Here is a 476,930-nt window from a genome sequence, read left to right on the forward strand (position 1 = left end):
AGGTTCTGGTAGACGAAAAAATGGGCATGAGCTAACAGTGTGAGCTTGTTAGCCCAGGAAGTAAGCTGCATCCTGGGCTGCATCGGAAGAGGAGCCACCAGCAGACTGAGGAAGGTGATTTTGCCCCTTTATTCTTCCCTGGTGAGACCTCACCTGGAATCCTGTGTCCAGGCCTCAAATCCTCAGAAGAAAGATGTGGACCTTTTAGAACAGTTCCATACCTTGGCCACAAGGATGATCAAAGGGCTTGAGCAATTCTCTTATGAAGAGAGGCTCAGAGAATTGGGATTGTCCAGTCTGGAGAAGAGAGTCCAGGGACACCTCAGTGTGGCCTTCCAGTAGCTAAAGGGTGTTTATTAAAATAAGGACGGCAACATTTTATAAGAGCATGTAATGATAGGGTAATGGGAAAGGGTTTTAAACTAAAAGAGGATAAATTTAGATTCTATGCTAGGAAGAAATTTTTCACTGCGAGAGTGGTGAGGCACAGGAACAGGTTGCCTGAAGAAGTTTTAGATGCCCTATCCCTGGCAATGCTCAAGGCAAGGTTGCATGGGCCTTAGGGCAACCTAATCCAGTAGGTGTTGGGGGGGATTGGAAGGAGATGGTTTTTAAGGACCCTTCCAATCTGAGCCGATCCATGGTTGGCTTGTAAAGAAATGTTTTAAACCATCAAGATATTTGTCTTGAAAGCAGCTTTTGGAGGAACTTACTAATGCCATCCTGAAGAGTTGAACAAGGGTTTTTCTTTCTTTGCTTTCTTTTCTTTAGTTTGGTTTGGTCTGGCTTTTTAAATTAAATTAGCCATTTAGTGCCAGTTGGTCCTGCTTGTATTTTCTCCATACTGTATCGTGTGTATTAAATAACCATTGAGTTACTGATTACAATCAGTGATTGTCTTTTAAGTCTGCCACAAAACCTATGGCAGAACTTCAGACACGGCAGAGGTTAAGTGTGTCTGTTCATATTATAATTTAATCACGGACCACTGGCTTTGTAGACATTCAGGGTTTGGTTTGGTGAGCAGGTTCAGTAGTTGCCAGTGCTGTGAAGGTTGAGTTACGCTGAAAACATCCTTCTGGCTATCACACATGAGTAGGTCAGAGGTCTTGTTACCAGGATGGGTAGGGTTCAACGCCCTGATCTCTCTTGAATCAGTTTCAAGGGCAGACCTTTATTTTGCCATAAAATGTGATTCCTACCACACAGGAATAAAAGATATTTCATCAGGTTTTTCAGTAACAATCAATTTCTTTATATAGTGAGGTCAGCTTCTTGTGAATGTATGGTTGCTGCAAGCCTGGTATTGTAATCTCAGTAGCTGCAGAATAGATTTTCCTTCTTTCCACCTACTTCCTGACAAAGAATTACCAAAGAAATATCCCACCATGTCTTCTGTTTAAAATTCATTGCCAAGACCAGGTACTCCAAAAAGAGGAAACCAGTGGAGTTATCTTAATTTGTCCTCCTACATAAATAGACAGTACTTTCATAAACAGGAAGAACTAAGCGTCATTAGGAAGCACATTTGGCCTAAGTGCATTTTCTGGAAATATTTATGCTCTGCACCTTGTTTTTGATATTCAGCCTACATAGTTGGGAGGAAAGTGGTCCTGGGTCCTTTGCTTCATTACAGGCTGCAGGCTGATCTGTTACAATCCCAGATTTGTTCCTTGGAATTATTTTAAAATTTCTATGAGAGAAGTAATCTCCAGTTGTATGATGGTTGATTCTCTTACTTCATATATACCTCTAAGACATCCATTCAGTTTCAGAAGGATTCTACACTATGCAACAATTTATGACTTTTATGGATTACTTGTTGTATTTAGCATTGTATGTATGGGAAGCCTGTCACAGATCTGCCAGAAAGGGGATGTTAATGGGGCTAATTGCTTTGATGTAACTGTATTACATATTTGCTATAATTGAGCTAATAAAATTATCCTTTTATAACAATTAGACACCTCAAACCTAATTTGCTACTTTTAGAGTAATATCCTTTGATTTAGTAATGTGCTGGGAAGGGCTGGGAGGGTAGTCATTGTAGATCTATGAAAAGATTTATCTAGTGGTGTCACTACGACTAAACTTCTAAAATATATGTTTAATTTGATATTGAAGACATTTATATCCAAAAGCAGTTTTACTAAAAAACTGAACTATATTCGGGCAGAAAAGGCATCCAGTTATATTTTAAATTTCTTTCAATGCAATGTCCTCAAAAGCATCTGCCAGTTATGATGGACTGCTCTAATGTTTGCGAGTTTCAATGTCTGCTAGTCTCCTTATTTTTCCCATATAATGCTGGAACCAAGCTCATTTCTGCTTGAGACTCAAAGCTGTATCCATCATAGCAGTACAACCGCTTCAAATATTGCATGTGAGGCAGTGACTTTGGTCCTTGTAATCTTTTTATGTGGTTCTTAAGTGGTGAAGAGTACTTACTGGTTTATTCTGAGTTTTATTTTTCCTTTTCTATCCTATACTCTGCCTTCTTTGCCACACTTTCTAAATGTTTTCTTACATCTCTCCTGGTTTAGTCTGTGGGTTAGCATCATGAAGGCTTTTGTGCATGATAAAGATGCATTCATAAACTAAAACCTAATGAGACCTTGAACAAAATGTCAGGGTCTTGCAAAATACCTTCCCTGGCCATCAAGGCAAACATGCTTTTGACTGCAATGTCTAAACCTCAGAAATTACTTTTTCCCTCCTCTTTTCCCTCCTTTGCCATATTTCCTCTTCACTTCTTAGTACCTTTTATTAGGGAAACAGCCTTTCTTTTTCTAAAAAACCTGAAGACTACAGACCAGCTCTCCTTAGCCATGTTGCTGTCCATTACTCTGAAACATGCTGACCGAGAGAGCATCCATCTCCCAGGATCAGGAGGCAGGACAGGAAGGAGACCAAAAATCAGTTGTGAAGTTTGCTTGCTCCTCACAACAATGCCTGGATCAGGAAGTGTCCACTCAAAGGAAAGAAGTAAATAACAGCAAACATGGTGCTCTGGCAGCAGTTATTTAGGATATGTTACTATGGAGCATTTGCAGCTACTAACTGGTCTTGGCCTTGGTCTGTCAGTATATAAAACTGTCATTATTTGCATTCACAGGAGCTTAAACATCTCCAAACAAAATGAGTTAAATAACATCTCATGACTTTTTAATGGGTTTACAGTTTTAATTTTAAGAGGGCAATAGTTACTGCATGTTTGTTGGAGTCTGCTGGTCATGGTGATACTGGTCTCGGAGCAAAGTTTTCTTGGACTAGTAGAGGGGCTTTTGGAAATCTTTTTTCTTTTGGCAAGTCCCTGCCTTTTGAGTTGTTTAATGGAGATGAACACACAGGCAGGAGGTATTAGTTAAACCTTTGTCAGCTCTTTCAGTTCCCAGCTAATTTAGATTCTGAATGCTAGCCCAAACTCCATTAACACTGAAATCATCATGGGTGTTATTTTGGACCAACTTAATTTACATTAGTTCTGTTATCTAGTCTCTTTGAAGCAATGGCCATTAAACTCAGCCATATAAAGGATAATGTAATAATGTTTGCACAGTTTATGTCTTATTGAAATTGATTATATATTTGGACAATCAGTACTGTATGACCAGTCCCAAGAGAGGACTAGAATTCAGCAGTTCTTCTGAAAGCTCTGTGAACAAAAACAGGCCCACATGCCTTCTCCATCTTTACCCTGTGAACATGCCAGTGCTGAAGGAATCAAAATCTGCTACAGCTTCACAGCATTTTTGTGCTTTTTTTTGGACTCTGAGATGAGCAGCCTGAAAAGTGGGTATTTTTGTAATTTTCTGAGTTTTCTCAGGATATAATTTGGATCAATAACTTCTTTGTATTTTCAATGTAATTTGATTTCAAACCCCTATTTTTCTATTATATTGCTGAGCTATCTTTTTGCTTTCACTAAGAATGATTGGAAAAACCTCATATTGTGTCTCTGAACGTGACAGTTGACATTCTGAAATTATATATTTATAGATGTTAAACCACAATTAAAACACACTATGTTGCACTTTAAAAGCTGATCTCACCATCTTCAGTTTAGCTCATTTTTCTCTTCCTTCACCCATGCCCCCATTCCAGTGGTGGATTGAAACCAGGCCTTCTGGCTGTAGCCTTTGAAATCTGAATTTCATCAGTGATAGAGCGCTGGAATGTCTGATTTGAAGCAGAAAAGATTTATTGCAATCAATGTTAGTGTGCACAAAGTCACGCCATCCTGTCTTGAAAGATACCTACTGCCTCTCTCTTCTCTCCAACCACTCCACCTGACTTACACCTTACTGTAGAGCAGTGTACTTGCAATCCCATCTCAGACAAGGGTGGGGTTTTCTAATGACTCATTCAAATATGTAATAATTATGATCAAAGCATACTTCACAAATTGAAATTAATCACATTTTTAGTGTTGGCCCATGAACAATAAACAATTTCTTGTAGGGGGCTCTATTAGAGATCAGTGAAAGTTCAGAACTTAATTTGTCTTTAGTACATTTTTGGGGGGTAGTAAATGATTTCATACAGACTTTCTGGCTCTATGTGAGCTTTCCTTTTGGCACAAGTTTACTTAAAAAAAAAAAAAGTAGAACAGACAGTAGCTGCATTTCATAAACCATTCTATTATTTCCAGTTGATTTTTAATACTATATCTAAATCGACAGAAAGAAAAAGCTTGGCAAGTGTGTTAGATCAATAATCTGTGATGCTTTTGATTTATAAGGAAGATTGTGATTTTCTACTAAGCCTGAAATCATATTAGCAATTGGCAACTAAAACCCACCTTTTCTTATAAACTCTACATGGAGTAAGTAAAAAGTGTACAATCAGGAAGAAAGCTTGTGGGAGTTTTTGTTTCTGTAACATTATATAAGTATAGGTAAAATTTAGACAACTGGGAGCAGTTTGTTCAGGCAGATATCTGTTCAAAGGGCTTTTAAACATAGGGTTTATCGCACATACCGTGAGTTTATCTGGTTTGCTGTCACAGGGATTCTTATGACAGTCTCATGTTGTAGAGACGGAATTAGGTTCCTTTCCTGAAATATGGGAAAAATTCCACAAAATGTCTGTAGTTCACAATCGATACAGGAAGTAAATCAATTTACTGAGTAATAGATCTCTTTGGAAAGTGCCAAAAAAGCTATGAATTATTTGAGGGATATGACCTTGCTGTCCTCTTGTTGTCTCAGAGGATGACGAAAGGAAAGAGAGTTAATTTCATGTATGTCCCTCATGTAGATATTTATCATCAGCACTGTTACAGTCTTAAATTTTCTTTAAACACCTCCAGGATGAGTTTATAATTCTGGCCAAACATTCCAGATTGGTTCCAACAAAAGGGAAAACTTTTAAAAGTTTGAGAAAAAATATGCATGGCAGCTGTGAAGTACCTAACATGTTCCCACATGTTAGGTACTTCACAGGGTAAGGACATAACAGGACAGAGAAAAAGATAGGGCACACTGAAGCACAAAGTAGAACAAATATTTTTTTTAAAAAAGTCTATTTTGATGTCTCTTCAGAAATGTTTTTGGGTAGGAAAATCAATAAGATGGGTCCAGCACAGCTCTGTGTGGCTGGATTTACTGTTTAGTGAGACTGTAGAGTGAAGACCCGGAAATTCCAGATGTTTTCAGGATATACTCACAAACCAAACAGAAATGTGGTTATAGGCCACTTGGGTAGCCCAAGATCATAAAGTTATTATAATCAGGCTTTGCCAAGATTTTTCACAAAATATCCTGAAAGCTAGATTAAAGACAGGAATATGAATGATGGCTTCTACCAGCAGTGTGGGTCCACATTTACAAGAACTTCTGCTGTGAACAGGTCTTCGCCAGTGAATTCTTATGCCTGTTTATCTTAGTAGAAGCGCTGTTTTTTGGAGGAGTCCTGAGAATCTCTTCCCTTGTGCAAAGTGGCAGTCCTGCCACTTTGTGTCCCAGAAACCCTGTAAAATGAAAGGGTAAATATTTGTAGTGGTCAAGTTTGGAACTAGAGGAGTACATAGACTTAGCATTTCTCTCCACCACATTCAGCCATGAAGGTTAGGAGCAGAGTCTTTACTTGACTATTTGGTACTTTCAGTACATGCAGAACTGAAACCAAGCTAAGCTTGAGAGCTAGGAGCCCAATCAGCTCCTAACAGTTTGCAAATTTTCTGTTTAATTTACATGTAATACGGTTTTCCCACTGCTGAAACTGGAGGAAGTTTGCATATACTGACACACTTATTGATATTGTATTTGACTCTAGGATTTATGAGTGAATTTTTAGACTCTTTTCTGAATGTTTTACACAAGTGTATTTGCAATCTGCCATGGTAAGATCCACAGAATTAAAGGGTAGAACACTTTTGAGAAGATTTTAAATTGTATTCAGGAATCCAGTTAAGAGATCATTAGATGACTGCTCTTGTGGAATAAAATTGTGTCCCTTTTGTGAAGACACTACTGTAATTGTGTTGTTAGTTTTGACTTAATGATTGTAGTGAAATACTCAAGACTGGACTACTGGTTACCAAGCTTTACTTATTTTATCTCAATGTTAGCTGCGTTTTTACAGAATGGGGGTGCACTTACTGTAAGAGCTAATGCCACTGCTAGTTCACAACATGAAATTATCTGTTTATTTTGCTTTTAATTGATTTGAATGATGTAATCTGTATTATTGCATTTTGGTCTGTGTTTACTAACCTCAGTAACCAGCAGTGCCTTCTGCTGCTTTAAATCACAGTGGCTTTGAAAGTACATGCAGTTCAAAACCATATTTGAATGTATCTTAGTTTTTTTACCTGTTGCAGCTGTAAATTACACCTGCTTAGGTCAGAGAAGAAAGTTTGTTTCATCTGTTTCAGATGGTTAATCTCAAAACACCATCTCTGGGATCCTCTTTTTAGTTTTTCAATCTCCTCTCCTTCCACTTTTTGTTGATAATGTCTGTTGATTCCCATGATGGACGAAACTTCCTTCCTGCACCATTTATCCTCTGCTGGGTTGTCCTGAGTCTGGCCTTTGTCTTGGCTAAGTCAGCCTGGCTGCCAACCTCAGTGGCCATCATCTGTTGTCTTTTACATGATTTTATGCATTCATGGTAAAACTCCTGCCAGGCTTCCATCTATTCTCTCTAAATCCCTGCTACTCTGCTGCAGAACGCTTTAGTAAGCAAGACATCAGTCAAAAATTGACTGTTCATCTAAACTCACCAGCTAAACAAGCTTCCAATTCATATTTATGGTCCATCTCAGTTTATTCTGGCTAAGGAGCTACCTTACTTTATTGCACTAACTGAAGTAGCCCATTGTACCCCTTAATTCTTGATATTTGTTTGGGCAGCAGAAGGGAAGCTGACTGGGTGGTGATTGCATAGCCTGACCCACTGGAAGGTACTAGTGAGGCTGAGACACAAGGATGGCCTACAGGTCTCTCCAGGGAAAAAGTCTGGGAATATGTGCAGAGCTTGCTACAATGAGGAGCCTTAGTCTTGTTTGAAAGACTTACATGCTTCTCTAATAGAGAAAAAGTAGAAATAACACCACCTTCAACTTAGCTCTCATACTCCTCCGAGCTTTGTGTTTGTAATATATTAACACAAGGAGGCATTGATGAATACTTTTTTCTACTTTTGCTGTGAAAATTAGTCTGCAAAGGTTAATAAATTGCTGTTATGTATTTCTGAAGTACTATCTAGTCAAGTAACAGAAATTCATAACTATTAACTATTTATGCAACAAGCTGACTGGCAAAATGAAGGGCAAAGACTGTGACTGAGGTAGGTTGTGCAAGTAAGGTACAAAACTGTTTGGATCATTCCACAAAGACAAAGACATGCACAGCTCAGCTCACTTACCTCTGACACACAAGCCCAGATGGACTTGTTCTCCCAGTACGTATGCCTCTTATTAATGCTATTAAAAATTATTGCTCCAAACAAGATGAAAATACGCCCTTAAGCTAACAGTTTAACATTTATTTCCAATCCTATATTTGTTTTCTTGGAGACATAGAAGAGAAATATCCCTCATTTCCCAGGTGGAGTAAAGGGGAACAATATAAACTTTGTATTTTAGTGTGAAAAATGTAAACACAGATGAAATGTACTTCAGAACTCATTTTGCCAAAGCTTTTCTTGGATGATTTCCACCAACATGGTTATTGTAATTATTTTCCAAATGTCACCCATGTGATTCTCATTTGCTGCATGTTTAATTCCCTACCTTAAATGAGGGCACTCAGGTATGACTAAAGATGGCAGACATCTAAAGATTTGTAGGTTCAACCTACATAATGGCCCCGCAGTGGTCACATAGTGCTCATGTGCTCTTATATGAAATACAACATAAACTGTTTGAAATTCTATGTGTGGATTCAGTCTTGTGCCTTTTGAAGCTAAAAAGCAGATGTTCTCCATGGCATGATACTTCATGTATAAAATTAATATTTAAAATTAATTCCTTTTAATTTATTTCTGCTATTTGGCATGTAAAAGCCTAAGGTTTCCCATCAAAAGTAGCTAAACTACATAATTAAAAGTCAAAGCAGTTGCAGTAAAATGAGGGCTACTATTGAATTATGTTATTCTCTTAATTTACTTCTCCTATTCCTTCTCCTCTAGACACCAGCCACAGAAAAGCATTGTGTCTCAAATGCAGGTTAAGAGTCAAAACTTGTCAGCTTAGACACTAGTTAATCAGCCAATAATAAAAATTTTGGAGTTAAGGCTCCTTTTACTGATGTTTGTCCTATGGCTAAGTCACTTCAATGGATTTAATATTCCCAGCAGTAAAATGCAGACTCTTTCCTTTAAAATTTTTCATCCTGCATGAATGTGACCTTTCTCCTCCTCTTTCACCTCTCTTAATTTAGAAATGTCTGGTTGGATCACAGTGGTGTTGCCAGATTATCTGGGAGTTGGGGAAGCTGCAATTCTAACACCAAGGTAACTTCCTTGCAATCCTGAAAGAACATTAAAGAACCCTAGAAGAAGTCCAAGCCCAGGAAAAATTTCAAATGCAAATCAACTCTGTCAGTTCTAGGCTAAGTATCAAGATAGAGGACTATTTCCTCCTGCAATATTTGAACATTCTGGCATACTGGTGGAGGTCATGTAATATCCTAAAAAATGTTCTGCACAGCACTTTTTTGTTTAATGAACCTTGAATTGGTGTCAGAATATCTTTTTAGTTTTATGTAATTCAGCAAAATGATCCATTTACTGAAGCAGAGGGTAGAAAACAGAAAAGCCAATGGATCACAACAGTCAGAAAGCAACTGCTTCCATAACTATCCCTACATCCCTTCCAGTGCAAGAGACAGAGGGCAGCCTTGCATTTCTTTTTTTTTTTTTTCTATCTTCCTTGGCTTTACTTTGTGTTTTGATTCCAAATGTTATGAGACACAAGGCAAGTTATTCAAAACTATTTATTAGCTTGTTAAACTGAAATGCCTTTGCTCCTTGGCCAGGTTTTATAGGAACCCACAAAACATTGAAGTACCTCACAGGCATTGCCCCACCTTTGCAGATGACATCAGTGCAACAGGACTGGATTTTTCAATATATCTTAAAAAATATATTTCTAACAAGTACACATTCTTACATGTATTTTCTTTCACTTGAATCAGCCAACTTATATGAAGTCATGATTTATGTCTCCCAAAGGATCTTAAGAATTTAGAATCTATAAGCCTGATCCTAATGTCTTTACTCAGGCAAAATGCCTGGAATAAACCAGAGGATATATAAGGCTTCATATAGCATTTGGCCATGAATTAAAAAACACCATTAAGAAAAGCATTTGCAGGTATCAAAGGTGAACTTTGCCTCATATCTGAAAGTGAAGGAGTTAAGATACACCACAGTTTATTCCACACATACAACCTTCAGCAGTTTGCTTGATGGGATCTATCATATTCTTGGCAATGTCCATCTAGTCCATCCTGGCAGGCACTGGTGCACATACATGGGCGTATCTTTATGATCCTTTCAGCTTGGACCAGGTGAGTGAGCATTCCTGAGGAGACTCATCCTGTTCTCTATCAGTCCATGTTTGCAGAGATTTCTCCTCGTACACAGGCTGCTTTTTGAGCTAGGCCATAGCAGAAAATGTGCTTCAGGAGCTGAACTAATGCAGTGCCACAGCTCATGGGCATTTGTTCTGCATGGGCAGGCTAGAGCTTGTCTGAACCAACACCCTGTCCTCCCAAATGCAGAGTGTGGAAGGCAGGCTCTTGGCTCCAGCTGTTTCACTTTCCAGATCCGCTCATGTTGGGGTGCACAACTTGTTGGGGTAGACACAGTCACAGTCACATATCACGTTCCTCATGATCCCGGTACAAAGCAGACTGTAACTGCTCAGCAACTAACCCACATGTCTGCTGCACATCTGCATAGCAAACAAGTCTGTGATAGGGTTTTTGGGGTGGGGGTTGGGGTTTTTTTCTCGTTTTTTTTTTTTATATTTTTTTTAACTTCTATCAGGGAGTCTTAAATCTGGAGTTGTGGTTATTGAATGTAATTTCAATTAAGAGATCTGCTGCATCTGTCTGCCCTGCTCAGTTAGTGTCACAAGCTACCACAATCTCAGTCTTTTATAGATGAACCATATGTTATTTAAAAATCTCTTACCTGGAAAACTCTTTCTTTCTTACTGTGGCAAGATTTATTTCACTAAAACCAAAACAATTTAGCCTTGTCAGGCAGTAAGTTTCAGTGACATGTGTCAATGATCTAAGAGTGAAGTGAGCTGATTGAAATCCAGGCTGCCCTGCTAAACTGGTATTCCCTCTACCTTAGGCCACACTGAGTTGCCCAAATGCTTGAACAAGAATCATTCAGGAAGCTCTCCCATCAAAGGTTTGTTTTCAGCCAGTCAGCCTCGGGTGCATCGCTCTGGCACTTCTCAGGCACACAACTATGGCAAGGATGACCAGGACAGGGGCAGAAGTGGGGTTGAGGCCTGGACTATGATAATTCAGACCTAAATAGTTTTATACTGCAGTGGATTTTTAGGCTTATACAAATGGAATTACACTGACTTGTAGCTATTGAACATGGCTTGTGAAATTTAAGTTTAAAAAAAACATACCTGGTAACTGTTTCCGAAGGCATTCATTTCATATTCAATGTGAACCATTACAGAATTGGGATTGTCCAAATAAACGTAATGAATTGTGATACAGATCCTAAAATCCACCATCTTTTTAATGCAATCTGTTCCCTAATTCATCTCTGTGTTGTCCCTTTTTCCTCTGAGTGGAAAGTTCACATGACACCATTAGAAGCGAGCGCTTCAAAAGGCAGAGAGAGGCCATTTCATGTTTTGGAAGTTCCCTAAAGTGAAAAATTATATTCTCTAGGATGAAGATTCCACAATGCCTTAAGGTACAGTACATTCCCTAAAAATGATACCGAAGCACATTTTTTTTACTATCTGTAATACTTCCAGCATAGTAAGATTACAGACATGCTCGTAAAGAATCGCTGAGAGCTATAACAGTCAAATCTTTCCATAAATTATCAGCACAAGAAAGCAGTCTTTTACTAGAAATTGATTTAACACTAACAAAATTGTCCTTATCTTAATGAGTTAATTTGGTGTTCTAGTGCATATCATATACACTTCCTTGGGGCTTTAAATAGAATCTAAAAATACATGTAATGGATATTTAAAGTGAATTGTCTCTCTCATGTATGGAAATATTAATTCTATGTCTGAATCAATGCAATAGATATATAAATAGGTGAAATGGAAATTTCAATGGAAATTCAAAATGGACTTTTCAATATAGAAGTATTGATTGATGGCTTCATTCATTAATGTATTTCAAATAAAAAGCTATAAAATTAGAAGGTCATGAAGAAATGCTGACATCACTTATGATTATTTGCTGTCCTGGACACTTTTATATCTTAATGCTCAGTAGCTTTAAGCAACCTATCATTTTGCAAAATAAAAGACAATTGATCCAGTTATTTTTAATGGCTGCATATCCCTTAGCATCAATCCTTAATTGAATACTTAATAATTAATCTTAAATTCTTAAGAAGAATTAAAAGTTCAGCCTGGGGAAGGTGAAACAGGCCTGTTATGTTTTTGTAATTGGGAATGACTTCTGAGTGTGAAGTTTGCTCAGGTGATGCTAGCAATACCTGAATTATCAAAGTCAGCAGTAACCCTTCATGGAGAAGGAAGAGTTCCATCTCTTGAAGATGTAGAATTCAGGTGAATAGTCAAATCCTCATGTAAATGTGGGACACATTTAATAATAATATACCCCAGATAATTCAAAAAGAGTTTGTTTACAGATTACATTTACAATCTGATATACATTTACAGTCTAGTGACAGATTACATTTAATTCTTATTCTCATCACAACTCTCCCCAGGTCTACTAAAAAGGTCAACTTTACTGTAACTGCATCTGTCAAACAGAGACAGTCCTGTTGTGAGCATATGCACACTGGTGACAATAAAATCTCAATATTGCAGAGAATTCACAAAAAAATTATATAAGTTCAGAGGAGCTTTTTCCTCCTAAAAAGTAGAGATGCTCTGCTACTGAATACCAGCATCATACACAGGGAATGCAAAGGATAGCCTCTGCTGAAGGACAATGCTGGTGCTGTTTTAATCCACTGTTCTGTAGAAAAAGTAAAATCATCTGAATTCTTAACATGATAATTTGTTATTAGCCAAATGTTTTAGTAGGCACATCCAAATCTTGTTAATCCATGCTACCTATATTTCTAGGGACACACAAGGTATCTTATACTTTGTGCTGCTGTTTTATTCTGTAATATTTTATATCATGAATATGAAACTATAAAGCAAATTAAACAGAATCCTGCTCAAAGCAAAATATAGCTAAACCCAAAATAAAACTTCCAATAAATTGAAACATGCGGGAATATATACAAAAAATTTCGCCCTATGCTGTCAAAATAAAAATGGAGTAGAGTTCCCCCATATATAACACCTTACCACATATTTCTGTTCCTCCTCCTACTCACTTGAACACTCTGTTTTAGTATATTGAAATACTGGTTAGGTGTTTATTTTAAAAATTAAGAAATGTTTAGGAAATGACACAGTTTAGCCAGTGGCAAATAAGTGAAATTAAAAGTTGGCCTTCTGCCACTGAAAACAGAGACATGCTCCTAATGTGTTGACTCAAAGCTCATAACATTTCTGGCAAATGAAGCATGAAGCATATTGTCAGATAAGTAAAGACTGTTACATCCAGAAAACTACTCTACATGAATGCTAAGATTCCAAGTCAAGCACTGAGAAGTTAATAATTGCTGGGGTTAAACTGCCTAAGTAATATTAATTCAACCTACTTGTACATATTATGATGTTCTTTAATTACATGATAATTGCAATACCTATTAAGTGCACAGAACATACTGAGGGCAAGATCCAACTGCCAGTCCAGCTCTGTCTGGAATCTTTCCATCCAGTCATTTGCTGTTCTTCCATTTGGCCAGATGCTGGGACCTTGCGGGGTTGCCTTGATGACATTCTTTGTAAGAGGAGGTGGTGGGAGGCACACGTCTCTCCTTGCAGCCAGGCTCAGGGCCAGAAGTCATGGTGCCAACATAACCTGCAAAAAGAAATCCCAAGGGCAGGAGCTAGTCCTACATCCACGGAGCTTTGCTCACCTGATTTATTGCATGAGTCTGCTTGTGGGAACACTTGATATGTTTTTACAGAAGCTGAAAGGTGTCAGTGAATAAAACAGAGGCTTTCAAGAAGAGAAAAGACAATATTAGTCCTACAAGAAACTGAAAAACACACCAACATTGAATTGGCCATTATCTCTGTTTCTATCACAGAATTCTTCATGCAAAGATGATCAAATACTTTTATTTAGCTTTCTCACAGCTAGCTACTGCCAATCCCAGCACTAGCTGTAAGAAATGGAAAGATAACTTTAGGAAAATCATCCTTATTTGTTAAGCGTTGTGATAGTACTAACAGCAGGACTGAATTCAAAGATGGAGAATAAATACTTGTATTGTATTTAATACATTAGCCTGAGAAAGAGTATAGAACTGAGAGCCATGTAGTAGCTGCTGTTTGATAATCCTATGAAGGAGGCTGTGCAAGAAATGGGCAAGAGTGTCATTAGAGACTTCCATAATGATCATGTCTAAAGAGTTTATTTGTAACAAGCTTAATTCTGACTATTTTCACTTTTGTGAGGGATTCTTTGTTTTAATGTGTACCATTATGCGTGGTTGTCTTTAACATGGGAAGCTAAGAGAAGGAGCAGGGGAAGGAACGCCTCTCCACCACTGCAGGGCCAGCAAGACTGGGAACTTCAGAACTCAGCTAAGACCGCAGTCATCCAGGTTGTCCATGCTTGCAGTGGTTGGATATTACCTGGATATTACCAGATATTACCTAGCATTAAGCCACACATTTTAGCAGTGGTTTTCACAGCAATGTTTCCTTGCACTACGGAGGGACCCAGGACTGCTGCTTTTCTTCACAGATTTCTAAAGGGAGCAATTTCACCACTTGTCTATAGACATGCTTATTTCTACTTCTCGACCCTCTCCTGCTCCCTTTCCGCTTTCGTCCAGACCCCAGCTTCTGACCTCTCTCAACACATGGCTTTTGTTTCTTTCTGTCTCTTTCCCCTTGGATCAGATTCTTTCCTTTACTGCCAGGACACCAATGTGAATGGCATGCCTGATGGATAGAAACTGGTTTTCTGTCTTAGTTCTGGATTAATGGCATGACAAAACTGCTCCATCCCTTGCAGCATTTCTCCCAGGGAAACATATGCATATTTCCAGTATTCTCAGCCACAAGCATTTAAAATATCAGGACATAGACCACGACAGATCATGAAACTCCCTTCACAGTCACAGGACTGTGTTAAAAAAACCCAGATCCCAAACTTCTGTTGTCCTTTTTATTAGACTTCTTGGCTTTTATTTATTCTCAATTTTTTAAAGATTTCATTTTGTAATTATACTGTGTTTTCAGGTTTTTCATTATAAGGGTGAGTTCTGGAAAACTGCTCTTAAAAATATTGACAATTGAAATTTTATTAAGTTCAGCATGTCTTCAGAAGTTGTAATTTTAAGAATGTGAAGTGGTGCAGGAGGTGGGCTAGAACCAGGAGCATTGTTAGTTCTGCCCCTTGTCCATGTATTGGGACAAGGCATGCTCAAGGCCCAGGGGATCTTTGGAAAATTTAGCTGCCAGGCTTCAGCTGGAACAGGTAGCAATGTGCTTTCCAGAACTGTCTCCATCAACATTTTAATTGACATCGATTTTTGTAGCAAGAAACTTCCTGAGCAGATTTGTGCCTCTGCTCCAAGCAGCAAGGATAACAGACTTCTTTCATGAGGCAGCTGGAAGGATTTTTACATGGACAACACAATTTTAACGTTAATAATATTCCTGGAAATGAGTAAAGATGACACTCTCTAGAAGAACTCAGTCTGAAGTGAGAAAACAGCTTTACATACTTCAGGGAGAACAATTGAAATATGGCAAACTTCTGAGCAACTCAAAATAAGGAAAAAAATAATGCAATAAGGCATTGTTACCCTTCATGTTTAACATGAGGTAAACTTGGGGATTCTAGTTAATTTATCTCATATTCACTTTAAAGTTTGTTTCAACACTTAGCTGTGTATTGATACTATGAGACCATGTTTATAGACTACATTTATGTTACCAGATTTAAATACCTAATTTTAATTATGTATCTAAAAGGATCTGTTCTTTCATATAAATGGATGTTAATTTTATTTTAAACCCCATCTTTAAACATAATTTCAGGACATTATCTTACTCTAAAATTCTGGATTATACAAAGATACCCTTCTGATTAACAGTATTCTGTTAATCTCATTTTAATATATAATAATCTCATTTTAATATATAATAATTGGAAATAAAGTTACGTGGTATTAAGAATAGCAATTATTTTTTCTTTTTGACAAATTATGCCCTGTCACTTCAGAAAATCTCCTTTACTTAGTGGGAGTTGACAGCTTCAAGAATGGAGAAAAAGGAGCAAGATATATTGATAAGCTTCAAGTTTACAGTTCTTTACTGTTTTCTACTTATTTGTATACAGATCTGAAGTCAGTTGGTAATTAAATTTCTTCATACATTGTGGGTATCACAGGGTCATTTACAGTCCAGTGGTTGAAAATTCTGGAGTCTTTGAAATGATGATGAGCCAAACCCTACTCTATCCCACTGGACTAAGTCCAAAATAATTCTGTGAAGAAAATCAACATTTGAAGAAAAAGACCTGGAATTCAGTCTTACCCCAGTGAACTCACTTCCAGATTCACGTTAAGGAAAGGCTGACAGCTCGGTAAAGTATCTAGCTGTGAATGCAATTTATTGAATAAAATCATGGTTCAAATTAGGCAGTAGGAGGACTTAACAGATGACTGTTGTGGTACTTGTGTCACACTTATATTATATTCCAAACATGACTTTCTTTTTCTGCTTCACCTCTGAAACTATCCCAGATATAGAATACTTAAACCTTTGTATGCTCTAAACCTACAGTAGAACTCTCATAAGCGGTGAAGAATTACATCAGTCTTCTACACACAACTCTTAAAGCTATTGAATGCCTACAGTATGCTGCACACAAGTGATAAAAGTGTGTATGTGTGACACCATGTCTGCTTGGTAGCGGAAAAGGAGAGAGGGATGCTGAAATACCCAATTCTACTATTAAATAATGACTTGCTTATGAGACTCACTGACCTATTAAATGCAAACATCTGGTCTAGGTGTTCAGGATCCAAATGAATTACCCACCAAAGACTAACCAGGCGTATCAGACCTCAGCTCACTCCCAACAACCAAATCACCCAATATTTCACTTGTGGAAAAAGTAAGTGTTTTGTTAAAGTGGGGCTAGTCAAATAAAAGTTTTTTCCAGTACTGACAATAAGGCTTTATGATTTGTGTTACTGTACTCGTCAGCTGTGTTTGTCGCTATTCTGCTAAACTTACCAAAAGCTGCAGATTTCTCATGACTTCCCTCAATCACACAGTGATCTCATTCTGTCTGACAATTTATGGACAGGTCTTGTTGAAACTGGTAAAGAACAAAACTCAGAACTAAGGATATGGGTTTGTTTATCACTTGAATTTAAGATACACTTTTCTGTGAGTCAGTATTAAACAGGAACTTGTGCATAGTGTTGAAGCAGCTGTCATAAATGATAGTGCCAAAGACTTTACTGACACTAATCTGAGACCTGATTACTTGTAATTGTTCCATTTTTATTACTCTAATGGGTATGTGCCAGACTTTGGCACATACATGGCTTGTTGTGGCCATGCCACAGAAGCTTCCATGTTTCTTTATGATACAACAGCTCAAATATCTGTGCCTGCTGATGGCTGAAGAGGAAGAATGATCAGTATGCCTCTCTTTGCTCTTACCTTGCCTGATATCTATTCTCAACACATTGTTCTGTTGCTGCTGTATGGATCACTGAGAGACAATTAGCCTTGCCTTTGGAATGGCAGAAATCAGACCACTGGCTCTGTGTTGCAGAGAACAAAGAAGAAAGTGTGTGCCACGGCTGAGTGTTTGGCATTTGATGAAATGATATTTTCTCAGAAGCCTGCATTGAGCTTCCCTCCCTGGCAGGGCAAAAGCTGTGCCTGTGTGAAAACCAGGTGGCTGCAATTCCTGTTTAGCCATGCTTAGGTCTCAATTATCCAGTAAGACATCTCTGTCTCCTGTGGTCCTGGGTCCTGTAACCCAAGGGAGAGACTGGATTGTTCGAGAACATGAACTGGCTGCAGTAGTCATAGCAAAAGTCCTGCCTCCAGCAGCTGAGCTGAATGGCTTTTTCTAAGAGGAGCAGCAGTTGGCTCCTGGCACTACCTGCAGAATAACATCTGCTACGAGCCTGGCAGAGAGCAGTGGGAAGAGCTGGCTCTGTGGATTATAAACCTTGGATGCCTTCTTACCCAAATTTTGTCACTTTCTCCTGCTAGTGAGCCAAGTGTTGCTTAAAAAGAAGGGAGTATGTTCTCTCACAGAAAAAATATCACTGGAAGGAAACCCTTAACCCTAATGTTAACACAGTTAAGCTTTCCTTTGTCCTGGTGAAGGAATGCAGAACTATGTGTGAGGATGGGGAATAGAGAACAGGTGGAAATAAACTTTAGTAAATGCATGACATCTGCCTTCTTACATAATGTCTAAGTGAGAGGTGCTTTACTAATGACTATACATAATTTTCTTTCCATGTCCACCCCCACCCATCTTCCTCCTGACCTCCATAGCTTATTCTACTCCTTAATTTTCATCTTCTGGCAATGCTTTGTAAAGATGGTCTACATGCTCACTAGTCTGTAGGGGAGAAACTTGCAGAAAAGTGGATGCAAAAGAACAATGTTAGGGAAAAAAAGTCATTGATTGTTAGTACTGCCATACTAACTAGTTCCATCTTCTCTTTATATGTTTTATTCACTATATTTTATCCACTTATTTTAGATTGTTGGCATGCTGGAACAGGAACTGCATTTTATTATGGCTTTTTAAAACCACACTGAAATTGCAAAGAAAAGAGTTTACATCAATCAGGGGACATGAAAACTGTATCACAAAGAGGGATGTCACTGTACTTTTTTTGGCACCTCAAGTAAATTTTATGTTACTAAACCAGTCAAATCTAGGCTGTAATGCAAAATTAGCAATTCATTATGTACTTTTCAAGAAAAGTTATGCATGAAGGTGGAGCCATAGTTATGAAAGCTTTAAACTCCTCACAGTGAATTGTCACCAACGGCAGTGCAAACATGACTGTATTTACAGACAGGAAATCTTCTCAGATAAACACATTGATAGCTGTTTAACATTTCCTGTTGATGCTGTTCCTGTTTTCCAGTTACTCTTCAAACAAGTTAATTTGAAAATGCTAATAAGTGGATTAACATTGTGCCACAAAATGCTATACAAGGTCCCCAAACATAAATATATAAGGCTCAGCTAGTTTAGTAACCTAATTTAATAAGTGATATTTAAATATACGTATGGACAATGCAATAAATCTAAACAATTCACATACTAGAGCTGTTTATCCTCCATGGATCTGTTTTCAATAGCTGACTTGCTTAACCAACATAAACAAGTCCCTTATTAAGTCGTGTATAATTTTGGAACTTGGGTTAAAACATTCCCACAATATTTGGTGCAGATGTTAGAAAGTTGTAAAAATCTGCAGAATACCCAGTTTTAAAGCTGGTTATTTTAGGATTAGGCACAAGATGAGTAAACTGAATGAATGTCAAACACACTATAAATTATGAAAACATTAAGCAACTGCTTTTTACCTTATTTGCCTTTGTGGTGAGGTTAACAAGTACTGGGACAACTGGGAATCTGCTTGATCACACATCACCTGACAGAGAATTTGGAAATATTATGGATTAAGGTCCAATACCGATGCATACGAAGTCATTCGACAAAATTGTTGTCCCATAGATACCACCATTTGTTGGGCATCATCACTGTTTCTTGTGACTGAGTTTTTTCAGTGTTTACGTGCCCAGGGATACCTCCAGTCCCTCCATCTCCTTCTCTTTGTTGAGTGGAATTCAGGACCCAGAAGGACTAGACGCTTCTTCAACTGATTTTTCTCACCCTGCACTACCCTCCCAGCTCCCTTTCCTTCTCATAGTTTTGCTGTGTGGCAAAGGGAAAATTTTTCATTATTTCCCCAAAATATTCAGAAAGAATTTACTATTCCCCTCACATATGGTCAACCAGCCCAACAGCTGTGAGAGCAGAAGCCACTCTTTCTTAATTTCAACCTGATTCTTGCTTACCTGAGATCCCAGGTCTAACACATTGGGCCACATTCACACTCTGAGCAAACCTGAATAAGACAGATGAAGGGCCATGCTCTTAGTGCCACCAAGTGAGGTTTGAGGATTGTGATGTGATAATAAATTGAATTGAGCAGCCTCACATTTTGTATTGTGTTCCTGTAGCTGGGCACAGTGGAGGAGTTATGCAATTCGTCACTGGTGCTGGGACACATTCTTGAACCATAATGTAGTTTCAATTCTGTTTGGAATGTGATCATTTCTAAACTCCCTCTGAAAATACTGACTGAATGAACAATGAAAAATTGCTTATGAACTGTGCAAGTCAAGGAGCACAGGTTCAGGGACTGCCTGAAAGATGCTATTTTGGGCATATCTGTGCCCAATGCAAAATTTCTTTACAAGCTTCCAATGGGAAATACAGTGCCATAGACTATGAACCAAGGGAGAAACTTAGGGAGCTTCAGTCAAAGTGGTAGCCTGGTCAGGGTCCTTTGGTGAACGAAAAAGATGCAAGGTGCTGCAATAACATCTCAAAATAAATAATGATTTTGATTTTCAGTTTAAACACTTCAGTATTTTGATAAATCACTAAGAAAACACAAAACCTAAATCAGAATATGTCCTTTTCCCCCTCTGACCAGGAATGGGTGTATCACATGTGGATTAAGTAAAAAGACATAACCTCATGAGCTGTGTGAGCGATTCACTTTACAAACTCTAAGTTAGACTAAATTTGAACATCCATTTCCCTGTAATTTTGTCCCACACATGCCATACAGTAACAGATGAATTATGATTCAGAAAATCCAGTGTCTGTGGGACAGCCTGTCAGTCTGTGTGAACTGGTGGTAAGGGCACAAATGTAAAAGGGTGCTGCCTCTGAGTTTGAAAGCTGGAGCACTCGTGCTACATGACCAATGTTGGATGTCTCTTCGATGACTGAAATAGCTGAAGGTTCCAGAATGTTTCAAAGACAAATCTTGGTAATTCTTACCTTTGGCAGCCACTGGTTCTGTCTATATGTTACACTAGTATCTTCAAAGATCCCCCAGATAAATGAGTGAGAATGGCTAAGCAACATCTATACTTTCTCTTCTCCCAGCCTTTTCCCAGTCTCTCCTAAATCCCCATCCCCTAGAATACGTCCCTAAATTCTCCCTTCTGTCTGTCAGGCACTTAAAACAAGTTTCTTCCTCTTTCCTGCCTACGCTATCAAGTGGATCTAGTGTGCGTGAGGACTCCTGGGAAGTATTTAACAGATGTGGTCATATCTATTCCTGCCAGCTGTACTGAAACTTATGAAATACCACCACCACCACCACTGTTCCCTCAATTCTTTTGCTTCAGAGAAACTTGCTGACAATTGCTTGAAGGGTGGCTATTTCCCATTGTGCTCCATGACAGTAAAGCCAAATGCCCCCAGGGAGAAGGACGACCTCGTAACTGGTGAGGAGATGGAGACAAGAGAATCCCATTGAGAACAAAGAAAACAGAAATGCCACTTGCAAAATCACAGCCTGCTGAGGTCAGCTGGGAAAGAATAAGGGGAGATGGCAGCCATGTTGAAAGGCGTCTTCAACAAGGCTTTGTTGAACTTTTCCACTGATCAGCTTTGTCATGGAGCTTGTTTGTTGATGAAAATTAACACAAAAAATTTTAAATCGCTGAATTTTATAGTTTTTTTTTTTTTTTTTTTTCAAAAACTAGCAACTCTATAGGGGGATCAACCCCCTTTTTTTTAACAAAAGTTGGAACCCTGATAAGTCCGTGTCTGTAAGTGAAATTACACAGGGGTCTCCAAATTACTTTAAAAGTGTTTCTTGCAATTAGAATGCACTGTACATCAAAATACAAAAAGTGTGCTTTATTCCAAGTAGTGCATCTATCTCAAATAGAACAAAAAAAACCAAAAAACAAACCAAACCAAAACAAAAGTCTTCATCCTGAGACACTGAGAGAGAGCGAATAAATTAATTTGTGGGAGTCAAAAAAAAGAAAGAAAAATATGCAAAGACATGGACATATTGTTTATGTTACAATTTTAAAGAACTGATCAGAAAATAAAAAGCAACAATTTTATTTGTTGAAGGGTTTTTTTGCTTTTATAGTTGAAATGATGCTCTATTTATAGGCCTGCCACTAACTGCTGCTAGAACCTAATGTTCCTTCTCAAAATTAATACCTATAAATAACTGACATTGGGGAGAATAAAATCCAGGGTCCTGTATACATTGTATTGTATATCTTCTTTACCTATTTCCTTTGTGTTTTGACGTATGTAATTTTCCTCTAGATGGCTAGACAAATTTAACTTTAGCAAATTAAAACTTGAGATGACATTTATTTCTCTTAAACAAATATGTATCTTTGAGAACATAACTGAATATGTTATGAATTATAACTGCAGTGCACTGAGTCACATACTTGCTTGACAGAAATAAATGTTGGCTAGAATCAAATTGTAGAACTCAAAGTGTAGTGTCTTAAAAATAACTAATTAAAAGCCTAGGTAATTTCTTTGAGATGTATTGAACTAGGATAGAAGGAAGTGCATATTTCATGTAATTGTATTAGTTTTCACACGCTCGTGATTTTCACAAAGGAAAAAAAAATCAGAAATACTGTTAAAAGCATCTGCTAAGCAGATATTTGTAAAAGATTATGAATCATTCTTGTGTACAGTACACAGCTTTAAAAGAAGATTTTTGATGCATTAAAAGTTGATCCTTGTAATCCTAGTTATCCTTCCTTGTCTCAGCTGTTTATTTCTAGTTACAAGGTCATTCAGCTCTTTCTGTGTCTCATGTTGAATTTTACATTAGAATCATGAAACATTCATTTTCCTTTCTTTTAGCTGCACAATGAATTTTAAAAAAATCCCTAAAACATATAGATATAAATTATTTTAAGCTTTAAGAAAATTCTTAGTGATTTCGCAAAAAAAAACTTTATAATTTTTCTGCCTGAAGTCTTGCTTCCTGTGATATGGATTATGACTTGGCTTTCAGGTCCATCCTTACTTAATCACGTTGTTTTAAGTCCAATATTGAGATAAATTTGGAGCTTTTCCCAATTATTTTGCTGAGACATAATCTGTTCCTTGTTGCAATAATTTATTTTTGCCCTGAAAATATAACTTTCTTCTGTGATAATTTCAAAATAAATTTTTAATATTAAGTTAGATGATCAAACTGATAACAAATCTGTGGTCTTACCCAGAAAATGAGCAAATACAGCAGTAACATTTTTTGTTTATTCCTGAAAAAAAAATGTTTTGCCAATATTGCAGGAGATACAGGTTTTTTCCTATTATTTTTAGCTCCAGAAATTTAAACTGCAGTCCTGAAAGCTGCATGTGCTCTGCATCTGCATGATGCAATTACCTTAACTGGGACCACTCGCTTCTTTATCTAAACAGCTCCCTAAGTGTGTTTGCAAGATTGGAGTCTTAGAATATTTTGATTTTAAACAATATGATAACATCAATCTGTAATGGTGACTTGGTGCTGTCATTCATTTAGAGAAATGGAATCTAAATTGTTTCAGCCAGGACTAATCTTTCTCTTGAATGAAAACAATGGGTTTGGCTTTTTGTTGTTCACAGTGTTGTTTTAGAAGAGCGCTTGGTCACTTTTTGAGAGGGATTATATGTCATATTGCCTATAATAGCAGTCGACACAGTTTCATGACTTTGAAGACCCCCCCTCAATCTTGTGCTTGTATATGAACCTGGTCAGTATTATTGTTGCTGTTTTGATGGGTATTTTTTTGTTATGTCCAAAACTTTAGTTGCTGTATTGCTCTGCACTGCAGCATGTGTGTAAAATGTAAAGTGTAGGCTGACGAGAATTCTACAAAAGTAACCTGCTAGAACAGACATTCTGTGATTAACAAATTTACTGGTATATTCTTGCAATGACAAATAGAGAACACAACTGTATCCACTGCTTTTCTCTCTTTTTTTCCTAGGTTATCCTCTCTAAAAAGTGTACCCCGTAGGTGTTCCTGTTAGCTGGTATTTCCTTTCAGTGTCTCCAGTAAGTTATCCTTTCATTGTGGGTAAGTAAGAGTTTGCAAAACTTTGCACCCTTATTCTTAAATTAAATACTGACAAGGAATGGAAGTGTAAAGCATGCTAATAAGCAAGACCTCCCTGTGGGAACCTGTGATAGAAGACTGTTTCACATTGAGAGGCAGACAGCGCTGTTGACACAGGCTGTCAAAAAGGCTTCATGTCTTTGAAAGAAAATCTTAATCTTCTTTATTCATGTGTGAACAGGTCCAGGCCTTCATCCCGTAGCTCATATGCATTGACTGTTTAAACTGTGGGTTGCTAGGCTTTGGGTAGGGTTTGTTTGCTTGTGTCTACATTGTACGAATGGATGAGGACTGAAAATTAAAATCTGTCTGACACAGAGCACTGCTTTTCTGTCTCTGTTTGAAGAGACATGGCAACCCAGGGTGAAATGAAAAGGAATTTTATTGAGCGCAAAAACCGCTCAGTGTTTAAATGTTGGACGCAGGAACTGAATGGTCAATTTGGGAGGCTTGTAGGTTGTTTATAGACATTGGGATGGCTGTCAATCACAGTACAATGGTGAAATTTGTGTTGGAAAAAAAGTGCTTTTTAGTGGCTGAACTCCTGTTTCCTGTTAAAATGCTCACATCAACAAACAAAAAGAGGTTTTGTCTGAAGTTTACAAGCAAGAAAATTTCAGAATAACAGAGATGCTGCTACTGTTGTGGCATCTTTTGATCATTGCGGCACTGACTATTTAACATTTAAAACCAAATTTTACCGAGAAAGATCCTATTGCTCTGTGGATCAGATTCTGATCTACTTCTGTGGCTTATAAACCAGGAATAAAATTCAGGAATACATCAATTAACTTAATGGTATTATGATACTGAAAAGCAGTATGACAGTGGATTCTGAGACTTCTTGTATGTCTGTGCTGTTAAAACTTTACTTAGATATGTTTTACATGTTCTTTATACGTTTATAAATCAATAATAAGGAGAAGAAGAAGATAAATAGCACCTATAAAAAAGTAATCTCTTCCAGCACTTGTTAGTAACAAGTAGAGGAAAAAGGCATTTTTTCAGTAACAACTTTCTCCTTTCCATTTATTGTTAAAGCTAACTGGAAGCATTTCATTTTACAGAAGCTTGTATTATCTCAGCTATAAAATTTCATGCTGAAACTTGGCCAAATATCAGACTTGCCACTATAGGCTTTGGAATAATTAAAGGAAAAAAAAAAAAGGAAAAAAAAAAAAAAAGAGGGAACTGAAGGAAATAAAATTAAGTCTGTTTTAGCAGAATCAAATTTAAAATTTTAATGCTGTTGGCTTTTTTCTGGTTTTATAGCATGAAAAAGCATGTTTTACAGAACATGGCTGAGCTCTCAGCCCTCAAAATCTGATATAAAATGTGGTTTCTGGGCCCCTGTGGGATTCATAGGAGGAGAGCAAAAGAAGACCATTTCTCCCACTGTAATTCTTTCACCTCTGAGCATTTCAGCCCCCAGCCCTAGATCTTTTTGCCTCAGTGTTAGGGGAAACAAGGAGGGTCAAAAGGGTTGAGGCATGGCAGAGATCATCCAAGTGATAGCTCATATTAAATTCTTCCTCACCTTATGTGCATTCAGCCTTTATATTTTCCATAATCACTGGGAGCTCATAGAGCACGGTAATGTTATGCAGTTTTCTGGTTCTGAACAACAGGGCTCTTGCTTTTTGTTCACCTTCATATTTTCACTAACCTCCTTAATGTACATATATGTGTTTACAGTACTTTTCATGTCTTTCCAAGTAGGTTTTTCGTCAGCGTATGCAGTAATAAGCTACTTGTCATTTTGTAGATGTGTGTATAGTTAATCCTGAAATAGCTACCACCTTCAAATGTCTTGATTACTTATTTCATCCTTCTCCTTAAATATATAGCCTTAAAGTCTATGATATAGATAGTGACTGAAATACTCATCACAAGGAGCTCTCCCCTGTAATTTTTAAATGAGAGAGTACATCTGAGGACAGTCTTAAAAGTAAATTTCCTATAATTTTGCAGATTTCTGGAATTTGTTGTCTCTTTACCTTTTTAAATCTTTGCCTAATTCCTTCAGTTGCTTAATTTACAGAGCTCATTCAAAACACCAAAAATTGATAATATCACTGCTTTCCAAACTGGAATTTCTGTTTTTCGAGATCTATCATTCTTTCAATTTAAATTCATCATAGGAAACCATGTTCAGCCCGAATTCATTGTTTAATAATTGGTTATTCACTGCAACTCTCTCTCTCTTTTCAGGTTTTGTTGTTTTGACAGCAAGACCTAAGATAAACCAATGTGGGGAACTGAACAGAGAAACAAAACTTGAGCTTACATTTGGAGGAGAGTGAATTTCTTTAGTCCCTGTGTTATTGAGGCACTCAGCCTGCTCAATGGAAAGAGGTGAGGTCTTTCATAGAAGGATGTCTCACCTGGAAGTTAATTTTCACTTCTCGGGTATCCCACATTACTTGTTGCAAAAGAGCTTTCCCCCTGCATTCCCTTCAGCTGCAGCTGCATTTGGCTTCAGCAGGAATGCAGCTGCATGAGCAAAATGCTGTGGGGTTTTCCAAGCACTGTCCTTGGCTGTACTGCTGCACTCAGCAGCCTGGGGTGATTTGTATCACTATGTCATTTTTCCCTTCTTCTGTAAAATGGGATTAGTGATAAGGGTTCTGCATAAAAGCAATGATGAAAACTGATTTTATGAAAAGCAGAGTTACTGTTGTTTATTACTACTCATAAGTCTCAGCTGAGTAAAGCCTTTCAATTTCTTTATAGTCTCCTTCTCCAATACATCAACACAGCTTGTGCTGCTTCCTCTGTGCATGACTAAGAGGTAAATATGTCTTTTCTTGCAGAAAAGTAGAACACTTATATTTTTGCTTTCACCCATCATCTTCCATGTTAACTCTTGTAAGGTCCTACTACTTATTATTCTCCTTGTTTTAGTCTCTTACAAGCATATGTCAGTATTTGCTGTCCTTGCATGATCAATACATTATTCTTGTTTATTACCGATCTGCCTCCCCTTAGCATGCTCGATAGATACAGCTGCCCCTGGAGACAGCCTCTCCCAGGTTTATCTCCTTCTGTCCAAGGTCTGCTCTCTTTGCCATCAGGATGTCAAATACAGAGCTTTCTTAATATGCTAACCCTATTCCCATCCTATTGATTTTTTCCTCTCTGCTATGACCTGCTTTTGAAGTCTTGATTTGCCAAGGTCTTGCCATCTTAAAATGTCTCCTAAAGACTGACCTCTTCTATGAGTATTGTAACAGGAAACCATTCTTCTTGCTCTTCTTTCCAGGTGTGCTTTAGTCTTTCCTCTGCAATGTAGGGTCCTTGGGGGCAGGGACTGGGTCAGATTCTTGGGATATGGACAAGAGCTTTTAAGCTTTTTTTTTAAGCTTTTTTAAGGAATTTTATCTGGTATAGAGGAGCTGCTGCAAACTGCGTAGATAGCTAGGAGCTGTGTGCTGCATACAGTGGTCAAACAACAAACTACATCTTTCAGGCAGCAACTATTCCTCTCCCTCCCCCCTTCCTCCAGGCTTTATTCTGGAGGTCTAAGTTTATAACAAAAGAAACAAAAAGGTTTTTATATAAATGGAAAAGCAAATGGAGCCCAGCTCATGTTACAACTCAGCCTTCTGACAGCCCGGAATGGAGATCTGCCCTACTTAGAGGCCTCTCTTTGCTCTGAACTGCAAGGGAGCTTTTAATATTCCCTCACTCGCTCTGAGTGCTCTCTGATTAGACCTTCACCTCCAGCTCGGTCTTAACCCAAACTGTACATTTGGCAAAGGTTGCTGCAACAGTTTTGTCTGTACAGTAACTGCAACAGTGGAGCCATTATCCACTGCCTCAGAGCCATTGGGGTATAAATAAGAAGCAGGGTGTGTGTGCGCAGTGTTGTGATTGCTCAGAAAACTCCACTGTGTTGCAAATCCTTTAAAATAATACAGTAAGAAAGTTTTTCAACTTTCCATTAGTCATAAAAGCCAACATTTTTAATATGCATGATTAAATTTAGTCAGGGAGATAAATGTGTGTTGTTTTTTCTTTCCTTTTTTTTTTCTGAAAGAGATTAATGGAAACTGCCCAACACTTTTGGTGTTGGTGCTAAAATATGTTTAAATTTAAGAGGGTGCTTTAAATTAACGAAGCAGGTGCCAGAATGCCTAAATTCAACCTTCTTACTCAGGTGCCCAATTTTAGGCAAGGCAGTATTTGTAGGATTAAATATCTTTTATTGGACTATTTAGAAAAAACCTCAGACTTGGGAACACAAATCATTCTCTTGTTAGGCGCTTAAAACTTTAGAGAAATCATTCACACTGTAATAGATGGTCTATGCTGAAAATAAACCACATATGATACTTTATTTCTTATAAGCTTTCTGCAAGCCATGTAAAAAAGGTCGAACACAATTTTAAAAGCAAATTCCTGGATAAGCTGCAAGATGTAGTAATGCCTGAATTGAGAGCCACAGATTACTACCAGACTTTGAGATTGAATGTCATTTTATGTTAAGCTGACTTGTAGGTGACAATATTTTTGTCTATTTTTGCCTATTTTTAAAATAATTTCTTCCTTTAAAGTGAGATCTTCCAAAACTGTACGGTTGTAAAATGATAAAGATTTTGGAGGGTGTGGGAAAAGAACTAGATTACACCATGGCCCCAAAACAAAATGGAAAGTGTGGTCACTGGCAAGAACAATTTGAATCTGGTACATTTTATGGAATAAATCACTATCTGGCTTCTTGTACGGTTATCTCAGCACAGAAAAATTACTAAAGAGTAGGAGAAGCTTGGGCTGGTCTATTCAGAGCAATAACATGGCATACAGAGCATCACACAATCCTTCCATGCAAGGTTCATCCAATATCATCATATCTTTTCTTAACTCTCTTTGCCCTTTGTTGTGCTTTCTGCCTTTGCGGGAGAGAGAAGGATGAGGAGATTTCAGGGATATTATTTTCTCTGGTTTTATAAAGGCCCAGATAAAACAAAACCCATATGACCCTTTGGGCTGTGGGTGACCCTATTTGATGAATGCTGGGCACATCACAGTATTGTGATGTGTCCTTTCTACTTAGAGCTCATAAATTCCAAGTTCCCAAAATGCGTAGCTGCAATCTTAGTGAAAAAACAGATGGATGTGTCACTGATATTTGGAGCCAACCATTTTCAAGATGCCAACTTCCATGCATTGTAAAAATGGCTAATTACTCTGCTTTCCTAACTGCCTTTAGCTTGGTGGGATGCCATTGGCCTTTATCTCTCTGCTTTTATTTACCCTGCTATTTTGTTAGTGCTCTGCACTCTGCACCCCTACTTCTGTTTCTCAGGAGGTTAGACAGTGAGTTATATATCCACTTGAGAGACAACCCTCCCAATTGTGAGAATGAATGCAAAAGAGAAGTTGGATAAGCACTTTATTTCTCTTTAAATTTGAAATCTACAAAAAACTAGGTGTGGGTTGTTGTGTGTGTAGAAGAACCTTCAGTTTCTACTAATAGTACAAAGATTTATGAGGGGAAATGCTTCTTAAGATGACTCTTGCTGTATCATGAGAAATGCTATATGTGGATTTACAGATCTATCTAATTTTTATGCCTGTACACTCCTCCTTAAAAGGATTTCCAGCTTTGTCAAACAGTGAGGTTTGGGTACAGTTAGCTTTTTCCTTCTCCTGGGAAGAATACATTGACTTTGACTGGTTAGCCCTTTGTGAGCCTGGTCTTTAGGACTCTGAATCTCATCCTAAAACACACTCTAGAGATAAAAGTAGAAAATGCATGTTCATTGCCTGAGCACTGCACTGCTTTAGCTAAAACTAAGACTTCATTCTATATTGTAATAGGTCTGGCAAAAGGAAGCCAAGAGCATCACAGGGGGCCAGCAGGTTTTTGGATCTCAGTCTGAGTTTGCTTCTGAGCTTTTTCTTAATATCACAATGGGCTCTTGCTGTGTGCTTCTAATGCCTCAGCAATGAAGTCAGGGTATATTATGCCATCTGTCCAGGAGTCAACACTACAGGTCAAGCTAATTTAAACTGGCACTTTTCATCTCCCTATGCTTGTATGCATTACATTTAATAGTTTAAGTGAGTGATTGTATCTCCTGACCCTGCAACAAAGACAAAGCACATGTTTGTATTTTTTCATTATCTCTAGTTGTCAGGAATAAGGACATTTGATCCTTTAATGAAAAATATGGTTTTATCAGGGGCTGATACTCAACTTTGTTTTAGGAGTGGTTTTGTTCCTTTAAATTATTTTTCAAGCCCATTTCTATCTTTTTTTCTTTGAAAGGTAAATTAGAAGAAAAATTTATATATGGTGGAACTTTGTGAATTTAATCCTGGATTGAAGAGTTTAAATGTAAAAATCATTCTTCTTCACATTTAGAGTTAAAAAACTTATCAGGGGAACTGTTTGCCCTGTGGCAAACAGAAGAGTTAAGTGATGATCCTGGAGCAAAATTACTCCCATAAATACTTTGAATGCTGTGAAAAGAACAACCTCTACATCAATATTTCTCAACGCAGCTCTGCAATGAACTTAGAGAAGCTAAATGTATAGAGATGATGGGTGAATTTTAGAATAGAAGTTTGATAAATGAAAAATGTGCACAACAGAATAATAATATGTGTTGTAAAATACAGGGAAACCTTTCTCAAGATTAGTACTCAGTTTGCTTCATCTGTCGTATTTTTCCTCCTTTCTGCTATTTCTCTGGCTTGCTGTTTCTCCTCACCAACATGTTTCCAGCTTTTTCCTTTTTCTGATCCTGGAGAAATAGAATCATTGCTGAGGAGTGAAAGGGAATAAAGACCACACACAAGTATTTATTTCTTAAATACATCTGAATTTTGGAACAGGGATACTGCTCATATGATTAGATTGTCAATACGCTATTTTTCCTCATTTCCAAAAGTGTTTTACAATTATGGTAACATAAATCTTATCTCCTGCAGCCATATTAGCCCAGGGCACCAAAGTTATTACTGCCAAACTCTTGCTAATTTCAGAACCAGTTGACATGTATCCATGTAAATTAACTGTGTAGACAGATATATGGGTTTGTTTTTGTTACAATAAAGATCTTCTTAGTGTAAACCTGTATATGATAGCTGTGGCCAGCCATCGGTCTAATTTTTTTTTCTGATGTTTACCTTTTGTCAATAATCAAAGATGTAGCACCATTCAGTACACACACACTAACACATGAACTCTAAATATTAGGAAATGAGAATAAATACTCAGAGCTTCAAACACCACACTGGGGCAGAAGGAAGAGGCACACATCCCTCCTTGTCATCCAAGGGACCCCAGAACTAAGAGAAACCAAAGGAGAAAATGTGACTGAGCCAATAGCCAGTGTGCAGATGTGAAGGTACAGCCTGCCCAAGGTACAGCTAATAGCTGAAAGTGTTTGAACTGCCAAAATTAATGTTTTTACAGAAAAGTATTAATTTCACACCTACTTTCTATACTAGTGATGTTAAACTTGGGACAAGGAGCACAAACATACTAAATCACTCATTAACAAGGGTAAGAGGAAAAGAAAACACAATATGCAATAGGTATTTTTCATATAATCCTGAGTGTGATTTCATATTCATGTCCTCATACAAGGAAATCTCTGTATTATAAGTAGGTACAAACAGAACAAATAAGATTTTAAACTAGGATTTAAAAGCTGGAAAGAAATATGGTTCTTTCAGAAACATGTATAACATCTTCAGTATTAACCCTTACATTTTACACTGTTTCACATCTCTATTGCATCTAAAATATACTGAAATTTGCTAATAATGATATATGGTTTATTAATCAAAGTGAAACTGTAAAGTATTTCTTACCATTATTGTGAGTTAAATATTGCATTGTAGGTAAAGGTTACCTGTCCAGAAGCTAGATTCATAATTGAGAAATAGGAATAATGGCATATTAGACCACTGTTGAAAGAAGAAAATTATGAGAAGCTATACTGGTGACTTTATTGGCTGTTATAAATCTGGCAGGAGAATGATGTCACATAGAGCTGTATCTTCAAAAAGACATTAAATTAATCCAGTAAGGCAGGAGGAAAGTGGCTTGGAATTACACATTAATATTAATCCAGAGCAAAATGTATTATAAATTCAAAATCAATTCCTAAAGAAAGGGCTTGACAAATTTAATAAGTACAGAAACTCCTGTTATCAGTAATAAAACTATTTTAAAAATTGAAGAATGAACATTTATTAGGTTGAATGTGTTGTACTTACATGGCATGATAAAAAAGTGAGGTACTTCTTATTCATGCTTGCAATTCTAACGTATATAAATCACAGGAAGGACCATCACAAAGGAGCATTTAGAGAAGAGGGAAGGGACAGATAGTCATTAGCAGCAAAATAAGTGAGAAGTTTTTGCGGGAAAGGGAGTGCTGGAGGGTGATTTAGCCTCCTTTGCTTCCAGCAGACTAAATGATGTTATTCTACATTATAAAAACAGACTTAACAAACCAAGCATTTCCCTTTAATTCAGGTTAATTCCTGCCTGTTGTTGTGTTCAGCCTGTGCTGCCATGGCAGCACATTTCAACCCATGAAGCACCAGATCACTGATCACAAACACTGCCGATGGTGCAAATTGCAACGCCCCCAGTGCTTCCCAGAGAGCAGGTCCCCACAGGAGAAGGCATTCATGGATTTTGGCCTCAGCTGGCATAATGGCTCCTGCACAGGAACTGACAGCATCCTACATAACTTTCTGAGATCCATTCTAGCTTTATTTTCATAAGAGAGCCTTTCTGCTTTGTAGTCTGAACTTAGGTATGAGCTTGTTATTTTCCAGTTTCTAACTGAGAAAGTCTGTTACGGGAGTTGCTCTCCAGGACCCCAAGGTTCACAGAGCTTGAGTTCCAGAAGACCTTTTTAGATCACAAGAACAGGAGCCAAGCCCATGGCTCTTGCTCTGCCTGTGGTAGTTCACCTGCCTGGCTTGTCTGAGACAGTCTAGGATTGATGAAGTTTTATACTGTGTGTACACATCAGCCATTGATTTTTGAGTGGGTGAAGGCAAACTTGTTTATCTGTCATTTATACTATTTGCTTTCTGCCCTGAAATGCTGATTTTTGACAGGGCAAACATCAGAATGGTACCTTACTTCTGTGAACTACTGGTTAGTAATACAGTACTATGTTCAGTTTTTGCAGCAGATAAAAATGCAGATCAAAAATTCGTGTGTTGTGGAGACCGAAAATTCTTTTTGTTTGCACAAGCTTTTGGGAAGAGAAGATTTTTTTTCTTCCTGCATATCTGACTTTACATGAATTTTGCTTTTCAGGAAGGAAGGACATACTGTGGTTTCATTTGCAGATGGCTAGAAGAATAATTGTCCCTACAGGCTTTATAAACCAGGCTTTTGGCTTGTATGGGAATACTTTCTTAGGAGATTGATGCCAGTTTTCCCTGGTTTATGTTTTTCTTTTTCACTATACTGTGCTTGGTGTTCTGCTGATCTATCTTTGGAACAAGTCACGTGCCAGATACTTGAGGAAGGAGATCTGTTGGTAACTGACATTACAAAGAGTCCCTGGAAGATTAAAAGAATATTGTTCTTTCTTCTGTTCTTCTTTTATCTTACTCTCTTCTTTCTGAACTCTTGTAAGCTTGTTTAGTAGGCTGAGATATGCTGTGTATATTATATAAGGATATTATATAAGAAGCTTCTGACAAAAAATATAGTGCACTTACTGAGATAATGAAATATTAAAGAAATAAAGTTATGAATGTACAGTAATATTTGGCTAAGTATGAACATTAACAGACATTATTTGTTGAAATTCCTTCTCAAAATCAGGAAATTATTGTAAATGAGTGGAAAACATTAGGACTGATGCTGCTGCAATATTAATATATTTCCTCTCTGTTAAAATTTTATTAACATTTTCTATCTATTATGTAGAAACTGCAGAATTGTAAGTCTTACTGTACATGATCAATAAACAAATTAGCCAAAGGTAACTTTCACTCTTATCCTTTTTCTCTGAATAAATTGAGGAATTTAACTTACTTTCAATATGATATTAAAGGGAAGCAAGAAAAGTGAAAAAACAGACAAAAGGTATTATATAACTTTGGGGCAGAATAGATTGAGCATTTTTTTCCTGTAGTGACATACTGCCATGTAGTGGCACCTTACTTCAATATTTACTTCTGTTATGAATAAGAAATGTGTAGGGGTTTTTTCCCTCAGTCAATCATGCCTGGTAAGCAGATGTTGGTTTAAGCAGTATAACCAAAAATTAATTGGGTGCTAGAGGCCCAGAAGTCTGTTCTACTTTCAGAAACTGGAAAGCCCCTTTCTGATTTGAGGGCTTGTATAGTCAATCCAAGTTCAGAGCTGGAGACAAGTTGTGTCCTGCTGTATTATTCTCTTCCTGACATACTCTGCTTCGTGCTGGTGTTGTAGGGCTTGTTCTGCACATCCCACTTCTGTCTATGCCGTACAAGTGCTCAGGATGATGAGCTGAAGCTGTGGTTTACTGTGGCTTAGACGGGCAGCAAAGCCCACTGCTGTCTTTGAGAGATTTGTAAAAAGCAAGTTGCTGCTGCAGTGCATGAACACACAGCCATTTTACACAGGAACACCTTTTGAGAGGTTCTGAAGCTTTCTTTCAAAAAACAACTGCCTGCTCAGCCGGAAGTTATCTTTGCATGCTCAGTCTATTTTGAATTTTTGTCCTTTGTTTACTTTCTAACAAAGGCACAGCTGACCTCACATGTTTACAAGCAATAGATAAAAATACTTGCATAATAATTAAGGACATTGTTTCTGTTCTATAAACTAATTTAGTTTAATTTTAATAAGAGCTGAACTCAATCCATCTGCAAGTGAGGGCTTAGTTCCTTCAAACAGATAAAAACACTACAGACTTTGTACAGCTAAGATGTGTGCAATATTTTATAAGCTAGCAGAGAGGCTGTTTTATTTAACATAGTTCACACTGAAAATATTATTTGAGTCTAAGTTTAAAGGAGAAGTGCAAATTCTAAACCACAGGCTTTGTTAAAGCTTTCTAATTCCATTCCAAGTATTATGGAAGTCTGATGTTTGAATAAGGCCAAATCATCTTTTAATTCCTAAACTGGCTCCCATAAAAGGCTGGAAAGTCTTTGATCTGTGTAAAAGAGAAGATCACCAGGGAGAAGTCTTTGCTTCTGTTTGTCCAAATGTTGCAAGCAGAGTCTCTAGGCTATAGCTAACAACTCAAATTATATTTGTTTGTGTCTTAGACAGAGTTTTTGATTTGCATATAAAAGGGATTTCAATGGCGATATCAGCTCTTTCATGGGATTTGCAAAGGAGGAAAAAGGGTAATCAAAGTTTGATCTAATAGACTGGCCTGCAATGATGTCATGTAATTAGTGTGTGGTAGTATAAATATTGCCTGACATCATACTTATATTTCTAAAATTATCTGATATGCCAAATCTGAGAAATTCTATGCAAAACTGGGCGAAAGAAACTTTTTCAATATTGAAAATAAAATACAACCTGTGGAATAGAATTAAATAGAATAGACTAGGATGGCATAGGACAGAATATAAGTTTTCCTGAAAGAAATAAACTATCTGGAAGGATTATTCTAGGAGGAATAAGGGAAATTCACCATCAATATATGTATAAAGTTTATAGAATGCAGTTTCTAACAAGGCTTCCTGAAATTTTTCACTGGTCATTTTAGAGGAAAATAGAAAGTACAGAAATAGACTGAAGAGCTGTTCTGACTATTTAATAGGGAAAAATATGGAGGAAGCACGGGAATTGTAAAAAAGACTCCGTGCTGCAGCTCATGTTGATGGCATCAGTTTTATTTTGAGAGAAGTGGGAGGAATGGTACCATGCAATAACACTGTCATCTGTCTTATGACTGAAGTTATACTTCTCATAAGCAGAAAAGTTATTTATAATCACCTGTGAAAATTGCCTACCAGTAATTTTTCTACAAAGCACACTCCTGTAATGACCTTTCATTTTTCCAGAGAAAGTCAAAGAAGGTTTAATGAGCAAACCTCTCCAGTCTTGACAGTCTTAAGTGAAGGCTTAGACAGGAAGGAAGAACTGTTGTTGCAAGCCAGACTTTACTGTTCCCGAGCATTTATCACAACCAAATGCAGATATGAGAGGTTGTCCTGCAGAAGGACCACGCTAGATTAGGTTGGTGCTTATCTCTTCATGTCACTGGAGCCCTTGACCACATGCTAGTGATAATATTTGCTTTTTTCATTATCCCCATTTAGCCATCATTTTAATTCCCTTTTAATGTTACAGGAAAAATATTTAATTTTTAAAATTACATGAGCTAAGTTTACATGAGCTACCTTCATCCCTTAAACCCTTACATCTTCCCTCTCAGTATGAAATATGGAAATTCTAGAGGTAAATGTACATTTTTGAGAAATAGTAAAAATGTTACCTAGATTAGAATTTGTTTCTTGTATTAGATATTGTGCTTCAGCATATTAGGTTTTATTGTTTTTCATGAGAATGATGTCATATCATGCATGACCTCATATTAAGAGCTAATGTAAAGTACAGCTGCTCTTCTCCAACAGTTTTTTTAAACAATGCAAATGTGCTGCTTTCCTGTCTGCTCTTCTCAGAAAGGCACGTGCTCCAAAAAATATCTTTTTAGCCTGATGTAGTTGGAAAAATAAAATATGTCATCTCTTCCTGTAAATTTTGCCTTTGTTATCTACATAGTGAGTAATTGCTAGAATAAAGGGTCTGGACAATCTTAATGACATCCAAAGAGTTCAAAGGAGTCTGTAGAGTTTGTCATCACTGCTTAAGTTGTCAAATCATAGAAAATAGTCCTGGAAAAGACCTCAAGAGGTCATAAAGTCTCTAAACTAAGATCAGCTATACCTATCTTTTTTTTTCCTGAAAGATGTTTGTCTAACCTTTTTCAGTGATGGAAATTCCATGACCTTCCCAGAAAAATCTATTGCAAAGCTCTTTCTTAATGTTTAACCTTTGATGCTGTCACTTCTTGTTCTTTCTACCATGAGCAAGTAGAACAGATGATTTTCTTCTTCTTGACAAGAGCTTTTCAAGTAATTGAAGGATGCTATGATCTTTCCCCTCTTTCCCAGCAAACTATTTTTCTGTCTTTGTGTTTTCTAATCTTTAAACATTTTCTTTGCTCTTTTCTGGAGAGGTGATGAAGCAAGAAGATTTGATATCCTCCTTCTAACCCTGTTACCTTCTTTTCAATCTTCCTGCTAGTTTAGCAAGGAGAATAGAGATAAGACTCTTTAGATCATCATATTCTCTCCCAGGCTACCTGAAGAATTTTCTCTGGTATTGTTAGCTATTTTTTGCTTCTGTTTAGTGAGCTCTTTGCTTTTGTCACTGTTTTTTGGTTGTTGTTTTTTTTTTTTTTTTTTGTTTGGTTGTTTTTGTTTATTTTGGAGGGATTTTTTTTGTTATTTTAAATGTAAATATATTTATTTGAATATAAACAAATGTAATCTGTGTTGAACATAAAGTCACTGATGTGTCTCCAAAAAAATTATTTTTCAGAGGAGTTTTGTCACTTCTTGTATTGCTGAACATATTTCCATCTGCCTGAGCAGGAAAGGCTAGACATGCTTGTTTGCCTTGAAAACTTTGATTACCTTGTTTTCCATATGATCTGCGTCTGTAGTTAGCTGTATTAGTTAACTTTGGTTAAAATATCATCACCAAGGATCTGATTTAAACCATTGCCATAAACAAACACTTTATTTTCAAGGGACATCATTAGGGACATCATATCCCTTTGGCTCCTGCAGACAGTTTTTTTCTAAGACATTTTGCCTTCTTTAGAGCTTCAGAATCACTTTTGCATCAAAACTTTATGTTACTTAGCAGCAGGGTTTTCAGTTCATTTTGTGTCTGTACTTTGTCTATTGACTGAGCTCCACCCATTTCCACTATGAAGTGTAGGTCACTGCTCTTTTCTTTTTCCCTATGCAGCTGTCCTTCTGGCAGTCCTTGAAGGGAACTTCTTCCAGCTTCATTTCAGTCCCTGAAATCCACAGGACTGAGCCAAAAACTCTGTCATGTAAGTACCTGTTACCGCTGAAGATGAATAGATCACACGGACACAGGTCGAGGTGTGGTGAAGAGAAGAGAGAAGTTTATTTTTCCCTCCAGGATTTATAGGTTTCTGACCACGGCCAGAGATTGGATGGTCAGGATAACACTTTCTCACAGCACTGGCCATGAGAGATGTCCATCACAAGACGTGTAACAGAAAGAATGTACACATATCTATGTTTACAGTTACTGTCCTGGGAAAGTCTTTAGAAAACTATGTTAGCAAGCTCAGAAGCTGAGTTTTCAGGGCGACAAGTACCATCAACAAATATCCATCACTTAAGCTCATGGGATCAGTCCCTTTTTTTTGTGCTCTGTCTGGAAATTCCAAAGTTACTCCTGATGGGAGATCCCCTCGTAACATCTGTTCTGGGACCGCATCTTTAAGTCATTATCAATGGATGTGGCATAGCCTTGCTAATGCAACCTGTGGACAAGAGAAAATGGATGTTGAAATTAGACATTGAATTAAATTCTCCACTGCCACCACTCCAATAAAATTATGTAACACTTAATACTTGCTTGACCTTGGGAGCGTTTTGTTGCTCTGAATTGTGAACAACACAATTTGTGGCACCTATTTGAACACATTAGTCCTGGGCAGGGGTGTTGGACTTCCATATAGAAATGTAGCTATGTGACTTAAAATAGTTTTGTGCATAAAAGAACATAAAATTAATATTTTAAAAGACTTCAGACAGATAGCAGTTCAGGATTTCATATTGCTTTAGCCTTGAAACAACACTTAATGTGGCTGTCAAAATTAGCTCTCTGTCTTTATGGACATTCATTTGACCTCTGTGAGGGACCCTTTCTGATTTTCCATGAACCTTGTCTGGAAGTAAAGGGAATAAGTATTTTTCCTCCCTTTTTCCAAAGCTTTTTGAGATACAAATATTCATGCATGGGTCACAACAGTTCTGAAGTCCAAGAAAGCAAAACCATCTGATCAGGGACTTTGAGATTTGTCAGTAAAGCCATATATATGTCTTGCTTTTATATATGGAAAAAAAATAACGGTTTCCTCTAATATTTGAATTTGAGGGGAAAATTTTCAAAGGCATGAAAGAGTTCAGTCTTCTGAGCATGAATATCTAAGCAAGATGTGATCCTAAAAATGACAAGGAGTCAACATCTGGGTATGTTTTCCCACATTAGCAACTGCTGTCCTAAACTGCTGTTGTATGTGATGTTAAACAGCTGCTCTGTTTCACTCCAGAGGTAAGAATATTCTGTATCTGACTTAAATATAAGTCTCTCAGAACTTTTGAGAAAAAAAGGTCTTAGACAATGTGTGGAGACACTGAATCTTCACTGTAATTTGTACCTAGAAACTCGTGTTTTAATTCAATAAAAAGGTGTTGACATGTTTTAATACTTACTCTTGGCATTACCGTATTCCACTATCCAACCACCATTTCTCATTATCTATATACTAAGTTGTTCAAGCCCATAATGTCAGTCTACCCCCACCATGTACTACTGAAATACCATACAAATAGCTTCTACAAATATTGACAGCTGGTCCATTTCAAGGTACTGTACCTTGGTCTAGAATTTGCAGTAAGAATGATTTCTATCCTCCCAAAAACATCAACCCATCCTGCAGGCTGAACAGCCTGGTGGCTTTTGAAGCTGAGTGTTTGAGTAGAGTTTCTTACCATACTGCTTCTTTTGGAAAAGAAAAAAGGTCATGTAGGATCAGGGAAATAATTGTTTGAGATTTGTTCATATTTAATAAAATTATGATCAGGAAATTTATAATGGGTAAAAGACTGAATGTTTTGTAAATGACACAGGCATTCTTCCTGTAGTGATTATAGACAGGACACTGAAATGTAGCACACCAATGCCTGTAGATTTTGTCTGCATTTCTGTATCTTAAATAAGATGAACCATGCTACTAGAAAGAAAAGGCATGACTATAACACACCTGCACTGGATGGGACTGCAATTCCCCAAAACCTCCACGACTTTGTGTAAATGTGCTCACAACAAAGCAGTAATATGAGTATGCACTTGCACAGAGAAATAAGACAAAATTGTGATTTCTTACAAAAGAATTGCTGACATGAGAATTATGGATGTCACTTCTTCCAAGTTTCATTGTAAAAGGTTCTTTTGAAAGTAGCCTTGTTTTCTAAGTCCAGATGGAAGCAGTTAACTGTTCGCCTGATTTCTAAGACCAAACTGAGCTCCAAGTGCACTTGCAAAATCAGTGGCTCTGGAGTTAACTTTCTGTTTACTGATGTAGTTCAAACATTTGCTCAATTATATAATTTTCTTCCTTCAAAATGAGTTTATAACTTTTTTCCATCAGATAATATGGTGAGATGTTGCTTTTCAGTTTTTCTGAATTACGGCAGAAGATCTGACTTGCAGTGTAAGAACTGCAAAAATATCCTAAAAATGTTTTCAAGTAGATATCTCTGGGTATCTCTCTCCTAAAGTCTATTGAAGAATATATCTGAAAATGGTATGGAGACATTTATGCTTCATATTAACTATATTGTGTCTGAATCATTGCCATGTAAGAAAAATCAGAGGCTGGATTCAAAATAAGATTATTGTGGTCACTGGAACTCTATTTTGAACTGGTAGAACCTTCTGAGTATACTAAGACTTTTTCAGTCTTGTCCAGCCACTATTCCCTCTTTTGCCCTAGCCTTGTTAAACAAAAACATGTGAGTGCCTTCACAGAGAATCAGACAGGGAAAATGTTCACTTATTTACTACTTTAAAATTATCTGCAAACAACCATTATTTACTTGATATGCATGTTAGTGAATTGAGCTCTACTGGGCTGTTTACCTTCACTCATTGTAGGTATTTTTGCACTTGCAATTCGGTGCTGTAAGCCTTACTCCACAGTAAGTGTTAGTTTTAGAATCACAAGAAAGTCTTATAAAGTGTTCTCTTCCCCTTGAGGAATATTACTCTGTATTCACCTCACATAACACAGACTCTTTACAGATTACGAACGTCATTCAAGTCAAGCCAGTCTGGTAGTGAGTCTCCTCTAAATAAACTTTCTTTTATTTCCCTGGCCTTAAAGTCTGTTCCCTGTCTCTTTACTTTCTTTGCTCTTTTGTGTGGGGTTGAAATTTATAAGGACTGCTGTTGCAAGCTATACATTTTCTTACATCAGTCCTTTTGCTCTCAAGACCTTGGAACAGCAAATTTACAGCGGCCATAAAAAGGACCCCCCAAAAATACGATTCACCTTTGCAAATGTTCTGAATTTGATGTAGAAAACTAGTGAGATGAAAGTTTGTTCCTATTATTCTCCATGAAGAAAACCAGCTCCTGGCTACCATTAAAATTAGTGAGGAGCTTACACCAGCTCTCTTTTTTAGAAGCTAGAGGAAATTCTTACCATTTTCAGAGTCTTCATCTGTACCTTTGCAGAGAGCCAAGCTGGCTTGAGATCTGAGAAACTTTCATCTTCAGGAAAATTCAAGCACAGCTCCCAGACTTTTTCTTAGGTCTGTGTCTAAGGGAACTGTATTTCTTCATGGAACATAGTGGAATATTCTAAACAAAATATGAAAACCTGTTATAAATAAACCTAATTAAGCATTTTCAGATGAACAAACAGTAGTTTCATAACCCTTGCTATGAAATATCATAATCTTATAATTAAGTCCATGTTTAATATCAAAATGACACTTCAGTGGAGCTGCTTTGAGGATTAAATAGGGCAATGTACCACATGCAGTTTTCTTGCTCAGATTTTACTTGGGGATGACACCGCACTAAGTAAAAAGACAGGTGATCTATTACCTGGATAATGTGTGCTAAATATTGTCAAACTTGGTACCTTGCACATGAGTTCCCTTTTTGGAATTGAGCTCCCTAAGGTTCTCTTTGTTCACATTCCCCCAGATTGATCAACTCACTCCAAAGCAGCATCTGTATAGTCTATGAAAAGTAAGAAAGTGAAAATCAGACTTCAGTTTTCTTAGGAAGTATTCCAAGATTCTATGACTTGTGTGAGGTATGTTTCCCACTGTTACTAGCACGCTGGACGAGATCTTAATTGATCTCTTGTTCTTTATTTTCTGGGCAGAATGGAGTCTTTGAAGATGAATACTGGCTCATAAACTAAATGCTTTCAGCTGTTGCTGCTGAACATAACAATTCCTAAGAAGATTTTTGTCAGTTGCTAAGATATTTCCTTGTTTTTATGGAGAAGAAAAGGTTGTAGTTTAACCCTTAAACAAGTTCTGGATAACATTATAAGTCACACTAAATGTGTACAGTAGAAATTAAACAGCTGCAGAAGGAAAGCATTCTTTAGTAAGGCAAAGCATTTAGAAATGTGAGCACTCTATCCTGATCAGATGCAGGATTAATATGACCTGTTATTCTGGAGGTCATATTCATTAAGTTGATCTACTCTAAACTTAAAAAACATGAATGGGTAAGCTTAAATCAACTTAAATATTACTACTGTGTGTATATGTAGTAGCTAGGTGAGAAAAGGTTGCAGGACAAGACCAACACGCTTCATGCTGGCACAACACAAGGTAGTATCAATCTCTCACAGAAAGCCATTCCAAGCCTTTTTATTCCTATATTCCAGAAAGGAGTGACATGTTACATGGTGCAGCTGGCAGCTTGTCTTGGCCTGATAATGCATGATCAGAGCCTCATGAAACAGTTTAATTGGAACACACTCCCAGTACATAAAATATTCTAAATGAAAAGCAGAAACACAGTGGGATGAGAGGAGTGTGTTTGGGAGGCAGGCGTGTCTGAGTCCAAATTCTTCCATAGCAGAACTTACCCTCTCTGCCTTTCTCTCTCGCCAGCTGAGCAGGTCAGAATATTCTGTCTTGTTGGAGTAAATGTTGGCAGTCTTTTGAACCTCTCCAGCAAGACAGAAGATTGCTTCAGGAGCTTTCAGTTCTACAAGCATCATGTTAACCTTGCTGCCAGACAGCAAGAGGCTGGGGGACAACTGATGGGAATAACTAGTATGGTAGCCTTGAGACTGCTGCCTGGAATTATTGCAGGGTCCACAACCAAGGGGAAGGGAAAAGAGAAACTAGGATCTCCATTATAGCTAGGGTTGGACCCAAAATTCATATTATTATATAAACTATGGATGCAGTAGTAAGATCTGGAGCTTCCATTTTATTGTGTGTTTGTATGTTCTCTGTTGGGAAACCATTTGAGCTGCCACTGTAAGTCTTCGGTGAGATGAGAGAATGAATATCTGGTAGGAAGAAAATATAAATCTATACTCCATATGGAGGAAAAACATCTTGTTTCCTCTGGGGAACTTGTTGAGGTGCTGGAAAGTACCTCACTCTCCCTGTTTCTCTGCTGAAAGCAAGACACTTCAGCTGTTTCCCAACCAGACATCAGGTTTTGCCCCCTTCTTCTGGTATATATTTCTGCAGCTCAGACAGTTCATGCTGTTGGCTGAGGATTTCGTACCTTGATAACACACTATGTAAGAATTCACAGGGAAGTTGGTTTTGGTTTTTTTTTGGCAGATTTAACATCCCCTATCCCACCAAAAAAAGTAAATTGCATACATTAAACTGCCTTTGGGTCCAAACTCTTGCAGTCGGCAGCTAGAAAATACCAGAATGGAGGGTGTTGCTTGTTTACTTTCTAAAATTAATTTAATTTTCCAGTTCAAGTAGCTTTTAGATTATCTGTAACTTCTGTGATCATGTGCTTCTTTCCTGCAAGATCACTGTCTCATTCCGTGCAGGGTTATTTACTCAATAAGCAACTGCTTAATCTTTACTTCCTTTTGTGTTCCTCATAGCATTGCTATCTACTACCTTGATATAAAACCCACACTACTCATGGAGTTTTCTGTAAGAGTCATCACTTTGGGTTTTCTTTATAAAGCACTTAATTTTTTATTTTTTTTTTTCATTTCTGTGGGATAAAGAACTCATTTTGTCAAGGTTTTCTAGAAAATATGAATCCAAACTTTAAAATACTAAAGTGTGGTTTTGTTTATTTTTTTAAGTAACCCATTCATTTTGGGTTCCCAGTTGCAGACTTGAACACAAAGTGATAAGCAGCTTTCACCATATGAACAGTCAAAATAAATGTAACACATCTTGTTGAACAATAGCTAGGGTCTTTGTGACTGGTTGAATACAATTGTCCAAAGGAACATAGTTCCTTGAGTTTCTTTCAACTTCTGCAGCAAACAGAGATCTTGCAATCAATAGGTACCTATTTTCAAATCTGATTTGAAAATCAGTCCCTGGCAATGGTCTACTCTGCTCAGTCAATTGGACAATTTAACTGAAAATAGTGTGTTTACAGTCTTAATGTCACAGTTTCTTGAATGTACTTGCAGAAGGATACTAGCTTATGGCTATGTGGACAGTCTCATCATTGACTTCTCTTAATTATTTCAATCTTAAATTCTTTTGTATTCTATTATCTTTTATGAGTTCCTCTTATTTTTCAACAGGTTTGCTAAATTATGTTTGAATGTGAAAATCAAAAGAAATGTTCTAATTTCTGTATTTTTTTTACAAATTTGTAAATACTTTCTTCTATAACAATATGGAACAAGCTCTTGGAACTGGGAACATCTCCACTAACTCTTGGTTATATTTAATGCTTCAGTTCTCCTGCATAATGCTTTCATGGGAGTTGAGGTAGAAGGAGGAATGGACCACTGTTTAGTAACTATAACTTGTATAAAGCAAGATCTTAGTGTGCTTTTTTTGTCAATATTCTTGCTATGATTAACTTTAACACAAGATATCACAATAACTTTGTGGATTGACTGCCAGCATGTGCTGTTCACATATTGAAGAATACACTGAAGATGTCAATTCTGTGCTTACTTGTGGAACTTCCAGCAGTTCATAACTAGTGCTTTGCCTTAGACGTCACAAAATCAAATCCTTATTATATCCCATAAGTTCCATATTAGGCTGGAATTCCAATGGAAATTCATGAGGGACTTTCTGTCTGCAGGGCTTTGTAATGTGGCTATGAATACCACTAAAAATGTTTTTCTTAAAAGCTGGATATCCACACATGCCCTATTGGTAAACCACTGGGTTGCTGAATTAAGGTTTTATTTACCACTGAAATAAATATACTACCCAGTATACACATAGTCAGGAACCACATATGGGAACCATTCCTGGCCTGTATCAACATCAGCTAAGTTGTTTGCTGTATTTAATGCTGTGTGTTAGCATTGGGAAGTATGATTTAAAATCATTAGCTTTGCTAGTTAATCTCTTCATCTCTTCCAGAGATCTGGAATCTGTGAGAATCTTGGTCTTTCCAAATTTGAAAGTGTTTTACATGCTTTGAATCCAGTTTCAGAGAAAATTCTACCATCTTTCTTGGATGTCTTTTGTGTGATATTTGCTTCAACCTTCATGCTGTCAGAAGGGATTTTGCAAATTTAAGGTTTTCATAAAAGAAAGACATAAGACATAGGTGTGTTGTTTTTTACTGAACTTTCTTATTTGACAAAAAGTAAAAGTGTTTTTTTTTTGGTTCTACAAAATTCTATTACTATGCACTATGTACTAATTCTGGAAAAAAAGGATTAATATTTATTGGCCTGACTTAGTGTTTTACTTCTAATTTGTTACCTGATGAGTAATGAGAAATGACTGTCTGAATAAAAAAAAAAAATCCTGAATATTTTAATAAACCATATACAGTTTTTCCAGCTTATTTATGGCTCTAGCCATTTGATACTATATATTTTTTAAAAGTTGATTGTTGGCACTAGCTGATACACCTGTCATAGTATCTATTTACAGTATATACATCCTCTCTGCCAAGTTAGGTCATAGTTTGCAATGTGGTTAGCACTGAATTCACAACATGGCATGATTCTGTATAACAATCTGAACTTGTGAAACCAACTAAATGGTGGTAATCTTATGGGGAGTTTTATTGAGCTGCAGCTACACATGGGTACATAGGAAATATGTTGCTGAAAGTAAAATTTATATTATTAATCATTTTAAAATGAATTTTCTTCTCTGTGTATTTTTGTTCAGGATAATTAGCTAACCACAGTTTGTTTATACAAGGTGTGTGTAATCTGTTTATAGAGCATGGCAGCTGACATAATGTAGCTCTTGGAGAGCTGTGACATTCCCTTCCCACAAGTAACATTTGAATTGATAAAACAACATTCAGATGAATAACTCCCCACCAGGTAAAAATCATTAAAGCCCACATTCTCCAATAATATTTTCAATCCACCTTGTTAAAGCTTTCCACAGAAGCAACCCCACTTGCTGTAACTGTAGAGCTATTATTTGGCCAGTTTGGGGCCCTGAAAATATGTCTGAAGTAAATTTACTGTTACTGAGAAGAGTGTTTTTTGTAGACCAAAATGTTATGATATGGCTCAGACAAAAATAATTAGATTTGATTAGGGGATTAGAAACATGAACACACAGGTCCCCTGTTATCTGGATGGAAATATGGCATAATAGACGTGAGGAATTTCAGCCCAAGTTTTTGCCATCTTTGAGACTTACATTGTGCCTGGGTTCTGAAAAAGTTTTTTCCAGGATCACTGCATGCTACTCAGAGGAGAGCTTTCAGAAATGGCAGGATATCAAACTTCTTTATTTGATACCCTCCCAAGTATGCATCATTTTTGCACCAGAGTCCATGTGAATGTTTTTTTTTCATGGAAGTGTTGTGCAAAGATGGACCATATACTTACTGCCAGCATCCTCTGGGAGGGACACTGTGCCAACAGGATTTAGAGCTGATGCGAATGGCTCTGGCTTTGATTTGCAGTAGAAATAGGGATCCCTTTTGTATGGGTAGAGAGCACCTCAGCAGCCCTGTATTTTGTGGATTCAAACCCTGGGGGGAAAGGTAACCTGGCAGAAGTGATGTCTGCTGGGGATCAAATTTGTTTGCCTTCAAACAGTTTCAATACATGTAGTGAGTGGGTCCAAACTAGAATAAATTATCCAGGGAAACAGTCTGGCAAGGGTCTGAGTGTTGGGCTGTGCACTCCTCCTTCCTTAGTCTGCACTGGTAAAGCAAAAGATGAAGAGGGAAGAGCAGTTAAAACAAGCAACTGTGTTAACAAAAGACAGCGGAGACACTGTCTCTTCTTGTGCAGCCTTTTCCCCCTAGATATAGCAGCTTTCAGTTCTTCATGCTTACAGCCTGGCTCCCAGGACACAACAGCAAAGAAAGGAGACAAAGAGATGTGTCTGGCTTTGGTTACAGATTTCTGTCACTGAGGTCCTCCTCCCACACTGAAGGAAATTTGTTGCCATATAGTATGTCCCAGTGCTGAAGCAGTGCCTGTGTACATATGCAGGTGAAGATGTTTGCTCTGGAATCTCCGAGCTCTCCAGCCTGTGGAGCCTCTCATAGTCACTCCAATGTGCAGCCTGGAGAGTTCTGACTTGGAAATTCAACTTGCAATGTACACTAGTGGTGCTCCTACCCAGCAGTGGATTTATTTACATGATGGTTTCTTTTAGCTGCTATTTGCTGGTAATAACACCTCTTACATCTTACTTTGACAGCACATGAAATAGGTGCAAATCAGCTGGGTATTTACTCCTTTGCTAGCTCTGAGCTGCAAACTCCATCAGCATGTGCAAACTATCCATTTCTGCAGAGCTGTGACCCAAGCTGAAAAGTTAAAAGAGAGTGGACAGGACCGTGTTCTGCAAATGAGTGAACGTAGTGCTGAATTCTATAAAGACAGTGAAAGTGAGTGGGTGATTGCAGTCAGCCTTTCCATGGCCACACTTCTGCAATTCAAGACCCAGCAGGCACAGGTGAAATGGGATGGTGACAGTTTTTCTCTGCTGGAAAGACATGCCAGGAAAGATCCCTGGCTGCTAGAGTGGTTACCTGGAAGTGAATAGAGACTTATATTCAATTGAGCATGTAGTCCAAGGATAAAACTTCCAGTTTTATTCAAATAATAGGATATCTTGTCATTTAATTCAGTGAGACAGACTGTCAGTCCCAAATCCTTGGGACAGAAGAAGACTGCAACATGACAGTGGAAGAAGAGTTATTTTCTTACTGCATGTAGGGCTAGGATGGATGTCAGAATCAGGTAGGAGGTAAGGTGGAAGGAGCAGAGGTCATTTTTCCAATAGTTTGGACTGTGAGATATGCCCTGTACCAAGCACCAGCCATACTGAATGGTGTATATATATAAGACCAAATGTTCTTTCTGCTGTAACTAAGCTGCTGAGGCAATGATACAGTATGTAATGTGTGCTGGTTTCTCTGTGTAGGGTGTTCTCATGTGGCTCTTTAGTATCAACCTGTGTCTATTTGGTCCTCTTAATTAGTGGGTGGGTGCTGAGGTCTTCCTCATGGGGTATCTCATGCAAAAGCTGCAGGTTTTTTCCTTCCTAATACTTTTGTTTTGCAGGTATGATGTGTAACTGAAATATTTGTCCTGGGTTTTTGTAGCTTTTTTTTGTGATGTATTTGTTGTGTCTTCCAGAAATGTCCAGTATTTTACCAGAATATTGAGAGAGGGAATAAGACATGACCTACTGTGTGCTATTTCTGGGAACATTCCTACATGATAGTTGTGTTTACACTGACTGTATCCTCAAGCCCACACTTAAAATGTAGATCAAACAGTATTGCCAACATGTATTTTTCCTTGAGAGTTTTTTCCAAATATGGAGTCATATTTGCTGCTCTGCCAGTATTCTTGCAGCTAGTGTCTGTTTTATATTTCTGTGCAATTCCTCTTGTTAAAGAAAGAAAGAAAAGCATAATGGGGAATGTCTGGCTAAAATGTGCAATTGGGAGTATTGACTCTATTGTGATTTCAGATGGGTAAATGATAAATAAATATGCAAGGAGCATGCAGCAACGAACTCTTGGGTATAGTGTTGCTATTCCACCATTTCTGTTATGTCCAGATGACACTAAGATGTGATGGCAGCGAATAGAAATTGGGTGGTTAAGAAGTCTGTTCTCAAGCTATTTAATATGCAACGTACTGCTCAGAATCCTGCTACAGTGGGGATCCAGATATATAGTTAGGCCTTGCACATTTGATTTGTTTGTTAATAATATGTGGTCAGTTAAACAGTGCAGATGAATATATAAAATTATTTAATAATTTAGAAATCACAAAATTGGCTAAATAATAGGGTAAGGAAAATTGAATTTATGCAGCTTTTTGTCATTGCAGAACAGTCCAAGCTAGCCTTTAATTTTCATTACTGGGTCGAGTTACAGTGTCATGGCTAATTCATGGGCATTTATAAAAGGCACATTTAAACAATCTTCATTAGGAAAAATGCTGTAATTTTTCCTGAAGGATTATGAGCTATTGCACAAAAAAATGAAACAATCTTAGGCCACTGATCTGAAAAATGCTTTCTCTTTCAGCATTCTTTACACCATAAGAGGGCAAAAGTACAGTATCTGTGATGTTACTCAGTTTGGTATATTTCATCCTCTTCAAAAGGCTTCATCTCTCTGGACAACCCAAACCATTAATCTAGGGAAAAAGAGTCAACACTTAATAACAGAATGTTACTTTATTGAGCACTTAAACTGTGGCCAGGAAAAGCAAATACACTCTGAATAAACCCAGTGCAGTGGAGTGGAATATAAATGTTGCAGAGCTTATCTATGGAAGCATGTTGTCATTTCTCTGAGGTTTCTATCAAACTTTTAATCAAAACCATAGCTGAAATTGGCCCATATTACTGTGATCATTTTTGAATGTTCTGTGCTGTTAAGTCTAGCACACAGATTTATAATGTTTGAACACTAGCACTTGTGCCAAAAGTCTCAAGAAAGTTGCAGGCTTCAGACACACATCATCAGTACGTGTAATATATCTACTTCAGAAGCAAAGAGAAGTCCACCGGAGATGGCCACAAATGCACTCCAGTGGCAAGAACCAATGATTCGACAAAGTTGCGAAATGATCTGGGAAATGTATTACTTTAATGAGTAAGGAGGAATGTATTCACAAGGACTAGCTGCAGATCAGGTAGGCTAAAGGCCTGTATTAGCTCCTGTAAAAGCCAATTTGGAATACCTAGAGTTCAACACTAAACTGGCCTACAAAATGCCAGCACTGATTTAATGCATTGCTTAGTGACATGTCTTTTTTTTATTAATTAATTCATTCATTCATTCATTCACTTTCCTTAGCACAGCTGGTCATTATGGCTCTTACCTTTCTTACATACAGAATGTTGTGAGAGTCATACCAAAATATATGAAGATAATCTCCATATATAGTCCATAATGCCTACTATGCAGACCTGAAGTTCATTGTTTCAAACTTCAGGATGATGGATCCTGGCACTGCCATAAGCTGCATTTTAGGTTTAACTTCCTGTTTTGTAGCCTACAGTGCACAAAAGCAAGCACTTGCTCGTGTGTCTGATAGCCCATGGAAACAGACGTCTGTAGGATATTTTGGGGGTTTTTGTCTGATAATGCATCTACTAGAATAGCTGTTAATCTAGTAATTTCATATAGCACTAGATTTTATATACAGACATCAAGAAACCACACATATCCCATATTCCAGCTATCTTCGGTTTATATTAGAAACACAGAAAATAATACAACAGGCAAAATGAACACCAGGAGTGGTTCAGCTAGTATCACAGCTCATACTCTTCTAAAATGGTAATGCCATAAAAATGCTGTAAGAAGTATCAAAAGAAAAAATACCTGTGTGCACATAATATGTAATGTTAGTGAAGTATTATTTAGTAAACTCTACTAGTTAATCATGCCCTCATGAAAAATTTTTGAGAAATACGGGTTGATCAGAAACATATAAAACATTATAGAGTAAGGAAAGGATATACTAACATTGTCATATTTGTTATTTTTCCCAAGGGGAACAATGTATAGTGGGGTTTTTTTGCTAATGGAGTAGGTGTGAAGAATTAACTTCATGTAACGAGTAGCAGGCAGTGTAAACTGTGTATTTTACTTTGTGGTTGACAATTTAGTTGCTTATTTCTAATGTTTAAAAGTTAGCAAATAAAAAGAATATATATATGGTGATGAGATGAAATACTGAATTTATTTTATGGGGCATGCTAAATTAGGAAAAATGTAATTCATTTGGTTCTCCTTTTCCTAAACTTTATCTCATTGGGCACTGGTCTTAGAATAACTCCATTCTGTACTCAATTTTCAGTGTTTCCATTTGGTTTCATGACATTTGCCCAGTGTTTTAAAGGTAAATAGGCATTCAAGCACTCCAGATACTTTGCAGAGCTGAGTGACCATGATCAGGGCTTTCTGAGGCAATCACATAGTCAGTTTGGGGAAAAAATGACTCATTTTTATGAAGTATCCAAATCCATTATCCTTTATGTAGCCAAGACCCCAAATTACCCTGATGTACTTGGCTGAGTACGTGATGAATGGGTTGGCTGGAGGAAGGAACTGGTAGCATTTGTAATTTCCATGTATCTCTGGGAGGTCCCTTTGAGGAAGTCTCAAGCAATAATTTGAAGACTCTTCACACAAAATAGTTCAGGATTATTATTTTTCTATCTTTTGAAATAAATTGCATAAGGTTATTTAAACAGTAGAAATAGTAAATGAAAAAAAGAATCATTCTAAATGGAACTTTGTTTCCTGCTTAACGCGTACTTCTTCCCTTTTGATTCTTACCTGTTTCCTGTCACCCTAGCACCCAAACAACTTAATATTTCATGCCTCTGTTTAACATTTGCCCTGTAAATTAACAGAATAGTAGTGTCTACATCTAAATAACTGGATGGGGGGGCCTTCCAGGTTTCTGACTAATTGGTGAGACCCTGCCATGCACCAGCACACTCCAGAGTTTCTGGAGAAATAAATCCCAGGAATTCTGGCTAGAAGTACTTTCCAGTGCCCTCCACCTTTGTCCCAGCCAAGCCATGCCATAATCCACTCTGTCTAGGTGCTGCCATAATTGCCAACAATGCTTTCTCCATACAAAACTGCCTGGAGGGAGACACTTAGAAAGTTATCTAATCTTTAGTAGATCTGTTAGCAGAAATACTATTTACATATTCAAAACAGAAAAGGCCATGCAGCTAACAAATATGTTTTGTGTTTATGTCACCCATTGAAAATCATTAGGTAGCAAGGATCACAGAATTACTTTCAGCTAAGCCAGAAATACAAGAGTCAGATGTTACAAATAAACTCCAATTTCAATTGATTGAATAATTATTTTATTCAGCCAGTTTTCTTTGGAAAATGGTTACATCAAATGGTTTGAAAATTGTTCCAGATGTCCGTTGTTGTTTTTCACTGGGAAAGCATGAGCAAATGGAAGGTCATTTGATTAATGCCAGCATCATAAGTAAACAGGACGCCGTATTCTATCTTAATATATGTGACAAGCAATTTCACTCCTAGCAAAATTAAAGCTGAGCATCCTTTTTCCTAATTTAAACAAATATTCAGTTTTAATCTTCTTTGTCATCGCAGAATACACTCCTGTGTCACTTCCAGCAAAAAGTACCTCTGTACGTTTGAAGATGAAATCTTTAATCTGATTCAAGTTCATCCTTCCTGGTATCATTTATCTTAATGTCAGGGTTTACTGAAAGTCTTCAGTCAAAACTATTAAGAACCTACTGTTTTTTTGTGATGGAATAACTCTTCTGTGAACCACACTGCTTCCTATAGAAAATGTTGAATCTTGGTTGAAATTGCCGGAAAACCAAAAGTGCTACGTTAGATTTACTTTCTCCATTCTTCCCATTCCCACTTGCTCCTATGTCCAGCATCCTCAGACAGATTACACTGCCTGTAAAGCATTTAAATGCCACTAAGAGCAGTGAGATTCAGTGGACTGTGAAGGCAGACAGGAAAAAATGTCAGAGCAAAACATTTGCAAACAATTGTTTTTCTTCCTTCTTCTGGCTTTGAGATCTGTTACTCTGAAGTAGTGATTTACAACAAGATCATGTTACTTCTTAACATATTCATCATACTTTTGACAGCTTAATAGGTTTCAATAGCACATTTTAAAAAGCTGAAAAACATTTCAAAATATGATTCCTGATATGTCATTAAAAATAATGCTATTCTAAGATACAGCACTTCCTTTAAAAACAAAATAAAACAACACAAAACTTCAAACAACAATTCACCATGCTTTTAAAGGCTTAAAACAACGATTTTTTTTTTCATTGAGGTTTCACAAGTTCTGGGACAGTAAATAAAGCATGATTCCTAATGTCTTTCTTGGGCCTGTAAGAAAGTAGATGCAATGAAACTGTAGTTTACACAGAGCAGCAGAAGAGTGTTAATTTATGAAGACCTGGGAGCTCTATTGTCTAGATTTGCTCCTTAACAACAAAAAAAATCTGGGTAAATCCTGACTACCTTGAATTTAGTGGGAATTTAATCACTGACTTCAACAGCTTGGACTGTACTAGTAAATAAAAAGTGCTCAGGGCTGTGCTCTGCACCACGGTGTTGTAGGTGGGACCATCTCCTCGCCCCTTCCTGAGCCCTGCGCAGGAGTGCTGGGGTAGAGGAGTAACTGGCCCAGGACAAGGTCACAGCAAGGACTCTTCTGCAAACCAGCAGCACAAAGTAGCACAGCCACAAGCATTGAGGCTAGAAATTCATCTTCTCCTTCCAGTCTCTTTTAACTAATGTATACTTGTCTCTTGTTTCTCTGTTCCTCCCATAATTTCAGTATCTGAAAGATTAGATCATAAATATAGGCATCTCCTGATTTTTTTGCCACTGCAGTTCAAAGATCAAGAACCTTTCCTGTGAAGTCAATGGTTAGCTGAAAGCTGGATTTGACTGAATTCTCCCCCCTTAAGGTAAAAAAATAATCTGTAGAGTAATAAATTTTTAAGTGTCCTTAAACCTGTAAATGTTAAGTAACTATTTTATTTAATTACGTACCATATGCCACATTTGGCACACATTAAAATCTGTTGGGTTTTTATGTGTTTCTTACTGCTCAGTAACTAGTACTTAGTTAAATATTTAATCTAAAACTCCTTAAATACAGAAGTGCCCTGCATGAATTTATGGTCTCCTGTCATGCAAGAAAGGAAGAGGTAAAATCTGCTACTCCATAAAGCTTTAGAGGGTAAAAACCCATATATATAATAAATAGGAATCACCTTCCCTTTGGATCACTGGAACTTAGGTCATATGCTCCATCCAATTAGACAAAATTTTTACAAATTAAATTATCCTGTAGTGCAAACTGTGCAAACTTATTGCACCTTCCTATCTTTAGTTCAATTTTCATGTACAAATGTGTGCTCTTTCAGGCTGGGAAGTCTAAAAATGTTTCATTTGAATATGCAATTAAACATTTAAATGAAATTTGTGTTTTTCCTGTTGATCATCTGTTGTGTATCTTCTTCCCTCAATTATGATTCCAAAGAGCTGAAAATAAGGCTTTGTCCTGTATTGTAATTAAGTTTTTTCACAGTACAAAAGTGTATAAGATTTTGAAGGTAGAAACAGCTGCCTGGCATGGTAAATCAAATAAAAAGTTATTAAAATTAATTTTTCTAGCCTTATTTAAAAATAAAATTGTTGCCAGAAGGAAGAATTTTAAACCACATAGAGAAAGAATTTCTGCCATTTGATTCCCTTTTTTAGGTTGCAATGCCATAAAAAATCTGTGGAGGAAGAATGAGACCAGAAGAATTCACTTAATGAAAATAATAAGAAAGTGAAATAAAATACAAGCAAAGCCACAGTTTTCCTGAGTGTAAAGGACTTGAACTTAGAGCGTCCTTTACTCTATCTTTCCTTAATAGTGACAGATTTTCATAGGTGAGATGGAGAACAGTGGGAAATGTTTCACTTTATTTTGCCTCAACAACCTGCTTTTTTTTTTCTTGAAAGCGATTGCATTGGAAATAGGGAAGCACATGGAAATAAAAGTGAGAGTTTTTTTCTGAAAAAGTAATAATCCAAAAGAATATGTTAGTACTTGTGTGCCCTCCAAAGGTACAATGGAAAAGATGTCTCTCTCCTGAATTTATTTTTGTTATTGTTATTTTTTAGGATGGATGAAAATTACAAAGCTTTAATTTGTCAACAAAAGCTCTAAAGTCTTCCTCAATGCTGGTAACATATGGCATTCTTTAATTTTTAGTCTCTCTGATCATCAGGAGCATTAAATCAAGCCATGATCTAGAGTCATCAAAGGGATAATGTACCATGAAAAGATGAAGTTAATTCAATTGCAATAACTTTATTAGCACTACAGGGTACCCAGGTACAGTAGAAGTTAATGAAGGCAATGAATAGTTGACATCTGTTCACTGAAAATAATTTAGCCCTAATTTAGTGTAGAGAGATAACTTCTACGCTGAAACATCAGTTGTGTTTATTGCTGACTAGTATACAAAATCAGCATATTATCTTGGCACAATTTCTAATGGAACAGTCCTGACCTTGTATCAGAAATGAGAACGGTGATTATGCAGAGTAAATTGTTGTTGTCCTAAAGTTTTTCATTCTTTGATCATAACTTTTAAAATTGTGTAAGGTGGCTTAGGAGGACATTCATCAATGATCAGCTGCAGTGCATAGAACAGTGTGTTCATCACAGGGAAGAAGGTCACTTGAAACTCAAAATTTGTTCCCATCCTGTTCATATTTTATTTTTAATAGCTCTTCATTTTTCATTTGTAGCTCCAGATTGCAAATAGATACTCATCTGCTGGGTAGCCTACTTAACCAGAAACTGTTGAAAGCTGAGGATTCAAAGTGTATTGACATTGTGGCATAGAATATTTCTTTCTCATCTAAAAAAGTAAATACTTAGTGCTTTTACTTGAGACTGTAATGAAACAGATAGTGTTTCCTGTTGCAACTGGTTTCCTGTATAATTTTTTTAACTTTCTTGGAAGCTGTCTTAATGAAGCATTCCTCACAGTAAACTGGTTTGTTAAAATATTTGTGCAAACCAAACATCTGAACAAATGTGTTGCGAACATGAATCAAGTGGAAACTGAGGGCTTAAGGCATTTTTGAAAAAAAGTATTATTTGCAAGTTATCTTCATGTTTTTGCTTAGAATGTTCCACTAACATCATAATTCTGGAAGGATAATTTCCATGAAGAATTCAAAGCTAGTTGTTTAATGTAAACTATCTTCTGATAGCTAATAGTGGACTGTCCACTAGAATTAATGTTTAGGAAACAGAGTGAAAGAATTCAGCTACTAATGTAAAGTCCTCTAAGTCAAATGCATACTGGAGTTTAGGCATAATAAAGCATTTGCTGAAAGGTAGGAATGAGAGGGAATCTGAAGGTATGTCTAAGATTGCTTCTATAAGGCTCTGAGAAAATTTTTGTTAGGAAGTCCTTTTACTTCTATAATAGCAAATGCATGAAAGACAGTGCATCAATATTTTGTCAATGGCAGATGAAATTCTTTATTAGCAAGTAACTGTTAGAGCTGCAGTTATTTACATTTAATGGTATCCTTAGGAAAGACACTGTTTACGTTTTTTCTTTGAGCTTTATTGCAATCACTTTCTTACCCATTAATTCCTGAAGAGACATGAGCACTGCAGCTCTTACAAGTGACTGATGTAACAGGCTCAAGAGCCAGACAGACATAAATCCCTTTTCTTAGGTATCTTCTACGTGCTGACAAACCTGCAGTCAGGAACATGACAATACTGTTATGTTTAAAGCTATGGACAAGCGTCAGCCTTTCTATTTAATGACACATTTCTTGTAAGCAAATATTCAATGGAAATTGAGCTCTGTGTATGATTTTGTGTGTTTTAGTATTTAATACAACTGTTAAGTACCAGAATAATGTCTCTGTACAAACCTACTCAGTTAGCCAGGTCTGAGTAAATAATATAATAAATCTTATTCTGAGTCTCCTAATGAAGCACATTGAAATATTACTTTTAATATTGCTGTTGTGACCTAATATAAGAAACCAGTATTACTTTCTTCACAATAGGGAAGTCAAAGATTGAGTCTTGAGTGGAATCTTTGTGATAAGAACCAGGAACAGTAGTTTGAAGAGTTACCTTAAATTACCCCAGCAGCAATTAACTTCCAGAAGTTCAGATTCACCAGTCCACTCTCAAAAGACTAAATTTACTCAAATAATGGGTAATTTCACATCTGTAAATAGCATACAATGCAATGGATTGGGCAGTTAGAAAGAAACTGCTGGTTTACTTACAGAGTTAATTAATTTCCTTTGAAAAAAAAAAAATTAAAAATATAGTGCTTTGCTTAAAGATTTGGATTTAAACTTGGGGTCAGAAAAAGGAAATCAGACTCTTTTAATTCCTGACACATGATTCTTCCAGTCTGTTTTCAGAAGCTTTTTGCAGCCCAGAGTGATAGACAGCAGAGAAATGATTTTCTAATTTTTATTTGTTTTAGCTGATCTATAAACTTTGACCTAAAGATTGAGATTCCAGAGACTTATTCTCCTTGGAACTGGGAAGCCAAAGAAACCCAGACAAAGTCACGAACAGGGGCAACTTTTTTTTACTTGTCATGAGGAGAATAAAGCTTTTATCATCTCTAATAAAAAATGACTGCAACACTTATTGCTTTCAGTGTAAGAAGCTGCAAGATCAAGGTAATAGGGCATTCTCCAAAGGATACAATGGGAAGTAAAAGCACTATTCTAGTATAGTGAAATAGAAATTCTTACAAAAATGTGCTCATCCATTTTAAGCTGAATGATACTCAAGAAAAGAAAAAGGCCATAGATGGGCTTTTTTTGGTGCATTATAATCACAGTCAGCCAAAAACTCTGAGTAACGAAGCAGATGATAATACGTGAGGTTGTCCATCTAAGCTCCCAGCAGTCAGGAATTTACTATAGCAATTTATGGACTTTGGTTCCCATGGAAGGAAATATGTGTATGCCTATCCTGATGTAACTGAAAGTAAAAGCTGAAAAATAAAGTAACTGTTCCCAGGGCTTTTCACGTTCGACTTGATTTCTGCATTAATCATCTCTATCACAAACAGTCCTTGGCTGTAGTCCATGAAGACAAAGGAATGATTTCACAAAGCAAAGGAAGACATTTTTCATTTACTCATGGACATCCTTGGCCTGAAAGGTAATCTTTCAATAACAGAGAAATTTAATGTGGAAGCAGTGGTATTGACAAGTAAGGTTAAACAGACCGAAGCAATGTTGAGTTTCACTTCAGATCCCTGGTAAGGACACTTCTCTTAGGGCCCAACATGTTTGAATCTTTGAATCCTGGAAAAGTTAGGGCTAATCTCAACTTTTTTTTCTTTCTCTTGCCTTTCTGTGAAATGCCAATTAGAGAACCAATCATGATGCTTCTCATGCTATTTAAGAGGTTTCCCACAAAATTTAAAAGATTTTTCACAAAGAAAGGAGAAAATTTCACAAGTAAGGAGTCCAAGAGATAATAATCTGTATTAATGTGCAGTGTAATTCACAACCCTCTCCCCCCAGTTGGGTGTCAAGATGCTCAAAGCCTGGAAGCACAGAGAGACAGCTAATTCATGTAAACTCATTTCTGAAGTAAAAGACAGCTGATACAAAGTTGAAATTTCTTTCAATGAAGAGAAATCTGTAGGAATGACTATTTAGGCAGAATGCATAGGGAAGTTTTTCCTGCGTCCAGTGGGAACATTTTGCTCTGTGATGTTGAAGCCCCTGTGTCTAGCCTGCTGGCTTAGCTGTGTTTCCCACAGCACTCTTGGATGCAAGGTGGCCTAGAAGGACATTGATCAGCTGCAGGGCTTGGAGCAGGGTTCCCAGATCTGCCCACCCACTGGGACACCTGTGGCATAAGGAGTGCTCCTGTTACAGACTGAGAGCACAGGAGATGAGCTGACAAGATTTTAGACAAAGTTTGTTAAAGAACTCATTTTTCATGCAAAGTTTGCCTGACCAGCCTAATATCACACGGTGTTTTGATTACCATATTTTTCAGAATAAGACCCTTTCATTGAATGTTTTCAATTACTTCAGAGAGTGGCAGTATCACCATGACACCGAGCTTCTGTCTCATCTTTTTTGCAATGGAAACATCAGCTTGTCTGTAATTAATGAAAGGGTTGTGATCAAGAATGTTTTTCATGTGCCTGAATTGATGTATTGTCCTCTGCAAGATGAGGGTATAGAGCTGATGAATGAAAGATGCTGGTTGTTTTGTTGTTTCTTTGGGATTTTTTTGGTTTCTTCGGGGTGTTTTTTTTAGGGAGAAGAGTGTGAGAAGAGGGATAAAAGCAGAATAATTTTGGGACCTAAGGAGGTCATGGGTTCACAGTCAGACAAGGTTGCTCAGGGCTTATTAAGAAAAGTTTTGAAAATCTCCAAGAATGCATATTCAATGGCCTTTCTTAAACAACCTGCTGTTTTTCCCTTGCTGCAGTTGGTATTTGTTTCCTTTTGCAACAGGACTGCGTGTCTCCAGCACTATTTTCTCTGTAACCACTTGGCAGGTAGTTGAAGGCAACAACAATTCTCCTACCTCTAACCTTTTCCTCTTTGGATTGACCAAAACCCATTTTGTCAGTTGCTTTTCACACACCTGGTGCTCCAGCCTTCTCATCATCTTGGCTGCCCTCCACTGGCCTTGCTCCAGTTCCTCAGTGCCTTTTTGTCCTTCTCATACCACAGGGCCTAAAGCTGGAGGCGTAATTCCAAATGTGGTCTAACAACTGCTAAATATAGGAAAACAAATGCTCCCCTAGGTCTGCTGGCAAGAGTATACCCCTGCTAATGCAGCCAAGTAAGCAACTGTTCTTCCTTGCTGCAGAGGTAAACTGCTGGATTTGGTTCATCAACACCCCTAGTTCCTTGTCTTCTTTCTCTCCCACCAGAGCCAAGCCTTTACTGTTACATGCTCCTTTTTCATCCCAGATGCAGGATTTTGTTTGTGTCGTTGACTTGGGAAATGGTGCCTGCAGAAGAGTATTCTTCCTGATGCTTTAAACCCTGGGTTGTAGTCACGGACATGTTACTTGAGTAATACAATCCAAGTACTACTTGAGTACTTATAGCTGTGTCTTTTTTCAGCCACAAAATATGGCAGGGAAAAACAACAAAAAAATAATTTAGCTTTCTGGAGTGAATGTTGTCCCTGTAAGAACTAAACTGTATCCCTTTGGATAATATTTTTTTAGTGAGGTTTTCATTTTAGCACCCAAAAGCTATAAATATTAAATGCACATCCACATTTATTGCAAATGTTACTGTGCATGTATTTGGACAGCTATTTATTTATCTATGCTTGAATGAGATATAAATTACCTTATTTGCCTAAGTAAGCACCACTAAAATTCCTGCCACTCGTTCAGGCACTGAATCCTAGTGAAGGCTTCCAAGACGTGGTCAGCAGCTTCTGGGCTTAGTTCCCTCTGCGGACTCAGCATTCAAAGAAACAGGATGAAGACTCTTTGCCAGATAAGGGAAGGAAAAGCATTTTGTTATTAGTATGCAGAGATGAGGAATTGTGTGACTCAGTTTGTATAAAAACACAGTCTGAATAGGCCTGGGTGAGACTTGGCAGGTGAATCCACCAAACCAGCCTTTGAGAATGTCCCTATAAACCTGATTGGTGGCACAGCCAGATGAAGGAAAAATAAAATGGCTGTGGTGATTTTCCTTTCCACCTTTCCTGGACACCTTTCCAGCACCCTATAAAGGACCAAAAGGCTGCAGCGCATAAGTCCTTTTACAAATAATTTTCTTTTATTATTCTTGGTTAATGCCAACCTTATCTTGCTTTTAAGACAGTAGGTGTGATGAAGTCTCAGCAGGACTGAGATCAGTAGGCATTTTCACTATGCATTTTCACTCCAAGGATGGAATTAACGCTTTGACACAAGCAGTCTAAGACTGACTTGTTTTTCAAGATAGCCATCTGGTCTCTTTTATGCTACTGTTGAGGACACAGGTACCTAATGTTGAGGGAATTCCAGCAGGCTCAGTCTCTGTCTTGGAGACCTACTCTGCTTGTTTCAGTTTTCCACTCTGGAGACAAATTCTACAACTACATATAGACCTATAAAAGCTCCTGAATTAACAAAATTTTGTGCACTTTTATATTAAAATATATATTCACAAGTAAGATGCTACTTTTTTTAATAGACTGAGTTTTTAAACAGCTACAAAATGTGATTTTTTAAATCACAATGAGAACACAGTTGTTCAATAGGGAGGCAACTTAAGATCTATATCTGTTTTACTGCTTCATCCCATTCCTCAATTTCAGTCTTCCACAAAGATCAGAAAAAGAGCTGTTAAGATAGGATGGGATGGGAGTTTGTGTATTGGAATTTCCCTGGACCTGAACTTGTTCTGAATCTCATGAGATCATTTTACTGCCTACTGGAAAGGATTAATACTGGGTACACAAAATTGTTTACAATGGCAAAAAGTTTTTCTGTAGAGTTGAAATATCAGTTTGGGATGCACAAATGGAACTGATAAAAAGCCTAATATCTTTTGACCTCCTTCTCTATTTGTCATTCACCCAGTTGTTTTATTATACAAATGCTTTGCTATGGAGTTGGAAAGCCCTTGTTTGATTCTTTTTCTTGTGTAAGTTCATAGTAAATCCTTTGATAGTGCAGATCTAAGGCAAGTACAACAGGAACCAGTCCAGATCTTTCTCCCGAGAGTTGACAGAACTTTTAGAACTTAATTCTGTAAGGACTTCTCAAAAAAAAAAAAAAAAAAGAAAATTTGTAGTGTGATCTCAGAAATGTAGACTGCGAGACTTCCATGCTAGACCTATCTCTTGGTCATCACTGATATTTTATAGAGAAACAAAAACCTAAAAGCCCTGGGAACACAACAGGTTTGTACTTTTTCTCAGGGACTATTTTCTGTTCTTTTGATGCAACTGTGGTAAGTGTTAGTGGATCAGAAAAAGAGGAGTCAAAAATTATAAGTATGGGATGTGATTCTCTATCTCAAGCAATAAATACAAACTTCTTTAGGCACTGGAGAACTCCAGTGACTTACTGTATCTGGAAGGCTCTGATAAGCTTTAAAGTAGTTATACAACAGCCATAGTGATCTGTGTAGTGCAGAGCAAAATATGTAGCCATTTACCACAGACATGTACTGCTAGAATCATGAAACTTTTGAAGTACTGAATGTTTGAAACAACTAGTGAGCAAAGCAGTATTTGGTCTGGGCATAGCAGACAGTGATTTGAAATAATTGCCTTATGTATTTTATGTTTCTGGGACCGAAAATCTCATGAGATAACAGAACTGTGGGAAATCAAAAGCAGAAAATGTTTGCATATTTCAAACACCTTCCCCCCATCCTTCCCCTTGACTGAGTTGACTTGCCCAGCTCTGAGCCATCACACTGCTGTTCAAAGTGCTTTGGACCTGGCCAGGCTGTCAGGGTGTGATGCTGGTGGATAACAGTGCAAAGTGCCTGCTTGATTAGGGGCTGGCCCAGTGCTGTGGCAGGTCCATGATGTATGCACCGATTCAGGGCACAGGATTCCCAGATGGGAGCGCAGCAGTGAAGCGCTGCTCCAAGGATGGGATAAGTGCTCTCATTATTCACACTCTGGACAGAATAAGTGCCTCCATTACTCACATGTGGGTCCGCTGTATATTGAGTAAAATATGTATCTTTATTGTTTACTCAGTCACAGTGCAGCATTTTATCAAGTTCACTGTTAGTGAATTAAATATGGGAGCATGCAGCCTTTTTAACCTTTTTTAATTTGCTCCTACCATGCTCGTAGGTGATCTCAGGACTAAAATCAGAGTGACCCATTATGTCACCAAAGAAAATGCTGTGCCAGTAGAGAATTTATGTCCTTCAGTGGGAATTGTGTTCAGATATCAGATGGAACTGCTGTTGATCAAGATCAACAAAATTAAAATGTTAATTAGACAGACATTGTTTGAATTTAAAATAGGGTACAAAAACAAGATAAAAATATTTTGAAATATTGTGATAGATAAAGGATATTTATTTTCCTAAATAATATTACCTCATAGATGGTATAAAGCCATCTATTTGACTGTTATAGAGTACTAATGAAAGTTTTTCCTGTAGCCTATCTATATCACTTTTATTTTGATATATTTTGAAAGACAGTAATCTGTATTTCAACTTTGAAATACATATGTAACTCAAACTTTGAGAGCTCTCGGGAAGAAGGAGAGAGTAAGGGAGAAGTCTCTTTGTGCCTGTTTACATCAGGTTTAATCCCAGAGAAGACACCAAGGACTGACACTCACAAGCATTGCTTGCTTAGACATGGCCCTCAAAAAATTGCAAATTAACACTCACAAAACCAGAAGGAATGAAAATTAAGAAGACCAGGAGATCAGTAAAGCGATCAAAGGCTTGATCTTCTGCAGAATAGTACCACAAATCAAAGTGCTGTTCACAGACATCTTACCCAACAGACAATGAGATGTTAACTCAACTGCAAGAGCTGGCACATATAAAAAGTACTATCAAATTGTTGGTGACATGGATATATGTCTTCCTTTCCTTAAATTTAACCCAATGTTTCTAGGAGCCCTTTTTGACAGCATTTCAAAATTAACTCAAGCTAAAACACCCCTTGAAGAATTACTCCATGATATAACTCTATCCATTTTGGCACAGCCAAATCCTGCTCATCACTGTTCCCAGATCACAGGCAAAAATGGGACAGACTGGCCTTTTTTTTTTTTTTCTCTGCTTTTAATTGAAAATAGAACAGGAAATGACTGATATATCTGCTAGAATGATGGAGTGGCAGCAGCTTAAACAGCTTCTCTTCTGCTATAAACGTCTTAATTCTGACTGGTCATGTGAAGAGATATATGTAGGTTTTTTTCTATTCTAGTTTCAGTCAGTGGAAGAATTTGTAGCTGGGTGTGGTGTGAAACACCTTCAAATTTAGTGCAGTCATTCACCCAGACTGAATATGCAGACTGTCGAAAGGGAAATGAGGATGCTTAAAGTTCAGAGGATTTATTTTGCAGCTAACACCAGCTATTTAGACCAGTGCACTTAAGAGAAAAAGCAGAAAAGTTGAGATCTCAGCCTCTGGTGGTCTGTGCAGCCTGAGTCCCAATCTTGCTGTGTGGCCTGTCTTCAGCTGTTTAGACAGACCCTGCCTGTACTCATTATCTTTCTCTGCAGTCCTGTAAAACACTCTGATACCTTTATATTGGAAAGAGGCTGTGTGAGAGTGCTTTCTTATTATATGAATCCAAATTTGTTACTAATGTAGTATTTGTTTCATATGGCCCTGGATTTTTAAATTTTTAAGTCCCCTAGACCAGGCCCAGATTTATTGGAAAGTCTAACAGACCATGTAAGAATGTTCCCATTCACTGCATTTCTATTTAATAAGTCAACTTCATTGCTTTTCTTGTTATTTATGCACAGTATCAGGCACAAATGCGCAAATCACTGTAGATTAGATGCAATACTTAATAGAGAAGCAGAGAAATTGCCAACAGATCTAAAAAATAACCTTTTCTGCCTTCCCTTCTGCAAGCTGTGTCAGGGTTACACCTGGTGCCATTCCTGCCAGCTAACAAGCCTGGGTAATCTTGCTGCTGGTCCTTCTGCTGATTAGTATTGATTATTCTTCTCTTCTGAAAATGAAGAGAAGTCTGCATTTCTTTATTGAACTCACAAGACCAGATGCTGAGAATGCAAACATCTTCTGCTAGCCCTGCAGTAATAATAAACATTCAACAGACCTGTTTCAACCCATTTAAAAAGAGGACCAGGTAACTGCCCATGGCCTATTTAAAGCAGTGCTTGAACTGGGGACAAATTGGGAATTGCTGTCTGTGGAGTGTAGGCAGAACTGGTGCTCATCTGGGGAAGTGCTGCAGCTCTACTCAGGAATAGAAAGCTGACACTCAAAGGCAGCTTGAGTGTGTCCAGCAATCTGTCATGCAGTTTGTCCTAACAACTTACGTAAATTAGCAACTGACCTGACCAAAATATCTCCTTCGGTGATATTTTGGGTTGCTGTGAGTTTACAGGATGAATTTTGCTTTCCACCTGTTCTTAACTGTGTCCTGTAGAGACAGATACAAAATGGAGAATCCCATCTCCCATATAAAACAAAGCATATATTTTCCAATGTTTTGTTTCCTTTCCAAGGAAAGGAAAGGAAACTAAGAATTACTGATGAGCAAAGTGTTGGTTAACTGAAAATGCTGGTTATATTTCAACAATAAAACAATTATACCAAAAGCTATCAAATTTAGGTATTGAATTCACCCTCTTTTACGGCTGGAGGCTTATAAATTTCTTCTACTGGGAAACATTAATCATGGCTGATGTTTCTCAGCAACATTGAGACAGGGCAATAAATGCTAGGGAAAAGAAACATGAAGCCTTAAACTTGAGCTGGCTCAAGTCACGTGTTTTGTATTGGTTTTTAAAGAGTCAGGTTACCTTAATTTACAAACTTGTACCTTGCATCTTAATTTCACCTTAGAAACAGCAGAGATGGATGTCTCTGTTTATGCTGTAGGTATTGACAAATTTCTTACCCTCCTTTGTCATTTCAGCATTTAATTGGAGCCATGTCTTCTTCATGCCTTTTTCTAAGCATGTGCTCAAAAGTTGGCCCTCCTTGTGTTGTCTTTATTGTTAACTGTATTGGCAGGGACCTCACTGTTTCTTTTTGCAGATTATCAATAAAGATATTCAACAGTGCCATGGTCTAGTTGACAAGCTGGTGTTCGGTCACGGGTTGGGCTTGATGATCTCAAAGGTCTTTTCCAACCTTGTTGATTCTGTGACTGTAATAATAATGGCAAGCACTTAAAATCCTCTGGTTGTGAATCAAGTAAGGATTTCAAAGAATGACACATTCCATTTTGTTTGCCTGTTTATTGCATTAACCCCTGAGGCTGCAGTTACCAGATATTACTGATGCCTGAGGTACTGGGACACTAACAGATAGATGTAAAAATGTCAGTGTTTCTGGCTTTCACTTGTGAACTTTCAATTCGGGATTTATTGCTGTATTAAAAATGTATGTGTTTATGATGACCATTAAAAGTAAGTAAAAAATAACTATCCCTAAATTTTGTTAAGTTTCACATAGCCCAAATGGACACTTTGAGTAAAATACTGAAAAAAAGTCTCTGGTTAAAGCCATACTTTTTTGTTTTAGTAAAGAAGTAATGAATTCAGAAAGTTACTGCAAACTTCAGTAATTTTTGGGGAGGGGAGAAGTAATTTATTTTTTTTAACACAGTAATTCCTTAAACCTCCTTCTAACAGCCCTACTCTTTGTGCTAAGGCATGCTTTGTGAAATGGTCTGGGTTGTGGCACTAAACTTTCCATGTGACTTTTTATAACTAGTTCCTCAAGCCTTCCCTCTTCATCTGCTTCCTACAAACCAAAAAGGTTTAATTCTTCTCAGCTGCCATTTCATTCTTCATTTTTCAAACATGCAAAGCTCCCCATCAGAGTATTGTCTAACTGACAATTCCTCCTAGTGCATATCCGCTTGAAGAGGGAGAGGGGTTAAGCATCAAGTTAATGTGATGACATACAAGCAAAAAATAACTGGTGTAAGTGTGGGTTATTAAAAATCTGTTGACCTGCAAGGTGTTTCCAGAGTTGCAGTTCATCTTGATGACAGGTAGTAATGGTTCTAGCGACCTGGAGACTGGCATGTTGTTAAATTAATAGCCCACACCCATTAGATTTTTCCTTTAGACCATGTGGGTGATAAGAGATTATTAAAAATAAGTGTGGCTGACAAACAAATCTGCACCAAAAACTATTTACGTGAGGGGACAGGTCATTTTGTCAGATGTGCTCACCAGCCCATTTCTTCTGTCAACAGCTTTATGAATGCTGTGACTTTGGTTCTCTCTTTTATTCTGCCTGAGTCCCTGCTCAGAGACTATAATTCTGTTGTTATGCCCATCTGAGAATTATTTTAAATTAAATGGATCTAAACACTCAGGGCATTCAGTTTGGTATTTTCCATAGGTTCTACATGACCTCAGTGAAACTTTGAGGGATGAATAACATGACTTCAGACACCTGAATGAAGTGCTTTAGTGCCGGTTCATTTACCAGGGCTTGTCCAACAGTCAAATGTCTTGCCCTAGCATTAATTTAGAAAGTATTTAATGAGGAGGTCTAAATGGAAGGTAAATTGGTGCACTAAGTTTTCTCACTTTATGTTGTAATATCCAACTAAAAATGTAGTTAGAGTACAGTGTGCGTCTCTCCTTCAGACAAGGCTCAGTAGAAATTGAATATTGTGGAGGTGCTGTTAGATGTTATTCCATGTACCCATGTACTCCTCCACAGCTCTGCAGTCCCTTATCATGTTACAGTTTATTGCATCTTGCTTTTGTTTTATCTCGGCTACATAAATCCCACTTTTTGAATTCCAAGACAAACCTTTTATTTGCAGTTTATCCTTTAAGTACATAAGAATGGTTGCATAAAAATGTGAAAGCAATACAGTCCCTAACATTTTAGTCTCTTTAGGGTCAACTGATATGATTTACTGCTTTTACTAGGGAAAGACCTCATTTTTTCTCACTTTCTAGGATTTGTTTGGGATGGATTTTCATGTGTTGCTTATTCACAAAAAAGCAAATGACTGTGCCATATCTTTTTGATAGTCCTGAGTAATCAAAAGATTACACAGCTAAATAATAGCACTTCATCAAGTCATAGTGAAAAATTTGGGTAGCCAGCTATCCCTCTTCAATTCTTGTCTTCTCCTTTCACCCCAGTTCCTTCAAGCTGCCTCTGCTGCCATCTCCTGCTCAGAACATGACCAGGAACAAGCATCTTGGCAGGTTGCAACAGGATCAGCCTCCATCCATCTGAAAACCTGGAGGTACTGCATGTTTAGCACTTAATTGTGTCAGGACCCTCCTCAAGATTGCACCTGCCTCCAACCTTGAACTGACAGAAGTTGCCTAATTACATCATCATCTTAGAAAGGCCACTCAAATGTAAAAGCTATGGAGAAAGTGGAGAGATGGGAAGACAAAACTTTTTGGTATAACCATTCCCCTGTCTTTTCAAATTATTCTTCGACTTTCATGAGCCAGAAAACCATCATGTTTGGCAAAAAAACTCGGATTCAAAGGTCAAGCAATAAAGATACATTCTCTATTATTCTAAAAAACCATAAATTATTTAAGCTGGGGATCCTTCTGCACTACTTAGGTTTTGTCTGCTGGAAAAACCATCTTTCTGTATCTTTTGCTATGAAACTGGATTCTTAATATTTGTATTTAGAAGAGATGTTGAGCTGAAAGGAATTATATCAAAATTAGGTTTATATAGTTAGAATAAGATAAAGCTTCAAGTTGTCTTTTTAAGGTATGCAACTTGTATTATGTGAAAATAAAACACAGTGCAGTTCAAAGACAAACTGCTGTACTCATGAAAAAAAAAGAAGCATGTTCAAAAGATTCTTTTCTTGGGGACCCAGCAGGCTAATTCCACCTTCCTTCCTTTGTCTCTTCCCCTCTCTCTCTTCCACTTTCTTTTTCTCTTTCTTGCTTTTTCTTCTCTCTTTGCTCTTTTGTCTTTCTTTTGAAAAAGACCTCTTCAGACTGAAAAATTCCTAGCTTGAAAAATGCTCATGAAAATTGACCAATTATCAAAACGGATAAATTTTGCTTTTGTAAATTATATTTTCAAAATTAAATTTGAATTTTTCTGGCAGTTGACTTTTAAAATGAGATATTTATTCTATAATTGTGCAGCAGGCAGTTTATTGCAGTTTATATGGTTATATCAAAATTACATGAACTGGGACACCTGAGGGAATGTTTATATTTCAGAAAAAATATGGGCTGGATTGAAATTCAGCATGAATCATAAGAGAAGTTTAGAAGCACAAGAAGATGAATGTGTCCCTAGTGATTCAACAGAGAACATCTGGTAGGTGAGATGCCTTATAAATAAATACCTGAAAGGACCTTGGTCTTAAAAAATATCAGTAAAACACAAAAATGTACTCTAAAATCCTGAGAAATGTACATTATTAGTTTCATTTAGGAAGGATAGAATATACTGTGTATTTGTCTGATCACGCTGGGAGATTCATGGAATGGCTACAACAGCTAACTGGGATGAAGTCGGTTCAGAAACTCCAGGTCAGCCCTGTGGAGGGATACTGGTGCAAAGCAGTTTATGGCACTCATCGAAACATTAGGCACATGGCAGCCACACTGATAACTGGATCCCTCTCTGGGAGTCTTCTCTCAGGTGATAGTTTTAGGATGGGCATGCAAGGAGTAGAAGGCAAAGATCTGTCACAAAAGTATGGTGGAGATCTTTCTGAAAGTGGGGTAGACACCTTCCGTTCTCACCTGGCTCCACCTGCTTTCTGGCCTCAATTCTTTGGTTCTGCCACCTGTAGTTTCCAGATGGCATGTGGAAGCACATGCTGAAGGAGGGCACTCACCCAGCTCCCAAGATCCTTTTCAAGACTGCCTATTTGAAGAAATATCAACTACTGAGCTACCAGATTTTGACCAAATTACAGTATGCAAGACTGGAAACCAGTTACAAACAGATGACTCAAAAACAAACACAGACTTTGCTATAAAACATCTTATTTACTTAGTTGGGTGTTATTTTCTATATCTGTCACTGTATAGAAAGAAAGATTCACAAGGTCTGGAAAGAAATTAGTTTGGCACTTGACTGATGGAAAAAGACTTGAGTTCTGATACCGTCTTCAGGGATTTATTAATGTTTATTTTGCGATAAACAACTGTTGAATAAAATGCACAAACATTTTATAGAACAGAAATAAAATCCACAGTCGGTGTATATTCGAGGAAGATGTGCCTGGAACTGCTTTCTGGCACAAAGGCCAAATGGCACAAAAATTACCAATATTTTGTCTACTAAACATTTTTATCCTCTAAGACTGTCTTGTGGGGTTTGCTCCGGGCATGCATTAATTCCCAGACAATGTCCAGGATCTGTTTGGAGGAGGGTAAATTGTCCAGTGCCAAAAACAGCCCAGAGTGTTCTCTGACAGTTCAACAGTGTGGATACTCCAGATCTGGTGCCCAGGAACAGGTTCTGTCTGTGGTACAAGTTAGTTTACTGGCACAGGCAGAAGCAAACCCTTCACCCTTCCAGGTGGTTTTCAATGAGACAAAAATGCTATAATCTGGATTTTTTCCCTTATTTTCATCATACAAAGAGAAAATTCCCCTTCACACACCCACCATGGCAGTATCCAGCCAAGTGTACTGTCTTGAATGAGCCTTGGGGATTTGAAACCTGTTGAGGTGAGGAAGCTGCTCTTCTGCTAGAGCCACCATCTCCTCTTCTGGCTGGTTTTAGTTTTGCATCTTTTTTTTATACAGATCAATCTTGTCTTGATAATGATACAGTGAAAACCCATCTCTCTATTCTTATCTGAACTTCCTCAGCCCAATCTGTTTTTTATTGGGGATGCTGTGGCCCCACCTTCCTCTGCATCTCACTCTGAGTCCCACTGGGAGATGCATGCTGTCTTTCGATGCTTTACTTCGTGCCTGATCTGGTCCTCATGTGAGTGGCTATGTGAGTTCATGCTGGGAATTGATTCAGACAAAACTTAAAGTTTTGGTTTAAGATTTAGGTTTTCAGTCGGTTAATTTCCAAGAACTGGCTTGCTGCTAGTATTCATGTGATCTGAAGAAGTAGGAATAAATGCTTGCAGGTAGCTCTTAATTATAGAGACATAAGCTCAAGTGAAACTTTTGCAGAAGGTAGGCAGGAAGAGCAACACCAAAGCAGGACTCCATGGGAGAAAGGAACTCAGGGTCTCTGTCCTCCAGGGCTAAGATTGCTGGGGCAAACACTGAAGCAAAAACTGGAGCACTTCAGGATTTTATATCAAAACCTCTCCTGTCTGCAGGCTTTAAACACACTGGAGGTTATTAATGGTTTTCAGTATGATACTTCAGGAAACAGGCATACAGCTGTTGCCTACCACCAACTTCAGGTGTCAGTCTTTTCTGAATTTGGGCCTAAATTCATAAGAAAGCCCAGTTCCCAAAATTCCAAATCCCTGAATTTTTCTGGAGCTCTCTTCAAGAAGCAACACCTTCCCAGACAAGCTGTTTCAAAATGTGTAGGATATTTTATAGTAATTTATTTAAGAATTACTTTTCAGTATAAATAAAACACTCAATATTTTAGTTAACATGAGGTCTCAATTATATATATATATATATTTTTTTTTTTTTTATTTTTTTTTGTCCCAGAAGTACCTTATATTGTGCAGTTGGATAAAAGCTCTGTGTTCAGTCATTAGGCAAAAAAGATGGTCTTTTTTGTGATTTACTTGTCTGATTATGTAAGCAGCGTTTTTTTCAATGTGAGAAGCTACAAGAGAAATGAAGCATATAATATTTTTAAATTTAAGACGTTGTAGCTTATATTTGGGGTTCTATATTCTTAGTCTTACTAGGCCCCTTGTTTATCTCTGTAGCATGTTCAGGTCTAGTAATCTGAAGTAATGTACTAAATCTTTTTGCCTACAGAGTCTGAAAGACTTATGTTTATTTACCAAAATGGAATGAAAAATACCCCATTTGTTTTGATCCTTATCAAAATAAGCTGTATCCACGTTAATTCACAATGTTATTCCATAAACATTTTTTTAAAGCAGTAAGGAAGGGAACACACACACACACAAGTATTCAGCACAAAAATACTGTGGGTACACTTTTCTGTAAACATTAATCCCCTAATCATGAAATTCTCCTTCATGTGAATCCAAAAGAACTATGTCTGGGCAGATACTACCATTTTCTTTTCCATGAATAGTTGACTTTTTTCAACAAATTCATTCTGGCTGTATTAATGGCTTCTCTGTATTTTCTTTGTGTCAAAATTCAGACAAATACTCTTATTGTCCAGAAAGTTGGCAGAAACACTGAATATTGGAGAAAAAATTTCATGTGACCTATAATTCCAATCAAAATGAGTACTGCCACTCAACAGGGCCAATCCAAAGCCTATTTTAAGTCAGTGGGAGATTTTCCATCAACTTCAATAGGATTTGGATGAAGTCCATGCTGTATACTGGCAACAAACAGCTCATTCACAAACTACAGACCACTTCTTGTTTGCTGAAATTTTGGAACGAATATTTTTGAATAATGAAGAAAAAGTCCACAAAATTGTAAGCAGCTCACGGGCAATTTGTACACTCTGAAAACAGTTGCTGTGCATTAGTAAGCTTACTTTGACACAACAAAACTACAGCAGCGAACTGCCTGGTGGTTGATGTCTAAATTCTGTAAGCATCTGTCAGGTATGTCAGATAGGAAACAGAGTTTTAAGTTTGGGTTTACCTATTATTCAGCACTACCTTACATATATTTGTATATATTTTTCAAATAAAGCTTCAGAATAAGCTTGAGAAATAATTGGTGTCTCCTGCAACTGGCAGCTGTCTAGCATTAGTCTTTCCTAGCACCAGCAGCACAAGCACAGCTCACTGAAATATTTCTGGTCTTCTGCATCCTTGTTCTGCTTCTGTTCAGTTAAACTACTCCCACTCTTCTCAGTCTTGTAAGCAAGTAGTTTAGTCATTATGAAATTCCTGCAGGCAGGCTGAAGCTAGTTGAGTGTCAGAGAATCCTAGCAGGACTGGCTGGAAGAAACCTCTTTGGTCTTCTGACCGAACTGTCTGCTCAAAACAGGGCCAGCTTATTCCAGTTTGTTGAGAGTATTGTCCAGTTTAGTCCTGAATATCTCTAAAGCTGGAGAGTTCACAACCTCCCCTGGCTTGTTGGGAACTCTGTTTTCACCATGGTGTTTAAATTTTCTTTCTTCGATACTGAATCACAATTTTCATTGCTGCATCTTCCACCAGAGGCTTTTTGTCCTACCATGGTGTATGTAGGAGAGTCTGGCTGTATTTTTTTTCTACTGCCACTGAAGAGCTGCAAGACCTTAGATTTCTCTCTTTAAGACTGTCCCTATATGTTGTACTCTGCAGGTGCTTAACTATCTGATGGCCTTCCACTATATCAGGAGTTTGTAACTGGATGCCACATTCCAAAAGCAGTCTCTCAAGTGCTGAACTGAGAAAAATAATCTGTTGGCAGTGCTTACGCTGTTCTTGAAACTCATGAGGTTCCTGTCAGGCTGTCAAGATCCCTCATATCTCTCCACCTAAAATAAGGCATCAAAATGCAGCCAAGTAAAGCAAATGGTATATTTTCTGCTGATGAAGACCATATGGGATCCATTTATTGCTGGTTACATGGATAGACTCTGCCAGAAAATGATACCTGCTTTCTGTCTCGCTTTTTGTTGTTGATTGCCAGGTCACCAGGTCTTTACCAGTAAAAATTAGGCAATAATATGGCAATGAAGTTCTCTAATGTCTAAAGCAGCTTAGCAGATCCTGATGTGTCTACTGATACAATGTGCCAAGAGTAATTATATCTCCAAATAACTTGTTACCTTGAAGAGCAGCTCAGATGTCTTTGACTGAGTCTGGCCTCTTAGGTATTTTTTGTGCATTTCCCATTTAAAGATCATCTAGCTTGGTTTGCCAGGCCCCAGTCATTACAGCAAGTAGAACTTATCAACTTTGTTCATATATGTGGGCAAGAAATACTGCAGTTTCAGCTTTCCTAACTGTAATAACACTGAGAAGATTTAGAGCCCTGCCCTGCCTTGCCTCCTTAATATTCTTTCCTGGGCTGATCTCTTTTTGGGCCAGAGAGGAATGTATATATTGAGTAAAACAATAAATTCAAAAGGTTCCCTTAAACAAGGAGGTGGATGGAGGAAGGGAGATCCATTAAGGATTTTGCAAATCATCAGATTTGCAGATGTGATGGCCATACCTTTATTTCAGGTTAATTTTGGGAGCTGAATGAATTTTATGGGATTAGTTTTGATGTCATTAATTCATGAAATTATTTAAATAGCCTAGACATTCCATGAGCTGCTTACAACACAAAGCTTTGTCTGTCAAAGCCAAAAGTAAAATATCTTGAAAACAAAACCAAAAGGTAATATTTTCTTCTGAGATGAATATTGTTCTCCACAATATCCAAAGTGCTGTGCTTTGAAAGGTTTCAGCCTCCTCTAAAACTCAACTTTTGCCTACTGCCTGTATTATGCAGAAAATAAGATGGTGGAGGTTCTCTTGTGTAGGAAAGTGTAATTTGAGGTACTCTTGAGGTGAAAAATCTGGGTTCACACTCATTTCTTTATTGTTTACGTCAGAACTATTTAAAATGAATGAGATTTGCTTGCTTAAGGTAGACATAACTGTTACCTAGGGATGACTGCTGTTTATTTTGCTCACACTCATGAAAACGGAAAAAAACTGGGGGCTATGATTCGCAGAGAATGGCACTTTGTATATTTCTAGCTACTGTCTCAACCTTCTTGCTTTCTACTTATTTTTTTGACTACTGGTTTTCTTAAAAATCTAGTTCCTCTTTGTTCAAAACCAGTGAATATTAGACAATGCAATTTTGGGAGGTAGATTTCTTTTTTGTTTCCTTTGAATGTAAAAGTATTTTGTTTTTAAAGTCATGTGCTGGATGCTAATTTCATATTCTTTTCTATGGAATGTCACTGTCACAGTTTATGAGGTTTCTGCTGTATTTGAGTATTGCCTCACTGTCCAGACTATTAAGTCCCATTTGTCTTGTACTGATGTTCTTAAAAGCTTTTCACTTCTGTTAACCAGGCTTTAAAGACACTTTTGTGTATAAATATCATCATTGCTATTTTCAGCAGGATCTAGGTTATGAATTTTGATGAGATGTCCATATATCTATATTGGTTAATTCCATGCATCTGATTTGAAATGTCTATGGTTTGTTTTAAAGAGAAATTTTGTTCTCTCTTTAGGCATGTGCATACTATATTTATCATTTCTCTCTACACAAAAATATTTGTCCAAAACCTGGTTATTTAACACATAATTCTACTGAATTTAACTAATTCATACTTCCCATGATCTCCTCCATACCGCAGCCAACAAAATAGTGCACAAGAATTTTTGTTGTGGACAGGTTTATTTTCTGATTTCCTAATAGACCTCAAACCTATGTTTCACACTTTCTTTGGGGTTGGCCTAGGGAATCATGACTAAACAGACATGAGCACACTTAGGATGATCAGTGACAGATGTCTCACTTGCTGGTTCATCTGTGCACAATTCGTTGTCCTCTGTTGGATGTGGCTTGGCATTTTCTACGGCAAATTCTGAACAACTTGTGCTGATGTCTCAAACACATGAATAGCAACCCCAAGTGAAGAGCAACAGGTCCCAGTGAGGTGGTTTGAAGAACTTAAGTGCCTAGGCAGTACCCTTTCAAGGTGAAATTAATTACCTTCAAAAACAACTCACAGTACTGAAAAGGATTTCATTCTTCATGGTGATGCTATATAGAACTGGGTTGCATGACTCCCTTCTGGGAAAGAGGCATGGTCTTGTTCAAGATGGGAAAAAACCCCACCAGTGTTTCCCCATGTTACTTTTTTAGGAGCCTACATTCAAAGAGTTTAAGCACCAGAGCTTTGGGGACAAAAGCATTGTGTTTGCTGACTTTTTTTCTTACTTGGGTTATTTTTTCCACATTAATTTTGTAAAAGTCAGGCCTACATCCTACCTAAATGACCACCCGTTCTGAGGCTAGTACTTTGCCTTCGTGTCCATCTAAAACGTATGACTTATATAATGGAAAGATTACTGATTTTCTTCACTGTTTTGTATATTTTTTTATATCTTCAAGTGTTAAGAATATGAGTCTAACTTCTCCACTGTATGGTGCTTATGGTTTAGCTCTCCAGCTTGGTGTCTGTCATCATATAATTGGGGATTATCAGGCCATAAAATGGCATTTGATCCTAGATCATCAAAATAGAAGGCCTTCATGCCAAATCTCTTCTCAGTCCTTGCTCCATCATTCAGAGAGCTTTCCTGCGCCATTGCCAACTTGTCTTTTAACATAATGAGATGTGATTGAAGAGAATTATTATTCCCTTCCTCTTCTTTTCTGCCACACTGTCAAGTACTACCAATGAAGGAGTGAATGTCATGAGATGCTAACTACCTAAGTTAAATTGAGGCCTTTAAACAATAATAAGTCTATTACATGCAATATTAGATCACTTCCTGTTACTCTAGGCAACAGCCTTTCCAGAAAAAAACCCAAAACATTTACATTTCCAGCATTAAGAATTCCTCACAACATTTTCATTTAGTCTCATGGTATTACAAATACAGCACTAGACTGACAGATGATCCTATGAAATAGCAACCGGCCACCTACCTTAACTCATAAAATTCAAACTATGAGCATTAAAAATGCCATCACCTTGCTCTCCTGGCTTGAGCTGTGAAAATTGTAATTCTGTGGAAGCCAGAACAGTCATGTTGCATGATGTCATTTTGTAGCAGAGGAGACTGTAGCAAGATAGTTCTGCCATTCTAGCGCAGAATTTGTGTGTTAAATTAATGCTCCATAATTAATAGAGTAGTATAGTCTGGATAACTGGGACCATAAGGGAATGTGGTAGATTAGGAATGTAGACATGCCATAGCTGTATTTCAGTCTGCTTAAAGAAGAAACAACAAAAATCTTAGGACATGGGAGGCCAGCTGAATAAGGGATTGAAGTAATTTGTTTACATTATAGTTATGTCTCTTCTAGAATAAAGGTCTGCTTTTACTGAGGCACAGGATTTGCTTCAGTAAAAACAGCAGGAACAAATGCACTTTGTTCAGAGTAGTTGTGGTACTGTTTTATCTCCTTTGCACTTCTCCATATTGTGACATCTGCCTTTTAGATATCTCTCCACAGCACATACTTCAGCCTCCTACTGCAGTGACTATGAGAGATCTTGTCTGAGGTAATTTAGGTATTTTTTGGAGATTATGGGAAATTATGGGAAATATTAGTATCCATATATTTTGTTTTAAGTCATCAAGAACTTGTAAAATTTTCCTTCCTGGAAGAAATTCATATTCTTTTTGTCCAAAGTGCTACTATTACTTCTTCCATTTATACATAATCTTTGCTGGAACTGCTGAAAAACACTGCTGAATATTTGGGAAGGTAGAGTGAGAAAAATCACTGGCAAAATTAATCATCCCAAATTGTCACTAGTGTAGACAAAATCTGACCAAACATAGTGTTAACTCAAAGAATATTTACTTTGTTGTACTGCTGTCATTTGTTTTGCCTGAGACTAGAGAACTATAGAGAAATAAGAATTCAGATATATTTTTCTTTTTTAATTATGCATACATGCAGAGCCCTGGTAGATTGCATCATTCTCTTATTCTTTTTCTCAGATATGTAAATAATATAAAAGAACTTCTTATCTTATGTTAGCTAAGAATAGTTTTTTAACTCAGAGCTCATGGCAGTCCATGAAATGAGTAAGATCTGTCCATGGTCCTCACATGATGCTGTAAAACAACCAACTTGCTCTTGCAAAGAAGTCCCTGATTTTAAAGTTGATGAGCCTCTGTCCTCACCATAGGTCTGTGGTTGACCAAGAACTGTTACTGAGGGAAAGAAAAGAATTCTTATTTTTGGGACAGATGTCAGAATATAAGACATAAATATATAAAACCTAGGAGAATAAGCAGAGAAGACAACATTAGTTTCACTGACAATCAAAAACAAAGAAAGACTTGTAGAAAAAGAGAGTATTTTATATACAAAACACTAAATATGTAGAATATATGTATTTTACGCAGTACTAAATTATGTATCCCTAAAAACTCAAGTAATTCTACATTCCTTTCTAGAAGACATGAACAGCACAACAATTAGGTGATGAGTAGATTTGAACATGATAATGATATCCCAATCTCCAGATTTTTGGTTTACTCTTAAATAAAAACATCCAATATTTTTCAATTCTGTTTTGTATTTCAGATATATGAAGAATAGACAGGAAATATAAGTAGTATATATAGGACATACAAGCATGTATATTGTAGAATAATCAGGAGCTGCCATATATCTTTCCCCTACCTACTCCCTTGTTGTTTTCTGATGTTTTTTTGAAAAACATTTCTAAAGTTGAAGTGAATTTCATATGTTCAACTGACAATAATTTGAAATTGTTCTGTTCCTTGGACCCCTGTCTGTGCTTATCCACAGTCATGATTTGTCACTATTTTTCAATTAACAGTGCCCTGGAAAATTTACTTATGCAAATACCACTTTGAGCTACCTTATCTTCTGGCTGGGCATGCTTGGATGATGACCACCTTAACCAAAAGTAATCCCTGTAAACTGGACATTTTTTTCAGACTCCGAAAGAAACAGGTATGAAAATACTCAGAACCTATGAGGAAAGGAAAACAGAAGTTCTACTTACAAGCATTATTCTTTTAGTTTTTGGTATCACTCCGCCCAAGCTACCAGTTCCAGAGATGGAAATCCATCTTGTGACTGTTTACACTGTTTTGAAGTGTTTTTCAAAGCTGTCTCTGAAGTCTGTCATTTACTAACTCCACCAATTTGCCTTTAATGGTACAGCTGCTTGCTGAGTTCAGTCCTGCACCAATAAGGGAGAACAAAGCTACAGTTTGAGTCAGTCTATGCAAGGAGGAAGAAATAATATTGAGAATCTTATTGAATTGGATTTGAACAAAAAACTATTTATTGGCATTCCTAAGCAATCTGAAGGATTAATTAGTGAGAAAATGGTGCATAGAAATGATAAATGAGAGAAAGGCTTCATTTCAGCTTATAGGCAATAATACTTTTATTTCCACTTCTGAAAGACGCTTCTGTAAGGAATTAACCTTTGTATTGACATTTTCAATCCACAAATAGGTTTTAGGTTACACTTAAATGAGGCTTCCATTGCTGACTCTGGAATTTAACTAGTGAATGAGCAATTCAGCAGAAATTCGTAAATACGAATGTTACAAGTTCCTGGTATCATATTCTTGTTAGAAAAACCTCAGTATTTACAATTTCTCCAGAACATTTTTTCCATAATTGACCTTTAAAATCATGACAGGGGAACAAAGGATTGGCTGACATTTAAGGTGGAATAGGAGGATTTCCTCATATTTTATTACTAAGTTTGTTTTTCTTTTATTGCAGACTATGGGAGGAATAATTTGTGTCTGTTTTTAATCAGCTGGTATCGATGTGGAAAATTACTAAAGGTGCCACTTGACTGGAAGTGGAAACTTCCTTTTGAAAAAGAACCATAATAATTTATCATTTTAAGACAAGCATTCAGAAAACGATATCATAGCAGTTATCTACTCTTTTTTTCATAGCTTCAGAATTTCTCCATGTTTGTGTGTGCCTATAGAAGATGAAAGGAGAATTTGTGGCTCACTTTTGTGCCTTCCAGTTGTATTTGCTCATTTTCTTTTGGGAAATGATCAGTTCTAGAGGATGCCTGAATCTGGCGCATTTGTTCAAAGACAATGCAATAAAAAATATAAGCAAAAACCGCTGTGACAATTTTGGCAGCAAGTAGAAGCAATTAGTACTGGGTCTCATATCACAGGTAAAATGACTACTTTGTGTAACAGCATTAATTATATTTACTATCAAAATCTCACATATAGGACTCTCAGTCATAAAACCAACTCACAAGTTATTTCCTTTTAATCCAGTTCTCAGTGTCTGGGCTGTCAGTGTACATAAGCAGGAAACAAATCACCTAAACAGTCTGCGTGGAATGAATTGAAGAATAAAAGCATGTAACAATAAAAACGGTAGTCTAAACATCTCAGCAAAAGAGCAAGATTTAAGAGTACAGTTAGTAGATGGTTGCTTAGACAAAAAGCAGTAAATTAGAGACTATAAATCACAGAACAGTTACAGGCTTTATAATAATGTCCTGTAACATAATTTGAGAGGCAATGGTTTACTATTATTACCTCTAATGACCAGACTCTGTATAAAGAAAAAATCTGTAAAGCACACTATACCTATAAATTTAACGAAGCACATTTAGTCTACAAAAACACACCACAAATGTAAATGGCCATTTCATGTACAGTAAAAAGAGAAAAACAGAGAAGACATGAGACAGAAGAATGAATCTGAAACTGAAGTCTGGGAGAGTTTATTTCGGCTCTTTGTGCCTGTCTCACAGATAACACACACTGCCACCTGGGCTTGGAGCTAACAGTAATTAGCACTCAGGAGCTCATTTATCCCTAGAGGTCTTTTTCAGCCAAAATGATTCTATGATTCCTTCTTTCTGGAGCTTACCAGTTAGTTACCAGCTTTCATTCCTGAAGGTGTACGTGTGTATGGTAAGGTTTAATTGTTTTTTGGCCATTGGAGGATTTTAGGTATTGCAGATCCTAGTTGCAGATTCCTCACCCTTTACCTCAACCTGTGCCAGCTAATATTCTTTTTCTCTAGAAATTTCTGTTTTGTGGTGCCCAGAAATGGCTACAACTTTGACAGCAGGTTTGACACCACTTCCAAAAGTCAAGATTTTCTCTTCCCAAAGAATTTAATGTCTCCCTGGATCTGTGGCCAGGAAAAAGGGTCATACTACACCTTCCACTTGGGTTCAGTTCAGAGGCTATATAGCATATAAAGTATCTCAATGGGGGTTTTTTTGGGGTTTTTTTACTGAATACATGAAGCTCCCTGTATTGTTTTATGTGCTAAAGGTGGCACTGTTTACTGATGACTGAAATTCTCCTGTGTGTCAGCTGAGGTGGCTGAAAGGATGGAGCCACATGCTGAGGAGCAGGTAGGAAACCCTCTGTGCTTTGTGGATGCTGAGCAGTGCTGTACTCCCAGTTCTGCTCTGGGACCTGACCATGTTGGCTGTGTAGACTCAATGGGTCTGTGCCTGGGAGATGAAAAGAGGCTGAAACCTAACCCAGGAAACAAGTGGGTGTTGTTCACAGCTGAGAAAGCGGACTGGAAGTACTGTGTAAAAAGATGGGGAGGAAAATATCTGCTTCCCTGGAGAAAAGCTTGCCCTCCAAGAAAAGCTTACAGGAAGTTACAATTCAGCAAACATGGGCAAACAGTTTCCTCAGTGAAGCCACTGACCCAGCAGCACCTTGCAAGGTCTTACCTGACACACTGATGCACTTACCAGCAATAATTTTCTGAGCAATGCTTCTTAGTATGTTTCAGTCAGTGTTTCAAGACATGGCTAGGAATATTCAGTCATGGTGATCTCTTACTGAGACAGGCTGGTGATCTCACTTGGTGACCACAGCTCATATAGCAGGACAGCTGCCCAAGCTAGGCTGCCTTAGCTTTAAATGGAATCATATGATATAAGGGAATAGTTGATGTAACATACAGCTATGTGCCTTGTACTCTGCACTTAAGGCATTAGATAAACAGATGGTTTAAATACAGATGATGTGGTAATTCTGGATATATTTACCAGTGTGCTTTATTAAGAGAGAACCCATGTTTATACTCTGTGCATGTGATCCCCAGAATGCAAAAGTTGTAACCTCTTTATAAAAATCATGGGATCTCAGAAAAATTATCAGAGACACCCTCCTGTCTAAAACCTCTTCCTCCTTTGTGCACACATCTTTCAAGATGCCAGTGCTGTTCAATGACATAAACACTTCTCTTTGTTCTAGAGCCTGTGACAGCACAAGATCTAATATTTTTTTTACTTATCCCAGCTTTCTTTCAGCTCTTTATGGTAAATTGTTCCCTAGGTGCCAAGTAGTTCATGATACATGACTGAATGTTTATTAGAAAATGGTGCATTATAAACATGTGCACTTCAGAGTGAGAGCAAACTAACATAAACACCAGCATCTTATCACATTATTATTGTAATGTATAAGAGATCTTTTTTCTATTTTCTTTTATTTTATTTTACTGACAGATAATACAGGCAGAATGAAAGACAGATGGCAACATTTCAATTTAGTCAAGAGAAGGTTTCCATAACCATTTATTGAAATATTTCATTTGATGCAAGGAAATTATTAATTGTTCTTTAAGTAATGAGCTTTGACATTAATAGCTCCTTAAAATCTGTCCTTGATTTTCAAAGAAACTATGTTCATGCTTTGGATTAACATATAACAATAAAATAATTATGTGGAATCATGATTCAAACATTTCTGATCTTTTTATTTTTAACCTGATTTTAAAAGTTTTCAAACTATATGACTTGTGCAAAAGAGATAGCCAGATTTACAGAACTTTACACCAGGCTGACACAGTTGGTTACCATTTAATCCTTTCAATAAGACATTTGTTCTGCTGACTTTGAAGGCAGCTTGTAATGGTGCCTGCATAGTACCTGCCCCTGAAGTTGGTTTTGAATGACAGTAACTCAGTAGTTGTTTCTTTACCAGGATGAAGGTGGTTTTTCTGCTTCCCTGCCTTCAGCAGCCTTCACTGTTCTCTGTAAAGAGGCTGTGTAAAGTGGGAATTGTGAGGAAAGAGGGAGGCAGTCCTGCTTTCACACACTCCCTTCTGCCCTGACTGTGCCATACCTTGGCACATACAGCAGCCCTTTCTCAGAGTATGACTCAACTGTATTTTTATTTTAAAATGCAGATGGGAAATTGCCTCATCAAACCCAGGGGACAACGTCAGGCGTTGTCAGCAGCAAGAAGTTATATCTTGGAGCAAGATTAGCTAGTTTTCTATGTGAGTTTTGGCTTTCCTGGCCCAGGTCTTGACAAGAATAAACCTACAAACTTTTTAAACAACAGAGAGAAATCTGTAGATTTAAATGTAAATGTAACTTCATTCCAATTTGTCATCAGTATTTAAGGGAATGGGGAGCTCCAAGAGGTCAGTTTGCAGAAAGACCGTGAGAAGAAAATGGGCAACCTTGCTGGCCTAATCCCCTCCCCCTCACAAGGGAGTTCTTACAGACTGTGACATCATGACTATATATACTAAACCCTGCTGGAGAGCATGTTGAGAGGACTTATTACTAGTTATTTGGTTTAGAAATATTTGCATTACACAGAAAAAACCACATCCACTGTTTGTTTTTTTCCTTTTTTTGTTGTTATTGGGGTATGTGTCTGTGTGTGAAGTTTCTCAAGTGCATTTTCATTTAAGCACAGTGCTTCAAGAGCATTCTCCATCTTAAAATTCATCCTGATGTTTGTGGTTTTTTTTAAAAAGGAAACGACTCTGTGACAATGTGGGTGGCTGGGTATGTCATAATCCTGTCATGCACTTGGGTGCTCAGGCTGCAAAGAATCTCTTCATTTTCAAGTAGGCAGGAGAATTTCTTTACCTCTGTGAAAAGAAGGCTGCCTCCTTGGTGGAAGATGCCACCCAAGTAGGCTGTGAGGAAAAGGCCAGTAAGCCTCTCCTCTTAACTCAAACTTGCCTCTTGACGAACCATTTGATTTTGAGTTGTATCTTATTGTTGTTGTATTTCTGTCCCAGAGCATGGGATATTGTGCTGTTACTAAAAACACGTTAGCAGAACCCAGCATCTGATGGTACAGAGAAAACAGTAAGCAGAGCAGGCTATGGAAGTGCACTTTGAAAGTCAAAATATGCTGTGGAAAGTAGGCATATTTGAACATGCCATCCTAAGGAGTCTGCTCAGCTTCTAGACAGTTTGGGAAGAGAGAAATTCTGGGTAAGTTGATGGGAGACAGGCTTTGGCTGCTACTGAGTGAGTTGATCCAAATGAGTGAATATATTTTGCTGATAGGATTTAGCATGTGTGACAATAGTTTGGAAAAGTCTCTGGAAAAAAAAAAAAACACCACCAAAAATAAAAGCACCTGAAAGGATTGCTTATGGTATCATCCTACAAACTCTATTGTTCAAAGCGAAGGAAAAATGTTGCCTCTGTATTCCAACAGGATTGAATCTTTTCTGGGGCTTGACTGTGATCTAAGCTAATGATGTTGAAAAAGTATCTTTTAGTATCTTCTTCAATAGTAAAGGAAGGCTGAAATCTGTTTGAAGGCTGTTTAGGTGGATACTTCTCTGCCAGGTGAATGGGGAGGTGGTTTTGAAGGAAGCTTTGCTAAGTGTCAATTTTAAATTAGGTACTCCTTTTTCTACCCCATTACTTCTGAGAAGCAGGAGTAGCTCTCAAAAGCTACAGGCCAGGTATTTTTTTATTAAATTATGGTCCGTTTTGTTCAGTTTTTCTCTAGCTCAGATCAAGGGATTGGTTTTCTTAGTCCTCTAGCTGATAAGCTTCTCAAAGATTTACTGTTTGTGTTTATTTTACAAAGAAGTGAGCTGTTTACTCTGACTGGTACTTCAGTGAGAAATAGAATCAATGAATTAACTGACATGGTTATGAAGATTTATCCAAATTGAAGGAATTTTAACAATATACTTGAATTCTGTAGCGTGACAATGAGTTATGCACTCATTGTGAATTTTCTTGTAGCTTCAGCACTGTGGTTCCTTGAGTCTGTTTTGCACTGCTATTTTTCTTGACTGAAGACAGGAAGACCCTGCAATAAAATATCTGTCACAGCTGATTGCTTTATATATTTTGACTTATTATGCCCCCAAAATACTTTTATAAAGACTGGTGCTGATTTCACAGAGCTGGGGAGTTACTGGACACCTATGGTTTGTGCATCTCTACAAATATGATCTTGTTGCTTAAGATAAACTAGCTCTGTGACTGATATTCCCCATTAACAAGCTATTATTCTAAACAGATAATCTCTCTTGTACTTGCTGTTTGTTTGCAGCTTAAGTGATATCCCATGTGCCATTTTAACATGCATCTGTAAGTCTCAAATATTCTCAAACAAAGCCATGATGGAGCATGATGGAATGTCATTAAAAAGTGAGTTTCCCTTTCCCTGCTGTGGCAGACCTATTCACTTCAGAATATTCCTCATGGACATGAAGCAGCATGGAATGTGACAGGCAAACCTGAAGCAACAGAAAAGCACAACTTCCACAATAAATGTAGAACTGCAAACCATGGGAATATAGTGCCGAATTGTGGTTTATGTTACATTCTGACAGGACCCTGTGAGGCAGGATAATATTTCCAAGCATTAGCAACAGTCAATTCCTGTGTGAGGAATTAAAAGTTATGTTGAGAGATTGTTTTCATCTGCACAATATTCTCTATATTAATATGGCATTTTGTCCTTTAAATATAATACACCAGAATTTTCACTTAAAAGTTTCACTAATTTTTCAAGATATGAACTGTGTGTTTCAACATGAGCTGTGTTGTCATCTGTGTTGTTAAACATAAACAATTAAAACCAAATTTAAAAACTGTAATTCACTTCAAACAATCTTACAAGCATTTTGTTTTTTAACTGCTAATTTAATGGCCAAAGAATTATCAGATATTACATATTGTTTTAAACAGTGGGCACCGGTTTTGGAACTGCAGATAATCCTTCACTTACACGTCCACGAAAGGCAGAAGAAATAGCCTTACAATTTTACAGTTGATTCTTGTCCATTCAGTTTGAAGGTATGTCTAGTCAGTTCAAAGAATAATCTTTACCAATGACATAGACAAAGGGATTGAGTGGACCCTTAGCAAATTTACAGACAATGACACCAAGCTGAGTGGCGCAGTTGATGCCTGAAAGACAAGATGACATTTGGAGGGACCTGGACAAGCTTGAGAAATGGGCCCTTGATGTTTAACAGGACCAGGTGCAAGGCTGGGGAAACACTTTGTGTCAGCACAGGCTGGGTGATGAACAGAGTGAGAGCAGTCCTTCTGAGAGGGGCTAGGAGTGCTGGGGGGTGAGAGACGGGACATGAGCCGGCAGTGTGCACTTGCAGCTCAGAAAGCAAACGAGATCCTGGCATACATCAAACGCAGTGTGGCCAGCAGGTCAGGGCAGAGGATTCTGTCCCTCTGCTCTGCCCTCATGAGCCCCACCTGGGGTGCTGTGTCCAGCTCTGGGGTCCCCAGCACAGGAAGGGCATGGACCAGGTGTAGCAACTCCACAGGAGGGACACCAATGTGCTGAGAGGGGTGAAGCACCTCTCACAAGAGCTGAGGGAATTTGGTTTGTTTAGCCTGGAGAAGTCTCCTAATTGCCACCTTTCAGTACCTGAAGGGACCTACAAGTGGAGAGAGACTTTTTACAAGATAGTGTAGTAACAGGAGGGGGCACAGGTTGAAACTAAAAGAGAACAGGTTTCAATTACATAGTTCTTCGCTGTGGGGATGGTGAGGCACTGGAATAAGTTGCTCAGAGAAGTTTTGAATGCTCCATCCCTGGAAGTGTTCAAGGCCAGGCTGGATGGAGCTCTGAGAAACCTGGTCTAGTGGAAGGTGTCCCTCTCCATGGCAGGGGAGCTGGAACTAGGTGATCTTTATGGTCCCTTCCAACAAAACCATTCTATGATTCTATGAACAAAGTATTAAAATATACTAACTGAATAACTGAAATAGACAGTGCTAAAGTAATTGTAAGAGAGGAAGAAAAATTCCTGAGAAACTAAGTTTGGAGAAGATTAGGTACTACTGTGGGAGCAGTGGGTTAAATGGCTCAGTAGTAAAGGAAGGGTGGATTCTGAAAGATAAAATTTGTAAAGATCCCTTTCCATTTAAGAATGCCTAATGAGGAAGGAGGAAGAGGAAGAAGACAGACCAAGAGACATTTCTCAGAAGCTACAAAGACCAAGGGAGATAGATGAGAAGAAGAAGGAAAGCAGATAAATAAGGTTCGACAGCCATTTAAAAGAAAAAAAAAAGCATTAGGGAACAGATAAGTGCATTTGGAACAGGAAGACCTGCAAAGTTTTGAAAGCATGAGGGAGAAAAGTGAGAAAGTGTTAAACTGATAATGAGGGAATGAGTTTTGAAAACAAGATGGATAACAACTTTGGAATTTGGTACAGAAATGGGAAGCAGTAGACAGAAAACAGGAGCAAACCAAGCAACTTTCTGAGGTGACAGTGGCAGACTTGCTAAACAAGTGAAAACATGGATTAAACATAGTGCAGAAAGCGACTTGTAAAGTGCAAATGTGGCAGCTGAAACTCTGATAAAGTAAAAAAGTGGTTTTGATGAGGACATAACAAGAGAAGAAGGGATAATCCTTCTCATCTTGAAGGATTCTATTGCAGTAGAGAAAATAAAGTCATGACATGAAATAGGCTAAAAATCAGCACCCACAGAGAGTAGGAGATAAAACCATGAAGATTTTAGAAGACTGTTTGTGTTTTTTACTTGCAAAAAATGTTTTTTTAATGCAGTGAATGTGTTGCCTACACTAAGCATAATACCATTCTCCTGTGTCTTGTGGCTTTTGACAAATTTGAAAGTTTGTTTTAAAATTACTACGTTATACTTTAAATAATGGTGTATTCTGGCTTTGTCTTTAGGTGACTTGAACTCTCTCAGACTGAGGTAAGTCCAACCTATATCATAAAATTCATTTTCTTACTGATTTTGTGTATGAATGCTTTATGAGTTGTTTCATGACTCCCTAAAGCAGTAATTGCAATGAAAACCATATCTACAGTATAATTACCTTACTGCAGAAAAAAAAGAGGGTTAAAATTTTAAATTCTCCATTCCAAGAAATATTACATGCTGGGATGTATTTCTAAGTATTGAGATGCTATTTGCAGTTGTAGATTATATATTCCAAATTACATTAGCATAATTTTAATTCCTGAAATTGATGCTGTTAAAGAGGTTTAAAAGGCAAAGGTTGTGGTGTTCCTAGCTAGTATAACATTGCTTTCCCTGTAAAATAAATATTTTAGAAAATATTTAGCCTTGGTGCAGACAAGTCCTAATCAACTGTCTTCTTGATCCTAAAATGAGGTTAGATTTGCTTAGACCAGATCTTATTTTGGTCTATTGATATAAATGTTTTTATGAAGTGAAATGCACAAGAACCAGAAATACTAAGCAAGTATGCCAGAAGTACAGCAACCTTCACTGGGTTCAGTGGTATCCAGAATGATAACATGGCAGTGAGTATATCATAAGCACCTAGTTAGCTCATCTAAACTGACACTGCAAGAGACCAGTGTGTTATATAGCATGAAGCCAATGGAAAGATGTATTAAAGGATCAAGTTTAGATAAAAATACTGACTTTACTAAAGAGATATTTGCAACACTGCCAAACTCAAGTACTCAGAATGACTGTGTTGAGTTTGACTTAAAATGCACACTGTATCTCTGAGTATGGTTCTACTTTTATGAGTCAGTGGTTTGGGTTCTTTTTAGATTTTTAGATTAATAAAAACAGGACATTAATTTTTTTCTGCACAACCATTACTCCCTTAAAACTTCATTAAAAAGACAAGATTCTTCTGGAACCTTAAGAATCTCAGAGCAAGGGCTTCAGGTACGTAGCGAAATGATGAAACTTTCCATAAAAATCCAAATAAATTATAAAATAAAATATTAAACAAAAATAGAATAGAATAATAAAATAAAATAAAATATTAAATAAAAATAAAATATAATAGGAAAAATAAAATAAAATAAAATAATAAAATAAAATAAAATAAAATAAAAAAAAAATAAAATAAAATAAAATAAAATAAAATAAAATAAAATAAAATAAAATAAAATAAAATAAAATAAAATAAAATAAAATAAAATAAAATAAAATAAAATAAAATAAAAAAATAAAATAAAATAAAATAAAATAAAATAAAATAAAATAAAATAAAATAAAATAAAATAAAATAAAATAAAATAAAATAAAATAAAATAAAATAAAATAAAATAAAATAAAATAAAATAAAATACTGCAGTATCATTTGTGAAAGACATTGTTTCCCACATATTCCACTTTTTAAAGTATGATAATACCAACTTCAAGGCTGGTAGTAAAAGCCCTGCAAGCAGGGACATGCCGTATCAAAAAAATCAAATATCCTCTGAACACAGCTGAGGATAAAATTAGCCTGGGCAATGGAAGTCAGAGGAATCTTATTCATGCTTGATGTCTTGACTGGACAGTCAAGGCAACATGCAATATGATACATTGTTATGCCTGGGATTAGCTCTATTTTCCTTTTATTTTACTGTCTCTTCAAATTAAACCTCTGCAACTTCACTTTTTCATGTCACTAATCAAGCCCAAACAGAAGAGACTTAATCTAATTGACTCATATGCTAAGAGCACACAGTGAAAAAAAACCCTAGATGGTCAGTATTGATACTACTGCTTTACAAACTCTTCCTCTCTGAGCTTTACTAGATCTCATAGAAATCTCTGTAAATTATTCTGGTTTATGAAATATTTAGAAATCACACAACAGAAATTGCCAAGAGGGTTAAACATTTAGTTGTCATTTTCAGTAAATTTCCATTTTATCATAGTTCTTACAATTCTACTAGGGTGTAATGTAACCACAAGGAAATCCACAGAGGCATGGAATGAGCTTTTGATGGTGATTTTTTTTGTATTGAGCTTTTTTGTCATGTGAATATTTGAAAAACACATTGAGTTCATTATAAGCTTTGTTAAACATGTTTTAGTGCAAGCAGAAAATCTGAGGATACCTGATGGTGTAATTGTTAAATAATGTAACCGGAGTGTGGAGGGGGGATGGTGCAGAGTGGGCGAGAGCTTATGGCAATGGAGCAGAACAAAGAAAGCCCAAGAGTACTGCATGTTTTTACCACCAGATATAATACCCAGCACCACCAGCCACACAAACCTAAAGGACCAGAGAATGCACATTTCATCACTTCCCCCTCGGTAGGGAGTCACTGCCAGGAAGAATCTATCTCACCCACTAAAAGCCAGAGGCATGTAAAGATGCACAGTTTCTCCAGGATCCCTTCAGTGTAAGATCATGCAAGCAGAGCTTGAGATTGTTGGTACCTTCAATCATGGTTTCTTGTTCAATCATGGGTTGTTGTTACTGTGAGGAAGAAGACAATTTAATTTGCATTACAATTGTAAGTACTTCTGTGAGTTGGCTTCTAGAGAGATGAAGGACAAAGGGATAACATCTCTATTACATTTATATTATTTAAAAGTAAATAAGGGCAAAAATACAGTTTATTCAGAGATCCTTTTTTTCAGGGGGAACACAAGAAAACCCTGACTCTTCCTTTCTCTCTCTGAGGATAAGTACTACTAGGGAAGGATCCTGAAGAAACACCTCTGGAGAGTATGTGTCTTTAACTCGTGACAAAAAACCACTGAAGTTCTGATCATCAGAAAGAACTCTAAGGTAGCAGCACTTTAATATTATGTCAGTTATTTTAACCAAAGAAATCCTTAGTGCAGGCCATTCATTTTGAATGGGTCTGAAAGATCAGTCCTGTAACAACTTAATAGTCAGGTAAGAGCTTCAGAAAGCACCTTTTAATTCTTTCCTGTTCCTGGTGGTCATGAGGGTAGAAGCACACTGACTGCAGGTGTGTCCAACACTGTTGTAACTGCTTAATGGAGAAATAAAACACTTTAATTTCCAGGAAAGCCAGTATATCTCACAAGACTATATCTATATTTCAAAGTCCTTGCCAGACAGGCACATTTGTATGAATGATGATAGTCAAAGTGAAAAACAGAATGCAACCTGGATTTGGATTTTTAATGTATTTTTCTTTAATGAAAAGAAAGATTTTTTTTCTACTTCATCATCTGCATAGTCAGAATCTGGAATTTATTAAGGCATAAAATATGAACTGGGGCATTTTGTTCAGCATTTTTTCTACCATTTCCATTACTCTTCAGAATAAAAGGCATCCTAAGATTGTACAACATTGAAATTTATATATTAAAAACTGGCTTTCCTGTATGGAATAAGGAGATTAATATTTAGCATGGGAGGGAAAAAATAAAGCAACTAATACAGATCTTCTTAATCTCATGTATATTTATAAAACCCAGTAAAAGTACTCTAAATTAACTACAAAAAAATTGGCCTGCTTATTGAAGATAAGGTCCTACTTTTAAGAACCACACATCAAGAGGCAGATATTCAGTTTTATTTCTGCAAGAGCTGGTCCAGTTATTTCTGATTAGTTGCTGAGACATTTTAGAAACTATCAGAGATATTTATCCACATTCGCTTGGCTGACTTTCAAGGAGAGGATCAAGAAAGGAAACAGAGAACACCAGTAATAAATATTCCCAGGAATATTCTGAAGCTGGCAAACTCTCAAAATCGTGTTTCACTGAGGTTCAGATGAACTGCATATTATGTACAGTCTTTGGAAAATGAACTAAATGAATGCATTCTGTGCTGTGGTTCCTGAGTTCAAGATGAAATGTGTACTGAATCTGATGTGCTTTCTGTAGCTATTTGCTGGTAAGAAGTCACAGCATAAGATGATTCCAAAAAAATTTGTGGAACTAAAAGCCATACTGCTGGAAGTATGAAGAGCACAATGTATCACCTGAGCATACCGAGCTTGTTGAAAAAGGCTGGCTCAGTGATGTCTACTTGCAAAATTCTAGTTTTTCTTAGCTTGTAGCTAAGTATTTCAGAAGTTTGTTTTTCTCCATAGACCCAAATGCTGCTCCCTTATTTCAGAGAAATTACCTCTTCACCTAACCTCTATAGAAATGTTCTTATGGCATAAGTAATTAATATTTTGTCACTATATGCCCACTTATAAGTGAGCAGAAAAATGATACTAAGGAGCAATTCCTGTTGCACTTATTGCATGGCAGATAAATTGTTTTCAACCGGAATGATATTGGTGACAACAGAACTTCATCTACAGAAAAATATTAGGAGAAACTGATATTAAGTAGAAAGATATCTGTTTTATCTACATTGGAGCAGCATAATTTTAATCCAAATAATATCTATTACATATCTATATTTATCTACATCTATAATTATCTCTCTGTAGCATAATCTCTAACACAGTCAAAGTGATATGGGATACAGAGCTATGTTGTGGGAACTATGGACACTCACACATTCTGTTGTTGAACTAACCAAGACTTTCTGGTCAAGACTTTCTTCTGGTATGGTTCCCCCACTTTCAAAATCTGAAGGAAACGGAAGGATAATACAGTTTTAAACTTGCTTCATCCATATTTTATGTGTCATTTATAACACCAGATCCACTTAAAGGAGTTGTTATGTTAGATGATTCGTCGCACTTAATTTTTAATTTGCAATAGTCCATATAGAAATTATCTTCTTTGCTGCTACAGCAAGTTATTTGTCCAAGCTAAAATTATAAAACTTAAAATTCAGGAATTACATGAACTAGTAAGTCACACTTTCTATGTTGCAATTCAGCAAAAACAAGGCTTAAAAACGCTTTATTAAGACAGGCATATTTCGTTACAGTGCTGTTAGTATTGGACTGATTGTGCTTGAAAACATAGTCACCCCCATTGGTTTTACTTTTCTGCAAATTTACAGTGCTCTTGAGAAGTACCCAGAAGCTAAAGCAGTGGCATGTCAGGGGGTCACTACTGTATTGCTGCATTGTTTAAGACATTGCAGGTAGGCAGGTGTGAGAACAGCTGCAGAATGGATGAGTATGGCATAAACAGAGAGAGAGAAAGAAGACATGTCATTGGCAAAAATGCAGCTTACAACTTAAGGAAAGACCAGAAGACTGGTCACTCATGAGGGAGATAAAGCGCATTCATTATTATGAGATTTGACTGTTGACTTTTCTTTGTGTAAAAAAAAACCCAAAAGCAATACTGCAAATATTATCTATGGAGGCTGCTGAATTGTGGAGTGGATTAGAATCACAAAAAACACTACAAAATCCTTTTTTTGATGTGTGGAAATCAACTTTCTCTGTTTTTTTTCCTGTGGGAAAGAATGAAAATGAAGAATAAAAAAATCTATGCATATCTGGCATGCACAAAATCTGTGCACGTTTTGCTAGCATGTACTGTGTCTTCAGCCCCCTCTTAAATCCATCAGGAGCTTGAATGCATATCTTGGTCTGGGCCCTCTGAAGTCAAATTACGCCTCTGTTTCCATCTGGGATTTTACCAGGAAGTGTTTCAAGTACCAAGCTGTAGGCTGATACCATGAGATTTGCAGACCTGAGAAATTCAGATAAGCCCATACAAACTTTGAACCTCCAAACCTTCTGAAGATTGCCTGTCATGAAGTGTAACTCTACTACTGTCTGCAGACAACACTGAAGCATAAATGGAAACACATCTCAGTTTCAAAAAGCTCCTGTGGGTGGCTTTAGGACAAAAGGATAAATAAAATTGTATCTGGAAATCTAATGCCTTTCAGAGCAAAACTCTCTCTTTGCGTACTTGAATATTTCTCTGCAACCATGATGTTAAAATAAAAGCCCATAAAAATCAGTTTATTTCCTGCTTGCTCCTGCATTTTCACTGTGGTTGATCCGATGCAGTGATGCATTCTTTAAACATTCATTTCTCTATTTACATAGTCAAGCTGTTGTTGTTTACCATATTCCCATTAAGCTGGTCAAGGGTGTATATTTGCGAGAAAATCCAGCAGTAGCCAGAAGCTGTTGCAGTAGAAAGAAGACTAAACAACCAACAGGCATTGACAGGAATGCAGTGTGGAGCAGAGCCTGGCCCATGAGCCCATGCCAATATTTCTGTGTCTGTGACTGAAGTCACAGAATATCATGAGCCCTGCGTCAAGCATTAGATCACCACCCTGTTTCTAACAACAACAAATGACAGATAATACAGAAAAGTACACAAGGATTGGGAAAGTTTAGGGTGGTGCTTCTTCTTGCAAACATTCCCAGATTCTAATAGTCTTTGAACAAGGAGTTTCCCAAACTAAATGTGACATGGACATTACATAGACATGTTTAAACTTCCTGTAGACTTTCTTCACAAATTTTGGGTTCAGAAGCCTATTTCTAGGAGACAAAATCACATGGCAATTGGTTCTGCAGTCTCAAATTACCCACACTTATACATCATCTACAGCTACATATTTTTCAGCGGGAAAGAGTGATTATATTTTTTTAAATAAACTTCTTGTTAAAAATTTTGTTTGCTGCCTTTCATGTTATGAATAAAGGAGTGATCATTATCTGTGTTTCCCATAAATGTCACAATTATACTGACCCAAGATGGAAGAGAAGATTTCATGTAGACCTAAACAACCTTCCAATACCTAAGCTGAGGTCATTGAGATAACTCTCAGGCTCTTCACTATGTGAGGGCAAGAAGACAATGGACATACGTTGAAACAAGAAATTGTTAGATGAAAAGCTTTTACACCATGAGGACAGTTCAGCAATGTAAGAGGTTGCCCAGAGAGGGGCAGTTAACATCTTTGGAAGTTTTTCAGATCCAATTGGATAAACCCCAGAGGTCACTCTATTAAAAAATAGGTGGTTGGACTAAAGTTCTCCTGAGATCTTTTCCAAACTGAGTTTTCTTATGATCTTATGTTGTATCCCCTGCTAGATTTCTCTTTTCTGAAGAGAAAATTTCTCCCTCATACAGAAACCATTTACTAGCATTGAACATTTTGTTGCACTCCTACCTTTTATTGTGTCCTTTTTTGATAAAGGGCAACCAGAACTGCACATGCTTTTCGGAAGAGTCTGCACTGAAAGTGTTCAGTGCTTTGTTCCTTAATCCCTCTGTAATATCTTTGTCCTGGTTTGTTTGCCTTTTTGACTGAACCTACTATGCAGTATATATTTATTATACAATAATCCAACAGCTGTGGGTAGATGAATACCTGTCAAATGGTCACAGCAAATTAACAACCCATCATTTTGTATATACAATTAAGTCTGGTTCTACTCATTAACCCAGATTTTCACCTGTTGTTTAATGTCTAAATTTGTTAACTCCTCTTGCAGTACTTTCAGTCAGGATAGATTTGAGCTAGTCTGACTTTTTTTTCATCATATGAAAGCTTAATTTCAGAATAAACAGTAGTACAAATTATATATTTCTTTCTTATTATGTTTTTTGCCTATTTTCAAGGCACCCTAAAATCTGTTAGAAAACGAAACTCACTGGCATAAGACAGTGAAGACGTAAAGCTCTGTTACTATTGTCCATGCTTTTCTTCTTTTATTATTTTTTCCTTTGGTATTGTTTTAGACCTAATTTTCCTGTTCTTCTAGATGGACATGTCTTCCATTTCTAAATTATTGGCGTATTAGCCTTCTTTACTCTGATGTTAATAATTATGTTTTAGACCAATTCACACATGTCTCAGAAGGAACTCAGGAACTGCTTCTCCTTTTGAATATTCCCTAATTTGCCGTTCATAGAATAAATCAATTATGGCATGGAAAACCACAGCCTTTGTGTGTGGTTTTCATGACATCTACTTAACCCACCCAGCAGACTGAATCCCCCCTTCAGCTTTCACAGCCTCTCCACTTCTGTGGCTGTGTGGCAAGTTGTACATACTTACTATGGGACCTCTGATGGGTTGTGAAGGGAAGGGTTGCAAGATTTAAGCTACCGGGGAAAACTGTCTGCTTTTCTAAAGGAAGGATTTACCATGTCATCATTTTTATCCTTCAGTGGTTCCTGGTGCCCTACTAATGTGGCATTCCTTCATTAAAGGCTTATGTTTAAGGCCGGTAATGTAATATGGCAAGCAATCTGTAAACACTTTATTTCTGAATTATCATTGCTTTTATTGTTGCAATAAGTGTAAGGCTGACATTTGGATTTGTTTTTCCTGACTGAAGCTCTGAAACCATTCAGCTCTTTCAGAGGCCAAAATGCTGACACCAAAATGGAAGTCACAAAGCTAGAAGGCCTCAAGAGAAAAACGCTAATCAGTAGGGAAAGGGAAAAACACTTCTTAAGTTTAATTTACATAAATTACATTTTTGCCCAGAAAACTTTTTCCAGTGTTTTCAGTTTTGTGTTTGTAATGTCTTTGTATTCTGGCTATGGAAAAACAGAGTCATTACTGGATATGCAGGTACAAATGATGTTCATGGAATGGGGAAAAGAAATGTAGAAGAGAGATTCTTAGGCACTTGTGTATTCACAGTACAGAAATGTAGAATATTAACTATCACTTTGTCCTGAACTGTAAAAACTATCCAGATGAGAAGATGAAAAGAATGACCAGAGCCGGATGTCTTTGATTCCAAACCACAAGTAAAGAAGTATCCACCTACCAAGGAAAGTTTGAGGCCATGAGAAAATCTTGCAAATTATGTGAATTTTGTTAGATCAGAGCCTGCTGAGCATTGCAGTGCTGCAGTACTTGCACCTATGGACTAGGTATTATATATCAGATAGATTTTATGAATAGTCTTTTCAGCCCCCTTTATGGAGACTTTACTGAAAATGTGTAACCCAATAAGAGACCTGTGAAAAGGGAAGGTCATCTGGTTCCTACGAGGGACTGAGGCCACCTCTGTGTTGAAGTCCAAAGGCGTTAAGGCAAGAAAAGAACCCCAAGATTTTTAGATTTTGGTACAGTGTTACCAAAGGAGAGAAGTTACTGAAACATCCCCTGAGATTCAGGCCTGTCCAACCGTTGGCTTCACTGTATGCTAAGGCAGTACATGTGAGCCATTTATATACTGATTGGAAAGAGAGTTAAGGGACATTTGTCCCTCCATTAAAAGAGAGCCTTCACCCAATAATTATTTTTGCTCCATCCCCAGTCTGCAATGGAAGTGGTTTAGGGTGCTGACTGGAAGGGTTAGAGAGGGATAAATACCTTTGTAGATGGCAGTGTGGGAAAAACGTGAAGATTCCTATGCTAGGAATAAGATATCACTTTTATGAAAGGGATAAGGCACTTGGCAGACACATCTGCATGTGGTTAGCTGATCCTGAAAGAGAAACCTGTTTCCTATACTGTCAGCTACCTCTTCAAAATAAACTTATCCTTTAGAGTTTGAAAAGCAGAGATAGAAGGTTATCATGAGACAACTGTTACACATCTGGTAACCACAGGTCATGAGGGAACACTGGCTGTTGTAATGCAGTTAGGAAAAATGGTATGACCCAAAGAATGTACCCCTGAAAATGTAGACTTGTAAGTTCTTTCCCTTATCTTGTTCTCCCCAGGTTCCCTTATTGGTTGTGTAAATCTCCCACACCCCCTTCCCCTGTCCTGAAAAAGGGGGTGCCTCTCATACCTCTTCCTCTTTCCCTCCTGCCATCTTACCCTGAAAGATCCCAAGGAAAAAAACTGCAACTGCCATCTCAGCAAAGGGAAAGAGCCTCGTTTTTAGGGCCTCGTCTGGCAAGCTCAAACTACCTCCCCAGCCTCCCTGCCTGCTGCAGGGTGGACAGTGGTAACAGAGAGGTTGGGGACTCAGTTATATAGCAACTGGCCAGCCAAGTGTGCTGGCACTTGTGCTGCAAAGACTTGTCAGCAGCACTCTATCCATTCACATCCATTGCACTTGTGCTAGGGTCAATCTCCAGAACACACTCTTCTGAACTATTCACTTACTGCCCATGTTGTGTCATTTTAAATAGGTTTAGCTTTTTTTCTAGTAATTGAAAACCATCCTGGAAGTTTGCTGTTGATCTCATTTGGTTATTCTGTGCAACTAAACTGTTAGTTCAGGGTTCCTAGTTTTGTTTTTTTTTTGGTTTGTTTTTTAGTTTTAATTTTTTGTTTTATCAAGAGAGGTAATTTAAAGCAGGATAGCTTTTATTCCTGTTTACGTTTCCGTATCTTTTCCATCTCCAAATTTAGTGAGGTTGCACAGGTGATCCAGTGGGCCTGTCAATGAGCTTGTCAATGTAAATATTTTGATTAAATCCAGTCTGTTTTAGCCAAGTCTGTCTATCAGACACTTCTGTCTTCCATGGTCTGTTGGGAAGTAAAACCAGTTCCTACTAAATATCTAAGCCCAGATCACACTTTGAAGTGAATGGCATGACATCCATTGTTTGGTGGAAGCAGACTCAAGCAAAATTATTTTTTACAGAAGAACACAGACAATTTTATATTTTTAGTTTTGCAGTAGCAGATGTCTTGATTGCTAGCATTCCCAGATTCTTCAGAAAATCCTCCAATTACAGGACAGCTAAAAAGTGCCTGGGTGAATTTCAGTAATGGTGCAATATGGAGGACAGTGAGACAGCTAATTTGCCAGACATTAATCTGTTCAGCAGTTTATAACAGGTCTGCTTATGGACACCTGACCTCATGTTCACAGTAAATATTGGGCTATGTTTAATGTAGGAGGTAGGTCCGGCAAAAAGATGAGGGATCCAGTGAGCCAGAAGTATATAACAGCCATCTGAGGCTAGCTATATTTGTCTGGGACCTTGTCCCTTTGTGTGCCTCCAGGATGTAAAGAAGTACTTACAGGCACTTGATATCTGATGGACACATATCTAGAGGATCCTTATGCAAAGTGTGAGCATTAATAACTGCTTTATAAAAGGATCAAACTCTGCTGAAAGATGTCTGGAATTTCTTTCTCTTGTTTATAATGTGAAACTCTAACCTGGTATACACAGATTTCTCTCAAAGTGTGGGACCCTGCCACGCTCTCTCTCATGGCAGGCACCAGGTCTGCTCAGTGTCAGCCTCTCTCTCTCTAGAGTGATGAATGCAGAACTGATGCCTTCACAATGACTTATCTTCAAAGTGGGAACTTCTCCCCTCCCACCCCACCCTGGTGCATTGTTTATAGCCTGATGTTTATAGTCTTGTGGTTAAAGAGCTTCCTGGGAAATAGGGGTTTGCCTGCCTGCATGACAGGAGGATATTACACTTCAGTTTCCTAATTACCACTCTTCTACTGTGTGAAAAAGGGAGGGGGAGAATAAATCTCCGTGGTCTCTTTTAGAAAGGCATAAAAAAATGGAGAGATCTTGAGAGCACTGCCTGAGCAGCTTTCAGGTGACTGTGGCAGAGGCACTGGGGAGAACACACACCAGCCACTGAGTACTTTTAGGATGCCAGAGTTGTGTCTGTCACTCTGAGCTTTACTTCAAGATCACAATGTGGTGCTCATGAAGTTAAGGTAGACGGTGTATCAACTTGATTAGATAGGTTCAAGATGAAGCTTTGACTCTTCGTGGTCTATTTCTGGTATTTCAGATGCTTTTTTTTTTCCTAGCTCCTAGTACTAACATACATCTGAAGATGAAGGGAGTGGCTGAGAGATAAATAGATGTATTTTGATAAATGGAGGCAAGTGGATCAGCCTTGTGCAGAAACAAGTTCTCTTTTGGATGTCTTCTTTGGGTTTGAGTTGTTTACTCTTGAGTTTCTCATAACACGAGTCTTCCCAAGATATTTAGCAGAGATAAGAGAGAAAGGTTTTGGGCCTCTTACTGATATGATGTTGAAATAATTTTCTTTCCTCCTGTAAACCAATATGCATTTGCAGGTTGAGAAGACTGGTGGGACTGAAGAGCTTTACATTCCACCCACTTTTGCTGAGGCTGGGAACAGCTGGCTCAAGAGCTTTGTTCATCATCTAATTTGGGGCACTACAAAAAGGAAAACTTCACACAGACACAAGCTTTCCAGACCTCCCTCATAACATGGAATTTTCTCTGTTGTTCCTTCAAACCCTATGTCCTGTATAAAGAGCACACAGGAGATAATTTTTTCCATATTTTCCATGTTTGTCTCCTATCTATTCTTTCCCAGGCTGCAGCTCTGAGAACATAAGCATTCACAGTGACAGAGAGAAGGAAAAAGGGTTTCAGCATTCCCATTTTAATACTTAAGATGTAGCATCTTTATGCGTCTATTTTAAATGTCTCATCCTATCTGCACATTACAGTTCAAATGTGCAAGGAGATATTAAATATATATATATATATATATATATATATAAAAGAAAGAGGACTTGGTTTATAATCAAAATTTTCCATCAGCCTCTCAGGCCTTGTCTAACTTCAGTGAAGACTTTACTAGTGATTCACTAGTAAAGTTGTTTTGGTTTTTTTTAAACTCTGCTCTGATGTAAAGAGTTATCTGAGGGACAGAAAGTCCCAGGTGTATTCTTTCTTTGAGATGTTGCATTGAAGTAAGACCTCAGCTGTTTTGCTCTTATGGTATCGAGATTTTTGGTCTAAGGGAGAAGTACTTGTCATGAACTAGTGGTCCACAGCATTTTAATGCTTATTGTTTCTTGCTTCCTTAAGAAGCTAAGATAGTTCACTGTGTTAAATAAGCTGGGACTGGGTGGAGTAAGTAAGAACATCTGCATGTCTTATGTTATGACTCCCCTAGCAGTCATCTGCAGTGCTGTATGGTTCCAGAAAGTCTCTCAAGCTTATAGATGGTGGCATTCCAACAAGCTGGAACCGCTGGCTGCAGCTGATGTTTCTGCAAGTTACTTTATCTGCAGCTGTCTTCATCTGTTGCTAGACTGAGGGAAGAATATCCTTAGATTTTGCACACTGAAGGAGGAGCAGAATTCCAAATGATTAAAAAAGAAAAAAAGAAAAAGAAAAGTAAAAATACAGAAATCAAAATAGAAAAGAAGAATACCAAGGGAAGTCTAAGACAGTGAAGATGCAAGGAAATTTTAGAAGAGGTTATGTCAGTGGTTCCTTTTAAGTACACGGTAAGATTACATTAGCTGGATGAGATCCTCCAGTTCAGTCCCTATGACAAAATCCACTACTCTTGAGAATGGATTTAAATGATCATGCAATCCCAGTAATTATCCCTAATTCTTACTGATAAATCCATAGTGATATTATTGATGAACAAAATACAAATAGTGTTTAAAGCAAAATCATGCTATCACCTTTTCTCAGAATTATGAACTTCTATTATAAAAGTTAACTTCAACTCGGTTTCCTTTTTGTGTGTGTAATTTTAGTTTATATGCCATGAAAATACATTGCCTCACAAGAGGAAATAGCTCACAAGTTTCAGCAACCACAATAGCAGCTGTCAATTCGCTCAGTTTATGGTTACTCTGTCAGTAGATTTATCTGATCAGATAAGATGTTTCTAGCTGCACAATCCTATTTTATCTGGGAAACAGAACACAATAATAAAAAGGTGTTTGAGAGAGGGTTTGCAAGTTAAATTGCACATCTCAGCATCATTTTGCCTCCATTTCCCCTACTGCAGTTCTCACTCTACTCTCTTTTCCACCCTGGCTGAGCCCAGTGTATGGTATTTCCCTCTTCCTGTTGTCCCTCTGCTTCTTCATTCTCTCAGATCTACCATAACTGAATAATATTTCATTCTGAACCGAGCTTTCAAGAACACTATTGCTAGTTCATAAATGAAAACTGAATTAGTTGGATTTAAATTAAAATCCTTGGGGTTTTATATGCTTTAATTTATTTGTGGGACAAGGTGATTTGCATGTTCAATTGCATCTTTACTGGTAATGAGCTCTCTTCCACCTTTCATCATTTAATGCATAATGGAGAGAAAAGAAAGAACATTCTGGATTTTTACTTGTCAGGTTGCAAACAGCTGTGAATGTTCATGGGCCATTCAAGAAAAATGCCTTTTACTCAGAAATGTTGAATGCTGATAAAGATCAGAAATTCTGCAAAGAAAAAAGAATCCCTAAAGCCAGAATTTATATTTACAAAGAGATTTAAATTTAGAAACTTTTTTGTCTGTCTTGAGGATGGGGATAGTCATGAGGTAAATTTTTCTGGGTTTTCCGTTCCCATATTGAGTCCAGGCAACTGAAATTTCTCCTCTCTGTTAAGAGAACCATCACAATTAGAAATCATGCTGTTAGCAAAAGTCACTACAACTGTGAATATCTGAGAAATAAGCCTGCTTGGTCCACATTTCTATTTGTGAAGCAAACTTTCCTGAGAAGTAATATTGCATGTTGAACTAGCTGAAATTATTAAAAAAAAATAAAAAAATAAAAAAAATAGGAGATGTATTCTCATGGTACATAAATTTTTCTTTATAATTAAGCACATTTTCTGCAAGTGGATTTTCCTTGCCAGAGAGAGTGAGAGCTGATAACTTACTAGAGAAAGAATAATTCATAATGGCCAAGATTCACTCAAGATGTTGCTGTTATTACTTATGGTGTTGATGTTTTTATAATAAATATACTTGCATTCAGAACATGAGTTTGTAGTCCATACTTCATAAGAGAAAGCCTCTAACTTAAGCACAGCGCAGGGATTCTCTCCTAGTCTGTCCCTGATGTACTGGGGTTTGGAACCCATGTTTCTTTGTGTTTTAGCTATATTACAGTATACAGTAATAATCTGGGCATTAGCCCCAGAAGCTGTTTCTCACTTTCAGCAAAACTGATGTGGGAATTAGAAGCCTGAACTATTCTAAAGGTACGAACCCAAGCCGAATGCAATAGCTGCAGTTTTCCTGCTAAACTCAGATGATCACTTTGTCTCAAAGGGTGACAGCTGTATCCATTAACCTTATGAAAGGTTTCCTAGAGACAGCATGAAGTTACAACGTAAGTCATGCATTTACTCTGTAATGCTCTGGTTCAAAGTGCAAGCAAATAGTTTGGGGTGTGGTATTCTTACTGTTCACAGCAACCATTTCAATCACTGCTTCTTGTTTTGAACTAGACAAACTGCCAGAAAAGGTTCAGTTATAGGTCTTTTTCATTTCACAGTTAATTTCACACTGATATTCCCCAATAGCCACAAAGACCTATTCTGACAGCTGGATATAGCTGGAGTATGGTGGTAGTCCAGCCAGACTTCAGAAAGGGGGAATTCCCAGCAAGTCAGTTATGCTAAGTCTGCCCCATGAACTTGCTTACAAAACTTCCAAAACTTTTCAGCTCCAGAAGAGCACACAATCAGGTATTTCATTCCTAGTGGTAATTGAAAAAACCCTGCACCATGACTTTTAAATCAGATTATTTTGTTCTCAGCTAAACCAACTCTAGTCCTTAAGTTCATGACCAAGTCCTCCTCTAAGGCATGAGTCCTGTCTGACAATTGTGAGGAAAATTCAGAGAAACTACTACATTAACTACTATTTTAAGCATGTAATATTAGATCAGGGAGAGCATGGAATAATGTTATCCTTTTCCTGATTCTATCAATAGACAAAGACTGCAACAGTGGCTTCAAATTTGTAGCACATGATGCTTCAGCCTGCAAAACCCATAGATTTTGAACAGTAGTTGGGATGAAGGCATCTTTAATGACTACTACAGCAGCTGCTGTGCTGTTTCCTCAAACTTCTTGTGTTATGAAAATAGATGAGGAGTGCTCTTCATGTTTATATAATTATAATGGAATTATATTAGTAGATATGTGTACACTGGGCCCATATTGAATACAGGAGTCCCTTAAGAAGCTAATTTTTCTGTAGTTTGTCTCCAGAGGGGTAGTTTTGTCCCAATTACATTTTTCTCAGTGGGAAAGTAAAGCACTTTAAAAACATATTGACCAAGTTAGTCACACATAAAAGGACTGTGGAGTCAGAAAGAAGAAGAAAAGCACTTCTAATTATAAATCAAAGGGACTCCACCAACTTCAGAGAAGTTGTAGAGAAAGCCAAGATGAGAGAAGCTCCATGTTGTGGAGAAATTGAGCCCAGCAAAAGGACGCTGAGAGGATTTAATCCCATCTATTGCTCAAAAGTGGTCAGGAGAGGATGATGAGATAATGATACAAGTGTTTCTTGTTTTGTCCATGCCTATGAGCATCTTATTCTGCTTCAAGACTATTCTATTGGCCTGAATGGAATTTTGCCGCTTTATGGTTTTTGAAAGTGTACAAAATCTCTGTCTGTAGGCCTTGACTAAATGCCCCTTGAAAAGTTAATTTTAAATAAATGCCAACAAGATAGGAACTATTAAAAAGATAAGCTTAAACTGGTTGGAAGTTACAACAGAGAATTCTAGTGTGAAATTCTTTCTCATGAAAATACTTAATGTCTGAAGCAGTATCAAGATTATCAGAAAAAATGTGCTATAATCCAGTTTCTGGTAATTGAATGACTAACCAAAGAATCTTAAATAATCTGTGCTACACAGGAATCACAGTGATTGTATAATTTTATTGTTTAATTGTGTGCATGGTGTCTGATTTTCACTTTCATTAAATGTTCTTAAATGCAGAGAGGTGGACTTCCAGAAAGGTGTACATGGAATAACAACAAATTTGAAGTGTCTTAGGACAAATGGAATTGTTTTACTATTCTTTATTTTACTATTTTATATTACTATTCACTATTTATTTTGATGTCTATTACCTTCCTTTTGCCTTCCTCTTTCATAAATAAGTTCTTAATCAGTGATTTACTCTTCCTTAGCTATTTGCCTGAGAAAATTTCCAATAGATGACATATTTTAAGATTTGGAGAAAACTCTGAAAGTCCTTGAAATAGTTTTAGTTTTGTTCTCGTTATTTTTACACATATGCATCTTTCTTTACGTGGCTCTCACTTAGCAGCATAATTGTTCCAAACCAGTTTAACAAAGCAAAGCTCCTTTTAGAACATACATGATAAAGACTCATTTGTATCCTTTCCATTTTCTCCAGAAAGTCGATGCCACTTGATGGTGGTTGAATATAATAATATCTGTCTCTGGGTAGATTTAACATCAAAATAAAGTAAAGTAGTGTGAACATCTGATTAACATATGGAAAGATTTTTTTAAATAAGGCTTTCTTTTCAAGTGTTGAAAGTTTGACAGTCTTTTATATTGTTTTATGATGCTGTGGTAGCAATTCCATGGTTATAATCTGCTTCCAGACTCGATTTTGAAAGTCCAAAGCCTTTTGTATATCAGTTTTGAGAAACAAAAGTATTGAATATGACATCTTTCACGCGTGGTCTTCAACAAGGGACAGAATATATTTCCCTCTATGGGAAATAATCAGATGAGATACAGAGAAATGAGAAAGTTTGAATAACCAACAATTTCTTCTTACAAAAAAATTCCAAACCTATCAAGAGCACAGGCTACTTTACATGCATGTATAGCTGCCTCATATAACAAGGTAGTATGGCACTACTAAAATGAATATGGGAAAGTGCCAAGTGCCATACTCCAGTGAAGTGTTACAGTTATATTTAGAAAAAAATTTACAAAGAATGTACAGAAGATCAAACTTCAGGTTTTAGAATTGAAGTTCCAAGTTTTAAATATAAATGCTCTTGCTTTCAGTCATGCATTGTTGGTTCAAGTGAGCAAAATTATTTATAAAGCTTTGTTTTCTTGAGATGCTCAATTTAATCTGAACTTGGATGGCTCTGAAATATTTTCAGAAGGTTACTTACTGAATAGTAATGTCCAGTTGCCAAAATAATGGGGAAAAAATGCATTAAAGATATTACAGAAAAAAAGTGTGAAAAGAAATGAAGAAAGAAAAATTGTCATACAATAAAATACTCTATAGGAAGGATTTGAAATATGTCTCTAATAAGTCCTCTTTTGTGACAGCTAGATAATCTGTTTCTTATAAGGCTGTTCAGTAACCCTTCAGTTTTCCTGACTTCCCTTTCCACAGCAAAATTTCTGGAACCAGAATTCCACTGCTAATTAAATAGAATAATAACAATATTTCTTTTATCAACTGCCTAGATGGTGGAATTGAGAAAGTCATGTGTATTCACAAATTATACATATTGTTTACTGTCTGAAACATGTCTGGCACTGGGCCCACAGCAATCTTGTCTGTGGAGGAGGAGCTCCAGTTTCTCCCGGTGGTGCCTCACTCTGCTCTGTGACAAACCCTGTGCCTGGTGTCCTCCCTGGAATCTGCAGCACCAGTGTCCTTGAGAACACATTTGCCCAGAGGTCAGTGTTGGTGTCATCCCCCACTAGGACACTGGGAAATGTGAGTTTGTGGAACTGGGCCTTGCACACATGAAAATCTTCCTCAATCCACTCCTCCACTGAACAAAACATCAGATAAAAATAAGTAGATATGTTTCAGTTCATGCTCTTGTTAAGAGGAATGTTAAGAATATGCTTCCTTCTTTCAAGTACCCTACAAATAATTTTTTTTCCCAGTGACAGGTATAATCTTAGGAAACTTTTGGGTAAATTTTATATAAAATTAAATATATATATATATATATATATATATTTGTGGTTAAAAATAGTTGAGGACAAATGGTATTAAGGATTGTGCTTTTAATTTTTTGGAGGTTACTTGAAAAGGAAGTCCTTTCAGATGACTTGAAAATATTTTTTCATAGTATTCCTTGTGAAATACTTAAGATGTGCTCCAAGTGGATACATTCAATTGTAATTTGCAAAATGAAAGAGCACGTGAGGCAGTCCCACAGCCCATGAGGATATCTTCCTCATTCCAGACAGGGAGCACATAGGATACACAAGTTTACACAAGACTGTGGTATGTGCTCCTTAAACTTAATACAGCTTCTGGTGGGGCTTGAAACTTCCAGAGAGAAAATGCATAGATATAATAACATCTATTACTGTATGTAACTCCTGCCTTCAGCACAAAGAAGGCTCAGAGTTGATTGATTAGATCTCTCACACATGAGCCCAGTTTTGGTTAGGAAGGTACAACAGGTTTAAGATAGGAGCGTAGGGAAAGGAAAGGTAAGAAAGATAGCCAGGATAAAGGGAAATGTGTGTGTGTTAGACAGAGAAGAAAGAGAAGCCAATCCATCTGAAGCACACCCCAAAAGGAGCGCCCAAATTTTCAATTTGTGTGTCCTGCATTTGGGTGGGTTGTGACAAGTTTGCTCTTTCTATGAGAGAATTTCCTTTTACTTGTAAGAGTGAATGAAAACAAGTATTTGAGATAACTCCACCTTGAGATTTATTTTTTATCTGAAGACTGAGTTCAGAGCTGTGAGTGCATGTCATCTAGGAGTGTTACAGGGTAGAAATACTTTCAGTGATTTCTGAATCAAGACCACAGGGACTCACACAACAATGTGAATGTTTTGAAGAAGCATTTTGGGTTACCTACCACACCACCAAATCTTTCCATTTGAGACAATATAAAAACCAGAAGAAAAAGCGACAAGGAAAGCATGTTAATGGAGACTCTGGCAAAGAGAGATGTTTTTGTTATTACATGACTGGAGGAAGAGTTGGATAAGAGCTTCCTGTCTGGCTTGCTACCTAATTATTAGAGCAGAATAGGGGAGCAGGTATACTGGGTTGACCTTCACAGCAAAATACGTGGAAGGACATGGGGTCTGGTTGTTAATTGGGAGGGAGCATGATTTACCAAGATTAAAAACATCATAGTAGTAAATTAAATATCCGGATAAAAACAGCCATTCTATTATTCAAATATCTATTTCAAATAAAGTGAAATGTACATCATAGAACAAAACATTAAATTGTGGCTTATCCACAGTTAGTCTAGCACCAAATCCATAAACATTTAATAAAAACTCTACAGGTATTTGTCCTATTGCTTATTTTCTTAATTGTATTTTCTTTTTTTTTTCTTCTATTTTTGCAAAAAAAAAAAAAAAGAAAAGAAAAAGAAAAGGATTAAACTGTTAAATATCAGGGATGGTTCTGCAAGATTTTTTACACTTTAAGTGGTATTTAGCATTTAGACTCCCTCTGTACAGAAGAATATCTTTCTTATCTTAGAGCTTTTAGGACAAAATGAATTGCCCTCTAGAATTACCTACATCACTTCAGAACAATGGAGAGGCCCAGATTACTTTTTAGAATAAATTGGAGAGAGCTAAAATGCAATTCATCCTGGATAAATCAATACTTGTTCTGTTCCAAGACAACAAATGTAATCTCCAATTCTGTAATAAACTCCACACAGGTGAAACACATGGCAGACTACATCCCCTCTGGATATTGTTGTGAGTCTCAAGATACATTGAGGGTTTGTTTTTTTTTTGGTTAAGCTTCAAGGTACCTGTTGTAACTTTTCTACTCTTCTCTATATTGCCTCTTACTGAACTGTTATAGCAAGAAGTAGGATTTTCCAGTGTGCAATTTATAGCCCAGCAAGGAGAAGGAGGGGAGTTCAGTCAGAAGAGGGATAGGACCAGAACCTTTGCTCATGACTGACAAAATAAATTAAGTGCTCTTTCAGATAGTATATGAAAGGATAAAAAATGGAATTATGTTCTTTTGCCTGTCAGCAAACAGCCAAAGTATTAGAAGTGATAAGAGCTCGTTTATATTATAATAGAGAGTTAATGAGCTGTGTCCGTACATTAAATGGAGTAATCACTACAAGAGCAGTTCTTCCTAGTTGTGTAATAATTTCAGGATGGTTGGTTTAAGATTCATGCGGCACAAAAACTAACAATGGGCCTCAATTCTGCTTCAGAAACAAAAGAAGACTTAACTTTGTGCTGTTTGAAAGTTGCTAGGAAAACAGCATTCTTATAGATGGATTTGGAAGGACTTATTCCTATGTTTGTTTACCATGGAAACTATTAACCTGACATGTCCTATGGCAATCCTCCTTTAACCATGATATAAACCTCAGTTTTTCAAAGAGATAAAAAAGCTCTTTCCTGGAAAACATATCCCATCGTTCTTATTGTTTCTTCTGCTTCGTCTTCTTCTGGAATGGTCAATTGCAGCTGGTAGCACTATGTTGGTTAGCCAGCTTTCTTCCTTGATTTTCCTGCCATCTTACTTCCTGCCTCATTATAAAATGATCAAAATATCCCTGAATTATTTTCCCTAGCAGGTGGGTTTCAGGACTTGTCAAATTTGGCACACAGCTTAATGTTCTAGTTGTAATCCAGACCAGGAGGGATCAGTATCAAACCTCATTCTTTGTCATCATTCTCCATATGCCTTTGCTCTAGCCCAGAATCACTGCATCACCTCTTCTCCTACCTCATCTACCCCTCTTACCTCCTAAGATTAGAATGGCCCCTCTTTTTTGGATGTACAGCCACTTGTTCGAAGAATGCCAGGCATTGTGTAGCAAAACCTCAAATGTTCCCTAATTTCTGTGTTTCATTAATGGGTTAAATATCAAAAAGAGCCTGGTAGGGTTTCACACAGCCCATGGCTAAATGATAAGAGAGGCATGTTGTGGCTACACAGAGCCATAAATACTCTGGGGTGTGAGGCAAAATGCTGGAAACCTCTCTTCCATTTGGCAAGAACAACCTGCATTCAGTTGTGTTCATACACTAAACACTGAGAAAAAGGTAAAATAAAGAATGTTTTCAGCAGGGATTGTAACTAAGCTCATTCATATTTAAACTGTCACGTAAGAATTGCACGTATATTAATGGCCATAGTTCATTCATTGGCTCATGTATTCAAAATTCTACAAGGAATGTCTCAAATCCACATGAAGTCTGCATATGTGCTATATTTTCATTTAGGTGAAAACTATATAACATCACATGTTGCCAGACAACTTCCTGCTAACTAATGAAGAGTCTTATTTGGTCAGTCCTCTATGTAGATTAGCATAGGGTTGGTGAATTATCTTCTGATGCTCACATTTGGGAGAGTAGGATGGGGAAAGCTGCAAAGCAGCAGGAGAGCATCAAACTTGTGGTTGAATGAGATCTGAGTGTTCTTTCAGCAGCACCTAAATCTACTGTAAAAATTAAAAAAAAAAAGCAAAAAACAAATCTAACCAGGAAACAGAAATCATTTCAGAAGTGTGTATGTATATGTAATTATGTGTGAACATGCATATGCATATGCACATCCACATATATGGTTCTATATCCAGTTTATTAATATGGAAGTTGAATAAGTAGTAGTTAACATAGAGTGTAATTCACAGTTATTTTGTTCTATTTGGATCTTATTCATTAGTTGGCAATCAGGTTTTGAAGAATACATCTAAGAAATATGCATATAAGTCTCTGTGAACGCTATAGATAACACTATTATGGCAACTATAAAAATTATCTAATTTGATTTTCAAGCTTAGGTGCAGATCTTGTAAGGTTAAAATCAAATTACAAAGTAAAAATTCTGACATTTATTCATTAATTTGATTTTTTAAAAGCTACTATATTGCCTACCTAATTTTTCTTTTCATGTCATCTTGCTTCCTGCCTCATTGCCTCTTATAAAATGACCAAAATATCCCTAAATTAAGATTTGTGGAAGAAAACAATGTCATGTTCTTTATAAAATGAATGGGTTTTTTTAAAAAAAATATATTTTTAAAGTTTTGTAATGTTCTCAAAGAAATTAACTTAATAAATTGTATTTAATCAGTTCAAGGATTCTAGAATCATTTGAATTATCATTGGAATACCAATTGCATTATTTACCTGCATTTTGCTATAAAACTGCATGGGAATTTTTAAAGTGAAAACTTCAATAAATGAAAACTTTTTATATAGTGAAAACTATATAAAAATATTAAAAAAAGTATATATAAAAAGTATATATAAAAAAGGTATATATCTTTTTTATATAGATATATACCAATATATCAATACCATATTGATATGGATCAACGAACTGAAATTTATTTACCATCATAGAAAATTAGAATCTTTTTAAATTTTCAGATGAAATTTGTTAGTGTTGCAAAATTGCTGCACTGTGAAAACAACTGTATATCAAATAGTCTGTGCCTTTGGAGCAAGCAAAAACTAAGTACTCAATTTAAACTTATCAGGTAATTTCTAGAAGGCTTTTATGACTAATAGAACAATCATCAATCATCCAGAACTCCAGCCATTCCACTTACTGGAGCTGAAAGAAACCATTAACATGGACATTTGTTTTTTTTCATGCAGGACCCCTGTGCTGAACATAACTTCCACAGCTTTGCAGGCGGCTTCTGGACAGTCTCATTTGTTATGGAGTTGTCTGCTGCATAGTTAAAAGGTGCCTGTTTATTTTGGCACTGCAATTGGTAACTGATTTGAAGGATTTTTAAAATTATTTCAGGATTGTTTTGCTCAGTTCTGTAGTCCTGAGTGAAATAAAGGATTTATATTTCGGGCAAAAAAAAATGCACTAGCTTGGGCATTGGGGAACTTAGGTCATGCTGCAACCTCAGGCTCTTGTAGACATCGTTTCCTTCATCATTATTGTTCCAGGTATAGTATAGCACTGCTTATACTTGAAAATGAAAGTTAGTTTTCTTCCCCCAGAAATAATTTTCTTCTAATAACATATGCAAATCTTCTGTCTTCAGGAATGAGTAATAATATTGGAATAACCACGTAGAAAAGTTTCAGGTTGAGGTAGAATATGCTAACACACTTAAAGCCAGCAATTTGTGACCTTGCATTTGAAGCCTGTTGAGAGCACCCCAGTAACCACAGTGTGTCATCTCCAGATCCTCCAACGATGCTGCATCCTGATTAAAACTTTAGCATTCAACACTCACTGACAAGTCTGTAAGTGTCAGGAATGCAAAGGAGTTTCCCCCAAATATCTGAAGAACCACTATTGTGAAACTGAATTGGAGATAAGTGGAGTACACTAGCTGTGTTCAACAAACAGCTTTGGTTTTTTAGAGTGATTTTCTAGGGCTGTGAATACTAGAATAGCTGGTGCCCAAGACTATACCCCGACATTTTGGCACAGTAGCATCTCATCTAGATCTAACTCTATTGCCACAGGAACTGGGAGTTGTGATGCAGGGACATTTAAATTGCTGTTTAGAAGGCAAGTTTACAGAGAGAGAAGCTAAACTAAGTGAAGTTTATCTGACTAAGATGTGATGCTGATCAGTGGCTTACACAAAAGTTTACTAAACTCTTATCTGCTCTCAGTTTGTTACACTTTCTCTTGCCTCAAACATGACTGGCAATCAGAAAGATAACAGAAAATAAAGACTCAGAAATGCCTTTTGACCTTGACAGGCAGATTGGAAGGGAAAAGATGATCATAGCTTGAAAGACTATCCATTGAAGGATCTGTGGCACTTCTATACTTGACCACTAAAAATCACTATAATTCCAAAATAATTTTCCTCAAAACTTCTAAAAATTCATATCAAAATTGTACAATATGAAGCATATCTCACGGCCTTAAGGGTCTAGACAGGAATTCAGGTTCTTCCTAGAGATAAAATTCTGGCCTCATAGGAAACAAAAGGACATCCAGTCAAGAAAGATAGTTTCAGGAGTCGAGACAAGTTAAATACAGAGTCTGAAAGACTAAGACAAGGGACCAGAAACAATCTGTTTGAAGTCCATAGCCTGAAACAGATTGGACACTTTCCAGACCTTACTGTCATGGAGGCATGAAGCATTTATTCAGTATTAATTCAAGTGCAGGAAACTAAGGAGACTGTCAAATCTGTAAGATTTCTCATGGTCATACTAATATTCCCAGTGCTAGACTTACGTGACTTGTATCATATAAGCTTTTCAGCCTTCAGTCAGACAGTCTGTGAGTGGATGGGGAAGATTAGCACACTCACAAGACATGGTCTTGGGCATTCAGATCAAACAGAACTCAGTTTCACAGAATTCTATTTATATCTTCAAAGATTGATCAGCCAAATAATCACCTTTTCTTCTTTGTTCAACATTTATTTGAAATTATATTTGTAGAACTTATAATTATAGAAAAATAATTTTGGAATAAAACATCAACGATATCCAAAATTATTTGCCTGTTTGGCACATACAGGTTCAGTGTAAATGGAGCAGACTCCCAGATGTTCTAATGCTTGATTGGGATCAACACTTGCATAAAGAACATATGGGTGAGGATTACTTTGGGATGATTTAGGCGATGTTGATAGAAAGAATGAAATGATTACAAAGTTGTTCCCTGCAGAATCCTCTCTGTAAGAGCACATCCGCCTTGGGAAGATTCATTTGCATACACTTCTGCTGCTTTGAATCACCAAAAATGCTGCTTTCCACACATTGTGTGTATGAATCCCTTTGCTCAGCCTTAGATTTGCTGACTAACCATCATCCCAGGATGAAATCATAGCAATTATCTTTTATTAGATATGCGATCTCTAAAAATACCTTAACCAAACATTCCTTTACAGACTCCATGGTTGGTGAAAAGCACAACAGCCAAGTTTTTATCTAATTTTATACATTTTATAAAAAGTGGCTGAAGTCCCTCTTTGTGGGTGAAACAATCACTCACAAATGGCTGAATGCATGCATTTTCTAAGAAGGAATACTGCATGTTAAACCAGCTGAAATTCTTAAAAAAAAAAAGTATTGTCACTCTGCTTCTCTACATAAATTTTGCTTTATAATTAAATGATTGAGGTAATCAATGCCACTCTTCTAAAATTCCATTTAACACAAAAGCTTTAAGGATGCTGAAGCACTCCTGATATATTGCTGATATATTGCTGTCAGGAAGGTTGTCTTAGTGGACCAAGTAGCTGAGACCCTAATGTCATTCAATACAATCTCACATCATTACCAGGGGGCAGGGGAAAGGGACTCTCTCTCACTTCCCAGAAGAAGGGTTGCCATCCCTTTTCCAGTTGGGAAAATATGTCTGCAGTCCAGTTGGGTTGGGCTCTGCAGTAAGAATTTTTCAATGTGAATCATTGTCTCTGTATACTTTTGTTGCTAATCTTGTTTCTGTTACTGCTAATTTTCTTGTTTCGTTGCTGTTTCCAGTAAATTGTTTCTCATCTCAACCCACGATTTTCACCTTTTCGTGCCTCCAATTCTCAACTCCATCCCCAGAGTGGGAATGGAAGGTTGGAAGGTGTGGGGCAGGAGCAAGCAAGCCATGTCTTGGCACTAAACTGGGGAGTACCATTCCTAAACCATGACTAATGCTTGCACTAGTGTCCTTACTGGCCTGTCAGAGAACAAAATATCATCTGTTCTTCAGTCCAGCATTTTCACAAAACATGTTGAACCCCTAATAAAATTGATATCCATAACAAAAATGTAAAGTTTGATCTTTAAGGATTATAAGGAAGAAGGAAGAAATATGTATTGTGTTACCTTGTATCATTCAGAGATACATACAATAATTATCATATAAAAAACTGGAATAGGTTGAAGAATTAAATTATAATTAATTGGTTGAAGAATCAGTCTAATTCTTGGGTAAAGGAAAAGAACATTTTATAGGCAAGTACTTGAAGGTGCATTTCAAACCACTATTATAAAATTTCCTGTACATAGGAGCAGAAATGAACCCCTGGCATCAATAATAATCTTTTAATGTGTTTGTGTTTAAATGATAATTTTGATTGTATGTTTTTCAAAGCAAGGAAAAAATATAATATCCAAAGTTACTACAACTGTAATTTTCAATATTTCAATTTTCACATTTGAACAGATCACTTCTACCAGACTTATTTAAGACATATAACACAAAGATAGATACTTTCAGTTCTGCACTGGCAAGGCATCTGATCATAGCCAATTTGCAGCAGTGAAAAGGAGAGCTGAAATTCCAAATTGCTTCAAAATCTACATTTTTCTCCCTCTAATTTATTAAATGTTAATAATATAATTTTTTTAGAGATTTTTTTTAATTAATTGTGCATGAAAAAAAACAGTTGTTTGGTTTTAATGTTTTTCTTCCATGCATTCTGAAATGCCTAAATCATGTTTTTGAAATCATAATCCCTATCTGTTGATTAGGAATGATTTAGCACCATAATGAAATAGTTAGAAAGGGCTCCATAAGGACCACATATGGGAATTTACATCAAAAGGAAAAATATGGAATTCATAATGTATATAAAAATACATGTATTAGATCAAATAGACTCTTTTCCATGAAGCTTTTACTTTACCACTTACAGTGAATAGATAATATTGAAAGACTCATTAAGTGTTTGATCCTTGAGCATCAGAAAGAATATTCTAAGCAGAAGATAAAGGCATTAGACATTCCTACAACACAGCAGTATGAAATTATTCCTCATAAAAAATGTGTAGTGGTCATCAAATTTAGGAATACACTTGAATAAGGTTCTATTTGTACTATTTTCAGTTGTGGGTTTTTAACACAATTGGTACTGCTTCAATTTCAGCAAAGATTACATGTAGTGTTATCTTGTTGCATTCAGTCCACCAGTGATGCACTCTACGTATCTCATTGGCCTCTACTTCTAATGGCTTAAATCCAGCATAACTCTGTTGCTTCTTGTGATCAGAGTAGATATACCCAACACCTCAGAAAAAGGTGGCAGAGCCTTGTTAGCCAGCCTCAGAGACTACTGGAGAAATTATACCTGCTACTGAGGATCCTTACTGTTAAGCATAACCCTGAGAATCTGTTTTCCTTTTATGAAGCTGTTCTAACACACATCAACAGTTTCAATAAATATATCCTTTTACCTTAAAATCTTTACAGAATTTATGGATCTGATGTACTAGGCATCCACTAGGGTCTGGAGAATCCATGATTCCAAGAAGGACAAGTCAAACTACACTCCAGCACTGAGCTGAGTCTCTGAGAGTTCCTTGTTCAACTCATTGCTGAACACTGAAGGACGCTCAGCAGACTGTGAACAGATGATTCTTTCAGCATTAACCTGAGTCCTTTTTTTGTTTCCAAGAAGTAAAGTAAGATGAGATAACCCAAGACTTTGGGGTCTCCATGAACTCCCTTCTGACATTCTTGTATGCATGGTCCTGTTTCTTTGCACTACTCTCTTATGTCTTCAATAATATTTAATGATTCTCTATGACCTCCAGAGCTTTTTAGCTCCAGTCTCTTCGGTAAGATTCACATTTTCTGTTAGACTTGCTTCCCTCTGTCATTAGCATATTATATACCTCTTTTTTTTTTTGTCTTGTTTGTTTGCTTAGTCCAGTCTCAACTGAACAATAAAGTTTTTGGACCAGGAACTTATCTGTCAGTGTATCATTTTTATGTATCTGCAAATCTTTTGGATTTTTTTCACTGCAACAGGTTTGTGGGTATATGCATTTTCTAAACTGCCTGCATTCTTCAAGGTAGTGTTTAATTTTGAATTAAAATTTTAAAGGAATGGAGTTTGCGCCATGGCAGTCCAGACACTTTATTATAATAGTTATCTGCTCATTCATGTGGATATGTTGGTAAGAATGTGTTTTGGGTTTGTTTTTTTTATCTTTGCTATTTTATGAGCATTAATAACTCACAACTCTTGATAAATATCAAATTATTTTCTTTTATATCATTTATCACTACGAGTCTGAAAACACAATATCCTAGATGATAAAAGATAGAAGAATACTTACAGAGAAGTAGCATTCACCATACTTCTGATTATAAATATAATCAAAGTCCTTTCAAATATTGAAACATTTTTGAGTGAGTCAAAATTGAGCCAAACTTTTCCACTGTGAGTGGATCATTGTTCTTGTTGTGTATTTTAAGTTCATTATCCTGGTAACAAATAGCATTATTCTGAATAAAACTGCTGTCTTGGCTTTTAAAGCCTCAAAACATAGGAATTTCTTTCTAGAAAAAAATGCTTAGCATTTGTATAAACTGTCAATCAAATCATGTCCAGCTTTTAGTTACACTAGAATGTATTCACCAAGGTTTTCTCTTTATTACCAATTTGTTCTCCCAATTGAAATGGTAGTACCTAAAGATTGGAAGGGTTAATTCCTATGCCCTATCCCTCTGGGGACACTCCATTAGACTGAGCCAGAAAAAGGATAAAGCTCATTCTTCAATTCAGCAGCTAATCTATATTAGGAAATTAAATGCTTGCAGGATCTCTTTTCCCAGCCTGTGTCATTGGCATATTCTGGTCGTGATCATGCTGTGTAATGCCACTCTGGTAAGGAGTGGACCATTGCCAGCTGACAATCCCTCTAGGACTGTGCATATTCCCAAACTCTATTTGGGAAATATTTTGCTCAGTAAAAGATGATGCAGGTAAAAAGATTAGCAGTGACTACTCTAGAAATATAATAATTTAGCCTATCAGAACCCTAAGAGTGTTTAATTTTATTATTTAGATACAGCAATCATGGCTGAAGTTTATGGGGACATTGGAACCAACTGCATAAACTCAAGGGAATTTTGCAGGGCTGGGATCACAACTCCTAACTGTGATTAAATCTTTACCACAAATTATGAGTGAGTCCTTTACATGATAGAATGAAAAACAGTGTTTAATTCAAGCCTAATTAATTAGCAGACAACTTTTCTAATGACTTTATCTGTATCTGAAGAAAGCAAACCATCAGAATTTAAGTACATGACTGTTCTTCTGTGTACTGTCCAACCTCTGTTGTCTTCAAAGGCATCCTAGGCCATATTTGGGATAGTCTGTTCATTCAGTAGGAATTTCTTTCTTCCTTTCATTCTTCCTGTGGAACTATATGTGTTCCTTGGAGTCTCTCTTTGCATCTCTCATTCATTTGTCTTTCTGTATCTCCATGCCTCATCAGATAGTTTTCAAAATCCCAACTGTGGTTTTATCTCTTTACTGCATTTTTTAAATGGTTCATCTGCAGCCATTTCAGAGTTTTGCTATAATGTCATTCAAGGAACAGCACCTTCTTTATATGACTTTTACCATGAATGTTTATTCAAAACCAGAAAGTGGTACTAGAATGAAAGACAACTCCATCCACAGCCAAAACATATCATTTGTTCAGTGACATAGTTCAGCTTTCAGGCTTCAGGCAGGGAGGCCCAGAAGAATGGGTTAACACAGTGCAGAGAGGCTGAGGAGCTAAAGGTACCACTATATAAGATTTGGGTATTCATATTTGCTAGTATTAGTCTGGTCATTTGTGGTTAGAATAAATTACTCCTGGTCTTCCAGCTGAATTTTATGCAAAAGTATCCAAAATGCACACTGTAAGGTGACTCAGTGATGACATATGGGGACAACTGGGACATCAGTTTCAAAGTACACCCTGGTTCAAACTGAAATGCGCCCTTAACTTTATTATTTCGGTTAGGAAGACATCTGAGGTTATCAGAAGAAATTTTATATGAAGGTTTAGCAAACATTGTCAAAAACTGAATGCAGACAATACTAAAACCAAACAAAAGGCTGTAATATTTACCTGAATGGCCCAAGTAATAATTGATGTCATATTGAAACACTTTGACATAAGAGCAGGTAGGATACTGGAATCAAAAGAATGAGAAAGAAAGAGTCTAAAAAAAAACCTCCCAAAACATTAGACATTAATTAGTAAAAATGCAAAACAGTAGAGAAGGAACATGCAGGTGAACCTCAGGAGCTGATACTTAAAGGCACACATCTTGTCTATGCTAAATCACAGATCTGAAACAATAAGATTTCAAGTAATTTTTAGTAAACTCTTTCTTAAGGTAATTGAATTTAGATTCATACTAAGACTTTACTGTCTATATATAGCACAGTGGACTATAGATAGCACACACATAAAACAAAAATAAAGTCATCAGCAGCTGTGTCTCCCTGGATCCACTTAATTAGGAAACATCTGTGGTGTAGTCAGTGTTCTTTTCCACAATTGCTTAATGTGGGACAGGATGATATGAAAGCAAAATATGTATTTGGGAGATTGTAGCTCGCCAATTTATCATGCATATGTTTTAAATGTTTTTAAAAGGTGCATTTTCATCATAGAAAGAAATCATACATCATAGAAGCCACTAAGTTATAAGATGTCAGCTGCTACCAGCTTCAAAAGCCAGACTCTTTTCTTGATCAGTGGGTGGTGGAAGTTAATATTTTTTAAGTGAAAGTAAAGTTAAGGGATGGGGTACATAGACAAAATTTGGAATTTATTAAAATAAAATTAGAGTTTCAATTTCTTTCTTAGGAATATTTTGCACTTAGGTCTTGGAACAAAGATCTCCTAAATGGGCAAAGGTTTCTGAGATAGTTACAAGTCTGTAGATTAAGAACGCTCAAAATTAAATCTGAATTCCTTTTTTTTTATTTCATGGTGAAACATGAACAGTATTCATTTCTAAATGCACTTTTCTACAATGCATTTGTTAAACCTAGTAAAATAAAACAAAATTTATGTACTGCTAGTTAATAATATTGAGTGTCAGAAAAAAATTAAAATTTAGTACATTTTTTTCTGACTTATGAAAAAGCAAAAGAGATAGAAGAAATGGAAGGAAAAGCTTGTTTATGAAGAAAAAAATGTAGGGAATGAATTCACCTGTGGGTGTCTGGACTTGATAGAAAAATATCACGTCAGAAACAAGTCTTTAAAAGACTGATTTTGTTTCTCCCATAACAACAATTTTGCCACCCTTAACAAAAGATGCTGTTTCATTTACACTTCTATGTTCCTTAATAATCTTTACAGAAATTAACTAGGCACCTTTTTGCTAAGATAACTGTAAAGCATGGTATGTCAACTTTGACTTAGCAATCTTTTAGTATTTCAATTCTTCTTACAATTTCTTTGGTTTTGTGTTTTTTTTTCAGTAAACAAAATATGTGGGTTAAGCAGAGTGGTAACCTTTTAGAAGGGAGGGACTGTGAGAACGAGCTTTTATTGCTCTTATCTTCTGCTTGTTTTCTTATGGGCTAGTCTCAAATATTACTTCCCATCAGTTTTTGATCTGTGGACAAAATAATCTTGATTAAAAAAAAGAAAAAGAGTGTTGTTTGATCTCTCATTTATTTGTATTCACATGATTCTGTCACTGAACTGTTGAAAAGGCCCTAGAAAAAATGCAGGATTGTGGCGAGGGGAGGCACTGGGAAGACTGGAGTCAGGGAAGAGGTAAGGAGTCAGTCAACAGAGCCTGTAAATTTTGAGATAGCTGCCTGACTGGTTTTGTTTTGGGAGTATAGACTTTCTCACTCTTAAGTGACCAAATTATTTTTCTTTTTGTCCTCACTGGACTGTGGAATGATGAGGGCCCCTAGAAGAATAAATTGGAATTTGATGGCTGTGGTAACAGAGGGGCTGAAAAGTCAATGTGGTTGTTAAAACAAGCCTTTGCTCCCATGTGCTGCCATACATGCCAACATCAAGAGTTCCTGACAGGAGTGAGAAAATAAGTGAGATAAAATCCCAATTGGATCAGCTTAATACAGTGATGAAGGTGATGTTGTAAACACCAAGAGAAAGGAGTGAGACCAAATACCAAAGGCGCTGTAAGACAAACTCCAAGTATAATACACGGATAACAACATTAAAAAATCTTGTGGTTTTTTACTTTCCTCTTTGTTCACAAGGAGTTGTTTTTTTCTGACATGTTTTCCATTCACAGTCCCCTCAGACTTTAACAATGTATTCAGCTGGTGTCAGAATTTAATCTTAGAGAGTGACAGCTTCTTGTAAATACAATTAAAAGTCACTACAGGACGAGTAAAGTATTGTGAAGTTAGCTAATACAGAGTCAGAGGAATTTGGAAGAATGATACGGGAAAATAACAAAAAATAATTATTGTTGGAGATTTAAATTCATATTGTCTTAAATAATCCCTCAATTAAGAATTGTGACAGCCTGAAAAGATAGAGGGTGGCAAAAATTAAAAATATTATTGGACAGATCTTTCAGCAGTATCTTAGGGCTAGTTCCTTCCTCTGTCTAAATCCAGTTTTCATTGTTAATAATAACATTTCCTTATTATATAATTATTCTCTCTAAACGAGACAAGAAGAGTTATCTAATGCAGGTTTTATTCTGTCTCTAAGGAAGATAATACCTCTCCCTTAGTCAAGGTCCTAAAATTTTTCAGAGGCCAAGGGCTTATCTGAGGCAAATCTGGACAGTGGAAATATTTTATTTAAGTATTCTGTTGATAGAAAGGCATATTAGTGTGTAATAAGGACAGTTTTCAGACTTCCTGTAATAGGTGTAAGTCTTCAGAACATACATGCATAAAAAAAGCAGAAGACCTTGTGGGCTTTGTTTTACCTTGTGCCTAGGACAGAGATTTGAAAAAGTCTTCTAAAAAAGTATAATAAAATATTTCTCTCTATTGAATATGTTTATTGTCTATTGTTTATATTTTTATTAATCCAAGACTTCAAAGTTTTCTTTTGCAGCAGGAATCAAGATATTATTCTCTTGCTTCATGAGGGAGAGAGAACAAATGGAAGAAGCAGCATCTAATGACCTGCTTTTACAGGTTCAGAAACTCGCCATACTTTGAGCATGTTGCATGGGGCAAGGTCATTCCTTAAAAATATTAAAAATCTCATGGAGCCCAGCAACACTCTGGAAAACCGCATTCTTTCCCATTGCAGAGGCTTTTGGGGTTGTTAGTGGTTTTGTTTTCTCCTGCTGTTTCCCTGTGGCATAAAAGAGCTTTGTATTTTGTTATTTATTTTTTTTTCTAGATTGCTAGTCTTCAGGTATCAGACACTAGGAAACAGTACTTGTCACAGAAATCCTTTAAACATTTTTTTTATTAGGATTTTCCCTTGTGGTTATAAAATGCTGAACTTTTTGATTCCAGTGGGCCAAGTGTGGGTCACTAGCTATGTTTCTAAGAGCTTTTGGTCAATTTCCAGTACGAATAGTGATGCTGAATGTGGAACAGAAGCATGATACCAGTGGGAATATGGAAAAGGAAATGACAACAACTGAAGTGGAAACCAAAAGTCAAGAACCTAATATACTCATGTTGGGGGAACTTGATAATCTCCCTGCAGTACTGCAAGAACTCACACATGAAGTTGCAGATCCAGCAGCAGAGCTTTCAAATAAATCTCTTAAATCGGGAAAGGTATAACTGGAAAACAGTCAGCATAGGATATGCATTTACAAAATAGAAAATAAATAATGGCATGCATAACTATATAATATGTTAGCTATGTCCAAGACTTTAGAACACTCTAAAAATGTAGAGGTAAATGAAAATGAAACACAGCATAGATTTACCCAACTTGCATTTTACCAAAGCAATACGTCTTTTTTTAGATGACTGGTTTTCAAAGACATGGAGATAAAAATCAGTCTCACGTCTTATAAATCCAGTAAATAATTTTGTGTGCCTTCATGTAAGGACTGTATTTAGTTACAATAGAGAAAATTAAATTAATTTAAGAATTGCCAGACTTTTCTGAATCAAAATATCTTTATCCAAAAATAGAGTGGTTCCATTAGTGACCTTGACACAAAAAAAAGTAGGAATATGCAATTATTTTTATTAACAAAGTTAGGAAGTGTTGTTAATAAAGAGATGAGCAGGAATATTTTATGAAGGTCTGAATAATTCTGAGTACACAAAAACTCCACACATATAGAACATGTAATAGTACAATAGTGAAAAACTGAGTATTCTTGAATTAAATGGAATTTCTGCAGTAAGATTAAATGACTGAAACAAATAAGAAGCTAATTAATCTTGTAGAACTAATTGATCATAAGATGAAAATGTGTCTGTTTCATGAAGTATTCTGAAGCAAGAAAAATTCATAAAATAGCTGTAATCTTATGTGGAAGCTTGTGAAATATTTCTAGGAGGTTTGTCATAGTTATGCCGTTATCAGAAGCTTTTTTAAATAAGGGGAATTTCAGAAGAGCTTCCAGGTCTGACATATCTGTGCACTATTCTGCTTTTCTTTCTGTAGATTAATTCAAGCTGGAATGGAAGCAGCAGAAAACTATTAGCAGAGCAAAATATTGAAGAGTCAAGCAAAAAAGCTGACTTGTTTTTCGTGCAGGGAAATGACTGATGAGAAAGCATATTTTTCTCTATCAGTAAAGAGGGAAAACTAAGTGAACTGAAAAATGCAGCTGGTATTAAGTTGAGGGGAAAGTAAAATGGCTGATAATTTATGTAGGATGGAAAGCTCTTAATCATCAGAAGATTTTTAGCTCAATCGTCTTATATTATCAATGGGTGTTAAAAGCACCCCTGTGGTTTCAAAATAGAACCTGGTAAATGTATTAAAGAAAATAATATATTATTATGTATGTATTATGACTTATGTACTGCCTGGAAAATGGAATCCACTATTCACCCATCAGTCCTATATTTATTCAAAAACTGGCTAAATCATAAGCTCTTTTACTTAACAAAAAAATGTAATAACTTTTCTTTTTGCCCTCCAGATCTATTTTGTTTTCAGCCAAGCCTTCCAAAGGTTGAGGGCTTCAATCCCACTTATTTTCTGATAAAATTCTCATTTCTGAAATCATAACAGTACTCCAGGGTCTAAGAATTAGAATTCTGGCTTATAATAACACCCTAAAACCCAACCAATTCTATATGGTCAGAAGTGCCAAGTGGCTTCAGTGAGGGTGACACCTTATGATGACAAGGAGAGTTAGAGATTTTTTTTATACCCCTCCACAAATATCTGATCTGCACACATTTTGGACACTGGTGTGCCATCCTGTTTCCCCTTCCCCATGTCAAGAAGGATAATGTAGCAACAAGTAAATATTTGGGGAAGGATGCCCAGGGATTTAAAAAGGCATCCATCCATGCAAGACACAATAAATTAGAATAGGACCCTTCAGCCTGGCAAGAGATTAATAAGGAAGAATATCACAGATGTGTGAAATATAAGGAAAGTTGGTATGTATGAATTGCCTCCTGCTTCTACCAGTTTAAAAAAAAAATAAAAAGAAAAGGATATTAGATGAAGCTAGAACGGGACAGATTCTACACAGAAATGAGGGAGGCTTGTTTGCCAGTAGCTTGCAATCAAGATGTGTTACTCCTTCCCTCAGGATGCTGCCAGACTTGGTTCAGAAAATCTCTGAGCTGTCTGCTGCTGGAGGTAAGCCAGTATCCTGGAGAAGCATTGTTAAAGCTTGACCTGATCTTACACTTTTCCAGCTTTTGCTACTGCCAGCATCAGCTGTGCAGGGTGGAGTTTTGTTTTGACCCGACACAGTCTCTCTTCAAAATAATTTTGATAAACTCATGAATTGGTCAAGAGAATTTCAACACGGCATTTCAACAGGGTCTGGAGCAATGACCAACTAAGAATTCATTCTCTCTCCAATATGCTATAACTTTTTTAAAAATCCTTTACAAGCATGGTCACTGGTCTCAGCTGCTTCCTCCCCCACCAGAAACAGTTCTAACTCTTGCTTTTCCTATCTCTCAAGTCCCACAAAACCAAGTTAGGAGGGAGCTGCACTGCAGCTAATTGGAAGGAAATGAAGGAGATTCGATTTGTCCTCCTATTTCATTGCAAATAGAATTGTTCCAGTCAGCATCTCCCATGCAATGCTGGTGAATACGTGTGACAGAGCAGGCTGAGCCTTTAACTGGTGATTATTCACCAGAGACAGCAGACTTGGCTTGCATTTCAGAGGGCAGGCTGTGCTTCAAGTGCTTTGTAGGAAGAGAAAAAAATGAGCTGCTTACTTGCAAGCCGAATATACTTTATGTGGAAATTGTGGGGAGATAATCAGTGTGAAATCCCATGCTATGGTTTTCAGAATAAAGCCACAAAATAAATTAGCAATGAGAAAGTTGGCTGTACCTTTGACTTGCACTCTTTAATGGCAATACTTTAACTGTTTTCTCTGTATTTTCAAGCTGTAGGATTCATGATGCACTCAGGATTGGTTTGGTTTTTTGTCATTACATAAGCAGGAAGAGTTTTGATCTTCGCTATCTCTTTTTTCTTTTCATCAGTTTTCTTATATCAAGCAATATAAAATTGTGACTTAGTGTATTTATTTATGACATGTCACCCAATAGGTCCGATAAAAGTATCAGTGTTATTTGACAGTTTTAACTTTGAACATGGCCATTATCTCCAATAAGTGGAATTTTTAAGTCCTTTTGAGAAATTTCAGAGGAAGATGAAAGCTTTACTTATATTTGAGTCTAAATACCAGGCGCAAATTGCTACCCATTGACTTAAAGCCATAGCTTGTAATTAATGCAGAAAGGTTCCCTTTTTTAGTTGTAGCATTTGTAGGTGCCAAGATGTACACCTGTTGGTTTGCTTGATCCTCGGAGCATAGTACTTGATTTCTCAAGCATGTTTAAAAAATTATCAACTTGAAGACCAAAACTAATCAGGCAACTCCTTTGGTTCCAGGGTAACAATCTTTCATGGCTATCTGTTATACAACTGGCTTTAACCAGGACATTTATCCAGCATGGAAATTGGGAGCTACTGTAAAACTCTTCTATCAGTAGCAATGTTTGAAATATGTGACTTGGTCCCCTGCCGTTAAAGCATTGCAAATTGTCAAATTATATGTGACAGACTGATTGTGATTTGTCTTTTTCATGACAGGAGAACGTGTTTTCCTAATCCTGGGGGGGAAAAAAAACCCAAAACATTCAGCTACACTGAGAGATGGTTCTGATGCCATTTAGCTGTTATTTTGCAAAAGGTTAGGTTTGTTTGTTTTTAACAGGCAAATATAAATTTCTCCCAATACAGTATTTTATAATTCATGTTTGTTTTTCCCATATTAATAGTGCTGTATAAATTTCATAAAAATTCTCTGATTGCAGAGCCTGACAGATGACTTGTACTAATGAATGTATTTGTCTATTAAGCTACAAGAAAATGAAAATATTTTATGTTTATTGCCTCTACTGGTGTTCTACAAAGAGAAAGTCATTCACTGAGACCTACAATATACCTCACTTCATCTACAAGGGAACATCTGTAGTTGTCCTTGGTGGAAAATACTTGTGGTGTGAGCAGTAGGTGAAGTAAGGCAGCATATTCCAGTGTGAATATACTGAACACCAGGGATGACTGCACTGGAGTCATATTTGGGTGCTGCAGTTGCACATATTCCCCAGAGGGTTTACTTCTTAGGCAAGATTATCCTTCACTTAATGAATGTGTTATAGCTGTCAGAAAATATTCTCTTTTCATCACAGCGTAGGATAGACAATGTAGATAACATCTGTTAAAAAGACCCTAAAATAGAGCTGGTGTGAGATATAAAGACCTTCTAGAAAATAAAACAGAAAGAAAGAAGCTACCATTTTTCAGACAAATACAAATATCATATTTTTTCTTTATTGGTTAGTTAATTGAACCGTTATATAGTGGTACAATTAAAAAAATCAAATCTTCATTACCCACTGCTGCCTGCATGTAGCACAAAAAATAGCAAGTAAGCTGATACAATATTAAAAATACGTTCCTCAATTTTTTGTTAAAACAATCCTGTTGAGGATCACATTTTTAAATAAATAATTGAATTAGTTAAGCCTAGTATTTACTGACATCTTAATTAGGTAATTACATGTTAAATATTCATTGCCTATAATCTACAAGTATCTGTAACTGAAATTCAGCAATTGTGACTAATTGAGTATTCTGTAATGAATCTGGAGTCCAAACTGACTCAAGTGTCATTTGCAACATGACTTGTACCTAATATTTCTGATTCTAAAATTTCTTCAACATGCTTGCAATTTTTGAGAACACTGGGATGGACTTCTTTGGTCTGCTTTACTGATGGCCCTTCATATAAATTAATCTATATTCTTTTTCTATTTCTATACAAATGGTTGTACTGATGCATGAGAAATAGTGCAAAAAGGAAAAGGCAAATACAGGAATTAAAATCTTGTGGAAATTTGAGAACAGCATTAGTAACACTGAAAATATGACTTTTAGCATGAAACTGACAGAGTTTAGACTTGTGCTTATCAATAATATCAGTATTTTTATACCCCTTTATGAGTGTGCATAATCATAAAATTATAGACTGGTTGTAAGAGACATTAAAGGTCATCTAGTTCCAACACACTTGCCATAGGCAGGGACACCTTCCACTACACCAGGTTACTCCAATCCCTATCTTACCTGGTTTTGAACATTTCCAGGGATGGGGCATTCACACCTTTTCTAGGCAAGATGTCCAAATATCTCATCACCCTCACAGTAAATATTTTTCTCCCTAATATTTAACCTAAACCTACTTTTGGTTTAAAAGTTGCCCTTTGTCCTGTCGAACTATAAATATAGTACAGTATGGTAATTATATATAACATTTTGAGAACTCAAATCTAGTGTTGGCTCTGCTTACACTGTTCTAGACACAGCTGTTTATGTTCATTCCCCAATAATTTGTAAACTACTCTCCTCAGGTTTCCACTGTGGCTTTTTATTTTTTTAAATCTCATTCTGCCAACAATCTTCCTTTTACAATTTTGGAAGTCTAAAATGTGACATTTGACCTATCTCCTCATGTCAACATTCTTGATGTGCTCATTAGAGCACTGTAGCATGCAGCCAACTGAGCCCCACTTCACTAGAGTCGAACATGCCATCACATCTCTCTCTGTGACTGAGAGGAACCCCCCTCAAGCGAGCCACAAGCTGCCAGCCAGCAGTACACCCACACAGCAGAGAGAAGCTTAGAAAACTGGCTGTCATCTTCTCCTGATATTTGGTCTATCCCTTGGAAAGGGGATTTGACGAGGCAATGTGGAGACAGTTGTGTGGAACCAAACCAGCCCACCGGGGAAGCGCTCTGAGATGCTGATGCATTTCTGACACCTGCATCCACTGGCCATCCACACAGGAACGCTCCACTTGGCTGGGCTCAGCCCCACCACACATAACCAGAGCTGCTTTCAGCTTTCAGCTGCTGTCATTTGAACCTCTGCTTGTTAAGTTCCTATCAAGGGGCAGTGCTGAAAAATAATAGAACTGTTGCTAGAGACATAGCGTGTTTTACACAGAAAATTCATTTGACCAAGTTTGAAGTGAAAGCACTTTGAAATTTAAATGTGTATGACCTTTTAACAGTTTCTGTACAACAGCATTTACAACTGACCTATTATATAAAAAGTAACTAACTGCACTTAATTCATATCCTCTTACCAGTGCTTGCCCTTTTTGTCAGGAGTGCAGAATGCATCTCTAATCAGATGGTTCAAATCCTCACCTGCTGTGAAAGACTTGTCAAGTAGAGACTGAGTTTTACATTACCCAGATTGTGCTCTTTTGGAAAAATACCCCTGCTACCTGTTTGGGATAATTTTAAGTGTCCTTCAGGTCTACAGGTTACACCCATTATGGCTCAAAGCACAGTTTGATTTAGAGAAAGAGTAACACCAAAAAGCGTATAAATTTAAAAATATACTTCATGTAAACTCAGGTGAGAGAAGTTCTCAGGTGATAGGGGTAAAACTCCTCTTCAAATGGAAAATGTTGTTTGTTCTTTTTTCAGGGCAGGTGGTAGGCAATGCTCTTGAGGAGATAAAAATGACTTTTATTTCCTTTCCCCATGCAGAAGATCAAAAGAAAAGTAGGCAACTGCCAGATTTAATGAGCCATGCTGAAGGGCTACATCCTGACAGAATTAATGCATCATTTATAAAGTACTTCATAGGAAAATGATTTAGCGAATCACATATGACTTTGATGTCTTGTAACACTACTGCGTTTTAATATTTATGCAAAGAATTTAGCAGCTACAAATGACAAAACCATGCATGCCAATAGCTGGAAAAACACATTGTGGGATCATTGGTGTGGAATGGTTACAATTAGGAGAGGTGGGATGAGTCAGTGCACACTGTAAGTTTTGGGATCTGCATATGAGCCCTTGACTTGGACCCAAATAAGTGTCGCTCAGTGTGGTGAAAGATAAAAATGGTCCCTGGCAGGCTGTACTTTGAATGGTACTGCTCTGCAGAGAGCTGGAAATCCTGCTCTTGCCCGAAGCACAGGGCCCTGTGATGCAGATCTGCTGTAGAAGGAAATGAAGAACTAAATGATGTTTGTGCAATAGACCTCTGTGAAGGAGACTGAATACTCCCAAATCACCGCTGCCTGCAGCTGCACATGTCCTGTTTCCAAACACAATGTTTTCTTCAGCTGATCAGAGGAGTAGAGCACCTCTCCTGTGAGGAAAGGCAGAGAGAATTGGGATTTTTCAGCCTGCAAAATAGAAGGCTTCAGGGTGACCTAACTGGCCTTCCAGCACTTGAAGTGACCTACAAGAAAAATGGAGAGAGAATATTTACAAGAGCATGTAGTGCCAGGACAAGGGGGATTGGATTCAAACTTTAGGTTTGATATTAGGAAATAAAATTCTTTACTGTCAGGGTGGTGAGGTACTGGAATAGATTGTCCAGGGAAGTTGTGGATGTGATTTTCTCCAAGTGTTAATGGCCAGGGCTTTGAGCCATCTACTCTAGTGGAAAGTGCCCCTGTCCATGGCAGGGGGATTGGAACTAGATGATCTTTAAGGTCTCTTCCAACCCAGGCCATTCTATGATTCTGTGGCAGCCTACTAATTATTTCTTTCTTTTTAGTAAGGATTCTGCCACCTTTTTTCAGTAATGAGGTCTGTAAGGTGCTAAACAGAGCAGTACTTTTCAAATTTTTTCTTGAGACACAGGACTCCAGAATGCCCAGACCTATGCCTCAGGTTTCTCAGACCTTGCAGTGGCTCAGACATTTTCCATCCCACTCTAGGAACTCTAGCCTCTGGCTTAAACATTTTCAAACATAATTTGGCAAGCAAGCAATGCATATAGCCTTATACAAATTCTTAACCCTGGTCACTGTGCTCTTATAAAGGCACAGATGAGTCAGAGTGCTGTGGAAGAACATGCAAGTCCTAAGGTAGAGCTTTGCTTAACCTATTCTTCATCTCTTTATCTCTGCAGTGAACACCTCAGGCTAGGTGAAGTTCCTGTTCCCTTGTCTGCCCTGGAAAATTCTTATTAAGCAACAACACACCTAAAGTAATATCTTCTAATGTGGTGTCACTCCTGTGTCTCCTTTTTCCATATATCCAGACTCAGGACATGTAGTTATAACATGCAAGTTATTTTGTTTGATTCAGCAATTGAATACAAGTCCCCAGTGCCTCCGTATGGTTTTGCCATTCACTTTAAATCATTAATTCTGGCCAAAACAACTGTCTGAAGTACTTCATAGCACGTTGCTTTGTCTTCAAATGGACAGCATCCCAGCATATTGCAGAAAGAAGTGGAATTCCTACTTGGAGCCAGAAATACCCTAGCTTATCAGAGAGGAAATTGGGCACTGGGTTGTGTCTGGATTCATGGTGCATCCCTGACATCTGCTCCTGAACCTGTGACTCTTTGCCAATATATTCAGTTTTGTGTAAAATTTAGCTAGAACTAAATGTACTGGCAATCCTGGTGTGAGAAGTTCCAAAACTCAGTTTTGGGATCACTGCATGATTTCACTGCATCAAAAAAAGCTTAAGAGGGACTCTTCTCTCATTGTTTTTGTACTTTGCCCTGGGGATAAAAAAGCATTACCTTTCTCCTCCTCCCTCAGTGAATATGGGGATTTATATCTTCCTTGGAAAGATCCAGTTGATGTTGGAGACGGCTTAATGAATATTTTTTCATTTCCTGTGGTCTGCACTACATTCTCTAGGAAAAGAGGGAAAGAAATCTCTTGAACAAAAACTATAGGTTGTTCGGTACAAAACCACAGCAAAATGATTCTTTTGACCCCCCTCTGGCAGCCTGCTTTTTACTGATTCTGCCATTTTTTATGCCTCTGAAAAAATTGTTCTTTCAACAAGTTAAAAGCTCACTTGGTTTGCCTGCACACTCTAGTGGAAAGATAAATATGTCTTCTCTTTTTCCTTAGTATGTAGCATGAAAATAGACAAGATCATTGGGATTTATGAGGAAAAGTGTGGCTGGCTTCTGGTATTGGATTATGAAGTGCAACTTGGGATCACTAAGAACAAACATATATTTTGAAAACCTGATTAAGTACTTATTTTGGAAGGTCAAATATGACAAGTAATTTTTAAAACTATTTTTAATGGTTATTTTTAAGTTAAAACTTTTGCCATTTCAGAGGAAATCACATTCAACTCTATTTTGGCAGATAGCAGCGCAAGGAAAGTATTTTTAATGTCCATAATTGATTGAAGAATATCATTATTCAATGGGTTTTAGAGAAAAATAATTGTATTTAGGTGAGAGCTTTTCTTAAAACTGCATTTCAGCAAAATCAGAATGAACACAGTTCATTCAGAATATCTTCATCATGCAATATGTTCTAGAAGACTGAATAAAGAAATAAAAGTGTCTTACTATGTAATACAGAAGTTTAACCTTTTATGACATGACTAAATGGAGAAGGATTTTGAGGATCTAATTTCAAGTATTGTCTGTTTAACAATTTATTAAAACCTCTTCACACTTCAGTAAACTTTACACATTGTGGCTTTCATTCATTTCCTCCTTGACAGGTTGAATGAAAATATACAATACAGCTCTTAGATATTCATCTTTACCCTTTATGGTTATTTTCCTTTAAACAAACAAGTATTATTGGCTTTTGTTAATACTTATATATGAAAAAAACCCCTGATAGTACAATTCAGGCAACACAGGAGTATGACACATATCTCTGAATACATTTGGAGATAAAGCACTTAAAATTGAGGAGTATTTTAGAATCTGCTTATGTTGACAATTATATTTCCAGACCACATTCATTCATATAATACACCCAATGTGTTACCTCTGAGTAGTAAAATTGTTCTTCATTCACAGAAATGCATCATTGTATGGCATTTCTCAAACCTAAATTGTTTTATTGCTTAAATTGTTCTGGCTTTAAAAAAAAGCTCCATCAAAACATCTTTAAATAGTACATAAGTTTACACTGGTAGAAGTGGATAAGTAAAAATACACATAGCTGGGAAGCACTTTTACATTCTGTGTGAAACTAAGCTGTGTTTATCCATTTCCCTAAAATAGTGTATTATTTTTTTTCTGAGCTGTCTGAGCAGACTGGTATTTTTCAAACAAAAATTTTACTGATCATTTTTATTGAGCTTGTTTCATTTTATTGAATAATGGTAGCATTTACAAATCTACTCAGTAAATAATGCATGTAATTGCAGTTTGTGCTGAGGTATTAAGAGCTCATGATGATAAAAAGTATTTCTGTGGTAGCAGTGAATGTGAAATCTAGTTAGTTTGGGTTTCACCTAACAAAAAGTGGGATACATCTATTTCTTTGTTACCTTTGCTGATATGTAAGCAGAATGGACACAATAAAATAGAGGTGTGCCTGCTCATTCATGAGAAATAAGAAGCTGAATTTTACTCACACCTTTCTCCATCTCCTGTTTATCACATACTCTCCTGTACTGGTCAGCAGCAACAAGAAGCTGTTGTTTTGTAAGAAGTCAGTGGAAGACATCCAAAGTGAGAATCCTTGAAGATTATCTATCTTCACAAGTTTATTCAGGATTTTGACATTACTTTTATAAGGGCAAAATGGAATTTTTCCAATACCTATTTAGGGTTTTTGCTTAATTAACCAAGCATGTTATCTTATTACCTGACACCAAGAAATGGAACTGTACATGTGGTAAACTAGTTTTCAGAATGAAGTAAATAGTGGGGAGATTAAGTGTAAAACAGGTGTCATATCTTGGGCCAAATCCAGAGACAGTGTCAGCTGGTGAAAATCCACACTTTGTTAAATGCACATGCAATGTCTTATACTGATGAAACCTTAACCCCAAAAACGAGGATTAAGAACATACGAAGCTGCATAAATTAAAGTGTGTAGTTTTTTCCCTCATTTACTCTTAAATCTTCTAAAATCTCTCTGGCAAGTAAATGAAGTGTGAAGGCAAACTGAAGTATACGCCTACAATTTTTCTCTATGACTTTCTCACCCAGGGCAAGAGGCTGCAGCAGACTGGCCCTGACCTGTGCCACAGCCACATGGGTGTGTGACCGGACTAGCCTTTGCTTGTCCCCATGAAGAACAGAGTATGAAGCCAAGAAACTCTGAGGATATCACTGCTTTACAAGAGACAGTAGCCCCACAAGGCAGCTCAAACTGAGGCCATTCTTTACTTCTCTGACATCCTCTTTATCTAGTCGTACATGCATAATTTTAACTTTCCATCTCACAGGCTGGTTTATGGTCTTCTGGGATTTCTTTCTCTTCATAAGGAGGAGCTTCAGTGTACAATCTTATCCTTCCTCATGACCAGGCCCTAATTCTACAGCAGGTCTAGGCCATGTTCTAATCTCACAAAAGAGCTTCATTGAGGAAATTACTAAACTTCAAGAACTTTATAGCTCCTGTGGATTTTTCTGACCACTTAGAGACATGAAAATATCTGAGCTTAGAACCTTTCCTTTGTAGCCGGAAGATAGGGAAGCAGATAAGGTGGGAATGATACAACTTTTTCTATTCAGCTACCTTGTTTGCATTTAGGACAAGACCTTCAATCTCACTGCAGTGCAGAGAACTGTTATTCCAACACATTTTGCTGTAAACATAGAGGGACTTCACTTTTAGTTCCATCCCAAAGTCATCCTCAAGTAAATTGTCAAAAATTTTGTCTTTCAGTCACCAACTAAGTCTGAGAGAATTTCAGCATCTTGGTGTCAGAGTGGGATAAAGTCTGTGTCTCTGACTTTGATGTGTGGTTCTCATGAAGTCTTCTGCCACGTGAGTCTATATTCTTTTGAGGTTACTTTCAGGGAAACTTGAAGGTCAATAGTTGTTCACAATCACAGAGAGCTGCCTTTTCAAGACAGCACTTGATTTTAAACTAGAAGGCTTTGTATTTCTTCCTCAAAGCAGAGTAAACAGCAAATCAAATTTGCATATTTGTCACCTGACACTGTCTTCTGCTTTCTCACAAGGCAGTCATCTCACAGTTTCCTTTTGGGAGGCTGGCTTAGTGCTTGCCTCAAAAATCTCCTAGCTTCACTGTTTCCTCAGTTCCACCTACTGCTGCATTGAAAACTTTGTTCCTTGTTTTCACTTGTAGTCACATTAAATTAACATGAGCTGTGCCTTCTGGTGTAGAGAGAAAAACGGTGCTGGTCCATCAGCTCTCAAGCTGTGAGCTTCAGCTGGTGGCTGCCTAGTCCCAGGGACAGCCATGAGAGTGACCTACCTGTGTGATTACTGCTTTCTGTTTCCATTGCTTTCTTCTTTTATTATCAATATAAAAAAAAAAAATAGTCTCTTTAATTCAGTTAGATTATCATGTAGAAGTGCATGGGGGAAAGCAGAGTATATATATATGTATATGTATGTGTGTGTGTATATATATATGTGCATTATATAATATATATTTATAGCTATATATATTTGTCTTATATAATGCAAATAGTTATATTCTTCATGGGCCTGTTTCTGTCACACAAACTGCATCCTTCCCGTAGCATGTTCCCTGAATAATCTTCTTGTTCTCCAGTTGAGGTTAGAATTAATTAGCCTTTGATGTCTCCTCTGTCACTTCTTGTGACAATCCTCTTGGGTTATTCTTTAGTATGGATCTATCTAGTGCTGATTCTAGCTATCTCAGAGCTAAGCAGATGTCATTTTTTGCTTTGTAACAAGACCCCAGCTCTCTCACACAAAGTGACAGCATTTCCAATGGACTTACCATTCTAATCAGAAGTTCAGAGATACAGCATTTCTACTGGTATATTACAAAAGAGACCCCTAAGGATCTTTTTTTCTCACTAGGTCTCCAAACCAACAGATTATTTGAAAATAAATGAAAGAGCAGATGAAAAATGCAGAAAAATGCATTTTTTTCTGGATTGAATTTTCCTCAGGGTATTCTTCATAATTTTGGAGCTGATGCTATTTTAAACTTCTTTATTCTTTTAAACACAAGTGGTTGTGGACGTACATTGCATTCTGTCATTCTAAATATCAACCTATTTATAATTAAGGTACAACAAGTATCATGGGCAAACACAACAAAAGCAAATTATTTATCCTAGAGATTAAAAATATCAAATAAAGATTCCCTTTTAAAGGTGGCATACAATTCCATTCATGTGTAAGAATAAATGTGATTATGATATAAATAATCTTAGAAAAGCAATATATGTAAATTCTTACAACAGACATTTTTTCAGTGGCCATATTTTATTTCAAGTAGACAAAATAATTTATTCATTTGAGCCTGCAGTGCAAAAATAACTGAAGATCTAAGAAGCATGAACATAGGCACAATAAGGACAGTCCTAATAGACATATGGTGCAGTCCTGAGGTAATGGTGTCTTCTATCCTTCTCAGCAGTTCCACTTCTATTTACTCTCAGATTGTATGTTGACATTTCCTCCACGGGATGGTGAGGTAAACATACATTGTTTATGTTAGGTAAATGGCCATGCAGATTACTGACCAATGCTGGTGTAAAAGGCATTTGCTAGACTATGGTGCTGAGGAGTCTTTTAGAATTGCAGTAATACTAACTGAGGTTGTTGTGTCCCTTCTCCCTCTGGGCAGCTGTGCACACATCTGTACTCCAATCAGATGAAAGTTATTGTCCAAGTATTATCCAATAAGAAGGAATTTACTAACTTTATCTCATCAAGTACTACAGAACCCAATTTAGAGTGTAATTTTTCTTGGAAGGCTTGTTTTATAATAAACTTTGGGATCATTAGAGTAATAGAATCATAGAATATCCTGAGTAGGAAGGGACTGACAAGGACCACCGAGTCCAACTGTCAGCTAATTTTACCAAGCTTTAACTCTTACATTTTCTCTCACTAGGCAAAAAACATAAATTTACACAGCATCAATTGGATACACTAACTCAAATAAATCCAAAATACTACAATATTTTACTTATACAGAAATCCAAAACCATTTTGGAAAGCAAAAATAAGGAATTGTATGTTTCAGTTCCTAGAAATGAACCATTAATGGTTAGACATACTAAAACTAAATAATGTGTATATCATAGTATAACAATAATTATATTCCTAACTAGCCAATGAAGCAATTTCCCTTCAAAGGGAAAATGGGTAACTCAGATTAGTTGATGCTCTGCAGCCAGAGGGAGCATCAGTGTTGATGGTTTTTGTTCTATACTGTAACCTAGTACCACCTCTAAATCAAAATTCATCTTTTTCAAATAGAAGAGTTTTATTTCATTTGTTTAGATGAAGCTAGTAATTTTCCTTCCTGACTTTCATTGGCAATCTGTCTATCCTTATGGAACACAAGGCAGCTATATTCTCTTTTTCCTAACACAGGAAGCTTTCTAGATAGCAATTCTGTCCATCGTCATGACAAAATATCTAAACAGAGACACTCACATGGATTTTATTTTAATCTTGCCTACATTAGAATGAATTCTAAGACTTGGGATTCTATAATGCTACCAGATAGAACCTCCAAAGAGAACACCTTGTTTTTCCAGGGCCATCTTTCTTGATGTGTTACAACTCCCAATGATATGAAAAGTACCCTCCCATTCCTATGGAGAACACATTCTCAAAACAATGTGAACTCATTCAACAAAAGATAATTAAGAAAAGCAAACACTTACTTTTAAAATACTTGCCTTTTATAACTACATCAAAAGCTGAAAGACATCTAAAGACTGAAGAAAAAGGAAAAAAGATTGTTTTCTTAAAGCTGAAGTATTACTAATTCTTCTCAGTAACTCAGAAAAATAAGTTCAGAGAACTCTAGCACTAAAGTACCAACTTTCTGAAACTTCAGCAAGTTATTTTAAACAGGTCTCTTATTTTCCTCCACTTTGCTGAGTATTGGGATATTTGAATCATTTAACTTCTTTAACTGAATTATTTTGTGCACCACAAGCCAGATTTTGCAATATCAACAGCTCATCATGAAACAGAGCCAATGCAGCACCAGGAAATAGCTAAAGCAAGAGAAGAAACAGATTTGTTTAATTTTGCACACATATTCCTTAGAAATCAGTGATGAGGGTAAAGAAAATCCAGAACATGTATAAAGTTTTCCTAAAAAATGTTTGGATAAAATTAATTTCATATTTGTGAAGTTTTCCACAGACTACTGAAGGCTTAGTAGCAACGATTGCCAAAACTTTAATTTCAGTCAGTTTTATGGTCCTTGCCTTATTCCTAAAAGTATTTTTTTTAAAGAAGAGATTTAGAAGACAGTCAACAGTCAGGTTTTTAAAGTAACAGGAACCTTTAAGAAAGAATTTTTTAGTGCTGAGATTATTTTTTTCTGTCTTTGGAAATACAATTAACATCTGTGCTTAAATTTATTAATGATAAGTACTGAGTATATGTGTATTTGTTGTCTACCTGTGTATCTAACTCTATGAGAGCAAATAGTTTTGCCTGAAAAATGCATGAGTTACAGGAAAAAAGTAAAATCCAGACAGCTTTCACGTGGCAAGGTTTCACACAATATCATAATTCTATATAGTCATATTTGTAAGGGTGTATGGGTAAGAGACGATTTTTCCATTTGACAGTTTCCAACTATATAAAAAAACTCTACAAGAGACATGAAAAAGATAACTTCTATGTGAGGTCATTTTTGCCCTTTTTATCTGTTAGTGCCAGGGATTGCCGCAATTTGAATATCTAATTGTTTAATCTGGAAAAGAAAAGTGATTTTTCAAAGATTTGCAAAGATTTTGCATCATATGACTCTTATTTTTCAATTTTGAAAATTCTAAATGCACAACTTTCTCACAATGAGGGGGCCATTCTCACAGTTATGGAAATATCATCTTTGCAACTTTTCTCTTGCCTTCTGGAGCCTGTTTATTTTATGTATGTATATGCAGTACATGTCTCCTGGAGTACCCCATGGCTAGCACTACATTAAAAGAAGCTTTCTTTAGTTTAAAGTGAAGCAAAGCCAGAGAGAGATGTGCTCTGGAGTAATAAGGAAAACATGGAGATTGAAAAGTACTTAACATTACTTACTGCCGTGTTTGCAAATGTCAACGACCATTCAGAGATGGAGGGGTTTTTCCATGTTTAAAGACTTTATTGTCCATGAGAAAGACAAGAAATATTTCCATGAAGATGTCAAGGGATAACAGGATGGTCATTAATACTGGTGTACTGAATGGGAAGAAAAAAAGGCAGAGTCAGGAATGCTTGTAATGCTGCAATGCAAACATGACCTGGAGCACAGAGTCCAGCAGCAGCAGCAGGGAATACTGCAGAAACTCGGCCCTCTTTTTGTGTCACCTTGGTCTGGTGTGGCCTTTTAGCACTGTCCAGCTGGGAGAAACCAGAATTTCAACAGTAAACACACAATCTCAGATATCACAGTTGTAGAAAGAGAAAGAAAGGCTAAATGTCCGGTTTGCTAGCCGGCAGAGTGAGGGTACACCTGCTCCCACCTCTTTTATAGAACTCTGCTAAGCACCAGAGATTTTAAAGGAGCAGTGAGATTAACGAACAGTTTTTTACACAGTGCTGTATCATTAAAGGCAGGTGCAGTCAGGTACAGTTTAGTTCTTACTGCTAAACATAGGGAATGTTTCAGAAACACAACCTCCAGGGAAGTTGAACAGCCCAAGACTCAACTCCAAAACATCTTCAAGGTCGCCTGCTTCTGCATGGGAAACAGAAGGTCACAAAATCAAGTCTTTAGACTAAATAAAAGCAGCTATGTCATCCAAGAGATCTGTTTGATAGATACACTAAAATACAAAACAGCATTATCCAAAGAGTAACAATGTTCTATCAAAAAGGACAAAAAGGGAGGGGCAGGGGAGCAGATATTAGAATCATAGGATCATTTAGATTGTAAAAGACCTTTAAGATCATCAAGTATAACAGTTGCTGTAGTGCTGACAAGTCCACCACTAAACCATACCCCTAAGTTCCACGTCTAATCTCCTCCAGGAACGGTGATGACTCATCCACTTCCCTGGGCAGCCTATTCCAATGCTTGAAAACCATTCCTGTGAAGAAATTTTTTCCTAATATCCAATCTAAACTTCATCTGGTATAATTTGAGGCCCTTTCCTCTTGTCCTACTGCTTGTTACCTTGGGGAGAGGAGACAAACCCCCACCTTTCTACAGCCTGCTCTCCGGATGCTGTAGAGAGTGATAAGGTCTCTCCTGAGTCCTTTTCTCCAGGCTGAACAACTCCAGCTCCCTCAGATGTCCTCATGAGGCTTGTGCTCCAGACCCCTCCCCAGCTCTACTACATTTCTCTGGACATGCTCCAGCAGCTTGATGTACTTCCAGTGAGGGCCCAGAACTGAACACAGCACTTGAGGTGCAGCCTCACCAGTGCCGAGTACAGAGGGACAATCCCTGCCCTGCTCCTGCTGGCCACACCATTGTTGATACAGGCCAGGATGCCATTGGCCCTCTTGGCCACCTGGACACACACTGGCTCATGTTCAACTGCTGTCAACCAGCACCCCAGGTCTTTTTCCAATGGGCAACCACTTTCCAGCCACTCTTCCCCAAATCTGTAGCAGGGCATGTCATGATTGTGACCCAAGTCCAGGATTCAGCACTTCATTAATGAACCCCATAAAACTGGCCTTGGCCCATCAATACAGTGTGTCCTGATTCATCTGCAGAGCCTTCCTGCCCTTCAGCAGACCAACACTCCCATATATATGCATGTCATGACACTCAATATAATTTGTTCCACATTGTGTTGGTTTTCACCTTCTCTTAAAGACCATAAAACATCAAGGCTTAATTATTTCAAGTTCTAATACTAGAACTCCATTTTGAAGGGATGGTTTATCAGTTGCTTGGATGTGTACTGCCTTTTATTATCAGAGAAGTATTTCTTGCTGAGACCTTTATGTGGGTTACAATTTCCCTTTCATTAACTAGTTTCTCAAGTGCCTGCAGTAATACTCTGGGAGATATGAGTGGCACTTGCTACATGAGGTTTTTATCTTCTTCTCCTCTCCCCAAAGCAGGAATTGCTCATGAAGTAAAATATTTTTCTCTGCTAGGTTTTACTTTGCCATATATACATGCAGCAAAGGGCTAAATAGAGTTAGGTCAAAGAAATTATGTCTTCTAGCTCCTGCTGGAGTTCATTTCACTGTCTTGCACTCTTGTCTGGTTGAAACTCTTATCCTTGGGGAAAATAGTTCTATTGCCACTGAGGATCAACAACTTGAATGGGAATATACCTATTTCATAATACCTAGCAGCTTTTAATTTAATGACTTAATTCTTTCTTGTTCATCAATTAAACATGAACCATTTCTTTCCTTTTTTTCCTTTATTTTTTTAAAAGAAAAAATATTCCATGAAGCTTTTCTCCTTTTGATCAGAGCATCTGAACAACTGGATATGATGTGATGAAATTTTACAACTCTTCAGTGCTGTTCTGCAGAGCTTTTGGTCTGCCAGTACACAGTACTTTTTGTTGCTTTAAAACTTGTAATTTTATTTTGGTTTCCTCACTACTCTTTTACAGGAGAAAAATGTATCTCCTAAATTAAAAAGGCTGAAAGGATTAGGAAAGGAAAAAGTTTCAATGTTCTGAAAAGATGCAGCTGATTACAAGATGAAAAAGATAACTGAGTAAATATTTATACTTTTAGTACATATTTGTCATGCCCTTTGCACTGTTTTTTATCCTGAGCATTGTCTTTTTCCTACCGGTGTGCTTATGGTTCCTCTTGAATAAAGTAGATTCACTTTCAGCATGATTTATTGCAATCAGTAGAGATTGATATCATATGCTATTAAGTCACTTGTATAGTTATGTCGAATAATTAACGAATCAAATCACCCAAATCCCAAGTGCAATAACAGAGCAAATATTTTTATTTAAGCCAAAGTACTGCAACTGTGAAGAAATATTGGGACAGAAGGACACTAGAGTTACCTTTCAGCTAATGAAATGTGAGCAAATCCCTAGCAAAACAAAAAAGGAAGGAGTGTGACTGAAAAAATATAAAATAATCTAAAGGATTTTGAATTCACAGCAAAGTAGAAAAATGTAAGTAGAATGTACACAGCTAATTTTCTCCTCAAAGTTCTAAGTTTACCAAAAGTGAAATTCCAGCCCCCTGAATGTAGGCAGTACACTGGGTTAGGGAACATTTATCTCAATGAAGCCATGCTCCTGTATCAACTCTGCTCCCTTACAACCTCAGGTTGGCTAAGAAGACTGCTGTCTTCAGTGTGAGCCCTGGTTAGGAAGAACTTCCACAGTCAAAACACGTGTGGATCAGGTCTAAATATATTATACACAAACCCTTCGCTCTATACATGAAAAATAAGACAGAAAAATCAGATTTACCTAGCATAGGCAGACAACAGGGCGATGCTGTGTGATATACCTTAAAATGTACTTTGTACAATACCAAGAGCGGCAGGTCAAAAGAGATGATCCTCCCTGTCTTCTACTCCACTGTTTTGCTATCCCACCTGGAGTATATCCAAACCCAGGGTCCTCAGCACAGGACAACATGGACCTGTTGGAATGAGTCCAAAGAAGGGCCATGAAGATGCTCAGAGGGCTGGAGTACCTCTCCAATGAGGCAGGCTGAGGGAGCTGAGGTTGTTCAGCCTGGAAAAGAGAAGGGTCTAAGAAGACTTTATAGCACCTTCCAGTAGCTAAAGGGGCTACAATAGAGCTGGAGAGGGACTTTCTACAGGGGCATGTAACTGATAGGACAAGAGTTGATGGCTTTAAACTGAATAAGGGTAGGTTTAGGTTCAGTATTGGGAAGAAATTTTTCTATGTGAGGGTGCTGAGGCACAGGAACAGGTTGCTCAGAGAAGCTGTGGATGCTCCATCCTTGGAAATGTTCAAGGCCAGATTGAGTGGAGCTCTAAGCAACCTGCTTTAGTGGAAGGTGACCATGACTAGGGCAGGGATATCGGAAATAAATGATCTTTAAGGTCCCCTCTGATCCAAACCATTCTATGATTCTGTGAATCACTCCAGCACATTTCTAATTAACAGATCAGCAGTGAATCTCGTAGATGGACTCTAGCCTTACTTGGACAAGAGGTTCTTGCATCTATTCTAGGGAAAAGAATTATGCATTTCCTTTTCTGTATCTCTGAAAACATAACTTTGAACAGTGAAACAGAAATATATCAAAGCCACATATAAAATTGTTTTAAAAGTCTGCTTTTCTGCCAAATATTTCAGTGATTTATGGATGTATACTTATCACACCCCTTTAAACTTTGTGATATGTAGTTTTGGGTAAATAACACATCCCACCGTTTATTAACAGTTTTGATACTGATTATTTTAATGTAAGACCTAGGGAAAATGAAGTAACAAAAACTTCATTTTTTCTAGGACTTTAGACTGTATATATATAAATTTATATTTATATGTATATGTGTAAATATACATATATGTATATGTATATGTATATGTATAAAATGGTAGCTGTAGTATTGCTATGGTTGAAATCAGACCAAGAAGAGGCACCTACCCCCCTTTCAGTTATATGTAAGTGATAGTCCTGTCAAGATCTCAAGTCATACAGTCAGTGTGCTCAGGAGAGAAAAGTAATTGGGCAGAGACCTTTTCTGGCTGATATTCTAGATATGTAAGAGAGTGAGAAAATGAGAATAAGAGAGATGAGAGAAAAAAGACAGAAAAAAGTCTTCTGGCCACAATAGATATCTTTGTGTTGTGTTTTGAGAGATGTCCAGAGTGAGCATGGAAACATGGCTCTGGGAATTGCTTCCCTGACAAGATGAGACACCAGCTCTCCGGCACATTTAGAGGTTCAAGTACTGCTGACATGCTGTTAGCTCAGTGTCAGGCACTTTGGATGCTCTCAGGCACACCTCCATTCTGTATCTGCAGGTTGCCTGCAAGCATTTCTGCAATCACTGGAAGTGCTGCCTGGGACTTGGCTGCATATACTGGAGGCAAGCAGAGTTGGGAATACACCATGTTTCTGGCTTCTTCAAGGCTCCACTTTAAGACTGATATTCACAAAGCCAAAGACTGGTAACATGATCCTGAAAAAAAACCTTCAAACTCCCTAGTGAAAGTATTTGTGTCAGATGTTGATCGCCAGAGATTTGGTTTAAAGTATGAGGGATTTTTAAAAGTGAAAATATATGGAAAGAATAACTTGAAATGAAAGAAATCTTCCTTCAAGACAAATTGATCTGAGAACAGGAGAAAGAAAAGGTGTGTAAATACCAGTAAGAGTGGCAGATGTTTTGAGAACGCTTCTTAATGCCATCTCTCAAAAGCAATAAGCAGTAATAATGTTTAACTGACATAAAAAAATGCTGTACCTATCTTATAATATTCATATATTGCAAATCTGTCTACAACTCTGTGAATAGAGCTGCATCCTCAGCAGAGCTGTGCACCTTCAGAGACATGCAAGGCCCACAACCAGGCAGGCAAGACATGTCTTTCTCCAGCTGTGCTCCTGCTTGTGGGCTTTAGCAGAAGACAAAGGGGTAGCATTTTCTGCCCTGTGATTTTAAGGCATGTAATTAACCTGCTTCTATTTACTGGATACACAAATGCTCCTGGGAGAGTGAACTGCTCTTCTTCGAGGAGTGTAACAAATAAACAAAATGGACTGACTGTTTAATCAAGTAATTGCCCTAACGATGCCCTTCTAGGCACAAACACTGGTGGGTTTGGGAGAGAGCTTGAGTGTTGTTGACTTTTGGTCATGTTTCAAAGGCCATTTATTTACTCAGATTTCTTCTCAGAGAAGAGCTAAGTGCACAGAGTTATTTCCTTTAATCATAGAGTAGAGTTTTGGACATTCTGGACAATTTGGTTATATTTTACCACTCTGTAGTCTTTCTTTTCTTAGCTTATTTAAAAAATAATAATTTTGGCGATGTATTCCAGCTTGCTAACCGAATAAGCCAATTTTAAGATAAGCATACATATTTTTTGTGTTTAAGAATTAAGTCTATAAATGAAATTAAAAAGAAAAATTAAACATTAATTAAATTTCAGATCACTATGGAGGTCCATATTTATAGGGAATTCACAGAGCCAACATAAATCCATGGCCAGCTGTATTCAAAGGGAGAAGTGAAATACTTTCAAGAAAAAAAAAAATTCTGTTTAATTATTAAACTCTTTTCATACTGTCTTTTTATACTCTTTGTTTCCAAACTTGAAAATTTTTTAAACAGCTATAATCATGAAGTAACAGTCCTCAGCAAATACCCATCAATAGTATTGCCCCAGGAGTATAGTAAATCCAGAGAAATTCTTTACATAGCAGAATAAACAACATTCTCCTATATGTCCTTCAAATCTGAAGTCTGAACCTGTTTTTTTATGGAATAGAACTAAAAACTGATGGAAAGGTTGAGAAAGGACAAGCTGATATGGCTAACGGGGGAAGGAGCAGCTTAACAAGGGCCCCCAGACTGTGCCCCCACAGAAGCTGTAACAGGCTGCTGATTTGTTGTCTACATCTGGAAGAAAGGAGATCCAACATCTCATCGTGCAAAGCTCATTAACCCTCTCACACTGATGTCTTCCTTGTACACCTTTGGCTGTGTTCACTTTCTGTAATTACAATAAATGGCTCCTAATGAACAGGTAAGTCATGATCATACACACTGATCCTTCCCCAACTCACCAAAGAAACTGTTACTTGACTTTAGATAAGAACAATGAGATGAACAATGAGCTTATCCCCAAAGCTGCTTCTCCTCAGAGAGTTGACATTTTTCTCTTATTTGGCTGGAGTATGTCATGCCTTCTCTTCCTCCATCAGAATTTAGAGTAGTTGATCTTAGAGGAACTCTTTTCATGCTCAAAGTGGGCAGCTGGCGACTCTCTGGGGGATGTGGGCTCTCTGTCAACAAGACCAGAACCTACAACACTACCAGTTTCTTGCCAATTTTAATAATTTAATTTTTAAGTCCTGGAATGCGGTACCAATGTGTTACCCTGTCATCATTTTTAATCCCATTGTGCCTGGTCTCTGTTCACTTCTAAATTTCACAGTAGTGCTTTCCAAATTGTAGCTGATTGTCTCTCATCTGACAAAGTAATGTCTGTAATTTAGGGCTGCGTGACGAATCTGCCTCCCTGGTAAGTGGCTCAGCTCGTGGTTCACCCAACCAGCCGGACACAGATGCAGCTAGCAGGGCAGAGACAGGGAAATGTGTGGGAGTTTTTTATTAATAATGTGGTAATTTATTAATGACACTGCTTGCATTTGGGACTTTTGTAACTCATCATGGAATCCTATTATTCACGAGTACATAAAAGGGGGATATAAATATATATTTTTATATATTTATTTAGCCCTTAAATCCAGACTAAGAATAACTCACAGTAGACTGCCCCAAAACTTGATCTCATCAACATTTTTTTCAGATAATGTGATACAATTAAAAAAAAAAAATGAAACCATCTGCTTGCCATTGTTTGCAGACAGTTTAAAACAAATTTTAAAAAACTACATAAAAACTTCCTGCATCTTTTTTTAAGTGAAGATTTTTCCTGTGCATACTCACACGGAGTAGTGGTCTATATTGAGAGAATGGTAATTGACAAAGATTGAAGTTATAATCCCTTATGCTTATTCTTGCTGGCTGTCCAGCAAGAAATAAACTGGGAATTTTTACTGTGCATTTGCTAAAAGTTTATGGACAAAGTCCAGCAGCTCTGCTGACATTCCCTCTCTTACTGAAGCATGTTGTAATGGCTTAGGTTGTGCATAACCTCCTAATGAGGTCATATAACAGTTGCTCTGTTACTCTCAGTTGTTACAGGAACCACAGTTCATTCTTTCTGGCCTTTTTGTAAAGCATTTTGTGATAGTTTATCAGAGAGGGAACTGTGTCTGACCAAATTTCATGCAGGCATGGGAGAATTGTAAAGAATACACACTCCATGCGTAGCAGAAAAACACAATACAGTATCTTTTGGGCATAGTACCTATTCCTTCAAGGAGACCTCATGTCTAACTGGTAGATATCTCATCATCCCTGCTTTTCTTAATTTGTTTATATTTATCTTTATGTTAGTATGCGTTGACTGTTCTACTCCAGCAGGAACTCTTAAATGAAAATATTGAATTCAAATATCATATGAATGTATTCACATGAGATTATATCTTTGTTGGTATTACTCATGCAGGTGCTAAAGAAATGTGTGATTTTTAATGCTTATAATGGGCACCAGTCTAGAGGATCAGAGGATGTAAAAGGTTTTAGTTTCTTTTATTTCACAATTTATTTTTTTTCCATAGAGGAGCTTGCTAACTAATTTTAACAAACCTACTGCCTCGTTCAACAACTTGGCACAAACTTCAAGGGACTTTTCCAGCTGCATCTGATCGATCCTTGCCACAATGAATAGAGGCTAAACAGACCTTCTGGTATTATGGGTGTCTGTCTTCTTACTGGAAGACCTCCTACTGGACTACACAAACTGCCCTTCACACTGGCCAGTTTTCAAACATGAGAATACAACATGGAGATTAATCCATGGATGAAGTGCTTTTTATTGGATCTAAATGTTTTTGCTACACAAGCAGAACACAAAGATCTAGCAAGAAAAATAAACACACATTTTCTTAATTTATCTTGACATGAGAATTCAGTGTATCCAAGAGAAACTTTGTTTACTTCCTTTTCCAAATAAATTCCTTTGAAGTCAGAAAAACTAAAGGTATTTGGTTTTTGTCCAGTATTCTCAAGATCATATGCCCAGTTGCAGTAATCTTCTTTTACATATTTTCTTTTAAGATGAGCTAATGAGTCACATTCACTGCACTCATTTATGTTTTATGATGGCATTTCAGAAGTCATGTTGTACAGAGTTACATACTCAGGCTCACATCGATGCAGGGGCAGTGCAAACTGGCACCACAATTATGTTTGCCAGGAAAAGGCACATTTGCAGAGCATACATAAATTTATCTATAGTCAACAAAGTAATACAGTGAGAGGTATCCATCCAGTTGAATAAGGCACTTGAAAAATATTTTTACATAATGAAAGGAAAATTCTGGAGGATAGAAGTTCATTTGCACAGGATATAAGGTGAAAAATTGTGCTGCTGTCTTAATTAAATCCATTTTCAGGACTGGAGGTTCAGAATATCCTGAAGGGAAATTCAGAAATTTGGCTTAATTCTGACCGCCCCCAGTGGCAGCTCTGAGACCCAGATAACAGAGAAGGGGGCTGAGGGTATGAGGATATTTCAGACACAAGTCTTCTCCACTGTTTTTACTCCAATAATTGTTCAGCTGCCTATGCCTCCCACATCACCACCCTCTTCTCACAACAGCACAGGCTTTCCCGTATTGGCCCATGTGTACTTCCTTCAAGGTACTCATGTCTTCCCAGTGGCAGGTCCCCACTGAGCCTACCATGATCTAGTAAACCCATATTTTTGTATCTCCTAAGACTAGCTTAATTGTGTTGGCAGCATTAGAAATTGTACACTGTCAAAATGCCCTTTTTTTCACTTGAATTTCAGCTACCTCTACTCATAGAATAAAGGGAGTGAGAAGAGATACAGGGATTTAATTTATCATAAGGAGCATTGAGAAAAGAAGGCAGCAAGCACTAGACAAGTTGAAGATTTTGTTAGTATTGTTTATACTAAATTTGAGCATCCAACCCGAACCTAGCTTAAACAAAAGGGAGTTCATTCATTAAATTCACTGGCATAGGATCTGACTCTAAAACATCATCTTAGTTTGCAGTCTACTAACCTATTGAACTGAGACAGTGCAAAAATCAAATCAGCATGAGGCATTTGTTCAGAGACACATGAATCTCAGATTTAAGAAATCTAAAAAAAGTCTAAATGTCTTGTGCTAGCAATAGTTTCATGTTTACAATTACAGCATGGTCAACATTCTTAAAAGTTTGATTTATTATATGACAAAGTGTTATGCAGGTCCAATAACTTTTGAGGTGCCACAGATACCAGTAAAACATCTAATGTGCTCTTTTTGGGAGCTTATTGCTCCTTAAAATCACTGTAGACCACTAACCACAAAATCTGGAAGTAGGTGCTGTACTATTTACTTTAGAAGGGAAGATAATTGATTAATTGACTACCTCTCAGATTACTTCATGACATCAAAATCCTGCTACAAAAGATAACACTAAAAATTTCCTTTTCATCAAGTTACCAAATATGATTTATCCAATGGGATTGTTCCTGATGCACTAATCTTTCTCAGATGTTTTCTTTGACTCTGGGGTAAGAACCAATTTCTGGAGGGTGTTCTGCCTTTTTCAAGGAAACAGCCTGGGCAATCCAGTTGAGTCTTAAGAGCTTCAAGACTGGTTTTGATACGCAGCCACTGTGAGGAAATCCCAGTGTACACAGTCCAATACTGAGAATGAAAAGTTTCTTAATCACTGATTTATGACTGCTTGCACCAGAGTCACTGACAGTTAAAGGAAATAATTACATCTAGCTTAACTGGAAAAGATGATTATTCTTGTTTTGATATTACTACTGTTGGTTGTTGTTGTCTAGCTGCTATTTATAACATGTAATTTTTGTGTTTCTGTTCCAGTTAAGTGTACCTTCTTCCTGACAAAACCAGAACGTTTTATTTCTGAGTCAAGTATTGAGATTAAAAATTGAAACTGAAGGAAATTCTAAAAGAAAGTTAATTAATTCTTAAACAACTGAAAAAAAGAAGACACTACAACAGAAACCAGTGAGATTGGATTCAATCAATTGGAATCAACTGATATTCCTTCACTGCAGAAATATACTGGGACAAAACATTTCAGTTTGAGCTATTATTTTATTTCTTGAAAATAATACAATAAAAAAATTATTTTGGCAAATATTTTGGCCCAGTTCTGCCAGGAATCCTTTCTGAATCAGCACAAAATTAAGTCATTGAGACCAGAAATTCATTATCCCAAATGATCACAATTTGAAGGAAAAAGTTAATCTTTACAGGTGGGTTGTAGATAAGTTATGCTTATAAAAAGATGCTCTAGTTGTGCCTATTCATAATTGGAAAGATAATATCAGATTATGTGAGATTTTAAGAATAGAAAATAGGCAGATGTCAGAAAGGAACATCACAGTTTGGTGTGAGACACTAGACTGCAATTTGTGACAATAAGAAACATAAATCAAGGGGAACTGAATCCCAGAAGACATTGACATTGTGATGCTTCATCACTGCAAATAAATATCTTTACAAAAGGTCCTTTGCCAAACTCCTAAAATGTCTGGGGTTTAGTGCAAAATTGCTTCAGACAGAGATGTTCCCTTCTAAAAGCACACAGAGGCAGTCTGCATTACAGCCTTTGGGTCAGCTTTAAGACACTTGCATGAAACTACATATGAAGTCTTGTACTGTACTGTCCCTATTGCTTGGATAATGAAAAAATTCAGTCCACAAGCCTCTTAAGTTTGCACATTTCATGAGTTTTATATTGAATTTAAGAAGAGAAAAGTATGAGGAATAGAACTTTTAGGCAATAAAAGCCTAAGATTCAGTTATTTCTTGAAAAACATGTCTCTGATAATTTAATTTTTTACTTTAAACAGTGTAAGTACTTTGCAAATTAATATTTTTTATGCACTGGGGCAATTTCAAATGAACTTATTTCCTCTATTAAATCTAAAGAAAAGAAAACACTTTGGCACAAAAATAAAAGTGACTGACACTTACAGAAAAAAAATGTGAGTAGTTATTTGAAGCAATAATCAAGTTAACATATGTAAAAGGGTTATGCTGTCATTGCAGTAATTTTCCATGTTTTACTCTCCAATAGAGCCATTTATGATGTTTCAGACATTTAGATTTTATTACTGTGTTCACCAGTCACCCTGGAAAAGTGAGCTCTTTGCCTCTTCTCCAAAGTCATCCATCACTAACCTTAAACACTTAAACATTTTGGAGGGAGATTAGAACTGTATGAGTCCTAAAGCCCCACTTAAAAAGATGGGAACATTTAAGGTGTGACAGGGAAAATACATGAAGCATGAGTGATCTGAGATTTCCAGATGCTATTAGATTACAAATGACAAAAAGTAGAATTTGTAGAAAAACAGGTAGATTGTCCTTAACTTTGCCCCTTCTTTGTTAAAATCCAAGATTTTCCTACCTCATAGTACTTCAAGTAATGTGCTTGACATGTATCATGTAAAATAAGTTCCTTGAGAACTTGCATTTTTCTATGCATTTACAAAGCAGCTGTTAAAAATTATTTCAATTCCTTGTATTACTTTCACAGTCCAACTTCACTAAGACTGATACTACAGCAGCACAACTAACCAAGTTCTCATTTTTATCATTTGAAGTTATGTAATGATACATGTTAAAAGCCCCACAAAATTAATTTCTACTTGCATTCCTGTGATGTCAAATTCTAACACTTATCCATCTGCCACAGAAGCATTCATCTGCAGCTTAAAACAGAGTCTGTTCCAGTCCTCTCTTTGGCGTTTTGGTTTGGCATTCTTTTGTTGTTTTATTTTACTTTTTTTATTTCAATTTATTTTACTGCATTTTAGTTAGCAAACAATATCTGGTTCTTCTTCAGCCTTCACCTCTTCCAGAAAACTTGAGAATAAAAACTGCAATTCCTAAAGCAATAAACAAGTCCTAGCAGTCTTTTTGTATCTCAAAGATGAGAAAAGTGGATCTGTTACAACACTGCAGAATTCCACCATGATGTGTTAGGTACCCAAATCCAATAAAATATATAGTTGTCTTGCTAATGAGATTTTTCTTTTAATTCTCCAAGTCTTCTCCAAAGCATACAGTGTATACTACCCAAATTAACCCTTGGATGTTGGTCCTTTAACTTCCAAGAATCCTGTCTTGGACATTTTCACATTTTTCAGTACAGATAAAAAGATATTTGAGAACACTGTCCTGCTAGATGACAGTGACTTTCATGAACATAAAAGTGGTATTTGAAAAGGCTGGGTGATTTATTGGATGCATTTTAGAGGAGAGATGGATCTTGATAAATGTCACTTCTTTTTCTTGTGTGCTTTTCTTTGTGGGTGGGTTTTTGGGGTATTAGGGGCGGGGGGAGGGTTGCTTTATAAGACCTAACAACATTTATTTCCATTCATAACTGATAGTTGAAGCCAGGGGAAAAAAATAGAAAAGACATGGCAATTCATTTCTATCTGAACAGTAGATATATTAATTAACACTTCCCCCTGAGGGGAAGGTGTGTTTTCACAACCATCACACACATCATCCTGTGGCCAGCTCACAGTTCCAGAGTTCAATAGATCCAAATTTCATGGGATAATGCAGAAGGTATTTCAGAAAAGCTTAAACAGTGTTTTTATAAATCCTTTACTCTTTTATATTTTGCTGATTATGTGTGTTTGCTAGCACAGAGAAAGCAAACTGAAAAAGAAATAAATTCCATGAGAATAGCTTATTGTCTGAACGGTAAATTGTTGAGCTTTCTGTACTTTTTATAAGTCAATCAAAAAGGTTTTCTCTTGCAGAGAATGTATTGCTCATACTCCTTCACTGCTGTCTCACTGATATCAAGCAGAATGAAATTATACAAAGTCATACAATGTGTTGTTATGCAGTGAGAGACAAGGATTTATTAGGTAACTATGCAGGAGAAACAGGAAATGATGTGTCTTCATAAATAGCTGAGATTTTGTTCCCTGACTGGAACACTTTCTGAACTTCACTTTCTTGGTTCTTATTCATTCTCACACCTAGTGATCAGCTGAAATGAACCCTGAACAATGTTACTGCAAAACACTATTATCTCATGTTTTCCATTCTGTTTGAATTTTTTTTCTCTCATGCTCTAACTTTACCAAAAAATTTCTGACACTGATTTTCAGATGAAAAACATAAATCTTAGTATTCATTAAGCTAAACAGAGGTCCTTATTATTGTGCAATCAGTCACAGAGCTCAAATAATAAAGAGTGATTCACAGTCCTCATTTCATTTGAAGTTGTGAGCAGCTTCCTATGGGTAATTTTTGGGAGGAATGTTATTTATTTGTAATCAGCTTGTGCTTCTTTGGCTCTGTGCAGCTCATAGAGTTGCAGACACACACAAAACTCCCTATACACAGTAGGGGAGCAGCTCTCCCTTTTGTTTTATTTCATTCCATCTGTTATTTCTTACCTGAACAAGAAGGGATAGGAGTAATACTTTCTTTTCTTCCTGGTGGTTTATGGATATCCAATACAATTCTAGTGTCTTCTCTGGACTTTAGCGAAAAACAATACCTAAAACCATTCCAGCCCCCCACTCATTAGTGAGAAATTTAATTTATTTTATTTGGCAAGCTGTTGACATTCTGATCTTGTACAAAAAGCTTCCCACTGCTGCTGATTTGGGTGAGCAAGAAAAAGAGAAAAAGAGTTACTGTTTTTAAAATAATGCCTGAATTACAGGTCAAGCGATGTTTAGTACAATATTAATCCTTTGGACTGAGGCATGGCAGAAATGGTAGTTTCAAGCTGTAATTAGGAAGGAGGAGGAATAGAGAAGGAGACAGGTAGGAGCAAAGAAGTTGCCTGTGAGCAATAGAGAGACTGTAAAGAAGACAGGCACATTTAAAAGATAGGAGACTCATTGAGATGAAATAACAGCTGGCCAAAACAGCCATCAAAAAACCCAGTTGCCACATCACATAACTGTCCATCCCTTTCCCAACACAAAGGAAAGATGTGCTGAGTAATTTCCAGGGGAAAAAAAATTAAAGAAAATTTAATTTACATTTAATTTAAAGAAAATTTTAATGTTAATTAATATATCTTACTTCTTTTAAAAAAATAAGAATTTTCTGAATTATAAAATCTGATTCATCTTCCTATGATGTGCAACACAAACAGGGTTATGCAGCAGTCCACTGAGCAACACTTGTTTCTAACTATAGCTAATGTCAAATGCTATCTGAAGCAGAGGACCTTGTGGTAGACAGACAGTACCAAAACCCATCATTTTAGGAATTTTTTTTTCCTATTGACATTAGGTTTAAATCTAGTGTCTGTTTCTAAGCAGAAGTTGTTTTTTTCCTAATGGTTAGGCTTATTTTCTCCCCATTCTTCTACATTTTAGTCAGAAAGTTTTTCATCTCTATTTCTCTTTTGAATTCTCCCAAGGTTTTTAGCTTAATGGTACCTTGTAGTGACAAGCTTTAGTCATTGTCAGTTTGACTTGCAGAAGTGTAATTGTTTTTACTGGTTTGGGGTTTACTTTTACTTTCAAAGAATGGCCTCTTCTTTCATGGAAATGGGAACTCTCTTGGCTCTATCTGCCTTCATTTAGCCATTTATTATTCTGATTCTCTCCAGCTGAGCCTCTCCTATTTCTCTCCTTTCTAAATAAAGAAGTCACAGACAGTTTCAATCACTCTTCATGTGGAATGTTTGCTACACCCGTGACATCTCTTATCAGGCACTTCTATTAATAGAGAATTAGGGAATCGGAAATTTAAATTAGGACTAAATTTTGTCCCTAGGTTCTTGCTTTTAAAATAAGGCCAAATAATTCTAACTTGCTCACATACTTATTTATAAAGCTATGTGCTGATTTTGTTGTTTGCTCACACTTATATTGAATATTTTGCCATTTTTCTTTTGAATCTAACAATATCTGCAATATGAATCTAACATTTCCACACACAGCCCACCTTTGTGGAGAAGATGACATGATAAAAACTAATCTCAGAGTATGAAATTTGTCTTCCCTTTTGTAATTTATTTCTGCCATAGCATCATCAGCATTTGATAGGTGACACTGGTGTTTTGTTTTTCTCCGTCACAAATATCACCTGTACAGTCATTTCTGCTTCTCCTTTCCTACCCCTACTGGCACTCTGCTCAGCAGGGATGTAGTCAGGAGATAGCTGCTGGAGAATGGCATTTCCAAATGGATGAATATGGTCTGCAATTCCTATAAGATTTCTATATCCATATCTCCTATTTCACTCTTCTTTCATCCTGTTCATGAGCACTTTAAAACAAACACAGCCACCATCAGGCTTTAATATGTCACTGTTTATTGAGATTGTACATGATCAACAAAGAAATTAAATCACAGAAATTAGACATAATCTCAGTACATAATCCATGACTGAGTCTGAGTTTTTCTAAAATCCTAAGCAGTTTTTTTTGACATAGTTGCCTCATGGATCTGGCCAGCAATGCTAACTCAATAACACCCAGAACAGCTCAGCACAGCAAGTTTATAAGTTCAGCTAGAAATTTTATTCAACACAAGTGACAAGGATAGGATTCTTGCAGCAAAGTAAAGGTAGACACATTTCAAGGCATAGCCAAGATTTTAGTTTTTCCCAAATATCTGCCAAATCATTCAAAACAGAAGGAGGCAGTTGGCAAGACTTCAAAAAGAGGCTTGTGGATGAAGTAACTCAAACTGCACTATTTTACCTGGCTAAGCTTTTGGAGACCAACAGAGATAAAACACGTAACTTCTGGGTCAGCCAGGAACCTCTTCGCAAAACTACAGATGGAAAGTTGCCTGGTCATTGTAAAGTAACAAGGTATTCAAAGATTACAAAATGGTACATTGCCCTTTAATTCTGGATGTTCATTTCTTTAAGACATAAATCAAGCATATGCTTTAGAGATGAGAAATATAAAGGTAAAGCAGACTTTAATTCTACATGGCTATTTCCTTGGTATAACTGCTAGTTATCAATTTGTATTTTCTTCAAACTACAGTTATTCTAGCATAAAATAACTAAATATTTACATAATGAACAGCAGAACTGGCCAGCCTCTTTTCCTCAGTGCAAAATTTTGATATTTGATTGTATTCTAAATTAAACCAAAAGGCATCTCTGAGTGTTTTGAGCAAAGCTGAGTCACCAATGGACTAAATATGTTCCCAGGGAGGTAGGATGGTAAAATATCAACTGGATCTGGTGATATATAACCATATCCTATAGCCGTAAAAATGGAGGATAGTCATTAAGATTGGAAAAAAACCCATAAAATTAAAAAAAAAAAAATCCCAAAAGATGATTTTTGAGAGAAACTCAAAATGCTTACGGTAATTTATCATCATGGCCCACTGTTTGTAGCAGCATCTCAGGACAAGTAAAGATTTAGAGCAGGGATCCCAAAAGAGAGAGCATTCCAGCTTCAGTAAGGGCGTAGGATAGGGTATGGAAGAGTGCTGACAGAAGAAACAGGGTCAGATAGAAAAGCACAAAAATTCTCAGGGCTTCATAAGGGCCACATCAAGAAAACCACCAAAATGAAGCTAAAACTTACATTAGCTTGACAGGTCGAGAGAACTAGTAAAATAAATCAAAGGAAAGTGTTTTGAAGCAGCAGGCAAAGTAATAGATGCTGCTGACTGCTGACTACCTTAGAACTGCTGAAGGGAGGCTCGAAAGCCAGAGAAGCTGCAGTAGCAATGTAAAGATTCCTACATATGCACACGTGCATTAATGCAAACATATACATGCACATATATCCACGTGTGTGTGCATTGCTTTTTTTCCTTATTGCCACTTCTTGTCATTTCAATAACATTGCCAGCATAATAATGAAGAGCATCCTGTTACAAAGTCTGGAAATCCAGCCATCTGTACTTGATTTCTATTAGATGGTATTTCTGTGAAAGTATGACAAGGTGAAGCTATAAAAACAGTTAATCTTATTTATAAATTCTGCTGTGTCATACCTGTAATGTGCAAAATCGACCCAGAAGTGCATTACAATGGAGTAATATACTATTTTCCCATCATAAATTAGTGTAACCTCACCTAACACCAAATGTATTTCAAGCTCTGCTTCATTCTTAAAAAGAATTTTGTCTTTCAGTGTGCTATGGCTACATAGCCTAAACCCACTCAGATAAAACAGATTCAGTATTTCCACTAGCCTTTTCCCCTCTCAAATGTTCCATAATTATAGTTAAAAGTTAGAATTAACTAAAATTCATTTTAATCTCATAACCTATTTTATGGCAGGTAGGTAGGGAAAGGGAGTTGAAGCCTCTTTATCATGAGGCAGGAGAAAGTGTCATATATTTCCCATGTCTCCATATATTTCCGATGTCTCTTACAAATGGAATAAGCAGGGATTGTAAAATCCTGTCTTAAACTTGTGTCCATACACAATGCAGTCTGCATTGGCAGATTGGCAACAACATTGAAGTAAATTTAGTAACAAATTTTTACATTTTCGACTAGTTAGTCTGAGGGAGAAAAAAAAATGCTGAAAAATAACCTAGCAGCACTTTTTATATGATAACCTTGCTTACAGGCACTTTTAGCACCACATCAATCCAGCAGTTCCATAGCATTATGTGGCAGCATGAGTGTAAGAAGATGGCCAGGCTGGTGCTGAAAAATAAAACTACAAGATTTATGGAAGGGAAGGCTGTCATCAGTACAGAACTGTACATGTCCTTGAGTAGCAGCAGAGGACAAAGTGTGTCAAGACATTTTGCATCTTTCTAACCAGGCAGGTCTGTTTCATTCAGTTATTCTTCATCTCCTCCTTCTGCCCACCCCATTGGTTCCAGTGACAGAACTGAAATACAAGAAGAGTCAGTTGCTGGGGACATTGATTTGAGGGTATTTTACACTCCTTTAAATAGAGATTGAGCACAGGGATTCAGGATTTTTTGCAATGAAAAATGGAAAACTCTTAATTTCTCAGTATTTCTTTCAAGCACATTTTTTTCAGGGTTGGGTGCAGTGAGAGGGTTTCAAAAGCAATGTGGCCTTCTGCCAACAGCAGAGATGTGTTTCAGAGTCACTGGATGATGTATTATGATACAGGGAAGTATTTGATGAAGCTCACAGGACTATACTAGAGCAGGTGCAGTGGCTGGGAGACAGGCATGTCAGGCAAGAGTCCTTGCACATGTGAGCCAAAGTAGGACTGGAGAGTTACTGTTATTCATCATCAGACTGTCAATGTTAAGGTGGAAAAAAATAAGTCATACAAGCTATTTTCACCCAACAGTGCAGGATGTCTTCCGGAATGTTTTTGTAACACGTCAAAATTCATATAATACTGTCACAATTATCTGATTAACTTCTAGCCAAAAACATCCACAGAAAAACTTAAAGATGAAAGTATTTACATCTTCACAGTGAAAGACTTTCATAGACCAATGACAGATGCTTTGCACATATGGATGATAATTTATTATGCTTTAATCAGCATTATCTTATGTTTACTTGAAAAATCATATAAATATGACTGAAAGGCTTCCAAAAGATGTTTTTCCTTTAGCTTTAGAAAGTAAGGAAAGTTTAGAATTACTTTGATTGAGCAGGAAAGATTAGAAAGTCTAAGAGTGGCTTGGATCCTTTCAAATGGGTCCCTTTCCATCCACGCTGAAGTTTTTACAAAGCATTTCTGTGATCACACATTCACAATGGGGATGATTGTTCCTGCTGGGTATATTGTAAATATCTCTAGACTTTTTCTGTATGCTCCGCCCAAAATTAAGAGGCTGACTGAAGTACAGCAGTGCTAGACTGACATAGATGGAAAATCAGACTCTTGGCCATGTAAGGGTGACAGAGTCAAGACAATGTCATGCATAAATATTGTGCTAATGAGTAATGTGTGGGTTGTGTATGTGAATAAGTGAATTTCAGAAAGGTTTTGCTTGTTGAAGGACAATAATCCCTCCAAAGTCCTGCAAGTCAGAAAGTAGCTGAAGCTTGTCAGCTTCCCTCTCAAGGTATCAGAGGAAAACCATGTCTGTGGGAGCTGGAGAAGGAGACTATTTCTGCAGCCAGTGTTTGCTGAAGTATATTGGTCCCCAGTTCAGGGAAATTTTTCTGTCTTACTTTTGCACAGAAATAATTTATTTTGCTATTATAACAGTCCAACCTTCATAAAAGAGATATTGCTCAATACTTACAGAAACAACTCTACTAATAAGCCTGATACAGGGAAAAGTTTTCAGTGAGAGCGACTACTGAAACTTTGATCTCCACTGGAGACTCCAAAAACAAACTCCTCAGGTTTCAAATTTACTGGCAGTCTGACACATCACTGCCATAAACACCAGGACAAAGAGAAAAGATTTTTTTATATGTCCGCATATAGAAGGATATTAATTATAAATAATGAGTTGTGACTGCCTGCAGAGCAGCTGTGGTTCTTTTAATGAATAGTCTTCCAATGGCTGAAATAAAATGTCAAGACTGGTGGAGATTTGCAATTGGAAAAGCTATATAAGCTATTTATAAAAGAAAATCAACTGTAAAAAAATACTTGCTAAACGTTTCTGGCTTCTATAGTGCAGCTGTACACTGGGCTCCTTAGTAAAATGTCTATCCTCATCATTGGTATAACCTCCCAGAAGTAACTCCGTTTAGAGTTAGATTTGGTTTAAATTAGAGTTCTCTCTGCTGAAGCTGGAGAATAACTTGGTCTTTTCTATAAATATAAATATCAACCATGATGGCGTTGTTTAAGAGATTCATTATACAGTGGTAGGACTTGTATTTTACCAAGAGATTCTTCCCAAGGGATTTTCCCCAAGGCGATGGGAAGGTACCAGGACAAAACAGCTTCGTAAAGCAAACCTGTTTCAACAATCTAAAATCTTGCTGAGACTAACATATGAAAGTGTACTATTTTAGGCAAGCTGACATATTTCTGCAAAGCTGCAGCAAGGTGCACCCCGGTGCCTTAGCAGTCAAAGCGCAAGCCGGGCTGCGGCGTGACCTTGCCAGCGCCGCGGGAGCGGGGCAGGGCGCGCCGGGCTCGGCGCTCTGGGCACGGCCCCGCGGCCCCGCAGCGCTCCGCGGGTGGAGCCCGGCCCTGCCGGCTCCTCCGCTGCTCCCGGCCCTGCTGCCCCGCCGCCCTGCCCTGCCGCAGCCTCCGCCTCCCGCCCGCTTCCAGGTGAGTCCGCCCGGCCTTTCCTCATCCTCCCCGGAGCGCCCGCGGGGTGCGCCCCTCTGCCGCAGCCGCCCGGGCACGGCGTGCGCGCCCCGCGGGACCCCGCGCACTGGGAAGCTGGTAAACGCTTCCTAAGGAATTTCCCGGGTAAAACACACCAGAAAACCCCACAAACAAGCAAATAATAAAACCGCCAATTAGGTTAGCTTGGACTTATTAATTGCACAATTGAAAATGAGCTACAAATGACATGTTATGGAAACAAGAGAGGGCTTGGGAAGGACAGTGAGCATTGAGGGACTTTTTAGAAGTCGGAGGAATTCATCTTCATTGTGGAGGAAATTAAATGTTTCTGGTGGTTTGTTGTTTTTGTCTTTTTGTGTTGTAATGGTTTGGGGTTGGGTTTTTTTTTGGTTTGTTTATTTGTTCATTTCCCAGTAAGTCACCAACAGACATTTTATGAAGTTAGCCACAGATCAACACTCCGTTGGAAAATATTTTTGTTTCGGAGTGGATAAAGCATGAGGAGTGCAGTAAACATTTTAAACTTAGAACTGCAACAGATACAGTAAATCACATGTTGTTTGCGTGTTGGAGCAGGAATCCCTGGAGCTGCAGCAAGTTCAGTCCCCACAGCAAGTTCACCTTGGGACAGTTCCCAGAACATCTTTGGGTTTTGAAAGGCACTTTTCATGGTTCATTGTATTTTCCCTATGGCACATAGATCTCAGTACTGGCTGATAGGTAAAGCTGGCCACATTTTAGGCCCCTGACTTGTGCCAAATGCAGGAGGTGAAAAAAACTAAGGTGCATGGCTGAGTTCCTTGGCGGTGGATGGAAACAACAGATAAATCCAAGTGAGACTCTTTATCTCCAGATCTAGTTCTGGAGGTCATTTGCCCTCTCTGAGGGTAATACAGGGAACCAGCACCCTAAAACAGATGCTGCAGTTAGATGTCCTCACTCAGGTGACATCTAGCTCAGCTGTCATCACACCATGTCCTTGTCTTCTGCAGGCAGTGGTTATTGATGGTGCGCAAAGTACCTCCCAGTCTGACAGATGTCAAAGAGAGGACACCTGTCAGCTGGAGAGAGCTGTAGCTGTCTCATTTCTAGACAGCAAATAGAATGAAATGAAATTAAAACCTTCCATTCTGGTCTGTTTATTTTTTTATTTTATGTTTTTTTCTTTTTACTTCCCCGCTGAGTTCATAAACTCAGTTATTGTAGCTGTTACAGAAATATTAGATGGTTATTGGTGGGATGGGAGGTGGCCCTCAGTCTGTATGGGAGGGATGTGGTCTCATTTAAGATGTGGTTCACAAAATGGAAAAGTTTGTGTAAAGGGAGTTGCCTCTGTTCCGCTCTTTTTTGAACAGGTGCCCACATTACAAACACCGCCACAGCCTGCAGTATTAGCAGAGAGGTCAACATATTGGCTGTTCCCAGCTATTCTTTCCAAATACCCTTGTGTTCTGAAATGTAACTGTCCTGCACAGTGGGAGTAAATCAGTAAGATGGTGGCCTGCTGCACTGCCACATCTTCTGTGTGTAGAAGAGTTTTATTTTTTGCTTTGTTTTCTGAATTAGAAGCCTTTATTTTGGTTAAAAGACTTACTCCTTGAACTCCTTTCATAGCTTTTTATATAATTAAGGCATAGAGAAATGCATCCCATCATCAAGTTTTAAAGGACCTATTCAAGTTTGCCTGTAAATTAAGATTGTGTCTCACCAAGGGGATGGAGGAAGAGAGAACAGTTCTGTGACAAAGCCAATTTAATACAGCCATATCTGTGTTAAGCAGAGACTGGCAGGAGTAAGCGCCTCAGAGTCTAAGCTTGTTAGTTAATTAAGTTATTAGCAAATTTTTAAAGTAAGCTGTACTCTCAGGAAATGAAATCACTGTAAAAAAATAGCATGATAATAATCTTGCTTCTTTACATGATTTAAATAAACTATAGTCTCCTTTCACTCATGTCCACACACAGTGCAACTGGAAATTTTCTTACAGTTTACTTTCAGTGTGGATCTTTTTTGGCATTAATTATAGCCTAGAATTGCTTTCTTCATCAATTTTATCATAGTCTTTGTGCAGTTTATTTTGAAATTATTATTTAAATGCTTATGGTCATGCTGTTTTAAGAGTATATTCAGAGTGTTTTAGAAAATGGAAATAAAAGCCATAATCTAAAACTTTTCCCGATAGCTGATCACAAATATAATATTTTTGTGTTTTTTTCTGTGTGCATCCTCTGCTGGTGTAACATATTTACACATGCCATATGTATTTAATGTGGTACTTTTCTTGTTTGCTTTCTAGACAAACATGTCAGAACTGGGAGTGCCATTTATCATCACATTTTCCTTCCTCCAGCTAAATTATGTTCCACTTGTTCTAATTCCTAACCTGTTGGTATGCACATTGATAAGACACAATGAAATTCAGTGATGCTTTGAGGTTGTGAGGTCCTCCTTCATATTTTCTTCAACAAACACAATCAGTGGTATAGCGTAGATGACACAGCAGCTAAAAAGAGATGAGCAAGGGGAGCAGAGGAGCTGCTGGCTCAAAACCACTTGAATGATATTATCTAAAGTGCAATGAACTGTTGGGAATTTTCCAGGGACTGGTTCTAGGTGCCATTGCATGCATCAGCTCTCCTGCTTTTAAGGTGGCATTCAGAAACATGCTGGGCACTAATAGCAGTAGTAATAGTAACAATTATAGATGTCTTCTCTGTTTTCCTATAGACCAGATGCCACTTCATTTTTTTAGACAGATATATATTTATCCTCCGTTTTAATTATTGCAAATCATTCTGTCACAGTTATGAAAGGTAAAGCCAAACCAGCTAAGTATGGAAGGTAGACCTAGTACAAAAGAACACTCCCATGGCAATATTTTCTGTTCTATTGCTTCCCTAAGCAATACTTCTATTTCTTGTATGCATTTCATAAATGTTACCAAGAGTGCATGATATTACAGCTTTCTGGAAAAGGGAGACAGGATATTAGAGATAAGCACGGAGGTCACATGGCACCGGAAAGAACCGCCAGGCACGTCTAGCTAGAGGAAGGAACCAGCTGATACTGAAACCAACTGCTGCAATCAGTATCTATCTATATACATTTCAGGCATGAGCAGCATTCAGAGTCAGGTGAAAGAAAACGATGTGATATTTTGGAGAAAAGTACACCAAGGGCGTATTAAAGAGATTTCAGAGAATTTAATGTAACAATCCTTTTCTCTTTTATTTATTTATTTTTTTTTCAATTAAGCTTGCATCAGAATAAATAAAAAAATATTTTTGACACAGTCAGGAGAGATTGGATGGATTGGATGGATGAACTAGACCCAAAATACAGGTCTGGAGGCCAGTAGATGCCAAGAAGGGAAACAAGAAAATATAAAATTATATGACTGCAAAAAAGGTGCCAACACACCTAGGGAGGTCATAATTTAAGCTGTCTGGTTTCCAAGAATACACATTTGAGTAGCACATGGTTTCTTATTTCAAGACAGGCATCAAAGTAGCAGTTCTGATATATTAGCAGACAGCCAGACTGAGGATGTCAATAAATGCAGCAGTCTTTGATGAGATGCTTTTCTCAAATGTGGCATGTTGATTAATCTGCTAATTAAAAGTGAATGTATGGAGCGACAACGATCACGGTCTTGTCTACCCCACGGCTCTGCCATTGCTGTGGCTGGCAGAGCACCCCGCAGCACATACTGTTCAAACTGACAGAAGGAGTTTTTCTGGCATAGTTACACCACCTCCCTAAGTGATGTAAGTTGAGCCAATATAAGCTCTCTCCTTCTGGCAAAGTTACGTCCACACCAGGAGTTCTGCAAACATAGCAATATCTGCTGGGGACGTGAATTTTTCACACCGGCAACTGACATAGCTATGTTGGCAAAACATTATAATTTGGAACAGGCCGGGGAAAAAAATGCATTTATCACCCCATCCTCAGCCATTTGCAAAGCATTAAAGAGTCCTAAATACTTATATTTCTCTTAATGGCTATACTTTGCAGACAGAAATTCTTATTTCAGTTAGAAGGACAGTGTGTAAGTTACATTTATTAAAAATGCACTGCTTTCTAATTCTTAGTGATTTCTATCACTGAGTTGTCTCATGAAGGCATCTAGCATGTTTATAAAATATGAAAATAACTCAATGCACTTTGAGTGTTCTACAGAAACATAACACTTCCAGTGGCAGACTGAATCTTCTGTTTGGCTGGAGTCTGGGTCTCCTGTCCTCGCTCAGGTTAGGCTGGAAATACAACATGCACAACCATGGTACCTGGCACTGCACCCAGCTCCATGTGTGTCCTTCTTTTCAGAATTATGGTCACCATTTGTAGTAATTTTTTTTCAAAAGAAAGTAATTTTACTGTAAGTAATTTTATTAAAGTAGGCGAAGAAGTGAGTTGTTTATGCAATGCAAACCAGAGTGACTTTTGTGCAAACCTCGGGTAGACACCTTCAGTCTGGAGAAAATGCAGCTGTCTCCTTGCAATCTTTAATTGTCTCATCACTAGTCATTCCCCGTTTCCACAGAACACCAGGAGCAGGGAGGCAAATGTGAATGCTTGCATTGGCATTTCCCTTTCTCCCACATCAAAGGTCGTCACCGCCTTGCTGGGGGTTGCCATCTCACCCCTGGGCTAGAGGAGATGGAACTGGGGGGATTGTCTAGCCCATGTCAGCCAGAAAGAGATGGGTAAGCAGTAATTCACTGTTTAAACAGGCTTTAAGTAAGTTGGCTCATTTTAAGCAGGAATTCTAGCAATAGTTCAGCCAGAAAATCAGGAGTGGGAGGGTGTGCATAACCTCTAGGAAGTGGGTGGTGACAAGTAGCTGGCTGAGGGCTGCATATGGAAACCACTTCTAGTGGCACAGCAGCAGCCAAAGAAGGATGACTATGCTGACTGTTAGCACTGCTGGCAGCTTGCTACTGGCTTCATCTGGACAGAAATCATCTACATCCCTCACTCAAAAAATGCCTATCACTGTAAAGTTGGGGAAGGGAATTTCTAATATTCATGGGGTAGCTCATATCTATCACAAAAAAAAAAAAAAAAAAAAAGGAAAGGAAAGAAACTTTCATAATCAAAAGGAATAAAGTAAGGGCAAATGCAGGCAGGAGATCAAAAGGCATCTCTGCCAGTGAAATCCATTAGCCTTGAAGTAATCTCCTAAGGGAACTGAAGACATTCCCATTGCTTGAGATATTTAAAACTAGGTTAGACAAAACACTAGGAAGTGTACAATGGAGGGCAATCCATAATCAGCAGGGAAAGGGATTAAATAGTCTTAATAAGCCTTTAACATAGATTCTGTGATTTCAGTGCCAAGACTTCACATGTCCCTCTGCTCGGTCTCCTCCCTGCAGCTGCCATAATGGGAGATTATGAAATCACTGTAAATGTCAGCAATTAACTATTTCAATAGAATTTGATAATGTAATGGTGCTACATTTTTATTCCTCTTAGTCTCAACTAAGACTCTTTTTACAGCGGATTTAAGTTGACTTTTTAGTAGTGCTGTTGCAATCTTCTGGTACAGAGATTTAGTGTGATGTATTTCTAATAATTGCTCGGGGTTTCAGGCAGTGATTTTGTTTTTAGTTAAATCTATCCTTTTTTTCCCCCCTAAATTTCAAAATTCCTAAGTAGCTTATCTAAAAATCCCATCTTTTGCTTCTGCTTTTAATCACTCATCATTATTATCCCACATCCTTCTAAATTTTTAGTCTTTTAAGAGCACAGGGGAGCCAAGAGGTTCATCTTAGTAAATCAACAGATAGAAGATGTGCTTTGTGACATAAAAATGAGTTAGCATTTATGAGTTAGCATTTCTGTAAATGTTAAGTCACTGTTGAAGTATTCAGATCAACAATATATGTTTATAAACACTGTCCAAGAAGAATTTATTGTTTCACAAATACCACTGTTTGCTATGATCTCTGATAATTTTTCACATTTCCTATTGTGTCGGTTTGACAGTGTGTCCTTAGGTCCAGGCAACTGCTTGAATCATGTTCACACTGGAGTATTTTGTTTTGTTCCACCAGGGGAGAGGCCAGTGCTGTGGTTTAGAGAGGTCCTACCAGTGCAAGAAGCTCAATGAAATCAGGCTTCATACTTAGAGGTAAAATGAGTTACCATGACTTGCAACTGACACCTTTTGAAGTCCTTTTAGTTTACACTCTGGTGGAATTCCTGTGAAGAATTGTATGTACACATCCAAAAAGCCAAAGTCACATTGCAAATTAATTAAGTTTAAATAGCATGTGACATTCTGTGGTTTCTTTGTGTAATTTTGCTTGAGAAATATTGTACCCATAAATCAGTGCTAGTCAGTTTTGGTCTTTTGCATATTTAACAAATTCTATAAGTAATACATAACATTCCATTTGGGTATAAAACTGTCCTCAAACAGCTGGGAATTCATAGTTAGAATAAGAATCTTATGCAAAAAAAAAATATTGTTTAAGTCTGAAAAATGGTGATTTATAAATGGCTTTTTAACAGAGAGGTTATTACTGTTCTGTGGAGTTATTGGTGGTAATGTGAATGATAGATGTGGCAGTGGGGAAGGAATATGATGGTTGATAAGTGGGGCCTATTTTTTTTTCACACCCAAGTGGTGCTTATAGAGGCAGATTCTCTTTTATGCCATTGTTTTCAGTGAGATTGAACAAATGGTTACCTGCAAAACCTTTAAGCGGTACACACATAAATCTAGAAGAAGCCCTGACCATAATTTCAAGATCCAGATTGAATTTTCTGTATGTAACATCATTAGGAAGAAAGCTTTGTGCTAGGTAATTGATTTTTTTAATGTCTTGCGAATTAATTTTCACCAGGAAAAAATGGTAGCCTTTTTACAAATGAAGTAAACAACTATATTACACTGTGGGAGGTGGACTCTGACATACCTATTCATCTTAAGAGGATTCATTCTTATCAAACCACTTCAATTCTAGCCTAACTTTTTGGATGACAAAGCATTGCTCAAAGGTAGCAAGGAACTTATTTTATGTTACTTGCCAATATTTTATTATTATTGATCTGAAATAGAAATAAAGGGCAGTGAATTTAGAACAAGGATGAATTTGGCCTTTAAGCTGTGTCTATAACAATATGATTAGCAGCCTATTTTTCCCTTGCACCTTGAAACTCAGTATAGCTTGATATATTGGCAGTTGTTTTTAATTTTCCTCATCCTATTCTTTTGACAATGAGAAAAGGGAACACATGGCTTATACTTTAGTAAATTTAAAAGTGCCAGCAAATGCTCTCTGGCATTGAAGATCCTGGCATGGAGCATTCCACATCTACCCAATTACATTATTTTCTGAACAATGGCCACCTGCAAACTGCCTGTCTCTTACTGTGCCAGCTCCCAGACTCTGCCCAAAACCTGCCAGGACAATTCAAGCTGGCCCAGACTGAAATCACTGCAGAGACTATTCTTGCAGTTTAACTGTATATGTGCGTACTACTGAAGGTCAATTTTTCCATGCTCAAAATTAGTTATGAGCTATTACCATGTCTTTAGGATTTGCTTTGACACATTGGATGTGAGATCACAGACTGTTTGAAGCTTTATTTTTTTGTTTGTTTTCTTGGTATTTTAAAAATCTCCTAAAGATAAAGATATTAAGCCAAAACACACAAATGTTTCTTGGCAACATGCTTGATGTACAAAAACAATTACAAAGAGGCATAGAGTCGTAACCTCTGCCTTGTTCCTATTCAAGTAAGAGACAGTGCTGCAAATGACTTGATAGGTAATATTTTTCTAATGTAAATAAGCTTTTCTGTTTCTGTTTAGGCTCTCAGGCATGGAGGCAGACGATTTTCTACTTGTCTTAACAAAATGAATGCTGTTTTTTCTCAGATAAAGTAATTACTAGAGAATATACATCAATGCACAATACCAGTTGAAGTTATCAAAATTCTCTTCAGAGAATTTAATATATATTGACACAAGAAAATATTCTGTCTCTGTGGTAACTGTTTGCATTGAGATCCACTGTCACCCTTGGCACCATTGAGGTGACTCCAACATGAAGACTTTTCAGTATTTAGGAATCCCTCCTCACCAGGAGAAATGATCCTGCCCAAAGCCTTTTTCCACACCTACAGTACACATCTCTGGAAACCGCCCTCACTGATGTTACCATTGTGCCATTTCAGTGGTATAGTAATTTACTTACAAGTCAAATACTTTTGTGGTTCAAGTTAGGATGAGGCCTTTATAAAATGCATCATTGTGTTTAAAAAATGAAGTGATGTGGATTTTAAAGAGTTTTCCAAACAGCTTGTTAAATATTATTTTAAAGAAATGTTGTTTAGTGTTTAGCCGTTTGACATTGTTGTTGTCAATGTGACAATAAAATATTTTTAGCTTAAATCCTTGTTATCTAGACTAGACTTTTCTCTGAGTTTTAGCATGAAAAACGTAACAGGAGCAGACACAGCTTGTGTGACTTCTGGAGAAGAGCCGCTAGCATTGGCATAGCTGTATGAATCCATGGGAGTTGCCATAAGTTCAGGTGGCTCCAGGGTACGATGAAGAACCTGTCCAGACACACATTTATTGCAGCTGGATGGTTTTGCTTATAGAGCTGGGATCCCAAAACATCCATCTGGAAAGCATACTGAAAGCTTAAGGAAGCATAAGCAGAGTTCCTAATGATTTTAGGAAAAACTGTCTAAGGAAATTTGGTAAGACTCCAACTCACGTCTGCATTTCTTTAACCCCTTTGGCTTAAAATCCTGCCTGGTTGACTAAGCCAGAAGAAAAATTAGCTGGGATATATTCAGACATTTCCTAGCTGTATCATCTGGGTCATTCAACCCCACAACAAACCAATCAACTCATTATAAGATAAGAATAAACGTGAGTTAAATAACAAAATGAAGCAATTGGATTTTAATCACAGAGAGTTCACTGTAAACTTATGAAGCACGTGCAGAATAACTGGACAGATCATAGCTATATTTGCTGTATGAACTGTATATGCAGTTAGAAGTGAGGGGATACGACAGCACGGTGATCAAACACCACCCTACACTGCAGGGAAATTTCAACTTGAAGAAGCCACCTGTGGTGCCCAAATGCTAAGTAAGGCTACTTTGGACATTGTATCCTTCCTGTTAATATAACATAGCCAGCTGCATGAGGATTTTAGTATGATGGACAGATTAGATCTGTCTTGATAGGGCTATGCAAAGGATGGACCCAATTGGAGGGACTGGAAGGGTGCTCTGGGTTTCTTCTATGCTTGTGTCCCTGACTGACCTTTGCTGTGTGGCTGTTCCATTTAAACACAAAGGATATTTTGCCCTGGCAGTCCTGCAAGCGTTATCTGGGAGTAAAGAATCAACCCACTACGTCTTGTGTTCTGTATTTTTATGAGTGATCATTCTGCAGCCCACACTGTAATCACAGAGTTATCCTCAATAGGATTTATATAGAAGAGTCTTTTAAAAATGCGACCCTCAGGTAGAGTAACAACAAAAGACGTGTGAGAAGACGCTAAACATAAACAAACAAAAAATAAATAAAGTAAATGAATAAACATATTGTTTTATCTTAGCTGTGCTGGCTGTAGAAGTAATGGAAATATTAAAAAATGTTTTTCTCTCCTGTTAAAAACATGAAAATTTGAATACCTTAAGAACACAATCCTAATGGAAAAGGTTTTTTTTTCATGTAACTCATTTTTGGTGTAAGAGTCATTTCAAACAAGAAGATTATCAGTTTTATTTTATTTTCAGTAAAAACTCCATGCATACAAGATAATTGAAGGTGTAATTTTAGTTTTTATAGCTTTAGTCCAATAAAATATAGTAAAAGATAGAAAAATAGTGTGATTATGCCATCCATTTACAGAAATATAAACATTCAAATACAGGTAATGAAAAACTTTGTTTCACTGAAATCAGTGGGAAAATTTCAATGGCTTTTAAACCTAGCTGAGCCTTAGTTCTTTTTCCTGCTCTGCTTGCTTTTCCAAATTTCATTAAATATATATATATATATATTTATACACACTTGTGTGTGTTTGTGCAGAAATGAGCTTGAAGAGAGTTATCTGTTTGCTTTATTTGGAGAAAGCTATTACAATGACAGTATTTGTCAGGGTATACCACAATTACCTCTGATTTCAGTGACTGGAGACAGATGAGCATTGTAACCCCTGGTAAACAAATACCGACTTGACAGGACAGCTTCCAGGTTATATTCCACACTATATTGCTAAATAATCTAAAAATCCATCTGTGCCACTCAAGGAACAGGCTTGTGGTGAAAGGGTGATTTTTTTGGTAGCATCGCATTGGTTTGTCTCCACTCCCACCGAGCTGATGGGAGCACTGCCCACAGCTTCAGAAGAGCAGGGCTCAGCAGTGCTGCTCACAGGAGTCACATCACACCATTTGCTCTTTCTGCTTATTCCAAAATGAAAAAATGGCTTGACTTATGCATAACTTTCTTGTGCTTAGTTTGCCAGCTGGTGAGTGTCACATGTTTAATTCGGGCAATGTAAATAACAATCTCTTTAATAGTTGAGATTTTCACTGACAACAGAGCTGCTGAGCTTAGACAGCTGATTGCTGCTGCTGTAGAGCTAAGTCCTTAAATATTATCAAACTAATACCCTTGTATGGTCACACTGGATACAGATTAGTGAAAGCCATAATCCTATTTAATTTAACACAGTCCCAGGGATTTTCCTCTACAAAGAATTTGGTCACATGCATACTGCATTATTTGCATAGTTCTTAAATATATGGACCCTCTCTAGGAGCAGGGCTGTCTGCCAATTTAATGGCAGTTATTAAATCCTATTGTACTTTGTACCACAATCCAGATGCAGGTATATGCTAGAAAAAGCTCATGGTTACTTAGAATTTGTTGTGGCTCTGAGCTATGCCACAGCTTGTTCTCTCAGGTCATTGGTTTCAGCCTCAGAGGAGGGTGTGAACCCTCAGCAAAGGTAATATGACAAAGGACTGCAATTAATTTTAACCACAGTGCAGCCCAGCCAAGATCCAGCTGTCCAAGAACTCAGACATAAAAAAACTGACTGTGCTTGAACTGTCACAGATTCTGGGGCTTGTGGCTAAGCAACTCATATCTCAGTCATAGGAAAGATCTAAGTTTTATGTGCTGAGCACGGTTAAGTTCATTTGCCTTCAATGCCATGTGATATCCTTGACAATACACCAGATTAGACTCGGAGAAGTAGGGCTAACCCTTTTTGTTTCTGGATTTTTAATTTTTTTTTTTTTTTAATTATTTTTCTTTTTGGTTATCTTCTTTTTTCTCCTCCCATGCAAAACTGTTGTCTGAATGGAAAAAAGAGGCACTGTCTCCTTGTCAAGGTCTCTTAGCTAACATCGTTGCTTATCTCAGGCCAGCTGCAGATTGCTAGGACCATGCGCTTGGCAGTCACAGACACACTGCAGACCTCACAGATGGTACAGCTCTGTTGGGTGACCCTGGGCAGAGCTATGGAAGTCTAGAGCAAAGGAGATATGCTGAAAGCAGTAAGCTTTGTGTTCAAACAAGTGTTGAATCCCAGCAGGCTGAAACCACAGGATGCTTTGCCACCTAGTCAGGAGCTTCCTTTCCAAGCACAGTGTCAGTCCAGCTAATCTTGCAGAGCTCTAAGTTAATTTTTTTTTTACCTGTTACGCAATGTTTGCAGCCTTTTATGGGCTTTTGGTATTTATTGCAGGGAAACAATGGTAAAATTCTGATCAACAGATTTCAGGGTAGTCAAGCAGCTCCAGACACAGGGAAAAATCTTCCACATTTATTTTCCTGGTGATTTCCAAGCATGTTGGGACAAATATGTGGCCTGGCTGATTTCCATGTGAGAGAGTGTCCCTGCTCTCTGCAAGAGGGCTTGGTATATAAAAGCAGCTCAGGCACAGAAACTTCTTCACTCTCTTTAGCACCATGCTGGAGGTAGAAGCCTTCCCCTCCAGGAAGCAGAGAGAGTGGTTTGAGTTGATTAGGTTTCCAGGTTATTTTCAACAACTTAGGCACCAGCTGAATGGCTGTTGGCTTAAAGAACAGCGTAATTATTAATATTATTACTACTACTGCCATTAGTAATAAAATGATACTTCTTCCAAAAGTGCCTAGGGAGAAAGCTGAGGTAAACTTCATCTTGCTAGGTGCCCTGCAATTTTGGGCTGTCATTCAAGAACACAGTAAATCCTGCTTCAGGGTTCCCACTACTGGATCAAAAGCACCAGAGCCACAGGAGCCAAAATGCTGATGGTTTATAAAATAATGCTTTCCCCAGCCATCCACTGTGTTACCAAACCAACCACAGCCTGTTTTCTCAGCACTGGCAGAGTCAGCACAAACCCCAGACCAGGTGCTCCCAAAGCTCAATCGTGTGACCTCCTCTGGGTCAAAGCCCCACTGCTCACAGATCTACTGTTACCTCTCATGGAAACACGGTCTCAGAAGACCCAGTGGTTTTCTCCTGAAGAGCTTGCCAACTACATGGATGAGAGATGTGCCACAGTAGAGGCTTAATGGCAAAGTGAAGGGAACAGGGGGATGGTATGTTTGGAGGGGCAGTGAAGGAGTGAAAGATTATGAGGAGAATACACCAATGGAAAGGTGAAGGGGGTTGAGGACACAGAAGAGCAAGGAGAAATAAGAAAAGATAGATGGATGAAGAAGCTGTTAAAATACATAGCTGAGAAAGAAGAGACAGAAGAATACAAATACAAATACAAATACAAATACAAATACAAATACAAATACAAATACAAATACAAATACAAATACAAATACAATACAAAGGGAACTGGAAAGCCTGGGCATAACTCTGAGAAGTTGCTGTGCCTATCCCTAGCTGTTTCCCCCCAGATCTTCCAGGGAGAAAAGCCCAGAAGGCATTCTTCTTGCTCATGGGTAGCAGAAATATCTCACTGAGACTCAGAAACCAACCTCTGCCACATCTAGACCTACAGTTCCTCCTTTTACCTACTCTTTTTGCTGGTGTTTGCTGTTCTTACAAACACTTCTTTAGTCTGGCAGAGATGAATAAGGCATAAAGGGCAGCAGCTGCCTCAAGAGTTTGCTCATCACAAAGGGATGAGCTACTCTGTCTTCTAAAACTGACACCTTATCAGAAAAGCAGAGCCTGATGACATTTAGCTCTTGTTACAAATATTTACATGTATAGTTGAGATGTGTCAGTTTTACTGCTCTCAGTCATGCATAGCAGAGTTTGCCTTCCTTGCAGTATGCTTTCACATGTTGTACATCTTTAACCAGACTGGAGCATGGACTGGTTTAATTCTTTTCCATTGATGGTTCCTGAGTGTATACTGGAAGAATTGTTATTGCTTTGGCTTTTCTGGTGTCACATCCTGAAGAAATTATAGGAAGTAACAACCAATTTTATGCCTTCTAGCTCCTTCAATCTGATTATAAATTTGGATTAGTGACATGTTTTGGCTGCTGCATCAAGATGCAATATTAGACTTCCTTTTTTTTAATAGTTTCATATGAAAACTAGAAGACAGCAATGTGTGTGCATCTGTATGATGAAACCTAATATCATAAGCAAAGTGATTCTAAAATGGTATGGTATTATCTGATGTCAAGAGTACTAGGCACCATCATGCAGTTCTGTCATCTGCAATAGCAATCTTTTGCCCTGTTCTGGATTTCCCCTCCCTTTCCTTCTGCCCCTGTCTTCTGCCCCTGACTGGGGACTGTGCTGCCCCACAGCTGTAGAAAACTAAAAATTCTATGAATGTGAGGCATGTAGGTTGCAAAAGCAATGTCTGAACACCACAGTGCCACCTTGTTGTCTTTACAGGTCCTGTGATATTACTGGGAATATCTGTGTTGGAAAAGATTAAAATGCTGTAGTCTGTATCTACTAGAAGTCAGATATTCCTGCACGCTTTTTCTTCCCCTGCTGACCTACTGATTTTTGTATGAATTTCAATGAGTTTTGGCCTACTATCCCTGTTTCCAAGAAACAAACAAACAAACAAATAAAAAACTGGTGGTGGCTTACCTCGCATCTTTTAGTCTGTAAAATGTGTATAACCACAAAATACTGAGGTGATACACATTGCCCAAGGAGGATGTGGCTCCTGAATTGTCCTGGCAAGCAAGCTGAGGAATTGGCTTGTGAAGAGAGGGGAAGAAGAGAGAAGGAATCTGGCAAAAAAATCCACTGTATGTCTATCACAGTTGAAGTAAAAGGAAGGGGAAGGTTGCAATCTAATTTAGAAAGGCTTCAAAATCTTTCTGTGTAATTGTAAAAATCTAAAGTAAATAGAGCCAAAAGAAAAATGCTTTAATAAGTAAATAATAAGTGATTTATTATGTCTGTTAAAAACCACACAGAATATTACACTGCAAATAGTACCTTCTGAATCTGTGAACTAGTAACAAGATAACTGGTGATAATCTTTGTTTCTTCTCTGCCTTTGAAAACATCTCAGTATAAAATAATTTCTTTATATTAAAAAAGGATCTGTTTTACTGGAAACAGTAATGAATTATTAGTTTCTATTAATATGAGCTGAATGTTCCACAACTTTATTGTTTCTGCACACTGAAGTAAACTATGAAATTCTCTTCCTTAAAATATATACGGATTATTTTTGAAATAATTAAGATAATTATTAGATTTAGATTAGAATTATATAAATAGATAATACGGAGTATTATCTAAACTCATTTTACAATCCTGCTTCTCTTGGAAATGAAATTATACTGCAAAAGTTTAAAAACACAGGGGATGGGCATGTTAGGAAAAAACTCAGAAAAAACTGCTGTGATCATGTTATCTGTCATTGTGAGATACGTATCTATATATACACATAAGTATTCCTGTCCTCAAGATTTACATGGCTTTATGGAAATTCTTAACCCATGCTCCTTCCAGTTTTTGAGGAACTTGTTTTATGTGGTGGCCCTTTACCTTCCCTGAGCTCTGGTGTGAGTTTTCAGAGAGGTGGACCACAATTCGTAATTCTGTAGACTTCCTCCCTTCACCTCCCTCCTTCCCACTGGGACTTTCACATTTTTCTCCTAGAAAGCCTATTTTATTAAATAAATCAAGCTTAGATCCAAAAGCGTATCGAACGTGCTCGCAGAGCTGGCAGGGCTAATAAAGGAGTCCGTGGGGTGCGGGGCAGCACTGGTGCTCTCTGAGAGGAGCACAGGATCAGCCTCACACCCCACTCTGCTGCTCCACTGCTGCTCAGGGAGAGCCTGGGGGAGGAAGGCAAAGAGCTGCCTTCAGCCCCTTCAGCTTGTGCTACAAAGCCTGAAAAAACATCTGGTCTTTACAGATTTGAAAGGCAAAACTTTTACATAGGAATACAAATTGGGATACATATTTCTTTGCAAGCCCTTGAAAATGAGTGTCACCCACCACATATATTATGTCCACCACATATATTATGTCCCTGAACTGAGCTAAATTGAAGCCAGACACATATTTCTCTTTGATGACTCCATCAAGGTATGTTTTAACTCCTCTCCCCAGTTCTTCAGTCTCTCAAAAGATACATGTGTAGATAAAGGAACAGCTTCAAATCCGTGCACGGTAACAGCAGCCAAACAAATGGCTTTCAAAAGAAAAATCCAGCTTTGTAGATCTCTCTTCCTGCAAACAATTTCCTTTTCCAGTTATAAATTTCAGTTCCCAAAAAAAACTTCCCTGGAAGAGGCAGAGGAGACAAGGAAATAAGAGTTTGAGTAATCCCACGTATTCTGAAACTGAAGAAATCTGACTCAAACTTTCCAGCCATCCCTCAGGTATAAAGATGCAAAGAATCTCTAATTTGCATGCTTGTGTGCCATAGTTAGTAACTCAGACATTTTTGGCATCTACACATACTTAACAAAAATTAGTTGTGTTCAACCAACTTGCTCTTCAGGGAGTTTGGGCAGGGTACAATTGTTTGATAGCATAGTTAGTGTTAATGAGATTACTGTAACCTGAAAAATGCGTCTTATTTTCTATTACCTCTTATTTAGTGTCAAAACCAGCCTACAAGCTTATATATATTTAGCAGACACTGTCAGGTCTAAGAACCAAACCCTGTTGTGAACTGTATTTTGAACTGCTGGTCCTGATGAAAATAAACCAGGCATCCTCATTTGAGGTGAAACTTGAACCTTGCTTTCACTATTGCTTCCAAAGACTTCATCATTTTTTTCAGAGAGAGATAAATGGCTATAATGGCCCCTTATAAAATCAGGAAGACAGGATGAATCAGGACAAAATGCACTTCCTCACCAATTCCCATCTCCATAGAAACTCCTCAACTCTGCTATGCCTTCTGCCTATACAGATTAGGCAACCCAGTTTTCCAATAACAGACAGTGAAGTCTGACGCCTGCATTGTCTCACAGAGGGGTATCTTGAAGAGCAAAATTTAAGTATAAAAAGAGAACTTTTCCAAGTACTTAGTGTTGCATTTCCCAGCTTTCAAATTCTTCCTGTTGCTATTCAGGTTTGTAAGAAAATTTCTCATGAGAAGCATCAGTATTTGCTGCTAGGGTTCCCACAATGTGGGATGACACTTTAATCAAACTATCTTTGCTTCAAAGCATGTGGTGTCGTTAAAAGACTAGTCCACACTACCCAGTATTACAATTCATATCACTTATGGGGAAGACAGGGAATTATCATAATCAGGCTGTGGGATGCTAATTTAAACATAAAGCTTTATTTTCAAATTCATTGAATAGTTTATGCATGAATGGATGTGCTTTTCCAGCAGTTCAGATAAGCAGATAAAGAGAATGGTTTTTTAATGAAGTGAAATATATGAGAGAATGTATTCATTGATTATTAGGAAAAGAAGAAGTTATTAAACCTCAGTAGATAAACATCAGCTTGAGAAGTTCCTTTGTTAATAAGAATAAATTGATAGATTTATAGACTTTAAATTTGGCGAGATCATTTGATTGTCTCATCAGACCTTTAAATCAAAGACACTAAATCTCCCAGCATTACCTCTGAGCTGAATAGAGCTAGACAAAACATGTTGGTAAAGCAGTACATGAAACAAAAGACGCAATTCAGCTTGACAGAAGCCTTATAGCTTTGGGTCAAATCTACCTTCATTAAGTTTTGAAAACAGAGGAAAACATCTAAAATTGAGGTGCTGCTTTCCAGAGTTTTTCAGCTTTTACAAAATGTACCTACCGTGTGTTGATTTACCTGTGAAAATGGCATTTCTCTTTTCCTTGTTCTAGACTTAGTCCATAACACACACACACACAAGAAAATCATATCTCTCTGAAACACATGAGGATTCCAAACAGCAAAGTTTCAAAATTTCTGTTGTTTCAAAGGCTGATCACTCCTTTCATGTGGAAAGCTGAAGTGCATAAATTCTTATATAAATATGTCCAGCTTTAGCATTTAACCTTTATTATACCTTCTTGACTGCTGAAGGGCCCTCTATTTTCCTCTTATAACTGTACTGTAGTCAAGTGTCTCTCAGTTTTATTTTTAATGGACTAAATCTGTTGAAGTATTTAAGTCTCTCCCAGTAGGGTATTTTCTATGGCTTTTGAATAAGTCTGTGACTCTGCTTTTAAAAGTTCAATTTTTTTTCCAATATATCTTCCTCTTTAACGAATTCATCTTCACTCTAGAGAAAAATGAAGATGTCACCCATTTTTCCAACATTTATACATCCATGGATTATATTAGCCCTTTTGTCACAGCCTTGTAGTGAACACTTATGTTTTCTTGCTTACTACTTTGACACTAAATTTTTTCAGAAAGATTGCTTTTCGAGATACTACTCTAACCTGATTTCAGAATGCCATTTTAAGATTAAGCCTTATAAATCTGCAGTAGCCAAAACTCACAGCAATTTTGTCTTTTGAAAAGATTGTCTTACCCAACAGTTGACAACGCTATGATATGCATGTGTTCTGTCTTCACTAATATATGCTAATGTTAGTGTTATGTGCAGATTTTGTCTGAAATACTTTGTAGCTGCAAGCTATTTGTTGAAACAGTAACTGGATTTAGGTTTTATGCTAACATGACCAGAAGTATGCCCATTCAGTGAATCTTTTTTATTAATAAGTTTTGGGAACAAGAAATTTACATATTTTAATTTCTTTATCCATGCATATTTAATCCAAATACAACTGCTCCTGCATCTGCATCCTGGTCCCCAGCATTCCTTGTGCCTCCATGTGATGTGTTCCCTAGCCCATGCTCTCTGATTCATTGCTCATATTATCCCCAGGTCCTTGTCTGATGCACAAGCTCTTCATCACATCTCCATTTACAGCAAAAATTCTCTTACTCGTTTTCTCTTAATGGTTATCTTTTTTCTCCTAATGGAGATGCTTTTCTTTGCTTATGATTTACATGGTTGAAAATACCATGTAGAAATAATATTGCTGGGGTGAAAGATGAAAAGTTGTGCACTGATCTCATTCTCCACCTATGAAGAGTTTCCCCTCAGACCAGAGCCCCAGTGTTTGGGCAATTTATGCTGTATTGATTCCAAGGAGTAAAAATTACCGTCTGACAGCTACACCACATCCTTTATTAGCATCCAAAGTAGATCTGGGATTCAGCTAATGAGGCTTAACTATCTTCTTTTGCAGCTGCTGGAAGAAGTAGTCACTTTGGAGGTACAATTAATATCAGGGTTATGTCCTCTTGCCACACTTAAACACCTGAAGTACATTGTCCTTGGAGAATCTGGGCCCTGGCCTGAACACCACACAGGCGGAGTTGTAATGGTTTCTCTGTCTCTGCTCTGTCATTATTTAAGGATATTAAAAATATGGAAAGAGACAGGACTTTTAGGGTTTAGAAGAAATTTACTGTTATTTTTTTTTTGCCTTTGTGTGAAGGATTTTCTACACTTTCAGTACTACAGAAAAAGTTAATTATCTAGGTACCTATACCTGTATTAGTCAGAGATATCATGAAACTGACCTTTGCTATATTCAGTGTGCCAAACCCAAAGGCATTTTTAGTTGTTTCCAGCAGCAGCCATAGGACCCTGCTCTTTGCTTACACATCTGATAAGAGTTCTCTCTAAGTGATCATATAGCATAGGACAATGTGACAAAATTTTCTTTGTTGTTTATGAACAGGACATGATAGAAAATATTACAAGACTAATTGGAATTATTACAATAGTCTGCTTGGCTTCCTTCTCCCTCCTCTTGACTAATTAGCCTTTTAACATTACAAACTGGCTCTGGCACAAGCTGTCAGAAAGCACTGCTCTAGAGTCACTACTACACGTGAAGCTGTCTGCACACATTAATAAGGAATTTGCCACTGCTGTTAGAAATCCTTGTTCTCATTCTTTTCTTATTTTCTTTTTCCCATTTAGGGTGCTCTGGGGTCACTAGATGTTATCATTTATACCTTCTCATTCTTTGCTCTGTCTCTCTGCATGCTTAGGGAATTCACATGAACACCAGCTTTGTTATTTCCCTTAACAACTGTGGGTCAGCTGTGGCACTCCATGCAACCAGAAAAAACCTGGGGTTCATCACTTCTTTATTAAAATACTGGGCTAGATACTGAATTGTGAGCCTGCATTAGAAAACAGTATTTTGTCAATCAGTCTCATCATAAACTGCAACTTGGTGTTTGTTTTTGCATTCCACTTTTTCTCTTCATTCTCTGTTGTACTGCATCGGGGAATACTGAGCTCTATTGTTTTAAGGAGTACTCCTAGTAATAAGGTTCCCTTTATCCCTACCATGGTCCTGCATAGAGACACATATGTGCCAGATTATGTCCTCAATAGTTGAAGAAGCAGAGGACAAACCAAAGAGCAAAGTAAGTTGGAAGAAGCTGTTGTCACAGAGCTGGAGCATTCTCCTTCCTGTGGGCAAGGGGAAAAATGAGAGAATTGACAGTCTGAGAGAGATGGGGTTGTTCAGTCTGAAGAAAGACTGAAAGACATTAGACCCTAGGAAGGCAGAGAGACCCTAGAGCACCTTTCTGTTCCTAAAGAGATCCTACAAGTAGGCAAGAGATGGACTTTTCACAAGGGCACATAGCAGTAGTACATGGGAGAATGGCTTAAACTGAATAGGGCAGGTTTAGATTGGATATTAGGAAGAAAATCCTTCCTGTGAGGGTGGTGAAGCACTTGAAGAGGTTGCCCAGGGAAGCTGTGGATGCCCTATCCTTTCTCCTTTGGACTGTACTCAATCCATTCTCCATCCTCCCTGCCTTTGTGCTGGGGAGTGCCCCAGCTCATAAGCAGCACCTTGCACTTGACCTTGTTAAACTTCGTGAGGTTCTCACGGGACCGTCTCTCAAGCCTGCCATGGCCCCTCAAGGAAAAGGATTTTCTTGTGAACTGCTGTACTGCTCTGTAAAAAATGTGCTCTGCTGCTTTTTTTCAGCAAGTGCTCTTTTTCTCAACTTTACCAGTGAAAATTCAAACTATCTCACTTTCCAATTTACGATGTCTTCAAATGGTTTTTAGCCTCCAGAGAATACTCAAACAGCAACTGTATATTGGTCTTTCCTCAGCTGATGCCTATCACTGCCCTTTCCTTATAATGCTACCCCTGTGCTCTCCAGGCCAGGTTTTAATTTAATACCTAGAGCAGGCTGTTACCAGAAGAGTTCCTCTAGGGGAATCTGCAGTAGTTCAGATGCTTTGCTAAGAAAGCTTTTCTCAGGTATCCTTTCAAGGTACTTAAAAAGAAGAAAGATTGTCTAGCAATTGCATATTCCCTATTTTTTTTAATCTAATTTTGACTTCTTCTTTGGAGAAAGCAGTCATTATGAACTCTCAGACACATAAATTATTATTATTTTTCCCAAAAAAAACCCATTTAGCACTGAGTCAGTTATGTCTTATTAAATATGTATCTTGAAAACAGTTGTAATGCACAACCAGAACTTTTTCTGAACATTTTGCAGAAAGAATTTTGTTTCTTTCCACGGGCAATTGAAATGGAAATCTTTTTATTGACAGGTCAGGCATTTATAAAATTTGTTAATGATTTTCTTAAGGGACACATTGGTGGTATTGATTTACAGATGAGGAGAGGAAAAGGTTCATTACTGTGTTTAAACACGAGTGCCAAAAAGATGACTGTTAAAGGTACCAGGGGTTGGCTAAACACAGACTCTTCGTGACAGGGTTTCTTGTATGTTACTTCTCCCAGAAAGTCAAACTAAATGCTATATGCCCAATTTCCCATGTGTTTTCATTCACCATGACAACTAGCTAAATGTGACCTTGACTTTTAAAGCCATGTGTTGCCATCTGTAGTAAAAGAGAACTAAAAATGAAAAATTCCTTAGCATTTCTTCTCCCAAAGGAAAGATAGGGATATTATTTGATTTTTCTTCTTTACTTTCAGACAATGTGATAGAAAATTTTTAAATATAAGACAGAAAGAAAAGCGGTGCATCTGTGTTTAAGGCAGGAAAACTCAAATTCAATGTTAAGGCATATTTTACAAGGGTAGTTATTAGGATTGGTCAAACACTTTCCTTTGATCCTGTTTTCCTATGGAAAATAGGCTTTCAAAGAATTATTTTGTGACTAAAATATTTGCTTTTAATAAAACTTTCTCCACTCCTTCTTTCTTAAGGTTCTCAAGTATCGAGTTAGAATCCATTTTCCAAATCAGGTTCATTGGGATTGCTAAGACTTTTTTGTCCCATATGAACCAGGTTTGCATCTAGATGTCACCTCCTGTGGGAAATCACAAGTACCCCCGACATTCAAAATGTCCCTGAAGAGAGGAAAAAGGATAGAAAACACTTTTGGATTTGGACTGCAGGTAACCCTTAATATTTTTTACCCTAACTAGCATTTAATTGGGGAAAGCCAATGAAGGGGAATTTTAAGCAAGTTAAGCAAGGTTGGTAACTTCCCTTTTTTTTTTTTTTTTGGAGAGCCTACCAGTTTGATCTTTCTTCCAGAACTGAAAAGCTGAAATCAATTTTCTGCTCCACCAGAGGATTTAAACATGTATGTCCCATATTCTCAAACAATGTCTCAGCCACCAAACAATAGAGCTGGGATGTTCTTCAGCTAGAAGTTCTCTAGCTTGCTAAAACAATGATATTCTCATACAGGGTATCCTGAGGTAAACGCTGCTCAGTTGCCCATATGAAAGGATCCCATTCTGTATCATGCAAAACAACACAGTGAACACAAAGTGAAATGATTCAGGCCAGCCTTGTGTCAAAAGAGGGCTCTGCTATTCCATTGCCCAAATCCAGCCAATTTTTAAGCCTTTTTAAAATGTAGTTTGAAAACTCTCGGTTGGAACTTTTTAAGCTTTTGGTAACTCTGTTTCCAAAGAATATTTTTGCACTTGAGTTGGGTATGTAATTGAAATAGACTGTTTGGGACTGTTTAGGCTATCAAATCCATTTAACCATGTCCTTAAGGATTTCCTGCCAGGTCCCAGCAATATGGAAAAAAGAAGGGGTTGTATTTGAATGAAAGAAAAAAAAAAGAGGCTTGTACAGCTGAGCAGCAATGGGAATACTAGAAAGTGATCGCAATAGGAATTAAAGAGGGAAAGAAATTGGTTGGAAAAATAATTCTGCAAGAGGAATTAGGGCGGGCAGGAGATTTGAACTAAAGGTAACTGGGCCTGCATGGGATGCAGGGAAGATAAGATGAGGGAATAGACAGAGATCTGTGTGCACCTCATCAGACATTTTTCTGGGGGATGAGAAAAGATCACAGTGCTTCTGAGTCCCACTTGTCTGCAGGCAGGTCACAGCTCTTGCTGGTGCAGATCCCATAGCAGGAAGCAGTTTTCCACACCACAAGTGTCAGTACTTACTGTGATGGCACTAAGCCTTCCAGCTCTGGGAACAGCCAGCAGAGGTTTCGATGGGAGAACAGAAAGAAATTAAAGTCCTAAAGTTTTTTCTATTTTAAATACCAGCTTGGAAGACTATAATGTTGAAAACCTAAGCGAAGAACGATACCAGACAGCAACTTGCTTGCAAAATTTCTTTTTCTCAAGTACCACCAACTGGCACTTTGGGTACACAAAGCCATCCTCCTCCGATTCAGTAGGCTCATAGGGGCATCCAGGGGAAGTCACACTGAGTGGCACTAGCCTTCCATCCCACTGAGGTGTTCAGAATTTCCCTTTGGAGGCAACTTACCTCTCTTCCTTGACTATGCAGGATCTTGTAAGATAGCTGCCTAAGTGTAAAGACACCTAGATGGTTTTGATTCTAATGCTATCCCACAGGACATCATCTGCACTATACAGAGAACCTATACTTTTTCTGAGATATAATCAAAATTATTTAACAAGAACACTGCTGTTTATGGGATTTCTCAGTTTGCTAAGGGCAAAAAGGAACAGCAAGAAGGGGAAATAAACCTTGCTGTTAAATTTTGGATTGCTCTAATTCATTCAATGAAGACAAAAATTTTCAGATGGTCGCTTACCTTTGGTATGCCTTTCTGGAGGGACGTGGACAGATTTATAGAGGAAAAAGTACTCCCTCTTGGAGATGCAGTAAACAAAGTAACTCATTCTTAAAATAGATAAAGCTCTTCTTAATGTGAAGGACTCTCAAAAATAGCAGGTCCTGCTCCTTTAAATTGTATGGCCAAAATCCTTTTGGCCTTTTGACCTAAAGTTCCCCCTAATGAAAGGACGATAACACTTTCCTGTTTCAATGTGTCCCTGTCCTCAGAAACATGCTGTAAAAATAAATTCATTTTGTTCACAAAACCCTTAGATACAATATTGTGAGTAGAGCCATGAAAATGTTCATGGGGAATTTAATAACTCTGTCTTCAGAGCAGGATATGAATTGTGTATAGTAAATAAGGCCTCTGGGCACAAATATTGTGTAGCTGCTCATTATTTGAACTCTGCCAATCGTGTGTTTTGAATGAAAGGAGAGGAATGGAAAAAAGAGCTGATTTTGCCTTTTCTATTTGCCTTTACTTAGAAAATTTTACTATTGATACTTCTCAACTTCTGAAAGCTTTCCTTGCCAGTTCATGTGAACTTTTAAGATATATTTAACATGCAATTAAAAGATTGTTCTTCAAATCAGCAGGAGGTTTGCTTTGCATGTAGCTCCCAAATTGCTCCTGGCTATATCCATGTTTTGATTCAGATCAGATTCTAGGCAGTTGAAATGGGTCCATAAAATATCTGCTCTTCAGAGCAGGCCTTTTCACTGCTCCCTCATCTTGATGTCAAGGAACCTCAGCTGACTTCAGTAAGAAAACTTGTGTTAATAAAAAAAACTTATTGTATTTTTTGGCACTGAAAGTAGGCACAGTTCCTTATAAAACTGACTGCAGAAATCAACATAAATCAGATTTTTGAAGAACCTTGGTTTATGCCTAATGATTTTTTATTTTCATTTTTTAAAATTATTTTATTCAGTCTAATGCTTAACTGACAGGTTTTTTACTTGGAGTCTTTTCTCTGAGTTATTGTTACTATTGTCCTGAAAACAGTACCGCTCATGGTGCAAACTCTCATATGGAATAGACGACCTATTGTTCCTAGAGGATATCAAGAAATGAAACAAATACACAGAGTGAATCTTTCAAAAACATAACTATAGCAAGGTGAGATTTTATTTCATGTCATCTCTTTCTGTGTTCTACTTAGACAGAGATCTTTGCAGGCTCTGTATATCTGTCAAACAGATGGTACTGATAAATGAGCTTGGGCATAGTTTGCTTTCACTGGTCTTGTTTGTTTTCCATCTTTTTTTTTAAAGTAAGAGTCAAAGATATTCTTTTGTTTAGTCCCAGAAAAGGTAGGGAGAAGCCCTCTACAGGAATATGATGCAGCTGATATGATGAGGTGAATGATCTGCCTACCACAAGACAGCCAGCATGACTGGGACTGAGCCCTGCCAGGGCTGGTGCAGAACAACAAAAAAGTCAGTCAGCTTTTACCTGTTCAATTTTGAAAAGACAGCCTTCTGTACAAGTTCTTGTCTGAGGTATTCAAGTCAATGATTGCAATCTGGTTTTCTTGAAACAGCTGCATCATGTCATGCATCATCACACGTGCACCTCTCTACCAAAAACGGAGGAATTTCTGTTAAACTTAAACCCCTGCTTATTATATACCAAGCCTACTAAAGCCAAAGAATATCTTCCTCCCAAAATCCCTTTTTCCCAGTTAGCCATTTCAGACATCTACAGAAATAACCATCTGTAGTACAGATGCTAGAAGTTAAAGATCAAGTGGTAGACTTAATGCTGAATTTCACTTTTATGTTTAGACTTGTATGACCAGGTCTCATTCTCTAGTGGATTTATATGATTCTATTTTCCTTTTAAAAATATATGAGAGAAATGCTCACAGGCCCTTAAATGCAGCAGTATGAATACACCACTATAATTAACGCCCCGGTCTACTCCCTCTTTTTCTTTTTTTATTTTCGGTGTACAAGTCCTGTGGAGTTTGCAGATTGATTCAATTGCAAAGTTAGATTCCCACTGTGATAGCCGTTTTCAAACCACTGGGCCATTCTGCCTGTTCTGCCAGCCAGGGAACAATGGGTGCTAATTAAAACCCTGCTTAAAAGGTTCCCCTTTAGTTCAGCGCTGAGGCTTTCAGGGGGCAGACGGGGGAAAGATGCCTTGTTCTGTTTATGCATATGCAAGCACTTAGTGAGCTGGGCGGCTGACTGCGGGTCGAGAAAACACTACAAAAGCCTGGTGCTTATAGGAAAGGGCTGGATTTCAACCTGATAAGGTTAGTTAACAGACTATACTGAAGAGGGCCCAGCTGTATTTTCTTTCCAAAATTTGAGGCACATTTCAAATAGAGATCGGGTTTTTTATCATTTGCTTTTTCTGAAATGCTCGGGTCTCTGTCTTCTTGTGTTGGAGTGAGCGTTTTTCTTAAAGTGTAAGGATAGGAAGTAATAGTTTCCTTTATTTTTGCTAATGAGATTAGTATTTCAAACAACTGGTTTTCAAGTAAACTACTGGTGCCAAAATGTATATATGGAATAAAATTGCTTTCCTACATCTAGGGTTTGCTTTTTGAGCCAATTTTTTAATAAAAAAGTTAAAGACATCTCAGTAGACACTTCTGTTGCTCAGTGGTGTAACTGAGTTCTTAGAAGTATATAAACCTCTACCATTTTCAAGGAGGAAAAATGAGAAATGAGCTATACCATAGAGCTTCATTTGTAAATTAATGTGTAAAACTGCTCAGTTCCAAAATATGGCAGATAAAGAATCAGTTTCATTACATCAAGCAATTGAAAATGCCTTGGTTTTCAGCAAGTGCTGAAAAAGAAAACACAGCACTGCAAATAAACTCATCAATAAGCCACACAGGTTTTTGTTTGATGTCATTTGTAACTGACAACTTGATCAATCTTGCATTGAATAGTCCCTTAGAAATACAAGAGTAATAGGAGCAGAATCTGTCTCATTTCTTTTGTTGAATAGCAGTTCACTTGGTGGCATTCACAAACCTGTCCTAGCCTTCTTCAGCTGTTTTTCTTGTATAAAAATATCTCATCCATTGAGGAAGTAGAAAATATTTAATGGGACAAATTGCATGTCATTGATAGTGAATGGCCAAAATGAACAGTTCACAGATAACCTCATAATTTGACAGGTATTATTCTAAATCTTCTTTCTTGTTTCAATCTCTATGAAGAATGAGGGCTTGTGCAGAGATCAGGAGTGCCTTTCAAATTACTCACCCACCAAAAAGACTACTAATTTATCTTTTTTTACTGTCTGCAAACACTGAATATGTTGTTAGATGTATAGCTATTTTAATTAAAGGCCTGATAAGATATTTCTCATTTTTATCTTTACAGCCATATGCTGCAATAATTAATACTGCTTAATAGAACTACTTGCATGCTGAAGACTGCTTAAAAGACTAAAGATGTCTAGGATCAGGGCATATGGCCTTTGTTGTGAGCCCCATGCACTGAGGAATAAAGACAGTGAAACCCAACCTCCTGCTCTCACTTTGTCACTCAGTGGCCGTTCACACTGTGATTCCTGCTGTGGGGAGAAGACAACTGCTTTTTTTTCTCTTTTTTTCCCCCCTGTTTTTTTTTCCCTCTCTTTTTTTTTCTTTCTTTTTTTTTTTTTTTTTTTTTTTTTAATACTTGTAGTTTTCCATAGAAGTGGAGAGGAGAGTGAGACTGTTTGGAAGAAACCTATCTCTGCCCTTGCATATCCCATTTATTCTGCTGAGGAGGCAGAAAAGTGAATGTTCTGAGCCTGATCCAGTGTGCCACCACAGCCACCCTTCTCATGGACACAGCTAAATCCTTATGAATGGAAAAGCGAGATGCTGATGACAAAGCAGTAGCCCCAAGCCCAGATGCACACATTGGTTCATGGATAGTCAGGAGCTTGGCTGAGGCAATGCCCTACACAGATATTCAGCTCTGAAAGAGCTGTCATGCAGCCTCCAAGGCCTGATCCTGTATACCTCCAGGTACTGCTCTGCCTCACCAAGATGAAGAGGTGGGAACCAGCAGAAGAGCTCCTCTCTATAGCAAACACCTACAGCCAGTGCTAAGGACCAGTTCTGCAAGGGTGTTTGAAGACCCCTTGAACAGGCACTTCAGAGGGTGAAGATAATTTTAGGAACACCTCAGCAAGGATGCTACTTCCTTATTTGCTGGAGCTTTTTCAGGGATTGCTCAACAGTAGGAACTGAAATAATCAAATCATAAAAGCTGTTGCCCAGACCCCCACTAACAAAGAGTGAACAGCATTTTCCCTGGTTAGAGGAAAAAACAGTGTTGCTGTGGCTACAGGCAAGAATCCAGAAAAGATTAACAAAACCCTGTTAGTGGATAATCCCTGGAAAGGTACTCTAACAGCAGATTTCTCTGTTTTCTGCCAGGATCACCCAGTCTTACCTAGCTTCCAGCTTTGATAGCTAAACCTCAAGAAGGTGTTAATTTCAGCCAGACAGCTGGCCAGTGTCATACAAGCTTACTGTAATGGAGATGTACAATCCAGGAGTAGGTGCCTTTTGATTTCATCATCTCAGTAACGTATCTTCACTTCTGCTCCTGCCTGTGCCACCTCAGGAAACGCTGATGCCAGCTCAGGGCTTCATTTCTCATCAGATAAATAGATCTGAATGGTCTGATTTGACTGAGCCCATCTCTGTCCATTTTCCTAAAGGATCATACCATCTGTTCCTCAGCTGGATGCTCTATAGCCAGGAGCAGATAAGATTTTCTAAGAACATGCTGCTGATTGCTCCTGGGAAACAAAGCCAGGGACCCCTGGGAGGCTTTGACAAACTATGCCCCACTGTGTTAATGGAAAACTGGACACTGCATCTCCTCTGTCCTGTGGCCTTCACAAGGACATTGTGTGAGATGGTAGCAAGAGAAGGATTTCCACCATTTTCACTCTTGGGCTCTTACCTGGTGGGCCCCAGTTGCTAGTGGCATAACTTTGTGTGTTCTAAAGCTGATCTAATTCCAACACTCCGTCACTGCTCTCTGCCAGGTATGGATAGGCCCGGTGTCCACCTGAGCAGTCAATTTCTGGAACAAACCTACAATTGTAATATGGTGGGGAGGGGAAAAATATTTCTGATTTTAGGGACAGTGTGCACATCAAAGCATTTAGTGATTTGGGTGGAGATAATTAATCTGATGACCCGGGAACTCACTTCTCAAGACATAAATTTTCTGGTGAAGGAAAAGAAACCATTAGCCTTGAGTAAATCTAGTCTGATCTAAAGGGGATGCTTGAATTTTTGCTGCATGATTGGCAGAATATTTTATTAAAATGCTGCGCATGGGCTTTAAAATATTGAATTCTCACCTTTTTATGACATTCTCCAACAATGATAAGCGTCTCTGATAAGTACCTCTGTTTGCTTAAGGACGGTAGATTCAAGGCTGGTCACCAAATTCTTTTATTTTCAACAGCTAATTCATACAGCTGCCAAGCTTCAGTCTTGAATTAAATGCATGGGTGCCATAATTCTGTGAGAATCCATTTCTTCTTATCCCCTGTCCTATTCATTATGACTGAACTTTAATACCACCTGTGAGACTGGCAGAAGGGTCACATCCCCTCTTGCACAGAACTTGTGCTGTGCAGAACTGAGCCAGTTAGGAGGGATCCTGCAGGATCTTTCATCCCAATTTCTTCTGGCTCTGTGTATCAGTGTGACTGCTAAGAAAGGCCAAGAACATGTGGAGCCTGCAAGAACATATAGGCAGCCCTGCAAGAATTCCTACCCCAGTTCTGACAATGCACATCCTTTACTGTGTGCTCAGGTGTAAGCCTTACCATAGACCAATGAGCTAAAAACTTGTGATTACTGTAGTGCATGTTCTAACCTAGATCTCTCTAATTCAGGCAGGTTTTCAGATAACATATCATTTAACCCAGAGTTTTTCCTCTGATGGAGTCTTACCAGGAGCTAGATGTACTGGATTTTATTTGCAACTGGCTTGTATATGTTCTGAACTTAATCGAAGGCAATCTCATCAGCCTTATTCTGCTAAATGTAGTCCACAAGATGAACTGGCCCTGGAGTTTCCATACTCTCTGTTCTCAGAGGATCTGAAAGAATTCCTAAGGGTCCATACATCAATGGAAAATACTTATCATCATTTCACTTTTGGTTATGAATTTTTACCTGTTGCCACAGAAATATTCATAAAGCTCAGCAGCCAATGTTTTGGTGGGTGATGGTGATGTGCTCTGGTGTGTTTGTTTATGTTTCTGATGGCCTTTGGAAACCTATGTCTGAGTGATTGTTAGAATCCAAGAGCAATTTTAATTTATGCTGCAAATGGCTACAGTAATGCAGAAAAAAAAGGAGCTTTTGCACTGGGATAAAACCTGTCCATTATTTTGTGGGTTTAAATGTTTTTCTCAAAATATATGTGGATAAAACTTCCAACAAGGAGTGACAGTCTGTGGGTGGATATTGATCAAACAGGTGAATAATTGCAATAAATTTAGGTTTACCATATCAATTATAAGCATTATCCTTTCTGTATGCTCTGGACAAAATATTTTCAGATACTGTGATACTTAATTTAAATGTGATTTGAATACAGTAAATTAGATCCTACTATGTTTAGTAACAAAGTACAGGTGCACAAAAAAAGTGCAGTGAAATTGTAGAGCTTGCTGACAGTGGAGATTTCACATGCCCATACCTTTTCCTGAATTGTATTGTTTCCTGCTCTGGGAAGCTTCAGAAATTGTATCATAGAGTATTTTGATAATCCAAATGCATTTATACATAATGATGAGACAGATGCCATGCCTGTAATGCCTGTAGAGATTTGCATAATAGAAGTTTGTTCAAAAGTGACGTAAGATTTTACTAAAATATGGAAACCTGCTGTCTCTAACCGGTAGCAAGTCTGAAACAAAACTAACCAGAAAATAACAAAAAAACTGCTTTCTGTTCCCTGCTAGTGCCAAGGGCCTTAACACTGTGCACATAGTATATAAATAAACCACTGTGATCAACACCTGAGAGCTTATAAATGTCTGAAATGTATGGTGACAATTTGCAGAACTTCTGCATTGCTCCCTCATGCCCACTTACAAGCTATTTGGATAATCTGGAACCTGTTAGGCAATACCATACACCATTGTTTCCTGGTCTGCTCTAGGCCTGCACAGTGCAGTAATACACACTGCTAGGAATGCTTCAGTTTATACCGGGGAGCAGCAGAGACGTGCAGCTCTCTCTTGCTGTTTGAAATCCAAGTGTGCCTGGCAAAATTGGACCATCTTAGCCACCTGGTAAAACCATGCCAGCTTTCAGCTACCAGTCTTACATCTTAGTGCTCCGCTGTGTTCACCCAGGTTTGCAGTATCTTTATTCCGTGTGTCTCAGTGTGTGTGCCACTCTGCTTTTATCAGCTGGGGGTCTGTTTGCTGTGGAAAGCTAAGTCTGGAAATCTGTATGTGTTTGGCTCAGTTCACCTCTGGTATAACACTGTGGGTTCAAGAATACTTGGTGGCCAAATTCCCATGTAGGTCTTTGTGGCAAGCAGATGGAAATTCCACAGAGGTCTCTGGATCTCGTTCAGAACTGACCTGATTGTTACTCATCATGTATGGCTGATCATTAAAAGGCTTTTAAGGGTTTCCAAGCTGTTTCCTAGTTTATCATACACTTTTGATGCAGAAATAGATATATACACACATATACATATATATACACATACATATATATATACACATATATACACATATATACATACACATACATATGTACATATGTACATATATACATATATACATATACACATATATACATATATACATATATACATATATACATATATACATATATACATATATACATATATATATATATTTTTTTTTTCAAGTTCCAATTGAAGAAAAGGGACAACAAATAGAACAGAAAAATATCTATTCACCTTCTACACTCCTGTCTCCTTGCTTCTTTCCTGCTCTTTTCCACTTCTGTGCTGTTTGACATCCATATGCCCTTCACATTTCCTCTCCATCACTAATTCCTATGCTGTCTAAAATGCCTTTGAGTTCCATTTCAGTTCTGGTGTTCAATAGATGTGAGTCCCATTGATTTATGCCAGGACTGAATTTTGTCCCCATAGCATACCAAATTGCTTCTGCACACACAGAGAATGCCAAATCAGTGTACAGAAATACTACTTGGTAACTACTTTATTACTCATTTACACTTAGCATGAAATTCATACCCCCGTTTATGACACTGCTGAGTCTGGTTTGTTATATAAATTTGATCCCATACAAAGCAGACTGGCTTAGAGGACTGGCAGTGGATGCAACATGCATCCCTTGTAAATTACCAGCTCAAATTCTAATCAAGTCATTAAATCAAACCAACCAAAACCTCTTTCTGTGCGATGCTGTTGTAAAAATGAAGTTGGTCTCCTCCTGGTTCCCAGTACATGTGTCAACACCACAGTTGACTCTAATTAGCACCCTCGCTGGCTACGAAAGCTCCTGAGCCCAAGATTTAAGCAGGCAGGGAGACTGAACTCTTTGTCCTGGCCTCAGGTCACGGCAGGTTGATGAACAAGAAAGTCCTACTTCTGCCTCAGCTATAGTTGCCTACTTTTTTCTGGGACTAGCAGCCTGGCACCTTCTACAAACATCTTGTTTTCATAAAAAATATTCTACTCTAGTCTGATTGCATAATATATGTATTTTGTCTCTTTTTAAGAGAAGTGTTAGAGCTAATAGGCCTTTGGTTTCAGTAGGAATTGCAGGATTGTGACCCCTCTGGGATCTTTGTCCTAGATTTCAGCCTTGGCAGGTGGAACATTCTGTAACCAGTTGACATTTAGTGGCTAGTTTGTGAGTCAAATATCTTGTTTTATTTTTTCCTTTTTGGTTTGGATGAGTTTGTACGGGTTTCTAAAGTATTTGGGAAAGTCATGAGCTTCATGGTGCCACTGCACCTTCATTGAGCCAAAGAAGTTGCTTTCCTCATTGAGAAATCTCACTTCAAAAGAAGTTGAGATATTTTCTAAATTACTGTTTCAGCTGGCTTTTATTTCCAAATGTCTGCATCACTCAGAAAATCTGAGTTTGTCCTGGTTTGTGGTATTTCTGATTTATTTTTCTATTTAGAGGGAATCTTTTTTTTTACATATGTCCACTTTCTTCACACAAAACACACACACACACACACACACACATGCACAAAGAATTTGGAGTGACCTCTAGTCTTATTGCAGTTTGAGGAAAGAAAATAAGAATGTAGAAAGATTCTGGATCTCAGCCATTACAATGAAAAACATCTGTTGAAGCCTTTGCAAGCATAAATTTATCTTACCATGGGCATGATTATTGATTAAAATCCATATTCTTATTTTCTAATAAATTTAATTCTTATAAATTTTCTATTATTTTTTTTTTAATAAGTTATTTCAGCTTCATTTCATTCCTGAACAAAGAAAGGTAGAAACTTGCTGCATGTTTCATAAAGCAGAGGTGGCTGAAGTTTATTCTAGGCACAACCTGATGGTGGTCCAGAGTGCTGGATGATCCCACAATGCTGGCTCCTTTCCTCTCTTTCTCGCTGTTAAATTATGTAAAATAGTTTCCTACTGTTGTGTTTCCATGTAAGCAACCAAACAAAGTCCTGTGGAGGTATGGTGAAGTCCCAGATCCGAGCAGCGGTTTCTCTGACTGTGAATGTGAAGGGCAGTGTGAGGCAAATCTGTAAAATTCCTGTTTCAAGAGATCTATCATATCCAAGGACTGCAATGTCTCCAGGCTTGCAGGGGCAGCTAATTATGTCCAAGGCTGTCTGGTTATGAATGAGTATTACACAGTCTTGCTGGGATACTGGTGTGTTTTGGGATCTGTGTCAGAGTTAGGACATGCCCGTGCCTGAGTCATAACAGCACATCCGGAGAATCGGAAGAGGCCAGACCTGGATGGGTTCCAGCTCCCCTCCTGGACTGGGCAGGGAGTCCTTGGGAGACTCAGAGGTCTGCTTGCCACAGAGGTGTCTGTGCTCTCTCCCAAAGGAATTTCGGTGAAGAAACTTGGAAACACTCTTTCTCACTACAGATCCCATCACACAGCTTTCTTCAATGTGGAATTTTTATATAATTACACTGATGGAACTCCTCCCTGTGATTTATTTTCTGGAACCTCTGCAGGTTTAAGAAGGAAAAGGAACTGTGGTGAATGAATGCTCTCTACATTTCTGTTCAAACTGAAAATGTATCTTCTAGAGAAAAATCTCTGCTTCATGCCCCTGTGTGGTTTAATTTAATCTTCCAAACCCATATCTAATCTAAAGGCACAAATCACTTTCCAAGACTCAGTAAATTCAATGGGTGTGTTAGGCTGCCTCAAACGGTTAGCTAGTGAATTGGGTCATGGACTTAGCAATGTTTGAGAGAAATTGTAAATGATGCCTGTTTTTATTGGAGTGAAATAACATTTAAGCATAGGTAATACACATGATAAACTTGCAACACTAGCAAACTGAAAAACACATGGGACCCGTGCGTGTGCCAATTCAAATATAACTTTATTAAATGCACCTGATTTTAAGCTACCTTTTAGTATTCCGTTTAGCAGTTTAATGAGAACCAGTTATAACATACTTGGGTTTTTTTTCTGCATTCAGAATTCAGCAAGCTACGCAGCTAACATGTATATCCATTCAGGCAGACAGAATCAGAAAAATACAATGAAGGCCTTTACTGTAAGTAAATATAAGACATCAGTGTGACCTTCTAAACCAACACATCCCTTACACAATCTGCAGAGAACATCTGAAGCAGAAGCTATCAGTGTTTCCTTGCGACCTTTTAGCAAAAAGACTGTATCATGAATTAAAGAGCTCAAGCTGTTGACTACAAGGGCTCCGGCATTACCAGAGAATGGTACCGAGCAGTGTCCATTCTTGCACAAACATCTGCAGCCATTGAAATGGCCACTTGCTCCTGAAGGCAGAGCAGCAGTCTATTATGGACATGTTACAAAGTTCTCTTTCAGCTGCTGCTTGCCTGAAGTGCCAGGTGCAAAAGATGTGCTGTAAAAGAGAAGAGGGTAATGGTCACATCGATTACCAACTGATAATTGCTTACTCGCTATTTCCCTGGTGTTCAGCCGACTGGCTGTTTCAGCAATTATTTTCCTGTTCTTTATTTCTATTAATGGTGTGCCCAATATTGGGGACTGTTTCCCTCTTTTGTAGCTCTAAGCTGCTATTGAAATCCTGGAAGTGTAATGTATAGCATTAGCTCTAGTGTGTCTGATTAATGTAATCACAAGCTTAGTTCTGGAAGGAATCCACCCTGTAGTTTACATTAGCTGTTAGATGACCTAAAATTCTCCTCTCTCCCCCATCCATGTGCAAAGTACTGGTTACATGTTTTTACTTTTCTTTTTGTTTATTCTTACAATTTTGCTAAATCTGGTGAAAGAGCTGACTGCCTGCCATTTTCCACATTCTCAGTAACCTTATAGTTCTGAGTTCTGTTTTCAGATGCACAGGGATGATGAGGGTCACAGAGAACCATACGTCTTTGTTAACTTAGCTGCTGCATCTGTGGCTGCTGATCTGCTAATTTATGTAGGTTAGAATACAACTGTTCAGAAAGATAGTCACAAAAGCCTGCAAACATCTCTTTTTTATCTTTTTTTCCCTTTTTTTCCTTTTTTTTTTCCTTTTTTTTTTTCTTTTTTTTAATCTTTTTTTTTCCAGCTGAGATATTGTGGGGGAGTAACATCCTTTATATGAAGTAACCAAACCACTGTTTTTTAAAGATATGAAAATTAAAGCCTTTCCATTTCTTCACTTATTATTTATTTCCTCAAGTAAGAAATCTTGGCTTACATAAGGATTTCAAGATCAAATGCAAGTTGACTATATTTTATTCAGACTCCAGAAATGTAGATTCTGGATTGAGTTTTGTCTTGTGGAGTTTATGTTACAGACAATTAAATTCCATGGCAGCATATACCAGATAGTAAAAGAGGGTGAAAGAAACAAAACCTGCATTTCCTTTTCTCTGAGAAGAAGAAAGTGAACTATTTGAAGAAGCCAATTATGGAAGTTGAGATCAATATAGCATTAAAAATCAGTTAGGATGAAATGCCAGACGATCACAGATTATCATATGAATTAGATCTTTGCTTGCAGGAACAATTATGACAGCACCTGTTAGCTTACTGTTGTTATTTCAGTATAGCAGATCTCCTCTCATCAATGAACAAAAACCTCAATTTTTTTTATTTTTTTTTTTTTTAATTCTGGCAGATTCTCTACCTGGTAAAGACATCAGGGAGATATCTTTAACAAGTAACAGATTAAGTGCCCACTAAAATCTGGGAATTTGCAGGTGTGGAGCTGTAGATGAAAGTGATCAAAGTATTTTTAATAGAATTCTCTAGAATATGAGGCTTCTTAGAGTGATCCACAAAGCTGGTGATAGTCATTAGCCCAGAGCAGTTTTCTTGATGGCTGCTTTGAGCGGCAGCAGCTACACACTACCATGCAAAGTTTTGAGATAAGGATTAGATTAATCCAGTGAATTATGATAGTACACAAATCCCTTACAGTAACTGAAATCAAAAATTATTTCTTCACAAACAGTCTAAGAAGAAATAAAAGGCAGGTGTTCTGGGGTTAATGTTTGTGCTGCTGGAAGTGGGAATGTAGGAACTCAGGAATATACAGAATGTATGCTCTAGCCTTCATTGCTGCCAGTGTATGCTAATTCTTTTATTTATAACCTCAGAACACCAATGCTAGAAAATCTGGGGATAACTAATTGTCTAATTCTGTATTTCAGTGTAATGTAGTCACAAGCAAAATTTGCTGCACTCATTATTTTTGACGAGCATTATTGGATCTACTCTGGCTGTATCAGAATAAAATATGAGAGACCATCACAAGCAAAGTAAAAGCGGATCCCTTTTCCACTACAAGCCACATCAAATACCTGCTGGCTCTGCAGGCAGTCATCTCCCTGCCTTGCTGGGACACTGCTTGCTGTGGCTGAGACACTGCTACTCACTCCATCCATTTTGAAATGTTGCTTTCTGATGGCAGCTCCTCACAAGCCTGGGAGAAACCAGTCGTCCTTCCACATTCTTTCCATATGGTGCTGTACAGAAATCCCCATGTGCACTTGCCTGTGAGGAGGAGAGTGTGTACAGAAAATAAGTATAAATCCTGTCGTGGTTTTTGCACCCAAATTCAGGGCAGGGCGCGCAGTCCTTACCTTGGAGCTGCCAACAGGAGCCTGCGCTGCGGAGCTGGGCTGCACGGCAATGCCACGGCCTGGCTGGCGCTTTGTGCAAGTGCCCTAATTGGGAATGCCAGGTCTCATCCATCCAGCAAAGCGTGCTGAAAGCACAGCAGCCTGCCCAGGCTCAGCACTGTCCTACCCCATTCCTGGCTCAGAATTGAACTGTAACTACATCCAGACAGTTTAGGGGACTGCTTGCGGTGAGTACTGTATGTGGCAGTATGTGGGAAGGGTTTTAAACTCCTGTCATACTTTCAGTGAATGCATAGGGTGTTGTTCTGTGTTCTCTCTCTTCCTAAACTTTTAACCTCATCCTACCTCTACCCGTGCTCAAAATGACAGCCATGAAAAGGGGGGTGGGGGAATGCTTTCCATTCCTTTCTCTGATTAAATATGAAAATATACAAATATGCGTAAGCTGTCCATAGGCCTTGGTACTGCTTTCACTCCCCCTGAGTGACTCCATCCTCCCTATCAAAGTGGTGGTCCCCACGAGTAAAAGGGATATTACTTCAAGGTAAGGTACTTTATTGCAGGACAGATGCCAAAAGAAAGCAAGAAAGCACTTAGTCACTTTTAATGGACAATAGTTTTATTGATGCTCTCAACTTTGAGCTCATATATGGGGTATTATGAGCTAAGTCATCCAAATGTATGTATTCACATTTCAAAAAAAGCAAGTATCTTAGGGAGTATAACCCTTTAATGTTACTGGAGAAGGTTATTCACTTTCCAGTTCATTTCTTGCTGGTTTGTGGATATTAAAAATGAAAAGTTAAAAATAGTTCTTAACTTTGCCAGCAAGATCAACATCAATGCATATCTGTCAGTGCTACCCACTTAGCCTGTGGTCCCTCTGCATAACTTGACAGAGGGTCAGAGCCATTCTGACAGCTCCACAATGGGAGAAAGATGTGGTGACAGGCAATGCTGAAGAGCCAAACATGTGAACAGGATCTCCAAATATCCAAAGGCCTTGAAAACCAGAACTCTGAGCTGCAGAAAGACAGTAAGTTTGTCTAATGTAGGAAAGGCAATCTTGCATGAAATGGATCCTTTAGAGAGAATCAGAAGATACCTGGAGATACTGGGGTGCCTAAACATTTATGAATCCTATTTATGGACTGCCAGGCTGTCTGAAAAGCACTAAATCGCTTTGCAGCCAACTACTGAACTTTAACCCATCATATTTTTGTAGGAAGTTGTTAAGAGGAAGTAATTTTACACTTCTCTAACAAATCCTATTATAAAAGATTTCTAAATTAATTTTTCTCCCTTTGGGGCTTTCTCCCAGGTATCTGTAAGTGTCTGTGGCCAAATGAGATGCATTTTAGCTGAAATAAAATTATTTCATTTAGCTCACTACTTTTTATTTTTCCCCAAAGTACCTTGTAGTTTTTAAAGAAAATAACAAAAAGGACAATCATTTCATAATTTGCAAAAGCATGGGTAATTCTGGTTTAGGCTTGGAATACACTAATAGATGCTGTGTAACCTGGTATCTACATTTTTGCCGTCTGTATTTGTGCAGTTAAATATATAATTGGGAATTTAGGTGACACAGACTTAGATTTTCTGCCTTAATATAGACATGATTAATCACCTAAATTAACTGTGCACTGACTTTCCAAATGATATTCAACAATGACGAGGGTCATCCTGAATTTGCAGAGCTAAAAATGGGAGGTGATGGGAAGTTCATCACATGCCTTATCATGCCTTCACATGCCTTGTCATGTCTATGGCTCTGTTAGCTGCCTGTGGTACCGGCAGCTGAAAGAAAAGCAGCTAGAAAGGTGCCAAGGCATGTTGAGGAAACTTAGAAGGAAAGGGTGACATAATTGCTCTCAAGTGTGCACTTAAAAAGCGATGGTGTTCTATCTAGATACTATTGTTACTCCATGGAACGCTGTGAAATACGAATCACTCTAGAGGAAACACTGAAAAAAGATGTTGCTGCTTCCGGGGCCCTCAGACGGTATCTTCAGTTAGCAGCTTCTTGTTGAAACTGAGACATTGTAATGGTTAAAGGATTGGGGCAGAAGGTGTGTAAAATCCAGCGGGGACACAATTCCATCTTCACTGCTGCTTCTGATGGTGACAGACCTGAAGGAAGTGGAGTTAGGCACATTTCTTAACACTACCAATAGGGAAGGCCCTGCTTCCCTTTCACAAATCTCCTTCCTTGCCTCCTGTCTGCCACATTCTCCCACCGCTTCAATTCGGCAGCATTTTGGATGAGACAGCTCAGTTTCCCAGGCTGACAAGAAAGACAGCAAAAACATGGGCGCTTCTCTCCTGATTTTGGTGAATTAAATCTCTCAAGTAACAGACTCTGCCACAAGGCGAGTGTGGGAGGAAGGTGAGAGACCAAGATGTAAAGAGGCAGAGGGTCAGAGCAAAGGGAGCAGAGCAGAAGAGAACATTTGGGAAGTGATGCCAGCTTAGCACTTGAAACTACAGCAGGAATGTGTGCTGGAGGCAGGGAAGGTCCACCACATGATGCTCTGCCCAGCTTCAGTGGCTTGAAAAAAGAGCCTCTTAGGAAATCTGCCACTGTGTTGGGAACATATACTTTAATTATAACATTTCTTTTTCCCCAAAAAGATGAGTAATTTGGATCTGGGACAAAGAAAAAGGAAATTTTGGCTTATGCTGCAAACAGGATATGGGTGTTTATTTGAGTGAGGGATATTTCTGTTTTAAAGAGCTGTATGATGTATTGCATCATGCTATGCTATGGACTAAGGAAGCCATTCCTAAACTCATTTGGAAGAGACCGTATCCTCCTTTTCACCTCTGACTTAAAGATGGTCTCTGGGAGAGGCTTCAAGGGAAAACTTATGAACTGCATGTAGAAAAATGTCAGTGTCCAGCTGATCCTCCACAAGTGTGATGCAGATGTTTCAAATCACACGTATGTTCCACTAATGCATATTGGATAAGTGCAAAGTCACGGATTGAGGGATTGACATCCTTATTGCCAAGTCAACAAATCTCAAAAATACATGTTGGTATTTCAGTTGCTACTAAAAATGCTTTACTTCTGTTCTTATATCATCAGTGATATACAAAGTAATTGTGTGGTAGTTCTTGCTAGGCCCTATCTTTAGCTATTAACAAGTCTTAACATGCAGAGGTAAAATACTGTGATATCCTGAGTTAAATTTGACAGCTTCAGGTAAATTAGTGTAAAGATTCTTCTCCACAGATCTAGTAGGTGGAAAATCTGACTAACTTCAACATATTGTCCACAGAAAATTTGCTGAGTTTGCTTTCCCTACAGAGATATTCAGAGAGCAATAGACTTGTGCTAAACAGCTCTCAGCTCCTGACATTCAGTTACTGACCATGTTGCAAGCAGAGGTCTGTACCTATATTAGAGCTGGAGTTGTTCTTCTGTACTGTAATGGTGAAGTGCTTCTTGCAGCACTCAAATGGACCAGGTCCTGGTGTCTCGCTGCTGCAGTATCAGTGCTCAAGATCCCCCCTCCTAGCAGCAATTTTAAACTTATTTGGTATTCTGCAGCAGCCACCATACACAGTAGGTGTAGCCTCTGATGGGCCTGTTTAGAGTCCTGCTTCCACTGTGCTAGCAGCTTTTCCTGGAGGTATTTGCACTGCGCTAGTATCCAAAGCAAGGGAACATCCTCAGCATTTATCTGGATGCCTCTCAGATGGCATAGTGTTGGGAAACCTGAGTGACACTTCAGTGTTTCTGTAACCTCTCAGCCCTGAATGTGGGTGAGGGTCTGGTGCAGACACAGACATGAGAAACTGTCTCTTACTCTCTGCAACAGACATTAAACACAATTTAAAGCTTTAGGAAAGCATTAGGAGTTCCCTGTACCTTTTCCCATTACCCTGATTTTGCCTTTCTGGTTTAGCCAAAGAAAACAATTTGGAGGTAGAAGAAAAGAGGAGTCTGAGCAGATGTTACTGAGATCATGACTGATTCAGCAAAGAAAAGAACAAGATACATTTATTTAAATGCATGGTGGTTGAACACCATTTACAGGATTGTAAATTGCATCACCAATATATGAAAAAACCCACAGCTAAGATGAAGCTTTGAGGTCAGAGACAAGAGAAACTTCTACACCACTGTTCCTGTGGGGTGAGGGTATTGCCATGGGAGGTGGTCCTAGCTAAAACTTCCGAGTTCTTCAGCAGCCTCACCCCAGTCAGCTGCTCCCTGTCAGCAGGGGCTGGCACTGCTGTTTGCCCACTCCTCACTCCAGCCATGGACCTGTAAAGCAGAAACTGTCATGGGTTTCAGGGTCATACATTTTGTGCATTAAGGTAAGCATAATTGCATAATTAAGTCTTGGTACACCTTAAGGAATCTATGCTTTCTAGTGGGTACTTGCCAAGGCACAAAAATTCAGCAGCAAGAAAAGGGTTAGACTTCGGATCTTCACAGACATCTCTGTCTCCAGGCCTCATTTGGAAGTGAGTAGGGCTCCAGTGCTCTGTTCAAGCACATGTCCATCAGCCAAACTACCAGAATCAAGAGAAGTCAGCATTTGCAAAAATATGCCTGACTTGTCTGGGACATGGGATTCACACACTCTTCTGTAAGTTTAAAACTATTTGGAATGTCCAACTTCTTTCTGTGAGAAATGTTTTCTGACAAGAATACTGCTGACCCATCCATCAGCAACTAGCAACACTTCGAGTGGCTCCTGTTATGATATATAGAATAGCTAATGACACTCCTGTCTGCAGTGATCTTTTATTGAGCAGCAAGATCCTGGGAAGAGTAAAATAATTCCTCTGAACATAGAACCTAATTCACTTTGAAATTAAATCAAAAACCTGAAAGGAATGCGCTGACTAACCTGTATGAATGCTCTGCCTAGGATGGATGGCCACTTGGTCTAATAATACTTCATTAACCGTATGGTAGCAAAACTAACTATTGCTGGATTACTTAAAATTTAAAGGGTCCAGTATTTCCCAGACACTTTTTTTTCCCCTGAGCACAGGTCCTCACTAATTAAGGAAGTCCAGCTTTATAGGGGGAGCAATACCAAAAAAGCACCAATAAAATTTTTAAAGCTCTCTAAAACATTTTAATACCTTATTTCATGTGGCATATACAGAGTTATGATGGTTCATAAGGTATAAAGTTTTTTATTAGTGGTCCATTGGGGAGACTGCATAACTCAATCACTCCTTTGCAACTCATTTAATGCACATCACCACAGCATTTGACTAGCATACTTAGCACAAATTGAAGTCAGTAAAATATTTGACTCAGCAGCCCATTACATACTTACACAAAGAGAGAGTTAACTGGAAACTAATTTAGGGAATTAGTGGTTGGTTACAAAACACAGCATAAACAGACCAACTTTTCTCCAGATAAGGCTACATTATTCCCAAAAACTTGTAGGTCTTGCAGTGTTTTTCCCAAAGAATGTGTGGTATAAAAATTGTAAAATCAAGTGTCTTGTGCTTTAACATCTTCTTATGAAACAAATGGTAAAACTGATATGGGAGGTATAGGATTCTTTTTCTCCCTCTTCCTTCATCTCCTTCTCCCTTTCCCAATGTGTAGAGAGATTCGCTGCAAATAAGATAAGCAGGACTATAGGTTTATCCTTGCAAAAGCTTCCCTCCTCCCTTCCATGCTTGGCAACATCTGACACACGCAGGTTGTAAGAGCTCAGTCAGCATGTCCCCAAAGTGAACAGGAATGGTGACACCACACATAGTGCAGGCACTTTTTAGGTGACCATTGCTCTTGATTTCCCTACAGCAGTAGCTAGCTGAGCATCACAGATGGCGCCTATATGTGTCCAAAAGAGAATAGGGACTGGCCATCCTCTGTTATTTTATATGTCCCCAGCATCAGGAGATTAATTGCGTTTTCAGCTGAGAATTTCCTTTGAATTACAAAAATCTTGGTTAAAACCCTCCTGTTTATCGTGGAACAAACACAGATGGCCATAGTATACCATTTTCTTGTCTTATGATATGGCAAACTGACCCTTTATAAAGAACTTGAAGCTTGTTGTGTGCAGCAGTAGAAAAGAGGAGGAAAAAAAGCTCTCAGCAGGAGCAGATTAAAGACCTACTCACACAAGTGCTTGAGAGGCAAAGATTTTAATTTAGATCTTCAGACATTTAAGAGTGAAGACTGTTTGATTCTTCTGTTAAGGTGACAAGAATTATTTCAATCTGTTCCTACTAATATTAGCTTGTACTTACTGTATTTATAGAAGGTACACTTTTCAAGGCTACATGTGGCCAAGAAATGAAAATTTCCTTGGTTTACATTAGAACAAACAAATGATCTCCTGGAATTGTTTTCATGGAAATGTGAGAAAAGCCTGCTGGTTACATCATTTACCTGAAATCTACTACACCAGCTTAAAAATTGCCATGCTGTGCAACTTGAAATAGGGATAAAAAGCAATAGACCAGAGAAATGTTATGACCGTTGGGTCTAAAAAACCAATTTTGCTTTGGCCGCAATGTTTAATTATTTATACAAAACAATATTCCAAATAAGAGACCAAACTTGGCAACAAGGAATAGAAATGTTTTGTTCCTTTACATTCTTTTGAAAATCTATCTACAACTGGCTGAGAAGAACTGCAAAAAATTCCAGTGCACTGAATAAGTTCCATCCACATACAGCTCTGACATGTCAGCTGGGTCGATTGTGTACCTTCCCAAAGCTGCAAGGGAGGTGCAGATCTCCCCTGACATCACTTGATATTTACTAGACTTGAAAAAAGATTGTGCACTAATTTAACGTATTGTCTGCCACAATCCAGAAGAAGGAGGAAGAGACAACCTAACTAATACAGAAAGCTACAGATATTGAATTAGGCATGCAAAAGAGACAAGGTAAATGAAAGAGGTTGGTAAAGAGTCAAAGGAAACTGGGATAGCTTAGAACTAGAAAAGTGGTTTTTAAAGTGCAATAACTGTGAACTTCCCATTGATGACTAAGAAATAAATAACTATAGTAGATTTATATTCTCCATCCCTTAGTAGCTGCTCTACAAACAGCATGATATCCTACTAAATTTTATTTAAGAGGTAAATCCAGGTCTGCTATAGAGTTTTTCTGGGGAGCATCAAGGTCTTGTCAGTTTTTCAAAATTTCTTTTATTTTTTTTTTAAATATGTGTATAAAACCAGATAGATTGTGCCAAAACTGTTGAAACCACATAAAATCTCAGGCAAATTACTTCAACCAGAATTATAATAATCTGGGAAACTTCAAAACTCTCTTCAGAATTCTCCCCAACTATGTTCTTAAACTTGTATGAGACCCATGCCTTATTAAATGACACCTTAATTTGAGAACTTCTAAGTGTCTTGAATATTTGATCATTGAATCTAAATGTTCTTTTAAATTCTTTTAACTTCCTCCTTAAAAAACCATCAAAGTAAAAACCATATTTCAAAGAGCTAGTCCTCTATCAGCAGTTAATAGCTCAGTTCTACTGTACATACACAGGCAAAATCCTCATGGAAGCCAATGCCTAAGTTCAGAGACTTCTTTTTCACTGAATGCCTTAAAAGAAGTATGGAATTTCTGTCCCAGAAAATATATGTCTCAAATTAAATTTTTACAGCAGTTAGATTCAAGACTACAGCCCAGTTGGGATACACAACGGGTGGGTACCTCAAAGACACATAATCTGGTAAGCTTAAGAAAACCAGGGTAGATAGAGAAGAAAACTAGTGGCAAAGAAGGAAGTCAGGGTGTCATCACAGTGATTTAAAAGCAGAGCAGAGATGGCCCTGGACTTCTGGAGTTCCAGAAAACTTCTCGTTGTGCAGGAGCAGCTACATGTAGGATATGCTCTGCTTTGGGCTGGCACCATATGGAAATTCCCACTGAAAGGCAACTGCAACTCCAGCATGGAAAGAGTTTCCATTTCCTTAGCACAGATCAAGAAGGAACCTCATCCAATGGCCAGCTTTCAGCCCTGAAGATTGACAGGTTCTCACCTAACTAAAGGTACCAAGGGGTGCCTGGAAAGGGGCAAAATAAATTTGCATGCCATCTTTTATATTTACTAGATAGTGACACTTATATATTATATATATATATATATATAATACAAATACTCATCTAATTGTTCATTACAATATATAATACATATCTTTATTTTTTTCGAACTTGTGCTTATTGTATTACTTTTCCTGAATTATTCCATTTGGAAACATAGATTTCATAAAGACCACGCCTTACTTTAAGTTTTTTAATGATCAAGTTATCAAGTTAAAGGACTACTTCAGAAGGCAGTAAACACTTGCAGCAAGATGGATTAATCAGTAGCATAATTGTAAATCACCTTGTGCTCTACAGTACCGAACTCTGAAATTTTTGCATGTTAGTGACAATATCAGCTGTGAATTAGTACAACAGGTGCTTCTAAAGCCACTTTATTAGTTTGTGATATGTTTGTCTTTGTGGCTAGTGTCTGTTTGCTTGCTAAAGTTAACTGTGGACTGAAGCTCATGCTGGACAGCAAAGAACTACCACACTTTTTCCCTCCGAGAAAACATACAAGTCCTAACCCACTCCATGCAGTTTCCTGAGTTTGAGCACGTTTTCAGATGTGGAAATGGCTGTCCTTGCCGTATTAAGACATCGATGTGAATATCCCTGGAGGAGCAAGGAAAAGCTTAAACACTGAAATGAGGCTTGAGGCTGAACATTTTTGTCTCATTCATGTATCTGCTGGTGGTGTGTGTGTGTGATACAAGGGAGGTTTAATGAATACTGCAAGTCAGAGACTGGATTTGAATCTAGGATTCACATCCAGAGAAATATTTGTATACTTTCAGTATGAGCTTACTGTTGCATCAGAAGTTAGAGATTAACATTATTCACTGGTGGCAAAAGATATTTACCTCTATTTAAGAAAATATATGTATCTATTATCTTGTTGGAAAGTTCAAAGAACTGAACTCTCTGTATAGGTCTCATGTCACTTCTGTGCCTGCTATGATGCTTCTGGATGCTCCGTTTTATCCTCAACCCTCACTGCTCATACTGACATAAAACTTTTCTAGGGAAACTCTTCTTCAGATGCCAGCGACCTCTGGCTTTAAGATAAAATAAAATAAAAATAAAATAAAATAAAATAAAATAAAATAAAATAAAATAAAATAAAATAAAATAAAATAAAATAAAATAAAATAAAATAAAATAAAATAAAATAAAATAAAATAAAATAGAAATTTCTCACAACCTCTTAAATTACTGCAATTTAAAGTGATCAAAAAAATCCCATGTGTCACATTTTTCCCATCTTCCTCTGATCTGAACTCTATGGTCTTAGATGTCGTTTCCAACCGTAATGATTCTGTGATTCTGTGAATGCAATAAAACCCCAAGAATAAAGCAAAATCAACTGACTAATACAAGTCTAAAAGAGGCCACTTTTATTCTTCATGGCATGTGGAGATGGTATTTTCGTGGTAGTGAGTTTCAATGGAGCATTGAAACTGGAGCCAGCTCAGAAAACATGAACACCTTGCTGTTCCAGCTCCAGCCTCTAGTAATCCTCCGAGTTCTGCTGGAGAGCTGAGGATCTTTCTTCCTCGTGGCCTCCTGGTTCAAAGTTGGCCAGCCCTCTCTTAGCTGCAGTGAGGTAAACATATAGACTTCTTTAAGTTTGTCCTTTCAAGCTGTTTTCTCTGACCCTTGACTTACTTATTCAATTTTTCTGTGTATAAATGTTCATTTTAAAAAGGTCTTCCACTTAACTGAATTTTACAATAATTAGTAATAATTATGGGTGTTTTAAACTCAGTGGTTTTGAGGTTTCTCAATCTCTGGGTACTCAATTTGTGAGGATAAAAGGGGCCTGAAACTTATGGAAATACAGGTTTCTCCTTTTGAAAGGTCTAAGTTATTTACATACAGCATCACTGAAATGCTATTACCTCTCATACTGAAAACAGCAATCAAAAAGTCAAATAAACAATGAAAGACTGAGGAAGAAACCAGAGTTTTGGATATATATATATGAAGGCAAAGAATAGCTCCTATTAAAAGGTTCCATGGTACATTTTATATTCACTGAGACAAAATCTTTTTTTTTAAGCCTGCATCTGAAAGACCCAAACACAGTAATCACAGACGTGTGTAATTTTTTTTCCCCTCCTTCTGCTCAATCCTAAATTTAAATCATAATACTGAACTTGTGACGTCACTCTCAATCATTTCCACATGGCTTCACTTGTAGGATCAAAAAGAAGGTGAAGCTCTCTTGTGTCAGCAGAAAGCTGATTTGGGGGATGGAAGATAAAGCAGTGAAATTTCTAGTAACGACAAGAAGACTTCAAATAAGCTTGCAGGTAAAGTACTATTCTTTTTCAGTAAATAGTTGCTCTGCCTCAAATTTACCACATTGATAGAAGTTCAGTTTTAAAAGGGGCCCTGCTCCTAAGGAGATCCTGAGTCTTCAGATGATCCAGTTCCTTTAGAAAATCTTTCATTATTTTAAAATCATTAGGCGTATTCCAGGAAATAAACCTCAGAGGAAACAGGATAAGATAACAGCATGGTGGGTAGCCCAGCTTCATATTTCCATTTTCTCTGGTACGTTAGTTTTCTAAAGGTGGCATTTTGGTTCTGATCAAATGGAAGGGCAAAGGTTACTGAATGTGAGGCTGTGGCTGCTGGAAAAGAGAACCAGTACAATGGTGGGGAAAGGCAGGCCACCAGCATTAAGCACAGAGAGATGTGGGAAACTGACAAGAAGGAAGAGGATGTAAGTTTCTGAGAAACCAGGAAATGAGCTCTGTGTTCAAGCATGTCTATTTATGGTATAAGAATTGTAAATATCACAGGACATATTTAATACTGAGAGGAGGAAAAATGTGTCAGGCATTTTAGCTTTAAGCCCTTGTCCTTTGCATGGGCTGCTTTTGTTCAAGGAAGTGACAATGAAAAAGGACGGATTTGGGAAAAAAAAGGCTTCTCCTGCAGCATTTCCCAAACTATTTTTCCTGTGCCACTCTCCCAAGTGAGTTCTACCATTCATGACCTTTCTCTCCCCTTTCCTCCCCAACTCATTCAGCATCCAGCATTCAGGATTACAGCCACTCATCTCAGTTTGCAGCCCTGACAGTGTCTCTCATACCACCCCTTCTTTCCCAGAGAGAGGGTGAGTCCTAGTTTGGGAACTGCTGTTTCCACTGGATTTCAGTTCCTGGCAACCTAGCTGTAAAATACTTTGTCCAAAAGGGAGCTATTCCCCAGAGACTGTGATGCTAATTTTGTGTGTAGTTCTGGTGTGATTTCAGAGTAATCTCCTGGCTGCACACTAGTGTTGTCCTGCTGGGTTTGTCCCTAAATGTGTAAAGTAAGTACCTCCACAATACATTTATTAAGTAGAGCACCTCACAGCCTTTGAGGTTAGCTGCATGGTCTGGTTAGCGAAGTGTCTCTGTGCTCATTTCTGGAGCCCAAAAATGTTCTCCCTCTTCCACCAACAGCCTTTATTAATTTTGATACTTTAAGTTTCATTACTTCTGTGCTTTAAAGGCAAAATCAAGCATTACAGGGCAGAAGGATGGAACACACCACTGCTCATTTTGAAAATGTAAAGGCAGAAAGGGTGTGACTCTCCTATGCCACGGCTAACTCTCATTCCCACTCTGCATTTATATTCACCAGAGCCACTGACTTGTTTACCTGAGTGAGTGGCTGCTCAATTCCTGGAAGCCATTTACTTATCACTTACAAGATGGAGACAACAGCAGTGCTCAGCACTATCTGTTTATCTACCCAAATATGGATTTTAAAGGATCATTACAGTCATTTGACTTTGAAACCTCTCAGCCCCAGAATACCAGGTAAATAAAACCAATAGACAGTTTGGTAGAGTTCCTGCTATTTTGTTTAAAGGTTTCAAAGACACTCAATCACCTTATCGCTAAAACAGTGTATCCTTCTCCCACTGTTTGTTTATTTTTTCAAAGATAAAGCATTGCATCTGAAATCCAGGAAGCAATAGTGAGATGCTTTGGGGAGAGTGTGGGATTGAAGGGAAATTATTAGAAGTTGTGACCTCAGTGACAACATTAGATGTGAGGTGCTTGCCTGGCCCATGCTTACGAACCCTGAGGGGGATATGCCAGCATATCAGGCACCCATTCTTCACACCACCCTACTTCTGACACCTATTTAGCTTCCTTGCCAGGTACCAAAGTTACGAGAAATTGCTAATGTCATCATGGCCCTTGTTACCTGGGGTACCCTGCATGCCTCCTCTTTGTGACAGTAGGAGAATTAGGTTTATGTAGGGAGATAGATATATTATTTTACCTGAAACTCAAGTCACTGGGGATAAGTCTATCATAAACAAAACATGTTGCAACCCTATGCACTCGAGAGGTTTTTCTGCCTGTCTTTCCCGCAGTAGTTTTGCTGTGAGGGGTGTCACTGCACTCAGCCCACACCGGCTGCTGCAGTGTGCCAGGGCAGCCATCTCTGCCTGCCAGAGGATGCAAAGCAGCTCCACGGGGACAGTAGGGAACACTTCCATCCCAGCTCCTGTCAGGACAGCACTTGTACCTGCGTGAGATGTAGGTGATTGCTAAAGTTGTTTCCAAGACTGCTTGTTATATAAAAAAAGACAGTGACAGAACTGCGTGGAAATACAATCTGATGTAAAACCACAATGCTTTTTTACTTTTAAGAAAGGTTTTGTAATGGGTTTGAATTGGCCACCTGGCTATCTTTGGCTGTGACTGCTAATCCTTCAGTATCCTTGAAGGTGCCCTTGATACTTTAAATTAGCTGATATTTTTAGAATATTTCAATTTTTATTATCAGTTATGCAATGGACATATCACAGAATATTTTTATGTCAGTGCGATTAAAATGCTTAATCCCCTCAGAGAAATTTGCAATGACAGAAGCCATGGATAAAAATCAGCTCTAAGTTTAAGAAGAGCAAGAAGTCAAGTAACTTGCAACAAGTTTTCCAAAAGGTTTGTTCAGTCTCCTAAAAGGTTGGGACAGATTTTTTGCAGAGGTAGACCCAATAAGTGTACTATATGGATACAGAGGATGCCTTCTGCATTTATAAAACTGGGGTGCCCCAGAAGTGGGGCCCCAGGCCAACACAGAGTCTCTAGGCAACTGAAGAGACTCTGACAGCAAGGCAGTGGTGTGCCCTGGCATGGAGCGGGGGACAGTTGAGAAACCAAATCTCTGTGTTAAGCAAGAATCAGAGTGGTCCAAATCTCACCCTATGGACACGAGGTGAGACTTAATTTGGGATGGGAGGCACTCTCTGCAGTGACTCTTGCTTTGTCAAAATGATTCAAATTCATCTCCAATGAAAGAGTCTTCAGAAAATGTGGTTCATGAAGGGTCTTTCCCAGGAGGTCTGCAATGTCATTCTGCTTGTGGAAATAAAGAACCTCAGAAAATACAATCCTTGCATAACAAAAAATGATGTGACCTAATTAACATGTCGTGTTCATAAAGGAGTATTTTTCAATATATGCCTTACTTTGAAACAATCAATATGCAGGGGAACTTATGTGTGTTCATATCTTGATCTAACAGCTGTTAAGCTGTACCAATTAAACGCTTCTGGTTTTGCTAGGTGAGGTTGAAATGTCAGCCTCTTTCTCAAAAGCATCACTGATGCCACTTCTTAGAACACCTTGCAGGGAATTTCCATTATATATGGAAACAAATATATTTAAGATTACTAATATTCAAAATATAAAATGGTGTTCTCTTATTTTTGCTTTTTTTTTTACTCTCTAGAAACTGAGATTTCAGAATCACAAAGGTTTTTCAAGGATATGTGAGTGAGATTTCTCCTTGGAAAGGTACAGATAGCTGTTTTCAAATCCAAGGGGCCCACGAAGAGTGTCTGGGCTTCTGGAATGAATTGCTGAGTTGTACATACAGGTGCTAAGTGTGATTACGTCAAAGTGTAAGTGCAGGAAATGAGATCACCCAAAGGTACCACAGGCACTGCAATATTATGAACTGGGTACTGCAACTGTATTTATCTCCAGGTTTCAAATCCCCCCTGTTAAATCCACTCATTAACTATTTTGTTAAAAGCTGTGAAGGAGACCAGGCTGGAGTAGAGGGATACAAAGAATTTGGAGTGAGTTTTCAATTAAAATCCACAATCTGTTCTGTTTCTGATAATCTCTAAATTCTTTTGAAGAAATGATCATTATAACTCTGTCTAATCTGTTTTCAAAACAGACTCTGAAATAGCCATTGTGTCCGCACCTTCTGTTTTTATAACTTATGTGCTTTGATATTGTAATTGATGCAAGTGGGTGCAATTAAATCTTTATTTGGAAACTTGCACCAAAGCAAGTCATTCAGTAAAAAAAAAAAAAGCCACCAATGTGCTTTGACTCTAGATTCTCACACATATTTGCACTTACAATCAAAGCTTTTGTTCTGTTAAACTAACAAGGGCTGTTTAGCATAAGAAAGAGTTAACACAGGCTGCCTTACGTTGTGCTAATTTTGGGAATAACAGTTGAATAGAAAAAAAAATTGCAGGAAACTATGCTGTCCCAATAAAAATGACCAATTTTTATTTTAATAAGTTATTCACCACAAGTGGAGAGGTTTTAAAAAAGCCTCATAATATGCCAATGATTTCTGTCACTCTGTGATAAAATACTACTCTTGTTTTTCCTAAGAAAGATCACAAGAGATCAGATCAGATCTCTAGCTCAACATTGCTTCTTAACTAGGCAGTGAATTCCACCAATTTCACGTGGGGGGGATTTCACATCAGCACAAGACAGGCAGGGATTGAGATCTGCAATTAGGTTTTTTTTGGGCATGTCTTTATTTATTAGTTCTGTGACACAGTTATTGATCAGCCATCACATTGCTACTTATATTTCAGGCACTGCTGTCTTAAAACTTAGCTGTGGATTGGTTTGTGTGAAAGGAATTTTTGTAGAAGGGTAAGCATGATTTATTTCAGTGAAATGATCTGTCTACTTGGTCCCACTGCAGGGAGAGGCTGTAAAAGTACGGGGCTTAGTCAGGCTGTCAACCGCTTCTGGAAAAAATACAGGTTAAAAGCCTTCTTCTATTGCTCAGGGACTCTCAACTAATAGGAAAAATCTTAAATGTAATAAAGCATGGTGTGTATATGTACATATATATATTTACATATATATAAAATATAGCTTCTTTTTCTTCTGAGAAAGTTCAGGTAGACCACTTTACCACCTATGAAGCAAAGTCATGAAAGCACACAGTTGGTATAATCAGGTTTAAAAACCCTTATAAGTGGGTTTAAAAACCTCTGTATTCATTTATCTGGAAAATACCATCTTGGCTTTCTTGAGAACCAAAGATGTCCTCAAAAGGGCACTCTTTGGCAGAATACACCTCCAGCAAAAGCAAAGGTTATTTATGGAGTTCCTGTGTCAGGCTATCTCTCTGACAGGAAAGGTCAGCTTCCTCGTGTCTCAAACAAGCATGGCAGAGACTCTAACCTCAAAGTCTATCATTATAAGGAAATCAAGCTCAGCTCCACTGAAATTTTATTGTTGATGAGAGTGGTTTAAATAGCATCTGGGCTAAAACCTAAAAATAATGCATGTTATCTGAAGATTGCCTCTCGAGATAATTCAGCATCTCAGGGACAGGTCTCATATCCTGTAGCAGGACAACTGCTCATCAGTAGAACACTTTCTGTCCCTAGTGCCATCCCAGAGTAGGTGGCCATTGTAAAGTGTCTCCAGTTTGACTCATCTTGAGTTTGTGTGAGTTCTAAAATTTGATTTTAAGATCACCTTGATTTATTTATTTTATCTATTTAGATGAGATGAAGGAAGGAAGATGAAGGAAGGTGAATTTTATTTTTTCTCTCCTTTGGCTCAATGGTTCTGTGCCTTCTTTTGTGTCAGCACCAACATTTTCATAGCTTTGTGGTCTGATTAAACCTGAGTAAAATTTAGCCACTGAAAAAACCACCAAAGTGGTGGGCTAATGTTTACACAAAGGACTCAGCAAGAACAAGAACCTTGTGAGCAGAGCGAGGGAAAAGGATGGATTGTTCCTTCCAGAGGTTTTTGCTGGATGTGAACCTGTCCTTGGAAGCTGTGCCACCTGCAGTTGGGGTATAGCTCCTAGCCACCTCTGTGGAGCCAATTGTTGGACTGTACTTCAAACAACAGCCCTTACTACAGTTCTTTTGCAAATTCTGATTTTCCAGTGACTCCCTGATAGCATCCAGTTTGAAGAAAATGTTAGAAAGGCCTTGGATTTATTAAAATGCAGATTAAGAACAAGTTTCGAAACTAGTTGCAAAATGGCATTTCTGTCCTTTTTTTAGAACTATGTGTACAGCCTTGGGAAGAGAATGAGCCAACTATAAAAAATATTCTGAATCCCTTAGGATAGTACAGAAGAATGAAGAGGTCTGCCTTTTACATTAGTCTCACCAACCACATTCTACCTTCCTACTCATCGATACCAGAATGAAGAAGAAAAATATTTATCCCTCCCTTCAACCGAATATGGAATTCAAATAAAAACAAAGTAAACCAGCCAGGCAAATAGCACAACTTCCTGCTCCAGTCCCTCTAAAATTCAACTTTACTGACATAAGCTTGGAAAAGATTCAGTGCCCTAAATTACCACTGAGAGTAAATAATAATTACATTTGCCATGACAGGAGATTTTGGGTAAGTGTCAGCCTAAGGACAGCAGATGAGACTATCTGTTGGGAGTTTTCCTTTGCTGCTGTAGTTTTCATGCATAGTTGTCCATGCTTAGTTTTGCATGGACAGGGAAAGCCAAAGGAGGCCTGAAGAGGTACTCAGGCCCATGGTGGCATGAGAAGCAGATAGTGCTTTTCCAGCCAGAATTCCATTCTTTTTCAGTCCTGACCCTTTCCTCTCCCCTGTGTCCCTTGCCCTTTAGTGCTCACAGTCTGGGAATTGCCATGGGACTGTCTAGGAGAGAATATGTGGCTGCTGTGCTAAAGGGCAGTGGAGGAGAGTGGTGGGTACTGAGAGAGAAAAGGGGAAGCCATGAGGATGAAGAACAAGATCCTCCTGTGCCACAGTTGAAGAGAAAGTACAGAGAGGAACAGACCAACAAAAGGGTCACAATCTCACAGCCTTTCAGAAATGCCATGTCCAGCAGGCTCTGCAGTCCAATGCTGATTTTTTTTTCAAATTCCAACTTTTGTGAAAAACTCCTTGAGGTGGATCAAGGATGGATGTTCCCCTAGGACCTTTTCCTAGCCCCTCCAAACTTTTTCTCTGGAGATCTTTCAACTCCTGCCAATCAACTTGAATGCCCTCAGCCTCTTTTGCTTTCTGAAATTTGACTAATACCTTCTTGTTCTACAAAGTACCATGCCTTTTTCCTTCCTTCCTCCCCTAAATCCTTCTGCAATTGGTACAATATTGAATTTTGCCTATCCTTTCAAGAACAGAATTGCAACTAGTCAATACAGTTGAATAACTTGCTGTTCATTGGGAACCTTAGATGTTACCACTCACTCTGCCCAATCTAGCTCTGCCTGGAAAGAAATGAGAACTCTCTTTCCATTAGCATTGAACACCCTCAGCAACACCAATACAGGACCCACACCTGCTATAAGGATTTTTATGCATCTTGAATGATTGTTCTGACCTGCCAAGTAATCATAATGTCTTCCAGCAACTCACCACCCCACATTAACTCTTCTCTCTTGGCCTTTCTCAATATTACATTTCAGTTTTCACTCTGTCCTCACTTTTTCAGTTTTCTCTACAATTAATTTTGTTTCTTTTCTCTTTTTTTCCCTTTTTTCTTTTTCTGACACAGGATATGAGGCATAGATGTTTTCAGGAGGTGAATTAGAGGTTTTGGCAGTAGAGTGAGGAACTTACGGGATTTTGGCACCTACAAAAAAAATGGCAAGTGGCTTGGGTTGGTAGAATAGGCATGGTAACTTCTTTTTCCTTTTTTTTTTCTTTTCTTAGAGTAGCTACATTTGAATTGTTATCTATAGGTCATGTTTCTAAATATACTGGTTTATTATGGTTTTATTTTGCTTTCAATCTATGATATCTCTAATTTAGGTCCAGTAAGAGTTTAGATATAGAATTATACACACATGTAAATATGTATATTTTACATACATATATATTTAATTATATTAATCAACATTACCTATACATGCCTACACATACTTTTGTGGCATTTAAGTCACTCCCATGAGGAGGAGAAGATAATAGCTACGCCCAAGACAACTCTAAGAAAACTTGACTCCAGAAAGTGTATTCTCCATGCAATGAATACTGCTTTATTACTCTTTTGGTGACATAAAACTCAATTATGATTTTAGTTCATGCTTACCTTAGGCATTATGACTATGTCATGATTTATGAACCAAGAGGGCCTTGAATGAGTCTGCCAGCTATTACGGCTGCATTACCCTACTTGTTTATTTGTATGTCCTTACATGAGATGCCAATTTCTTTGAGGTCAACTGTCTTAGCAGGTGTAACTCTGAAGTTAATTATATGTGAGGCAAGCTAAGCATCTTTTGGCCTCTTTTCTCAGTGAGAATAGAAGAAGTGAGACTGAAAGGTCCCTGCTACTATACGAAGATTTCTGTACACAGAGGTATAGCTGGTCCTGCAATGAGTCTCCTCTTTCTGCTCCCAAACATTCTCATCATGGTGTCTAAGATGAGATCACAAAAGGGTTAAATGAAATGTTTTCCTAAATTGTTATGGGATTTGCAGATACTTTGTTGTTACAAAAATAAAAGGGCTACAGGGGCTGTTGCTTCCTTGGGTTTCTAGGAAAAAAATGAATCTGTATGTTAAACTATGTGTATTCCCACGCTCTGTCCAGAGCAACATCATGAACATAGTTGTTTTTTTAGGCAAGTGGTACCTTGATTATGTGCAATATTAGAAGCATGCTCAAAGGGAGAAGAGTAATATTAAACATTCATAATTAAAGTTTTCCTGATTTTGGTGAGTTTAATGTGAAGTCATCAAAATCCTTCATTCTTTGCTATTGCGATTTTTTCAGGCTGAAAGTTTTGAGTAGGAGCAAAGATGATAATTATGTAAGAGGGAGGGACTTAAAGATGACCACTGGTCATCACTTTACTAATAATTAACATTAAAAGCTATGAGATATTCTGGCTTCTAAATTTTTGGCATTTTTTCAATTTTTGTTAAGTATTGGATGGTTTACCTCAGAATTTTTCAGTAATGAAATTGAACTCTGTCCAAAAATGTGAAGTCAGCACAAGTTCTGAGAGCACGTTGCTCTCTGAGTTCTCACACTTTTAAAGCCTGATAGACTCCATGTACTCTCTCTCCTTGGTGTATTCCCTACTGCTGAGAATGGGATCACCTACCTTGTGCAGACTGGTTAAATCTGTTGATTTTCCTGCCTATATTTGCCCCTATTTTCCAGCTGTCTGGTGTGTTGAGCTCTTCCCAGACTCAGTGATCACTTGTTTACTGTGCTGGAGTTGAAACTCTTGGCCAGCTGGCAGCTGAGAAGGGAAGAACCACAGCTTCTTGGTGCATTAAATCGTCATACTAGGCTCTAGCTTGGAAAAACTTTTGCTGGCTTTATTTTCTTTTTCCCTAAGAATGACATGACAAATATACTGGGTTTTCATTTGTTGGGTTTTTTTGGTCTTCTTTATTTAATACTGGGATACTGAAAAAAAAAAAAAAAAAAAAAAAAGGTTGAGCTATGACAAATTTAATCAGCTCTTCTGCTAGGGTAAGGCATGTGCCTTTTTATTGCAGTGTATTTATTGTTTGGTAGTGAATTACTATGCAACCACTAATGAGGGAGTTACCTTAGAAGAAATGGTAACCAAAAAGAATCAGTATTTTGAGAGGGGGTGTAAGTGAAGAAACACAAACTTAGGACTGACAATTATCTCAACCATTAATCTTCTTCTGGAGGCGAGTGATAGTGATGACAACCATCTGACAAATTGTAAAGCCCTGTGATGAATTGAGTCAATTATGATCTTTTGTCTGTCTCACCTGCACTCTATCCTCTGTTCTGGTTACCCCTCAGGGGAACTATTTTTAGTATTGCAAACCTAAGACAAATTGTAGCTGGGTATAACTTCCATACCATCTGATTCCATTGCAGGGAAGATGGAGCAGGGCTGAAGAGCTTCCTTAAAAAATTGAAGAAGTCTAGACTTCCATTCCACAAGAGCTATGCACAGGCAGGTAATCCTGATTCTGGAACTGTGCCCTTAATGCATTTCTAAAGCTGTCATTTTGTAGCTAGCACATGTATGGTTTGATACTGCGAGAGTACATGTATAGGCCCATGCACATTTCCCCAGAAAATAAGGAGGTTGTTCTGGGATACCTGGATTAACATCTACACTTCTAGGATACAGAATTCTGCATTTTTGTGTGTGCTGAATGTAACTCATTATATTCCTCAATAATTTTTGTACAATAACCCTATTGTGTTTTTACACAGAATAATAATTTTTTGAATATTTTGTTCAGGTGAATGGGTTTGAGCAGGCACAGTGAGAAGAAAGCTACCCAGTGGGTATATGGTTGCATGTCCTAGAAGTTATTTATTTCTTCTCTGTCTGGCCAGGTTTCTGATTTTTAGCTATGCCACTCTGAATTTGGTAGATGAGTTTTGAGAGCCCACTGAAGAAATTTAGACAACTGTAAGGAAGGGGTGCCTGACTCCCGAGTCTTCCATGGCACTGGGCTTTCAGCATGGAGGAAACTCTTCCAAACCACTGTGTTTCAGGAATTTAGGTGACTCCAGGCTAAGAAACAGTTGAGCAGAGTTTTGCACAGAATATAGCTTAGGATTGAGCTCACAAATTTTACATGAGCCTATGTCTGACTTTGGAATGCCCACATATGGAGAAAAAGAAAATTATCTGCTGGCTTCACTAGAAGCTGCTGTATACTCAATACTTTTGATCAGACCTTTTTTACTAAGGTTCCTGAACATGGATTTATAAGCCAAGCTCTAAAAATCTTGGCTGAAGTTCTTAAAAGGAATTCATCTCTCTTTTACTACCCACCATGAGGCCCCAAAACTGCCAATGGTTAAATTCTTTAAGAAAGAAAGAGCAGCTGTGCCACACTAAGTCATGGGTACCCTAGGCTTGGGACTCTCCAGCAGTGGAAAGTACTGGATGCCTGGGGTAAAGTGTAAGAATAGGACAAGCACAGAATATTTGTCCAGGATCCACTCCAGGTGATTCAGGGATTCCCTGTACCAGAATCCCTGGTACCAGAAGCTATATATTTGTATTTAATTGCTGTGAGTAATTTTTTTTTCTCTCCATTAACTTGTCCAAACACTTGAGTACATGTCATTTTTATCCCCACTGCATCCTGCAGCAAGTAGCTCCAAGGTTTCACTGTGCTCCACATGAAGAAGCATGTCCTCCTGTGCTTCTTGGAACCTCCTGTTTTCTGGGATCTTTAGAAAGGAACATTGGTTCTTAATTATTTAGCTTTTCTTTGCAATTCAGGATTCCAAAGGCTTTTTTATTATATCTCATTATCGATGAGATATCATTGAAACTCAACAGAAGCATGAGTATATTTCAAGTTAGAATTTAACAGTAAACTTGTCTGTGGATTTATAGTCATGTTCTAGAACCTCTTCTGTTCCTATATAAACTCTACTGAAATAATTGAATCCAGGGTAGACATAAAATTATTCAAGGAAATAAAAAGTCATCTTCCATTCATACTGGCAGGAAAGATAGACTGAGATTGCTGAAGGAGTAATGAAAAATTCCCTTAAATTACTTTTGAGAGCTGAAAATGCCAGAGTTGAGAATTACATGAGGTTCTTGAGCAGAGGTGCACATGTGTGACTGTGTGCATATGTTCACACTGGCACACAAAACTGCCAAGCCCGTCTGTGCTGGAGGAAAGGTGGTGAGTTAAAGTCTAGGCAGCACAGAGGGAACCTCAGTGCCCTGGCTTAAAGATGCTGTTGGCTACCATGGAAACAAATTGGAACTACTATGTGAGGGACATGTTATCTGTGGGAACAAAACAGGAGTGACTATTTCTCGATATTACAATTACCTACAATTAATCTTGCATATTAGGATTGTCTACAGCTATTTGCATAAAGCATTATTCACTTTGCTTATGTGAGTGGGTGCAGCCTGACCTTAGCAAGGGTTCAAGGGTTTGACAGTCAACTTGAGAACCTGTTTTATGATGCATAATTTTAACAGCATTTTGGGTATGGCTCTTCCAGTGCAGCTTTCATTTCAGCCTTTAAAACCTAAACTCTTTGCAGATGGCAGTGTGCATAGAGGAGAAGTGGTGGAAAAATCTGTTATAAGCTGTCACAGCAAACTAAATCTGGCTGTAGTCACACAAGTAGCAGTTAAATTACCCCGCAACATCAGCAGTAGCTTTTAAGTGAAAACATGATCATGCGTGATGTTTGAGGGCTATTACTGACCTTGGTTATAGGGATGAAAATTTGTATTTCAAGTCATTGCAGAGTCTCTGAAGAGAAATGTGGGGATGTGTGCATCTCTGTATCCAAAACACTAAATTAGTGGACCTTTTCAACATGTCCATTTTATAGTATTGTGACTTGACAGGTATCAGCAGAGGCATCTCTCCTTACACAGGCATAAAAAACCAACAGATCTGGGCCTGTGCATCACATAAATGCTCAGTAAGTTGTTTATGGACATTTATACTCAGATATAATACACAACATTGGGTAAGCATATACACATCACAACATAAAATAATTGTATGCACCTAACTGCAATTCATGTTGGTTAGAGGTTGAACCCTGATGAATTTGGCTCTCATGTGACCAATAAAAAATAGAGTATCTGTGAGGTGAGCTGCATTTTAGAAAATGAGTCAGTACACAGGATGATACAGCACAATTTGAGGGGGATTTTGATATTCCACATCTTCGATCACTGTAGATTTTTAATGCAGTTACTATACGATACTGGTAAGAAATACAGCTAAAGAAAATGCAAATGAGCTCAATAAATTCTCCAGGGTTTTTTAAGTATGTAAGGTTATCCAGCCTGTTTACAGACCACAGTCTGCTAGAATGAAACAAAATCAAACCAAGCCCTTGCCCTGAAGATATAATTGGCAATGTTAAGAATCTTACAATACCCCAGGGACAGTAGTTGCATCTCTACTTCACCACATATTATTGTTGAAAATATTATTCAGCTGTTTATTTATCTGGAATTAGCAGATTAGGGTGTAGTGTTTTAGTAGATACCAAACATCTGTGATAGCAGTTTTAGAATAATAGGCTGAAACAGGTCATCACTTTGGGGAAGAATTTAGGCAAATACAGTTGTGACTACAGTTTTTTCTTTTATTTTCCAGGTCAGCTTTGCTAACAGCTAGCTGGGCTCAGACCCCAGCTCTTGAATCTCACATTTTATTAAGTATTCACTTTGCCACTAGTCTTTCAGAAACAGCCTTGTGTAAGGTATTAAAGAACGAGTAAGCCAAGTCAACATTTCAAGACTCTCATATGGCTTTCATATAGCTAGGCAGAGTGTGTCTTTTCACAATTGCAAACCTTTCTTCAAGCTGGATGTTAACACTTTCAGAGTAACTTTTAATGCCAAAACAACATCCTTCCCTTTCAGTTCAAAGAAAACACAACATCTGTCATAATGTGAAATGTAGATTTAATGCAAGTGTCAAGTCAGGCACTTGGTAATGAGGTAAAAACCCTTGAGATTTTAAGTCTCTCTTCCATGCTATCCTATTACAGGGAGGGGAAAGGAAAGAACTGTTTCTTTGGCACTTAGCAGCTTTTCTGTGTCCCTTATCTATCCTTCCCGGACATCTTCTGTAAATTAGTGGATTTTTCCTGGCAGCGTCCCTGCGAGGGAGGAAGGTGTGATAATGTTTGCTTTGTGGCAGAGGGAAACTGAGGTACGGACTAGACACAGTCCAGACTTGCCGCGGCAGTGCCCGGAGCCCCCAGCCCGGGGGAAGGGCAGCGCTCCCGCAGCTGCGGCTGCATCCCGCAGGACACTGTGGCGGTGGCGGAAGAGGGTGGGAAGGGGGGAAGCAACAGGCTGGTGGCAGCTTCCCGGCCGAGGGGCGGCAGCCGGGGCCGCCGAGCGCGGCCGGAGCTCTCACAGCAGCGCCGCGGGAGCCGAGCGGCCGCTGCAGCAGCCGAGGGCGGGCGAGCAGCGTGTGCCGCTGGGCTACCGAGCCCGGGGAACAGGGCTGCCCACCCCGCGTCCCTGCAGGCGCGGGCTCGGGGGAAGGACTCGCAGATATCTGTGTGCAGAAGCAGAAATATTTGCTCTTCGGATATCCCCTCTTCTCTCAGCCTCCCCCCCCGCCGCGGTTTTCCTCTAGCCTGTCTCCGCAGTTCTCCCAGGAAGGCTGGTAGCAGCCACGGGGTAGCCGCGGCACGGTAAGGAGCTGGGATTTCGGGATGCAGATGTCACATCGCCGTGCAAACGACTCCCGCAGTAGCACTTTATCGGGATTTCGAACTGCATCTTTTATCTCTTTTAGAAAAGCGTCTCTCGGAGGAGATTGCCCTCAATAGACCCGCCATAAAAACATTTTAGTATTGCTCTAGTGCTTCTGTGCATCCCACTGCGAAGGGGTCCCAGTGGTCCCTTGGGAATACAAGGAGTTGTGAGAAGTTACACAACTGGCCACCAGACTAATCCACTCCCTCTACCTTCCCGCGAGTACCTCCCCCTTCTGCTCTTTTCTTCAATAGCAGCCCTTTCTCAAAATCTCAGGTTACTTTGCTAAAGAGTTCTCAGCCTTATAGTTTCTGCCCTTGTCTCTGCCTCCAGCTCCTTAAGAGCCACCCAGCCCCAGCGATTGGATTGGGCAGCCCGTCTTGACACACCACTGTGCTGAGTGCTTGAGGACGTGTTTCAACAGATGGTTGGGGTTAGTGTGTGTCATCACACTCGAGTGGGGATTAGGGGAGAGAGGCAGCCTTGCTGGAGCTGTGTGGTCTTCCCCAAGTGTGAGCTGCAAGCAAAAGAAGAAATACCTAGCTCTGGGGGAGAAACGGGAAGAATCGTTTCCAGCAGCTCAGAGGGAAAAATAAAACCCCACACTTTGTTCAGGTAAAGTAAAAGGCACCTCATGCCGCTCTCTCTCTCTCTCTCTCCCTCTCTCCCTCTCTCCTTTTTTTCTTCACGGTTTTCAGAGGAATGCTAGCACAGCACACTTGTCAAAGCCAGTTGCTGCTGCCTTATCAATGCTGCTATTGTACGGCTGACAGATAACAGCGAGCACAGCCTGATGCTTGGCCGTCTTCATAGAGCTAACACTCTTAACGCCGCTGAGGTCACGCTTTCGGAGGTGTAGATCGGAAAATGTCCCCTGGAGCGGTGCATCCCAGCGCGGCGGGCGCCTGCCGCGCTCCCCCCGCGGGCACGGCGCTCCGCTGGGCGCACACGTGCGCGCCCGCCGCGGCGCGGGGAGGCGGCGGCCGGGCACCGGGAGCGCTGCGCCTGCCGAGCCGCCGCGCTCAGCCCTGGAAACTGCCAGCTCGGCTGCGAGGAGGAGCCGCGGCAGAGTACCTCCTAGGTTTAGAGCAGGATGCTTCAGCAGCGTGCAGCTCGTCTGGGGCTCAGCTGGGAGGCAAAGCAGACTGTTTAGAAAGCGCGTTTGAGATGTCTGTAAAGTTTGAGGATTACTTTATAGAGACCTGCCTGGGCTCCTGGTAATCGGCATCGAGATGGTTTGGCTTACACATGGGCATAAAGTTAAGAGAAAATCAGGAAAGTAGGGAAAGGCAGGGTACAATGCAATGCTGCTCTTGCAGCTGCAGCAGAGCAGATGGATGTAATTCATTTGCAGATCTGTTTGTGAAAGTTTTACAAGTCATTGAAAACTAAGTAGCATCACTATAATGGATCATTAAAGACTTGATATATTTATAGATACTAAACTAGCGATCTGAAGTGTTAATTAGAAGTAGGCAGAAATTTATGTTTAGGAAGGAAGAGGGGCAGAAATATAATTAGAAATTAGTTATGGAAGTACTCTGCTATCATTTTCATTTAATTCCGCTATTAAGTTCATTGATGTCTGGAGCGTGGGAAGCCCAGCAAATTAACCAAATCAGAAATGTTATCACTAATTACAGTATGTTAGCTTATCAGAAAAAATGTTTTCATTGTTTTATTCTAAATTATCTAGATGGAGAAATTAGAGGATGGATTATTTTTTCTTATATTTGGTTTGGGGTTGTTTACTTAAAAAATTGCTGTATATATATGCTGTTTTCCTGTGCAGAGTAACAAAATTATTTGCTTCTTTTGCACCATAACAGATCTTCACAGTAACTGTCACATACCTCTGGTGCTTATGAATTATTGGCCTCCTACTTGTGAAAGAAATCTAACACTGTCCTCACCAGTTACAGGTGAGATATTCTATATATATAATACTGGATATAATGTGTTCTGAAATAAGATCTGTTTAGTAGGCTGAGCAAGGGGATTTATAGCTGGTGCTTTGTGATTTTGGTATTCAACTGTGTAATGATGCCCATAAACCCATGTTTCATGTTGCACATATATTTTTGCCTCAGACCAACTTTTTTGTTAACTTTTTTCTTTGAACAGATTATTTGGCCTCTTTACAGGTTGTTCTCAGCTTGTATTTTCAAACACACTCTTTAGTATGAATGTGTCCTCAGAAGCCATGCACAGCAATTTGAAACAGAGAATTAGTTAAATCCCAAAAATCACTGCACAACTAGACCAAGATTTATGTGAATAAATTTGACCATTTTGGTTTTTTCTCTGTCTGCACTTTCTCATTGTAAAAAGTGATGGAAACTTTTACAAGCTTAAAATGAAAAACAAAACCAAAGGAAAACCTCATTATAGCTCCACGTTAAATTCTTGTATATTGGATTTCTCCTCTTTCTCCCAGTGTGTCCTGTGAGAAGCTGAATACGCCAGGTTCAGCACACAAAGGTTCAGACTTCCAGCAAAGTGAAGATGCAGCACTGCAAGCTGCAGAGCCTGCTGCTGTCACTGCCTAACAAACCTATCCCTCCCTCTTTGTGGTATCATTGGATCACAGATGTGAAGATCTATAGGAAACCATATTTTTTTAAGAAAGTGCATAGCTAAATACACATGCCCAACTTGTTATTGTTTTACTAGGGGGAAAAAACCCAAACTAGTTTCTCTAGCACTGCCAGAAAATTGTGCTGAGAAACTAGGAACAGCAAATCATGTTTTTCCTTCCTTCATAATGATGGGGCTGTTTAAAAGACAATGCCCACGGGGCAGTCCAGCTTCTTGTCAAAATGTAATCTACTGTTCCAGATGGTAAACATTCAAAGACATATTTATGGTGACTTCTACATACCTCCCTTTGACATTGGCTTTTTTTTTTCCCTGAGAGCACTTGTGCTGGGTACACACATGAAGTTCCCATTAGCATCCTAGCAGCTGTAAAAGTGTTCAGAGCTTGCAAAGATGTTCCTCACAGTGAGATAAAAATAATCTTAGGAAAAGATCTGAGACAGTACAAGTTCCGTGATATGCTCAAGGTAAAAAATTCCAGAGGTACAAAAAAATCCATAAACTGCTGCATGAAAGCTGTAACACATTTTTGTTGCGGCTAATTCATCTTTGCTTGATATGGAATGCTGAACATACCAGGCATGTCTGTACTATCAACTCTGTTTGTGATGTGAGGCAACCTGCACTGCACAAAAGCTGGTGTGTTTCTTTTTCCCCCAGCTAGTGAAGATTAGGTGGGATATTTACTGTCTTTATAGAGTTTTCAAAGTGTCACCCTGTTTTTTTTTCTCTCACTGCTCTGAGCAGTTAGGTAGAGCACAAGAAAATGTTTTCTAGCCAGAATGTGTTCTGCCCTTAATTGTCTTAATTATGTGTCAGTTTATTGCTTGTCAGGGGCTTCGTCTTCTTAGCACTTTGTAATCGAGGTGGGTGAGCTTGTTACGTCACAATATGCTACTTCAGTTTCTGCTTCTTGGCATGTCTTCTTGGCCTTTCATTGATTTTTGTCTCTGTTTCAGAGGAAAAAAAATTAATTATGATTGGTGTAATTTACATTAAAAAAAAAAACTTGGTGAATTTCCAAATGGCATGTAAATGCACCTTCAAAAAGTAGGCTAAATTAGAGGTCATTAAAAAAAAAAATGCATATAGAAATCCAGAAGTATCCTAGAGATTGCAAGTAACAGTGTGAAAATCATTGTAACTGCTCTTATTCCAGTCAGGAACTGATAAAAACAGTTAATTTAAAATGTTGTGATGCTGGGGACAGTGTTCCTAAATGTGCAAGCCATTATAAAACCCACACTCAGTTGACTTTAGACAACTATAGAAAAAAAATATTTTTAAATATTTGCAAATTCTGTTCTGGCTAGAAACACTTTATTGCAGACTATTTTGACAGTTTGTAGGATTTTTATCTAGCTTTGTTTAACTTACATCCTGCACTTGATATTATATATATATATATATATATATATATATATATATATATGACCAAATGTTCATGCAAGATCAAGATTTTGAGCCTTGTATAATGTCAGGGCCCATTCTCACACTGAGGAGGCAGGACACTTACTGCAGATGTCATGGGAGTCATGGGTTCCATGATTTCCTTAGCTTTAGAAAGAGCTTTGAGGGATTTGTGCTTGAGTGGGAAGGCAGACTGATGTGATAACAATTGAGAAAGCTCCTTTCTGAGCGCCTTGAGAGCTGCAGTGTTCAACAGAGAACGAGGGTCCCGTGACAACTCTGCGGTGACACAGAAAGAATCCAATTAGTGGCCACTCCTGCTGTTGATACTAGATCTCTCCTAAAACATTTCCACCATTACCACCCCCATTGTAATCCCATCCACGACACTGATAATGGGATCAAGAGTGTCTTTTCAGAATGCCTGTTTAAATTTTAACTGCCATCTTTGGAGATATTGAGGATATTAAACCAGAAGGCGCTGAATTGCACATCTCACAAGAGAGCTTTGTGATACCGTAAGACACAGTGGTCTTCCTAACAATTTCCTAACGCCTCCACCACAGGTAGAGCTGCATTAAGTGGGCTGCAGATGAAGTAGAGGGGCTGTATGTACATAGTGAATAATCCACTGAGTGGTGGCTCACTACAGTTACCTGTAGACCTTGTCCCTGAGCAGTTACATGGGTAGAAAGCAGCAGTCCGAGAGAGTGGGAAGGGGTACAGCCCCCTGTGCTGTGCCCTAGTAGTGGCAGCAAGTCATCCTGTTTCTCCCTTTAAAAAGCCTTAAGTCATCTCTCTGCCTTTCCAGCTGAATCAGAAGCATAATATTCTCTCCTGCCCCCCTCAGATTTTTTTTGTCTTCCACTTTTCTTGCTCCAACACCAATTCATCATTTCCATATGATCAGAATGCAGCACCTCCATTGTTATTCTTACCAAGAAGGGCAAGTTTAACGCTGTCATGTGCTTGGAGAGGATGCTGTAAAGTGGAAAGGCTCAAGGCTCTGAGCAGTGTCACCTCGGAATGCAGCACAGTAATTAATAAATTAATGGCCAAACCAGACTCTTTTTAGCTGAATTATTTTAACAGTAGTTTCAGTTATGTCAGTAGACTGCTTTTGAGACCCCTGCAAGATCTTTGTTTAGCATTGCTTGTTCATCCTCAAAAGTTGTTAACTGGTGAGAGTAAGTCCATTTTAATTTTAGATGTCTTAAGAATTTTATTTTCTGAGAAAATTAATACTTGTTTCATCTTATGGTTTATGCATGCAGCAAATTTAGTGTCAGTGATTTTCCCAGAACTTTAGTTCCCACTTTCAGAATCTGCTGAAATGTTGGTAAGCCTTTTTTACTGTCTGTGCTCTATTAATCCTGGAGCTCTGAACTTTCCCAGTCATAACCATCACCAGCAGTTTGGTTATACTGAAAAGTTTTTTGTAATAGTTGACCTTTACACTCAAGATTTTATCATGATTTCCCTTTTTTTTTTATTTCTTTTGCAGCAAAAATTAACATACAATTAAATATAAGCTTGCACTATAGTATTTAAATCTGCAAATTTGGTAGTATTGCTGGGATATATGCAGGAAGACTTCTAGATGTGGAACTGTGCTATAGAAATCCAGGCTGTAGGTCAGTGGTGGACTATCCATAGAATCCTTCATGGAGTTTCTATATGGAAATAAAAGACTAGAAAGTCAGTGATGTTGCATTCTAAAAAAAATCTGCTCCTGGTTTGAATGTAATTATGGCACTGCATGCTGCCATTTCTCTATGATGTGACTCTAGCCCATCTTAGCAAGGAGAGGAGCTGCTTGACAGCAGCTGTATTTTTGTGGTGCTTCACAGGAGGTGAACACTGTTTGGAAGGCCCACAGAGAAGATGGGGAAGCTTTTGGCAGTAGAGTTCTGGAGAATAAATGTAACAGGGAGCTGAACACAGGGGATTGTTTTTCTCAAAAGCATCTATTAAAACCAAATAGTGGTCTGTTCCAGTATTGTAATTGCAATGTGCCAAGATGTTCGTTATTCTACCATGTGCACTGTTTTGTCTGTTTTCACTTAAAAAAGAAAAATATGTTGCCAAGCCTGTAAATGTCTGAAAAACTGCCAGCTCTCCTGACTTTTATCAGTAGTCTGAAGATATTTAGCCTTCTTTGTAAAGCTTCAAGTGTAAGAGTCAAGATATAACGTGAGAAGTTCAGATCTCTGCTTTCTGGTTTTTTAAACCTAATCCTCCTGCTTGCTGAGACAGCTGGTTTGCATGCAGCTCCAGAAACACGAAGGAAACACAGAAATCCCAAATCTCCCTATGTAAATGCATGCAGGCTGTGTGAACAAGGTGGGTTTGTGCATGTCGTGCCTAGCAATTAAAACAACCCAACTTTTTTTCCTGAGGTTTAGTGTAATCAGTTCCCCCTGAAATTTCTGATCGGTCGTCTGATAACTCCCATTTTGTTAAAGAGGTTTTATTGCAACAGAGGGTGAGGTTTCTTGACTCCTCTCAGACAGCAGAATAGCTTGCTGCCCTGGAGAAACCCATCCTTGATCCTCCCATCCTCTGCCTCCAGCAGTGTGTTCCCATCTCCTCTCCTTGTGCCAGGTTTGGCTCTTGGCTCACCTCCTGGAGTGCTGAATGAACTCATCAGAGCACTGGGAAGCTCTGTTGGCTGCCTGCCTACTGAGCTGGTTCATCTCAGCAAGTGGACAGTGGGTCCACATGGAACAATGAATGTGGTTGGAGCTGGTGCCTTGGGGTGAGGAGGGGAAACAGAAGTCCATCCCTTTAGGGGACTGTGAGCTGTAAGATACTCAGCTACCTGGTGACACCTTCTCAACCCACACACTGGGGCGCTGTGTGTGTGTCTACAGTAGAAGTGTGATAACAGACGTGTGCGACTGTGCCAGTGTCACCAGGAGCAGAAGGCTAAATGTGCACTTTTAATGAAAGCCTATCCCTTTTTATTTAGAGAATGGCTGCAGTGTTGCTCAGAATATGGAAAGTCCTCTCTTACCATTTCTGACTCTCTAACCCAACAACTAGGCTTTGGAGAGAAGCTAATAAGCAGTATGGAGAGAAAAGAAACAGAAATGCCTGCTCAGCTGCTGCTTTAAAAAGGTGAATGAGATTCTGAGGGTGTGATCCAGCCTGCATAGCCAAGGTGCCCCTTGGGTCCTAAATACTTATACAGCAGCTACCTAAAGGCATATTCTCTCTCTGATCAATGAAGAGTCTCCCTGAAGAACTCCAGGCACTGCAGTTAGGAAAAAAGGATTTCCTTTTGTAAGGCTTCAAAGGCACCTGCCTCCTTCCATGTGTAGGGATGAAGCTCACTTGCTTTGCAAAGATTAAGGAGCTTAAGCTGGAAGAACTTGATATCATCCTGAGTTTCTTGGTTAGATGAGCAATGCCATGGATAAACACTGTATTTGAACAGCTGTGATGTAATTCCTACACAGCTCTTTTAGGTGTCTCCTATACTTTCCACAGAAGAATGCATGAAGCAGGTCTTTCATTTGAACCCTGGAGGTATGATTCACTTGAAGAGACTAGGATACTTAGATTAAATGTAATTTTGCTACTGACTGTAGAAATGGAACACTGCACTCCTCCGAAGTGTCACCTGTTTTTTTGCTGGGTTATGCTGGCAAAAAAAAGAAAAAAAAAATAGTGAATGTAAATTATATAGGTTACAGAAAAATGTTTTTAAAATCACCCAGTGCTGTTATTTAAAGAATTTTTCAAAGGCCTGTGGGATAAATAAAACTTAGGGGAATCAGAGATCGTGGTGGTGGTGGTGCCTACAAGCAGTCAAATCACAATGAAGAATAGTGGATGATCTTAGAGGATTATGATGTTGGAAAAAGAATAAAAGAAAGAGAGAAAAGTAAAAAATTCAGGACCCGTGTTTCTGGATCTACCTATGCTAAATCTTTTGAGGATTATCTCCATGACTTGACTGCTTAGGGGCATGCCAGTCACAAATTAGAGAACAGTAGTGCAATAATAAGCTGAGCATCTTGTGAATAACCAACACAGGATGCCTTTTTACTACCACTTTATTTTTTTCTCCAAGAACTGCAAAATTGCTAAGAATCATAGATTTTAGAATAATATCTAAATTTTTGGTATTTGGATTTTGGTAACTTTGTGACAATAAAGAATTCTGCATTAATCCAAACTTTGTAGGAATATTGAGCAAAGGTTCCTTTGGTGTCATTCCCTGCTATTTTATTTTAGCTATAACATCTGAAATCTTGAATGTGTCTTTAATAAAACTCATGTCAATTTACCTTGTTGTTACCTCTAATACATCTAGGGACAATTTATGAACTCAGACTGCAACACTATCTGCTTGGCCACCAGGAGGTGGTAGGATTTAGGGAGACAACTACCACAATTAGACCAATAAAAATGTTCTCCAGTGAACACAAGTGGCATGAGCACAAATATCTTTCAGGAATTCCAGTATTTTCTTTTGTCTCTGTATTGTAGGAGGTTGATATTTTTTATACCACTGTAAACTTCAGTCCATTGCCAATATATAAGGCTTACAGAGGAAAGCTTCCTATGCTCTACTGCTCTGCAGCTCAACTCCTAAGTGAAAAAGGCCATTGAATTTGGGTTTTGTTTTCTTTCTGCTTGGTATGGAGAATTCCTTTAAAGCAGAGATCCTCTGAAGTGAGGAAGGACAAAATGAAGAGACTTTGAGGTATGCATAATCAGGGGTCACCAGAGTCCTCAAAAAAATAGCAGTTCAACATAGGAAGATGTACAGCTACAGACACATATTGAAAGAGGTACACCAGTTTTCAGATATTTTTTCCATCCTTTGCAGCTCATGTCGTTTTGTTTTTCAATAAGTTGCTCTGCGAACATTTTCTCCCCACAAATTTTGCACAGTTTTGCACATTGTCAATTTGTGAAGGGTTTGAGATGTAATATAACCATGTCTCAAGAAAAAGGTCTGTGTTACAGCTATTTGTTTTGGTCTTGGGTACCATGGATATCTATAGCACAAAGAGCACATCTATCAAATCCTGTGAAACCTTTAGAGAGGATAATAGTTGCCAACATGCAAAGTGGTCTGCAAAAGCCAGATAAAACATAGCTGCATGGCTAAGTAGAACTGATGTATGTGCTGTCTTGGACAAGTGACATTTTGCAACTGTATCTTGATATTGTGTATTTTGAGGACCCTGTCTGCCTTGTTTGTAAGGCTGGGGAATTCACTGCTCTTTCTGGTAGCTACAGAGCATTTGCAGTGTGAAAATATCATGTGTACTTTGTGTATTCCTCCTTTTACATGCGGTGTAAGAATCCTTAGTAGTTAAGAAATCCAGAGGGTTATTGGAGAGAATCATTTGCTGAGGAGCTTGAATCTGTGTTGAGGGAATTCTGCAATCATATTCATATGCCTATCACACTGCTTTTGGGTACTGGTTCAAGGCTGCCTTGAATAAAGCTGTTTCCTACATACTGTGTATAGTTTAATGAGGTCATCAATATGGGCATCAGCAGCTCGAGTTCAGATGAGTGATGCTGCTGCTGTGACCTGCTTCACTCCTCTGCTGGAGATTACTCATGCACACACCTTGGGAGCCCCAGGGCAACACACAGTGCAGAGCAAATTTTCATTTCCCACAAGAATATTTGCCCTTCAGTCACAGACCATTCAGATAACAACAGTAATTCAACCATTCTGCATTTGCTGCAGTATCACAGCTCAGTACTGAAGCCTGAACTGTGACACTTCCATGTGCTATCATGACAGTGGAGGAGAGGCTGTGTTGAATCTGGTAGCTATTTGAACTGGTTTGTTTTAGTCTCCAGCCACCAGTGGCTGCCAGAGTTGCTATGTTTCCCTGCTTAAAGTAGAAGAATATGCTGGGCTTTTCAGTTCAGAATTGATCTCAGTAATGCATGTATTTATGAGTCTGGGTTTTTGAAGTCATACCCAACTGTCAAACAACTCATCTCTAAAAAAAGTGTTGCAGTTATTTTGGATGAGAACCTAACACAGGGAGGCAGAGCAGATCTAAAATGCCTCACCCATCTCTTCCAGACACCTTGCTGAGTCACATCTGGTATGAAATGAGGAGTCTCAGTCCTTATCTTCAAAGCTTTGTGTGGGCCACTTTCATTGTTTGAAGAAGCTTTTTTCCCCACTTCATGAATTGCCAACATATGCAGTTAATAGGAACAGTGATAGTGAACAATGAAGGATGAAAATTGAGGTGGGCAAGAAAGTGCCATGCTGACACTACAGGGCAAGAGAGACTAGGGAACTTCTAAAATAGACAGAGTAGGAGTCTGAATCATGACTAACAGATATCCCAAAGGAAGGCAGACCAGATTTGGTGATTGGAGGTTGGAAAGAAAATATATTCTTTTTCTCTCTCTCAGTAGCATTTCTGTGTGTTTGTTGCACATATCTGTTGATCCATTCACATATCAGTCTGCTCAAAGGTATACTTATCTGTTCTTCCAGGTGAAATCCTGAATGTGGCACTAACCATATATTATATTCTGTTGTCCAGTAACTATAGTTGCTATAATGGACAGGGGAGGTGAGAATGTCAAAGCAGAGCTATTTTGTTTTCCAAGCAGTTCTGTTTTGTAGTGCTTGAAAAAATTATTTCTTCATTAGAAGCTTCATATAAAACAAAAATTTTCCACTTTGGTAAAGCCACATGTGCCTTGGTAACTGTTCATCTTAGAGTACACATACATGGAAGTACACAGGGTGGATGACAACCTTGCATACCACTGATTATATAATTTGCTGAGGCTAAAGAGATTATTTCTCTTTTCTCTTTCTTATGCATCCTTCATACTTTTCCCAGTTTTGTGTACAGTTTCCATTTACACTTTTACCTTTTGATAAAAAGATACTTTAAGATCTTGTGTACAATCCTGTCAGGAAACTGCTTTAAATGAAAGTGTGGAATGATGTGGAATAGTTCTAATGAAAGCCAAAAGGATGTGAACTTAATCTTTTTCATAGGAAGTTTTGTTCTGTTCCATCCTGTGCCCTGCTTAAACACATTGGCCTTTTTTGACCTTTTCCTTGATGAAGGTTAAGTGGGAAATATCTTGGCTGCAGCCTTTCCAGCTTAACCAGAAATACTTTCCACAGCTCATGTTTGCTTTCCCTGTTATGGCCATTCACCTTTCCTGAATCAAAATTGTTAAACTGGATTTTCAGAGAGAAATTAATAGCTTGTGGCATTGACGATGAAGTGTCAAGCCTTCTTCTTTCATGTTTCCAGCTCTATTTTGCTAGTGATGATTTTGTCAGTTCTCTTGCTAGAGATTAACAAATCTTGGGAAAAAATCTGTTTGGTTAATGGGTTCCTTCCAAGCATCTTCTTTATTGTCATTAAGAACAAATGAATAGAATTGCTGCATTTGCAATTTATTGAATGCATTGCTTCTGCAAAAATCTAGAAATATTGCTATGTTTTCCATTTCTGTCTGGGCATCTTTTGTGCTTACTGCCACACACAGAGTGAGACAGAATGCTCTTGGCTAGATCCTAGGGGATCTCAGTCCTTGGTGTGCTCACTCCAAGAAACTTTTTCAATCATTCTGTAAAAAATTTTCTGAGAGCAGAAACCGTGTCCTCAGGACATCACTGCTTTTAATGGAAAGGCAGTCATATTCTTCAGGTACCACAGTCCTGAGAGGAGAAGAACTAGGTTTGAAGCTCTCTCCTACCATCAGTCTCAGTAGCAACCTTTGTAGAATTTTGAAGTTTGGGATGTCTCCATTTGTTATGCCACATCAAATTCTGTTCCATGGAGCTTTGTTATGAGACGTACAATAATGTGCAGAGATAGTGCAAAACCTGACTGTGTAGTGCAGGGAAAGAATTAGCCAATCTTCACACTCAAATTTCATTTTGGCTTAGTTCTCAATATAAGTTTTGCTCTCACAAAGCACAGTTGTATGATTAGCACTATCCATAAATCTTCTGAATGGGGATGGTCAAGTCGATTCTTTATCCCTCTGTCAAGAACAAGGAAAGTCAACCTTTCCTGTGAAGATACTCTCAGCCAGGCCCTTCATATATCTATTAAACATTTCATATGCTTGCAGAATGAACACTGGGAGATTCTGATTGGAAAGGACCTTGGGAGGTCTCAGGTGGTGCTAAAACCAGGCTATGAGATCAGATACAGTTGCTCAGGACTCTATCCTGTTTGATCTTGAAAATCCCCAGAGTGCACAGTGTCTCAGGGAAGAAGTGTGCTTTGATTTATATCCAGTTTGACTTTATTTTGTTTCAGGTTATGCCCATTATCTCTTGTATTCCTGCCATGCACTGCTGACTTCTGACAGAGCCTGGCTCTCTCTCTTTATGACCTAATTGCAGGAACTGGGCAGCTGCTCTGAAGCCCCTCCCATGTCCAACTAATCTCCAGGAGGAACAACCCCAGGTTCTCACGGCAGGGCAAATCCTCCATCCCTAAAACATCTTGATAACCCTCAACACGTCTTGCTCCAGTTCATCACAGCTGGTTTTGTACTGTAGGCACAAAAATTCAGCATAGGTGCCATTTAATGAGCTCTGAGCAAAGGGGCTTCATGTCTGTCCTTGCTGAATGCCATTAGGATCCTGATGCACATTGTTCCAGCCTACCTAGGTCCTTCTATCAGCCCTGTCTTGAGGAGATTCATTGCTATCTCCAATTCAGTGTCATTCTCTAACTTGATGACTGTTGCTTATCTTGCTTGAAGCACTTGTCCTCAACTTGTTGTTTTCATTATCTTAATTGAAATTAAATTTTATTCTTGATTTTCATCCTGACTTCTCAGTGTCTTTGAGTAAATTGGATATTTATAAAAAGTAGTGTACTGAAGCAATTCATTCCAGCTTATAGTTTGTTTGTGATACATGCAGTTGTTCTTAGCTCACCTTTAAATAGATCTTCCAGTCACAGTGAACTGCAGGAGAAATATATTTCTCTAAAATACATTCACATGAGAAGGTTCTCTTCCTGTTTTTTGTCAGGTCTTTAAGATCTCCTCCAAGGAGTACCTCAAATTCAGTGGTTTGCTGTTCAGTCCAGCTGAACAAAGTTGAGGACTACTACTTGAAACATATAAACTAAAACTATGCAATATTTTTACTTTGCGTTTGGGCTGTATTTTCAGTATGGATTTTTTATTGCCTTCTACAGAAGTTTTGGGAGACCTTAAACAAACTTTTTGAGTCCTAAAATAGGTCCATTTCAAGCAATGGCACCCCACAGTCTGGAACCATTATTATCATTGATACTTGTGGTATTATTTTCCTTGAATATCTTGCTGCTTTACAGCAATGCTGTCTTCCCTCATCTTCACATGGCTGGAACTTCTTCCCATAATTTATTGTCAATTCTCCATAGTGGTGCTTCTTATATGTCTCTGAACTGACAATTATAACAATCTAACTTTAGTTCAATATGCATATCCTATTGATGCATGTACTGTCCTTATGACTTTATTTTAAAATTCTGTTTGTAGCCAGATAAAGAGTTAACCAACAGAACTAAAATTTATCAACTTAAAACATACAAAGTCCAAACCACCCTAGTTTAGAGAATATTTGGTGCAATTTTAGCCTGATTTCTACCTGAGTTTTCTCAGATCTGCCCCCTTAAAAAGCCTCCTGCTTGGAGCTTAGATACTTTGTGAATAGCACTGAACATTCAATTTATTCAATGCCAGACATTTAATTAGGAGCAGTACTAACCTCTGGTAATATTCTAGGAAACACAATTTCAAGTTATATCCCAGTACAGATGGAAGACAAAATATAAGAGCCACTTTTTTGTGTGAGAACTTGTAAGAGAAGATCAACTGTTGACCCATCCATTCTGCAAGCGATGTGACCACCTGTGCCATTCATCCAATTCTCGAATATCTACAATGGAATACATGTTTCCTGAAGCTCAGTTCACATGAGAGCCGTCTTTGTCAGAGTTTCACAGTGTGAGGAAAGGAAATCCCATGGTTCTGTATAGGGTTTTGGTAAGGGGGAATAATTATTTATGAGACTTGTTTATAAGATTCAGCATTAAAAAGACTCAAAATAACCTAAACTTGAGCAACATTTACTTCTTAAAACTTGGCTACTGTCCTGCTCTTTTTGACTTTTTTGCTGAAATGAGTTTCTAGTAAGCATGGTCTTACTCAGTTTTTATCCACGCCTTTCTGCTTTCCAGCCTTTTGTAACTGGTCATAGGTAACCATAATGTAATAGCAGTCATCACCACAAATCTGTAACTGTCTCTGAAACTCACTGCTTGTCTACAGTGCCATTTACTGACTTCTTGCACCAGTGTAAACTCGCTCGTACAGATGTATTGAAGCTGGCTCAGCATTCCTCAATAAATGTGACACAGGAGCCCCTCAGGCACTGTGGGGTAAAGGTACTCCTGTAGAAGAGATGCATGTAACCACTCTCATCTGAAGGATGTTTCTAGTTTCTTTAGCAGTGTTCTTTGCACCACAGGAGCTTTGACCATACAAAGGTTGAGCTTCTCCTACAACTTCCTGAAGAGAGTAAGTTGTCTATTCCTGAGCAGGATAATTTAGATATACAAGTTCCAACAAGGCTAAAGTATCCTTCTCACCAACTTTCTAGGTCTACTCTTTGCTCAGCAAAATGAAATACTGTCTGAAATACTGTCTTAGACTTCTCACTTGTAGCTTGGAGCCTCAACACAGATCTTTATTCTGCACTGATTCTTGATCTCTGATGCCTATGGGAGATTTTAGAATCTGTCCTCCCAGCTCTTGCTCTGTTAATCTCCTGGAAATTAGAAGTCCCATTGCAAAGAAAGATGAATGTGCTCCATGGCATCTCCTCAGCTACTCTGCATCTTGATGCACATTAAAGCATTTTAAAATGGTAGCTTATATACCAAGCTGTGAGCAAGAAGCACTGGGGAGCTCTCCCATTGGGATAGACCTCCTTTTCTGCTGGCTCTGTTAGAGAGTTAGTAAACTTGTCCAGAGATAGGAATACAGAAAATGGAAGAGTTAGAAGAACTAATTTATTCATTTAATAGCATATAGATTTCCAAAATTATACATCAGGGCCTTGAGTTTCACTGGTGAATTGATAATGTGTTATCCTGTATACCATGATATTAAGGGAAAAATGCTGATACCAATTTTCTGGCTGTGGGCTTCAGGAAAAATTAACAATATACAATAGAAAAGCTGCATGAAAGAACATAGACATGAATTTTTAAGATCTAAAATAGCTTTTATAGCTAAGACTTCACAGTCCTTCATATGGCTGGAGAAACTCAAAAGATACATTGATGTTAAAAAAAGCCTGCTCCTTGGAAGACGAGACAATGTAGCTGAAGCTTGACTCTAATCTAATTTAGATTTTGTGAGTAGGATGTGGAAAAAATGGTTTTAGGAAAAACTGGTTCCACCATCATGTTTTAATAAGGAAAGTGAATGTTTTTTCTGTGTGCATGCACATGAGAGGCACAACAACAAAAGTAAATCCCCGTATCGCTAACATTAGAATATTTTGTGTAGATTTCACTCTTTTGAACATACTTTACTTCAAGAATTTCCCATTTTTAAGTTCATTATAATGACATAAAAATAAAAAAATTGTACAAATATGAGAGAGGCAGTGGAATCTATACTTCCCAGCCAATCCATGAGTTTTTTGCCTCCATCTTCAATCCAGCTCTGTCAATATAGCAACATAATATTTCAACAGAAGGGTATTTTTTTCCCTGAAGAGCAAAGTTTGCTATCACTCTTTATTATGTAATGTATTGAGAATGCAAAATGTCTGGTTACACTGGTAAGTCACCTTTTTGACTTATAAAAATATATTCCCACCGATTACTAAAGCAGTGTTGCTTAAGGCTAATGGCATAATAGATACAAATTTATCCCATAATTCTTTTAATCTCAGTAAATATATTGCAAATGTTTAGTGTCTATTGTGGCAACATAAAGCAGAAGTCATAATTAGCCTAAACAAAACAAATCATAGGAGAGTTTTAAAGTGTGTTTCCAATTTCAGAAAAAAAAACCTCATAGATTTTTTTTTTTTTTTTTTTTTTCACATCTTGAATCAGACATCAGCAAATGTGTTTGTATGTGTGCATTTTCCCCAAAGCACTGAGAAGAATGTCGTGTGAGAATTATCTTTTCTATTCACAGTCATGCTGATATTTGGTCACATTTCAATCCACTGAAAGAAAAAAAGAAGGTGGGGGGATTTGAAAGCACAACAGAACCGCTTAAATTATTTCAGACTTCAATGGTGCTGCAACCCTTAACAGAAGGCAGAGCTCAGTTGTGTCCATGGAATGGTTCCACATTTCTTAAAAAAAAAAAAAAAAAGCTAATAAAAATTTTAAAAAGCACAGACATTAATGAGCTCGCACAAAAGATTTATTACTTACATTTATTTTCTTTTCTGTCTTTTCCTAGTAAACTTCTGCATTCTCCAAATAAGAGAAGCAAATTTCCAGCAAGTAGGGTTCTTTCCCTCCTTCCTTGCCTTCATGTGTCATTTTCCTCAATTTCTCATTAAATTTTTTAATGAAGGTCATCTTGCTTTTTGATTCATTGTTTGTAGTGACATTGTTCTTTATGTTCAGAAGGCGATAAGGAGTGGTCACGTTTCAAGTCACACTGACTTTGTTACTTTAAGTATAGAAATATAGGAAAATCTATATAAGACCCCTGAGTTATTTTTCTGTCTAAAAAAACCTTGTCAGTAGGTTGTGTTTCTTACTAAGCAAAAAGCTGTATTTTGCTGCTAAAAAATCTGCCAGAACAGTAAGGCAGAGGAATATGTTCATATTTTATCAACCAAGAAAGGACAGACATAATTGAGGGCTCATTAACCCTCATCAAGTCACAACTAAGAAATTTCCTGTTTGTCCTCCCCCCTCATGTATTTTGAGTATCAGTTAACTTTTTAAGTCTATTTTGTGGCTGCCAAGTCTTCCAAATACCTAAACTAAGATAGATATCCCCTCAAATGAAAATTAATTGTCTTCTGCCTTCACAGTTGCATACTAGAAACATGGGAATGCTTTACACCCTGAAAAATTATAATGGTTATATAGAAGTCTATGTCAAGGAGAATTTATTGCCCTTCTGGTGTTTCTAAGATGACATGTATTTTTTGCTCCTTTCCTCAGTGATTGATGTTTTTGGAATGATAACAGGAATATCCCCGAAGTCTTTAGTTCTATTCAGTATTAGTACACTTGCCAAATAAAACCAATTATAGACACATAGAATCATGGAGTGGCTTGGGTTATAAAGGACCTTATAGATCATCTAGTTCCAAACTCTCTGCCATGGGCAGAAGCACCTTCCACTAGACCAGGTTGCCCAAGGCCCAACCAACCTGGCATTGGGGCACCCACAGTTTCTCTGGGCAACTTGTGCCAGGGCTTCACCACCCTCACAGTATAGAACTTCTTTCTAATGTCTAATCTAAACGTACCCTCCTTCAGCTTTAAGCCATTACTCCTTGTCCTGCCCCTTCATGCCCTTGTAAAATGTCCCTTGCCAGCTTTTTGTAGGCCCCTTTTAGGTACTGAGTGGCTTCTCTAAGGTCCTTTCAGAACCTTCTCTTCTGCAGGCTGAAAAACCCCAGCTTTCACAGCCTGTCTTCAGAGGAGAGGTACTCCAGACCTCTAATCTTGGTGGCCCTTCCCTGAGTGTGTTCCAACAATTCAATATCCTTCTTGTGCTGGGGGTCCCAGAGCTTGATGGAACACTCCAGGTGGGGTCTCGTGAGAGCAGAGTGGAGGGGAAATAGAGGGGAAGAATAACCACCCCTGACCTGCTGGACATATTTCTTTTGATGCAGCCCAGGACACAATTGGCTTTCTGGGCTTCAGAAACATATTGCTGGATCATGTTGAGCTTCTTGTCAACCAACATTCCCAATTCCTTCTACCCAGGGCTGCACTCAGTTCATTCTCTGCCCTGCTTGTGCTTGTGCCCAGATTGCCTCAATCGAGATTCAGCCCTCCATACTTGGCCTTGGCCTTCATGAGTTTTGCATGGACCCACCTCTCAAGGTTGTCACAGTCCCGCTGGGTGGCATCCCCATCTCCAGGGTGTCAACTTCACCACACATCTTGGTGTCTAACACAAGCTTGCTGAGGGTGCACTCAGTCTCAGTGTCCTTGTTACCAGCAAAGATGTTAAACTGTACCAGTCTCAATACAGACCCCTGAGGGGTTCTTTTCACTGTTCTTCACTTGGACATTGAGCCACTGACCCCAGCCCTTTGAGTGTTACCACTCAACCAATTCTTTATCCAAAAAGTTTTCAGTCTATCAAATCCACACATTTCCAGTTTGTAGAGAAGGAGACATGTTTTGCACAGATTCAGGTAGATTACATTGGTTGCTCTTTCCTTATCCATCAATACTTTAACCCCACTGGTTATATCCAGGAAGAAAAATCACAAATTATATATAAAGTAATAAAGTTGTATTGAACTTAATATTTTTCTATTGTTTTAGAGTGCTTATTATATTTCTATTGCCTACTATGTTGACTTTATTGTATTTTTACTTTTATAGTCTTAGTGTTCAAATTTTTGATTTTGCTTTCTACATTTATGTTAGAAAGCAGAATTTCCCCCTTTGTTCGTTTGAAGCTGAGAGTTGTGCCTAGTTTTGCCACCAGCTACCTAGCAAAGCACTGGGAAGCAGACTTGAGTCCTGTAGCCAGAATTTTTTCACAGTGTAGCAAAAATAGATTCATGCATCAGGCTACCATATTTTTCAAACATTCAACTGCTGCCTTAATTTTTAATTGTATCCACTAAAACAATGAAAAATCAAATTATTGAAGTAGGTTGTTTTAGGAGAAAAAATATTGATGTAGCTTAAGTTTTTTTAAGTGGGTTGCTCATGATGGCTAAGAGCAGTATTTACTCATCAAAAGGTGACAGCAAGTAGTTTTCTTCTGTATCTTCTCACCTAGAAATGTGCATCAGGGGTCATTTAATGACTGATGCTGAATTGCTCCTTGTATATCCAGGTAGCAAGTCATCTTCAGCAGTAAGTGATCAAAAATGCTTACAAATTAGCCTACTGAGATAATCCTACTGAGTTATGAATACCTAAAAGCATATGAGATCAGTTATAACTGTACTGTTTTGCATAGCGAAATAGATGTTGTATTGATCTTCATAGGCCAATACATTTTTTTTAAGCAATAGATGTTTCCATTGTGATGGCAATACTGCTAAATGAGTGCTGAAGTCAGTAAAGGTCATAAGCTGCTGACGTTTGGTGCCTTTTTACTACTCTATCTTCTCCATCTATTATGAGCAAGGCTAGATGGCCTGATAACAGTGCCAGGCAGTGGGAGAGCTCTGTGTACACTGAAGGTCCCTTATATGTCAATAATGGAGTGCAGTTCTGAGAAATATTAGGTTATATCCTTATCCAGAAATACCTCCTACTGCCTACTGAAGTCAATGAGAAAGACAAAGCCAGAAGAAAATTCAATGCTTGCATAAATTATGGTTCCTCTGACAGCTCTGCCATCATTCTTGTAGATGGTCCAGAAAAAAAAAAAAAATATCGGGTAACTGGATTTGGATTCTGCTGTCCATTTATTGGCAATTGTGAAGTCCACCACCAAAATATCTTTCAGGTCATTCTGTTTTCAGTGAGTTACATCTGCAACATCTTGGTCTTCTAACTTATGTATAGAATATTTATACATGTGGAAATGCACAAAGAAATCACCAAGCTGTCCACTGGAATAGAGTTGTTTCTGAGTGAAATGGGGAGCTGCTGTATAAGGACATTGTTTGTACATCATAGGTCTGAGGAGGTAATGAATGTGTCTCGGGCTGAGTCTGTAGGAAGATGTAGCTCTGGTATTTTCCTTTTTTCTGAAAGACCTCCCTTCTGGCATGAAACTGAGTGTATAAACTTAGGTCTGTTTGAGATGAAGTGAATCACACACAACACTCGCTGCAGTCCCTCAGGTCTTCCTTGGAGGCTTTGTGACAGTGTTTCTTTTGTGAAATTATGTAAGATTATTGCAGCCCCAGGAGATGGCTACAACCATGTATTACCATTTCTGGAATGATTTGGGAAACTTTCTATCACCAACATGTCCCAGGTGTGGAAAAAGTCCTGCACCCAGTAATCTCTCCTATGTTTTATGGGCTATCTATGTTATACAGGGAGGATTTCTCTCAGTGTCACAGATACATTTACATTTCCCCAAATTCCCAAACAATATGCCATCTGGCAGTATCTAAACTCCTGCTGTTCAAAGGCAGAAACAATAAATAATAATTTTATGTATTACAGCCTGCTGTAAGCCCTTCTCATCATGGGATGCTGTTAAGTTTCCATCTGTACCGCAGTTTGGAAATGTGTTGTGACAAAGTTCCTGGCTGTATTAAGAATTTGAATTAAGAATTTTGGTGCTAAATGATGCTCAGAAACCTGAGGAATAAAAGTAAGAAAAAAATTTAAATTCTAATGCAATTTCTTTAAACACAGCCATATTGAAAGCTAAAAATTAATCCTATTTCCATAGAATAAAATTATGGTATAACTTCCTCTCAAAAGTTAAGTCATAATGAACTCTTTTGTATGCCTACAGGAAAGCATTGTATTTTCACATGTTTATGAATGTGGAAAACAGGCATCTGGAAACTTTGACAATGGTAGTTACTATCTCTGTATGTATTTTTCTGCTCTGTATGGACTTGTTCAGTGCTTACTTAGGTAAATGGAAAGATTCCTGTTGATTCCAGTGCTGTTTGACTCTTCTATATGTCATTCAAGGGCTTATTTCATCATCACTCTGTTTCATCATCTGATATTCTTACTCTTTTGTATGCATAAATAAAGAGATTCTAAAAGTCCATGTTTCACCCCAGACGGTGCCATTAAGTGGTTCTTGATTTTGTCTTATGGTGTCCTTGAAATTAATATCTTCAGTGAGTAATGACAAAAAAAAAAAATAATTAAATATTTATATAATATATATATCATCATCTATTTCTCTCAGTGAAAGAGGGAGATATTTTTACAAACAAAAAAAAGATATTTTCTTGTCTATATGCAGTCAGCTTACTGACTGTGAACACGAATTATGGTTTTTTAAGCATCTCTCTGTTTAATTTTCTGCTCTAACCATTGTTTTCTTCATTAGCTTGATTTCATCTTAATAATTTGTTTTATTTTCTTTGCTATTACATTCTTGGCCATTAGAAAGCCCTTTCCTTCCAAAAAATTCTTTGCCCAATTTGTTTCCCATAACAACAACAATAATAGGCAAAAAATACCCATTTTAATAGCAATTTAAGGGCCAAAATTCATCCTTTGGTACTTCTACGCAGTCACCATTTCTGTGAATTGCACTCACATTACCAAGGCTAAAAATCTGTCCTTATGCATCACAGCCCACCCCTCCAGCTACAACAAATAACAGTAAGAAAACAGAGTAAGGCCTTACTAATGTTTTAAAACGGAAGGGATAATATGGGTAATCATCTTGTAGTATTTACACACCTATCCTTCCCTCACATCTTCTTGTACCACAGCAGATGGCTGATATATCCTTACATCATAAAGCTTGGTCTAGCTAATACAGTAAGTGGAAAAAAACATGTCTTTTTTGATTTCTTGGCCTTTCATTATATCACAGATTTTGCTGTGGGAAAAAAAGTTGCTCTAACATTACTGTTCATTCAACCAGCTCCTGTGGGAAGGGTCCTGGTGCACTCACCCATCCCTGGCACTGGCCACCTAAGAGTTATGGCACTCAGAAGGTTGGCAGAGCGTTGCTGGCTCCTCTGATGTGGTCAGAGGAGAGCTTGTGTGGCCATTGGGACAGACAAGTTGTGCTGAGGGTCACTGACTGTGAACGTGCCTTTTTTGGATGCCTAACCTCTCTACCCAAGCAATATACATGCCCAAGAGTGCTGAGGGTATCCAGAGAGAAAGACAAGTCTTTATTAGTTGCCCATAGCTTTATATGATGTTAATGGTGAGCAAAAAGGTTCAATAGCAGCTACTGACTGTCCTGGGGTGACTTTATACATATATTGAGTCCTTCACATTTAAAATTTGCTTTGAGAGCTGCGGGAAAGTTGAAACTGGTGGAGGCTGATGGGAGTTTTTTCTCCTGACCAATTACTAGACATTTCTGAGAATTGACAGCAGTTTTAACCATTGAAAAGTGAGATCTAAACCACTACACTGACAATGTCAAAGAAGCCCTTCAGTCTGATTACCCTAGCAATTACTGCCCTGCTGAAAAACTGGAAACCATACAACAAAAATAATACATTATTAAAAGCTGGACAAACTAATCTTTCAAATAAAGAGATCCAAAGCCATGTATTATGTAATACTATAATAACATTAATTTCTACTTCTCCAGTTACTTCATGCCTGTGTATTTTTTAAACATTAAGAGTGTTCAGTAGAGATTCTGAGCTTAAATTTTCAAGGTGAAATTGCGGAAGAGCTACTGGTTTTCAAAGCCACTACCAAAGTGAAAACCTAACAGCACATTGGTTTGTATTTTGATTTATGAGGAAGCAGGCTTAACTGAACTTACTGGCTGGACTCTAAATAAGTCTTGCTGGATTTCTGCTTTGCACCTGCAGAAGCAGCTTTAGAGAGCTATTGCCCTCCATAGATACTATATACTGCCCATATAATCTTCCCAAGAAAATAATCAAATAAGAAAAAGAGTTGTTTATAAATGGAGAAAATTGCAGTACCAATGTACTTCTCTGTAACTACTCCCTGCTGAAATTTGAGACAAGGGTCCCAGTGAAGTTTATGGGACAGCTCAAGAAAACATTCTTGTATGCAATGTTTTTCTTACTGTGCTGGGATTTACTCCTGGAAGTAATGTATAGGTAAAGTGATTTGTTTGGTTTTTTTCTTTCAAAATGTTATTGAGTTTATTGTTTAGAAATTGTTATAATTTTCTATTGGTTTATTTATTACAGAAAAAAAGGGACTGAACTGAGAGTGGGAAATAATGAAAATATTTCTTTCTTGCATAAGAAAAAGGTAAGATTTAGAGGACCATGATACTGCAGGTACTTATTTATGGCATACTAATAACTATGAGGTAATTTGTTAAGTTCCCAAATACTGGCAGCTATTGATTTAAACTTATTCAGACCTTCACATCTTGGCTGTCTAAAAGCTGATGATTTAAAATTCACAATCCTTTTCAATTAACTGAGACAGTGAGTCCACTGTTTATGCCACTGTATTAACCTGTTCTGCATTAGAGAAGAAAAGGTTACATTTCATTTTGTAGCAGCATATTAGGCTTGTATGTATTTCAGGCTCCTCAGTTTTGATTTATGCTATCTCCAGTTTGGGTTTATTGAAGGGAGAGTTCATTCTTTCTTTTTTTCCTCCCACTCCTATTCCCTGGGAGCTACAAATGCCCCAGTTTTCCTGGGATTTTTTTTTTTTTTTTTTTTTTGGTCCCAGGTACCCAGCTGTGACTGAAATAATGCTCCCCATCTGTGTTCATTGTTCGCATTGCTGGTGTCTGTGCAAGTCACCAGAGCTTTCCTAATAAGGTTCAGTTTGACCTTTCAGAAGTTCTCAAAAGAGGAATCTAACTGCACTCACTAGCCTCAAAAGAGATAGACTTCTCTGCCACTGCCCTTACAAACAGCTGTAAGAAACAGTAAAGAATGACTGTTCCAAAACCAAAGTCAGCCCTCTGAGCTGTTCAAGAGTGCACAAGCACTGGGCAGCCAGGGGCTGGCTGTTCTTCCCAGAAGGGTGGTGCACCAGATGGAGAGAATTCCTAGAGGAGGGGAGCAGACAGACTGGCAGACAAAGAGACTTCACAACAGAGGAAGAGAAAGTCTAGAGAGATGCCCTTGTGACTGATGGGCTGACCTTTAGGCAGGAAAGCGCTGTCTGGTAGTTTCGGTGCCCATGTGAGGGCTTCAAGCTGCACGTGCCAACTTCTGGTGTGGTGACCCCTGGTTCTCCTCCTTTCTTGTGAGAGCACTGGAACTGGTGCGACAACACAGGGAGCCAAGCGAAAGAGCTGACCCATCTGAAAAATAATCCTGCTTGCTGGTTTTCTCTAATGGTTTTGGCTGGCATGGCCAGTACTTGTCCAGATTAGCTCTTTCACCTGGCTCCTCTCAGCCCCAGGAGCATTTGTGCTGACACACACAGGGGAGACTCGCTGCCAGGATGGTGGGGGAAGGTGGTGTCTCTTCTGTCAGAAGCTCTTGCCTAGCTGAGGCTGAAACTATGGCTCATGTCAACAAAATATTTCCTGTGTTCATGAAAATAAATGAAGCAAAGCTCTTTTTTTCTGTCAGGGAAACCTTCTCCTGACTGAAGTCGCCTCTGAGATCTGGAATTTTAATAGTAGCTCAGTTCAGAAGTGAAGAAAATAGATATTAGCCAGTTAGTTTTTACCAAAGGAAGAAGATGACCAAGGAATTCAGATTAATAAAGCAGATACTAGTAGCTACCTTTCAGATGCCTAAAGACAAAATGGAATAGTTTGTGCTAATTTATATATGATTTCAATATTATCTCATTTTGGTGAAGGACAAATGAACAATTATGAAAGCTAAGACAAATACCTCCAAAACAGTAATTTCAATTAAAATAATACAAATATTCTCAGAAAATATCCTGACAATCAAACTTAGTGAAGGACATCTAGGTATTTGTACTGTTCATTAGAATCTGGGTATATTTTGGGTCTAAGTTTCAATTATTTTAACTAAAGCAACATGCTAACTTGCAAGCAAGGTAATTATATGTAGATAAACTTGGTTCTGAAGAGTGATTCAGCAAAGTGAATATGAATTAAGAAGTTAAATTTTGCAAACAAATTCTAAACCCAGTATGAACAGAACTTGTGTTATAATACTGTGATTCCTAGTAGTTGTAAGTATTAATGTGTTCTCTGCTTTTTGCAGGTTTTGCCCATAATAAATTCACTGAGCAAGACATACAGACTTCTATCCAATGCTATGAAAATTAACCAAGGCACATTAACTCCAGGAAATTTTCAAAGGTACAAAAATAATATGTGTATTCAGTAATTACTTAAACCAAATAAGCCATCAGTTTGTGCTACATAGTTTAAGTATTATGTCAGGTCAATAATTAAGCTGTAGTAAATCTTCTGGAGGTTCTATTCTGCCAGACTTTAAAGGCTCAAGACTAACCCAAGGACCCTTCACATTTTAGTAACCCAGTAAATGATTACACAGATAGTAATCCAAGGTTTGCTACTATTAACTTTCTATTTTTTAAGACATCCAGGAATTCTATGTTTTGTGGTTATTGAATAATATCCTGTGAAAAAATGTATGCCTGTCTTGAGTTTACACAAAGGAATATTTAATAGGCTTCAGTTATGTCAAGATAAAAGTGCAGTTTTCCTGCAGGGAAAAATATACATTAAGCAAAAATAATGGTTTGGAATTTTACCTTGTTTATGTGAACATGATGAGTATGAAAACTTGAACCTAATCTCATTCTATGCAGCTGGTCATGGTAAAGAAAAAGGGTTATGCAAGCTGTCTTATGTGACTCTGCCAAAGCAATTCCAAAGAATCTGTGGTAGTTATGCACTTTCAAGGTCTGGCTGACTTTTTGGCAGAACTCAGAGCAAGTTGTGTGGTGACCTCGTGATGTGGGAATTATGGCAATAGACTGAGTATCAAATCATACATCTCAGCTTTACAAATAAAAATATAAAGCCACATGACAGAATACAGAGCAGGAAGTTTGAAATGCTCTGAGATTTATCTTTTTCCCTCAGCTATATTATTTTCTGTCACCTCATTTACATAAAGTATTTCTGGTTAAACAATTTGCAAATGCATGTGTTTTAATCACAGGTATATGTGTGACAGAGGTAAATTTGGACTTAAGACACTGCTAGCAGTGAAAGACTGCTGGTATACATCAAATTTATCTCACATGCAAGTCTTTGTAAGGAGTTTTCTTGGAACCAGTTACTCTCTGACATGTTCGCTCATAGTTTATTTTAATTACAAAATATCTAAATTTCAAGATCTTCAGATAGTGTTTCATAATCACTAGAATTAACATAAGATTATTCAATCTGCTTTATTTTCCCTCCAGATGTGTGGCTGCATAATGGTCCCACATAAAGCAGATATTATTTTCTTGCATGCAGCATATCAGAATATCCAGGCTGTCCTATACCAGTGATCCAGTCATTAACTTAATTTCCATCCTAATTTTCTTTCCCGGCTTTATCTAAATTTCTACTACTTTTATCTATAGGTTTTATCTATAATTTTCCTAGGCTGCTCTTGAAGAGGTTAACTAGACTGAGGCCAAGAAAATCCATGCCACAGATTTCCACAGACTTGGAAGTTATGAAATAATATCATATAGATGGGTGTTCTTCATTTTGATGAAGAGACTGGATCGGATTATTATTTGCCATACCTTTCAGTCCTACTCAATGAAATGACAAGTGATCATTTTGGTCATGTTCTTAGTCTACCAAAGGCAGGAAGCTCAAATAATCTTAAGAAGGATGTGATATTGGAAGAATTCCAGCAATTTTTGCAGATCCAAAGGTTAATTTTTATTTTTTTTTAAAGCTTGAACATTGTTTATCTAATGTGAAACTTCAGCAGTTCACTCTTCATTGACTACATCATCTGCTATTCTAGAGAGATTTTACAAGAAAAATTTATAAACATACCTTTTTTCTACAGATTTAGGGTCAGAGTGTCTCATATAATGAACATATAACTGTGAATGTACATAAACGTAATTCATATTTGTCAGTATTAGGAATGCCTTTAGAATATTTATTATGAAATAAAGTGTTATCGCTTGCACCATGGATAAAATAGTTGGAAAGTTCCAAGAAAAATGCAAAGGCAACTTTTTGACCTGAAGCTTAAAAATCATGTCTCTCATGTATATAATATATTAAAGACACTCTCAGTGCAAAGGCTTTCCTGGCACATTATCCATTGACATTCCAGGAGCCAAATTCAGTTAAGTTGAATTCAACCAAACCCTGGGGATCAGATTTTTTAGAAATGTAGTTCCATTACTGCCCACACATTTATCCCAGCCCCAGTTCCAAATATATATATAGGGTTCCCAGTTTATTTATGGGTAGTGAAAGAGCTTGAAAAACCTGTTTCAGTCCATCTGAAATGAGCATGATCTTGAAATGAGAGCTAGAATGGCTCACATGTTACAGGACTTAAGAGAATGAGTCTGTATGAGGTCAAGAGTATAGGGCTGACCAGCAGTATCTCCAAGAGAAACCTGGGTAGATGGTCAGATGGATCTCACAGAATAATTCAGAAAAATCCCAGCTGTGTCAGTAGTTTGCTAGGAGAGGCTAGGAAGCTGAGGAGCACACACATAGAGCATTAGAGTATGTAACATTTTCTTGCAGTTCAGTGCAAGTGCATCACCCTTCATTTTACTGTGTGCACACTGAGGAGGGCCCATCATCTCAGCATCAGCAAGGTGCTGCTGAGAGTCCTGCTTGCAGGTGTTCAGCAGAGCTATAGCTTTTTGTGCTTTTTCTGTGCTGTGGTACCTCACTGTTGTTATTTCTCTACACAGGATGCAGCCAAGCTGTGGTGAATCTGTAATCAGCTTTTCTCTAGCCAGAATCTTGTCAAGTGTCCTCATCTCCTTGACTAGAGGCTTTTTCTTTCTCTCCTACTGAAAGGTCACAAGGAAATACCTGTCAAAAATAGGGAGGTTCTTTAGGAAAAGTCCTCTAACACAGAGGTGCATGCCTATACAAGTTCAGACATGCACCCACAGAAAGATTATCTGCCAACCAGCGTGACAAGCTATTGCTTCTGCATACCCCATGTGTGATCTCTACCATCAGTGACTTTAGTTCTTTGAGCAGGATATTCCACTTTTGCCAACAAAACTGGTTCTTTTTCCTCTCGTGTTGTCAGGTTTCTCAGTTTGGAAAAGTAGTTTATGTAGAATGCGATTATTAGCTGAAAGATAATGGGGGGGGGGGGGGGGGGATCCCCCTAAATGCATGAGGGTAAATTATTTCTAACTACAATAGTTATAGCTGATAAAATAAGATATTAGAAAAATACACAAATTTGCCTCTTCTTTTCCTCTCCATTTTGTGACTTTCTTGCCTACACCATATTTCTGATCTGACCTGGTAAACAAGAGCTTTTTCCATTTGGTTTTCTTTCCCATCACACTCTCACACATAAGCCTTTCCCATGTTTTCTATATAAACTGTTGATTAAGATCTAGAGGGAGGTTTTTTTGCAGACTGTCAATACAGTAGAAAGTCTGTGATCTCAGAGTTTTCCCTTTAGAAGCTGTGAAAATGAAGATTCTTGGCTTCATTTTTAGTATATCTGTAACCTACCACATGTCACTTAACTTGTTTGCCTTTGTGGCTGCTCATCCCTATTAAATTAGTTCACACCAGTAGAGCTGCAAAGAGAAAGGATGAGGTTTTTCTCCTTCGTTTCCTCCTGCTACTTAGTGGGAAGGGGTTCTCAGCTGCTGATTATGTTGCTTCATTGGTTTTGTTACTGGCGTGTTTCTGTGCACCGCATGCCTTAATGAGGAACAGGCGGTCAGCAGTTCGGTGGGCAGTGTGCTCAGAGCGTGCTCGGGAAAAGAGACACGGGCAAGAGTAAAAGAGATCCAAATAGCCTCCTTCCCAACCTGCACCAAAACGAAGGCAGGAACTTTTTTCTGAATTTACTCTCAGGATTTCAAGATCAGGCTGTGAAATTGCTAGTCTCTGGAGGTATTTATGAACCTTTTTCTACATTTAGGTGGGTTTTTTTTTCCTGTAAGAGACAAGTCACTTCCTTCCTGTCCAGTATCAGTCATTATTTACTGGAGAAATATAACCATGTAAGGGCACCAAAATAAGACATGCATAGTCTGATAAAAATACTTATAATATTTCATGTAAGAAATATTTTAAGGTGGATTTTGTAGAAGAACTGTATGTGTCATTATTTCCTCTACTCCCTCCCAAATATTTCCTATCAGATAAACACTTAGGAAGAACTGATTTTTTTCAGCCATGCACGTCTGGTGCCAGTAACTTGATACAGAAGTATCTCAACATTTTTCTTGCAAAAATTCAAAGTAGCCTTATAAAATAATTTGGATTTTAATTATTATGGAATCATAGTCATAGGATGGTTTTGGTTGGAAGACACCTTAAAGATCATCTAGATCCAAATCCCCACCCTGGGAAGGGGCACCTTCTGCTAGATCAGGTTGCTCAATGCCCCATACAAGCTGGCCTTGAACTCTTCCAGAAATAGGGCAACCACAGCTTCTCTGGGTGACCTGTTCCAGTGCCTCACCGCCCTCACAGAGAAGAATTTGTTCTCCTTGTTCTATCCCTACATATCCTTGTAAAATTCCCCCCCTGCCCCCGCTCTTCAGCACTGAAAGGCTGTCCTAAAGTCTCCCTGGCACATCTTCTTCAGTTAAACAAATCCAACTGTCTCAGGCTGTCTTTAGAGAAGAGGTGCTCCAGCCTCCTCATCATCTTAATGACCCTCCTGTGGATGTGCTTCAACAGTTCCATGTCCTTCTTTGTGGAGAACCCCAAGAGCTGGATGCAGCACTCCAAGCGTGGTCTCACGAGAGTGGAGTAGAGGGATGAAATCACCTCCCTTGACATGCTGGCCACTCTCTTTTTGATGTAGCCCAGTGCATAGCTGGCTTTCTGGGCTCTAAGTGCACATTGCTGGATTATGCTGAGTTTCTTGTCAACCCACACACCAAATCGTTACCTGAGGGCTGCTCTCAATCCCTTCTCTGCCCAGTCCATATTTGTGCTTGATCCACATGCAGGACCTTGCACTTGGCCTTGTTGATGTTCATGAGGTTCACATGGGAACTAGATCACATGATATAGTCTGGGAAAGGAGGAAAAGAATTCTAGAAAGGAAACTCTTTTAGGACTTTACATATTAAGACCAAAATGACAACAGAAAACTGTTAAAGCTAAACCATGCAAACAGAACTGCCTAATGTCACATAAGTGGTGAGATAAAGTAATATTAAAACTGTAAATGCTTTTTCAATGAGATATATGGGTAAGCCTGACATTTCTTCACAGAGGACTTTTTTGGACATCCAGAAAAAAAATTATGTATCTGCAACTGTTTAAATCTACTTGCAGTGAGAAAAGTGTTTGGACATGTGTTTATATAAGTATATGTGCTATTGACATAGCAATGAAGCAGCTTACTGACTCAGGGCCAAGAAACACTAGTGGTAAAACTTTCCAGCACTTGTTGCCTTGCAGTTTTACAGATATAAGACAACATTTCTTATTGTTGCCTCAAGTTATAATCATTTTCCCTACTGCCTCCTCAATCTGTCCCCAGAAGGATGAAGAAAATGGCTTATTATCTGTGTCACATGTAGTAGTAGGTTTGTGTCTTGACACAAAACCAGACCAGGTACAAGTGAAGTGCAGGCTCTCACTTAGGGAACAGATTACTTCTGGGGAAAAATTCAACCATGTTTCACACTTTCTTCCTCATGTGGAAGAAAAATCCATGGGTTTCCAGCCAATTTTGTGGTTCCTAATATATAGGACTGTGTACAGAGGAGAGAGAGGTGTATGTACAAGACTATCTAAGATATCATCCCCTCCTCAGCTTCTTTGGTGCTACATTGCAGTGAGAGTACTGGTGTCCTAGTTAGTTGGATAAGCTGGTATTTAGAGGAATCTAGTCCCTCCTGCTTGCTCTGGGCAAGACTTCCTGTTTGATTATGCTACAGCCAATGCCACAGGGAAAACACTGCTTCACCACCTCACAGGATAGATACATTTAAGGTTGTGAAGTGCTTGCGTAATGCAGTAGTGGGATGCTCATAAATGCCACAGAGAAATCCCAGGCTTCATGGCTCAACAGCCATGTATCACACAGGGAGCATATTTATCTCCAGGAACTGATCCTGGAAGCTGCAGGCCAGGACAGTTCCCACTGAAGGCGTTCTCAGACCCCTCAGTGATCAGAGATTCCATGGGATTTTGAAATCCTGTGAGATGTAAGTTAAGATTACTAAGGCAATAAAATATAAACACTGATTAACAAAGCAGGTCTTTATAGCTGTTAAATTTATATTTGTAAATAGCCAGAGACATGACTGAGTGACAATGTTCAACCATGCAACAAATTGAAAGCAAATAAAGATATGATGACACAGTAATTGTAACTGAAATGAAAACATTCTTTACCAGCATTTTTATATTCTTATACACACATTAACTTTTTCTTTTAGGTAGCAGGCCTTCCCCACTTTGTAATTTAAATGGTACCAAATTAAACCATCGTGTACTTTGTGGCTTCCTGAATGTTTAAAACTCTGCATAACTGTTGAAACCAGAATGTTATTAAACAAAAAAAACCAGTTTTTCTATGAAAACTTAGACTTTGAATTTCAGTTGTGATTTAGATAAATTCATAAATATCCCCACAGCCATGATGCCGTGGAAGTGGTGAAGTGTGTTTGCACAGCCTAATGCTTAGGTTACACTAAAAATTCCAGAAGGATTATATTCTGTCATGTTCAGAACATAATGCACATATTATATGCCTCAAAGTACTCATCAGGATCATGATAAATTTTGAACCATATAAAAGAAAATAAGTGTTTTAAGAATATTTTGGGGTGGAAGTGCTGATTTTTATTTTTCCTTCTATCTAGTACCAGCTGCTATTGTACCAACTTCAGAATGCATGGTCTGATTCTCTGGTGCATAGCAATTTTCATCTGGGTCTGTTGAGAAAAGTCTCTGTTGAGATTTTTTTCCAATCTGAATATTGTATCACACACACAACATAAGCTGGGATTAAAGTAAAGAGAGGTTAAGGTGAAGCATAATGCTGAAATACAGTATGAAGAAAGATCTATTTATTCAAAGGATAACTAGAATAGACAACACAGCAATACTTATAGGTGGAAAAATGGTGGTAAGAGAGAGCTGAGTGGATCTGTCTCATTCCAGGAACATATCAAAGGTAGAAAAGCTCTTCTGTCTACTGACTTCTGAAAAATCTGTGGTGATATTCATTAATGTGCAAGTCTGTCATATGACTAGTATCATAAAGGTTCCATGTCTTCCGTGGTTCATTGTGGTTACAGTGACCCTGTTCAAGCTATACAGCTTCTGCAAGCAAGTTTACAAACATAACTTCTACCTTAGAGATCACTGTTACCAAAGATAAGTAGGCTACATTAGAAATATTTCTGTAGAAAAAGTTTTCTGCCTCCAGAATTTGGATGTCCTATAAACTCATTAGTTTATCACCATTATAGCAGCTGAATGTGACATCTATCTTTGGAGGACTTCTCTGCTGGTTTTGCTCTTGCATTAGTTCTAAATTTGCTATTCACCTAACAAATATTGCTTAGTGAATAGCAGTTGAGTTTTCAGTGTAGGATAATAGTTTATGTGCATTCTTGACCAGTATATTGAATAGTGACAAAATAGTTCTATAGATCAATTTTAAAATGCAAACTTGAAATGGGTGTACTTTCTGTCTAAAAAAAGAGCATAAGAGATTTCTGGCTCTAATATTTCACTGTCTGGTTATTTTTTTCTTTTTGTAGACAGGTCCTTTCTGTAAATATAAATAAAGTAAAACATCTTCATGTCACATTGTTACTTTGCTATATGAAGAAAACAAGAGGGATCATTTCATCCATCATTGAAATGCAGCCATTTCAGTGATGTGTAATTTTATGGATGCTAGCAAACTAAGCAAGGGGTTAATGAGCAGTAGAATAATATATGCTGGTAAAACTGCAGAGAAAGCTCAAAAACTTTTGATAAAGGGAGATGTTTGACCTGCTTCAAGCTATAAAAGAAAATCTGTGATTCTCCTAAGTCCACAAGCCCTAGATTAATGTTAGTGTCAAACTGACTCTGTGTTAAGCTCATTTGATGTACCTCTGGGCTATAAGATGTTACTTTGCCAGCAGCAAAGGTCACATGTTTTCAGGTATTGACAGTGCAAGTAATGACAAGTTGTTTTTGTGTTTGAGTGGATCAGGGTCTTTTTAGCTTTCATTCAATGAATTTGGCAAAATGTAGCCTCTGCCCAAGAGGGCCCTGTGCCTTTGAGCATACAGCTGTGGGAATTATTAAACCTCCAGCTCTGAAATCTATAGCTTCATTTAGTTCAGACCTCCCAAAGGAATGTTTATGCCCTTAGCTAAATAGCAAACAATTTTTACATAGGTGGAAAATTTATTCCTGATCAGAAAAAGAAATAATAATTTATATATTTAGCTCTAAGAATATTTTTTTTTAAAATATGTTTAGGTATGTCAACATAGTCAAACTAGACTTACAATTACAGTTATAAAAATCAACAGCTTTTGTGAAACTTTGCAAGCACCAGTCTTAAGGAAGGAAGCCTGATCAAATAGCTGAAACTCAGGAGCACAGCTGAAGTGCTGCTTTCCTGGCTCCTTCCTGGGTTGTTGAGTGACAAAATAAGTTGTGTAACAATACCAAGATTTACACAATGTTGTGAGTCATCTCTAACAGGTAATCAGAAAATACATTAAGCTACTCAGATGGGAGCCTGAAACTTCCCAAACAGTCACAGAGTACACATGACTTCTCCTGTGCATTGGAGTGATGAAGAGTGCTTTGAGAAAAGTATTGTTCTCTAAGGCAAAAGGCAATAAAAGGAGTTTAAGTTAGAATGCTCTGGGAACAGAATTTGCTAAGTATTATCTGACACCTACAATCTGTGAGGTAGGCTTTTTTCCTCCCAGCATGAGATCTGAGCAAGGGGAAATGATAACAGCTTATAGTGGATGACAAGGGGATGGATACCCCAGATAGCTGTCTCTTGCACAAACACAGATACAGTCAGTCAGTCTTCTCTGAGAAACAGATGCTTGGAGCCTGAAGTCATGTCCTCATCTCAGTGCTTGCTCTTAGGCTCTATCCCAAAATATTTGTTTGATAACAAGCAGAAATGTCTCAAGAATGCCAGCTGCCCATCATCACATCGAGTGATCTAACCTGCAGAACTAAGCCTCCCCCACTCCTCCTGCTCCCCAGCATATGGATCTTGCCTGGACCAGCTTTCCTAGCAGAGGTGTATTTAACCTCTTGTCACCATGGCCTGGTGACTGAGGAACACTCCTGGGGCTGGAGCTGGAGCTCCAGATGTCATCAGGTAGAAGAACCCTTGAAATTGAGACTTCCACTTTCTGATGGATCCCCAGAATCCCATGAATTTTCCATAAACAACATGTGCCTCACAAATTGGAGTCCTTTGGAGAGTTATGCCTGTTTTGCATCTCCCAGACAGTTTTAGCTAAAAGACAGGATCTCAAGCAATTAGTGCAGCACAGACAGGGTGACAACTGAGCAGACCCAGAAGCCTGGCATTAGGTGTCCAAAGAACTTGAGGTATCTTAAGGTGTGCAGCACCATAGGTAAGGATTATTTTAATTGCTCTTGTGAAGTTAAGCCTCTAAGTTTCTCTGAAAGGGCACTGATGTGATTTGTTGTGTACTTGCTGGAAAGCACATTGGTTCATGCTGTAGTGACCCAAGTACTGACAGAGATTGTTAATTTGTTTGTATATGTGTCACAGTTCCTAGAAGTGCCTATACAAGGATTTAACTGAACCTGATTAGCTTAATCAGCACAGACTTGTACATGGACATGCCTTTCTCTCATCTGTGCCATTTGTTTCACTGCCTCTTTTCTCTCTTTCCTTTAGTCACATTTTTTCTTAAAGAAGTTTTCAGAATTTTAAACACTTCTCTGAGTCCTTTTCTTTTTACTCTCTTCCTAGTTGCCTTTTTATCTCTGTAGAAAGTTGCAGAAGGTGCAAAACTGACAAAAAGAAATACAAGTAGCAAAAAGATGAGACTAAATATAACCTGAAAATGCAATATAGTTTGCCCTCAAGCTTTTCCTAGCGAAATTTGGGATCTGGACAGCCTGAGCCTGTTTAGCACAGCTCAGCAGAGAAAGGAGAACAGACCACAATCAAGTATGTTGATGTATTAGACTTCAGGAGAAAGTTAAAAAAAATATTAGAAGACAAAACTGGTCATGCTTTCCCTCACAGCAGCATTGGGTACTCAGGCACAGCTTCCCTAAGCATAAGGAAAAGCAGTAAATATTTTTAGTACTGCAAGTGTAGTCATATGTCAATGTCACTCTTCCAAAGGCAACAACATTTTATTTGCCTGTATTGACAAAATTCAGCGTTACAGTTTTTGCTCTTGAATACAAGCCTGTATTTTTCATCTGAACTGCAGATTGCAAAACATTAATATGATTTCTCTCCCCTTTTGAGAAAATAAGTGTACTAAGTTTCAAATGCATGCATAAGAAAGGAACATAAAGCATGTATGTGTGCACCTGTAAGTAGATGTAGATGAAGACATAGGTGTAACTTCAAGCCTTTTTTTTTAAGTGGCAATCACTGCTTCCCCAGAAACAAGCTGGGGAATCATGAAAATTTATGAAACTGTCCCCAGTGTGACTATTTAATCTTCTTCCTCTTCTTCTGCCACTTTTGTACTTGTATAATAATGGTACCTTTGCTTACAACTTGAAGGAGCACCACCAGGGAGATTTTAATTCACGTATGTATAGTAGGTTGATTATATCCTAAAACTTTCAAATTTGTGCTTTTCAAAATCTTTTCTGTAAAAAGGGTAAGGTAATAGCTCAAAAAATAAGCCAATTACTTCATCTATTGGGTTGGATCAAAACACCTAGACATAGGTGCTAGGATGTGAATATCTGGACTCCCATTATAGGCAGTAGCATTCGAGCCACTATAGCCAGTGCGGCTTGGAGAGCTGCACCTGGACGGTGAAATAATTTCCAGGTTCCCCTAAATGTACTGGCTAGACAGCTCTGACAGTTGTAAGAGCTTAAACACCTACCAACATTCTGAGAATTAAATCTTGACATCTGTGGTGCAGAGGTGAATCCTATCTCGTGAAATCATTTAAGTAGATGCAGATGTATGTGTGAAGTAAACAGTGACTGAATTAAAACTGTTGTGATTTTCACATGAATAAATTCCTATTCTGCTACATAGCTGTCAGGTACAATTCAAATCCAGTGTATGGTTAATTTATTTTCATTTACCTATCACAGGTGGGATATATATGCTGTATTGAGGCAGGTAACTCTAGATTATTGTTTTCATATTTAAGATATTCAGGGTGGTCAGTAAGCATTTAGTAATGCTAGCTCCCATTAAGCATTATAAGTCAATTACGCTTACTCATTTCCAATGTAAATATTAAAACCAGAAGTTAGAGAGCTAGTCCTGCAGAGTTTGAACAATTCCAAATAATGATTAGTTCCATAAAGTAAGAACACTCAGAAACTGTTTATTACTAAGAATAATGGAGGCCCCAAGGCCATGTTCATACCACAAGAGAGGTTCAGCCCAAGACCTGTGGAGCACTGACAAGGGGTAAAAACAGACCTGAAGTGATTCATAGATTTTCATGCTTGATCCCATGCATGAAGGTGAATCTGACTCTCTGACCTTCCTTTAAATAACAAGATTCAGTCTTTTCCTTCTGTGCAAAACAAGTTGCTGACAGCCTAGAAATAAAGAAGGGTTTGAATTTCTTTTCAGCTCAGAGCTCTTAAATTTTTCTGTCTCAGCAGAGCCTCACTAGGTATGTTGGTTGTGCACCCATTCAGAAGCAGGATACAATCAGAACTTAATTATCCATGTGTTGCAGCTTATTCATACCACAGCTACCAGCTGAAGCAGAGATCTGCTTGAATGTTTCTAAAGTCCTTCCAGGAGCATCTCAACTCTATAATCAGTACAGCTGCTTTTGAGTCCCACAGAACTCAAGATAATAAGTCCGTATAAATCTTATCTGGCTCCATAGTAAGCCAGCTCCCTGGGAAACACAGAGACTGGTTGTGTCGACCTGTATCCGGGGTTTATTAATTTTGGCTCAAGGCTGCTCTGCCAAACCCATAGCTGGTTTTGGTGGCAATCCATCTGACGGGTGAAAAATGGTGGAGGGAGTGAAGCAATTGCTTCTGAAGCATGGTCCATGGTCCATTTTTCTAGAAGAGAAATTTGTACTTCATTAGAGGAGGCACAGTGCTACAAGGTTTCAGACAGTTTGGTCCTGTTTTAAAAATATATTTTTTATTTTTTTTAATTATTTTTTAATTTTTTTTTTTAATTTTAACTAACATGTCTTTTTGAAGTGACAAGAGGAGTTGCATGGACTTGTGTTCAATCAGAAAAGTCGATTCTAGATGGCTATAGATTGAGGGGACTTTAGTGCTTATTTAGTTTTAATAGGATAGGTGTTTTTACATTGTCAATAAGTAATGCATTTTAAATATGTCTATTCATCTTTAAAATGGGCTTCACATCAGGAGACTTCATTGCATCAATCCTAGGCTGACACTGTGACCTGGACTGCCCTTGAAAGTCGATGGTATGAAATAGCACTCCAGCACTAACTTTTCAGTTTCTCCAAACTTTTAATGTTTGTTCATATGCAGTTTCTTGACATGACAGTGAGACACATATGTTCTAGAGTAAACTTAAAAGCCTAGCCTCAGACTTAGTAAAGTCTCAGCAGTTTATGGTGGCTGGGAAAGCTGCTCAGTAAAGCATGATTTTTCCATATCTGATGGACACACTTCCAATAAAGTTATTCCCAGAGGCCCTTGATTTTATTTTGTCAAAAGCAGAGAATCCTGAACAATAAACTTTTGGATTATTCAATAAGATTCTTTATGACTTTATGTTAATTTCTACATTTTTACTTTTCCCTTCAGAGGTCCTATTTCAAGTATCAGAAGTTCTAAAACTATAATGTCAGCTTGTGTAAAAATGACACCAGAAACCTCAAACATTCTGTTAGACAATGGAAAACTAAAATGCATGGACAAGACTGAGACATAACTAGAGAAAATGTAACAAGAAAAATATCTTAATTGTGCTGAGGAAAATGTTTCTATGGGCTGCAAATATTTTTTTATTTCTATAGCAACTTATCTTTAGGAACTTTCTAAAAAATATTAATTAATTGAGCCTTCCAATTTGAAAGGTAAATAAGAGTTATATTGGGATGGTCCTGTTTTTCACTGGAGTACAGTCTGGTCTACTTGTGATTGATATTTAACAAAATAAAAAGCTGTTGACCCAGATGGTAGCAATCACATACAGAAAGTATTTCTAGATCATAACTGTAGTCAAGATTTTGATCCAAACTTCCTAGCATTTAATGTAAGCAATGGGAGAATTAAGACACTGCTTAAACTGAGAAGGGAATTACTGTCAATATTGTCTGCTAAATGCACCGGGAACTGCCATAAATACAGGTAGTTCAACCATGCCTTGCTAATTGCCTGGGCAAGTGTCTCAATCTGCCCTTATCAAAACAAGGACCAAAGACACAGCATGTGGAATAGATTCTGAAAGCTCTGTGGAGCCAGAAAAATCTGTTGCCTGAGACACCAGAGAAACTTCACATTTGGTATGACTTCAGTTTGATTGTATTTCTTTAAGCCTTTCTGCTACAAGTGTTAAATGATTTGAACTTTGTCAATAATTGCCCAAGTTTACCTACATGAGCTAAGTCATTTAAGAAATTACTTAGGAAAGTAATGAATTGATGAGTGTATAAGTTGAGCTAATTAATCATGAGTTAGTCACAGCCTTGTGTCTAGACAAGAAGCAGTCTTGCAATATGCAGTACCTGGGGCCAACAAGTAAAAATACTGTATTTCACATGAAGCTTTTATTTCACTGTGATCGTGGTAGTGTACAGACACTATAACTTGATTAAAATGAAAAACCAATGTACTTTGTGCATTTGCCCTTACAGTGATGTAATCCAGATACTGTATTCTTCAATTGAATTTCCTCAGCCTGTTGGAAATAGAAAGCCTCTTTCATGAGAACACATCTTTCCCTAAAGCTTCAGAAGTTTTAAGAGTGTGTGTGTATGTAACTAGTAAACTAATCTATCTTCAAGTTGTCCCTGTTGCAGAACTGTATTTCAGGAAAACAGATAATCTGTTGGGTACAATTCTCAGAACCATTTTTTGCAGATGAAATTCAGTGCTTATCACAGCATCTAGAGCACTTTTTGTTAGCACATCCTTTCTGTCTTCTAACTCTCCTGGAGCTGAAAGTTCTGCAGCCATTTCAGAGCCTCAGAGTGTTTCTAACTCATAGCTACACATGATACAGTGCTGCAGCTGAGCTTTGATGGGACAAGGGTTTTTATATCTGTAGTGGATTTTTATCCAAGAGGAATAGTGTTGCTCTTTTAATAGCAGAAACTTTTTTCAAAGGCCTTTGTGGTTTCAGCTGTCATTTTCAACTTTAAAGATCTAACTTAAGGGCAGCTCAGCATATTTAGTGTTCGCTTGACAGACCCTTGGTGTGTCCCTTGTCTCTGTCCAATGGTTTCCTACCTGGAAAGTTCCTTTCAGCTCACCTGAGTGAATTTTCAGTCCACTGGAGTGAAACTCTTTCAGCGGCTTCTGCAGCTTCTTTCTACCATTTGTCAAATTTGTCTGAATTGTACCAAAGTTAGCAGAGCTAAAAAGAGAGCAGTAACTAGGAATTAAGAAGCTGATAAGACTACTGCAGCCAAATGCACTAATCATAAAAAAAACCCAATAGAACTTCACTGCTCAAATAAAAGCTTGTTTGATATGCTATACAATTCCTTTATTTTACATACTCAGTGTAAGATTGAAGAAATGTGTCTTTTTTATGGGATGATTTAATTCATACATACAATAGCCATAGGCAAAATTCCTCAGCACACTATATTTTGCTGTGAAAATTCATGTTCTGAAGTCAAGTTCAAATGTTTAGTCAGTTTAGATATTTGAACAAACCAAATATTTAACATTTCATGTCACTTTTTAGCAAAGTCCATTTTATATACAAAAAATGCTCGTAGCTAATTCTTGAGTTTACTTTGTGCCAACCACAGTGCCAACCTCACTGAACCCTTTCATACCCAAGGACTTAGGTGCAATAATACAAAAGTACAGTACAAATACATCACCTTAAGTACCTTAATTGTAGAGGACCTGCATCAGCAAGGTGTCCAAAGAACTTAAGGAAATTATGTGATGTAAAGGTGTAGTAGCAATACAATTATTCCCAGCCTTGCCAGCACACAGTAAAACAGCAGCTTTCTTTTGCCCGGAAAAAGAAACCATTCTTCTGTTTCCCACTTGTCTCCTTCTGCCCTATCAAAATGAGTACAAGGACAGGATTCTCACCAAAAGAGTTTCATGGAGAGGGAACTCCCTCATGCAGGAGGTACATACTAGCCCATATCTTGATAAGATGTCTGCAGAGCAGAGAAGGGCTGAAATTTCAGACTTGTATCGTTCTGTGGCTTCTTATGCGGCTTCCCACTCTCTTTTATGTGACATTGGCTTTTATTGTAAAGTTTTTATTGGTACATGGGAGTGCTCCCTCTGATGCTCTGTCATTAAAGAAGGCACTGAGGAGCATGGATTACCTTTTTGACTTAAACCAACAAATTACATTAAAAAAGTAAGTTTCATAAAATTATTCAGATTTGCTTGACAATATCTTGAAAGCAAATTCCCTGCACAGCTTCCCATATAAAGTAGAAAACACTTAAAGCAACTTGACTACAGGATTTGTACAAAGAATCAGAGGCAGAAACAGTAGTCAAAAAGAAATGATACTTCAAAGTGGAGCAGTATTCTCTGACAATTTTGTTGATTGACTCTTTAAAATTTATTTTTATTATTTTTAAGCACTGAATGATACTTTGTTTTAGTAGAGGTAAGTTGCCCAGGCTAGCAGGCTGTATGACAGTGAAGTCCTGTTTTGATTAACATCAAGGCTCCTACATACCGAAATCAATTCATTGTGCAAACATACGAGAGTCCAAGAAAGCAATACTCAGAATTAATGATGTTTGGTTATCCATTCTTCAGTGAGGTTGAAAACACAGATGGATGTGGTGCCCTTCCCATTCTGTGTCACCAGATATGTCTTCCTCAGTCCTGAAGAAAGCACATTTTTAACACTGCCAGCTCATTCTCCTTTATCAGACATCTCATTCTTTGGCATCATATGATTCTAGGAAAACTTATCTCTCATTTGGAAGAAAGAAATAAACATATTTTAGTACCTAGGAGAGCCAAAAATACTTTCAAAATGCCCAATCTTAGAGGCTAGGAAGCCAAAAGATAAGTAACATGAACACAGAATTTATTATTTTTTTAAAGAATGTTATTTTGAAAACACTTTCTTGATTTATCTTGAGCATTTGACTGGCATTTTTTCATTTAACACTTGCTGTTGGCAGGAGTAGAGTCTTCATTTCTCAGTGATTCTTCTGATTTCTGCTGTGCAGTAAATTGAACATCTCTGTCATCTTCATCCTGATGGACCATCTTCTTTCTTTAATGCTACTGTTGCTATTGAAGTAAGCAAAACTGTTGCAAATAATTTCAGAACAGACCTTTACAAAAATATATTTTGGGAAATATAAGCAGAGTCTTTCAGACTCTGTCAGACTGGACCTCTTGTGCAGCACAGTTAAATCATCATTGTTATTCTTTTATTCCCTCTATATAAATATAACAGCAGTATAAAAATCTTTTTGATGTCTAGGACAGTGTATGGCATTACAGGAAAACTAAGGAGGTCTTCTAAGCTGATTAAATAAAACCAACAAGAGTCACAGGAGGGAAGGGAGGAGGGAAAACACTTGCTTGCCTGATCTGAGATGTTTGCAAAAGCTGCAGCAATTCTCCACCAGCTAAGGATTGAAGTTTCCCTGGTGGACTGATGACCTTTGATGTGATAATTGCTGGTTTTCCTGAAACTCCCAAAAGAGAGCATGTATAGTAGGGTTAGAAGAAAAAGGGATAAATATTAATGAAGCATTGGATTTTCATTCAAAAACAGCAGGAGCCAAGCAGTTAAACGCTCCTTTTCATCCCATGAAACAGGATAGAAACTAAGATCCCTATAATATTTGCCACACAACTTACAAACCTTAATCTCTGAGTAGTTTTACAGTGTCATGTGTTTCTGTAGGTACAAGCTTATTCTGTTGTTGAGAAGTTCATTAATTATTGTAGATTTTTCTTCTTTTGAAATTGTCATATAAAATTAAATTTTCATTTTTTGAAGTATTAAGTTTTTGCCTCCAATGTAACACATACATAAGTGTCAGGGTACTAATTTTCCATTATGGTGACCTTCGAAGTTTTATTCTTCAGGTAAGGCTGGAAAAAGTGCCCTAGGATTGGACAATGGTGAAAGTATTATCCTTCTTCTGTTGTGGTTCATGTGCAAGTTTTTATCCTTTAACTCAATCCAAGCTGATCCTAAGTAACTACTTTTCCACATCCACTTGCATACAATTCACTGTCATGTGCTTGATCATAGAAAATAACAGGGAAATATACTATAGTTAGTATGCAGTTTGCTTGCTCTCTCACAAACTGGGTGAAAAAAAAAATGTTTGGAGAGTAAAAAGAGACACTATAAGCTCATTGCTTACCACAACAACTTTTTCTAGCTGTTTGGGGATTTCCTTGGCTTTTTGTTTGTGTGGCATTTTTTTTGTAATAGAGACAAAGTGTTTCATTTATCTGGTGAAGTTACTTTCTTCTGGAGCTATCTGCTGCTTTAATTAGTAGGTGAAAAGTTACTTAGAGTTTGCCAAAAGGCTTACAATCTCCAGTGAGATTTAATTTGCATGTCTGTCATGGCTTGGAAAAGATTGAGTATTAGCCTTTCCTCTAGCATGTCAGTCATATTGTGCTGTTATCTTGAAGTATTTTAAAGACAAATAAAATTGAGATTTTCAGACTGATTAGGTGGTGTGACTGCAAAGGCATTTTTGCATTGAAGAAATGTCTTTGTTATAGCAGCCATCATATCTGACCTGCTCCCTAGGTCAATAAAGATGAAGGGCTCTTGGTCTGTTGCAGAAGAAACTCATTGTGACTCATGATTGGCCCTGCTTTCACATGCATACACTTACTGCCAGCCTAGCAACATGCACCTTCTCTCCAAATGATTAATATAGCATCAAATGAGACATACTGTTTCTCTGGAAAACATCCTTGTAAGGCTGGCTGAAATGGGAGGTTAAATATCAAAGGGCTAACACAAAGAAAGGGACTGATCAAACAACTAGACTATTCTGTGATTTACATGGGTTATTCTGCTGATGATTAGGTAAAGAAAAACCTGCTGAGATGAAGAGTAAGCAATTACATATTGAGGAAACTCTCATAGTTATTACCTTATTAGTAGTACTCATAGACTAAGAGACCCTCCACAGGGTGATCCCTTGCTAATTCCTTATCAACAACAGCTTTGATGTGCTTATGTTATGTGATTTTCTTGGAGGAATGGGAAAGGCAGGAATTATTCATTGAATACATAACCACCTAGCATCCGAGGAAAACTGCAGAATTGAGGAAACCTTTGTAAATAAAGAAGTCTGTATGTTAACTAATGCATGTATCCCATCTTCAGCTGTCAATGTAATTTCCTAGAAGGCTGGTTAATAAAAAGAATAAGAAAAGTAATAAGAATCTCAACCAAGGCAGAATAATTACCAGATTGAGGGAGACAGTAGACTGTCAGCACAGATGACATCATCAGTATCAGTTGGCTGTGGAAGTAGAGAAAACCTCGATTACTTGATCACAAAAGTTTCCTTTTATTCAACTTTTGGTGTGTTACATGTAGAGATAAGACCTGGAAAAATGATACTTAACAAACATTTTCACAAGACTAGCCATTCCTGGTTCTTCCCATGTAAGATACTTCATTCTTTCTGGTAATGAACCCTAACTCTATGCCAACAGTCATTTTGTGCTCCTTTCCTGCTCCAGGGCAGGGGAAAGGTGCTTGAGAAAAATTATGTTCAGATGTGAGTTGATATTGTTAGATAGACTCAAATACAATGGTGGAATGGAAGAGGACATCTTACCTGTGCCAGTAATGAACCAAAAACCCCAACAGATGGTGACTACTGTTCACATGCCAGCGAGAGTTTCTCCTTAAGGTAAAAGCCTGTTGTGAAGACTTTTTTCTGTGGCAGCATGTAATCTAAGAACCTGTGAACAAAGTAGTTAATACCAATAACCTGGCTATGGGATCAGCAAATTCATCTGGCATAACTGTGCTAACTTACTTGTTCAAGATGTGCTGCATTTGCTGCAACAGGTGACACACTCAATTAACATGGTGCAGCTACCAAGATAGCCCACAACACAGCAAGCACATTTTAGTCCTCACTGCTATTGTTATTACTGAGGCCTGAATGCCCTATAAATCATGCAATTTAATTTCACTTTGTCTTCAAAACTTTGTCTTGAGGATTTAAATGTAGAAGGTCCGATGGCTGCATATTTATATATGGCAGAGAACCATAACACAGCTGAAGATTGCAAAATAAACTTGTCTGAAAATTTTGTATTAGTAGATAGGTAAGTATCAGTAAATCTTTTCAAGTTCCCTTACTTAGTTCCTAAGGTAATGCACTGAAGAAATACAGTGTCATGATTTGAGCCCTGCCAGTTCCTAAGCCCCGTGGAGCTGCTCACTCACTCCCACCCATCAGAATGGGGGAGAGAAAAGGAACAATAAAATGGAGAAAATCTGTGGTTTGAGATAAGGAGAGTTAATGAGTCTGTAAAGAGGGATAGTAATACTAATAACACTCATACTAATAGAATTAGAATGCATAAAACAAGTGATGGACAATGCAATTGCTCACCACTTGATGACCAATTTCCAGCCAGATCCCAAGCAGCAGCTTCCAGCCAGCTTTCCCCCCAGTTTATATACTGAGCATGATGCCATATCTTATGGAATAGCCCTTGGATCAGCTGGGGTCAGTCAGCTGTCCAGGCTGTGTTCCCTCCCAACTTCTTGTGCCCCTCCAGCCTTCTCACTATCTTAAGCATGAGAAGCTGAAAAGCCCTTGACTTAGTATAAACATTACTTAGCAACAACTGAAAGCATGCAATGTGCCCTCGGTGTTGTTCTGACAATCCCAAGACATACCACAATACCAGCTACTAGGAGGAAAACTAACTCCATCCCAGAAGAAACCAGGAAACACAATCGGTCTCACATTACTACAGTAGTGAGAGTAGTTAATGAATTTATGCTTTTACTTTGAACATTGACTCAAATATGGCATTATCAGCTTATCATTTCTCTTAATAACTTCTGAATAGTGTGTGTTCATTTTTCAAGTGATGAATTAAGTGTAAGATAGCATTAGCTTAAATGCAAGGTTGATGAATGGGAGTTCAGGAGTACATCATCAAGGAGTCTCACCTGAATGGTCATCAAGGATCCAAGTTCATGGTCCAGTCTAGCTTGACATGTCATCATCCAAAATAAATTAATGAATGGTGTTGGTTTTGGAAAGTCTGTCTGGTATAACATCCTCAGTCATAATATCATTGGGTTTTAAGGCAGGCCTTAAAATGACTCCTGTAATTTAATATTATAGGGATGTATGATCTGCATTATATCTTTCATTAAGGGTAGAGACAGACAGAGGATGACAGTTTAGCTTTCAAGGATTCAGATTTTTTTCATTTCATACTGCAAGGAAAACAAAAGGCTTCCAGTGCCTTTTTTTTTTTTCTTTCCATAGCATGAAATTGTATTGAAATTTATTTTCAGATTGAAAAGTAGAGGTTTTCCATCTGAGTTTCACACTTGGGAGTAAGCAAAAAGCTTTGTCTGGAGTCAGACTAGTCAAGCTGATCCTTCTTCATTTTAGTTTCAGTGCTGTTGAGTTGATTCCAGTGATAATCAATTAACTAATTCTTTGCATGGTGAATCAAGGGACTTATATGAAAGACATTATGTAAGAAAACATGAAAAAATACTGGAAGTGTTATATTCCATATATCATTTACAAACAGGGAATAACAGATTAAAAATTTGTCCAAAAATCCTATTCAACAGGATATTTCCATAACAGATGGCATGAGGAATAGTTTTTTAAGCCTTAGGCAGGTATTAGATGTTAACTTGTGACACTCATCATGCAGTCTAGGACATCCATCTGATTCACACTAGTCAATCAGCTGCCTTGGTTTTAAGCAATTTCACAGTAAAAAGAAAATGTATTAGCAATAGCTCTTTGCTATTTGGTTACGGCTATTTGCTTCCTAAAATTGCCTTCACACTGTGTCCTCACCTGTAAGCTAAAACCTCTATCATTTGACTGTTAACAATGGATATATATATTGCATAGTTGCTGAACTGAATGTTAAACCATAGAAGATAGGGCAATTTATAATAAATAGGCTCTTCTTGATCGTGCTGGTGAAGGTGATTTGTGACATTTTACTGTATCTACATATGTACTTTACTTGGTCATTGTTGTTTACACCTTTGCACACACACTAGCTAATTTCCTGGTGAACTACAACTTTTAGGGCAACTTTCCTGAAGTTATAGACAGTGGTTTTGATTCTCATTCGGCCGGATAGATCCTTGTTCAGACACTTACAGCTGCTCCTGTTGCTGCCCGTGTGTGTCGCAGCCATGAGGCAGCACTGGCTCTGCCTGTCCCTGCCCACCCTTCTGTGCCTTCACCTCCCTGTCTATGGCCCAGGACCCCATTTCCCCACGTGCCCACAGTCTGGGACTCCGTTTCAGCCCTCTAGGCTCCCCCCAGGCATTTGCCAGCATGGCCTGAGCCTGTCCTCATGCCCATGGAGCTGGGACTGCTGCTGTGCTGTCCCCATGCCCTGCTGCTGGCTGAGGGTTAGGATGGGACAGACTGCCAGATCCTGCCTGGCTGCTCCTGGCCACGGCCCACAGGGTCCTGAAAATGTGCTCATATGTGTTACTGGAAACACAGGAGGATTTCATTTGCAGATACATAAAAATTACATTAGCAGGTGTAGGGAACAGATGCCAGCGCTCAGACATTTTGTCATATCTCTTTCCCAGCTCTACCCTGTGGAAAGCGGAATATGTAACTCAATATTGTAATACAGGCCTAGTTTTGGTAAAGAAAATCAAGTGAGGAAATGTGCAAGAGTTTAACAAATCATTGCAATGCTAATATAAATGCCTCTGACAGAGGTCAACAGAGCTTTTTAAATGTAGGAGATAATGGAAACATAAGCTGGTGCCATGTGATATGTTAACACTGTGAATTTTTCATTTCATATTCTTTGTCCTTCTTCATATCCTGAAATGTTTGGTATATTTTCGACCAAATTTAAACATGTCTATAATGTCATGATATTTTACCAGGCTGGGGAAAAGATAAGTTTCTAGGAGCTTTCAGTAAAATGGAAAAATAAGAAGGTGGGTAACACAAGCAGGGGACCAAGTGTGGATTATGCTCTGTGCTCTTTGGGTGCTGTCATCCACATCCTCAAAGTTGAGAGGGGATTTAGGATGTAGCATCTGTTCAAAAACACCTTGATTTTAAAGGATGTGCTAAGGAGAGCCATGAGTTTTATAAAAACACATTATAAACTTGAATAAAAGAATAAACATATGAAGATGCTGTATCATCAGGGCATCTTCCTTTCTGTGGTGCCTCTCTGCATACCACCACCACCACAGTAAGTGGTTTTCCCAAACAGTAAAAGCATTAACAATTGTTAATGCTTTTCTTTATGTGCGAATTTCCATCTCCAGATATGCATCAGGACACTAGACATGAATTACAGATTATTTTCAGTCCAGAAATTTTTCTGCGTTAACATTCAGTTCTAAATTTTTCTGCCACAAAGGAAAATGTTTGTGCAGAAAACAGTGGGGATTATGCCATGGCCTCCTTGTAGACTTCTTCTGAAACTTCTGTTCAAGAGACATTGTTTGTTCTTTGCTGTAAATCATGGAAAGCACCTTTAATCCCACAGGAAAGTTGTTTGGAGTCTGTATTAATCTAAGAAACCTGTGACCCTCAGTCTCATACTATCTACTAGTAAAATCTTATGATCAGAGCTTGCCTCCATGAGTAACCTGTACTTTTGGGAAGATTCTATGAGAACAAATATAATAACTTCTGTTCTAGGGTAGAAAAACTCTGGAAAACACATTAATCATTGTGTGGTAAACAGATCATGATGGCATTTCAAGAATAATGTAATTTTTGATAAATTTTAAGATATTGAAATATAAAAAGGATTTGTAAATTTTAATGCATGCAGAGCTGGTTATGATTTGACTTCTTTTCTAGGAGACTTTTCCTATAAAACTTCTTTATTGTAGTTATAAATTTTCCATAAAAATTCTTAAAATTAAATCTAGAAATAAACACATTTTGCAAATGCAATGCAATAGAGACTTTGGAAAATTGTCATGATTCACCATCTGCAGCCCTGTGTTTAGAGTTTTGCAGTCTTCCAAGAAATGAATAAGCAGTCCAAATGATATTTTAAGGAACAATTGGAACTTGTTGTTTTTAACTTGTGTTAAAAATTGAAATTCCATATTTTAAAGCAGTAACTGTTTCACATAGTGAGAGAGGACGTAGCATTTAAGCTGCCTTCATTTAGACTTTAAAATCAGTCATATGGGACAGAAGAGGTCCCTCTGGAAAACTATTCGTTTAACTCAATAAATTACTCGTTTTTGCTTGTTTATTTTAAAGGACAACATATACAGGAATGTATTCATGGCAGATGAATTAGCTCCTGTATTATGAGTGTGCAGTGTGGTTAGTGTGAAACATTTACACCACTCAGCTCATCAGAAACTAGTGAGATCATTTGTTTCATTCCAACTGTGCTCTTTGCGTTTACATGGGGCCTGGGTATTTCAAATCTCTCTTTTCTCATACATAAAGTTGTACTTTCTTTCCAAGTCCCAACTACTTCAACATTTTTATTAGGAAGAGAAAAAAATACAAAAAAAATATTTTAAAATCAGCTTTCATTTCTGTTGAAGAAATGACCACTGAAATAATTGGGACACTTCTCCCCATTTCAAAGGACAAGGATAAAACCTGAAATTTTGGTTAGTTCCTTTGACTGAGAAACAAAATTTAGCCTTAGCATTTAAGAATTTTAAATAGGGGGACAAATATCAGTAATTTCTTATAAACTGTGTACAGTGATGAAATAGGTGGAACACAAAGCCAATAGGAAGGGTCTCAGACTTATGGGCAATGACAGACACAGACGTTGCTCCTTGATGCTACTATATACTAAATTCTAGGATTGTCTTAAACAGTATGTCCAGTCCTAGGTTGCCAGAATGGGAAAGACATCAATAAACTGGAGTGTGTTTGGCAGATGGTCATCAAGATGCTTGGGGGCTAGAGTCCTTGTCCCATGTAAAGAAATTAGAGGAGAAGGATTGTTCAGCCTGGAGCAAAGAGAAGCTTTGGGGGGGTCCAACTAGAGAGAGGTCACTGATAAGACAGAGCCTTATTCTTGGCAGCCATGCATGGCAGGAGGACAAGGCAAGAGGGCAACGAACATAACTTGAAATATAAAACATTCAGACTGGTTATAAAGAGAAACAAATTTCACCCTCAGAACAGTTAAGCAGTGGAATTTGCCAGAGCATTTGGGCAGTGTCCACCCTTGGGGTTTTCAAACCTGACTTGGTAAAGCCCTGAGCAGCCTGGTCTGACCTCACAGCTGAGCCTGCTAAGGACAGAGGAGAGGATTCTCTAAGCATTGGTCTAAGCATTCCTGAATTGAGTCATTGACACAGTTTATGAGACGCCTTTCATATAAGAACAGTTTATCTACATTTAGGGAAAAAAACCCCAACCATCCAGTAAAGCAAACATTGATGGTTTCCCCACAATAATCACTGTAAAATGAGATGCCTCTCAAATTCCTTCCAACACAAAATGAAGAAAAAGACCATGGTCCTGTTCTTTGGCTTTCCAACTCCTTTCAATTTTCTGGGAGCCACTTCCTATACATCCTGGTCCTTGACATTCCTGATCCATGCTGCATTATTCAGAAGCTTCTGCCTAATGATTACCAATTTCCTTTCCCCTCTTCACTTCTCTGTGCATAATACAAAGTCCAGTGTTGTGACATAAGATTGTCTGCTCCACCACTCCTAAAAAAAATAATTCAGTATGTGCTGAGCACCTGAGTAGAATCTTGGCTCATGAGCAGGCTTACAACAAATGATATATAAATAATAATGATATATAAAAATAGACTAATCTGTATTTATAAAAAACAAAGGTGGTATAAAATCACGTGTCTTCATTGCTAAATAGAAACTTTGCTTAATAAGAAGTGCTTTGGAAACAAAAAAATGTTTGCCTCAGCTTCGTCTTCCATGGTTTAAAACTGTTCTCTCATCTACAGAAGCCAGTACTGTGAAATTGAAATACCTGTATGCATACTTGAAAGATGAAGAAAGTGTTTCCCCAGGCATTTTCACTAGGAAAATGAAGGTGCATTTATATGTGCTATCCCTTCAAAATGTTTTCTGAGATAAAGTTGTTCACAGAATAATTTCAGCAAGTCATTCTTGAGTCTTTTTAGATCTCAGACTGAAGATTATTTTCAAACAGCCCTTTGAGAATGGATTTTCAGAATTCAGGCTGGAATAATTGGTATTCCTCAGATGAATAAGCTGGATATGGCATATTCTGTCCTTGAACAGGCAAATGTGACTCTAATTTCAGGCTTTTTTGATATGAGTTTTCAGATGAAAGCCAGTATTCTGACGTTTTGTACATTTTGGCCTTTCTTCATGTACCATTGATGCTTAGATGTTTTCTGAAATAAAGATACCAAAGATCTTAAAATATTGTTGCATCAGGAATGAAGAGCCTGCAGGAAGTTTTTTTAAGGAGCTGAGCAATCCTGTTGAATATAAAAGAATTATTTCATTTGCACAGCAGAACATATATCAGAGGTTAAGTAAGTCTTAGACACCTGATTTGGCAGTAAAATCTATCAGTTGTACTCCTTGCTCATATTTGCCACCATTCTTGTCCTAAACCTGATAGGACAGGATGATGTGTAGATGACTTTCTGAATTTTCCCATGGTGGGTCAGTCACAGGTCACCCTGCAAATCTACATGAGCACACTCAGGTGTGTTCTTGAGTGGAGACTGTGGGACAGAGAGGACTGGGAGGATTACTGTCATAGCAGACACTAGTCCCCCATGTTCTTGGTAGCTGGGGTTCTACCTTGTCTACCACCAGAAAATAGAGCTTGGGGAACTCCAAGGGCTTCCTGATTACAAAGGAGATTAAAAGTAAGGTTGACGGTAGCATGGTGTTGTTCTCAGCAGTGCCTCAAGTCAATGCATCTTCCTTGCTAACTAGTCTGTATGGAAAAAGATAAAGCATGTTTTGGTTTTTTGTAACAGATTGTTTTGTTTGGTCTGTCTGTTTACTATTAATAGTAGACTGGTTTCTCTATAGTTCAGGTTTGTCAGGGAGGAGTTTATTTGAAAACACATTTCTTGGCCTGTCAAGGAGCTTTTACATGTATATCAGTGAAGGCAGAATTTATACTCTGCCAGGACTGGCAAAAGTGCTTGACAGAAGGAAGTAGTGTAGTAGGAGAGATCTTGCTTTAAAAACAGAACTCAGGACCTGAGGCATTGGTGCATATCTTTGTAGTCCTATTAAATTCAGCTTGAACTTATAGAAAGTAAAACTCATTAGAATATAATAGGATTATATAAATAAAATTTATTAGGCTAGGAGTTCAGACCTGAAAGTGAGAGAAAAAGTCAACAGACACCACATGTAACCTAGGTGCACAAGAGCATGTTCACTGTATGTAAGCACACAAAGTGCTGGCACTAAAAATAAATTTACTTTCTGCACTGTAGTATAATAGAGTAAGTTTTCCAAAAGCACTTAGAACTGCCTGACTCCCCTGGCTCTCCAGGGGATGGCACCTATCTAAAGTCCTATGGGGTTTCTGAGTCCATCCTCTGACAATACAACTAAAAATATATTTGAGTTCCTCTCCTAGAAATGCAGATGATGTTCCCTGTTTACATACATACGCTTGTGTAGATTCATGCAGGCAATTCCTCCCCCTTCTGTCCTTACATAAGCTCCTCTGGTCCCCATGAGCTGCTGTTGCTTTCCCTGGGCAGTCAGCAAGGAGAATGGCCAGAGCAGCCGTGGCTCAGCTTCCACTCAAGACCACCCATCCCCATGATGGCCCCACCTACCCTAACCCTTCCCTGTGACAACAGACATTTGAGGGGAAGTAAACATTTATTTTCCTTTAAAAAGGATGACTTTCAAATGAAGGGTTTTCTCTCCAGAGGAGATGTGGAAAGTTATGATCTCGCACGGTTTCTAAAGCCAGTGAACTTAAATAGGAATTTAAAGAAATGTGCAAACTGTGTTGCTGTCGTTCACCTCTGTGATATGATCGCCCAATTCAAGACTACTTACTGAACCACTGAATTGTCAGTGTGTTATTGTGTGGTATATTCTCATAATGCCCCACGCACTGCTGAAGTGAGCAATTGGGGCATTATCCTATTTATAGCAAAAGTATGTGGGTTTAAAATGGAATTTTAAAATTACCTGAATTTCCCTCATACACAGAATTTAGTCTTTATATCTGAAAAATAATTGGAGTCTTTTAGTAATTATATTACCTTCTAGCTGGAAAGCCACTTCCCTTAAAGATAAAAAAAATCTGATATCAGAAGCCTGCTTGGAGCCTAGCGCACATCTAATTATCTCTCTCAGTCTTAATTATTTAGCAAGTGCTAATAAACTGCATGTATCATGACACTCATGTGTAATAAGCATATAAATTTAATTTATTTTTTTCCCTCCCTTTGAAGACTAACAGACATGGAATTCAATCACAAGGCAATGGCATTATAGCCTCCAATATAACATGAGGTTTTAATAAGCCTCCTGTTTGCTGCACACATGTGCTTAAGACTGCCTGGAAACCAAATCAGTAGAAAAAAGGGATTACTTTAGATTACTTTGAAATGTGCATTGTTTGAAATGGCCTCTGGTGACCAGCTTTCATGAATGGCTGATTTTACTTGTGGGGCACGTCATCTGGCTCAATTATACCAGGCTCTTTTGTATGACAAGTGCACTCCTTGGCTGTGTTGAAATATGAAATTCTAAAACAAAGTAAATCAGATGGTGAGAAATAAGTTTAGGTAACTGTACATTATCAGAAGTTTGTAACTTAGCAGTGGGCATTCTTCTTACTGAAAAATACGTGGGAATTTTGCTTAGAAACTTTCACAGATTTGAAGTTAACATAAAAATCATTAATTTTAATTTTTATTAATGTTTTTTTCAGCTATATTAGTGGCATTAAAATTAAATACACGTTTTTATTTTCTCAAAGGTAGATCATTTCTCCTACACGTGTATATTTTTAAAATGTTATTGGAGTTTGTTGTTTCACCCTAACAGATGAAGTGTTGGAAACTTCTACCTACTAAGAATATCCCTTAACCTGTACAAAGTTATAAAAGTGGGTTAGCAAGCCTACACTACACTTTCAAGTCACTGCATGCTTTTTCCTTTCCTGTTGGTAACTGTTTGCAAAATTACAATGTAAAAACATAATATAAGGTTATGATTCTCCCTACCTGCAATTACTTTAAATTATACTTTAAATTAATCTAGCCTGAGGCACTGAGAATCCATCATTAGAATACACAGATTACATTTGAAAGGGGAGAAGGTATCTGATTGATTAGTTAAGTGTGTTGGAAATCCAATAGATAATTATTAGATTAGACCCAGATAGGAACTACATTCTTTGTGTTCACTGTAAATCCTGTACTTTACAACCTAGATTAGGGGATTAACCTTTAAGAAGAAATGGTAAATCTTGCTTTTTCCTGACTTCTGCTGTACTGTAGATCTGTTTCCCATGGCTGTAGGCTCAATATTCCCACAGGAAACTGACCCGCAGATTTACGCGGTCGTGCCTGGTAGCCTGAGATTGCAGTGTTTGCCTTTAAATATGAGATAGAAGAATAAGATGTGAGAAGAGCTTTAACATTGGTAAACTTAAAACAGTCATCTGTCAACAGCTTTTTCCACTGAAGTGCTTCACTGTATTAGTGAAAGTAAGAGTTGTTACTGTTGTTGTAGGGTGTTACAACCCTCTAGTCATCAAGGCAATATGATTTAAGGGAGAGATTTAAGACCTCTGAACTACTAGGTTGCTGGGTACAGATGAACATTTTGCCTCCCTGACCTTTTATTATGTAGTTTCAATCTGTCTGCACAATCTTCACACAATTACTAATCTTAGGAAGTTGCTAATTTTGTTGAGTCTCAAACCACACTCGTTATGATTCACAGCATAGACCTGGTGTGACTTGGAGAGGTCCATCCACCCTTTGACACAAACATTAAAGATTCACAGAAGCTGTATTTGTGTGTCCCAGAAAATCCCTTTCGCCTTCTTTCACCCTTCTTCCTTCCTGTGTATGCAAAAATGTTCTCAAATACAGCAGCAATGTCAGATGGACATGTCTCAATTTAAAGCATACAACTTATAATGGTAGGTGCAAACCCTGAATCTGACATTTGCAGGGTCATTGCTGGATGAAGCCATCTCCAGTTTACATGATGCCACTGAGAGTGATTTCTGGCACTACAGACAGGCTGGCAGGTTTCTGAAATTGTGCTGAGCAGGTGCCCAGCAATGTGACCAATCTCCAAAGTCATATTGGAAATTACAAAACAATGACAATAACAGAATCCCAGCTCTGAATTAAGAGAATTTATCTAGTTGTCCTTTGCCTTTCTCTTTTTCTTATTGAAAGTCTGATTTTAAGGAAACAGAGAACACTGGGATCATATTTCTGTTACAAAAAACTCATTAAAGCCAAAACTGTCAAGCTGGCAGGTCAGAGGTAAGATACATAGGAAGATGCTCTTCTGCTTGAAGTGAAGAAAGAAAGCTCATTTTCTTGTGGTGATTGATATCCAAGGATTTTTTTCCTTGAGAGGTTTTATCCATTTATTTATCAGAGAAACCTGTAAGAAAAAAATATCCAAGATTATCTTTTGCATAAAGAAAATGATGCAACTTAACACTTGCCGTGACAAGGCCTTCTGCTTCTTTTCCATGCATTTGATGTATTTTTGTGCAAGTTCCTTGCACTTGTCACAGAATTTAAAAAATGTCCTAAATTGCAAAACGTTTGTGGGTTATATCTTAAATACATACAACTATGTCAATTTATGGAGGCAGGCAAATCAAACTACAGAGATAAAATCTGTAGGATGCTGGATAGTAAAGAGGAACACAACAAAAATAGGTGCTGCATTAGAAGTTTATTGATTTAAGAACCCTGTGATACCTTACATCTCAATTTATTACTAAATAAATATGGGGAGCAGAAGCCAGAATTCTCATTCTCATGTTTGCTACTGGGAATAGCGACTGATGCACCTGAGGGCTGTGCTGCGATGGCAGGAGGTTTGGACTAGATGATCTCCAGAGTTCCCTTCCAGCCCTAATGATTCTGTGATTCTTAAACTCCACAATTACAGTCCACATTATTACTGGTGTTATTATTATTATTACCACTGTTTCCTGTATTGTCTGATCCATTTTTGTTTCAAAGGAAAGGCCATTAGGACAGTGGGCCTTAACCTATCACTTTGGATAATATAGTGCCTCAATGTTCATGCTCAAGAGAAAGCACTATTGCAGAGAATGCAGAGACGACAATGTTATTTGTTACCCCTTGGTCACGAATTGTTGATGTGGGGCATTGCTTAGCACCTGGTACTGGTGCTGATGGACATATCTCCAGTATCATTACTCGCTATCCCCACATTTACAAACAGGAATTGTGTTCATGTAAGCCTGATCCCCTGTGCAACAAGCACACATTTGTAGATTATTAAATATTAGTAAGTCCATATTTCTTTAAAACTTATAATGGCATATTCATGTGCGTACTCAGTGCCCTGTTTTACTAACAAAGTTCATGACTCTGGGCAGATTTTTATTGGCCAAACACAAAACGGCATTTTAAGTGAACCAAGTGAAAATGTGGACATGAGAAGAAAGTGGCAAATGCTCTTTCTTGAATACTGGCTGTCTTTTGTTGTGTTCCAAACTAACCACTTTCAGTCAATGCCATGAAAAATCTTGAACAGTTCTGGATCAAAATGAGTAACAATTCTACAGACTTTCAAAAGATACTGTCCTGCCTTTTGCTTTTCTTTTAAGTCACTGAAAGATACTCTCTTAAGAGACCTAGAAATAAAGTCCTCATAGATTTTTATGCCACACCAGAAGTGAAGTGGCACTGTAGCCTTTCTTTGCAATGCTCTGCCAGTGTAATTCAAGTTTCATGGGTAATTAATTCTCCACACCAATAAATCCCTGAAGTTCATGTGATAATACTAGCTGCATAGAAACAACTAAAGATGCAAGTTTTCAGATTTTATTCCTTGAAAGGTGATTGCAAACTATGCATTTCCGCTCCTGTGGAAAAAAAAATAATTTCTTTGGATTCTTCTGGTTTCATTTATTTACTAACTACAATTTGATTATCATGGGTATCTTCTATAAGAAAATTATACTCTAAAATTCCCATATAGAAGTTAGACCAGCACTTGTTTATTTGGCTAGAAAAAAAAGCATTTTGAAGTACCATCTTGATTTCTTAACACAAAAAAATTACAGTTTACTTTCCCACGTAACTTTAGAAAGGTCTTTTTTAGAATTTCTCCTATTTTTGTCTGTTTCTCAAGACAAATTGCAGTATCTGCAGGGGCACTTACATCTACCAGCCAGTATCCAACACAAATATTGCAGACTTGTCTTCCCTATCAACCCTGTATTTTGACAGTTTGCTTCACTTTATTTCTTTCTAGGACTGGGAAACAAGCTATAAAAGGACAAGTTATCAAAGATCACCTTTTAAGTGCCATATGCAAAACTTAAATATGAGCGACAAAACATGGCATTACTGTGCTATTGTATAAAAACCATTCGATGAAACTTGGATAATTAATTTTATATGTATAGATCTGTCCTGATATTTTCCTTTACACATCAAGGAGAAAAAAGAGCAGGAAGAGAAACTTTTATTTCTAGCAAAGACCTGCTGAAGGTGCCTCAAACATGCTAGAGGAAAGGGATTTTCAAAAACTAACTAATATAGACCAGACAGGTTGAAATGAAGAATGCTTGTTAATGTCCATTTGGATTAGCGTAAATTTTATTAGCACTGAGGTGTAATTGTCAGGAGCTTGCAGTTTCCTACGGTGGGGGATTATTCAAACACGTTGGTGCCAATGTTTGCTCAGCACAGTCAGGATGACTGCACTTTCTGGGTCAACATTGTCTGAAAAAGTTTGCTGTACAACTGAGGTAAGAAACTAAACATTGAGTCTCACTTCACATAGCCCTTCATGCTTTGTGATGTGAGTCAAAGTTTCACTATTTAAAGATCAGACATCTAGAGACATTGTATTTCTGCTTTTGCACCAAGAGCATGTATCTGGGGTCTGTCAGAAGAAATCTGACTTCTCTGGTAACCCTGGTCTTTAGGGCTGTTGTTAGCTTTTATGTGACTTAAGAACATATACATGGAAATGGAACTATTTTTAAAAGACTATCCAGACTAATTACAGACTTCCAGTTACTTATCTGAATGTTGTCATCCTCTGAAATAGCATTTGCTGTTTGATGGCGATCCCCTGTATTGACTTTGCAGAGCTGTAATGCTAGTGGAAGGCTGCAGTGTTGGTTGGTGCAGAGACAATGAAAGACAAGATTTCTCTGCCACAGACACTTGGATTTTCCTTTTAAAGACGTTCACACTCTTCTGGTGTAATTACAGCCTGCCAAAGTGAGGAGCATGAAACTGTTTAGCTTGCGAAGCTTAAAATAAAAGGTGTGTGGAAACAAGAACACAATCCTTTTTCTAGCAGTCCAGCACCAAGTCCCATCCCCTCCCTCTGCTGTGGCTTCTTTCCCTGAAATTTAGAGCATCTCCCTATTAATGCATTTTTAGGTGAGTGATTGCGGGGTCCTTTTGTCTTCTGTTTTACTCTCATTATTTCTGTTTATTAATCTGCTTGTGGCTCATGTTGCGTGTCTGAAGTCTCAGGTGTGGGTGCACAGATCTCGTGATTTATGCTCCAGTCTAATTATGTAAGGCTCACCCCAGTTCCCATGCAGAATTTCCCTTGGGCAAACTTCTTGATTGTTCTTGGGCTTGGGTGGTTTTGTGAGGTTTTGTTTTTTTAATTGACCGATATCACCGTGCTTTTATCCCCAGTCCCAGAATAAAAGCAGAAGAAACGTATGTGGCAGGTCAATACCCTGGAGGGAACAGGCTCTGTGGTTTCTTTCCCACCCCCTTCCTTTTTGCCCCCAGATATTCCCTCCCTTCCCCTGTGTTACAGACAGGTTTTTCAGAGCTTCAGCCAGTAATGCCAAAAATGTCAAAGTGTAAGTGGCTACCCCTTCCTCTCCAGACCAATCAGTCATTTTCAGTCACAAGTTTAAATGTGCTGCAGCAAAGCCAAGCCTCCGTGCTTGCAGCAGGTCTCACAAAAGCAAGGCAGTTTGACTGACAGGCACGGAGAGAGGGCTCTGATAACGCACTGAGACAAGTCTGAAAGCACAGTAGCAAGGACGAGGCTGTGGCACAGGTACTGTACATTATGGATGAGGTGCTCAGCTCTGTCGTTGATTGATTGAGGGCTGGTTGTGCTCTTTCACAATGCTGGGTAAGATCATATGGACTGTCATTTAATATGAGCTTTCTTGTCAGTGGGAAGATGACTTTTCACACAGTGATCCCATGCAGGTTGCAAATGATGGTCATGCTCTCCCCTCTGCTTTTTAAGGGTTTAGTCTCTCGTGCAGGTGGGTTAACCTGAAACAGCATCAGTGCTTGCCAGGTGTCATATGCTGGAATTAATGCTTGTTCTCGGAATCTCGCTATAAATCTGACTATAAACATTGGAAAAGCACCTGTGTCTGATGATGTGAGATACATGTCCTTTATATCTAGCAGCCAAGGTGCCATCCGACTCCTGCATAGGTTTGAAATTAAGTAGGGGAGCCATAGAGAATGAAATTTTTTTTCTACTCTTTTCTTTCAGGACAGAGAGAGAAGCTGTAACAAATAGTCCTGGAGACTTTGAAGCACAGCCACAGTACTGAGGTCTCTGACCGACAAGCCTTCTGCTTTCTCCTTCTCACAGAGCTCCTCCTACAGATGTTCTGAACACGTCTGCATCCCGGCAATTTTTTACTCTGCCCGGGTACTGAATGTAAGGAACCAAGCTGCACAAAAAGAAGCGTGGGGTGTAGAAGGAGCACTGTGAGAAATTTACCAGAAGTCATGTCTATACAAAATGTAGGCATGACTTCAAGCAAAAATTATTTGAGAGAGCATAGTTGTGGAATGACCGAGTTTATTCTTAGAAAATGACAGAATAAAGCTCTCATTCAACAATATGGCTTATAATCATGTTAAATGGTATGTGTCAGGCTTGACTTCCCTAAGTGTCATCCTTTCAGTGTATGATTAGAAGTTTATTTATTGCTTGAACAGAATCTCTTTTCCTTCCTACAGGTCTTGAAAACTAGAGTTCAGGAACTTTTGGATTAGTCTTTTCACCAAAATACTGGAACTACTATGAAGCCTTCTTGGTTTGCACTCATGTTGGCCGTGCTCAGTACTGAAATGCTAACAAGTCACTGTTCCACCATCAAGTCCCCGAGGTTCAGAGGACGTGTGCAGCAGGAGCGAAAGAACATCAGACCAAATATCATCCTTGTACTCACAGATGATCAAGATGTGGAGCTAGGTGAGAAATAATTGCTGTTTGTTACTACATTTTGTCATGTGTCTTTCAGTAGTTTATGCCAAGCAGAAAGATCTTTAAATTCAGAGAAGTTGCTGGTCCTGAAATAGTATCAGAATGTGGGACTAGTTTGGAAAATGAGTTAACAAGTATTATTTAATAGCATTCATCACATTTAATTATAGATTTTAGGAAATACATGCTTATCAAAATCCACCATGGGAGGCTTTAATCTGCAAAACAAAATTATTTAATAGTGCGTACAATTACATACATGTAAAAAACTTGCCTTTTCTCACTCTATGATTTTTTGTAGCATTTAAAAATTCAAGCCTTATGAGGCCAACATTTCCCTCAGTACTGTATAGGTGTCTCTATCTCCACATATTTGTTACAGAGATGTATGTCCTGTATCTGGACATGCTTATCCACACAAACAAACTGGTCTAGATACAGGATTTAGTAATCTCAATATTATGTATATAATAATAGTATGTATTACTGCAGTGTTTAAAATCCATCTGCTTTAAAAACTATGCTGCATGTATGAAAGCATGGTAGTTTTGCTTTCACAAGTACACTAAATATCTGAGCACATACCAGTCAGAAGTGATTTTCACATATTTTTCTTAGGATGGAAAAAGTTAAAACACTTAGGTGATGTTCCAGGAGGCCTTTGAATGTTTTCTATTAAGTAAGTTAGAAAGATATTAATGGTAGTTATGCATATAACTGATTTTTTGGTTCACTGCCCAAAATGAAAAATCAAGGAGAGAAAGAGGATCATTTTAGGTTACCCCCAAGCAAATATTTTGGTTTATCAGATCAAAAAGGTGAAAAAATGGCAAATTAAGTTGAAATGAAATCTTGCATTCTTAGCTTTTTTTTTTTTTTTAATGAGAGACATATTTTTAATAGAAGTATAGTGACTTTCTAGACAAAATGCCATATGACATTTAAAAATAAAAATACTTCATTCCAGAAAGCTTCATTTGTTATAAAATCACATGATTTCAGACAGAGGATTGTAGACAAAATATGGTCTGTATCTAAAAGCAGTTCTTTGGCTGCTAGCATTTTTTTATTTTCCACTATACAATAATAATCTCATAGTCCTTCAGGGTTCTGAGAAGATAATTAATAAACTGTACTTCGTGACTGAGGGTTGGTGCTTTTATGTAGCAGAGCTCCAAACATAGGCCTTTAGATCTCAGCAATTCTTTTTTTTTTATTATTTTTCACTCTTTCAGACCTCTGCTCTGTTTAGCCATGCTGTATAATGAATAGCTGTTCCCAGTTCTATTTTTGGTCTAAAATAGCTCTTACAATGGGAGTGCATTTCTTCTTGATAGAGTTGTTCTGAAAAATTTTGTTAAAAGGGTCAAGTCTTCCTTTTTGTGGTCTGAAAGAGCCTACTCTCCAGGGCACTGGGGAAGGTAGGTCAGCAGACACACATCTCTGAACACGGTGTTACCAACTCGTTGTCTTCAGTCTTGCGAGAAGGTTTGAGACTGGTGCAAAAGGAGGAAGGATGTGGCAAGTCACTTTGTTCATACTGTGGAGCTCTTCTCTTTGAAAGCTGCTCTGAATGTTCACAGGGCACTCTGGCTCCTATTAGCAGGCAGCTGAGCAATAGCCTGGGTGTGTATGTATTCCTACTGCCTTGAAGGAACACACAGGTTTCCCCTTTTCATAGATCATTTCACAGGAAACAGGATTCAGCCCCAAGATTTACTGTACTGCATTATTCACACTTCTGCTAATAAATCATTCTGCTTATTTGAAAAATAAAGCCAAACTGTTTTCCATGTGTGAATTTTCCTCTTGCTCTTCATTGATTCCTGAGAAAAGTCTTAAATTTCTCAAAGGTCAATGGGAAGTAACACTTTCTGCCACAAACAGAATAAAACTTAGGCATTGGTATCCAAAAATCACAGGACTGAAAGTCTCTCAATATGGATTATTTGCTTTTGTATTCCCAGCACGAACATTTCTAAAAGCTATTCTAAATGAATGCTGTAGTATAAAAGCATATAAGGTGCATTATAGACTTCAATCAGGAAGGATTTTTCTCCAGAGCTTGCATAAGCATTGAACCAAAATATTCATCTGACTGAGTGCAACTGATATATAGAGGAGTCATCCAAAGCAAAATTTACAAGGGGGAGTCTGCATTTAGTTAGTGCTCAAGCCATAGGAGTATGCACATCTTCCTATTGATCTGCACCATCCCCCTGAGTTTTGCATTTTGAGTGCAAAGAAGTTCAGCAGAGTTGCTGTCTCATTCGCTTTATTAGATAAAACCAACAAACTGCCCCACAACTCCAGCCACTTCCTATCCATGTGAGGAGGAAGGATATTCTAGATCAGCTGGTGGATTGAAGCTTTAGCTGTGTGAAGCAGTCTGGCCCACAGCTCTTGAAGAAACTCAGCAAATACTTGGGCTCAAAAGGTATTTTGCTTCTTAAATTGTGCCACTGTTCACTGTCTTTCCCCTAGCAAGGTCCTGAGGGCAGAGGGCTCACTGCCCAGTGAAGTGGCATCTTGCTCAAGGCAAAGCACCAGCTCCGAGGACCCAGAACTTCTCCGCTCTTGCAGACAACATGCTGTGGCTCTTCAGGGCAGTGGCCCCAGCTCCCACTGGGGTCAGGCCCACATCCTCTTCAGTCCAACATTTTGCTTGCTTTTTGGTCTCTTCCTCTGTCCTCCCAATTCTCTATTATTTGTACACATCAGTACCTCAAAATATGACACCCTAATCACTCTTGCACTCCTATGGTCTTCACTGTAAAAAATATCTTGCATAATGTCAGAAAGGAGTAAAAATTAATGAGTATGTTGGTAGTGTTTTTGACCCTTTTTTACAGCCTGATGCACCACCAAGTGAAATCTATATAAACCAGCTACTGAATAGAGCACTGGGTAAAGAGGTCACAGCTTCATCTAGGTACATCGCATAAGGCATCAGTTGCCTGGTGTGCTTTCCATCTTCCCTAGAACTAAAGCACTAAAAAGCATAAGCAGAAAAAGTGGGGATATGTGCTGAGATCTGAAGAAGTCCATTGCCTTCCTGGGGCCTTGCATACAACCCAAATAAAGACAGGGTGGCTCCTAGATATCCCTTTGTAGAGATGCCCACCTGTGACAAAAAATCCATATCAATTGCCAAACTTGCTTCTTGAGGTACGAGAATAGACCGAGAAGTGACACAGAGTTTCTTGCCTGCCAAAACTCACTAACTTCTGTGTCCAAAGTGGCCTTTCCTAGCTATCTGGTTCCCCTCAGGTGCTCCCCTATTGGTCATGTAGAGCGTGAGTGTCCTGCTGACAGACAGCTCCTGAGTTCATGTGCCCTGAAGACTGTGGGCCAGATGGTAAAAAACACAAACTGTGAGGACAGCCACAGACAGCAAAGGATTATAACTTATATCAGCAAGTTTTATCTCCTGCTTGTGTTTTGTTTTCCAAATGAGGAAGTCTCACCTGCTTTGAAGTGCCTGTTCCAGAATTTCCAGAGGGGCTTAATCTATTATCAGTGTCAGTAAGTGCATACCTGGAGGGAAAACTTAGTCATAAACAGCAGGTTTGCAAGAGCAGAGGGCTGACCAGCTGGAGGAATGAGGAAGCACTCTAACAGCTACTCATTTATAATACATGGAGGCAGGAAAGTGCAGATCAGCTTTTTTGCAGTTACTGTGCATTAGGGTACCTGAATAGCACGCTTTCTATCGAAGCACCTTGAAGCACTTTACAGCTGAGTTCTCAGGAATAAACTGTGACTTTTCAAAAATGGAACAGCTCTGGTAAAAACAAAAATCAAAAATAAAAACTAAAAAGTCAGCCTGGGATCCAAGATAAAAGCATGTAGAATGAGGATGTCATTTGTCTTTTACTTAACAATTCAGTGAAATGTTCCTACTCATGCAAATGGAGACCTTTTGTGTTTTGGGACCACTCAGTTACTCTTCTGCTTTTCTATATCCCTAGCACATGGGGTTTAGGAAAGCACAAATGTAGATGTTCTGCATTTAGAAAATAAGGGCTATGAACGACAGAGAGTCCAAAGGGATGGTGACTTTCATACACAGAATTAAATATATCCTTAAGGACAGAGACCCTGGCATTTTAAATGAAATGCTGAAGACCCTCCTGCCTCTTCCTTTTTTAACAATTTTTTTTACACAAAAGTCTTCATATTCAGCACTGACTCCTTAGCCTAAAACCAAAGCAGAGCATGCTTAACTTTAACTAGTAAAATAATTTGTAAGATTTTACTGCAAACACTTAAAGTTGAGTCTCCTTGGGAGTTTCATGATTTTGCAGGTTTGAAATTGCTTTAGAACATTTGAAATGTGATTTTCAAGCAACTTAAACAAAACCTGTAAGAAAAATTCTTGTTGTATCAGAGGAATCAACAGATTTAAATGTAAAGGACAGTCAACTGTGCTAAAAAACAAAGGAAAAAAATAAATTCCAGAAACCTTTTTCTACTACCAACATTGTGCAAGTATTACAATGTTGGTAGTTTCCTTGTTACTTGTTTCCTGGGCACATACTGATATATCCACAGTTCACCCCCACCCTTCAATCTCTGCTCTGTTGGATAACATAAAGAACAAATTTTGACAGCTGTCAGAAAATACTGACAGACTCTATCCAGGGCTGCTCCACCTTTCTCCAATCAGAAATCTGCAAGCCCTGCCTCTCTCACTTTGCAGCTCATGAAGATGCTTTGAAGGATGTAAAAAAAAATGTCTTTGTTCTTTAAATAGTATTAATACAATTTCTTGAGAAAGGCACTGCATTTTACCACTTTTTTTGCATGCATTTTTAGCCCCCCAAAACTGATTTTGCATGCAGTGCTTTAGTATCAGAACCAGACATGCTGATCTCGTGTCCACAGAAACTTTCCTTTATAAAAATTGCTACTGAATTCTCTCCTTCCTTCCTCTGTCTCTCACTCCCCCCTTTACTCCCTTCCTCTCTTTATTTTTCTTTTTCTTCTGTCATCTAATAAAATGTAAAGAGTATTAAAATTTTCATTTGTAATCTCAGGATTTTAGGTATTTTACTGGCATATTGACTTATAATTCAGTCTGTGTAGCATACTGCTTTTCTACAGCTGCATTTGAAGAACTATTGACCTATAAATTTGATACAGCTTTGACAGTATTTTTAGGTTAGTCCATAATTTAACTTTGTTTTGAAGTCTGAGGAAAGAAAAAGAGAATTCTGTACTTCTGGAATCCTTAAAAATATTTTTGTTGGTATAGTAAAAATGTGATTTTTCCTCCTAAAATTGCCAAAGCTACAGAGTGAAGCACATAGATGTTCAAAGGCAAGCTAATCACTGATACTTTACTTTTAATAGCACAATAACAACCAATATATTCAAGCTATATTTTACAGCACAGTGATGATCAGCACCTCTCATTGCAGGGTCCTTGCAAGTTATGAATAAAACCAGAAGGATTATGGAGAATGGAGGGGCCTCTTTCATCAATGCCTTTGTAACTACCCCCATGTGCTGCCCATCTCGTTCCTCGATGCTGACTGGGAAGTATGTGCACAACCACAACATTTACACCAACAATGAAAACTGCTCTTCTCCCTCATGGCAGGCCACTCATGAGCCTCGTACCTTCGCTGTGTATCTCAATAACACTGGGTACAGAACAGGTAAGAGACAAAGCAAAGTTCTTCATTTAAAGTGAAGATGGCATATTCAGCAATGGCTCTTACATCACTGCCTGAAATGAAACTGTTCTTGGCTGTGATAGAGTTAATTTCCTTTCCTTGGGAGTTTTTTTTGTGTGGTTTATTTATCTCTCTCTTTTTGTTTTCTCCCATAATAAATTATTATTATTATTATTATTATTATTATTATTATTATTATTACTATTACTATTACTATTACTATTACTATTACTACTACATTTCATTTAAATTGTTAAACTGTTCTTATCTCAATCTATGGATTTTATCTTCTTTTTTATTCTCCTCCCCATCTGCTGTGGCAGGCGGTGGGGAGCGAGAGAGAAACTGAGTGGTGCTTAGTTGCTGACTGGGATTAAACCACGACAGGAGCAACTGCTGTCCCAGACAGGCTGTGCAGGGCAGAGGTTGATTGTTATGGAGAGGGAAGGTAGTACTGCCTGCTGGTCCACATCTGCAGTAACAGCCAGGTAAAGAGACCCACTGGTAGGGAAGCAGCATATTTTCACGTTTGGATGTCCCTGGTGGGAAATAAGCTGTTGGGCAGTTACACCTACAGTGAAAGAGGTGCATTTTAGTGGCACTGTGGGTCTGAACTGGCAGTTCCAGACGTGATTATGGTCAGTATTACGTCCTGCTTGTGGACAGCTGCTAGCACTTATGGAGGAAGATGTCAGGGCCAGGCTGGGAGCTGGTGCCAAAGACCTCACAGGAGTGGAGGGACTGTCATGGGAGCAAAACAAGGTGAATGGTATAATTTAAACTTCACCATGGGGCGATATTTCATTTGCATTTTCTGAAAAGGAATAGGAACGTGCCTTTAGGAAGGATTGTTCTACTGTGCACCAATAAGATTTGATAGTTTTCTTGTAAATTCCTAGTGGTTTTCCGTAGTCAGGAGATCCCTTTCCTGTCAACAAAGAACTCTTCTTATTCCTCTCGTCTGTGCTTCAGCTTGATGTAAAACTCGATTCATTTCTACATCACCTATCCCCAAAGACTGAATCTGTAGACACATTGGGCTCCAGCCTGACTTCCCCTTTGCGAGGTACCAGAGTTGTGCGAGGTTGTCAGAGTGCAATTTGTGCTGAAGTGTCATTCAGCTACAAAGACTCCCCTTTACAGAGCAGGGAGGCACAGATCTCCTGCCAACTGCCTTTCTTACAATGTAACTGGCAGCAAAGAAACTTGTTTCTATCCTCAGCTTAGTCACAAGAAGGGGTTGCTTTCAAAACATAGAGCTGGCAAATGTCTCCATGCTGTCTGATAGTCCTAAATCTCTCAAAGCTGCTACATCCAATGCCTTGAGTTTGTCTGCCTCTGTGCTATCTTTTCTTCACCACACAGACAGTTCACTCTTTTTTCTTGTCTCCCTGCATCTCTACTTCTGGAGAACTTCTACATCCTGTATAAAAAACAAAAGCAGACAAACCTTTAATATTTTTGGACCTGGTGTTGGCTCTGACACATGAGCTGAATAGTACTCCAGTCTCTATTAAGCTGGTCTCAGTGAAGTTGCCATCTGAGTACAGCACTGCTACGCCTGAGTAGGGGTCAGCATCAAGGCTTTGAAGGAGAAAAAGAAGAGTGAATTGACCATCACTGTAAGAAAAGGTGCTGAATTTGACCTGAAATATAAGCTCTATCTCATGACTTAATCTCACAAATCCTTTCTGCACAATGTATGGCTGCTCCATGTGGGACCTGGCTTTAGTGTTCATAAAAAATTAGTATCTTACTGGTTTGTCATCTACGCTTTGCACAATTAATTGCTTAACACATAAACTTGACAGCTCTGTCCTTAACCCTTTCTGCCCCTCTGAAGGTAAACACTGCTTTGAGCATATCTTCTGCACTGCCTTGGGTTATGAAGACATGTGGAGATGCTTAATAAATGCAGACTTGACCCTATTAAATAGAAAGGAAAAAGGGGTCAAAAGGAAAGGAACAGGAAAAAAGTACTTTTTCAAAGGCAGGCAGAGAGAACGTCAGTCCTAAAACTGTCAGGATAGGTGAGTTTTAACAAAGGGCAGAAAAGAGTAGAAGAAAATGGAAACAAATGGAAATACCTTCATGAATCTCCAATTCTGACTGAGGTACGTTGTTCAATCCTGCAAATATTTATCTTTTACTCCTTGCAAGATGGGCCTACCTCCTAATTAAGCCACAATTATTTTTGAGGTGGTAGCTTAATTAACAGCAGATCTTATAATACATTTTTCAAGGATAGTGTTGCCTTATTAAAAAGTCACCAGAAGTCTGCTAGCCAAGTAATAATCTGCGCTTCACAGCTAGAAAGTTTAGTAAAATTATAATGACTCAAAAATACCTGGGAGTCAAGAATAATTGGGAGTGAAAATGAGGAAACTGTGGAGAGGGATTGCAGATATTATAGGTACTTACCCTGTGCATTCCTACATGTTTTGACAGTAAATCAGTAACCTCCTCAATGGGAAATTGTGACACAGAAAGAGAAATGAATGAGTCAGGCCAGTCACATGTTGGTGACAGTCCTGATAAGGCACCTGACCAGAGAGCTCCAGTCTGGATGAGACAATGTACAATACCTCCAAGCTGGTACTCTGTAATAATGACAATTTATGCATTTTTTGCATAGGATCAAATTAATATATGTCAATGGAAATATAGGGGTGGGAGAGTGTTTCTACAATGCCCTCACTTCTGTTCACTCTAAATAGTTTTCAATATCTATAAAGCATCCATTGTCTAAACCTGCAGCAGCCTTTACTAAGCCCTCTGTATTGCAATTGATCACATGTGGGCAGAGTGTTATGAGGGGAGTTCTGCTGAAGCCACAAGGACTCCACACAAGCGCAGCACGCCCTTTAAAGTGAGGTCTGAAGCATGCTCTAATAAACTGCGGTTATAATTAGAGCCACTGGGAAAGCCTGGCAAAGGACAGAATGTTTTTTTCTTTCCTTTTTCTATTTTATTCTTCTTCTCTGATGTGAACTAAGGGCAACGTTGCATTTCATGGAGACATCCCTTTTGGAAGATTGTATGTCAGTGCTAAATCATAGGCAGACACTGTGCTGGACACTAGCAGAAACAATTAGTAACAATACTGGGCAGTAGCAGGGAAGACAATATTCAGAAATAACAGCGCCAAGACAAAAAATCACTTTTGCTTCTGATTTTAATTTTCCAGAACTATTAAGGATGTTTTAATGTTTACATTTACCTTATTCACAATGTGTATGTTAATGCAGCAATGAACCACCTGCACAGCTTCTTGATGGTCCACAAAACTGGTAATATTAAATTTGAATTTGTAGGACATAACAGGGAAGACACACAGTAAAGAGGTAGAAAGAGAAAATAAAGCAGCTCTGGAGAGTTTCAGCAATGACATTTGTTTTAATTACATAGGATTCAGGCACTCACACTAGAGAGGAAAAAGGGTCCCTCATTTTCAAATTTTTTTTGGAAATTGTGAGAAAAGCTTGAGAAGTTTTTTTTTTCATCTCAAAGTTTTTAATGTCAGTAGATATTCCTTCAGCTATTTTTATTTAGAATAACTCATAAATTTATTAACTGCAGGAGTTAGGGATTTTGCTTTGTGCTTTCCAAAGTATTGGCTGGTCATGTGCTGTTCTTTCAGTCTCATAATTTCTTTATCTTCTGCTGCTGTGTCCCAGTCCTACGGCACATAGTTTTGCCTCTCAGATGTGCCCTTTGCTGTTGTTGGTTCCCTTTGTCATTCACCTACACGAACACAAAGGAAAACCCCAGAAGTGCAACCTTGGCTTCATTAGTAGGAAAGGGGGATTGTGCTACATCTTAATCATTGAGCAGCAGCCAAGCACAATCTTGGCATTTTAAAAGACAAACCATCACATGACAACAGCCAACATTCAGAAGATATAAATAAAATAAACATTTTATTTTTAAGTAGTGGGTCATACTTTGCATTCTGCAGGATTTTACATTTTTTACCAGCTGAAGTTTCATGCCTTTGCAAATATGAGAAGAAGTATAAGTTTAAAAAGCTTACCCTGACTTAACACACCTACGCACTTAAACCCTCTCTGCTTAATGTTATTTTTTAGAATTACTACTCTCTAATCCTCTCTCCTCCTAGCCCCTCACAGCCAGTGTAACTGTGCAGGAGAGAGCAGGAATCTGCCTTGGCTCAGCAGTTGCTGACAGTCTCACAGCACCATGCCAAACGCAGGACCAGGCTCTCCCTTCATGGAATCCCACCTGAAAGAACAGGGATCACCAAATTAGTCAAATATTTGCTTGAACTTTTTGGAATTGTCTTTGGGAAGATGTGTTTCCCAGTGTTTTATTTCTTGCTCAGATGTATCAACTGGTTAGAATAACATTCAAGATTCATGCATGCGAGTGTCATTTGTGGGACAAAAATGGTAACATGCAAAGTTAAGCAGCTCAAATGTTAATTCCTAAATGGCTTCATTTGTAAAACTCCAAACTCAAGAAGTGACACCAAGATGCCCCTATCTGGCATGTTTTGACATTAGTCACAGACTTCTGTGCAGTGATGAACAGAAATGGTCACTTAGTTGACAACTGGCTAATGTGTTCAACAGCACATGTCAGTGTGTCCATTGACATCTGTCACTTATGGGTACATTTCTTAGTGTAATGAACAAAGAACTAATAAAGCACTGAGATGACAGGAAGCTGAAAGCTAAGGAGTATTTAAACTGTGCAGCATTCCATTCTGACACACAGGGACATGTTAATCTTTCATAAAGAGAGCAAAAGCTGTGCCTCCTGAAGGTGTAGGCAGACAACATTTCCTCTGGAGGCAAAGCCAGTGTGTTTCCTGTTCACTGCCTTGCAGTACAAATCACTGCCAGCACTTGCTATTTTTAATCTGCATCATTTCAGTGACCTAATTTGTATCCTGCCTCATGCACCCTTTCAAAGCAGAGAGGGTGGCACGATATGATACAGGGGTGGGAATGCGTGAGTGGAGAGTAAGTCCTGGTTTTCAGATTATTTCTAAAGTGAAAATAAAGAGAGAGAGAACTCTGAGTTTTCAGGTTCTTTCCTAATTGGTATGGAATATTCTGGGAAATATCAAACATAATTTAATCTGTAAATATTTTAAATAATTAAAAATCTGTATCACTTTTCAGAATAATTTGTACTCTCTATCTACAAAAACATGTATAAATGAAAGTGAAATATGCTGAACATATGCACATAGTCCACAGAAAGTGAAATGTAAAAGAGGAAAAAGGCTGAAAGGATAACATGCAGGATTTTCTAGTTCTGTGGTATCATGTGAAGTGAAACTTTTTTGGTTTCTGTCCAGGACCTCATCAAAAAACCACGGTATATCTACTTATGCTTAAAGCAGAATTCTGTGCTATTAAATATCACACAGAAAACCATACATTAAAAGAATTTTAGCAAGTTTATGTATTCAAGTGCTTAATTTAGGAAAATCTGGGTAGAACATTTTCAATGCAACCATTTCATCTCTTGTTCACATGGCCAAATTACAGTCTTTGACTTCATAGCAACATACCACTTTATGGAGGGTGAAATTTTTTCGGTTTGAAAAGATAGACTAGTTGTATCAAAAGACACAGTGCTGGCCTCCACATCAGCAAGGATGAGAGGTCTCATATCCCATCTGCCACATTCCACTCCTCACTTGCTGAGAAACTAAACACGGTTGGGTTTTATCACATACATGGGGCTGGGTGTGCCCCATGTATGTGATACGTTTTCAGATGTCTTATGAAAGGCAGGAACCAGTGAGACTCAGGAGTCCTTTCAGACATTGTTGGGTCCTCCACTCTGACCAAAAGCATTTCTGACTCCCTCCATCCTACCCCATTAGGCAGTGCAGTGTCCGCTCCTCAGTTTTCTGGCTCTGGAAGACATCACCTTGGCCTCTGCTCTCTGCTTGTTTGTGCTCAAGTCATTCCCTCCCTCTCGCTCTCTCCCTCCCTCCTCTCTCAGGTCCAGTCAGTTCTTGACAGACATGTCCTGTTCCCACTGCTTACCATTAACGATCCCCTTTCCCAGCCTGATCAGCAAATCTGCTTCTCCCACCCGCCTTGTCAATCAGCTTCTTTCTCCTTTCTGCACTCATTGTCCCTTTTCTTGGTTGACATTGCCAGTCCTGGGCCCCCAAGCCCCCACTGCTTCTTCCCCCCCTCCTCTCATTTTCTGGATTTCCTGCCATTCCCCAGACTGCTTGTCCTTATCAGGTCACCTCCTGCCCTCTGCATTTCAATCAACTTTCTCCCACCTACTGACACCACTCACAGGTGGACAGGGAATAAATATCCTGAAGTGTCCAGATCTACAGCACATGCAAATTGAAGTGTTTTATTCAAAGGATTCTAATAGATGCCTCCTTGACAGAGAGTCCATCATGCCTTTCACAGAGTTCCTGCTCTCAGTGCAGAGCATGTAAGTACTATCAAATGAAATCTCACGTAATTTTTTTCAGATGTTAAGCATAATTTCTTTTCCATTACTGTGGTTCTCAAAGATGGCTACTGTTTGGGCTAAAAAGTTTCAAAAAGTTCAGCCTGAGGCAGACATCCAGTGTGGAAAATTTAAATCCGAGTATAAGAGTTATAAGCAGCTGAAAACAGGGTCTTATAATGAGAAGTGTCAGACAACATCAATATTGGAAAGTGCTCCCAGCTTGGCCCATAATACAGGCTTTGTTAAAGACATCACCCAGGCTAACAATTGCTATATCAAGTTATAAGCTAATGCCTTTTGCAACTGCTGAGTTATAAAATCCTTAATGATTTTTTTGGTTGCAATGGTAAACCTGGCAGCAACTGGAAAGACCCACAAAGCCGGAGAAAAAGTAGAAAACCTGAGGTTTTCTACCGCATTTAAGTTACAAGACTGGGAACCGTGAAATCTGAATTATATTCTTGGCAATGCCATAGGCTTCCTGACTTAGGTCTAGCTGAAGGTTAACCTCTTGGTGCCTCAGTTTCCTCAGCATATTTTTTGGGACAATGCTTATTTCATTTCCTAGGCGGTGCTGGCATACTGAGCTGGCTTTCTGTGCTTCAGTGATGTGGTACACTAATCCTCTGCAATTTTTCAACAGAAGAGAAAAACAAACTTCTAGGGTTTGAATCTATGGCTTGCATAATGGGGAGAAAGGAAGGAGGAATTTACTGGAATGATTCAGAAGCTGAAGTTATGTTGGGTTCTGTCCACAGAAGCATAGAATCTCTGTGCTTGAGTCCTGAAATGTCGTATAAACAGTGCCTTGCAACTCCTGTAAATGGTTTCCTGACTTTGTTAAAGGAAGTGGGCTGTCTACTTAAAGCTCTTGTCTGGGTCACGGTGACTAAACCTTTCTGCAGTGTGGCTTTTTAAAGGTTTGCATTTGTTTTAACTCGGAAACGTACCCATAAGCCTCAACAAATAACAAGGGTGTAGAACATAACATATGTCCTTTGATCCATGGAACTGCAGAGATGTCTCACTAGGAGATGTAGCCCAGTTCACCTGTGCACTAATCCACTAATGCTAACAGGAGTTACACAGGACTAACTCTGTTGTGTAATGCTGTAAACATTAGTCACAATTGCTTGTAAAAAGTGCTGGGAGAAGAAGTCCTGGGAATCAAAAGAATTTGAGTCACAATCAGCTGTAAGAATTAGAAATCCCCTGGATCAAATTATATTTGCCTTTCACCCTTTGCAATTCTATTTATCTCTCAGTCCAGTATAGAAATCATTAGCTAATTGTAAAAGGGAAAACAAACCCCTGTCTTAAGGCATCTGTTCATGTCAGGTACCAGACATGTATATTCTGCAGCCCCTCCAGAGACACATAGATGTCTTTAAAACTGCTCACCATGCCATGTGTTGTTGTTTGCATAAACATAATTGAACATACTAATACAGAATAAAATTATTCTGATATACTAAGCTACACTACACATGATTAGAAAATAACAACGTGTCCTGGGAACAGTTAGCAAAACTGCCCGAATGCAGATAAAAATTGTCTTATTAAAATGCAAAAGTAAGCATTTATCTTTCCTGTTATCCCTATGGGGGCTGTTACACATAATAATGAAAAGATGTCCCTTGAAATGGCATTACTTTTTAATGAGGTTTTTACCCACTGAGTCATAATCTCCATTTTACTAATTACAAGCAGAACTGGCTTCTAAAACCCTTCCTAAACCCAAACTACTGAGCACAAGCAGCTTCTGAAGCTGAGGCTCCCAATCAGTTCTCAGACTTAGGCACCTAATTCAACAAGTTTTGGGCTACAGCTAAGTTAAAGATGGGGGTTGACTCTACAAGCCAAGCATGTAAAGACCCAGAAACGACATCTGCACATCACTGTCGCTAAAGGACACAAAATGATTCACACAAACACTCAATGTCAGAACAAAAAAAAAAAAATCTTTTATTCTCTGACTCCAATATTTATAGATTCTCAACAATGACCGGGGGTTGGATAATAAAGTTACCACCCAAGCACACTTGTCATGAGAAACGTCCATCAAAAGACATTTCTTAGAAGGAATATGATAAACAACTTATGTTTATGGGGCTTTCATGGGAAAGTAACTAAAACTATGAAAACATTATCAGAAGGCTTAATTTTTCAGGGTGACACATCACAGTGTCAGTTCCTGGGCAGTTCTGTGACATATTCCATAGTGCTCTACTTGTTAACCATCCTCTAGTTAAACAAAAAATAACTAGGACACCCATGGTGATTTCTTGATGATTGTTATTTGGCCCCATGGACACACCTGTGCCTTTGACACTTGTCTTCACTCAGAGCCTGAAGGGCCAGACACAAACTGACGGTTCTGGGCCCCAGTTCTGACTCACTTACCCTGTCCTATTCTCAGTAGTACTCAAAAGACCACATGGTGCAAGGACTGAATGCTTGTATTTGAGTTAAAGCCTGGCTTTTCCCTTCATCTGTCTAATTACTCATATCCTCTTGAGCTCATGACCAATAAACCATTCTTGATTAAAACATTTTGGCAAATACGATCCATTATCACAGCCACTGTTTCTTCTGGTACTTAGGACATTTGACATGGGAACTGCTTTACACAGCAACAGGGGCAAGCATCTATTTCTGCAAACTGTCACTCAGGGAGCTCCTTAAAACTTGACAGCACTGAGATTATTTTTATGATAAAATACTAAATCATTACCAACACAAAGGTGAATGGTTCAGGCTGTCAATCCGAAGTCTCGTAACATGCACTGAAATACCTTCTGGGGGGCCGTATCCAACAAAATGTTATTGAAGTTAGAAAATTAAGTAATCTAAATCAAGGAAATTCCAAGATTAATTCACCCTCACCAGCCCCATGCCATCCTTTCTTTTCCAAATTCAGTTTATCTATTCTTGTCCTTATTCTCACCACAGGTCATTTCATCTGTTCATTTTATGCTGGTGACTTTCTCTCAGGTAATGAATACCAAAAGAGAGAGTAAGAATGAGGAAGAGAAGCTGATGGCTTTTTGTTTTAATGCCAAAAATTATTATTTTTTTAAAAATTTCTGGGAACAGTCTTAAATCCATAAAGGAACACTCCACTGTGTTGATGTGACATTAAAGTAAGAAGGTGGAGTAATCATCTGGGTGCTACAGTTTTTCTGAGCTTGGTCATTTTGAGACAGATTTTCATAGCTACCTCTGTTACTTACAAAGGCCCTGCATCAAAACCTACAGACACTAGAACTTCTTAGAGAAAAGTTTTACAATTATTTTTAAATGGGTGAACCCATTACTTTTTCCCCAGTCTTTTTCTTGGAAATTATTGAACATTTTGGCTAAAAGGTTCCATAGAGCAAAATGCAGCCTGAGTCAGCACGGAAACTATCACCACTAATGAGTAAAGTTTGGCAAGACTGTAAATAGCAGAGTCCAGGTCTCTGAGTGAGCAAATCTTATAAGAGATGGGGCAATCAAACCATCCTATATGATAAATTGTCATAATTTCTGTTTCACAATTTGAAAGCCTCTGATGTTTATGAGAGACAGGTTGGCAGTAGAGCCCTTTACTGATGAGCACAGCAAGCAGAGGTTCCCCAAAATCATACAGCAGCTCTGGTAGACCTGGGATAGCACTCAAAAGGGCTGACCTCAAATTTCCCTTGTAACCACAGACTGTCGTTGGTTTTGCTTGTCTCAACAATGCTTCCTCTCTCTCAGTTACATCACACTCCCATACTTTACTTCACTGTTGTCTCACTCTGACTTGTCTTCCCCTTCTCCTTTTTCCTTGGTTTCCCTTCTCACAGTATTTCAGTTTTTACCCATATACCTTCCCATGACATCTGGCTGAGAGTTTAAACCAGTTTGGCTACCTTAGATGAGAGGTATGAGAGGTTTCCATTCCAGGAGACAACAGCGCTGGGCATGTATTCCCTGCCCTCTGCCACCCTCTTCACCTCACAGTTCTTGATTTCTGGTAGGCCTCAGGATGAAAAAGGAGACAGGTTGGATTGCATTCCTGGTGGCTGTGGGAAGAATAGCTGGAAGCCTGGTCTAGTGTCTGTAGACCTTGTTTATATGTCATATTCCACGTGGCATAGGAAAGTAACATCATATATGACTGTAATCTCTGGTTACATTTGGCATTTGGCAGTTCCCTGATTGAATTGCATCATCTTTATGTTACCTCAGACGAGTCTTAATTATGAACATTTTGATTTTTCCACCAGTTTTCACAAGAAGTTCACCATGCCCACATCAGTCAGATCTGAATTATTTGTGCCCTTCCACAAATGTGCTTTTTTGGTTACATTGAATGTGTCTGGGTTGGATGTGAGGTTTTCCAATGTGACTTCATTTCCTAGTAGGAAACAAGTACAGGGATTCAAGGTATGTCCCACTGCCCAGCTGAGGGACAGCATCTCTGGTCAGCAGCTCTTTGCAGACAGGCCTGACTGCTGAGTTGGGGCTGGCACCAAGGACAGGGGCTGGGCACTGTGAGGAGTGCAGGGAGGGGGACAGCTATCACCCAGAAGAGCTCTGTCTCTGGAAAGGGAGAGGTCTCTGTCATTCCCTCCTCCTCAGTGGTGTCTGATTTTGTGAGCACCAGGAGTGTGAAGACTGCTGGGGACACAGGCAGCAGAACTGCTGGCACAGGTGACCCTCCAGGGGCTTTTAAACCTCAAGAAAACTAGAAGAGTAAAGATACTGTGCGAAGATACTGAGACACTCCACTAGCTTGCTGGGACTGAACAGAGGACAATAAATCCTAAAACCCCTACATTGCAGACCTGATCAGGTGTTTTTATTCACTGCAGTTCTCAGGCAGTGGAAAAGTAGGATGGACCCACCTATTCTATCCAGGTCACAAGCAGCTAGAGATCTCCCATATCCCTCTCTCCCTAGAAAAGATGTAGCTGTATTTGCCAGGGTCCCATGCCAGCATTAATGCTCCCTTCCAAGGGCAACTGGCTGGCTTTTGGTGTCTGTGTATCTTTGCATAAGCCATCCACAACTCCCAGATAGCTGGGAGGCTTCTGCATTGCTTTTCTTCCCATTTCCTTGCAGAGGAATTGGCAGGAGCACCGATAAACCGAAAGGCCGAAATTTTCAGTCTGAGTGGGTTCTGACTTGTAACTTTGAGCTAAAGGGAAAAGACATGGAGTTTGGCAGGCCAGGTAGAGGATTTTGACCTGCAAGCTTTTGCCTCTTTGTAAGTTTTGCCTTAGAGATGATGTGGCAGCAAAGCAGGGTGGGAACCCCTTCTTTCTCTACCCAAACATGTCCTAATGGGATGGAGATCTGTGCTTCCCAGACCTTTTATCAGACCATCAAATGCAGCCAGGATAGCAAGCCTGAACTTTCAAAAGCCAGAAGCCAAGCTCTGAAACATCACAAGACTTGCTTAAAACCACAAGGTGTTTCTCAGGTGTTTCCTCTGGGCACTGAATTTTTATTTCATTTTCAAGTGGAAACTAAGAGCAACATACTCTTTCTAAAAGAAACCCTGAAAATATTTCACATGAACACTAGATTCTAAAAGATTAAGAATAAAACATAGAGTCACGAAGGCTTTCAACTCTCATAAAACCCTGGAAATAACTTATTTTAATTTCAAAACCCTCTAAGCTATAAAAGGAAGATTTTTGGTAAAGCAGCTCTGACTCATTCTAACACATTTTCTCTTCATTCATACGTTCTTTTGACTCAGACTAAAAGACTTGGATTGCAAAGCCTCATGTGTGTGTTCTTTTTTTTCTTACTTCACAGCTTTTTTTGGGAAATACCTCAATGAATACAATGGCAGCTACATCCCTCCTGGGTGGAGAGAGTGGGTTGGATTAGTGAAGAACTCTCGCTTCTATAATTACACCATTTCTCGCAATGGTAACAAAGAGAAGCATGGATTTGATTATGCAAAGGTATTTTCCAGACACATAAATGCCACATGATTAATCCATATAAAAATAACTTTCAGATAATTAATTAACCAGATAATTAATTCATTAACCAACTACAACCATGAAATTGAGATGTCGTTTTCTCTCCAGGGTATAGCAGATCAATTTCCACCTGAGAATATTAATCACTCAGCCACTCAACAGAAGAATCTTACCAAGGCTCTTCAGTTGAGCCTGGTGATTCCTCCCTCCCTTCTCCCCACCCTCCCTTCCTCTCCCTGACAGAATGTGATGTTTTGGTGGCAGAAGCAAACAGTAAATAAAAGCCTTTCCCGAAAAGAACTGTGCCCCTTATGCTACTGGACTTTAAAGTTTGCTGAGTGTTGTCAGTTATTACCCACAGAAGAGCCTTAGCTAATGTTGTTTTCCATTATCGGGTATACACCAAAGAAAGGCTGCACGCCTGGGGTGCCAGACTCCGGATGTGAGTATGAGAGTCGATAAGGGCAAGAACACAGTCCTTGGAAAAGTTCAGAGCTTGTTTGTGCTTTTGACAAAGTGTGGAAAGTATGCCAAGGTGACCTGCCCACTGCCATGGAGTTTCTTGGAAAGGCTTAGGAGGGCAGATCTCAGACAGTCCAGCCTGCAGAAAGCAATCTGGAATTTCCTCAAATTGCAGCTCAAGGAAGATGATACAGATGTTGCAGCTGTGGTTTCTGACCCATGTAATAAGTTTTTATTGGAAGCTAGTGACGCCTGTTTCTGATTTTCCCATCCATAGAAATTACATTATACTGATTATACCGAGTGAAAAAAAGAAAATATAGAATACTGGTTAGTTATACATTCCTTACACACCCTTTGTATGTAGCTAGAATAAACAGGGAAACAGGAGGGGAATAGATGCTTTGGGAGAGTAGTCATACAGGCATTTCACTCAAACAGGCCACAAACCCAGAAATTATCACAACCCTGGTGCCTGACACTCATTATCCGTCTTGGAAACTAAAAGATCACTCACTGTCTCATCCATATGCTTGCAGGGTTTGTAGCAGCCACGCTACTGTGCATGTTCCAAGTGTGCTGCAGGAGAGGGGAAGGGGCAGAGGGACAGGGAGCGGGTGAGCGAGGAGGTCACAGCTGGTTGGCTTGTCCTAGCACTGACATGCGACACAGACCTTGTCCCTCAGGCTCTGCTTTTGCAGCTGTTCGGGGCCTCGAATCCACAACATAAGATTAGTCATGCCTGGAAGTGCTTGAAATTACAAACATTGTCTCAGCACTTTCTCAATGAAGCTCGAGCTAGACCTCCAGGCCAACAGTGAATACTCCAAGGTGGCAGGTGGTTTAATTTAAGTTTTCATCTTTTTTTCTTAGTTCCATTTCCTCCCTTTTCCTTGTAGGCTTCCATTTGCCACCTTAGCTGTGGGTTAAGCCAGTTTATTAGCAAGTCACAACCTTAATCTCAGCAGCTGCACTGCTTAAAGTTGCACAATTAAATGAACAGAGCCCGCAGGAATTCAACTGCTCCCTGCATTCTCATTTGCAATGTCTTTGATTAAGATTTTTTGCAATCTGTTGCCTGTTGTAGCTGTCTTCTACTTTGTACATATGTAAAAGTATAGTCTGAACAAAGAGTGTTCAACAAAGGTTTATGTAAACATAAAAACAGATTAAGATTCAATGTTATTTGTGAGCCATTACCTTGTCAAGTGTTTTATCAATGAAATTTAAGAAACATACCTTTGGCAGTATAGTCTGTCATTTTAAATATTACTTAGCATTATATTACCAAATTTGGTAATCAAATTTACTTAATACTTTCTGTTGCATCTGATTTGCAAAATACTGTCTCATTTTATGTGGCATTGCCTGCTTAAGAAAATAATTACTGCTCAGTCTCCCCTATGCTCCCTCGAATCATACGTCTCTTTGATGGTATGTTTCTACTTCCTGATCTGAGCTTTAATGAGGACTCAAAAAATAACATAATAACATGATAGTATGTGATCTAATTAATCATGCACTTTGTAACTTTTGCTTTGTGTTAATCGTATGTTCCAGGACTACTTCACAGACCTAATCACTAATGAGAGCATTAATTACTTCAGAATGTCTAAGAGGATATATCCCCATAGGCCCATAATGATGGTCATCAGCCACGCTGCACCCCATGGCCCCGAGGATTCCGCACCGCAGTTCTCAGAGCTGTACCCCAATGCTTCACAGCATATGTAAGTCAAAATCACACACCGCCAGATCCACTCCTTGTATCTGCTTTTGCAAGGGATTTGTTTATGGAGACGTTGCAGGAACAGGGAATTCAAATATAAGACACTCATGTAAGCAGAGAATGTTTACTTGTTTCTTTTGCTGTGCTTGTTCCTTCTGCGGGGGAGAGTGACAGCTCTGACCATTATTAAAGCAGAGAGAAGCTCTTTTCCTCCTGGGAAGTTGGGGGAGATTAAAAGGTCAGTATTTGGCTTTGTAAGGGCAGATTCTTACAATACCCTGAAAATATGTAGACACAGGTCAGGATCTGTTGGAAAGATATTACTTCCTTCGTTTTCGTCTAAGATATGCGTTTCCTGGGCTCTAACTAACTGAATGCATTGAGAGTAAAAACATCCTTTTGAAGCTTTTGAGCGCAAACCAGATTTGTTTATAGACTAGATACTGGCAGATTCCCAAAATAGCCTATCACACTGCACTTTTAAATAACACGTTTAATCTTTTCTGGTGATTAAACTATAACAAAAACCCCAAATCCTCATTTTGTTTCTAGAAGAAAAAGCAACTTCAGGTAAAAATCTGTGGATAGTCCACATCTGTGGATTTCTCATCTTGCTTCCTACCTTGAATATTCTGGGTCCTTTTCATTATAGTGGGAGGCTATGGAAGATTTCCATTGCACTTGTGACTCCCAAGGGTTTGTAGACCTGTCATTCCATTTGTTCTGAAACACTGTCTTTGCACATCTTTAAAAAACAGCAGAACAACAACAAAGAAAAAATCACAAAAAACATCTTGATAAAGATGGATTGTACATTTATTTGTCCTCTCTAAATGAGGATAAATCAATTTCATTAGGCAATGGGAAGGCTCCTTGGTCTAAAATTTGTATTTTACTGTGCAGTAGTTCACATACCAGGATGGTTATTCAATTTACATCAAATACTTCAAAGTTTCTAGGAGTAGTAGTAACTGCATAAACTGCATGTGTAAACTGATCACTAGTTGGGGCCAGAAAGTGATTTGTTGTTCATGGCACATGGTTACATTTTTGTTGTTCTGCATCTTTTTATCCTCTTACTGCCTGCTACTTTTTAGATATGCCAGTTTTCCTGACCTTATAATCTTATGCTCTCCATGATCCCACATTCCTAAGACTAGGCTTTGCAAGCAGTGCAAACCAGTCAGCAGTGTTTTGTAGTTATTTAGATATTCGGAGTAGTTTCTACCCAGATAGGGAACTAATGAAGTTGAGATTTTAGTTGGTAAATAAGGTAGACACAAGTACATGAAACCTGTTATACTGGGTTGTACGAAAGAACATTCTCAGTCCGGAATTCTGTGTCCCAGCAGAAAGTAGCAGAGAACAATGGTGAGGTGAGGGGGAAAGTAAAAACACAGCCTTTTTTCCCATGTTTTCTAGCTTCTGAAAATCACCAGTTTAGGTGAAGCATCCAGGTCAGTGAGCCCAATTCTCTTTGCATTGGTTTGATCTCTTTTTGAACTCTGGTGGCAGCCCCATCATCCTGTGGCAACAAGTGGTGCAGCTCTGTGCACTGGAGACAAAGGGATACTTTTTCTTTCCTTCTAAACCTGGAGCTTGGTTATGCCACCTGTGTCCCCTGCTTCCCATTCCGTGAAGAATAATGAATAGTCACTATATCAAATTGAACGGATTTCTCCCATGTCTCCTTTCAATTGCTGCTTTTCATTGCAAGAGAGTTATATCTATTTGTTCTCACCCCATTCAACAGATTGCCTCCCATTTAGTGGCACAGACTGCCTGGCCTCAGGCAAGCCATCCTGCCTGCTGGGGGACTATCCATCATACAGGAGGGCAGGATCCAAACTGCTTCCGCTTAGCTGTGGGGACGGTGTCTGGAAGAAAAGCACTGAATCATTGTATCTCACCCTATCTCTCCCCAGGCCAAAGCAACTCATTTTAGGCTCACTGCTCCCTGTCTTCTGACAAGTGCTTGTAGGAACTTGCTTTGGTTTATCATGCTCCTGACACTTTCTACTGCTTGGTGTTTTCAGCCTGCTTGTTTTCTAGCTTGTGCTGGTAGAAAAAAAGGCTTTAGTTAGTCTCCAAATTTTTAGCTCTGTCTCCACCTTGTATACAAGTTATGTGTTATCTGCTAAGATTAAGCAAAATCCAAGCTAAAATTAATTTTGATTTGTGTGGACTCCTGGGGTCTGACTACCTTGCTCTGCTAAACTACTTGTAAGAGCACTCAGCTGTGCTTCTTCTTTTCTTCTGGTGTTGTTGATTTCTTGGCAAGCTTCATGCAAAGGTTTTTTTCTCCAATGACCTCAGGAGATCCTTGCTGGCTTGTTTTGTGTTTTTTATTGCACTGACTGACTGCATGTGTTAAAGTTCAGTCTGCAGACTGAGAAATGAGACAAATTGAAGATAAACTGCTAATTTGGGTTTGGGTGGCTGAAGATTCCAACTTGATTTTTCTCTATCAAAAATATGAGCAATGTGCTCTAAAAGATATGAGAAGTTCAGTTCTCACAGAAATATTTGGCGTTCCCTATAAAAACAGAACAAGAACAATAAAATCCCTCCTGCCAAGGTTTGTGTAATTTGTACATTTAACCCTTAGGTTTTCTTCCTTGGTGGTCAAGCACCATTTGAATCTCTTTCCTTCTGACCTTGGGTGACAGCCATCTGACCTTGGATTTTGTTTTTAGAAATGTAGTTGCTGTATCATGTTACTGTAACACCTACCTCCAACAAAGAAGGGAAACCAGGTCAAAAGCTGCTTGCTGGCTTAACAAACTGAGATGGAAGGTTATACCTACAAACCAAGGATTAAGATAGCCTGTCAACCACATGTGAGAAGTTTTGCTTAAAAGAACAGTAGCTGAAGCAGACCCTTAAATTACATGATGTCTCTTTGCTGGTAAAGTGCCTGCTAGAGATTGAAATGCTGCCTCTATAAATTAAACCAAAACAAAACCAAAAGTTTGTTTAGAAGAAGTTTTCCACTGGCACATACATATAAAGAAGGGAGTGGCTATGGCAGGAAATACTCCAGTTCAGGGAGAGCTCTGCCCTTAAGTGTGGGCGTCTATTGATCTCATTTCCTCACTTATCAACATGGCAAGAATAAAATCAAATTAATGCAGCATCAAAGTCCTTAAGATTTATGAAAAATACATGAAAGACAAAAAGAAAATGTGTAATTACATACTATCATTATGTTACAGTCCTGTCCTCCTCAGCACAAATACACTCTGGAGTGGCATGGAAAGTCTTACAAAGACAAGAAGCGTAATGATGTGTACACTCTTTACTTATAAAGTGATTTCTGTTAATTCTTATTAACTCCAGCTTAAAATGAAAAACAAACTATATCATATTGGAAGCAGCAGATTCTTTATTGTTTTTAAGCATCCATTCTCCTCTCCAACTCTCCCACATAAAGTATGCCCTATTTCTGACATCTATAAATGTTTCTGAAGGTTTATCCTGGCTGCTATCACCATAATGAGTGATATATTTTCTGAAAATAAATCATACTAATGCACGTATTCTAACTATCCCCAGACATTTCTGTGGAAGAAAATGGGACTAGAGAAGATGTACTAGATGAAAGCAATACATAGATTTTTGCTGTGGTAATGAACATCATCTGTTTCGGGAGCAGGATTGTTAGACCTTTGGAAATGTTTTTGTTAAATATGAAGTTATGTTACAGGACAACCTTTTTTCATCAGACAGCTGAGCAGGAAAGCTCTGACTCAAAGGATGCTCTGATGAAAGCCTGAATTATCTGTTATGCTCTGGGCCTCTGGCACTTTAACTTCCCTTTACCTTTCAGTGTGAACCAGTCTTAGGGGAACTGTGAATCAGACCTAAGCTGTTTACAAGTTGTGAAGTAAACAAGAAGTAAACAAACATTAGAAGCAAAAATCTGCAGGAGGCAGGTTTACTGAAGAATTAAAAAAATGGAAATCTGAAACACTGCTGGCTGTGCTGAGTTAAAATACTTGGGCTGACAGGAGGACTCACACCCAGATTTTATGACTACCTGGAAGCAATCCTATTGCCAAGCTAGAAACATTAGGAGGAGCAGATATAAATGGAATCTGATCTCTCTTGGAATAGATCAGAAACCTCCACAAGCTAAGGAAAGGTTGGTGATATGAAAGGCAGAATTTTATATTTCCAGTTAAAGATCTCATGAAAGGTACTGATAAACCAGGTGTGCAGGTAGCAGAGTGTCTGCAATACTGAAGTACCAAAAGAAGTGTTGTAGCACTGGATCCCCAGAGCAGTCTTCAGTGTGAGTTTGGGGTGTGAGGTGGCTGTGAGGCTGAGTCTCCAACATCTGTCAGTAACAATGGTACTTCTTGTAATGCAGACATGGGGCCATTAGGGTGGGATCATGAATTTGCATCAGTAATAAACCTTGATGTGTCAGTGTGTAGTGTCACTACTGGCCCGAGGCCTGCTGGGACTCCTGACTTAGAGATAAATGATCAAAATCATCACACACATAATTGTGAGTGTGATTTTAAACAAGACAAGAAGAAATGGTGTGAAATAGAAATGTAAGTCATATTCTGATTGCACAATTAACTTCTGTAGGAGCAACAAGTAATGTTTCCTAAATGAAAAAGGTGTTACATATAACAGGCAAAACCTGTTTCACTTCTTTATTCTAAAATACAGCAGTTCTGTTACACTTCAGGAGTGAAACTTTCATACCCCACATACCCAGATCTATAAATATCACTGGGTTGAAAAGAGTCCCCTTTTAAAAGGCAGCAAAAGCAGACCCAGAGTGGTGAAATTCAACTTCACATTAATACTGACCATGGCCACTGGTCACTGGTTTGTTTTTTTTTTCACTTTTAATTTTGCCTAGAACTTAACCTTCCTGCTTTCCAAGAACAGTGTCTAAACCTGGAAGTCTACTTTCCCTGGAAACAAAGAATTTGCTTCCTTTGTTTATTTTCTCTTGAAGAAACATGACCACTTATGCTGTGTTTGCTAATCACATTTCAAAGAATAACAGAGGTGCTAATTCTGTACAGAAACTATTCATTTTTCTCAATCAGTTTTACAAGAGGTATTATTTTATAATGTTGTTGACTTTTATTTTTATGAAATGAAAATGTTCTTGGGGCATCTAAGGCCTGTATTATTTTCACTAACTGGAGGACTCCCAATCCAAACAGAAGATTAGCCAAACACTTTTGGGATAAAACCCCCTGAGAACTTCATGGAATTATTCAAACCCAACATTTTTAGGCAGTATTTTTGCGAACATAATTTCTTTTGTTGAGTAGAAACAGGAGGGAATTAGGAGGTTGTAAATAGGGGCAAACACAGATTTTTACTATGAGCAATTGAACGAATGTTTGGAAACATACTTTTTTCTCTCCACAGTATCCCATCTGTTAGAGACATGTATATATTTAGATTAATTTTTTAGAATGCAAATGTTAATTTAAAGTTATACTAAATTCTTGAAGCTCTTAAAACATGCTGTACTCTCCCAATCCTTTCTTAACTGTAAAATATCTTTTTGGAATAATGATTTTCAAAAGGGCTGTATTCCATTTATTTCATTGAGTATGACAATTCAGTTCAGTTACTAGTAGAATCTAGTGAAATTCATTTCTGAATTATTTGTTTGGGGACCCCATTTTAATTGATCCTTAAGTACAAGCATCCATTTTTTGGCACTGTTGGGTATTTTTACTGTTTCTTGCCTAATTTCTAGTTTTTGTAGTACCTTAAAAGCCAAATGCATTCTTAATTTTGAAGTTCAAATTTAAACATATCAATATAGTAAATACGTTTTCAGAAAGAATTACTGAGGCCTTTTGATTACAGCAGTGAATGCTAATGTTGCTCCTTTTCTCTCAACATAAGTATCTACTTGAACTGATGTTTACAGACAAATTATAGATTTTGTGGAGAATATTTCTTTAAAAATGCACTAGTTCTTGCCAATATTTATTCCTTCCATAGTCTGTAGATCACTTGATTATCACTGTAAATTTCTCTGTATACTTATTCACATACATGACTGATTACAAAATCTCAGGGTGAAATGTTCTCATTATGAGTATGCATTTACAGGAAAGTGCTTACTCTCAGCATTTGTTATTGTTAAGTATTTGGAATTTTTTTGATTAGTTTAACTGAGGGTATCAATTCAAAATCTTATGAATCTAATATCTTCCAGTGCCAGAACAGATCTGTTGGGGAGTGTCAAGCAGTCTCTGTGTATTAAGTTCTTCACAGTATGTGCTGGACATAGTGAACAACAGGACAATCTAGATTTGCCCAAGTTAGTATATTCTACAAGAATGACAAGTACTACAGTAGCAGCTTGCCAGACCTAGAGGCCATGGACAACCTGAAAATAATTTGCTACCTGGCACTGTCTGCTGATCATGGATCAACTAATGTACTCAACACAAGATGGACTCCACGACTGAGAGGAGGTGGTGGAAGACATGGCACACATCTTCGACTTCAAACTTCCAGTGCAAAGGGGAATCAAGGAAATGTAGTTGTCAAGTGTTAGTTTACAGCAGGACTTGTTAATACAGAGCGAAGTTCTTCCCAAAAATGGAAGAATAGAAACAGTGACAGACCATGTCATAAGGACCTTCCAGGACTTATAACAGCTGAACATTTAACTGATATCTCCAGCTGCTTCAAGAAAAAAATGTTGTGATAAAAATTATCACTGACTAGGATGAGATCTGTCTACATGGAAACGTTTCCAGAAGTCAGCAATATTCTCCCTAAGATTTACGTCTGCAGGGGTTGGTTGGTTGGTTGGTTACATTTATACCAAAAAAAAAAGGGTAGGTAGATTTGAGGGCAGTGTCAGATCTTGTGCCTGGCAACCAGTGCCATTCTGGTGGATTTCTGAAAGGTCCAACAAACAGGGGTACACAGGGAACGTATACAAACTGCGGGGTTTTGGAATTCCTTTCTGTCTCTTCCTCAGTACTCTTTTTCTGACATTATAGACCCCTGTTTCACATTTATCCATCAGCCAGTGACACTGGATATTTCACAGAAGGTTCCTGTTCCTTGAATTGTCTGGGAGGAAAATTCTGCTCCCTCTCTGCCTGCTGCATTTCTCACCCAGAAAATTCAAAATGCATTTGGAAAGTGTCTGTGAAAGGTTTTAACTGCCCTGCTAAACCCTTGAGTGCTGCTTTTAAAAACTATCCATTATGTGGAGGAGGCTGCTCACAATAGCCTGGGAACATAAGACCTGAGCCTGCTTCAGCAGCTGGCTCTCCTTCCTGGCACAGCAGCAGGCTGTCACCACGCTGCCAGCTGAGCGCAGCTCACAGCCACCTCATCGCTCTGTGGCTGGGGCACTCAGGACCCCACTGAAAAAAAACAGGGTTTTACTAGGAAAGGCTGATTAATCAAAAATGAGCTCTTTCATGGGAAAACGTCTTGTCTGACAAACTTCCAAGGAAACAGAGAAAAATTTGCACTGAAAGTATCCTTCTTTTCTGTCTGATAGCTGATAAGTGGAAGGTGACAAAATTCCTAAGACTTGCTTCTTCAGTGGTCTCCCTCTGCTAGGACTGCTGGCTATCCAGCAACACAGAGGGCTGTGCTCCTGGGATAAATATTATTATTATTATTATGACAGTATTCATTTTAAAAATCAGATTTCTACCATGGGGAATTACAAAAACTTTGACTTTTCAACATGAAATAAAAGATTTTTCAACAGAAAAGGAATTCTAGTTTATGCTTGTCTTTGCTCAGTTGGGAGCTAACCTTCTCATACTTCTTAATCTCTATTGGAGTCCTGTGATATTATTGCATCACTTCTCTTTTCCCTTGAGTCTAATGATTAAGTAGAATAGTCAAAACTTGCTGTGTATAATAAAGGCATACTTCTCAAACTCTAGCTCCTCAAATAATGCTCTCCATTTAAAATGTGGACTCCACTAATTTATTGAAGTTGATTATCAGTTTACTACACTATCCTTTCATCTGGTTTTTGTTCTCAGAGTGTGTAGTTAAAGGTTATACATTTGATATCTGATATCTGATATAAAAATCAACTGCTTCCACCATTCTGTGATCACATACAACCATGTAAAGAAAAATGCAACCTAAGTGAAGGATTTAAGGTACAACTCTACATTACACAATAATCTGATATTGTTCATTTTAAGAAAAGACAACTACACATACATATTTCAGTGGGGAAAATGTACCTTTTGTAAATACACGTTATAATTTTCAGCACCTAAACAGTAAATTATTACTGAATTGCATTTTTATTGCAAACTGAAAAGAGAATAAAAAAACCCAAATTAATCTAATCACTCAACAGTGTTTCTTTCACTTTATGTTTAATTTTCAAATATAATGCTGCTATTCATGGATCAGGTACAGCAGTGTACTAGAAACAGGGGGAAAATAAAACCCAAAGAACTCTAATGAAAATTACAAGACCTAGATTCCTTCTTTCTAGAGAAGGAAACTGCTCATATGTTGGTGAAACCATTATGGGACATGCTTGCTTTCTCTTCACCTTGTAGTTGTCATGTATGCTAGACATAAAAACAAGATGGATGGAGAACTTTTGTAACATGTTTCTCTGTAGAGAAAATTTACTTGACACATTTTTTGCCACACATTTTCTCCCAAGGTGATATCTCTGGGAAAATATTCTTGTTTCTTACAGGCTGTCTTTCAAAAATTCACTGGCTGTGGCTGGAACACTGCTCTTAAATATTTCTTTTGATGTTTGTGCAAACTCTTCAAGCATCATTTCTTGCTTTAGATAGGACTCTGTGCCATACTTCTTCGTAGTACTAGTATCAATAGCCATGTTAGTTCAGTTTTGTTGTCATGGTTAATTTTGTGCTTGTAATGCACTGTGCTTTACATTCACATAGAAAATAACACCTCAACAATATTTAGTGTAGAACTGAATGTAACACTGGTGGTGTTGTTTATACTGACTACTAAATTTATTTGTCCCACTGGAAAAAACCTTTCTTTGACTTTTATTTAAAAGTAATTTCTCTACTGGAAGTATCAGGGCAATATACCTTAAGTAAGCAGTCATTTTTGATCTCTGACTTCCTTAATTTTTCTTATCTATATGGGATGCATCATGCAGATAAGCCTTTTAAATGATTACAGGTTTGTTTGAGAAATAGATTTTGGCAAATTCTAAATATTAACATGGAACTTGTGGTCATATTTGAGTCTGAAAGAAAGCTTGGAAAGTAAGTGGTTAAGATATCTTGAGGAGGTGATGCATGACCCAGTGAATCTTGGAAGCCACTGAAGTGACGTTCCTGATATTTGTCAGATGCCACATGAAATTTGTGATTTAACTGTTTGTTGGAGGAGTTTCCACCTCCCTCTGATGTCTGTCATGCTGCACAACTTTTCAGATCTGTTCTTTTCCTCCAGTACTCCCAGCTATAACTACGCACCAAACATGGATAAGCACTGGATTATGCAGTACACAGGGCCCATGCTGCCAATCCACATGGAGTTTACCAACGTCTTGCAGCGCAAAAGACTTCAGACCTTGATGTCAGTTGACGACTCTATGGAAAGAGTGAGTGCAAGAAACTGCTGTAAATACAATCTTATTCGTCAATAACAAAATTAAATTCCTTAATTCTTTCTTTACCTTCACTAACAACATTCTGGAGAAGGTCATTGTATGGAGGAATTACTCCACTTTTTCCCAGTGGAATTGAATTCTGGTTCTCTGCAACAAGAGGCCAAGATCCTGGCTTTCTTCTTTCAATTGCTGGTTCAAAAAAATAGTGGGCTTTCGTAAAGGGAAAAGCCACTGGGCCTAGTATAAAGCCTGGTATTAACAGAAGATGCATCACCTGTGTGTACACATGGATAGACACAGGTGCACACATGACAACTTCTATTAATTTCACACAATCCCTTCACAGTTTGTCCTTCAGTTGAAATCTGGGAACTGGCAAATCACAGCAACTCAGGTGTCAGTCTACAAGTGTTTGCAGAAGTTAGGCAATGCAGTATACTGCTAATTATAGGTAACATGATACATGAACTATTAGGTTTACTTTGTATGACTTTTTGTTCCAAAATCAAGCACCATGACCAAAGATCTTCCCCTAGAGAGATTTCTTTAAACTTTAATAAAAATTTACAGCTTTTTCCCAAGCCCACAACTGTAAGAAATGAGAAAGTTGTAGACTAGCACAGTAAATCAAATCTGAGTACCTTTTCCCCTAAAGCTGTAGCAGACTTTTTTCACAAGCAGTGTTTGAGTACACAATGAATTTTGGACATACTAAGGCAACTACCCCATTATTACCATATTTTTTCTACTCTACTTTTCTGGAGCTGTTTAATTGTCCCCTCTGTCAAGTGTGACATTGAACTGGTATGTTGATTTTTTCACAGCACAGTAAAGGCAAGACATACAAATGCCAGTCCCCAGAATCTGTGTCAACATCATTGATGCCATGTTTGGTCCTGCATATTTAAGGATTATAAATGATGGTTATACGTGATTCTGCACAAAACATGTTTTGCTACATATAACTCAGTTCTTTCTGTGCTGGGTTGCAGTTACACCAAATGCTTGCAGAGATGGGAGAACTGGAGAATACCTACATTATTTATACTGCTGACCATGGATACCATATTGGGCAGTTCGGACTGGTCAAGGGGAAGTCAATGCCGTATGACTTCGACATTCGAGTTCCTTTCTTTATTCGTGGTCCAAGTGTGGAGCCGGGATCAGTGTACGTTCCCTTATGTCTCTAGCACAGCTGTTGAGCCTAATGTAAAATGTTTCTGAGAGCATGTAATTATCACTCTGTCTAGTTTCATTTCATAAAGGATGCCCTATTATTGCAGAGCAATGAGTCTCATGAAGAGGCAGTTTTTTCACTTTGCATATTATGAATAAGTTATAATGCAGATGAGAAAACTGTGTAATGCACAGTCCTGTAGGGTTAAACTTGGGTTTTGCTTTTAGAAACGATGCACTCATCTTTACTGCTCATGCTGTCACTTAGCATCATGCCTTCATTGTCAATGAGATAAGAGCAGTGTTGCTGCTGCACCTCCTTGTTTTATTGTGCTTAACTTTTTCTTTGTGATGTCAGTCTGCAGTACTGGCCTATCATTCTCAGTTGTAGACTTCAAAGGGGGTTTTCTAAACTTAGCACTTCTGTAGAGCTTTACATCTTCAAAGCCCTGATAAGCATTAATTATCATTCTATTTCCAAGAGAATGTGAAGACTTACACATTGAACACATGGCAACTATGACCTTTCCTGTTGATTTGCAGAGTGCCTCAGATAGTTCTGAATATTGATCTTGCTCCAACAATTCTGGATATAGCAGGCCTTGACACACCTCCAGATATGGATGGCAAATCTGTACTAAAGCTTCTGGACTTGGAGAGACCAGGAAACAGGTGGGTCCCAAGTTCCCTTTTTAGGCAGTTCAGAAGCAAACACCTTAGTAAATCAACAACTGAGTGGAAAAACAGATTCTGTGAAAATGAGCTGTGTCATGGCAACGACCACAACTTTCCCATTTCAAGAGTCTCTTAAGTAGTAGATCTATAAAATTGCACATGTATATAAGTGGAGAGTTGTTTTTTTCAAAAATAATTTGTTAACACTTACAGTGGTATACTTCAGTGCCAGCAGTAAATGTTATTATTTTATTTTCAGGTTTCGGACAAACAAGAAGACCAAAATTTGGCGTGACACATTTCTAGTGGAAAGAGGGTAATTATTAGGGGTGAGAGAGTTTTGGGAGAGCCTGCCTGCTGGGAACACTCCCTTGTGCATGCTTTCCTTTCTGCTTCCTCCTCTTCTTTTTTATGGTCAGAGAAGCAGTAAATTTTGCAAGCAAACTGACAGGCATGACTTTTTTCCTAGTTTCCCACCACTCCATTTGCAATCTACTGAGCTCCTTAATCCCTTTCTCTGAAGAAATTTGGAAGCATGCTTTTCTGGTGATTCTCCTAGCCTCTTTCCCTAACATTGTGCTTGTGCCCAGTTTTGTCATTATCTGAATCATTTTCTTCCCAAATCTCTGTTTGAAATCCAATTGTGTAGAATCCTCTTATCATCTGATTTTGTATTTTCCGTCATATATTAGAAACATTCTTCATTTTTGTTCCAGCTAAGACTTATGTGTAGTTAAGATTCATGACTGTAACTGCTCCTCTCTTTGCTGGTAACTCCTTATACCCTCGTACCTTGCCAGTAGTTGCAGTGAAAATTTTCTGTGGGTAAAAATTTTACAGCAATTTCCTTTTGGCACTTTATGACTTTACAGATTATGAAAACCTTGTCTGTTGTATTACAAAGCAGTGCATAAAAGACACATCGTAATATGTAAGATACAGCCAAGCTTGTGCTGAGTATGAAAGTCCTGTTGTGTCTTCAGCTGTGTTTTCCAGCCAAGAAAGTCTTGCTTCAAAGAGTTCTGCTTTGTGAGAGAACCTTCATTTATGTATGAATGGTGCTGATCTGTACCAGTTAGACATATTTTAGCAGCACTTATTTATCATCTGGCAGTTTTCCAATCACCTGAGCCTTTTTTTCAGTATGTGACCTACATCAAAAGTCATTAACAGAAGTGTGGGGATTTTTTTCTTTGAGACATTAAACCTTCAAGTAGCTCTGCTGTTTAAGTTACATTCATCGTTAGGGCTTAGAACAATGTATCTAAAACATTTCACTTTATTTTTTTAATAAGCAAATTTCTCCGCAAGAAGGAGGAACCCAACAAAAACACTCAGCAGTCTAATCAACTACCAAAGTATGAGAGAGTAAAAGAATTATGCCAACAAGCAAGATACCAGACAGCCTGTGAACAGCCAGGACAGGTAAGCCATGACTCCCTGCAGTTTTCTAGGTGTCACAGGGAAATACGCATTTTACACTATGGGTCAAAAGAATTTAAAGAATATGGCTTTTGGAAGGTAAAGTTCACTGTTGTTAATATCTTCAGAGCAAAAGAAACCAGACAAATTTCTCTAAGCAGTGGTCCAATTTAAAATGTTGAAGACCTGGTCCTTTGTTTGCTGTCTTAGTACAGAGCTTGTGGTAAAACTCTTGTCCACAAACATAACATGAAATGACTGCTTTTTATTTGATCGTGTCTATTCATAAATATGCAAGATAGTTCCGTGATAATTGTTAATAAGGGAGAGAATCGTTTTGAGCAGTGAAAGCTTGTGCTCACCAGGCTAGTTCAAAGCATTACCAAAGCAAGCTGGTTAGTCCTAAGACTACACATTATTTCATTTGCTGGGATGAACAACTGAACAGCACACTTAGTAATCATCATCCTTTATTATTTATTGAAACACTTTAAATGGAAGGGTACCCTTGCCCAGAAACACTCCCTATTTCAGGTCACTGTAAGGATTCAGGCAGTGATACCCATTCCCGAGCATTACTTTTTCTTCTTGCAGCCTTAATGATTTCAGTATAACGCCTGACTCTGATACAAAGGTCTAATTGCCTGCTCATAAAACCAGAAATTACTGCACCCCTGGCTACTAAGCTTACACCTGCATCTCTGCAGTGCACGCACAGGAAGAGAGCTAAATTAAGAAAAGCGATTCTGACTCCAAATTCTCTTCAATCCATCCCGAATTAATGCTACACCTATGGTAACACATGAAGATGGATTTACTGGGGAGATGTGTAAGCGAGCTGTACGCCTTCTCATTGACACCACCCCCAGCCACGCTGGGGCACAGTGCCTTGTGCCTGCCTTGCCGTCCTTGTAGTCCATCCCCATCCCCACACACCTCCCGGGAGAAGTGTGAGGTGATTTCTCCCAGGCAGGCCAGGAGCCTGGAGCTTGTGCTTTCCCCTCAGATGTTTGCTCAGCCCACTGCAGCAGCCGTGGGGCTGGCGCTGGGATCTCGGTGGGCTGTTTGGAAGGAGGGCACAAAGCCTTCTCTGTGCGGCCTGGCCGCCGCTGCCACCCATGGTGCCTGGCCCGGGCAGGCCGCGCTCGGCACGGCCAGCCCGGGGGCGCCGGGGACAGCTCGCCCAGGGAAAGGCTCCGTCCCTGCCCTTCCCCTTCGCCTCCTGCATGGGGTAGGGTTACAGTAACTCGTGGTTAATCGCAGATTGGACTGGATTCATGTTTTGGCTGTCACATCCTTGTGCCACAGCTCTCACCTCGCACATGCTCCTTAAATGCAGCTGCTTTTGAAGGGATGTACACAGCATCGCAGTCTCACCCAAGGGCAAAGTTTTCAGGGGTTCAAGCACTGCCATTGTAAACAGAGATTAAATTTGAAAATCTGAATGCTTTATAAGAACTAAAGGAGATCAGTGAAGTAATTTAGACTGTTAGACGCTAAGAGGTTTCTTTTTAAAGTAAGAAAATATTTTCTTTGCAATTCCTTATATTTATTCAATTCCTTATATTAATTAGCTCTTATGCCAAAATCCAGGTTTGTAATAACTACTTTTTCACGTATGAATAGAAAAGGTTAAGTGTCCTGACCAGGTACCACACCTGAAGCTGTAGGAAACCCTGCTCACAGCCCTGTCCTCAGCCTGGGGTAGTAGTCCATCCTGTATTGGTGAATCCAGTTTGATCAAAGGGTGAAGGAAGAAGGGATGCAGTCAGCAAGGAGACTACAAGAGCAATAGTGTTTGATAGTGGGTCTACCACCTACGAACTCTCATCAAAGTCTTTTCAATGCTAAAGATATGTTGGCTGCACAGAGCCCAGCAGCTGTCCCTCACAGCTGGATAAAGGACAGGACTGAATTGCCTCTTTAAGACAAATTTTCAGACACAGCCATTGGTGTGTATACATTATATTCTTTAAAAAATAGATCAAGGCTGTCCATGGTAATTCCAACATCCTGAAGGCTTCCTGCAGGGATGCTGAAGTTAAATGTGCCTATGGAAAACTTCTGTTAGGCAGAGTATGGTGAGGGGTGGAGCATCCTCTGGGCTCAGCCCATGGGGCACAGACCCATTCCTCCCACTCCATTTGCCCTTATGCCAGCCCTGGGAAACAAGGCCAGTTTCTCTCTCAAGCACAGAGTACCTGTGGTGCTCACAGGAAAGCCAGCATAGAATAGGTAAGGTGTGAAGTTAAGGACCAACACTGGACTAATATGAACTTCAGGGAGGCATTGCAATGTGAAATAAGTGTCTGCAGGGTTTTTTCCATGTAAAGAAGTTCTTAAAAAAAAAAATGTTAGTAGGTCAAATCAATGTACTTTAGTCCAAATGTGTTCCAATGTTAATTTCTGAGCCATCATAGTTTAATATGAGGTTCCTGCAGCAGATTTGCTCTAGTCATTTTGCACCTCTTAGAAAAGAGAAAATATTGCTGTGCATGAATTAACTTTGTTTTATCTTTTGAGATTTGTATATTTTATTTCAATTACATAGATGCATATATAGAAATAAAATCTTCATTTAAATTACGGTGGCTTATAATACTTCCTATGTTTACTCTAATCAGTTGCAGTTAACATCAGTTAAATTAAAATTACTTTCACAGAATGAGTAATTGCTGACAGTTCTAAAATAGTGAAATTACTGGTCTGTGGGAAGCTGCTGCTAAATGTCTGAAACTAAGAATAAGCATTTGGGGAATTAATACACCATTAAAAGCTTGCTCTTAATTTAAATTTTCTGTAGTCAATATGCAGTTTATTTGAAAAGGAAGCTGAAAGAGAAAATAATATTTTTTCCTGTATTAAAATGAGGTGCGATCCTGAGATCTGCTTGTTCCAAAATCTCCAAGGATGTGATACTCAGGATAATACTTGCTTCAGCATATTTTCTCTTTAAAAGAAAGGAAAATAAAGGAACCTAGCATAATAACTTTTTTAATTAAAAGTTTGAAAATTCTTATTTTTGCTATATCCAATGTGTATCTGAAAATAGATAAACTTAAAAAACAGGGGGTGTGAAGAGAAGATACTAAACACCTGTAAAACATAAATATTAAATACTTCCACTGCTATTTTTTAATGTATTTAAATTTTCTAACAAAATTGACAGATTGCATCACTTTCATTGTAGATCACATTGTAGATCGCTGGCCCCTTGTTGTTTTTTTCATAATCCCCTTTATGGGAGGACGGTTTCCAAGTGTTCACCCACCTCCCTGAGAACGTCTCAGAACTGAGATGTGCACCGGGTGCGTTCACTCTGGAGTTGTGTTCCGGCAGTCATTGACGGGGGTCAGCAGTGAGCCGGTGCCAAGGACAGGGGCGCTCCTGCTGAGCTGTGCTAGCAAGAGCGCTGCTAACAGGTCATGGGAAGCGAGTGCTCACCTCTCCCTGGTGCCTGTGGGCTGCACCTGCAATGCTGCATCCAGCTGGGGATCTCCACGAGCAGCGGGACCTCAGTGCGCTGGAGCAAGTCCAGGGAGGACCCCAGAGATGGGGCGGATGTAGTGAGAAGGGGCAGAAGTTTGTTTAGTCAGGGGAATAGAAAGCAAAGGAAGAAGGTAATTGTTTCCTCTGATTAACCAATAGCTAATTAGAGAGACGACAGACCCAGGTATGTCTCGGAGGTGCACAGCAAAAGGTCTTCCAGTAAGAGACGAGTTTCAGTAAGGGATATTCTAAATAGATGCATGGAAAAAAGTGCACAATCATAAATATGATTAAGAGCTGGAGCCCAAAGAGGCTGTGGAAAGTCCACCCCAGGATACATCCAAACCTAATAATGTTGCTGCTTTGAGGAGGAGGATGAAATAAATGACCTCCAGATGTTCCTTCTAGTACATGCTCTTAATTTTTTGCTTGCTTAGTACCTGGCCTTGAGGATTTCATGTTTTCCTCTTCCTCCTCAATTTCATAACTTGGGAGGTGCTGTTAATTTTATGAACTTTTAAGTGAGTTATAGGTCACCTGCCCACGTCATATTTGGATATAGACTAGATTTCAGCTCCTGCCCTGCCCCAGCTGTTGATCTGTGCTCACCCAAAGCACAGGCAGTCCCATCACATCAGGCCAGATTCACTCCCCTGGCAAAGGGAGCAGGAGCTGATGGGCTCCCAGCTCAGCTTTGGTGTTGGAGAAGGGTAGACATTTCCTTTGTGGTCCCTCCACATCTCCCCATGAGAGAATGCTCAAGAAATTATGATGGGAACGGGAGGTTTATTTCATAGTTCATATGCCAAATTTGTCACTGGTTTACATGGTGTAACTTATTGAGATCACCTGATTGAGCCCAGTTGGTTTAGCAGTGGATACTGATGGGTTTTAACACTTAAATGGTTTGCAGGGAATTTTTATATTTCATTGATATATATTTACCCTCTCAGCAATAATCTACACTGCACAGAAATATTGATTCATCTGCAGCATAGCTCTGCTTTTGTTTTAAAATGGGAAACAGTTGGTGTCAAGTTGTAATAAAGCTTTGTTAATTTTCCAACAGAGCAGAAAAAATAACATGTGAACAAATGTTTCTCTGGATTAATACAACCTTATCATGACACAAATCTCTTCTCAGCTTTCCACTGGAATAACCTGAGACAAGAATATATGTTAGTTCAGGAGGTTTAGAGGCAAGCTGCTCTTAAATCCTCCAGCAGGTTATTTTTCTTGAACTCATTCCATCTTCTCACTCATGAAATTCTTCTGGATACTTAGCAAATATCAAATAAAACCATGTTAACTGTGTTTTCATTTATATTTTTTCTTTCTCTCTTCCCTTACCTAAATGTGTAATTAAGGAGTTGAGTTAATTCATAAGTATTTATTCTTTTTCTCTCCAGTCTGAGTCATAGGAATTTTCCTAAGGCATAATTTTGACTTTTGGGACCTAACACTCTTTCCCAGATCACAGTTACCTTATGAGGTCTGGTGACTGATAGGCTGGATGTCTCCAGTGTACTGCTCAATCCATTATTTATAATCAGTATCAAATCCATAGCCAAATATGCATTTTCATCCTCTTAGAAAAATTACACAAACCACAATCTTTTTTTAACATTTTCCCAATAGGGTAAAAAAAATAAAAATATAAAAATCACCTTCCCAAAATGAGGACTGCGAAGCACTGTGTTTAAAATTTCAGCTCTTAGATTGGATGACTCAGCAGTGAAACCCAGACACAGGTCTGTTTATTTTATGGGCATACATCTCCTGCCATCTGCTCAACACTACCTTCCAGTTTGTGAACAGCAAAGGCCTGAAACTTGTAAAGATCCATGGCCTTCTGCCAGCTCCAATGAGCACTGACAGTGGGCAGAACAGAAAAATGCATCATGCTGCCTGTGTTGGGATGACATGGAAGTACCTGAACTCACACCATGCTATACGGGTATAACGTTGTAACTGCACCTTCCCTGTGCTCTCTTTTTAGACATGCATAATACTGTGTTTCCTCCTGAGGAACTGTATCCCAAAACTACCCTGAAGACATAATGTTTCACTCAGAGAAAATGCCTGAAGACTGTACAGAGAGATTTTAGTTAGATTAGGTCTCGGTGTATTTTACAGTGATCTAAGGCTTTATGGGTAGTCACTGGAGAAATGTCGCTGAATCCAAACATCAGCATTGTGGTAAATGTGCAAGATTCTCCTGGCCCTGATCCAAAAAGTGTGTTTTGTAGCCTGTACTCCTATTTCTCACGTATTCTTCACCCTCTAAAAACCTAGCATAAGTATTTAATTTTATTATTGATATTCATATTTATCAAATTATCATATCAGCATTCAGTCGAAAGCACGTCTATTTGTCATACTGAAAGAACACTTGCCATCAATCAGCTCACAGATAATATTGCAAAGGAAATTAGAATGGGGCTTATTAGGTGTAGTCTGGTTTGGCTCGAGTATCTATGTTCTCATAAAATAAATATCACAGACCATACATTTGTATAGGTCAGCTTTATGACCAGCTGCAGAGTAGGAATAAAAACACGTACACTGGTAAGAGCTGGCCAGAAGTGTCAGATGGCTGGCCAGCCACTGACAGCCAGACACTGAGCAGCCACTAAAACCCAACTAAAATTATACTATGGCATATTAACATCACCCGTGGATCCTCCAGATTCCAGAACAAACTCCTGATACTTGAAGGAGTCAAAAGGCACATGGTGGTCAACCTGTTTTACCAGGGCATTGATTCAAAGCTGTCTCTTCTTTGCCATCTGCCCACTGATACCATCTTTTCTTAGTAATAATTCAGTGGAGCATCTATGCACAGGCTTAACTGGAAGCACATGTGTTTGGGACCAGCTATGTGCTTAAAACTAGGTGCATACTTCAGTGCTTTTGTGAACAGCCCTTCCTCACTTTAGACCCTGAAGAGTCATCCCTCATAGCTGACAGAAACATGCCTGCAATTTAGTTGCTCAAGAATTCGTAGGAATTGCCAGAAATTATGATACCTCTAGTTAAAATACCACTCTGTTTATGAGTTGAAACAAAATATGAAGATAAATTCCTTTATCTCTAAAAATAATCTTTCAAGGCATGGTATTTCATATTTCAGCCTAAATAGTTCACAGTTCAGCCTAAATATTTAAGCTTTTATCAAACAGAGAGTGGCTCTTCCCAGATTTGACAATTCTTTAAATTCAAGCAATTCTTAATTGGATGTATGAAGTCTATTCTGGATAAAATCCAGAGATATTCCCGGAAGATCTCTAGATTCACTGGTTTCATCTCTTTCAATTCATGGCTGTGTCCAACCTTTTCACTATCATCTTACTGGTGTTCTCTAGCAGAAAGACCTTTCTGGTAGAGTGGCACTTTTTTTTAAGAAAGCAAATTCATTTAACCTTTTTTTAAGTAATTCTATGTACCAAAAATCTCTAGACAGAAAATATAATTTATGCAAGAATTATTTTTAACACTTTCTGTAGTACTTCTTTGAGGTTCTCTTTCTGCAGAGTTTCCATTTTAAAGTATGCAGTGAAAGAGAGTTAAAGCAAAGTCCTCTGCAAGTTAAATGTACATGACACAATAGTAAGAGATTATTATTGGTATTACTATTTATAGCTAACAGATTAAATTTATCCTTTTCTTTGGCTCCTATTTGTTTGCACCTGAGAGTGGATGTTTATTGGATAACAACAGAAGTCTCTTGACGTTGAGTTCTAACTACAGGCAACTTAATAAATTTGGTAGAGAATGCTATGCAGGTGAAATATTTGCTCTCTTGACCTAGGTGCCTGTGTTTCTAGAACTGACAATGCAGTTCATGCACTTTTTATAACTAGAGAACTGCTATAACTTAAAATCAATGTTGTCTATACTGAAGGAATGCAAAATTTTGTAGTCTGTAAAATTTCTGGGCAATTTTCTCTTTCTTTTCATAAGAAAAGATACTTCATACTTGTGAAGTAGCTCAAAATTGCCAATTTTTATATTGTTTTTTCTGTTATCCAGTGATTAATTCTTTCACTCCTTTTTTCCTCCAGTTCTGTCCCTATGCATTTGTCTGAAAGTATTTCTAAAGCCTGTCATACATTTCTGCCCATATTACATCAGTTCTTAAAGGACAAACTTCTTCCCTCCATGTTGATCCCCTGACCATTGCATTTTTCAGGAACACTTCTCAGGGGCTAAGGCTGTATATAAATAACTGCCTTTGAATACATTCATATTGTCAGATTCTGGAGCATGACCCAATAGAAAGTGGTTCAGTTATGAGACAGTGGTACAAAACTTGGGATCTGCCATTACAGGCAGTATCAGCTCAGTTATAAAATGGAGAAGGAGATTTTTTCCTTTTTTTTCCCCACAAAAATGCAGCAATTCCAAACTCCCTGAGTGAACCTGGCAAACCATCCCTGTTTAACAGCTGCACTTGTGCAATGTTGAAGTACTGCTGAGATGAAACAACACAGGTTGGTATTTCCAGGGGCATTTAGGAGCCATGGTCAGGACCAGGGTTCAGTTCTGCTCTGTGGAAATGTACAGAGGACATGACCTTAGCCAGCAAACATTTCTCAGTATTCAGGTCCAGTTCAGCAGAAATGAACTGCTGCTGCTCTGTACTGTTTACTGTAGACAACTAATTACAGGGCTCTTTTCAATATATTGTGTGACATGGCCTCTTCTAATGGCCCAGAGAAAGCAAAAGCAAGACAGCTCTGATTGCAGTAGCACAGCCCTGAACCAGACTCCTTTTCCAGCATTATCACATCAAGTCCCCTGGCACTCCCCCAGATCTGGTTACTTCTAATGAAGGAAAATGCTACACATATATTCAGCCTGTAATGGTATTTCCATCTAAACTGTTTTCAAATTTAAAGCATACCTTTCAAAACAGGAAAAAAGGGAAATGAGATCTTGAGGACATGTTTAAATTCATGAAGTCTTCATTTTTCAGGCCTTATCTGAACATTCCCTAGGCTGAGCAATAATACTCAAAGTCAGTCATACATTACAAAAATGAAAAAGCACCTGTAAAAATATTGCTGCTATGTTATATTTCCGGTTGCATGTTTTTCGGGGTTTTGTAACTTAGTGATAAAATCTGACAAGGTATTTTTCACTGACTTATCTACTGCAAATACTAGGTGTTTACATTCCATAGAAACCCTTAGCTTGCCTACTGTTGGGACACTTTTCATGACTCATCTAATTCATTTCTCCTCTATATAAGGAAGCAGCAACTGTCTCAAATCCATTACAGTCTATTAACTGCCCAAAGCTGATTGGAAGTCCTGCCTAAGTAGCTACTTACAGTGGAGGGCATCACAATGATTTATTCTGAATGTATAGTTTTATGCCCTAATTATAATCAGTAATGAAATAGACTTAATTTCAAGGCTGTGGCACAACTGATTAATACCAGGAAATTGAGACCCCAGGTAGTTATGAAGTCAATTGGTGTTGTCTTCCTTATGTAGCTGCAAGTCACAGCCAGAGCCATGCTAGTAGCAAGGCAAAGCAAAGCCACCAAGTACAAACCATCCCTTTTAACCAGCCCATGTTCTACCCTTGGTCTTTGAAATGTCTTCATGAGGGCAAACTTCTACCCCCAGAAGAAAGTGCATGATGCTAGTGCCGTTATCCAAGGAAAATTTCCTGCTGCAGCACCATTGCAGTGCTTGCCTCAACACTGAGGAACAGGCATGGGAACTTGCATGTTTAAATTCAGGTTTGGCAAAGAATAAAGTAGTTCAACTTCTGCAGGATAGGATAGCATAGGATAAGATAGGATAGGACATAGGATAGGATATAGGATAGGACAGGTATAGTGGTTTAATCCCAGCCAGCAACTAAGCCCACACAACCACTCACTCTCTCCCCACCAGTGGGATCAAAGAGAGACTCGGATGGGTGAAAGGTGGAAAACTCATGGGTTGAGATAAAGTTTGATAGGGAAAGGAAAAGCAGTGCATGCAAGCAAAGCAAGAGGGAATTCATTCACCCCTTCCCAGGGACAGGCAGTTTTTCAGCCATCTCTAGGAGAACAGGACTCCATCACATGTAACAATGACTTGGCAAGACAAAGGTCGTAACTCCAAATGTTCCCTTCTCCCACCTTCTTCCCCCCACTTTATATACTGAGCATGATGTCCTCTGGCCTGGAATATCCCTTTGGTCATTTGGGGCTGCCTGTCCCAGCTGTGTCTCCTCCCAACCCTCCCCAGCCACACCCAGTCCCCTCACCAGTGTAGCAGCAGAAAAAGCAGAAAAGGCCTTGGCTCTGTGTAAGCCCTACACAGCAATAACAAAAACCATCTCTTTATTATCAACCCTGTGTTCAGCACAAATTCAAACTAGCCACTGTGAAGAAAATTACCTCAACACAATAGGATAGAACTATTTCTGCTGGAAGGGATCTACAACAACCATTGAGTCCAACTGCCTGACCACTTCCATGGAGTGTCATTTACAGTACTTTCCAAATGCCTTTTGAACAATGACAGGTTTGGGGTAACAACTCCATCTCCAGGAAGCCAGTACAGTGTTTGACCACTCTCTTGGTAAAGAAATGCATCCTTATGTCCAATCTGAACCTCCCCTGGCACAACTTTGAACCATTCCCACATGTCCTATCACTGGATCCATATCACACTCTGTGAAGAGCAATGACATTGCCCCTCAGCCCACTTCTTTCAAACAAGACAAACCCAAAACCCTTAGCTGTTCAGTTCTTTTACATTTTTACCTCTCCTAAGCTCCTTTGCAATCTGCTGACGGGGGCAGGGAAGGCACTGGGAAGGGCTGCCAGCCAGCACACACAAACCTGGCCAAGGCTCCAAGTGCATATGCAGAACAAACCCTGCAGGGTGTCAGGGTGGCTGTAAACCAGCAAAGCTTCTCCCAGTGGGTAAGTTCCGTCAGCTTTCAGGTGTGGGGTTTCAGGGCTCCACTGATGTGGAAGCATTAAAGATTCTTTTTCACCTTTGCTTTCCCTCTGAACCTAAATTGAGGAAGAATGTGAACTGAAAGTGGGGAGCTGAGGTGAGAGAGAAATAGTTGCTGGAGGGTAGGTGATGAAATGAGATGAAAGGAGGAAAAGATGAGTCAATGACAAGGAAAAAGGCTGACACAGATGAAGTTTCACAACATGACTGAAACAATAAAACAGCTTGTTGCAGCCAAATGTCAGGGACTTGGTTTTTTCTCTACTATTAGTTTAGAGCTTTTAATTCTGAGTTAGTTCTCTTTTCTCCTACTGAGGTGAGAATAAATCAGTGCAGGGGTCCCTAAATCAGCATGCAGCCAGAAGCAAGGACTATCCTATATTCCTATGGCAACAGTGAATTGTTAGATTGTCTTGGGTGTCATGTGAAATATCACTGTAACAAAGAAGATAAACATGGGGAAAATAAGAAAAGATATGCAAATTTAAATTTAATGGAGACATATTTAGTTTGTGTATATGATAATGGAGCTATTTAATTGATGGAGAAATGGCGATCCAGAAACCAAAATTAATAGTCCTGAACTTCAAAGAATAATTTGGTATTCAAAGTGGGAAAGAAGGTAAAAAACAGGGGAAGGGACAGTGCATTCAGTCAGAATCTTCATTTATGTGCATTAATGCATTTTAGAGATCTAAAGATGAGCAGAAAGACCATTATGACATAACTGCATAAGGCATGCTCAGTGCCTGATTATGCTGGCATGGGCAGGGATTCAGGAAAGTTAGACTGAAAATTCCATCTTAGAACTCTGAAGCATCTTTATAATTACACTTTTTAAAGTAAAATTAAAAAAAGAAAAATAAAAGAGGAAATGAATCACATTTAATCCCTGTTTTAAATAAGGAACTATTATTGGCTTGTACTAGACACAGAGCGTCTTGTTTCAGTGTTAGTCATAATACTGTTAAAAATGATCTAAAAGTTTATTGAAGCCACTCCTACAACCTCTTGCTATGATTAATGCTAGACAAAGAGAATACTTATTCTACTTTAAAATGCTGCTTTTGAGACTCCTTAAAAACTAGTGCCATATGTTTATAACTGTAACACGTACCCAATAAACACAGGAAATATGGTGCTGCAGTCAGCTCTCATCCTGTAACAATCATCTCCTGCTGCAGAAGGAAGAGAGCACATGCTATTGCAGAATAAAATCTGTGAAGGTTTACAGATCTTGGACACCATTTCTTGTAAAAAGTTACATTGTCACTTGTAGATGTACCTTTACACTGAAAGACTGGACACAAGTGTAATTTCTCTGCCAGCTATTAGATTTGTTCAAATTAATGTACTTTTACACATGGTTTACTGTTCTGAGATCAGAATCATGGCAATCCACAGGAGGATCTCAGTATGGAATCCATTAATTCAGCCCACATGTTAGGCCAGAGAGTGCCCTCATGGCGCTGTGGTTCAGACCCACATCAGCTCATTCCTCAGGTCATCAGGCCAGAAAATCTACCTGAGGCTCAGTTTCCTTTCTCCATTCTTCAGTCAGCATGACAGCATCCCCAAAATATCCAGAGCAGCCATTAGTTAATGGAACTTACTGAAATGTGTGTGCTCTGATATTAGTGTCCATTTCAAAAATTAAGTTGGCTACTCCATTAGCACTGGCATCCATTTGTCTTATTATTATTAATGAGGCAAGAGAAAATTACTTATGCTATTCCATCATGGGAACCAAAAAAGGTACACATTACAGAGAAACTTTACTGAAACTGCAGCTAAAAGGTTCCAGCTACCAATAGCATTACTGGTTTGGTTTCTTTTTCTTTGCAATATCCAGCTAAGTTTAGTGCTTTGTATGCACACTCTGGTCATTGTGGCTTAAGATGCAAAAGTGAACAAAACTCACTGAGTAATAGTAATTTATGGTTGTATTAAAATTATAAATTTTATTCTTTTATTTCTAGTTCTCCCTATGGTTATTCAGACTACTACTAACTTAAAATCTTCATGGACTTCTTATTTTATGAGTGTTTTGTGAGAGCCATGTATAGCAAGCTCTGGGTAAGGGCAAAGGAGCTCTGATCTTTCAGCACCCACACATTTTTATTTTTTTTTATATAATATTTTGGTTTTTAAAGATGATTTTAAGATGATTCAGAAAGGAAATGAATGTCCCAGTTGCTTTTTAATTTGAAATGTGAAGGTGATGGGATCCACTGGAAAAATCCACCTGGAATCTTCCATCTGGTTCAGTGATGTTGATAATTAAGTCAGACAGATATTGTGCAGACAAACTGGAAAAAAATCTGTTTCCTTTTATTCTCCCACACTTGCTCTGATACTCACCACACACACAATTCTTTTTACAGGTATTCCTTCCAGAGCTTTTCCTCCCAAGTCTCATACAAATCTCATGACTTATAAATCCAAAGGAGTTTATCCAAGATAATTTCTAGTTTACTGTCCCTAAGGTTCTTCCCCTTGCTTGCACCTGCTGGCTGTAGGGAATGGTTTATGTGTTTTTCTATAGATTACATCCACAATTTGTCCTTTTCTTTACAAAAACCTCTACAATGGAACCAGTTCTTCTTCATCCATGGATTGGGGATTTTTTTTATTTTTCCCTGAATTATGCTAGAAAATCCAAGTCACAGAACAAAGAAAAAGAATATTTTTTTGTTCAAAGAAAACAAAAAGTTGGTGAAAACTACCCTGCCAGTACTCCTTGACTTGTAAATTAAGACTTTTTACTTGCTTTTTTGAGGGATGTGTGTAGCCTAGATAATCTTGATGGGGTTTTCTTTGGTTTTTATTTGGGTTTTTTTTTGTCTGGGTTGTATTTTTTTGATGCAGATTTGAAGTGATTCCATCCAAGCTTATGTTTCCGCAGCATGAGAAGGACGCTGTGAAGAATGTGACTGAATTTGTGCCCTAAAATATTTCCCTTCTCAGTCTGCTATTTAAGGGGCTGTTTAAATTTAAAAGAAATTTACCTGTCTCCTTTTACTGCATACCTGAAAGCAACAGGGTTTGGAAGGCTGCTGGGAAGTCATCTTCATGTCTCTCTCATGCAGAAGTGGCAGTGCACAGAGGATGCTTCTGGCAAACTTCGAATTCACAAGTGCAAGGTGTCTGGTGACATCCTCGCCATCAGAAAGAGAACGCGCAGCCTCCACTCCCGGGGATACAGCGGTAAAGACAAAGACTGCAACTGTGGAGACACTGATTACCGGAACAGCAGGACCCAAAGGAAAAATCAAAGACAGTTCCTGAGAAACACTAATGTGCAAAGTAAGTGTTACTTGATCTCTTGGACTCTGAGGCAGAGAGCAGAGGGAAATGGCTAGCAGAGCATTTTCCTACCAGTATGCTCTTGCTTTCACCTTCGTGTCTAGTGGAGATGTTCATAATTGGTAGTCTGTAATATGTACCTAAGGTGGGCCTAAAGCTGGAGATGGACATTTTACAAGATGCCATTTAGTGAGAGGACAAGGAGAAATTGCTTTAAACTCTGACAGAGTAGGTTTGGGTCAGATATTAGGAAGCAATTCCGTACTGTGGAGTTGTCCAGAGAAGTTGTGGATGTCCCATCCCTGGATGTGTTCAAGGCCAGGTTAGGTGGAACTTTGAGCAGCCTGTTCTAGTGACAAGTGTTCCTTGCCATGGCAGGGGTGTTGGAACTGGGTATTCTTTTAGGTCCTTTCCAACTCGAGCCGTTCCGTGATTCAGGTAGCAACAATAAGAGCACCATTCGTGCCTTGGGTCGCGGGGAGGGACAGCACCTCGGTGCGGTGGCGGTGGCGGTGGCGGTGGCGGTGATGCTCTGGTGCCATCTCTCGCACAGCTCAGACATGACAGCCCGGTGGCCCCCGCGGTGACCTGGGGCCAGCAGCAGCTTGCCGAGGGCCCCTGCAAGCGTTTTGTTGCACGGTTAAGGCAGAATTCCCTGGCTGTTTGGTGATGCCCCGCACACATCTGCTCCCCGAGGCGCTGCGGGGCTGCTGTCGGGCTGAAACGCTGCTCGGCTCTCGCGTCCATCCCTGCAGGGACACGAGCGAGATCGCAGTGTCCTCTAGTGGAGCGTGGGTTGAAGGGATTGTACAAGAGGGCTTTAGGACTGCAGCACTTGGGTTTGTTTCTGCTAATGACTTCTACAAAAGAAGCCTATTTGAAGAAGCCATTGTTTTAAATGGAGCTCGATTTTTCTCCTCTCTGCTCAGTAAAGTAAGTGAATTTCTGTAGCTGTAGCAATAGAAGCAGATTATAGAATTTGTTGAAGACCAGGCTGTGTTCTTCTGCTCTCTAAATATTTAGAGTACAAGACTGGGGAATGGAGTCAAGATGAGTCTTCAAAGCAAGTTGTATGAGAAACACAAAAGTTAGAAGGTGCTGCACAGATGTCTATGAACTAAGAAAATAACGTCACTATCATTCAAAATATTTCCTGATTTAAAGCCCCCCACACTGTGGATGTGAACAAGAATCCCTGGTATTCTTTGTACATTCAACCACAATATTGTCTGTCTTAAGTTGTCTCATTGTTCAGCCTAAATACTGTCTTGATCTAATTTCTTCCATTTGTTTAGTATGATCTAAGGCACCTCACTGTGTACAGGCTGAGCTCTGCTGGAAAGTGTGCATGCCACAGACTGCCAGGGTGATTCTCTAACCAGGGAATGTTCCCTCAAGTGATGTTTTTGGAGGGAGATACCTTCTGTGTACCTTGGAAAGAGGTGCTGCCAAATCACCAGCAGGGGCTGAAGGGGGATTGTGGCTGGAGCAAGTTACCTGGGGAGAGAAAGTAGGGAAAGGATGGAAAATATCAGGAGGCATCAGAAAAAGTTGCTTTGTTATGCTTTAACTCTTTACAACATTCTCACACCTCTTCCCTTCTCTGCCTCCTGCAAATCAACCTTAATACTCCTCTGAGCAGAGCAGGGAAAGACTCAAAATGGTGAAATATTTTTAAGGGAATTACTAATTTAGTCTTGTCTTCAGGTGACACATGGATGAGATGCCTATATATTCCACCCTTTCAGTCACCTGTTTACTAAGCAGTATCATCAGAGGCTTTTAAAAGCAAGAAATTGTCCCATCTGAACCTATGAATCTTTCTACATAATTTTATTAAAGAGTAATACGGTTACAGACCAGAAAGATGCTTTGAAACTAGTTTTTCTGTTCATGAAGACTAATGTCCTCATTGCCATAACTGAGACTTTCTTCACCTGACAGCAGGTGATTGCTGAAAAAATTTAGGAAAAGGGTGGTTTGAATGAAAAATTCAATGAGGCTCGCTATCTTCCCCTTTAAAAGATTCTTGCAGGAAAGACTCAGCCTGAGTCTCTCAAAGACACTAACATAAAAACTTCACTAGAACTGATACTCCCTGCCAAAGGCAGTATTTTCTTACAGCTGCTGTTTTCTGATGGATAAATTATTGTTAGGTGACATGGGTGCGCTCAGCATAGATGCAACAAATGGAAATGCCCTACAACTGACATTTTACAAGCTTAATTTTGTATGTCTAGAGCTCTCTGTGTGTGGCTTAGCTAGACAGAACATGCTTTGGTGTGGTCTTCACTGTCAGTTTTATCAGCTTGGTTTGGGTCAAGTGCATTTAGCAAAAAAAGTAAAAAGTGTAAGTAAGGGCTTTCAGACTGAGACCAAACAGAGGTTCTTTTGTACATGAAATTAAAGACCCCTCAAAAGAGTTAATTGTCTTACTTAGTCTTACTCATATACACAGTAACTAAAAGAGCTGTAACCCTTCTAAGCTCAGAGCTTTCAAGGGGTAAAAGTGGCATAATAAATCTCACTGTAGCTCTGCAATGCAGCAACTTTTTGATAGTCTATGACTTGCACACATAAATACAGATGACATATATGTCTGTGTACATATATACATATACATACATACAGGTACTGATATCTGATGGATTCTTACCTTTAAAAAGGAAAAGGTATTAATCTTTTAAAATTTTTTTTTTACTCTAAGGTATACATTAAATATGCCACATGCCAATCTACAGGTGGCGACCTTGTTTCACTATACTGAATGATTTAATTTTTAAAGTGTTTTCTAATCTTGTGTTCTCTGATTTTCTTTTTTAGTGTCTCTTTCTAGACATGTGATTTCTGAGATACTGTTTTTTATTTGAAGACATAGATGCTAACTGGCGTGAGGTCACACTAACATGAGATTCAAACCTTGAAGCAATCCAAATTTCATGCTGCTCATGGAAGTGTGGGCCACGATGCATCAAAAAGCATTAAATAAGTTTCTGTAAAGTCACAGAAAAAATAAATTTGTTTTATTGAATAGTTTTGCATTCATGGCATGGATCATGTTTATACATATACATATATATATACATATATATATATATATATTGACTGTGAATGTTTCTTCTGCTTCAGAATACAAACCTCGATTTGTTCACACTCGCCAAACCCGGTCCTTGTCTGTGGAATTTGAAGGTGAGATATATGACATAAATCTGGAAGAAGAAGAACTGCAGGTGTTAAAGACCAGAAGTATCACCAAGCGCCACAATGTTGAAAATGAGGAAAAAGGAGAGGAAGCTTCTCGTGCTGCTCATGACACAATGGTTGCTGATGGCACTGATGCTATAGGTCAACCCAGCTCTGTCAGAGTGACACACAAGTATGATTTCTTTCTTTATATGGTATTTTTGTTTCTTAAAACTAAATCTTCATTTTCTAACTGTACTCTTACTCCCTCTGTACAATATTTAGGAATTTGAAACTGACATCATAGATTTTAGATACACCTGAGTTGTATTTTTTAGGAAGTCAAATCATTCATATTTAACATGTGTATTTTAAATGGAGGCCTCTAGATTAGGTTTTATTTCTAGGCAGGAGTAGGCATCTCCAGAGGGAAATTTGTCCCTTGTATCAAAATTATGATGGGTTAATCAACATGTTAAACTGACACTTCTGCTGTTTACTATAAAATCCAGACCACCAGTTTAGCATAGAGGCCTTAATCTGAAGTCCCACTCTACATGAGGACAGATTAGATCAGTTACATCATGTTTCTTAATGCTTACTTGTTTGCAGCCATTAGCATTAGTTAAGATACATTAAACCTGTTTATTCAAGATACATTAAATCTAAATGAAAAGACAAACATCTCAGAATGCAAATTTTATTGTTTTTGAACAGTAAAAATTGTCCTTTCTTACACTGATAATTTCCAGCCATGGAATTATTAAAGCTTTAAATAGTTTTAAAGAAAAATTATTATTTCTCCGTAAGATGTTTTGACCTTTACAGAAGAGTATTGCTTTCAGAATTCTTTGAGTGAAGAAAAAGACAGAATAGGATAACATTGGAAGAAATAAGCATCTACATCTTTTTTCTGTTATTCCTATCAGAAATGAAAAGAAGGGTTCTGATGAAGAAGGACTCAAGGAAAGTTCTGTCTATAAAATTAGGTTTCTCTAATTAAGGAATTTCTGTTTGTCAACATGGCAACTTTGAAAGCCCAGCCTGAACTCTGTTGGATTTTCTGTCTCAGCCCACTGCCTCAGTCTTGTGCTTTTCTTTCCCTCTTGGTAGAGCTGTTTTCTCAAACACAGTAGAGAATGTTTTTGTCATTGCACTGTTTTTTAATTAAAGTGCTCTGTAGACTTTTTGTTTAACCACGAATTTGATCTCTTTCTTCTAACTTTGGTTCCTCTTGGTCTTTATTGATTATATTGATCTTCAGCTCTCTTACTGTATGTTCTCTTCTTGAGTGTTTTGCTGGGAAGATGAGCCACATTCATGTGGCAGGAAGAATGTATTTCTTAGCATCTGGTAATTAAATAAACAGTGGCAGATTTGATTAACAAGAGGCTTTAAATTATGAGAAGATTTTTACTTCAGTTTCAATTTCATTTCTGATTGACTAAGGATGTATTGCATTTTTTTGCTTAGCAGGCACAGACCATCTGTCATAGATGACGAGTTTTCCAGAGAAAACAGATAAAAACAATTGTTACTATTAAGTCAACAGAGGAAGACCTTGTAGAGTTGATTTTTTTTTTTTTTTAATTTGCTAACAGAATATTTAAAAATATTAGATTAGAAATGTTGGAAGAAAGAGAAAAAATAGGTGGATAACTGGGAAATGACTGACTTTCATTTCCCTGTTTCTTAAACTCACATCTACAGATGTTTCATTCTTCCAAATGACACTATTCACTGTGAGAGGGAGCTGTACCAGTCTGCCAGAGCCTGGAAGGATCACAAAGCTTACATTGATAAGGAGGTAAGAGGTATTTTAAAATCCCAGTGAAGTCTTTATACTGATACCTTTCCAAAGAATAATTTTGACTCAGAAATATTCTCTGCAGATTGAAGCTCTCCAAGACAAAATTAAGAATCTGAGGGAAGTTAGAGGACACCTAAAAAGAAGAAAACCAGATGAATGTGATTGTAGTAAACAGAGGTAAGAGAGGTGGCACTAAATACTGAACACGACTCTGATTTCTAAAGCTTATACATTTTCCAGGGATTTTGAGGTTGAAAATAAAAAACCAAAGCTTTATTGATATTTATAAGCATTGTAGGCTCCTATTTTAGTTAGATATGAGTAGAAGCTACTCTAAAACACAAGAAGATAAATTTTAACATTTTAAGATTAAATATGCTTGTATTCTACTAACATGTTTGAAGCCAGCTATAACCTAGTTCTGCTATAACCTACCATAGGATCACACAGATACAACTTGCTTAAATTAAGTGAAAACTTGAAGTCTGTATAGTTCCTCAAGAAAATGTCAATGATAGTATATTTCTGGTTTGGTTTTATGCTGAAAACAGTTTCATGACTTAATAATTCCTAAAAATTTTCCCTGTAGCTATTACAACAAAGAGAAGGGAGTAAAGGCCCAAGACAAACTCAAGAGCCATCTTCATCCCTTCAAGTAAGGCTGTTATTAACCTCTCATTCTTACAGTTGACTTTTTGGTGGCTGGATAAAAGTAGTTTTGGGGATTTGGGGAGATTTTTTGGTTTGGGTTTTGTTGAATTTTTTGTGGAGAGAGGTGAGGAGAAGAAAAGGTCACGTAGCAAGTTATCACAAGAAACATTCAGTAGTTTTGGACCAACTTGTGAAAGTTTATAAATAATATTTCTTCAACCTATTGATAGAAAAAGATGAAAATTGTATTATCAGAAATGGATCAATGTTTTCTTTTGAAAGATCCAGTAAAACCTAAATGCAGCAGTGCATCCTTTCTCATGCTTGCTGAAGCGAACACCTTATCTTAACAGCTGGGGAAGCTGAGCTAGAAGGTCCTGTTCTCATCCTTCCACCTTTATAAAACCCAGAAAGATGTAAAAACTGCTAGTGCTGTTGTTAACCAAACAGAGACTGTTCTTAGTCAGCTGTGCCCAACTTCTTCTCTGAACAGAGAAGCAGCACAGGAGGTGGATGGCAAACTGCAGCTGTTCAAAGAGAACCGGAGGAGGAAGAAGGAGCGGAAGGGGAAACGGCGCCAGAAGAAGGGAGATGAGTGTAGCCTTCCTGGTCTGACATGTTTTACCCATGACAACAACCACTGGCAAACAGCACCATTCTGGAACTGTGAGTCTTGTGCCAGAATGCAAATGTGATCTACGTTATCCTCTGCTGTATTACTGGTTTTCCACTTCATGAAGTCAGAGCATCATTCAGACCTTTAATGCTGTCAAATGTCATATAGTGAACAAAATGCAGATACTATCCCTTTTGAACTCTTATCATTATTCTATTTTTATATGCTAAAATATTTTCAAAATCACAACTGCATAGCACTTGTGCAAATGAACAAAATATTAGAGTTAAAGGATATTTTAATTCTCTCTAAACTTCAGGATATATAGATTATTATCCTATTGAGAGAGAAATATTTCTCAGTATTCAGCACTAACAAACAGTACTTTTCTCTCTTGTCGTGATGGAGAAAGAAAAGTGGTTGAAAACTTTATTTTCAGAAATTTCAAGATCAGGTGATGATTAAGTTACAATATACTTGACTCCAAGCTGAAAATTTGCTAAGAACAATTTTTCATTTGGAGAAAGAAACTGTCTCCTAGTGATAATATGTTCTTATTGTACTAGGACTTCTGCTAATATGTACTTACATTTTAAAATGTTCCTAAAGTAGACATATGCATGACATATTTTGTTTCAAAGACAACAATTACATTGGTTAATTTCTTTTTAACTGTGGAGTAACAAAAAGTTATGAAAAAAGTTCCCACATTGCTGTGCATTCTGGCAATGCTCCAGCAACAGTCATGGGGTAGAAAAATGTCCTTTTGACGTGGTTCACAATTTAAAGAGCTACCATTACTATTTTTGTTAAGTCTGTTCAAAATATGGACAATGTTCACAGCTAGTCGCAATACCCAAATCTAAATAAATCTAAATCAAAACCTAAGACAATGCTAGTATTTTATTACTATGATTAAAGGTACTAGTAGAAAAAACAAGCATATTATTTTTGACTGAAAACTAATGACTTGTTTATTTAATTACAGTGGGCTCTTTCTGTGCTTGCACAAGCTCCAATAACAACACTTACTGGTGTTTGCGAACAGTTAATGACACCCACAATTTTCTGTTTTGTGAGTTTGCAACTGGCTTCTTGGAATATTTTGATATGAACACTGATCCCTATCAGGTAAAACCCTTTCCCTGTTACAAAATGTCATTCACCAGACTCCTCCAGGGTTCCCTTAATTTTTTGTTAACAAGCATCATTTCCCTTCCTTCCTCTCTTTCTCAGCTGACCAACACAGTTCACACAGTGGAAAGAGGCATTTTGAATCAATTACACATCCAGCTTATGGAACTGCGAAGTTGTCAAGGTTACAAGCAGTGCAATCCAAGGCCGAAGGGACTTGAAACAGGTACAAGAGAAATAGCAGTGTTTATTATCATTTCATTAACATTGTTTTCATCTACTTAAGTTCTAATTGTATCCATGAAGTGTCACTCTCCTACATGTTGCTCTGAACAATTTGGAATTATCCCTATACACCAATCCTGCACATCTGCATGACCAGGAGGCTTCTTTGCAAGTCTGCACAGGTTATTCTTGACAGATATTGATGGCAAAACCCATCATTTCACAAAAATGCAGCAGAAGGGATATTGTTATTGGAGCTAATCAATAACAGCTGCATGCAGATCTTCACAGCCATAACTCCTTTCTCTCTTGCAGGGTTTATTTCAATAATTTGCCTCCCAGTATCAGGTGAGGTAGTAAATTCTGTGTTTATTTCAAATGCTGTCTGCCTATGTGAACAACTTCAGGTTCCTTAACCACAACTGAGACTTAATGTTGCAAATTTCTGATCACCAGTAGTCTTCGTCATTTTTGAAGAAAGCAACATTTCTTTACAAGAGTCCCTGAGTAAAACAAAGCTGGTATTTTTACTTCAAGTCTCTGGAATTCATTGCACTTAACTTTGGTTGATTGAACATTGTGATTTATTATTTTTTCACAGGAATGCTCCATTCTACATGATTTGTGGTGTTGCCTCTTTGTATCTCTTTCTACATCTACAAATGTTTCTGGTTTTTACAATATCTAATTGTTTGGGGGTTTTATTATTTTTGAAAACCTGTGGGTTTTCAGTTCTTTTATGTAAAACTTCCAGGAAATCTTTGTTGGACTGCAGCTCTGTCTTTATTTAACACAGTACATTTCTTTTTAGGAATTAGATGCTGTGCATGGAAAACTACATTTTGAATGGTTTTACAAGTTCTAAACACTAACAAAAGTTACTCTTGTATTTTCCTATATCAGGAAATAAAGATGGAGGAAGCTATGATCCACACAGGTATCCACACTTTTTTATTCTCCTCAGCAGCTTCTTTCCAAATAATTGCATGACTCAGTCCATTTCAACTAATGTCTGTATCCTGCCATGTTGCACACAGCATAGCTTTTGATGCATGCATTTTCTAACTACCCTACACTGAACTTGGCCATTGTTTTTTAGATCTACCATTCTGCATTTAATGTAGCTCATTGTCATAGCAAGACTTCATACCGCTCATATTTCGTGCCTGTACTCCTTAGATGTTTGCCCAAGGAAAATTATACAGAAAGAATCACCTATTTTGGGTTGCTCTCATGTTATCATGTTGATTTTGGATGGTTTGGAGGTGTTTTTCTGGTTTTATTTAGTAAGTCTTCACAGCTACTTTTTAAATGTAAGCTAAGTGTGGTTAAAAGGCTTTCTGAGGCACAAAGAACCTAGTCAAACCTATGGAAGGAAAGCAGAATCTTCTCACTGGCTTTCAGAAATGTTGGCAGGTACCTCTTTAAGCAAAAGCAGCGCTCAGTATGAGCAGCCTGTGCTCAGAAGCCAGCAGGAGAGTGTTCAATTTAAGTGTGGCAGAAAGATGAAGCTCCTTTGGGCTGGGACCAGATCAGACAAGCATGAAATTAAATTTCCTTAAAAGGTTGTATTAGTTGAACTGAGGAAAGGCACCAGGTGAGGTTTTTTAAACCTAACACTTGAAGCTGAGGTATACATGACAGACAGCCCTTTGAAAGTGCATTTTTCTGTTTAAAAGTATACTTATTGTACCTACATGTTTATCATGTAGAGCCCTGTGTCTCCTGGTGGAGAAACCAGACAAACACAAAGCAAAAGCTTGAAGAGAATGAAAAAAACTGTAGGTCTTAACAGTACTGCACTTGCTGTTCATTGAGCAGTACTTGTTCTCAGGGTGAAAAAGAGATAAACATCTGTGGAGTGTCATATTTAGAGTGGACTCCTTTTCACAGTTTATCAGTTTTATACATTTTCATCTCTATACACTTTGGAAGAGTAGCTGCTGATATACATTGCTTACTTGAAAAGTAAACAAGGGAGTCCAAGGGGTATACAAGTCTACATACAACCTTTTTCACAGAGTCTTCTGAAAATAACCTTGTCATTAGTTTCCAGCAGTTAGAGAACAATTAAGCTAATGTATTTCAATGTATAGATCTCCAATTTAAGCAGCTAAATTTTCTCTTGCAGCCAATTTTGTATTTTTTCAGCTGAGTAGTTTTGGGATCTAGGAAAATGTAAGTTTTCATTTGGTTTATAGCCCAATGTTTGCATTACTCATTACAGCCTGGTGGGAACTGGTTGCTGCAATGATAGAAAGTAATCCCTGTAATTATGCTTTTAAGTCTTTCATTAGAAGGAGTTCTTATAAGTAAGCATTCCTCATTTTAACTACAGATCTAACAGAAATGGCACTTTTGAATTGTAGGATTATATGAAATAGTAGAGCACACAGGATTAATCTTCAAATTATATCTTCCTACACTATTTAGCAACAAAAACATTTTAACTTCTGATACCAAAGGACATACAATAAATGGTTTGCTACTGTGATAAATAGCAGGTATAATACAACACAAGTGATATTGTTCTGTGACATGACTTTCCAGACACCCAGTTTCTCAATTTACACAGATGCCTGACTTCAACATTTTGGTTCAAGCCCCATCTTGGTGGAATGTTTTTCTTTTCTTACACAAAACATAATTAAACAAAAAACAAAAACATAGAAAAAAATAAATTAACAAACCACATTAATCAGAAATCATTACAACTATCTACTAGAGGATCCTTTTGTTGCTGCCCAAAGAGAACAAATGGAATAACAATGGAAAGTCATCTGAACTGCTCCTTAGGTTTCCTTCAGATCATGTAGATTCTCCACTCAGACCTGTTCCCAGTTCAGAATGCCCTGAGCTAGTAAAGCACTGCCTGCAGTAAAACACTGGGACAACAGGCCCATGTTCTGGGAAATGGCCAGTATAATGCTGTTTGCTTTGCACAAAGAGAGAAAGAGCTTCAGCAAGGAAGAGCTGGTGACACCTCTGCCCCGTGACAGTGTGGCTCTGCAGATGTGGTTGATAACAGGATGTGTGAACTGCACATTCCTCTCTGCTCTTGTACCAGTCTGAAGTTTTTCAAGGCCACTAAAGATAGGATTTTACCCACCTGTCTTTAGTCTCAAAAGAGAAATATTCAAATCTCTTATTAGTTTTGAGATAAAGCAGGCACAGATGGCATTATAGAGGATGCCAGACTAGGATAAATGGATAGTGAAGCTTAACTAAAGCTTGCTCTAAAAATGAACAAACAAACAAACAAACAATCAGACAATAAAATAAAAAAAAATGAGTAGGTTTTGCTGTGAACAGCTAGCAACGTTTTTTTTTCTTTTTGGATCTATGTCATAGCTGAGAAATTCCAGAATGTTGATCAAGGAAACCAGTGCCATGCTGTTTTTCAAATGCAACTCATCTGCACTTTCCCATTTCCTACTTACTTGTAACAAAATTTCTTACAGGGGAAAAACCTCTTCTTTCCTCTCCTCTTCACTCTGCTTTAATTTCAGTGGAAAACTTTTCATGCTTACTGCAAGTTGTGGGACTAAACTGTGAAGTAATTTGCTTAGTCAACCAAAATAGCTCTAGGACCTTAAGAATTTGCTTCCCTGTTCGTTTAACATGAATACAAATTATCTCTGTCTTCAAACAAGCTGTTTTCCTCTGTGTGACACAAAGATCATGGAACAATTCCCAGTGCCTTTGCAGCTATGACACTTCTCTGAGACAGCAGAAACAGTGCCACATTTAGAGAGCAAAAAATAGATCCAGAGTGAAGGACCATGTAGCTCTGACTCAGTCCTCCAGCTATTTTGTAGGAGCACTGCAAACTCCTTGCTGATCTTACTTCTGTGCAGCACAACACCATTTGCTCTGCTGCTGAGCCTCCTCAGAAACCCTGTTCCTCTTCACTTCCCCACTGCCCAACCTGACACCCAGCCCAAGCCTCTGTCCCCCTTCTGGGGATGGGCAGCAGAGACCCTCTTGGGCCCAAATGTACATTTATGGCTCCTGCTTTGACCCCCAGACCCCTGGTCTGTCCCTAAATCTGTTACCAGTCAAACAGCATCACTTCTGTTTCAGTTCTGGCCATAACATACCAACCCACTTGACTGTCCTTACAACAGTTTGTTTTCCTATACAGGCTCTGACTTGGCAAAAAAAAACCAACCCAAACACTGCCAATAAAAATAATGACATAAAGAGTTAAATATTGTTGCATTTGCAGTGTGGTTAATATCTTAGAGGGTTTAGTGACTAAATTCCTTGCAAAAGCAGAGCCCCTCCATGATGTTTTCTAGGGCCCTTTATGCCTCTAAGCATGAGAAAAGCAAACTTTCTTTCTTGAAATCCCTATGGTACTTAATTATCTTTTGTTTCAGGAAACAAATTATCCATAATTTGACTTACAAAGATGTCTGTCATGGGGCCATGCCATGATTTCATGTCTCTTGTCTACTTCAGGAAAGAAAGAAGATGCTCTGTCATAGCTGTTCTACCAAGTCCAAAAAGCTTTTGTTTCTTCCTGAATCAGAAAGATTGTCACATGTTTGCAAAAAAAAAAAAAATTCTAGATTTGATATTAAAAAATAAAATACTTAAATTTTAGGTTGCAAAATATTTTCAATTAAGAGCAAAGATTAAAATCTGTTTTCAAATACAGAAAGTGATCTCCTTTTGGTGGGAGCAGAGTAAGGCTTCACATTGTAAGAAAATCTCAAGGTTTTTTTCTGACCGTAATGGTATTTTTCTGACTTCCATATGATGGACTAAATATTGGAGAAATTCTTTTACTGTGAAATCCCAAGATAGTAAGAAGCAAAGAATGTAATCTATGATAGACAGAAATTGTATCTTCTGTTCTACTTGAATAATGAGAAAGGACAACTTAAAATACAAACAAATTAAGAGATGCCAAGAACCATCTTTGGGGATGCAGGGCTCAATATAGATGAGGTTTTGAGCTCCAATTACATGGTTGGACTGTAGCAACTTGAACTTCTAAAGCAATTGCTACTAGCCTACCTGTCTGTACAATTTTCATGAAGAGAATAAATTGTTATCAGTGAGTTAATTACTAAAGATTGCCTGCAATATCATTTGTAAGGCCAGAATTGTCAGTTTCCCTGACAAACATTTGCATTGCTTGATTCGTCTTCCCTTGTAGACCACCTTGCTGATAAAATCTTTCCCATGAATTCAGTTAGGTACAAGAAGGGGTATTATGAATTAAATAAAATAGTGCTGTTCAGTGTTACTTTTCAGTATAACATGGGCTTCACATCACAGGTGAAGTGATGTGATGTGACGTGAAGTGAATCTGAGTCACTATAGTTGCTGTAGAGAATTTTTAAAATACTTTTGAAATGGGTTTCTTTTGTGACTTACCATTTTCTGGCTGTAATCAAAAGAAAACACAGCTCTGTTATTACTTATAGACCCATATCTATGCCTTTTATTCAGACTTATTATTTGAAAAGGCTGATATTTTCTTTGAAAGCTTCTTTTAAAAAAACAAAACCTTAAGATTCTCTGTGTATATTTCACACTATTTTACAAAGTGGTGCAGTCCTATAAATTAATTCACACCAATTTTTTACAGCTTTTATTTCCCAGAGTTGCTCCATGCAAACTAAAATGTATGTTTACAAAACGGATTAAAACCCCCTTTGGCTATCATTTACTAAATAAAATGTGTCTGTTTAGTTTATAGACTACATTTTTTAATGTAGAAACAAAATTCATGTGGGCATTGAAGTTCAAGTCACCAATGGCTTTCAGAGCTAGTACCCTTTTTTATACTTAACCATTGTTTGGTTATTGCGTATTTTGTGGAGTGCTCAAGAAAGGCAGATGGATTATTTGTTCATTGAAACATTTTTCCTGCTTTGAAATATCAGAGGAAAGACTGATCTCTGAGTGACACCACAAAGCCCCATTAGACCAGATTTTGTTGTTTTGTCACTCAGCCCAGGGATGTAGCAGGAGATGGGGAGTTCTTGCTGTGTGTTTAGCAGGGGCTGGGAGCACATCCAAGGCCAGAAGCATTCAGCTGGTGACAGAAGAGGTGGAGCGTCTCAACTTTGAGCTACCTACTGTATGAGCAGTGGTGCTTTCAAGCCAATTCAAGTAGAAACACACATGGAAGCTTTGCTTGCACCTTTAATAGTGTTCATCAGTAGGCTTTATTCTTTCTTTCAACAGAGGACAATTATGGGATGGATGGGAAGGCTAAGCTGCCCAGTTTCACTGGCGACATTGACTGGCAAGGACTGGAAGACTTGTACAGTGTGAATGAAAGTGTATATGAATACAGACACAACTTTAGACTTAGTCTGGCTGACTGGACTAACTACTTGAAGGATGTAGATAGAATGTTTGCACTGCTGAACAGTTACTACCAGCAAAATGAACCAGACAAGGATAACACTGCTCGAAGCAATGGGGACGAATCATCCACGCCGTTCACCTTGGTGGAAATGACCTCTGCTGAGGAATCCAGCGGCCTGACTGCAGAAGAGTTGCAGCTTATTGCGCCAACAGACTTTGCAGCCCTTGCTTTGAGTACGGTGAATTTAAGTCAGGAGAGGAAACTTGAATTAAACAATGATATTCCTGAGAAAAGTAGTTTGAATGATGCACACTGGAGAAATAGTCATCCAGCTGAGAAATGGATGGAAGATAAACAATCGGACCGTTTTGATATGGATTTCAGTGGAAACGGTTTGATAGAGTTGGAGTCCCGGCATAGCTTCATGCTACAGCCCATCAGCATTCCTCAAAAAGACATTCATCAGGATAGTGACACTGTGGAAGATATATTTGAAGATCAAATGTATCTTCCCATGAGGTCTGATGAACCCTTCGTTCATCAGACTGTAAACATATCCATTAGGGATTCACCTGTCAGTACCCAGGAAGAAGGAACTTTCTTTAAAAAAACCAAACAGAGTCTTGCAGGAGAAAGTTCACAAATCCTAAATGCAGAAGGCAGTGCCTCAGCTCCACTCTCCTTGGATTAGATAAAGTTGTAAACCGTTAAATAAGTTCTCCTTTTTCTTATTAGCAAACTAATAAAGGTAATCAAGACAACTGACATTCCATGTTTATTGTAGATACCTTTTGCAGCTAAATTGAGCCCAGTTCAGTATTTGTCTCTGTGCATTTTTTTTTATTCACGTGCACATGCTCTCACTGTAATTCTCCACACTGGGAAGCAAGATTTCCAGTTTTCCATTAAAAGAAACAGTGTTAACTTCCAAATGCAGTAGCACATTTTCTGGAAGATAAAAATTATTTCTTCGAAAAGGATGCCCAAGTCACTTTCTCTATTTCCAAATGATCCCACCATGACTGAATGTTTCAGTTCATCCAGTAAGCCTGCATAATGTCTTTTCCATCAACTATTTTAACCACTGGCAATTCTTAATGCCATGCTTTCAAGTAAAATGCACTTTTAAAACCTGTATGCCATACCATTTATGTATCTAATACCTTACAGGTTCTTAGTTTGCTTGTTGTCTTATGAAATTGTGAAACCAATAAACAGACTGACCTGAAAGAGGTAAACACCATGGACTGTGGATACAGACTCTTTAAATATTATTTTAGCAAAAATATTGCATGTTTTTGTTGCTTTATTAAATTTACTCTCAGAAAGGTATGGCTAATGATTGTTAACTGTAGAAGGATTCATTTAAATTGGATTGTTTCCCTATATGATGATATTGTCAGTATTAAAATTCAATTAATTTTTCTGACCTTTTTTTTTTTTCTGATACTGGTAGAAAAGTTTACATCAGTTCATAAATGTTTTTGTTGCTCCACCTGATTTTTATTATTCTGAGCGATATCTTGAAAGCATTATTATCATTTTGAATCTTAAATTCTTTTTTCATTTTGAACAGGCATTAAAGGGAATGATAAAATCATGTTAGGTTTCCATTATTTTAGACACAAAAGGCACATGTGGGTAAAAAATAGTAGTTTAGTTATAATTTTTGTTGTTGTATTCTAAATTCTCTCTTGAACTTTACCAAACATTAAATTGTATGAAGTATAATATAAAAATTACTTTGAAAATCTGTATTATTCAAAACTCAATATTTTCCCCAGCTTTTTTATAAATTTCTAAATAATTATCACAACAGCAACAGAAGAGAATTACCTCAAACAGAAGTAATTCCACAGTGTCCAACTCACGGGTGTGTTTCCTACCTGATACATGTTATTTAGTGTAGTGAATTTTTTTTTTTTTTTTTTTTTGCTATTGCAAGCACTGCAGGTTAAACTTACATCCATTACATTGTATTTTAAGTTGAAACTTTTTAAAAAGGAGATTCTTTTAGTAGGATTTTAATAATTTTAAGAAGCAGTCTTTTTGATGGACTCTGTAAATATGTTAAAATTACTAGTTCTTTATCTGATGTATGTGTCATGGGCTGATTGATAGAAAAACGTATTTATGGTCATGAATGATGCTACTTGTACATAGGTTTTAAGTTACTAGGATACAAACTGTGTTTTTAAATCTTGTATAATATTTCTGTGATACTTTTATAGTACAATTCTGGCTTCGGGAAAGTCTAGAAGCAATATTTCTTGAAATAAAAAGTGTTTTACTTTACCTGCTTCAGAGAAGTCTACATGATCCAGTTTTCCTCCTGAATAAGTTTTATTCCAAAAATATGTTAACAGTTTCAGTTTTAAGAATCCATCTACATTAAAATCAACAGGTAACAAAATAACACACAACATTCAGTTAGGTATAAATTATTCCTGGAGATGTGAGTAATATATATTTTCTTTTGTTTAAGACATGCTGTGACTTTTTTTTAAATTTCAAATTCATCTGGTCCTTTCTTCCTTGAACTCCATGCACTGAGCTGCACAACCAGCAGGTCCCAGAAGTAATGCAATGTTTCATGGAGCCCTGTCTTTGCTGCTTTCTCTCCTCTCTGCACAGCTCTCCCTGTGACAGCAAAGCACTGCAGACCAGACATGCAGCTCTCATCAAGAGTGAACCCCACATCCCTGGTCAGGACTTGTGTCTCCTTGTACAAGAGTCAGCATGAAAAAGAATTTAGCTTTCAAGCTAAATTCTCTCTTACATGAACTCTGTTTGATGGCCTGTGAATAAGACTACTTTCATACCTAAACTCAGCCTCTGAATCTGTGCTTCTTGAACTCTTCTTTCTTTTACATAGTTCTGGGACACTGATGCTCCTGCAGACATGAAGTTACAGGTGATGTTTGTGGGGATCAGGAAAGTGGATGAATCCAGGTGTTCCAAAAGCAGTCACTGCAATGTCAGATAGAGCCCTGAGAGAAGTCAGCCCTGAAAGCACACTAGCAAGCACAGGGTGTATCTCTAAGCAGGGGGCACAGCAGGCTGAGCCAGGGAGCTTGGAAGGACTTGAAGGACAAAAGCAAACTCTAGGTCCCACACAACCACCTCTTCTTTATGCAGGGAATTATCTAGCACCAACAACGTACCCTACATTGTTTGAAAATACAGTTCTTTGACAGAACCAAGCAAGTTGCTTTCTCTCTTAATGCTGGGGCAGAGATAGAGGTGTGCAACAGTGTGGTCCATTGATTCACCCCACTTGTCCTTCCTCCTTACCCGAGAGCTTGAAGTACTCATTCAGGAAATGGAAGAAAGAGCATCTTACTGGTTTGAAAGTTGTCTAACTTCCTTTTTCTAGGACAGTACTCAGTCATCTAAACTATCACCTAAACAGTGTCCTACTGTCTAAACTAGGTGGGAGCCTTTTTTACATGGCCTGTTACAGGAGGAGTGTGGAGGAGAGAAAGTTTAAAGGATAAAGTGTGCTTTGTATTTTTTTCTGCACAGTATTCTTGTCCCAGAGCTGAGGCAGTCAAGCCCATGAGCAGTGCGTGTCAGGAAACTTTCACAGGCAGTTGCAGGCTCAGGAATGAAGCAAGTGCCTACATCTGGTGCTGCTCACATGGGGGGAGGGCCAAGAGAATGACCTTTGTGGCTTTATGTGATCTGCAGAGCTGTAGAGATGTGTCTATTCTGAAAGACAGTGCATAGTTTATCACTTTCTGTAGGGCCCCTGGAGGTGGACAGGAAGAACTTTAAAACTTGCACATCCTCAGGAGGTAGCAATGTTATGTAAAAAGTTTCATCTGGAATTCAAGGTAAGGCAGCCAGAATTGTCCTTGCATCCTTGGACAGTGTGAGACACTTTCTGAGACCACCTAGCAACTGGAAGCACTGCAGAAGAGAAAAGATGTGTAGTGCTTCTGTTGCAGAACTAGATGTAGAATCACAGAATGGCTTGGGTCAGAAGTGGCCTTACTAATCATCTGGTTCCAACCCCACCATGGGCAGGGACATGACTTAGAGCTGTTATCAGTAGGTGAATCCTGTTGTTACTGAGGTAAATGCACACTAGCAGCTTTGCAAAAAATCAAACAGACAAGCATTTAGATCAGAGCATTATTCTGGAGTTCAGCCACCTGTAGGTTTTTGTGACAGTTGAGGGAAGGTCTGAGCACAGACCTCGCTCTCCCAACCAAAATCCCTTGAAATGCCTGCAGCTGTCTACACTGAGGTCACACAAGCACAGTCAGAGAGGATCTGTGTAAAACAGTTAAGGCTGAGAAGCCAAGAGGTGCCACAGCCTTGTCCAAGGCAGATCTGCCCAGGACTAGACTTGAGCCCTGAGCAGCCGTGTGCCTGGGTACGTGTGATGTTGTAACAAACTTCTTCCGTTAGTTCCAGCAAAACCCAATCCAGTTTGTGTGCTCTGGCATAATTTTTCAGTGAGAACCGATGTGCAGTAAATAGGGTACAAGCCAGAGCGTCATTTCAGAAATGGTGTATCACACCTAAGGGGATGCAGTCACAGCATGAATAGCCTGGGACTGGCCGGAGTGTGTGCACAGCCGCTCGGGCAGCAGGTGTCAGTGCAGAGCCACGCCACAAGCGCCTCTCCTTCAGCCTCCACCCTTCCCTGTGCTTCCAGCCGAGGGCTGCTGCTCCTCAGCCTTCCACCGGCAACGGCACCGGAGATGTGCTACGAATCTAATTTCATCCACTTTCCTTGGTTTAACAGCTCTTGGACACTGGTGACATGCAGGGGGATCTGAAATATGCTTTTTTTGTGTGGTTGTATGTACTGGAAATGAAAACATACAAATCTTACTTTGAAATCAAAGAGGATCTGGACCAAATCAACATGCATGATATGCTATTTTTTATTTCCAAGTATCAAGTATTCAAGAGTTTGTTTTGTAAACACATGTTTACAACAGATGCTGACAGTAGGTTTCATTAAATCATGGGTTATATAACTTTAAAATTACTCTAAGCTCTGCTGAGAAATAAATATAAATTAAAATAAAACAAACAAACAAACAAAAAAACCCAGGAGCCTAAAGTATGCAAAAATACCCAGCATAAACCAATTATTCTCTTTTTACCACAGCACAGCACCCACACACTCATACCATCAGACATACTCTACAAATTTCCTTAATACTCTACACATTTGCTTAATAATGAGTTTTTTAAAAACTAAACAGTTACAGGCAGTGTGCCCATTCCATGCTCCTACAATACTACCCAGACTGTTGCTGTTCTGCACAGATCATTTGGTAGAGGTATGCACTGCAGCCAGGGACCAAGCTCCCATGTGCTCAGCTGGTGAAAAGAGCAGGTCTTCTCTCAGGAGAGCCTTCAATCAACTGTGGGTCTCACAGACGCAAATTTTTTTTCTTTTTTTATTAAAAATCAGCTTTGGATCATTTTGTATGTATTTTTTTGTTTCGTTTGAAAATTTCCCTCCAAGTTTTCAATTATGGAGTTTGCTACAGAGGCAAAGTTTCTGGCCTGTCGGTCAGAACTGTGATTAGTGCTATTAGTGCTTTAGTGCTATTTAGAATACAGACACCTGCCCTACATGAGCAGCTCAGGCACAGTAACACAAAACAATTATGGTTCAGAATTCAAAATGGCAATTTTGTCTTCAAGATTTTAAAACCAAACTCCCCTTTTGTAAATCATAGCTCACTTTAAAGTCAGCCAGATTTGGCCTTTTTCCATTCCTAGAGATAGAATTTGCTCTTATTTTACCCCTCTTTTTCTGATATTCCATGAAAGAACATTCATATTTCAGACCTCAATCTTCATTTTAATTCAAATGCTTGCTAATATTTCTTGGTTAAGTGGTTCCAGAATTTAGTCCAGTATTTCTTATCATTACTACAGAATTAATATTTAGCCCCTGCTTATGCAAAGCAACTAAATAAAGTAACATGCTACAGCAGGCTGAATACATTCCACACAAGACTTCTGTGGTCTGTGTAGCTTTTACTTTACCTAATATTGCTGAGCCAAATCCCACACAAACTCCTGAAATTATGGAAGAGCTAGGTAGGAACTGGCCCGCCAGGAATTACAAACACTGACTTTGTCAGAGCAGTCCAGACTTTAGGAAGAGAAACACATGCAGATGCATCATTGACATGCCTTGAATATGTCATTTAAGTCATAGTGAATACATCATAAAATACTTCAGTACCTATTAGCACCACAGTGTTGTTTAGTCTTTTGTCCAGAGATTATCAAGCTGTCTCACCCTTCCTCAAGGTGAACAATATTTTGGATGCTTTTTGTAGCCCTTCATTAATTCCACAGCTTTTCACCTATTCTATGTAATGAACAAAACATTGTTACAGGATAACATTGTGACAACTGGTTTGAGATTGAAAAAAAAATAATACAATACACACAATTCATAATGCAATAATTAGAAAAGTAGAATAGAACCTGGATTAACAAGCATCTGTTCTGTAACACTTGAAGTCAAGAAGACTTTGGAGCTACTTTGAAATTGCAGAGCTACATGTTTAATAGGCTGTATTAACAAAAAAAAGAAATAGCTGAACTGAAGGACTGGAGGGGTGACTGATAAAATTATTTACTGTAGTTATTAATTGCAGTTTAATATAACAGATATGGTCACACGACATGGGTAGTATTAACTTTCCTCCTTAATTTACACAATAAATTATGAGGAAAATACAGGAAAAAATTAATTCCTGAGGATCAGGTTTCAAACCTTTGGCCACAAAGTAACATGTATTAGTGATATTCAGTGTAAAGGAGACAAATCATGTGAACCTTGGCCATAACTCTGTCCTCACACTGAAGGCTCCACATCTCTACTCTGTGGCAATGTTTACATGCAATCTTTTTTAATTATTTGTCAAACAAGATGTTAAAAGAAGAACAAAGCCCTAATTCCCTATCAAGGAATAAATCTACCAACATGATGTTGACTGCCCATTTTCTAAGCACTCTGAAGTGATGAAAACATCCAAAGAATCAAGTCCAGTATGTGAAGAACCTGAAATGTGTTGATTACAGGTTTAATCTCTCAGTAGCAAACACTCTGTCCAAAGCAATGACGATGCAAGTCACAGTCCTGGTAAATCTCTGTGTTTTAAGCCCCTGCAGAGCAACCACAGCTGGATGGTTTCAGCTGGGGGAACCCAGATTCTGAAGCATGCAGCATGGCATCTCCTAAGCCATTGTAAAAGACACATTATTGAAAAAACAGGAAAAGATAAACCTGTTTAGGAAGTTTTTTGTCTTCTATCTCCAAAAACAGTAGTAATAACCAGTCACTAGAGTATAAAAGCTAAACAAGCTTGATATTCCCTAGTCCATACACACTTGCTAACGCATCAGCTTGTTAACTTCCAACACAAGATATGGCCTAGTTCTTCAGCCTCAACACTAGACTGGTGAGACCAAGAATCTGGCTCTAAAATAGCAGTAAGACACCCTGGACCTATTTATCATGAGTTTTATGTCAATATAACACCATGAAGAGCTGTGCTATCACATGCACAGAAAAGTGTAGTAAGGCAGCGTTTATTCAGGCATTTTGGGGAAAAACCCACAAGAACAGTGCAGAAGGTGCTGACCCCTGTCCCAGACATGCTCTCTGAAGTTCCACTGAGCAGGCAGTGCTCTGCTCCATTTTGTGCGGGATACTGACAATTTGCCATCTGAACCTCTAGGTCCAAATCCTGTGAAAGGGCACGATTTGAGTCTGCAGCATTGCTTGAGCAATTTCACTGGCTCTAAGGTCAGAAGGATGCCTTTATTTAATCTATCTCCCCATGTAACACACAGGTTTCCACAAACAAATTCATAAAAGAAGTGAATGGCAGGAAGAGTGAGAATGAATCTTAGACCATTCCCACAAAATATTTTGAATTTGAATTCTATTTGAAAATGACAGCATTCCTCCGTTGCTGGGTATGTAAGTAGCCACACCTGAATGCCACAGGAGTACTCAAGTGCTACTTTGTGCTACTCTGGTTACAATTACCACTGAATCCATGAGGGAGACACTAATCTAGAAATATTCTTTGGATAAAGGAATTTCTTTTTGAATGCAGACAGGATTCAGTCCCATACGTACATATGTGCATTATTTTCAAGTGCATTGCTTAAATATATAAATTTACCCACATATGTAAGTGTTCTGCTGGATCATATATATAATGAATTAATAGCTAATACTACAAATTAATAAGAAATAATAAAAACATATTTTTAAAAACATTATAGTTAAGTGTTTGCAATTAATTTAGGACTTTTCAAATGTACATTTCTAATGCCTAGTAGGAGATTTGTGCCTTCACTCACATAACAGTAAGTTCTGAATGTTGCTACATGCACTTTTACAGATATATAGACTGGCCAAAGAACTGAAAGTTTCCGAATAAATACAAATTGCACCATAATAGTTAAAGTTTCTTGCAGCTTCTCACTCTGTCCTGAAAGGCTATAAAATGTCATTGGTTCCAAATTATAACATATTTTATCCAGTATGCTCAAGGGGAAGAAGGGAGACTAAAACCAGAAGGCTTTTGACTAAAACTGGAAACATGGAGAGTCCCACTCTCCAGATTATTCCAGCCTTTGAATAATAATTTAATAAATTATTAGGAGATAATAAATGATCTCCCAAGGGTGCTACATTCATAAGCGCCCAAAGCCAAGGCTGCATGCATTCTGAAGTTTTCTCCTTTTTGAGGAAACAAGGGTGAATGGGAGGCTAAGCAGGGACAATTAACCTGTCCACTCAAGTCCATATATTTGGGCTACTTCTCCTCTGATGTGCCTCACTCTAAATAATGACTAAGTGGTGGAAGAGGGAGTTAGGGTATCCCTATGAGGGCATGGTGGCACTTTGATCATCACCAGATGTTGCTGCTCCACGTTATCACTGGCTGGTAAGCTGCAGGCAGGTGACTTGGGTTTGCTAGCAGTAACAGCCTGTGGTAAGCAGGACACCCGCTTCACCTTTACCTGTATTCACTGCTACCAAACCTTTTGTGTTTAGGGATAGAGAGGGAAGGTGCCAAAAATTACAACTTAATGGAATTTTATGTTCTGTGGTGAGAGGATCTCACAGTAGGGAGACAGCATGGTTCCCTTTACCCAATGACAGGCAAAGTTCTTTTTTAGTTCCTCTGAAGTCGTTTTAGCACCATGTGTCAACCACAACTAGTGCTAGGGGTGCTCCATGTGTGGAGATTCTGCTCCCTCCAGCAATGACAGCCTCAGAACACAGTGTTTGTTCAGCAGGTCTCAGTCCATATACCAGTCAATGACAATGCTGGAATTGACATTCCTAGGAAGTGAATGTGTTTCCCCTGCATACCTTTATTGGCTTAGTTTAGACTGTTATAGATTACTCAGGAGAAACTCTCCTCCAGGAATCAATCAAAAACTGGCCAGAGTTTGGGTTTTTTCTTCTTTCAGAGGACGCTGACTTAATTGATTTTATAGAAATTTATTTGCCTTGCCAAAATTATCTATACCTAAAACCAGGAAGAAATTTCTTTGAAAAGTAAGCAATTACATTTTGTTTTGCATGTAATTCTCAAAGAAAAAATAAAATTTAATTTCTAATTAAAAATTAAAACTGAAAGCATGTAAAAAAGGCTTTTTCAGTATTTCTGAAGTTAACATTTCTTTCTACATTCTACTTTTTCAAACATTTAGGAAACACGAATGTTCTCAGAAGTCAAAGGGTCGGGATATCCTAAAAAATAGATGGTCTCCATTGTAACCAGCCCTGAAACCCCTTGAAAGCCCATAAACAGCAGTAGCTACGGAAGTGTCACTTCCATCACTCTCGTTCTTTGGCATCAGTGCCATTAGTTCCTGACAATCCTAATCTGCTCTCCCTTGGTTTTTGTATGGAACAGAAGCACACAGGCATGAAATATAAGAGATCAGAATAGATGATTAGTTTTCAATCTTTTACAGTTCCCTAAATGCTCTCTTTCTGAGGTATTTGAAAAGATTGTCACTCTTCACTTCTCTCTGTGATCATTAAAGTGGGGAAGTGATAAAAATGGACGAGTGCTGAGCTGCAGTTACACTTTGTCCTAATACTTTGCCAATTTTTGCCAAGGTAGAAAATTCTTGATGCAACAAGCATTTGAGACTGAAGCAAAAGGAAACATTTTTATAATCTATTTTGATTTCCTACAGCAAATATATATATATATATACCAAACACCTTTGAGCCTAGGAAATTTATTACTCATGACAAGAAGTGTAGAAGCAAATTATCTCAGGCAGTGAGTGCTGACCGAGGACATGTCATATCTGGTGGCTGCATATGAGGAAAAGACATTCTCAGGCTTAAGCCAAAAAAAGCTGTTCATATGGACAAAATCACAGGAAGAGATCAAAACAATATTCTTCTATGTTTGGAGTAGACGAAACAGAGTTTTCAGACAGGAAGAGTAAGAATTGTTATAAACTACATAAATGGACTGAGATATTCTGAAATAAGCAGCCCCATGGGTAGTCCAATGTGCTGGTCAAGAGGATCCAGGTGATGACAAAAGGCAATTGGCAAAGGCAGAGAAGGGAATCCACTCTTCCTAGTATAACTCTATGGATGCCAGGGAGAGTACTGCCTTTATTTTCAAGAACTTGGTTCCATATAATATTTGATAGAAATACATGTTCTAAATTGAAAAATTAAACCAGAAGTAACTGTTCAAAAATATGTAGAAGGTCTGCTCTTTCCTATTTATTTTCACACAAGTTCTCTACTCAGCAAAATCCAAACTAGACTATCACTGAGTCCTCTTAAAAGACTGCTTTTTAATTTCCTACACTTCTAAGACTTCCCCTGCAGGGCACAGTACTGCCTTGACTTCCCAGTGTCCAACTGACATAATTTTCTGCCCTTTGAGACATCATTAGTACCTCATGAGCATGGTGCTACAAAGCTACAAAGCGGAAGAAATGAAATGCCAAGCACATTTGATTAGAAAGTCTCAGCATCTCCCAGGGAGAGAACACACTACAGTAATTTGGAATAAGCAAAGGCCACATCACATCCTGTGAGTCCACACTTGCCAGTAATTTCTGTTCTTAGCTCCTCACTCGGAGGGCCAAAGGAGAGACAAACTCACCCTTTACCTTCAAAAGGGCTTTCAGTGAAGCTGAGAAAAGGAAAGGCAGATGTGTAGGACAAACCACACAACCAGGAACTCCTCCATGCCTGTCCCACCAGTCTGCCAAGCACCAGGCAGCCAGAGAGGCAGAAGTGTAGCAGAAACGAGGGTGTCTGAGCCAGCCCTCCCTTCCCAGCTGCCCTGGGAGTCAGGTGGTGTCAGGAGCGCAGTGACAGCTGCCTAGCTGGCATCAGGGTGGGCAGGTTGCTCGCAGCCTCTGGAGTGTGGCTCACTCCTGCAGCCTGAACTCTGCTGCTGCAGGCTGCAAGGGACCTGCCAGGTCCCAGACGAGCCCATCAGCTCTCCCTCAGGACTCTCCCACTGAAGCTGAACTAGACTGGCACACAATTCTGAAGGACGGCCAAACTTCCTATCAAGCTATAACCAGCTCTTTTCTTCTTTAGGAAAGTATGGGTTTGGTGCTAGTAACAGCCACCCAAATAACATTGCAGAAATATGCACATATCTGCTCTGGTATGTGTGTATGATTCCTAGATACTAATGTTACTATAAACCAATACTGAAGTTTTTTACTTCAAGCATTACAGTATCCTATGTACTTTGTGAAGAATGACTACATCCCATCAAGTGAAAATTAATGCACATTTGGACAAGATAAAGGTGTTACAACTCAACAATTGCAAACATTACCTGATGCATAACTCTTGTATGGCTTGACATGTTATTAACAGTACTTTAAACCTTATGTTATTTTTTAATGATTACGCCTGAAAATAGCCCCTTTCAAATTCAGTTGCAGTAATGTCTTTAAAAGCAAGCTTTAAACTTAATTTGCTGCACATACAATTATCCAAATAAGTTGCATAGTTTAAATAAGTTCAGTTGTGCTTTGTAGCAGAACTCACAGTAATTACTCATCTATTAAAAATACAATTTTCGGATATGAAGTTGACAATACATTTAAGCATTTTTGTGAGTCTAGACATCAACAACATGAGTTTTTGTCACTCTTCCACTGACTTATGCTGTTCGTAACACCTCAACTTTACAATGATATTAGATCAGAGCATGGACATTTAATGGACACATCTGAAATAATTACAAACACAATTTTTAAAACTCCATTGTTGGGAAGGGAGAAATAAGAACTCAGGTTGGTTTGAGGTATCCAGCCCTCAGGACTATATTATGGTTGTTTGCATCAAGCTTTGTTGGTTTTATCATGTGTTACATTTAGATTAAAAATAGAAGGCACAGGTGTTTTACAAGGCGCCGTAACTAAGTCAACCAACAAAACTAAATATTACGTTACCAAGCCAGGGGTCTATATCTCAACAGTGACTTCTTCCAATGCATTTTCATTTGAGGACTTTATTGCTTCTGAAAAAGGGCCGGGGTAGGTCTGTGCTAAGCAGTTCATTCCTTGTGCCACACTGATGTCTCCTTGGGAACTGAAGGTAGGGCAGGATCTAGTCCGTGCATAGTTTTGTTGGGGTCCAGTTTGTCCAACCATCTCACTCACAGTGTTCACCGGCGAAGCCCTCCAACTCTGTCTCTGCAGTTGTTCTTCTTTACACTTTATGGAATACCAGGCCAGGAAAATAAAAAAGAATCCCACAAACTTGAGAGCAGCTGCCAACCCGAAGTAGACAAAACGAAACGAGGTGACATCGTATTCCCAACAAGACCCTTGTACGCCGCAATCCTGCTGCCAAAGCATGCACGTGGTGTCAATGACAGCCCCAAAATAAATTGGAGTGGGAATGTAAGCTGAAACAAAAATAGCAAGAGAAAAAATATGTGTTAGCATATTGTGGAAAACTTCTAAAGAAACTATATGCCCCAGCCAAAGAGTGTAGGTTGAACATTTTTGAGATTTCTACACTGCTGTTCTCACACGAAATATAAGACATGGAAAACCAGCCAGCCAATCTTCCCACCAATACTATTTACCTCACACATGAAACCTACCACAAAGGGGAAAGAATTCAAAGAAGCCAATGCAGCAGCACCTTAAAACAGGTAGTTCAATCTGCTGTCTCCATACAGTTCTTCTTGAGCTGTTTGTCCCCCCCAAAAAAATCCAGTTTTGCTTTCAGGAAGATAGAAGGTGAAATACATTATCTCCATACCTGTTGAATATCCTTTGCCCATGAGCTGGGAAAGGTGCTGTTTTTAGATTAAGATGGAAAAGCACTGAAGATCACAAAATGTTTTTGAAGAAAGATGTAAGCGCTAAGACATTAAGGTTACAAATTTCCTTTTGAATAGATCTTCCCAAGAAACAGATTTTAACTTCTAAGACAGCTAAAAATGCAGCCAGTCCAATGAATGCTCCTGCTTTCTCAAGAAATACAACATCTTTAAGATATGTTTGAAACATCCTTCCTCAAACAAAACTTCAAGATGCAGCTTTATGGGCTTCTCTTGTTCTCTTGGAACAGACCTTGCTTGCTATAGTCATGTATTTCATAGTAGCTGGAATGTTCTTTATGGGCAGGATTTTAGAAATTCAAGAACTTGAAAGAGAATGCTTTGAAAAATAAGACTTTTTAACATGATTCCATTTTTGCTTTGAAACACTTGAAAGACATTGAATAATATTAGACAAAAGACATTAAGTAACAAATGCTTATTTTAAAAACTGGAAAAACTATTGTTATTGCTGAAAGCAACAAAATTCTGATTTCAAAAGATAAAAAATGCCTATAAAATAATATTTAGTAACTATTAATTTTTAAATACAATTAGAAACTGTAAAAATTTATCTTGCTGTGAAACAATGTTGTTCTAGAAAGTCAGTAACCAAAAACAATAAATTAACCACATTTTCAGATGAAATCTCTTCAGAAGTTATTAATTTTCAGTTCCTAATACAGTTACGTGAAGCAATGAGTTGGATATTTATGGAATTTTAGTTCTTTTAAGATGCATTTAAGCTGAACATGGCCTTTATAAAAATGCTGAGCTACTGTAAGACTTACCAAGAGTTCTTAATAAAACAAACTGCATTCCTAGTGCAAAGGGCCGCTCCCCATCTTCCACAGACCTAGCAGGTGAAGAGAAAACTCCAATGAAGAAACAGTCATAACTGATAATCACCCTGGTATGTTCTGGCTCTACCGCATGGCCTTTTTCTCAGCTGTAGAAAATCTATGTCTAAATTTCTTCTCTTTAGCTTCTACTATTGTTAACTCCTACTGCCAGGAAAAAATACAGTCAACCCCTCCGGGACCTTTTTAATCAAAATCTCAGTCATGCCTTTTGACCTTTCTTAACCTGTGTGAGGCCTGAAGAATTTGATCCAAACACATTAAGGAAATTTAGGGAATCCACACAAAATGTTTGTGGTTACTCATGATAGCTTTCTATTATTTCATGTCTTAATTTATTTTTTTTTTTTTTTTTTGTAAATTAGAATTAATAGATAAATAAATTGTTGAAGGCTGGACTCAGCTTCTGAATTTAACAAATCTTTGTGTAGCATAAGCACTTTGGAGTTACTTTAGGAAAAATTTCAGTACAAACATCCAAACAGTCTCTTTAAGTACCTTTTCAATTGAAGTAATAGATTCCTTTCAGTGGTTTCAAAGGAAAAATGTTGAGCTTATGAAGACTAAAAACAAAGTAACAAAATTTCACACTGCAACCACAATTTTAATAAACCACAAATTATCTACTGACTGAAAAATATTTTTAACTCTTAATCTAAAGGTTTTAAGATAGACATTTCCTAATGACATTGAAATAAACCATAAAAATACACAAAAATCTGCAGTCAAAGAAATGCAGCTGTGAAACCCAGTTTTGCAAGAAATTGAGAAAATGGATAACCAACCTGGGCCACAGACCTTTAACCAATGCACAAAGCACAGTATGTGGTTTGGGACAGCAGGTGTCACTGCCCATGTGTGTGGGCACCAATTTTTTGTACTGAGCATTGCAAAATCCTGTTGGAGATGTCCCTTATGTACCTCACTATTGTGAGATACACTGCAATATTCATCTTCATTTGTCTTTGCTAATTGCAATGCAAGGGCAATATTTTTTTTTTATTACTATTATTTTACAAGTGGGAAATACAAAGACAGAAGAACTAAAGTCAGAAGTCTCTGAGTTATAACGGTGCTGTGCACACAATAGTTGAGGTAAGGCTGAGCAGCTGGAATTCTGCTATGTCCAGCCCTGAGTGCCTGGCTTTAATGTCCCAAGAGTGATCCTTACAGCCATCCTGTGGATTTTTTGAAAAGCAAACTGGAAGGCAAAATTCCTCAGGGTGACACAGCACAGTCCTCCCTGTGTCAGCAGCAGGCTCCTGCATAAACCTTTGTCACCTGAATGGAGAAAATGACAGCAAGAGAGTGCTTGTCCTTGGAGGGGGTGAGACAAAGATTCCTGCCAGAGGGTTTCTCAGCTGTGCTCACAACTGAGCCTAAGGATACCAAGGCTAAGTCCTGACCTGCCTCATGTTTTCCAAAGTTCCATTACCTAGGACAAAGATTTGCCATTATTATTATTTTTAGGGAGGCCTAAATTTGTCTCAGAGTATCAGACTGAAGCTCTAAAGACAACACTGCCAGAAGGAAATCCTACTTGGTTAGGGGGACCATCCTCACAGAAATGAAAGGTGCAAGACTGGCGAAAAAAAAAAAAAAAAAAAAAAAAAAAAGCTCACTTTGAAGACAGATTTTACACAAAACCAGGACAAAAGGTGTCTCTATGACAGCAATTAATGCAGCTAAACAGCTAGTGCTGAGACTTGACATGAACACCACAAGCATTTCAAGCATCTGTAGGGATTTACTTCAGATCAGCTCTAAATTCGTCTAATGGACAGGATACTCATATGCATCTGGATCATTCTGGGTGTGCTTCTGAAGAGTACCTCAAACACTGCAGGAGGCTTCCTAGAGAGGTGGTCGATGCCTCATGCCTGTCAGTGTTTGGACAGTGCCTTCAGATCCCAAATCAAACAGTCCCAATTTAAACCATTCTTTGTCCTCCTGTTACCAGCAGAACCAATGCTTACGGGTATGCTTTGTAAATTCTAGTAAGTAATTATATAATTTCCTTCCAAGTCCTCATTCTCTTTAAACAGCAGAAACATAGATTAAACAAATACAAATTTATTTTAGCAGTAGACCGTATTACATTTTTTTCAGCTCACTTTTCTTTAAAAATCAGCAGAACTTCACTTACAGGAACCTTGTTTTAAGTGGATGAAGATGTTACAGGGAATGAATAGGCTGATCACACTAGATGGCAGAAATGGGAAAAGCCAATCTGAAAATATGAATGCTTTTTTTTCAAATTGACAAATAAATGCCACTGCATTTTTCCTACAAAGCTGTGTTGCTCTCTATCCTTGAAGCAGTGGCAATTACACCACTACTACAGTAGAAGTTCAAAATTCTTGTGAAGATAAAAAAGGGAGACTCAAAACCAGGCATGTGGCAGGAATGAGCAATTTTAAGAATGAGAACAGGATGACTTTGAATACTAACTTTTTTCATTTGCATTTGAAAATCCAAGCCATTACTCTAAGAGGGTTGAAAATTTTTCAGGAGTAATCATTTTCTTTCATGATGTTTTGCTTGTTTTCATAGCACCCAGAATTTACTGCACACTTCATGTTTCATAAAGTGGATTATCATACTACATATTCTAAATACAAACCTAGATTTCACCCTATCCCTGTCAGCTCTTTCACTTTTTAAGGCTACACAAGGATTCTATTCGCTTTTTAAGGATACACAGGCTTGCCAGGCACTGGTGATAGCGGGCAAGTCAAAATTACTTACAAAACATAACTGAGTTCTCACCTGAGTGTCACTATGACTGCTGATGGCTGGGCACATGCTGTTATAAGGGTTACAATGAAGAGAAATATGAGGAATGGGATGAGCGTGTTGCAGGTTCGATCACACTTCCCAGACACAGCGTAGCCGTTCTCATTCAGGTAGGTTTTGACAATCACCAGCCGCAGCTGACTGCGCTGGCCCACTGTCGGTGGAGTGATCACCTGGCGACTCTGAACACAGGCACATTCTGTGTAATTCCTGACCTGGGAGAAGAAAAGGGAACATTTCCACGTGAAAAATATATATGTAAGAAACACATTGCAAAGAGATGTTGTACAACAGTCCCGTGGTAGTTCTCAATTGAGAATCTTCTGCCCTGAGCATCATTACCCCAAGCGCAAGCAAAGTCACGTCTCCAAGTAATTTTAAAGCTGGCTTGGACTCTTTGTGATGACGTTATCTTTCCATTGCTTTATTTAGCCTGAATTTAAGAAATGTCTGGAATATATTTGGGAAATATTGACAAAACAATTCAATCACTTCTGACAGGGAGGCTGAAGAAGAATGTTTCTACAAAAAAAATTAGGAAATGCTCTTCAGGCAGCAGTGACAATGCCACATTCTGAAATTCAGCAAGCTGCTGACTTTCATCTTTAGGCAGTGTCTTCTGCCATGTTAATGGGAGGCTACCCAGATCTGGCCAAACAGCCACAAGGTGCACTTCATGCTTGAAGCTCAGGACCTTCCACCTGGGTGTGAGCATAGACCTGGGCAGGAGCAAAAACAGAGAGTAAAGGGAAAGCAGAGACTAAATCAGTGAGACTAGAGGACTCACCGAGAGATTCCTGAATGGACAAAGAGAATGAAATTAAGATGAAGAGACTATATAAAGAAGTAACAATTCTCAGGCAAACAGGACTGTGATTTGAACAAGGGGAGGAAGAGCTAGATCAGAAATAGCCTTCTTTCACATTTACCCTACTTCTATTTTTACCTAATGTATGGCAAAGGGGTGTGCAGCAGATCAGAATATTCCAGTGCCACAGAATAAACTGGTCAGGATATATGTTATGTTACAGGAAGGAGCTTTTTGTCTCAGTTTTTGCATTCATCAAACACTGGACCACAGGCACAGAAGTTACAAAATCATCTTAAGACAGTGAATTTAAGCACTTAGACATCATGACATACCAAAATCACAGCTGTTTGTCAATTTTAATATATACCTTTATATGCATCCATGCCACGATGTAGCCTCACTCTTTTTTACTCCATGGGATTTAGCTGAACATCTTAATTATGTATCTATTTATCCTGTATTTTATCTCCCAATTTCAAAATATGAGTTCAGGTATTTTTTTCCTCAGACTAAGGACATTCCACTACAAAGATGGAAGTACCCATATTTCATTTGGATTTTCTATAACACTCACTATATTATAGCTTAACTCCTTCAAAAAGGAGTAATTTATCTTCAAGTTATGAGGTATTGATGTTATATCTATTTTGTAGTTAAGTAACTGAAATGGATCAAAGATTTCACAAACATGGGTGACTAATTTGAGACAACTGAAATCCTTTTTTTCAGAATATTTTCCATTATAGCCAACTAAGTATTTTCTAAATGTAACTTTTCAGGCCTTCAAATACAGATTTAGCCAGTTCATCTATACATGGCACTTCTCGTTGTTGCTCATGTTCATCATCCAGAACATGAAGAATACAAGACTAATGACCAGTGGGGAGAAGTTTTGTTTACCTGACTTGGCCAACATCACTTAGAAACAAAGCTAATGATAGATTCTGGTATCCTATGGCAGCACTCCACTCTAACATCACATGAGCACCTGATTTCTTTTTACAGTACCTCATCCTAAATTCCTTATTGCTTCCAAATGCAAACACCAAATAGGAATCCTACAGAAATTAAACCTCTTTAATATAAAATCTTTGTTCATCACCAGCAAAACTAAGTCTGTGTATTAAATTAGACAGACATAGCATGGCAGAAATATTAAGAGTATAGGAATGTATATGTATAAATTATATATATATATAAAACAGGTATGAACTGTACACTGGTATCCTTTCCTCTTAGTTTGAATTTTTAAAGGGTTAATTTTGAAAACACTATAACTTTAAATCTAAATATTATACATTAGCAACATTTTGTGTATTATACAGTGGTGCCAACTTACATTTGTTGTTTTTAAAAGTATCATACAATAAGAATTATTTAATTAAAAAAAAACCTTTTCCAAGCAATGTCAGCCCTATTCTGTTCACCATTAGCTACTGAGTTAAAACTTCAGGACATGAAACATCTTTTCTTAAATCAAAAAATGTGATAGTATGTTTCAAAATCTGTAGTGAAGAGCACACACCCCCAGAGTATTGCCCTACTAAAATAAATTAATAGTGCCGGTTCAATATCAGATGAAATGCAACAAAGATCAAGCCTATGTCTCAATCCAGGAAAGCACAAATTAGATGATACAGACACTGAAATCTAACCACAGGCTCACACTGCAGGCTTTTCAATTGGTCAAAACAATTTTCTACTAAAAACTATCAAAATAATCTAAAATGGAAAAAAAAAAAAAAGGTTAAGGGAAACTAATCTGTTCTCAGTGACATCTATGTATGAACAGTTTTTCAGACCATTATCCAGGTGACCTGAGAAAACACTGGGCTGGAACTAACATCCTCCTGCTTCATAGGCTGGCTCACAACTGCAAATCAGGAGACTGATTTTAAGTAAGCTTTCTGGAAAGCACACTCAAGCCTTAAGAAAATCAATGTTTACAATACTTACTGTCTTTCTTAATTATCTTTTTTTAAAGGACAGTTCTTCAACAGAAGAATTTAAGAATTTAATTCCTTAAATTTTTAAGCAAACTAATATGACCATAATGCTCTGGTGATACTTAAGTCAGATTCTACTTTTCAACTGTCTTCTTGTGCCCAGTCTTGGAAGTTGCCAAATTTCCATGGTTTGATTTTACCAAGAGGATGTCCTTCTCCAGTTCAGCATAACTAGAATGCTGGGTTGTAACAAGCAATGTTTTTCCAAAAAAGAAAATAGATTATTAACATCTTTTAAGTTCTGGTTACTTGAGTTTGATGACAACCTTCATTTAACCTGGAAGAAGTTTAGAAAAAGGCCATGGGACTGGTTGAAATGTTTTACAAGAGCTACTTGGGCAAAATGATGAGGCAAACACCTATGACTTTAAACAAATCCTAACTAAACTTAAACATGAGTTTAAAACACTTCCAACTATCTGAAGAGTTAAGTTCTTCCTTCAGTTCAGAGAGGGAGTCACAAAAAGCCCCAAACTGCTCTAAAAGGTAAGACTGAGCTTGTGGAAAGACAGTTTGACATGGCTGCCTATGTTGGCAGAAAGCTGAGTTAGACAACACTGACTCAAAGTACCCTCTCCAAGCCCTGCAGAACAACAGGCATGCAGGTCACTGCCACCAAGGTCTTTGGGGTCTGTACAGGAAACATCAACCTTCCCTATCCCACGGCATTTGCACTCACTCAGCTGGAGGATTCACTTAGTACAAATGAACTTGTGCCTCAAGTTGGTACATAACTAAAGGAAGTGGGTTGGGACCATGCAGTAACAGCACTTCCAGTCTTTCAAATCATGGAAAGGCTCAGAAATGGACCAGTCACCTGCAGAGTGAAGCTCAGAGGAGGGATGCTTGAGCTAGGAACAGAGAAGTCTTCCATCTGCATGGGTCCTGAGGGGCTACTCAGGGGTTGTGTGAGGATGGTGAGTGAAGCACTTACCCCTGTGCTGTGGTTTCCACCATTGATGCAGCCAGCTAAGCAAGGATTAAAATATGTTATTCCATCTGATCCACAGACAGGCTCGTACTCATGAATCTTACATCCACAGTTAACATTACAGCTTCCAGTCAGATTCCTGTGGGCCATGGCAAGAGTGGGACTGAAGAAAGGAAAAAGAACATGCTAGTAGAGCACGCACAGATATCCATATTCTCCTGTACAGAGGGAACAAACATCCTACTCATTAATTCTGGAGCTGAGAACTGATTATCAAAGACTGCATTAACTCTAGGTTATGTATATGATGTAAACAATATAGAACACCCAAGTCATACTTGCCATCAACTAAAAACACAATAAAAGAAATAATACCAAAGTTTAAAATTTGTATTGTATTTGGCTACGTGATAGATGTATTTTTCCCGGTTTTTTTTTCCTCTATGAAGTAAGACACTACTATTCTGTATGTCTGTTCCAAGCTGCAGTAATTTCTTGACGATCCCTAATGAAAGACTCAGTGACAAGATGTAAAGGTTCTGTGAACTAATAGGCATCTTTTTTCACATACCAGCAGCTGTTCAGAAAACAATGCTTGTATTACTTATACAAATATCTGCATTCTACAGGAAGCTCTCTAGATGTGGAAGACTGCTATGCTTTTACTAAATGCCTGTAAATTAATCACACTCTGCTTCCCTAGACCATTCCCCAAAATGTGGACAAAGCCCAAATCCCTTATGGATTTGGACATACTTCAAATGCTTCCTTCCCATCCTTGAGTCAAGGCAGCTTAAACACCTGCACCTACATGGCTCCCTAACACCACATAAATCTATGCTTTGAGAGCTCTGGCCAAACTGCAAACAGTAGCTTACTTCACTTCAGTAGTCCCTGAGAACTGGTAACTATACTAATATCTGAGAATTATACTGGAATGCACAACCACTCCACACCAGGCACTACAGTGTAATACTGAATTAACTGTTCTGTCTTGTTTGCCCTGCTCTCAGTACTGCTCAATGGCCACTGCTGTTTAAAACTACCTCAAGTACCTCTGCTCTGAGCAGATCAGTAGATATCCAGGGAATTTCAGCACCTCCTCAGCCAGGCAGGAGCTGAACAGAATCTGTACTGGGTTTGTGGCTGCATCCTCAAGATCCTGTACACATGCTCACAGACTGCCATGGCTGCCGAGCCTCACAAGGGCTGCTGTTGGCTTGTCTTCATGTCTGTGATGTGGGCAAGGCCAGTGTGAACAGAACTAGCAGCAGACACAGTACATCCCAGGTACCACAAGGACCACAAGGAATGTTCTTCAGTTCCTACTTTCTACCCCTGACTAGACCTGAGGCTTGGCTCAGGAGCCACTCTGCACACAGTGACTGTCACCCATGCTGTGTCACCTCACCTCCTGTCATTAGTGACACTCAGTAGCACAACTGCTGCTCAGAGGATTCCACTTGACTGGTTTTCTTGTATTTATACACCACTATTTGCTTTTGCTGAATATGCTTGTGTTCCCAGCTGTGCACTTTTGCAGACAATTAAATATTACTAAGTAGCTTTCAAATATTTATTGACTGTCTACTGATCACACAAATCAGGTTCACAAATTTAGCTCTTGGAACTACTTTACACTTTGTGGTCTAGTTGGATGCTAACCAAAGCCTTTCTGAGTGTTTTGTTTCTTGCTCCATAAACAAACAAAGTACACTTTTAGAAACAAGTTGCAGCTTGAGCAGGAAGTCAAATATCCACAACTGGTACTGGTTCTGTCACCTTCTCAACTATCAGCTGAAATTTGTCATATTATATCCTGCTGAATTTCAATAAGCAGTATGCAGCAACACATCATATAGCAACGGGCAGACTTTTCCAATAATCTCTCAACAGAACTTTTTCTCCAATGGACAAAACATCAAATCATCCAAACATTCCTCAGGAACATGTAAATTTCAGCAGCACAGTGACAAAAGCTTTTCATACCAACAGGAGAGGCAGCATTTTTAGAGTTTTACAAAATCCTAGTCAGCCTGCTGAGCTGGATGTCCCACATGCCTGAATACTTGGCATAAGGGGAGACTCCACAACCTGCCTGGGAAACCCTTGCACCCGTGTTCCTGTTGACAACAGGGCTTTGCCACACTGCACAGGACCAGGTCCAGGGACAGCCCAGACTGTCGGGAAAGGCACAGCTCGGGTTCCACTCTCCAACCTCTCTCACCCTGCAGCACAAATTCTTCTCATCTCTTATTCCTCCACCACCTAAAACCCCTCTCAGGAAGAGATGGGTAGGGTTGTTCCACAGGCAAGAGAACCCACTCCCTGTGTGGCTCTGCTTAAGCAGCTAACTCACTTCAGCTGCACTGCTGAACATTACCATGACACAGAGGTTAGGAAATCAGCTTAAAAAAAAAAAGGTGAATGAAATCAGGCATGCAAGAAATGAGAAGCATGAAACGGGAAACTGAACTGAGAGCACTGTGATAATTTAATCTCAGGGGCATTTTTTTGTTTGTCCTGGAAGATGACTGAAGTTTACAGATACACAGAACAAATATGCTCAAATTAATAATAAGTTACTGCAAGCTCTGTCTCTCCAGCTTTCATCACCTTTTATCCTTAGCATATCACTGTAAGGCTTATTTGGGGAATTCCTTTTTGTTGCTTAGAGCAAATACCTTGAACACAGAGAGATCTGGGTTTTCTCATCCTTTCAAGAACATGTTAATAGACAAAATAGTCTATTAGCTGCATTTCCAAAAGTTCATTATCAGACAGTTGTAAGAGGCTCATGCTTTCATCTTCATTACCTTCACTCTTCACACATTGTCCACTCCTCTTTCAGTGGTAGGAAAAAAATGAAGGATGAAGGAGTTTCCGATGCTGGGGACATGAAACCTCCACTAACACCTGTCTGTGTTACCCCATTTTCATCATATGGGATCAACCATATGGCACATACTACAACATACAACAGATTTCCTGAACACTTATTTCAGGAAGGAATCATTTCTTCTTGAAGGTATGCATTCTTCTGGAAGTAAGCTGAACCAAAGTACTCTACTAATCCTGTCTTCTGGCACTGAAAGGCTGCCTACTCTCCACAAAGGAAAACAAAGCACTTATTCCTGAATTGGTACAGCCCATCACAGATTTAGCTGCATCAGCCATTAAGCACAAGTTCTCAGGGAAACTGCACCAAAGCTAGTATGTCCTGCTCGTGAGCTGATCCATGGGAAAAACAGCCTAGCTTCAATGCAGCAGCTGCTGTAGAAACATGGCATGTCTGAGGAAGAGCTGCTCTGCTTGTTTCACCAGGTGCAGGTACAGCCAACTTGCAACACTGCTGCACCTGAGCTGCCAAGGACACCAGTCATGCACGAGCACACAAAAAGAAACCAGCCCCAAATGACAGCACTTCCTGAACTATTCTTTCAATTACAAACAAGGATGCTGCTCCTTCCATTAATAGGATTCAACTGCAAGTTTGCTAAACATGTGCTCAGACAAAACCCAGAACCCTATCTGACAAATTGCATTTGTTCACTTCTCAGGGAAACTGTTCTGTGTCTCCATGACAAAATGCTGGTAAAGCTGATAAAGAGAAGACCTTCAATGTGACTAACAATGTAAAGGACTCTAGTTTCTAACATTTTTTTCTAAATTGTGTTTTTCTCTCCAACTATTACTCCAGGGAAGGTTTGTGGTAGAAGAGTAAAGTGAAGAAAGGGAAAATATACAATGAGATTTATTGTCTGGAATTCTTTGCCCTGTGACCTGTTATTTCACATACTCAGGCTTGGACTGAAACATCACTGACAGTCAATGAACAAACGTTGTGGGGGGAAAAAATGGACCCTCTTCCCACAAGGTTACAATTTAAATGAAATGCAGTTAAAAAAAAAAAAAGTCAAACTGTATTTTGGTAACATCTAAACAAATAATTGATTTTGCACATGGTTTTATTGATATCACTGTAGTAACCTAGAGGACCGAGGAAATAAAAAGGGAAGGAGATAACCTCACCACATAGTTTCTATAATCTTAATATTAGGCTATATGATAAAAAGGATTATCTTAATTTGATAGCAGTTTAGTATTGAAGGACATTCTGGATGACAGAGATCTGCAGTCTCCTTGTTAAGAAGCAGCTGGAATTGCAGCGATGATGCAATTTTTGTGTAGCTGTCAAACAAGGGACCCTCTCACTGTGCTAGCTGGATTCCTTCTTTGTTGTTATTGTTCTGATCCAATTAGTCACTGCTTTCAAGTTAAGGGATACCACTGGCTGACTGGACTGAAATAGATACAATAATAATACTGGTCACACAGGAGGAAGAATAGAAATACTTTTTTATGTGAAATACCTCAGTAAGCCAATTGCATGCTTTAACTAAACTTTAATTGCACCAGAACACCACAAAACAATCAAAAAGAGTCTGTGTTGATTCATTACATATCAGAAATGTGAGAGATGGAACTGAACTAATCCAGGAATCTGTCACTATGAGTAAGCTCACCACGGAGGCTGCTTTAGCTGCCTTATACAACAATACATGCAAGAGACAAGTCTGAAAAAAAACAAAGCAGCTGATGTCTGCTATTTCCCTTTCGTTCAGTACTGGTGAAGCCACACCTGCAATGCTGGGTTCAGTCCTGGGCTCCTAAGTAAAAGAGAAATATGGATGTGTGTACTGGGTAGGAGCCACTGAAAATCCGCTAAGATGATGAAAGGACTGGAGCATCTGAGGAAAAGCTGAGAGAGCTGAGACTGTTCAGCGTGGAAAAGGCTCAGGGAGATTTCATCAATACCTACAAATACGTGAAGGGATGCACAAAGAAGGCAGACCCAGGCTTTTTTCAGTGATGCCCAGTGCCAGGAAGACAGGCAATGGGCACACACTGAAACACAGGAGGTTCCCTACAAACACTGTGAAACAGTTTTCACTGGGAAGGTGACTGGGTAGTCACACAGGTTGCCCAGGGAGGCTGTGGAGCTTCCCTCCATATAAATATTTAAAAGCCATCTGGACTCTTGTCCAGACCATTCACTCAGTCATTTCCCACCTGGATGCTGTTATGGTGCAGGAGAAGGGATGCTATATTGTGGTTTGACATAAGGCTCCTAACGCTGCAATTCAAATATCAAACATGACCTCAGAACAAGGCTGGGGCACAGAACAATAGGTTCTAAAATGCTGAGATGTGTAATACTGAGGTACCCTTGATCTTCCTGAGAACAAAAATACTGATGACATACCATCAACAGCACAACTGCTTGTGTCCACCATAAAACAGCAGAAAATCCTTTCTATTACATTCTAATCTGTACATGCCTCTAGGTCCTGTCCACTTCCTTGCAGCTGGTACAGTTAGAAAAATACTGAGTTATGAAACATTCTGAATTATGAATATCATTGCCTACTTTTCTTAGTACTGGTATGCACATACTTCTATGTTAACTGAAACCTTGTTCATCCCTCTCCTTTGTAGTGGTTTATGGCTCAGTTCACCAAAGAAAAAACTGTATTTTTAAATGTATAAAAAACAAACACTAGAAGTGAACGTATTTGTCCAGAAATTATCCTGCAGGGTATGTCTACACTGCCTAATGCATCTGAGATCTCTGGGTTGCAGCCAGTGCAGGTAGGTCAGATATCAGACCTGGCATTGCCATGTTAGGGCAGAGCATCATGCAACACATTTATTCCAAACCAGGCAGCTTTACTGCATTCCCAATCCAATCTTGCAGACTGAACTGGATTTGACATCACTAAACTGCACTACAGTCAAAGTAGAGAATGAAGTTTGTGTTTTATTAAACTCAATATGAAAGCATGATTTTTTTTTTATTCCATGGCCAACAACACTCTCTGATGGCTGAGTTAAAGAGTTGCCTACTAAATAAGTGATTTGAAGCTATCAAATGATTGATCATGAGGATTAAGAGAATGCTTATCACGTCAGATATTCAAGATTAATTTATGTGTAGTGTTGCCTTTTTATCATCATTTTGATAATAAATGCGGACTTGATCTCTGCGTTAAAAAAATTTAGCTGAACCATGCTTTGTAACATGCTGGTAATTCTCAATTTCTGATGACATTACATTCAATACAATTTTTATACTGATTTCAGAGAGTTTATATACATCAACAGTTGTGAGAATTTTGCCATTAGTATTTCTCACCTCTTTTCTCAGTAAGAACAATTAGATGAAGGTAGTAAGGAAGTAATGCTACTGCAAACTTGCACAACAGCTATGAATTGATGCTTATTTCTCTTGATGCTATGTATTTACTGCAAATGTTATCTTACTTACTAAAGAAAAATTAGATACTCCTACAATTCCAGCATGAAGGCTATGAGTTACATGACAATAGTATGCCTTGTCTTCAGTTTAGAAATAGATTTAAATCAAATGGATTCTTCTCCAAACAGAAAGGCACAGGCTTCTCATTAGTCAGGCAGGGACATTCTGACTTGCCACAAAGATCAATTAATTCCTATCTGAATTTTGTATTTTCATTCACATTAATCATCATTTCTTCATCTATACCCACAGGCTGTCACAAACATTTAACAGCAAGCAGACAATCAAAGCATTCCACCCCCTTCCCATCCCTCTCCTCTCCTTCTTCAGCCCACTAAGCTCAGATGAGGGTATATTACCCTGCTACTTCCTTCTACTGACAGCCCCTCAGCAGCAAACTTTAGGTCTTAGGAATACAAAGGAGTAACAGCTTTTCATCAGCTCTTGGCTTTCAGCTGCTGGTTTTCTTTTCTCTAAAGGTTTGACAGCAATGTAGTAACACCCAGCAACAAGCAATGCAAAACATTCTCTGTGTAAACAGTGACTATTTTCTTCTTCCCATTTTACCTCCTTGTTTTTCACTTGCTATCCCCTATGCCCTACTGTATTTTTTCTCCATTTCATTATCTCTTTTCCTGCTCCACACTCTGCATTCTCTTCAAAATATTCGGAGTCCAGAGCTGAGCCCTAAAAGCAAATATACAGATGGATCTGATACCCAGCACCTGGTCATAATTAAAAGGCAGACATGCCTCAGATGTAAAAGCAAAGGAAAACAACATTGCTTCAAATAGGTTCACACTCTCCAAACACTTATTCTGTTCCTGTGTTCAACCTACATGAAGAAGACAATTTGGAGGAAAATCTCATGTACAAAGTAAGAAAGAAAATAAAAGCTCATGATCAGGCTTCTACAGAATCCCTTTCCAGTGAAAATGTCTCAAGTTTTACCACATTGCCTTTCCTCCAAACATCCTTTTTGATTCTTTTATGCCCTTTCATGCATTTCTTAATGCCACAGCCTACATTCCTCACTCCCAAGTCCCTCCTATATCTACACCTTATTCCTCACTGTATTCCTCTTCACTCTCTATATAACTATAGGCAATATGATGATCCAGCAAGCACTGGAGGGCATTCACACAACTAGCAAAGGGTTCATAAGCAGTGCACACCACTAATGTCAGCAGCACATGCCCAAGCAATTCCTCTCAAATAGGGACTCTAGACCTAAAATACTATTAAGGTGATAATTAATAAACCCATTCAGAAAGAATCTTCATAATCCACTTAGCTTTTTCACAATTTTTATGAGCAGAAAACATTTTGAAACACTAAGTAAATTCTAAGTAATCTACAGAGGACATTATTCTTATTTTTCTACATCACTGAAGGCCATTCTAACACATTTTCTCACCCCTCAAAAAGGTGAGTTACTACATAAATTGCATTATAAACCAGATGTAAAAAACAAAGACCACAAACTAACAGCTTGTGTTTATATCACAATACTCACTAAATTCTCATTTGAACATGTGGCTTTCTCAGTACATCAGCTATCAGCATTTTTTACATTTCTAGGTCAGGCTTACTGGAAAAAGCTGGTTTTGCCAGAGATAATCATCCAAGATACTTACCCAGTTGTGTAAGGTATATTTATTCCCCCTAGATTAATGCTTTCACATCCAACAATGAAGAGTGTTGAAAAGCACAGCAGAGATACACCACTGCAGATCATAGCCAACTTTGCAGACTCTCTTGCACCAAGTTTCAGCTTTTTTATAATGTAGCCGCCTAAGACAATGCCAACACCAGCACTTGGGACAATTATCACACCTGCCAGGAAGAAGTTTGAACAGCATTAAAACAGAACCTACAGAAATGGCATAAAACATAAATATTGGTTTCATTCCATAACTGGATGACTGCAACTGCTGCACTAAGATCTCCATTGTCTGATTCTCTGCTAGCAAACTGAGTCAGACTTTTCAAACCTCTGGAGTGTTGTCAAAGAATTTATAAAAGCCTCCTTATCATATTAGCATCAGCCAAAGCGTATAAGAGAACTATTGTACTTACAAGCAGAAACATTGTTTTGTATTTATTTTAGAATGGGCAGAAAGGCTACATATAGGTCCAGTTTAACCACTGAAAATGTGAAGAAATCCAGAGTTGGACACAAATCTTCCTCCTCCCATTCTCATGATTAATTCCAGTGAAGCACAAGTGCTAACCTCAAGCAGGACCCCAGAAACCTGCCCACCTGGAACTGCACACCCAAGCCTGGCTGCAAATTTGCCTTCTGGATACTTAACTCAAGCTGAATAGCACTTTCTCAGGCAACTAGCACCAGGACAAGAGGAAATGGCCTCGAGCTGGGCCAGGAGAGGTTCAGGTTGGACATTAGAAAGAACTTCTTCACTGAAAGGGTGGTTAACCACTGGAATAGGCTGTTCCAGGAGGTGGTGGAGTCCCCATCCCTGGAGGTGCTCAAGAAACAATCAGAAGTGGCACTTGGTGCTACGGTTTATTGACATGATGGTGTTTGGTCAAAGATTGGACTTGACGATCTTAGTGGTCTTTTCCAACCTTGAGTCTATGATTCCACAATTCCTACCTCAGCATTCCAATTCATCTCTCCACAGATATGTAAAGTGTAAACTGATCAAATACAATTTAAAAAATTAAGATAATAAATTAGGGTAAGTTTAGGACACAAAGACATGCCTATGAAACCTCTACTGCTCTGCTGCTGAAGTTATCAGGTAAAGCAACACATTACAAGTGGGGTTGTCCCCACTTGTTAGGTCCTGAGGTGGTGGTAAATTCACCAAATGTCTTGCACTTTCTTTCCCTTATCTTTTGCTTCTCACTGATGTAAGAAGGTCTTTAATTAAAGGCTTTGCCAATAAAGATTCATTCTACATAAAAATGTAATTTGAACCACTTTTGGCAGCTGCATTTACAGAGAAGCTAAACTTTATAATCCAAATTGTTAGAGATGTTGGTCTCTTGAAGAAGCCAGTATGACTATCACTTGCAAATACCTTTATGATTATTGTAAAGCATACTCATTCTCTGCTAATATGTCTAAAGATGAAAGGGACATTATCAAAATGTTGAGACTTTGAAGGCAAGAATAGAGGGAACACCAGCTGGCACCTTAATTATACTGCATTATAGAATAAAATGTCATTTCAGGAGGAAGACTCTAAACAATATGTCTTCACAAAACCAAAACCAGTCTTTCTTCCAAGAGCAGAAATTAAATGTAGAAGCTGCACAAGTTCAAGGCGTGAAGTTTGGCACATAGTGTTTTTTGATGATGATAACTGCCAGGGTTGTTTTAAAACCAAAGGAAATTGAGACTTAATTAAGAAGTGCTGCTTAAAAGACAAAAAATTGCCAGTAAAATCTTTACATGAAGAGATTCAGGAAGCACAGGTACTCAGCTGGCAATATGCGTATTAAGCATAGGTGTGTAATGCAAATAACATGCAAATTCTCCTTATTCTAAACAGGAAATTTGTGAACTTGTCATGTCTTTTTCATTATTAGCCAGTAGCAATCTAATACAGAATTTCCAAGTTTCCCTTTCCCATCCTTCCTACCAAAAAAAATTGATAAAATTAACAACTGTTGACTTCAATGCTAAGGTTAAGAGCTGGGACTGTAGAAGCAGTGCTCTTTTGTCCTTGTTGCACATCCAGCCTGATATATTTCATCATCTTCTTCTCGTTCATTACAATAGTCTTTATCAGTAATTTATACTGATAAAATATCAACAGGGGAAACAACAGATGATATTAACTTCACACTTTGGCAAGGTCACACTAGTTTTACCTCTTTTAATGTATTGGCTGTTGAGTACTTCTTCTGGCATGAATGTTTCTGGTTTATCTTGAGAATGAAGTAAGTTATGGTGTAGCCATCCCATCAAGTCTCATTACAGCAAAACTCCTGTGTGTGTAGCTAACCTAAGCTTCAGAGAGCATCACGGTCCCATGAGTCAATGTCTCCTCCTTATAAGCAGAACACAGGGATTTCATGCCCTGAAGAAAATCTCATCCCAGAAACTCTCAAATAGAAAGCACCACTGACTTTCCCCTCCCCACTCTAGAAATTCCTTGCACTTCTTCCAGCCACTGCAAGTAAATTCTTCCCATGTGAAGTCTTTTTCCCTCCTTCTACTAATTTTTGTCCTTTTTTGACAGATGCCCCTGGGCAGCTTCACCCCATACTTCACCTGTGTCCCCACAATACACTCCACTCCATCACTCCTAGGGCACAGTGTCTGGAAGTATGAGGGAACAAAGAACTAACTTGCCTATCAATTAGCATTTATTCTATATGAGAAGCACTATGGAGAATTTAAAAAGACTATTACAAAGACAAACGTCTTTATAAACAAAAGCAGCTAGAAGAGAAGGAAACTTATCTGCATGACACAGGCCCCGATTCTGCACAATATTTTGGCCTCTTTTAGTAGGCAAGTTCTTTTCTGTCTCAGTCACAGAGCAGTGTGAAGCTTAAAATTTTGTGTCTGTAGCTGTGTAAAAAGTTGGACATGGCTGCACATTGGTACAGCAGGGGAGGCACTACACATGCAAGACTGGGGTCTCCTGAAATGACAGGTAGGAGAGAATTTGGGGAGTTCTGGACTAGACTAGACTGTTGTCTCAATGCAAATAAGCAAATAAGGAGGAAACCACCACCCTTGGAGGAGAGAGAGATAACTGAAGAATGGGACAGATAAACAACTTTTCACTGGGGGAAAGAAGACAAAGATATTTTAAAGATCAAAGAAGAGACAAAATTCACAGACAATAAGAACAGTTCTAAGAGATCTTTCAAAGCACACAAATTGCAGTCATGTCTACAGTTTTTCTAGCTTGTTTTTGTTGGTTTTCACCCCCTTGGAGACCATCAACAAATGATAAAACATCTGTCTAGGCCTATGCAAAAAAAAATATCTAGCCCTTTAACAATATAAATGAGTTCACATTTTACTAAATACATATAACAAACATCAAAAAATATTCTGAGTATCTAAGCAAATGCAGAAAGCTGGATCCAAACACCTGTTTGAACAAACACCTTTTTGGTTCATTCCTAGTTGACTAATTTCATTAGTGAAAGCCAACGTTGCAAGATAACACTATGTGGCAATGCCTTACCAGTGTAGATGCTGGCATTGGAAGCTGGGATGCCAAACTGTGACTCGATGAACTTGGGAATGAAGGTAATAAAAGCTGTGACAATGGCACTCTCAGCTGTGTATGACAAACTCACAAAAAGGAATGTCATGTTGCTTAAGATCCTGACAGCTGCTCTTGGAAGCTCTATAAAATGACAAAAATGACAAACAAATGTTAGAAACAATGAGTGAGAAACAAAAGCAAACTGAAACAGAACCAATTGATTTTCTTTGAGACAGACTGGCAATAATGGCTTGCTAGCAGCTGGTACACTTGCTAGACTGAAGGGAGAGTGCATACTTGCGATTCTAGCCTTTGCTCCCTGCTCTGACCCCATCTCACTGCCTTGCTCAGGGCCATGGCCCCACTTGGCACAATCATAACTGAGGTGTGTATTAAAAAAACATCTGAAAGAACAGATAGTAAAACCATAACAGAAAGAAATACAGCAATAAAATCTAGGGATTTTGGAATGATTCTGATCTCTTGTTTTGATATTTTCTATGATATAACACATATCACACTGCTGAACTGACAGTACTGAGTTTTGCACTCTATAGGAGGAAAAAAGATCCTATACTCCCCCTGTTACTCTCTGCTTCAAGGACCATGCTTGGAAAGCTGGGGTAATAATAACCCAATTTGAAAGGGGAACCAAAATATTTTTAGTTAAACCTTTTTCTTCATGATTTAAAAGCATTTATAATGATTCAGACAAAGCATAATGAAAAGATTACATCAATGATATAAAGGAATCTCAACATACACTACTTACAAATTCACTAATATTCTCAGAAGGAATAAAGCAATCAATTAAAAATCCGAGTATATCATTACCTTAAATTGAAAAAGTATTCATAGATGTTGCAATTATTCTCAAATCAAATATCAAACTCCCATGAAATTCAACACTGTAAAATTAAACACTTACATACTTTTAATTTAGTCCTTCAGTGATGTCAAATTATCATCACCCTATTCAGCAGTTTGTGGGGCTTTTTTTTGGCATTAGATGCTGCAATTTTAAACAAGTTTTCCTTGGGACATTTTTTACCCAAGATCAAAATTTTTTTAAGTGTTATATCCAACCTACTATAGGTTCAGATTTTTTTCATTTGCTTTTCACTTGGTACAGAAACGGAATAGTGCTTGAATCAAAGTCAGCTGAATTCAATGACAAGAGCAACCATTAGAATTACATGTTGAGCAAGAACACTGAGTGAGAATTTTATTGACGCTAAAAGTAGTCAAGACAAAAATCTATCTCACTTTCTCCACTGTCTCCAGTAGGTTATCTGTATAAAAGCAAACAGAATTTCACTTGTCATGTCGAAACTTGTCAAGCTGCAAATTAGCACTTAAGTTGTCTGACTGCATCCAGTCTTAGCTTATGCCAGTTGTCAAAATTTATACTGAATTCATTATGAGCACTGGGTTTATAATTTTAATGTAGTCAAATGCTCTCCTGCAACATCTATGAAGAAACATATTAAATGTTAAATACAAAATTTGGTGGAACTAGCTAATGAATAAATCATATTAAGAAGCACTCATATATGTGAATCTTAATGTTTTTACCACCTACAGCTTTTTTAAAAAAAAAAAAAATGGTGATGCTGTTTGCAATAGAAGCAACAGGAGCAAGCAGTTATGACCATGCTGATGCTGCTGTGAGAAAGGAGTCAGGAAGCAGAAAGAAGAATTGGTCCTGTTGCAAACTGGGCTACTTAATGGCAGCTGCTCACCTGGGTTAAAAATGTGTGAGAAAATAAGGTATCATCACAGAGAGAAAGATAATTTTGTTAGGATGATGAACTGAGTATTCTTTGTAGAAACAAACTGGTAGCTCTTGGCCAAGAGATGAACTCAAGGTCTTTGCTTAATCGATTTTTTCAAAGAGACTGGTCCAGACATCATAACAGCTGGTAAAGTTTGCCCTTCCTAGTAAAACTGAGCTTCAGAAAATGTCTGCTTCAGAATTTTCAGTCAACTAAAGGATTAATTTGGCGAAGAACTGCAGAGCTAATGAACATTTTGCTCTGGTGTTTGTATGTAGAGCTGCACTTCTGTTGACTCCTACTTACATCTCATCTAAGCACTCAGGCTAAAGGTCATTATTAATTTCAAAACTAATTAGTATTTTGAAATGAAATTTCTACTGTTAAGTAGATAAAACTTAGTGTCTTGGAATAAGCACAGTGTGAAGGGCTCTTCAGAGAACAGCTTTGTTGATTACTGTAAATTTTGGCATGAAAGAAAGAGTTGATTTCTGTATGCCACACTAATACTTGCCACCTGGAGCACTTAAGAGTTGATATTTGTGGTTTATAAACAGCAATTGTCTGGCACACAAGGAAAAGCTGCTATATAGCAAGAAACTTGGAAATAAAAACACACATTCAGAGTCAGACTTTCCCTGATTTCCTCCCATGATCTCCATCAAACTCTGTGTGACAGCATCTGTACTACACTTCTGAATTTAAAAACCTATAATAAAAGGTACTATTAAGTAATTCATTATCTTTCAGCCACAATAACTATAGTAAAAAAGCAAGAACACTAAAAACTTAAAGGATCCTTTACAGTACATAATCAGTCATGCTTTTACAACATTTCTATGTAAAATTACTTTTGTATGTCTGGCCATAGGCCTAGGCTTTGATTTCAAGGCCATTATTAAACCTGATTTAATTTTTAGGAAAGACATCTTCAAAAGACATTGCATGTTTTTGCAAATGTCAATCAGAAACAAACCTACAGAACTTGCAATTTCCCTCATTCTGCCATCTAAACTAATAAACCTCTATCAACTACACTCCTAGAACTAAAACAATCTTTTAGCATGGCTGCAAACATGTTTATATTTCTGTGAAGTAACTCAAATTTTAACATCTCATCTTTTTTTTTTTTCCCCCAATAACCTAGTATACAACTAATAGTAAATTGAAACCTGCCTTGCTGGACTGGTTTGCTAGTCCACTTGCAATTTTTTTCCTTTCATGATCTTTGACAGAATTTTTTCTCTGGTCAGTATTCATATTTCTTTTACTCATGTGCTGGACCACTGCTTGATTCATGGTAAGAGAAAAACGTAAGAAAAATCTGCAAGTAATACAAGTATTCATAAATATTTCTCTAAGCAAAGCACTGTAAACAGAATTTTGATAAAAACACAAGTAATTCTGACTTCACCTCCTTCTTCAACATTTAATATAGTTTCTTTTATCCCTGTTCCATCCCAAGGCAATGCAATGTGAATAAATCACCCCAGCCTACAGCACTGTCCTTTTGTAGTCCATCAGAAAAGTCTCTTGTAAGGGTGAGGCAGATATCAGCTGAAGGACCTTCCTTCTGCTAGTGCTCCCAGTCTGGACAGCACTACCCAAACCTGCAGCTTTGGAGAAGGCTGGATCCATGCCGAGGTCTCAGAGGCAGCTTCCACTCTTGTGCAGTACAAAGCAGAGCCAAGATTTTAGACAGAATTTCTGGTTCGTTTATCAGAATGGAAACCAGCGAAGTGACACACAACTACATCAAATATACCCTGCATGGAGCTAATCACTGATCTCTAGAGTAGTATTTTGCCATTTCATTATCGACACCATTTAAACAACCTCATTTGACTCTCAGGACAGGCCTTAAATTCCTGGGTGGTGGCTGGATTGTTGTACAGTGCCTAATCTTAATCCAATCAAGAGAGGAGGGGTTCAGAACCAGTTTGATATCAATATTACTTATTTTAATGTGATTTAGAGCAGGTCCTCGAGGCTCCAGTTAACACTGCTCATCTTTGTGTGGAGCTATGCCAATCTTTTCTATTTTGAGCTTCTCAGGACAGCCTAAGAAAGGACAAGAAGGAAGTGCCTTGCTCAAGGTCAGTGGCACTGCAGGATCTCCAGCCCATGGTCTGCGGAACCCTCTGACATTTACAGTGCCCACCAAGTGTCCACACACACAGCCCCCTGTCTCCTGCTCCTCTTCCAATCCCTGTCAACTGATCTTCAAGTAGCACAGAAACTCCAATCCAGATCCTTGGCAAAACACTTCAGTGGGCTTATCCTGCAGTCACAAGCCCCTCAGGAGTTTCTTTTATCTCTGCTGATGCCCTGACTATCATTTTTATCCTGTCTCTGTCCCTCACTGGAACTCACTGAGAAAGGCATACGATAGCTGCTAGATATGAAAAGGCAGACAGGAATATTCTACATTTAGGAAAGGAACAAAACAAAAAAACCCAAACAACCCAAAGGCTACAAAATATATGTAATTAATTAGATATATTATTTAATTCAGATTAGATAATTCTATTTTAAGTAATATATACATTTGTTTTCTTTACACTGCTCCTTTATTCAATTGCACAGTAAATTTCATTATAGTGCTAAGTGAAAAGGACTGCAGATACAATTTCCATGGTACAAAACCTTAAGGGTATCTAGATAATAAATGAAAACAGTAGTTTTGTCTGCTCAGATTCATGTAGTATCTGCACATATGGGATTTAACCATGGTATCTTCATCATAAACTCCTCTAGCTCATGTAATCTACACCTTCTCTATTTTTCCCCAATAAACTACATCCAATTTTCTTCTTCCTCTGACCTACTTACTCTTTTATTTAATACTTTTGATACCTGATTCAGAAGCATTCTTCAGTTCACATTTACTACTTGAAACATAAGTAAGAAAAGACTGAATTCCAAGCCCTTGCAACTTGAAACATGTGAAAAAGCAAAGTTGTATCTGTATTTTTATCTAATCTCAGCTCTACCATGGGCCAAAATAAAGCTCAGGTCACTGAATCTTGAGACTACTTGTGGATGGAGCCAGTTTTGGTTTATTTCTTCAGCCTATACAGGCATGCAGTGCAGAAAAAGACTCTCGTAACTTTTTGAGCTCTTTTCATTCACCTAGAGAGTTAATTAGGAAATTAGGACAAGTTACGACAAGGCAAAAATAATTTTGCCAGGCTTCCTGGGTAAGATGAAATCATATTGGAAGAACAAAACATTTACTATCTTTACAGAGATGTGATGGCACTGATCTCTGTCATGGCAGACTATGACATCATTGATATTTATTAGTAGAACAGAAGATATGACCTACTAAATCAACAGTCTCCCGGCCACTGCCAAAGTGGAGTTACTGCCCATAGTGCTATAAAAAGATGAAGCTCTGAAATTCAATGGAAAGTATAAAATGTTCACTGCATCTCAGAAGAAGCAATGCTAAATGACCTAGGCACATATGATCCTTTTTTCCTTCCCATTATAAACAAAATTGCCTCAGCTGAAAAGCTTGAGGCATGATCTTATTCCATAAAGCCCACTTAAATTGGAAAAATAATTAAATAATAGTGCACTCCTGCTGCAGGCCTTCTTTGCTAGGGTAACTGACACTAAATGGGAAAGCTATTATCAGCTTACAGTAAAATACTTTTTCTGCTTATCTCAACTTCCTCACTATCTTTCTGGCACGTTTCTTTTCACTGTTCCACATGGTGAAGTTTCTCCTCTAAAGAAAACTGAAAGTTTTGTACAGTAAAAGCTCTAATTTCGTAGCTCTATTAATATATTCATATAGAATTGTATAAAATGTGTGCTATACATCAAGGCAGATACAGACCAAAGAAACACATGCCAAAATGAGACATACAGAAGTTCTTATTTCTGTAAAAAAAGGTCCTAGAAAACATTCTCCCAAGCAAATACTTGGTTTTTTCTGCATCTGCTGTGCCTGTATGGCCTGGATGGTGAAATTATGTGTCAGCAATCAGCAAATTCACCCAGATGCACTTCATCTGTATATCTGTTATCTTCACCAGGCACACCTAAGGGTGAAGTAGTCCGTCTATGGATGCTGAATGTGAGAAAACAGGCAGGGAGCACAGAGCCTGTGTGAAACTAAGTCACACAAGGTTCTCACAATGACATGAGAAATCATGAGGATTCCAAACAGTCTTTGGAGAAGGAAAACAACTTTTGTAGGTGTTGTTTGAATCCTTGCCGTTTTCTTGCAAGAGAAGGTCAAGGGGTGGTGTACCCAACTGATCAATGATAGTGATGTGTTAGTTTAATGACCAATAGGAGTTTTACCTTTCCAGACCTTCTCAGACCTTTCTATGAAAGAAAAACTGGAACAATAAAACTTGCTCTCTCGTGCAACCCAGAAGAGAGTCCGTGTCATGCTTTGCCATTTCCAATATAGTGCGACATCCCTCTGCTGTGACATTGCCTGCAATCATTAGGAAGGAATCCAGCAAAGACTGGACTCCCCCAATTCCCTGTGCTACTGAGAAAATATTGACAGAAGAAACCCAGAACTATTTCCACCAATCAGAGACCAGTAGGTTTGAAGGCAAATAAAACACCCAACCAGTTGTGTGGATTCAGGAGAAAATATTATGTATTGGGGCTCACAAATATGCAGAATGGAGTCTTTAAAGGAGGAAGGAACATGCTTTTCTTGCTTCTCCATCACATTTTCAACCACTTTGGCAACAAAGGGAGAACATGGTCTGAGAGTTCTGATATTTGAGGTTCACTTTGCTTGCTCCTTGCTCACCTTGTACCTTAAGAAGCTGATTTGTGAGCTAATAAAATCACACCAAGAAAGTACTGCTATCCTCTTTTTTCTGTAGAAGTTAACAGTAACTTTAGGTACCCTGAGAGAGAAGCAGTGTAAATGTAATACAGAGCAAATCAATATGGAGGTGTGCAAACATAACTTAAAATTACACTAAAAACAGCTGGTTTTGCTAAGCCTTGTCTACTCAGCATAAAGAGTGATCATAAATGTTTCATTTTAAAAAAGTCTGCCAATCATTATAGCCTGGACTGATATCCAAGTAAAAACACTAATGTCTATTTCAACAAACACTTAAAAGTTTTGAGTTCAAATTATGCCTGATGGTACAATAGATATTTCATGGTTTCTCCCAGTCCCACTGCCTTTATCAGGCTACCATGAAATGGCACTACCAGCACTTGCATCTTAGAATCCAAGGACAACACAACAGCACTAACAACACAATGGCATTGAGGCACATTCACTCTTGTCCTATACTATTCAATTTTATGATACTGCCAAGTATGTATTGTCAATTTATATTCTATATGCTTCACATTAATAAATTTGTAGCAACACTGCTCTTCTTCCCCAGGCAATTTGTCAATGATTATTACTTACTGTTAGCTTTTATAGTAATGGCTACTCCTCAAATAAAATAAAAATCTTTACTACTTGTCAATCTTTTGATCTCTTCTTGTTTCAAAATTAGCACAGATTTTATTTGTCTAAGCCTTCAGAAAATAGTTTGCAGTACAAAACAGACAGGAAAGGAATATGAAACAAATCATCTTTCTCTGTGAACTTACCCAAATGCATGAATGTAATTGAACTCACATACCAGAATTCCTTGTTTCACTTATACCGTAGAAGAGCACTTTATTCCATGAAGTTCAGCTTATAAAGCAAGTGTGACAGTTACAAACTCAGGTGCACAAATTCACACAGTAACAAGAAAATGGATGTCCTACAATCACTGCTGCAGCCTGTCATTTCAGAGGATGAGTATTTAAATTTCAATAGCAAAAACGTAATAGCAAATATAGGATGTCAAAACTGCCTTCAGTCACACTCATACAATCCTGGATGACGCAGGATACACACAGTCTAAAGCATTTATAAATTAAAAAGAACTTTACCTTTAACATTCTCTCCAAATCCCATAGAGGCAGAAACTGAACTGTCTGTTTCTGTTTTGCTACTTGTTTTCTCTTTCATCACATCATCATCACTTGAAACATCAGCAGAGTTCATCTTCTTTTTCTTTTTTTTATGTCGAGGAGGGAGCTTTTTCGGAAAGGTAAACATGGGAAATATCACAAGGAGCATTGCAATGGCACAAAGGAGAAATCCACTCCACCTAATGCCAAGAAAACAGAAATGGAAACAAAAGCAAATACATAATGTGAAACAAAAAAAATCAAAGTTAGTGTTAGAAGCTGCACTGGCTGGAAAGACACACTTGCAAAACATGAAAACCTAAGAGTAAAGAATTGCAGTGGGGGAGAACCTTCACTGCACTAAATTCCTTAATCAGAAGATGCTTCTGTTGGCTTATTTACTGAAAGGTATTTATCCAGAACTCATCAAATTTTATTAAATCGTGTCAGCTTTAAGTTACCACAAATTTTCAGTTTTTGTAATTTTTCAGTACCAAGTGCTGAGAATTCACTTTGACTTAGCCTTTCACAGATAATTCCCAGTAAAGCAATATAGAATTTCTCTGGAGAACACAGAAAAAGCTATCCATGTCATGAGAAGATAAAATGTCCTGAAAGATACATCAGGGCTAAATCTGTTCTGCTTTCCACTGCCTACCTCTCACTGCCCTGATTGTCCCATTCTCTTCCTTCACAACTGAGGAGTACCCAAAGCCTGAACGTAAAGAACTGATGTGCTACAATTCATTGCCAGGGTTTATGCCCAAAACTCTATTCTGTGACTGCAACCTAAAATAGTCTTCACAAAGAATTTATTCTTCTCTCCCTCTGTCTTTTAAATATGGGATATAAAAACTACCCTGAAATGATCCCTTGGCTCTAAGAGAATGACCTGGGACATACCCTGAAGGTATGGCAGAAGAAGTGACTATGTGTGGAATACAGAACTGACTTCTTCAGCCACATACAGTTGTCCAAAAAGCTTCATGGACTTCATCACAGCACCACAGACGGGCAAAAGGACTTCACTAGAAATTCTGTATAGAGTTAAGTCAGCAGCCAGAACACTGATAGCAGTGTCAGATAACATCATTTGTCCTTTGAGTTCTAACAGGGAAAGACTAATGGAAACATAACCTCACATAACTGGTTCCATAAAGAAGGACAACCTCTGAATCCACCCAAAAAGTTCTTCTTACGTACTGGAAGTGCAGTTTTCACTACAGACTCATCTCATTGTATCAGGTTTTCATGACAAGGTTTTGGTAGCACAGTGGGGACTGCAGGAGTGCTTCTGCGAGAAGACACCATGAGCTGTCCCATGCTGGACAGAAACAGCTCCAGTCAGTTTTAAAACACATCCACCACTACCCAACACTGAGTCTATCAGAATGTTTGTGCACCTTGGTGTTCACTTATTTAAGAAAGAGGAAAACACTCACAGCAACTCTATGAAGGGAGTGAGAAAATATGGAAGAAACAGCAGAATAAAATATGGAAGCCCTGCAGACTCAAGGCAAGAGAAGCAGAGAAGGGGCTCCAGGTGCAGAGACTGACATGCAGGCCCAGGACAAGACCACCACCAGGCTGTGGGGAATCCACTCTGGAGCAGGCTTGAGCAGGAATTGTGGCCTGTGAAGAAGAGCCCCCACAGGATCAAGTTTTCAGGCAGGATATGTCACCCACGGGGGATGCTGCATGCTGGAGCATTCTGTTCCTGGAGAACTGCACCCCATGGAAAGGATCTGTGCTGGACCAGTTAATAAAAGACTGTCTGAAGCACAGAAGGAGCAACAGACAAGGTGTTACAAACTGACCACAACCCCCTTTCCACAGGCCACTGCATCACTCCAGTGGAGGATGTAGAAGAGTCAGGAGCAAAGCTGAGCGTTGGGAGAAGGATGGAGTGGATAGGAAGTGCTTGTAGGTTTATTTTTCATTCTTTCTATCATACTCTGTTATTAATTGGTGATAAATTTAATATCCCTAATTCAAATCTACTTAGCCTATGATAGTAATTAATTAGGGTTTTCCGTCTTTATCTTAATCTATGAGCTTTCCATCATATTTTCTCCCTGTTCTGCTGCTGAGAAAGGGGAGTGAGACAGCTTGGTGGGCACCTGGCAGCCAGCCAAAGACAACCCACCACACAACTCTACGCTAGTATTTGGAAGTTCCAGTAAGTCAGTCATGTTACTTTAAGAGCCAACCACGATAATGACAGCATTTTCGTTTCAAATCAAATTTCCAGAATCTCGATGTGCAGACCCTGGCTGAATGCCAGGTACCCACCAAAGCCATTCTTATCACTCCCCATCCTTGGCAGGAGAGGGGAGAGAAAATGTAATGAAAGGCTCCCACTAGCTGCAGAGGAATCTCTGCTCTGGCACCTGGAGCATGTCCACCTCCTCCTCCTTCTTCAATGACATTGGGGTCTGCAGAGCTGTTTCTATTGCATATTCTCATTCCACTCTCCTCTGACTGCTGCTGGTGTTGCACATCTTTTTGTTTCCCCCTTCATAAATATGTTGTCCCAAAGGTGCTACCACCACCACCACTGATGGTCTCAACCTCAGCCAGCCTCCTCTTGGAGCTGGCTGATATTGGCTCTCTCAGGTAGAAGTGAAACTTTCAGCAGCTTCTCACAGAAGCCACCCCTGTAGCCTTCCAGCTACCAAAACCTTGACAGGCAAACCCAATACAAAAACAATTTTTACATACTTTTGTACTACTTTTACAGTATTAATTATATATTTGTTCAAACTTTAAACATTTTAAATTGTGAGTAGACAGGATTTCTTGCCCAAGAAACAAAAAGCATTTGGCCTCATATTTGTAATGCAATGATATTGCAAACTTTATTTCTCAATGAAAACAAATTCATAAGCAACGCACTATATGGTAAATTATTACACACAGGGAAACAACAAATAAACAGCCATGTGTAACATTATTTTTATTAGAAGCTTACAGGAAGCTTTTGCAAGGCAGATATAAGTGACTGAAAGTTTTGACTAATTTTAATATTATGTAAACAGAAAATCCACCATTCATTTTAGCTGATAACATACATGGATTAGAAAGCAGACTTTTAGGAGGATTAGTCAGCACTGTCAGACGGAATAAATCCGTAGTCTGTATAAAAATGTAGCAACATCCCTTTCAGGATCTCAAAGGCAGAAGCTGCAAAGACACTGATCAAAGAAACAATCTGTGGCAATAATATGAGGAAATCTGCAACCACCCACTCAGGAGGAAACAGCAAAGGAGACAGGGCCTGTAATGCATAAGGAGATGAAATTCAAATCCAAAGGGACAGTTATGACAGCATACCAAATGCTGGAGATGTCACAAATGCAGCACTCTGGATGCAATTATCTCACCATCTACACTTCACAACTTCCTGGAGAATTATCAAACAATTGGAAAACAGACAAAAGACGGGTATCAAAAAAAATAAGGACACCTACAATGGGAAACTGAGAGGTCAGAACAGAAGCTATAGTAATTTAAAAAGCCCTTGATTTTCTGTCTTCTAAAGTCAAAGAAAATATGCAGAAGAATACCTCAAAGGCATCCGCACAAGTCCTAGGACCTCAAATAAAGCAATTAAAACTAAGGAAGGACCAGACAATGCTGAAGGAATTCCTTTAAACTTCTTGAGTGGAATGTTGATGAAAGACTATATAGGAAGATCCAAGCATTAAACAGATTCTGAACTAGGAAAACACTCAGAAAAGTGTCAGCAAAAGAAAATTTGATTTAAAGCACCTGACAGACCGCCAGGGGCTACTCCACAACTAACGAGGTCCCTATATAGCACATTAACAGTTCTCAAAGACAACAACATGATGAATGATTTCTACCAGATATCCCTACAGTTACCACATTTGAATAAAAAACAGGTTCAAACATTTGATGGGCTGGCATAGACAGCTGGCTTGTAATTTAGCCCAGAGCAGCTACAGAAACCCCAGGTGTGCAACCTAGGAGCAGAAATCCAGTTCCTGTGAAATTCAATGAATAATCAGATCAGAAATAACCCGGAAAAATAATCATTTTACCTCACCATGCTGCACGAGAGATAAACCAAACTGCATGTCCTCCAATACATCTCCTAGAAAGGAACAGCTTAAGGGAAAAAAAAAGGCTATACTGCTTTTATTTTAGCCATGTATCATAGTTGTTATATTCCCTATTTTGTCTGTAAGCATTGCCTCCTCTACAATGGAAATTGTTAAACTGGGTCCCATGGCAAGTTACATTAGGAACCTTACAGCTAAAATAAAGAAAATATAGGAATCAAAGACACTAATTCACTTCAAAGGAAGACTCAGAAATCTCATATATGACTTCCCATTAAGTTGTCTCAACTGAACCATACTTTCAAAGTGTGTCAGCTGAAGTAAGTGTTGGGATACTCTTACATTTCAAATTGTTAGATTGCATAAATAAAAATAAACTTGACTATGTAGCACTTCCCTGCAAGGACAAAATGTCACAGTCCCAGAAAATACATTTCATTGGAATGAAAGTCTATACTTCCAGAATTATCTGCAACCAGGCTGTTAGTGAGCAGCAAGGGACAAAGGTTTCACCCTCTCACCATGGGGGTCTTGCTTTTTTTTTAATGAGTAGACTTAGCTTCAGAATGAGAAAAGAGAATGAGATACAAATGCTATGAACACCACTAAACTTTCATGAGAGGCCATGACAGATTGTTCAACAAATTATCAGAGACTTGATAGCAGTTGATACTCCTCAGAAATTTAAGAGAGAAGGAACTAACACAGTCAAAAATTAAAGAGAAATAAAAAGACCTGGAATACCCTTCAAGGAAATCCAGACCCTACAGATTTAATCAACAAGATAAAAAACGAAAACTGAATGACTTTTACTGACTATGTTGCTTTGGCTATTTTACTTTTGCTGAAGATGGTTGAGTTAAAAATTAGTTATATCAGTGGTTGTGTTATAGATAAAGTCAAAAGTTTATCCCACATTCATACAGCCCTACTGATTTCAATTAACAAATCTATTTATGGGCCTGTTTGCAATTTCTATCAAAAAGTACTGATCAAATGCTGATTACCAGTTGTGACATGTTATTAAAAACACACAAAGTGTAAGAATTATACAAAGAATGTATAATACTATGCTTTGATTCCAAATCTTTTATACTAGAATAGTCCAAATTTTGACATGGCTTTACACTCACAGAACAGATCTCTTCAGTGAGATAAATCAGTAGATAAATCACAGCAGGGAGTTGTTAATCCCAAGGCTGCACTCAGCTTTGCCTTTCTCTTGCTGAAAATTTGACAAAACAGTGCAGCAATGCTCTTGGACTAAGGAAAACCAATAAAGCAGGACTAAATCTTTAAAAGTTTAAGAAGACTCCAAAGAGAGAATTTTTCATATCAAACTGTCAGGAAAGATCACTGCAGAATAAACAGAAACAGATACAGATTGCAAGCAGTGGCGCAGTGACAAACACTAACCTAGGGCATGAGAACTGACACTGCACCTTACATCAACAAAGCAGAGGTCTCTTCCTGGGATAATGAACTTCAGGTTTCTTCTGGGATTGCATGAAAACTTCAAGGCAAGTTTATGATTTATCTGAGAAAAGCCAGTTAAAGCCTCCTCAAGATCTGTTTCCTCAAAGACACATTTCCAAGGAGGCCACATCTCAAAGGCTGCCTGAAGACATCAGCTAACAATTACAGCTGCTACATCTCAGTGCTGCTGGAAGCCTACTCCTTACTAGACAATAATGTGATGCTTTACAGCATCTGCTGCCTAAATACAAGCCATCACCCTGAGAAACAAAGACTGGAAAGAGCATGTTCTGACCTCATCCCATCTCCTTCACCTGGAATAGGATCAGTAGAGTGTTTCTCATCTGGGCAGCAGACTTCAGTGTTTCATGCTGCCTCCTCTGGAAAACTAAAGAGATTAATCCAACTTTCATTAGGAAGGGGTTGGTTCTGGGCAGCAGATATCATCCATGGCTTCCTGCAACACCAATATTCAGCCCTGCCGTCCCTGTGATAAGCACTGTCAATCAGTGCCCACTGTGGTCAGAACAGTCCTGAACAGCCAAACCTAGGGGGTTTTCCATGCACTGGTCCTGAGCACTCCTGTGGCAAATCTTTCCTCTCTGTCAGAGGCCAGTGTGTAGTAATCAATCGAAACATCATCTTCCTCGGCCTCCTTCTTCAACCTTAAATAAATCCTCAAGGGATAAAATCTTCCAAGCTGTACAATTCTGTACTGGCAACTGAGAGAATAGTTTTGAAAAATGCTTGATCCTTACCAGTTTCCAATGAATCGAGGATCACTCTGGTCAATATACACAGTTGTCCTAGGATCAACATAGAACCCAATGAGAAGTCCTCCTAGTAAGTATCCAGCTGCAGGTCCAAGTGCTCCCATTACGTACATGATGGCTGAGGAAATAAAAGGTAAGAGTCATACATCAATAAAATTGTTTCATCATTTATTTACACATGAAATCACAAAGCAAATGATGCTTATTTAAACAAGAAGTTCTGCAACCTAAAATTTTAAGGAACCTTTTTTGCAACCATGGCAGCAACTTCTGCCTAAGTCACATATCAATAAGAAGACTACCGCTTTCTGTACATTTTCAGTCAAATTATGCAAGTATACACTATTTTGGTATTCTGGATGGAAAGCATACTTGACTTGCATAAAATTTTTCCCATTCAGTAACATTTCCTTTAAATCAAATCGAAATCATTTAACATATGAATTTAAAAAGTCAAACTAATGGTAGGGAAACAGAAAAGAAGAAAACCAAAGAATAAAAATTGCAATCAAAGAGCAAAAAGACAATATTCTAATTTAGTTACCACCAGTCTAATACTGTGTATAAAAGAATGGTTCATTTTAAGAAATCAAATATTCCTATTTCAGCAATTGACAGAACATGGCTTCACAAAGGGAAAGTCCTGTTTAACTAACTTGTTATCTTTCTGTGGTAAGGTCACCCACCCAGTGGATGAAGAAAAGGTGATGGATGTGGTTATTCTGTATTTTAGTAATGTTATTGATACTGTCCCTCACAGCATCCTTCAGGACAACTTGTCCAGCTGTGGGGTGAGTGGCTGCAGGCTGTGCTGGGTGAAGAACTGGCTGAACGGCAGAGCTCAAAGGGGACAACTGGTCACCAGTGGTGCTCCCCAGGGGTCAATTCTAGGGCCAGGTCTGTCCAATACATTTACCAACAACCTGCAGGCAGGAGTTGAATCCATCATTAGCACATTTGCTGATGATCCCAAAATGAGAAGTGCTGCTGACTCTTGGAGGGACAAGAGGCCTTGCAGAGGGATCTACACAGACTGGAGCACTGGACAGTGATTAATGGCATGAACAAGTCAAAACATCAGATTCTGCAGCTGAGATGGACTAATCAGGCACAAGAATGAACTGGGAGAAGAAGGCTGGGGACCCTCTCTGCAGAAAGGGATCTGGGGGTGCTGGTTGGTAGCAGGCACAGCAAGAACCAGAGGCGTGTCCCGGAAGCCAACAGGACAAGCCCCATCCTGGGGTGCATCAAATCCAGAATCACCAGCTGCTCAAGAAAGGTGATTATCCCACTGTGCTCAGCACTGGTGCACCCTCACCTGGAGCACTGTGTGCAGCTCTGGGCACCACAACTGAAGGATGTGAAGGTCCTTGAACATGTTCAGGTAGGGCAACAAAGCTGCTGAGAGGCCTGGAAGGAATGATCTATGAGAAGCAGCTAAGGACTCGAGGCTTCTCTAGTTTGGAGAAAAAGAGGCTGAGGGGCAACCTCACTGCTCTACAGCACCCTGAGGGAGGGCATCTTTACTCATTGGATCTTTTCCTCTGGTATCCAGTGACAGGACACACGGCAATGGTTCAAAGCTTCACCAGGGGAGGTTTACACTGGATCTTAGGAAGCGTTTCTTTATGGAGAGAGAGGTCAAACACTTGTGAAGGTTTCCTAGGGAGGTGCCAGACTCATTAGTGTGTTTAAGATGCACTTGGACAATGCCCTTAGTAACAGGTTTTAGTTTCTGATCAGCTCTGAAGCAGTCAGGCATTCGGATGAGATGATCGTTGTAGGTCCCTTCCAATTGAAATGTCTCTGTTCTATTCCACTCCATTCCATTCCCCCACAATATCTCTTTCCTTCCTTAATACATCCTGCAGTACCCATTCCTTTTAAGATGCTTCTGCCCTGTTTCCCATAGGGTCTGCCTGTAAGTATAAAAGACATGGGAGTGGAAAGGTTGGTCTGTGCTGTTGGCTCACAGATCTTATACCACGGAAACCCAGACTCCAGCACAGCAACACTTGCTCAGCTGCTGCAGATCCTCCAGCAGCACATGAAAGAACTGATTATCATATTCTCTGTAATTCCCTCCCTAGGTCCAGATGGTTACTGGACCAGTCGCTGTCCACAACAGGAGTATGCAGGCTCCATCCTTTTTGGTCCTATCCTCAATCAGACATGCTGAATCCTAGACTGCAGCAGATGAAGAAGTATAACTGAGTTGCTACAGCTTGAGTTTCCATGTCACCTGTTACAGTAAATTATATCTCACAGATAAAATAAGCAAAAATAAATCATTAAATCTGCCTGATTAAACCAAAATAACTTGCATATTTCCATCTTACATTTTGAAATAAGAGAATGAAGAAAAAGAGCATTCTCACAAGTAAAAAGAGAGCCTTACTGCAGAAAAAAAAAAAAAAATCACAGTAGCTACCACAAAAGGTAAAGCTGACTATACTAAAAAGTGCTGCCAGACCACAAATTGATTGCACTGTTTTATCACTTTTAAGTAATTTTTTTGTAAACACATTTTTTGTTTTTATGAAACTGCAATTTTGAATAAATAGATTTTGAAGTCCTTTTCACATAATGGTTTTCAGAACTGTGTTCACTATTTAAATTTATTCCAGCCATGTTCCCTACTGAATTGATTGTAAACAATTCTCTGTATGCCTAAAATGCTCCATCAAACATTGAAACTCTGCTCCTTAGCAGCAAGTGCTTAGATAAATCCCACAGTAACTGTTATTTGCAAAATTCACATCATGAGGAGGATAAAAACAAACAAACAAACAAAAAAACTATCTCCACACTCCCACAGCCAATAATAAATTTTGTTCTACAAATGTTTGCTTGGAAAATTGATTCAGACAACTACAGCAAACTCAGATCTCTAAAATCTTTAGAGAGGCAACACAAAGGGAGTAAAAGACTGACCTAATCCGTTCACTTCAGCATTCAGAAAAAATACTTATACTGCATTAATTCAGCTTTAGTTCCACCACTGAAAGCAGCAAAATGCAGCAACTGCTTAGGTTTCAAATCACTACCCAAATAGTGTATTTTGTGCACCTGGAAACTTCAGAGTGTTTTCCTTGTAAGCAGAAACATTGCACAATAAAGATAAAAGCAACACTGTACACTGTTCTCTTTGAGAGAAAGAAATCCTGTTGACAATTTCAGTAGTTTAAAATTACTATATGCTGTTCAGGCTTCAAGCTGTATTTGTTTTTGTAACTTACAGGCAAAATTTCACTTTCTGAGTCATTCAGAAAACACAGAGCCTCCATGTTCCTGGCCAATGGCAGGAGGAAGCATCAACAGGTAAGTTCCTAAAATTGCCGTTTTAAGACACATTACAGCATCTTTTTCAGCATCTGATAGTGGTCACCATCAGAAAATGGACACCAAGTACAAGAAACTGATTTACACTCATAAATGGGATTAAACATACAGCATGGCAAGCATAACATTTCAGTATTTCAGACTTAGGTACTTGAAAGAATCTGCCCCAAACTTTCAAACCTTGCTGAAGCGAAAGGCAAACCAGCTCTGTAGGTCCGTAGGCAAACCCTGGCAGGCTACTGAAGGGTCCTGGACCGTTAAAATTCTGGTCACAGCCCTCACAGCTCTATTTAGGAATAAAGATTTTTCTGATTCCCAGGATTACTGGATAATATAGAAAGAGAACTAAACTGGAAAGGTTCAATAAGGCTGTCATCAAAATTGTACCTGCTTCACAAATAAAAAAATCCTATGGAGAACAGTTTCAGAATTTTTTCCGCTTGGAACACTAGAAGGTCTCCAGCTTTTGGATGAAAAAGGTTCAAAAAATATGTAGATGATGTAAAAGCACCTTCCTTTCAGCCTTCTGCCAGGAATTTCAGCTAACTCTTTTTTGTCCTCCCTCTTCAGGTTATGATCTGGGATCTTGATCTAGGGAGCTGCACAGATGTGACAGCCAAGACCTCTCAATGGAAGTAACAAACATTTTTATCAGGGGACATGCCAGAGTACTGCGATGCTGAGGCAGGGCACACAGTATCCAGATGATTTTTCTAAATTGCACCTAAGAAAATCCAGCATTTGTGTTACAACCTCATAGCCATAAGCTTGACTGGTACTTAGCTTTGCAAGTTGTCTTACTAAGTCACAAAAAGCTATGTTGTAAAACAGCAGCAATATGTCCCTTCCCATGATAAAACAGATGTGATGTACACTGCTCGAGTTAAAAGCTCTACTCCAAACCACAAATCATCTTCAACAGATAAAAGGAGGAAACTATTGTTAATATGGACATATGGGCTACAGCATCAATCTGAATCTCTTCTGTTTGAGTTGCACGGAAATGCAGGATTGCACTCCTCTGAGTTCCTGCATTAGCCACGCATGCTCAATGCTGAGAAGTCATATTACAGTTCTGTGGGAACACTGGTCTCTCTAGGAAAGCATATCCGCAGGTAACCCGCTCCCACCCAACTTCACAGAACCACAGAATATTCTGAGCTGGAAACCACTCACATTCCTAAGTAAATGGGCTGCACAGGGATCAAATCCATGACCTTGGCATTAACAGTGCCATGCTCTAACCAACTGAGCTGATCTCAGGGTGACCGAGAGCCATATGAGAATTACTCCTGACATTCAACACAACCAGCTCCACCTGGACCTGGCAAAAGCTTTTCCCGAGAAATCTGCTGAAGCTTGCTGCTGTTGCTGGTATGTAGGATCCTATGTCTTCAGAGGAAAGCACACTTTGATTTACTAAAATTACATGGCCTTTAAACAAGACAATTCCAAAGACCAAAGACCTTGTGGATTCTTTAAAGTCTCTCTCTTCTCCAAAGGTCTCAGTGTTGTGGTTAAGAGTTTCCATTACCAAGCATATCTCTTTTTCTGGGTGTACTTTCTCTTCAGTAATGAGGGATACTTTCCCAGCCCTCCTAAACCTAATCTTTCAGACCACAGCTCTACCTCTGACACAGACGCTAGATAAGTAAAAATATCCTGGTTCAAAGAGAGTTAGTTAAGGGCCTAACTAAACAATTTATTTTTTTTAATCTACCTACACTAACAAATTTAATAAGACAGAGGTTATAAAAATATTGTGAATGTCCTTTTCCTCTTCTAATCACACCAAAAGACATCTTCAGTAGGCTCTGTATATGGGAATATATAACATATGTCCCTGTGGCACTCTCAAAAGCATATGTGAACCGTCTGTCTGTCCCACTTTATATTAGCCATGCTAGTACCAATTAAAGTCACAAGTCACATACTGTGCCTAGATGAACAGAAACTACACATTAGTGAGCTGCAACAGGTTGGCTTCTGGGTTCTAAAAAACACACTTTGGTTAAAAAAGTCAAAACAAAAGCATATATTGCGTAGTCCCTGTCATCTCCTCTGTGTGTACACACATGTCACCACACAGCTTATCACTGGAGGAGGAGGAGGAACATTTCTGAAAGATTCCATTGTCCAAATCTTGGCAGCACATCACCATAGTACAACTGTTCATTTCATACATGTGTAAGACAAGCAGAATTTGACCTTTATTCTATTTTCAATGGAAGTTCAGAATTTGCAAAATCCTGCAAAAGCTACATGGTGCATTCTTGAAGGTATATTATATATATGTATGTATATACATGTTTGCTACTGTAAGCATAGCACAGCAATTTTAATAGATTTCGCAGGATACTTTTTAGTGGTACAGAATTATAATCCTTTTGTATCTGTAGATTTCAAATTCTTACTCCAAAATTACCTACATTACCATGAGGATATTGATTGGAAAACAAGAGATAGTAAAGAGAAAATTAATCCCCTATAGGCATGAAGTAGAGTAGTAAGTCCAGAAGTGTAATGTACTTAATTGAAGCAATGATTCAGTGTCCTACCTGCTGAACAACACTCGTGAAAGAACAGCACAAAAAAGAATAAAAACAACAAAAAGAACACATTCATGTGAATTTGCAAGAAAAGCCCTGTGTTTACAGATTACTTGTTTAAAATTTGAGGACTGATCATTAACAGAAATGCAAGATGAACTTTATATAATCTTGAATATTTATGTGTCAAGAAATTTAAAGGGCTATATGTTAAAAAAAAAAAAAAAAAGTTGCAGGGTTTCCAACAGGAATTTGCAAGCAAAAGAAGCACCACGATGCTATGGTACCATAGCATCCTCTCCAGTGCTACCAGCAGACATTTCCTTGGAAAGCTGTACGGTGCTGTCACTGGAGAATGGAGCAGCGCTGTTATTTCTCTAGGGTATAGAGCAGGTTTTGATTTCTCCACAGAGCAAAGCTGACAGGCAGAGGTTTCAAAGGGGAACAGGTCTAAGCTCTCCCCTGTTCCTCTCATGCCAGCACTGTGATGGGATAGTGAGGATCAAGCAAAAAGGAGCTTTCAAAGAAACATTGCTCCAATTCACAAAGGTGTTTACCTAATTCTGTCTAGTTTCACACACACAGAAGCTACCCCAAAAACCGTAAGGTTTAACCACTCTTTTGAGCCTGAGGACACAGAACTGAGTTGTGAGAAACCAGGCAGACTTTGCAAAAGCTTTTAAGTCAGGAAACCAGTTCACTTCCTTCTTTTCATCATGAATGCACAATCAAACATATCTATACATGCTTTAGGATTTTGTCTTTAATGTGGTTATTTGCTCAGGAAAAAACAATGCTTTGAGCATTACTGCAGTTCAGATAATAATGTCCAGTTCACATCTTTAAATCACTTCCTTTCAAAATGTATTAGCGTTACCATGACTTTAACAGTCTCTCAGATCCAGTGTTCCAATCAAAACAATAAACAGAGCAACAAAAGTACTTCAGTAGCCTCTCTTGATCTTTGTATACAATATATTTGTCACTATTTTAACAAGCAGATTCCACAGATCCAGAAGACAAATTTATAGAGAAACATAACTAAAACATAATTTTACATGCTTCCCATGGAAAAGAAAATGAATGGTCCAGCTTACCACTCCATTAAAAAATGCTGTACATTAAATTAAATAAAATATATTTCAATTCTATTTAAGTGACTTGCCAACATCAGATGAAAAGTGTTAGATTTTCACCTTTCTATTACAGCTTTATAACTAAGATATCATTTGTAATAAAACAGGTATCATTCCCTGATTTAAACAGCCAAGCTGCTTCATGCTTTGTACTCGCCATTCATGGACATGTTCTGAAACATTATAATCATTTTCACTGGATCCAGTTCTACTATATCCATAAAAACCCAGGAAAGTAAGCTCAAAGAAAACAAGCTAAAATAGCCTGTCTGTCCCCAAGTGTACTTCTTGTATACACTGTCACTGCAATGCTGCTCCAAGTCACTGCTATGCTGTAGAGCCACAGTGCCTACAACGCAATTCAACTTACACCCAAATTTCACAGACTCAATGCTTGTCTTTTAGTTACACTACCAGGTGTGTGCATCCAATCCAAAATCAGATAACACTGAAAATACCAAAGAAGAAAAGCTTATACTTGTACCATGGTATTTCAGCTTTACAGATACTTGGCTAAAGAAATTATTGCCCCAAGGAAAACAACTCCAGTGCTTAAAATGAGAGTCTTTACTGCTTTATTCCTAAAACCTCTGAACTGTGGAAGTCGAAATCCCAGAGGCAACTGGAGACTGTCCCATTCTTTAGAGACAACTGTTTTGCTTGGAACATACAAGTATTACTTGGTGGTTTTCATCAAAATCTGTCTTTTCTCTCTTTATATTCACCTATAAATAAACATTTGCTGATAATATTACCAATAATTACTTGCAGTTAGCAAGTGAATATTAAAAAGACACATCTGTTGAAAGAGATTAGTGAAAATGGCTGCAATTTCTAAGTGCAATTTCCTATCAGTGTGGTTAATTGAATTTAGACACCATGCACAAAGAAATTCTTAGATCAGATAATTAAGCAAATCAGGTTTTATCAGTTTTGTAAGTTCTTAAAGCAATTCTAACACAAGAATCTTCTGGTTATGATGACGTTCCAAAAGTTCTGATTACTCCAAAGAACAAAACAGTGACATGTCATAGAAGTAGTTTCCATTTCCATACAGAAAATTATCTACTGAATATAACTATTATTAACTAAATCATAAGCAAGCTACTACTCAAAATTATTTTTAAAACCTTTAACTAATAACTGGTTAGATAATTTCACTGTATTATTTCCCATTAATTCAAACACTGGGAGCTAAATCCAAAGTAGTGAATTTAACATTCACATTAAGAGTATTCTTGAAGCCAGTGTGACTTCTCTCTTGAAGCAGGCAGGATTTGGCACTTCAGCACTAATACTCAGTGGTGTTCCTGCTAAAAGGACATTGAAGCTGTTGACTGTCTTTAAGATACTAAAGCAGCCTCTTGATTCATTGGCATTCTTTCCACAAGGTCATGTTAAATGGGAATATCTCATCTCTGCCTTTTAATTGCTTGGCTTTGTTTTTTAATGGTTTGGCAGTTGAGACTACATATACACATTTAATTTTCACTAGGGCTTATCCCCAGGCACGTGCTTATAGACTCTGTTGATCTCAGCCTCTAGAACTGATTTTCACATCTTTAGTATAACTTCTAACTACAGTAGAATGGGCAGGGCTGTTCACTTGTGTGTCACCCCCTTTTCTTCAGGCTATTGTAACTAAAAAGTACCAACTGTGAAAGCTGAGATCTACCAATGGGTAGATCCCAAATAAGAAAATGCAAACAAAAAAACAGATATGAAATTTAATATCACAGCTGGAAAGGTCCGTAGTTACAAGACCCACAGAAACCAGCCCGGAAGAGCATTTCAGAGGTTTTGTATTATGATTTATTTTTAATGTTTTACATCATGTTGAGGTAGCCTAAGAGCACAAGCCATCAGGAATATATTACTCAGGTCCTCTCATACCTCTGAGCCGGGAGAATGCATCAACTCCCAGAAGAAAAGCAGGAGAAGAGCTCAGTGAAATTTATCAGGCACTGAACCAGATGTTAAGAGTATGCCATCATGAACCATCAGAAGAACCAGGAATAAGTACCAATTCCTTAGCAAAATATATATACACTAAATACCCAGTGTCTATGGATGTGGGCTTTTACTGTGCACAAATAATGGCACACAAATATCTGTTTTTCAGAGGCAGGTTTGACATGCATTCTTTTATACTTCATCATTATTGAAGGCCAGGTCCTTTGTGCCTAGGAAAGAAAATGTGGGGAAGGAGTGGAAGCATACCAAATATCTACTGAAAGGGAAGGTTAGGTACTGATAGTAAGCGTGCGCGCACACACACACATACATACATATACATATTTTCATTTTTGCTTTGTCCCACCAGCAAGACAACAGAATAAAGTAGTTAAGGGGGAAATTACTTCAATCATCTTCCCTCAGAATTAATTTCCTTTCAAAAATTGGTTTCTGCCCAGGAGGCATAGGTTAATTATTGAAAATGTTGGTGATCATTTTTCCCTTCACTACCTCTCTACTACTAATAGACTGCAAAGAAGGGCAAGCCACACAGCATTTCTTATTTTCTTTGTAAATTGCACTTACATTTTTATCTTTCAACCAAAACAACAGTAATTACACTTCATTACTCATATCTAACTGAAAATCTGCCTGTAAGCAAAAGCCCATTATTCCAGTAATTTGCAGCTGACCCTGTGAGTTTTAATATCTATTGTACTGCTAAAAAAATTATTTTTCCACATTCAGAAAGGCTGAAAGCTGCAATAGCTTCAATAAAAAATATATATTAAACAACATTTGGCAAAGTGAAATGCAGAGCTGCATAGTCATATTTGAAACAATATTGAAAATATTATTACAGGTCAAAGAGTCTGTTAAACATTTCCATCCATGTGTAACAATTATAAACAGAGGAGACCATTTATTTTAGCTAAAGGACAACACCACTATTTTATGAAAACCTCCAAAGGTTAAAAATATGGTCTTTCAAAGGAGCAACATTGTTTGGGCACTTTCATGAAGCTGGAATTAGGTGAAATGTTTGATTCTGGAAAGAAAACTTGAGCTTTGGGCTCAGAGTAAGGATCTCTCCTCTGTTTTCCACAGACAGATCATAAGATCGACATGAGAGCTCATTCACTCATTCAACTCCACGTTCTGCCTGAGGACAAAAGAGTTTCTTGCTGTAGCACCAAACTCAATCCCTTCATCGCAGCTACGGAAAAATGTCATCAAGCAGTGCCCCAATAAATCCTTCCTTCAGCAAGGAGCTAATGGGTGCCCCACCATGGAACAACAAATTGTTCTCAAACGACCCTGACACTGCTAACACAGCCTCATGAAACAGGATACAGAAGCACTGAGCTGCTGCTGCAGATCCCTGCAAAGATCCTCCTAAATCTGATAATGAATTGTTAGAGGTATTCAAGAAAATCAGAGAAAATGAAATTGAGCTCACAGTGAGTCACAGAAGAAAGAGGTGAATACAGTTTTGTAAGAAACCAGACAGGAAATTAATTTATATTTTTGTTTTGTACAGAAAATCACCACAGACACCATTTGTTAGTAACAAACTGATTCTATAAATAAATATGATTCTATAAATCTATCTCCTTAGACCATTTTAGTCAGGATCCTGTAAAAAAAAACCAAACATGCCTGATGAGGAAAAGTAGATATCGACATGCAACGCCAATAATAAAATAAAAATTGTGAAAATGTTTTAGTTTGGCATTTTAAGTAATGTGTTTTACATGGTTTGCTTTGGTTTGATTTTGTCTATGTGTCAAGCAAAAAAAAAAAAAAAACTTTTAAAATGCTATTCTGTAGTCCTACATAAAGATCTGAATAATTCAATATTTCAGCATGATCAGAACCAAATAATTTTCTCTACAAAAAAAAATCCTAAATGACTATATCCCTAAAATCACGTTTTAACTATATTAATAATTTGTCAGAGCATGATCATCACAACATTTTTATCAGTGTTACTAAATGGCACAGTTTAAACACCAATTGTAGCTATAAAAAAATCACTCTAACAAAAGGTTCTGCTACTACAAATGGTAATATTATAGCTACATTTGTCTTTCTTTTTTAAGATAGAAATTGTCACTGTGATTTACAGCTCCATTTGCAGCTCATTCCCAGTTCCAATAAGATATGTTAATTTGTTAATAAAATACAGAAGTATTAGTAGCTTGCAGTGTTGGCATTACCAAGAGAAAACTATTTATATTAAAGGGATCTTTCCAAGATTATTTCAAAATACCATATATGGCTGACTTACAAAATAAGAAAAATTTCTAATCAGCTAAAGTTACTTTCACTAATTAGGTAGTTTAATTATTCAGCTGACATGTTTTAGAGAAAATCACCAATATTCTTTCATTTAGACTGCAATTTTTTAAAAGAAAAGATTGTTCATTCTGGCTTTTTCTTTCCTCTGTGAGTAGAATTAGACATGACAGCTTTGTTTCTCAACTACTTAGATTAACAGATTATTAAGCATATTTTTATTCTTCAATAGTAAAAGATGCTTTCACAGACACAAAAAGTGTGGTGGCTCGAGGCTATGTAGAAATGACTTTCTGCCAACTTGAGACACTTTCATGGCAGTAACTTTTTTAACAAAATAGTTAACTCTATTATATTCCTAGGGACATGGCAGATTCTCTCTGAGTGCTTTGTTTTAAGCTATATGGTTTTATATAAATAGAGCTTTGGATAAGGGATAACACTGTAATGAAATCTGATTGAACACAGATGTCAGAGTAAATGAACGTAACAGTCCTTTCTGGCCCACTAAAGCATGAAATTATCCCACCAACTCTCTTTTCGTCTCTAACACAGTAGATTTTGCATCCTTTGCAAAGAAGTATGCCAAAAGACAAGAAGCCTCTTCACCTTTCCTTCCTGGTTATGCTGCCTCAAGACATCTCCAAAGGCCTTAACCTGCTAAAGGAAGGGCCAAAGCTGGCCCTGTGCACTTTGTCATTTGATAGATGTGGCAGCTGAGGATTTAGCAGAGACAGTCTCAGCATGGGTGGTGACCTCGGTACTGGCTGCAGCAGCCAAGGAACATCAAGGCTGTCCTGAGCCACCCTTGGGCATCTCTCTCTGCCACAGTGACTCTGAGAGAACCAAAGAGCAAGGACACCCAGAAAATCTGACCTGGAGCTGGTACCAAACACATAGACACTGCTCAGACAGGCTCAGAAAATAACGTATAAAGTACCAATGAAAATCAAATGTATTCCTGATGTAGATTTTGCTCACTCAAGCAACTCAGTGACCTTTTCTTTCTAGTATCTTTGTCCATTTACATCTCTTCTCATAGGAAACATGTTTTCAGTTATTTACACTAGGAAGATTCAATTGGAAGATTACACTTATGTACACAATCTGCAAACTATCACAGCTTTCAATCAATTTACCACAAAAAAGCAATTTGTTGTAACTCTAATCTAATGTTTGCAAAGAAAATTCAATTTGAGCCCTAAATCCCACTGAAATTCACTGAAAGTCAGGTCCCTTGACTTCCTTAGTCTCCTTGGGAAATTTTAACCTCAGTTATTAAATCATTCTGACAGAGAGAGAGAGAGATTGACAGGAAGGTCTTCAAGGAACAATACTGGAGTTGCTTGGAATAACCATGATTGCAAGTGTTACCAGTGGTCTCTGCTGCTGTCAGAGCTTTTCCAAGTCTAATGAAAATTGATCTGGCATCTTTCCACTCTGTGAGAGTTTTCTACAACATGTGACAGAAGAGACATGTCTTCACACACTTGGATCCTTAACTACATGTTCAGATTCATACTGATGAATTTGCCAACATAACAAGTGGAAGCCCACAGCTCATCATGTCCATCACTAAAAACTGAAACACCTAGTACTCCTCCAAAGAGCAAATATAAAGCATGTACTACATTTCTATACTGCATGTTATACCTAACTGCAATTGTTATCCATTGTAGTGATCATTTTAAGAAACTATATTATCATGAGAATAATTTATGATGGTGCAGACTGAGTTTCAACAGAGCACCCAGATTTGAAGATGCAGTGCAAGCCATCGTTTCTCCTGTAAAATGACTGGTTGTCATTATACAAGAGACATATGTGAAAGTTAAAAGCAAGAAGGCTCTTAAATTTTCAATCACTGTTTAAATCATACTTGCTTCTAACAAATTCTGCACATAAAAACACAATCTACAGTAAAAAATTGCCTCAAGAGCAAATATCTCTCCATCACATTCCCTTGAACTAAAACTGTTGTATAAATTATTTATATATGGTAAAAGAACATGCTTAGATCCATATGTTTATATCATTACACAGATAATTGTATCTGACACATGCCTATCCCTAATCCAAATTGCATGTCTAATAAATTTTAAAAAACATCCCAAGATTATAAGTCTACTTCTGCCATCACTGTTGACACTACGTTCAGACCACAAATGGCTCAGAAAGAACAAAACAAGTTTAAAAAGGTTCTCTGCAGAACTTTTGAGAAACACAGACCTTCATCTACTGTAACCTCTTATGCAGGTGAAGTTCTTCAGCTGCTTTTATGAAGTGCATCAATGTAACACTTATACACAGAACACAGGACTCAAAACACTGAAAACATGGCACAGTAAATTCAGCTTTGAGATCTCTCACGGTAGTTTCCTTTTTCACGAAGCAGCTCACCTGCTGCATGCCTACACTAAAGTAACATGTCCTTGCCTAGAGGCCAATTCTAACCCCCAAAACTGTAAACTCTTCAAACCTATCATGGCTACTCCATTTGTGCTTCCAAACACCATAGCTACTTTGCTCCTAACTTTCTAAGTGCTTTCTGGAGATGTTCTAAGCCAGATACATGCTTAGAGAATCAAGGCTCTTGCTGGTTCAAGCACATTTAAATCACCATCTGCTAACTCATAAAATAAACTACTCAGGCAAATGTTTCTTTCAGAACAGACAAATGATAGTAACACAGCATTATGCTTTTCAAACACTAAAACTGTTGGGAAAAGATTAGCAACTGAAAGATCAACACAGTGCAGCAACAACACCAGCAGAGATGTGGCAGCACAATCAGACACTTATTCGTAGCTAACACGTAGCTGAATAACCAAACTAAAATGTTACTTCTCAGTTTCATACCTGTAAAACTGTGCAGGTACCTCTAACAGCATGCATCTACTTTTCCAATGGAGGAACAATTCAGACTTTTCTCTTCAGGATATTTAGCACACAGCTGATAGACACTGACTTTCCTAGACATTTTTTGTGAATACGTCCATTCATTTCTGTTGTACCTTTACAAATGTCCATAGAGAAATTATTTTATTTGACACAGTAATTTTGTTTGTTTCCATAAAATCACAAAATATATGTAATGCTTCAATTATAGAACTGACTCAGAAGATGCATTAAAAAAATTATTTGCATAGTTTTAAAAGAAAAGTAAAAAGCTTAGAGTACACCATTATGTGATACAGGAAAAAACCCCACAGAAATCAGTGAAATGTCTTCAGATCGCCACAGGAAGAAACAAAATTAGAAAAAAGACTTTTCCTCCTTATTGCCCAGTTTCAGGAATATCCTGAAGACTCCTGGACAACAGGAGCACTGATTAGTGGAACTATTTAGCACCTAGATTTTCACTAAGCTCACCTGAGTCATATGTTTCATGTGCTATGTTTACTGTTGCTACTTGACTCCACTCAAAAGAAAATAAAAAATAGGCGGCTTTCATTTCTGTAGACATTTTCTTCTAGGAAACAAATACTTGCAACATTTCTAAAATACCTTAGCTATAACTATTGACTGGTTTAAGTTTTTTTCCAAAGCCCTTCACTGGTATGAATTACCACTGCACAGCTTCCCAGAGGACCTCCACAGGCCAAGGATGTCATCACTCAAATACTACAACTTCAGGTATCTCTCGCCAGGGAAAAGGTAAGGAAGGCCAAACAATCAAGCCTTAATCTTAAAGAAAGGAGCTATTCTCCCTCCTACATTTATAATAAATAAAATGAAACCAAGCTAAAAGCACATGCACAGGTAGCCCTGCAACAGTGGAGGTATTGATCTCTGCAGAGACTCATCAGCCTTATTTATGAGGAGAAAGAAAAGCCAGGCTTGAAAACAAGCCCTTCCCCACTGGTGAGGTTCAACACCAGCTCCCTTCAGCACTGGTGTGTGGTGGTATCCTGCCTTTTCGCTTCACACAGCTTTTTCAGCTAACACTTCTGCACGATCACCTACTTCCTTTTACTGCCATTTCTAAAAAATAGAATGCATTACTCTGTCTTCCTTTTCTATTCATTTGTCAATTAAAATTCTTTGACCTTTCATTGTAAAAATAATGTATTTGGAATCACAAGAAATACTTTATTGGTTTGTAACATCCATCTCCCTATGTGCTACTCAGTGAAAGACCAGCACTTAATCTCATAGGTTATTCTACGCTTTTTTTTTAGATCAGATTTATCACTGCAGTATCTAAAAGCAGATTACAAACACTTTAGCATGAATATAATTTCTCCTGGTTTTATGAAAAGAAAATGAAACGTCTGAAGTAATGGAGAACAAGGTGAGTTTGGCGGGATCCTAGGAAGATGTCTGCTTGTCTGTTCAAAATGCAGGGAGAGAAACTCCTACTGCAAAGGAAAGAAAGGGAGCATGTCTATTATCAGGGGTGACCAATCCCTACTATATCTTCTTCATTTATCACTTTATCATTCATTTTCAATACTTAATACTGTGTAAGATCAAATGGCTTTTATATTTAGCCTCTGTTCTACACAAGCACAACATTTATGAATAATGTATTACAATTCATTACAGCATAACCCTGAAAATTCGTATTTACAAGTGTGTAAGAAGCTTATCAATGGATAATATAACTGTTAGCTACACTGTGGGAGTTTCAAACAGTCGCAATAATGGAGAGGAAAAAAACCTCTAGAGAAAATACTCCACTGAAAAATGTGCAATGAGGAAGTCATCGTTCCCAATATATTCAAGAAAAAGCTTCTCCTCCAAAATACTAAAAATACATTAGTTATTTGGCTAAACACCTCTCATTTCAAGAAAGTCTCTGACTGAAGGAATGAAAGTTTCAGGCAGTTGTTAAAAATCCAGATGTTTGTGGCAGCTGTCTCTTCTGTGGCTCAGATGCTGTGTGGGATTCCACCCCGAGGTGTGCAGGCTGCTGCCCCGGGAGGTTCCGAGAGCTACCTGCTCCCTGGCTGCCCTGGCTGTCCCCCTCCATCCCATGAAATCTGGCAGACACAGACAAGCTGCAGACCTGGCATGAACCTGGCCCTGCCAGCCATGTCAGAGCAGCTGGAGTCACAATGACAGTCACAAAACCCTTGAAGCCAGCGCTGAAGGGCAGCAGCCGGCACCCACAGCACAGGGCAAAAGGAGCAGAGGGGTCAAAGACCCAATTCCAGGCAGCACATCACACAGAAACACATCTGCTGCTGACAAAAGCCAAGGGACAGCACTCAGGGAAAACAGCCTCCAGATCCAATTCAAGTTAGCACTGCAACACTCAGCTAAGGTTGGACTCAATGATCTTAAAGGTCTTTCTTTTCCAATCGAAATGATTCCATGATTCTATGTGCCATGTAAGCAATTACCTCAACAGTAACAACGTTCAGCTGGAGAGTCACAGAAGACTAAGGAGACAAAAAGCTATGCACTTAAAAATCCATCAAAATGGGAAAATCCCAAGCATTTCTGTTCAGCTTTCTTCCTGTAACATAAATAATTATCAAAAGCCGTGACCCTCATCCAGTACTTTTCACTTATTCCTTGGAGACGGTATAGATTAATTATCTTGTTATGCATGTCTTGGGTGATACGGTAATGTGCAGTAAGAATACTTAAATCACACAAAAACTGCAGTTACAGGCAATTAGTGTGATAAAACACTGTATTAACTGCAATGTGATATGGAAGTTTGCTCCCAAAATGGAATAATAAAGCTGTTTATACAGATAACCATTAACAGAAGATGATGACACAGGGATATTTAAACACAGACAATATCTAACCAAAACTAGTTTGCAGATTACAACTCAAACTGGATTATATTGGTGCTCCTGCACAGAGAGTAAATCATCATAAAGATCATCCTTTTATTGACACACACTGCTGAAACCCATCAGCGAAACATTTATAAATATAAAAACACGTAAGCCTGAAGCCACAGAGCTGGTACTCTCATGAGGAGCAAATGGAAAAAGTAATCCTCTCCAGCATGCTGGAGCCTAGGTATGTCTTGAATGATGTACTAGAAGAAAACAGAAGCAAGAGTTACATAGAGAGGCAACCTTCAACCAAATGGGATTTTACTTGTATTTTCAGGCAATTCAGAGAACTTTGAACTTCTTAAATACAACTTCTTTGTATTCAAGAATGAATGAAAGTTGAAATGAATAAAAATTTGAGAATAGCAAAATTCATCTCAAAATGTCAAGCTATGCAAGTAAGTACATACTGATGGCTAAACATTTTTCCATGAAAAGTGGTTTTGCCATCAAACTCAGATTAATAAAAATGATACCTGCCCAAAACTGTTTTCATAATGGAAAAAAAAAAAAAAGGTTTATTTCTCCCTAATTGGTGGCTTGAAAAATGTTTAATAAACGACATGCCTTTCCATTATTTCAGATTACTTAAACAAATGCAGTACAAAAATCCCAAGAGGCCTTGTTACCTGTTTAAAAATGAAAAAGCTTTACAGATCAGACCTTGCTCCCACTCAGTATCAGGTGTACCTCATTACCTTCGGGGGAATGTGCCACAGTTAGTTTTAATTTATTAACTTTCCTGGAAAGCTTTACTAAATCTAATGTTGATTAGATGCCAGGTTTGAGAACCACAAGAGCAAGGCAGCAGTAACCCACCACAACTCTGGTCCTCCTAAGCACAAAAGCATTAGTATTAATTAAACGCCTCCAGACCTCCCTTTCTGCTCTGACTGTGCTTGCTGTCGAGCTAATTGCTTCTCTCCTCCAGCACAACTTATCTTGTCTGCCCTGCTGCAGAGCAGCCAACTTCATGTTTTCTAAATGGGATGAACAGCCTTCAGACAGTAACTCTGATTGTTTCAGATCTTTTCAAGGTTCCTTGTAAAACAATTGAAATGTTTTACGCAGACAAAATGATCTTCAAATTTTTCTTCATCTGTAGTTTTCACATTAGGAAATGAGCTGAATTACAAAACTCACAATCTCTGTGGCCTTTTTAAAAGCAAGAACATCAATTAGAAAGATGAAAAAAAAAGGTCTTGATAGCAGCTGACATCACTATTGTAAAACATAACATTTGCAGGACTTGGAAGAAGAACTTATTTAATATAAAGATGAAGAAGTAAGTAAAGAACCTAAGAGATATGAATAACAATTATGTTTATCCAAAAAAAAATCTTGGAACTGATGGCACTGACTTGTGCTCTATTATTACTTACTTGACAATCCCACATAAGAGGATTACTGTCTATTTTGGCACGATGTATAACAAGAGTATACAGCACATCACCAAGGGGTTGTATCACACCCACACATATTCTTCAAGTCAAATCTCCCACATCAGAAAACTGCCAGCTGTCAGTTTCCTGAGCTCCACACCATTTTGTTACTCAAGAAAATTAGTGGAAAAAAGCAAAGAAGTATTTTTAATAGGAGAACTCTTTTTAATAGGAGTGCAACACAGACTAAATTAAGGGCAGAATTGTATAATTTTTTTGCCCCCCTGCACATAAAAAAAAAACATGTTGCTCCTCAAACTCTCTATCCAGATGCAACAGAAAAGCAGCAGACAGCAGTCCTAAGAGCATCCAGTGACTCCCTGACACAGTCACAAGGATTACATTAACTCTTCTTTTCTTATGCTATGCTAAGAATTCTTCTAATATCTCCAAAAAGGCCACAAAAACAGACAAATCCAGCACTAGAAGAGTTGCTTAGCCCCACAGTTTAATTTTGGAGAAATCCTAATGCTCAGACCACAAAATAATTGATTTGAGCATCATATTGAACTAGACAAGGGAAATGTAGTACATTCCTAATATACTGCACATTTTTTCCTGTCAGGCACAATCCAAACTAAAAGCTGCTGGCTAATAGTGTAGGATGCTTACCTGCTATTATAAACCTTATGGCTATCAAACTCTTCTAGCACAACCACTCATCAGTCCTCTCACTGTCTCTACCAGTTACATCTACTCTTCTTAGAGGAATATGGTCAACCTTGGCTCAGCAGTTAGTAAAAGATTTCAATATGCCAACTTGGACAAACCATGAGATGTTATTTCTCATATATCCTGAAACTGCAACACGTGATAGATCCCTTCCTCAGTCTCCGTAACACTCAAGGTAATTATAAACACACAATATAAATGTGAGAATAAAAACATGGAGTTTTCTTGAAAGCGTGGCACTGCATCAGACCCATGCTAAGCTCCTATTTCTGCAGGATTTAAATCTGGAGTGTGGGGATGCAGGGGAGTATGAAGAAGGAAATAAGCATGAAAGGAAGTTAATTATAGAACTATGTGATGATACACAGCTCTCTTTCACCCTATTCAAATACTTAAACTTTATTATTAGTTACAGAAAAGAGTAATAGCTGCTCTAATGACAGTGTAGGAACTCTTAAAATTATGTTAGTTCATACATTCCTCCATTTTTCTCTGGTTAATTGAATGAGAAGGCATGTATGTACCCAAGGCTTCTGACTCACTGGGCTTAAAAGCTCTTTTGAAGTTCTTTCCCATTAGCTGGCCTGGCACATATTAGTGCATCATTTTACCTCATTTATCATAGAAGGCTGATCTTCTTTTAATTACCACAAATGCACAGAGGCAGTAGCCTTAACCACTCTTTTTATTCTGCTTTTCAAGGCCACATGCATCCTTACTTGTTGTCTGTGTCCTACTTGCTTCTGAATGTCCAAAGCTAGTGCAATTAACCATAAACTCAGTAAGAGCAATACTGACCCCATCTAAGCAAAAATCAATTGCTAACAAACATCAAGTAAGACAAGAAGCAAAAGCTAATGAGGAAAGGTCTTTTTTTTATACTTCTCCATAGGTTCAGTGAGAGGTACTCCTAAATGCAGAGGGCACTCTTGAGAAGCACTCATCTCCCCCTCACAGAGGTTCTGGACAAGCCATAGGAATAAACACATGGATTCTATTGCCTACTTTGCTTCTGCAGTCAAAGAAATTCACTCCAGCCAGCTCTATCCTCGACATTTTAATCACAATCTCATTAAACTGTTCAGTCACTGAGGTCAATGACTATAGAGAATATGTATCAAAATAGTGCAATAGCTACTTAGGAACTATAAATGAGGGAACAGCTCTTCCTTCAAGCATCAATTCAGTCCTCAGCTATGCTTTTGAAAACTTATTTACAGTACAGTATTTTATTACAACGATGCAGTGCTGAGTTCAGAGTCTTTTTACTCCCACTGTTTAACAGGACTAATATTCCTCCAGCAACACAATGCAGATGTGGTAACAAACTATGTTATTTGTTTGAGATAACCCCAAAATCCCTTTCTTTCCCTAGGTTATGCTATTAGCAGAAGAAAAAGTTTTTTAAATTCTTATTTTAGGCCAATTATGTAACCTTACTAGATAAATGCCTACATTGATGTGCATCAGCACTACTACACTGCAGACTCAAAAAGCTCATGTGCTATTTTTCTCCTGTGACTATAAAAATTCCCTAGGGATACCTTCACTATTTCTGTCACTAGACAGCTGTATTAAATCAAGTTGATACATACTGCCCATCATATTTACAACAATTACAGACTATTATTATGCAACAATTTTTTTTACTTTTTTTAAACTGGAGGATTATTGCTGAAACTATCTGCACTCTAGAAGGTTACACTCATCATTAAATCTCTTTTTCCCCTCACTGGGATGAATTAACAAGCAGAAACATAGATTAAAAAATTAGATTAAAAAATCGCAAAATTAAAAACTATTTTGCTAGTACTTTTTGAACTCCAGCTACTGAAATGGCACCAAGGAATGGCATGGAGAGGCACTTAGGGCAAAAGTGGAAATTTCCCTCCTGTGAGGAAGGAAAGCATGGCAGGTACAAAGCTTCTCTATTCTGTGCATTGCCAAAACTCCCCAGCCTTTTAGGTACTTTCCTGTACTCCACAGACACTTACAGCAGCATCTTCAGCCCTTCCATGGGCTCCAGGCACTGTACCTGGCAGACGCCTCCTGACCAGAGTCCATTCTGGCTTTGTCCCTCAATGCCTTGGAACACACAAAAGAGGCACTGACAGTCCCATGTGCTGACACTTAGCCTCCTTCTCTTCTCCTTCACTTTTCCTGGGGCTTTTTCAGCTGTAAGTTCCCACCTAACTGAATCAGAGAATGAAAAAAGGACAAGCAGGAACCAAGGTATCTTTGAAAGCACTTGACTTCAGGAGCATAACAGCACCATTCAGTGCCTACATGGCACCTGAAGTAAACAGCTATGAAGAAATCCAGAACAAACAGTGAAGTAAACTACAACTTCAGTATAAAATAGCAAATCACAAGGTATCAGAAGATACACTCAGCTAACATATGCATTATCTGAAATGCTCTGACTCTAGAGGATAGCTTAATTAATACAGAAAGAAAAGGGTATAATCACAGGGGAATCCTTCCAGGGTTTAATTTTTGTCACTTCAAAGAAGTCAACTGAAAACAGGTAAATATGGAAAGGTGTTGCTAATCTACAGAAGATTTCTAAATTCAAAAACTGAAAAGCTGGTAGCTGATTTTAGACCAGCTTCAGAGCAGCTGGATTTTAAAAAGATCACCGCTGAGACACTCTTGAAGATTTCATTGTAATCCAGTAAACATCAAAGATAAAAGGTGCAGAGGGCAAGCACCAGATTGAGGTCCTACTGTGCATGGTGCAATGTAAGTAAAGTTTTAACATCAATATAAACAAGGAAAGAAGTGGAAGCACTAAAAAAAATATCCTGGCAAGCTAATGAGAAGGAAGCAAGCTGCTGAAAAGAAACCTATATTGAAAATGAGGAAGAGAATCAAAGATGAACAGCACAGGAGCTTACAATTAGTGGGCACGCAGCACTGCTTTGCAAGCACTTCACATGACACAATTCATCTACCTGCTTGTTCAAATTACAAGGAAAAATACACACTTTTTTTTTTCTGACTGCATCTCCTTCAAACTCACCATAAAATGTAATTCATACCAGAGCATGATGTTTTTCACTGGTGTAATCTGTCTTTTCTGCCAAATAAGCTGTTTACCTACATGAGAGTTAATATTTTCTGATTAGATTATCAGGTCTAATGGCAGCATAAAATAACACTCAAATTTCTGTGTCTGCACTTCCTGATTTCTCAGGTAAGAACAAATTCCTTGTGGCAGAAGAGCAGTTGAAAGCCCCAGGTTCGTTAGCTCTCTCGTTAATGCTAGCAGTGTCTAAATTTCTGGCCTTGTGACAGCACAACAGATGCCCAAACTGTTCAGCAGCAGAGCAGGACAGAGCCCATACATCTCCATGCTGCTGAGCACTGATATATTTGTTCCCATCACAGGAAATGTCCTATTTTTTTCTGGGCACTTGGAAGGAGTTGGAGTACAGATTTGGCTGACTCAGGTGAAATCAGCCTGCATGCACACTGCAGAGCTGTCTGCTGCCATAAGTTTGCTAGCTCCAGCCCATGTGTCCACACTGTCCAACTGAGTTGAGGTGAAAGAACCAAGGTGCTTGAATAAAAGCATGGACACCAGGAATCAGAAAGCCAGCAGTTTGCTCCTTCTTCCAATTGTGCCATTTCAAAACTTTCTGATGACAGCCCTAGTAAGTCCCAGCATCCCTGTAGCTGCTGTGGGGGTTGCAGTGACACCCTTGGACTTGGGAGCTGAAAATCTGACAGCTCTGGTGACGATTCACAGGCAGACAGGCAACCAGCTTGCCCTGACCTCAAAGTCCATGTGGCACTGCCCCATCCATCAGCAGCCAAGTCAGAGCTGGTGCTTACTTTGACCTTTCGGTCAAGAGTGGCAAAAACTGCCAGAGGAAACTAGCTGAAGTATGTGCCATTTTTGCATGGTGGCTTCTCAATTGTTTTCAAAATAATTAGAAAAGGCACGTAAAAACAAACAAAAAGGAAAACTTAATTCGTTTTTCACAAAGAAACAAGGGTTTTAACTGCGCTACTAGGGTAAAAAAGACTTTGTAGGATTAAAACGGGAGCATGTAAGTTTAATATGATTGAGTTCGTTTTCTGTTCTTTTAAAAACCATAGATAAATTCCATTCATCTACTTTAAAAATCTGAATTTTTAGGTGCTGGCCTTCAGGATGAAGTAGAAGGCTGACACTCTTATAAAATTATCTGTAGTTTGTGCACAACCAAGACAGAAACTCATGTGTCTTTGAATGACAGTACAGAGAAATCCAGTCTCCTCTCTTTTGACTGCATAAGCACTTTCACAGCAATTAAGTCCTCCCTGGTGAGGCAGCCACTGAATGAAAGTTAAGGGAAAATGGATGGAACACAAAGCATCTCTAATCCACCTGCAACAGGAGTCGTTACAGTGACCCTTTAGAAAACAGTCGGGGTATCCAGCAGACAGCTAAAGTTTCCAGCCCCCAAGTAATCAGACACTAGATCCCAAGCCTTCAGTTCCTGGCAAAAGCTACAAACAAGCTGTTACTTAAAGGCCTTTCATGTCTAGGTTTCCAAGCTGCTCCGGGACCACGGCAGGTGGAGACACTTGTCTGCACAAACCAACCCTGCAGCAGAGCTTGACAGAGAAGGGAGCCGCTCGCTCTCCAAGAAAACTCTATTCCCAAGCTCAAGCGGGTGAAAAGGGCACTGTCAACCTCAGAAACAAAATGCTAACCATTCTGACAAATGTTAAGCAAGGGAAACAACTGGGCTTGGGAATTCAGTGAGTTTCAGAACCCTGGATCCAACCCAGTTTTTGTCCTTTAATACAAAGAGAAAGAGACAATCAGGGAAGCATGTGCCTAAGCCTCTCCTTGCCCCTAAGAAGGACAAAGTGCATTTTGCCACTTACTGGAAATGATGCTTTGTCAATACAGCTGCTTGTGAACAATGCCATAGCTCATGGCAAGGACACAACCAGAGAGATGGAGAAAGCATCCCTAGGGGACACAACACTGGCACAGCAAGTGAAGATAGATCACTCACGACATTAAATCCTGCAGGCAGAAAACTTCAGCGCAAAGGCCGCCCCCCACTCTTCACTGAACTCATTGTATGTACACAGTGCTTAAATGGACAAAAGAAAACAGCTTCACTAAATGCTTAAGAAAATGATATCTAGGATTACAGTATGAAAAAGAAGTATCAGTCCACCTATGGAGTAGGAAACTAAAGTGAAGAAGAAAAGTAAAATCTATCTATTTCCTCAGTTATAGGAAAGGACAATAATACTGCACAGTGCTACTGTAAGTAATTATTAGGAACTGCAGGAACTGTGCCAGCTGCCTGATCAGCATTTTAACAAAAAAAAAGGGATGTTACAGAGTGCCAGAGAAGCACAATACTGCACCTTCTGAGTGTTAAATCGTCTGTGGGAGAAAGCAGTATAATCCATATGCACAAACAGAGCTGCAGTCACTTCACCTGCATCCCAAAATGCTCCCTACTCCCAGCTGAGAGCACAGTGAGCTCAGCCTTCTGCTAGTGCTGCCCAGCTGAGTGTGCAAACAAAATGAGTGTGTGCTTCACACACACATTTCATGGAAGCACAGGATAAGCTGAGTTGAAAGGGACCCACAAATGTCATCAAGTCCAACTTGTAGCCCTGCACAGGACCATCCCCAAGAGTCACACCATGTGCCCGAGAGCACTGTCCAAACACTTCTTGAAGTCTGTCAGGCTGGGGCTGTGACCACTTCCCTGGGGAGCCTGTTTCAGCACCCAACCATCCTCTGGGTTAAAACCCTTTTTGTTTAAATATCCAACCTAAATGTCCCCTGACACAATATCAGGCCATACCCTCAGGTCCTGTCACTGGTCACCACAGAGGAGAGATCAGTACCTGCCCCTTCTCCTCCCCTCACAAGAAAGTTGTAGACTGCAATGATGTCTCCCCTCAGCCTCCTTTTCTCCAGGCTTACACAGACACAGTGACCTCAGCCACTTCTCATATGGCTTCCCCTCAAGGATCTTCACCATTTTCATCGCCCTCCTTTGGACGCTCTCTAATAGTGTCACGTCTTTTTTATACTGTGGTACCCAACCCTGCACAGTGCTCAAGGTGAGACCACTGCACTGCAGAGCAGAGGGGGCCAATCCCCTCCCTTTCCCAGCTGTGCCTGATGCACCCCAAGTCTGTACAAAAACAGACTGCTGATGGATCAAGTCGTAGTGCTTGCCTTCACATAAAACAAGACACAGTCCTTTCTCAGATAAACTAAAATCTTGTATTTGAGAAATAAGCTCGGCACACTCCCCCTTTACAAGGAAAATAAAGCAAGCAGTAAAAAATACTGGTGAATACACCCTTTTGCCTCGATTTTTGATTCAAAAAATCTGCCTCCTCACAGGCATGCTCTAAAAATAAATGTACTATTTCTGTAGGGTTTACCAACTGCAAGGATTAATGTTGAGAAAACCCTGTAAGGAACTAAACTTTTTGGATATCAGGAAGCAGGAAGCATATTCCAAAAGTAAACCAAAAGTGGTCATAAGCTGAATGGTGAGAATAAAATTAAATGGTGGACAGCTGCTTCCTTGCTTCTAGATGGTCCCTTCTGCTCAGCTAGAAAGTTGACACTGTCTCAAAAAACCTCAATGACCTTGTAGGATCCAAATGAAGGAGCTGATGCCCCTAGCAGGCTCCAGTTCCTGTCTCCCAGGGACATCCAAAAACCCAGAAGCAGCCAGACCAAAATGGATCAAAGTGGCAAAAAAATCCAGTGCTTCCTGTCCCAACATCCAAGCAATGGAACGTTTCAGAGATCTAGCTTGTTTGCAGCTCAGCTATGTCCTGGGACCCAGCAAGCAAAGGTGGTGGGTTTCTGATGTGAAGCTACCCCTCCTGCCCTCTCCTTTCAAGTGGGATGTGGATATAGGGGTAGATTTAACTAGAAATACAATAAATACAATCATCATACGTACATATATAAAGACTTTGGGGAAGTCTGTAACAAAGACATGAGGGGTACCCAGAACATCCACCTGCAAAACACTGGTAAGGAGGTGTTTTCCAGACAGAATATCATCACAATTAAATGGTTTACCTAATGCAAGAAACAGCAACCTACAAACAATCCTCATGAAAACAAAGCAGGAGTCCAAAATATTTTTGAAACTTGTCTAAATGTTTTTTTTTTTTCCCAGGTTATGAAATTACTTCCCTGGCTTTCAGCCATTATCTGTTAAACTTTTACCTTTGCATTTTGTAATTACAGTTTGTTCCAAAACCTAAGGACAGTCTCCATGAAATTAAACTGAGACACTTTTCTCATATCATATCCTCACCAGCCTATAGAATTCTAGAAACTGAAATAAAACATCCTTAGCACAATGACCAATTTGTTCACTAGTCATTTTGGGGGGTACTGGTAAAAGTCTTTCCTGAATGCTAGAATATTTTCATTAATGCAATATTTCTGTAAAACCTAATACTGCCTCAGTACACGTGAATTTTTAGGGTAAATTCATTTTTTATAACAATATCCACTTCCAAAAAAAAAAATTTAGAAGTTATCCAGGCATTACAACACCACTAATACCACTTCTAAGTGCCACACTTAAAGAACTGTTTTTAAAAATCCTGATATAATCACAAGGCAAATTCACATTCAAGACAAACTGTTGGATCCCTACAAAAAAACCCCACAGTGTTTAGAAAAATCACAGTGTTTTAAGTGCTAGAATTTGACAAGTAGCACAAACACCATCAAGAGTACAAAACAAGACTCAGGAAGACCAACTCAACTTCAAATTGAATTGCAATCAATTTAATTGGATAAATACTTAAAAGAAGAGCCTGCACACATCAGGCAGCTGACAACAGACATGTATGTCACAGTACAGCTGAGCACAGAAGGGAGAGACTTTGGAGAAGACAAAGACCACTTAGTGACTGCCTGGTTTTTACACAGTGTGCAACTTCCCTTTTGGATTATCTGTGATTAAGGGAACCAGTTCTTACATTTCCTAGGCACCTGTTACAACCACGACTTGTTTTCAAGCCTGATGTCACATATTTCTTAAAGTTAGCATCAGGGCATCAAAGTATTGTCAAGCTTAAGGGGTGGGAGGACCCGGAGGTGACACTGCTTCACAAGGAAGAAACTGCCAAAGAACATCCCACAAAAGAGCTCCCACACTTCTATGCAGGCAGCCCAAATACACATCCTTGCTTGGCACCTTTGTCCTACTAAAAATGACATAGCACCTTGTGAATTGGCACTGTGCCATTCTGACAGATGGACTTAAGAGCAGGCAGCCAAGAGACTATGTATAAGCACCAAATATGTTTTTTGAGAGGAGGACTTCCAGCCAGGAATGTTAAAACAGCTGTCCACATTGAGCTTGCATGCCTACACTTAAGAGGATATGCTATCGCCACTCGAGCCCTGAGCTGGATTAACTTGGAAAATAAATAAGATAGCTTCCACAGCCACATAAGGTGAGTTTTTGCAGAATCAGGATTAGTGATACTCAAGGGGGGCTTTACTGACCTACTATTAGTGGGCACACTTGCAGGGTCAAAAAGCTCATCAGTTCTGAAGCTCAGTGAATCTTTTATGAGGTGCACACCTATGTATTTCTCTTACTTGGGAAGAAAAACATAGAATGCAATACCAGCATGATTATGAACAAGTATGACAGTGACTTCCATTCTGTGTTGGACAATACTTTTTTAATGAATTAGCTGTCCTCACTAAAACACATGTATCTGTGTGACTGGGATCTGTTTCCCTGGGTTTTCTTCTCTTTTCAAAACCTCAAGTGCCACGGCCCACTCCAAGACTTTTTGTCAGCTCATGCCTACACAAAGACATACGTTTTACATTTTGACACCACTTGCATAGTTTTCCCCAATAACAGAATCACATCACCTGGAGAACCGGCTATTGCATAACACAGGATGTGAGGTGGCAGGCCTGCAGAGCCATGCCCAGGCCACTTCTATTCCAACCCTGCACCTGGCTGAGCTGTCTGCTGCCCACAAATCCCTCTCCTCAAGGACATGCAACATTCCAAAACATTGAGAAGATCCAACAAAAACATGTTTGCTCACATGAACATGCCAAACAGTGCTCTTTTTCTTTCTCCCCCAAAACCTCAGATTTTACTCCTGCCCCTCAGAAAGTCACTAGTCTATATATAAAGTGAGGCAAAAAGCAAGTTAAAAGTTTCCTCAGAATTCCACACTATTTAAAAAAGATAACAGCAAGATTTCCAAAAGCAGACAACATTGCTTCTAGCCCTGAGTAGCTTCAATACTGAATGGAGGTGATAGTACATTTTATTCAATGTTTGAACACACTTTGTGTTCATTTTAATTCTCCCTGTGGTCACAATCAAATCACAGGCATAAATTTTTCATGTACACTGTAGCTGGGTGTACTCATCTTTGTTCTGAATCACCAAAAATGAACTTCGACTCTACAAAGGTACTCCCAGTATAGATCAAAGCTGCCTTCAGTGCCTGGCAGGCACAGGGTCACATGGAGTCTACCCAGCTGCTGGTGCCTTTTACCTTTGTTAACTTTGCTGCAATTAAAGTTACCTGAGTCACTTCATTACTATTTCCTGTGCTAGAAGCGCATCAGTGGTAGGCATCGTTTCTCCTGCACAGTGAGGATTTCCCCCAATTGACCTTGCCTTCCCCTCTGTTGAATAAAGATTTCCACCTCTCTCACCGTTCACCTCTTCTACCCTTCATTCCTCACCTACAGCATTTCTATTTCCTTTCCTTTTTTCGGTTTTGAGGACTGTGTGAGATTACCTACTTGCAAAAGTTCCAAACTACAATTTAGTAACCTGAGTAACGAGATGCTTTGTTTTTCCATACTGCCAATAAAGTCGATGCTAGGTTAATTTTAATTTCCAAACCACTTAACCTTTCTCAGATGGGAGCAGGGAGACAAAAAACACTTTGTCAAATACTTCATCATGCAGATTAGCAATGCAGTGAATATCTTTCCCTCCTTCCAAAAACCTACAGTGCCCCAGGCTTTTTCAAGACACTGCACAGACTGTGCATGGCTTTAAAACGGTTCAGGGAACAGTCAAATTGCCAAAGAACAGGTCAAAAAGAATAAAAACACTGATCTGGACCACGACTTTTGTTCAGTAAAGTAGTTACACACACACTCCATAAGTATATACCTTCCATAAATGTGTGTTTTACATGTAATTACTATCTCCGTGGCAAAACCAAAGAAAATTGAACTCCAAATGGTAATGCTGAGCATCCAAAACTCTTTCACAGCTCTCTCAGCCCCCTAAGTGCCTCTCCTTATTTGAAAAGAATTTGAAGGAATATATGAGGCTAATTTCTTACAGAAGCACGTAAAGTGCTAATGCAAAGTCAGGGAGCAGTTAATCTTCTTACACATTACACAAACTATCACGATCAAACTCCAATAAAGTTTAGTACCCATTTATCTGAGACATTCTTTCTTCCCACCATCACACAACTATCAAGAAGACTTGTCAGTACCTGCTGAAAAACGTATGCCAGATTGGACTCTCATTTCATTGTGCTCCTTGAGCTGCCCTAACCAAACTCAGCCCTGAAGGTTTTACATGCTGGTTTATTGATGGGTTTTTAACTCTGAGATGCCAGATGATGTATCAGTGCCAGTCAAAATTCATTGCTAGTTCAAGGCAAATGAATGCTGGAAAACGAAGCATGCCAAAAATCTCTCGAAGTGCTTACTGAACATTAACTTTACAGACACTTTAGGCTAAAAGCAGAGCAACCAGAATTTAGAAATATAAAGCTTCTGTCTTAGCAAAAAGAAACTTGAAAGAGCACAGCAAATTTTAACACTGCTTTCTGCAAAAGTGACCAGCTACTGCCAAAAATGCTGAATAGCATTGGAGAAGACGACTTTCTCTGTTGTTCCATTACCCGTGCAAGATGGTGCGAGTGCAACTGCTTTCAGGCACACTGTGTTAGTTACACCAGTTACCACTGTTCACCATGCCACGAAACACTTTAGAACAGGAAAGCATGGCAACTGTACTTCAAAAGGTCATTTGAAAAGGAAAATTTAGCACAGATGTTGCTCAGCAGGACTAAGGCAGAAGTACCTGTAACTGGCCCCTCAGAGAGACCTGGGGTTCAGCATTCTAAGTACCCAGGTACTTAAGTTGCCTTACCTAGGTAAAGCGAGGCGTTTTCTTTCTTGACATTGTCATCTAAGTAGGTTGGTCCCAAGGTATAGATGGGTGTCGAGCCCATGCCAATGAGGATTTGGGCACAAATGAATAAAGCTACATAGAGAGAGTGGTCATTTCCGCCGGTGTCCTTGAAGCAGGCCGACGAGTCCCACTGCTCTTTGGCAGTGCCATTGCCAGCCACGCACAAGCCCTCGTTACTGACGGAGGAGTTCAGTTCCTGGATCTGGTACGGCGGAGAGATGAAGTGAGGTAAGGAGAAGAGCGCAGCGCCCAGGGCGATGAAAAGCCCCCCTACTGCCAGCCAGAGCGGCCTCCGCCCGCGACCCCCGAAGTAGCTGATGAAGACCACCACCACCAGGCTCCCGATGTCGAAGCAGCTGACCAGCAGCCCCGACTCCGAGCTCTTGAGGCTGTATCTCCGCTCGATGGTGGTGATGACGCTGCTCAGGTAGCCGGAGACCATGAGGGACTGAATGAAGGTCAGGAAGCACATGCACACCAGGAAGAAGCGGGAATCCGCCAGCACTGCCCGCAGGCACGCTCTGCCCGGGGGGCCCGCCAGCAGCAGCGCCGGCGGCGGCGGCGGCAGCAGCAGCGGGGGGCCGAGGGACACCCCTCGGCCGGGCGCCGCCGGCTGGCCGCCCTCCGTCTTCCAGGGCAAGCTCCCGCTGCCGCTGGCGGGGGGCCGGGCAGCCTCGGCGACGGCGCCCTCGCCCCGCTCGGCCTCGGGAGCCGGTCCCGCGGCGGGGCTCGGCGGGCCGCCGCGGCCCCCCCCGGCCGCCAGGGGGGAGCCGAGCGCGGGCAGACTGCGGCACCGCGGCGCCTCCGCCCGGCCCCCCGCCGCCGCCGGCCGCTCCGCCCCGGGGAGCCGCTGCTCCTGGGTCCCCGCCGAGGCCATGCTGGGTCCGGCGGCGGCCTCAGAGGAGCCCGGCCGGCTCCATCGCTGCCGTGCGTCGAGCGCGCTGAGGGGCCCGGCGAGAACGCAGCATAGCGAGGAGGGGAGGAGGGAGGGGAGGGGGATGGCCCTAGCCGCGGCCGCCGGCCGCCCCGCCGCACGTGTCAGCCAAACTCCTTTGTGGCTCCATCCACCCTCAGTCTCGCTCGAGGGGCCGCCCGCCCGCCGGGGCGCCCGCGCTGCCGGCGGCTCCCGCTCCTCGCCGCCGCATGCCCGCGGCGCCGCGCTCAGCAGCCGCCCGCCGGGGCCCCGCGGACAGCCCGCCCGCCGCGGGGCAGCGCCGCCCGCTCCGCCGCCCGCATCCTCCTCTCTCCTCGCCGCCGACGCCGGTGACGGAGCTCCGAGGGGTTGCTGCCGATCTGCGGGGCGGAGAGCAAGCACGGGAGGTCAGCGGCGCCGGCCCCAGCCGCCCCGTCCCTCCCCGCCGCCCCGGCCTCTGCCCGCCCGACCCCGCGATCTGCGCTGAGCTCCGGGGAGCGACTCCGTCCCCGTCCTCGCGTGGGCTGGATCACGGCAGCGCCCCGGGGACCGCGCGTCCTTGGGGACGGCACATGGATTTACATAAGAGCTGGGGCGGCCTCGGCCAGAGCGCGACCCTTTTATTTGGCGCCGGATGCGACAGCCAAAGGTCGCCGTGCCAAGCCTTTTATTTTCCAGCCTAAAAATAAATGCGCTGAAATAAATACTCCGCTACAACTCGGCGGCCCGGGGAGCAGCGGCAGGCGGAGGGAAGGGGAACAAAGCAGGAGCCGGGCAGCGGCGGCGGCGGCAGGCACCCCGCGACCCGGCATCCCGGGGCCGACCTCGCCGCCCCAGCTCGCTCGGGTGCCCCCCGGGACCGCCGGGTGCAGAGCGGTGCCCAGACATCCCTACCGCGGCACCGGAACACGCCTTTTGCCTCCTTTGTCCGCTTTTGTCTCCCCGCCGCCTCCTGATCGCTGCGGCCCCGCGGAGGGGTGGGCAGGGGAGGCAACGGCACCCGGGCAACCGCGCCCGGCGGCGGATCTCCCCCACCCCCAGAGGGTGGGCGGCGGAGCCGGCAGGGCGCACCGGGTTTTCCTCCCGGCCGCCGCCAACTACTCACCGAGCGTGCGGCGCCGGGGGCGGCCGGCCCGGGCCCTGCGCCCCCGCCCCGCCTGTCACCCAACGCCGGGTCCCCCTCGGCCGCCTCCGCCTCCCCGGGCGCCGGAGCGCAGGCGCGCCCGCCGCAGCCGCCGGGCCGGGCGATGCCGCCGGGCGCTCGCTTGCCCTCCGAGCTGCCCTCGCCGGCCCGCGGTTACCTGGCTACACCCGCTCGCCAGAGAGGCCGGAGCCCCCGCGGGACGGTGAGCCCGGCGGCGGGGCACGCCTTGGGGTGTGCCCGGTTTGTGCCCTTGCTCACCCGGGGGGCTGCTGAGGACTGCAGCTCGGCGCTCGTGGCTGAGAAAGTCCACGGAGCGCCACGGTTGGCAGCCCCGGGCGGCGTTTAGGATGCTTAGGATGATGTTGCATCGCTTTGTGTAAAAGGCGGAAATATTCGGAAGACGGGTACCTCAATTACATCGTCTACTGAAAAGTGAGAAGAACTAAGGAATGATTTTGTAAAAGTTTCTATTTTTGGGAAAATAGACCACTTGATGATCCTTTTTGTCCAGGTTACTGTCTCCAGTGCAAACCATCTCCAAACTGCTAAGCACATGCAAAATATGGGAAAAGTAGTTTGGAGTTAACTCCTCGTAGAGTTTCCCCTAATCCCCTTTTTTGGATTTGTGTAGTGTCTTGAATTGCACTGGTTTTGCTTTCAAGTCACATATTTAAAGCTCTAGTATCAGGATAAGGCTAAGTAGTCCTGCAAATTATTTGATTTGTTGTGGCTTGATAGAGTGTGAACTATTGAGGTATTTTCTTTTTTTTTCTATAAAATAATGCAAAGGAATACACCAAAGAAACATGATATCCTACACATTTCTGAATAGTTAGTGCATTTCTGGCAGGATGGAAGATTTACTTCTGATTTGTTTCTCCTCCTTTAAAAAAAAATAATTTAAGACTGATACACAACTTTTTTTTTTTTTTTTACTTTTTTTTTTTTTTTTTTAACTTAATTATAGTCTGGATCAATAAGATAGATTCATATCACATTCATAAAAATATACTATCTTCAAATTTTATAAAACTATTACCAAGAGTTATTTTGATACCTCTTTATACTCAAACACTCCAGTTGCTCAAACTCAACACAGCCAAAACTATTTTTTTTTTTTGGTTGGTTGGTTTTCAACCACATTTATCCTGTTAAGAAGATGCCCCCAGTTTATTGCTTGTCTAGGCCTAAAGTTTTATTATTCCCTTTGATTCAGATAGGTTTTCAAGGATTCATGAAAAACTTATCCTAGTGATTCTTTCTTGCTACATAAGGTCCTTATGACAATTTCCCACAGCTAGTTATCACTGCAGCTCCTCTCTCCTGCTTCTTCCACTGTCAGATTCCCATGACCACAGCTTCCGTCACTGCAGCTCTGGCACTCACCTCAGTGCACAGTAAGCTGAATAAACTCACTGAGGCAGCAGAAAACCAATCCAAGGGGGGAAAAAAAAGGCGTTTTGCTGGTTTTATGAGCTGAATCACTTCACCAAGGATGGGAGCACAAGAACTTGTGTGGAAAAAAAAAATAAAAAGGCAAGAAAAGAGGAGATCCATGGGGATAGAGGAGAGGATAACCCAGTTCAGCTAGAACAAGCTCTTAATTCAACTCCATCATCTAATGCAGCCATCCATGAGGACACATGTAATTCACTTGGTAGTCAGTATCCCTCCAGTAACTTCTACCCACTTGAACTAGTACATGAACCAATTACTGCAGTTTGTAAGTCCAATGATCATTATAATGGATCTAATGTATGGCGCTTCAGTGCTTCGCTCTGTCCTTGGTTCACAACAGCCCCATGCACCACCACAAGCTTGGGGAAGAGCTGGAAAGCTGTCTGTCAGAAAAGGACCTGGGAGTGCTGGTCAATAGCCAGCTGAACATGAGCCAGTGTGTGTCCAGGTGGCCAAGAAGGCAAATGGCATCCTGGCCTGTATCAGCAATGGTGTGGCCAGCAGGAGCAGGGCAGGGATTGTCCCTCTGTACTCGGCACTGGTGAGGCTGCATCTTGAGTGCTGTGTTCAGTTCTGGGCCATCACTGCAAGAATGACATTGAGGTGCTGGAGACTGTCCAGAGAAGGGCAATAGTTCTGGGGAAGGGTCTGGAATGCAAGTCTCATGAGGAGCTGCTGAAGGAGCTGAAGTTGTTTAGTCTGGAGAAAAGGAGGTTGAGGGGAGACCTTATCGCTCTCTTCAACAGCATGAAAGGGGGTTGTAGCCAGGTGGGGATCAGTCTCTTCTCCTGATTAAAAAGCGATAGGATGAGAGAAAATGGCCTGAAGCTGCACCAGGGAAGGTTTAGATTTGCCATTTAGGTTTAGATATTACAAAAAAATTCTTCACCAAAAGGATTGGAAAAGACTGCTCAGGGAAGTGGTGGAGTCACCATTCTTGGAGGTATTTAAAAGACATGTAGATGTGGCACTTTAGGACATGGTTTCATGGTGGACTTGGCAGTGCTGAGGTAACAGTTGGACTCAATGATCTTAAAGGTTTTTTCCAACCTAAACAATCCTGTGATTTTTACATCAGCTTTGGGATCTTGTTCTATGACTAGGATTCCTAGCCACTGTTGTGTAAAACCAACAATAAATTTGTGAGATTGCAGAATAACAATAAATACACAAAAGCATTCTCCAATCCCATGGGAAAATATAAGGGTACAGCACTCCCAGTTTCACAACATTTGCAAACATTTTCAAGTACAATTTCAATTCTTTCCACAGTGGCAAACCTATCAAGACAGAAACTTGTTCTTAGGACTATGTGAAGATGTTTGTTTTGCGCAGTTATTCCACCTGACTACAGGTTCTAAAATGTTTGACTTCCCAGCTTTGGGTCTGAATATATGTATCTTATATATTAATTATATTCATATATTCATGTATTTACATATATATATATATAAAATATATATAAATATATATATAAATATATTATATGTATATATATATATATCTTAGATAGCAGGTTGGCAGTTGGGTGTGAGCATCCAGCACCAAGTGATGAATGGGATATCAGTATTACTCTCTTCACTTTTGACTACAGACAACAGACAGGTCAACAGACAAATTGACTAGAAGGTGCAACAATGGTACCTTTTATTCACAGTAAAATACAATTGTATAAAACCTATTTCTCCTTTTAAAGTTTTACCACAGTGAATTTAAAATACACAATATCTCTCAAGCATGAAGCAATCAATGGGTATTGCAGACCAGCTTCTTTATGGCTAGAGCTTTATGGCTAGAACTGCAAAAGATCATAGTACCCATTTTGCTAGATTAAGGACATGGGCTGACATCCTGTTTTGATTTACCTGTGTTAATGAAAGACATAAAGTCAGGACTAGTGAAAGGCAGGCCCTTTATTCTAAGGGTTCTTAAGTTCCCAGCTGACAACCTCCTTCCTTTTGCGGGCTGCCCTGCTGCAGTGGCAAGCGCAGCCCAGCTGCTGTTCTGTGAGGGACAGGACCTTAGCTCACAGCTTGGTCTCTCTCATGAGCTGATCAGTTCCAAAAGAGAAGATTCTCAGAATTGCCAAGGCACCATCTTTTTAAGGTCATACTTTAGTTGCTGACAGTTTTGAGGCTTTACGTGTCCTTGATGGTTCAGGAAGCTGGGGGTGCCCAAGAGGTACCTCAGCCTAATCTATTTCAGGCCACAAAGACAGGAAAAAAACTCAAATGAAGGGTGGCATGAGTTGATGGCTCTGCTCTTCCTTCAGTGTTTCACATTTCCAGCCAGGTTTTCTACTCAATGAAATGTCACAAAGGCAATAAATCAACACACTTGTCTTTCTTCCCCTTTTGCCTCACACTGCTGCCATTTTTGGGCAATATATTCTCTTCATTCCCAGCCCAATATTAGTAAAAGAATAAGCAAAACAGCATGTGCGTTAGGAGGCTAAAAGACTTTAGATTTTCCCGGAGCATGAGTGTTGGGAAGCATAAAGCAAAAGGACAAGAAGTGTCACTCCTCGGGGACCCTCACCAAGCTAGTGTCCTAATGAACTCCCAGAGGCAGCTCACTGCTAGGAGAGAACAGCTCATTATTTTTATTTCAGATGTCAGAGAGAGCACATGTAACAGCAGATCCTATACTAAAGAGCTCGTTTAGTACAAGAAATGAGCTTAACTGCAGTCAGATACTATTGGGAGACATACACATTAATGTTTGTCGGTCTCCAGAGAAGAACTATCTAGAGTCTCATGAATGAAATAAAGAAACCATGAATGCCAGGGAGGTGCAAAGCAATAGGGGAAAGGGAGAAAACAGAAAATCTCAGAAATAGTGGTTGAACTTAGAGGTGACAGCCATCAGTATTAACACTGTACATATCACAGAAGAAAGGACTATGTCTTCTCACTGAAGCCATTCTTCTCCCATACAGTCTGCCTCTGCCATACACACCTATCCAGGCAGCAGCCCCACGATGCACAGTGGGGCCAGGGCTCTGGGAACTATGGATTCAGTTGGCCATCCAGGGATCATCAGGCATGGAGAGCTGGGCAAGTGGCTGGGGACAGGGTGGGGCCCAGTCAGAAGCAGCAGATGGTAAGGACACCTGCAAAGGGAAGGCTCTGACATGCCTTGCTCACTGCAGGGCTGAATCCAGCACCATGCCAATAACATGGGCTCTCCTTTGAGTGCCTAGTAGCAAGATAAAGGCCATGCCACCTATGTTAGTCATAAGTGATGGTTTTCTAGGGCTTACTGTTTTATTTTAGAAGATGCAGAGTCTCAGTGAATCTGCTTGAGATAATTTTAACAGTTGTGTTCAAAATTAGACTTTCCTTTTCAAGTGAAGCCAAATGTGTGTGTCTAAAAAAGCTAGGCGAGCATCTTAAAAGTGGGACTGATTCTCATTTATGTCTGTCTCCTATGCAAACACACACAGAAAACCTCTTATATTGAAAAATAAACTGAGGTGTAGTAAGTGTCACGTTTTATATGTAAGGAGTATAAAGAATAAAATAAAATTTTAAAAATAAAAAGCATAAAAGACACAAGGAGAAGCTAAAACTTAATTTCTTTTTATAGATACTATTAACATCTTGAGATCATATTGATAAATGCTAAGTAACAAAATAGGAGGCAGGGCAGGAAGAAGCTCTAAATCCCAATCTTGTAGCATGTCAGACTGTGCTAGGAATTTGTCTGGTGGGGCAGAGGTAAGGGGGGTGATGCCAAAAGCTTTCAGAGTCAGCACAGGACCTTCATCTGGGCAGTATCTCAGGTCTGAGGAAAACAGTGAGGACATCCATCGAAGGAGGGGAGCCAGCCCTTTGCTCCCCTCTGGAGCCAGCCAGGCTGGAAGCCCTGACTCAAGCACCACAGGCTCTGGGCAGCTTTGAGCCACCCCTCATTCTGCAGCACAGTGCTGCACTCTAGCCCCAAGCAAGATATATCTAAAGGCAGATAACCCACCAGCTAATCATCAAAGATATCTTTTTTTCCAAGTTATTTACAAGCAAGACATACCAGATTATTGAACAGATACTTTGTTAAGAATGTATACAGGGCCATGGTAGCCTAGCGGCAGTAAAATGAGAGATGATATATGCAAAGACACATTTGGTGCCTGTTATTATTTCCTAAGTCCTATACCTCTGGTTTTAAGCCTTTTTTTTTCCTGCTGCCACGGCAGTATTAGGCATTAAGGAGGCATGAAATACTCAGTTTACATGGGAGAAGAAGAATGGAGTTAACTGTGCCTTTCAATGTGATTTCACTCTTTGTGTTCACATCTTTTCCCTGAAAGTCCCAGTCCCTCTACTACATCCTGCTTTTAAAATGATACAAACATTCATCCGAAACTGTGAAAGCATTGTCTGAACCCAGGATTAAAGCCATGAGCAAAGACTAAACCAGACTTCCCTCTCACTCATTCACAAAGATCTCATTTCTCAGCATCTGCTGCTTTATTCCAATGTCACCTTTCAGCAGCCCTTTGGCAAGAGTTCTGTATTTATTTATAAGCTAGTGCACTTATGTTTGGTTAATATATGCATTATGACATTAACCAACCTTAAACATAGCTTCTCTCTAAACTTGTATGCTTTTACATGTGTTAGTTTTTAATGTTAAAAAATTTTAACATAAATGTTAAATGTAAACATAAAACATTTTTGACAAAGTCAAGATACTTGGAAGTAACTGCTTGAATTCTTTGCTCATATGCAAATTCAAAATTCGGTATTAGAATAGAATATTTGCTTGTTGTTTTTTTCCCCCACCTGATCATTAGTTTCTCTCAGGGGAAACACACTGGCAAAATCACAAAATAGCAGTGCCACAATAGAAGAAACATGGAAGAATGCCAGTGAGTAAAAATATCCTCCCCAAAAGCCAGTAGACAGGAACATAAATATATCTGGGAACTCCTGGGTCATCATCCCCCAAGGCTAGTCACCAGGCTTTTAGTGGGGCACAGTGTAGCCTGACCACAAATATCAGTAACTTCAAAATATAGGGGGTTTAGTACAAAATACAAAAAAACCACAAAATCTATATTGCACCATTAAACAGCTAACAAGAAAAAAAATCAATTTCATTGCCAGATTCTAAGTAAATTTACTTGTGTCTAGAGGCAGACACATCAAAGACATTTTCCTGGCCCGTGCCGGTGTCCAAATTGGTGCTCCAAGGTGTCACCCAGCAAGTGACCTCAGATGGGAATCAGCAATGTGCCACCTAGAATCAGTGCTTCTGCCTTCACACAAAGAGAAAGAGCATTTGTCCAGGGAAAGTGCATGCCATTCAGAATCAATATCTTTAAATAAAATCATGTGCAAGTTTAATTAGAGTAGTGATAAAGTAATTGAACATTGATGAATATAGACAAAGGTAGCACAAAATAAGAGTAATACACAAGGAGAGATGAGAATATACTCTCATGAAACACTGGCATCTAAAATGTGATTTAATATGATCAGTTCAGCAAATCTGAGAATATTAAAAGCATTCTTCAATTACCAGTACAGAAGCTAGCTCCTTCCTGTTTCAGTAGACCTGAAAAGGGAGAGAACTGCTGGAATGAGGAGAATTATACTCTGAGATAAATACACAAGATTTCTCCTGCCTATCTCTGGAATGGTAAAGCCATTTCAAAGCCCTTAGGCTACCATGCACCCCCACACTTAAACCAAATTCTCTACCTAGAATATGAAAACCTGAAAGGAATGTAGTGAGCTATTTACAATTACCTGGTCTGAAGCAATACAGTGTAAAAGGAGTTACAGAAAGCTAGCCAGGAAAGCAGCTGGTAACAGGTACCAATGTTCAAAACAAATTTAGGCCAGATATGAGACCAGGGTTTTGTTGGGTTTTAGGAAGAATAATTTGCTCAGTAAGGCATATTTTATAGCCTTAGGGTCCCTATACAAATAAAAGAAGCAGATCTCTTAGAGGAATGCATGCAAAATTTTTCTGAAGTTGTGTGTTTATTATTTTAAGGCTGAAAAAAGAATGGAAGGAAATGCTTTAAGAGGAACCATATGCTGAAGCATTATTCACCTTTTATCCTCAAAAACATGTTTTCAGTGTGGGCACTCTGAAGGCTCATTTCAACAAACAGTAGTCTCTGAAGCTGCTGACCCAAGAAAGCTTTTAGGCATGCCAGTCGTGGAGGCTTATATATGAAATCCATCAGTAAATTTAAACTATTGCAGCCTCCTATTCCATGTTAAACATTACCCTACTATTGCCCTGAGCTCTGATCTGTGTGGCCTAAATTGTCTTCTGAGTTAAAGGAAAAAGTGATTCCCTGTGGTTCAGGAAAATACTTTTGGGTTTGTTCTAGCCATAGGACTGAGATCAGCCACTTAGCTGTCACTGAGTATAAACACAGACTTTAATCCTGTGTTCATTGCTTGGGCAGGGACTGGGGGACCTTGTTGCACTGGAGCTGAAGTGAGAGGCAGCACAGCAGAGCTGTGACTTGGTCTGATGGGTCCTGCACACCACGGGGACTGGCATTTTTAGTGTTCCCCACAAGGGACAGGTGGACATGCATTGGACACCTTCTCAAAGATAGAAAAGCAAGCTAGCCCCACTGTTTCCCCAGTGAATTTCCCGCCCTCTGTGTCATACTACAGATTCCACTGCATACTCCAGATGTGATCCAGCTATCTGGTTGCTGTCAAGAAGAGGTAGATGATTGTTCCAGCACTTCATTAAATGATAATTACCTTTAAATGCTAACCTGAGTCAACAGCCTGTGCAGTTCTTCAGCTTAGGGTCACAGACACTTGTAAAATATTTATTGTCATAACATTTTGGGGAAGACCTATTCTAATTTTAGCTTTAGCTAGTGGGTTAAAGCCTAGCAGGAAGGTGGGAGGTTTTCCTTAGAAATACCACCTGGAGTAATGAGGCATTCTGCTAATACAGTTTCCATGCAACTATGAAGGGAGGAGACTTTATCTGCTTCCTTTCTCCACTCATCCCAGCTGGCAATATAGATACTACATGTTAAGTACATGTTATTTTCTCTGTTATATCTGTGACCAATAATACAACTTGCAAAAAAGTTAGGGACCAAGCAGTATATGAAGACTCTTGACCCAAGTTTGCCTCTGAGCACAAATCCTCTCAGCCAAATCAAGACACTACAGCCCTGCTTTCACCCAGATGGTGATATTTCATTTTCTTAAATGCAAAAAAAATGTTTTGTATTACTTTTCCTGTTATTATGAGATGTCAGTAGGGACCATTAAGACCTGGGTGATGTGCGGTGCTCAAGGACACACTGCAGAGTGTGACCTCAAGGCTCTCATGCTAGGCTTGATGTCATTCATATAGGACATCTCTGTGACTGCTGCCACTGTCAGCAGGAGAAAACATTGAGTTTTTAATTGTCTTTACTATTCATAGAAACCCTTTGGTGCCACAAGGATAAGTCTTGTGTTTGTACAAGAGACGCTGAAATGTGTTCACTTTCAATGTGCAACATTACCTGTTGTGAATGAAATTAAATTGTTTTGCATATAAAATGGCCATGTAAAATTAATCATAAATAGTTTTAAAATAAAATCCTGCCTATAATGTAGCTCATAAACCAGATTTTCACTCTGATGTTTTTAGTCTGTCACAGTTGCCCCTGCAGCTATTATTGCTGGGTCTGAAATGTCAGAAAATGGGCTTCCTATCCATCACCTAAAGGAACAGTTGTTCCCAGCATAAGGACAAGACAAAATAAGTAAAGCTTCAAAGGCAGTTTTAGCAGGTTTCTTTAGGTATTAAAAATCTTGGAAAGAAATATTACTCCACAAAATGAAAGAGAATACTAGTAAAAACTGTATTATTTACATGCACACATGCATGTACACAGACAGACTACTCTCATACTAGTAAGAAATAAAGGGTTGGACTGAAAAAACTGCAGGAAAGGGTGTGGATTCAATGGAGCTGTATAAAATAGCTGGAGAAGGCAGTCCAAACTGCTCTCTCCTCATATGGTAACCAGTGGTAGCTCTTTTGTGCTGTGCAAGCAGAAATTCCCACTGATGTCTTAGTTTGTGCTCTGGGAATTAGATGTGGGCAGTGGTGAATTCAACAAGGGCTTTTTTTCAGGTGTTAGCTACACCCTAGGGATGGCATGCTGTCCGAAGTCAAAGAGTAAAATCCTGGCCCCACAGAATTCAGCGGTAACATTTCCTTTGCCAAGTACCTATTCTCCAGGTTACTGATGCCTTTAACCCATTATATTGTCCTCTGAGAAACAAAGAAGTGGTGTGGATCTGAAACCTGTTTATGTAGTGTCTTTGACTCTTTATCTATGTGTTCCTGTGGGACCCTGTTAGGAGTCCTCTTCTGAGAAGTTTGACTCCCCCATTATCTCTATGGCCTTGGATCAACAATTACATTTCAGCAACAAATATTTCATTCAAAGAGGAAGAGAAATATTGCTCTTAGAAGGATTATTTGATAACAAAAAACATAAATAATATTTGCAATTTTCAGTTGTTTAAAGATGGTAGCAGTTTAAATGTTATGCAGGAATTGTAGACTAAGAAATCACACCATCCAGCAACCTTTGAGAAGATTAAATCTGTAAATTCAGCAGTATTTTGAAATGTTTGGTATTGTTTAGACATGTAAGGTAAAAAAAATCTGTCTCTACACATAGGTATTTACTCAGCTGCCTTGAGGAGAAGTTTTCTGTGTTATGCCTTCAGAGAGAATTAAAACTACTGTCCTCAGGTGCAATTTACTTCCTCAGACTGCTGATTTCTCAAGCTCCATCATTTACAATTTGACCTGTCTTCCTGCATGTTTCCAACTTTTCTACCTAGTCTCCATAAAAAGATGCCCCTAAATGGGGTGTTGAGGAAACCTCTCTATCTGACCATCCAGGAGCCACACTGGCACCACCTAGGCTGGGACTAAGGCTCCTTCCTAGCTACACATCTCACACTCACACAGTCAGACCATGTTTCCTCACCATCTCAACCCCAGGCTTCCTACAGCAGAGTCTCAGACATCTTGAGCCTTAAAATAATGTAATTGTGGTGAAATAACAAAATAACTGCTCAAAATGGGTGCCTCCAAAGAGGGAATCAAGGGAAACCCTGGGCTTTTATACCAGCACAGTCTAAGTGCTCAGGAGTCTGGAGGTCATCGTTCCTGCTGCATTTCTGAGTGTCCCTCACCTGGCTGAGCTGCAGGTCCAGCAGCCCTTTGTTACACAAAGGCTCAGCAGTTCACGTGCTCTTTCTGGGCTTCCATCACCGGGAGCTCAATCTGCAGCTGCACACCGAGCTACCTGCACCAAACATCTTCGTCAACACAGGGGACCCCTTGCACCCACAAAAGAGGAGTCCCCAGCTTTCAAATGCTCCTTCGTGGAAGACCAATAACAATTTTGGAACAGAGAACATGATAATATGCCCATTGTTCACAATCTAAATAACAATGTGCAGCATCAGCTTCCAAATGTCAAGGTCATTTGTGGTATTTCTATTTTGAGTAAAATGGCTCCTTACAGTTTCCATGGTTTCACCTGAAATATGTACTGAACCTTATTGTTAAGAACCTTGAAACCCAACCATTCTAATAAGAAAAAAGAGATCCTCTTCTGTAGGTAGTCAATTTGACTTTTAAATGTAAAGCAGTCTGTATTTACCCTGGATAGGTTTATGGATCTTTACACTGCATTCATGAACAAAACCAGATGTTTGGATTATCCAGTTTGCCCTTCTTTTTGGCATATTGCACAATAATGCATTTCATTATTTCTACAGCATAGATTTTTTTTCTGCAGTGGAAAGATTGGCTTTATTGTTTACTTCACATAAGGAAATATCAGCTTTATTAAAATAAACTATTGAGAAAACATAATAGGCCACATTTTGCATGAAAATGCGAAAGAAACACAATGTGCTTTAGAAAGAGATTTTAAAAGTTTAGCATTGCTTCAGATTTTATTCTGTATGTGACATTCAGCTGTGGAAATAGTAACAGTTATTAGAAATGCCAAATTTTACAGGACAAGATAGTAATTTTTCTATTATTGCTGTTACTTAGAAAGTATTAATAAGAAACAGAATGCTGGAAGGAGATTGAAGAATGACTCAGATGAATAAAGTAAGGAATAGTTTAATGGATTTTAAAACCTCAAAATGCAAAATTAAAACTGTGGATACTAAAAGACAGAAGATTTCCATATTAAGTCCTCCAGTACTGTTCTTGTTGAGTTGCCAGTTTCAGAATGGTCCCCTTTGCAATATTACTGGCATAAACACTGTGTTTTGTCACCAAAATGGGGCGATGCATTACTGTGATGTAGCTCCGCTGATAGAGATAGGATTGGAGCAAAAGCTGCACAGCAAGGAAGTCTTTTGCCTTATTAAATGGACACCTTTACAGCCCAATCTTAAGCAGAATATGGAACCAGGTCATTATTTAAATTTGTCCTTTCTTCTTTCCTTTCTTTCTTTCTTTCTTTTGAAGCCTATCTATTAGTAGACTGTCATCAGCTGAAGCTCTCGTAATTCACATGACATCAGTCTCTGGTATTTTTCTCATTTGCTAGTTACTCTTTCTACAACTGTAGAAGACAGAGAAAATGCAAGAACATAGAGGAAAACTACCATTTTATCTCTGATAAATTGCACTTTCATGTTGTGGAAAGTCTGTTCATTTTCCCCTTATCAGGCCAAGAGATTTCTAAAAGCAGTAAAAGGGATCCAACTCACCCAACTGTAGTTGTCTTAGATGTGGCCATTCATGCTGAGTTCATGGATTAGACTCTACATTTAGCAATACAGAGAGAATTCAGTGGTTGATCTCTAGATTCTTTTGTTCCTTACTTTATATGCATGTAACAAATAGTTTGTGAAAATGTGAAAATGCTTAGAATACCTGTACACTGACATAGCTCTGAAAAGTTTTCCCTAGTGTCAATAGAATTTTATACAAAACTAAAATGTGTGAGGACTTGAGACTTTGGCTACCTATTTTGTATTAGTTAAAGAGTCTACATATATTTCTATATCCTTCAGTGTTATTTCTTGGTTGATACACTTCTCATATATGGGATTTTATAGTCCTTATGGTATAATTATTAGAGAGGAAGAAAAAAAAAAAGAAAATAAAAACTTTGCATACCTTGTATATTTTCCTACTCTTATTTCATTAGAAATCCTAAAGAAATCTGTAAAAAACTAGAATAATTAGTGTCCAGCTTGCTTGCATCCTCCATTCCTCCTATCCATCCCTATTGCCTTCCTCATACATCCTTCCAAAAAGGTCTGTCCCACCCTTCTGCCAGCTATGCCAGAAGTCACCTTGCAGGTGTGCAGAAGAACATCCAGCTCCTAGAGTGTGTGGTCTCTGCACCACAAGGGACTGGGTGCAGACCACAGAAGGATGAATTTTTCCTGTAAGCCTCACTTTGGTATGATGGCACAGTTCTGTACTCTCCTCATCTTGTTCAGCCAAACCAGCTGGCCTGAATCTGGCTTTTGGAACAAAATTAACTTGGTCAAACAGAGCTTGTGTCAGATCATCAAAGAGGAATCCTGTTGTAACAGAGTATTGCAATTGATACAAAAAATGTGTTAATAAGCACTTTTTTTTTAATACAAGAGACCTTATAAACATACAAGATCTGTCATATCCTTTCTTATACCTCATGACACAAGAGAAATGCACATTAGAAAGTATTTCCAGCACTAAGACACTTCAAATTCCTTCACAGTTTTAATACCTAGGAGATTAAAGGTGAAAAGCACTGTCTAAAGGGCTCTAAAGGAACAGAAATGACTGAAGGCTGAAACATTCTAGCACATTCAAATAAAATGTTACACCCAGTAAAGACTGTGAGAACTCTATGAATGTTTCACATACTGATCTATCTTAAGCAAGCTTACACTTGGGGCAACATGCCTTGAAAATATTTTTTAATTTTTTGGTTTTTTCCCCAGCATTTTTTTTCCTTCACCTGCAAAAATCTCCTTCAGCTCTTAAAGCTCAGAATATGCACCACACATCAGTATTGAAACTTCATAGCTTTTGCTAGTTTTGCAAAAGGCCACATATTGGGTTCTTTTGATCAGAATTGCCAGCCCTGGGAGAGAGATTTTCTATAGTCACTTGGCCAATCTCGCCTGCACTATCTTGCCTACAAAATAAAATCTGTTCATATAAGAGTTTCAGTCAAGAATTTATAGAGAAAGCTTCAAAGCACTGTAGACAGGGAAGAATTTCAAATATCTCTTAGCTATACAGAGCCCTTACTCTTCCCCTAAAAGACCATACGGTTGGTGCTGTGCTGCCAATTCAGTGAGTGATAAGAAAGCACAGATTTTTAATCAGCTGTGTTAAAACTCAAGAAATATTCTGTTTCTGCTTTTAGTATTAAAGAATGTAAATATTTTTGAATGGGTTTTACATGAATAACACGAGAATACTTTCTTAAAAGTTGATGCATTTTAGTGATTTGGGTTGGAAGGGACCTAAAAGATCATCTGGTTCTAACCCACAGTGACAGCATCTACATATTATCTAAGTTTAGAATTCCTTCTCTAGTCACTGAAGATAAACTTCTTGACTCATTTCTCAAATGTAGATGCCAAGTTCCACTGGAGATGTCACAGGACACCTGGGAGCACTGCACAAAGGTGACAGACATTGCACACATTACAGAGGAGATCCATGACTTCCCAAGCTTCACAGGACATCAGGAAGGATGCTCAAAGGGTGTTAGGCAAACTCAGTAGATTTTGGAGCTCCACATGCAGGCTGCTGTTTGAGGCTGACTTGAAGAGCTCAGGACAGAAGGCAGTCTGTCAGCTGCCTTGGTTAGGTTTCCACTGAGTGTAAAAAAGTTTAGAGTTTGTTCCCGCATAGTTAGCTGCATCTAGGTACCCAAATCTTAATGTATGTGACCTGCTGCTGAGTCTCACCATGGATGTTCAGGTAAGAACACAAAGTTGTTGGGATTTGTAGGGAGATCAAGTAAAATGTGCTGTGCATCAGGGGATACTGATGTTCTAGGGAGCAGCAATTTCCAGACTTAATACCTGAAAAAAGTTGATGGATATGGTCCCTCTCCAGAAAAGTATTTACCATTAAGCATGCAAGAAGCTTTGTCTTTATTCAATGAAGCATTGCAGCATACTCTGGGGATTTAGGATGTGCTTAACAGGTCTGCTGGTTCAGGATTCTAGCTCCATCTGCATACACATATTCTGCATTAAATCCTCTGCTTGTGCACAAGGCTTTGCAATCCTGGCCCACTGTGCATAACCTTAGTGGAAATGGGGAAAAAATTAAAGTCAGATAAATGGATTTCTGAGCACAGCCATAAGATAACTAGAAAATCACATCCTCATCGTGTTCAAGCGCTCATGGTAGCTGCCAGTTTGCTGACATACAGCAGCTGATGAAATTGCCTTTGAGCATCACAGGGGTTTGCCTTCATTGTGTGGCCTTAGTTCTGCAGTACACATGCAATTCAGAAACATGCTTTTGAGTAAGGAGTATTTGAAGTGGAATTCAGTTTTAGGAAGCTTGCAGAACATAACTGATTGGAAAAAAGAGATAGGAAACCTCTCTTACCAAGAAGATTTTTTGTGGGTTTTGGAGGCTATGAAATTTCAGCTTTTGCAAAAATATTATGGATATAAAAACATTTGATGGTGGGATGCTCCTATAGTCAATGGGAACTTTGTAATAAAAATGTTCATTTATTCTTAGTTCACCCAGGATTTCACTGCTCTGAACTTAGATAAAACTCAGATCTCATCACTCCCAGGGCTGAATTGAAAGATTACAAAAATAAATGGTCATATTCTCATGGAACAACCAATTAATAGTATAAAATATATGGTAAAGAAGACAATACTTGTAACTTAACCTAATTTTAAAAAATAAACTACTCTTATTATCTAACTTAAGTATGTCTCCTTATCAGAGCTGGAAAGATCTTTGTCTTGAATAAGTTCTCTAGACCTGTCTGAGCTCTTAGACCTGATTTACTTTTTCAGGATCTGTGTAATTGGCTTAAAATTGATAGAGGAGGGGGGAATGAGACACATGGAAGGACACATGATAGATACACATGACACTGACAAACTTCAAATAGCATTTTTTTTATTATTTTATTTTATTTTATTTTATTTTATTTTATTTTATTTTATTTTATTTTATTTTATTTTATTTTATTTTATTTTATTTTATTTTATTTTATTTTATTTTATTTTATTTTATTTTATTTTATTTTATTTTATCTTTTCCACACTAAAACATCTCAACAAAAATATCCATCTTACCAAACCAAGAATGTGTTTTGTTTTTAAACTTGCTTTTTAAACCAAAGCCAAGTTTTGCTTTATTTGGTCACCACCATTTTTTCTGCATTGAACTGAACCGCCAAATGTAGTTTCAATGAATAAATTATCCAGAACCTTTGCTGATAATTCAACTGAAATAACAAGAGGATGCTGATCTGCTTACCTAGTCACTGTGCTCCCCAGACAGCTTTTGCCTGACCTCTCATTAAAAGATAGTTTCTTTAATTTACCTGTTACAGTGAAATATCTGCTTGTTTCTCAGATCTTATTATTTTAAGCTGTGAACTCCATAAGCATGAGAACAACCATCCATACAATTTCACACTACATAATTATGTTAAATCAGTAAGAAATTGTTGATACAACCCCAAAATATGCTATCAATTGAAGTGCAAAAGTCCAGAAGCACCTGACGAAAAACAGAGCTAGAAGGACTCAAACACTGGTACCATCCACTAAGCTTCAAATTCCTAAACGGACCTTATTACTTGTGATGTGTGGTCTACTCTGTTTCATTAAATCATGGTCCTGTAGCTGCGGCTCTGGCATTTTCAAGACAAATCCTTCATCAGTGTTACAAAATTGGGCTAAACTGTCTGACAGTCTGATCCAAACTAATCCTACAGAAACGTTAACAAGTCCCAAAAGCAGTTGCTATTAGTAGCTGATCTGTTTGAAGAAAGATGGACCAAGTATGATGAAGAGGTTAAAAATAAGTTCAACAACCTGCGTGCTTGGCCATGCAGCTTTCTGTCTCTGTTATCTAACATGCTCACCTCGGCAGAAATCTCTGATTTAATTAGAAGTACCAATCTGGGATTCGTGCACTTACATAACAAATCACCTTGGGAAAGAATTAAAAAAAAATACCTTTCTACTAGGAATACTATCCCAAATATTAATTATTTATGCTTGTAATAATTACAGCATGGAACTGCACAACTAGCCAGCTCACAGTTTTGCATATGCTGAATTTCAATAGTTTCAGACAATTAAGGCCAGAACCTGAGTGATAATGATCACACTGAAGAAATATTACGTGTTTCCTCTATATTTCATTACACTGCTATAATGAAACTCCTTCTGTTTTCTAAAATATATTCTGGCCATTGTTTTTTTATTATTATTATTTTTTCTCACCAGATGATCTGCCATCTAGCCAGAAATCTGAAACTGCTTTAACTTCTATTTTTAAATCTCTGCATTTGAATTAGGTTTTCTTGGTTTGTTTGGTTTGTTGGGTTTTTTAAAACTCACATCTGCCACTTAAAAAAAAAAAAAATGAAGGCCATAGTTCAGTTCAGTGGATTTATCTCAAATCCTGGCAGGTTAGCTTGACACATTTTTGCAGAACACATAGGACATCGGGGATTAAAGTTACTCCTTGTAACCATGTCATTAGCATTGTAGCAGCATGCAGGCACTGATTATGTTCTCTCTGCCTCGCCTCCACACCTCTAATCTCAGAGCTGACCCGATTTATATCACTAGCTTTACATGGGCCTGTACATATTGAAATCCAGGAGAGGGAAAAGGGCTGAGACTCCCTGAAAATAAACTCAGCTGGCAAAGAGATTAACCCATTTATAAATGCATTTTTGCCTGTTGCTGAGTGTGCAGAGTTTCATCCATATAAGGAACATAGGCCTAAATCCAGATACTAACACTGCTTGGAAAGGGAGAAGAAAGAAATAGATGGTGGTATTTTAAATGGATTTGTTGCCAGCACACCAAATTATTTGGGGATTTTTGGGAGAGAGGGAAAGGAGGAAACAGAACAGTGAATTTGGAGTTAACTTCTCGGAGAAATCATCCGCAGTGGTTGGTGTAAGAAAATATTCTTTTCCTTTCCAAGTACCACTCATCACTGGTATCTTTGGAAAACCTGATGTCCTCTTAAAAGCATTCCCAAAGTAGTTGCAATCAGTCATCAATGGCAGAGGTTTATGTAATCTCACATTTACAGCAATTTACGGATGAGTATAAACATGAGACACAGTAGTCATCAGGCCTTTGTCAGAGGGTTCCCAGAAAACAACTTAGCTGATACAGAAATTATCAGTACACTTCACAAGTGTCCTTGTCTCCTTCTGAGCATGAAGGGTCTTACCCATTTGATGATCCCAGTTCTAAATTCATGTTCTTCTGATATTTAAAACACAACACCATTATTCTTATAGACCATTTTTTGCCCTTCTATAAAGGTCTGAAGCATCAAATACACAGGACTAGGTTTAAAAACAGTGCTTTGAGAATTACATTCACACATAATACCAGGAAACAGTGAGATGTGCAAGGTATTCCCTGGGCAGTTTATGCCAGATGTGAGTGCATGAGATGAGCAGATGCCTGATGGGTGCATGTGATCTCCTTGCACATGGGGAGACCTTAATGAGTGGGGATCCATGGCTGGACAGGCAAAGCACCCAGGAAGTTCATGGCTTCTGGAGTTTCAGCACATTTGGACCTCTGACTCTGCTTCCCTCTTCTGATTGAAAGCAAGTCCAGAACATTTAAACGAGTCCATAACATCTATACTGTATTTTAGGCACTGTAATATCATCCCCAAGAACACACTTGGCTGTGGAACTTCAACAGTCTGCTTGATAAGCCAAGGTGCATCTTCCAAGATTGTGAGTGAGAGCAGGGATGAGAGCTTGTGGATGAGGGCTGTTCTTTCTCTGAGCCCTGGGACTAAGACAATAGCTGTGCCTGGAGCAAGCACACTGTGCTTATTTGTTGATTTCTTACGGTGACAGGGCAGTGCAGGTCATTGCACCAAAAATACTGGGATTGTTCTCATTTTTTACCTAAAAATATCTAGCAGTAAAATCTTCTTAAATTCACAATAGTCCAAAGCAGGAGAACGGTTTTAACAAGAGGTGATTCAGATAGACCCCTAACACTGGTACTTAGAATAATTTCCAGCACTTCTAAATCAGATCAAAATCAGAATAAAATTAGTATAGGGGTAGGAAAAATTGGGTGTGACCACAACTTTTATCAAAATCAACTATCCTGAGACTGTGGGAGGAATTATCCTGCCCTTGACAGCCAGCAAAATGTCATGATTGTATCACTGTCAGATCTATCTCTAAATTAAGAGTGTCAAGTTTATTTTTGTACCTGTTACTATTGCATGCCTGGTGTGTTTTAAATATGTGCAAAATTCCATCTCAAGAGAAATTTTGATTTTAAAAGGAAGAAAAAGGAAAGAAGAGTTCAAATGCAATAAAAAGAATAAGCAAAAAAAGAAATTGAGTCGGAGATGGGGTAACAATCTCATTCAGATACTTTGTCATGTGTCCATAGCCAAGGGGTTTTTTTCAGATGCTTCATTTATATAAAAATGTACATATTCAATAAATATAAATACAATATTGTCTCTGAAGGGTAATAGAAGAGACACACAAGACTGCATAATGATCAGTTCAGAAATCTATTCTACATTTAACTGGATTTAAGGTTGAAAGCACTTGTCAATAATTCAAGGGTAAAATACATTAAGGGACTACTGTAATTATCCAAAGCTCAGGCAATATAAGCTGGGAGACTGAGAATCAGGGAACTGATTATAGAACATCCAGCCATGCAATCATCAGGATTTTGTGGTTACTGTATAGTATTATGGCTGAGCAGAGTTAAGGATAGCTGCTTGCCTCTGTTGTGCCTTCTTTGTCTACGTGTATGTTATTTTTGGTGTAAAGTAGCTATATATTTATTTAAATGTAGTTGTTTGCTAAAGAGACCCTGGTGCCTCTACTAAGAAGCAGTCATCCCCTCCAGTGACTGTCAGAACACAAATAAGGTTATTCTCCTATCCACGCAAACATAAACAACACACTTCAGTGAATTAGAGCAAGAAAGATTAAATTAAAAGACAACCCCTGGTCCCTGACAGCTGTGTCTCCTTTCCTTCACACAGCCCAGAACAGGACATCTTATATCTTTGAAAATAGCTTAGAAGAAAGTGATCTGTGGGTAAAATCACAGAAAACAGGCTGAAAGGGATCTCAGGAGTCCTGCCTAACATTTTGCAACACCCTAACCCCATGCAACAACTCTTTCAGTAGGTCACTGTCATAGATAGCAGCAAAAGGTAATTACCCTTTTTTAATGCTTTGCCTTCTGAGCTATGGCTATTGAGGAAAAAATATCCTTTAAATATAAATAAGTGAAGTTCTCTTGGGAAGGTGCTGAAACTACAAATGACATAATCAAATGAAGTAAAGCCTGTGTTAAGGGCATTAGTCATCCATTCTGCATGTGTCCAGTCTGCTCAAAATGACAGAGAATGCCTTTGGCTCACTTTGGCATTAGAAAATAATTATGATTCCACTTTTGACTTGTTTCTTAGTCAGATAGTCTACATAAGCTCAAACAAATGCGAACAGCTGAAAAATAAAAAAGAAGGTGAAAACAAACATCTTTTTGCTTTCTTCACTATTACTCACTGTGCATCTCAAATCAAGGCTAATTAATTCTTGCAATTCATGTTTTCTTCCTGGGGAATGTGCTGCCAGATCAGATCAAAACAAAGAAACAAAAAACCTCCACCTGGAATGTAGCCTCATTCAAACGACACCAACACAGATTGTCCCTGCACAGTGCCACAACAGCTGTGTTCCTCATGCAGAGCACACAGCTGATGGCAAAACAGAAACAGGAGTAGCATGACCTGAAAACCATCCACGCTGTTTAGTCTGTGGCTGTGTGGTTAACAGTAGTAAAAGAATATTCTGGATGCTTCCCTCCCTGCTATCTTCACCCTTGACCTTTCAATGACTGCTCTGAAGCAGGTTATCACAATAATGGATGCTCTCAGCTCTATCTGCCTTCCAGCTGCTGGCTGCTTGCTGCAGAGCTCATCCGTGACACCTGCCAAGGGAAGGTTCCCCTCCATTCTACTGACAGTGGGTACCTGACCTCACCAGTTTCCAAGTCATCCTAGAAGCCTGACAAAGAGTGTTTTCACTTTGTCCCTCTCTCTGCCCCAGACTAGGTGGTAGGAAGTTTAGGACAGGCCAGCTTGGCTGTAAATTTGCTTTTCCTATCATGTTTGTTACATAACTTTGAGAAAACTTTTATTGCTAGATGTTCTACAAACAGAATAAATCAAATTTATTCTATTTAAGTACCAGGCTAAGGGCTGGGCTGCAAAACTGAATGCTGAGTTATAAAGAAATCAAGTGATCAAATGAATTATGAATTTCTAACTAGTATATTGGCTTCATCTCTCACCCTTAACAAGTCACAGTAGTGAACAGGTCCCTGGCATTTCCTTGATTTTGGTCATTTATTTTGTATTCCTCCTAACTTAGGAACACAAGGAGTTCAAAAAAAGCATGAAAATAAATCTCACCATTCCCCTGGTCCTCTGGGGATGGGAGAGCATCCCAGCCTCATATGTGTCTTCTTCTGTTCTTGCCATTCTGTTGACAGAGTTTGTTGTGTGTTAATAGGAATGAAAATGGAGCAATTTTTTTCTCCTGGATCAGCCAGAATGAGTAAAGCTTAACTTCTAATTTAAGTGCTGGGAATGGATTATTGATACTTCATTGTGCTGAAATTAGTTCATTAACCAGAATTTTTATTTTGTTATAGAACACAAAAAACATGTAAAGTTTCCTGAGCTTCACCCACTGGGCTTTTACATCCCAGTGGCGTTCCCCTTTGAGTCTCAGAAAAATGACTAGCAGGATAGTGGAAACTATGTCCATAAAACCTATTGAAAAAAAAAAAAAGAATGTTGAACCATTTTTGTAAGTAATTAGGCTGGGTAGAAAGAAGTCATTGTAGCCCCTTCTATTACAACTGTGTGGCATGCTTATATGCAAAGTTCTGGGCAGACTAGCACAGCTGAGCACCTCCACAGTCACTGCTGAGGCAGAATCCTGTCCCATCTGTATGTATGTTACACACTTGTACTGACAGCATCAACATAGACACCTTCCACCTAAGGCTGACCAATATTCTCTGTTAAAAGACCCATGTGCAGGCACTCATGACTCAATTTACATAAAGGGCATATATAAACATATTTGTATGGGACTTCCCACTTCATTCAGAACAAAAAATTAAACAAATAAAAAATCTACTCTCATTGGCAATAAAACATCCTGATGCAGGAAAATATTCAGAAAATGACTGAGTGTATGGAACAAGATGTAAGTTACCTTAAGGATAAACTTGGATGGTTGGCTTCAAAGACAGGTTCATTTGATTCAAAGAATGGTATTGCTGCTTTGGAAAATATCCAGCAGAACCTGCCTACCAATTCAACCTCCCAGAGGAGGTGTGATGAACATTACAGGCAGCAGGTCAGGAGAGTATAGTACAGCTTTGCTCCTGAGCACCTATTACAGCTGCAGTCAGTGCAGGGCAGCCTGAGGCTGCTCCTCCCTCACAAAACAGGGGTTCAGGGACAAGGCAGGAATAGCAGAATTTGGGCTGAGTCTGGCTGCTGCTACTCAGGGGTGACAATGTCACTGAGAGGCACAGAAGAACTTTCTCTGTGCTCAGAGCAGTGACAATCTCTCCATTAAGCTTAGTGTATTGATTGGAGGTGGTGATCGAAATTACACCTCAAATATATTCCTTAGAGTTTGACTCTGTGGTGGTACAAACTTGACTGAGATTATAGGAGCTCTGTCAATCAATTAAGCTATAAATCTGGCCTTTCAACTATCAGGTGATATCTAAATATTGAATAAACAGAGAAATTCCATTAATACACAGTAATAACATTCAGAAACATCTGGATGAGTCCAGGTGCAGACAGTTTTGTCCTCTGTAACCCCTCTTCAGTTCTGCCACACATCATTTTGAAGGTTGACCCCATGCCTCTGGCTCTTGCAGCACTTGCTTAATCCCACAGTTTCATCTCCAGAAACAAAGAAAGAGTTAAGAAGAGATCCCCTCTAATGTAGCTATTAAGGGTGCTAGCCATGCATTTTTTATTGGGCAATGCATTTCACCAATGCCACAGTGATGCTAGAAAATCAACAGAGCTGGTCCTATAAGCTGTTCCAAGAACAGCATTTGAGATAAGCTCTTCCTTCAGCAGCCACAAAGTGTTTAGTAGCTGTGAATCCTCTTTGTGCTTGGCCGCAGGTATATTACAAGAGCTCAAGACTGATTCAGTGGGTGATATTCTCAGGGATGATGCCTTCCAGAGGATATTCACTTGAGCTGTGATAATAAAGGGCACAAATAAACCAGTGGCTCTGTAACCCTGAACCTGCTCTAAAGACACAGAGGAAAATAAAAAAAAGAATTCACAGACAAAAATAAGACATATAACTGGGAAGTTTCAAATTGGGAATTTCCTCTGAAACTGTTTGTCCTGATAATAGATCCAAAGTCCACTGGCCAGAAGCTACACAGGTAGACTCAAACCATTTGGAGCTCTGAGACAGGTTTGATTGATTAAATCTGCCCTCTTTTCAGTCTGTGATTAAGCTCTGAGAAATGGGATTTACCTGCTGTGAACACAAGACCTCATGTACTGCAAGGTTCATGTTTGTCTCCCTTGCTTACTGTCGTGCATCCCTCCTCTGCCAGTTACTTATTTAGCTTTTCCCCATGCAGACTCCAGTTCCATGCTTGGAGATACTCAGCCAGTGACTCTCTAACAAACCCTGGGCCCAGGGGCTCACAGATGCTTTTGTGGTGGACATGGGGACTTCTGCAGTGTGCTCATTTTTATCCCCTTTGTCTCTGTGTCCAGGTAACACAAACCTCCACTATATAAGGAAGCAACTGTTCTGCATTTTTAACTCACTGTTAATATAGGAATCTACCACTTTTATACCAGTGAAAGTTGTTCCTCAAGCCTCTGAGCAGAGTTAGTCCTAATGCTTACCCTGGGTCATGAAGCAGAATTTTGTGATGCTCTGTCACGTTTCACCAACTATATAACACAGGTTGTCCAACCATAATAGATAGAGCAGGCTGGAATGTGGCATATTAAGAGATCTGCTACAAGCCCAAAATTCATATGTCTGTCCTGCGCGATATGATGCTGCCTAGAGGTACTCAAAGCAGACTTGGCATCAAATGTCATCTAGATCTGTAGCAAGACTTTTTACCTGTGCTTTCCTATCCTAGTTCCCAGATGACCCAAATTCCTTCCCAATTAATACATGAGGAGGAAACAGATTCAGGACATATTTGTTCAAGCTTGGGGAGGCCAGCATGGTACTTCAATTACACAGTTAATGCTCCCAGCACAGACTCCCTAAGGCTCACCTGCACAAATAAGATGGTGAAGGATCCAGGCCTTTGGGCCAGATCCAACATTACCAGTTCTAACAGAAAACTCCTACTCATCTCAATGGATTCTAAATTAAGCCCTCAGGCCCTGAAAGCCAGCTGCTCAGAAAATTCTGCTAGGTCATGGCTAGAGACCAGGCACTGCAGTCCCAGGGATTACTGAATATTTTATCATTCAGTTATTAAAAAACATGTGTATCAGACATCTATCAGATTGGGCATCCATAACCCTGGCTGCTTCTGGGGAATTGAGGGAGGATATTAGCAGAAGAGCTATTTCAGGACTGCAGAAGTCTGCCTCCAATAAGCCAATACTTTCGTGCAGCGAGGGACTTTGCTGGATATTCTTGTATCTTCAGTAGGTGTGGGGCTGACTCACGCTCTGCTGCAGTAAATAGCCCTGGCAGATAATTCAGGAGTGAGCTGCCCTGTGCAGGTCCCTGGCCTCCTGGGGACAGGGCAGGGCAAGGGCCAGGGCAGACACCTGGGAGCAGCCACCTCCTCCCAGGCTTGTGTGCACACAGGGTCAAGGCTTTCTGGGTGTGAAGCAGAAGGAAAAAAGCTTCTGGAAGGAGAATGGCTGCAGGGAGCCACACACAGCAAGGGCAGGTTTTAACAGGCATCTCAGGGCACAGCTGTGATTTCAGCAGTCAGTTCATCCAAACTGAATCAAGCTGTTCCCAACACAACCTTAGAGGTATTGCCATTAAAGAGCAGCTGGATAGCAACCTATTTGAAAAGTAGCATCAACAATAACACAGTTACGTATGTTTTCTTCAATACAATATGTAAACAAGCTAAATCACTGTTAATTCCTTTTTACTGATTTTTAAATCCTGCTGTGATATGAAATGTCAGTCAGCTTGCTGTTTCTCAGATTCTTGAGGAGAATAGCAATGCCCAGTTGATTAATTCTAGTCCTAACCTAGCTGATCCAAGATGAATAACAAAGGAGATGTGAAAAATGAAGTCTGTATAAAAAAAAAAAATTAAAAATTCCTGCTTAGTCTTTGTGCCTCATATCAATGTTTTTTAAGACAATGAAAGATTTCACATGTAGATGCATGTATTCAAAGAGATCAAAGTACACCAGAGTACTAAAGTGCCTCTGATTTCTTTCCCAGTCTGACTCACTGAAAATAAAATTTTTTGGGATAAATCTCACAAGAGCTACTATGAACTCCACCTTGAGCTGGTCTGTAGGGAAACTCCATGTTCCTGAGAAAAGTGATTTAAATTGTAATATGCCAGTCTGCAGTGTTCACTAAACCAAAAGTGACAGTGACAGTGTTAAACAGACTTTAATACCTGGTGTTTGTCTGTCCTCTGGTTTCCACTTCTGCTCTGGAACAGTTACTTCAAATGCTGATACTTAGGAAATTGTGGCTAGAAGGAGTGAATCAGACTAAGAAGCACAATTCCAGTAGAAGAAGAAATAATTTTCTTCAAGTAGTGCTGCAAGAGGAAGGAATCTGGCCCAGTATCTTTATTGTAAGTAGTAATATGTACTCTGATTGAAATCATTCATACATTCAAATCATATCACCACAGCATTGCAGTTATCCTTATGACAGCATTGTACTCTCTGCCTGAAAGACAAAGAGCAGAGAAAGCAAATTGGGTCGGATTCTCCTCCCAAGTCTTTGAAACACACTTTGCTTCCTGACATTTATTCAGCTCCAGACCTATGAGGGCTGGGTGCTGTTATCAACATAAGAAAGTGCTCAGATAAGCTGTATGGTGCCACTGCAGTTAGTGGTCCTGTGGCTCTCCCACGTCATATGGCAAAATAACCTGAACAGAAGCAGGCACTCAGCTCTCTCTAGACACTGGTGTGCATGTGGAAGGGAAAACAGAATGCGCTTCCTGTGCACTTATCGAACAAAACTGTCCTGCACTGCCACCAGACTCCATGGCACCTTCAGATAAGGGACACCCTGGATATGCTGCCCAGCATGGCCAGGACAATGGTTCTGCCACACCAGCACAGAGGGAGCCAAGAGCCTCTCTGAAAACCACCCAACAGATCATAAGAGGCCTGTCCCACCCCAGCAAGGGCAGGCAAACCTAAGCCAGGAGTCTGTGACCCCCAGAGGAGAGAGTGCTATGGGTACGCAAGGGCTGGTTTCACACCCACTGAACCTGGGTGAGAAGTGGTACAGCCAGGCCTGCATGGTGGGGTGTCACAGCAACTAAACCTCTGGATACAAATAGACTGAGTCTTCATCTTAATTAAACTGGTTTAAAGGTCAGACACTACAGCTCCTATGTGCAATGCCTAGATGTCAAGGCTCATCCTGTAGCAATCAATCCCCTAATGAGCTCCCCGAGCAGCGGTTACTGCCCTCGCAGTGCCCGCTGCTCAGGCTGGCCGCGATGAGGCAGGCAGCTCATCCATCTGGACACCATCTGCCTCTCAGGAGCACTGAGCCGTGCTGCTGCGGGCTGAGGCGACCCTGTGCAAGTGGGGTGTGGAGAACACACACAGGCAAAAAAATTCCTGCTGCAATCCCTGCAAGGACACCACAAATTTTGTCCTAAATCCCTGCCGTAACAGGTGGTTATGCTGACCCGGGACACACGTGGAGTCTTGCACCCTGCTTGCCACCATAGAAGGAACTCTGCGTTTTTTGTGTGGCTCAGTGTGTGCATCTCCTCTGGATGACAGGCTGGTGTCTGCCTCACAGGTGACAGACAGAAAGGAGATTTGATTATTTGTCAGATGGAAAAAGCAACACTGGTTCTCTCTTTCAGTCTCTGGAGAGATGAAGAGGGAGTGTTGGCTCTTAATTATAGCCTTCAGACTGGATCATGTCCTGAGAAGCTGGAAGCAGGATAATACATATGCATATACTTGTAAGTCACTCTATAAGTGACTCTATGTTGACATTCGTGGAGACAAAAAAAACCCAAAAACAACAACAAAAAAAGAACACCACAAAAAAAAAAAAAACCCACCAGACTGAAAAAAACCCCAAAAAATCCACCCAAAAAGTAACACTGTACTTTATTCACTGTAGCCTGTATTATTTCACTGTGCATCAAATTTGCAAGAGCTATGTAGGAAACATTTCCAGAAAAAGACCTCTCTCTCTCAACTGGCATTTCGTATCTCATTGCTGCAACACCTCTCAACATGTCTTGCACAGGTAGAGAATCCTGGCCACCCTGCACAACACAAGTGTCAACCTGATCCGGGGAGGCCAAGAGAAGAAAATCAGAAATCAATGCATTTAGGAAGTCTGGGTATTTTCAGGTGGTTGCATTAAGGAAAATGAAATGTTTTCAAAGGATATTTTTAAAGCTAGTTTTCATTAAAAATAAAAACCTCTGTGATCTTTTAAAGGGCAGTGATAGTGTGGTAGACATAACTGGTCAATAACTGCAATGGCGAAACAAAGTCTTTGTAAATGCTATGAATCTTTTAAATCACCATTAAAAAATAGCATTATAACCACACTTGCTACTTCTGGAAATATTAATGAGGAAGGAACTTAAAGTGCAGTTAACTGTTTGCTGGATTATAGTCAGGAACCTGGTTCTCCTGCCACAGGAATTGATCAAACTTTTGTCTATATTTTCTGCCAGATTTGCAATCCCTGCAAGAAGGGTCTGTGCCCCACAGTCAATCCCTTTTTTGGACAATCTAAAAGAGGATCCAGATCACCTAATTCAATCCATTTATAGCCAGGGCTGCAGCCTAAAATGGCTTTGTGAGCTTCTTTGTTAGTCAGTGGAAAGAAATGGGCATTAGAGGAAGGCAGTTCATCTTCCTCTAGGTACTCTGTTTAAGGTAGGATGACACATCCTGTGGAGATGTTTACCTGCTGCTGATTGGAGGCTCTCAATGCTCCTACTCACTTTAAAGGGAAGAGGTGAACAAAATGAGTACCTTCCCTTTATGACCTTGCAAAATGGAATGAATTATAGGCACAAATAGCAGCAGTGCCCAGCTGGACAAGTCATACTTCAGTACATTCTGCCTTGCTCTGGTTTCTCCTGCCAGCCCTGGGGTAAGCCCAAAAACTGAGTCACTAGTGGTGTTATTCCATGTTGCCCTACAGAGCCTGCTCCTCTATGGTTCTGGTCATCTAGCCTAAGCTTTATATCATGGCAGTTGTTTAGACAGTCCCACGCTGAAATACAGTACCTTGCATAAGGAGCACTGAGGACAGCTGATTTACTAGCTCCCTTGCTTAAGTCAAAAGTTAAATTGTTGTTTTGATGTTAAAAAAAAATGGTATATTTTTCTTAGTGAACTGATTTTCTTAGAATTTGGATCTTACATGTGAAAAACTTTCAATGTCAAAAAATTTGAGTGCTGAGAGTTCTCATCTTCAACTGTCCCTAGGTTTTTTTTTCACTTTTAGGTTCCTCATGTGAGTAAAAAACACAGCTTTCTTATGTTCAGACTTCCCTGTCTTCATAACTTCTGAGATTAATACCTGGCCAAAAGCTTTTAGGGAAGCCTGAGGGAAGCATGAATGCACACACCCATACGATTATATCATTGCTAAAGCTTTGTTTGGTCTATTGCAAACAGGGAGAAAGTTAATTTCACAAGGTCTAAATAAAATTTTGTCTCAACAGAAAAAATTTGAAATGTTGCTCTGTAAACACACATTCTTTTTCTAATGAGACCTTTGCTCAATGGTCTCAAAAATGTAAATCATCTGACATGATTTTGTGAATTAAAATACCTGTTTTTCAGAATGAAAGGGAAATATCTGAGCTTATATCCTAGTTTTTTGTCTGAATTCCTTTTTTAGATTGAATGCACAAGCAAATCCACTCCAAGTAAAAAGGCTATATTTTACACAACCATCTCTACAATTATTCTATATTTGGTCTTAGTCAAATGCCAACATGGCACAACAGTGACACAGAAACACCTAGGATTTGATACCCAGATTTACAGCAGAGCAGATTTATGTTGGTGACCAGAGACAGCAAGTCAGAAAAGAGATCTTGAACATGCCCCAAGGAGTCATGTCTCTTGACAGTGTATTGATTGCTTATACACTCTATCTGATCTCAGAACTGAACGTATAGATCTGCCTCACAATTCTCATTCTTTACCTGCTCATAAATATGTCCAGAATCCATCTATGTTTTCATTATGCATATATTACATATGACTGGTCAAATTATTCAGTGTAATTGTTGTTTATATGTTAAGTTTACAGCTAAACTGGAAAAATGTTTAATTCACCATAAAACTTTCTCATCCCTGTACTTAATTGGTGGGTTATTTTCATTATTCTGATCTATAACCGAGTCTTAATTACTTTGAGAGCTCTTTTGTATCAACATGTTATTGTGCTATTATTTAATTTATTTCAAATATTTTTTTTTGCTGGGCTCCAGAAACATGAACACCTCTGCATGTTTGAATGTGCCCTGATGAGCAGAGCAGAATAGGAGGAAGAGAACAATGCCAGTTTTCTTCTCTATTTTGGAAAGAGCTGGTGTCCTTTCATCCTCTCTTTGTGTTGACTGATAAGAAACAAGGACTGACCCTCTTTAAAAAGATTGGAAAGTTGATTGCATTGCATTAAATATACCTTTCCTACCCCAGCTGCAGTTGTACCTGCAGCTAAATGCTTGAACAGTCTGTCCTGCTTTGACTAAGAAACTGAAGACATGAAAAGACATGTTGACAAAATCCACAACTGCTCTAATTGGGACTGTTTCTTTGCATTTACTGACTTTCTTGAAAGATGTGTAAATCCCTGTGTTTTCACTAACACCATTCAGGAATGTACCAGACTTGATGCTAGCTATTATAATATTTTTCCATTTATTGGATCTAGAGTGTTGGGCATCTGGGGCAGAAGTCTGAAATGTGGGGGTGTAAGCTGTTAAGTGTTACCTTCACAGCCTTCCATGCAGTAGTAACAGTGCTCCCAGCAAACCATTTAGACAGCAGATTTCCTCTCTGTTACCTGGAATGCTGGAATGTTTGTTGTATACAACTCACCTGCAAGTATTGCCCTCAGAACATGGTATTTGCAGGGAGGATGTCATAAACAACAGCAAATAGAAATAATTACTTGAGAAATTCCTTCTGAGTTAATTTCTCTGACTTACCAAAAAAAAAAAAAAATTGTCTTCTTTAGGAGAGATGCTGGAAATATCTCATCATTTCCATGATATAAAATAAGGGAGATTTTGGAGTAACCATTCAAAATCATAATAGCTACATTTTGCTTTGGTGTTTGAAGAATGTAAACATTTTTTTTCTAGATCTGCTGTCCTATACAGCTCTGTTATCCATGCCAGTGAGTCGACCCAAGTTTCTGTTGAAGTCATGCACCACAGGTATCCTTGGAGTCACACCATGCTGATCAGCTGGAGAGAAAAAAATCTTCAACTGGTTCTGGGAAGAGAGAGGATTAGAGCCCTACTGTTCACCAAAAGAGAAAAAAAATATATAGAGACCATATAAAAAGAAATAGAATATATATAAAATAAATATACATCATATATAATATATATTATATTATTTTTATCTTATGTTTTAATTTGATATATTTTATTACAATATATTTTCTTTTATTTCTATTATATATTATTAATTTATATAATTATATCTATAATATATATATATATATTTATCTTATAATATATAAAATAAAAATTATAGAGACAGTGACCCTATTTCACCTGCATAGAAAGTAGACCATCTGTGAATAATGAATTCCACATTCAGCAATAGCTACTTGGAAGCTCTCAGATTTTGGGACTTTATTGAAAGAGATGCTGCAAGTAAAACATTTTACATCAAACTAAACAGGACAGATAAGGCTGAATTATTTTTTAAAGATGAACATTCCAAAACAGTATGGTACATTAAGTTCCCTACTTTGAGACCACATAACCAGTTCAAGCAGAGCTGTCAGGCTCGCAACCATCTCCAAAACAGTATGGTTACAACAAATAAGCCATGGTCTGAATGAAACAAAATGAAACTTCTAAAGAATCAAGGTATTCAGAGGCCTCTTGACTCTGAGAGAAATCTCACAGGATAGCTGAGGCGGGAAGGGATCTCTGGAAACAATCTGATCCAAACCACCTGCCCAAGCAGAACCATCAACCCTGAGTTGCTCACGATCACCTCCAGATGGCCTTCGAGTTTCTCCAAAGGTAGGGACTCAATGACTTCTCTGGCCAATGCTCATCCTCACACAGAAGTGTTTCCTTGATGTTCAGAGGGAACCTCCTGTGTTTCAGCTCGTGTCCATTGCCTCTGCTCTTACCACTGGGCACCAAAGCAGTGGTGCCAATGCACAAATATAGCCTGTCTCGCTCCTCTTTTCTCCTTCCCTTCAGGTAATTACAGACATTGATGAGATCTCCTGAGCCTTCTCTTCTCCAGACCAGACAGTCTCAGCTCTCTCAGTCTTTCTTACAGGAGAGATGCTTCAGTCCTTAAATCGCTTTAGCTGTCCGTCTCTAGACTCTCTTCAGTATGTCTGTACCTCTGTTGTGCTGAGAAAGGCCTTGGTAGCAGCAGGGCAACAGCCCTCCTAGAGAGGCAGGAACCTCAGCAGCTCCTTCAGCATCTTGCTGCCACTGCCTGTCCGACTGCAGTACTGGAAGAAATCCTAGATTTAGTCCCTCACCAGGAGAGGACTTCCTTCTTCAGCTCATTGAGGACTGGCTCCAGTCCAAAGCATCCATTGCACCTGAGCTCTGTTTCCAAGGTGTCCTCTGCTGCTGTAGGGATAAAAGCTGGCCTTTTGTAGCCAAATATTTGAATTATGCTGTATACTTCAAAAGTGACACACAAGTCAGAAATTCCTCTTCATTCATCCAGAACATCCCATGGAAAATACTTTCCATAGAATATTCCCCCATAAAATTAAAAAAACCCAAATAAATGAGGGGGAATTTGGTTATAAGCTGTAACTTACAGCCCCTGAAATGCACTTCCACTGCATTTCAGGAGCAGCCTCCAGGTAGGTTGTGCATGTTAAATGTAATCACAGTCATGAAAAAGCAGACTGCATTCAACATTCAGCAGCCCAGGAATAGAGGACAGGCAAGACAATCGACAGGGACAAACTGACCTCAAGTTACTAGCTTGGGAATTTTAATGATGTAGAGGATACTGTCTATTTTCCCAGGCTTAATGCATGTCTCAAGATTTAATTATATTCATAAAGACCCTTCTCTTGAAAAAAAGCAAATATACAGCTTTTTTCTTCTTATGAAAGTACAAGACCTTTTCCATTTAAAGATTTTATTTTTTTTTTTTAATTAATAGAACAGTACTTTTGAAAATTCACTTAAAGAGCAGAAGACAGAGGAAGGAAAAATCCTCAGTTTGTGTCACTGTGCTGATTTTTTGGCTCTTAATTTAAACTTCCCAGCAGTTGCCTTATATCCAGCAACATTAATTCGTGGTTACTTGCAACGCCATTCATGCCTAGGAAAAGCCTTGCGCGGTCCATTCTCGGTTACCTAAAAGGCTGAGGAAAATCAGTGCCCCGGCAGGAGAAGCACCAGCTCTTGGTCCTTCCAGGTCCTTCCAGCCGCGGGCAGATGGGGAAGAGCCCGCCGTGTGGCATCCAACGCAGCGCTGCGACACGGGGACACGGGGGACACGGAGGACACACACGGGGGACACGGGGGACACACACGTGGGACACACACGGGGGACACACGTGGGACACACACGGGGGACACTCTGCTGCTGTGCCGGAGCTCTGGCCAGCCTGAGTGACCGTGGTGGCGCTCGGTGGCTGCTCCCAGCCGAGCCATGCCCGTGCTTTCCGCCCGGGCAAGGCTTGGATGCGCTCCCGGAGCGCAGCCGAAATCGCTATTTCCGTCCTGGGCCAGGAGAGGGCAGTGTTGTGTCAGCTAAAGCCACCGCAGAACGAAATCCTTGCGCTAGCCAGGGAGAGGGAGCCGCAGGTCACAGAGCCCTGGGGTGGTTATGGTTGCATGGGACCTCTAAAGACCAACTAGTCCAACCCTCCTGCAATGAGCAGGGACGTTCTCAACGCAGTGAGGTTGCTGAGAGCCCTGCCCAAGCTGACCTCGAATGTTTCCAGGGATGGAGCATCTCCAGGGCAACCTGTGCCGGTGTTTCGCCACCCTCATTGTAAAGAATTTCTTCCTCCTATCTAGTAAAAATCTACCCTATTTCAGTTTAAAACGTTTACCCATTTTCCTATTCCAACAGGCCCTGCTAAAATGTCTGTCCCCATCTTTCTCATAAGTCCCTTTAGATGTGGAAAAATTGCAATGACGTCTCCCTGGAGCCTTCTGTTCACCAGGCTGAGCAACCCCAACTGTCTCAGCCTGTCTTCATAGGGCAGATGCTCCACAACCTTTTATACCGATATAATACAGCTTTTATACTCCTTTTTGCAACCCTATTTTATTTGACTGCTTTATAGGGTTTAGGAGCAGGTCCCATTACACCCCTACTCATGAGACCCCTCAGCCTCCCAACCCCGAGCCCTGCTGAAGCTGCCACCTGAGGGTGAGAAGCTCAGTGATTTATCTTCAGGGAGCAGAAGATATTGTAAAGCATATGTACTAATACACTTGAAGAAAAGCAAAAACAACCAAAAAACTTGATTTTGAAAGTTCATAGAGGGAGAGCAGTGGTCTCTATAAAGGAGTGCACCTCTCACACTGATGTGCAGTGCTGGCAGTGCAGACCTACATGTGTGAGAGGCAGTGACCACATGGACACAGCCAGCTCATCAATCCCTTATCCCCCACCTCTCTTTTCTGCCTCTTTGGCTTTCTGCCTCCATTTCCACTCTACCTGTCCTACTGGTCTTCCTGACACAGATTTGTGCATATTCTGGGTGCCTCTGTGTTCCCCTCTGCATGCAGTTCAAGCAGCAGTGTCACTTCCTGCTTCAGGACTTTCCCTGTGAACTTTAAACCTGTAGACATAGGGGGAGTTTATTGCTGTGTGCTTCTTCCTGGCCCTCCTTTGGATTCCCTGCATCAAAATTTTAGGGCAAATATGTCTCTCACCAACCCTGAGGAACAGGCTCTGAGCCATAAAAACACTGTGGGGGGGATCCTCTTAAAGATTTTTCTCAAACCCTTTGGGTGTTATTAATGCACCATTTTGAGAGAACTTTGGCAGCTCAGAAAATCTTCATTCACTGAATTAGGGACGTGAGGAAAGTAATTTCTATTCATGTTCTCAGTGTTTTTCCACTGCAATGAGGGACAAGGGGAGGTTTGCTTTGTGGAGCCAGTGGTCAGGAAAGCAGACAAATTGCACAGATGAGCGCACACCTCACACCCAAATGTTTCTTTGTTAGCACCTCATATTCAAACAATTTTTACTAAATCTGGGGTGAGTTTCCTGGCAGACTGTGTCAGGGTTTTGATCTAGCACTCACTCATCGCAGATGATCTTTATCAAGATTACCCCAGGGCAGAGCAGACAGGCAGCATCCTCCAAACAATTTACTTGTTTCCATCTGTCTAATATTTTTTCACATCAAAAAGTCAAATCTCACACAATTTCCTACAGAAATGTTGCTTGCTGACTAACTATAAGCAAATCACCATGCCTAGACTCTTTTTTTTTTTCATGTGACCTTTAGTTGTTCTGAATAATAAGAAACCAAGTAACCTACTCCTGCAGAAACACCGTACACCATTAACAGCTGTGGCTTGAGTGATTTGTACCCTGTGTGCTTCAAAGTGCTGACAAGAGTTTTATAAACACTAAGTAATGAAGTACATCAGCTCTACTTGTTAATATAACCAGGGAAAAAGAAGGCTCAGCTGACATACCACAGAAATCCAGCTCTCCCTCAAAAATTAAAAGGGATTTTACTTAGTCCAAACACATGTAGCTTGACCTAGATGCTTCTGTGAATAGCTCCTTGGTTTTTCAACTACCTTAAAACCAAGAACCTATTCACTTTCATCCCATCAGACTGATCAAAGAAGTCATTGTGGGATAGCAGCTTACATGGAGGAGAGCTGCCTATTGTGTCACCAGTTGCCCCAGCATCTCAGCAAACACATGGGGTCTAACTAGGATCAGCTTGGCTAACCCGAGTGCTCTCAGGAGGTCACAGCACAGGCAATAAGGCTGCTGTCCAGAACCTGGGAGGGTGTTGATGTCAGCAAATGCTTCCTTGACCATGGTACTTATCAGGGAACAATGCTACAGATCTTAAACTGTGGGCAAAGTCAGGTCACACCGTGACTTGCCCTACTGTCTCTCCAGTATTCATAGAAATGTCTTCATAGGTAACAGTGAAATTGCTGTATTGGTGCATTTGCACTTGCATAAAGGACTCAGCCAGTGTGAGCTAGTTATGGACCACAGGAATAGAAACTATGACATATCCCTGGCAATATCTGCACTGCCAGAAAACTCAAAGTCATCTCAACAAAGCCTGGTCTTGCCACCTACATGTAAGGAGGGCATGAAATCTCTCCATAGGAACTTGACACCATTGTCATGACAGCACATCTGGAGCAAACAGTTCTAGAAGGAGAGAGCTCCTGGAAATGGTGCTGTCAGCAGCAGCAGGGTTGTGTCCTGGGCTGGAGACAGCTATGAAAGGTTGAACAATCTGCTGGTCATTCTGGCAGACCACTCTACACATCTTATACATGTTTCATCATTTCCCATGTACCAAGAGCTGCAGTTTCCTGCATTGGGGCTGTTGTTGCACAGACATAAGAAGGTTCAGTCTGTTGGTGAGAAGGAAAACATGATCCCTTGGCAGAGCTAGTAAGTTGTTCTCTTATTTGTTTTATACTGGCATTTTTCTTGAGAGTAGAAGGTATAGAACAGCTGCAGTGTCTTTCCTTCTGTCAGTCCTCTCACTTCTAGTGATGTCTGATCAATTCTTGATCAATTGTCCTCATAGAATGAGAGATATAGAGGCCTCAAAGATCTTATGTTGATGCAGTTTGCCCAATAACTGCAGTGTGGCTGGAGAGAAAAGAGCCCAACCCATCCTCCCACTGAGGAAAGGCAGCACCCAGCAGGTCCTGCCCAGACAAAGGCCCTGCTCTCACTCAGCAACCATGGACTCGGAGCAGCAACAGTGTAGGAGCTGGACAGTACTGGATGTGGAAGATTGAAAGACCCACATCGCTCTTCCACTGGAAAGCAAGCTTAGCTATTTATAAAATTCACTATCCTTGGATACTGTCCTTTCTGCCTTGGACAATTTACATATTTTTATTGGTTTCTTGCATTTTGCTTTCCTTATCCTGATATCCAGCACCCAAAATCTACTTAACTGTGTTTTATCTCCTAGTGCAATAAACCTCTATTAAGTTTACTGAAATCATGAAAGTTAAGTTTGCCTAAAATATCTCAACTCCATCTTTTTTACTACTTCGAGGCTGGTTTGTGTCTTTATATGTATAATGAGCTAGCCAGCTATATTAACTTGGCCTTCAGTGTGATTCAGTGTGTATTTGTGGGGCTCTGGAAGACAAAGCTGACATTCTGTATACAGTGCAAATGACTCCTTACCACTGCTGACTGCTCTTCTTCTGGTTGAAGACACCTACATTTTCTTATCTATAAATTTAGAAGCAGAAAATCATTAGTTTTCCTCAAATAGTTCAATGATTTTGAGTCACCTAAACCAAACAACATAAAAAACAGTATCCTGACCACAGCTCACTGGAGTGCATAGGGCCTTGTCAGCAGTTTATTGTCATGAAATGTGTAGCAATAGGGAGCTCATGTGACTCCTTCTTCTGTACATCATGATTGCTCCTTGAGACTGTGCAGTGAAAACTTGAGGGACCTACTAAAGATAAAATGATCATTTCTTTGCACCTGAGAGAGAGAGGATATTGTGTGTATTTCCATGTAGGGTGTCATTGCAAGCAAAGTGTTTAACTGATAGCAGACAGACTATTATACTATAAAACATACAGGACAAAAAACAAACAAACAAACAAAAAAATTAAAGTACTCTTCTGCAAAGCTGAGATAATACTGCAACTTGAGCAGCAATAGGATGAAATTTTCAAATCCAATTGGATAAAATCAATGAAAGCTAAATCCTTGGGTTTCCTTTTTTTTTTTTTTTTTTTTTTACTTTTTTTTTTGCATATGTATCAATACAGGTGCACAGTTGCTAGTTTATCATGGCATAATAGCCATGTCAGCTAATAAATTATTTCACAGATTGAAAAACATACCTTTGTGAGAGGTACTGGTGTACCAGTGGTTCATGGGAGCCAGGAAAGTGCTAATTCTGATCACACAGAGCCATTGACCAATGTCTGCGGTCAGATAACTTGACCTTCTCTTCCCTCAGTCATCCCAGCTGGAAAGAGTGTTAAATGCATTGCCCCTGGAAAATGACAGTCTGCATTCATGCATTAATGTGTGTTTTACTGCGTATAGGAGGTTGCACTTCTCCTTCCCCTTCAGCTTGTAGTTTCTGGTTTCCTAAAGTGTTATGCAGAGTTCTGTGCAAGTGATGTTTTACATTTCCTAAACCTTTTATATCCTTGAAGTTTAAGAAATTAGATAGCATTAGCTTTCCTCTCTTGGATTTCTAAAGACATTTCAGGCTTGTCTTTTGTCTAAATCATTTTATGGCCCATTAATTGAATAGATAATGTTTCTCAGCAAAGTCTGAAGGGTCATTTAGCATTTTCAGCATGACACAGTATATTTTCAGCCAGGGATGAATTTCTTTTTACAATTTCAACACCAACAAGCGAGCCAGCCTTTGATAGCCACTGCTCTTGATACATGTAAATCTTTGTGCTGAAATTTAAGCAGAAGAAATAGGATTTTGGTTGAAATGGCATGTCATCTAATGACATCATTGAAAATTCTGAAAAGGCAAGGGAGACATTAACTACTGCTTTTAATAAGACAGGGTAAAATCCCCCAAAGGTCTAGCTATCAGTTCTCATAGAATTCAGAGAAAGCTTTATTATGTTAGGTAGCAAAATAGGCATTTTCAAAGAAAAATCTAGTTATACTACACATGTCAACTCCAAGCCAGTTTTGTAAGGCAGTTTAATCTCTGCTGAAGGCCTTTGTTAATCACCCAGTTCAAAGTGCTGCCAGCAGTGGCCTGATGGCACGAGGAGCCCTGTTGCCCTATGGCACAATCATAGAAAGTCAAACAGATAAGTCAAACTTCTTACAGTTACTAACATTATTCTGAACACTGGGCAGCATCCAAAACTCTCAGCCCAAGCTATGCTGAGGCTACTGAGCCATTATGTTGTACTATGTTCCAAGGAAAGGGGAATGTGCATCCTTCTTGGTGTTCTTCTGCCACTGCCAAGTGGGACCCAGTCCTCTAAGGTCTACAGCGTGTAATATGAAACATGTTAAGCTGCACACGCCTTTTCCAGACAGACATGGACAGGAAGATAAAATCTCATTGATCTAGTTGGATATCTGATGTTTGGAGTCTGTAAGACTTCTTGGCTTTTGGAAAAATAAAAGGAAAACTAGACTTAGTGGTTCAAAAAGGTCTGCAAATCTATCATACCTTTGGTTAATCACAGTATCATAGAACGTTTTGGTTTGGAAAGGACCTTAAAGATCACCATGAGCAGGGACGCCTTCCACTAGATAAGGTTGCTTAAATAATTATCCATTCTAAATTTAATGAGAATAATAGCATTCCATAGTACTGCTTTTGTGGACAGTCCTTGTACCTGAGTTGTCATAATCTGTGGTAGGTCTTTAATTTTTAATTAGTTAGTAGCTACTTTTATGAAGGATATTTTTTATTGAGGTTGAACTGGGGAGGGAGAAAGAGAGCTGGTCATTCATATAAATATATGTTCATATACACATATATATAAATATAAATACCCCTAACTAATAGTTAACAGTTACTTTAAATCTTTAGTGTCCACATTTGACAGCTACAACCTAAGAACATGGCAGATTATAATCCATTATATAATTTTAAGTAATGATAACTTCAGGGTGTGTTTTGAAAGACTGTGAGCCCTCTTGGTGAATGGCAAGTAACTGCACTTCATTTCTAGAAATAGTCCCTATTGTTGCAATTCAGGTGGAGGAGATCATAACTGTGTACTCACCTCTTACTCCTCCTTATGGTACCAGTGCTCCAGGGACTACTTATGAATTCACACCAAGTGTTTATTAAGCAGATCACTCAGAGCTTGCAACTTCTATTTCAGTTCCTGCCATATCACAAAGTAACAGCAGGGCAAAACAGGGAAGAAGCATCATAACACAGAATGTTATTTTCTCTTTCATGACCGCAGGTGCTAACACAGGGCTCAGATGCTCTGTGAAATGAGAACAATAGATCTCAAAGTTGTGCCAAGAGGTGTCAGGGGTGCCAAAAGAAAATTTTGTACACCTCTGATCTTGTAGAGAGAATGAGGGCACTCAGAGGAGATAATCAGCTTTTAAAGTCATCTCTGATCTCCTAATTACTGCAGGCCCTGAAATTATTTTTAAAAAGGTGTCTCCTGCACATCTTCTTTTGATGAGCACCAACACAAAAGGAGAACCTCAAAGGAGCATTTGCCCCACATGATCAGAAAGAAACCCTTTGGGTCATATAAATACCCAGAAGGCTCATGTGAATAGGGCCTTGCATACTGCCTTTTACTCTGAAAATATTACTTGCCTCCCAAGGGACAGGAAAGACAGTGATCTGACTGCATGCTCAAGTTGGAAGCTGTGTAGTCCATTCTCAAAGCATGAGACCACCAAAATAGGTGTCAATGTCACCTCCAAACATTAAAAACAAGAAGCAAGAAGGTATGGAGGGGCAATTTGGGTTGTTGTAGCCAACAACTGCCTGAGCATGACATGGGGAAGATTCTTTAGGAATGAGTGTTTCTGATTCCATATGAATGAATGACATCTGATTTCATGCAGAATTTAATGCCCAGACAATAAAGGAACTTTGCATCTGAGACAGAGTAAGTTAGTGTCTATGGTAGTCCTTCTAGAAATGTTATTACAGCACCACTGAAAGAACTGTGAACTGAATATGTCTTTGCTTTGGAAAGCTATCAAATAGTGCATTTTTTAACGTTTTTAACAAAAAAACTTCATGTATAATTTAGCTAAATAGAAGAAACAATAGTAACAGAGGTATCACACAGACTACAAAGAGTGCTGCCATGTGAGCAGGCAGAACCTTCTGAACAAGGGCTGTGGCCAAATACCAACAGATAGATACTTCTGGGTGGAACATAAAAAGTCAAAGGAAGGGCTAATGGGAGAAGGTGGGTAAAAAATTCATTCATGCACTCCTACACCCATTTTACAAGCAGTACAAAATATGATGCATCTTACCCATATTGCCTGATTCAGGCAGTAGAAGGAATCACAAAAGCAGCCAAAGCATGGGTCATTAAGCATACAGAGACATATGGATGTGCGTATTTTCAGCTGTATGCATATTTTTACCTCATTCAGCTTATTGGCTCTTTGTTCTAATCCTCTTTCTTTCACTCCCTCATTTTCTTTCCCTCTGCTTTACTCCCTGCCAACACTGTACCTAACAATGTTTGCTGTCATCCCACAGCTGTCTCATGATTTCCTTTTTCTCGCTGTGTACTTATCTCAGCCATTTGCATTGAAAGGTCTCTGGGACAGAGGACTCTCAAGCATTGTGTTTTCCCAATACCTTTAGGCCAGCTGTGGCTCCTGTACTGATTTATAAGGTGCTAATCTACTCACTATAAGAAGACACAGAGTATCTTAACTGATAGCATATTTAAAATAGATTATAGTAGCCACTCACTGCTGAGTTTGGGACCAAAACACAGTATACCTACTTCTCTCCCCCCCCCCCTTTTTTTTTTTTTAAATGAGCATAGAAGGCTGAAGTCCTTTAAGGGAAACATTTCTGCTGTGAAATCAAATTCCTCTAGGTTTTTGATCAGGAGCATTAGTAATGAGTCCATGTCCACCTTTTCAAAATTTGCATAGGCAGATGATTTTTTGGTAGTGAGGTAAAATCTTGCAACACCACATTAAATATTTTGATGGGAAAAAGGCTATGAGATAAGTCAGAATCAAACTCTTCAGAACTTAGAAGGAGCTTGTTGCCTCCTGGTGAACACCCAGTGAGGTCCTGCTCTCAATGGAAACAGGAAGAACTTACTGTAAGTAGGTAGAATTGACTTAGAGATGAACAGTAGATAAATTAGATGAGAGAGACACAATCTGAGTTAAGTGATTGAAGAAGCAAACACATTCCATTAAAATGCGAAACTAAAAATTATGAGCACAAGTACACTACCTTTCTAAAGTCTGTGTTTCAATCAGAATTGTGGCTTCAGCCACATGCAGACCTTTATCTTTGAACTAGCCAGTGCAGATGTTGAAATCCACAGAGTCCAGCAGGAGTCACCAAACACCCAGGACAACTTTGAATTTACCATCTGTTGATTATATCAGTGGTCTAAGCTAAAACAACACTGAGTTCTAATTCATTTGTTACAACAGTGGTCTAAGTTAAGGCAGTTACCTGTAGCTCAGGGGTTTCACAACCCATAGTGCTGTCCTGGAGATTTTTCAGGTTTTTCAATACTGGAACTTCTGCCTCTGAAGGAGGAGGATGACAGCAGAAAAAGAATGGCTGGCAAGAGCAGTTGCACAATTTGTATGAACCTGTGAATGCAGTTATATTGTCATTTTCTCTGGGGGCACAAAGGTCTTGAGAAGTTTCTAGTTCTCATTTTTTCACCCCTCTTGACTTCACACAATTCACTTCCAGTGCTGCAGGTTAGAGCCCGCTACAGCATACCACAGCAACTCTGTGGGGCAATGCTGTGTACAAAATCACCATGAGGAGGAATTCCAAAACCATTCAAGGCAGGAGCCTAGCAAACTGGCTTTGACCGTGAGTACCTACAGAAAGAAAGCAGAGTATCTATAACCTGTGACTAATTTCTCCTGCCAGAATTGTTGCGTTCATATGAGTGTATTTAAAACCAGCTTTTCTCTTATTGTGAGAGCCAGGGTAGGAAACCTTAATCCCTAAATTAGACCACTGCTGTAGATGAACTTGAAGCTTCTGTAGTCTTATTTGTGCTTATCTTATCAAGCTCAGGCTTGCCTTTCTTATTTTCCCAATTTTGAGGATGATATTGCAAACATTAACCGGAGAACAGGGCATCAAGAAAAATCAATTAAGACCTTGTGAAGTGCAGCATTCTACCACAGGATTTTGCATCTTTTGATTCATCAGAAAAAAGTTTAAATAAACAAGAACTCTGTATACATTCACCCCCCTCTATATTTAAAATACTATCCTGCCATTTAAAATTGTATTTCTGTATTATTGAAAGGAAAAAAAAAACCCACACCTGGATGTGTTTATTGTTCAACAATTATTATTGTGTTCGAATATTATTATTGTTGTATCTTCCATCTTTTGGAAGCCCTAGATTGCAAAACCCTTTGTGACCAAAAATTTGTCTCATTGATATTTATATAAAAATACTGGGTTAAACTGGGCTGTACACAAGCTTTATGATGAAATAATTTCTGTTGTATCCTTATTTGAATTTCAGTATTTACTTAACAAAAGGTTTCACTGGGGCTTTTCAGTCCTTATTTACATAGATCCATCAAAGATGGCATAGTTAGACACAGGATGTAGTTGAAAATAGACAATAGCACAGCAGGGTTAAGGCATTGGGCTGCAGCTAAAGTGTTTTGTTAGGAAGATCTGATAAGTGCTTACACTTTTTGCTAAAATAAAGACCCTAACAACAGTGGGAATTCAACAGGGCAATCACACTTAATGCAGACTGTTTAGAGCAATTAGAGGTGATTGGCAGCGTCTTAAAGCCCTTAAGCAGAAACAACATATAAAAAGAGCTGACCTCAATTGGATTTCAGCTTCGTTGCCAGTTTCAGTCTAATGCATTATATCTATCGTTAATGCACATAAGGGTAATGAATTTTATTTTTTTTTTTGATACTGTAAACTATCGGTACTGAGATTTCCTCTGCCATGGAAATATCAAAACACTCCACGTGATACGCCGCCCTATCCGTAGACAGTGTAAATACAGAGTTCCTACTTGCCAAGGGATAAATCTCTCTTACCTGATGTCCATGAGTTGTTTATCAATGAATGGATCAGGAATGCCGCGGGGAAGGCAGGCAGACAGTGACAGATGATCCAAAGGCAGAATGAACTGCAAAGTGTGTTTTTAATGCAAAACCAAAGATTGCAAAGACTCATTTACAAACAAGAGTGTATTTGTGCTTATAAATAACACACAGATATTTAATCTGCAGTAGGTGCAATACTCTGGTTTAAATCTCTGCCGACATACAGAAGTCACTGAAATGAGGCTGACTTTTCATTTCCCAGTGATTTAGTTCATAGCTCTAAGGGGAACTAGATAATGTAATGAATCACCAAAGCAGTTACACACATCTTAGGAGCCTTGGCAGAATATCACAGAACTGTGATAGTGTCTTTAGGACAAAATTTGCTAAGGCATGGCACCCACTGATGTTGCCAAATGTTGAGTACTAGGCTGGCCTTGGTAGAAGACGTATTTGAAATTTAAAAGTCACACGTATCCAGAGAGAGGGTATGGACAGAAAGACAAAGCATCTACCTGGAACAGTTTAAATTATGTCGGCCCAGGTAAGAATTACATGTTTTCAGCTGAAATACGCAGCTAGAATAGTGGTGTGCTCCTATGTTGTTGCAGTGCAGAAGCTGGGTATCTTAAAAGTTGAAACCTTCATTTAGGAGACAGCAGTTTTTTGAAACATTCTGTCCCAATAGCTTTTGAATTGTCTAATGCCACCCATGTTTTTCATATGTTTTTTATATCTTTAATATAGTCATTCAGTGGTTGTGTGCATAAGATGTCTTACGTTCATCTAACCTAATCTGTTCTAAAAACATCTGTATTGCTATATTGCCACCATTGTAGCAATATATCTGTAATTAGGATATTGGAATGGGTTTGGAATGATGTGGTGGGGAGCAACCATTCCATCATGACAGTCACCACAGCCAGTACCTTTTGGACTCTAAGGGGAAGGGGCAATGCTGAAACCCACAGCTGGGTACACTGCTTTTAGCAGCAGAATTTATGCAATGTAATTTGTATATTTTCACAAGTGAAAAATAATGACCCAAGGGAGCAATAATGCTCTGCTAGTTTGAATAAACAGTGAGGTGAGTATAGACCAAGAGCCTTTCTCTGGACAAAATCTACAGAAAATGAAGATTTGCTTACAGACTGCATTATGACAGACAGCAAAGAAAGCTGCTGGCTTCTCTTTCTTAATCAGAGCCCTAGGTTTAATCAATAGTCCTAGTAATCCTATCTGCACAAGGCTGGGAATGGCCTTGATTTAGCCACCCAACAGATAAGCATGCCTTTAAGTCTGACCCACTCACCTGGGCTCCCTCCACGGTGGTGGAGACAGAATAGGCACCTTCACAGAGATATTTCTCCCACTCCAAGAAGGCCTGGAAACTAGGTGGGACAAGAGGATGTCCACAATGACTACCTGCATGAAGGACATACACAATTAACTCATTACAGGTACTTAGCTTGCAGTGGTTAAAGTTTAGGTGAATGTTTGCACAGGGTGTCTAGCACAGTCAGATAGAGTCAGATGCAGTGACAGATTCCCTCATCCTGTGCCTATAGATACTAAAAAGCCTTTCCTCTGCTTTCAGATCCAATAGGAGCAGAGTTTTCTCTTTAACTCTTTGAGTTATACTCAAACCTACCTGCATCCATGTGTAATTCCTGAGCCACTTGCTTGTTTCACTTTGTTCCTTACCAGTTATAAGCCAGATGTCTGAAATCTCTGCTTGTGTACATATACATGCCATAACAGAACAGGTAATAAACATTTTATATGGTTTCTACATTAGGATAAATAACGTTCTATTATTTTATTACATAAAAGAGGAAAAAAAAAGTGAAATTAAAATAATCTTCCAAAGACAAGCTCTCAAAAGTAGAGAAACATCATCATTTTAGCTGCTTGGCTAGTAGCATAATTTTGAAGTTTTTTGCTTTACAAACAACTTTGAGTTTTGATTCCATTTTTAATACATTAACTGGAGGCACAACCTTATGGCTACTTAGAATTTTAGTTAATTAAAACAATGTTAAATTACCATCCCTTCCCTTGCTATGGGGAGCAAACAAGCTAGAGGATAATGAGTTTTATTAACTCTCATAATGACAGTGTTGATTGCATCCAAATATTGGATCCATTATTTGTCAGTCCCCAAAGAACCACCTAGAGAAGCAAATGGGTCAAGGATTAATTGATTGGTGCAAGGTTCTCTCCTTCCAGTACAGTTTTGCTACTGTGCCGTTTGTAAGTGCAGGAGAAGAAAGTCAAGGTGTTTGGAGGCTGGTTATTTCTGCTCAGCACCAATTACGCTCCTTTTGCCTGGTTTCTCCCGTTGAGGTTGTATGGTCATCGACATTACTGCAACCTTTCAGCAGCTGTCAAGTATCTTTACAAAAAACACTGGTCTCAACTGGCAACCACTGAGGAATTTTCTAACTAAACTTTTGGATTTCTTGTTTTGCTTTGTTTCTTACACCTCATGCTAATTTGTGGAGTTGGAGTCATTACCTGGGAATGTACCCCCCTCCAGGAAATTCTCACCAGGAAAGGACTCTCCAGCACAGAAATTTGGAGAGACATCTGCAGCCCAGACTAAGGAATAGGTCAGTGATTAGGACACTTGACTGGGATGTTGAGGACCTATTCTTCCTCTGTTCCAGATTTGCACTAGCCCTGGGCTACTGCAAGAGAAAGGGATTTTTCTTCAATCTCCTCCAAGGCTTTCCCCTTTGAATAAATGAACTGTTGGTTACCGGGTGATACAAACTGTGTTATTTCATAATACAAATAGATTTGTCTGGCATCTGGTTGCTATTCTCGTAGCTTCTGAGCAGACTTTTTCACAAAATTCCCTTGTATCTGCTCCACCAGGGACATTTTCTTGGCTCCATGTTTATGGGTGAATACTAAGTCTAAAAAAATTACTGATCTCTAAATTGTATCTTTGTAGGGAATCCAAGAATCATCAATACCAGCAAAAAGAAAGCAGAGCACAACCAGGAATGAAGGGGCAAAACTGTTTCTTCTGGTTGCAAGTAACCCTTAAGTTCACTTCTTGTGCATTAAATGATCATATCACATCTTGACATCTCTCTTGACTCTATTTGCTTCTTCTTTTGAGGGAAAGGAAGTTGACTTTGATTTCTTTTAAAAAGATTTGGTTTCACCTCACTGAGGAAAAGAAGGCTGGGGAAAAAACATTGCTTAACAATTTTCCATAACAGATACTTTTGAAGATTTTATCCAGTCTTTACTACAGATGTCCCCAAGCTGGAAAGCCAAGTGACAAATCCCCATGAAGATCACATTGGTTTGGTGTCAGAGATATTTTCTAACCTGCAAAGAGCAAAACCTGCAAAGTCTAAAATTACCACAAATTTAGAAGAAGCAGGTAAAAGCAATTGATTCCATTGTGCATTTCTGCCCAATGTGGGTCAATTTTTAGAAATTTGCTTCATTAGCCATGCTGAATCAAACCATTTTTGTTATTTACATTGTAACTTAACCTGTGATTCAACTCCAGTGAGCCAGCCAGCTCTGCAGCCAAGGCATGTAGGTTCAAGGAGGGTCTGTCTCATCCTTCTGAAATTAAACAGGAATGTAGTATTTCCTAGCCTTTAAACGGTCCATATAGTGGATTTTAGAACACGTTTAAAGGAAACTTGAGAAGCAAAGTATATCATGATACTAAAAAATAAGTGGTGAAATCTATAAATATAACTCTATATATATATATATTTCAATGATGCACAAAATCCAGCAGAATATGTTAAAATGTAAAGCTGGAAAATGCAGCAATTTGCACTATGTTCCAACAAAATTAAAGTTTCTGTTCCTGCAACCTCTGATTTTCAAGAAAGATGTCTTTTAGTGGTACATCTTCTCATGATACTAAGAACTGAGCAACACATAAAGTTCCCAAGGTATCCTAAATGCAACCTTTTAGGAACTCATTTCCAAATGTCATTTTTGCCATTTCCACAAACAACTGTAGCTGAACGTTGGCGTTGGCAATGTGAATGGAACTGCTCTGTGCTAGCTTGTTCAACTCCTACATCTGATAAAGTAAACCCCAACAGCAATGTATTAATTAACAATGAATACAACAACTAAATGTAACAACTGACACAAGCACCCATAGCTGCACATCACTGAAAGGGAAGCCATGTGACCATGTAAGATATCCCCCTCTTCTCTGCTCATTCCTGTTCCTGCTCAGTGCTACACTGCTCCCTTAGCTGATCTATTATGGTTGTTCATCATCTGCATGACACTGGAGAACTGACCTGATTTTTTAAATATTAGGCAAGTTAAAAATTGCTTTAAAAACTAATGAAAAAACACCCATAAGCTAGCACTATGACTTGTATCAGCAGCAGGAATACTGTGGAAGGAAAGACAAAAGGGTTAAATGCAGTCAGTGGAATAAACCTTGTGCTTGCCTATTTTCAAGTGGCTCAGCAAAATTTCCACTTAATACAAGCCAACCTCTCTTACAAATAGGAAATATTACTGGATATTAACACTCAAAGCCATCTGCAGCTTGAAAAGTTGCATGTGTTTTAGACGAAGCAAATCCTCCAGAGTAGCCCTGGGTTTTTTTCAATGGATAGAGAAGCAGGTTAAAGGGTCTGAAGATAAATAATAAATGAGTGACAGCTTAAGAACACAATTAGGCCAACATTAATAAGCATCAATTCCAAAACATAAAGGATTTATTTTTGGAAGTGACCACCAAGTTATAAATGTCCTACAATACCTTAATGGATAAACTCAGCATTACAGTTGAATACGGAACAGGAAAAAGGTTGTACACAGGAAAGGTCTAAACACTTTTTCTCCCTTTCTTTTTCCCTTGCACTGCCTTGGCAACAACCTTACAATCATTCCCACAGGGGAAGAAGATATCTGAGTACATGTCCATCCTCTGTCACGCAATTCTAACCTTCAAGTAGGGATCTTTCAGACATAACTAGCTTTGCCCTGCATACTATTGGCACACCATTCTCAACCCTAAGGGGTCCCCCTTTCTGTGGCACTTTAAAATTTGCAAACTATAAGACCTATACTAAATACTAAATGTTCCAGACTAACTGGTAAGTCTTCTCAATGCAGTTGAAGCAACCTGTAGCAAATAACATTCCAAGGAAAAAATGGTGAGTTAAATTAAATCTTGTTTGTTTATTTGTTGGCTTGTTTCCCTTCCTCTCTTCTATTCTTACCGTTTATTTGATCAAAAGACACTGAATGGCAGAAACATCTCTCTGATAAGTCTGGCTCCTGCTGAGCATATTAGCTTATCTGTGCCTTCATCCCATCATTTACAAAACTGAGTACTGTGACAAATCACAGCATTTCAAACTGCTTAAAATTTCTCAGCTCCAAGTTATTTACTGTTAACCTTTGTTAAAAAATACAATTCTTAGAGATGAGATAATGACAACAAAGTCATTACCTTATATCAACATAAATAATGTTATATCAATGTTTGTAATGTTTGTTATATCAATAACAAATAATGGCTGGTAGGAAACAGAACTTTAATACATTATAATAACAATGAAGATGTAAATCCCATAATTAGTCAGGACCAACTTTATGCCTTGTCCAGCATCCTACAGCAGTGGAAGTTTAATTTCTAACTTGGAGTACATGAGCCAAGTACAGATTTTCATTATACTGACTCCAAAAAAAGTTCCATGGTCCTGCCACAACCCTGGTTTACCATAAGTCAGTGGAGTGGTCCTTGACACCCACACTCTGAGTCTAGGGAATATGGACCCAATTTTTTAACGTGAAGCATTGGTGTTGGGAAGAATGACTCATAAGATACAACAATGCAATGTTTAGGGGGGCATCTAGGAGGAAAAGTACCTTGTTTTAGTGATGGACAATAGCACTGCATAAGTAACACAGATCATCTTTAACCTAACAGATAGCCAGGAAGGGAATTGCTCTCTAGTCATTAAGGTGTCTTTGCCTAAAGCATTTAGAATAAAGAGACCAAATAAGGGACTATATCCTTGTTTCCTTAAGGAAAAGCAGTGCAAGGAGTAATATGTAAGTGTGATCAGATGCTTTAACAAAATCATATTTTCCAATTTTCAAGAATTCAAAGAAAAACTATTAAAGAAAATTATTTATTAAAGAAAATTAAGTTTCTTCATGAAACTGCAAAGTCCATATCAGCCCTGGAATATAATACTAACATTAATGCCAACACTTATACTAAAATTAAAAATAGCTACTTTCCTGAAGATCATTCAAGCAACTACTGTTACTGCAGTCATTGTTTCTGTTGCTTGAAGCAATGGAATAGACAGTGGAGGAGCTAATACACTTCTTTAAGTGAAAACCATCTTGTCAAGGACCCAGCATAAAGCTACTGGCACCTCCAGAGAAATATCAGGTGATATCAGCTCAGGTAATCAACCTATCTCAGACAAAAGATTAAATGGATTATGTCCTCATTTCACAAATAAGAGGGTTATTTACCCAACTCTCAGTGTCTCAATGAAAGATTTCAATTTCCACTCTGTTAGAAGCCCAGTGATTCTAAAAAACAAATTAATACTGAAGACCTATTTTCTTACATATTTAAGTATAAAAGTCTTTCCAAAACAATATTACTTCATTATCAACTGCCCCATTAAAACAGGGTATGGTCTTTGACAAATTACTTAGATGACAGCTCTCTCTATGAAGGAAACTGGGAAAAAGCAAATACCATCATTAAACTAGGCATGAACAAGAAAAAAATCATGCTACGAGCACTGGATATTTCCAAAGAAACAAAGAAAGAAGTAACTGGCTATAATTTTGAAGGGCTAACTCTCAAACTACTTTTGCAATGAATGATCAACATGGTCTAATGTCCCTGCTCATTATGGGGGGTTGGAACTAGGTGATCTTTAAAGATCCCTTCCAACTCAAACTATTCTATGATTCTATTGTTCTGTGTGTGTATTGTTCTATTACTCTATTAAAAGCCTGTTTGATGTCAAATATCTTGCTTCTCACTGATCCAAGTTTCCTGTTCTCCTAGCTCACACCACTGAGCCCTGTCTGCCTGAGACAGAAGACTGCAGCAATTATTGGTATTACTGTGATAAACTCAGCATTAATGATGTACGATGGTGTCAGCACTTGTGTTCATGTATCAGCTGCCTATAGATCCTGCACGCTTCCAAAAATAGCAATCATGTTCATGATTGATGCATTTGCTTTTTATGCCTTTAGATCAATTCAAACTGCAAACACCTATTGGTCGTCTTTACTATAAACCTGGCTACTGCAAATCTTGCTGGTGTTCTCAGAATTTAATGTTTCCTCATGAGCCTGTTTTCTTTCCTCCAAGTCCCTGAGCAATGGTTTTGGATTAGGCTTCATACCACATCCTTCATACCAGGCAGAATGAACATATATGGGCATTACTCTCTCTATATGCAGGTTGAAATTCAAAACAGCTTCACTCTGCCTCCACCCTCTGAAATTCTCATTAAATCAGTTGGAGTTTTCTCTCAAATGAGCACATGAAAGCGCATACAGAGTTTGACCCTACTTGAGAGGTTGTCTGGGGAAGGATTATATACATTAGGGTTACTCACCAATTGGTGAAATAACTAGATATTTAGGGACTGCTAATGTTTGTTGAGGTTTTCAGTTCTGTATCACTGCTGTCTAGAACGTAACTCATGGTGGCACCAGGTGCCAGCTGTTCCATGAAAGATGAGCCAGTAGCAGATGTCAAGTCCTTAGGAACCTGACATCCAAGCAGGAAAGGTGAGTGGTTTTGCGGCCAAACCCATCAGAGTCCAGATGAATTAATCCTGAGTGTGAACTCCCGAAGTTACAGCCTCCAAAGACCCGGAGGGCACTGGCACACAGCAAAGGAGTTACCTTACTAGCAATTGCAACATTTTATTTCCCCGTGCTGGTGGAAACCCGTGCTGTTAATTAACCTCTCATTTACAGCTGATAAACAGCTACTTTGTTGCTGTGGAAACATAGCTACGGGCTCACTGTCCCTTGGTGATGAGAAGTTTGATGAAGTGGAATTTGTTTAAGTTTAAAGCCAGTCACATAAACCTTGGGATTAATTCCCTGTAGTAAGTGTGGTCTGAAGTATATTATTCTGTTTATTTTAAAATGAAATTGTTAAGGAGCGACTTTAAAAAGACAGTAAAAAGAAGAACCTGCCCACATTTGTTGCTATGGTGGAGTTTTTTGGGGCAGTAGTAAAAATTGCTTCTGAAACGACTTGATAAACTCATACTAGAAATATTCCTTCAAGGACTGTGTTAACAAAAAAGCTGAATGCAAACTCACCTCATGAAATCCTTAAAATGCAAGTGGCAGGAAACTTGAAGAAATATCAGAAGTAATAGATTTCTATGTCTGTTTTCATATTTTTCACCAATGATCATTCAGAGATATAATTTCTTTTACCTTAGATCTGAACCAGCACTAATATTAATTTATTAGTTCCCAAGAAAGATGAAAATTATCTTATGGCCTTGTTCTGCTTATATGCGGAAGAAACCTCAATTATTTCTGCACATTTAATTTGTTTGAACTTATGAAAATATAGGCTTTTCTTCTTTTTCTTTTTTTTTTGTACCTTTGAAGCTAATCAAGGATGCTACAAGATGTAGCATTTCTCATGAAAAAGATATTAATATATTTCCTATATTTCCACCAAAATATTAGCCACTAGACTTTATCAATTTCATAAAGCTTTTTTTTCAAAATATTGACCAGCAGAGCTGGTGCCTTTTTCTACAGACTTTCTTCAAAGTGTTAGTCAGCAATGTATATAAAAATGTCTTCATTTTTCTCATATTTTCCAGTATGCATCTCTTTAAAACCACTGTTTTAAATCACTGTTTCCATCTTTTAAAACCACTGTTACTCTGTGGTTCTTACTGTGGTTTTCCAAGGCAAATAGGATTAGTAATGCATATAAGTGTTTATGTATAGAACAGAAGGTGGTCTTTAAAGGGAATATCCTCTTTACAGACAGACATTAAAGATAACTGGATTTGCCCTTTTGGTTTCATTCAGTAACATTTTATTCCTCTCAGTGATTTTGCAGTAACAGGCTCATTTTATTTTAAAGACCTGTGCTCCTGACTGTCAACTGCTCATCAAAACACAACTTAAATCCAAAACTTGACACATGCACCAGAGCTCCAGCATTTTTCTCTTTCAGTTCCATCTAAAAACATAGGAAAAATTACATTTTTCCTTAATACACTAAATACTCACTCCAGGCTGAATTTATAAATCAATCTCATTTAAACATATGGATTTAATCCCCTACTACAGAAACAGGTTCAGCCTGATTTTGTCTCCCTCCAAAGCTGAAAATAAAATAGACAAGAAAACTAATATCTGAATCCCATGTCAGGCTGTAATTATTAGGCATGTATATATATATATATATATAGAGCTGCACATAAAGAACTTAATTTCTTAAGCTGTTTATTCCAAAATACATATTTAAAGATAATTGCTTCATTATTGAACTATACTTAGTCTATGCAGTTTCCAGCTCATCAATCTTCAGTATTCTTCTATTTCATAAATGTTTTACTGCAGTGTTTTGGCGAGATTTTTGTTTCTTTTTTTTTTTTTTACTTTGATTTTTTTGTTTGTTTGGAGTTTCTTTGGTTTTGTTGTTTGTTTGTCTGGTTTTGGTTTGGTTTTTTTTTTTTTTTTTTTTCTTGCTAGGCACTTGTAAATCAAAATCCCCTCAGGTAAGAACAGAGGATGAGAATGTCAGCTCATGAAAACTCATCTATTCCTTTATCATACTCAATTCTTTTGTGTCAGTTTCTTTAAATACTTATTTGAATTTTCCTCCAAAATATTATTTTATTTCTTTCTATAAAAAAAGCTTTAAAATGTGAGTATTTTAGTTTTCAAAAGAAAATGAAACTAACCATAAGTTACAGACTTTTTTTTCTGAAATTTGTAGTAAAATGACACATAAATTATGTGATGTTAGTGACCTGCCACTTCATCTCACTGTGGTGAGTTGTCACAAAACATTAGACCCATCAGTGACTATAAACGTCCTAGGCCATTACTAGTTATTTCTTGTATGGCCTTTTTAAAAAAAAAAACCAAACCCTTGTCTGAATTATTGTTAATATGAGATGAGCTGCAAAATACATCCAGAAAGGCTATAAAACCTGCTTCTTTATGAAGCCACTGAGGTTTTCTGTGGTGCTTAGAGTACTTTCAGCAAAGCAATTCAGTAAAGAAAGTTTGATATTTGGCCTTCTATAGTAAGCACTCAATAGGCCACAAAATAATGCTTTTATAATAATCAATTTTGCCTTAACAGATTTTTTTTTTTTTTTCCCAAAATTAGGTTTATAAGCTGTGTTGCTTCATTCCACATCCAGCAACCTTGGGATAACAGTTCCAGGCAGCAAGAGATTTTGAGGTAGGCCTTGATATTGTAAAAAGTCCCAGCTTCTACAAGCAAACATAGATTTCTTGGCAATTAGACTAGCTGAACTAAATTCCTCTCTGACATGATTTATAAATTCATCCAACTTAATTTGCTGATAGGAAGCTGAGCACTGTACCCGGGTCATTTGGTCTGATTTATATCAGAAAAGTGTGCAAAAGAAAATGGAGCTTCTCTATCTTGCTCTTGTCTTCTCCTAGATTCCTGTTACTATATAACAGGCATTCTTTTCCTTTAATTACCTTCTTCACGGCTTGAGAGCTTTGATGACTTGATTAAGCCTTGCAGTGCAGTTCCAGTCCCTACCCATCTGATTAATTAGCCCAAACCTTATTAACTTCCTAATTCCAATCAATAATGCACTGATGCTGAACCGTGGAAGGGCAAACTAAGGATAGCAATTTTGTCTGAAGACACAGAGCCATGTACACTCTGTTCTTTTATTTCTTCATAGTTGCAAAATTAAAACTACCCATCAAGAATATATTTGCTCATGGAAGAATTTTGTCACCACCTGTCTTACCTGAAGCACATCAGCAATAAAACTTATACTGATGGAGGCCTATTGGTGGCACCTCTGCACTGGACTGTCTTCTTCCAAATATTTAGCTGTTTCTTGTGGAAAATAGTACCTACTGTGTTGGAGTTACAGTCTCCTGTTACAAAATGCTAATAGCACTGGAAAGGCTTGGCTGACCCATGCTCTCTCCTGTACAGCCTTCCCTGAACCTGTCCAGAAGTGAGGAGAGCCAGCAGTGACTTTCACTGTATTTTAAGGATGCCAGTGGATGTGTCTCAGTGCTGAAGGATTATCTCAGCAACTGCCAGCACAGTCAAAACAGCACAGAGATAAACCAGTGCAAGTCTGGCTATGGGTGTGTCACCACCACAGGGTGGCTGAAACAGAGCCAGGATGTGGCGGCACTTCTCTGGTCTCAGCTCCTCTGTCCTGAACTCTTGTCACTACACTGGTGCTGGGGGTCTAAACACTTACAAAGGCTTGGCAAAAGGAGGTCAGGCTTTTTTTTTTTTTTTCTTTCCTTCCCCGGAATGATCTGAATGTGCAAGCAGAGAATTTTGCATGGTTGGGACAGCACTGAACTGTCAGGGAACTCTGTTTCTCAGCCTGCCACTTTCCCATTCAGTGATTGACCATTGCCATCATTTCACATATTTTTATTACAAGTATGTTAGACCTAACTTGCACAGTCCGTAGCTGCTGTGTTTTCTTTTTTTTTTTTTTTTTAATTATTATCATTTTCTTGCTGCAGCTTTGACAGTGAAAACGGGATCCAAAAGTCTATTCAGCAGACATTTCACATTAAAGTAGCTCTGCCTATTCTTATGAAAAGTACTGCTCTTGTCTATGTTATTTGGCTTGATCTAGCTTTCTTCAACTATTGGGGTGGAGGGCAAATTAATTAAAATTAGATCAAAATTAGAACTAAAAATCCTGAGTTGGAAGGGACCCATGGCAATCACTGAGTCCAATTCCTGTCTCTACACAGGACAATTCAAAAAAGCATACATTGGTTTTGAGAGCAAAGAAGTACAAGGAAAAGAAAAAAAGTATGACAAAAGGACGTCTCTAGTATTCTTTCATCAGCAGTAGGTAGTCCTGGCAATAGCAAAGATAGTAAAAGGTACAGCTGACAGCACACTTCTCAGCAATGCACAACTGGCTTGCATTAGGATAAGAATCAGTAGCTAGGATTGATGGTGGATGCTAACTATCCACCATTTATTCTCCAAATAGAAACACAAAATTTCCAGACCAAACACATCTGAATAACAAACCTTTAAAGCGCTGTATTGTGCTAGGAATGTCTGCAAGAGGGGAGCTGCACAGGTAGGATGTGTGGGAGGACCCAAGGGCTTCTCATTAAATGCCATTGTTATTCTTGTTTTCACCGGGTTTTCATTTTCCGATCACATAAGCAGCTCTTTTGTTCTCATTAATGTCTGCCTTTCTAAACAATCCATAGTAACAAGTACCTCCATTATGCTTTCCACAGGCCGCTGACAGCAAACCACAATTCTCTGTACAATACATTTTCTTGGAGGTAGTGGGTATCAAGGACTCTTAATAGTGCTGTGTCGAGGATCAATTGTTCAGCTCTATAGCACAGGAGTGTCTCCTGAGCCTCTCAGTGCCTGCGTTTGTGTACAGTATCACTGATGGGGAGTGACATTTCTTTCTTAGGGATCCTTTCCATTAGAGAGGCTGCTTCCAGGCAAATCCAGTTGTGGAGAATTTGGAAAAAAAACGTGGGTAGAAGTGGGCTTTTATCACATTTGGCCATGTGATTGATAAGGAATTAGAGGCTTTTCCTGCTACTAGGTAGGAAACTCTAGGAAAGCACTTTCATTCCTGAACTGTTATTATTTCTCTGAATTTTTCAATGTAAATACATGGCACCTCACGATCAGGGTAAATTTCCTAAAGCAGAATTTAAGAAAAATTTTAAAAATTCCTTTGTGTCTGCATTTCCGAGGTTTACATGAGCCACTAGTTTTTGGGTACAGTGGCTTCAAACCTCTAATTTCCTAAAGGTATGAAATCACATCTTTCATGTGTCTGTGCTGAGTTAAGCCAGGGTAGTAATTATGCAAGAGATACAGTGAAGCAAAGCTGCACATGAGTTTCTATCCCATGAAAACAGTATGTACACTGCAGGCAGATCTGGCTTTGAGCAGCTCCTCCAATCATAAATCACTCCTCCATGGAAAATCCTTCTGCATTTGTGCTAATGAGCTTTGAGTCCAGCATCATGGTGGGAGTGCCAAATAATGAAGGTTTCATCTTCTACTGATGATGGCCTTTATTGAATAAACAGAATTGGTGTTCTTCATTGCATTAGCAGACCTTCAAATCTATCCTACAAATCCCTGATTCCTAGCTTCTCCTGGGATATTAAGAGAAATCAAGCTGTAGCTGAGGTCAGCAACTGATATGTGGGATATGGGACTGCTCATTTGCTAGAATTTGGAGTCACATTTCCTTAGAAGAAACTTAAGAGGAGCTTAACATCCTAGCCTCAATGGCTAAACACCAGGAGTCAGGTAGAGGCATCTGCATGAAAGAGGCTGTACAGCCTCACAATGCCTCAGCTTCCCACTGCAAGCCAGAAATGAGCAGTGTGCTGATAAATCCTAACAGAGTTTAGGAACTCTAGGAAAGAAGTGAGCAGCATAACATGGCTTCACTAGCAGGTGGTTCTGCAGAGCTAGAGAAGGTGTGAGGTACTTACACTGTGGCAGAACTAAGATGCAAGTAGAATTCCACATTAGCTCAACTAAGAACACCTCCTTCAAGCTGCTAAGTTTCACGAACATGGGAGTCCAAGCAGGAAAAATTTAAGCCAGTTTTGTTACTGGCAACTGAGCTTTGCAGGGGAATCTCATGCCCAGCCACTACCAGCAGAAGATCCCAAGGGTCTGCCAGGCTGGATGCACTGTCCAGCCTGGCTGCTCTCCCAGGGCCCAGGACAGGGACAGGCATACTTCACTGGTCAAGATAAGCATTTAAGCAGCTTCCAATAATCCTTTCATTCATTAAACCACACTAAACAGATTTGCTTGGTCTTCAAAATGAAATCAAACACGTGAGGAAAAAGTGCACCTAAACTGATCATACAAAGTCAGCATGGGCACTTGACACCAGGGGCTGCCTGTCTGGGACAAACACAGAGGCACGAGGCTGGCTGCAGCAGTCAGTGCATCCATGCTGGAACAGGTCACATAGGCTTAATGAACATCCATTATTCCCTGTCACCAAGGGGTGCTGAGGAGTGAAGGGGTCTTGGCACTCACAGCTTATAGAGAAGTGCACAGGTCTCCAGACACTTTTGGCTGGTGTTTCTCCAGGCCAGTCAAGAAATTCAGGCAGCTAAGGCTCAACACCTATTGAGACTGCAATCCACCTCGCCCAATTATTCCCACCACCTCAACTCCCTTCCATTCCCTGAAACTTGCTCCTCTCCTCTCCTGTCCTCTCCTCTTACCCTCCATTACCAATCTCCTTGAGACTTACTTTGCTCTGATAAGATCCCTAAAATTTCCAGCCTTGTTTTTACAAATATTCAGATAGCAACTGACACCTTCTGCTTGTCCTTGTTTTCCATGACCTGTTCTCCCTTTGTTCCAGTTGCCCCTCTCCCCACTCATAAACATGCAAGCCAGATAACCATCACAGGGCACAGACAGCAATCCTGATGGCAGACAGCATTGAAAGAACAATCAGCTCCTGCTGCCAAGCCCTTACATACATGCTGAATGCTGTGAGGGCTGAACACAACTGGCTACAGGAGAGGAAACGGGTTTGGTGAGGCACAGAGACTGACTTTCCTTCCCCAGAGTCATTCAGTGAGAAATTGTTCCATCATTTCCTTCCCTTCTGTGCAGACACCAATTGGCAGGGATGCTGATTTTGTCCA

The 476,930-nt window shown here is 38.7% G+C and overlaps 2 protein-coding genes across 12 annotated transcripts; one reads left to right on the forward strand and one right to left on the reverse strand.

Annotated features, from left to right (window-relative positions):
- Positions 1 to 157,861: 157,861 nt before the first annotated feature.
- On the forward strand, positions 157,862 to 343,517 carry SULF1 (sulfatase 1). Of its 9 annotated transcripts, XM_058833281.1 has the most exons (26): positions 157,862 to 157,988; positions 164,072 to 164,148; positions 205,012 to 205,123; positions 219,610 to 219,891; positions 221,106 to 221,198; positions 242,294 to 242,357; positions 244,262 to 244,359; positions 278,917 to 279,151; positions 284,587 to 284,826; positions 297,097 to 297,248; positions 299,292 to 299,461; positions 308,902 to 309,052; positions 310,054 to 310,229; positions 310,781 to 310,909; positions 311,172 to 311,228; positions 312,208 to 312,337; positions 325,881 to 326,097; positions 329,227 to 329,473; positions 330,991 to 331,087; positions 331,173 to 331,267; positions 331,680 to 331,745; positions 332,235 to 332,407; positions 333,346 to 333,488; positions 333,594 to 333,717; positions 334,620 to 334,653; positions 339,921 to 340,458. In XM_058833281.1, exons 8-26 carry the CDS (start codon positions 278,980 to 278,982, stop codon positions 339,949 to 339,951), a joined length of 2,604 nt encoding a protein of 867 aa, XP_058689264.1. In that variant the 5' UTR covers positions 157,862 to 157,988; positions 164,072 to 164,148; positions 205,012 to 205,123; positions 219,610 to 219,891; positions 221,106 to 221,198; positions 242,294 to 242,357; positions 244,262 to 244,359; positions 278,917 to 278,979; the 3' UTR covers positions 339,952 to 340,458. The 9 variants fall into 9 exon arrangements, with proteins under 9 accessions (XP_058689264.1, XP_058689265.1, XP_058689256.1 ...); XM_058833282.1 differs by lacking the exon at positions 334,620 to 334,653 and having other exon boundaries at positions 339,921 to 343,517; XM_058833273.1 differs by lacking the exon at positions 339,921 to 340,458 and having other exon boundaries at positions 334,620 to 334,765.
- Positions 343,518 to 344,927: 1,410 nt separating this feature from the next.
- On the reverse strand, positions 344,928 to 418,927 carry SLCO5A1 (solute carrier organic anion transporter family member 5A1). 3 transcript variants are annotated; one of them, XM_058831710.1, is made up of 10 exons: positions 418,824 to 418,927; positions 416,764 to 418,098; positions 386,373 to 386,505; positions 380,033 to 380,253; positions 372,306 to 372,470; positions 368,766 to 368,964; positions 360,813 to 360,972; positions 357,035 to 357,276; positions 354,197 to 354,261; positions 344,928 to 352,982 (listed from the first exon to the last, which is right to left on the reverse strand). In XM_058831710.1, exons 2-10 carry the CDS (start codon positions 417,680 to 417,682, stop codon positions 352,537 to 352,539), a joined length of 2,550 nt encoding a protein of 849 aa, XP_058687693.1. In that variant the 5' UTR covers positions 417,683 to 418,098; positions 418,824 to 418,927; the 3' UTR covers positions 344,928 to 352,536. The 3 variants fall into 3 exon arrangements, with proteins under 3 accessions (XP_058687693.1, XP_058687691.1, XP_058687692.1); XM_058831708.1 differs by lacking the exon at positions 418,824 to 418,927 and adding an exon at positions 418,631 to 418,758; XM_058831709.1 differs by lacking the exon at positions 418,824 to 418,927 and adding an exon at positions 418,189 to 418,299.
- Positions 418,928 to 476,930: the final 58,003 nt, after the last annotated feature.

The sequence above is a fragment of the Poecile atricapillus genome, chromosome 2 (genome assembly GCF_030490865.1).
Source record: "Poecile atricapillus isolate bPoeAtr1 chromosome 2, bPoeAtr1.hap1, whole genome shotgun sequence".
Classification (NCBI taxonomy): domain Eukaryota; kingdom Metazoa; phylum Chordata; class Aves; order Passeriformes; family Paridae; genus Poecile; species Poecile atricapillus.

Excerpts from the sequence above, each read along its gene's own strand:
- SULF1 (XM_058833282.1), top strand. The coding sequence starts at position 278,980 with ATGAAGCCTTCTTGGTTTGCACTCATGTTGGCCGTGCTCAGTACTGAA. Across the intron at positions 310,230-310,780 it reads AGTGTGGAGCCGGGATCAGT|AGTGCCTCAGATAGTTCTGA; the intron begins GTACGTTCCCTT and ends GTTGATTTGCAG. Across the intron at positions 333,489-333,593 it reads TGAACACTGATCCCTATCAG|CTGACCAACACAGTTCACAC; the intron begins GTAAAACCCTTT and ends TCTCTTTCTCAG.
- SLCO5A1 (XM_058831710.1), bottom strand. The coding sequence starts at position 417,682 with ATGGCCTCGGCGGGGACCCAGGAGCAGCGGCTCCCCGGGGCGGAGCGG. Across the intron at positions 372,471-380,032 it reads ATTTGGAGAGAATGTTAAAG|AGCTTCCAAGAGCAGCTGTC; the intron begins GTAAAGTTCTTT and ends GTCATTTTATAG. Across the intron at positions 352,983-354,196 it reads TGTTTTATTAAGAACTCTTG|CTTACATTCCCACTCCAATT; the intron begins GTAAGTCTTACA and ends TTTTTGTTTCAG.